Source organism: Anomalospiza imberbis, chromosome 5 (genome assembly GCF_031753505.1).
Source record: "Anomalospiza imberbis isolate Cuckoo-Finch-1a 21T00152 chromosome 5, ASM3175350v1, whole genome shotgun sequence".
Lineage (NCBI taxonomy): Eukaryota > Metazoa > Chordata > Aves > Passeriformes > Viduidae > Anomalospiza > Anomalospiza imberbis.
The window spans coordinates 25,923,784-26,411,825 of record NC_089685.1 but is presented as its reverse complement, the minus strand read 5'-3'; the positions used below and the strand labels follow the sequence as shown (position 1 = coordinate 26,411,825).

The 488,042-nt window shown below is 37.8% G+C and overlaps 6 protein-coding genes and 4 long non-coding RNA genes across 23 annotated transcripts; 4 read left to right on the top strand and 6 right to left on the bottom strand.

Annotated features, from left to right (window-relative positions):
- Positions 1–874: 874 nt before the first annotated feature.
- DOCK4 (dedicator of cytokinesis 4) lies at positions 875–222,345 on the bottom strand. 3 transcript variants are annotated; one of them, XM_068189962.1, is made up of 54 exons: positions 222,163–222,345; positions 142,054–142,137; positions 140,991–141,031; positions 138,625–138,680; positions 136,880–136,976; positions 135,044–135,192; positions 133,588–133,672; positions 131,777–131,928; positions 114,430–114,511; positions 113,791–113,851; positions 111,785–111,917; positions 110,202–110,290; positions 97,550–97,675; positions 82,595–82,719; positions 80,957–81,119; positions 80,340–80,446; positions 79,592–79,748; positions 73,928–74,025; positions 73,745–73,828; positions 73,559–73,659; positions 73,142–73,223; positions 72,129–72,299; positions 70,602–70,794; positions 67,802–67,929; positions 65,496–65,630; positions 61,443–61,541; positions 55,285–55,379; positions 47,986–48,061; positions 46,344–46,444; positions 45,620–45,678; positions 43,349–43,497; positions 41,673–41,758; positions 36,474–36,500; positions 36,211–36,306; positions 34,946–35,006; positions 33,146–33,239; positions 29,315–29,463; positions 28,171–28,257; positions 26,386–26,490; positions 23,763–23,904; positions 22,986–23,152; positions 21,628–21,714; positions 19,853–20,029; positions 17,813–17,896; positions 15,815–15,934; positions 15,316–15,437; positions 14,935–15,055; positions 14,333–14,414; positions 14,005–14,114; positions 12,699–12,866; positions 10,545–10,617; positions 7,961–8,074; positions 6,985–7,046; positions 875–3,965 (listed from the first exon to the last, which is right to left on the bottom strand). In XM_068189962.1, the coding sequence occupies exons 1-54, from the start codon at positions 222,197–222,199 to the stop codon at positions 3,540–3,542; spliced, it is 6,075 nt and encodes a 2,024-aa protein (XP_068046063.1). In that variant the 5' UTR covers positions 222,200–222,345; the 3' UTR covers positions 875–3,539. The 3 variants fall into 3 exon arrangements, with proteins under 3 accessions (XP_068046063.1, XP_068046062.1, XP_068046064.1); XM_068189961.1 differs by lacking the exons at positions 36,474–36,500; positions 222,163–222,345 and adding an exon at positions 170,967–171,069; XM_068189963.1 differs by lacking the exons at positions 12,699–12,866; positions 36,474–36,500; positions 222,163–222,345 and adding an exon at positions 170,967–171,069.
- LOC137473894 (uncharacterized) lies at positions 184,622–189,056 on the bottom strand. Its single transcript, XR_010999046.1, has 2 exons — positions 188,196–189,056; positions 184,622–186,458 (listed from the first exon to the last, which is right to left on the bottom strand). It is a non-coding gene; the product is annotated as an uncharacterized lncRNA (long non-coding RNA).
- A 78-nt stretch (positions 222,346–222,423) lies between the features above and the next one.
- ZNF277 (zinc finger protein 277) lies at positions 222,424–264,017 on the top strand. The gene is made up of 12 exons (XM_068189964.1): positions 222,424–222,613; positions 239,810–240,008; positions 243,138–243,226; positions 244,596–244,678; positions 249,278–249,369; positions 250,730–250,840; positions 252,656–252,788; positions 258,628–258,695; positions 259,859–259,955; positions 260,482–260,524; positions 262,659–262,833; positions 263,643–264,017. The coding sequence occupies exons 1-12, from the start codon at positions 222,424–222,426 to the stop codon at positions 263,833–263,835; spliced, it is 1,473 nt and encodes a 490-aa protein (XP_068046065.1). The 3' UTR covers positions 263,836–264,017.
- A 16,406-nt stretch (positions 264,018–280,423) lies between these two features.
- LOC137473890 (uncharacterized) lies at positions 280,424–299,995 on the bottom strand. Of its 8 annotated transcripts, XR_010999041.1 has the most exons (5): positions 299,833–299,995; positions 299,602–299,737; positions 299,237–299,339; positions 283,312–283,718; positions 280,971–283,279 (listed from the first exon to the last, which is right to left on the bottom strand). It is a non-coding gene; the product is annotated as an uncharacterized lncRNA (long non-coding RNA). The 8 variants fall into 8 exon arrangements; XR_010999040.1 differs by lacking the exons at positions 280,971–283,279; positions 283,312–283,718 and adding an exon at positions 280,424–280,533 and having other exon boundaries at positions 299,833–299,905; XR_010999042.1 differs by lacking the exons at positions 280,971–283,279; positions 283,312–283,718 and adding an exon at positions 290,737–291,458 and having other exon boundaries at positions 299,833–299,905.
- Positions 299,996–304,581: 4,586 nt separating this feature from the next.
- On the top strand, positions 304,582–315,388 carry IFRD1 (interferon related developmental regulator 1). The gene is made up of 12 exons (XM_068189956.1): positions 304,582–304,977; positions 306,675–306,779; positions 307,708–307,789; positions 308,206–308,330; positions 308,608–308,765; positions 309,966–310,016; positions 310,107–310,285; positions 310,389–310,497; positions 312,479–312,613; positions 313,300–313,428; positions 314,419–314,514; positions 315,238–315,388. The coding sequence occupies exons 1-12, from the start codon at positions 304,932–304,934 to the stop codon at positions 315,325–315,327; spliced, it is 1,305 nt and encodes a 434-aa protein (XP_068046057.1). The 5' UTR covers positions 304,582–304,931; the 3' UTR covers positions 315,328–315,388.
- Positions 315,389–315,532: 144 nt separating this feature from the next.
- LSMEM1 (leucine rich single-pass membrane protein 1) lies at positions 315,533–326,218 on the top strand. Of its 3 annotated transcripts, none has more exons than XM_068189957.1 (4): positions 315,533–316,777; positions 320,568–320,699; positions 323,747–323,884; positions 325,602–326,218. In XM_068189957.1, the coding sequence occupies exons 1-4, from the start codon at positions 316,744–316,746 to the stop codon at positions 325,787–325,789; spliced, it is 492 nt and encodes a 163-aa protein (XP_068046058.1). In that variant the 5' UTR covers positions 315,533–316,743; the 3' UTR covers positions 325,790–326,218. The 3 variants fall into 3 exon arrangements, with proteins under 3 accessions (XP_068046058.1, XP_068046059.1, XP_068046060.1); XM_068189958.1 differs by lacking the exon at positions 315,533–316,777 and adding an exon at positions 317,303–318,093; XM_068189959.1 differs by lacking the exon at positions 315,533–316,777 and adding an exon at positions 318,104–318,929.
- On the bottom strand, positions 323,811–328,552 carry LOC137473889 (uncharacterized). 2 transcript variants are annotated; one of them, XR_010999036.1, is made up of 2 exons: positions 327,894–328,552; positions 323,811–326,800 (listed from the first exon to the last, which is right to left on the bottom strand). It is a non-coding gene; the product is annotated as an uncharacterized lncRNA (long non-coding RNA). The 2 variants fall into 2 exon arrangements; XR_010999037.1 differs by having other exon boundaries at positions 328,416–328,552.
- A 1,312-nt stretch (positions 328,553–329,864) lies between these two features.
- LOC137473888 (uncharacterized) lies at positions 329,865–364,923 on the top strand. The gene is made up of 3 exons (XR_010999035.1): positions 329,865–331,825; positions 342,656–344,493; positions 361,484–364,923. It is a non-coding gene; the product is annotated as an uncharacterized lncRNA (long non-coding RNA).
- A 13,550-nt stretch (positions 364,924–378,473) lies between these two features.
- TMEM168 (transmembrane protein 168) lies at positions 378,474–401,556 on the bottom strand. Its single transcript, XM_068189955.1, has 5 exons — positions 401,348–401,556; positions 398,253–399,518; positions 389,558–389,700; positions 387,085–387,359; positions 378,474–382,985 (listed from the first exon to the last, which is right to left on the bottom strand). Exons 2-5 carry the CDS (start codon positions 399,444–399,446, stop codon positions 382,438–382,440), a joined length of 2,160 nt encoding a protein of 719 aa, XP_068046056.1. The 5' UTR covers positions 399,447–399,518; positions 401,348–401,556; the 3' UTR covers positions 378,474–382,437.
- Positions 401,557–404,710: 3,154 nt separating this feature from the next.
- SAMTOR (S-adenosylmethionine sensor upstream of mTORC1) lies at positions 404,711–432,997 on the bottom strand. Of its 2 annotated transcripts, none has more exons than XM_068189953.1 (5): positions 432,748–432,997; positions 420,399–420,540; positions 413,256–413,429; positions 409,788–409,902; positions 404,711–406,433 (listed from the first exon to the last, which is right to left on the bottom strand). In XM_068189953.1, the coding sequence occupies exons 1-5, from the start codon at positions 432,980–432,982 to the stop codon at positions 405,804–405,806; spliced, it is 1,296 nt and encodes a 431-aa protein (XP_068046054.1). In that variant the 5' UTR covers positions 432,983–432,997; the 3' UTR covers positions 404,711–405,803. The 2 variants fall into 2 exon arrangements, with proteins under 2 accessions (XP_068046054.1, XP_068046055.1); XM_068189954.1 differs by lacking the exon at positions 432,748–432,997 and adding an exon at positions 432,358–432,394.
- Positions 432,998–488,042: the final 55,045 nt, after the last annotated feature.

Genomic DNA, 488,042 nt, shown 5'->3' with positions numbered 1-488,042 from the left:
CAAAGAGAAGGTAAAGACAAATTAATATGAAAAGGGCTTTCTCCCACAGAATCTAGTTCAAGGTCAGAATCTCAAGGGATTCAGTGGCAACCATCCTTCCACAATATCCTACCAGATAGGACTTAGCCCTTTGGCCAGCATATGTCAGGGCTCTGCCTGAATCATTAGAAATTCCAGCAACCAGCAGAGTTCTGGAGCAAAGATCTGAATCTGTCAGCACCTGAGTTTACTGAGGCAATGCTGCTACATGCCTCACTGACCACAGTTGCATTCAAAACAAGATGCTTTTCATCATTTATACTTCAGGCACTGACTCCTGCTTATTGGTGTGTTTTTGCTCTGTCACTGTTCTTTTTGCAGGTGCTGTTGGACAATCAGTGAACAGAAGAATAGTCAGGCAGGTGGGCAAGGTGCCACTTTCATATGAAGAGATCTTTCATATGAAAGATTTTCACTATATTCTGTCTGATCAGGGCCATAACTGCCCTGCCTTGAAATCTTTACTAAGAGGGCTAACTTCAGCTTTTGTGCTTCTTTCAGGGCACAGGAATTGGCCTGACACAGGATCTGACTTAGGACATCATAACTGAGTTCACTCACACTACAGAGCTATTATGCCATCATGAGAACCAGTCTGAACTGTGTCATTTTGAAGCCAGCCAGCCAAGTTTGAGGATGTTTTTCTGGCATCCCAGAGACTGCAGCATCTCAAACATGGTATTTGAATACAAGATTATGTCACCTATTATGCACACATTGGCTAATGTTCAAGCTATTGAGAAGAGCAACTTGTTTCCATTGGTCTTCCTCTATGAGCTTCTGAATTACTCACCATCATCCAGAAAGTGGTAAAATTATATTTATGACTACTACATAAAATTCAAACAAGACCTTTATTTACATTAGGTTTTCAAGCAGTGGGTGTTGCAACATACATAACAAAATTTCATACTACATTTTTTATAGGTAATCAGGTTGAAAAACTGATCTACAGAATCAATTTATCAAAAGTGGCTAAGCAGAAAATGTGTTAACTTGGCTTAAGAGTACTCTGTCAATTTGATATCATTTTCTATTTTTCAGAGTATTTCTGATGTCCTGGTTGTAAAAACAGAATGCTCATGCAGGTTAATTTACAGTGATCTCTCTAGTAAATTTTACGTTCTTCACTTGTTCAGAAGAGCATGTCAATACTCTTCCCACCTTGTCTCACAAAGCAATTACAGGTCCAGATAGGGAGAAAACTCAGTCAAGAGATTTTTTTAACCAAAAAAAAAAAAAATTTAGAAAGACAAGGAGTCAGAACTTTCATTCTGTGGCTAACTGAATTAGTATCTCTCATTCTGTAGAAAACAAGTTGTACTGTAAAGATTAAGCAAGTTCTTTTATTTCATACTAACATTATGCAGCAACCAGTATGAGTGCCTAGGTAAACAGAGACTTTGTGAAATGTTTTTCTGCAAAGCTGATCAGTAATGCACACAAATGATAAATTCATCAACTCTGCTTATTGCCAGAAATAAAAAAAAAAAAGGCTTCAAGAGCAAATAACACTGATTCATAATGTACTGTGCTCAAGCACTAGTCAACAAAATCTATTAAATTACATGGGTGGAAAAAAAATCAGAGCAGCTTTGTTATCTTACTTGTGACACCTTATTTAAATTTCAGGCATTACTTCTTTATATCAGCATAAATATGTAGCCTTCTACAGGTTTTATGATGTGGTTACAGACATAAAAATGTTATAGTAGAAAGCAAGAGCTAGTTCAAGGAATTCCAGACTTTGAAATCAGCAAGATACAAAGCTAAAATTCATATGTTCCTTTTCAAGTTATGAATACTTTCACTAAAACATAAATATTTTAACATATATTATTTTTTCTGACATTCAAAATTGTAAAGTCAATATGGCAGAATTATTGTTAAAAGCACATATTTACAAATAATCTTTTTTCCATACATAAAGTATTTGGCATAATTATAACAATCTTACTGCATACACAACTGTTTGCTTCTTTTTCACATAATGGTACACTCCTTATTAAAATTTACCAATTATGTACAAAAATACTTGAACATTTATTATAGAAAACTTCTATAACTACTGTCAACAGCTTGTAACTGCTGAAGGTTTAATTGAGAGAATATAAAAAAGTGGTCACTTTCTTCCAGTTTAACTATCAACAAATCAAACACAGCTAAGATCAACATGAGCTTCCCAACAAAAGAGGGAGAATATTTTTAACAATATGATTTAAAATGCAGTTCACACATCTGTTCCCAAGCACATTTAAACAGTCAATAAAAGAAAGAGGATACAAAACATACATACAGAAGGTGCTTTTTTTTCTTTTTCTTCCACATTCCTATGTCTTGGCATTAGCTTTCCAGAGCTCTTCAGATCCTAGTCACTAAAATACAACCTAAGGCCAAACACCATTCTCAACAATAAAGATGATGGCAAAGCAAATAAAAAGCTTGGCTCCAATGGCACATACACATCCAAGGAAATGTTCAGAATTTTTGCTAGATTTTTACAAAATTATTAATGACCTTTGCAATTAGCTTTTGAAATTATATGGATTGTAAACCAGCCATTTGTACTTTTAAAAATTGGCTCATTTAGTGAATTGCCTTGATAATAGTCAGTACTAACTCTTGTACACAAGTTGAATAATTGAGTTGTACCTATTTCATACACAGATTGTATTTTAGGCTGAACTTTCAAGAACAGCAGAGAGCATTCACTAGAAAACTCCTAGCTTTAAAAAAAAAAAAAAACAAAACTAAAACAACAACAACAACAAAAAAAAAACCCCATTAACTGGAAGAACAAAAGTAAATTGCACCTCAAAAAGAAAAAGGATGTGTCAGGTACATACACAGATGGCACAAAACCTTTTCAGGATTCACCAGAATGGTGCTGTAAGCTGAACGAAATACAGGTCTTTTTCCATCTTAAAAATAACATAAGCCAAGTGTGTGTTTCAAAAATTCCAAATCACATTCTTACAACAGTCCTCTGCTCTATAACTTGCATTTTATCTCAGTTTTGCCACATACATTTGAAATGACCAACCTGTTCATCAGGTAAGAGAAACAACTTTCAGCCTACTTGCAGAAACATCCTAGTCTACAGACTACTTTGTTAGAAAGCGTGCATTTATCTCTAGTAGTAAAGATCCAGTCAGTATATTCTGCATTTTGTAAGAAGCATTCGGCTAACTCAGATGAGAGTTGTAGGGTTTTAGATTTTTCAAATAAAAATAAAGTACAAATAAAAGCATTTATCAGTATTCACCACCATGAAATTAAAAAAAAATCCTCTCATTCATGCTTCCTGTAATATCTGGCAATCTAAATTAGTAATTTCATTTCAAATGTGCAACATAATATTAATAAGCATTTCGAAATTACTCAAAAGAAAAGGTGGACAAAATATTAAAGTGCCTAACTAAACGAGTTTTACCATTTTTAAAAAATATTATTTCTTAAACAGTAAAGAATGTGTTCCAATTAAATATAAAAGTGGCTTCTCATAGCTGAGAGACTTTGCGGGGCAGAGGCCTGGGCCGGGGAACCTGCTCAGTCCTCCTGCTGCTGCTTTCCAGGTTGTTTGGCCGAACCAGCTGAGGCTTGGGTGGCAGCGCCGGGGGGTCTGCGGCGGGCGGGATGGAGAGGCTGTGAGGTAGAGGAACGGGCCGTTTCAAAGTCCGCTCGTACACGCTGTAAGGAGGCGGGGTTTTGCTTTCTTTTCTCACAGGCTCCTCTGAAACGCTGTAGCTTGGGACAGTCACTGCTGGTTCGCTGCCTTGGCTTTCAAAGCCTGATGTTTCCGATGTGCTACATCGGCTGAGCGAAGAGATGCCGCTGCTGTAACTCCCTGACAGCGCTGGGGAGTTGGATATGAGCCCCGAGGAATGATACTCCACTGGAGACGGTGTGAATGATTGCACAGACCCCTGCTCAAATGAAAGGGCAGAAGAAGAATTTACTGGCATATAAGAGGGAGCGTGTTTCTGTGCTCAGACTGAAAACATACATAGATACAGTGCAGGAAACTCTGAGCTTTGATAAACAGAAATGGTTGCGTCCTTGTTTAATCAAGACCTGGTAAGAAACTGATAAAAAGCTCATTTCAGTAGTGCCTGGGTACACCTTAGATAGTAGTGTACCACCAGTAATTCATATAAGTGGAAATAAAACTGGTTTTGAACGTTATCTTACTATCATAAGACCCTGGAAAAATCTGGAAGTCTTTAGAATACACTCTTAGTTTTCCCAGCTAGAAGTGGAATGCATCAATGGGCGCAGGTCATACCTGGGGGTATCCTGCCCCCTAACGCCAAAGCCCAGCCACTGCTGTTCCTGCAGGCTCTCTTATCCCAAATTCAGTTTCCAAAGCTTTTCCTCACAGCTTTTAGTGCATTGCTGTGCAGTGAAAAGTGCACTTACGTCATGGCATCGTTTCTGAGTGTACCATAAAACCAGTGTCGGGGGCGTAGCACAAAGCAGGTATCAAGGTAAGAGCCGCTGCTGGGTGCCAGCCCCCTTCTCTGCTGTTCCTGCTGCCATTTGGGGCGGCAGCAGAATGGCTGGAGATGAAAGCATCACCACCCTTCCTCTCTCCATCTCCCAGGTGTTCCTTAGACATACAAACACCACACACCACGTGTGTCTCAGGGACAAAGGCCATATGGAGGGCACAGGTGGCCATAGGCTGTACCAGCAGCCTCACAGGTCAGTGAGGGATGGTGAGGGACCAAGAGCTGAGGGCCCAAGCAGCAGCAACAGTGCTGATGACAAATAAAAGGCATGGACAATAAAGGCCTACCTAAAACCGCTGAGCAGTTCTAGTCCAGTGAAGCAACTTCAACTGAAAACTCTGAAAGGTTAGCCCACACTTTCCAAGTTAAAAATTTTTTTTGCAACATATCTAATTATGTTTCTGAGTCATCTGAGACAATCCCAACTTATTGGCCTCAAGCCTCAGGCTAAAAAAGGGATGGAGAAATCAAAATAAAGACAAATTTCTCACTCCCATTCTTGTTAGACTGGTTGATGCTCAGTTGCTCAGCTTGAGGTGAGAGTGGGAGTCATGCAACAAAGGATGGGAGTGGAGGAGGAGGAGAGGGGCAGGGATGTACAGAGCTGGCTGCACTAACTTTATGCTGTTGAGATAATTTTAGTTATCCATCTAGGACTGGATCCACAGAGCACTGAAATTAATAGAGAAAAAAATCTTCATTTACATCAGTGGGTTTTGTACTAGGATGGTTTTCTCTGGTAGCACACTGTTAGAAGAAAGGCTAAAATCTGAGCCCTGTATATAGCTGTGGAAAAGCAAAGCGAGTTTTATTTAAAGCTCAACACCTGGTGAAGACATCAGACTTTCTCAGAAGCCTGTTTCATGTTCCATTCCTCTGTATGTGAGGAGGCTGCAACTGCACTCCTACTCCCATAAACACCCAGGGTCAAGGTTTTCAAATAAATTATGTATTTGGCTCCAGTTCTAAGAACATTGGACAGTTGGAGTAAGTGACCATATATAAGATTTAGGACCTTTGCTTTTGTCATTCAGAGCAATGGCAAATATGTAAAGCCTGTACGGGTAACTACTTGCTTCTGGTAAAAGAGTGTAGACTACTTTTACCAGTAGCAAGTAACAGTCTAGACAACAAAACAGTCTGGAAATTCATGGATGCTCAAAGTGAGATCCAGCAGTTCTCAGAAGTATTTTGGGCCAGCGTTCCTCTTCCAAGCAGCAATCCAGACTTTGTAAAATGCTTAAATTCTGACAAGACCTACAGAAGAAGAATGTTAGGACAAGCTTCAAACATCCCTAAGAATCATCAGTACTGTGCCCATTCAGGATGAAAAGGAAGGGTCACTCATCTTTGGACAAGATCCTAATGTTCTAAAGAGCTTCCTAGTAAGCAATTAGGGCAAAACTTAGGACTGGTGCTCATTTCAGCAGAATGGTAATAGGACTATGAGGCACTCTGATGGCCAGCAGAATTGCTTTGCTATGTATTTGGACCACTGTGCAGACACAAGTAGTAATGTTACAGGCTTATGGGAAGGCAAACAGGACAAATGAGTATGGACTTGTAATTAGGGACCTCAAGGGGAAAGGAAATACTTTGGGGTGCTGTTCTCCTCCTCAGGCTATGTGTGTCTCTGCAGTATCAGGCACTGGGTTGCTGAGGGGTTAATTTGGCAAGGCTGCTTTCCTCTGTCCTTGCATCTGAGTAGCTGAAACACCAGTCATGCTCCTTTCTATTTGCTCTCCTTCCATGTTGTTGACTCTTATATTTCTACCTGCAGAATCATCTCTGCTTCAACGGGGTGGCAGAGGCTATCCCCAAGACCAATGCCATGTACTCTGCCAGCACCAAGGTTTACCTGGAATAAGCAGGCTGCATGTTTGTGTGATCCAATGCTGTGGAAAACACAGATTACCCAGTCAAGTTTTCCAGAAAAAAAGCAGGTACCAGTATGTGGGTACCAACACATGCAAACATCTTGAAATAGAAATGAAATCTGCTCAGTTTAGCCTGGATCTTAAATTACTTTGGATGTTTAACCACCAGAGAAGAACCAAGGCTTATTCATAGCCTATGCTTAATGTGTCCTACTGGCAGGTGTCAAACTATTTGCAACTTCTTACAACTGCCCTGGATCATCCTGCAGAGGAAAACGGGTATTAAAATGATTGAAGCAGGAAGTACTCTCTAACAGACCCTCTAATCTAACAGCTCTGAATACTGGAAGAATAAGATGAATGGGTTGCACAACAGGTTTTCCTGGCACCTCCCCTTCTTCCACGCTGGAGACAGAATACCTGTTTTTGTACAGGTATATGATAAGAAAAAGGAAAACATAATATAATCCCAAATAATGTATATTAAATATATACCATCTACCCCACATCACACAAGATCTGTCTCACTATGGCAATTCACTGCAATAAGACAGTACCTTCATTGGTGATCTTCCAGCAGGAGAAGGGGAAATGGAGGCTATGTGTCTTGCTGGTGATGCTGTAAAGGTAGAAAGATTTCAGAGCACTTGTGGCATTAAAATTTCCACTAAGATCTCTTTTAAAGTGGATAGGAGATAATTCGATACATAAACATTATCTCTAGTTCTCTTGGCTGATGGCTGTAAATAATTTTAGAGATTTTGTTTATTTTGCTTTGTTCTCTGGATTATCTTGCAGTACAACCAAGTATAACAAATTTCTGCATCTGCCTTTTCTGACAAATTTTATATCACTTTAAATTGATTATAATCTTCCAAATGATAACAAGTTAAAAAAAAAGAGTGAGTATAACAACTTTTCCCTTTTTGTTCTTAAGAAATATATTATGTATTTGAAAGTCAAATAAGGAAAATAGAAAATACATAATATATTTATATCAAACATTTACCTCCAAATATACTAGAAACATGCCTGGACAAACTCAGGAGCTTAAGTATGATACACAAAATGTTTACTCACTCCTTTGAGAACGATTATATTTATAGTATCACTTGAGCAGCCTTTCCTTTAAATGGAAATTAATCTTTTGAAAGGCAAAATGGTTATAGTAACAGAACTTATGTACTTTTGTGAATACTGTGCATTTTCTGGCCAGTAAGATTCTTTGTGGTTAATGATCATTTCTGATTGCTAACCTCCAATTATCATAAAATCAAAAGACTAAATCTGATCATCCTTCCTCATACTAACATGAACTGTCTGAAACTGCTCATTCATTAGTGAAGGGGCAGACTATTGGAAACTGCAGAGAACATTAACAAGATGAAAATACCCACAGAGGCAGTTCTACAGCCTTTCATGTAAGAAATCAAATAATAAGTTGACCTGCCCAAGAAGTTAAACATCAAACAGAGTGGAAAGAATCTATGCCCTCAAGTACTGGAGCTTTACCTGAGATGTCCATTAACTCACCAGTCTGTGCAGGTCTTGGTGGTACAGGAGGAGATATAAGCTTTCCACTTTCTGATGTGTTTCTGGCTTCCTTCCCACTGTCCAAGCTCCAGCTGCTGGGAGTGGTGTTTACAGCTGGAAGAGAATGAAAAAACTGTCATAGGCATCAACACTCCCAGTTCTCTGACTTGCTTTTATCTGTGAGCATAAAAACAGACAGAATGCCTAACAACTCAATAAGCTTTGAAAAAGCTGAAAAGCTCTCCTGATTACATCTGCACTTGCAAAGCTCTTAAACAGCAGCCATCAATCTCATGGATGCCTGATGGATGCACCTGGCCCTCAGGTCAGCTGGTGACCAGCAGTGGCAGCCATCAACAGCAGCAGCAGCTGAGATTGCACTCTGGTGCACTGCAAACCCAGCCACAAAGGGAGATAAGCTTGAAGCCTTTTAATATAATCAGTTCATCTTTGCACCAGACTCCTATTTAGAGCTTTCCAGACAGAAGGGAATAGACTATTCATAAACTGTTCCCATTAACTCATTTTATATACAGAAGGAACTAGAGAAAGGAAGTCTCCAAATTCTTATTGACCTCCTTCATAAAGCTTTCTGTGCTACCATTCCTATGTTGCCTGCATAGACTACAAATCCAGAATTGAAAGAAGGTGGAAAGAAGGGCACAAAATGTAGGGAGTAAAAATTGGTAGAAATTAAGTGTCTGACAGCAAAAAATATCAAATGAAGAAATTATTATGGACTAAGGAAATTTCTGCACACTTTATATCTGTGGTAGTCAAGGATCTCTGCTTAATCAATGTAAATTGACTACCACCTTGACATGCATAAAAGTGGCTGTTTTCTTGGGTTTTTACCCTGATCACATTCTATGATTGTAATTGAATGATCCCATAAGGTCTAGAACATCTTCTTTGATAGAACTGGATTATCTCATGTCATCAAGATGTCACCAGTATCATAAAGAAGTCAGACAGACAGAAGGAGAGAGCATTTAACATGAGGAAGACAAAAGCCAATTTAAAAAATACAACTGTCATTACACCTTCTTAAAAACAAAAAAAAGGTGTTGAAAATGACCTCTTCAAACCTGGCATTCATCTCCCAAATACACCACCAAAAAATCCTCCACCTTAAAAGCCTCAAACCTCTTGCTTTGCCATGACATTTTCCTTCTTGTTTACTTATTTCAATTGTGAGTAAAGAATCACATGCAAGGACCCTGTGTTTATTTACAAAGACAAAATGAAAAAGCAAAGTATTGTTGCTAACTGATGGCATCAATTATTGCTATTGTAGCAACTCTGAGAGCTCTCAGAACTGCAATCCCACTACACACCAGACTTAATACAATAAGAACAATAAAAAAAAAAAACACTGGTCTCATATCTGAAATTATACTGTTACAGTATAATAACACTTTAGTTGACCCTGGGATCAATGAACAGAATAATCAATTTTCTAGAGGACCATTTTGCTTTGTTATTGCCAAAATATGCAATACAGTATTTACTTTTTATTGTAAGCTGTCACCCAACAGCATGGCTTTGCCCTCATCCTAAAAATCACCAGGCACCAGACCTAGGTACTTCAAATGCCCAAATCTCTTGACAAGACAATTTTTTTCTTTTAAGTCATCCAAGCAATCAGTTTTTTGGACTGCTAAAGTCTTCAAGAGAGAATACTTCATTTTAACAATTCTGTGATGTACTTGGCTTCATGGGTCAGTGAAAAAGTTTTGCTATTTCCATGTTAAATTATTTCATATGTTTTTCAGCCCTGTTAAAAATTCCCCGTGTTTTCATAAAAATGTAAACACAAAAATACCTATAAAATCTAGCTCTTATTAAAGAAAATCTGATTCCTGGTCAGTACATATTACAGTTTATTATTAAAATAGCTACTTTCTATGCATTTATTTTACTGTATCCTTTATTCAGCATACCACAAAAGTACTGTAATGAAATGATGGAGCTTATTATTGATGTGAGGCACAGAATGAAATCATGGCAAACAATTACTATGCCAACAATATTGGATTTCCCCATGTTCAAAATTATAAGAGGCAATATTTTTTCTATGGAAATACATATATTTCTCATTTACTCTAAAAACAAAATCTCCAAAATGCGAGAAACCACAAATTGGTGTTTTCAATCCAAGTGTAAGCAGAAGCACAGTGAGTTATATTTGATAAACAGGACTTGCAGGTACCAAACTTCAGAACTCTGTCCATTCTTTTGCCTTCTCTTTGCCCCATTCTCCGGAAGCTGGCTTTTCCCCACATATGTCTCTCTTGAGAAGCAGAAAGGATAGGTCTCACAGGCAGCCTGATGAAACCTGCTGCTCCATCACCCCCTCCTGCAAACCTCTGGGCCTTATTTGAGTGCAAAATTCAGTTCTCCCCTTTTTGGCAAAGTGTTTTGACACTTAGATTTGTTAGCATAACTTATTTAGTCAGTTAGAATGTTTTGACACTTGGAGATGACAGTATGCACTCAAAAGAACTGGCATTCCACAGGAACATGATGGAGTAACTAAGTTTTCATTCTTCAAAGATTGGCATGTTGTAGCATGTCTGCTTACCTTTGTCAGAGCCGGGCAGATTGGAATCACTTCGTGGCAAAGCACCATCTCCAATATGATTAAACAGCATTCTCTGTAAATTGAGAACAGCATGGTTTACACATAGCTGCTGTTGTATTTCAGTAGGCTTTAAGAAAACAAAAATATTTTTGTTATTATCCCCCCTCATGCCCAGGTCTGCTTAGGAGGTAGAGTGATAAACATCACATAAGAACATAAACAGTATAGTTAAAGTATGTGTATATAGATAGGGAGGAGACTAGTTTTCTGAAAATTGTACACACAGAAATTGGAGAGAGGATTATTATGTACTGAGTTCTGACAGTTTCCAGCACCTTAAAAACATATTAAAGATCATTCCTAAAGAGATATCTTAATAGATTTCTTAAAATAATTTCATTACAGAATCAGGATCTGAATAAGATAATATTCAAGTTATGGCTGTTACCTAAGAAAAGCATTGTGTATTGTTTTCCAACCCTGACTTTTTTGGTAGCAGCCTTAGTTCTCTTGCGGATAAGAGCTGACCCATAAAGCATGTTTGTCTTTAATTTTCTTAAAATCCATTTTGTTTGCAAATCACAATAAATGTATGAAAAAAAATTCTACCATTTATTTTGTTTGGCAGCATTCAAATGGGTCACTAGTTTGTCTTGAAAACATATGTAAATAGCATACAGTTAATCCTGCAAGTAATTCAGATGCACTTTCCAGAGGAAATGGTAACAGATAAACGTAGTTTTTTTTCTTACTTTTTTTTCTTTAAAAGCAAGATCGGATGATCTGTAAAATCCAAATAAAATCCTATTATTGTGTCTCTTTCCAGTGTTCACAGAGCACTGTGCCAAGTTGGTGAGGCACTATGCTGGGATTCCACAAGATGGCAAACTCAGCTGCAAAGTGCTCATAATTAATCTAATATTTTGCAGCTTCGTGTTACTAAGTGAGGAACAAATACTTAAGCCCAATTCAACTTCACTTTAAACATCTCAGAGACAGAATGCTTTTGGTACACTTTGAGCTACAGTAGGTGTGTGGTAGGTATGTCATATGTGAGTCATTCTGGGTCAGGTAATATCTGTTTTCCTGGAGTTACCATTAAACTGAGGTGGTAAACCTACACATGTACTCTGATGTGACAGAGAATGTGACCATATGTTCCTGCCTGGTCTGGATTGAGTGTTCACTGCCTAGTGAGTCTGCATTTTCTGTTGCAAAGGTAAAGCACTACGGCTGAAACAGAAACTGAAATTGGAGGAGATAAAGAGACAAAAGCTGAATGAAATACAGAGAAACAAAGACATACTAAAAAGAATGTGATATAAAATCATATGGAAGAATAAGAGCAATCACAGGATGTTTAATGACACATAAATAAAAACCCCAAAAACATGAAATTCAAAAAGCTTCAATAGGAAGAATAATAGTGCAAAAAACTAAGGAGGCATGTTGAGCAGTCAATGACAGCAGCCATTCCTCTTCAGAGTACGGGAAGAGCTGGAGAGACACTGTACAACCATTCAGCCAGAGATCACAAAGCAAGCACAAATGGATGTTGACTAAAAACAGCTGTACATAACCTTGAGCATCAATTTCAATGAGGAAGTGGATGAAGTACTTCTGTGGTCTTGTTCTGCGAAGTCCATCAAACTTCCTTAGATAAGGTAGCTATGACCTGAAAGCCTTGAAGTTCAGGAATTTGCCTGTGAATCTCACCTCTCCCAGCTGAAATCCTAATGTGAAAATTGCTTTCATCAAGCTGTATGTAACAAAGTAATTAATAAATGGGCAGTCCTTTCCTCTCAGTGTGAAGCTCCAACCAACACTGTTGAAGTGGTGTTAGAATGAAATGAAAAAGGACAAGGAACAGTTTGAACAGCTAAATTTAAATGAGAGTTGCAGGTATCTCTAAGATATCTCTTTACAATTGTCCCGAGGAATTCTTTTCCCCTTCTTTATCAGAAGGCAGAGAATCAGGATTTTGTTTCTGATCACAGTCCATTTTTACAGCCGAGGGAACAGCAGAGAAAGAAATTTCACCTTTCCCCAGAAAGATATCTCCTCATTTACGGTTATAAGGGCAGAAAGAAACCGTCAGACCTTCTCATCTTTGAAATATACTTCACTATATGAGCAAGTTAATTTTCTACTTACCCTCTCATGGGACACTGAGGGTAGAGACAGATTGGGAGACTTTCCTGCTGGGCGAGCCTCAGAGAGAGCGGAGACTGGGCCTACGAGCTCCTCAGCCTCCCTTATGCAATCTCGGATAGAGTGGGGGATAGAAGTCGCATTCCACTTGGCAAAGCAAGAGTTTGTAGTCTGGGAGCAAAAATGGGATAATTTTTCTTTGCGGCAAGTTGTAAAACCGCTTTATTTAAAGAGCATCTCCTGATCTTTCTTTCCTGTCAGTTGTTTTGGCTCCACTACCACTGATGGAAGTGCCCAGTAGATCTATTTGCTCTAAGTAGTTCCTGAGAACTGTCCTTAAGCCTGGGTAAGCCTCAGTATTACTTGTTAAGCCCTCAGGTAATAGCATGAGGACTTAAAAAGAAAAGAGATTAAAAATAAAATCAAGAGCAAATTCAATAACCAAAGAAACAAGGGACAAGAAAAGAGCTAATGAGAAACCAATAAATAATTTCTAAAATAAAGAATCCTGGAGCTTGTTTTTATCAGCAGTATAGCTTCTGATAGACATGATAGTGTTGAAAGGACAGCCTTTAACACTGTATGTATGTTCTCTTCTTTCTCAGCTTCAGCAAGAGGTACATTGTGTGATGGCAGGGACAGCAGCTGTGAAAAGCACTTTGGGAAAATAGGTCCATTAAGAAGAAAAGATGAAATAAGGATTCAGTGTTGGCCAGTTTACCAAGCTCATGCTGAATTTCAGAATACTCAATTTCATACAGACCTGTGTAACGGTATTTTAAGGCAGGAACACAATACATTATTTTCTCTGGCGTAACAAAATGTTTATAATTCTTTTCTGAAACTACGTTGGAAAATAGGAGTTGCCACATGGAATGGATTATTATCTCACAGTGGCTAGGATTAGCTTTCTCAGAAGGAAACAAAGGGGAGCTAAACAAGGACAACTGACATGATAAGAGTTTTTAATTCTTTGTCTTCTTCCCTAAATTGAACAAATGCTTGCTGTTCCACACAAGCAGGCTGTGTCATCCGGCAAGTCTCTCCATCTCTCTCTCACTTCAGTAAGTAAATGTAAAGAAACAGACCTAGACCTAAAGAAATCAAGCAGAAATGTGACCAAGCACTATGTATTCTATTCACATTTCTTACATCTAAAATATTTTAGAGTATTTGCTTATAAAACCATAAAAAAACCCTTGAGAAGTTACAGCAGTGAACAGGCACTCAAATCTGCTCGAAATTCATTATGCACCTTTATTGTCTTCATAGCTATTTGTGCTCCAAGGATCCCCAACAAACTTCTTACCTGAGAAGTTTCCAAAGGAGTAGGGTAGATGGCACTGCAGGGCCTCTCTCTGGGAGACAGGCAAGAGTTTTCTCGGGAATGCTTATGCTTGTCAGACAACAGAGGAGAAGCTAGAATATAAACATGCCTAGTGATTAAATTAATGCAGTGAAAGTCAAGACATTTCAATTCTATGCTTATGACAAAAAAATCCTCTGTCTCTAATAATTCAGATTCCCCAAGTAATTGGCTAAATATGATGTCTGACCAGTGACATCATGGAGAAATTCAGCTGTGTAAGGTATCATCAGTGATTTAATACAGTTTACCACAGCAGACGAGCACTGACCTCTGGCACTGGATGGAGCAGAACTGGTCACGTTAGGTGAAGCAGAATGAGTAGAACTCAAGCTTGAGGTAGATGGACTAGGCTGTGTATAGAAGAGATGTTGTTGTTACCAGATCACATTTACTGGTTTGGAAAACAAAAATTTATAGCATACTTTTCACTAGAATAAAGAACTTTTAACTACATGGAGTAGTTTAACAGTAATTCAAAATATCAAATCAGTATAAGGAACATTAATCTAACTACACAAAGATGTAGTCAAATACTAAATAAATACAAGTGTAATGAATACAGTAAAATAATTACATCACAACGTGATAACTGGACATAAAAGTCTATGCACAGTCAGATGACTTTGCATCATAGTCTATTGCTACTTACTATATTTGTAAAAAATTAATGCTCTAATTTAAACAAGAGAAAGCAGTTACATAAAGTTATTTCTAAGTGAATGAGTTTAACATCTCATTTAAAGATTTGTTTTTTAAAGAAACATCAGCAATAGTTATGAGATTTCTGAATGAAATAATAGAATAATTACTTTTGTAAATAGTCTCATAAGAAAGATTCTGTACAGTTTGAAGAATGACAATAAATTATACCTGCATGTTAAAAACTTCATCTGAGCTCTCCGACTGCCCAGTGATGTTGCTGACTTCAGCAGAAGCTTGGGATGACAGTGATGAGGAAGAATACCGATTGACAGCTGGGTAACTCAAGGGGCTATTATAAGAATAGTGAAATATAAAATGGTTAACTCTAATTGTCAGTCATAATTTCTCATGTGAGAACAGCACATATTTATTAATCTTTAACTGGGGGAGGGGAGACAGAGAGAAAGAAGGAGAGGGACTACATATACCAGGTATTCAAGGCTGAACACAGTTCAGCCAGACCATACAAGAATGCATGCACATAATAGAAGTATTTATGGGTCATCTTCCATGGGTAGAAAAATATGTCATTACTAATATTTAACTTGCCTGCGTCGTGGTATTACCCTGGCAGCGTCAGGGCTCATAGAAACAGGTATGGAATTCCGGCATACACGAGGACTTCCATTTGGGAAATGAACAGGACTAGCTTGTACACAGGCAGAAAATTCCTGGAGATTTATTAAAATAAGATTAATTAAAATTAACATAATATCTTAAGTATTTTGTAAGATACAGATATGCAGAAAACTACACATAAATGTAGTTACATGGCATTTTGGATCACCTTCATTATTAATAAGAAAAATATTTTAACTTTTCAGTAATGATAGTAAGATGTTACTATTAGTAAAACATGGCTTCTTTTCTCTGAATGGTGTGGGAAGTTTATGTTTCTCTTTGCTTTGTGGTACTGCAAAAAGGATACAAGCTGTAATAGGGACAAACAACCAAAAGATGTCACTGTTTGTTGCTTGGGAAAATGTACCAACCCTTAATGAAGCTGAACAGTCTTCTGTTGTATCCATGCACCTGCTCACATGAGTACCTGTATTCCCAAGCTTGACTTCATCACAAAGAACTGATCCACCAGCTTTTTGTGCAATGGCCTCATGTCCTGTGGCACCACCTTCTCGTGCACTGCCAAGCCAAATTCTAGAATCTGGGCCTGCAGAAAGGGAAAAAATATTTTTGATTTTTTTGATCCATTTTTTTTAAGCTCTCATCATCAATTAGGACACCAAAAAAAAAAAAAAAAAAAAAAAAACAAAAAAAAAACCAAAAAAAACCCCAAAAAAAAAACCACCACCAAACCAACAATATGCACATTGCCTTGAAAACACCTATCTAAATCTCGGAAAGACCTGTAATGAGAAAAGCCTAGGACCAAAAGCATGCAAGAGGATTTACCGCTTCTTCCTGTTCAACTTTCCCAAAGGTTTCACCTATGCAAATTCAGCTGTAATATTAAAAAACACTATGGATAACATAGTGAAAAATCTGATTTAATGCCAACTTTAAAAAGGAGCAGTTCTAAGCCCTAAATAAAAGCCATTTTCTACAAGAATAGTTGTAAAAAGCATGAAACAACAGCAATGGTCAAATCTATTTGACCATCCAGAGGCTCTGTAATATATTGGCAAAGGAGTCCATAGTCCCCTATCCTATTTCAACTCCCCAGAGACCTCCATAAGTGGTGGCCTGATGGATATCCTTGACACAAGGCATGACATGCTTCAGAATTAGAGTGCTAAAACTTTAATCTTGCTCAAATTTGGTCACATGCATTCAAAATATTGAATTAGTTACACAAGGAATCAGATAAATTCAGATTTAAAAACAAAATAGCTAGGGTGTGCTGTAATATCTTTGGATGAGAGCTCCTGGCCGATGTTTTCAGGCAGCCTGCAATCAGGCACGCAGCTGTACAGTATCCCTGACCTGGGGTCAGGACTGCAGCACATCCATCCACACACACAGCCATTCCGGCCCTTCTGAATGCTCTGCATTAAATCAGCTGTGGGCACCAGAGAGGGTTGAACTGCTATTGCTTGGAACCCACATTTTTGTTATAGGAAGTTATTAACTCCAGTTTTACATTGTAAACATTAGTGAAATTAACTATAGATTGAAAAAGTTAAATTATAATGTCAATTACTATACATTGTCTCAGTGAAATTAAAGTGAGCTCAGTGAATCTATTCAGATTTGTACGGTCTGACGACTTGTCACTTGGCTGATCTGACCAAAAAAATCCCACAATGCTGATGAAAAATGGAATTTCCATCTCGCCAAATTCCAATACTGTGACCCTTTTTATTCCAAGCTGGCAATAAAATTTGAAACTTCAACATACTGCATAGAACAATAATAGATAAATGCCAGTTAAAAAGCTGAAATATTAGTAAGATCTTTAATTAAAAAATATTCAGCATTTTCAAATGGAAACACTTCATATTTGAGGCTGGTAGGTCATTAGCTTATAAATGAATGGAGAAAAAAAGCAAAAAACATATAATGCACAGAATACTCATATGCTTAATTTGATAACTTTGTATTTATTTTACTGCTTACCTACTTTGCCAATTACTACTAAATATCTTGCATTGCAATAAGATTTTGAATGCTTTTTTGTTCTTATAGCAAACCTTGTAGTGAAAATATTTTCTGTAATATTGATAAAATACAAATATATGCCAAAGCCATGAAATGTTTCAATGAAATAATGTTTATTCTGTAGCAGTGATAAAATGTTTTGTGCAAATATTTGTATATGAGCATGACAAGACAGGCCTCTCACTCAACCTTTATTTTACACAAAACAGTTTGAAGTGATTAAGTCAATTATGGAAAGGACTAGGGAAAATATATTAGCAAGGCTCAGAAACCTGCTTGTATAGAAAGTTACTCTCTGTTTGGAATCTGACTCAGAAAACACTGAAGACCACAGGGCAATTATTAACCTCTGATATTTTTTATTTTATTTGGGGACATTTTTAGCTAGAACAGCTGAACAGGCCATCTTTTCAGTCTTTTCCGACTTTACCTGCTCGAGTGTAAGTTCTCTTAAGCGTGTGATCTTCTCTCCATCTTCTGGATGGTTCAAGATGTATTCTTTGACAAAGAATGCCTAAACAGAATAAAATTACAAAGTAAAACAAAGTGAGTAAAAACACACCACTTTTATTTCTCTTTTTTTAAAAACAAGTTTCTAGATAACATTTTCAAATGTTTTTTCAGTTCCTTTGAACTGCAATAATTCATAATACATGATAAATAAGTAATTAATCATACAGTCATTTGTGGAGACCATAGGCAAAAAAATATAGCCACTAGTGAAAGGATAGGTTTAACATTTGAAATATGAAGGTGCTGGAAAATTAGTTTCTTCCCCATCAGAAAAGAAAACAAATACAGGAAAAAAATTAAAGAAAAAAAATATTAAGAAGGCAGCAGATAGTCAAAGGTCATTTCTCAAAACTTGGAAGTTGCCTGAAGCGAAGGAAGATAATGGTAAAGACATGGTCATTCTTACCTCAAGACCAAATGCTCCAAGACTGACTGAACTTTGAGCTTTGTACAGGGCAGAAGGGAAAAGCAGATGAAACAGGGAAAAGCATTTACAGAAAACGGGATAGCAAGAAAGATAGAAGATAAGAACTGGCAAAACAAGAGGTAGACATATAAAGACTAAAAAATGGACATGCAAAGAGAAGAATTAGCAAGAAATGGGAAAAAAAGAGCCTCACAATTATTGCAAACAGTTTTGATATTTACAAAACGAATTGCTGAAAGTCCTATTTTAATACAGTGAGAGAGACAGAGGGCAGAAGATAATCAGAACATGAACACTGTGTAAGAGATCAAGAATTACAGCCAAGGAGCAAGCTAGAACTTTTGACATGTTTGTGAAGAATGGAAGCTGTGCAGAGACACTGAGCTAGCTCTGACACTGCTAATTCAAACCAGACATAGTTCTGACATGACTGTTTTTCTCCAGGGACTCCCTTCATGGTGCTTCACTATGCTAAACAGTTTTGCTGTCGTCTAAAGGCAGTTAGGAAACATAAAAAATGTTACTGCTTTGCTTCAGTCTCACAATTTTCATAACACTGCAGTTTTGACGACAGATTCTACCAGACTCAATTTCTTGTAGTTTAATTAAGATGCAGTTTTACCAAAATTTAACACTGTTGAGTGAACACTGAATCTCTCAGCCTTTGAGACAAGTGGACAGAATGTTATTGAACTTGACATTTTCAAAGGAAAAACCAGCAGACTCAAGTATTTCATAAGACTATTAGGAGAACGAGAAAAATCAAGTTGAGCTGCAAAAAAATCCCAACCCTTTCTTTTTACTGAAGTTTCAAAATTCCACAGAATTTTGTATAAATACAGCATCCCAAACATTTAAGGTTCTCCTAAGATGATTCAGAAATGATAATAATGAGGAACAACTGTTAGAAACAAATCCAGTGTTAGACATTTTAAAATTGTATTTATTTTTTTTAAGTGCCTTTCCCCCCTGCCCCCAAAATAGCTTTTCTTAAAAACTTGGAAAAGAGTTACAGAGTTACAAGAAGAATCTTGAAAATTATGATTCTTCAAGATAATGAACTTCTTGTTGAGAATTTGTGTGTGTGTGTGTGTGTATATATATATATATATATATATATATATATATATATATATTTAAAAACATATTTATATAAAAACCAGAATGTCAGCACAAAAAAGTAAATTTGCTAGTTGGCCAGAAGTATCTCCAATCCCAGAACAGGTAATGTATCATAATAATTTACTTACAATTAACCAGTTGATTGAAAATTTCCAATCAAATCACTGAAGAATGCAGGGTAATTGTGAATTAAGTCATCACTGGACTAAGTTTATGGTACTATCTGCAGCAAGATGGTTATTTCAATAAACCATATCATTAACATTACCTAACACAAAACTGCAATATAGTTATAATTGTAACTATTATTCATACAGTCCAATTTCTGTCCTTAATTCATACAGAGGAGCTGCATCTGTACAGGGAAAAAAAATCTGATTTTTAATAAACAGAAAGTAAATTGTTTACCTCTTGGTATCTAGCAACTCCACCATTAACTGCTGCATCAATGACCCCATTTAGACACATTGTGAGAGGGTTAATGTTCTGCATCTGTCGAGTTTGACACTGACTAATCAGTGTTCTTAACTGCTGGTTCTTATTTTCTAAAACTTCAATAGCATTCTCAAGGGGACTCATTTCCACCTGAAACATGAGTGAGAAACATTGCAAACAACTTAATCTTCAGTTGAAAGATGAAATATATTGCACCCAATTTTTGATTTCTTAACATAAAACTATATTATTCTATGTCCTAAAGTAGTTTGATAGAGAAAGTACTTCTCAGTTGGGGGAGAGATTTGATTTTCTTCATGCAATCAATGATCAAAATAAATAACTGTCACTCTTTTGTAGATTCACTATCTGACCTTGAGAGATGACCCAGCCCTTGCTGCAAAACATTAACATACTTTCAGCCAGTGGTGTAACTCCTAGAATTCAGGATTAAACTGTCCTTGGTAATTACTTAAAAGAGGCTTGGGGTCAGGGAGCTTCATCAGTTTTAGGGTACAGAGCAGAGCTGAAGTATTGGTGAGTTAGTTTCCCCATCCAAAGTGAAGTCACCAACAAGACTTTATGGATCAGGAATTTGAATGCAAGCTTTGAGCTAAAATGACGATCAAGTTATAGTCAAAGGCAGGCCTGAGCAGGATGTGCCTCTCAACTCTCAAGGGTGGGGAAGTTCTTTCACAGGTAGTGTGAACTGCTGGAAAAACCAAATGCTGAGTGTTGGGAAGAGTACAGGCTTGCAGCTACTCTAATTTACCAAAATATACAAGTGCAAATCTGAGTCATGACCTCATACGTGCCCAGGAAAAATTATTACAGTTTACTTTTGGAAATGGTGTCTGTAATGGTAAAATGATAGTAAACTGAAGGTCTTCATATCAGTGGTCATACTAACCTAGTAAAGACTCAGCAGGAGTCAACTAACAAAATTTCTCATGTCACACACATTTTGGTTTTACTAAACTCCACCTTTGGTTTTCTACAGGAGAATATCAAGATGGTTACATTTTCCTGCTATTATAAAAGAAAAACACAGTGTTTTAGAGAAAATAAATTGTACTATGGTATCGTTATATTTAACGGGATTATTCTAAGACTAGCTTTGACAAGAAGGAAAATAGTTACAGATGCTATCTGTACTCCAGTGCTCAGCAATTGACCAATTATTTAGAGCTATTTATAGGACGAGCACTCCTCCAAATATATCTGGAATCTATTTAAGGATTTTTTTTAAGTAATAGAACAAGCAAGGAGAAGAACTTCCAATGTGTCAATAACAGACAGGTAAATCTGACCCTATTCCTACAGGTTCTGTTCAGAAGCTCGTGGCATTTATTATAGTACAGGAACTTGAAGAATGTTTACTTTTCCAGGACACTGAAGGCTACATTAAGCTATAGATATTTTAAGTATTAAATGTTACATGGTGCTGAGTTTTAAGGAAGTAATTTACTGACATTAAATGTTGCCTTTGGGTGTCCGTTATTGTTCTCAACTTTTTTTTTCCTCAGCTGTTTAAATGAATCCTAAGGGTAGTTCTTAAAAATACTTTTCAAGACAAGAGAAATTAGACAACTCGATATACTTCATAAATAATTTTGTTGTAGCCACCTTGAGACCTTGGTCAAAGAAATTACATATGTGTAATAAATCCTAAAGCAGTTCATCGAATAACATAAGATTAAGGAAGTAAACCAACCCACAATATGTATTGACATGAGTCTCATACTCACCACTTCACGTTTTTCTACTTCAAACCAACGAGATATTCCAGGCAAACTCTGCACCAAGATCAGTGTGGTTCTCTCTACCCATAGACTCTAAAATATATAAAAGTAATTTATTTCCTTATTTGACTCTATCTTCCTTAATTATTACCAGTTTCCTTTATGAACACCTTCACTAAAGTAAGAGTATACATTAAAAAAAATACTAACATCCAAACTCCTACTGAAATGTCTATACCATAAGTCAATGACACTCACTTTTCTCCTTACTTTCTAGGTCCTACTACTAAGCAGTAATTTCTGCTGATTCTTCACTCTTAAACTTTATTATATGTTGTCCCCAAATCTCCAAAAGTCACAACTGCATTGGAATTTTAATATTTCTTTTCTGATCTAATGTCTGAGAAGAACAAGAGTTCCAAAGCAGAACAACTTACACAGCAGAGAGCATGATCAGGTCTCCTTTGAGAAGCCCTATTCAAGACTCCAGAATGCATAGCTGATGGGATACTCAAATATACTACTGATAAATACTTTGTGCAAGAGGTTTGTAAAATGACAAATCAACACAGAGGATAGTGCTTACACAAAATATATATGTAAGCTGTACACTTAAAACAAAGCTCAAACATACATCAGAAGACAACAGTGACTCAATTTAGCTAATTTATTATCCTTACAGTTTTTGCTTCTAAATTTATAACAAAATTATTATGGAATAACTCTTTTTGTCTGTCTGAATACCAGAATATATTCAGCATCAGGATGTGCCTCTAGTGGGTTAGAATTAAAATTACACCAAAAGATTAATTTTCTCTGTGACATTTTTAGTAGAATGAACGGAAGGTAATTCCCTATTAGGGAAGGAACTATTGCTTTTCCCTGAGACAATCTCGAAGTTCAGAGGTAGTTTTTTTAGTCTTGATATCACAGGAGCAGGTCATTATACTGCAGTTCAGTCAAAACTGTCTCTCTCCCTTGCTCTAGAGAGAGAGAGCTTTAGGCAATCCTATCCATACCCCAGACTACCTCCTTAAAAATGTTTCCCCATCTGTTATGAAACTTTTCTGAGACTGCTCTATCCAGTTCTGCCTTCTATACATCACAATGCAAAAAAAGAATTTTTTCAATTTTAGTCACATATACAGCAAGACCTCTGCATGTCCCATATACTTTTGATACTATTTTATTAAAAATAAGAAGTGAAATAGTCAAACCTGAGATACCATCTCCTCAAGAGAATTTGATGTACCACATTCAGCTGAATAATGTAAATGCAGATGATATTTTAATTAGGCAGCTTTTGTTGATGTTACTAACAAATCCATAGGTCCAGTAGATCAGGAAAGGGCATGATACTTTACCTTGAATTCATTTTCCTTGTCCTTGGTCCCTTTGTGAAATGGTCTGTCATATCGGAATCGCCAGATGTGATTTACTTTGTAAAAGCTCTTGATATTATCAGGAATGCCGTCTCTCTGCAAAACTTCCTGGTTTTCTGGAATTGGTGTCACTGCATAAATCTGCAAATCTATATGTAAAGAGTTAAGGCTATCCCACTTTATTCAAATTAGCAAAGCATATTGATTCCTGAAGCATTACAGAAGAAAAAATCTTTAAAAAGTGTGTCTCATGAAACGCTTTTATGCTATTAATGGTTTGGGAAAGGAACCAGAGATATTTTTTGATTGTTTGAAATTTCTTTGTACTGTTTTGTTGAAAATTTTGTCTTTATTTTTGAAATAGAGCTACTTACATGAAATAGTACATAAAGTAAAGGGATTTAATTAAATATATTCTTACATAATATGTCATGCCATGCTAACATAATGTTGTATTGTAAAAAGTCAAATTACTGTACCTTGAACCGCTACACCATTATCACAGTTATAGATCTATAGGTATTTTTAGCTACAGAAATAATGCCAATAACATGTCAAGGGATTCTTAAAGAGAACCAAAATTACACAAGGAACTTCTAAACATAATTGAGTGAACTGGGACAAAATGCAGGGAAATTCTCACCTACCATTTATTTCAGTGGAGGCACCATGTGACTGAAATTGGTATAGGTGTACCTACGTTTTTTAAAAGCATAGAAAATATAAGTGCAGAGTATGGCTTTGTGATTATGTGGATACACTGTGCTTCTGCCTGAAAGATGGTCTCATCTGGCTGATTAGCATGTTGCATAGCAATGGCATGTGGGAACTCATTCAACATTCGCTGCTGGAAGGCCTCCAGCCTTTCATAGTCATGTCCTCGGCAAACAAATTCCTTATTCTGAGCGGAATAAGAAAACAAAAAGCAAGAGCAAGTTGCATGAAAATAAGTAGGATCCAAACACACTCTCTTAAATATAGATTTTCCAGGCAACTTTTGCATCATTTAAAGAAGGGAAAAAATAAGAAACAAAAGGCAAGAATAAAAATAAGGAATATGGAAAGAACAGGTTACTTAGAAGAAGGACATTTTATCATGAGTTATGTTTTATTCAAAAGTCTGGAAAAATGTAATAATTACACTTCAAAGTTTGATAAAAATCTGAAGGGAGAAATTTTTCTTAGTGGATCAAAGTATGCAATTAACATGATATATCAGACTGTATAAAATATGTAACAGAAATATCACCCAACAAACAGATAAGACATGGAAATGGGTTTGAAGTCAATTCCATGGGGAACTAAGAGACTTTGTTCTGATATACAATTCTGAAGAAAAACATTCACAAGAAAATTATAAAGGCATTCAATTTGCCTTATCCTGTAAATGTTGATCAATTATCAACCTGGAAAATTAAAATGATCCAGTTTTTACAACACAAAGTAAAAGAATGCTCCTGGCATTGAATTCTGAGAATTGAAACTTTCAGGGGAATTGCTACAAAAAAAAACCCTGTAACTGTATTATTGTTCAACTACAAATTAAAATTCGGAAGCTTTATTATGAAGTTTAGTCTTTATTTCTTCTACAGCAAACACAGCCAGATTTAAAACCTGCTTTGCCATAAAAAAAAATTAAATCAAAGGTATTAAGTCTGTCCTTGTTGGTGTTGCAAGCATAAATACATGCTGTGTATGTTTAACTTGAAAAATTCATAAGAAGATGCATAAGCAGTGAAAGACCTGAGGTTTCAAAGTACTGCACTCTTGTGCAACTCTTTCCATTACTTTTACTCCATCAGTTAAACTCTTTCTAATTAATATTTTCAAATTGGTTTATACATAAGTTATCTTCAGATTAATATTAGGTAATATCAAGAACTATCTTCCCATCAGACTCTTTTTGAGCATTACTTGTAAAAGGGAGTTTCATGCTATATTTACCAGTTTGAAATACTCATTTTCCCCACTACTAAAGCAAAGACAAATCAGGCTTTTTAGGTCTCCACCACATAGGAGGTTCCTTCATCACTTATTTTAATTACCACAGGAAGAGGAACTTGGGTTATGATTGCAGCTGCTCCATGAATAAGATGGAATTCTGTCCTCTTCCCAAGGTAACAGTCAATGCAGCTAAACTACTGCAGACTGTGGAACAGGGACACAGTGTAAACACCACCAACATTTTCAGTAACTTCAGAATTCCAAATTAATGATCAAGAGTAATAACCTTATTATTTGTCAGTTTTAGTACATTAATAATCATTGAAATTCAGCATGTGGAATTTCTAAGTTATTAAAAAAAAGGAACTTGGGTATTGGAGGCTCCAATATAGAGAACGGGACGTGCCCTGGCTTGTCTGGACCCTGCTGCTGGACCAAATGGCTGCAACTGTGGTGTTTCACCCTAGCAACACCTTTGGCTAGCTGGATGTCGCAGCTGGGCGCATGGAGACAAGCCCAGACATGCTGGAACTCAGGTGGGGGTGGGATGGAGCTTCCTCTCACAGTCCGCTCCTCAGGTTTCCCGCTGTCAGAGAATCCTTTAAGGCTGTGGTGAAGGAAAGGAATCGGTTCTGATGGAGGGTTTAATCCAGAGCTTTTATTCTAGCCTGCAGGCCTCCGATTGTAGCAACAGCTCCAAGCAGTACTCGGAATTCAGTCACTGCTCCATCAGAACTCTCCAGACCGCGTGGTTCCCCTCTCTTTTACCTGGGGGAGGGGAAGGGATCGGGAGCCCACCAACCAGGTATGGGAGAGGAGGTCTCAGGGGACAAAGGACACCTGGATGGCCCAATGCCGCCCCCCCCCCCCCCCCCCCGGGGGTGGAGGGCATCCTTTGAATCTGCCAATCACCCGATGCACTTCTGGAATGCCAGGAGTGACAGACGTGCTCAGCAGGGGTCAGGGTGGGGAAAGGAGGAGTGATTGACACACCTGGGAAGACAACTTCAGGGGAGAAAACCAGGATTCAGGGGCAAACCATGAAAGCACACCACAACACTTGGGAATGTAATTGCTTAAATGCTAAATTGCTAATTATCCCACCACCAATGGATACTACTTCTGACAGCCTTTCCTTGAGTACCCACCAGCAGGAACAGAACAGGAGAAAGGGAACAAACTACCATGAACCATTGGTCTGTGGAACAATGTAGGTGCATGGCTTCCAATATAAACATGAATACTGTGTTTCTGTGGGACTCTAGAAGCCTAGAATTTGTCTTTTCATTAGTCAGGACATTTTCTTAACCATGAAACACGAAGGGAATTAATTTCTCACAGGATAAGAACTTGCATATGGTATGAAGAAATTTTAACACAGTGAAAGTGATTATGAATGACAGCATTACTCCATTCTGTTTATTTTCATTTCACTTACCCTCAAGAAGAATGGGAACTTTTTCCCATAGAAACCAACTCTGAAAAATTCTGGCTCTAAGCGTTGTTGATCCATAATTTTGTCATACAGAGATGCTTCCATCATCTGCGTGAGATTGAGAAGAAATGCAATTAGTCTTTTTTGAAAATGTATTTTTACCATAAGCTATCACAAAAGGGAGAGTCTTCCACCTCTAGGGTAATGGAATTGCAATATAACTCTGAGCAACAGCTAGGACATGCAGAAGTTTCTGAATGCATCAGATTAAGTAATTATACCTCTTAGGGATCTGAAAGTTTCCAAGAATAAATCCTTTAAAATATGAAGTACTGATACTAAAGTGGTAAAATAGAAAGACAGTTTGAAACATATAACCCAGTAATCTGCTAATCACCCAAACACATGGCAGTAATGTGGTCAGTTAAATCAGCAAAGTCTAATTTCCATATTCAAGGCAGTTTTGTCCAAATCACACCAGATTCCAATGATTTAAGCATCAAATGTCCTTTAAAATGTCCCAATAGCAATTAGCATAATTTTTGGTCAATACATCTGGTTTTTATTTCACTTATAGCACTGACACAAGAGGATCTTAATACCAAAGTCCACCTTTTCTGATGATATTTTCAGCAAAGTTTTTAATACTGTGGAAAAAGCCAAACACAGTCTTAGACCTATTTTAGGTAACACAGACAGCTATTTAGTATGTATATTATATCAATAGCTGCCTAATTATACCACTATGAGAAATCCCCACACCTCCGTTTTTGGATTAACATTGGTGGCACAGATACAGCAAAAGAATATTTCAAACACAAAACACATTCAGTACAATTAATTAAACATGCATAAACAAATAATTTTATTAACATGTTGATAGTCAGTTTGATTTTGCTTATACGATTCTGCCATTGACATATCAAAATCTATATGGAATAAGCAGATAACAGAGTCCTGCCACATAGCTATGTGTTGAGAATTTTACATAATGTTGTTAAGCAGCTCTGGATTAAAGGGACTCCACTCAGTCCCAGCAGCAAGCATCCTACATGTACAGGAAATTTAAAAGGGGAGATGTAATACAAAATTGAATCTATCAGAAGAAGGTAAGAAAAGAAGACTCAATAATTTTTTAAATACACTATTTGAATTAATGAGAAACAATGTTTAGAGTTCTAAAATGAAAGAAACAACAAGAAGACTGTACCAAGAAAGATTCATTTTTACTATGTAATATTAAACAGACCATATTTTTAAGCAGTAATTAAAAAAAAAAAGTAAAGGTGTGCATAGCCTGTGGCTTTGCTTGCAATTACAACTGCAAAAACATGCTGCTGCCCCTAGTGAAGGACAGCACACAGCACATTCCCTGGATAAACTGTAGGAAACTAATGAAGTGAATTTGTATTATTAATTTTCTGCATAAGCTTTTACAAAAAAAGGATGCTGTACAGGTACAAATATTGTAAGAACATTAATTTTATAATAAAATAAAGCAACCTGGTCTAGTGGAAGGTGTCTAGCAGGGGGGCTGGAACTAGATCACCTGTAAGTCTTCCAACCCAAACTGTTCTATGTAGATAGGATTTTCTCATTTTTCTTCAAAAAGCTCACACTCCTTTTCTATAATCCTTATTGTAGAAAAAAACCCTCAGGGTAAAAATAAGAGTGCAAACCAAATCTAAGGACCATTCTGTGGTAAATTTATTTCCTCAGTAATATTTTATAACCTAAATTAAAAAGCTTTTGGATTCTTGATTGATGAAAAGTATTCAAGTACATTACCCTCATCTTGCTGAGGTTTCTGTAGTCATAGTAGCTCTCATATTGTTCTGCAATTTTCCTGCATAAGATAATGCCATTTTCCCAACACTGCAGGAAAATAAAGAGTGTTCAGTAATTCAAAGCAACTGTTTGACAATTTGTGATTTATTAGTGGTCTGTTCTATCTATACTAAGTCTTGTTACTGAAAACATCTGAATAAACTGTCCACTAAACATGCTGATAGCTTCTGAGTAATACCGATGAATTCTTTGAAGAATTAAAAATATATTTAGAGACTTATTTAATAAATTATTCTTTTTGCACTATGCACAAAATGTAAGTCATTGCAAGAGTGATGGACAACTCTTTTGATGCTACATGAGATGGATTCAATACAGTATGATTTTTACATTTTAAAATTGTACTTTTAATACATCTTCCTTAATTTTTTTAGGTTGTACAAGTACTTCATTGCACCATGTAAGTTAAACTATATAATATAATTACAGAATTGTTAGAAAAATATGATGATCAACATCCAGTTGATTACATTTATTAGGCTTACTGGATTTATTAGGCTTACATCGATTTTACACTAGCTACACAAAATTGTAATGTATTGCTTGTTTGTCAATAGTATGAATCAGAGCACTGTGTGTACATAAAATTTTAGACTACAGGATAACTACACTTGCTTAATTCAGAATAGGCATTTGCAGTAATGACAATGAGCTGTGATCCCCCAAACAAATTCATTTTTAGTTTTTAAGACATACAACATGGTATTGTAAGGTGTAAACATAACTTTTACAATCCTCATTTGTTCACTAAGTGAATTTCATTAGCTTTATAAGGCTCATTTTCACCGCCTTTAAAATGGGGAAAAATGATACCACCTTTTATAAAGTGCTTTAACAGTTACAAAGGCAACTGCTACACAAGTAAAAATTATTCTCATATGTAAGTGGGGGATTTTTAGGATACAACCACAGGATTAGAAGAAACGTACTAGAAGAAACATACTGCATCACTAAGTAACTGCTTCATCAAGCAAGGACAAACACTTCCCCTCAATACAAGAACAGAGCGCAACCCTGGAACTAATACCCTAAAATGAATAAATTACCCTTCCCAGATCCACTCAGTAAAACAGGACTATTTTACCTTTCCCCTGTCAAAGTTTTGGATGATGGTCAGATGGAGACACTCCTTACGCTGCCACTCTGTTTGCATGGGGTAGTTGAGAAATTCCCTGAGTGGCCGATCAGACCACTCCAGCAGCTCGTCGTAGAGCAGGAGTGTGTAGGCAGCTTCTGCAAGACAAATTACAGCGTGGCACTTATCAACACCAAACACATAAAATAGACAAAGTACACAGAGATGTGAGTGCTTTTCTTGAGAGGCACCTTTCTAATGGTTAATTGATTTATTTTGAGTATTAGGCAGATGGTAGTGGTGGTTTGGGACAGAGTAACTATTACAGCTATAACAAAAATAGCTTAAAATTTTCACACAATATTTAAAGTGGAGTCACTGGGACACTTCTCCTGGAGTCTGAAAATACAAAGGAGACAGAAATTAAGTAACCATTTCCTGCTTAGCCCCAGTCTTCCATACTGCTAAGGAGAAACTCTCAATGACTTTGCTGTCTGAAAAAAGGAACAAGGACTGGGGGATGAAGAGCTGCAGTAGTGAAAGAGGAAAGATGACAAGATTGTGGACACAGTCCAAAAGAGATCAGGGCTGGGAGGAAAACAGGGAGGCAGATATGTGCTTAATAGAATCCACTCCGTCCACAGAGAAATAAATCCCCGATAGCTGAGCCTTACCAGCTGACCATAACAAGCAATTTAGAAATGCATTGTTTTTCTTTTTTTAATTTTTAAAATTTTATTTAATTTTTGGTTTGGCAGGAATCAAACTGGTTGTTGGTTTCTACTCAGAGAGCTGTGCAGTAATATTTACATTAATAAGTAGACATTATCTGGGAATATAATTTTTTTTTTTTTACTTTGATTTCAGGAATTCCTCAGAAACAGTACACTAAAATAATATTAAATTAATATTTTTATTGGAAAGCCAGACTTTGGTAAATTAAAAAACACCAGAATTACTACTGGCTACAACAATTCAATTTGGCTAACTGAGCATATGTATTATTGATTTCCAAGTTTAGTATTCACAGCTTATGTTGCCACTCACAGGACCACTCTGCATGAGTGAATCAGCACAAAGATGGGCCATGTTCTGGAGATGTACTGCAGTGGAGAAAGAAGTTCCCTGCTGGACTTATTTTATTGCAGATTTTATAGGTTGTACATAAGGCAAAAAAATAACAATAAAGTACTAAAGTACTTTTTGTGCTAAGCTAAGTTTACCCCGGACAACCATATCCTACTTCTGCCTCTGCCATATGAGTTCCCGTAAAACAGGTGACTTAAGCCAAATTTTACAGTATTTTTTCTAGCAGTAGTGTTCCTCTACATATCCAACTAAGAACCTGTGGATGAAAAAACATCACTGCAGCAGATATTTGTGTGGGAGAGTGCCTTGAACCCCAGTGTTGTAAAATGCTAAGCGTGGTGCAAACTGGTGCTGTGCTGTGATACACCCATGCAAGGAAAACCAGCTCGAGTTGTACAGACAACCTTAATTCTGGTATCACACTCAGCAGCTCTCCGGCTGCTTGACTGGTAACTACCTTTGTCGTAGTTTCAAGCTACATTTTTGTACTCAAGACATGAAGCACATCTATATGACAATTTTAAAAATCCATGAAGCTCATAATAAATTATTCAAAATCATAAGGAAGCAAGAGATAGCAGAACATAAGTAGTTGATCAGGATAGCTCACCATGACCTTTCCTTTCCAAACCTGGCATCTAAATCCTTAACAAAATTTTGTCTGCCATGACAATGTAGTTTTCTTAAATTATAATAAAGTTATAAAGAAGGTTTCTAAAATAAGAATGACCATACTGGATTACAAGTCTGAAGGGTTCCTCCACCCAGCATCCTAGGGCTGGCAGTGGCAAACACAACAAATAAAATACTGGTACCTCAGGGAGAGATCTGTAACTACTGACTTGCATCAAAACACTAAGGAGAGATAAACAGGTTGACTTATGATGTGGAAAATTCAATTTATACAGGAAATATTCAAAACACTAGATATTTCTAAGGTGGATAAGTAAAAAGTCTCATTGACTGAGGGGACTGAGGGGACACAAGGAATCAATGCATTTATGTGATTCGGCCTCAAGAGAGGTATATTTATAGCTGTGACTGAGTGCTGTGTAAAGAAAGATTTGAAGTAATGTTTTGTATAAAGATGACTTTTTTTTTTTTAACAGAGAATTTTTAGAAGCAGTCCAGTAAATCATACTATGGAAATAAGAGAACAACCATTTCATCCCTAGGATGAAATGATGCCATTAGAAAACTAATGCTGCAACATGTAGGAATGCTGCTGAAGTATCAAACTTATTTTCCTAATCCCAAATTCTCTAGACCAACTGATTTACAAAAGTCTGTATTACCTCTGATAAGGCAAGGCAATGGACTACACAAGTCTGTTTTCTAATTATGGGTGTGAGACAAGTCTTATTAAGGCTCTTACAGCAGAAAATTAAAAATAATAATTAAAAAAAAAAAGGAAGCAGTGAAATCTACCACAGTAAAGAACACAAAAATCACACAGATTGATAATATACACATAGGAAATACAACAAAGCCCTGGAAATAATTTTTGAGTAAAATACTGTTTAAAATCAGAATGGATGGCAAAACAATTAAAAATTAAACAATTAGGTTAATATCACAGTTGAAGATAAACTGGACACGTACTAGTACCCAGTGCATAAAGGGAACTCAACACTGCTCAAAGAGTTACTAAGGTTTTCTATGCAAAATAATAGCTTGATACAAAAGCCAGCTGTGGCAAAGAGACTTCTTGATAATCAAAATTCTCTTGTGACTCACTATTGCCAGGTCACATGAGGAAACGAAAATCTCTCCTTAACATATCCTGCTATCTAGTCCACATTTAAATCCATGAACTGCAAAGGAAGTGTGGAAATTCCAAGTGAGCAATCTTTCTCATGGATAGCAGAAAAGCATAGGGGAAGTTGCTGCGACACCAGGCACCTGTAAGCTGTTTACTAGAGACCCCTAGCCAACTAACCTGCTTTTAAGAAGAATCAAAATCTAGAAATTTTGAACATATGCAATTGCAAACACTGGGGAAAAGATGGAGGTATTATAAGATCAGTAAAATATTCTGGCAAAAGACAGTGTGATTTAAAAGGATACTGATTTCATCTTCTCCAGCACTTACTGATGGCATGTAGCTCCCCCAATGAAGTGTGTGTTCAGCTGTATAAACAACAGTCATGCACAATATCATCTTATTTCTTCATGTAAAAGACAACAACCATCCTTGGCACAAAATTAGAGAAATATTGGACAATAGTACTGCAAATGTGGTATGTGAAGATTTAGAAAGACATCATGAAATTGCAATACTTGTCACAGGTTTTAGGGTCTCTACCTCATCATGAATAAGTGATATGGGTCTTCTTTCTTTTATTCCTTTTTTTAACCCAAAAATGAGGTTCTGAAACACAGCTGTGTGGAGACACTTCACCAAACAGATAGCCAGGAGCATTAAAAAAAAAAAAACGTATAGGCTCAGATACCACTAAATGAACTCATAAAAACTTCCTCCAAACTTTACTCCTTCTGGGTGAAAAATGACCGTATCACACATTTATTGCTAATGGATATCAAATGAAGTCATTTATGTTCACCATGGCTCAGCAAATAATAGTGCTGTGGGGCTGAAAAAAGCAGTATTTTGAGATATCAATTAGGCAGGAAACTCAGCTGTTGCCTGGGTTGGTATGTTCTGCACTGAGGATACAGCTTACAGGGTTGCAAAAGACTGCAAACCACAGACCAGTCTTAAATATCTTTTTCTAGTTTGTATTCTTTTACCTGTGAAGTTTTGTGCTTTCAGATGTAGGTCATAGAGCTTATGAATATAGCGAATATACATCTCTTCCTTGTTCAGTTCAGTCTTGTAAAAATTCTGAAATAAAATTGAATTTTGTAATAAAACACAGTAGTTAATAGATTTATTATAATGGTTACAAATAAAAGACTTCAAACATAATATTCTAGAAATACATGCAGAGATTTGATTTCTGAACATATAACTGCTATTTGTTGTAACATGGATAAAATATGGACTGCAATACCACAATTCTTAATTCAAAACATTCTTTATCTATTTGCAAGCACTAAAGCAAAGTATGAAAAAGTTACAGGAAGAGGACCACAAGCCTATAGCACTGTTCACAAGTACTGCCACGTTCACAATGGACATGCAGCTTAAGTCCTCCTGCTAGACATATTCCATATTCAGGATAATCTGCTTTGGTTAATAAAAATTTATAGGCTAGAAAAGTCTAAGCACTGGTTCTCATTAGCAATTAACAATTTCTGTTCTATTATTAAATCGTTATTTTGAACTCTAGGCATTTTTTCCCCTAATGTACAGTATTTATATTCTGTGCCACTGTTTTCTAAATCGAGTTATTATCAAGGAAAAAGGTGGGAGGAATACTATGAAAACATAAAAAAGAAAAACTTTATAGAGAAAATATTTTTTGAACTGATTTGAGAAAATTTAGCATTCGTTGTCTCTCTGTTGTGCAAGACTATTAAAAATTTCTTTGAAAATTATTAGGATATGAAATCCATCTTAGCCTGCATGAGTCATTGAAAATCCCATTAAAAAGTAATATGGTGTTTTGGGATTTTAAAATATTTTAATTTTTTTTTTTTTGTACAAATCTTGGATGCTTTGCTAATAATAGATTAAAAACTCCTTAGGGATGAAAATAATCCAGGTGCTTTACAGAATTCAGATCATGCCAGATATTTTGACAGCAAGCCAGCTGCTCTATGACTTCATAGTAAATATCATCCCTATTTAGAGCACTATTTTCCTACTGAAGAAATCCTTTGTTCTCTTATGTATAACTGCTATTTCGAAGAGACACCAAATCATTTCACTGACGTCAAAAATGCAGAATTACAAGTCAGCTTATTTTGTTTTTTCCCCTCTCTGGCTAAAAATACAACTTTTCAAAAGATTCACCATGAAAATGGACACTTTCCAAGGTTAACAGAAGTCAAACTTGTCAGTAGAAACTGGCCTAGAATCAAAATCTTGTAAACAAAAATGGCATCTTTTTCATACTCTGGTTTAGCACTGTGGGTTTGTGTTAATAATGATAGCATGACAACAGGAGGTCTTAAGCAGCACTTCTGTCTCTTCTACTGAGGAGAGAATAGTCAGCCTGCAGTATTCACAAGATATCCCATATTATGTGCTATAAGAACCAACTTGCATCAGTTTTTGGAAGGAAAGAAACAAGAGATATGTAGGTTTTGTTGGGTTTGGGAGAGGAGGAAAGGCATGTTTGTTTCTACAGACTCAAGAGACTAATTAAACTTAGAAAGTACTTTGGTGAAGTTTATCCAGAAGGAAGAGACTTAAAACTGAATAATGCCGTTTTGGAGACCTTTCAGAACCAAGCTATGAAATGGCACGGAAGACTATCTCCCTACTGTATCATTCTCAGCCCGTAAAAAATAATCAGTGATACTAAGTGTAGTGTTACTCTGTCAAATTTCACTCAAATTGCAACAAGAAGTAAAGTATGTCCTATTCAAATGTGTATTTACTCAACTGAAATCAAAAAGGGAAAGAGAAAGTATTATACAAACCAAAAGGCTAACAGTGCAGCCAATCTTTTTGCCATCCACTTCTCCCATTTTCATGCAGTCCCTAAAGCAGAAAGTAATCACAGTCAAAAGGAATTATGTTTATCCTCTTACAGTGAAGCACACCTCAGAAAACAGACATATTTCCCTTGGCAAGCTGACTGAAAGGATTGCATTTAGCTGAACAGCTGACTCAAGTAGCTAAGAGATTTCATGCCTCCTTTTGTAGTACGTTGAATACCTCAGTTGTCAAGAAAGTAAATATTTTCTTTCTGGCTCTGTCATTACTATGTGACCTTTTTTTATCTCACCAGGAAAAAAAGTAGTCAGTATAAACATGCTGAAATAAAAGAATAACAGGCAGACATCATCACATAATCACTGAAAGAAATTTAACATAACTTTAAAACATTCTTGCATACATGAGCTAAAAAATTGCCCCAAATACTCTCATAACTAACAGCACACCACTGTTTTGGAAGACTGTGAGTCCTAGAGGTTGTAATCCAGCCGATCCCTGAAGAGAAATAGCAGTGCCACACTTCTAGAAATTAAGAGTTCAGTCTCTTTGGTGATGAAATACCTTTCTTTTCAAACTATCGGTGATGACAGCAAGTGCAGTACTAGGTCTCACCATGTGTCCCTACAGAGTCAGGGAGCAAAGCTCACAATTAAGCTCTGGACAGTGCTACAGTTGGTGGCAATAAGGAGGACTAAGCTGAAATGTGAAGCCTCTACACAGGCTCACAAGTGACTGGGAAAATTGCTTTTAGTCTCACACTCCTGAAAGAGAGTACGTGCCTCTCATTTCTCTCTCCTTTGATCACATGGTATAGTCAGATGTGAGGTGTTCATCCAGAGATCATGTCTTTGTATACACACTTACTGTCCCAGATGACACTACAACTAAGCGTGATTGACACAGTAATAAGAATTTTACATGTTGTGTAAAACAACTGTCAGGTGATTAGCACAGAGCTCTGTGTCTTCAGACAGACTTGAGTCACCAACCTACTGCCAAAAGTTACTACATTCCTTGTCAGCAAACTCAAGAACAACACTGGATTTTTTTACCATGGGGAGTCCACTTGGTTCTTTTCAACAGGCATTTTCCTGTTGACTAAGCAGCTGCTGTCAGGGATCCTGAGCACTTACAGCTGCTGTATCCATGTATCCATGTGCAGTCACCACTTGAGCAAGATAACTGCACTTGTTTCCTAATATTTCAAAGGTGACAACCCTACCTCTTAATCGTGATAACCACTCACCTGTAGTCCAGGAGCCTCTCCATGAGGCGAGTCACAGTGGCAATTAATGAAACACCACTTTCCCTCCATGTTTCCCGCTCAATTTTCTTCAGAAGACTTAAAAAAAAAACAAGCCAGAAAAATGTCACTGTTTATTTTTAACTGTTACTATGACAACCTCTCTGCTTTTACCAGTACCTTAATACCTTAGCAACATCTTTGATAGTTAGATTTTCTTTTACAAACACCCTCCCAAGAAGTACAATTTGCAAACAATGTCTTACCTAGGATAAGGACCAAAAAGTGGAATTCTAGTCCAGGAAGCATTGACAAAACAAATGATTTTTATATTAGCTGCATCAGGTTAAAAATATGTCAAATACCTAATTTTCAGAACATGTTAATATCCCAAAGACTTAACACAACTCTTCCATAAAATTTATATATTCATTTCATGCTGATACGTCAGAAAAGGAGGAATATAAAGGTGTTCCTAGAAAAGAATATTCATCTGCTCAATATACCTTCTCAATTTTTAAAAAATATTTTTCTTTTTCTCCTCTCTTCTCTAATATTTCAGAAAGTATGACATTTAAGAATAGAGGAGGGGTTTTAATAAGCTGATTGCCCCTCTTCACTTAATATTTCTTTCTGAGAACATACTATCATGCACATGTACAATTCCATTAGCTTAAAGTGTCATAAGATTATTTTATTTAAAACTGTTGTGCCAATGTAAATGCATATTACGCACTGAAGTAGAAAGATTTCAAAATGCTAATGTAAGTGGAGCTGTCAGTAAAACTGTTCAATATAATTTTCTTTATTATTATTATTCTTTATATAATTCTGCTGCAGGCTTCTGTTTTTCATTGCTTAAGTTTATCAAATATTTATCACTTAGGCATGAATTTCCACATTTTCTCTATAAGAGTGAGCAAGGAAATATTCATCTACAGCGCTGTGTCACTTTTATACTTTGGTACAGAAGCTCAGGTGGATGACATGTCCATGGAGATATTTCAGCAGTCTCCCTAAAAATGTACTCAGTTATGGTTTATTTAGAAAGCTCTGAAAATTCCCACATTCATATCCTTTGAGCTTTTAGAGCATCTCTGAACCTTCTGTCTGTCAGCTCCACTGACCTTCATCTATTTTGAGTATGCTCAGTCCCTAAAATCTCCTACATCCAAATCTCAAACCTGCAAGAGTGCTCAGGAGCTCCTACATGCCAACTGCACTAGCTATACACTCCAGCTCTACTCCTTACAGGATCAGGGATGTCACAGATGCAATTCTCCAAGCAAATTTGACCTAAATGAAGCTGTGCTCTGCTGGAACTGAGGAGCAAATACTGATCTTCATCTTGCACCCTAATATGAATGTTAAACTCACTTCTCTTAAGGAGGCAGTCGGATGTCTTTCCCTCACAATCAGAGGCTGACTATCTTTCATTGCTAGCAGGCAGATGATAAGACCATCCTTAACCAGAAAATGCTGAAGCACTAAGCTGGTACCTCTGTTTTCCATACAGAATACCTTAATTAATTTTTGAAGCCCTTATGTTCCTTCTAATAGAAGTTTTTGTGTCTAGTAAGAAATAAGAGTAGAGCCTGTCACATTATTGAACCTTGATTACTTCAGGGATTTTTAATTTCTACTTTGTTTCAACCCTATGTTAAAAATTAATATTTCAACTTAGATTCAACAAAATAATTACTGATAGCTCCTCTAGAAAAACAATAAAAGTATGACTTCTCTTTCAAAACAGATTATTCTTATCTGTATTTGACTTACACATTTTCTTTAAAATTGCATTGGCATGTTCATTATAAACACACAATTTCTAATAATGAGTTGAGTTGATACACTCAAAGCACTTATACAAACTGACATCAGCGTGGTAGGTTGAAAAAATTTCAGACTTGCCTTCTGATCCATGCCTCCCTCTCCCCTCCTCACATTTCCAACACAATGCACAGAACAAACACTCAGAATGAAAAAGCTACTCAAATTTATTCTGGCTAAATCTAGGTAGAATTGAATCCCTGTTTTTACAGATCCCAAAGCATAGCCAAGATGCTTGACTATTTGTATAAAGCACTAAGGGGATTAAACAACAAAGGGAAACTATAAAAAGGTTTCTGTCTATCCATGCTAATATAGCCTAACACCTGAACTCACCTGAACAATTATGATTTACTTTGTACTGTTTAGTGGGGGGAAGGGGGATGTATTTAATTACTTTTAATCTTGGGCACCCCAGGAGTAAGAAAATAGTGATCCAGAGGACCAGAGCTCTCCAGAGAATAACAGCAGGCTTAGAACAATGTTCAGGCTAGCTCAATAATGTAGTAAATGGATTTTGTATGTCTAAACCACATCATTATTCAGACTTTTAGCTCACAGGCAGCTAATCCTAGAGATGTTCTAAAACATCTGGATGCCTCTTTTGGAGTTCAAAGACCTCACTATAGCCAGAGGTTCCCTGAACAAGTCATAAAGGCTCTCAAAAGACTCACTCCAGACAGAGTCTAATGGACTGGGCAGTGCTGAATTCAGTCATGCATTTGGAGAAGAAATTAAGATGACTGAAGACAGCAGAGGAAAGGTAGCAGCCATCACATTTTGTATAATAGATTCACGGTTGAAGAAATCACCCAGAAACTGGCAGAACTCAGTTATAAATGCCCGCTCAGCTGAGTGTCAGCTACAATCTCTTCAAAGAGAAGTCTTGTTGCCAGGCCCCCAGCAGAACTCATTAGTCCAGGCTTTGTGCTTCAGTGTGGCCACCTAACTTCCAAATCTGAAATGCCTTGTCTTAGGCCAAACTGAAATACAGCTACAGAAGTAATAAACTGGCAGCATCCATCTGATTTAGAAGACCTACCTGAGTATATACCCTGGCTTCTGAGGATTTTATTTTAACCACCAACTGTTCAATAAAGTAAAATAATTCTTTCCCCTGTGCTAATTAATTCAGGAATTCAATTGCAGTATTACAGTGAAAATGTAGACCAGAACAGCTTTCAGTCCATAATTACAATGGATAGCAATTGCAACATCTAGTTTCTCATGGTAACAAAATGTTCACTACTTCATGCTTTGCAGCCCCTTCAAATGACATCAGGAGGTAATCAGTGAATGGTCACATTCAAGTCCCTAGAAAGACATTGATTCAAAACAAACAGCAGTCACTTTCTCCCTACTTTCTCTGTCTTTTTATTTGATATAGATAATTCCATTGTAGGCAACAAATTGTAAGCACATAATGTCTTTGCTATCTCCAGAGATGCTGATAACTTATCCTTGAAAATAGATGTTCAAAGGAAAGATGCAGTGATTGTCTCTGGGAAAAAAAATCAAGAAAATGTTGAAGTGGGAGTTAAGAGATTTAAATTAATTTTCCAATTCAGACAAAATAAACAGCATGACAAAACCTGGAAGTCTCCCACCCACTTCAGTTCCCAGGCTGTATTAAAAGCAGGTGTGTGCATCCCCTTGGTTCCCAGTGATACCTATCAAGAGTAAGCACACCTAATCTTCAGAAAAATGAGATAATATTGAAGCATTTTCTTTCAATAAAGACTAAAAAACCACTGCTTGCTGCAAAACTGTATTACTATTTCAGTTTTTGGGTACCTGCCACTACATCTCTGTCACTTCAGCCTAAACAAGTCTGTTTTCTTGCACTATGTAAAGGTATCCTAATATTGCTTAGTTTAAATTACCCATGGAAGAAATAAGGAAACCCCAAAATCTCAGGCTAACCAACCCTGTCTCTTGCAGTCAAGTCCCCAAATTGTCCATCTGATTTTCATCATTTTTCTTCACATACTCTAGAACAATATGTCATCCTCCATTCCAGATTAGTATCTTCTACACGCTCTCCTCCTGAGAGGTGGTAATGCATAAAGATAATCAAAGTAAAAAAAAAAAACTTAACATAAATACTACCTTTTTTATTAGCTGGGAGTGAACTTGAGCACTTATTCTGAAATTTCCCAGAGTTTCGATTTAATTTCTGTTATACCATGACAGAAACCACAAGTATACTGATGCTGTGAGACATTTTGCAATTTAAATTATTTAAATTACCATGAGTGTGTTTTCAGCATTTAGGTTGATAAAAGGCTCTCAGCATTTTTCACTGTATCAGGTTTTACATTCCCCAGTTGAAATCTAACTCAAAACCATAAAAAATTAGGAACTGTATTTGATACCAGTATGTTTCTTCTAGAACTTTAAGTTATTTCAGTGATAGACACACTGATGTATTTTACATAGGCTTCATTTTATAACTGGAGCTTTTACTTAAATGACTTAATTTTATGGTTAGAATGCTGTATTACTAAAATATTGAAAACATCTTACCTTTTATTATCTTTACTCAGATTATGAAAATGCCATGAATAATTACAGGAAAGTTCTCCTTTAGCATACTGTACTGCTGTTCACTATTATTCATTCAATTCCATACTATTCTGCCTAATTTTTACCTTTGCTTCTATACATGATAAATATTTAAAGACTCTATTTTTTTTTTACTCAATGCAATTACAGATTAATAAGTGTTTGCTATTTTCAGACACCAAGACTTGACTCTTGTTTTTTAACCAAAGACAAGAGAGCTAAAAATAATACTTAAAGAAGAAAGAATTATTAAGAAACTATATAAACAGGAAAAAAATGCATTTAGTAGAACTGAAGAAAACACAGCAGCTTGGAATCCTGAAGAAGAACTATACATCTCCTACTAAAATAAACACATCAGAAATAAGTTAAATCTTTTACTTTGGTGGAATTGAGCTCTGAGGAACAGAAACAGAGTCCAGTGAGTTATTTTGCACCTGTACTCTGTGACAATAATTTATTTCAGTCAGTGGAATAATTTATGCAAAACTTTAGGGACTTCAGCAATATCATTAGCTTTTCCTGTTAGATTTAAGTGACATGCCATTTATTAAAAAGCACTAAAAGCTTAGCTAGTAATTTACCAAAAAAATTTGAAAGAAATAATCTTATCTGAATAAACACGATTGTTTACATCAAACAAGAAATCAACAAGTGGCATTACTCAGAGGAGTACAAGTTTTTAGCAATAGAAAATCACTTATTAAATGCTTTGTAGAATTGTCATGCCTTCTTTTCAAAATGCTCCATCTGAGCTCTACCTGCACCCTATGCAATTATGAAGCATTTCTTGCTTTTCTGATTTTAAAATTAGTAAGTAGAGAAAAAGAATGTTCTGTGATATAACAGATTTATCCTTTCCCAATTATAGCTGTATGCAAGAAGTACTGCCAGACTTTACAGATGCTATACACCATGAAATATTTTATTCTTCAGATTTTAAGGAAACAAAAAAAGAAGAATAAAAAATTAGTATCACAACTGGTTTAAACATTACTTCTCTAGAAAGACATTAGCATCTGATACAACCAACTGAACTCAAGGAATTATAAAATAAACATATTACTCACATACTGTTGAAGAGCTCTCGGTATGTTTCATCACCTTTACCTTCTGACATCAGGCTGTCCAGTTTGTCAATCAGCTTTGCTTCCACCTGCAACATATAAGTGTGGTGTAAACAGCTTCTTTTTCCTTTAATGAGATCAGAGAAAACGGAGGGGAAGATCTGGTTTTATGTAAGAGACTTTGCTAAATGCATATTTTAGAATTATTGGTCAATCATGTGATAAGTCACCTTATCTCTTTGAGGCTGTTATAAATCCCAGTTTGTAAGGGGCTTTTTTTTTTTTTGGTGGTGGTGTTTTTTGGGTTTTTTTGGTTTTTTTTTTTTTTTTTTTTTTTTTTGAGGGAGGGAGCTAATTTAAATTGAGCAACGTGACTTTAAAACTACAGGCTGAGTAGCATTTGCTGCTGCTAAGGCAGCTATCTATTTATGGAGTCAGAGGAAAAGCACCGAGCCCAAATAAATTGCCTGAATTCTCATTGCAAGGCTGTAAGCATAAGCTATTTTCTTAGACTGAAATAAAAATATAATCTTCTCCTACCTGCACCCCATTCTTTATAATTTAATATAAATAAATGTCTGCACTGTTCAGAATACCTGGGAGCTCAGAGTCTCCCAACACTCTTACCTGCCAGTGTATTTCATTAGGAAGCAAATTTCCTGGACTTACATATTAGCTATCACAGCAACTTGGTGGTTAAGAAAATCTGATGGCTAATGATTCCTCCAATGCATGTTTTTAAGTGCATTGATTATAAGAAAATATAGAGCTGATGCTACACTCTGTATTTATATTTCAAACCCCCTTTTTATTGGCAATATATTAACAATCACAAATCTCAGGGAGAAACCAAGCTGTTGTAATTATTTTATTACAGAATAAATCTATTACAATTTACACTTTTAAAACCAAGCTGAAAAGACAGAGTAGCAGAACAAGTGGATTTTCTTCCTTCTCACTCCTTGCTACCATTTCTGTGGTAATTTTTAACAATAAGCTTATATACTGATAGTGAAAAGCTACCTACTTACATCAACTGCACTACTCTTGTTTTTAATAGTTTGGTTTGTGTTTTAGATGCAGCTCCCACCCTAAGCATTATGATTGCCTGGGAGTAATTAAAATACTTCTACTTTCCTTCATTTTGAAGCAGCAGGAAGGAGGGCACTGAGAATGGTTTGAGGCAGTCTGAAAGAACTGAGTGGGAGCTGAGGGAGCAGATGGCATTCTTGGTCGTTCCTTCCTAGCCCATTAAGAATGTGTTTGAGCAACAAGAATACTTGGATCTTTACTAAAGAACATCTGATCTTTTTCCATAGTAACCAGAAGGGAAGCTGGTTGAATCCTATCTAACCAGCTGTCTGTACCACTGTAAAGCAGAAGTGAAAATCCACCACAACAACCTTGTAGAAAACAGCTCAAATTTTGTTCTTCACGTCAATAGTCCATGGATTTTATTCCTCATCTCTCATAACTAACATGATACTATTAACTGGAGAATCTTACGAGGCCTGAAAAGAGAAAAAAGGGAAGGCCCTTGTAATCCCTGTCCAACAGGCAGAGTTGTGGGTATCTTCTCCACCCTGAACCACCAATGGAACTCCAGGTTCAAGTCCACTAGGACTCTATGAAGTGCTTTATATTCAGTCCTGTTTTATAAACAGCTTCACTCAAAGTACCTGTTTAAAGTTGCCACTTCGTCTTTGCTCCCAGTCCATCATGTCATGGAAAATAGGAATCATTACATTCCTCAGGTCTGGCTGAGGGATCAAGGTCACTTCCAGGAAAGGGCCAATCAATGCTGGAATAAAGTGTAGCTTGTGTTCCCCTAAAATGAAAATGGACATAAACTTGAATGTGAATTGGGTGTCCTGTGAGTTATCAAGCAATCCAAATGCTGTCTGAAGAATGAAAAAAGAGCATTTTAAATACCTATAGTTTTTTTTTTTTAATCACACATCACAGCATGGGTTATTTCTTAAGTCCAAAAAATGAAAGCTATAGACAAATGAAGAGTATAAGGCCAACATAATTTATCAGATTTTATTATGCACTACTGAGTTCAGAAGTGACAGTGGGTTAGCTGTATCTGAAGTTAATCCTCCAGCAAGATAACAAAGACAGACAAAGCACTCTCTCTGCATTTCATTTATATTTCACAGGAAAAATTTGGTTTCTAAGCTCTACATCCTGGTGTTTACAAAATGGCTAACTGTCTAATATTCTGTGCTCATCAAAAAGAGGTAAGTACTTTGATCTTTACCTATCTTTACTTTTGCAAGTATAGAAATGGAAATATGTGTTTCAATTGCAGGAAAATGAAAATATGACACAGCTGTTCTCAAAACAACTTGCTTTAAAATCAGTTCTAAAATATCTATTACATCACCACATTCCCCTTAAAAGAAAATTAAGTTCTTGTCAGAAAAGCTAGGAATGGCAGAGATGGCATATAGTAAACACTGGTCATTCAGTTTCAGTTTTCCACAAGTAAGACTACTGATAACCTCAAAATGAAGGGATTATTAATCAGGATGCATTGATTTTCCAAGCTAGGAATTTATTTACGTCCAGCCTACCTCTGGATATTCCAGTGGGCATGCACCCCTGCTTGCTGCTGTGTTCAGTGTCTGAGTTTGTGCAAAGGAAAACAAGAACTCCCTTTTCTGGAAACATCCTAGAATGCTTATCCCTATGAAAGCAAGGTGACTGTACAAGGATCAAGGCTTAGGAGACAATGACTCTTACTTCTACAAGAACTGTAAAATGCTGACCAGCAGAACACCAACTGAAATAAATATCCTAGCACTTGGACATATTACCAGATAAGCTCCATATTGTGTCCTACAAAACTCACCCTTACTGAAAGGTATCATTTGTCTGCATCCTAAGGTTCTGTTGAGCAGAGAACAACATGAGTGGGGAGGTGATGCACACTAAGGTGTACATGCAGGAATGAGATGAGACCTGGGAGCATATCCTTGATATACCAGTTGTGAAATACCCATCATGTATGCATGTAATGTCTTAGTGAGTCACCAATAGTAAATACTGCAAATAAGTAAAATATACTACTTTTCAGATGTTAACAAGATATTAATAAGAAAATATTTCTTTTTTTTGAACATGTCTCTCTTGTACAAGTTGAGCTGAAAGACCAGTTTTTTGCAATTACATATCTTGCTGGGGAAAAGATTGATAGAACTGAAATTACAGTATCTCAAAAGTCACTGATGATGGTTGCTGTATCTGTAATAAGCCCTCTGATGAAGTGAATACTGAATAATGAAAACATAAAGATGACAAACGTAGTGTCCAAATCTTCTACTCACTTCTTATTTTTTTCCCAAACAACATTCAACTGCATTTCTCTGACACTCATAATTTCAAACAGTTTGCACAATTATTGCTCAAAAATATAAATGCGTTCCTAAGTTTATATTCAAGCATGTATTTTTTCTATGTTGTCCAAAGTCTCATTTATACATTAGTCACTGTCTTGTTTATGTCTTTATATTTTAGTGCAACTAAGACTTCAGAGAAGATTTGATGCAAATCCAGGATCTCAGGAGACCTCCAGAATTAAGACATGTCTTGTTCTTAAACAATTTGACAACAGGACTAAAAATAAGAACCTAAGTATATTTCAAGGCATAATAATTCTGCCCAAAAGAAGTAGTACTTTCTTTATTTTCTCTGATGGTATTTTCTCAGTCGTCAGTGAAGAAAAGAGGATGGGTCAGCTACAGTATCAAGGCACAGAAAGCTGAGCTTAGCTATAAAGAAAAAAATTATAGATGACAAACTTCTTCCTAAACTTGAATCAGGACTTCATATCTTGAACAAAATTATCAACAACTCATCTATCACTGGGAATTATATGTAATAGGCAAAGAACTAATAATTGGCTTTCATGTTATGAGTTATTGATACTGTGTTTAATCACTTACCTAAATTTTGCCACATACTGAAGATTTCACATCCCATTGTTACCCGCATGTCACCATATCTGCAGTATATTAAAAAATAAGGCAAGAAAGTGAAAGATAATTTAAGAAAATCAAGTTCATATGCCATTTTGTGACTTTATCAAATGAAATGCCTCATTTGTAGTCTACAAAAAAAAAAAAAAAAAACAAACTTTGAAAATGCTGGTTTCTCCCAAGTGTTTTGCTCTTTTGATTGTACCCAGCTATAACTGGATTCCTAAATCCAGGTTTTTTTTGAAATATTGTCAAAATTCTACACATCAGTAACACAGCTGTGAAGCAAAACCTATTTTTTGCCATAACATGCTCCAGTTCACTCTCTGAGAGCAAATAGGTTTGCTCTAGCTGAAAAAAATACAATTAATTCATACAGACAATACTGCAATGCCTGGCAGAAACACCTGAACAAGTCTGAATTGACTTAAGCATTCACCGGCAATGAATGGCTCTTTTGCTTCCAGTGTCTGAACCAGTTTAGGCACACATATGAAGTTATTTACATACACTCATATGAAGTTATTGGCACTGAATACCTGTACAAAGGGCCAGAACCAATTCTTGTTCTAGTCAGTGGACATACTGTTATGTTTTTCTTTTGGTGGGTCCTTTTGCAACCTCCAATGGCTTGCATTTTGAGAAATTTTAAATTTATTACAGCTTTCTACAAGCTGATAGCAATACTTACTTTTCTAAAACCTTTTTCTTCTTGGAAGGTGTGAACATCTCCAGTTGCAGACATAACTGGTTTATAAAAATGACAGCAAGAAAAAAGTAGGAATCCCATATCTACAATAAGCATATGGCATGTGGTTATTTCATTTTCTCAGTACAATTTATGATTGCTCAAGATGCAAAATTTCAAATCACAGCCCTTGTTTCAGTCTCAACTGATAAATTACTCAACCTGCTTTAGACTAAGTTTCTTTGACTCAAAATATACTTTTCACCAACCCCAAGATGTTCGACAGAAATACATCTATTTACATATCCTACATCTCAAAATGCAAAAGTTTCAAAGTTACAGATTGGGTTTTTTCATACCTCCAAATCAAAAAGCCTTACTTTTGGAAAGTTTATTTTGGGTATATTTAAACAGAAAACTACAAAATTATGCCTTTGAGTCCAAAACCCAAAAAATTCTGACACCTCAAAAGCTATCACATAACAGGACTGACATTCTCTGTCCATCACACTTTATAATACTATTTGCAATTCTCACTTGCTGCAGCCTTCAGTGGACAAAACTAAAGCCAGGTTTTGTTAAGATATTGCAAATATACAGATGCTTTGTGCTCATGCTTTATGAATTAGATGTTGAATATACTACTTAGAAGACTTGGAGACAAAATTAAAGTGAAATACTAATTACTATAACCCAGTTATAGATGCTCCATGACTGGAAGTGTAGAGGGAGCCCTATTCCAGACTCTGCAGTTCAGCAGGACAGCAATAACATTGCTAATCAAGTCTAAGGGACATAGAGGCCTTGTCTACAGGAAATTCTTTTATCAGTTTTAGCCTCTGAACTTGCATAAATTCATAAAGAATAGATTTTCTCATGTTCAGTTAAGTAGATAAATTTGCATTCCTGATAATTTATCTAAGTCTGGACTTTCAGAAAAGCATACACAACCCTGCTGGAAGTCAAAAGGAGCTCAGGGTCTTCTCTAGGAAGGACATTCTGCACTTTTCATGATGCAGCAGTTGGACTAACATCTCTTGGTTGGGCAGAATATTCATTCAGGTTTGTTTCCATGGAAATGTGTCTTTTCAGACACATTCCTAGATCTTCTCATCTGAATCCTAAAAGCATAATCTGTATTCACAATTTATTATAAATGCAGTATCTCATTATATGAGATGCGCACTAACATCTTTAACTACATTCACCGTGAAGTGTCATAATTTTCTAATTTAAATTATCCAGCATGTTAATTGGTCTGAGAGAAATTACAAAAACATATATCTGCATTTTATATAAATCTGCATTGATTAAAAAAATGAAATATTATTCTTTCTGCAATAACTGAAAAACCAAGCTAAATAATTTCATTAGTTTTTATGATCCAAAAAACTGCTACACAAAAATCCTAAATAAGTAGTCTAACAAAGAGGCTCAAATAATAAAATGAAAAATAAGATGAAATTTAAAAAAAACCTCACAGCACTCATTTTTAGGATAGCCCTGTATTTAAGAAAAAATGCCTCTGAATGCTTGAAATTGCTGATTTTGTACATATTCTAGCTATTTAGATGCTGGAGCTAAGTTTAATAACCACCAAGCCACAGAATGATGTAGTAGCTACTGCATCTATTTTTTACCCTACCTTGTAATCAAAGTTTTCATTTAAGAAGTTTTTACGAAGGGCATCCGAAAGGTACAACACTGTAGTAATGATCACACTGGGAAGAAAAGAATGAAAAAGACAGGAGTTTTCATTAAGTGGAAATTCATATTTAATACTCAAAGCAGGACAATTTTCCAGTGAAGAAATAGACGTAGCATGTCTGGTGGCATTAAATAATATATTTTCAACACACCATATAAATACCGAATATCTATTGATAGAAAACATGCCCATTAAGATAACAAAGAGTGCTGAAAGAACATGCACTGAAAATAGACATTCTGTATAGAATATAATTGATCAAGACCAATCATAAACTTTGTTCTGAAAATAATTATGATTTCAGATTTATTATACATCTTATCTTAATTGTATTAATACACACAGTTGTACAATTTGTTTTCAGCTTTCTTGGTATTGAAAATATGTGCATATAGATGATAAATATAAAATATCTAGTAAATGCCAATATTCAACATTGACATCCCTATGGATAAAAAATCTGTTTAATGACAACAGATAAATGCAAAACTACATGAGCTCTGACAGAAGGATCTGCTTCAAAATATTTCTGTGTGAAGTTGTAAAAAGTCATACATTACCCTGCATTTACACTTGCATGAATTATAATAATTTATCTTAAATAAATATATATGACCAAGATCCTCTCACAGTGGTTGTCACCAGAGGTCAATCATGGCTTTGTTCATTGCAGCAACCAACTTTGGTAACATACAGAAATAGAGCATCCTTTGAGATAATTTAAATACACCTAATTCAGTAGTTCAAACCTTAAACTAACCTCTTCAGCACTCTTGTCTGCCAACATATTTAGTCAAACTAGAAATCCGTGTAAAGCATTAAATTATTTTTGAAAATAGTCAAAAGTGAATTTCTCAGAATTTTCTAGGTTGGAAGAGACCTTTAAGATCATCGAGTCCAACGCATGTTCTAACACCTCAACTAGATCATGGCACCAAGCGCCACATCCAGTCTTTTTTTAAACACATCCAGGGATGGTGACTCCACCACCTCCCTGGGCAGATGATTCCAGTATTTGACCACTCTTTCTGTGAAAAACTTCTTCCTTAAATCTAGCCTGTATCTCCCTTGGTGCAGCTTGAGACTGTGTCCTCTTGTTCTATCCGTTGTTGCCCGGAGAAAGAGACTGACCCCCAGCTCACCACAGCCACCCTTCAGGAAGTTGAAGAGAGCGATAAGGTCACCTCTGAGTCTCCTTTTCTCCAGGCTAAACAATCCCAGCTCCCTGGGATAAGATATCCTTAAGAATACTTAAGGAGAGAAGAAAAGATAAACACAGAATGATCTTTTTGCTGTTATGTATTTTACAACAATCAACTGTTTAAAGATCTTCTCAAAAAAAAGGTTGTACCTACACATTTCATTTAATTACCATCTGTCTATTATTAATACATTTAGTTCTTTGAACACAGTTCTTGACCAGCATGTTGTTACAACACTAAAATATGTTTCCCTTTCTATATTTTGGACTTCATTTTTTTTACTATTTTTTGCAACACATTCAAGACAAAAAGATTGTTAAGAATAATAACAGCAATATATATATTTCAAGGTTACAATATTTTTCATTTTTACAACACTGGAGAATTAAATGTTAGCCAACCCACCTAGGATATAAACTATTTTTTCTTCTAGCACTTTGGACAGTTTTCACATTTATAAATAAAAACTGGTTATCTATAATTTAACATATTAGTAGTTCAAATGTTTGCTTCCATCCTCCTACTTTTAAAATTACTACCCCTGCCAAACTCTACCTTCTTTTTTGATGTGCCTGAACACCCATAACAGCCAGTTTTGAGACTGTTTTTAGAACAGTGCTTGAGTCTCAAGTTTCATTTATTCCTATTCCATTGCTCAAGTATATTTTCATACATATTATTTTCTCAAAGATTACACTGTAACTTCTCTGTCCAAGTAGTGTTCCATGCTTAGCACTCATCAGTAATTAACCCCACTTTTTCACCAATGGAGAGTTACAGCCTGTGTACAGCACTTGCTGTTGCAGCATGGAAGACAAAGTGAAACATTAATAAAATGCAGTATAAGCAAGGTTAATAATCAAGGCCTGGATAAGAACAGAGCCCTGTCATTCTTGTTGTTGTGCATGATTTAATTCAAGGTCCATATGCTTCACAGAATGGAAATAGTTTGTATATTTCAGGAAAACATTCTGGTAGAAAAAGTCAGTTTATCAGAATTTTTCCTATATGAAATTTCCACTTAAGTCCAAAGTAATAAATCCCTGAAAACTGCACTCAAGAGAAAATTCCACAAGATCCATAACCATACTGCCAAGTTTACATGACATAGTCTATTTATGTCTGAGACAATTCCTTTCTTGCTACATTCCTTCCATGGCAGGTGAAACTGAAGAGAAATATCTGCTTCAATTCTTATGAAGTGAATAAAGTAGACAAATGCAACTTTTCAAATATTTTTTGAAGACTTTTCCTGAGATAACAGAATAACTGCAATGCAAGTATTTCTTCCTACAGGGAACTTAGCTCAGGTTTCATTTATTTGGTAAGCCAAAGATATGATATGGATTAGTTGATAAAACGTGGGTCTCTAACATGAGAGGGTATGTTGTAGATAAAAAAAAAACTCAAAACACCAGATGCAACACACAAGGTTGAAAACATTGTTTTTGACCCACCATCTGTTATTCTGAATCTACAACAATCTAAAGTCAGGTAGAACAGAAAACAAGTTAAGGCTGAGGATGCTCATATAAAAAAAAAAAAAAAAAAAAAAAAAAAAAGGCAAAAATGCACAAAGCAGAGGCAGCAGCCAGAGGACAGCTGCCTGACTCAGTACAGTACTCACATTCCAAGTTGATTCCCAGCCAGTGATTGCCAAACAAAAACATTCATTTGAAATCCATCTGAGTATCAAACTATAAACTACTGAGTTTGTGACAAGACTTGCTTTTCTTCCTCTTACCACCTGACACATATTTGTTCAGAATGCTTGTTTTACAGGAGAAAACCCTCGACTTTTAGCCACTAAGTTATACTGGACTCGTACACAGGATGCTAACCCAATGTCTGGTAAGGCCATTGTTGATGGAATGGCTTTTCCATCAAAATTTCAGAGCAAATCTTTCTGCAATAAGCTGTTTGAAAAATCCAGAAGTTCAACAACTGTTTACTGCCTGGGCTATGCTCTGGCAACTTGGCTTTTGCCTGGGCAGACAGTGACAGAAAATGAAAGCTTTCTTTTTCCATGCTGATATAGGACAAATGTATAACATTAGCTACTCATTCCATTCTTTGCTATTTCAGAGTGAAATAATCCCAAGCACAGAGGTATTCAAACAGAAAAAAAAAATTCTTTCATATTTCCAAAGAATTGAAATAAACCTTGAATCATGCATATGTGTATGTATCTATTGGTTTACGTTTATGAGCTTATTTATATATGCATGCCTATGTATAAATTTTTTTGTGAAGAACTGAATGCCAGGCTTAGTTGCTAGCAACATTTTGCATTACATAAAAGCAAAAATTTGTTAGCAACACTATGTATTACATAAAAGCAAGAATTTTTGTTCATTGTAGGAGTCTCAGACTCCCACACCATGGGAGTTAACGGGATTCTTTAGAGCAGCCATTATGATGACACTAATGCTGATTTGATACCTTCCCTTTCTGTGTATTCCATTAGTTACTTTTATAATAATAATAGGAATAATAAAAATTCAGCCATTACTGAATTTTATAACCAAAAGGATTCTCTGCTTAAAGTCCTTATGCCCAACTGTCAGTAGATACATTTGAAATTTCAGTGTAAGCAACATATTATGTAAACCTTACTTTACAGATCAATTATTTTACCATAAATAATACTATTTGTACATCTATTTGTATGCTTATAATATTCAAATTGAGAGTTGGATGACCTAGCATCTCTACCATTAAGCAGAATGCTGAAAGGCTATACATAGTTAATTACACAGAGATCTTGAAAATTAAAGCTTCTTGTATACCAAGACCAGCAGAAAACTAGTTCTTTGTTCAATGATACATAGGCATTATGAATATCAAAGATTTGCTCAGCAAAAGCTTGTTGAAGCTTTTTTGTTAGTTGAAGCTCCTTTGCTCTCCAAGTCCCTCCTCAACTGTTAATAACATGACATACCTAAGCCTGTTAACTGCTTTCAAAAGATGCCAGGCAAATAAAGTATTAGACAAATCATTCGCCTAACCTTAAGGTAACTGAAGCCAGTGACCATTACACAGTGATTTCCAGTTGAAACTGTGAAGGTCTTCTCCAGAAGATTCAATTTTAGTCAGGCATATTTTGCTATAAAATTTAGTACTTCTCTCTGGCACTAGGCAGCTGATTCAGACATCTTCCTATATTATGTGGTGCTCCTCTGCAGTTACAAATAGAAGCTAGATACTACCTAGTTGATGTAGAAAGAAAGTCTACTTCTAGAATGAAAGAAATTAAAATAATATTTTCCTTAGTAAACATAAAGCCATATTTGTCACTCTGTAGTAACATCCACGTTAGAAATATTAAATAACCATAAGTAATTATTTTGCTTTCCTGCCTTCATGCTGATTAGCTTGGATATTACAGGGTTATGAAGCTTTAAACAGAGTTATTTCTGTCTCTTTGCTCAACTGTAAGAAGCTAAGGATGTTTTTACATGTTCTCTTTCCAATACAAAATACAATTCAAAAAATCCATTTCTCTGCTTTAGTGCTAAGTTTGCCTTTTTAAATGTTACCTTATTTCTCAAATTTTAGAAGTAAATTAATACTTTCACACATTAATACTTTCACACGTTGGGCATCAGAACATTCAGAACTATAGATCATACATGTGTCATCATGAAACATCTTAGTTTCTGGACAGTTACAGATTTGACTTCTTGAGCTCATAGTATCTTCTGGTTTTGGTGGGTTTTTAAAATTTCACAGACAGCATCCAAGTATCAGATGCTACATAATTACTGAAAACATTGCAACTAGAAAGAAGAAAAACCCCTAGGAGCCAGGGGGCAGTGATATTTTTATTTTGTATATTTTTATAAAATATACAAAATACAATATACAAAATATTGTATATTGTAAGAATTATGGCATTTAAAGACTTAGAAATATTTCAGGTAATTCTAGTTTGTATACCTAACTAAGAGGGGGAAAAAAAGTATTTTCTTCTCCAGGAAAAGCTTATTCCTTGATTATATCCTTGCTAAGACTTATTTCTTCCCTAGGCTCAGACAGGCTAAATCTCTCGCCCTGTAAATATCAGACAGTTTGAATTTTTATATCAGTCTAGGGACAGGGAGAAAACCAGTGCTGCTGTTGATGTGATGGCAGTGATGGGTGATGTGATGACACACACACTGCCTTCAGGTGAGCTACAGTCTCACGAGTGAAAGGCTAGACAGATCAGAAGGCAGCCATGGGACACAGGAAACACAGCACCTGGTTTATTCCTGGGAAGCAGAAGTTGAAAATACCCAGACTGTTATTGGATCACTTAATTCTGCTCTTAAAAAGATGGGCTAGACCTTCTAGCTTTTTCTTTTAGACATGAATGGAGCAGAGAGTTCAAGAAGTTTTGCCTTCAGTTCAAAGAGTCTCAGATCCCTGGAAGCACTCTGGCTGATGAAGTGAAGCTCAGGAAGAACAGCTCACTCCTCTCTGTGGGGCAGGCAGTGCCCACCAGCAATTATTGTCAGCTTCTGCCTATCTTCTTTGCCTGACAAAAGTGGGCATAGATTCACCTCCTACATGGTCAGAAACAACATGACATGTATTATTAAAGGGAGATATGTGATGGTTACTGAAATACTGAAGAAGAAAAGTGCTCCTTTTGCAGAACTTGGTATCATCTGAATATCACCAGCAATGTAACACGTGCCAAGGTCGTTCCTAAACCTTAGTTCTGTACATGTCAGCTGTTGCAAAACCATCTGCCAAGCCAGCTGTTACTGGAATATGGAAACATTTCTTAGATTATTAACTTTGTCCAAAAGTTCCTATTTTTTTTTCCTTCTTTCTTGTGTTTCACTGTTTATATCTTAAGCATAATTACCAGATGCAGGCTGGTATCAGTCATACCTTATTTAATATCATACACAGAAACAAACAATCATACCCGTTCTTTAATTAGTAACTTTTTTTTCTGGAATTCAAACTTGAAAAGATTAGCAGCACTGAGGTAATAAAAATTAACAAAAAATTGTTTCAAGTCATTACAAAGTTTGGACAAGTACTATTATGCTTGCATACCCATAGACACACATAACAAATACAGATCATAAACCCAACTGTTGTTAAATTTAATTGTACCAATAACATTGCTACTAGGAGTATGTACAGCACCACAAATTTAAATTCTCCTAGAAGCCAGCAGGCACAATGCAGACTAAAACTGAATTTTAATCAGGCATTGCAATATGTGTCATGAAAGTTTAAGTCAATCCTTCATTCTGGATTCCTAGGTCTGCCCAAAACAACTCCCCTCCTCTGCTGACACTGACGTTTGTAAAACTGTGCTGACTGTTCAGCCGGGTTATCTGATCTACAGCTAAGACTGCAAAAAGGGTAGGTGGTGATAGAGGTGAAATAAAACTTAATATATTGTTTCAGACCTTTTGTAGTTACTTCTTAGAAATGCTGGGAACCCATTTCTTTAAAAATAAGGCCCGAGTAGAGAAAGAATGGCCGATGGGCGGGTTTCATCTGAAAACCTAAGCAGTGCTTAGTGCCTTTCCTGACTGTTGCCTTGTGCTATACCTCATTTCCCGATTTGTGATTTTTTGTGACTTTTCTGACAAACACTAAATGTAAAAACATGCAAAAGCATCTTTAACAATATTACAGTTGATAATTTTTTCTTGAGAGCAAACAGATCTTTACCAAATCAGAATTTCAAGAAACAGATTTGAAAAGAAGTTCCTTAGAGACTTGTAATTTGTCACTTGGAAAACAAAGCTGTTGATGCTTTGCAGCTTTATTCTGTAAAAGTGTTTCTGAGTTTCCAGTTATATTTGCTGTCTAAATTTCAGAACAGAAAGAAGCACAGATTATATCATAAATTTGTGATATAAAAGAAGTGCAGAGACTTGAAATCTTAAGTTAAAAAAAGTGAAACTGCAGCCAGCATTATTAAAAATACATTGAATTTTTATTACATACATCATATAACTTTATTTTTATCATGATCTGTGGATACTACCTGTACTTTTTAATAACATTAAAAATGCCTTACTTGTTTGCAACCAAACGCATCACTGTCCAGTCTTTTGGAAACATCTCTGGTCGTATTAGTATCCGAAATACTGTGAAAATCTGCAGCAGGAAATCCTTTGGAAGGAAAAGAAGTAATCATATGTCTTTGCTGCTTTAAAAAGAGGAGTGAGCTTTAAAATGTTGTAATCAGAGGGAAAAAAGTCATTATAGAAAAAGCACAATTGCACTTATTTTCACCATAGACAAACCTCTGAATGCTTTTTTTTTATTACTTCCCAAGAATTTTCAAATAGTGATTTAATCCTTTCTTCTTAAAACGATGAAAATAATATAATGTGTCATTTGATTGACAGCAATGCATAAAAGAAATGTCAAAGATGCATTTGGTTTCCACCCATACACTTCAACAAATGCAACACTGAGAACAATTTGCAAATCAAAAAAGCACTTTACAAACACCAGAGAGTTCAGAATATCTCCTTAATCATGCCAGGATTTCATCACTTTTGAGATTCATTCTAAAAGCAGCACATAGAGTGTAAGGACAATTTTGTCACTGACTTGACAAAGACCAGTGACTCCAGTAGAGATGCCCAGGACCCATAGGTGGTAGTGCAGCTGGCTGGCTGTGTGCAGGTCACTTAACCTTTCTGCGTCATTTGCTGGATCTAAAAAACCAGTCAACACCTGTGAGCTACTTTGTAGAAATGTAGAAAGCACTGCTTGAAAGCTTTTAGCATTATCATCTCCTATGTCATGGAACTCTCAAATAATGAAACTATTCCTCTCAGCACATGTTTTTTTTCAGTTTTTATTTTCACAAATAAAACTAACAGCAAGGGACCATCTTGATTATGTACGGTACTGCCAGTATTCTTTCAGTATGAAAATCGAGCTGTTGACAACACAAAGAGCATGCGGCAAGTGATATAAACACATCTAACAGAATCAGTGCAGTACCTGACCTTGAAATGTTTGGTATTCATTCTGCCCACATCATTTGTAGAGTTACCCCGAAACACAGATGAGATGAAGATACAAATAATTTTGAACACCAAAATATATTCTCAAGTGCATTTATCAAAGTGTAGATGACAAGCATTGAACAACAGATGTCTTTCATTAGAGAATCACTGTAAAGGGGGACGAATACAGGCACTGGGTAAGGCAGATGAGATCCCCACACCCACCCACCAGAGAAGATTACATAAAAGAGACAACCTGTTTTCTGTGCAAGATGCCAAAAAATATCTGTATTAAAGAGTATAAATGATACTCACTGCAGATAACATACTGTTTGGATGCAGGTGACCAGCTTTACAGATAAACAAGTACCTCTTCTACGAACAACACAGTTATGCCAGGCCATTTTTCTATAGGTTTGCACCTGGTACTTAAGTGACTTTTTATTTTGCAGAGGTTACCTCCCTCCCCTGTGAGTAATCCCACAGCTCTGTGCCATAATCCCAACAACATGGCAATACTTTGAACATTGCTGCATATCACTTCACATGTTCAATAACATCCCAGATTCTTCCATATTCCCTTTTTATCTGCTGTCCAGACACAATACATGTTTCTGCCATTAGAGAGCTCACGAGTGGACTGCAGAACTAAAGAGGCCAAATGGCTGTTATTGGGAAACCATAAAACCATGCAGTGGTATAAAGATTTAAAACCCAAGGACTGTGTGAGGTGGAAACATAGCACCTTTGAGATAGCTTATTCAAAAGTCTTAAAAATAACAGTCAGGAAGATCATATGTACTTCATTTCTTTGGGTAACTAGGCTAGAATCAGAATACATCTTTTATTCCAAGCAAACTTTAAAACAAAGCAAATGTAGACACTGACATTAAATTTTGAATCATTAATACCAGGCTAATTATTTATAATTTTCACTGAAAAAATAGAAAATTGTGTCATCAATATAGCAATATTAGCTGCAAAACATAGATTTAGTAACAGATTTTAACATTTAAAAAACATTTTTGCCGGCAGTACAAGTGAGCTAACATTTGGTTGATTCAGTACAGATAGAATTAATGTCTCATATGTCTTCTATCTTGAAAGACAAAAAGGAAGTAATTTTGTCTTTTACATACTCTAAATACCATCTCTGAATATTTCTACTTTGTGCAGATAAGGTCTAGTCCTATTTGTAATATAATACAAGATATTATCTTATTAGTAGTACTAAATTAGTAGTACTTATCTTATTTAGTAGTACTAAATTAGTACTAAACTAAAATGTTTAGTACTAATTCACACCACTTAAATAACTTCACACCTGAAGGAAATGGATGACACATCCATTTCCTTCACACCTGAAGGAAAGAGATGGCATCCCATCCAGAGGGACCTGGACAAGCTCAAGAAGGAAGCTGGTGGAAATGTCATGAGTTTTAACAGGACGAAGTGCAAGGTGCTGCTGCTGGGCCAGGGCAACCCCTGTACCACCCCAGGCTGGGGGAGGAACAGATCCAGAGCAGCCCTGCCAAGGAGGACTCTCATGTGCATGAGAGGCTGCACATGAGCAGGCAAAGTGCCCTCCCAGCCCAGAAAGCCAATTGTATCCTGGGCTGCAACAAGAGCAGTGTGGGCAGCCAGTCAAGGGAGGGGATTCTGCCCCTTCTCCACTCTGGTAAGACCCCACCTGAAATGCTGCATCCAGCTCTGAGGATCTCTTGGGGTACACATATAAAGCATTTTCATTTGGGTCAATAGTCCACTTTGAAGCTAATTGCATGATGTTCCACTGCTTTGATTCACGCTGTAGGATTATCAGACTACATGGTATCAAGGTTTTGTAGAGCATCCAGAGTGCCAAATGCCAGTAAGAAAGAGGATTGTTCCACAGTGAGCTGTTAGTTCCTGGGCAACTCATCCATTCCTTGGCCAGTTCCTTTCCCAGATTTTTGCTTCACTGCTTTCTTAATCTACATCAGAAGCCACCTAAATAAGTAGCTTTAGAACTACCCCTCTGCCTCAAAATTCGTCCTTTCAGAAGTCCCATATGTGAGTGGATGTCCCTGCAGAGCAGGGGAAGGATGGCGGCTAGAACTGAGCATCTCCACTAGAGACACTCCCCATGCCCAGGGGAGTGTCTCTCCTTATAGCCTGTGTCACCTCACACAGCCTGTGTCCCAGGGGCCATTAGAGAACAGTGGAATAAACTCCACTTGGTGTTATGGTTTGGCACCCACCTTACCCTGCTCAGGTTCCTAGAGCTAAAAGACAGGGATGACAGAACTAGTAAGATTTACACCTATCCTTATGAAATATTATCTTCTCCTTCATCAAATCTCTATTGTGTCACATTATGTAGGGTACACTGCCAATGAATAAAACCTAGGCCTTCTGGTATGTGCTTACTTGTTTTGTCTTCTTTTAATCTATTAATTAAAAACCCCAAACATATTGATCAAAACCACCTTGCTGTGGTCAAAGATGCGTTGTGCTAAGTTTTAGAATTCACTTTCCCACTGATCTCTTCCTATTCATTATTTCCACTGTTACCTTTTGTCATAAATTATATATGAGATTTTCCACAGCAACAAATATCCACCTAGAAAGTTGCCTGTTCTATAAATTACAGTAAAATATATTTAGTAGGAGTAGAAAGCATTTTGTGGTAAGCAGAAAGAGTATACCTTTAAAATAATATTGAAAGATAAAATGAAGCATTTAAAATTACTATCTTGTTAAATTCAGGGTTTCAAAAAGTGAGTGAAATATAGTGCCTGGTTCTACCACTCAGGCATGAAACCCCTGTCAGTTCTTTTAGACTTCATTTGCATGTTTTCAAACATAAAATGTTTTCCCTATCTTCTGCTTTGAGTGAAAAAACCTCTCTTAAACTGAAAAACAGTCACCATGTCAATTACTTAAAATAAATATATTTACAAAATAGAGGGAATATTTCCAAAAGCAATCACTTGTTTAAGGCATCAGTCAGATGCATGTCATATAAATATGTGTACATGTCATTCCTTCAAAGTCTCTTCTCTTTGTTTAACAAGCTGGAAACAGCCTTTAGTAAGTTTGGTATAGACTGCTAAAAAAAAAGAGGGAACTGCAAAACCTTTCCTTGCCTAGGTTACACTCCCTTATAAATAAGGTTTCCCTTGGAAACCTCCTATAAGACCTGTAACTCATAATGTGGCTTCAGGAAGACCCAACTCACTTTGATACCACTGACTAGGGACAAAATGAGTAGTCAGAAATAGAGCAAGCTGATGTTAGTTATCACTGAAGTTTAAATCCCAACTAGCCACTAGATTAACTGAGGCTACTATTTTAGCTTCTAAAGCATCTCAGGAAAAAAAAACATCTTATCACTGATATTAACACCTTTTGAATTTTCATTTAACCATACTGATATCATTTCCTATGATATCTTAAAGCGAAGAAAATTCCACGCTTAGCAATCAAAGCACAAAAGTAAAAAGGGAAGTAGCAAGATGGTTTAGATAGCCTAGTCATACGCAATCACCTCATGATTAACAGCAGCGTCGGTCTCGCACTCTAGCTCTCATCTTTCCCTCTTGCTCTCAGTGATATTTGATATTTCCAAGTGAGGGGAAAAAACAATATATTATTTAGGATTCAGAAGAGAAGGAATGCTGCATTGATGATGATCAGACTACTACCACTGAATCACTGGTTGAGCTGATGCCGATTCCATGAGATCTGAATGGAAATAAACTCTGGAATTGCGTTCTTAAGACCTCTGTTGTGATAGCTGATGGCACCAGCTACAGCTGCTTGCCATATGTCTCTGCATAATAGTAGGGTATGTGCGTGGGGGGAATTTAAATGTGTCAAATCAAACACCATTCAAGCATTAATTCCAGAGATTTTTCATATTCTAGAAGGAAGAAAAGTCTCAATAAACTCAACACTGTATTTCACAGATATATCAAACAGAAATAAAGCCTTAAACCTCTAGGAATACCTGTTCAGAACTCACACAAAAGGTAAAATATTTCCACTAAAAATGCCTAGGTCCCACAATATTTACTAAAAATTGCCTAAGGATAGTAACTATGCTAGGTGAAAATAGATGCTGCATGCTTATATAAAAATCATTCACCCTATACAACTCCTAGAGAGTGGTCTTGATTTTTGATAACTTCTTAACAGCATTTCCTATCTGTCAAGCTCTATATGACCACCTCACTCAAAGAAAAGGCACTCACAAATTATATGCTCTCTTCAGCTCTAAGCAGCTATCAGCAATTCAAGTACATCTGAAATTGCACCATGACTAGACTCCTCTTTCCAGGGCAGCACTTAAGTATATGAAATGGCAATTAAGGAGTAAATGCCTAAAATATATTATCACATTACTGGCTGGATAAAGTGCATAAATGATTACTCAAGATTTTTTGTGTGGATCAAATTTGATACTATATAACTTTCCAGGGTCCAGTAGAGTAGAAATCTCAGTGTATACATTTATGCAGGAAATCTTGAACAAAATGTTTTTTAATCCTGCCCCTCCTCCATAATGGAATTAAAAATTAAAAATTAAATTAAAAATTTAACAGTGAAGTTGCTGGGTTTACTCCACAAACCCAGTAACTCAATTAATGAAAGTGGTAGAAGTTTTCTTAAAAGACCTCCGCAGCTACTCTTTTCTATGATTGAAATGAGCAGACAGACATTATAAGTCTGACACATCCTCCTGCCAATGGACGTGCTGCACAGCTCGGAAAAATTAAGTTAGTTGATTATGCATTTCTCAAGCTGCATGTTTGCTATTGCCATACATAATTTAATGAATGAAAAAAATAAGCAAGTATAATGAGCCAAACATAAAATTCCCCAGTTGCCTGACAGCAAGAATCAAACAAGAGCAGCATAACCTTAGACTGACACCATCTTCAAAAGAGGTTTGGAGGATAAGTTCATGGCTTTAAAGTTTTTAAGTAAATTTATAGTTCCCTCCATCCATATTCTCTCTGCTGTCATTGTAGAAGCAATAACAGCCTTGCGTCACTATGAGGGTGGACTCAAGTTCCCAAGAAAAGCTGTGCAATACTTAGCTAATCTGTAAAACACATTGCATTCAAATACTGAAGTGATTCATCAAAGCACAGGGATATCTTAAAGGGAGATTAATCAAAAATATATTAAAAAGGCCTAAGCAAGTGGAAACAATTTTGTTACTCACCCTCAGATCTTCCTTTGTGTTGAAGCTATCAAGAAGCTGTTGATAATGTCTATCAGTCATTTGTCGCAAGAGTGACAATAAACAGGAGACAAATTCCCCCTGTTCAGATAAGCCAAGAGGAAATATATTATGTTTTCTGCACTTGAGCTTAAACTCTTATATTATAAGCACTTGAAAATAATTAACAAATGCAAGGGAAATTAATTTACAATTGAGCTTCAACTCTAAATTTTGTGAAAATACATTGATTGAACTTCCTTCCCATTTAAGGAAATATATTTCCCTAAACAGAGTTTATTTGCTTAGAAAAATCAATTTTAAATAGTTCCAGCAGGGCTAAACCAGTAAAATTTTTATTTGTGATTTGTTTTCCTTGTATCTGTTTTAAACAAATTACTTAGATTGCTAAAATTACAACCTCTTTAGTCAGCTCAGCTTTGAAACAAATAGAAACAAACATATTTTGCAATAATTCTGACAAGAATGCTATTGTTTTCCTTTAGGGAAGAAATTAATCAAATTAGCTGGGAATTATTAAAAACATTCTGTCACCCCAGATTTGTCAAAGAGAAAACTCATTTTTAGGACTGAACAAATTTTGAAAATGTTTTGATCAGAAATTTCTTTGGGCTTACAGAAGAATTTCTCATTGAAAGAGCAGAGAACTGCACTGGGTATGTCAGTGAGCAGTCAAACAACCAAGATATCACAGAAAAGAATAGGTTCTCCCATTCACCCTTTCCTGTCTTATTCACTTTTGGACTGGCTAAAAACACTGAATGGTATCAGTCAGGTCTGACTGAAGAATTGATGAGGACAGGGAAGAGTCAAAGGTCCAGTTTGCATCCCAATACTTAGAAAGAACAATTCTGAAATCTCACAAGCTTGCTAAAAAATGAGAAATATATTTTTGCCTGTACCAGGGATGGAGAATGAGACTGAGAGGACAGGTGATAACAGTACTTTAAAATGGTGTCTTTCATTAGCTCACCAACTGAAATTTTGGGAGGATTTCCCTCCATTTTTCATTAAAAACAGAAAATAAGATTAAAAAGAAGTAGTATGTTTTCACAGGAATAGCTGTTCTAGATTTTACATTGGGAAGCCTAATTCATTTGTGATTATACCTGGTACACTTGATGACGTGTGAGGTGATGGCTTTCACTCAAATGGCAATATGGTGATACTTCTACACTGAAGTAATGATTCTAAATTTCTTACTTCCCCTTGTTTTACAGTAAGCATAGCATTCATAGAAACATAGAATCACAATCTCAAAACAATATCCTAAGGCTACAAAATCTCTTAATATTCATTCTCTGGGCATAAACATAAAGGCTACAGCTGCTGTCTTGTAAATATCTGTATACCCAATTGCTACTTGAGTGACAAAATTCCTTCCCTGCCTAGGCATTTTAAGCAGTCCTTTTTAGTCCTTTCTTCTATGTTCCCACATTTGTTTCAACTTATATAGTAGTATTTTAAAAATCACAACCTATAACAGAGAGCTGTACTATTATAGTTGACAGATTAGTGTTATAAAAGTATCAACTTTAAATAATTGTTAACTGACTTCTAAATTTGAGCTTTTAATATGAATGTAGGTAGCTATACAGGCTAGGTTTTAAAATAGCAATGCACATTCAGCTTCATTTGTTGAACTCAACATGTTGCATGTTGTAGGATTTCTGCCAGTGTTGGCTACAGATTAACTTTCAAATCATGTACAAAAGCAAATTCCACACACATAACAATCTTGCAAAAAAACACTTAGGGTCCAATTACAGTGTCAAAAGTCAAGCCAAGCAGTATAATAAAATCACTTAGGTAGATTCCTTAAGTAATTTTTTGTGTCTTATTTCAGGAGCACAATTATAAAAAACCATGGAGCTTTCAATTAAATTGCAGTTAATTGAGGTTCTGAGGGACTGAATGTTCAAGATCTGAAATCAATTAAAGTTCACTTTAATTGGACTGCTCTCTGCCAATCCTTTATATGCAAATGGGAATGCATTTTTTCTTAAGGAAGTCCAAAGGTCTAATTCAGCAACAAACCAAAGTAGAAATTTCACTTTCACCATTGCATTAAATTCCATGTTTGCCAATGCAACATCCGCAACACTGTCACCCTGGAGACATGTCTGCTTCATGCTCAGTTTAAAGCATCACACCCACCTTGCAGGTTACCATCAAACAAGACTGCTGACTGAAAATTAAATGGTATCCAGCTATCAAAGCTTCTTGAAAGAAACGGTGGAGTCATGGCAGCACAAAGCCCAGTGCTGCCTGATCTGATGCTGTTTCTTGGTGAAGAAAAACAGAGACACATGGGCCTAGGAAACCACACTCAGATGGGTTTGGGACTACTTCCACAAGGAAGACTATGTCTCATTCAAAATTATGGGAGAGTTTTATTAAGTGTGCTCCCATGGTACATCTCACAAAGAATTTTTTATGACACATGCAGTTTGAAATAATGGCAACATACAGGAACAGACTCTACTGCTGTACTCACATTGAGTACTTTATCATACGTGCTCTACAAATAGTTCCAAGAATCTGGCTCCATGTGCTGCCAGAAGCCCATACTGCATGATATTTCTACATAAATGTATATAATTGCCTTATGCTGTGCTGTGACTCACTTCCACATTAAGTATTCTTTGGGATCCTGCAGTGGCTTTTCTGATGCATAAAAGAAAATTTTGCAACTTGAAAGCACTTTCCGAGTCTAATTTTTTGATGGTGTAAAAGAATTAGGCTGTCATGGTGTTTAATGACAACTTAATCTGCAAGCAAGGGGATATCTCATAACAACACAATAAAATCAGAGCTTTACAACACTAACAGTGTAACATTAGCACCCTTTCTTCAGCTTAGATTTTCTTGTGGTGGCCTGATATGCCACACGGCATACATTTGCAATTCTGTAATTTAAAGAAAAGATCTTCCAAACTCTTAGATGTATAATGCTGTTGAACCACAGTGATTAAGCATGATGTTATCTTATTACAGAGCTTGGTCAGCTCCATAAAATACTCCATATATAGTTTGCTCTCTGTGGGTCTAAAGAAAAAGAGAAAAGAAGCAAAAAAACCCCAGCAACATATTTTTTTTCTGCAGCTATTAAATGCTTTTGAAATGTTTGATCTCAGAGGAAATTTTGGTTTGAAAAGTAATCCTCTATTCATTAACAAAAACTGTTACAGTGTAAACACTAAGCAATTAATTAATAAATGTATAATGAGATGGTAAATCACTCAGCATAGTATGTTTCCTGCACTAAATGCTGACTCCTCACACCTTCTTGGGGTCACATCTCTGGCTATATTAGAACCAATTTTCTCTTGAAAAGCAAAGTGAAAACCTTGCTGCAAACAAAGCAAAATAACACTTCATTTTTTTTGATCAATGCTCATCACAGACTTTTCCATAAATACCTGTTTTTCAACCTTCTAATTTCCATGAGTTGTTATAGCAGGTTCACCAAAACATCATTTGCTAATCTTCTAAATCTATCCTGTATGCTCAGCTTCATGCAACAAAACCAAAGCTCAAATGCTCAGACCAGAGAACAACAAAATGCCTCTCAAGTAATAAATTTAGATTAGTACAAGTTGTCATCTTTAGGGTTGTTTAATCATGAAAAAATGTATGCATTTTAGGAACTATTATTGATTGATACTCTTCTATTTTCAGGAATTCAAACTGAAGGAGAGTTTCAGAAAGCTATTATATTGTAAACAAAAGGAACATACTGAAATATACTAACTTGAAAGTCTCAAAATAAATGTTATCTTTTGGGCTTTTTTTTTTTGTTTTGTTTTTTTTTTTTTTTTCTTTTTTTGTCACAATCTATAAAAAAACTTAATGAAAAAAATTATTATTTCCACTAGAAATGAGTAGAATGCAAGGAAGGATTCATTGTCCTCCTCATTCTCTCTTTTATACACAAAGTCTAACACTGTGAATTACAATACAAAGACAATATATTCACAAATCTAGTAGTCCAACCAGTGACAATTGTGAGCTCTCTCACTGCAGGAAACTTACAGTCACATCTTGAAACTGGAGGCGCATAGCAGAGCCTGATGGCTGTGGTCGGCTGGTGATCTCTAGTATGGTCCTTAATAGAATATCTAGCAGACTGTTTACAATCACATCAATTTCTTCCAGGACTGATTTTTCCTTAAATAATAAATGAAACATTTAAGATTTTAAAATAGAAATATGACCACAAGTATAATTCCTTTGATGTAGTTTTAGAAACTAATTACAGTTTCACTATGAATGTTACGTTCACGAAACAAGGACTATTGTCTAATTCAGATATAGTTTAATTCTATTCATTTTTTTCCTAACAGATTTCCATTTATTACATCACAGAGGACAGTTACAGGTATGACTTTGAATATGTAAATGTTCAACAAATTACCATAGCTCTATTTTCACTTGGTGTTTAGAGGAAAGCAGTAAATAATATATAAAAACTTTTTGGGCAAGATTTTTATAGGTAACACTCATATATCTTCTGGGGAAATTGCTAAGAAAGGCTTAAAATCCAAAAAGCAAAATCCTTTGTACACTTTGAAACTATCACCAGAAATAAGCAGATGGTCCTCAACCTTCAGGACATGTTTCATCAGTAAGGCCCAGCTACGCTGCTTCCCAGCAGCTGAGTAGCACATAAATTGGCACATAAATTGGTCATTTATGTGAGCCCACAACTGCTTGTACACAACATCAAAACAAAGGAATCAATGTGTTCACTGCCAAAACAGACCTCAGTTATTAGCAGGAAAAACACTTGATAAATCAAGTTGTAGTTACTTCTTTTTAATTCAGATGGAAATATGTTTTCTCTGCTTCAAGACTGTTTTAAATCTCTACTGCAGCAGAAACCACCATCTTAATCTGAGCAATTTTATCCATTGTTTAACATGACCCTTCTTCACAGAAACATTTGATAATCAAATGCACGTAACCAAGCTAAAACTCTGACAAACAGATCAACTTTGCTGACATTGAGGTGTAGGAGTGATTTGGGTTTTTTCTTTTGCTTTATTTTGCTTCCTCGACACCCTAAAGCATATGATTTGTAACAAAACTCAAATTTCCTTTTTGGACTTAAGTTGAATCTAGTGTCAAGCCATGTCCTCTATCACTTCATCTAGCATCAAAGAACTGTTATACTGGCTTCTTATGAATGCAGACAGTACATAGTATATTTAGGAACTGCATCCACCATGAGAATCCTTCTCTTTACTACTACAAACTACTTTCGGACTGAGCAACAGCCTTAATTTTCAAAGCTGTCTTACTGCAAATTCACTTGTTCCCTCAATCTCCAAATCATCTTGATTATAATAGCAGGACTGAAATTCTGTACTGATGTACCAAAAAAACATGTCAAAGTCACAAAGTTGTTAATAGTCTCAATTACTCAAAGAACACTAAAAATAGTAGATGCATATCCTGAACATTTGGGAGAGTTTTATATAGATATCCACTTGTAATTGTGCGCATCTCTGGCTTGGTGACTCCAAATGGAAGATCTCCTGAAATTCAGACCAGATATGTAAGGCTTTCTCCCAGGCCAAAACCACAGCTCTTCTTTAGTATCTATCACTTTGTCTTGTGATGAGATTTTATACTTATCCAGGAGCAGCTGGAAGGAATATGTTGTTACAGTGCCAAAGGTGCAAGCCACATCCTTATCAAATCACTGATGGAGCAACTTTAATTGCTGAAAGTGGTATGAAATGAGAAGCACATAAAGGAGTTCTCACTAATGCATTACAAGGTAATGTATGCTGGCCTTGACATGCATGTATTGCACTAATTACAGGCAATGTTTGTTTTTAATTGCCTTATACCCTGCTGTCTGTCAGAACCTATCATCACCTTCCCATTTGCAATTCACCTGTCTAAGTGAGCTCTCATATGCAGCTTTCATACATTAATTCACAAACATCAGAAACTGGCCACAAAGTTTAGCAACTAGCAACCAAGTGCAATCTCCCTTGCAATACTCATATCAATCTCTTTATCTAGCTCAGCCCTGTGTCCCCTAAGAAATCACAGCCCACAATAAAAAAATGCCCCTAAAAGTAGACATTTCTTTCTTTCCGACACAACACTCAAGAAGTGCAAAAGCTTGTCAGAACACTATGTTATACAATTAAAATACTCATGTATGGAAAGAAAAGGGTCATGTAAAAATCAAAATGACATGTTTATGCAGACTCATTACACAGAGAGCTCTTTAAAATGCTCTTGGGCAAGGTCCAGCTTGTGTCATTAAATGTCACTGAGCCATATAAAGAAGTTGAAGTGGATATGACATGGTGTTTACTCACGGAGCTGTTCTTCTTGATGAGGCAAAATATGTTGCTAAGGATACGGGCACACATTATAAGGTCCTTCTGCTCTTGTAAATGCATGTGGAGATGATGTAAAACTACTGGAAGAAGAATGCATCGAGAATCTGGAAAAAATGAAAAATTATATGAATAGGAGCTTCTCTTAGAGTAATATAATTTTAATACAGCTATAAAATATGTCTTTAGTCCAAAACTATTTCTGATAAGCAGAAGCTTTTGCTAGGTTCAACAAAATTTTTTGATAAGCAGAAGCTTTTACTTCGCAATCATAAGCAAATGTTTGAAGAGTAAACAATATGCTGGAAGTCACTATATCATGGATGAAGAAAAACACCACTGTGTGGAATATACTACATGTAAAAGAAATTTTAAGTATTTATTGAACTGTCATCCAAAATTAAAAAAAAAAAAAAAAGTAGAACAGTAATGCCTGTATTCATAACAATGAGAAATTAGGCTCTAGTGTTCCTGCCATGTGACAGGATCCATTTATACGCCAAGGTTATGACAGACTTCAGCAGGAACTTATGTTATTCTACAAAAAGTTCTAGTTTACAGACCAGCAGCAGTACTTTCAGATTTCTTTCACAATTTTTACTTTCCCAGATTCCTCACTCCTACTGAGTATGAGCAACTCAAGACTATTGATTTCTACAGAAAATAATTTGCCTTTCCATTCTTTCATTTTCTAAACACAGATCTTTGGCGTTATTTGAAGTCCTGAATTTGCTGAAAATTGTGCAAGAACATACTTAAAATGCTACTTATTTCTGCTTCTTTTTATTACAATTAAAGACAATATTAAATGGAAAGAACCCTTGTAAGAGCAACTTACACTTGTGGTAACATTTTAAACACCTATTCACAACTTAACAAATTGAAGGATATTACCTGTTTTCACTGGTAACACTGGGCAATAAATAGCCTCTCTCCAGTGACTGCTTATTTCTGCAAGAGCCTCAGCAGGTTTTCATCAGGATTGCCCTGAGAGTTCCTATCTGCCTGTAATGCCACAAATGGGGGGAAGTTTCTCAGCGAAACCAAGGCAGCATATTCTTTTTCTCTACCTCAGAGCCTGGCTTAGCCAAGTGCTGTCCCCGGTGCTCTGAGATGTCAAGTGTGCACAGCTGCCACTGACCCATCCACTGCAAGACTTCTAGGGTCAAAGGGTAACTGGGCAGGGAAATTGCCAATGTGCAAACCTGTGGTTAGAAAAGTGCCATCTTCTGATCCTCACTGCTAAATCTGCTTATGGTCCCTGCTCGATGAAAAAAACAGAGCTAATGCCTTCAGTTGAAGCAATAAAGTGGGACTTTTCTATTTGTATAAAAAAGACTTAGCCCCTGGATTACAGAGAATGGCTCCTTTTCCCTGCATTCTCTTAGGCCTTACACATATTGAATTCTTGAGTATCTGGCAATCCATAATCAAGAGACAAGATGAAGTGTTCACTGTGTAAAACAGCCTGTGATTCTATGGTAGGGGTACTGTGCTGGCAAGCAGGTGATAGAAAACTCAATCCAATCACTACTCAACTCCACAACTATCACAGAGCAGTAATAGTAGCTCTTTCACATATTTTGTATATGAGCATTATTGTTTGGGCCACAGGTCCTGTCTTGCAGCTACAACTCAAATCCCTCAGTCCAGAAGGTCAGAAGAAACCAGGAGCAGCCCTGTGTCGATGTGTTTCTTCTTGGTTCTCTCTAGATAGCTTCCTGATGGGCCCACACAGCATTTGGCACCTCACCTGAGGCACCATCTACTCTGTGCACTGCTTGCACATAAGTGTAGCAGCATCATGAACTACATTTTGAAGACCAAAAATCTACATGTAGCAACACTTGTAAATAGCCAGCTCTTACACACAACATGGCCTGAGGCATCTCAGGCAAAACTGAGCATCCTCAGTCAACTGTTTCAAGCATCCCATTTTTGCAAAAGCTTCATAAAATGATCAGAAACTCTGTTTTTACAGACCAAATGGACTACCAAAAGCATCTTACAATGACTTGGGAGGCAATAGTGACAGTTATTGAAACAACCACTACATATATCACAGCTTTAGATATATTCCTTATAAGCCCAGGATCTAACTACCCCTCTGTCTTGATCTGTTTAGGTGGAGAGATGTAGTGGCATTACAGAACAGAAGAGCTGGCTCATTCACCTCTGGATTCACCAAGGACTAGGTGAGAAAGTTTGGAGAATATTTGTCTGAGGTTTTTCTTTTTCCTGCTAATTGTCAGCTGCAGTCTCAGCCACTGGATATAGAAAAAGTAATGACTGCAAGCAATGGTGCAATAATCAGAACTCTGAGCCATCAGTCACTGTCTTAATTTTTCTTTTATGCAGGAAGTCAAATTAGCTGACTGTTTTAAATGCTAATATTTGCCCTTTACAAATATTATACAGAAAGATGAAAAAAAATCATGACAGAGAGCTTTTCAAGTATGTGCTTGGCATAATTAGAGAAATCTTAGACTCTGGGCAATCCTTGTGACTTTCCTATGCAACATTAACACTTAATAGATAGCACATCTTTCCTCCCTAATTTCCATATAGTGGTAAAGCCTCTGCAGAGACATACTTTCTTCAGTCTAGTATATTTTAAAGATTACTTTCAGAAGGATAATTAATTTCAATTACTAAACAGATAGTCAAAGCTTCAGCCTGCTTGGAAAAATTGAACACTATTCCCTTCAGCACCTGCTGGCCCAGGTACAAAGCACACAGTCTGAGCTCCTCATTTGCAGGCAGCCCAGAGTAACCTTACCTGGGTTAGTGTACAGGTGACTCTCCACAGTTTTCCCAATACTCTGCAGTTTAACAGCTTGAAGGGACTCATCCCCATGCATGACTGTTGGCAAGCTGCCCAAAGCATCGTGAACCAAATTTGCCACTTCTCTCACATCAAAGAGCTTCAGAAGTTCTGAGTACACTGATGGGAATGAACTGAGAAACACAGCCTAAAGGAACAGGGTAAAAATGGACAGTCAGAACAGTTTTGACATTTATAGAATATAATAAACCATAGAAATTTAAGTAACTCTAGGGAAATGCCTGGCTTCCAGGGTAGGTAATAGCTTTAAAAATGGTCTTATTTTCAGAATGAATAGCCTCATGTTCATTAATGGACTTACATTTATGACTATTTCCTTCAAGTAATATCTAATGACTATTAATTTCTCCTAGGACAAAGTGGAAGTTCAACTCAGAACAAAAATATTTATTCTTTAAACACACGTCTCCATGAGAGAAAAATTTTAAAAGAATGGCAGAATCTAGGTGATACGATACAAAATATTTGTGTGGTTTGGTTTACTTAGTTTTAAGGTAAGTAATGTAACAGTCTCTGTATCATCAATTCTTCAAATACTGAACATTTTTATTTTGGAGTGAGGCAGTACTGGCAGTCTTGGTTCCCTTCAACAATCTTTAAAATGGGCTAGAAAGTCATTGATGAATATGAAAACAAAACACTGTAAAAGTAAGGAGAAGAACACCAGAGAAAAGAAGCTAAAACTGACATTCCCTTCTTCTCTAAATCCTGCTGATTATGAAAAGCTACTTACACACTCACAGTGGTGAACAGGCTAACATAAGTTAAAGATTCTGAAAAAGAATTCTAAATGTGGTTGTTTGTATCCTTTTGTTGTCTTTTGACTCCAGCTGCTTACATGATATGAGATGGAAGAACTACCTTTCTAACTCTGTTCTCTCTGATTTGCCATTTTCTTGGTGGAACAGTTTTCTACAGAAATTTGGAAAACATTAATTCTTAACAGGATCTTAACCATCTCTGTTTACAGAAACGTGGGAAAAGGATGGTATATTTATGAGCATTTAATGTAGAGTGCTGTGTCCTGTGTGTTTTGCTGCAACACTTCAGCACAAGCCCATTTTTGTAGTCTCAAATGAAATAAAGGTATCATCTGAGTATTAAACCATATGGTTCATCAAAACTTAAAAATTTTCTGTAAAGCATGAAAACACTGATAGTAGTCTTTTGTATGGCTCAAATTCTTCAGTGTCAGTATGGTTAAACTGAGCAGTAAAAGACCAAAAAAGAGAAATTGATTTATTGGTATCCATCAACATAATTATTATAATTAAAAAAAAAAATCAGGTTTACGATTATCTATTCCAAGCATATTTAAGAAGTTGCTGGTATGAAAATTTCATACTGTAAGATGGAAAGTTAAAAATGCCACTTTGCTCTAGCAAAAATACGTTTTCCTTCTGAGCAGGCATACAGTTTTTATACTGGACGTTGAAAATGCCAACAAGCCATAAAACTTACTTGTAGCTGGGATAAAGCACTAGTTCCTTTGCTCTCTTGAGACAGGAAGAAGCGCACTGACATGAGGAGCTCCTGAATACAGCAGCGAAATTCCTCCTCATTTTGTCCACCAGTAGCAATAGAGAACAATCTTCGAGATTGAACTATGTATTTAAAGATATATTCCTGTGCCTATAAACGCCAAAATCAGAGACAACTCACAAAAATGAACATGCTTAACTCCAAACAGAACACATGCAATGGTTATATCATTCAAATACAGAAAAGAATCTGAAACAGGAGCCCATTAGTTAATTTTGGTCAATCTTTCTATTGAAACACTAACAACATTTTAATAAAAAAACCAAACCAAAACAAACAAGCAAAAACTCAACACCACTTTCTCCTCCCACCCTCTCCCCATCCAAAAAAAAGCTTAAATTAAGTTGCAAAACTGTTGGAATGCAAATTCAAAATACTGCTCTCTCTTATTGGCAAGACCCCAAAGTGGTGTCAAGAAACCAAAGTTCACAGCAGCACGGAAAAACATAGAAAGGTACCACACTGATATTTTATTTCCAAATTGTATCATGTGTCCCAAATGGGATTATTGTGTTGTATAACTCAGCTTAATGGCACGTTAGGCTCTTCTGATTGTACAAACCAGGGCAACAAGAACAACCACAACCACTACAATCAGTAGAATTTCCTGGTGTCGGGACTGAACCATTAGGTTGGCATTTAGATTCATGCAGTGGATGTTAATACCATCAATATAATCTATATTTAAATCCTTTGTCCTATTCAGTAAGGAACATAGAGCTCCACAGACTAATGGTAGTGAGCCTCAATGGTCAACTTATGACAGAAGAGAATAAAGAATAAACTGACTGCACTGAAAGTCTGCATCTCCCTAGAATTAGTACTACTGTTCCATCATTTATATATATTCTGCTTCATTCCCAGTGCTAAACCTGTGTGTACTGTATGAATACATCTCTCAAATAGATACTAGTCTTCAATAATTTTATTACCTTTAGTACTTCCTGTATGTGATCATGAAGCTCCACCTCAGTGACTCGATCAATATGCCACTTCAGTACTTTTATAAGATCTCTATAATAGCACATCAGAAAGTATTACAACACAGAAGTGGGAGAAGGGTTAACTTTGCGCATAAAATGCAAACCAATAGCTGTCATATGAGAAACACTGGCAAAATAAAAGATGACTAGATTTCACTTATCACCACAGCCTCAATAGTACACTTAGTTTTAAGTCTGCTGAAGAGCACCTAATAGATCTCTGATGAATGGCCAATAATACCAGCATTAAATATGCAGTAGAATGATTTTAACAGGGATACACCATTCCCTTAACCTAATGACTGATTCTTTTAGTTTAGTAATTACTGTCAGTATTAAGTCAGATAGAAAAAGTACAGACTTTACCTGTATGCAAGTGCTCCTGCAAAATGACTTTCAATGTAAGTGTCCATTACTGGCTTAAAGTGGTGAAACTTGCTGTCCTGCAGCAAATTTATTATGTGAACCTAAATGTGAGAGAAAGAAAAAAACCCAACATTTTTTAAGTTGGCTTTTAGACAGTGTTAAGCATGATCACAAAATGAAACTTACCAAGCAATCAAATACTTTTGATCCATATTTTTGAGAATTTTCATCTAAAATCCCAAATAAAGTGTCTAGTGTATCTTGAAGAAACTGATGGGAGAGAATAAGAGTGTTATTCAAAAGATACTTCTGTGACACAGAAATACATTATTTCTTTCATATCATCTAAAAGTATGAAAAGGTATATACCTTCACTATTTCTGAACCATCAATTTCTTTTAATTTTGAGAGGCAGCCTGCAATTTTGTCTGGGTGGGTTCTCCACTTCAGAAGGTCAAGCATATCTCCTGCAAAAACAAAATGCAAGATTAAAGTTGGAAGCAAAGCAGCATTTCATATTTTAAATTTTACTATTACAGTCCACTCAGCAAAATTTAGCATCATTAAAACAAAGGAAAACACCTCCAGATTTGCTATTATATGATCTTCCCAAGAACACATTTTCATTCCATTCCATAATTGGAATGAAATACAAACATAAGAACATCGTACTGGATCACTAAAATCACTCTCCTGTGGCCAATCTATCATGCAATCTCATTCAGATAATACCTTAAATAAAGCAATTGTTTTGCCCTCTCTCATCCCATTGAAGGATGCCTTCCAGATTACCCTCTGAAAGCTAGAAAAAATATCCTAATTAGTAGCTTGAATGTATTTGAAGCACTCATGTTTCTATGTATTTTTAAAGATCAAATATGATGCCTCTAAGATCTCACTTGATTAACAAGTAAAAAATATCATCTGGAAAATGAACTATTCTGAGCTAAAAAATATCTGAGTATGTCCAAACTTCCTCAAGTTTTAATTCCTTATCCTTCAGCTTTCTTAACCAAAATGATAACTACATTACAGATAAGATTACATCATTTTCTACATCATTAGCATACTCATACATCTCTTGTAAACACCTGCCAATTATGTTCTAGAACTTGAGTGTCTTTTAGATAGACATATTCTATGTCACTATTATGATGCTTCTCCCGTTTAACCTTATTCAGCTCCCTGGATAAAGAAGAATCTCCAGGAGTCTCCACTAGCATATCCTGACTTTTCTACCATTAGAGTCAATCTAATTTCTATTCTTTCATATTAATTATTTAAATCAAAGTTACAATGTTTTGCTGTATCATTTTGATTTTGTCCCTCTCAACTGATGAGACCTTTCAACAACATATTAGCAGAAAATTGTCTCAGTCTTTAGGGAAGTTACTCTCATCTCCACACCCTTCCAGTCCTTTAAAACAGAGATAAATCCCAGAGATTTCTTCATATCTAGTAGTATTTTCCATTTGCTCCAGAGGAAAATTCCTTCCACTGTAGTGCAGCCTTCCACTGCCATTTTAACTTTTATTTGCCTGATTGAAAATTCTTATTTCTAATCTATATGTTTTCTTATGTGCTGCATTGTTGAACTGCTGCATTTCCTCTCAATAGTAAATAAAAGAATTTTGAAAAGAAAGATTAAGAAGTTTACTCTGGCATGATTTGTCTTTGATAAACTCATCTTAGAGCACATCTGAATTAGTTACATGTTGATTTTTTCATCCATGATTTCTTGAAAATACTTGCATAAAATTCATCATGGACTGATGGCCCGACGAATGTACCTGCCCTTCCACATATCTTAAATGAAAGTTCTACATTTAATAGTCTTTGAACGCATGTTATTGCTTCACAGATGTACTAAAAAGCCCACCTTGCTATAAAATTGAGAATTTCTTGTTCCATACCATTCAATATCCTAAAATAGTTTTGCAAACTTGGCTTGGTTTTTCAGCAGTTTTTCCTTGCTGAACTCAGACACATCTGCAGAGCTCCTTTCAAGCTGTATTCAGTAAAAGCTACACATATTTCTGACTGTTAAATTAAATAAATTCCAAATCCCTTTTATATTCCAGTTTACTACTGCCACGCTTCACTGACCAGCTTTTCAGAAATTCTCAATGCCTAGTGGTTTGAAGCAGAAAAACTTAATCACCATCCAACCCTTCCGTCAGTTTAAGCTAAGCTATAGTCTAGCTGATCACTGCCCTGCACTGTGTTAGAAGGAACCAGGGCTTCTGAGGTTTTCTCAGTAGTTACTGAAGTAAGAAGTTTAATAGAAGTTTTCCTCTTGGTTCAACATCTTTTTGGCTGCTTTCTACCGCAGACTGTTTTCACACTCAAGTAATACTTGAACAACACCCATCTTTGTGACATCTCTTTCCTGGTTTGCTCCAGGGTAGTTCCTTTATCCCACAAAAAATAGTAGTAATCATTTTTACTTTATTAACATTAAATAAATCTCCACCTATATTCAAATTTTGCCATAGATGTTAATGGCAAACAACCAACATAAGATTCCACAAATATTTTGCTGCCTTAATTGCTTTTGATGGACACAGATTGTTTCGATGCATTTTTGTGTTTCATTTTTGTTTTACTTCAAGCTGTGCTGGCATGGAAAAAAAGAGATCCTTGAGTTGCACTGAGTGATGAAGAGTCCCACACATGCATCAGAGACACATCCCAAAGATCAAGGACAAATGATAACTCTTATTATTCTTTCTGTCAGGAATTTTTAAGAAACAAGATTTACAAATCCAGTGAACTACATTTGTCTTTTGGATAATTAAATGTAGTTCCACACTTTAAGCCTCAGCTCAAGCTGACGAGTAGCAAGATTAGCTGAAGCTGTGAGTTCAGAGCAGGAAAAACATTTCTTTACAAATTTGCTGGAGGAACTTAGTAGAAAATAGTTAACACTCAATATTAGGGATTTGTTGGGGGATTTAAAAAGAAAAAGAAAGCAAATGTAAGACACTCACTTCAAAGGAATTATTTCAAGGGAAGTGCTAAGGAGGAAAGACATTCTAAGATAACATTAGCAAAGAGACCAAGCATAAATGACATGAATAGAAAATCTGACATGTGAATCACAAGGGGAACAGATAGCAGTGTATCATGTAGTAAGAGATATGAGAATATAAAATTGTCCCCAGAAATAGGCCCACTAGGAAAGCATAGTTTTGGAAAAGGGAAAAAGTCACTGGTGATGAGTAATTTTGCTGAAGAATAAAAATATTTCCAATGCAAAATAATCAAGGCCTGTATATTTAAAATATACTACACCTACCTATTATCCCTACCAAATAAAATGCATCCTTCTAAAAGCATGTAATTTAAATCCTAAGAGCTAGGTTTAATCGAAAGTTTAGAATCATGAGTTTAAGGAAGTGGTTTGGGATGATTTTCTATCTCGCTTATATAAGTCCTGAGACATCAGAAATTGGCTTGTTATGACACAACTACACTTCAGGAGGAAAAGACTGAATTTCAGAACTGGCAGTCAGAATGTCTCTTCCAACAGGCTGCTTCTGTGGTCACCAACACTTCCTCCAAACTAGAGTTATTTGGAAATCTGCCCAGTGCTATTTTTGTTTTACTGATTCACTGTTGATTTTTTTAAATGCAGCTTGAAGGATTACACCTCTGCTATGCTGTATGGCAAGTTGCTCTGCTGCTGACCAGCTGAACCAGGGATGCCCCGATCAGTGCTGAGAAACAAATTTTAGCCAACAGCTAAAATATTCAGACTTAGTGGAAGGATCCCGACTCTCTCGCAGCCAGCGATCTCTACTATATGTCAAAAACTAAGACTGTTTTGGTAACTACTCAGTAGAAAAGTACTGTGTTCTCACTCGCTCCATTAGGGTTTTATAGAGTAATGAAAAATAACTACCTATCTAAGAATATAATAGATAAAAGCTAGTATAATTTTTGCTAATATTAACTGATTAACTATCCAGGATCAAAAGGAAAAGAAAAGGAAAAACTAAATAGCAGAAAGATTAGATAAGGATGCGTTCTTAGCCATGATGAATGCACAGACACCCCTGGTTAGAAGGTCTCTAAAACTTGTCTGGAAATAATCCTAATAACCTCTCCAAAGTACACAGGGTAAAGAAGTTATGGATCCCAACAACTAGGAGTCAGCCTCTGTCCCCCAGTCCCCATAATTTTAATATGCATGAAAGCTGATGGCATGTGGGAACAATCAATGAGAGAATGACAGCTGAGTAAAATTTCCCAGCAAGTGAGTAAAGCTGCAGCCTAATTCAGTCACACCCTTTACAAGTCTGGGTTTGGGGTCCTTCACCCCATAGCCAGACAACAGAATAATTTTCAATTCATTTTCAGACTGGACATTGTTGTTTGTAAACAATGGGTGAATCTCTAAGACATTCAGAAAAATCTCCAAACTTAAAAACAAATTAAAAAATAACCAGCAATTTTCAAAAATACCAATTCAAATGTTTACTAAAAAAGTTAAATACACAGATCTTTTTAATCCTGTATTTTTTAATACATAAGCTACATTCTCTCAGGGATAACTGAAGTAATGCTCACATGACCAAATATCCACATGCTTTGCTCTATGTTCATTTTCTGAGCATGCAATAGATTTTGGCAAATTTTTGTTTAAAAGAATGGGGATTTGGAAACTCACCAAGATGAACTTCCCAAAGAAGATCCTTGGAGAAAATATGAGCCTGTCTATTGAAAATATTTCCACCCTCTGAAGTACTGCTGAAATAATTGTTAACTCTTTCAGAGCTGAAAAGGGGATCAATATTATTCAGATATTCTACACCCTCTTACTCAGAATATGGTTAAAAATAGGAGGAAATTTTATGCCCTATGTCACACATCTATTTACAATAAAAACAAAATAAGTCCTGTACTGTAAAAAAAATTAGTATTAGAACCCCAGACAACAGGGCAACTATCAGTGAGACACTTGTAAGTCCCAGGCAGCACTTTTATGCATGTGTAAGTACCAGTAGATTAATGTAATTTCCTAAATCAAGGCCTTTAACTGAAGCAAATTTAGTCTCTGATTCCCTATTAGCTACCTTTGGGAAAGTCTTTCATTGAGTAACTTTCATTACTAAAGTAATTGCTATGAAAATACAAAATGGGTGTGTGCAAGGAAACAAGCCACTTACTGGTTGCACACAGTTCTATTTTGCACACTTGCTATTAAAGGGTGAAAATTAGGACCACTATTTCAATTTAAAAAGCTGCTCTAGTTTTTGTTATACATCTATAACCAATTTGCAAGCAGTTAGCAATTTTTTCATCATACAAAGAAGATGGGTTACCTCACAGATATTCACACAGAAGAGAGATCAAAGTAATAATATAAAATTGTGGGTCTATCAAAGAATGGTCAGAAGTGTATTGTGTATTACCAAGCAAATACACAATATTTAGAAATTTTTGGAAATCTGTTCCACAGTTTTTTAACTACAGGTAGTTCAGTTATGGCAGGTAAACAAGAACCTCAAGAGCTTCATACATAACACTAGATAAGAACTTTACACAGAGCACTGGTAGAGAGTGTAAACACATGTATTTAAATTTGCTGCTCCTTATAGCCAGTGTATAAGACTGTTTTAAGTAGTAATAAATGCTTGTTGGTTTGAAGAGAAACAAAAAAGCAACATATGCCTAATTAGGAACAAACTTCTACAGCCTAAAGCTGACAATAAGTGTTTCATAAACAATCTACAACAAACAGATTAAGAGGTTTTATAAAGCAGCTGGGGTTTGACAGTTGATTCCAGAAGTGCTGCATTTGATTCCAATATCACAGTCATCTAAAAAGCATTCTTAAACTACTTAAAAACAGTGGTTTATCATCATCCATTTGTTTCCATCTGGATATAAAAAAGTTATGAAGAAAACCAGTTCACAAAACAGATAGAACGTAAGCTATTTTTGAGTGCATCCATGCTTGCTTGGCATGGAAAAAACAAGCTATCACACTTATTTCAGCTCATCATGTTTTAAATAAACATAACCTACCATTTTGTGTGAGTTTGGTGGAGCAGAGAAAGGATGTAATCCAGAAGGACTCTTTAGTGGTTTTTACTGCTTGGCTGTTGTTTCCTAGGGATATTCCCTTTGAAAAGGGGAGTTTGAGGTAGCGACCAGAATCCTGAAGGTTTGCATTTTCTTCACACTGTGGAAACAAACCAGTTAAAATAACTGTGCTGCACAAAACAATTGACTAAATCTCTAAATTATATAAATCATTGTTTCTCTGTCAGAAATTGAAGAATTTCCACTCTGCCTGTTGCAACTTTGGTTTTAGAACATAGCATCATATATTGACATTCAAATTTAAGAAATTTGCACAAGTTACATTAAATGAATAGCTGCAAATTTTCATATTTTAGTTTTCAGATAAACAAAACATTATCTGGGAGAACAAAATCCTCTGAACAAAGTGACAACTCTTACATGTGGAAAGAGAATTCCACAAAGTTAAAATAACTTACCTTTGTGAAATTCATTATAGCACAATATGACATAATGGTAAGACTTAGGAAAACCAATGCACTGAAACACATACCTAGATTCAATTGCAGTTTATAGGAATAGTCACCTTTTAGGAAAGTGAATATTAAACAACCAGCAATGGATATTTTAACGGTGACAAGATTATCACTCATTTGATAATCAATAAAGGCTTTCTTAACTTAATGTCTCTGGGCATTTAAAGCAGGTTCCAGTGGAATCATTACAGCTAATGACTGGTAACCCAAATTACCTTGTGTACAATTAGCTCATGGGTGCCATCTGGCAGAGTCCTCCCATTTTCCTGCATCAGAGGCACGAAAGAAAAGCCAAACAACTTCTTCTCACCCTTTTCTTTTGCTGAAATGCATATATAAATAGCAGTAGTTAAAGACAATAGTATACTTTTTAGACAAAAAGATGTATACAATGCAACACAAGAAAGTATACTGGAGCTGCAGCTAGTCAGATGAAGATTATCTTGAACTGCTGTTCCAATTTGTACATTGTCTCCTTTTTAATCTCACATTAAATCAGAAGGGAATATTCTGAAATAATTCAGTATATATTAACAACAAATAATGTAAGCCACCAAATATGCAATCTTAGCAACATATAGAAGTTTATCCTCCTCTGTGAAACCTGTCTCTCATGCCTTGGAATGCAGAATGTGGAACCAGTCAGCCATTTTTACCTCAAAATCATCTCTAAAATGTTTCATAATGTTTTAAAAATTTTAGAATTTTTTATGTAAGGAAAGCATTACAGAGAAAGTTCATGCAGCTGTCTTTTCCCTGAGGTGTTACAGAAACTCGTGTGCTGACTGCAGCCGTAAGGGGAGGACTAGCAGAAGTCATGAGCATCACTCACTGGAACAGTGCCGGAATTCACAGCGGATGTGAGCTCCTCTGAACTTATCCACGGGAATAGGGAGTTTCAGCAGCTCAGCCCATCTGGGGCCATTGTTATGATAAAGCACAAAAGAATGGTACTCGCTGGCTGGTGGCTCTCCGGAGCCAAATGAGATAAAATCCTAATGAAGAAAAAATATTATTAAGGATAGATTAAACACTGGTAAAATGTCAGCAAGGACTAATCTTCCAAAGAAGACTATTTAATGTTTACATTCATATCATAAATGCCAAATGTGGTACAATGTTCACTATCTTATAACCCTCAAAAATAGTAGCATTTTTTTATATATTTGCAATTACAGAATTATAAATGGCAAGAATTATTCACATAATTTAGAACAGAAGTGTTTATCAGCGCATACTGGGTGATCAGGATGTTGTTGATTCCCATGACACAACACGGTCCTGCCAATGTTATGCCCCAGCAAAACAAAGTATGGAACTGAGACCAGAACAGCCCAGGCTCAATATCTTCAGTCATCTGAAATAAGTCTGTAACCCTGGCACTATCACTGATATGTCCCAGCATTAGAAAATAAATGTGGATTCTGTGATCGGGAAGAAGCAAAGTGTTGGCTGCCTTTACAACACCCATGATGGACTCTCCATAGCAAGGTAGACAAATGGATCTGTGCAATGTCCTGACTCAAGGATATCTATTAATTCTCTGTGGGAAAGGCAAGGGGTAGCTTTTGCAGTTATAATCTCAATATCATGTTTTTGTTTAATATACAAACACACACTTATGTGTATATACAAAAAATGTATCTATATTGGATGCCATGGATCAATATGCATAATTTCACTTCAGATACAGAAACACACAATTTGAGCCAGGCTATTTTTGTAGCCTTTCTTCATTGAGTTACCCGACAGCCCATGAAATCATGCAGAACATATGAAAATACTACTTCCAAATTTAAACCAAAGCAAAAAACATATAAAAATATGTGAGGAAAAGTTTGAATGTCAACAGAAATCTTTTTGGTACAGAAAGATTTTGAGAAACAGTCATCTATTAATAATTAAAATTTAAACCATTGCCTGTTTGTAAGCTGTCATCAGCAGCATACAATAAAATTTGAACAGGATTAAATTAAATTAAATCGGAACATTAATTTATTTTTTTACTGATACATGGTGCTGACTTCTGCAGCAAGAATCCTCGATTTATTAAAATCAGACCCAAAATTCATAATTATCAAGACAAGCTGTTCTGTGTAATATAAAAGTTTGCATATTTCTAAGAAGAATTCTTAGGAAATACAGAATTTTCCCAAATTTGATCTTGCTTCAACATTTTTCAGCATATTAATGGAATCATTAGTTATTTGGTTGGCAATTTTACATGTTTATCCCAACCATGTAATTCATCATAGAAATAAAACAAACATATGTTAAGGTTTTATATAGACAATTTATAAATGTTTTAAGCAAAGTGGAAACACTTTGGATACCTAAAGACAGCAAAAGATAAACATGTCCTTTCCAAAGCATTTTTGTATTCTTCAATCAGTGGCAAAAAAAGAAGACTTACATATGAAAAAGTGTATCAAAATTAACTACAGCAAGGAAAAACATAAAACAAAGATACCTTTAAAATTTGACCACTGCTGTCCACCACATGCATTGTCACTTCCACATTCCTGGCCACACTTTTCCCTCCTTTCTCAAATTCTCCTCTTTCTACAGTGATATATAAATCATTCCTCATTTCACCTATCAAAAAATCAAACAGAACAATGTGTCCAAAAGTCAGTCCAACTTGCTTAATTTTGCTTTCAGTACTGCAGTAAATTTTCATTTTATCTTACAAAGGATAGTGCTACACCCACAATTTATCAGTATTTTCAGATTTTAAACAATAATTGTTTTCATAGACCAAGAAAAGCAAAAGATCTTCATCCCTCTCAAAACCCAAAGATTATTTACCATACTAAACCAATTCTAAGGGCTTCTAGTCATCTGTTTGGTCTTTTCATTGGCCCCTCTAGCTATACTGAAGCCAGTGACTAGCTCCACCTCATTTAATTCTTCTTCTAAGGTAAGGCAATATTAATGTACTTCCTTTCACCTGTAATCATTACAGTTCTCTATTTAACTGATTACAACTTTTTTCTGCTTAATCTTAACAGGAAGTGTATTATTTTTCAAAAGGAAAAACCAAGAGGTTGGTGTTCTTTCCATTAGAAGGTCTGTCTCCCCTGAATGTGAGCAGTACAATTTGTAATCTAAAAAGTATTTTACATTTAATAGGAGGAAAAAGCTTAGGAGGAAAAATATTAGTTATTATTAGTTATTATTATTAGTTAGCTTATTTTTTGCTTGTTGGAAAGGCTTCTGAGAAATTAGACTCTTCATCAGGACATTTAAACTACAAATGCAATACAGACATGACCTAAGTACCATATGGAATGTACAAGTACTGCAAGCATATCTAAATTTAAATTCTTTGCACGTTCATGCAGTATCATGCTAAGTAGTCTGTCAGAACATAAACAGATCATATGGACAAGATCAATAGTAATTTTATTTTCATTTCAGTTGACACAAATTGCAAAGTTTGATGAAAAAGGGAAGGAGTGGTTGCAGTGGGGACAGGACAGGGGGAAAGCAGTACTGGTGATGACTGAAGTGCCATAGTAGGGAAGCCCCTGCTCTGTTTAAAGATGCTGAATCTATTTGTGAAGAGTTTAAACTAATCCAGCTCTTGACAAACATTACCAGAACTACTTTGAAGCAATTGGACTTTCCTTGTGAAAGGCAGAACAATGAAGAATGAACAGCATCATAATTAGGAGAATTTTCTAAAATTCTTATTTCTGGACTTTGTTGAAACAGAAATTGAGCATATGTGTTTTCCTCTAGTGAAATGCAAGTTTAGTGAAAAGGGAATATAATTGTTTAATAAGGCAGATTTTCACTCAGCATCGCTGAAAGTGTGATAGCTTAGTCTATCTATAGGTGTGCCACTTAGAAAGCCACCATGGGATGTGGACTTGTATTGCGGGTAAAAATAATTATAATATATGTAAATAAACAATTAATGCATCTTCAATTTCCAACTTCATTTTAATTTGCAAATAGAATTTGACTTGCTTGGACACTCCACAATACTCTCATGTTTCACATTTCTTGTATTTTACTGTATACAACACTCCAGTGATTTTTAAGTAACAGAAACAATGACCTTGCTGTAGTCACCTAATATTTTATGATATTATTGCATCACTGGATGCAAAATAATTAAAATATTCCTCCAAAGCACATTCTAAATGATAAAAAATTAAAGAAGAAATTGCCACATCACGAATCCCTCAAGACGCATGCCCATAAACAAGGGAGGAAATCTGCTATTGTATTAACTTATCATCAGTTACCTGCTGAAACAATCATGGGCAGAGGCTAGGATACAGCTAGACAGAATCAACAGAACAAATACAAAAAGTATTCACAAAATATAGATAGTATTCACCTAAGAGGGTCTGAAGTCAAGGATGAAAGAGGTGAATTATTAGTAAGTGTGTGCAACCACCAGATCAGTCTCTGGTTCCTGGTGGGAAACAGTTTTGAAATAAGCAAAAGGTGATGGTTATTCAGGTGATGGACAGCAAGACTTGTAAGAAAAAAAAACATCAAACAAAAGCAAAACAAAAGCAATCTCAAAACAAAACCCAAACACAAACCCAAAGCTTTACGAAGGATGTTATGAATGTAAGTAATATAAAAGGATGAAAGGAAAGGATGGAGAAATTGTGGAAAAAAGATCAGCTACAGGATATGAAACAGGCAATCATAACAACTCAAGAAATCTCTTGAGTTGGAAATAGCTGGAGGCTGGGAGAGCATCAGGGGTAGGGGGCGGGGGTGTAGTTACCATACTCATATGTGCATACTCAGCTTTTACTTTTCCTTAGGATTTCCTTACAACAAGGGTCCTCAGCTAGACGGACCCTTAATCTGAGTCTGTAAAGATGCTCTTATTGTTTATTCAAACAATAAAAAAAACCTTAAAAACTCATTAAGACTACCATTAAAACAACTAGATTATGATTATTTCTACATTGCAGTACTATTTCATTATAAAAATTTTGTAAGTTAAAATAGTATGATTACCAAAGAGCTTGCAGCATGTTGGGTCCTTGCTTAGCATATGCATATACTGGGCTTGGTTCTAGTTAGTGCTGCCTGTTGGTCCCTTTCAAGTATTCGACATTGAGAAAAAATGACAACACAGAGTATTCAGAAAAAGAAGCTTTGTTATAGAGCCAATTGGAGCAAACAACATGTAGGTGCAGTTATATCTCTTTAAAAATTGACTTGAATCCTACATGCATTTGTGCTATAATATTTTCATTTATCAGCACAGATCTATTTCAAATTTCCACAGGATTTTCACAGAAACATAACCACAACTGAATAAGCATTTCCACCACAAATGTAATTATTTTCTCCAGGTGTAACTCAGTGAAAACTGCAAGTTTTCCTTTTTAAATAGAGTAAACTGTATGGGATTTAAATGCAAATGAAAATGACAGTGGAATGGGATGCCCTATTACCAAAAGTGTTGAAGGTTGGGTTGGAAGGGGCTTTAAGCAACCTGACCTAGTGAAAGACATTCCTACCCACGTAGGTGGGCAGAAATAATAATATTTAAACATCCCTTCCAACTCACACCAGCCTATAATTCTATGCAAAAAAATAGGAGAGCATTTTTAAAAGAAGTCATTGGGGCTCCACAGAATGAAGAAGGCTTTTAAAAATTGTGTTTCAATGCAGTTCAAGTTATTTTTTGGTTTTGTTTTTTTTTTTTTAAATCCAAACCTGCTATGTTTTACCTTTTTAATTGCCAGAAGAAATCAAATTACAGCAAAAAAAAGAGGTCTAGGGTGTATTTTCTCAATTATTTACCTGCTGTTGGTCTAACAGAGCCTTGGCACAGTTTTTAATCAGTGTCATGAAAAGATAATTCAGGTGAATCTTGCCCTGACCTCTCTCCATTCAGGAAGCTCTGCTCTGTTTTCAATGTCTTAAAGAAACTCAAGACATGTTGGTCACGTTAGTGAAAAAAAATACCGTTTTTTTTTCCGTTATCTTGCATGGCAAATTAAATCTAGGAGGAGACTAAGCCTCTTATGCTATATGAGGAATAACCATGTTTTATAAGAAAATGAATAGAAAAGCAGAAGGGAAATGATTGAAATAGACTGGAAAATTAATTTTCCAGTAAAATCCAGAAAAGAAAACTCTGGACTATGCATCAAGTACACAATCTCAACCATGTCGATACAACATCAGCTTCCTTTCCTCAAAGTATGTGGCATATCCAGCATTTTATAATACCTTCAGAAATGTAAGGTTCAATGTAAACTTGCCTCCTGTCTGGGTGCACACAGATATTTCACTCTTGATTTATAACACAAACATTACTTGCAACAAAAGTATAAGAAAACCAACTCTATTGAACTTGCACAGTTCAGCTATGAGTCCTGAGATGTTAAGAACTTTACACCATGTTCCTGACAAATCTTTAGCACAGTATTTGAATAAATATATTACAAGTATAAGCTCATAAAATCAAAAAATCAACAGGTTTATAAATATCAAGCACAAATCCTTATCAGAAAGCAGCTGCTGGCAAAAAAGAAAATGGATTTGACATGTAAATGTCATGCTATAAAGAAAATCAGAATAAAAACCTAGAAAAATATATTTGGATACCAAATTTTTAAATTATTTAACTATTGATATAATGGCCTGAAGATATCCTAATCACTTTTAATTTCTTATTGTTAAAATAAGATTTTTCAATCTTCCTTAACAGAAATTCTCACTCCAAAACTTGAGATTGTCTATTTAAACTAAGTTAGGGCATTCATTTGTGGCCCCACTTCCCCTAAAAAAAAACCATTCCAAATCCTCTGTGAAGCATTTAAATATCAGCAAGTTGCTGAATCTATCTATATACCTTTAACTGATTTTTCTTATTTATGGTAACTATAATTACACATTTGATTATAAGAATATGCATCATTTTTCTGTTGGATCTTTGCCTTCACCAGTACACCAGACAGTTCACCAGTACCTACAACCATAAGTAGCACTGAAAGGCCAAGTCCTGCTGAATATCAGAGTTCTGAGGTAGGCTTTGGTGAGTACAGATGGTACCTTCAGCTGAACTATCTGCATGACTCAAATCTTATAGGTGTATGTGTACTGAGACTTTTTACAGTGTTACACTTCACCAAATGTGAGGAATCAACACAGTAATAGGAAGGACACATTTCAAATAGCACAGTTCAGATTTTAATTACCGGTTGAAAGCATACCTACAGAATTAAATTTCTATCAGACAAGAGGCTTTAGATGCGATGAAAAAAGTAACACACTAATTCCAGCCCATTTCTGTGCTGAGAAATACAGTGTCTCCTTCTCCAAGCTTGTTTCAGTGAAAACATCCAATGGCTGTTTTCAGCATAAAGTTTGTTACAGGAATAAGCAACAGAAAACAGTATCAAAAATTGTGCTCAGCTTTTGAAGTGACAAACCTACCTCTACCTATAATGATACTGAGTGGTATGAAACATCTAGACCACTTGAAAGCATTTGTTTCAAAAGAAAGTGCAGCTCATTTCTCCCTGCTCTGATGGAGCATTTCCGTTCCCTGGCCCCTGTTATGAAAGGTCACTTTCAACTTTCTGAATTTTGGGCATCCAGACTGTGAAATGAACTTGCAGAGAGCAACATCCAGTTAGTAACATTCCTAGCCAGAGTCAAACCCCACTGTAAATCAGCTTTGTCTAGGACTGTCAGTTTTCTGGGTAAGAAACAACAGTCAAATAGTGAATCACACATGTTTAAAATCATTAAACATATTCTGTGAAGCTAAACCATCTAGGTCTCCTTAGAAGTCAAAGATACTTCTAAACATGTAGATTATGAGCTGAGTCAACAGAAGCTGGAGAAAAGCAAATTAAAGGAGTCATGTGTTGCATTTCTGTGTTATTTGAATGACTTCACCGCTTAAAAAGCTGCTTGTCTTGGTAAAGCTACTTTCTAGACATTATTACAAGGAAAAAAAGACATTAACATGTTACAACCAGCATAGGTAAGACAGAGGATTTTTGTGCATTGGGTGTGAGATGGTAAACAACAAAGAAGAAATAGGAAAGTTGGTATAGGGCCTATGAGAGTGGGAAGTAATAAGCTGTTTCTTGGAAAAACCAGAACTGTGAGGATCAAAGAGTGTATTTAGGGAAGTTGTTTGTTCATCTGACAATCATGCAATTGAATGTGTTGAAAAGGGGTATATTCTGTCCTAATTACACAAGTGACCCAATAAACCAAACACTTTGGAACTTCTTAGTTAGCACCCTATGATTTCACCTTTTCATCAAAAACAGGCTGACAAATTCCTACAAGAGCTTCTAATATTAAGTTAGGGCTAAAGCCATATGGAAACTGAAATTCCACAGAATTTAACAATAAAGTCAAGCTGCAAGGGTGTGAATATAGACATAACATTTTGATCTAGCACAAGCTTTCAGCGCACATGCTGCATGCACAGCCACTCTGGTATGTGAATTTAATTGTACATGAAAGGTGCTGAATTGAAATGTCTGAGTTGCTAAATAGAAATGTGTACAACTCAGCATTGGCAGTACCTGCCTCATTATATGGTCCTGTCAATACATTGCAGCTTTGATCTGGCAAAATTATCTTGAAAGAACTCTCCATGGGCTAAGAGAGGAAGAACTCCCAACCCCTCTTGTCCCAGCTGTAGGTGCTTACCAGGTACATTATAGCTCAAGAATTCTGACCTATGAAGAAGCAAAAGCTTCATGACTTCAATCCAGCTAGCAATGAATTGTACAAGGGCAGAATGAGGGCAAGGCACTGATCAGCGTCAATTACATGCAAAAGTCTAATATTAAGAACAGGAGGAAAGGCCAATTAAAGTCAAAAACAACCACAAGAAGACTGCTGGAGGATTCCAACTATACTCAACCTGCCAACTGGAAACTACAAATATTATCTAAGCAGTAAAGAGCCAGGAGTCATTTCCAGGCAGGAGACGACAATGTGTGCTCAGGGTCATATTATGCCCACTGCAGAGTTTTATTATGGGATGCCTCTGCAGGCTCCCTTTCCTTCATAGGTTGGAGGCTCCATCATCACTGTCAAGGACCTGTGTATAAACACTGGTCTCCTGCTGCTCCCAAGATGGACCTATGTGTAAACTGTCCCCAGCTCAGATAGGCTTAACTGCACCCACTGAACCTCAGGTGACTGGAACAACACAGGCCATCACTAGTAAGGAGAAAGTCAGATCAGTACAAGTCTCAGGAGAGCCTTTGCATGAATGTATCATTTGTGCTGTTATTTTTACAGAAACATTTGCGCCTAACCTAAGCATCAAAGAAATGATCTTTCATCATAAAATTGTTTTTGAACTTACAATGACAAAGCTGTGAGTTGCAAATGCAACACATATATTGTAACAAGACTTTTCATGTGTTTCAAATATATTTAGAACTGCAGAATCTCTTGTAGCATATTAATATGAAACAAGGTTTTCAAGCAGAAGATGGCTGTCAAAGATCAAAGGTAGCATCTTTGTTAGAAACAAGAGATTAGTTTGCCAGTTAGCCTCAAAAAGCTTTCTAGTGAAATAAATTTCAATTTTATTGTTTAGTAGGGTAACAAAACACAGCATGACTGTATTTGAACAAGCCTCTCTGATAGTTACTGCTGTCCTGAAAACAGCCACTAATTTAAAAGTAAGTATACAAACCTCACTAGGAGCTTTTGTTTGGAACTGCTTTTTTGAAAGCTTTGCTCAGAACTGTAGATCTTTTAGAACCATGAATTGCAAAACAGCAAAAAACATAATTTTGTTTAGAGGAAGTTCCTGTTCATTTACATGTATGTAAAATAAAAGCTAATGAGATGCTTTATACTCTAAACATATCTTGAACAGCTCTTAAAAAAATTTCAGTTGTAGGGGCTGAAAATCTCTGTATGTGGCACAGACAAAATGGTATTAACCCAGAATGTAAATCTTGTGGATGAAAACATTCTAGAGAAAAGATCCTTAGAATACTTTGTAGAATGGGAATAGAGCTGTGTAGCAACTGCCAGTGGGAGGATATTAAAAAAAAAAAAAAAAGCAAATAAAAAAAAAAGCAGCAGAAGGTGATTTTAACTTTTAACTTGAGGAGAGTTCTAAGGAAGCTTAGTAAAGTTTTCCGTCTCACTAATCCCTTTCTGGCAGTTGAACTTTGATGATTTCACAGTCCAACTTCCATGCAATGAGCTGAGACATCTTCAACTACAGCAGGTTGCTCAGAGCCCTCTCTAATTTGTCCTTAAATGTTGCCCTGGGAGAAGACACTCTCTCTGGGCACCCTCTGTTGGCGTTTCTACCCTTTTTAAAAAAAATGGTGCAACATTTCCTTTCCTACAATCACTAGGTACTCCATGTGACTGCCATGACTTTTCAAATATCATGAAGAGTGGCTTGGCAACTACTTCAGCCAATTCCCTCAGGATCCTGGGATGCATCTTGCCAGGTCACACAGACTTAAGTGTGTTCAGATTCCTCGGGCGGTTAGTGTTTTCCTGCATAGGGAGGAACATTTCGCCCTTCAGTCCCTGCCTTGAGATCCACAGATATGAGAGGCTGAGAAGAGAGACTTACAGTGAAGACTGAGGCAAAAATACTGTTGACTATCTCAGCCTTTTCTTCTCATCTGCTGAGACCAGTTCACCAGTCATGTCCATCACAAGGAGTGTGCTTTTCTCTTCCGGCTGAAATACCTACAGAAGTTCTTATTTTTCTTTGCATTCCCTTGCTGATTTCAGCTCCAACTTTGCGTTAGCTTTCCTGACCCCATCACTACACAACTGGGCAAAATCCCAGTATTCTTCCAGGCATACCTGTTCATATTTTCACTGCTTCTGCATTTGCCTGTTGTCTTTTAGTTTGACCAGCATGTCTTTACTCAACTATTCTTTTCTCTTGCCTTCCCTTCCTGAATTCTTACACATTTAATTTAAAAACAAACATTAATTTTAAAAACTCAAGTTAAGCAATCTAGGAACATTTGTAAAAATTGTAATACAGAAGAATGTTATCTGAGAGAAGGGCATTCTTAAGGACAGCAGCTCAAGAAGACACACAGGCATGCTGCATTTCACAAAGAATTTCATCACTGTAGGAAATGAAATCCCATCACTGAAACAACTTCCTTTTTGTTTTACATTTTAGAAGATACTGAAAAACTGACTGGCTGCTTATCAGGGAATATATTCAGCACTTTTAAAAAGGGGGGCAAATCTCATTGACATGCTTGAAGCTGCCAGTGAACATATTTGAGTTTTAAAGACTGTGACAACCACCAGTCAGCTGTCTGTTCAGTGCTTTTTCCCCACACAGCATACCTTCACTTCTTAATCACTGATGCAAAGAACAACTAAGCAAATTTTGCACACATTCACAAGATTTATGAGTAATATACACACATGACTCAAGAATGAGAAATATTTGGTGCTTAAATATATACATACAAAGAAAAACTCTGAGACTGAGACCTTCTGGGTGATACTTAAAGAATTATTTGGGGCAGGTTGTGTGTCTGTATTTAAGTATATTATAGGGGATGGGCAGAAAAAATTAAGATAATTTCTACTATTTATATACTAGCAGCCACTTTATATATTATGACTGGTATTCTTGTTTATATATGGGAAACTTAATTAAAACAACTCTGCCTCTGCGTATGTTAGGATTTTGGGAGCATTGGTCACTTTGGTAAAACCACTGCCTTTTTATTATTGGATTAAGTAGACTTGGGCATTTAAACCAGAGATGAATAAACTGATTTTTTTAGTACTCTCCTGAGTTACTTTACTTTTATTTTTTAATAAAACATTATCTGCATTTTCAGCTCTACTGCAGAAACATTCAACAAGCTCTAAGACACATTCACCAGAAAACATCTGATTAAGCAAATGAAATGCCCTTTACAAGGAATTCTCAATACTTTCAGATTTCAAATGGATTGTACATTTACCACATAATACCCAGTTGTTCTGTGACTTTTTTTTCTTCCTTTTAACAATGAGATGTAAAACAAGCTGTTTTGAACAAGTGAGGGATAAAAGACTTGTGAACTCTTTTCAACAGATAATTTTGACCTGTTGACTTTGTCTAGCTTCAAAATAAAGAAAATATTTCCAACAGAATTTTGAAAGACTGTTTACTTTAACAGAGCTAAAGCACTCATCTGTTAGTTTGCCAGTGTTCCTTACCTGGTTTATCAAAGAAAAACTTCCAAGCCATAACTATCCTTGCATACACTTCCCATGCAACACTGCTACTTATTCTATACTCAGCAGAAAGCCAGCTTATTCTTCAAATACTATAAACTGCAGAAGACACTTTTCCCCATTCTTCATTTCCAGAGATTTTAAATCAAGGGAAGTACACTTAAATTCTGGCTTGTCTTCCCTTTCCATAGTTTTCTTCTATTTTTTTCCTTCAGTTTCAAATGAACCAAAAAAATAAGACAGAGGAGATGGAAAGGAGAAGGAAAACAATTCAAAAGTTCCTTGCACTTGTCTAATCAAATACATCATACCCTTCTTTTCTCCAGTGACTTGTAGAAATGTTAATTCCTTCAACAGATAGGATTAAAGATTTTTAAAAGTATTAAAATAGGATTTGAAAAGCAGAGGATATTTCCCTTAGAGTACTACAGTTTTGTAAAATGTCCAAATGCAGGGTGTGTCTTTACCATATTGCTCAAACACATTTTGTGTAATTAATATATCCAGTGGCAGAAGTTAAACTCAAACTGTTTGTACTTCATATAGTATAAAGAAGTTTGGAAAAATTCACTCCACTGCTCAAGGGAGAAAAATGTTGAAGTGTGTCAGACATAGATTTCTTCTCCTGGAATCAACAGCTCTTTGCTAACTCTGAGCTCACCGGCAGACACAGACACTTACCATGATGAAGACAACATATTCCATAGCTTTCTTTACATTTTTTTTCAGAATCTTTTTCTATGCTTTGAAAGAATCAATGTCTCTAGTGAAAAATCACATAATTGAAAATGAATGTTATCATAAAGATAGCATTTTGTGAGACTGTATAAAAGGACTAAGATTCTACTTCTAGTTTTATTTTATAAAGCTTCTGAAAACAGTAAGAAATGTTGGTGAATGTGTACTTGAACATGAAAAGACCTATTAATAATCCAGATGAAAGCATGATTAGGACATTCAGTAGCTTTGAAGGACAGGATCTGATGAGATTTAACTGGACAGCAAAAGGACATCTAATGAAGTTAAAAAGTGACAAACGTAAAGCAATGCAGATGTGATGGTAAAAAAATTCAGTTACTTTTCCTAAATTAAGCATATGAAAGCTTAACATAGGAAACTTAAAAGCTTGGCAATATCCTCCTGGGCACCTCATTCTACCTGCTAAATGAGCAGAAATTGCAAAAAAGAAAAAGACAATGCTGAAGCAAAATGCAGCTTTTAATCTTGGACAAATAAGTTTGAAAGAATGAAAATTCCATTACAAAAAGTAATAGTGCAGCTGCATGTAGCATTTTTAGCATTGCTATTTGTCAAAATTAATCACACAAATAGAAAAGGACCAACAAATTCTGGTTTAAGTATTACAAACCAAGACTTCTAGAGTCAGGAGTGACTAACCCAGCTCTAGATACCAGTATAGATACCAAACTAAGTGTACAGTTGTGTACAAGGTCAACACTGGTCAATGTAGAACTCTTGTAGGGATGCACCAATTCTTTAACCTCTTCTAATATCATAAGAGTTTAATAATTTGGATGGACAGGAAGAAATATTAACTCTTTTCCTTAAAGCATATGGTGATCAGATAGCAGCAGTGGTAATGGCATCAGTTCAGATCATAGGCTGAAAAAAGGATGGCTATAGCTAACTGATATCCACCTGTGAAAGTCTTTGAGATGTTGGCCAATTGTTTACACACCAAAATATATTTTATGGACAAAGACATTTTGAGCTGCTGTCCTCTATAAGTCACAGAGCCTTTCAAAATCAAATCCATAGCAGTTTTAAGTCAGAATTATCTTGTCGTATTACTAATAGACAAAGCTGCATAGAGGAAGTTTGTAGGTAAAATTTGAGGAAGTAAGGTTTGGACCTCACTGAATTGCTTAGTGAAAAAAGTATTCTACAGGAAGACTATGAGATTACTTTTAAGTGCTAATGTTTCACACTAAAAGGATTTTGTCTTTGAATGTACCAAGTAGTTAAGACAACAACCACCAGTAAACTACCAGTAATAGACTTAGCACTGTTAAGAACAGTGTAGTTTAAATGAAGTAAAGCAGATGCAGTTCTGATCTGGAATGCACAACAAAGGAAGACATCCACCTATATGTATGCTTACGACATAAAAGTTTAGTCTATTTACAACTGGGAGGCAGAGCGAGCATCTAGTGAAGCCAGTTAAGTCCTCATTTAGACAAATAGCTGTGGTAGGGTTTATTCCAATTCTAAAAACTCCAGGCAACACATATTAGTGATCAGGCTTGTTTACAGAATTAGATATTTTCCACAGTGGTGCCAAAGAACATGTACATGCACATGTATAACACACGAGCATGAACAGCACTGAAGGCATGCACTGATACAGGTGCTCCAAGTCAAATTTGGAAAGAGATTCCATAATACTGAACTACATAAAATAGCAAAAAAGCTGGTAAAAGTATGCATAGAAAAAGGGCTTTCACATTTCATTACCTATTATATATGTAAATTTAACCTAGAGTGCTCCTTAAAAGTATACTACATTTGTAAATACCAAATGCTAAATTTTATATGCTAAGTAATGATGTGGTTGTAAGGAAATGGTGAACACAGAAACTCAGTGTGCAAGCACAGGTGTCCTTCAGTGTTGTACAAAGCTTCCTGAGAATATTGGCTGTATATCTGCAGACAACCACACTAGAACGCTGGAATAGAATTTACCAGTGCTTGCATGGAGTCTGCCCTGAAATCCTGGTCAAAACTAGAAAATGCATATTGATTATCACTGCCTATCCTTTTTTTTTTGTTGGCTAGAATAAAATGAGTTACCTATTTCACAGACTTTTTGAATGATAGCCATCTACTTTTTTTTCCAGCTATCTACTTCATTTCCTAAAACACTTGGAGTTCTTCATGAAGAAATTCCAAGGGTCCTGGATATTATATTTTGTGGCTTCAGCCTGTCAAGTTGCAGTGACACAAAAAGCATTACTCTATAAAAACATGCACTATTACTGTCAATTCTGGTTTGGCACGTATGCTGATCCCTGTAACTTTTCACAGCAAAATCTCCATAGAGAAAAGGATTGGTATGACAAAAAAAGAAGGTCAGAGAGAGTTTAAATACACTAGAATAGGAGAGAGACCTAAAATATGGCATTTCTAAGGGAGATACTGAAGTTTAGCAGCATGAAGCATTTCTTATTGAATAATTCAAGAGAGTCTTATTCACAACACTAACCTAAGTGCTAATTAGCCACAGCAACACCCTTTCAACAAAAATATAAAATAAGATCTAATTAATGGCCATTTCTAGTGGCAAAAGATGAAGTTCTCTAATCTATCTGTGAAAAAAAAAAACAACACTATAAGAGAAATAAAATGAAAGGGAAGCTTTAAATTAAAAAAGCATTTCAAAGGCTAGGTTGCTGAGGGCATTTCAGGGCCTAGGGCTTACTGCTCTGGTTAGTCCTTGAAACTCATCATTGCAAGATTGAAATGATTATTTCTCTTTAGGAGAAATCCCCTCTATGCCAGTAAACACAGAAGTTGTACATTATTTAAACTGATGCATGTATACAACTGGACTGAGAAAATAGTACACCAAACCCATATATTTTTTTAAACTAAAACAGTGAAAAAGCGAACCTGCATAATTCTTTGAAAATGAGTCAAGAAACTCCTCCAGCAGCTGATTACACTGTACTGTTATAACATGTTTCTTGCAGTTTAGAACATCACATTATTTCTCAAGTGGAAAATGAGGGGATAAGAGATCTATTCATAGCAAATTTGATAATACAGAGCAGCAGGTCACTAAATCATAGATAACTGGGGAAATGATTCCTAATGGGAGTTACAGTGTGCTCAGTAAAACTGCTTCCACTGCTATCTGCCAGACTATTTACAACACCCATTTGATTCAAATTTCAAATCCAACAGTAAGACAACAAATAAAGCCTAGCTAATAAGCCATAAAATTTAATTTTAATTGCTTCCATTAGGCATATATATAGATAAATTAACTTCAATTTAAATGGCACCTGACTTATGCATTTCATTATTCTAAATATTGCAGTCATACCATTTTCATTGTAGTGCTGAAACTGTTTTATTAACTTGTATTATGTGCATGTTTTAAGTGACCAGTAGTGCTGATCAAGGATGCAGAAGGACAGATGTTTAATTGGCAGTAAGCACACAAGAGTGAATTCTCAGTTGTCAAGTTTCAGGCAAAAGTTCAAGAGAAATACATGCCCACAGCTAAAGCTGAGCCTCATTACTGAGTTTCAAATGCCTATTAAAGACCTCCTCAATTAGTGAAGTATGAAAGTTTATTTATTCTTGCCTCAGAACCCTAGTTTACTTCTGATGTAGGTCCACAGAAATGCAAAGACAGATCTTTATATGAAGATAGTCCTTTTAAAAATGTGATTTACATTTGAGAAAGTCAAGACTGTATGCATAGACTCAGCTAAAACTAAGATGTGAGCTCCTCCCTGCAACATTTCTCAGCAACAACATAACACCATAATCATGCCAAACTGATCTGCTTGAAAGTATGCTTTTCCTTTAAAGAGACATTTGCTTCCTAATTTTCAGCACCCACTGAACTTTTTAAAAATTTAATTTCAGGGATGTAGCTATAAATTGTTCTATGATCTTCTTCCTATATTTACTTCTTCACATTCACACTGACACAATCATTCCACCTTCCTTAGCACTGGTTTAACTACTTGCATATTTTGTCAAATAATATAAGCAAAATGAAGTCTCCACATCTATATTATTATCCATTTCCAGTCTTAGAGACACAAACCTTGTGAAAGCAGAAACTGTACAGTACCAGTGAAATTCTGTGTGTCTTTATTTAAAAAGCTACCAGCTCCTATGAACAAAATGTTCTTCTGATTATCTTTTCACCTGCATAGAGCTCAGCAGTCTTGCATTCAGTCATCTTCACTTTTATAAAGTGAGGTTCCATCTCTCAAAAAAAGGCTGCTAGAGCCATAAGCTTTTTTTGACACTGGCATAGCAACTATACAATATAATGTAATGGGGCCACTGGGACACAGTTTTCTTCTATCTTTATGAAAAAATGGTAATATAAAAGTCTTGGGAACTGCTTAAGAAGTTTCAGAATACAGTATTCATTTGAAAACCAGGTGATAATCAAGTAATTTCTCATAAATTTTTTCTTTTACTGCATATTAGGATAGTTTTCTCTTTAACTTACCAGGCATTATAATATTGGAAAAACCTAGTTTCCTTGTTATGGATACTCCATGGGTAAATCTAGATGTATACTCCCTCCTAATTTGTTCTATGTCTCCATGAAGCAACTGAAGAGAAACTGCCAGACCTGAAAATGATGAGAAAAACTATGAAAATTTAGATATTCAAACATATTATTATCAGTATTGCTTAACAATTTTATATATTTGCTAGTACATATGCATTCGTGAGAACAGAAAATTCAGAGGAAGTTTAGTAATAACAAGCCAACCCAATTCAATTTTTAAGTGTAATTGCGAAAGGTATCAACATCCAAAAATCAGTAAAGTCTTGAAAACAACAACCCATGAAATCATTAGCAAATCATTACTAATTATTACTGATAATTAGCAAATTAGCAAATTAAACCACAATGACATGAATAAAAATTGCATCAGTAGGGATGGACTAATGTTTTAACTAAAAAGAGAACGAGAAAGAGGTCGTTTGGAGAAATTTCAATCAGATTACTTGTTACCATTTTATTTTTAACTTCCTTAAAAACAATCCTGCCTTTATTGGCATGCAAGAAAAACAGTCCCGAGCTATGAGTGAAAGAAGTCCCATCACATTGTATCATTTTATATTACCTCGTATAAAGTTATACAATTTATTCAACCAAAATCTGAAGAAAAAAATTCTAGCAAGCTAATATAGCATAATTGGTATTCTTAGGAACAGCAATTTCATAATGACTGAAATTACAATTTTTGTTCAACATTTATCAGATTTAATCAATCACACTCTTTCTTATGTTTGCTAGAAGACATGCAAAATGCAAGGATGGCCATATAATAATTTTCCAATTTTTATTCCTCTAGAACTAAGGAAGCATAACTTCTACTTCATCTGCAGTATACAAATAAATTGCAAAGAGCATTCTTCATTACAGCTGAGATTAACAAAAGCAACAGGCATGCCTTTTGGTTATTTCAAATATAATCACTGAGGCAAGTGTCTGAATGATACAGCTTGTAAAGATTAATCTTGCCTGACCATCAGCGTTACTACAGCATATCCTGTGTCAACATACAGATCAAGGAGAAGATAAAAGCAAACTCTGTGAATACACTCCACAACTGGAGACAAACAGACGACTCAAAAGAAGAGTCATACCGAACTTGAGATAGAGCTGAAGCAAATAACATGTACAACACAGACTGAACAACAAGGTCATCAGTCCTTTCAGCTTTGAAAGAAATTTTCCCTACAACCATGTTACTGTTTAGCTGAATAAATTTACTTGAAGTCTGGCAGTTCCTAAAATCAGGGCTCAAAATTCAGTGCCATGTACTGCCAGTCCAGGCTCCTGCAGATCAGATATCTAATTACCATGACAACTTTTATATTTTTCCTCTTACCTACACTTACATTTTCATATTTTGGCAGCTCCAGAGAATGTGATACTCTGACCAAACTTTCCTTCTCATGAAAAACAGCTCGCCTACACATCTCCAACTGGGTACATAAACAAATCTTACAAGGAAAAGCATTCAGTGAAGTCTTTTCTATTTTAAGGACTGTATTTAATGCCATGGGTATTAATTATTTTTGTAGGGGAATTTGTTTTATGGTTATACAGTGAACGACCTTTAGGAAGAAGTGACAATCATTATTTGGGCAGGTGAGAAAACAAACCGCACTGTGGCTAGCTGCCGGTACAGAAGCTTGGTACAAAGTCATACAGACAAAATTCAGGCTCTGTTAGAGCAGGTGAAAAGTTTTTCATTGCTGTATGGGAATATATATGGGGATATATATGGGAATATACCCAGCTAGGCTGGATATAGCTCCCTGATAAAAATGGATATATAGCCCAACCCCAATCTTGCTGCTTTTATATTTTAAGAAATTGTTATACATACACATGTATAATCATGCCCTCCTATGCCCTTATTGCACTGTTTCCTTGGAAACCTGAAAAACCCATTTGCTATTGTTACAGATCACATCAACCACAACAGCAATAATCAGATATTGTACACCACCTGGTGTAAAGTTATTGTGTTTTCTAAACAAAGGTTGAAGTCTCCAAATCCAATTTTCTTTAAGTATGAATTTCACAGATTTCCTTGAAGAATTTTATTTAACTCTAAAATCAGATGTCAAAAAAACTGCACCAAAGGCTTAACAGTTTTAACTTGAGAAAAAAGCTATCTGTCAAGGATTTGAAGTACTTGTTCATGCAAGGCAAGAAAGATATAGAGCTCTGTATTTCATGGCATTCATTGTTAGAAAATGAAGAGTCATCTTTATACATCCAAAAGCATCAAGAAATCTCTCAGTGAACATGCCTGAAACACAGGTAAGTCATTTTACCCATAGTTTAGTTACATCTTTGTAACATCTTATGTATGCATACATAAATGGTATGCATTGCCCAGCTTTTCAGAAAAATGAAGAACATTGGATTACAGATAGCAAAGTTACTTAAAATTGTTATATGGTGTAACGAGGCCCATAAATAGGAAAGAGTGAAAGTCAGCCAAAATGGAAACAAAGCAAGGATGCACAGAGAAGGAAATCTGAAGGACCTCCAAAAATCAAGTCTTCAACTTAACAGTTTTGCCACAGAGGACCCAGCTGTCAAACAAAAGGGAATTGACAATAAGGGAAGTAGAACTGATAAATCTGGTAAAATGCTAAAGTTAGGAGCACATGTACTTTTACATAATTAATGAAAAGAACACAGTTCCCAGGTAAGCATTCAGATTGCTCTGTCAAAGCTCCACTAATTTTGCAAGACACCCAGGCTACTCTCCATTAAGGACCTAAAATCCTAAGAGGCATACTGCTACTGAGGTGTGATACCCACAATACAGAACAGGTTGCCTGAATTCCCAATGATTTGTTACATTCAGGATATTGAGATGGGCAAAAGGAACATATTGCATTTCAAAGGGTTTCCCCTAGAACTGGTTTCATTCTGCTCTCAAGCTCACACTATTTGATGACCAGTAATTGGCCACTGGTGAGCTGTTCACAGGTCTCTAGTATCATCCTATGTCAGTACTTCCAAGGTGTCAGTTATGGTCATATGTCTTTACTCTTTTGTGTTATATTTTAGTCTAGGGTTATAGCTAGTTAACTCTACACTGAGTAACTACATGCTATAACTATTTGTTAAATACAAAGCATATATACACCACATGATTGCACAAAACTATGCAAGAGCTATAATAAGGCAGATAAAATTTATTATTTTGTCATTAGATATATGCTTTTACAAGTCAGAACAAATAAATCTACTGTCAGAACAACGCAGGGTAAGACAAGTTCTGCCAGCCGAAGCCAGATAGGTAAAGAGGACCTTGTTGTCAGCTAAACACAAAGCCTGTGGCCAGTTGCAAGTCACAGCAATCCCATATTCATGGGTTTATAAGAATGCAATACACTTGCTAAAGAAAGTGGACACCCATCATGACTGAGGAATCACACAAATGTAATAAAAATCATGGGGAAGAGATATTTTAAAAAGATGGATTAATTCACATTTTGCAAGGGTCTAGAGTTTGTATGCTTATTATAAATTGAGCTACCAAAATATCAATAAGCATTAACTAGCATAATTTAAATCATACTGACACATGATATTCAGATTTTCAGAAAGGTGCAGATTCAGCTTAAGAGGGACTCCCTCAGACACGTTGCAAAACAAAGGAGATTAAAGAGGAACTCACAAGTTGAAACACATCACCCTTAAAATAAAAGAGAGGAGATTTAGATCAAATGTTAGGAAGAAATTCCTTATGGTTAGGGTGGTGAGTCACTGAAAAAAGATGCCTAGAGAAATTGTGGATGTCCTATTCCTGGAAGTGTTCTAGACCAGGTTAAACTGGGCTCTGGGCAACCTGATCTAGTGGGTTGTATCCTTGCCAACAGCAGGGGGACTGCACACAGCAAAAATTAGTTTTAGAAAAAATTAGAGCATTTTGTGATGGGACAGCTCTTCAAAGACAAAAGCAAAATAGAGATCTGCAACATGTCAGTACACACTGCACACAACCACTGACTGTGGTTGATAGGACCACCACACCATTTATTGTACCTGGGAGCCATCAAAAACTTCATAACTATACATTTTCCAGTTCTAGAACATTAGGAGCTAAAACATAACAATGAAAATTATTATCCAGTCTCTGAAGGACTGGCACAATTTTTTAATAAGGTATGTAGTCTAGCTTTGTCCCCCCAGAAAAAAAGCTTCAAGTACCTCCCCAGTGATAATTAAAACTCTTGTGTTAGCTATTATTCTTTATTCATCCCAGTTTTGAAACCACTACAACAATACTCTGTAAGGAACTACAAATAGATATGCTTTTATTTCTTTTGCAAGCACATGAAATTTCTTACTATTAACTTGTACTAAATTTCAATACACGACAGATTATTTTTATTATTCAGATGAAAGACAATGCAGAAAATTGTCAATCTGCTGAATAAGCATCCCAGATTTTTGTTAGACTTGTCATTTTACCTTCAAACAGCTTTTGTACCGCATTATTGATTTCTGCATTAGTTTATGACAGAAGGCATCTGCTTATTATGCTTATAAACCCTTTATTTGCATTTGGGCTTCTGGGAGCAGGGGAAATAATTTATATTCAGCTTCTATCTGCTGGCAGCAGAGAATCCTAGATCATATTTAGAAGAAAATGCCTAGCAGCTGCTCAGAAAATTGATAGAAGAAAATAAAACAAACCTCAGACAGAATGTTGTTCAGCACTGTTTGTATTTTAAGAAAAGTAATAAAATAAGGCATCTGTCCAAATAAAGCTGCCTAAAGATGTTAAAGCTTTTTGAGGGCTTACAGGTGTTCCCATTTCCAGTAGTGCTCTAAGTGCAAAGGTAAAAAGGTAAAGGTAAAACCAGTAGATTTGCACAAACAAATGGTTTACTGATTTAATGTGATCTGGGACAAACAGTTGTATAAATTTTGGCCACAGAAAACTCTATGTAGAAAATCCCACAAATTACTGTCTGGGAATAGAGAGCTAAAAAAGGAGAGGTAGATTCAGTCCTTGATGGCCTTTTTGAAGACTTCATTCTGATTAATTTGAATTATAAAATTAAACTCTGAACTCCTCTTTTCCTCAGCTTTCAATTCTGGGGTTTAGCTCAGTAAAAAAAGAATGCATGAATGCCATTGCAACACTTTGACAGCTTTCTTGGAGCTCTTTTGTCAAGACTTTTGGCAGAAATGCCCTCAAGTGTATAAAGTAGGGATGTTTTTCTTCCTCAAATGGAACAGAAACACTTAAATGCAAATGACATTTAGCTGTCATAGGAAAACTGGCTTGGAATTTCTTTACAGGGTAGATGATAAAACATCAAGTATTTCTTTCAGACTTACCACAGTATGAAGGATAAAGGACCACAAGGCTAAGTTACTATTATAAGCATCTAGTCTAACAACCATATAAAGACAATAAAAATTTCAGAAATAATGTCTCCAGTTCTTGCCTTAGCAAGCCCACTGCTGCCCTTTTCTATTAACAAGTCACTTGGCATGTTAACATCATTCTCACACTACCATGTTATACTGCAAAGGTGAACCATCTTGCACAAAATGTTTTTAAATTACATTTTTACAAATTGGATAGTTAGCTAGAATATTATGGAGTGTGCAAAATGCACAATTCTGCAATTAAAAGTGGTTTATATTGCTTCTAGTGCAAATAACAGAAAAAAGGTTCCAAGGAAACACTTGCTATTTTCTCCTTCATGAAGTGTAGTTCTTCATAGAAACAGAATTTTATTAGAAATTTAGCTATTTGCATTCCAATTGTGTGTCTTATTTCAAAGGAAACAGATGTTTAATAGGTACCTGAACAAAATGTTAAAAATCAAATCCCCACCAACATAAGAACCTAGGTAACAATTGTAAAGAACTTATAAATATATTCTTGAAGAAGTTAAAATCAAGTGTATGTGTTCTATAATTAATTATTTGAAATAGTGTTAAGACTTTTTATTCCTTTAGTAGATAAAATGAAGGAACTCAACATTATCCAACAAGTAGAACAAATTTTTGGAAAAGGCTTATAAAAACATAATGCAACTCCAAGATAGAAATATGAACCAGCTATTGTTATTATGCAGCCTTAGGAAGGAATTTCTGGGTTTAAATTGAGTGCCACTTGAATCACGTCCAGCAGCAGTGTATCCAGCAGGACCAGGGCAGTAATTGCTCCCCAGCCTTGGCATTGGTGAGGACACACCTCAAATCCTGTGTTCAGTTTTGGGCTCTTCACTACAGAAAGGAAACTGAGGTGCTGAAGCATGTCCAGAGAAGAGCAGCAGAGTTAGTGAAGGGTCTTGAAGCACAGTTTTTATGAGAAGCAGCTGGGGGAGCTGGGGTTGTTTAATCTGGAGGAAAGGAAGCTGAGGGGAGATCTTATTGCTATCTACAACTACCAGAAAGGAGTTTGCAGTGAGGGTGGGGAGGGGTCAATCTCTACTCTCAAGTTACAAGCAGTAAGAGGAAACTGCATTGGAAGAGGCTGCCCAGAGAAGTGCTTGGCTCACTGTCTCTGAGATATTTTAAAGACCCACTTGGCAGAGCTGGGTTAATGGTTAGACTCCATGATCTTAAAGGCCTTTCTCAGCCTAAAGAATTCTATGATTCTATCATTGCAGTACTGACTTGAACAACAAATCATAGTTTCTACTGAATAGAAGATCTCCCTGGAAGTATTAGAATGGCACATTTTTCATTCTTCTCTGAAAACAAATCTTTTAGCAACACTGAAGAAAACAACACGAATTTAACTCTATTACACCCTTATCTCTTCAGGGCCAAATGATCTTGGAACAACACTTTATGTGCAAAATTCTTTATATGGGTAATCTTTTGGCTTTAGCATTTTTTGATAACAAAAAAGAATGCCTTAATTCACTGTATACTTAGTGAAGCACATAAGAGCAGTATTCTTATTTTAAATGTATTTCAAACAGCAGCCTTCAGTGACAACTAATTCTTAAACATATCAAGCTGGAATACACATAATCTCCTTGTCATAAAACAAAGATTAAAAATGACAGATTTATAAATTGTCCTAGAACTAGAGTAACTAAGCAAATGCACTTGTTGTTTAAATGTTAGTGATGTGAAGATAAAAAACACATTTCAAAGCAATGCTGACACCTGAGAACCTTGTTGATAAAATACAAACATCAGAAATCTTTTCTGTGATTAATTATATGCCCAGAAGTTAGCTAAAAGTGATGTATTTTTACCTTCTCAGTGAAGTTCATGTTACTGCTCCTGCTATCATTTCCCCTCATTGTTCCCCAGTCAATGCTCCAGTAAATTCTCCACTGTAAGCCTATGATTTCTTTTTGGCTAAAAGTAATAGCTGTTTCTAGCAGAGAATGCACATTTAGTTTCCCATCTGAGATTTCTTGTGATGGTTCACAAAAAAAAGCTCTCCTTCAACAACTCTGAGTGTGGTAACGCTGCGAGCTGCTGGGGTAGTGTCATGTAAACACAGTCACATTACTTCTGGTATCTAGAAAATACTTCAAGCTACCACAGCTCTATTCCTAGAAATATTGTAGACTTATACTGAGCTAGCCATTCCCCACCACATTTGATCTCTTGTAGCTCTTCATTTCACAACTGTGAAAAATTGATGCTCCCTGATTAAGGGGCCTCTGCAGTTTCTCCCCTGCAAGGTAAATGATAACCCTAACAGGCTTTCTGCTCCAAACCAAGTAATTTGTAAGCCAAAGCTTACTTTTTGTGAAACAGGAAATGAAACAAAGTATTTGTTCCTTTAAATTTCTCAGTGTTTGACAGTAACCATGGAGAAATGATATCATCAGAGTGCCAAGGGGCTGCTGAATGCAGGTAAACAGGCATGAGAAAGCCCCAAAGCACATATCACTTTCCCTAACCAACTGTCTCCGTTGTCATACTTGTCCCAGAACTTACATCTTGTCAGATGAGTTCATGCAGTGGGCCGGTCTACCTCATGTCTCTTCTGACCAATCCTTATATGACCACTGAGCCAGACTGAGACTTAGTGGCAACTGACAGGTATACTGTGAAGAAAAGAAGCCTCACATATGAGGTAAAATAGTTCCCTAAACTGAAGAATGGTCTATGAATCTTACTTTAGGTCAGTTGAATTAAAATTAAAATCATTTGCCTTTGAATGAGCAACCTCACTGAACTTCAAAACAGTTCAATCTCACTTTGAGGTGGGTTCCTCTTTCTGCTGGTGTTGGACCATATAACTTCTTGAGGACCCTTCTAGCCTTACTCTATGATCTGATGAATAACTTTCCTCCTTAAGATGACAGATTGTCCTTCCTCATGATGGTACTTGTTAGCAAACATCTGTCAACACATAGGCTTCAAGACCTCCATGCATCAACCAAGGAATTCTAGTTTCAAGCACTCACATCAATAAAGTTAATGTATAATTAACAGTGTTCCCAGTGGAGTTGCAAAGTAAGTTTGGCATTGGTACCACAGAATAAACCACACTGCACTCAGTAAAAATGCAATTAGGTTACATTACTCTTGTCTAATTCATCAGATCATTCCAAGGTAATGGCACAGAGAAAGACTTTCCCACTACATTAGTTATTTTCATGGACTCCAAACGAGTTCAAAACTACAGAGCAGATAGATGTGCTTATAATTTCTTACATCAGTAATTTAATCTCTATAGGACATGAAAGGATTTTTACCTCCTTTGTTGTCACAACTGAAAAACACATGTATCCCTTTCTCAGCTTCCAAGAATTATGGCATCAGGCACATGCAACTTTCCAAGACTTGTTATAAGGAAATCCTAATCGGCATTTACAGAAAAGCTTACACTTGAGACTATTAAGGGGCCCAAAGGGAAAAGCAGAGTAAAACAGAATGTCTTGCATCCCCTTAAAAGTAAGTCATTCCATCTTTCTCTTCATAGGAATATGAAGAAAATTTGTAGTGCATTTCATCGACATTTAAATATGATACTTACCAGGTAACTCACTGGGGAGAACGTTCATATATATCATGAGATTCAGGCTTAAATCTCTCTTTTGAGAGATTGGTAAGAGGACATGAATATAGATCACACTTAAGAAAATTATGCACTACTCAGAAGACTTTAGAGCCACTTCTACTTTCCCCATGGTATCATGAATATTTTCAGATCATATACAAAGTTGAATAGTTGCTGCAGGGAAGTTGGAGAAGCCAAGCAATTAGCATGCTCATCTGGGACATGCAAGACTGACTGAAAATCCTTTTCCAAACCAGATCTCTGATTCTACAGATACAAAAATAGAAATGTGCTATTTTCCTTGTAAAATTGATGCAATTAAGTGTGATGTCTATGCAGGAATATTAGGTTTTCCACTGCTTTTTGCATTTTAAAACAAGGTAACCAGCTTCTAATTCTAAGGAAAAAATATTATACAAAAAAATAGATTTTAAAGCCAGCTCTGCTCCAGGTATTACTGAAACCTGGTTTGTGTAATAATGACATTCTACGAATACCAGAAAATCAATGTAAGAAATAACAAAGCTACTAAATGCAGCAAAGGTTGTACAATTTGGCCTTTGCAATATTGATTTGATCTCTTACACCAGGCAACCAGGTGTTTTCCAGTAATGTGATGCCTTACACAGCTGAAAGACCAGTGGTGAATGGGAATTGCATCCACTACCTGCTACTCCACCCTGTTAGATTGGAAATTCATACAGAAAACACATTCCAGTTCCCACTTCAGCAAAGGATACTAAATTATCCATGAGAGTACATCCTTCCTTCCATTCCTGCACCACTAAGAAGAGGAAAGGGGATGAACATCTGTCCCTTGCTCCTTTTTGGGCTTTCTAAACAAATGACAGTAATTTGCCTTTATTTGGTCCTTTTTAGACACAAGCTGAGAATAAGATGCAAGCGGATTCTGCACTTAAGAACTGTCATGAGTCGAGGCAGAAAAGGTATGTTTTTGACGGTGGAGTATTGAGTGGCAAACACAAATGCTATAGTATGTCACTATGTATTTTACACGCAAGACACTCAAAGTACATTTTGAGCTCCTTTTTAGATTGCCACAAAAACTGAAGACTTTTTTCCTGAAGAATATTATGAACTATCTGATAAATTATTTTAGCAGGGGAACACAACAATTTGTGGGAATTAAAGCATGTAAAATCTCCTGACTTGAAAGAAACTGTAAGACGGAACAAGCTTAGAGAACTGACTATAGTCTGAAGCATCTTTGCTGTTGTTTTTAACATGCTTCCTTTCTAAGTATTCAAGGTGATTTGAAAAGGGCAAGAGTGATATAAACCAAAAAATCAAGTTTTCCTACATCTGGCTCATACCTACAACAGTTTCTAAGGGAGAGAAAAGACTTCTCTCTCCTGTAATGCAAGGTGTTATCCTTTATTGACAACAACAAGGTGGCAGCCAAAGCTAATGAGGCTTCAGAACCCGCCACAGAACACTATCACAGAAAAAGACAGCAAGTGAAAAATAAAAAGTAGTGTAACAACAATATTTTCCATGAGGTGTCAGCAGAAGTATCTGAACATATTGCTAAAATCTTGCAAGTGCTTTTTCAGGCTTCTAAGGAGTCACAGGAGAATGAATCTCATGTGTGTGCTATAAATAACCTCCCATAGTTTATCTTTCACTCGCTTGGTACTCAAAGTGGCATCACTGCTCACTTCCTCTTTCTCTTTCCAACCTTCACATCCACTACTGGCATTCTGTGCTGCTCTTCCCTCTTTGCCCTCCTTACCCTGACAAGCCTTTTCAAAATGCAACTAATCTATTTGCTACCTTTAGTTTCCAGCCTTCTGCAACATGTAAAATAATTCATGTGCCACATCTTTCATGTTGAATATTCACATATTTAAAAGTATTCAAATTTATCCAATGTCACCTAAGAACTGCATATTTAACTGTGAACTTTTTTTTTCATGAGGGAAGAATAGGATTAGCAATGTATCACAGAGTAAGCACATATTATATGGACAGTCAGAACGACTATGTATAAGTTTTTCTTGATTAATATAATTAACATATTTAAGAAGCAAAACATTAAACTTAGTAATGTATCCTTCTATTTTCAGTACATGATTTTTATACTTATTGTCCAATAAGATTTGTGATATTCTAAACCTTATACATATATATATGGCTAGATTCTATCTGAGAATATAATCAAATTAGAAATGGTTAAATATATAACTTCAGTCTTGATAAGTAAGCTTTTATGTGCTTCTTGGTTATCCACTAAAGATGGCAAAACATACATTTTTAAGATAAACATTATGCTTGAAATCAAGTTAAAGAAGCCTGCAATGTACAATACAGTTAGTTAAAGTATGAAATCTACTACATGAATGGCATTACAAATACCATTCACTGGAACCTCAAAAACGAGATTTTTCTATGGTTATATTTCAACTAATTGACATTTCACAGGGAAAACCAACAACCAACATTTGAATACAGGGACAACAGACTCATAAGCCTCCATTTCCGGTTTCATTTCAAGTTTGAGCCCCCCCCACTTTGAATGACAGAATTCAGAAAACATTAGCAAGGTGATATTAAAAAAAAGAAAACAAAAAATGCAAATTCAACATCTCCTCTGAGTCAAACCACCACCTCATAATAACAAAGGTCAGTTGTGTCCCATTCCTTTAGTCTCACACACAAATTTATTTCAGACAGTTCCAGTAATGTACAGCTGACTGTGAGGACTATTGTTAAGCTCTGAAATTAGAACTCTGCATCTTGCTCAGCTGGAATGCAAAGCTACCAGTCAGTATGCAGATTGTAAATTCATTTTTTTCTGAAGTGTAATGTATCATTGTTCTGGTTTTGGCCATGAGGGGTGAGGTCTGCAGCTGTGTGGGCTTGTCTAAGTTGCTATTCTATAGCAGCTACATCATGGATGGTGTGGAAGTAAGGAACTCTGGCTTCCAGGAAAGAGAGATGTGACTTCAGGTCAAGAGAGAGCCTGGAGGGAGGGGAAACTCATCCACCATTGTTGATTGTTGCCCAGGCCCTAGGTGAGCATTTGCATGTGAATCACCCTCTTTTGCACACTTTTCTTAGTAGTATTGCTGCTGTTTCTGTTTCTTTTTCTTATCTCATTGCTCTTTCCAGTAAATTGTTTTCATATCACCTCAGGATCTCTCCCTTTTGCATATCCCACCAAAGGGAGCAGGAAAGTGGCTCATGGTTTTCTTTTTAGTTGTGAGTACTAAACTGGGGAATACCGTTCCTAAAACACGACAGTAATGTCCATGGCAAATTTTATATTCCTGGTGAAAATGTGAAGCAGAAATGTCAAGCAGTAATTTGATCAATAATTTGATCAGCTCCAGAACTGAACAGAACTCCAGCAAATTTTAGCTCCTCAGCACAGAATAAAAGTTTATATTATATAGTTCCTTGAGGAAAATTCAGTGATTTTTATTTTAAAATGTGCACATGAACAGCAGTTTTGTACATTTTCATCTATTTTTCTCTATGTGCAAAGATGTTTCTTTCATAGATGTTAGTCTTTTTACAATAGAGCGACTTCATTTGCAAACTAAGAAACCCCTAAGAATGCAAACAGAAAGGCAGCAAATTACTCACCTGCATTGGAGCCTGTCAAGTTGTAACGTGCATTCAGCTTTTTAATGATATTTTCATGGATCTGATACCAGTCACTCTCTGTGTTGCACCTGGAAAAATTATAACTTTCTTAATTCTGAAATGGGAACACAAGTTCATCAGACCAACTTCACAACATATCCCTAAATAAATCCTCTTTAGCTCATGAAACAAATAGGAGCTAACAAAGCCCCATGAAACTACCTGTCTCAATGGAAACAGTGCCCTTACCATTTGAGAAAGGCAGCATGAAACACCTGCTTCATGTGGCAAAGGACAGGAGAAAGATAGGAACAACTGTGCTGAAGAACTCAGCCATGACCAAGTTCATTTCTGCATAGATCTATCTTTCAGGGCTAACCCACACAGAAATTTATCTTGCGACACTCTAAAGAAGACACAGAACTCAGAGCTGATCTTAGTAAACAGAAAAATCTGTGCTATACACTTCGAAGTTACTTAAAAAGGTTATCTTCAGGAGGTAGTTAATGAAAGAGCAAATTACATTTCAGTATACATTTAGAAAATAGCTGGTTTTCCATAAGGAAAACCTGACTGTGTTCTAATGATCAAAGTCTAGACTTGAGTTAGCCTGAGCAATAAATCTGATTTCTAGTGATAATTGTTCTTCCATTGTTTTTGTTATCTTAAAATAAACAGGCAATTTTAAAAAAAAAACCCAAAATATATTAGGTAGACAAAACTAGCAATTTGTTAACCAAGAGTGAATGCTTATCTGACTTTAATCTTCTGGGAGTCTAAATAAGAGCCAGCCCACCTGCCCACTGTTACACTAATCTGCTTTTCTGCAGCACTGATTCCAGCAGTTCTAATTCACCACAGATGGAGACAGAGGAAAGACACCCACGCCTTCAAGATTTGAGTGCTACCCCTGGGAAGGGCAGAACTTTCTCATACACATGACAATATGTGTCTAAGGTATATGTAGTTAGACTAGACCATTCCACAAAACAGTTCTTACTGTCATGTCCAAGATCAGCAGGAAATTGCATGCATTGAGTTGCTGCTAGAAAATTGAACTTTCTTCCAATCGCTATCAGCTAAAATCCACTATCTAATCAAGCATTCATTTTTAAACCTACTTTTGATTTTTCACTCTCCAGCACCAACTGCCTTCTATATTTTTATTATTCCCATTATATAGTTGCTTTATTTCACAAAAAGATACTGTGTCTGCTTTTTTTTCCTGTAGCTACAAAGTACTTCCACTAGATGCCTTGGCAGCACAAGGCACTTAAGTCCAAAAAGCACTTTATGTTGCCATAATAAGAGAGCTTCAGAATAATATGAAAAATGCTGATACATACACAAATACCTAAAAGGATGTAGCCTTCACCTTTACTATTCTTCCACTTTATAAACACACCTGTAGAACTAGCCAAAATTTCCACACTGTGATAAAAAAAGCCAAAGAACCCAGCTACTGTGCATTTTTGGAAAAGAAAGGAGCTAGAGCTATTTAGTTACACTGCATTTAACACCACTGATTCTGAGGCAAATGACTCTAAGGTGCTTTCAAAAATTAAGAAAAAACCATTTCTTACATGTAGACTTTTAAGACAAGATCATCCTTTGAATCTCCTGCGAGCAAATCTGCAATACTGAGGACTGCACAGCCAAAAGGCCGTCTATATTGTACATTGCAGGCATTTTTCTTTTCTCCAGCTCCCATTCGTCCTGCCAAACAAAACACATATTTGATTCATAATCCATGGAACTGTGTCTCTCCAAACCACAGAAGAGAGGCAGCAAGCAATCCAGCTCAGACAATGCCAAGTGTACTCCCACTGGGAACCTACCTGGTCCATCTTTGTACTACATTCAGATAGTAAATGGTACAGCAAGTCCACTATGTGGTGATCTTGAAAGGTCTCCAAGAAGACCAGAGGTTCTGCTCATCCTCTCATGACCCTCACTCAACGAACACCAATTTGTAATACCCAATCACAGAATCCTCATGACACTATCAAATTAAATTTATTGCTCAGACATGACAGAGTGTTCAACATTCGCTGTCTGATAAGAATAATTTTATTGCGGCTGTTGCTACATCATTTATGTAAGAGGTGTGATCGAATCATTACAATTTTATAACCAAATGCTGTTTCCTTATAACCAACTGGACAGCAAGAGAATAATTGACCAGTTGCAGGAAAATAAAGAAGGAGAGGATGAAACACAGGGAGAAAAGATGACAAAAGGCAGAAGAACAATTTTTGGTAAGGAAAGAAAGAAGGCAGTCAAGGAAAAGAGATTTGAAACAAAATATTTTTTCTACCTTTTTCTATTTGATTTAAATACAATTTATCAATCTTCCCGCTGTGTTCCTGGCATTCAAAACTGCCCTCTTTCTATCAACTTTATTCAATTGTGCACTAGCAGTTATGTATCTTTCCCACCAAGTCTTAATTTCAGTCAAAAAAATCCTATAGCAGCAGTTGCTGCAGGGCAATGTCTCCTCCAAATATCCCTATGCATCACAGCAGCTTGAAGAGTAATTGTTCATTTTCACACCACAAAGTAGATAAATGTTGTTTTAACTTTGTAATATTTCAGTGATTCACATATAAACTTGGCTGTGAATATATTTGAAAATTATACAACTGGAAAAATCCTACTCTTTAATATTTTTAAAACGTTTATTCTTCTAACTGCACTTTCATAAGACTTTACCTTATATTTTCTAAAATCTTGCCAAAAAACCAAAACACTGTATTTTGGTGAAATATCAAATCAGCATAAAAATGCGCCAAAAATTATTTCTTACAGCTGCAAAATAAAGTTTACTTTGTAACAATTTTTTTCTGAACTCAGCATAAGTTACAGCAACTATACTTCAAACCAAAGTGTCTTTCAAAAATAGGAAGAAAAGTTATATTTTGTACTGCACCAATGCAACTAGTGGCAGATTACAAAGAAAACAATATATGGAAGAGGTCAGAAGCAGACCCAAAGATTATTGTTTCACATCAGTACAGCCCAGAGGACTTAAAATAAGTACACAAACATTAACTTTTCTTCTCCTCCACTTTTTTTTCTAGAGGACTTGATCTCTGTATAGAGCATCAGAGATAAATTTTTTTATGAAATATTGTCCATTTTTTTCACCTCTCCCCCTTTTTAAAGGAGTCAGGGAGAAGACAAAATTAATCTGAACGATATCAGATATACATCACATACTATATACAAATGAGGTAGGTTAAGTGTCCAGACAAGCTTTTCTATGTTCAAAGGATGCTTGAAATTATACTTCAGAACAAGAATGGACTCCCCATGAAAACTCCATCATCTTAACACAGTTCATCTTTGACATTTTCATTTATTTTGGGATAGTAACAAAGTATACTGTATCGAAACTCAGCAGTATACTTCATAAATAACATAAAACATTGCTGAGAAATCCAGGTGATTTTTCGAACAAAAAAAAAGGCATTTTCTTTTCCAAAAGTTTGTTCAAAAGTATAGCTATTATAACAAACCCAAAAGCTAGCCCCAAGCAGTTTTCTTTTATTTACTGCCATATGTCTAACAAATAAAACATTATACCTACCTATTCGGATAATGTGCACAGTGATATAGATGTCCTTCCTGAGTTCACTGCTACCCAAATCCTGCACAAGATCAGAACCTCATTATTTATGATTCCTGATTAAAATGCGACTTTTAAAGAGACCTCCACACACAGTTTCACTGCCACTGAGTTCATTTATACAACATTAACAAATCCCTTCAACACTTTAAATTGGCAGTCATGCACTCAAAATGAGCATCCTAAAATATCCTGGTTAGAATTTGCTGTAATGTAGCAAAAGCAGTGGGAGGGCACAAGAGACTTGCTGTGTGCCTTGAACATAGTGATGCATTTGTGGACATATAGAGAGTGCTGCACAAACAATTGTTTGAGTGTAAAAAGTACAAGGAGGAAACATAACTGGTCTTTGTTGCAGAGAGAATGACTGGTACGTATGCCTACATGGAAGTTCAATGAGTGTCCACATACTGCCATAAAACATTCAAACCGAGGGTTCATACATACCCTTCAGCCCCTCAAACCAGCCTATTGAGTTGATGTTCACAGCAAAGTACGAGCTTAGGGAGCAGCTCTGAGTCAACCACACAATAACAATTTAATCCAACTTCTATTCTCAACATCCAGGGCAAAAAAATATTGAGATTAGGAAGAACTCACCACAAAGAGAGAACAGTGTCTTTCAGGCTTTTCTGGACATTTTGGCAAACCATTTCTATTCAGTCTTAAAAAAAATCTTTCACTGTAAGAAAACAAATATGACAGATACTTTGAACAACACTACAGCAAAAGTAGACATCATTTTGATCTTATTTCCAGATGCAACCTTTCTCAAGATAATAATGAATTAAATAATTTCTTTCTGAAAGTATGTATGTATGTATAAATGAAAAAAAAGGGGAGACGTTAATGAAGGGTGGTGATTAACTTAATCACCTAAGAAAATTACTAAAAACTCAATACAAAATAGAAGACTGATTGTCATTTGGAAGAATGATATTGTACATCCTAGTACACAGAGAAACAAAAACGATAGAATCCATTTATCCTAGAACTAAAATTAGATGTGTAGTAAGTTGGTATTGATTCTTGCAAAACAAATGTCAACATCACCATGTCTATATTCAACCAATATTCTTTTTCATATATAGGATGATGATCATAAGAGACATTTTTCTTACACAACTCTGTTAAAACCTCTTACTACAGTACACTGATTTTAGAAATTTTGTAAGAGTCTTGAAAGTTCCAGCAGGGCAAATTTCATTTCTGAAATCCTGTTTTGCAATCTACTGTGGGGTCTTAACTGCTGCAGCTGATGCAAGTATTAATACTGCTAGTAGGAAGATGCAGAGAATTCTTATTTCCAAATAGAAGAGGGCACAAGACCACACCAGAAGAGAAATTATTCTTTCAAATATTTCAATTAGATAGTAGGATTTATGGATAAACTCTATGCAAACCTGGCAATTCTTGTATGGCAATATTATAAAAAAGCCAACCTTCCATGCTTCAGATAATTTTCTCTAAGACACAGCCTCATAAGAAATGTAATAATCATAATTCTGTAGTGAGAGATGTGGAATATGGGAAAGGCAAGTAAGTGTTACAGACATTTCCCTTCGCCCTCTCACCCCCAGCCAGCCAGACACATGAATCTGGATGTCCTGTTATGCTCAAATCAGAAATAAAATTTCATAAGTACACCTATTTTTTATTCTCAGCTGTATCCACATCTTCTGCTTATTCCAGAAGCTAAACATGGTTTACCACTGCTCTATATCAAGCATAGCTTTTCAAAATGCAGCTGGAAAATCACTAGGAATATGTTGGATAAGATCCATCTCAATAGAGACTAATTAAATCTTTATTGCACCAACATTTGCCTTGTAGAAAATCTGCATTGATCACTCACAGAATCAGTCATTCACATTAAAAGGGACCTCAAAGGGCCTCTAGGTCCAAACTCCTGCTCAACATGGGGTCAGCTATCAGGTCAGATTAGCTTGCTCAGAGCTTTAGCCAGTTGGGTCATTAAAATCTTCAGCTATGGAAAGCACAACGGCTCTCTGAAAAACCCATTCCAGTGTCTAACTGTCCTCAACTTTTTTCTTTACATCCAGATGCACACCTTGTTTCAGTATGTATCCCTTGTCTCTCACTGTCCTGCTATTGATGTTATTGATCTTGTAGGTAAATGGGGACAAACTTTTTACTGGAGATGGTTGCCATAGGTCAAGGGATAATGAATATAGACTAAAAGAGGGTTGATTCAGACTAGAAATAAGAAAGAATTTTTTTTACAATGGCAGTGGTAAAACACTGGAACAGGTTTTCCAGTGAGATAATAGATGCCCCACCATGGAAATACTCAGTCAGGTTGGACAGGGTTCTGACCAGCAAGACTCCAAGCCTCTATGATCTTGGAGGACTTTTCCAACCTTAATGATTCTGTGACAATGTCTCAGCTCATTGCTGAGGGGCTGAACTAGATGACCTTTAAAGGTCACTTCTGACCCAAAACATTCTACGCATCTGTGATTATTCTGTGATTTATCTCCCCTCAAAACTGCTTCTTTTCCAGTTTGAACAAGCTCCACTGCCTCAACCTGACCTACCAGTGCAGGAGCTCCTGCCCACAAATGTGAGTGAGGCCTTTTGCTGAATTCACTTCAGCTCATTAATACTGATCTTGTACTGAAGGACCCAAAACTGGCATGGTCTGACCAATGTTGAGCAAGGGATGATCACTTCCCATATGCAACTGGCTGCTTTCTTGTTGACACAACCCAAGATGCTGTAGCACTCAAGAGCACACTTCTTGAGAGCTATTTCTGGAGAATGCTTTATGTTTTTATGTGCCAGCTAGCCAGACTGAACAAGTAAATATTTAAGACTTTTAAATGAGATTCTTTGAAAACTTTTATGCAATCTTCAGCTGTACAGCTTTTTTAATCAGACATCATAAAAGGCAGAACCTAAGTAACAGTAGAGGGGAGCTCACACATCAACATACATGAAAATGTTATTTCTTCAACAAAATGCTGTTTTTCTCATTCACCTTTTATGATATAGCAAACTTCAGCAGCTCAGGTCTCCATGAGAACAGTAAAACTGAGTTTTAAAAATTGTTTATGTAAGTGTATTTTTACAGAGAAACAAGCTAGTATTTTGCTGTTGATTTACAACTGGTTTCAAAATAATTATGCTTTTTCATTTAGAATTTAGCTAATTTGCAATATTGGGAAATACAGTAGAAAAAGTGCAGAATTTTATTTATAGGTCTCTGTACATTGAACAAGAATTATTTATTATATTACCAAAGTAGCTAAAGTTTTAGGACCCCATTATGTGTAGCACGAGTCCAAGGTGGATACAAATGAAAAAGTCCTTTCCAGGAGTAACAGAGCTTCCATGCATGGTATGTGTCAATAAAAATTTGGCAAGTAAAGGTGATTCTGAATTTCACCACTTTATCTTCAATCTATACAACAAGTTGAAAGTAATATGTACATACATACACATCACATCTCACTATGTTTTTGTCTTTAAAACAAATGCTAGATATGTTGGTTCAAAGAATAATACCATTCATAAGTGATTTTCATAGTTTACCTGTTAACTGGGAAATATATTTAACTGGGAGAGTATTCTGTATCTAATTAAGTTTATATTCCACACAAACAAAGACACATCTTTTAAAAGCTTCCAATTCACTATCCACTACAATATGAAATTTTCAAGCTCTGCTTATACTCACAGATCATGAGATTATGATTCACAACATAACTAAAAGCCAAAAACTTCTGTGATGCTACAAAGAAATATCCTGATATCAACAGATATGTAATGGTTATGCAGATCTACTTTCCTCATTTGTATTTGAAATTTTCTTTCACTGAAACAGAGGACTCAGGGGCAATGAAATAAGCAAACCGAAAACAACAACAACAATAAAATCTTAATCCTTGCTTGGTGCTTTATGATAGCTTTTTTTAACTAGAAACATATGAGAGTACCAGTTACACCTCAGATTAAAATGGTTATTTTTGAACATTTCCAGGGAGCAAATGCAAGCAGTTAGACTTGTGAGATTACAAGACAAAAATGGCGATGTTATATCTATGTACATAAAGCATGGGTATTTATATACCATTTCAAAGGATTTTTGTAGAGACCAACAGGTCAGAAAAAGTGTTAAGGAAAGTAAACAGCCTTCATAAAATAAAATACAGACTTCCCAAGATCTGAAAGTTTGGCCTCAAACAGCAGTAAAAATCTCAGAGGGTTAAACCTAGAGCTAGTATTGCACAGCAGTTTTCTCAGCAGTCAGCTAAACATACATAGATACAGCAAATACGCACAGCAGAACCACAAAACAGAAATACCTCTTCTTTTTATAAAGACAACTTGATTTGAGTTTAGACTACAACAAACTTTTCATGAGCACCAATTTTGCCACTTAAACATGTTGTACACATTTAAACTCAGCTGTCTTCCCACTGAAAATAAGGAAATAACTAATGCTGGAGAGATTAATTTAAGAAGGTCAACAAGGGATTTTTGTACTGTAACTTCTCATGTATTAGCAGAGTAACAACATGTTCCAAATCTGCAGGCTTAACAGATGCATTTTAAAGGAACATGGCTGAAAATAGTTCTATTTTCATATGTGACCCCTATTTCCTTAGTATTAGCAGGAAAATATTACCAGTCACATGGTACCAGTCTAGACAGATTGCTTGCTCTATGATTTATAAACACACTATCAAAAAAAATCTGGCCAGATTTATACCACATGGCATATTCTTGTGGCAAAACAGTCATAGTCCTCAGTACAGCTCCACTTCCAGACATCTTTATAAATGCTCTCTACTTCAAAATAAGTTACAGTGATTTCCAAATTAAACAATGAGGAGCAATAAGAGAATTCTGCCACATAATTCACCACCAAGTTTATTACATTCCAGAATACTGTAAATGGAAGTTCAGTAGGAACTTGAATCTGAATTGACTTCATTTACAGCTAAAGGCTCAGTGGTTCCATAAAACCCAGATCAGACACAAAATGTTATCCTCACACTTAGTGGTGAAATACAGAGGAATGTTGTACAACATATCATAAGTTATTGGAAGATCATGAAGCCTTAAAGTATATCCTTAACCAGAGAATAACTGAATGATAAATGTGCCAACATGACTTAGTAGTACCAGCTGATTCACAGTAAGTCAGGTCCTGCATTGCATCTGTTATGTACTTAAAAAAACATTCCCAAATTTCTAACTGTAAAATACAAGACAATAAGCAAAGGGGGACAGAAAAGGAAGAATGAATACTATAAAAATATCAGCCAATTTCAGATAAAGATCAAAGCAAAAATACTAACAAAAAAACCCCAAACAATATTATTATGGTACATCGAAGCTTATCTTTCTGTCCCCTAGCCATGCTGACAATGTGGGGGAAGAAGAAGAAAAAAGCATTCAAAGAATGTTCACAGATTTATGCAGTGGAGCCCAATATCCCTTGGCTAGCTGTACAGTTAACAGGGAAAAAAGAAAGCAGAAAAGGAGATTGGAGAAAAAGCAAAACAGATTTACATAGTTAATTCAAGCTCCTGCTCTCATCCTCTTTTACTTCTTTATTAACTGAAGACAGCCTTGAGAAATTAGATTTTATTACAGATTTTATGAACATAACCTATATTATTTTAGATAATTGCACCTGTATTTTAAATGAAAGATGGCATCATACATTTCTTAAAAGAGCTAGAAAGCAGTAACTTTAAATTACTTTTCATCACGTACCAGGAGCCAGAGGAAGATGACAGTTTAAAAACAGAATACTGTTCTTAGGAACCTATCAACATATATTTACAACTAAAGAAAAAAACATATATCAGAAGCTGAAGCCTTCACTGTTCTTAGTCTGCCATCAGGGATAAACATTTTGCATCACAGAATTACCAGTACACAGACCTACAGATCCTTTAAGCTGAATTAGAGTCTTTATTATTATCCTAGTCAATGACTGAGCTAACAGCATGGATACAAGCAGATTTGCAGTATCTTTCCCCAAAGATGGAAATTAAACCTGAAGGGAGCAGGAGAAATCGGCAAAGTGAAGGGAAACAACAGCATTTAAGAAAATTCCCCTTCCTCCAACACCTTCCGGCTTCCTATGTATTCAATGCCATTTGGAGTTTCACAAGGAGCAAGCCTGTGTTTTGTGTCAATCCTAACATGCCTTTTGCTGATAGTTAGTGTGACTGCAATATGTTACTCGTGAGATGATCTGTAAACCAAATATATATATATATATATATATATATATATGTATATATACACACACACACACCCCACTAGTGCTCAATATATCTCACAGTTACCTAAATCTGCCGCATACATGTCATGGCTGGTTCACATACCATTTATTTCTGAATGTAGCAAGTTGTTTAAGCTCTACTAGCCACATGACAGGTCACCTCTTCCAGTGCTTTCATCATCACATTTTAAAACAGTTACTTCTCCTGTCAGTTTTCAATTTTTGCAACAGAATCAGTAAGAGAATTATTTGTTAATGCATATGAGTGGTGTAATTGATACCACAGGTTCCTCTTGGGCTGGTTTTTCTATTTTAAAAATGTGTCTATCTATACAAGCTCAGATCAAAGATCTATAAGCTAACACCCTTCGTCCAACTACAGCAAGTAGAAGATATTTAAGACAGAATCTCTAAACAGTGGATAAGAGGGTGGATTTGTTTCACTGAATATGGCTCTTTGTGAGAGGAACTGAGCTAAATCATGAAATACAACTAATTTCTAACACACCCTCACTCCTGGGGGAGCTTATGAAAGGTATAATTAAATGAAGCTCTGTCTACCGTAAAATACAAAACCAAACCTTCTCAGAAACATATATCAATATATAGGATGACATAATTTTAAAAAATATGTCCACATATTAAACCACATTCAGAAATGTACATATCAAGTAAACCATCTAAAGAGGTAATTTATTCCAAATGCATAAAAGACTCGAACAAGAGTAGTGGCTGCTCTCTTGTCAAAGTGACCTTTACATTTTCTTTGAGTTGTTTTAACCTTCCTGCTAAAATTAGGGCTAACTCTTGAATTTGCAGGAAGTAAATAAAGTTAGGCTGGTTTTGTTTTATTTTTGCTTCTAAGGAGTAGCAAACCAGAGCAGTAAGTGACTAAACTAGAATGGAGGACTCCTTTAAGAGTCTGCTAGACAGGAAAATCAAGATACTTCATCTCTCCTGCATCTGTGAGGCATATATACCTATATATAAATACATATATGCGTTGATTTTGTGTAATTCACTGCAGCACAGTTTTAATACTGTGCAAGATTAGATATTTTTGTGAACACGACACAGGAAATTGAAAACAACACTGAACTACCCTAAATTGTGATCCACTATGAATACAATCATGCTTTTGTGGAAATACAGTAACAGAAAAGTAGCCCTGAGCTAATTCATGGTTCTGGCTCCCATGGGTTGTTCCCTTTATCAGAAATGCTTCTAGTTTCTTTATCTTAAATCCCTGCCCTGCTTAGCAGGCATATCTGCATGGAAAAAGTCAGGATCCAAGAGTAGCTCAAGACAAAAAGCATCCATGGATAATATGGAGGTATCTGAGCAATAATTTCCAAGGAACAGTATGAAAAAAATGAAGGTTAAACACACTAAAAATAGTATTTTATGGGAAATAGAGTAGATTATCTGGAGTAGATTAATAGAGTAGATTATCACCTAGTGATAGATTTAAAATTTTAGGGAGCACCTGGATTGTGCTCCTAATATAAATCATTCACATTGCTGAAAAAGTACAATAAAGTCCAGTCTGAGCTCTGCCTTTAGTAATTGTTCACACCTCCAGAAATTCTGTGCTATTGCTACCAGGCTACCAGGTAATTATGTCTGAGACACAGTTAAAAGACATCCTTAAACAACTCAAAAATACCACATACACTTTTTTTTCCCCCGAGAATGATACTAATTCTCATAGATAATGTTAGAAAAAAAACCCTGTCTTCATGTAGGGTTATTTATTAATAGAGCCCCTGAATTTCCATGACATTCAGAGACTCAAGACTTAAATATCAAACAATCAAATATAGAAAAAGAAACCATATGCAGAAGCAGAAAATCTTAATACCAAGTAATGTACCCAATTAATGCGTATGTATGTATACACATATAAAAAATTTTTTTTCTCCATCTCTCACCAGCTTTTGTACTTAAGATACGTTGCTCCATTTCAAATTATTTCCAAATCTGGATTTAAACTGTCTTCACAATCATTTTCCAAATCTAATTTGTTTTCATCTCTGATGTCAGAATAAAATGAAGGAACAAGAATCAGAAAAGAAGATGGAAAGTAATGACAGACTCACACATTGTAAACCTGGGCATCCTGGTGGACACCAAGTCAAACATAAACCAGAAATGTGCCCTGCAGTACAGGAGGCCAATGATATCCTGGGATGCATTAGACATGAAGGAAGTGATCATTTTCCTCTCTACTCAGGACTGGTTATACCACACTTGGACATGATTAAAGGACTGGACAGAATACTCTGGCAGCTGGGATTCTTGAGCTTGGAGAAGAGAAAGCTCAGAGGAGATCTTATTAATAAATTGGAATATATCTGAAGAGAGGGTGCAAAGAAGACAGTCAAGCAAATTTCACTGGTTCCCAGTGAGGCAATGGACATAAACTGAAGCATAGGAGGATCCCACTAAGCATCAGGGAACAAATTCTTTACTGATGGATGGTGTCTAAGCATTGGCACAGGTTGTCCAGGGAGGTTGTGAACTCTTCATCCTTGGAGATACTTAAGAGCCATCTGGACATGATTCTGGGGAACCAGCTCTAGACCAGATGACTTCTGGACTTTCCTATCAGCTCAACCATTCCATGATTTTGTGATTATGTGTAAGTACCATGTACAGGCAGCCCAGACAGATGGCCGGGTCATTTGGGTCTTTATGAAAATATGGTTTTTTACAGTCTTTTTCATCTTCCACCTCTGAAAGTTAGTAACTGCCACGATGAAACATTCTGCCACTTGTCTGCTTGCCCAGAAGTTCCAAACTACTATAATTAACAAACTATCCCTCACAACAACATGTGACATGGTTTTTTGTGAGTCAGAGTGCCAAGGTTGAAAGTACTGTACCTTTTTATCAACTTCTGTAGCCCTGCACTGAAGTTGCAAGGCTACAGCTTCTCAAATATAATCACCCTACAGCTACACAAATATAATATCCATCTCCTTTGTGGTCTAGAGTTCAACATGACTTAGAAGCAACAAAGAATTTATTTAAGTCTCCTGCATTTAGAGAGCTGATGTCTGGAGAACTGATTCTAAGTAAACTAGATACTGAAAGTCAAGTGTAACCTATTTCTGTGCTTAAAATAATATTGAAGTTTTGAGCTCCTGTACAACAGAGACCATAGGGGTATATTAGAAGAAAGACATCTTGGGTTGTCAGTAGTGAACCTTGAGAGTAGAGAAAATGTACTATTAGCTTGATTCAAGAGGGATCCAAGCCCTTTCTTGCTGTTGTGAACAGTAATAGTGAGTTGAGTAAACTTTAATTAGAGTGATGACTAAAAGTAAGGTTATTTGAAATGAGCAGTTCTCAGGTTTGAAGATGCTGATGGAGGTGGCAAAATAGGTCTTTAAATGTTCTCTCATTATACCAAAATCCTTTTAACATTATTGTGGAATAAGGGGGAAAACTGATAGTATGTCTTTTCAAAAATTTAAGAACTAAAACACCAAGTAGTGAATATTTTCACTAATTAATGTGGACTTAAGCTTTTGGCAAGTGATTTCACTGAATTAAATGAATAACAAAACTGAAATAAGAAAGAGATAAAAAGATTGATGATGTGGATGTCACTAAAAGATGACATTGAGTGTACAATAAAGGAAGGGTAATCTTATCCTTTGGTATGGTCTGGAGTTTACAAAATAATTAAGGATATAATCAAAAGCTCACCAAAAAAATGCAGTTTGCTTTCGCTGGCCTTGGATAAACAGCCTATTCTCTTTGTGCTGTTTAAGAATCTCTTCTCATTTGAGGGCAATATGATAGTTACAAACAAGGTTATTCAAGGTGATAGTAAAAGGAGGATTAGCATGCCAACTTATCTCCGCTCCCCACACTGATGGGGCCAGAGGCATCAATCATTTCTGATAAGATGTTCATATCATATTGACACAGACACAAAATGTATGTCAATGAAAGAAAATCTTAACATGCTCCATCTTACTGAAGTGCTGCCTTGAAATTTTCCCACTAATAGTACTGCTACTTAGAAAAAAGAACAAAATGGTTTAGAATGCTACATAAGAACTATGGGTCATATTACACATTTAAGAATTTCTACAGCAGTGTGTTGGCATAAGACAAAGGCACAAACTCTACATAAATGTAAAGGTCAGCAAAGGGAACGGGACTCTGAGCAGGAGATGATCCAGCATTTTTATGCATACTCATCAATGCCAAGAACAGGGGCCACAGTCTGAACTGAACAAATGTAAGCAGCATCCTTAACACCTTCCATTCCCTTTTTCATAATACATTACCCAGTGCTGCTGGTGTTTTCAAAATTCTCCTAAAAAAACCCAGGCCAGATCTCTAGATGGTAATGTGCTACATATATTAATACAGTCTTATGGCATCTACACTGGAAAGGTAGGAATGTCAGAGAACATGGGAATAACTTGATTTTTTGAACACAGTCATCTGGTAAATGTTTTCTCTGGGATTTCTTGCTTTGTTTTTTTTAATAGCAGCAGAATATTCTTATAAGAACAGATAAAGTTAACACAGCCTCAGTGAATAATGCACATTGTCTAGAAAACAGCTAAGCTCTTACTTTGTCCCTAGCCACTTGTTAAACTGATTCTATTAAAAGCTAATAAGTGAGATCTCTCCAGGATCTGTTAAGAAAAAAAAAATCAATATATTTCTGATTAAATTATTTGTGTTCTTAGAGCTCCAGTGTAAATGGGCCCCCTGTCCATACTCAGGTCATCACTGCTGAAAAAAAATGCTATATTGGGTAGCTGATACTAGTACATGTGAATGGAAAGCACAGACTGCCATCAGATGTCTTTTATTTCTCTGAAAAATTGCCACTTCAAAATTTGTAACTGTGTAACCCCTTGAAGTATTTATCATTGGCTTTTTAAGTGTGATCCTACTGCTGAAAGAAAAGTTTGTTTCACTAACTTCTGCTCAGGTAAGAGAAAAAGATATCCCCAAAGCCAACAATCATCACCACATTCACACTCTTCAGCACTCTGAATGCTGGGACTCTATATATTCACCTTCATATTGCAAGGAATAGAAAATCTTGTAAAACTTCACCCACTGTAAAAAAGCCCCACATACTACAACAGATTTATAAAGCAGCTAATAAAGAACATCAGAACACAGAGTTGTTGCAGTGTGCTGAAATGTTGCAAATACACATTTCCAGTTTTCCTTTGGAGCTGTAGCAATGGCCTCTTACCTAAAGTTATTGTTTCTCACATTAAATCAATTGCACTCAGGGTTCTATAATTCCTTTGAACTCAGAAATTGTTTTTGCAATGTGATTGCAGTAGAAACAATTACATCCCAAAGCACAACTGAGTTACTCTGTTTTACAGAGCTTTCCCCCATTCAAACTATGATCCTGTAATATCCATCTTACATATACTATTTTATGATATTATACATGATCAAGTTGAATAAGGTGTTTTTGAAGACAATCTTCGACAATCTCCACATTTTGATTCACAAGCCAGAGCAGTCTAGCTATGAGCCCAAACTAGAACATATGCTGCTGCCACTCAGTCCACACAACCACAGATTTTGTCCACAGTAAAATCCTTAAAACATGTACACATTAACATAGGGTGTAGTATGAACTGCTGCTCTACAAATCCACTCCTACTGGATGGGACTACTTGCATAAGTAAACAGCAGTCTTAGACTTTCAAACTGTTGATCTGCTGACAACAAAATTAGATTCTATAAAAGCAAATCTTCAAGGCTCTTTACCAAATTGGTAAGTCCTTCTGATTTTGCTTCTCTCAAACATTTGTGCAACATGCCAGATTCCAGAACAGATTTTATAAAAGCATTTCTTTAACAACATGAAGTACCAGTACAGATCCAGATAGAGTATGTTTGAGCTCATATACTTTAGGAACAACTCCAAGTAGACAGTAAAAGCTCAGCAGTGGCCAGAAAAATAGGACTGAACTAAAAGACAAACAAATCTCATGAGATGTGACTATGGACCTCTTTCATTTTCCAACTACAGTAACAGCACCTCTCTACAACTACATATGCTAAAATACTTCCTTTAGGGTTCTATAATAGTGAAATTAGTTTTAAAATTTAAGTGCCATCATTATAGTATTTTACTTTCTTAAACAACCAAAAATACCCAAGGAACACACAAACTGGGCTTCTGACCTTAACAGAAATAAAAGAGGAAGAGAAACATACGGTTAGAAGACAAAACAGCACATAAATCAAAGAATTTTACTGGGACAAGGCATATGATTGTATCATGTTAAAGCAGTGCCACTCACAGCTTGCTCTACCCCACTCAGGGGCTAATATTGTTCTAGGAAAGGAAACTGCAAAGCAGAAGGAAGGGGAGACAAATGGAACATGGTACAAAAACACACCAGGGAAAACTCTAGGAACTATTGGGGCTTATTTTAGCTGTTTATTGTTAATTTAAGTGATAGCAAAAACTATTTCTAGCAGCTAGTTTAGCCAGAAAATATGGATATATACATATGCATACAGATAAGTGAAATTAGCATGCACCAATTAAGTAGAAAATTAATGACTTACAACTGTAGCCTTAATAAGCATAAGCATGTCATGACTCAGATTTAACTACTTGACTTAAATACTGACAGCTTTTATGCTTCCATAGAATTAGAATATTCATGTTCAAAAAAAGCCTTTTAGAGTGGGAAGGCACACATTAGACAATTATTTTAATACAGGAACACTCTGGAAAATAATATTTATTATTATTGTTTATTAACAGCAACAATAAAGTCATAGATAAACCTGTATTTTATTATTACCCCAAACTCAGTACAAGAGGACTGCCATTATTGTGGATGCCAACATATTTAGAAACATTATTTACTTATTTTTAATAGCAATTTTCAGCAACAAAAGAAAAGTCTGGAGAAAAGTATAATCACATTCTGTCCCAAACAAATGGAAAATTATCCCAAAGGGTATTTACCTCTAGATTAGTAAAGTTGATGGAACACATTCCTATTGCCCAAAGTGGGTACTGATCTCAGTCAGTTAGGTGTAAGTGAGGCATAGCAGCCCTTACCAATCCAGAGAAATCTTTAGATAGAAAGTCTGAAAATAATAAACCTTGAAGCATCACTGATTTTTTCTGTCACTATCTGATGCCAGATTTCTGCTCTGGGGAAGTTACTAATGCCTTTCAAAATCAGATTTTCACATCTCATGAAAAACCTATTATCTAATTCTCAGTACATGTTGGAAAAATTATGAGCATTTATACATGCTGTTAAAGATGAAAAAAATATTTAATTGAAAGTAATCTAGCTATAAATATACTTATTCTTTCTTTTATTAATAGAATCATAGAATGGTTTGGGTTGCAGCACAACTTAAAGATCATCTAACATTGAGCTATTCAAAACACTAAAGGAATACTAAGATACATTATCAAAACCAGGACAACTGTTAAATATTTTATGGTTTTAGTTTCCATCTCTTTACTTATTTTAAAAGGTGCTATTCTAAAAATGCACTGGTAGGTCCCACAATGAGAACACCAATGTTTATGTTTAATTAGGAGAATATTCCTTAACCATATACATTGCCTACCACAACAAATCTGTTCTATTTAAACTAAAAAAAAATTCAACACATAGTGAAAAGCAGTAAATTTGTGTATATATGTATATATATGTCAAATTTCTCACTCTGCCTTTGAATATTCAAACTTACACTTCTTATCTGCCAAAGAATCTGAACTGTCTCTTAAGCCACAGCAATCTGCATTAAGATATTTTATAAACTGTAAAAGAAATAATAATTACTACTGTTCTCCTTTTCTTCATCTACTTGTCTTTACAAAGACAAACTGCACCTACATTGCATCAGGTTAAAATCCACTTCTGCCGAGAATACTTAATAAATGTAGTTCCTGTGGCAAAACATATGGGTCACAAGAATTAGAGAGAAGTTTTGTGCTGACATTCAGGCACATAGCTTTCTATTTGATATCTAATTTTTTTCTACTTTATACATCTGTATTCTTTTAATCTGTTCTTAGCATGTAATGACACTGTATTTCCTCATTAGACACTCAATTCTGGTCCCACTAAGCCAATGCAAGAACTGTTGACACACTGTGCTTTCTCCTCACACCTTGGTTTGCCTCAGTTACTACAGGATGCTTTTTTTCAGAGAGAATCTATAACTGTACAACAAGAAAAAGTTTCATTATCTTTCATTGCTCCACAGATATTTTCAATGTCCGATAATATATATATAATTTATATAATAATATAATAATAATATTATTAATATTTTATATTAATAATTGCACAAGAAAACTATAGTTTAAAAAGGGGTAAGCAAATTCCTATTCTTGAGCTATAATACAAAGCTCAGCTATCAAACTATGCATTCCCTATGTTATGAAGTACTTTCATTGCACCTTACTTTCCAAAGCACGGACTTTTCCACAGGGCATTTTCTTGCAATAGTCTGGATGGGAAATACTGTTCCTTTTTGGAGAGACTCCTCACCTCAGTATCTACAATTGATATTCTGTTTACTGTGATACCTGAACAAATATTGCTGTTCAAACAGTTGAATGTATGATACGATAACATAAAACCAACAAAAAAAAGCTGTGGAAAAAGATATTCAGTCAATTAAAGAAGTAAACTGACAATGTTGCTTCTAGTCCTCCAACCATCTTTTAAAGCTGCTATTTTAATTGCATATACTCGAGGTTGGAAAAAATAAATTAGATTTATTAGAAATAGATTTATTGATATAGAGAGATCTTACAATTGCAGGTTTATCTGAAAAGAAGCTAAGTTAGTTTTAAGAAATTATATTATTAAATTTGAATCCTTTACTCCAAGTGAACTCTTTAAGAGGCTACAGAGCTGACTTGCTTTATGTCAATTTATATGAGGTAGACAATGAACACTATTATGCATTCAAACAGTCTCATTAAAAAAACAGGATTATCCACCTGAGGAAGGCTTGGTACACACACAGTGCTTGCAAAATTTAACATATAAAGCGGCAAAGTCCAAAGAAATAAAGCCCAAAAAATTCTAATAACATGAGTAATGATTTGGAGTAATAAATTTTGAGTAATTTATATTCATATACTTCTATCTTTACCTGTGCCAGTAACAAGTTTCATCTGTTCTTTTCATTATATTTTTCTACAGGACCAAAAACAATGACTTGGGAAACCAATGGACAAATGACACAACTAGGTTGTGACAGACCTATAGTATTGCCACACACAGCTTTTGGCCATCACTTTTCCAAGAAATGAGCAGAAGAGTCTGAGTATCCAAGCTCCTCAACTCCACTGCTGCACATAGGCTTTGGCATCATTTCAGGGTGCGAACTGTTGGGGCTGGGGACACTGTCTCCTCTCATGCATCATCATTCTTCTGAGGGAGATTGTTCATGTCAAGTATGCATCAGCAAGGGCCTAAAGATCTCTGAAATATCCCACCCATTTGTATAGAATAAAAATTATGCATTGTACCATACTGTAGTGCACAATGACCAGCCAGCTTTGGTTTCAGTCTGTAATAAACTGGTTAAGTCACTTCCATGTCTAGTCCAGACAGACCACATAAAGATCCATCTTGTACACCTCTGCATTCCAGAGTTCATTCTGTGATACAGCTATACCTTGCATTTAATTTGTTCTTGTGAAAGCTCTCTTAGGTTTAGCTTTTCCAGGGGTTTTTTTGTTGTTTGTTGGGTGGGTTTTTTTTGTTACAGTATGGTATGTTTGTTTGAATTTCAGATGGTGTAAACTACCTTCACAAAGCTTAACCTGTCATTTCCCCCACACCCTAGAAGGCAGTTTGGATTTGTAAAAACACGTTTCTTCAAGGTTTGCCAGTAATGGGATGAGGAAGTTCACAGCAGCTGAAAACAGACACTGGAGTCAGGAATCAATAGCTAAAGGTCAGATCACAGCAAGCACGTGAGAAACAGCTCTAGAATTTGTGCTTTCGTGTAACATGAAATCCAATCCATTTGCTTTCACACCCCCACCGCTGCCTTAACCTTGTTTTCAGCAATCCATATCACCCCAAATTGTTTTCTGTCAAAGTCTGCAGCTCTCTCGTAAATCTATCACCTGCTGTGGCATTCATTGGAGTGAACACAAACAACATGTCCTGATGCACATTTAATTCTCAGAAACGACAGGAAACTGAATTTTCGTGACAACTGTCTGAAGTGCAGGCCAGAATGAAATGTCAATATTTAACAGCTAACACTGTAACACTAGCTGTGTATACATGATCTCACTAACCATAAAACTTAATGTACTCAATATACTCTTCCTTCAAAGTACTGGTTACTTACTTTGCCTGCACTGCAAAGCACAGACGTAATTTTGTCAAATTCAGCCCAACTTCCACATAGTTCCCCAAATTCCTCTTGCCATATTTAAGAGAAAAATCATGGAAAGGATTCAGGCTGGAGAAGTTCATGGAAAACTGCCTCCTGTGGGAGGGCCCCCAGGCTGGAGCAGAGGAAGAGTGTGAGGAGTACTCCCCTGGAGGAAGAGGGAGTGGCAGAGACAATGTGTGACCAACTGACCACAGGTCTGATTTCCAGTCCCCTGTACTGTCAGGGTGGATGAAGGAGAGAAAATCAGGAATGAAGTTGAGCACAGGAAGAAGGGAGAAGTGGGAAGGAAAATGTTTGAAGTTTTGGTTTATTTCTCATTATCCTACTCTGATATGATTGGTAATAAATCCATTTTCCCCTTGTCAAGTCTGCTTTATCTGTGATGGTAATTGGTGAGTGATCTCTCCCTGTCCTTATCTTGACCCATGAGCCTTTTGTTCTATTTTCTGTCCCCTGTCCAGATGAGGAGGGGAGTGACAGGGTGGCTGTGGTTGGCTGGAGGCCAGAGTCAACCTACCACACCCATCACCACTGCAGAGCCATTTAATGGCTCAGATTTCCTGGCGTATTCCTCAAACTGAACTTACTGAGCTCTTGCACTAACTGTACTCTCCTCCTGTGCTCATATTTATTAAATGTATAGTGTTTTCACTACTAATCACTCCCATGTTTTCTCTCTCAGCCAGAATTCTGAAAATAGAAGTAGCTACTGAATATTTTAAAAATCAAAGGTTATCAGGTCTCTCACAGAATTTTAACTCTAGGACAGATTGATTTTGACAGTTTCACTGAAAAACCAGCACCTTCTCATAGAAGTAAAGGCTCCTTTTTGAAAAAATATGCTTACATCACTGACTAAGGGCAGCCCTCCAATCTCACGTACAGAGGAGAATTCCTCTTATAAATATTACAGAGAAAGCAAAAGTTCAATGTTTTGAATGTGCACTGATTAGCAGAAATGAAAATAGGGATACTGAAAAATTACCATTCTATATACATACATGTATATATATTCCTATACTAAAAAAAACAACTGGAAGGTGAAATAAGTAAACAAGACAGATGTATACATTTTTGTAAACCTTAAATGACACTACAAACCATTAAACATAGCAACTGAATTTCAGAAGGAAGTAAAATATTCTCATGAAACAAAAACACCACGCCCTTGATTCTTAATGTGGAATTTGTTACCTGAATCAAAACTTGTAGTATTTATTGTAAAACTTATATAAAATCAGTATTTAAATATAAATCATATGGTACCTGATGGGTCGATTTTCTTTACTATCAAAGAGTGAAAAGATTACTTCCAGTTCCTCTCCCAGATTGGAGCACATTAAACTCTTCATCTGAACAAAAAGATGGTGGCTGCTAGCTGGTACTGGTGTGTCTTTTTTTCGATGGCGATGTTCCATCTAAAAATATCACAAAAACAGTGACCAGTTTGAGTCAATTATAAAATTCTCAAAACAAAAAGAGGTAAAATATGTAATGTAGAACTACTTTCTTATTCCAAATTAGTATTTTTTTAAAAATTTAATACTAACTTGTATTTTTTCCTTTCTCTTTTTTTTTCTTTTGCATCTGAGAAGGAAAACACAGGGAATTTACTTTCCCAGTGTTACACTTCATCATAGTTATCTTTAGGTGAAAAACAGTAATCTCTAGAAGTTTATTTTTTTTTACTCTGAAAGTGTGAAGCCACTTTAAAGCTTTGTGCTATAACAACATAGTATTTCTTAGCTGGTTTAAACAGTTAATGATCTGATATTACAGTATTCAAACACATTAAAAAATGCTTTCGCAGAAGACTAAATGCCAGTATTTTAAACTGGGGAAAAGCAATCATACCCACATTTTATGATCTCTGGCAAACTGCTTTATACAAGCTAATAAATTGTCTTGATTTGATGTCACAGTTTATATCTTCTGCATTTTAGTCATCCATTAAGAGAAGGACAATATTAAGTTGTACTATGCCTCTCTTACATTGTAACAAAAATAATTTAAAATAGCAATCTTTCTAAGCTACATAATTTTCATACTGAGGTTATCTTTTTTCCCCCTTTTTGTTTTTCAAAGTACACTCCATGAGTGTCATTACTAGTTTTCTGGCATCTTTTTCCTCTCTATGTTTCTTTTATTATTAATGTTTTCTCACCATATTTCATCTAGTGCTTCAACAGGATTCCATAATATTACATATCACTTTGAAATTACTCAAAGGTATTCTAGCACAAAGAATTTACTATTAGTCTTGACACTACAGGTCAACAATACAAGTAAAATACAACTTAAAATTATTTCAAAAATACAAAATTATTTCAGATCCACAAAAAATTGTAGCAATGATTTTTTTGTGGGGTTTGTACTTAAATACAAAAGTTATTATAGATAAAATTCAGCTTAAATACAAGCTTAGTCTTAAGCACATAAGGCTCAGAACTGTGTATCTGTAACAGCTGCAGTACTTAAATATGTGCCAAAGCCTATATAAATGAATTGGCAAGTTTTTTTAGACCTTGCTGGATATTTGATCAGAAGAAATATCAGTGCTGGTTTTAGTAAATCAAGATGGGTTTTTACACCCAAAGGAAAGCTTTCTTATGCAATTTAATTGCTATTTACATGAATATATTAGAAAATACCAAGAGCCCAGTATGATTAATTGAGGCAATATTATACCATTATTATATTTCCACAGAGCTTATCTAGACAGGCTCATAAGCCAGGTAAAGCTCTAATGATAAAGAGTCCCATAAGCTTTTATTAATGATTAAATTAATATTAACATTTTAACATAATTTTAAAGGTATATCAGAAACCAAAACTTTTAACAAATAACATTTAAGCTAAGCATGTGTGCATGGACAAATTTGATATCAAATCAAAGAATTTTATACAGAGATGAAATAGCTGTTCAAAAAAATTCTTTCCTTACAGTAAAACTCACTACATTGTGAAATGCCAATTTATTGTATCAAAAAAGGTACTTTTGGTTAAATAGAAGAGTGGCCATCAAACTATCAACACATAATTTGATGGCAAAAGTACCAAATATTACATTCACATACCAGCCTGTAGAGCTCTGTAATGCTGATCTCTTCAGGATCTACCATAGCATATTCTTTTCTTGGAACTAAGTCAAGTCCCAGTTGTCTGTATGAGAAATGAAATAACAGTAAGTAGTTTCTACTTTCAAAAGAAAAGAATTAGCACTGCATGTGTTTGTTGTTTATTCCAATAAATAATGCACATGATAATTGGTACTCTACAATTAGTTGGCTTTAGATTTATTTTGGTGTATTTTGGCTGTAACCAGCATTCACATTTGACTCATTCCCTTTCTCCACTTTGCAACATTAATAGAATGTTTTCCCACAATTTTTAAATCTGTTTCACATAGTGGACAACGTGCAGTGGACATTGTCCTTTGTACTATTCTGAACATTTCAGTGTGAATGCACTAGTGCTGTCAATTTGAATAACAACCACGGAAAAGAAGATAAAAAGAAAATCCATCAAATGCCAAAACATGAGCTTATTTTCAGTTTGGAGTGGATGGTATCAAAGATGCTTGCTTGTATTCCATGAACAAAATACGGAAATGAGCTTGAATCAACAGGAATACAATTTATTTCCAGCACAGCAGTAAGCAATAATGTTTAAGAATGCATAAGGACATGAAGGCAGTCATGCTGAATTTAAGAAAATTCAAAAGATTATAAAGTTTTTCAAAAATGTGTTTTAAAGAGCAGGAACTCTTTGTGTCAAAAACCTTCACATTTAATTCCTTTCAGTTACTGCAAAATTCTAAGCAGACAAGTAATCATACACATTTAGTTACAGCCCTTTCACTCTGTTAGGTGTTTATGCTTTCAGACAGCTGTAGAAACCCTGGAAATTCAGTTAATTCTACTACTGAATATTGCTTCCTTTAGTTAGCATTTAGCTGTATAAATATATGCTAAAGAAGAGACTTTGGAAACAGCACCTAAATGCTAGAGGGCGTTTTAACCATTTTCTTGCTTATAAAAAAGGTAAGATAATACAATTTGCGTTAGCTCATTTCAGTTATTCAAATTAAAGAAAGATGCAGAGCGCAGTAGCTGGATGTATGTTAGAGATGCCCAAGTAGAAACTAAATTGTGTGACCAAGTTAAAAAAGAAGCAATGTCAACCAACAGAGTTTCAGTTAGAACACAAAGCCCTGCTAAATGCATCATCTAGGCATCATGTGTATTAAAAAGATGTAAAATGCTGCTTCAGATATTCCAATGCAATTGGAATAAGTACTATCTTAAAGACAGTACTACTGGTACATAAATTATACTGATATAAAAAGCAGAATAAAACACTAAGCCACTTTTCACTGTTAAAACATAGTGGACATAAAAACAATGAAGGAGAAAGTCCATTAAAAACAGGCAACACTTACTAGAAATTTGTTCTTTACTTCACCATTCTACAATCAGTCTAAAGAAGTGGCTTTACAATTTTATTACATTTGATTTATTTATATTCACTCACTCGTTGCCCCAGTCCAGACGAGCAGTGATGTGTCGCTTGACGTCCTTCATTCGATCGTGGGTGAGATGGCCAACAAGCACCTGCCTTCGCAGGTCCAGGATTTCATTCATTATATGCCACAGCCGGTGAAAGAGATCCCCCTCATTCCTCTGTGAGATAAAAATATGATTGCCCCTACATTATCTGATAATCAGGATATCGCCTTATAAACTGATAATCCTAATAAATACATACCTGATGAGGAAATTAGGAAAACCCCTTTTTCCCCTTACTTAGTCTTTTATTCCCCATCACACTGTGACCATTTTACTTGCATGTGAGTGTGTGCATATAAAATAATTTCAGACCTGGACACAGACCTTGTCTATGCTCCACACCCATCCCAATATTCCATTCCAATTCCTTGTCTCTCTCACATTAACCTACTCTAATGTACATGACAGGTATGACAAAAATTCAACAATAAATGTTCATGTGTTGCATGACGCAGCATTGTTTTACTCCAAGAGTATGTTCATTCTGTGCTGCTGCCTCATCCAAACTGAATATATAATCTATATTTCAAGACTATTTGAACTCATACACATTAGGGGTAGAAAAAGCAATAGCTCTGAGCAGTCAAACTCTGAACCACAGTGTTAATTTGTTTTAACTTTCCATTGCATTGATATAACTCTACACACTACCATCTAATCATAAATAAATAGTATCATATAGACAGAATCTTGTCCAGACAGTTCTTCTTTATCTAATTGCGAAGTAGCAGAAAATATGTGAACATGACTGCTTTGAAACCACATCCTCCTACTCTAATTATATACCAGCTGTGGGCATAACAGTTTCCCATAAATGAACCTCTGTTCTGGAAAAATCTATTAACTCTTCCTTCACTAATTCTAAGTAGTTTTACATCTTTTGTTGAGAACCTTTAACTTGAGAAAATTACTACAACCTCCATCTACATGATTCATCACACAAAGTTGAAAAAACACTCCTGTTAAGATTTGTTCTATTAATTCTTGCCAAAAGCCCTAAGAACATTTCCCTTTCCCTTCTTCCTATGAATAAAAGGCATAAAAATAAAGTTCAGCTAGTTCTCTTGCATAAGTTAAACCTAAAATTAATTCAGAAGTACCATTACTCTCCATCAACAACTGTTATAATCCAAGCACTCTGAAAAATTGCAATTTGATAAATCCGCTCTTTTTACTTCACAGTCATTCACTTCAAAAGCTCACTAAAAGGGCATTAATTTATTGTTTGTCTTGGCTTTCTGTCTGGAAAAGAAGAAAACCAGGGTAATTTTGAACATGCAATAACAACAGCAGTGAAGAAAAATGTTGCCAAAAAGAGAAACAACTGCTGTGACAAGAGGGAAATATGAACATTATAAGTAAAAGAAAACCAAGGGAAAAAACTCATAGAGAGAGCCCTTGAATTAGAAACAAGAGACAAAAAGGACTTCGTAGGAACATTATAGAAACCTATACTGATAATATGTTTTCACAATTTTCAATCAGACACTAGTATATAGAGCTTTCATTTCTGCAGTCAAAAAACCAAATTGAACAGTAATTCAGGTGCATCTTTGGTCCTGGTATCTGATAAGTTCTACTGAAGTATATTATTGTTATTCACGTGAATACAAGAGACATGTTAATAACACTATGAAGCTCAAAATAAGATTTGAAGGTATGAGTAAAACAATTAAAAAACAAACTGAATGCTTTGGGGTTTTTTTATGAAATATATACTTCAACCAAACCAGAGCATCTAAACAACAGTGCACCTTTTGAGATGACGTTAAATCAAAGCAATATTATTAAGGGTACTTACCACATAGAGTTGTTTCCACATTGCTCCCCAGTCTCTTAGAGTTGATGTCATTTCTGTAATAACAGAATCTTCTGTTGGAATAACCATTTCAAATTGTCTGTAACATGCAGAAGAACACATGATATTGCACAAGCATTACTAATCCCATTGCAGTTACTAATATGTGGACTTCCTACTGCCAACAGTGATGTCTGTCAACCTACATGAGTGCTCCTTCAGACCATGACACTTTTTACTTGTAGATTTATTTAATCCCAATGGAAAAAGTTTGGGTGAAAATAGTTTAATCCCCATGCAAAGTCTTGGCCCTAGAGAAGTCAAGGTGAATTGTTTTTTACTATGAGATAAGCATATAAAAAACTACTTTCACAGCAGAATAAATCCCATCGTTTCCAAAGGGATCTTGACACTTCAGCTTTTCATGCCTGGATTACTTTTTTCATGATATCTTGTCTCTCTCACTAAATTAACATAACAATGTGACAGCTCTTGGCCATGATGTGCAGTAGGGAACATGGTCTGAATGGGAAACTAACTAACAGAGGAAATAGAGGCAACAACAGTTGAAATCCATGCAAGTACTGTCATGGTGTCCACTAACAAAAATTATTCTGCCTTTAAACTTTATTCTATTGTGATGGCTTACAATTTTGCTTCACTGAACCTTCAGTTTTAGCTACAACTTTAAAAGGAGAAAAGGATCCTAGGGCAAGACAAACCACATGTGGCTGTAACTTCATAGCGGACAACAGGGAGTTTAACAGTAATGTGGGGACATTTTCACCTCTGAGAATGAAAATTGTTTTAATATTATTACAGTCTTCATCATTATTTCCGCTCATCGTGAATAATGGATCTCCAACACACTCACTCATGTTCCCAAAACAAAGGTCACTTCATGTTCAGGCATCCATCTATTATGAGAAATGTCCTTACCTAAACAGTTTTCAAACTGTTTTGTATCAGTTATCTACTAATAAATCCAAAAAAAGAATACAATATGAACTATTACAAATTAAGCAAAACTGAAAAAAAATTTAAGATCACTGACAATTTTTTAAAGTTTTAAATTTTTAAAAGTGATACCATAAAGATATCAAGTTTTATATTAAAAAAATCAGTGTTTTTTAAAGTCAGACAACTTGAATTCCAAAACAAAATTTTAAAACTAATTTTAACCAATGATTCTGGTTTTTATCAACTCTTCTAAATGTGAAAAGACATCAGCTGCTGTCAAAAATAAGTATTGGCTCTCCATCACCCGAAGAAAAGAAGTAAAGGAAAAAGTTTCTCTATTCATTTACAGGTTTAGCAATATCTTTTGCCATTTAACTGATACATTATTTTACCCATTTTTGTAAAATGGCAACCGGTAGAGCTACTGCCCTCAAAGAAAACAGCTAATCTTAAACAGCAGTTTAAAAGACAGCTTATGTACAGAATAATTTCTTCAAATTAAGGCAATGTTATTTTCAAGCCAAATTTAACATAACTGTTTCCCCTTTGCTCTAGACGATATAGAATGATATTCCCAATTGCATTCAGTGTCTTTTCTAGATACAGCATTCCAATTTTATGACCATGCAGGAGTATCAGGTTAGCTAAACACAACCATTTCAAGTCATCTGGCTGTAAGCTGAAGATATCATAACATAACTACATTATTTACTTTATAAGCAAAAGATTTTTTGGTACAAGTAACTGACCATGTTTAAATATTTGAAATTAGAATATTTCACACGTACCCTTTGTTCTTAACACATGCATTCTTCAAGTGAATGTAGTTAGATGGAAATATACCCTGAAAAATAAAAAAGTTTAGGTAAAAAAAGTCCTTTTACATGAGTTTGCCGTTCCATTTACTATCATTCAATATGCAAATGCATACTGAATTCAAAGTCCTCCAAATAATTAACAAAAAACACACACAAAGAAAGAATGCAATAAATACTCAGTATAGCTCTAACAGGAACTAAAATGCCATATTCAGTAGAGTTTAAAATCTTCAATACTTCAGAAAATTAGAAGATAAACACACATAGAACATGCAGAAAATTGTTGAGAGCTCCCTTATGGCAGACTGTTTTATTAATTATTCCTACCTTGATAAGAAACAGAACAGCTGTGGAGGATACTGTCTTATCCACCACATCTTAAAAACAAAGATTTTCAGACAGGGATTTTTAAAATTGAGCAGATTAAATGAAGTTAACAATATTCAATAAAAATAAAGTCAAGTAAATAAAATCAAAATGGAGTCTAATTTGGTGGCTACTCTGCCTGCAGTGCACAGGAAAGTTGTGGTAGATTCCTGTCACAGAGCCTGTGTCTGCCAGGACACAGTTTCCCAGTTGTTTAGGGGCTTTCCACCATGCTGGTGAACACTCAGCACTGCTGCAACAGTCCCACTCTCTTGCAACACACTTGCCTGCACAAATCAGAATGAGCAAAATAAAGCAAGCTCCAAGCCTCTGGCTGGGAAGATAATACACTACAGCTCATGAAGTGAGAGAAAATGCATATATGGTCTCTTCATAATAGGCACAGCTGCATACAGCTTTCCTTTGTGATGATGGTGTCCCATTTTCTTTTCACATAACCATTAGACCTTCAACAAAACCAAATCTACTCTGTAGAGGCAACTACCCTTTTAAATGCTCCTACTCCTCTGTAATGCAAAGTAGTTCAGGGGAGCATCTCCCAAGGACAGTAGGACATACAGCCCGGCAGGTGTAACAATATGTCAGGGATGCAGATGCACCCTTGCTGCACACCAGCTGCCACAGATAACTTCCAGTGTCAAAGCTGGCAGAATAACAAGGGAAGAATCTTGACAGAGCAATACCAATAACAAGAGGAGGTACAAGGCGCTCTTATGACTTTACTCTTGGAGAGACTCCCTTCAAAAATCCAAATCAGAAAACTGTTTGCATTCTCACTAGGAAAAGAGAGAATTTATATCTCATCTCTTCACACATCAAGTCATGTTTAGAAAACCTATTCATAACTTCCATCCCACATTTAACAGACCACAAAGCAAGACTGACAGCAAGCATGTGGTGAGAATTGCAACAAAAGACACAAAAGATGCAATAACAAACCACAACTGCTCATGTCTTATAAATCAAACTGTAATATACATCAATGAGGTCAAAGTAGTAAACATAAAATTTGATTCTGTGGCTAAATTTATTGTTTGAATTGACCTTCTGTATAAAGAAAGGAAATTTATGTGATTAGAGACCACAGGCCTTGGCACAAAAGGCCAACGACTTGATATGAGCCCCTAGAAACCTCTCAAAATTATTGTGTATGTGCTTTTTTTGCAGCTGAAGAATCTTAGAAATGAGGACAGAAAAAGAAGAGCAAAGCTTACAATGCAAGTTAAAGAATCAACAGATAATTTAAGACCTTTCTTTCTCAAGAAAAACAAAATCTGTACAATCCCAGAGGCAAGACAACAGGAGAGATCAAGAAAATGGAAAGACAAATAAGACAAGTAAAGCTTAAACATACAACACGAACAGACACTGAAATATAAATTTCAGTAACTTTTCATGTCAGAATGTAGAAGAAATAAATCAGTGAAGTCTGGTTTAGAATACTATGCTACTATGGAAACCAAAGACTACACATCAAAGAAAACCAAAATGAACTATATATTTTACATGGCAACACATGTTTTATTCAATTGATACTCTGCATGTGGCTCCTATTCTAGCTGTCTCCACTGGCTGCTCTAAATTAATTTATAGCATCAAGAAAAACAGGCACAGTTTAACCAACTTTTCCGACAGTGTTTACAATTTGTTATCTCAGTAGTCTTTTCCCTTCAACTTAGCTTCCTCTGAGTGGAAAATCTAAAATTTGGAAATGAAAGAAAATTCATCACAGCCCTGGATTTGTAAAGTGTATTATCCTAATACATAGAAGCATTTCAGAAGGGTAATCCATGTCCAAATCAAATTAAAGTAGTACCAATAATATACTTAACACTAAGCTCTGGTTTTCTTTTAAGAGTAAATATCATACACTTTCAAGCAGATTATTACCTTTTAAAAAGTAAATATACATTTTTGCCCGAGAATGCAAAATTGCAATTGACCTTTACCTTAAGATTGGGGTTTTTTAAGGCAAATCCTCTGTACCATCCTGTGAAGAAAGCACATTTTGCTTTTTAAAGAGTGCAAATCATTTACATATGTAAAACAGATTTCATCTTTCCCTTTTGGACAGATATAACAATTCCACAGTGCTGTCAGACTGAATTAATTTAAAAGATTTTCCATATAGTGAAAGGTATTTCATTTAAACCAGTTCATATTTGGATGACTTCATTCACACAATTTCAGGAATTACTCTTTAACCCTGTACCCCTCAATGTTTCTAACAATGTAACCCAAGTCATTTCTGCACTGGACACCACAACAGTCAAAACAGAAATAGTTTCTTACTAACTAAAAACATTTACACATCATTTCTGGGCTTCAGGTTCTACATCTATCAACCACAATGCTATATAAAATTCATAATATATCTGATTCAACAGAATAGATCCTATGCCTTCTAAAAGAACATTTCTTACAAGGTTAACCATATATAAACCTGATATTATATTACAAAAAAAACCCTATATGATCCCAAATGATAAAAAAGATTAAAAATTATTTAAAAATTAATGTGTTGATTTTTAAGTGATAAGGAGGGAGATTATTAAAAGAAAATGCAACTTTATTTCTCTGACACTAGCAACAGACATTTGCTAAAATTTTATTTGCATTCTCTAGCACAAAAAAGAGGTAGAAGAGAATGCGTACACTGCTTTAAGATTTTAAAGTTGTGTTGAATTAATTTGAAAATGTCTTGATGACAGCCAGATTTCCCTCAGAAATACAAAGAAAGCAGAAGAATCATGAGAGACTTTGTCTCTGTTATAACTCTTATTGTCTGTAAATGTTTATTAAACAGAAAGATTAAATAAAAATTAATGTACTGCAAATTAATTATTTCAGAGATTAGCGCTCACTGGAACTATGGAAAAAATTAAGATGCCAAAATGTATTATATTATTGTCTTAAAAAATGTGTTACTTTAACAAAATAAATGAATATTAATGGGCTTCACATTATCAATACACAAAACTTAATTTTCACTGGAATCACCTGTGAACTCACCATCGCATTTCTCCAATATTTGAACGGTGTCTCCAATCTCCAATGATAGGCCATGTGGGACTGTCCCTCGAAAACCAGCAATTACTGAAAAATATAATATGCTTCAATTATTCACAACATTAAAATATAAATTATTCCTATTGTTAACAAAATAGTATATTACCACGAGAAGTTACATGTTAGAATGAACAGGCTTACTCAAATGTAATAAGCTGTGAAAAAAGTCAAAAGAAAGAATCATTAAGCTACTTTTATGAGCAGAATATTCAAAACACAGGACTCAGAAAGAAACCTAAACACAGCCTTATGATACATGAATGGAAAGCTTGTACTAGAGAACACTATTAGCTAGTGTAAGTACCCCGAAGGACAGAAAGTGTTTTATTCCAAATGCTTACGCTAACACACATCAGACCTCAGAATTTTGCGAGCTGAAAATGCCAGTATGTGCCAATATTTTTGTTGCCATCCATACCACTCACACACTATGAAAAGAAAACCTTACTTCACATTTGCTTTATGGATGCTATAGACCCAGCACTCCATATAATCCCAAATGTGAAGAAATGGTTAGGGGGTGGAGACCGCTAAAGCATGTCGTTCACTCCAATACATCAAGTGCACACTAAGCTTCCCCTGCAGCTTCACCGAAGCAATTGAAGGGAGGTCATGAGCTGGCACAAGAGCTACAGAAATGAGCTGGAGATAAAACATGCTTCAGAAACAAAACATCCACCAGGCAGTGATGTTCCCAAATACACACAACGGCCAAATATTAAGTCTTATATTGTTAATTCTAAAGCAATAGACAGCTATTTTTTCACTCTGAATCAAAACAGAATACCCAAAAGCCACTCAAAGAGTTCACTCCTAAAAATGCTGAAAATACATTCTAGATAGCAATTCAGCTATTCAATCCTGTTCTTCCTGTACTTGAAATGCTGAATTAAAATATTGCCTAATTCAGGCCACGAGACCAAGCAATAGTGCTTTTGATTCTCTGTATTGTAATCTTCTTTCAGAGCTGAATTTTGAAGTGGAAGAGGAAAACAGCCTATTTACCAGGGCATGATGCACAAAAAGACTTTGTAGGTAACATCAGTCTTACTGCTGTCAAATACCTACCCATCTAGACAGGAAACCCCAAATCTCATAAGAAAAAAAGAAATCCCACTAACTGAGAGGGATGACAAGAAAATGTCACATAAAAAAGCCAAGAAGATATGCATATATGCAAGGACATATATACACTCTTGCCTGCTGTAGGAAGTCTACCCTGCCACAAGCAGACACTACACTCAAACACAACATAACCTGTCATCCACCATCTGTGCCTGCCACACTGTTCATCAAAGGCAGCAGGAGAGATTCTGTCAGCAACCACAGAAACTGAAAATTCATTTGTGAATCTTCAGAAGAAAGTTCCAGATTTTAAGAGTAAACCAAGAGGATATGGTTTATGCTATAGGACAGCACGTTTAAAAATGCACAAAAAGTACTTTTTTGCCAAATCCTTTTTCAGAATGTGAAGACTTCAAAACTCATTGTATTCAGTTATCACTTCACTCATGAGAAAATCACCACTGTGCTTAACCCACAGTCTTTATGCCTGAAAAGTCTTGTGAGATCATATCCCTGGACAGTCCCTAAAATTTTGATACAACATGAGACCAGTATTTATAGTATCGATCCTACTCAAGAATGTGTATTGAATCAATCTCTATTTGTCTTGGTGTTACTCCCACTCTTCAAGTTTTTTACACTGAACTGAAAACTGTGAGATATGCAGCATAAAATAAAAAGCTACTTTGGTTCCACACCATGATCAAGTGCACCAATTTTAAAGCAGCTCAGTAGCAAGACAGCATTAGTACAGTGAGAAAGTTTGTCCAAGAGTTGAAAAAAACCTAGAACTTTTCAGTTAATTATTCTACAAAGATCTGAAAATTAAAACAATTTATTAACTATGAAGAAATAAAAATAAGAAGCAAACTCCCTGAATATCAAGGTGATGTACATCTAAATTCTGCTGTGGCACTGGAATGACAGAAGTCACTCTAGTCACCTTTCTAGTTTGAAAGAAGTAAAATTGAAATATGAAGCCTGCCAAAATAGCATGTACAGCAACCAAAATAAAATTAAGGAATTAACTGAAGAAGTTTGCAAAACCAAACCAAACCCTCATCTGTTATTACAGTTATGAGGTGTCTTAAACTCCATTGAGTAAAAAAAAGACAGTAATTTTCTCCTTATGAGCCAATATATCCTGTCACATTGTTATGATTTGACTTTTCTGTGACATTCAGTTTTCATTACTTAGTTACTAGAGTTGTTAAAGATGTTTTTCTTTTTCTCTTCTCTCTTTTTTTAAAAGAAGTTTAAAAAAGAACTTTCAGGACAAAACAAGATTGAAATCTGACACAGTGTAGAAAATAGCTAGAAATCATTTTAGAGCATGTATGAAGAACAAAAGAACATGAAGAATGAAATTATACCCTAAAATATCTTCTAGAAAGATGGCCTGCAGAGTACTAGAAAAAGAAAGAAGGAAATGAGGTCATCATCTTTACCTCTAAGCACATTCACCTGACACACTTGAAAAACTCTCTCTGGATTATTGTGGTATAAGGTCAGGCTCAAAACAAGTAGCCTGTGGTGTTTAGCGGTGTCAATCAAAGTAAAATAAAGAGCACTGCAGAGCAGCATAGGATTTAATGAAAAGCACAGGAACTCACAGATAAACTTACCTCACAAATGTTGATTCAGCTAACTTTGTAATAATCAAATCATGCTACTGAAGTTGGAATAAGACAGAAGGTGGCCATCATAACAACTGTTATAACAACTGCTAACAACAAATGAGGGCCGAAGAACTCCACAATTTTTTTTGCCTCAGTCTTCAATGGCAACCTCATGAGATACATGACTGATACATGATTAAAATTAAGGCATGGAAAGAGGTAGCTGCTGTTCCACCAGAGAAGATCCCAGGGTTCAGCTAGGACATGGAGTTCTTAAGCAAGCCATAATATAAATTTAATGTACTAAACATCTCACTCTTTTCTCCAGTGACCACATTGTTCTGCAAAAGCAGATGCTCTTTAATTCTTTCTTCTAGCAGTAAGTATATAATTAATCACTCTGCAGTGACCATGGCTTAAGGTGTTCCCAACCTAAGAGCAGTACATATCTATCGTACTCATAGAACCAGACTTTTTTACATACAGCAGTCACTGACCCATATGCACCATATTTGTCCCGTTTTAAATCTTCTAACAACAATAGCTGTTGTAATTATCACTTTCTCTCTCTTCATTGCAAGTGTATACCAGAGACCTTGAAAAGGAAGATGGACAGGAGAAGAAAAATCTATTCTGAGTACAGGTCATTTACCAATACCTGCAGTCTTTGCAGATGGATAGTCACATGCATGTCCCTGGGAAGTTATGTATCAAAACCACATCTAGATATATTTTTTTGTCATTGTAGTAGCTGAAGGTCATATAAATGTCATTTTCAAGCACATGACAGTGATTGATGTCCTCTTCAATCACCTCTCAGCCACAGGAGAAACATGGAACTCCACAATAAAGGTTTGTAGAAGGATATATGCTCAGAAATATTTTAGAAGCTGTGTTCAAATACTGCAGCCATCTGGCATTATTAAATATTTTCTGGCTGCCAAAGGGTGCTCAGAGAATAAAAAAACAAGACAACAGAACAGGATACAAAAGTCCTAATCTATACAGAAGATGAAATCATACAATGAGAACTATAGTGACATGGAATATTAAAGCAACTTCAGTTTTGGTTTGCTCCTAAGTTCAGCTTCTCAAAACAAAATTCATCTTTGTGCTCTCATTCAAAATCTCTGGTTGGATACACTCACTGTTGGACAGTTTTACGTATGAAAGTGCCTGCTGTGTGAAAAGATCTGTCCAAGCCCAAGGTCCTAACTAAAGTCTAAACTAAGTGGGAGGTTTTGGTGCAGCTTCTGCTCATTTAGAGTGCTGATAGCATTGCTGTTCTAAAAACTAAAACAATCTATTTTTCTGCTTGCAACTAGCATATAGTTAGCATTATAAAGAGGATTTGAGACACTCAGAGCAAGCTGGTTTCATGGCTGGTTTGACTTTATATTTAGGAGATGAAAATGTCTCCTCACAAAGGGTGCAGACATGACATGGTGCTCAAGATGCCCTCATCACAAGTTAGAATTAGGATCAACACCACAAAAGGAAACACACATTACATTCAGTTCTGGGTTGTGTGGCAGGACATACACCCCCATATATAAAAGGGATGAAAAGAAGTCATATCTACAGCAACTGCTCAATGTTCAAAAACGAGCACTTGTATGACGAAAGCATATTTGGGTTTCACATAATAAAAAACAGTCCTTCAACTGAAGAGAGAAGAGTTGGGAAAAGATATGAGGTAGAAGAACACAAATTACTTTAATAATTAATTATTGCTTAGCCATATTCTGCATGCAAAATACTTGAGTGAAAAATAGACTCTAGTTCAAATGCCCCAAGTCATGATGCCCCAATTAAGAGAGGTGGCATTTAAAGCACACAGAAATGTGGTAAGTACACACTAGATTATCAGATTTGAAGGGTGGTAACACTGTGTCAGAGGGACTGGCTTTGACAGGGAACAAGATGCTCTGATAGAAAAGGAATTGATTAGCTGGCAACAGGGGTGGTTGGCCCACTTCAAAGTTTTGCTTGGGGTTATATTCTTAAAATTTTTATGCCTGAAATAACTGGAGATCTGCATGTAAGAACTAATGAGGCAGATACTGTTGTTCTTTTCCTCCTAACAGATGGCCAGAAGCTATTATTGATTCCAGATATTATCTGCTATAATTGAAATCAGGTCCTCTTGGTAGCAAAAGCAATTTTTAAAGTTTTTATTCTGGACTTAAAAGTGCTTTTCTCTTAAGAGATTGAGACTTACAGGAACAACTATTTCAAGGGGTTTTGCTTCTGTTCAACAGTTGAAAAAGAAAATCTGTAACAAATGAAATTGGGAAGTTTCTAACATTATGAAGTTATTATATTGGTCATAACAGTCAGTATTGTATTTTGACTTGATAACGGAAAGGGTTTTAGTTTTTTGATGAGTAATGACATGTATGTATTACCTTTGAGGAAGGTTCTGATTCAGTGGTTTTTTTGCAGAAATATAAAAACTATCCTTTGATATGGCCTTATCCATAGTAAATATAACAGGCATCTGGCACTGTGAGCAGCTGAAGAAAATGCAACATCATTTTCATGACAGCCATTATTAAAAAAGAATAAAAATCTGTCACAACTCTCCTGAGCATACCGTTTGTAAGTTCACATCTGAAGCTGCTGACCATTGGCAAGCTGTGCAAGCATCCAGTAGTACAACTCTCAACATTTTGTAGCACAGAGATCTCCTGAGCCAGGCATGGTATTTCTGTGTTTAACAACTATGGATGCATTTTTCTTCTATGAATTTTCCTAACTAGAATTTATATGCATCATAATGTCAGTGTCCACAAACTCACAGTAAGCTTTCCAGTTTAAGTATGCTCATGTAAGAGAAAGTCCTCCTTTCATTTCACAGTGCAATTTCTTATGCCCTTGTTCTTGTGGGGAAGTTTGAATACAAAATCTCTTGTCACCCTCTCTGCTGTACCTTTTTCAGGATAAAGCCTTTTCCTCCTCAAAAGAAGCTGAAAACCTTTTCAGGATTCAAAATAGGTAGGATTACTAGCAGCAGAAACACATGGAGGCATGCAGCTTTCCTAATGGCAAATGGCCAGAGCTGACTGTAAAAGGCCATCACGTGCACTGAGCTTTGCCTACATATGAATTGATCTGGATGGAGCAGAACGATAGCACAGCTACATGCTCATGCTTCTAATACACGAGTTAATTCAGGCATCTGTTCATAATGCATTGTGCTGCCTACAGCCACCCCAGGAGGCTTGCTGCAAACCAGCAACAAGCTAATGAAGACAGCGACAGAAAAGAGAGAGGGAGCAGGGTGGGGAATCAATTTAATCTCCTTTCAATAAACACAATATATACAAATGTTAGTTTCAATAACAAAAGTGATTCTTAAATCTCTTGCAGATTATCAAGGATAAACACGTTCAAATTTGTATTGAAATAAAAGAATGTGAGTTCTCTTGTCTGTGTACACCACAATTAAAAGGATCAAATGCACAGTTCAGATAATGACAGCTCAGTGTGACTTTTGAGCATCTCAAGTGCTGCTCACAGGCAGCACTTTTCTTAAGAGATGAGAGCTTACATAGAATTTTCCAAACATGGATATTTATTGAACAGCTATTCATGAAAATATGTCGAGGCATGTAAAAAATAATCAAAAAACTTTGCATCAATGTCCAAGCATTGAAAATACTGTATAAAGTAGAATAGATATAGAAAACTAGTCTTCAATTGCCTGTAAAATAAAAATCTGGAATTTCTACTGCTAATAGCACTGCCTACCTGTACAGATAAGGCAAATACCAAGTCTGAAATACACAAAGGACATGGAGCTGCAGCAGATTGTACTCCCTCCTGTGCCCGGCTCAACATTTGAATTCAGCAAGGTAATCACTTTCAAATCCCTGATTACAATGCTGCCAAAAACCATAGGACAACTCTAACACAGATAATCAGTTTAATGTGAATGTCTGAATGCTTGTCAAGCTCTCTTCATCCTGCATCTCAGCTACAGACAGGCATGTTATAACCTCTTTGATGATGGCTTGATCAGTTCTCCCAATATCTGCAAACGATTTTGTTCACTCTTTGCTTTGGGTACCTGAGATATTAGGACTATATATTACAACAGAGCACTATAAGTAACAAGAGATGATGATACCTATTTGCTATTGAGAATGGCTGTCCATGTAGAACACCAAAGCTGCAATAATTCAGCATGCACCACCAGTGTCCCTGTCCTTGCAGGTATGAGATTTTATTATTTGGTTTTTTTCTTCTATCAAGCATCTAGTTAAGCCCTTTATATTCCTTGAAATCCTGCTTGATATATTTTAAAGTCTATATGTTCTCTCTGTTAAGAGCATTCTTTTGATATGCATTAGTTCTGGAACAAGGAATTTAAAAGTAAAAAGAAAATAAAACAAAAAAAAAAAATCTTTACAACTCCAGAAAATCTAGTACAACTTAAGAGTTTATGAATAAATGACACAACTCTTCCCATGAATTTGGTCAGGAATGTCCTTTACAGAGAAGGAATGTCAATGTAAAACCCACCAGAGACATCATGGAAGAAGGCAAGGGGACTCCATACAAACAGGTGTAGTCTTCATGCATTTAATCAAATTATGATAAAAGAACTAGTCTGCAACAAGTTCAACCAGTTGGTCTCACTTTAATTCTTCACTGTAGAGCTAGTGATGCAGTATCAATGCATTAAGACTGCCATGATAAACAGGAAGGATTAAATGTGAATTTTCTTTTATTACCTGGAAACAGCAACAACTTAAAAATCCAGCTAGTAGGAAGGAGTAAGTGAAAAAAGTAGGTTATGTTCAGATGATACTATCTGTAAGAACAACCTCCTTTAGCTAAAAATAACGATATCTTTTATTAAGACTAAGTACTTCCAAAGTTCTAATAATTTTTAAACTTTGTTAAGAAATTGCCTTAATTATTAAAATAATGATCAAGAAAAAGAGTTACAACTGTTTACTTGGAAAAATATTTATGTTTCATTCACAGTCTGTGGGAAAATATTTTCTGAGCAAAATCAAATAAACTAGCAAGGGATTTTCTAACTTCCTATAAGTGTCAGGTACGATAAAGAGGGGTGATGAGAGAACATAGCCACAAGTTGTATCAGGGGAAGTTCAGGTTAGAATTCAAGAGGAATTTCTTCACAGAAAGGGTTGTTAAACATTGAAAAAGACTGCCCAGGGAAGTGATGGAGTCACCATACCTAGAGGTATTCAAGAGATTACTGGACATAGCACTTACTGCTCTGACCTAGTTGACAGGGTGGTGATTGATCAAAGGCTGGACTTGATAATTGTAGAGATCTTTTCCAACCAAAATGATTCTGTGATGTATCCACAATGCAAGTGCATCATCTGAGGCCTACCAAAGCCAACAAAGCTGCAAATGCCAGATCTCATAGCAACCCTTCAGTACATTTTGTGCTTCATTAAAGCCCACCAAAACTTCCAAAGACTTAAGAGATGCAAAGTTGTACATTGTTTCAAATACATATCTATGGTGTAATTTTGTATCTGCCAAAGGGTTTGCTGGCTACATGTCATATCCCCACAAAGCCAGTAGAAACTGAAGCAGAAAATTAGAAGCCTCACATGATTATAAACACAGGAGTTATCTTCCAGAAAACAGTTAAATTTTTCCAGAATAATAGGATGACAATTATTTCAAAGAAGGCCTTGAATACAAGAGTATGTGCTTACAATTGAATGCTGAATAATAATGTCAGAGCAGTGGGTATGGTCCAAAGTCTAATAACTACACATTTCTCTATTCTCCTCTTTCCTCCCCAAAAGCGTTATAATACAACATGCTTCTCTGAACTCATGTGACATAATTTTGGAGCTCTGAACAAACTTTAAGTAGCACCATAAACAAACATAAACACCATAAACAAACTCAAGCTCAGAAGAGCTGTAGTCTTATGGACTGCAAAAAAAAAAAAAAAAAAAAAAAAAAAAAAAAAAAAAAAAAAAAAAAAAAAAAGACAAACACTATGCAAGCTGCAAGAATCACTCTACGAGAGGCACCCAAGAGGAGCATGGTTAGACAAGAGCGCAGTAGCTCAAAAAATCCATGTGCTTGCTATCAAAGACTTCAGTAAATGAGACTGGCTTCCTCTTAAAATTGCACGGTTTGCTCCCACTCAAGTAAAAAATAGCCTTCAGGGAAACCAAGAAAACCATAGCATAAATTTTCTTCACTAATACAACAGGACACATTTCCTCTACAAAAAGTTGGGTCTGCCAATTGACCACAGAGATGAAACACCTTCCATGTATTGTACGCTGTCTTGTATTTCCTTTGGAAGAGCAGGGTTTAATTCTGTATTTGACCTGCCATCAGTGGAAGACAATTAAATAAAACCAAAACCAAACACAATAGAAAACTCAAACACACGCACAAAACCAAACACAAAACATACAAAAAATCAACACAGCCTGCAATTTTCAATGGCATTGTTTTTCAGCTTGTCTGGTATTGTATTTCAGATGAGTTTTAGTCTTCTACTAAGTTGTATTTCTCTGATATTCAACCATATAATTATAAATGCATTTCAAGTACTTTCTTTTTACCAATAAGACTTCTGTTTACTTTGACTTTAGCCTTCATGCAATGTTCTCTGTGGCATTTTATAACTAAATAAATTATTCTGCTTTTCTAAGCTATGAGCCTTAACCATATTGCTACTTACAAAGAACACTTATTAAATATAATTTTTGCTGCACTTCAAAAATTATTGCAATATGGTATTTTTCAGAAACAAAACAAAAACCTTATCAACTTATGCAATATGCAAATTGTGCAATTTAGGTAACATGAAAAATAAACTGGAATTGTGAGCTTCTGTAGCCTGTCCCACACATCAACCAATTCTCTGTAAATAAAAATATCCGTAAATCTCCTTAAAGGAGAATTTCACAAGGTGTGGAATTAAGTGCAACTAAGGAAGATGATTACAAATCACTTACAAGTACCCTGGCATATGCTTTGTTATCTTAAATGAGGCATAACTTTCTTGATCCAGTGTAATTGAGAGGCATTTCAAATACACTGGAACACAACTATAAGGACTAGTAAAGCAAAACTACTTCCTCCTGTGAAAATCCTCAGAGACAGCCGAATGAAAGTTTAAACATCCCACTCTGGCTTTAAGCTGGTTTATTAGGTTTAATGGTTGGAAATAACCACTGCACTTTTCAGCCTGATTCCAACAGCTGAGCCAGCAGAATTTAGTGTATTTAGCCCTGCAGGGTTTCATCACTAATCCATAATCTCTGTAAAGTTAAAACTTCAGGGATATTTAAAGAAATCCTCCAATTATTTTAAAATGTGTGACCAAATAGAAATGTAACAAGTGCATACACTTTTTTCCTTACTCGAAGCTCAAAAAATACTACCTAGATGTATTTTAACAATGTTCCTGTGGCACAGTAGCACAGTGCACTTTCAAAATCCAAGTGTAGGGTCTTCTTGGAAAGTCAGAACCTTCACTTTCTGCTCATTCTTGCTTAAGAATAGTGCCTATTATTCCAAAATTAAGGGTGAAGAGAGTTTAGGTTCAGTTGGCAACTGTTTATAAGTGCACAAAAGAGTATGAGAAAAATGTATCTGAAAAGTATATGCAACTAATAAAGATAATGGAGGTTGCTGACAAGGGGGCGATTATGTTTGATGCCATGGGGAAAGGAAGCATATGAGGCAACAGTCCTTTTTAAAGGTTTATATTATGATTCATTGATTCATCTGATTTTTTTTTTTTTTTTTTTTTGGTAGGAGTATTTCAAGAGACAAGGTAGTTCCTTTGGTTTTTAACACCTTGGAAGAGTCGCTAAAAATCCCTGCCATTGTAACAGTTCTATCCTTCCTCTAGATTTGGCATAGAAGCCTAGGAATACATTCAAATACCACAAGTGCAGAAAAACATGAAAAAACAATGATGTTGTTCTAAGAAATTAGTACCGTGAGACACACACTATCATCTGGGACCATAAAATACTTCCTGAGTGAAACTAATCACGGTTTTGACAAGCAACTGGGCAGTGCCAGGCAAACCAGACACGGGGACTTCTTGTCTTTAAGTATTAAGGCATTTTTCAACCCTTCTTCAGTTGAAAGAACATACAGAACTCTTTCCTGAAACTTAAACACAAAAACTCTCTTTTGTACCTAAGAAAAATTGGCAAAGACAGGTAAAAAGATTTTTATGTCAATCCAGTGTCTGCCAGCAGGTTAGGAACAATGCTGAAATAAGCTAACACAAATTAAGATTTGTGATCTATCCACTTGGCCACTGTCCACACCATTAAACCAGATGCCACGTACTTGTTTTGCACTGAATCAAGCTGAAAAACTCACAGAGTTAAAGAAAAAGACACTGCCAAACTTCACTTGAATGTGGCATAGACAAGGCAGGGAATGAAGGGAAATGAAAAGGCAAGACCTTCTGCAAAGTACAGAGCTTCCTCCCAAGGAGGGACCATTCCCAGGGAGGGACAGCAAAAAAACTGCAACTCCAGGGCTACACTAGGCCACAGTGCCACACAGAGCCATCACACCACATATCATCAGAGACACCTGATAGAATTAATACACTGATTTAAAATCATTAATTTTCATAAATACTGCAAGGTTTTCCCCTAAAATTAATAGCCTGCAAATAGAATAACATAGACCTCATAGGATTTATCCAGGAGCTAAAGTAAGGAAAAGACAAAACTGTATTTTTCTCCCATGTTTGAAAAGACCTTCTGAAACAAAAATAGGAAACTCATGAAGACATTAGTGTCTTGATTTGGCTTGATAGTTTTTCAGTGTCTGTACTCCACCAAGCAGTTTCTGATCCCAACTTCAGCTTCAGTAGCAAAACACAGGTGTTGAATATTAGTAAATTAGACAAACAGTTCACTGCAAAGCTGGTTTTGAAAGTGAGTGAAACAAGCCCTTAGGACTGGTAAGATGAACATTATGTGGCATATCTACTATACAGAGATTTCTTCTTTTTAAAGAAAAGACTTTCAAAGGCACTGAAAAAAAATTATTTGCCAAGAGGGAAACCAAATGGCAAAATTTAATATGGTTAAGAACAAACATATTTAAAAACAGTAACTTTCCTTAGTCACAGCTGACTTTAGAACAACTGTATGATTTGGTATTTCTGCATTATTCTCCTCCCCTCTCTCAAGAAATTTTTTGCCCAAGAACTCTAAATTTAAGTAGTCAAGAGATAGATAGACAGTCATCTAGACTGTGCACAAGTTCATAGGACCCAAGGACATTCATCTATGACTCTTGATCTTTAAGGTCCACTCCAACCCTTAACATTCTGTGTTTCTATGAAATATTGAATCCCTGGAGCACTATACATGAACAAACACTGTTTGGATTTGATCCAGCCATTGGATTTGATCCACATCATAATCCCACTCACTAATTAAAACAATTACAGGTGTGTAAATAATCAACAACACACCTAGCCTGCAATGAGCTTACTTTTCCTAACAGCAAATTGAAGGGACCAAATAAAAAACAAGTAATATTTCCTTGCAGAAAGAAAGTAGGAGTAAAAAAGAGCAGAAAGGGATTTGCAGTACACTACACATTTAAATTTGAGGAGGAAAAGCAAAATAAAAGGCGCATCAAGACTTGCAACTTGCTTTTAACTTCCTTAAATAATTTTAGCTCCCTTATTAAAAATATGCTATTTATGAACTGTAAAATTACCATCCAAATTAAAAGGAATCCCTGTTCCTACTACACTAGGATTGCTTGAAAGGTCAGCCAACAATCACTGCTGGACTCGGAATGAAATTCATTACTTCCAGCCAGCAGTAACGTTAATGGCTATGATAATTACAGTCATTGGTGATTTGGTTACTTGTTGTGCCAGAAAGAGATACCATTATGTGACCAACATAATCCTACCTAATCCTTGAAGGCTTGCATATAAACCACAGAGGTGTCACAGAAAGGAAATTATATATGAGCAAAATCAATGAAGTGTTATGACTTTTCATACTTGTTTTCTAAAATGCATGGAAATTAGATGATTTAACGCTTTCAGTTTCCAAAAAGGATGGGAGATGTCAAGTGAGCCAAAACAGAATATTCTTCCTGAAGTACATCTTGTGAAATTTACAACCTTTGCATTTCAGATGGATTAGAAGTGAGAAAACGCACTATGAATTTTATTTGGGAATATCCCTACCAATGTTTCAACTTTTCTGAAAGTAATCTTAACTCTATCATTTCTATTTTACTGTTTCAATTCATTACCTTCCCTTTTAAGGACTGAAAAAACCACCAACACTGGCACATAGAATGATCAAGTAGTGATGGACAAATTAGAATTAAATTAAATTGAAGATATCTTTAATTTGTGCCTTTGTAAAAGCATGACAGTAGTACCTGGGACACAGAAAGAATGTGACCTTAAAAGTGAAGACTGGTCACTACAAATACTAAACTGATCAATGGAATTATTGTAATGTAGGGTAAGTACATTCCAAAGACTAAAATACCACCTTAATCATTCAACCTTCCAACTTAATTTGCCCAAACCATTTGTTTTTTGAACATGCTCCTTCAGGACTAGGGATTTACATTAAGCATTCAGGGTTGACCTGGTTTTAACAAAGTTAGCCCTATTTAAAACTTTTCTGGCTAGGACTAGGAAGGGGAATTGGGTTACAGGACAAGGGTGTTCTGAGTTTTCTGGTTTGGGGTACATTTTGCTGGTTCAGTAATTCTTGAAATATATCTAATTTATTCCAAAAGTATTGAAAAAGAAAAGGTCTCTGGTTTTAGCAAGACAAAAGCTAACCCAAAGTATAGCAGAGCAAAAACTGGAACAGTTCAGATAGACGTATTTTATATTATTCCTTATTAATTTAGGGTAGTAGTAAATGAGAAAAAAACTCACCAGTTTTGTCTCCTCCCTTATTAAAACCTTGCTTTACACCTTTGGAAGCATATCTTGCAATTTAGCACTTCATACTTATTTTTTTTAACTATAGAATTACTAACGAAAAGGAAAAAATTAATTTATGCTTCTCAAAACTATGAATTATTCATAAACTACAAGACAGGATATATGTAGAATCATATTCTGATTCCTACTGCAGTAGTTTGACATAGCAGCAGTAGTGGCAAAATAACCACTATTAGACTCATAGAATCACTTATCTTGAAAGGGACCCTTAGGATTGAGCCCAAACATAAAACACACTACAGTGCTTCCATACATACTATACTGCACCCATTTCTCAGCAGGCTCATTAACTCCTGCCTACTTATGACACAAAACTATCTAATCTTAAATTTGTTATCAAGAAAGTTCTTTCAGAGTAATTTTGATGTCTCTGCAAGACACTACACTCTGCCTACAGCCAGAAAATCCAAATGTCAGAGTGGCTATGGTTCATGTATGTGGGTTTTACTCTTGTTGTATTTCCAGTATACATAAGATGACAAAAATAAAAACAACTACCAGACTTTGACAAAGCTGTGGTGACAAGAAGAATATTCTGGCAATGACCTACAACATTTTGGCACAGGACAAATGTTTCCAGTTGAGTTTGCCCTGGAATTCATAAGGCTGACACTGGGAGGATGGTACGAAACCTGTAGCTGCGATATTTTGCCTGCTATGAATTAGAAAGTTAAAATCATGAAAACAAGATGGTATTCTCTTACATAACAAACAATAAAAAAATTATAAAAAACACTCAAACAACAACAAACAAATGAAAACCCAAGAATCAAAAAAATTAAGGAAAAACAAAAAGCAAGGAAAATCAAAATAAAATCAAAGGAAAGGAATTAAGGAATTCATCAGAGGCTTATGATGGGAAACTGTGCATTATTCCCAGTAAAACAAAGTGGCAACATAAACACAAGTGCTGAAACTACTGTATCCTGCAACAGGGAATTCACTGAAATTCCTAATCTCATCATAAGACTCTAAAGTAGGTCACAGCAAGCTTAAAAATTCACAGAAAGCAAAGAATAAGGGGTAATAGTATGCAAATCACCTTTGCAAAGTTGATATTTCTTCCCCCACCCCCCTTGATTTTGGCAAAGCCTCAAATACAAAAGGATCCATTGTCTCTGAAAACAGAAAAATGTTTATCAACACATACACAAAAGCATGTACTAATGACAAATGATGTGCTTTTAGACCATGTCTAATTGATCTAGAATTCCTTCAGTAATTGTTTTTTCTTAATTACTGATTTACATCTGGTCAGTGCTATCTTAAATGTTCTAATTAGAAGGTATTAAAAAGATCAATCACATGATTCAGAAATCCTAGTTTAAAATACACACATAATTATAAAAATCTTTTTTCCCCACACAAAATTATACTCTCACAACTCAGGAGAATTTAGTCTTACTTTTGCACAGAAGTATGTTAGAACAAACTTCAATAAAATTATGTTCTTTTGAAAGGCAAAGAGGAAAACAACAGCTATTTCTTTTTGAGCAATAATTTTAAGTAAACATTGTGCAACCAAATTTATCTTAACATTCAGCACATCCTGAAAATTATATTTTTTGGTAAAACAGAGAAAAAAATAACCAAGAATGAAAAATGTCTGCAAAGTGTCTGGCTTTATTACATCACAAACTGTAACCATGATTTTCAGTACTTAATATGCTTAACACTTAGTAACACTTAGTAATTAAGTGATATTTGTCTCCTCCCTATGTCTAACAAGTTAACTTGGACTAAATTTAGGATATCAGAAGCTCAAGACAGTTTTCTTTGGTCCAAGGATAGGTGAACGCTTGATGATAAACTTCTCCACTATAAGTAAAATTCTTATGAGCAGTTCCAAAATCACATTATTAAGCCTGAAAGACATATTCTGATAGACAACTAGCAGCTAGAGATTTTGTTTCCTGCTCAAAGTTTCAGATTTCACCCTGGGAATAAAGCATTGCGCTCATGATATATTTAGTTAAAAGTGAAATGCTACTGCACCAACTCTGCATTTAACACAGCATATCTGTCTTATTCTACATTATTATACTTAATAAATAATCTACCTCCTGCCAAACAATGCTTTATTTCTTTACACCTTGCTTTAAAAACGTTTTCAGACTGCAGTACTTTGCACTTGCAGGGCTTTGATAGAAAAAAGACAAGAAACATAAGTGGTTATAGTAGGGAAAATTATGCTGGATACAATACAGTGATCTGGTGGAACCATGTGTGTTAAAATTTCAGTTTTGTTCTCTAGATTTTAAGAACCCCAGTACAATACTTGTATTTATTGTCAATATACAATCATGTTTTCAAATGTCTGCTTTGTAATCAAGGTAGTTGCATGTAAGGAGCTCTTTCAAACCCGAATTTTACTTAAGGTGTTGGAACTCCCTAAAATCATTTAATGAGATTTTAAATATTCAGTAAATCAACTGCCACAGTTTAGAGTATTTGTCTATCCCTGCCCATGTTATATCACAAGTACTTCTATTGCTAAAAGGTTGGTGACATGTCTGCAAACTGACTTTTGGGTGGCCAATGGGGATCAAGAATCATTAAACTTCAATGACTTCTGTGAAAACCAGACTATGTCTGTTGTAAAGGGAAAATACTCCAAGACAGAGCAAATTTTATACATTATTAATGCAAATTCTTCCAAATCTTGGTCTCATGTGAGCTGAGGTGGAGAGATTTGGAAGAAACCACAAAAGGAAGTGGAAGAATTGAGGAATCTGAAGAAGTTGCAGAAAGGTTCTGCAGCAGAGAGAATGATGGATGCTTATAGGAATGAGGTAATGTAGGCAAAAGGAAGCCAGCATCAGAGAAGTTAGAAAACTGAGGCAGGGAGGAAATGTTAAAATATTTCACCTGTGAGAAATGGAACAATTATGTGAGAAATCTTTTGGGAACATACATATTCTTAAATATTGTTAGTATCTTTTCAATAGAGCATTTACTAGAGAGGAAACCATAAACATTCAGTGCCAACAGAGTGGTTAGACCAGCATCTTTTCAGGACAGAATTCTTCTGAGAATCTAAGTGGTCCATCAAATCAGAGATGGCCCCAGGACTTGCTTTCATGAAAAAGCAGGATACAGATAGCCCACACTAGGTAAGTGCAGCTGAAATTCTGCATGAATCCACCATAGCCAAAGAAACTCTAAGGCTGTCATTCTGAAGTGACATCCAATAATGTTAACACAAGCCTACAGCTCTCACACAGTTGGATTTTGGTATTTATTCAGACAGAATGTTAACTGCTGCCATAAAGGAAACAGCAAAGGACCTTAAATCTGAAAAGAAAGGAGAGGTGCCGAATTCAAAAATGCTGGAAAAGAAAGCATTTTGGTTTTGGCTTCTCAGACTTTTTACCCCAAAGAAAATCTGCAAGTGTTAACACTGATGAGGGAATTTTGGGGGGTCTTGTTTTGGTTTCTCTTATAATATTGTCATTTGTTCTCAGAGAATGGGACTAAGACCAGAAGAATCATTCCATATAAGCCATTAAACAAGGAGCAGATTGTTGTGATTTCTGGATTACATTGACCATTTCAAAGGTGAATGCCCCTTTCTGACTAGGCATGAGCATCCCTTCCTATTTCAAAACATTATTTATTACTGTTTTGACAGAGGCTAAAATAAAATTCAGTCACCATTTCATATTTGACAGATTTCAGTATGAAGAGATTTTATAGTAATTACTGTGCATGAAAGCCTCAGTGTTGCAATTTATCTCGACAAAAGCACTGTAAAAAAATTGGTGATGAAGGGACACTACAAAAGTTTGCAACTCCTAATAGTCAATGAACTTGTTAGTTTACAGTTGTACAAAGCTAAAATTTAATAGAAAGCAACAAACTAACCTAAAGGACCTATATTTACACAAATAGATGAATTAAGGAGATTAATTAACATTATGATGTGTCAGAGAAAGTAAAGTGTCAAGATGAAAAGGGAAGAAAAATTATTTAAAAGGTAAGAAATAATGTTTCTAGAAGAAAACTAATTAGCAGCTAATTTATCACATTGCAACTACCTACCATCCTGAGGGGGTTTCTGACAGGCTAGAAGGGGAAAACTAAAGAAATCCTCTGAAGCAGATCTAGGGCAGTATTCTAGGTCAGTGTGCCGAGAGAAGCAGCACTGCAGAGGCTGAGCCCCAGCGGCACTGCAGCCTCACAGCTGCCCCTGCGGGTTGCTATGGGCACAATCCCACCAAGGACTCATCCTCAAAACCCCAGAACTCATCTTCCCGACACTGCAATAAAAGTGTTATTTTGGAGGAAAACTTGAGCGATACTGTGAGCGATGTGAAAAACAGTTGCAGCTAAGATCCTCCTCTCCGCGAGCAGGGAAGCACTTGCTAAGCCCTGTGAATTTCTGCTTTTTGGGCGCATGGGGGAAACTGCCCGCAGGTGGGCCAAGGCTTCACTCTGATGGCTTGAGCCCACCGTGAAGAACCTCCTGCCCTCATCCTCAGCAGCCAGCAAGGCCCTTTGTCCTACTTTAACACCGGTGGTGGGACTTGAGCATCTCCTTTCAAAACAGGCAATTAAAAAAACAAGGTAAATCAAGTATTTCAGAAAGACAGCCTAGGTAACTGTGATTTAAAAGGCTGTTTTAGGATACAAGGAAGTAATAACAGCAACAACAACAAGAGAAGAGAAGATAAAACAAAACAACTCTCCAAACAATCAAAAAAAAACCCCTACACACAAAAAAATCTCCACAAACCCCAGCCACCAACACACCCCTTCCCACAAGATTTGCATTAGTATCTCAGTCCCAAAGGATGACAATTCATTTCTTCAATTACCTCCCCCATACCCTTTTCTAAGCATGTGTTAAATAAGTTCGTCACATTACACTATATTTTAAACTCAAGATGACTGAACAAATTGTACTGCCATAAATATAACTGTCAAAGTTAGGCAATTCCAAACTGCTTTTTGTTACGAACTGAAAAAATTGCAGTTTATCCTAGAGATCAGGATAGACATGCTCAAGTAAATCACAAATACCTACATCCCAGAATAAACAATCCAGCAAAATCTGAAGTAGCAATTACAAAATAATTAACTACTTCATTTTAAAGGAGAAAAGGACATCAACTAGTATCTACAAAGGTATTTATTATGCAACAAGCCTTCAGTTAAGATAAGTCCAAAGAAATGGTTCTAACATCTAGAGGGCCCTAGTCAACAGCTCAATATGCATAGCACAGGAGTCCAGAGAGATTTGGCTTTGTTTATAAAAATATATATAACAGCTAAATTAAAATACATTAAAGAGATTAATTAAAAGACAGCTTTAAAAGTTCAGGAAAGAGAAGTAGGAATCTGAAGCAAACTCAGGAGTATCTGCTCATTAACTTCAATTGAGCTCAAAATGTTTGCTTATCCTAAAATTCAGTGTTTGAACAGCTAGTCAATAATGTGAGGCTCTAAAATTAATATTGTTTCATTCATCTGACAGACCTGCAACAAAGCATCATTTTGAGTTACTATACCTGGAACAGAAGGCATGGTCACATGTCACAGTCAAAGCAGCCTTTGTGAGATCCAACTACCAAGTGGCAAATTGATAAACCATTAAGTATTCTTAAATTAGTTTACCAGTATTTTTTCTTATAACTATTGCTTAGGGATACATGATGGTGTTGGCTACACTTTTTCACCCAGTTGTATTACTTCTGAACAAACTTTCTGTGAGTTTGCCAAATAATTTCATGTAAGAGACAGAACCATGAGGATACTGTCGGCAAAACAAGTTATTTTGCTTCCTAATTTCCAGCTGTGGCATACTGTTAGTCTCTCAATTTAATATTTATACCATATCCAGGACCAATCTTCTAAGCCTGCAGACCCAAGTGAAATATGGAAAGTGAGCCTCCACACTAATAAAGAGAACTTTGCAAGTTATTTGCTTATATTCATAGCAGCTCGTATGGGGCTGTGTTTTGGATTAGTGCTAAAAACTGTGTGGATAATATAGGTATGTTTTAGCAATTGCTGAGCAGAGCTTACCCAGAATCAAGGCCTTGAGGCTGGGAGCGCACAAGGACTTGGGAGAGGCAGAGCTGGGGCACACTTGGCATTGCAGCCACTGGTGCTCACATGTTGCAGAAGTAAAGCTCCTATAAAATGCAACTTTAAATAAGCCTCTTTTTATTCTTCCTTATTAAACTGACATAAGTATTCCTGTCAAGGTCCTACTTAAATATCTTACATCCCCTTTAGTTACTAGCAAATGAGGCTGCAGCTATTGAGATAACAATCCATTTAATGCTCAGAACCAAAAAAATGGGGAATCCTTCACTTTATAACTACCTTATTCATGAAACACAGAGTTCCTCCATTGCATAGCAAAGTACCAAGAAATCAAACATGGATATAAACCTAAACTATTTCTTAAGGATTAAGGATTTAAGGACTTGAAGTCCTCCAGTCTCTCCAAGAAAATACAGAGATTGGAGATCTGGCAAAAGAACATCATTAAGAGTCACTAACAAGCATCAAAATTGCATGAAATTCAGCAACTATGATGTATCCTGTAAACCATACAATCCATTGCACATGCTGATCTTGATTATCACAAGACCTACACAAACATGTAGTACAAACACCTATCAAACACACCCACTGAACATACCTTCAGGAATAAAGAAATAAAACTGAGGTAGAAAGCAAGAGTTCAAAAAGTAGAAGATCGGGCTGTATAATTATCATAAAATACAAAGAAACAGAAGCAGACATTGCCTATTTAAAACACAAAACTACATGGAAGTACAAAGGGACTTTCTTCACTTCTTAAAATTTATTAAAGGCTTCTGCAAAACAGCAATGAGGATAAGCATATTAGCTCAAACCACAGAACTCACTGCGTACACAGCACAGTCTGTTACAAAACTAGAAATACAGATCAGTAAATATTTATCTGCAGCTTAAACATACAAGTATCAGCTTAGAACAAAATATTTCTTTTCTAAACAAGTTGACACCTCCTCTCTGATTTTATTAACTATGTCTTGTGTTGATAAGCAGGATTGCATGCATTTTTTTACTTACCACTCTAGCTTTCTGATGAAAACATTTTGTTATTCTAGAGTTCAGTACTTTTTATCTCTTAAAAATGTATGGTCACTCCAATTTTAATAAGCTATATACCCTCAGAAAGACTTCTATCTGTATTAAATACTGTAACCCCCAAAAACAAAGCCTAGAGCTCTCATACACTTTCTGTAGGTCACATTTTTCAAGAAAAGCACATTTATTCCTAGAAATAGCCTTTGCTCAGGATAAAAAGCTTGAAAGCAGCTATTCTTTATGTTGACAGATTTGTAGGAAAGAAAAAAATAGGAAAAATAATATATTCATGCAGCAGATTTGCTCACAATTCACAACACTATGATGAAGATTGCAGGGTTGCTTACTAAATTTGCCTTTTACAAGACCAGTTACAATGCTTTCCATCGTGCATTAAACTGTATGGAATCACCTGGGATCACTTATTTGTTTTGAAGGACTTTTATTTTTTTTTAAATTTGTCCAATCACTTCTTACAAGAAATTCAAATTATTCCCAGAGATGAATGACATTACATGACCTGGTTTCCAACTCTTTTTTTTCAAGATTCTGGATAATCTCCAAATTCATCGTGTCTGAAGCACCATCTACACATCCGGGTAACAAAACTACTTCAGTTCCCAATTAGTTCTTGGCTTATCTATTATTTCATATTGGCTCAATAATAAGACTATAAACAAACATTGTAACTTGATTTCTGACAAGAAACAGATCCATTTCACTGAACTACCCTGCTTCAGTCTTAGTTGTGACATTAGAATTCAACACTACTTTGGCTGAAGGCAAACCACCACGTCAATGGATAACTGTTCCACATTTTTGCCTATCTGTTTTCAAAAGAGCTGAAGAACCCCATTTGCTTCTGGTAGCATAATCTTTCAAATACACTTTTAACTCATGTTATTCTCTCCTTAAACAGAAAAGAACTACAAAATAACCACGGTGTATTCTTTGCTTTCCATTTGTACCAGGCTTTGAGTGTCAAAGAAGCATTATGGTTTTATACATAATGTGACCATTAAAGCATTCTTTGCCTTAGTTTCCTTTTCTAGTTACTTTTGTCATCATCTTTACAAACTTTTAAAGAGTAGTGCTTGTGGGAAATTCAAAGGTTATGGATACATCACATCAGTGACACCAGGAAAGGTAGAAGAGAGGAGGTTAGAATAGAAGCTAAAGAGGGGAAAGGTTACAAAGGAGAAGAATGGAGGTAGGAAATCTCCGTTTGAAATTCTGGATCTTTGTATCTGGCTTTTGAAAGGATATAAGGAGAAACTGTCACAATAAAACAGTACAGCAGTGCAAAAGGCTGCTCAGGAAGCTTGTGCAGTCTCCCATACTGTAAGTTTTCAAGGGTACCAACCAGATAGTGTGCTGAGTAACCTGGGCTCATCTCAAAACTGATGCTGCTTCAAGCAGAAACATGGACTAGAGACTTTCTGAGGTCCCTTCCACCCAGAATATGCTGCAATTTATTCCGAGTTCCCAAGCTGAGTTTGTGAATACATTTCTAATTCATGCATGAAAAGGATAAAAGAAATCCAAAACAAACAAGTAAATTCTGAAGAACCCTTTTACTATGATTACAGCCTTCCTATAGTCATGTTCAGAAGCAACATTAAGGGTAATCTGCTTGATCTTCAAAACAAGGAAGAAAAAACTGTTATTCAGTATTCCTACAAAATCCTGTTTCCTTTAAAAGCTATGTTATTGTACATTTTGTACACAGTTCAGAATATGACTTGTACTTAAATGAAGACAAACTTGTCCAGATAAAGCTGAAGCTCTTCCGCTCTTCAGAGCAGAGTCGTTTGCCTAAGCCCTGCTCTCAAAGAGGGAAAGGGGAATTTCTGATGAACCACTAGAATCAACAGCACTCCCGGGTCTTGCTCATGTACATCTATCTGAGTTCTAAACACTACTGTTAGTGACAGAATTGATATCCACAATGACAAAGACATAACAACAGTCTAACTACTGAAGGCCATCTAGGAAATTTTAAAGATATGTCCAAAGCAACACACAACACCTTCCCCTCCATGCAAAATCAAAATATAAATAGCTTGCAGAGGAAAAGAGTTAAAGACAACATACAAGCTATTTGGATCTGCACTTTACTGCACATACTGCAACAAAATATAGACATACATTGCACACCAAATTAGGAAGATGTTAATAAAAATTATAATAAATAGTGACAACTATATTTTTAGAAAGTATGGTACATCCTGAATTAGCACAAAACAAGCATAAGCACGGTCTTATTGTGGAAAAAAGTAGCCCCTAAAAACCAGAGAAGTGGACAAAATCACTGCTGTATTAAAAGTAGAACAGTGAATGAAAAATTCCAACAAGTAGAGCTAGAACTGGACATCTGGACTTTAGATTTCAGTTTTTCATGACAACCAAACAGAACCACCTTTCACCTCACTATACCATAGTTAAAAGTGTACTAAAATAAAAGTAACAAAAGAATAGACTGTATCTATTAACTCAAAAGGGAGGATGGGAGAAAATGCATTAAAAGAACACCTATCCCTCAAAAACCACCAACAGAACAAAGTATCAAATATATATAATGCCTGAAAAGCAGAAGGTCCTCTACTTTTGCACTTCTAAGCTACATATAAATATATGTATCATTCTGGCAATGGGCTGAGTCTCAGAAAGTGAGACAGTAAGAAAACAAACTTATTCACTCGGAGAATGATGAAAAATAGGCCCATTAAATAACATGTTGCATACAAGTTTGACTCCCTTTAAAACAAACAAACCCAAACATGAAAAACCGCTCCAATTCCCAACAACCCCACCACCACCATCACACAATCATCAAGTTGTATCAATGAAAACATACAAACAAAAATCAACGATGGTATTCAAGGTATTTCCCAAAAAGCTGGGTATTGAGCATCTGAACCCATTTGTACACAAAAAACAGTGCATCTTAAATTCCTACAGTTCTATACAGAGTGGGCTGTTACATTGCCCAGAAGTCAAGTTGGAAAGGGAGAAAAAAAAGCAAGTCTTAGTTTCCCTTCTACCCAAATTACTCCTCAATGAAGAATTTACATCTTAAGTCTCTATTTTAAATGAACCATAGTTAGGAAGAAAAGTTATCTATGGGGTCACTAGTGAATTCTTCTACCAATGAAAAAATTATATCTTGCAATACACAACAATGTTTTATTCAATCTAGTTTAGACACCAGTCAATAGCACTTTCCAGGGATGATTGACTGCATATACCCTATTGGAAAAAGCTTGCTGTTTAATCCAAATATTGTGTATTTAATATCTAGTCACCAGTGACAGCGAAAAATTTCCATCTGTGAGTTTTGTTCTTTGTAGTTATCTTCCTGCTTTGCACTGCCAACCATCTTCCATCAACCTTCACAATCCCTCAGGTGAAATTCTCTCATCCCATTTTTCTTCTCTCGGTATGTATATTGAGACAGGGCTGATAAAAGCTGCTCAGCTCATACACCACTTTCCACTACAGCAGCTCTGTCCAATACTGATTCAATACAGGCAATGAATGCAAGGGAAGATTCTAGAGGCAATAATTTCATGGGACTAAGGAGTCCTGGGGACACTGGTAACACCAGTTACAAGCAATTACGGGGAGAAAATAGCATGCAAAGCTTGAATAACAAATAGCTCAGGAGCCCTCAGCGACAAGAAAGAAAAGCAAACAAAAACTAATGATAAAATAAAATAGGGTTTACAAACTTCATAATAAATCCTGAAAAGGCTCGTGTAAACATAGCTCAGAAAAATCTTATCCACGCTCTCTCCATGCCTTTAACTTACAGGCGTTTATTACTTGTGCATCAATGCTTCTGTGGCTGTGCTGGGTTTTCACCAGACCACTCTTCCCAATAAATCAAAAGCTTCTGCTGAGCCACAGTTTCAGACCTGCAGCAGACTCTGCTTTCAACTCAGTTGACAGGGAAGGGGGACTTCAATTCTTAACTTGCATTTTCATTGCTATAGTGTTACTTCTTTCAACTGAACATTTACTGCAGGCCCCACACATCAGTGAGTTGTGAGTGGTAGTGTTTATGTTATTTGTGTGCTTGGTGGCACCTCCTAAGCAAATGATTTCAGAGATAACTGGCACCTCATAAAATCCATGCAGCATCTAGTGCTTAGCAGAACTGTAAAAAATAAACCAGATAATGAAAGTCCAAATTGTCAGCTTGCTCAAAAAAGAGCCCATGCCTTGGGAACAAGGTGAGGCATGAGAAGAGTAATAGACTTGCCCAATCCCTATCTCACTTTGAAACAATAAATCTAATTTACTAAGCTTAACTTTCAGAACAAACCCACACATTTAAACAAGATAGGCAAACTACCTGGGAATATGCAAATTGATCCATTATGGAATTTGCATAAAATCTGAGGGAGAAAAGCTATGAAACATTTGGCACTTATGCTTTAATCCTCATGCTGTCTCCCCTGGCAGGCAGAGAAAAGGCTCTCTTCAAATCATTACAAAACTCAGCATTATTAATGGCCACCCGCCTCAGAGACACTTCTGTGGAGAGGGTTTTCATAGCTAACATTAATATCTGTGCAGCAAATCATTTTTATTTCATTGTTCTAGTGCAGTAAGCCCCAATGTACCAATTACAATTGCTTCACAGAATTGCAAGTCTAACATTCCCAGACATTATCTCATAGAAAATAAATAAAAAAGTAAAGACAAGAGAGTGTGGGGAGGAAAGTGATTACTTAACTGCAGTTATATATTTCTGTGTAGTGTTACAGCATTTAGCTGAATGGAACCTGAATCTTCAGCTGCTAATAGTCCCTAAGTCAGTAAATAATGAAAGCACTTCTCTTCCTCTTGGTCCTGTCTGAACATGCAAAAGACATTCCTAGTATCTATTTTTGGACTACTTAGTCTACCTGGCCCAAAGTAAAAAGAAAAAACATTCTTACTTCTAACTGCACATCCTCATGTGGACAAACTTGATGGAAAAAGTTCTGCCTAGGAAGAAGTATAAAATCTACTGAAAATTTTTTCCTGTCATGGTAAGTCAAAGAAAAATAAATCAGTGCTTCTCTGAAAAGAGAGTATCTTTTTTATCCCCATGACATTAAAATCTTAGCAACATAAACTTTTTCAATGTTACAGGGAGTGTGTGTCACTAAGAAATTCTGTTTTAAGCCATTAAATATATGCAGATCAAGTAAGCTCTTTGTATTCCCAGGGAGCTTTCCTATGTCAGACATGCCTATCATGAAGGCCTGTATTAGAAAGAGAGCAATATAACTTGCTCTGAGTCCAATGTTTTGTTATTTCAGTCTCCAGAAAACAGAAATGGAATAAACTTCCAAAATACCTAGGAAAACAATAAACAGATAATCTGGTAGAGCATTGCAAAGAAATGCATTGATTACTAACATTTAAACATACTATTTCTAGTAGATATTAAATTGTTTCCTGAAGTTTAAGAATGGTAATCAAAATTACTATGGGAAATCTAGTACTGAAATTATTTGGCTACCACTTTATTTCTCAATATTAAGCAAAACTTTGAGACCTCAAGTACTTTTTAGATTTTATTTGGTCTTGCACACTGCATATATACTTGATTCTCTTTCATGTGAAACTTCCCAGAGAAGAGGAGATGAATGCAGTCAATAACTCAGTGTGAGAAACGATCTGCATGACTGAGCCCTGTCCCATTTTCCAGCTGAAATAGGTTAACTCAGCTGTCAGCAAAACCATTGGGCCCTTTCAGGAAGACTGCTTGGCACACAAAATGGTCCTCACCTCTCTTCAGCACCTACAATTCAAGATAGAATTCCATAATTTCTATAAATTATTAATATAAAAATTGTATTTTTAATACTCATTGCTATAATTTTATGAGAATACTTGAAAACCATTTTGAAGCATCCTCCTAACCAAGAGTAGTAACATGTAATGCCAATGCAAAGCTTAATTTGCACAAAATGCATTTATTTTTTAATAATTCATTTAAATAAATGTATTTCAGACAAGGAAAGGAAAATTACTTTAAAACCTGGATTTTTTTTTTTTTTTTAGTATCAAAAGAAAGCTTTTACTAGAGTAGAAAGTTGTCAGCTTCTGGAATGCTGGTGAAGTGTTACTCTGCAGCAGGTACTGGCAACAACAAGCAGGTACAGCATTATTGAACCACCTCCCCTCAGTCTTCAAATCTCACCATGATTTAAATACAATTTGCAATTCTGCTCCCAAAAAACCCAATCTGAACCAGTACTGATGCTTAAACCCAACAGCCTGCAGTCCTGAGCAGCATGCCATGGCTGACCCTCCCCTGAGCAGAGCGATTGGACAAGATGATCTGTGCAGGTGTCTTCCAGCCTTTGCTCTCCTATGATTCTGTGATCTTTGAAGAAAGCATGGCTATGAGGCAGAAAGCTGTACACATCTGTACAGATGGGCTCCTTTTACCAAATTGTCTACTCATTCAAAACCAAACTAAAAGCAGATAATCATGAGTGACTTTGCTATGAGTAGAATGAAAATAGACATTGAAAGGAAATGGCAAGCCACAATTTTAGTTAATCATGGCATAACAAGAATCCAGGTCAAAGCTACAGCATTCCCAGCATGGTATCTCCTAAGGACACCATTCTTTTAATACAGACAGAGCCCTAGCTAGGGAAAGATGATCTCTTTCTGTTGACATAAGGTGTATTAACCTGAAGTACTAACCACAGTAGAATGTATAGCTATCACAGGTTCAAAATTGGAACAAACCCAATTTCCAAGAAAGAATACTTTTTAGACAAACAGAATAGCTGGTCAGTTTCAGTTATTAGGAAAATTTCTTGACTAAGGAAGCATGTGATTAAGTAACTCACAGAATAAGCACAAATTCAGCTACACTGCCACAAAGAAAGCAAAATAGTCCTGCAAGTTTTCTTCTTTTGTCCTGAAGAGGTTTGTTATCTAAAACATAAGTTGGAAGGCTGCCACCACCAGCAACACTAATCAGTGCTCCTGGGTCTAGTGATGATACCAATGAACTTCATTCTCTGCTTTCCGTACACCTTTTGTACAGTTACACATGGTCAGCAGTGTTCTGCCTCTGCTAAATGCTCCAAAACCACAGAAAACAAAGTCAGAAACAGCAAGGCAACGCTCCTGTTGGCTGTGGATGGGATATCATGTAGGCTTTTCCAAACCTACTACACTTTAGCATCAACCAACCTATTGTTTTGAGAAGCTTTTCACAGAAAGCTGTTATATTCTCTCTTTTACCACATTAAAATAGAAAGGCAAAGGAGGACAAAAACAAGTAGTCTGAATAAGTAACTAGAAGCCAGTGGGAGCGTAATATTTTTTAATTCAAGTTAACATCAAAACCATTTGCTAAATGCATGCTATTACTGTAGTGTAATGCACCTGCACTTTTAGTGTCTTACTAGCACCAGCTTCCACCGCTTAGTAATAAGTGATAGCAATTCTTACTCAACTTCAGACATTAGATGCTCCTTATATAGCCAACGACAATTATTAGTTCCAGAATTCTTGAAAACCTTCTTAACAGTAAAAAAGGCTGCTTGTCTTACATAAACCTCTTAATGATAGAAGAACCTAATTTAAAGCAATAACATTTGACAATCAGTGAATTCTGAGAACAAAGCATGCAGGCTTTCAGACAGTTTTAAAGAATATTACCTTACTGAAAATGAGCAAACTATAAGACTTCTGTACTCCTGTTAAATGCATATTTGAAAAATATTAGAAGAGCATCAGGTCTCTTACAAACATTTCTACAAATTCAGAATAAACTTTTATAAAATAAAACAGCAAAATATTTCAGTGATGGCCTATATCCTACATATTCCTTCTGCTTTCTCAAACTGGTACCCATTTGCATTCCTTCAATGTTTAAGTCACTTGAAAAAAGAAAAACAAAATTTAAGAACAACTACTGTAGCAACACTAGTCAAAAGAATGTTGTGTTCTTGTACCTCCCTTTATCAAAATTCCTGTTGACAGCTGAAGAGGGTAAGTTTAGATATAAAGATGCCACAAATATTTTTCAACCCTTGAACTGTTATACCTTACTACTGGCTTCACACCAAAAGGCAGCTGGCAGTCTGGTCTGCTCTGGCCAGCCAGGTACACTGGAGCTTCTCCCACCACAGACACTAACATTATCACAGTAACTTTTCACAACAGCTCACCAAGACTTCATGGAAGAGGCTTCCTGCTCCCTCCTAACGATAAACTCCTGCTCATCAGCTCTGTATCAGAAATCTCAGTAAATTTCTCTAATCGCCTCTTTAAGAATGCAAAGAACAGGTAGTATTTTAATAGAATAAAACAAAAAAATCTTTAGCACAGAAGTTGGAAGACATGCTCAAAACTCCATGATATTAAGTATCACATGTAGCCTAGGTGATGATATGCTATAAAGTAATTTTTAATTTTCAAATGCTAAACAATAATTATCTTCTGACAGAAGGAGGAATTGGATTCATCAGCTGCAACTCTTCTTGGTAGCAGTCATTAAATCCCATGCCTAATCTCAGGCTGTTTGCATTTTTAGTGCTAAAACTCCTTAAAAAAACAAAAAGAACACAAATCACAGGAAAAAAAATTCTAAGGACCTGAAAGGAAACATGTAAAGCGGCTGCTCAAACAACTAAGCTCCAGTTCAATTAAATTGATTTTTCAGCTAACTTCTTGCTATTTGGCATTTTGAGTCATAGGAAGATAATTACATTTTTTCTGTATAGGACAAGGGAGGAGCTGGTCACAAGAACTGAGCAGAGGAAATGTCACATTTTTAAAAATAGCAAACAGCATCTAATTTTTGTAGATTGACAAGGATGATTTCACAGACAGCATGAGACCTACAGGTACCCATAGCTTTAATGAAAATATGGAAAATCAGAAAGGGCATTAAAAAATCTGCACATGTTCTGTAGTACTACTCTCATTTTTTCCACATCAGTCAATTGCTGTCCTTTTCAACAGAACACTAAGCCAGTTCAGATACCCCATTCACTTCCTACTCAATAGAAATAACATATTGCATAGTTCACTACCATTGATCTGTTGTAGATTAAGTTAACAGTCATTATGCAATTAATGGAAAAACAGATATAGTAACACTGGGCTACAGAACAATGATGGCTTCTGATTGGATCTTTGATATAATTCAACAGTTCTATAAATTAGAGTAATTTGTTGTAGAATTAGTGTATCTTCACTGGCCTTTAGAGCCAGCAGTGCAGTTTTATGAGAGATGCTTTACATGCAGCTGAGGGCTTTGTTTATATTAATAATTTACTTGTGTAGGAATACAGTATATGATGCTTTCAATTATCAATTAATGTTTGAAAACAAACAAACAAAAAACAACCCAGGCTTGTCATTCCAAGAATTAAGCCAAGAGCAGCAAATTGCTTTTGTGTAATCCTTCTGAATTCTCATTTTGATTTATTGCTTATGCACGGAGACATGTAAAGTGGGGTGCACTTCACATTTTTGATCACTGCTAATTTCTCCCATGTGCCAGCAGTGAGAGTGGCTGCAGCAATTAAATGATCATGACAGCAGCAGTAGCAGCTGGGGCCATGGCAGCAATCTCCTTTCTTTGTTTTCCTCCTCTCTTTCCAGAAAGGAGACAGGTAAGAGGAGCCAAAAGCCCTTCATTCCCATTTCAAAGAGGAGGCTTATGATCCTGTTCATAATGGTTTTGCTCCCAGGAGTCCACAGCAAGGATCGCTCCAGACCCTACTCTATGAAATGAAAAGCTCTACTGGGAAGGCAAAGTAAGACACAATCTGCAGAGCCAGGGAGTAAATGAATGAAAAACAGAAAAGGTAGTGCAAACAAAGGGAAGGGGAGGGAAAATGAGGGCAGTGGAGTCAAAGAATTTTCAATGGGCGTGAGTTTTTATTTAAGGAAAAGAAGCCGCAAGTGTAACAAAAAGGGACACTGAATACTCCTGAGAGCATCCACCAGCTTCTGAAAAACTGTAGATTTCCAAAGCACAATGATCAGTCACAGGCCACGTGGTCAATGTAAGCCACTTTTTCATGTTTCCTCCCCATCCATAGAAGTCTGGTTCAGCTGGCAAAAACCCCACAGAAATCTGTGGTGTGTTGGAGTATCAAATATTAGGCAAATGCAAAAGTGTCACTAAGTTTTGTGAGAGAGGGTGGGCTCACTCGAGGAGGAGCTTGTGGTCTTCACAGGACAAAGCCCCCACAGCACTTGACTGTGTAGCCTCAGGCATGAACTGAGGTGCCCCACGGACAAGAGAGCATCCTCTCTTTTCCCACTAACTGTGATGGGTGTGGCTGGGGAGCTAAGGCATCCTGATCACCTCCTGCCTTTCCCCACAACTCTGAGAACCTTTCAATCCATAATCCATATTTAACCAATATACAATACTATTAAATTTAACATCTCAAACAAAAAATACCAACTTATTAAACATATACACCTCAGGTGAAGAAAAAATATAGATCACTTTATGGAAAGTAATCTAAAATAGGAGACAAAATGGCCATTGGAAAGTATGTCTATTATGCTCAATTACCATCAATGGATGATTTCCAGAAACTACATTTACCATGTGCATCTAAACATTTCTTGAATGATTCCTACATTGCAGATGTTGCTTCAGCTTCTTTAAAGCAATACATTTCTTCAGGTTTGTGGGGGTTTGTTGGCCTTTTTTTTGAGGATGGAGTTTTTTTGTTTGTGAGGGGTGTGATTAAGTTCAGCTACAAAAGAGCATCCAGTCTTTATGGCTGCTGTATGTTAATGCAAGTGTATTCTAGCATTCAACAAAATAACGTCTTCTACCATAGCAGGAAGCATCCAGGAGGAAGAAAGAAGCTTGTCCTCAAAGCTGACTAAAAAGCTTCATGAACTCTAAGAACTCAGCTAATTTCAGCTTAAATAAAATAAAATACTTGTCAAAATGATACACTGATTGTATAACACAGCAATATCAGTTCTCCGAAACGAATCGCATCTCTGATCTCTATCTCAATTGCTTAGTGTCCAAAAATTGAATAATTAATGGAAGTAATTTGTTTTCTTCAAGCATTTATGGGATTTTCAGCCTGATGCTAAAGGAACCCCCTATCTACACTGCTACGCAAATCCACATTGACTGAAAAGCCTCATAGGGCTCTGGGCTCTTTACCATATATACATTGTATTAAGGAGTGCTGAGCATTACTTCAATAATGCAGCAGGAATGGCAGAAAGCATATCTTCTACACCACTTCCATTTTCCCTAATTGGTGATCATACAGGCATAATTTTAATATCTTGCAGAATATAGTAATTAGATTATATTTATGGGTATTTTCCATGTGGAACTTGCAGGATTATACAAATTTTCCTTTTCCTTTTACAACACTGAGTGAGGACTAAAAACATCAAGAAAGTTTTGTTTCCAGATGTTTAATTGCAAACAGAACAAGTGAAAGTCACACCTAGTATTAAAAACCATTTATACAAGTCTACAGACACACAGGATAGGATCAAAGTAGAAGTAAACACATTAATGCAGAGTTCCCACATTATTGAAATGTGTGCGGACCCATTCTCCATGTGCTGAACTACCATTATTGGAATATTACTTCAGAAATTATTATTCCCTAAAACCTTTATTTAGAAGGTAAAATACATTTTGAGGGTTTTATTCTACACCTCTAGTCTTATGACCAATAAAAAGTGGCAAAGCAGTTCATGTTAATGGATTCTTAATTAGTCTGGGATGCACAAAAGAAATTTAACATAAGATCAACTTCTAATTCTAAACTTTAAAACACCAGAGAGCTTCTCAAACACAGCAGCAGCAATATGTGTTCCAGTGTCATAGTAAATAGGAAAGCTAGAGATTGAAAATTATAACTGTAGAAGTCTCTTCTGCAGAAAAAGAAGCTATTTTCAAAAAATAAAATGAACATAAAAGCAACAACAATAAAGCCCAAAACCCTCTACATTTAGTTGGCAAGTATTTACAGCAAATTATATCAAATCAGATTTATAAATTTACTGATTTTTTTTTTAAATACAGGAAGATGAACAAAAAAAAAAAAAACACCAAAAACAACACACTAAGTTTTTCCAGAAAAAAGATCCACCTCTAGTAAATGGGGAACAGTAAGTCCCACTGTTGCCCTGGAAGCCATCCAAACACAAGTACCAGGTGTCCAGATATGACTGCAGCCACGTGCTGCAGAGCAATCCAGACTTGCCTTGCTTCTCATTGCCATGGACCAGAGGCAGGAGTACAATTCCATATCACATTTCAGCCTGGGATAGACGGAAGCACCGTCTCATTCTATTGATGATCTATCAATTACTTGCAGTCATACCAGCATGTTCTAACACTGTAAGTTGAACCAAAATTTAGGTTAGCATACAATATATCCATGACAAATATTGGTACACCAAAATATCACACAAAATAGAACCTTCCTTCACAACCTGTACTATTGTACCACTCCACCACAAATCTGAACCACAGCACTCTAACACTCTTTTGTGCTGAAAGGTTTTCTACAGTACCAAGCATGAGGTTTTATTTACTGTGATCCCAGCTTTAACCTCCATCAGTGCTAAAGCAGAGTACTATTACATTTGGCTACACTGTCTTTGAGGTCCCTAAGGGAAGTGAAGTATTCGTTGGACACAGGGATCTGAGTTGATCAGTTTTGCTACACCCAGCCTTGGTCCAAGAGACAGAACCAAGCAACATTTCCTCTCTATGAATATGACAAGAAAGAACACAAGTCAGCAATATGAAAGCATTTTCTTGGTAAGCCTTTCTGAGAGGAACTGGCAAAGACTGGAAAGCATTGTGCTGCTCTCAGACACAAGAAGACAGAATAATAGCTAATCTAGTGTGCCAGCACAGCTCAGGGTTACAGCTCCCTCTGCAACAACAGAGTAAGGATAAACAAAACAGAGTAATGTTGAGTTTTGAATTAGATTGGCAACCTACAGGAGCAAAAAAAAATTCATATGAAAGCCTTTAAAGAAGTCAGGGGAAGCTAGTTCAATTAAAAGTAGGGGTGGGTTTAAAGATTAGTTCAAAGAATGCAACAGAATTATTTATACTACTGTATTTTGCTTAGCAGGAAATACCCTTTTCCCATTAATTTCTCTCTGCATTTTTCTTCCTTTATATTAACATGCCAAAAATGAAGATTTAGCATGTTGAATCAGTTAGAACAGTCTTTGAAGGTGTAGAAATTAAGTTACAGGCAGATATAATTAAGTCTTAACAATTCTGATGATGTTCCAGCATGAATAAATTCAGCACTCTCCCACAAGTTGTTTAAATTACATGTGTGCATGTTTGTGTTTATGGCAGCCAGATAAAAGTTATTATATCCAGTTTCAAACAAAGGCTTTATCTAGCATTTAAAGATGTTTTGGTAGATCCTTTTTAAAATCCCATCTAAGCACAAGTTTACTTATCACTGGCAATCAAGAAAACAAAACTTAAATGAGCCATTAGTTCAGTTGCTCATTGCATCCGATGAAGCTGACTTGAAGTTAGTCATCAACACAAGATCTCTAGAAGAGCAGTGCAGCCACTGGCAAGTTTAAAGCTAAAGTTCCACCTCTCAACTGTAATTCTACCAAATTTTTTTTGTACTAAAACTGGAAACATTTTATTCAGTTTATACATCTGGAAGTGTTACACCAAGCATTAATGGAATTCATAAAGGCAGGCTGTGCAGGGAGATGAAGAAAAAATAAATTCTCCTTACTTCATGAGAATTGAACTTGAAGGATTTCTAGAAGTTTAACAGAGACGGACAAGTAGGAAGATGAAAACAGTAAAAGCCGAGGGCAGAGTATAACTAACAGAGACTGGTAGGCATAAACAACTCAAATTTTTTTAAGTGCTTTGAATGAAATGTTATCACAAATGCAGGCTCTGATGTTATTTAAGGAAAACTGATCATTTTTCCTCAGACTGATGTAACCAAAGTTGAAATTGTTAGAGGGAAAACAATAGTCTCAATTCTCATTAGCAGGCTTTGAACACCTCAAGAGCTATAGAAAGCAGTGTTGGGAACTGCTGATTGTAATTCTAATGACAATTTCAAGCAAAGCTATGGGCAGGTATTAAAACATTCTATGATAATCTTCAAAATGCTCCAATAATAAATGGATAATAATTCCTCTGCAATCTTTCTTTCTTTATTAACTCAGAAACCTATCTTCTTCTGCTAGCTCAACATCCTATAAACAATAATGATTGTTTTAACATCAAAGAACTTATATCAACATCTGATATTTATTATGTAAGTACTAGTCCCAGCCATGCCATTTAATCACCATTCACCTGATAATATGTGACATCAAGACATTTATAGCAGCATTAACAGGTAACCCAATAATTCCGTTTCCTAAGAGCTCTTGCACATGACTTGTAAAAGATGCTTCAAGAGACAGCTGAAAGCAGATTTGTCACAATTTAAACCATCCTGTCCAGATCTCAAAATAAGAGACTGAGATGGTGGCTCAAAATTCTTCAGCACATAAAAACCACAACCAGAAAAAAACCTACTGCTTAATAGCAGTAGCTTTTGAAACTGTATTTACTTGAAATAATTTTTTTAATGTTACTTAAGATCCTCCAGACTGAACTAAAGCAGTAAAGCTATTTAATAGAACACATACAATTCTAGGAAAGCATAAGATATCAAGTCAGCTATCTGTATTTCTTAATATGAATTATACAAGTCATCTAGACATGGATGAAAATAGAACCAAACAATTCTTTCTTTTATAACCAATTTAACCTTGACCCTTTCAATCCAGTTTATGCTGTCAGCCTTTCTAGAACTTCTTTCTTGTAGACTAAAAAACATAACCTGAATGCACTATTGAAGAATTTGGATGTTTTAATGTCTAGTGGTTTTACTGAAATTTTTCAATCTTCAAACACCTTCAAGTTGTACAAGTACAAATTCAGATATAAAGAAATGGCATAAAAAAAGAGTTTGAGTTTTAAGTTCCTATTTGCTGAAGAAAACAGCAAAATATTTTACCATGAGTTTTTCTGAACATGAAACACACACTAAGTACATCAGCTCATGCAGATAACACTGTATGTCTTCACAGAAATACTATAAATTGCTACATCCAGACTCCCAACTGTAACCAAGAGCTAATTCAGCAGGATTTTTACATCAGTCACATGTGAAAGATTGAATGCTTTAACTATTTGTTTTTAGTGCTCCTTCTAGATGACATACACATTACTGGTTTTTTTTTTTTTTTTTTTTTTTTTTTTTTTTTTTGCTTCTTATCCATCTTCACAGTAGTCAAGTTCACAGTAGCAACCACAGGCTGGAACAGCAATTCAACAACCAAATGAGATCCAGATGACTTTCTCAAAATGTTTCATAGCAGTTTATAATATGCCACAAGATTTGTTTTTATATGTATCATCACATGCAGAGATGCAGCTACAGCTGTGATCACAGAAAACAAGACCAATTCTTAAAAGAATGAACATACTTTACATGCTATTTCTTTGTTCCTTTCCTCAAAATATAAATAATGGCAATACAGCCACATATTTTACTATCGAGACAGTAGCATAAGTGTTGTCATAGAAAAGTTGGAATTATACCCAATATACCACATCTACTGCTTCTTCATTTCTAACAAAGAACAGATGATGGCAGAGGCTAGTCCTACAGCTCTCTCAGAATTGAGAAAGGGAAAACATGCAAATACATATTGATGAGACTGTAATTTGTCATAGAAAAAACTGAAAAGCCTATTAACTTAGACCTGTAGATGAAAACTAGATAGCTTTTGAAAAGTTTACTATAATGGAAGAAGTGGCTTTAGAGAGGCTGATTCTTCCATTAAGCTTCTTACATGTTTAAAAAGAAAATCTTTTAGTGCCAAAAGTGTACCTTCAAAATAAACAGAAGCAGCTGGTAAGTGGAAAAAGAAGACCACAGCTAGTACAACTCTATCATAAGTACCTAAATACTTGCAAAGCCATCTCTCACCAAAAAAGGCCTTTTTCAGGGAACATAAAATAGACCCAGACTAGAGTTTTCCATGTTATCTACCTACATTTCCAAGATTGGAATTGCTGCTTTTTTCTCCCTCATTCACTCATAGTTGTGGTTTCTGTTCCATGTCAAAATTCAGCAAAGCCCTTAAGAGTACCAGTACTACTTAATTGTTGTGCCAAATAATTTCTATAAAAGCTGCAATTAAGGATGAAAGGTCAGGGGTACAATCCACACAACGTGCATAACTAACCATAAAAACCAGACATCCTTAGATGTCAAGATTTGATGAAATATGATTGAGCCTGTAGGGAAGAAGAATTTGGTCTAAAATATGAGTGCTTCCGATAGTCTACAAAATAAAATACTTTGTGAACAAAACAAGGAGTGGGATAGCAAAGCACAGAGAAAAGAGACAAGAAGGAAGAAAAAAAAACTGAATAAAAAAAGCAGTGAATAATTAATTGCTGGAGTAAGTAGAAAATCCTGAAAAGAATTACCTTACAATGGCAGCAACTGGAAGCAGTGGGGATGAAAGAAAAGAGGTACGGCCAGTGACTACTTCTTATAGGTCTTCTTTTAGTTTTGGTTGGGTTCTTTCACTTTTTATTTTAAACACTAAATATCAAAAGATGGGGGAGGAGGTTAATACCTGATTTAAACTTATTGCCATAGCTGTTTATTAGGATTACTATTTAATCACTGAGGTTTCAATACACGGAGAATGACAGGACACAAGTGTTAGTTTAAAGTTTTAATTTGTATTTTGCTCTTAATTTAGCACAGAAGAAGCTTCCTCTTTTAAATTCAAGTTCAAATTACATGGACAGAGTGGGAAGTTCTAACAGGCAATTATTATTTCAACATTTTCATCTTAAATTTTAGAAGAAAGCTGATAGAAGATCTAGAGAACATCTTCAAAGATACGGTCAGCTTTCTAGCATCCTAGTAAGTTTCCCTGTTACAAAGTAATAATGGCAAGGGCAGCAGAGAGAATAATCATCACAGGCCTGGATTAACAGCTGTATCACTTCTAGTACCAGCATGGATCTGGAAAATTTACTACCCACTCAGACTATAAAGCTGAGCTAGTTTTATGCAGAACCAGCTCAGGCGTGTTAAGAACATAATCCTTGAATTGCAACTGCTGTGGACAGGCTGCAGAACGCCCGGGTTCTCAAGGTCTGTCCAAGCATAGCCGAGGCATGTGAACTCTGAGGCACACAAGTTTCAGCACAACTTTGTTTGCTGGGGCACCATGACAGGTCCCTGCTGTCCCTGTACGCCTGCTGCACCCATGCAGAACCTGAGCACTGCAACAGCACTTGTTTGATTTGAAAATCACTTCAAGTCCTGCATAGTTAATGGTGGTGAATAAATCCTGTTAAACATGAGGTAAATATTGCAGAGTCACTTAAGTGTTTCTGTGCTATGTTCCTAGCATTCCCTAGTTTCTTAGCTTCTTTGGGGTACACCCATTTTGCACAGTCCAGTTAAAATAAACAGCTACAGAAACATTTTCACACTGGAGTCTTCACTTAAGGAAGAATAGTATTTCAGTGCAAGATTCAGGGTTAGTCTCCTGAAGGTGGCATCTTTCAGTTGAAGTCACAACTAACTAGACAAGTTATTTCACAGCCTGCCCTCAACATGTAGCAATTACTGCTGTTGGGCAACTTTGTTTCCACAGTCACAAGCTACAAAACACTACCTGCCTGCAAGACGAAGTGAAGGAAGTTTTAAGAACATACTTCAACATATTAAAAAATTGAGGTTTGAGGTTTTTTAAATTGTTATTTACAACACAGTGTCAATAACTTCTTCTGACACTGAGAAAATGTCTTCATCATGACATGTCTGAGATTCATATTAGAAATTTCAGCTAGAAAGATATAATTAATATGATTTGATTTTTCATATCCAATATATTAGAAGTCTAAGAAAAGTTTTCCTTTTCAAGCCTTTCCTATAAGCTGTAGACATGAGCACATAAAAGAATTAAGTGTCCCAAGGGCCTAGGCAGAATTAGTTTCCATTTGTCTATATCTATATAAGCATACTGCAACATCTGCTCCAGATTTACACATATCAGCAGAGAAGATGATTATGCACATAATAAGAAATAATACATATGCATTCAGGGAAATATTTCTCCAGTAACTTTTGGTCTTCCATTCAAACCGTCTGCTTCAGAAACACACTACCACATAACAATAAAGCCACAAACTGAAGTATTCATTGTAACACAGTACATATTTAAGCAGCTCAACAGTTAACCACAAAGAATTGACAATCTGGATTCCAGAAAGCATAGCGAGAGACAGATTTGAGAAAAAGAAGGTGGATTTTCCACAATAAGTTTCTGCTTCTTGCATAATTCCAAATATTTATATGAGGAACAATAAATAGTAATAATTTTTGAGATAGCTGCCAATGTAGAGCACTCTAGAATATTTGAAGCTAACAGATCCACCAAGTCCTACATTAATATTTCAAAAAAGGGGAAGGGACATCATGTACCTACATTGCTGGAAAGCTGATTCAGACTGAAATGTAAATAGTCGCAATTGCATGGTCTTTCATTTAGGGCTCTGAATTTTAAAGTACTTACCATATTTTACTCTAAAAGGTAAAAAAAAAAATTTTTTTTTTTTTGCATGCTTTGCAAAAGACACTCAGCAGAGCCACTCAAGCCCAAGCACTTGCCCATAATTGTGTTGTGTGTGGGCTGCCTACAGGCCTTTTCCTAACAGGAAATCTGCCCCTGAATTAATGTCATTTTTGATCAGCAAGAGTCCAAATTTAATGACTCTCTAGACAGACTCCAAAGTCCAAATACTATTTTGGGTGAAGATAAGAATTTGACAGGTTAAGTTGGTGACAGAGGGTGATGAATTCCACTCCTTTTGGTGCTCAAAGTCTTCCTTATGTTTCAATAGGAAGAGACACACAACTGCAGTTCGCTTGGGAAAGGCTGGGTTAAAAGCTCAGAGATGTTTATATCCACGTGAAACCAAGTATGGTCATAAATATTCCACACTTCTTCCAGGCAAGGTCTCTCTAAAATTATTACTTATTAAATCACATTAAGCAAGTTTTATCATAAAAATTGAAAAAGTTAGATGAGGAACACTAAGCACTCAGTTTTAAATCCATGTACATGCACTGACAGGTTCCATACCCATATTTCACTACTCCTTAATCCAGAGCTGCCCCAGCTGCCCAGCAAGGTGTCCTAAAAATCCCCAGCAGAGAATCTGTAGGATTTGCTAAACATGGTTTAACATACCAGAGCTAGTTGCTTATTTTGGGTTTTTCCCCAGTAATATGACAGTAGTTTTTGAGACTTCTAACAGCCTCAAGGATGCCAGAGGTGAGGGCTGGTTGTTGGGCAGCCTCAGAGAGGAAAGGCCTGGGCTACATAGACATGGACAGCTCCAAGGCACCCAGGCAGGGTGTGACCAAGGTGGTGGTGCCTTGGGGAAACCATCTCAGGAAGGGCCAAATGCCTGACAGAGAGAAGAGAGGGCAACAGAAGAGGAGGAAAGAAGCATCCCAGTCAGTGAAGGAATGGAAGGAGGTGCTCCAGACACCAGAGCAGATACTGCCCTACAGAAGACCACGGTAAGGCAGGCTGTACCTCTGCAGCCCATGTTGAATCCCCACACTGGAGCAGGCAGACATGTCCTGAATGAAGTTTCTACCCATGGATAAAGCACACAGGAGTAGGTTGCCTGTTGTATGTCAGGTTGGTTCATTTAGGGGTCTCAATAAATGTTAGTTAGGTCAGTTCTATGTACCCCTATTTCCCCCTCAACATGGTTTGCTCCAAGCTGTCTGCTACAGGAGCTTTTACCTGTCAATCTAATAGCCACTCCCTGCTTCCTCACAGAAAGTTCTGTGTCAATCACCCCACCTCTGCAATCCCATTTGTCCCAGAACGCTGTACCCACCTCTGTAACGTTCCCGTAGGTTGCTGTGGTCCGTGTCACTCCCCTGTCACCTGTCCCCATTGGGCGAGGGGCTTCCGCCCCTGTCTGCCCCCCCCATTTAACCCCAGGTTCCCTTTGTTCAATCGCCATTTTGTCTACACACGCAACCTGGGAACAGCTGCTGCAGCCACCGCAGTGGCCACGCGGGAAATAAACAGTTCTCAGGTGCGGGGCAGAGTGTGCCTTCCCTCTCCCTTTCTCTCGTCTCAGCATGTGGCTATGAAAGCGGCAAACCCACGCGGAGGCTCAGCCCTAGAGCTCCACACCACGCGGCAGCCCCGGTCTCACTGAAAGTGGGGCACCACTAGCCGGGCGCCCCAGCTGCCCGGGACCCGGGCAAAGAAAAACCAAAGCCGCAGTTGCCTGTAGTCAGGGGCGAGGGTCCACAATGGAGAAGCTCTTGAAGGACTGTATCCTGGGGGGAACCTGTTATGGAGCAGAGAAAAAGTGGAAGGAGCTGTTATGGACTTATTTAGATCCTCTGTTAGCAACTGCCCTGCACTGCTTGGGTAGATACAGGAGTTGCAATGAAAGAATGCAGTTGAGCCTAGGAAGAAAAGAGGGATGACTGGCAAGAGGTGGTACAGCTTTTGCCTTTGTTTCTCACAATCATACTCTGTTTTCAATAAGCAATAAAGTACCTTTCTCCAAGTCAACCCTGTTTTGCCTGTAACAGTAATTCTGAAGTGATCTCTGTCTTGTCTTCATCCAAAAGATTTTGCATCTTATATTCCTCAAGGCCTGCTTGAAGGAAAGACTGAGAGCAGTGGGTAGGCATCCAGCACCCATCCATGATCAATCCATCTCACCAATATATCATTAATACCCATTTTCTTGAAATACTGATTCCTCTGTATGACCTACCTCAACCAGTTTTTAGCTGCTTTCATCTGCTATATACATACAACAACTAAGATTTTTTTTTTATTTTTTCCTACTGCCGAGAATAACACTTCTGAATTGTAATGGACATCTGACTTAATATGATAAGAAGCATTATTCAGGGTTACAGGCTAAATTTTTATTTCATGTAAATGTCTAAACACACTCATAATTTAATTTTTTTAATAGAACTTGATATACACCTAATATACTTGGAGAAACTATTTACTTCAAATTAGCTTTTCTTGACTTATTTCTTCATTATGGAAATTATGTTGAACAGTCAGTTTAGACAAGTTAGCCACAACTAAATATTAATTTAAATCCTTTTAGTTCAAACTGGTACAGAACTTTATCATAAGGACCAAATCTTTTCTTATAATCACACACAACTCCAGTACAGTTAGAGACTAATTTCTTCTCTGTAATTACCATTTTCAGTGTCTCAGTAATCCTTTACACCAAGCCATTTTTTGGCCTTTACCCTGCTGTAATCCGGCCAGAACCTTTCTCTGAGCATCCCTTGTACTTGTGGACACACAAGTCAACCACACTCTCAAAGGAAGAAGAGACAGGGAAACGGGGATTTTGGGTGCATGTGCATTCACACACACACAAACGACAGAAAATACTTGTGCAGGAGATTGTCTAATTTAGAAAGGTAAACTGCAGAAGGCATAAGAACATTAAATAATGTATAAAATTTGCAGAAGAAAAAGTGTGTGGTTCAGCATTTCCTTTATTTATTAAATTTCTGCTTTGAAGCCAAGCTTTGTTCTAATGCATTCCAAATACTTTATTCCTCAATCTAGCTGAACAGCAGGAAGAAGGTCTTTCCAAGCTTTAATAAAAGAAATTTGTTTACAATTAATGCATTAAGAGGTATTTAGTTCTTTCATAATGTTAGTACTGTGACAGAAAATAGAGGAGGTGCTTTCCGATAGCCATAAATCAAGTGTAACAACACTTAGTTCACATTTATAACCAAGTAGACATTTTCTACCAATCGCTGCTTACATTTCCAAAACAACTATTTTAGGTTTAAAAGAGCTTCCAGTGAAGATCAAAATCACTGCTTACTGAAAAAATTTATTCAAAACAATAATATATTGAGACAATTCCTTAATAACTTTTTGGAAGTAGCTGTGCATTTATGATTGTTCCTGATGCGCATACATACTCTCCCCCCATGCAGGCAAAGAAAGATCAGCATGAGGTCCTACAATCTATTTCTAAAGCAAGATTCTAGAAACATTGAAAACAACTGAAACACATTGGAAACAACTGAAAAACAGTGAATTGCAAGAAGTATGCATCATAGGGAATGTTGTTTCAGAGTTGGTCTTTTTGTTTGTTCCTCCTTTTCTAGAAGAACAGTTTCTGTTTAGGGTATCTTGACACTTGATGTCATCAAGTGTGCAGTAGTGTGGAACACATATCCTAATTCTCAAATGAAACTTTAAGCCAAGGAAAGTCTTTCTGGTATTTTTCAACCTTAGAAAGTCATCTTTTAATTTCTAGAACATAACTGGTAACATTGACATTTCTTCATAAAAATAGTAGATGTTTCTCATACATTTCATTGCGTACTTTGATATCTGCAAAGAAACTAATAATTCCAGAAGTTTATGGGGCTTTTTCTTTCCAAAATATTTATTCAGTTATCTTCCCACATCAGATGAAGTATCTTTCCTTTGCATTTTTATTTAGCTCAAGTGTAGTAAGAAATACTTGACTTCAAGCCAGAGTTCTGTCTATATCTCATCAATTCTTTGAATCAATTTCTTTAATTTTTCTCAAGAGCAATTTTTATTAATATGTTCATCTCCAAGTCTTATGTGTCCAGTTAGCCACACTAGAGATTTTAACTTAATTTACATTTGCCAATAATTAGTTTGGCTTTTCCCCTGTTCCTGAATAAGCAGAAACTGGTCAGAAGGAACTAAGTTCTGAAATACTTGAAATGGAATTAGTACTCAAGGAGAAAAAAAAAACCCAAAACTCTGAGACTGAAACCAAGTATGTCAGAGAACACTCAACCAGATTTCTCAATTATGTCACTGCTGCCCCTTGCACAATGTTCAGCACTGCTTTGAACTGCACACATTGTTGACTGCTCACCAACTGGCACATCAACAAGGCCACTGACACTCAAATACACAGCTCATCACCAACATATCTCAGAAAATACAGAAAAAACTTGTTTCATGAATGAGACTGGTAGATTCTAGACAGACAAGGGAGAAAGTGCACAGACATTCCGTATTTTAAGCCGCACTAGCATTTGTTTTGTGAATGCTATTACCACTTTGGTGACAGTAACTCCATAGTAAGTGAGAAAATTAACATTAAAGGGGACAGAGAGGTTGTATCATAGGCATAATGAACTTGAACAATCTTATTTCCTGTACTTCCATGTTAACTGCATGGAAGGAGTAAACAATAGCATTTTTCTGAGATTTTCTTTAGACTGTAGCCACTGACTCAACTGTGGACTGATTTAGTGCTTATCTACACACTCTACATCTTGCCTTGTTTCCTGTTTCATATACACATTTATTCTGAATTTGCATATTCATGGAAACCTTATTGCAAAAGCAGCCCTGGTAGTGGGAGAATGAGTTCTGTCCCAACAGCTTCAGCTTTTTCAGATTTTAGAGCCGGTCTTCTGCAGGAAACAAAATGAAGGCAGTAAAAAAATGTTTACAGAAATTAAAATGATCCACTTTTTTTTTTACTTTCCCCTCTTAAAAGTTCCACAGCCCTTTCAAAAAAAACAAAGGACACCAGTGCATATGAACATGGTTACATGTTCCAAAAGGGATAGGTTACATTGATGAAGAAAACAAGATAAAAATGCTTTCTAAAAATACTGGTTTCAAAATGTGCCATGATGGGAAAAAAGGAACCAGCACTGTCAGTATCACTCCCTGTGAGGGAGTAGGAAGACAGAAGAAGTCTTTCATAATCATTACAGTTGGGGGTTGAGCTGCATCCCCAACCTCCCTGCTCTCCCCATGGAAGTACATTGAAATGACAGCCTTATAGATGCATTCTCTACAGCATGAAATTCACATTTCACCTGATTTCAAACTAGATTTCTTCAATAAGACATCCCACTTCTGAGCTCCCCATCATGATTACTGGGCGAATCACTTATACTGCCTTGCAATATCTCATACCATGCTAGGGCTCTATTATGTCTCTCTCTTCCTAAGGTGAGATGCTCATCATTACCATTTGGTACAGGCCCAAGACACAAAACTTCTCACTGAAGCTAGTAACACACAGACCCATATAAGAACTGGGACAAGGAACATGACTGCTACTCAGAGGCTATCAGCAGTGGCTGTTTGGAAGATAGTTTTTCAGGGCTTGCAATTACTGTGCTGCTAAAGCAAGCCCAAATAGCTGCTTCCAGGTCATTTTTTCCATACAGTCACACAAGTGCAGCACCACCAGGCAGGAAGGTTACAAGGGACCTATGGTCCCTTCTCTCCATAGCTATGGCTGTGAGTATCCAAACCAGGCAGCCAACATTAACACAGACAGACATGCAGTGGGCACTGCTGGGCCCCTCTCCCTGTTGTGCTGCACTGTCTCATGCCCTGCTGACTTCCAAGTAATGCAGCAGCTGCTGCTCTCTACTTACAGACATGTTGCCATCTCAGAATATCTGTTCCAGGCAGCAATTTTGAATAGCATAATATTCTTCTTGATCCCAGACTTTGTTTTTAGAAAAATAAAACTACCTGATGATTGACAGGAAGCCATTTCTCCATGGTTCCCCACAAGGAACTCTAGAGAGATGGTAGTTTTGAAGTATTTCCTTGTCTATTTTCTTGAGCATCTCTTTTGATTTTATTTCACACATGCAGCCAGCCAGAAAATAATTAAGGAGTTAAACTAAGGTAGAGTGGCTATCTTCCCCCCTCTCTTCTCTAAACATTTTCTTAATAGGAAATTAAACTCATTTTTTTCCCTGTTATGGACTGTCTTTTGAAAAGCAAGTAGCTTGCTTTCATATTTAAATTTCATTCTTGAATTTTTAACCTAATCTAACATCCATAGTCTCTTATATATTGAGATTTTGAGAGATGACCAGGTCCAATCCATTACCAGGCAAACATTATCCACATGATTAGTTTATAGTTTCCCAATACACAGAAACACACAGAGAAGTCCCTTTTCCTAATTGTATCCATGCCTATTCCTGTGACAATAAGTTTTGCTTGAACAGCAAATTTACACAAAAGCCAAAAGAAATCCCACACTGCACTATCTGCCAGTAAAGCATTATTGCCCGTACCAGCGCTCACTAAACCACATGTGGCAAAGAGTATCTACTGTCTGCCACAAAGGAGTAACAGCAGAACACTAAGTCACGTGAATTTGGGATACCTACCAAACATCCACTGAAATGGCGCCCTGAATTAGAGTGAGTCAGTGAGTGAGTAAGATCCACATATTCTAATGGATCAGCAGGAAAGAGAAAGCCATCATCAAAAAACAGTTTGTCTAGAGAACTGAAGTAGTACCTGAAATAGCATAGTAAATAGTTGCTCCAAAAGAACCCCCAAATTCAACACCAGTCATTCCTTAGGACCAATACGAGTGCCAGCTTTCCTAGTTGTGAGCAAACTCTCTGAAGAGGCAGAAAAAAATTCACACTTCCATAAATCTTCTGAAGTGAACTCATGAAATAAGGTAAACAGTCATAAAGTCATAGCATGCTGTGATTTTTAGCTATGACTGATCTTACCTCAAGGGCAGAAGGAAAATTGCACACATGCAATTCAGTATCTAAATACAGAAAAGCTCATTCCTCTATCCTGGAAAAAATCTTTATCTTGCCAGAAGGTAAGAGAAATAGTGGTAAAGTATCTAGAAGTAAGAGAATCCACCAACAGCAAGGTATTCCCACTCATAACAGCAGGATGTTTTGTCAGTGAAATATGAAAAAAACAGAAGAGACTATTTCCCTGGAGAAAATATCTCCTTGCAAAAGCTTTCTTATGGGTAGGCAAAAAGGGAAAATAATGTTCTCTGAGGACTGACAATATGGAGACCACAGCTTCTTAGTTTAGCCAAAGCAAATTTTAGATTAGAGCAGTAGAAATGTATTCCAGTGAAGGGGTAGAGAAGGAGTTGCTCCCGTTGAAAAATAAAGTCCCTAAAGAGGCAACATGGTACAGATATACAGTATAATGAACAGTACAGAAAAAGTAGGTCAGGCACATCTATTCAACATTTCTCATTAAATTAGAAGTAGTAGACAATGCAACTAAATTAATACTGGTAACAGAAAAAAAACCTCTTTCGAGAAAGAAATACTTGTTTATACAATAATTATTCTAATTACAAGAAACAGAAGGCAAGAGCTCAAGTAAAACTGCCCCCCAAAAAATGGACATTTGTAAGGGTACTCAACAGAGTAAAATGTAACATTCAAAATTAGAAGTATTTTGAAAGAACACAAACCCCCAGGCTCTAGGTGATAACCATCACCCTTAATAAGCAAGGAGCCTTTCCCCACTGGCAGGTTCTGTGTCTTCTCCTAAGGAGCTCTCTTCACACCTCCCGCTGAAACAGACCCTGGCTTATTGGAAACTAATCACTTTTTCAATTAAAAATGAAGTTTCCATATCCTTACAAGGAAGTCTACACGATCCCTCTCCAAGAAATAATTTTCCATGTTAAAATCTTCTTGTGTGCAGAAAAGAAAAAAGCTCATTTGTTTTTTAGCATGTCAGAAATAGAGGTAGTTTTCTTCCAGTCCAATTTTATTTACAGTCAATAATAGTATTAACAGTGATAAAGAATTTTGTAATATACACATTCTACCTCAACTTTTCAATTTCAATTTCTTGTCAGCACCCAGGCTGAGAATTTTGTTTTTATTTTTTGTGGTGACTTAGTCGACTTTTTTCTAATTATAGATTATTAAATTGGTGGTGGTGATCACAACAAAAAAAAAAGGTTGCCAGCTAATCCATTTATCTTCATTTTATAAAAAGTGAACATTGCCATACCGATGTAATTTATTAATTTAATTTCAATGTGATTTCATTAATAGCTTTACAAACTTTCAGGGAGACTGAGAAACAGAATAAACACAGCTGAACAAGTCAATCCTTCTAAGTGCTCAGCCTTTCACACTTGAAGTTTATGTTACAAATGGAAGCATTTCAAGTTCTGTACATGTTAACATGTAGAAGTGAAGCAGTCTGTCTCTAAAACTCTGATGGATAATTACTTTCCTGAGCTCCTACTACACCCTACTTGAACATTCCTGATTTTGGTTAATTTAAAGCAATTTATTGCTGTTCCAATAGCCAGATCCCTAGCCCAAGAACAGCACAGAAAGTAGGTATGGGGAACAGTTCAAAGTGATCACACACAACACTTTAATTAGCTGCAGGAAAATAAGGGGAAGGGATTGTTGCATATGATAAGGTTAAGGTCCTTGTATCAAACAGGAAAACTGAACATTGAAAGATAGTCAATTGAGCAGCAGGAATGTTAAAAGAAGAAATTACTTTGGGAGAGTTATGTGCTGAGATTCATTTATTATGCATTACACTAAGCTATCATTTTCATAAAACCAAGAATTACATATCAAGTGACACAACTCAAACTGTTCAGTGGCAAAATTTGAAATAACCCCCCAGAAAACTACCTCCTCAATATGTTTTACCATACATTGTATTTCAGTCCAGGCTGTATTAGCCACCATTGTCATGGCTATCAGTTCCATCAGAATTCATAACATGAATTTTTTACTTCCTATATCCCCACACACCATAAATAATACCAACTATCTATTCCACAGATTTCATTCCTAACATTTTTATTGCCTGGCTTGGTCTTTGTCGTCTTGTAAACTGCTTTTTTAGTGATTGGTTTTATATATTAAACACACCCAATTGTCAGAAGAAATAATGAGTACTAGAAGAATTGCATTCACAAACAGACACTCAAAAGCTGTAAAGAAAGTAAAAAGAAAATTCTGCCCTTACTCAAAAGTCTCATCCTCATGGAAACAAACTCTGTAGTTTCTACAACATAAAAAGTAAAAATAGCCCCATAATTCCCAGGTCACCTAATGATTTTGCCATCTTGAGAGATGTCATTGAGAATATTTCATTATTGCAGAATTCAGAGTTTGAATTTGTTCAGTTTGACATGGAGACTCTGCAATTGATGGGGAAGTAGAACACTAAGGCCTCGAAAACTTAATTTTAGATTGAGTATCTATTATTCTAGATGTCAACAATTTAGGTAATTCATCTCAGCTTTCTGCTACTGTTTATAGTCTTTGATATTTGCTTTCTTTTCCTCACCTGCAGTGTGTGAATGCAAAAGCAAATCTACATTAAAGAAGTTGTGTGCAAAGTGATTGCTTAATCATGGAAACATAAGTACAATGGGAACAAAAGAGTGACTCTTCACCCAGAAGAGTCACACCAAAAAAGCAGTAGATAACATGATGGGTTATTTCCTAAGGGCCTTAGTCTATCAAGTTACTTCTTTTAATTAAGTTTGACAGCTTTTGAAAAAGAACATCCTAGTTCACATACTTTGCATGAAATCACATATTTAAGTCTCTTTTTAGTATTTTCTTCTATTCTGGTATTGTTTTTCTTTGCATTATAACATGTCAAAAGACTGAATGTTCTCTTTTACTCAATATCCTAGAAATTGCTCAATGACAAAATCTGAAAAATCTTCCTTCCAAGAAGATCTTCCATAGCAATTCTTAAAAGGAAAAACAACAAAAGAAAAACTAAGGAGCAATACTTCCCTCCATACACGTTTAACTCATTATCACCACCAGATATTTGATGTTACAAAGAGGACAATAGATCTTTAAGACCAGACCATAAAACACACACACAATTACTACAATTCTTAAGGAAGTTTTAATGTTCTACATTAGTTCAGTATATGTTATAAACCCAAGCAAGTTTATCTAAATGCTAATTTCTACATTTGAAATTAAGGCCTTCTTTGGAAAAAGGCATTTCTCATTTTCAAAGGATTAAATGAAACCTATATGGCTAGGTAAGACACTGTTTAGTTGTACCCAAGTACTACATAAAAATCTTTAAAGCACAAAGCACAGGAAAATAATGTTATATACTTCTTTCTAAATTAATTAAAAAATTAGGTACAGAAGCTGTATTAGGAATTCCACTGATACCAACCTACTGACATCCTGACGTATTGAAACTCACTTGAAAAACTAAAATTCTGCTGAATATCATAAATTCATTACAAAAATAAGGAAATAGCTTCCAACACAGCTAAATAAGGGTAAACTTAATTGTGATATTTCCTGTACTGTTCTTATCACTTGACAGTTACTGCTGTTCTTTTCAGACAGGACTAGCCCAAGTATCCAAATTTAGTCAAAACCCTTGACTTTTTTTTCCAAAAAGTATTACAAAAGGATTCAAGAATTGCTTTGTTCAAAGAATAAAACTAGGCACAATAGAAATAGAATGGGTAAGTTTACTAAATGGTTTAAGTATTATCACCTGAAGTTATAAAATTTTAAAGAATCCGTCATTCTGTCCTTCATCTCATTCTCTTTTGCTAGCAGAAGCAAATATAGAGTGGAGATACACCTTTAAACAGCACGTTTATAACTTTTACATGCTGACTTATCAGATCTAGTGAAATTTTAAAATATTTAATGGCATACCGTTCAATAAAACTATAAGATTTATTCTCTTCCCCCTCCCTGCTTTATTGTAGTACAAATGTCTGATTTCATACTCTGCATAAAATGTATTTGTTTTAACATGAATAAACATTCAGTGACTGTTCAGGACTTAGCCACCAACACCCAACTGAAATAGCTGGTTTGCCTTTGTGGAGCCAAGGAAGTATTGCCCAGCCTTAGCCCACACTGTGAGGAGGCACAGATCTGCCACTCAGTCAAGTCACAGGCACTATTAGTTCAAATTCAGAGATGCACGTTCCCCTCAACCCTACTTCTTGTGGAAGACTCAGGAAATACAAAAAAGCTATTGAGCAGTGAGAAAATGGTCTAATTCTTCCTCACATTTAAGGTTACACCACAGAAAAATGGAGGCTGGCAGTGAAGACTGACTAGGTCAGGCAGAATGTATTCAGCTAATAAATTTAAATGCGTTTTACCTGTGACGTAAGTGACCCCATTAAGAATTCTCCCCACAACTCCATTCATCAAGCAACGTCCAAACAGTTCCAAATAAGAAAGAAAATTCCCTGTTCTATGCAAAGAAGCATATGTCAATGTCCATGCTCAATCCTTTTAAAAAACAAAGCCTTAGGGCCATAATTTTTTCTCATACAAGGGTAAGTTTACCACAGAAGAAGCTCAAGTTAATGGAACTGTGCCTATATACAGCAGCCAAGCAGTTGACCTCCATTAACTCTGCTACATCAAAATATGCCTTCAGAAAAAACAATTGCCATGTAAATGCAATGGCTCCTTGCTATCCACATACAGCTGGGGTTTGTTCATGGCAATCATTTCAAAATAATAGACTCCCTGGGTAAACATTAATATGGTGTATCTTATGCAGTGATCAAGTACTTTGGCAGAAGGGAGCTCATCCCTGTGAGTCAGGTTCCATGGCATCACAAATCTTCTCCTGTTGTTCTCACCAAAATAATTCACTTTCTTCTGAGCAAAAGCCAAATTAAAGCCTTGCACTGAAAGTGACTAAGTACACTTAAAATAGGACTGAATAACAAAGAATCATTCTTTTTTCCTCATTCCATTTTGCCCAAGTATCCTATACTCTAAAGTTAATAAAAAATACAGAAAGCTCTAGATTTAGCAGTTTGTCTCAAAATAATTACAACTGATCTTGGGAATAAAACATATTTTGTCAAAAATATAGTTTTTTATTAATTATGATTTAACAAGCTATCACATTTTTTTTTGGAGACATGTTGTTTCTAGACATTCCAAAAATATGGATGTAAGTGCATACAGTTACACAAGCTTCCAACCAGGATAAAATTTTTCTGCTTCTACATTGTAAAAAGGGAAGAGAAGAGCACAACTAAAATATACCAAACATTGTTTATTGTTTTGATTATGTAGCAAGCAGATAGTTTTACACACAATTGCATTTCAAAACTCCATACTGCACATTATTTATACTTTATCTCAACCATGACATCCAGAAATTCCCTTTCCTACAAAAATATAAAAATTAGGAGTTTAATTTATTACTTTCCTCTGAAACAAAGTTTGTTTAATAGAAACAGATATTTGGAAGGAGTAAAAAAATACATACAGTACATATCAATTAAGTGTCTGAAGTAACTTTTAATATTTCACAAATGTAAGGATAGAATTTTTTTCCTAGGCTTACAAATGAGTATACAAATAGATCTGGTGATTTGCTGTGTGTCATAAAACCAAACTGAGGAACAGATAGAAATAGAACAGAGTTTCCTTATTCTTACCCCAGGCCTTATACATTATGACATAATTACTATGGCTAAAACTATACTGCAAGCAATTTGTGGCTGACAGCAGCCAGACAGTAATTAAAGGACATAAATGAACAATGCAAATCCCACAGTGGAAGTCCCTAAAATACCTTTTTTTAGTCCCTAAAGAAATTTATTTGGGTTTTATCAAAATTGAAAAGGCCAACTAGAGGTTTTGTCTCCATTAAATATTAAAATAAGAAGCCTGTGATAAAGACTTCAAGATTTACATACTAATCATAAACAATCTGACTCTATACTTGGTCTACAGTTATCAGGTGTCCCAAAGCAACTCTAAGAATCCCCCCCAAATCAATTCTATACAAACATTTCATTTGTAGAGGGGAAACACTTCTAACCCCTGAAATGCCTGCACATTAAATATTATACCAATACTTAGACACAAGCACACCCACCCTCACCATTCCTGGATCTTTGTTTCAGCTACAAAAACGTCTGACAGGGTCCTGCCCAAAGTCTTTTCCTCAGATCTGTCCTTTAGGAGCTCTGGCAATGGGTACATAATGAAGTCATGCTCTTCACCCATCACCCAGCACAGATGTGAGAACTCCGGAAGGAGCAAGCTGTCCAGGGCACTCTTGAAAGCCAGCTAACATCAGCTAAAGCAGAACTGAAGAGAGCAGCTGTCCCACCACATCTTCTGCACCCTGACTGCTGGGCAGCAGCATCTACTGCAGACATAATGTCAAAGACAAAAAGAGATGCTTCCCCCACTTTAAAGTAACCTTTTAATCACTGTTTGTAAATATGAAAAATTTTTGATCCCTTCAGCATCTGATGTTACAAAGGACAGCTTCTTTACTACGTCTGTATTATTTGCTGAGTGTGCCAACAGATAAAAAGACATTGAAATTTGTCAGTGAGTGTGGTAAAAATCTGGTCTTTATTTCCTTGTGTGCAAGCAGGAGTATTAGATGTTCAGTGATGCATGCATCACCTTCCACAAACACACTCAAAGCCTGGGGACAAGACAGTGTGGGGAGAGGTATCCCCACCTGATATCCAATGTGCCTGATAGCCACCTCTAAGGTCCAAGATCAGACAAGCAGGACTTTAGGGAGGTCCTGTATCTCTGCTGTGAAGATGTAACCCTGTGCCATAGACCATGAGCTACAGCATGGCAACCTCCCCTACAATTGTAAAGGGCATTGATTTCTACATAGTAATGCAAATATTCCAGATCACCTTATCTTTCAGTCACACCTTACATACTTCAACTTATTTATAAATTCTGTAGCTCACTACTGTGACAAAGTGAAGATACATTACCTAAAATACTTTAGACTAAGAGTACTTAGTTGACAAAGTTTTCCTTTAGTTTTACTCCGACAAATTCAGTGAAGAGACACACAAACGCCCTCAAATAAAGCCCATTAACGTGAAATGACCCAAGAAAATTCAGTGAAAACACTACTGAATAAAAAAGCCAAAACTGAGCTAAATGACAGCAAAAGAAGAGATTGCAAGAGACTTAATTGTTTCAAACACTGTCAAGGGCCACAGAAGAAACAGAAGGGCAATCTCACCCACAATGACTTCTTTTAGTCATTCATTTCTATAACTTCAGGAAAAACAGGTAGCCAGTCACCAGAGCAGAACCCCTTGTTCTATATGAGAAGTACAACAGAAATGCATACAATGCATATAAATGTACAATATTATTGCACAAACTCTCTCATTGTGAAGACTTACACAAAAAGTACATAAGCAAGAGGTTTAAGGTTATCTTCATACAGTATATTTACCTTTACTTTTGCTGCAGTTAAATCAGTTCAAGTGTGTACATAAAACACATCCATTTCTGAAACCCTGCAGTAAGAACTTAGTTTCCATGGCAACGTAGCAACTGTGGGATGCTTTGGGGGGAGGTTATTTGTTTTTAACAGATGGGGAAAAATATAATGCTGTTCTCAAGCTTCAGTTTCATTTCAGATTTGCTAATATTAAGCCTTCAGGCAGAAATCTGTGGTAGGACTTTTTAAAATTTTATATTTTAATTGAACAGTGTAAGGCTTGTTAAAATCAGCTTAATCATGTATGATGAGACTAAGCAAGAATAGCTATGGCAGATCACTCCTTAGGTACTTCACTTTTTTTTTTATCATTTTAAATAGTTGAAGATGTTCCAAAGCTTGAAATTTATCATTTAGGCATTCCACATTTAATAAAAGATATTTATTCCCATTTAGCATAGCATTAGTCATTTATCTTGCCTAGTAGAGTTAATAGGTTCAAGTGCAGAAGCCTAGGAAGTGATTTATGGTCTATACAGTGCAGATTCTGAAACAAACCTAGTAAGAGCAATGCTTCAAGAGTTATAAGTTAAACAAACACACACATGTACAGGCACATACCTACACAACATCCTGCTACATCACAGTGACTTGCCTGGTAGTCAAGAGGAGAGCAGTGGGTAGTGTCTACCTGGACTTCAGTAAGGCCTTTGATACTATGTCTTGTAAGACTGTCCCAGAGAAGTTGATAAAGTGCAGGATGAGCCAATGGCAAGGAGGATGAAAGCTGTCTGGATGGCCAGGCCCAAGGGCTGTGGTCAGAAAGTGATGACCAGTGACACAAAGTCAGGGTGCAGGCTGCTAACTAGTGGTGCACCCCAGAAGTCACCACTACACAGAGCCCTGCTCAACACGGGCTGAGTGTACTCTCAGCAAGTTGGCTGATGACACAAAACTGGAGGGAGTGCATCTAGGGGGGGCCTCAACAGGCTGCAGAAATGGGCTGATGGGAACATCCTGAAACTCAACCATGGAAATTGCAAAGCCCTCCACCTGGGAGAGAACAAACCCAGGGACCAGTGTGTACAGGGAGTGGGGGCAACTATCTGGAAAGCAGTTTGGCAGAGAAGTATCTGGGAGTCTCAGTGGACGGCAAATTGAACATGTGCCAGCAGAATGCCTTTGTGGGCACAACGTATCCTGAGCTGCAAAGTATCGCCAGCAAGAGTGGTGATATTTCCCCTCTATTCAGCACTGCGGGTGGCCACACATGAAACATGGAACTGTACTCATTTCTAAGCTCCACAGGACAACAGACATGAACATATTGAAAAGCATCCAACAAAAGGTCACCAAGGTGATGAAGTGACTGCAATGAAGAGTTGAAGAAAACTTGCTGCAAAAATGCCGGTAAGCAAGGTGTAGTAACTGCATGTTTTAACAGCTGTGCATAATTACATGCTTGTCAATATTCATTGAGTATAAAACTTTTTATGACATGCAATAAAGGAAAGAAAATAGAAAGTCTGATGAAGTCCAACCTATGGAGGCACTTCTTTGCAGAAAGTGGCAGGGGGAAAAAACAAGATAATAGAAGCAGAATCACCAATGTCCTAGGGTTGGAAGGGACCATAAAGATCATATAGCTCCAACCCCAAGAGCATAGGTAGGCATATCACCCACTAGACCAGGTCGCTCAAACTCCCCTCCAACTGGGCCTTGAACAATTTCAGTAAAAAAATTTATTTTAAACATCTAATCTAAATCTTTTTCCCCTTTAGGCCATTCCCCCTTTGCCTATCACTATCTGCTTGTGTAAAAAGTCACTCTCCCTTTTTTTAAGCCCCCTTTAGGTAGTGGAAGTGACCCCAAAGCCTGAAGTCACTCCAAAGACTTGTCTTCTCCAGGCTCAACAACCCCATCTGTCTCTGCCTGTCTTTGTAGGAGAGGTGGTCCAGCCCTCTATCCATATTCATGGCCCTCCTCTGGACCCACTCTAACAGGTCTGTTAGACCCCAGAGCTGGCTGCAGCACTTCAGGTGGGGTCTCAGCAGAGCAGAGAATATCTGAATCCCTTCCCTTGACCGGCTGCCCACCATGATTTTGATGCAACCCAGGATGCATTTGGCCTTCTGGGCTCTGAGCACACACTGCTGGCTCATCTCAGATTTTTAGCCATGAGAATCCCAAGTGCTTCTCTTTTGGGCTGCTCTGAATATCTTCTCTCAATCTGTACAGGGTAGTAATTTTTCTTAAATTATATCAAATATATTTGCTGAGGTAAATGGTTACTTTAAACATTTAAGTTCTACTATGATTCTGGAAAAAAAGGAAAGCAAACATCACTTTGCTTCTAGAGTAGATCAAAAATTTAAGACCGCTTCCACCCTTCATAAGAAGAGTTTTAGATTATTACATTAAGCACTGTCAACTCTAAGAGAACAATTTTTTCCCTGCAAAGAATTTGTAGAAAAAGAGACTGGCATTTATTCCTCCATAAGATAAAGGCACACTCATATCTTACAGAAATATTGGCACAGATCTTTAACAAGGCTCATCTCTATCACAATTCCTCTTTTTAAAGTACAAAGGCCCTACTTCATTTTATCAATCATTTCAATCATCATGAGCACAAACAAGTCCAGTACGAAAAAAAAGTGACTGTACTATATGTACATTGACACAGCAAGAAATGCTAGACACATTGGGAAAAAAATTCACTACAACTGGTTTTGAAAACTATCACATAGCTGTTTATTCTCTGTATGGAGAGAAATGGAGACAGTTTAAAGATAAAAAAAGATCTCCAAGCTCTTCTTCCAGGAGTTTTAGAAAATGTCATTAAAATTAACTGAGAAGCCTAAGTCTTTGTAGTTTGCAGTTATTATTTCTTTTCACTAGCTTGCTTCTATGAGTTAAAGTGTTTTTGATTAACATTACATTCATTAATATTAAAAAAATCTATTTAGACAGGAATGAAATTGTCTGCTAATTACAGGAAGCTGCCAATTAAATTATAACATTTCATCAAAACTACTTGTTAAAATAATATATCTACTTGAAGTTACACCAATATTTTTTTCCAAGGATCGGTTTTTACTATACATTTATATCTATGAATTATTAAAAATAATCAATTGCTTATGAAAATAAAAGTACTAGGGATTGCCTCTATGGAAAAAAGACAAGTTCTTCTCTCTTTTTCTCTGGTTTAGGTAAGGTCAAGTATCTTCACTAGTATTACTTCAGGCTGACATTAAAGAACGATATTCACTCCACTACTTCCACACCCAAATGCATTGAGACTAGCTGAAAACTGTCACATGTGAAGCATGGAAAGATGACCACTTCTCACAAGGGTGAGACAGGCCCTTAGAAATCTTTTTTTTCCTCATGTGCCAGACAGCCTTGAGGCTTGACAAAGGCACTAACCTACCAAACTCCCGCTAGCCCAGGATAGCAGTCTTCCATTGTTTACACTGCATGACACAAAAAAACCTCAGCCCACATGTGTGTGTATTGTCTAGTCAAGTATGCAGCAAATGTTAATCTAGAATTCATTATTTGGAGTTTATACAAGTGCTTTGATGACACATTCAAAGCGTTCTCAGGTTCAAGTCTAGAGTTCTCACATCATGACTTGGGAGGTTTATATTTCTGAACTTAATTCTCAGCAATTACCTGGTGCAGCCTCAGGTTATCCACTGCTCGACAGCTCAGATAGCTCTCAAAGTACACTTCGCACCAATACACTAATGTTTTGTGACTGCAGGTAAAAGGAATTCATACTGAAGACAAGTGTGGTCATTTTAAGGCATAAAAACTGGGTATGACTGAGGTGGAGACCTCAAGACCACAATAAAGGCCATTACTTCTATCACAATGGAGCCTGAAGTCCTTGGGACTTCAGCATGCTAGGTACTAAATATATTTCATGATAGCTTTTAAGCCACCACTATTGATGTCCTCTAGGAACTCTAAAAACCATTACATGAAAATAATATGCTATGCTTAATTTGAAGCCTTCTCCATTTTTGCATCAAATTATATTGCAAACACTTTTCTTAGTACATGCAGGTATTAGGAAAAACTGTATTTGCACCACCTTACAAGCTGGTACTGAGAGGGCTTGAGGGATGAGAGGTACATGTATGTCTTAGCACTTGCCAGGCAATCAGAAACTTCAGAGAAGCAACAGGAGTCTGTCTCCATCACACCTGGGCTTCTGTACATGCAGCAGAGGGATGAGAGTATGTAGATGAAAAATAACTAAACAGGTTAGAACAAGGAGTCCTGGACAGGCATTTGTCCATTAGTCTGTTCTCACTTCCTCTCCTGAAGCTCTGGCCTGAGATTGTTCTCTTTTTGTAATTCCAAGCTTTGACTTCCTCAAATCAGTTTTTGTCTTCTTGTCACCAGCTCTCTCTACAGCAACCTGCTGCAAGGCATGCAGGAAGAGCTTGAAAAGAGAGTTGGAAACAAGGACGTAAGTTGGGAATCAACCGAGGAAGATGTTAAAAAAGCTAAGCAGGTGTGCTAAGCAGGTGTGCTCAGCTCAGGCTGCAAAAGGCAGTAGCAATCCAGGACATCAGCAGAACAAAACACACCTGCACAGAGCACAACCCAGAGCACTCACATTCTCAGCCTGGCAGTGCAAGCTGCACATAATCTCATCCCCACTGTCCCCTACTTCAAAATAGCTAATAATGAGGCTTCTGATAAACCACAAACAGGTGACATTCCTAATTCAATTATCTTCCCACATCCATGGGCTTAAGCAGAGCTAGAAAACAGCCAAAGGTAAAAAGCTCCTCTATGGTCAGTCCTTCCCCACAAATCACAGAACAGAAGTAGTTCTGTTGCCCCCAAGTCTTCTCTCTCAAATACGTTCCCTGACAGTTTCAAGCTCTCATTCTTACATGTGTGCGCTCTGGCTTCATCCTACCAAATTCAGGTTTTTTCCACCATTTTTTCTCTTCTGCCTGTTGCTGCTTTGCATGTCCAAACTATGTGCAGAGTATATCAAAGTAATGGATGTAGCTAAGAAAAAAGTCTCAAGGAAGGTGCAACACCTGAACTTCAACAGTGATGGACTTCAAGGGCTCCTTTTATCTATCACTTTCAGAAATAACTGTTTCATGTTGGAAATAATTGTTGAGTGTTGCTCAAAACCAATAGACTTTTTGTGTTCCTGTAACTACAGGGAAAAATCTCTAATTTCCAAGTCAAATGGAAGAACTAACAGGTTTTTCATATAAATGCTTAAGAACACAGAATCTCACTGCTACCTGAAACACAGGATAGTGTTAGCACCTAAAAAAAAAAAAAAAAACACCACAAAAAAAAAAAAAAAACCACCAAAAAAAACCTATTACTGTTACAAAAGCAGGCTTTGCAGGGGATGTATACGTCATTGAACCTATAAAGGATTTCTAAGATTACTGTAACAAATCTAGAAGTATATGGAAGTGCTGTCAGGAAATAATTCTGGTCCTCCTGAAAATGTTAATCCCAATCCTGCATTACTGATAAAATCAAAATCTTCATATCAAGCAGAAATATCATTAGGATATAAACACATTTTAAAAATACCTTAGAATAAGTGGACATTTTGGAAGAAATTCCAATTTTACCTTGTCCATTTTTCCTTACCATCTGCTTGCTCCCCTCCCAGCAGCTGACAAACTTCTAGTCTGACTGATAGCAACGGAGAATCAAAGTTTGGTTCCTTTTAGGAACTAGAGATCTGTCTGTCATGAAGTCTGCCTTTGTTAACAAAGCCTTTCCAGGTCCACACATTATAGAAGCTTAAATGTTGACCCAAAGTCAATGACCTGACAGCACCATTTCCTTTTGCAATAAGTATTTCCAAACACATCAGCCCCTCTTCCCCTCTGAGATGGGTTGACCCTGGCTGAAGGCCAAGTGCCCACCTAAGCCACTCTATCATTCCCCTTCTCAGCTGGACAGTGCAGAGAAAATAGAACAAAAGGTTAGAGTAATGATAGGGAGAAATCCCTCACCAATTACCATCATAGGCAAAACAGACTTGACTAGGGGAAAAATTCATTTATTACCAATCAAATCAGAGTAGGATAATGAGAAACAAAACTAAATCTTCAACACCTTCCTCCTCACTCTTCCCAGGCTCAATTTCATTTTCAATTTTCTCTATCCATTCCCCCAGCAGCTTATGAGGACTGGGAAAGAAGGCTACAGTCAGTTCACCACATGTTGTCTATGCTGTTCCTTGCTCGTCGGGGAGAAGACCCTCACAACTTCCCCTGTTCCAGCATGGGGATCCTTCCACAGGAGACAGTCCTTCACAAACTTCTCCTGCTGCAAGAGGCTACAACTCTTCACCAACTGCTCCAGTGTGGGTCCCTTCCATAGGGTGCAGCCCTTCAGGAACACACTGTTTCAGCATGGGGCCCCCACATGGTCTCAAGTCCTGCCAGCAAATGTGCTCCAGCTCCCCTCTCCACAGGGTCATAAGTCATGCCAGGAGCCTTGTGAAGCCATACTCCTCCCACATGGGCTTCCCACAGGGTCACAGCCACCTTTGGTCATCCCCCTGCTCTGGCATGGCTTCCTCCATGGGCTGCAGTTGGATCTCTGCTCCACCATGGACCTCCATGGGTTGCAGGAGAACAGTCTGACTCACCAGGGTCTGCACCATGGTCTGCATGCTGTGGCACCTGGGGCAGCCCTCCTTCACTGCCCCTGGAGGCTGTAGAGCTGTTCCTCTCACATAATTGCTCTCCTCTCTCTGGCTACAGCTGCTGCCATGTAGCAACTTTTCCAGTGTTAAATACATGACCCCAGCAGCACTACTACCATCACTGGTGGGCTCAGCCTTGGCCAGCAGTGGGTCTGTCTTGGCGCTGCCTGGCATTGGCTCTATCAGACATGGCAGGAGACCTGGCAGCATATCAAAGATCCACCTCTGTACCGCAAGGAAAACCTGACCATGCAAACTCAACCCACGCTGCCCTCAACAAAATGTTGGCCATTCACACTAAAGACAATCTGTCACAGCAAAACTAATTCACTGATGATTTATTCATGCACTGAAGGCTCTTCTGGGTCTTGAGAACAGCTTGAGAACCAAGACCACTCTTTCTCCAGACTATGCAAAAATTATCAGTAGCTCATGTATAGCACATTGACATCATAGTTTATGTGGCATAACCAAGTCAGCTGTCAAATCTTTAAGGCAGGATAAGTCTCAGTCTCTTTCTCCAGTGGCACTGTCTGGAGAGCAGCAAAGAGAACATTGACCCTGTTTCTTCTTTCAATAACCTAACAAGGTAGGGCATAAAAATGGTCACATCTCAAACCCAACTGTTACTACACCTAATTGCTTTTGACATTGATAACATCTCTTACCCAAATACCTGACTGAAATGGTTAAAAGAAAATAAGACAAAACAGACATCGTATCACAGAATTTCCAGATCTGTGCATTTATTTTGAGAAACAAGGCCTTAAATTTAGCCACCAAAACATAACTTGCCTTTGTGTTGATCACTTACAGTTACAAATTGAAAACAAAATGTTAGCTTTTCCTCTTTACCTTTTTAAACTCTTCCTAGCAGATATATATTGAAGTCTATCCAGGATAAAGCCTGAGTATGGTGAACACACAGCCAGTTAAAAAAGAAGTAAACCTCTAGAGAGCTTGGATACTTTACCAACACTCTCCAAGATATACCAAGAAAAGCTATTATTCGTTATCTTAATCCAGATACTACTACTTCAGACTTGCAGTGGCACATTGCTGGCATCTAGCAATCCACTGCTTGTCTGGACACCATTGCGAACAGAAAAATAATCTACGTTTGACACAAAAATGGTTTTCCTTTACCCATCTTTATAATATACAGTGTTTTAACACTTGGGAAGCAAAAACTCTATAAACAGGATGCACAAAAATCTTCCCCTGTATCAGATGACACCAAGCCAGACATTTACCCTGATACTGAATGCTCACAAGTAACTAAAGAAAACTGCTTCCATGTGTATTGTTTAATTGCACTGTCTTTCTAATATGCTGAAAGCAGAATACTAGATACTAATTGGTTGATGTTGAACTGGTTTGTATTTTGTTGTAGGAACCTTTTGTGGAGTTTTGCTTTAGATTTGCTTTTGATTTAGGTGGGTTTTTTTGTTTGTTTGGGGTTGGTTTGATTGTTAGTTGGGTAGTTTTTTTTTTTTTTACAAAGTTTTATCATGTTGCTTTTTTTGTTCCATGGTAGATTCTTTTACAAAGAAGGGCAGGAAAGCAAAGAAATGAATGAACACTGTCTCTGACATTCATCTTTGGTACCCAAGAGATAAAAAAACAAAAGAGAATATAAATATTTACTGTAGAAAGCTTAAGAGTGGGAGCTCAATTATTCAATTTTGGTTAAATAAATTATCAAAACCAGTAAGATATGCTCAAAGAATATTTCTGTTGAAGCCTCTATAGCATGACAGCTTAGAGGAAATTAAGTTTCTTGACAACAGTGACTCAAGTGGGACCCTCATGACAGTCCTCTAGGATGTCAGAGGGACCTGCAGCCATTACAATGGCAATCCAGCAGAGTTATCAGCACCACAACTACACAGAACTCATGCAGACCCTTGATATCTCACAGTAGAGTCTGCATAACCACATCCTAATGCCAGATCCCCCAATCCTAACAGACTAGATAGCTTCTCAAATGGTAGAACATGTAGGCTTTCCAGGCCAGGCTCTGTGCCTCCCAGACCAAAGTTCCCACTTCAGCATTGCCAAGTGACTAATCTGTCTAACAAGTAATACTGCCAGATTACAAAAATCATACTCATCCAGACAATGCTGCAAGTATGTGCATAGCTGACTATATTTAGATCAGATTCACAGCCAGTGCCTGCTCAGTCCACTCTTTTCTCCTGCCTAAAGCACTAGCAGTCCAGGTAGTCAAGCCATCTTTTGAAAAATGACTTCTATTGTAGGTATTACCGAATGCAATGGAAACAAACACCAAAATAAAAGTGAGAGTTCATCAAGCATTTTCACAGCTTCTGCAGTACCTTCCTATTTCACCCTATCCACTCCACTAGACCAAGCCTGTGGGACCACCAAATGCAGCTTTCAGATGCAACAGAAAAAAACCAGGAGACAACTTTTTTCCATGACTGATGCATTTTTAAAGTGCAGGATGAAAATAATCCATTGGCATTTATACTGAAACCAGAAGTAATTTATGATTTTTCTAGTTTAAAATTTAGTGCACCCAAATCACTGTGTCATGGTTAATCTCTTGACAAAAAAGGTACAAAAACTTTAGAAACCAACAGCAGCATTTAACACAGAGAGAAGCCACAGAACAGCCACCGATTTTTCCTCTAGTTTTCATCAACCAACCACAGATGTAACTCCTGACCAATCTCAGCTATGTCAGATGAAACAAGTACACAAGCTTTCAGTCAGCAGTGCTAGCCTGCTTTTCAGTGTGCTGCTTTACTGAGGTCATGTAATTTGGATGTAGCCAATGAGCAGAGCAGTAGATGTAAGGAATGAAGATTCCCCATTCAGCGCTCCAGTTATATTGGGCTATCAAGGGATTCATTTCAAAAGCATTTACCATTAGATCGCAAAGATAAATTTATGACCAGTGTTTCCTTTTTTTTCAGATTTGCATAATGAAAAGACATGAACAAAGACAAATAATTTAAGCTGCCTGTTTCAACAGTTAAAGGAATATCCACACACTCCAACAGCACATCAGCACTACCTGGATGTTTTCCACTGAGGACAACCACCAAGCTCATGCAGAGCAGGAGGACTACAGTGAGACTGAGCACAACTACACAGCTGCCACTGAGTCTTGCGGTCCAAAGTGTAGGAGCATGGTTGGCGAAAGCAAGCACGGAGGTGCAGAAGGCATCATCCTCTCTTCTTTTCCAACAAGCCCATGCTTGAATGGATGATGAACATTCAAATGACTACAAGAGTCACAAAGACACCCAAATGGTCTACAGTACAGACCTTATCCACACGATTTGATTTCTTTTTATGAAAGGCAATGATGACATGCCAGAAAATGAACAAAACCTACATTTGCAAAGGGAATGGAAGAACAGAAGCAGGTGGTCAAGTAGCTAAGCTGGCAGAGCATTTGGATGGTAGCCGAATGGCCTGAATTCGGTCTTCAGTAAGGTCACCAGTGTCTTCCACTACACACAGCTGCATTACTTGAAAATTTAAATCATATTTGTGATAAGAAAACAGAAAGCACTTTCAAACACATATTCAGGATTTCAAAAGCTAACTATGTAAGAACAGACATTTAAAACATTCAACTACAATTATTTATTATAAAACATTTATTATTTTCAATAAAAAGGCCATCTGACAAACACTATAGGCATTCATCACACTTCTGCTGCACAGTTCACGATGATACAGACTCAACTCCTATCACTCTCTGCCACAGCCCTTTGTGATGATATTTTGAGCAGTACTGGTACACGTGTACTCACACATGCTTGCCGTGTTTTCTAACTAAGAGTGCCTGCCAGCAGACTGAAGGGCCTCTCTGCACAGAAGCCTGTTAAAATTAAAAAAAAAAAAAAGAAAGAAAAAAAAAATCCTGCAGTCAACCTTACTTTAAAGAAAAAATAAATCAGTCACTCATCACTTCCTACACTTCTGAACAATACATACTCTTTATTTTATTTAATGAATAGTATTTTTTAGTACACAAGTTCTACTAGTCTGTATTTTACTGGGGTGAAGTAAGGTGACACAAAACAGGGAATGCCAGTGTATTGTACAGCAAACAAAGCATTTCTTTTAAAGCCAAGTGAACATGTCATTTAATCAAGATAACTTTCAAGTGGCAAAACCATACTTACAAATGAATTCAAACTTGATTCCCAGCAGACACAGGACACTGACAGAATCCACTGCTTTGGAAAAAAAGCATGAACATCTTACAGATAAGATCTGCAGTGTCTAATTCTTTCAACATCTACCACTGTCTCTGTCATTTGTAGGTCACACAGTGACTGAATCTTCAAGTTGCAGCTGAATGCCACCTATTCCTAGCAAATTCACTAGCACTTCAGTGGCTAGAGCACATAATACAGCAAATAGCATTACCCCATGAGCTCTCAATTCAATGGCTTCTTTGGTCACAATTAAGTATTGAGTCAAAAGTTTCCAAGCAGCCTTCTGGAAATGAGAAACTGTATATTTTCAGGAACAGTTCATTCAGACAGCAGGGAGCCTGAGCCAGAGGACGAGGACTTTTGATGAGCTCAAAGCTCATTATCAGCATTCAAGAATCTCTTGGAGTCATTATCTAGCAAACTAAAACCTGCATGACCTACAAACTAAGATAAAGACAACTAATTACAGAAAGCTCAGATCTGAGGTCCTTGCCTTACACCACACAGCTTACATGATTCCATGAAAATTCAAGCTGAACCAAGCCCTGCAAAATCTTGACAAGGTCTTGTTTCTGAAGTGTACTTTAGTAAGATCCAGTTAGCACCAGAAGTAATCTTATATATATGGTTTCCAAACCATAATCCTTGACAGCACATCATCCAGAAACACTTTTCAGATCTGCTTCCCCCACTGTCTTTATTCTGCAAGTTTTGCAGCAAACCTCAATTACAACTTCCTTACTGAAAAGGCAGGCAGCAGATGCCAAAAAACAGGCCATCAGTGGAGCATAAAAAAAGTTTCTTACAAACTTTCCCACACTCTCATATATTTTTCTGCCTTTCACTGTAATCATAACTCCTCCTTACTCTGTGCCTGACTACCAGCCTTTTCGTCTGTAAGTTCCTTAGTAAACCCTGATAAAACCACATGTCAGTTCTGACCTCTCTGGCCCTGCCTGTCATTTCACTTGCACTCCATAATCCCTCATCCAGTCTCTTCTGAAACCCAGTACCTTCAATTCTCTACGGGGTCTGCCAAGCCTAAATTTGCAGGCACATGCGTCCAAGTCTCCATTTCCAATTGATACTGCTACAATAACCTGCATCCATATTTACCAAAAAAGCCCCCCTTAAAAATACAAATAAAATACATAAGTGTTTTCAGGTCACATACCTCATGAATTATAGAAGTTCACCTTTGCAAGGTTAACATGCAAAAGGTTTCTAGGCAAAAAAACAGTTTGCAAACAACCACAAAAGAATTAGCATTAGGTCTTTGTCAATTTCTACACACAACTGTGCAGGTAAATTTCTTTTTCATATTATGAGAAACTGAAGCTAATTTTGCCTGAAATGGACAGAATTGTACAGAAAGTACAAAAAAACATATTTGGGAGAAGCACATGGGTAAATTAAGCAGGGGAAGGGTAGAATTTCTGCTTCTAAGTCATTATTGTAGGAGACGTTAAAAGAGCCAAGTGCCAGCAAAGCCTGCCAAGTGCTATTCACCCACTCACACATGAGTGTATAATGCTGCCTTGAAGAGAGCTTGACATGAAATTACAAAGCAAATTCTATGAAATTCTGCTCCATCTCCAAGCTTGGGGAATTCGGGGTATTTAAATCAGGTATGCTACACTGCAACATTTGTGTGCTGCAACATTTCACAGTAGCAGTGTCTGCGTTTCAGTGCTGTATCTGAAGCCCCAGCATTCCTCTCACCTCCCCAGGGCCCCCATGACATACCACAGGCTGCAGGAATGCCTCATATGTTCATTAAGTCAACATCCATACAGAACACAAATTTCTTTGTAGCTAGTTCAAAATAACTAATACTAGGAAAAAGTAAAAGTATTTTATGGCTGAACTACACACTGATGAATTTCTGGAGGTAAAGTCCTCTAGAGAAGAAGAAAAATGACTGCATCATGGAATTACTCAGTATCCAACCTTCGTAACTAAAAAGAAGCAAAACCAGACCTGCCCAAACAGCTTTCCTATTAAATATAGATCTGAGGAGACAAAGCTATTCCTTTCAAAACCACTTTCATATTTCATCATGAAGTTGTCTTTGTATCTAATCTTCCATAAAGATATCACCCACCAAACACTTCCTTTTGCAAACCAATAGGGTAGAATTGTTTAAAAAAAAAACCAAAAAAGTTACATGTATACAGATGAAAAGGGTTATCTAAACTGTCTTTGCAAAAAGCAATAGGAACACTGATGCCTGATAACAATTATTTGCTCCTAAAATTTTAAAGGTACTTCAACAAATCAAGACTTCATGAGAAAAGTAAATATTGACATTTTCAGACAAGTTCCATATTTTAAGATCACAATATAGAACTCTTTATAAACAGAACCCTGGATATGAGCCAAACAACAATTATCAGACATATGATAGCTCCTTACCTCCCAGTTCATTGTGATAGGGCTGAACAGCAGGGACACAAATTCAAAACCTTGTATGACAACTGGTCAAAAACACACTTAACAACTGAAGTATCACAAGCAAGGTGACTGACAATTTGAGGAAACTGAGAAAAAAATACATCCACAATTTATGTATTGCATTCCAGTTCCTATTCTCATATATTTCTGTACATTAAACACACCCACTCCTAGAGGGTGTTCTAGATTTTAAAAATGTGTTGAACACAGTAAGAGTCAGTTCATAACTAGACTAATTTAGAAGGGGAGAAGATACCCAAGAAAATGCCTCCAGCATGATGCTACATATGTGGTGACCCAGCTTTAAAGCACCATACCAGAAAAGTCATAAGGATGCAGTTTTGTATTTAACAGACACTGAAAAGATCAGTGATCACTGAAAAGATCATAGCCAAATCAAACAATTCCTCCCAGCCTGAAGGTTCTTGTTATGTAACCAAAACTTATTTTAGTACAAAACAAACAATGCATAATTAACCAATGAGTATTTTCTCTAAGCTTGGGTTGTAGTTTTCAGACCTAAAAAACTGACAGACAGAGGACAGACAAATGATCTCGGCGAGAGCGGACAAGAGCCAGAAGGGAACATGACTCTGGCAGTGCAGAACGCTCAGGTACTCCACTGATGGCTTCCAGGAGAGCTAACACAAGAGATAGCCACAGCAAAGAAGTGGGACTAGTAGAGATAATTGGAAGGAGAAACTGCTAAGACCTCTTCCTCAAATTTATTCCCAAATCTGTTCTGACTGAAGAGGCAATGGCGATGCTTAAGAGCCATCATGTTGGAGAAGCAGCAGTTTCCATTTAAGTTCTCACAACAACTACATTAATATTATTATTATATGTCATTATTTTAAAATATTTATTATAAAGTATTGGTATAACATTAAATATTTTATTGTGAAATTGTAAAATATAAAATATTTTTATTATTTCAGGCAGAACTGTTCATTTTTTTCTTTTCCATATTTTGATTTTGAAAGTACTTAATGTTTACCTGTTTAAGTTCTGAATGTAGCAGTAGGACAAAGACCTCTCATAACGACCTTAGAAGTATGACATCTGTGCTCATTTTATTTTACTGTGTTATTTACATCTCACAGGACTCCTGATGTACATTTACCAGTTCTCAGTTCTTTCACTTTCTATCTTTTTCTGTAAATTTTGCTCCAAGGCATAATTTGACTAATTTTACATCCAAAAATTGAAATTACACCTTTAGAGTTTTTATTTTCTGATCTTGTGATACTCAAACTATTTTAGCAGCCTGCTAAGGGCTCACACAAATCAATCTCAGCTTCATGTCCAAAAAGTGTGCTTGGACAGTTCTGCTTGTTGCAAGGAAGACAAAATTTGGGATTTCCAAAACAGGCAATTGCTCACAAGGTAGCCTCCAGAATAAGAAAGCACTTACTGTGCTTGGCAGTAACTTACAATGTGTAAGAGTTTTGTAACTAACAGTGGGTTGTGTAAAAAAAACCCACACATGAATCCAGACCAAACTGTTGGATAAGATGACATACAGTTTATCTATCAGTTTATTTGCTCCTGCCACATGAAAAGTGTGATATATTCTTGATAGGCCAACTAAATATCTCATTAGGCTGTAGCTTTCTGTTACACCTCATCTGACACGCCTGCAGGCACAAGCAGAGCGCTGTGGTCCTGCCATCCTCTGTACTCCCAGCTGCACCCTCCCTCACTTCCCCCCACGCTGGCACACTTATTTTGGCAGACAATCCAAACTCAACTAGAGGTGCTGACGCAGTGTAATTACCTCCCTGCCAAAAAAGTGATTCGTTTTCAGCCAGATCAGCTCTCTCAATTGCTCATCAGAGAAGCTGTTACAAAGGCATAGGGGGAAGCACATGGCCAGGGCTGGGTGAGCCCCAGAGCTGACCTGGCCATGGTCATGCTGGTCCCCAGACAATTACATTCTGCTCAACAAAGTCTTACCACACGCATATCATCAAGACAATATGCTATTCTGAGTTTCATGGATTACTTTAACATTTGGTAGGGTATCTGTGCATATTCATATCCTACACAAAACCTGCTATTTGTAGTCTGCAGAGTGCTTTTTAAGGTTCTGCATAAAGTACATAAAAACATAAATGGTATTGGACAGAGGTCATTAACAAGCCAAACTTATGATGGCTCTGCAAACAATAAATCAATTTCACAGAATAAGCAAAAGATCCTAACTTGCTAGTTTAAGAGTCCATTCAGTTAAATAGGTTTATTCTGGACCTTTGCCTCTCTGAAAAGAGGCACCACCTCATTAGTCCTGTCCCTTTCCACTTGGTCACTATTTTGCTGGGGAACTCAAAAAGAGGCAAAGTACACTGATAAAGACCACAGATTTCTATCAGCTGTACAACTATATTTGCATGTCAATTATGATGCTGTTAACTGGCTGCTCAAAAAGAGCTAGAGGCAATATTTATCAATATAAATCCAAACATATCTTTGTAAGAATCATGATGAAAACCAATGCAATTTTTCTAATGTTGCAGCTGCACTTTTCCTATTTACTATGTTACATTTTTTCAGATTAGATTAGGAAATCGGGGACCAACATAATTTGTGCCTGCTCAACAGATACACTTTATCTCAGCCATTAGAACTGGTGCCATTTAATATATCTATTAAATATACCTTTTTAGAGGTACTGCTATTCAAGGCCCAGCCAATTTGACAGAACCATTCTTTGCAGAAGTGAAACAAATAAATACTTTCCTTTGCATGCAAACACATTAAAGATCAACAATTTTCAGTCTTAACGTCTTCCCCAGGAATTTTCTGAATGTAAACAAGCAAGAGTACACTTGAGCTTGAAGATACAAAAGCAATAGATTCAGTCCAACACTGAACAACAGAGAGGTAGCAACAGCAAGACTGACACACACCACTCATCCTTCATGCCACCAGGAAGCCAAGGCTTTTCATCAAGAGAGCAAGTTCTATGTATTGCTTCTTGAAGCACATTATAATTACTCAGGTTGAGCGATACTACTATTTATATATTAAAAAAAAAAAAAAATAGAACAATAGTGTTTTCTAGAAGCAACCGCTGACAACAGCTTAAAAAAAGTAACACTGCAGGCAATTATGGAATAAGTGATTTCCATGTCACCATGCCTGAGGCTGGAGAATTCATTACCTCAGAATATTGCTTACCATGTTACATTTTCAAACACTATCTCCAAAGAAGATTAAACTCTAAAACCAACAGCTGTCTCACATGCAAGATCACACTTTTGCCTGGAAAAACACATAGTATCCTGTTATTTTACATATTTTCAGCATCTCTTACAATGCTTGTTAAATTAATTGGTGGAAAGAAATTGTCTCTGGATAATTAAATCATTACAAAAAGCCTAACTTGTCTGTTGTCTTTCTCACATTTAAGTCTTTTGTATTTCAATTCAATCTGAAAAAAATAATCAAAATTTAAGTGATTGAATTGAGCTTTCCAGTAATGGAAACAACCAGAAAATCTGTAACTTGACATGCTTACTATTACCACTGGCATATTTCACCACGACAAATCAAATGGCAAAACATGTGCAGGCAGATACTTAACCTGGCAAGCAATAGGAATGAGCCCACAGCTGAGAACTTAGAACTAATGGCCCAATGAGAAATAGCATTCATGTCTTCTTACTCCAAATGGAAAAAGGATATCAATATCGCTTTGGCTTGACTTATAATCAGCTAATTTTTTTTTCCTGATAGGGGTAGGCAGAAGAATAGAGGTTACAAACCCAATAGAGAACTGACATGTGCTTCTTACACTGAAACAGAAGAACAGGGATCTTCTATTTTCCACCTTAGGATTTCCTCTTTTTTTGTCCTAAGTTTTACAGACCAAAAAAAAGGAAGGAAGCTGGGGGCAGGGGGCAAATGAAAAGGAATAGGGAAGAAACAGATAAGTAAAGAATGTTTAAGAAGTTTCCACTATTGACCATGAATAACAGAGCAGCTCTGCCAACTGTTGTCCATGAAATTATTTCAAAAATACAGACTCCTATTTCTTCTTTATCAGAGTAAGAGGAAACAACCTTAACACCAGAAGGAGCTCTTTTAAATCCCATGCAAAGACACAAACTGCATGTCAAGCCCTGTACTCTCTCTGTACCAACAGGCCTAGTACAGATGTGAAGAAAGGAACCATGCAGCCTAGGAAAAGAGGCATATTCCTTGAATATACAAGTATTATTCAACTTTATTTCTTACCAAAACTACCACTATCATTTGCCAAAAAACAAAACCATTTACAACCTGTGGCCCATCTCTATCCTGCTTCATTTCAAGCAGCATAGCTCAGAGCTGCTCCTAAAAGTCTGAGAGTGCTCCTCATAGTTGTACCTATGGATTCAGTGGTTCATAGCGATACCTCTGCTGACATTTAAGTTACCCCATGCTATATTTTCCTCCAAAAGATAAGATAGTGCACTTAAAACCCAATAACCATCTTCACACAGGGCTTTTCTCATAAACAAAAATTAATAGCCTTTATTTTATGGGTAACATCACCTACAGAATTATAAATGCTACTTCATGGAAGTACAACTACTACATACTTATATAGTCTATAACATAACTCCTGCTTGATCAAGGATCAAGCTGTTACCCATTAGGTTTCTATAATAAAAATAATGAAATAATAGAAATTTGCACTTAGCCCATGGAAGAAAACAAAGCATCAGAAGTACTGGTGTATCCTGTCCCAACCTGCCCAACATCTTGAGGTACATACTCACCTCACTACACTACTCAGGAGAAAAGTTAAAATAGGATTTTATGGAGTAATCATTTAATTTCTGCACTATAACCTGTAATTTAAGAGTTGCAAAAGAATAAAACATTATCCTATTATGTAGTAAATGATTTATGATAATAAAAGAAAATGCCTTGCTATAAAAACAACAAAGGAGAATTCCATAATTTCTATTGTGGAAAAGCCCCTATTACGCAGTTATAATGTCTTATCCACAGTGTGTATAGATTCCCACTTACTCCATGATAAGTATTCATGAAAATGCATCAGTATACACCCTTATAGTTAAGGACTCATTTTGTATTTCTAAATAAAACTCAGCAATCATAAGTTCAGTACAAACAACAATAAAATTCAAATCAAGGAATGCCAAGCAATGGATTTCAAAGGGCACCACATTTCTTCTCTACTGCAGAAAGGACTGAACAAGCACATGATTCAGCATTAGACCAGCCACCACCTACTTCCAGAGCCTTGAAAGCACAAAAACACATACTTGAAATCCAGTAACACAAAAAGCAGAACTGAAATAAATATATTTCTCAAACACCTTGAATCTTGCTAATTAACAGCTCCATTTTCACTTTTATTACCTCATCTACTAGTGTGGTTTTCTATACACAAACTATGAAGAAAACAAAATACTTTGTACTGAGTAAGCACACCTTACTCACTTTTAGTTGAAGTAACTTAAGCAGTTACTATTAAAGTAGATAAATAATTGCATGTGAATCCAAAAAAATAAGTTGACTTGGTTCCTTAACTGGAGAAAGGTGAAAGGTGCAATTAGTATCAGCAAGGGGTTTTTTCCTACAGTAAGGCTTTTGATTTTTTAATACTGCAAAACTATTTTTCATCCTACTTTCTTACTCAAAACAACAAAAAAGAGCAAGCACAATACATGACAGATTGCAAAATCCAAGCTTGTTTCTTTGTCCCTATAGCACAGGTGACTTTCATAGCTACACTGTTTGCAGCTCTCCTATTCACCTATGAGCATCTGGAAGTTAGATCAGCATTATTTTTAAACAAAACATTTCAGGTGCCCAAAAATGCAAAGTTGACAAGTTACCATATAATCTTTAAACTATATAACTGGGAACATATATTCTGAGTAACCAGAAAAATGCATTATGAAGAGAAACTGCAAGCAGCTGACTTTGGTCTCTTGTCATTGTAAAGATCTGAAAAACACACTCCTTTAAACATACAAATGCTAACTAATAGCAAATCATTGTGGCATCCAAGCATCTTTGGTTGCTTATCATGCACTGCTTCTCATAAAAAGATCTGCTTCTGCTAGTGAGAACACTTCCTAAATTTCATCTCTCAAACCTGTCAAGCAGGGTGCTTCCAACAGGCATATGAAAGAAGGGAAAATTGGGAGTCAGTATGGCTGACAAATGGAATAAATAGCATCGAAGAGAAGTGCCATTCAGTAAAGACACATAAGCAGAACTCAGCTGACAAATACAGGATGGAAGAACGACTGTCTAGACAACCGTAATCCGGAAAAGGATCTGAAGGATTGATCAGCAGTTCCTGACTGAACGTGAGTCAGTGCAATGCTACTGCAAAAGGAACAAATGTCATACCAGGAATGACAAGCAGACAAGACACATCATCTAAAGCACACACTAAGATGCTCATGCTTTACCTGATAAAGTTTCCCTGCCCAGTTTTGAACATGGATCAATTGGTCATAGATAAGAACATAACATCTACAAGGAAAGAATGAAAATAACTGGAGCTACTTCATACAAGGAAAAGTCCTGGCAAGTCTTCATATACACATCATGATATATTCAAGAGGAAAACTGGTCCAGTGCTAAGCACTTCCTAGGTAGTGAGATTGCTAAGCACTGACTACAGAAGTTGTAGATGCTCTGCTATCAGCATTTTAAAAAACATATTGGCAAATATGCTTCAGAAGTGACAGCTAGAGTTGACCGAGCCTTGAGAAAGCAGTGCAGATAAAATCTCTCAAAACTCTTCCTAAATATTTTTATATATTTCTATTGATTGCCTTCAGGAAAAAAAAAATTAAAAAGCAATCTTCTGTATTACATAATGCCAGAGACATTTAAGACTAATTAAACACATGTGACAAATAAATAAAAAGAGATATTTCCCACCAGGTTAGTCACCTGGCTTCCAAATCACTGGGAAGTGGATGATGGTCACCTCAAAGTCATTCTGCCCAGCTCCTCACAAACAGATAGCAAGAAAATGAAGAAAAGTAAAACAAAAGGTTACTCAATGATGTACAGTTACATGCAAAAAAATCCCACAGTAACAAAAGAAATTCCAGACTGAAAATGAAGCAAAACTTTTGCATTTCAACCATTCCGTGAAGAACCAGGCTTTGACACGTTATCAAGTTTGTTCCCCTGTACCTTCACAGAACCAATAAATCCAGCTAAAAAAAAAAAAAAAAAAAAAAAAAAAAACCACCACAAAGTCTCTAAAAACCAAAGAAAGAAGTAACACATTTCCCAGGGTGCAAACTGTCTGCTCAAAGTGCTTTGTCTCAGTTGCTGAATACATTCAAGTGTCACAAATGATCCAAGCAGTAAAATGCTCTCCTCAGGATTTTCCCCTACCCCAAAACTCAAATTACAGAGAACTTTATAGAACAAAACCTACACAGTGAATTACACTCAGAAATGAGCTGGGAACTATGGAACATCATAGAAAACATTGTCACAGGCTGCAAACATGAAACTCAATTTTATTCTGAAGTTTCCTTTCTGGGGTACTGATTAGGGAAGCAAAGAGATGAGTCAATGGCAGACACTCTTGCAGCAGTGCAAAAAGCTGCTGAGATCTGCATGGTAGGAGTTCAGTAACCAATTATAGCTTCCTTGACAGAGAACTTAGTGACTCCATCTCATGCTGCCTGAGCAGCAGAAACAATCACAGATTACATTAGCCTATGTTAGATTAAAAAAAAAAAAAATTTAAATCTCCTTTTCCACAGGGAGAACACATTCTCACCTTCATGGCTTACGCCATTTAATTCACCATTGTTCTATCACGTTTTGGATAAATCCAGCCCAGCTAGTAGCCTCACAAGTCCAACAATGAGAACGGTGGTAAAAAACCCTCAATACAGCCAAAGAGGAAGAAAGAGTGACATCAGTATACAGCTAACCATGAAATCACCACCACCTTCAGAAATTTTCCTCAGTAGCTCCAGATATGTAGAGAATAGGAAAAATTTGGGTCTCTGAAGGGCACTACTTAACATGTTAATGAGCCAGCTACTCTGAGCTGTCCTTAGGAAATAGTGAAGACATTTAAAACATTGCAAACCCATAAGGAAGTCTACAGATTTTTGGAGGCAGCTTTTTAAAATTAGTTTTTAAAATCTTGATTTAGCCGTATTTCAAGAAAATTTCGCCACCTAATTTGCTTAGCCTAAGACTATTCTTATGACCAAAAATTGCTTAAGAATCTCAACTTCATCTTCTGTACCCCAACAGAATACAGTCAGCAATTTTTTGTCCAAAAGCTGCAGGTTGAGATAATCCCATTTTTAAAGACATTGAAAGTTACTGCTTATATAAAAGACTAGAAAAAATACCACCTTTATTTGACTGACATACTAAATTGATATAAAAGCCTCCATGACAAATGTGTCATGTGTCAAAAATGTTCCTATAGAAAATGTGTGGGTCTTTGTGGTCTCAGATTGCGAGAACTCAGGGAATATTTCATAATGGACTCCCACTGTCCCAGTGAGGCAAAAGGAGCGTTGGTATCCTGTCAGCCTCATTCTTGGAGCCCCATGGTACCTCACCTCCACTTGCTTGCAGGTAACCAGCCCTACAAACAGTTACAAGCTGTAATAGAAAGCAAAAATCACCCTTCAACTGCCCCTCAGTTAAATGAACCCACAAATACATTATATTTTGCCCTGCCTCAACTCTCAATAGTTATTTAGACTTCTTGATAGAAGTTTTGGATACAGCTCATTTTTAGTGACAATATTAGTCCAAGACAAAAATACAAAGTGAATTCCAGATAGAAATGTGAGGCACAATTAATGGAGAGGAATGGAGGAGGAACACAGGAAAAGCAAATGAAGTGTTTATGTTTAACAAAACACAGTATACCATGCTATTGACAGAGCTACTGTTGAGCTAAACAGACCAAGTTCATTTACAGTAAAGTAAGTTGCAGTTAAAAAAGGAAGATAAGGGTATCTTTGCTATCTTTCAACGGGACTGCTAGCAAGACTAGTTTGGCTGCAACTCAGAACAGGACACAAGCCAATTGATTTGGCTATTGTCTATGTGCAAGTCAATACTGCTCCTGTGATCAACTAATAGGCCCCTGTCTTTTTCCTCCTGTGAACCTCAGCTTACAGAACAAAGCCATTTGAACATTTCACTTCTCCATCTATAAACTAGGAGATGCCCAAACTTCATGCCCCCCCTCAGAAAGGCACACTAAAAATATCAACCACTATTTCAGCTTGGCAGAGTTAAACTGGTATATTTTGCTGTACAAAATGACTTCAGCATCTGGAATGCCATTCAGCTTATAAATTAGGTGATACATTCAGCAACTGTTTTTTAATTATTCTCCTTAATTTTTCCACCCTAATCCAAAAAATGCTTTCCAGAGAAATGCTGAGAAACTTTGTGCTCAGTGAAAAAGGATAAATCACTTATTTTGCAGAAAACATAACTGCACTCTTACAGATTCAAGTAAACCAAAGAAATCAGATTACATGGCAGTATGCAGATCTGGTGAGACAAAAAGAAAAACATATCCTGAATACAGAGGATGAAACAGAACTTGTATCTTTACTCCAAACAGCAGCTACAAGGTAATTATGTAGTCCCGTGATTTATTCATTACAGCTAAAAGTTTCCAGGACGCACCAACCAGTAAGAGTCACTTTTGAAAGCTGCACTTACTGCTTTGCAGCCTGCAGAGCATTCTAAGCTCGGCAGTCTTAAATTATTCATTTTAACAAAGCGTTTTATTATTGTTCTAAATAACATTGGTCACTGGTTGAACTCTATGATATTGGAGGTCTTTTCCAACCTAAATGAATCTGTGATTCTCTTGGGTTCTGAATTCACATAAATCAGCATACAGTATTTACATACATCACTCCATTTGGCGTCTACCAGATTTAAACACTATTAACAGCAAGAAATAATCTTACCTCTCCTACCCTTTCATCAGCGTACTTTGTGCTGAATACGCCACATAACTGACCACAGGATCCTTCGTACAATGCCACCACAGCTGAAGGTGTGATTCAAAACACATGCAATTTCAAAGTGAAATATACACACTTAACCTTCTGTTCTGAAAATACAGATATCGAAATCCAGACAAAGCAAGTTCTCTATATGGGAGAAATGCTCCTATTTCACTTTAACATCCTGAGGGATAATACATAACTGACAAAATCTGAAGCCTTGGAAATAAAAACACATAACTGTAGTATAAAAGGTGGCACATAAAAGTGCAGTAGTGTTCTCCTCATAGCAGCATGAATGTCTACCATGAAATGAACAAGCAGTGTGTCTGCCTATTAGTAAATGAACTCGGACTTAAGCAACATGCTCAGTGAAAAAAAAAAAATCAACCAGATATTATCAATAGCTAGCAGGCAGAAGTTAAAAAATTTCTAGAAGAGAAGATTGTGACTTGAATTACCTACCCCTCAAAGTGGGATCAGTCAGGCTGTGCAAGTGAGCAATAGCCACCTGGTTACCAGCAACCCTTCAGTGCAACCAGGTGGCTGTTGTCTGGTTATTCATCCCTTTTGGCATCACAGTAGAAATGTGCAGAACACAGTATGAGCTGCAGAATTCAGACTGAAAATGCAGATGAGGTCTGATGTTGATGCAAGTCCTGAGCTTTGCATAAAGCATACATATGCTTTGTACAACTAAGCAGGATTCTCAGAGGGGTTTCCTAATGCACTCATTTTACCAGAGCAGATAGACATAGAAGTATTAAAATAGCTGTTTGGAAATGTAATAATCCCATCAGTAAAAAAAAAAAAAAAAAAAAAAAAAAAAAAAAAAAAATCACATGAATTGGTCTGTGCAAAATGCAAGTTTGATTTATGAGGTTCACTTTTTATAAAGTTTAAATAATTGTACAGCAAGATACAACCCTTTCTCCTGCCTCCCCTCCCACGGCTATGTAGTACAATAGCTTACAGGGTAATTGGGTGTGAAGATTTTGCAGACAGCACTCATCATGCAGGTAAGTGAGCACATAGCATAAAAAACAGTCCAAGAGAAAAATTAAATTACTTTAGGTTAGTATTTCAACATTTTGCAATAGTTATATTGAAATATAATATCATTCCCATCCTAGGGGTACAGAGAAATCAATTTGAACAGTGGCTTTTTGTTACTATCGTGAATAGCCTTTGGAAGTCAAATAACAGAAAACCAGGAAATTAATTTAAATAAGAATATGCATAGTTTTGGTGACTATACTATATTTGCACAAATAAAGACAATCTTTGTAGTGGACCACATTTTCTGGTTGATCCAAAGGAAGCTCTCTATTGAGAAATTGTAACTGTATCTCTTTAGCAGGAGTAGCATTTTGGTGACACCAGCTTTCATAACCAAGGCAGAGCTGAATAGCAATTCACCTCTAAGTACCTGAAAAGGGTTACTAAACGTAGAAAAGCTTACTTAAGAAATATCTCTTATTGATTAGCAACGATGGGGTGGTTATTCAAATAGGGGGAACAATTTTATCTGCTTGATTTCAGTACAAGAAAGGGTGATTTTTAGCTCATATATCGGGAGTGGGGGGAGAATGCTTTCAGTTGTGAAATAGCACACTAGGATCAAAAATAAAAATAAACAACAAATAGAGGGAGAGGAAGGCTGCAGCTTGAAATACTTGACTGCTAATATCCAGCATGCCATTCCAGGGAGTCCCACAGTGGTTTTTAAGCCTCTTGCCCATCCTCGTAAAGAAAGGCGGGTGGCAGGACTAATCAATATCTTGCAACCCAGCTGTGACCTGACAAATAAAGAAGTCAAGAAAAAAAACCCATCGATGATCTGTGTCATTTAGCATTCGGAAGACGGCAACATCTGGGCTCAACTCCAGATGGGACGGAGCAGCCCCGCGCTCTCGGCTCGCCACAGCGCTGCTACACACACACACACACACAAAGGAGGTCTCCGCGCTCCTCCCGCTTTTCTCCAGCGTGAACAACTCCGCGTTCAAATGCGACGTAAACACACGGAGAGCTGCCTACTACGCCGGCAGGTCTGTACAACAGTTCAGCTACATCCGTGTCAGAGGGGGCTATTGTCCGGGACGAGCGGCCGGCGCTCACCGGGTGTTGGCGTAGGCGGTGCCAAGAAAAATAAAATCACTGCGAGTCTCTCCGATCACTCCGCAAGTCAAACCCGCGGGCTCAGAGCCCTGCACCGGGCAGAGGGGAACAAACAGGCGAGGCAGCGCGGCTCCCACAAGCGACACTTTGTCTGGTTTCCAGTGAAGCAGTGACAAAACCCCCGACGCGCGAACAATGCCCGCGGCCCCGTCGCCGCTCCTTGCCGGGCGCCGGCGGACACCGTCTCCCACCGGGTCGCCGCTCCCAGCGATGTTTTTAGGTTGCTTTGTTCCCCGCCAGCCTTTTCACCCAGCGCCGGTAGGGAGAATCGAGCGCCCGCCTCGGAGACTGGGGACCGGCCCCTGCCCCATCCCCTGGCAGCAGCGGGAGACGCCGGAGCCGCGGCTTGGGCAGCGGCCGCCCTTTGTTGTGCCCCCGGGGAAGGGGCCGCTCCCCCGTGCCCTGACGGGACCTCGGTTCCCATCGCAGCGCTCACACGCGCAGCGGGAAACGGCAGCGGCGCCCCGCGGGGCGAGCCCGCTCTGCCCGGGATGCGCTCCCCGCCGGCAGCGCCGCTCCTCGCCCCCACTCTGCCCCGCTCGCCTTCTCTTTCACTCACCCACGCCGTACTTCTCGTGCTCCGTGGGTAACCACATGCTCGCGGCGTGCGAGCGCCCGTTCCCCCGCCAGCCCCTCCGCCGTGAGCGGCGGCGGCGGCCGGCAAGAGCGTCCGCTGCCCGGGGCTGCCGCCGCGCTCAGCCGCGGCTGCCCAGCCCCAGCGGCGAAGGCATTGTTCGGGCGGGCGGACCGACTGAAGAGCACTCGCCGCCAGCCACTTATATTCCCCGTCCCGCTGCACGCCGGGGAACGTAGTGCCTCGATGCGGCCGCGCCCCTCGTCGCCCGCGGCCGCGGGAGAGACTACGAGCCCCGTCTGGCCCCGCGCTCCCCGCCGGGGCGGAGCGGGGCGGAGCGCGGCTCCCGGGGGCCGCCCCGCCCCGCGCCGCGGCGGGCGGAGCGGCGGCGGCATGGCCGCGTCCCGCGGGGCTGCGGGACCGGCGGCGCGGGGAGGTGAGTGCGCTGCGGGAGGCGTGGGGGTCTCGCACTGCTCTCCCCCACTCCCCTCCGTTCCGCGATCCCGGCTTGGACGGTGGGACGGGGCTGGCGCAGCCGTCCCTGCGATGGGGTGCGGCGGACACGTGTCGCGCAGCCGGCAGCGCCAGGGCCCGGCGCGGTGCGGCTCCCTTGTCGCCCGTCGGAGCGCGGTTCCGCGAAGAACCGCGGACAGCCCCGTACCCTCCTCCCGCTGGTTACAGGGACGTGAGTCGCTCTGGTCCTACTGATGCCAGTCCTTCCACGTTTGGCGCACGGAACTGCGGGGACAGGGAGAGTTTCCAACAGCAAGTCGAGGTGGAGAGGGAGTTGATGCCGGCAGCGCGCCAGAGCGGAGGGACGTGAAGCTGATGGTCCGGGGAGCATTTTGGCTTCTCACATGAATCTGTCTGCGCGCACATACACAGGGATAGTGCCAAGCAGGCAGTGCACAGCGAGGAGCACAAATGGACCATGGGGAATTACTTCAGGGATAAGCCAGGTGCCGTAAGCAGCAAGAACAACAGTCTTTGTCGAGAAGCCTGTATCTCTGCACCCTCCTGGAAGGAGCTTAGCTAGAGCTTACCGTAGATAAACTGCAAGAAATCCTCAGGCTTCACTGGTCCTTTTAAGAGAAAGCTGGGTGTTTTGAGGCAAGGGCAACAGCTTGGGTTCTATCTTTTTTCTGGTCCTGTGGAAAGGCACAGACAGTAAAAAGGGAGAAAACAAATGATAATGATGCTGCTTTGCAGGCCTTACCAGGTACAAATAGTCTCTAAAATGAGTATGTCTGGTTTTAGAAAAGTGTTCTCCAATTAAATCATTATTCTGAAGTGGTATCTAGAGATTTTATGGGTTTCTTTGGTTTGATCCAAATGAAAAAAACAGTTTAATGTTTTCACACTTAAGAGAAGAGAGTAGCATTCAGTTCAGGTTGACTTTTAACTTCTACTGTCGAGTCATTAATAATGTGAAGGACACAATGAAAGGAAGTCATGTGCAAGCAGGCAGTTTCAAATCTAGAGTTAGAGCACTTTTATTCTGTGTTTGGGCCTTTGATAGTGAGTGGTCTTTTAAGTGACATTTGTGTTGTTTGTCTAGCATGTGCCCTTATTCTATTCATAAAAGTAATATCAATTCGTGCTAGTAGTTAGAGCAGCACTCTTGCCTTATTTCTTTGTTACAGTATGTTGGTATGAACCTCATATATGAAAAGCCAGACCCTTTTAGAGCATTTCCACACTGGTATAATTGCACCCAGAGGCAAAGCTGTGCTGTTTTAACTATTGGAAAGAATATGTGCCTGAGTCTGTGCAGCTCTTCTGTGTATACATAGGTCTGTGGACTACTAGAGACGATGAGGTTACCTGAGGTTTTTTCAGATAACTGTTGTAAAAACATTGGCACCAGTTCAAAGAAAAAAAAGGAATTTTTTGAGGAAATTGGAAATTCAGAGGCCTATGCTGTTTTCCTTTTACTGAGCACAAATACTCATTGAAATGACTAGTGGACTGTCTCTGTCTTTGCTCCCAAACTCTCTTTGCACCCCCTGGCAGATAATTTGGAGTCTCTAGATAATGAAATATGTAAAAATCAGTGTTGAAAATCAAAATAATAGATGTCAGGCTAAATTAACTTTTATGTTAGCCTATAGACTTTCATGTACATCCATGTGCTTTATCTCCCCATAAGACAGGTCTGCCAGCATGCTGGCTGGGAGTCATAAAATTTTGCCCCAGCCTTCCAACTGCTGTCTCATGTTATCTATGACTGACTTCAGCATTAACAAGGACAAAGGCAAGAGTGCCCAATAGCTCAAACAGCCTTTTCAAAATTATTGGATTAAAAAACAGTTACTTAGGGTCAAGAGATATTAAGAGTATAAATCACATTGTCTATGGACAAATAAATACCCCACCCTAATATTTATTATTTCTCTGTCTCTGAAAAAAATCTTTATTCATTCAGAGGTTTAACGTCTACAAAAGTATTCTCTCTAGCAACATCTTGTACTTGCATGTACACCTGAGGTGTGTCACTTACTTGGAGGCAGCATGTAGGAAAATTAAATAATATACTATTTCCTGGTTTTCTGATTCTATTTACAGGAAAGCCTGTGTTTTTATATTCTAATCCAGGACAGTGTTGCTTTCTAATTAGTTCCTTCCAGCAGCCTTCACCAAGTGGCTTTTAATAAATATATCACTATCCACAGTACAGTTTGTTCAGTCTGCATATCAACACTTCTTACAACATCTGTCAAAGGATTTTAAAATGAGTATTTTTTTCTGGAAGTGTGTCTTTCAGTTTCATCGGTAGTTATAGTTTCCTTCTCAAGGTCTTGTGCTCAAGTGCTTTTGAACACATGCTGCTGGGTTGCACCATGTCCAAGCACAACATGTTACTCTGATTCCTTCCATGTGTCTCTCTCATACCCCATTTTTAAGAATATTCCATTTACTCTGGAAAACAAAAGTATAACTGGTCTTGCATATGTCTACTTTTTTTTTGTTCTACCTAGAGGATACTCCAGTGAGAGCTGGTTTGTTCCTGACAGTACAGCCATTACTTCTTTTGCTCAACTCTTTAAGTTCTGTTAAGGATGCTATTAGAGCTGCTCAGTGCAATGGAATCTAGAATGCAAGGTTTTCTCTTTCCAGGTCACTGAAAGGCAGTCCCATGTACTCTCAGACCCAAAGGATTTCTCCATACAGGTTAATGGATGCATTCCTCATTAGCTTCGCAAGCACTCCCATTGAACAGGCCACTTTGTGTATCAGTGTGGATTCCTAAGTCTGTTTAAGTCCATTTCATAAAGTATACAAAATACCACTATCTCCTTCTGATCCCATCCACAAACACCCTCAAAAATACCATAGTACATATGATAGTCATACATTTCCCCTTTCCTGTCAGTGACAAAAGTTCATCTTGACCCTGTTCAAGCGTGTCTGAGTAGTTCCTTTAATGCCATTAGTTCCCATATTGGCAGAGACAACTTACTGTCTCTGTTTTCACCTGCTTATTAACATTTGTGTGCAATCTACCATTTTCCTTATTATTTGTTGTTTCTTTTATACTGAATAGTCCTTAACCAAATAACTGATGGACTAGATGCCTTCCCAGACCCTGCTTCCTTATACTACCACTCCTGTTCAGATCAGACTGAGTGCTTTACTTCTTTCCTCTCTAAAATATCCACAGCATGCATGGTGGTGAACAGGGAGCTGCTGGCTGCTCGTGTCTGTGAGTGAAAACTCCAGCAAGGTGACAGAGCACACAGCTGCCTCTGCTCGTCTCTTCATTCTCAAGAGATCCTCAGACCTTAGCCTGATAAGCAGCCCACATGTCTGCCCATTTCTGTTTCATGGGTTTAGAGGTTGATATCCTCTCAGTACCCTTCCTTAAAAACCCCCACCTGTTCCAAATGAACATAAATGTGGTTGCATCCTCAGTTGTTTTCCCACAGGGCACTTTCAAGAATCCAGAACACCACTGATGATCTGTTTCTCAGGTTAAATCTTTGTGTGCAGTAGGGGATTTCAGGACCTGAGGCTTCCACCATACTACAGATTTTGGACAGAGAGAGAAGAGATTCCTTTTACTAGTAGGCATTATGAGCTCTGTAAAGGATGCAGATTAATCATTGTGAACTGAACAATTAGCAATTACACCTGGAGGACAGGTTCACTACTTAATTCTGGAAGTGCAACACAATTTATTTTAATATGATTACCAGAATGGATCTCCTAAAGCAGTATTATTTAAAAATGTTTAAAGAGCCTTCTTTGTGATTTTTAATTAAAAATCCAATCTCAAAGTAATTTTAAACATTTACTGGATAAGTAAGTGGATCTTTTGGAGTACTGGAAATTACTAAATTATTGCTGTAAAATCACCTTTTATGTGCTTCTCTGTTTGAAAATTGAAAAGGCAGGATCCTTTCATGTAACTGTTGCAGTAATATATTAGTGGTTTTAGTCTTCACATCACATTTTTTAAATAACTGAGAGTGGGAGAATATACAAGTGAAACTAAATATTTCATTAAACAGGTCATAATGGCTTAATAAAATAAGTAATTAATTGTATTGGTTGGTAATAGAGATCTGAAGTGCCCACAATTCCTGCCATAATTTTACAAAAAATTGTGTTGTAAATGTGCACTGTATTTTATTTGAAGACAAGGGGCATCCCCACACCTCAGCATGAATGCATAATTTCTGTTAGCACAGGGCATAGGGTATGTTGTATTCCCCAAAATACCCAATAAAGACTTCTTATTTGGTTTTCTCTGAATTCAGAAAACTTTCATAGCTTAAAAGCAAAGATGGGTGGCCTTTATCTTTGTATTTCATTCCAGTATACTGAGCCAACTCTTGCCCTCTCAGTAGCAAGTAAAGGCTTTGATACATGAACAAACTACGTTGTATCAGCTCCTCTATTGTCTAACCACAGCTTATTTAGAAGCGAGCTGCTTCAGGCTGCTGGGTGAGCAGGTACAGGGCTTTAACATGGTAATTTGTTTGCCTGTTAAACCCTTCAAGTTCTTTGAAACCTCTGCTCAGTCTTTCTGTTACCTGCAGTGGAACAAGAATGAGTGATGTTTCATCAGTCCTCAAACTGATGAAGATGTATAAACTGTTTCTGTGTTGGCAAATATCTGATTCTTACCCCCAAAAAGCTTTCTCATCACTTGAACAAATAATAGATGTGAACATGCTTTATTTACATGTAGAGGTATAAGCTAGAGAGGTACTTCAAGTGTTTTGAATGTTCTGAATGTAACACAGATGCCAGGATAATTTGTTATGCCTCTTGAAACACCTTGTTCACTGCTTTTGTTCTTACTGGGGAATACTGGTTTTCTGGAAGAGCACCGAAGTTGTAGATTCTTGTCAGCAATGATGACTGCCACAGGGTATGCCTGTCATATAAGCAGGTCTTAGAGTTCACCCTTTGAGACTTTAGCCAGCTTTCTTGATGAAGGGATGTAGGGTTTAAACTAGCATATGGTTGTGTATATGAGCAATAGGAAAGGAAGAAAAAAAACTTAAGTATTATGAAATTACAAGCATTAAGTATTTTAACTTCAGTATAGGTTAAATTTGTCTATCCAAAGAGCCTTCATAACCTTTCCCAGCCCTCTGCGCTTCCTTCCATTGTGTCCTGCCTTGAAACCTCTGCTAGAACTCTGCGACTTTGTGTGACCATTTATATCCTAAAACTGCAGTTGTTCCCAGTCTCTCTCTGAGGTTTTTGCTTCACATTCTCATCCACAAACTCCCAGCAGGCTGAATCTGGGAGAAAAGCCTGAAAGCATTTGAATGTCTTTCTGTGGGCTTTTTAAAGTAGCTTTAAATATTGCATCAATAAAAGCCTCACACAATGCAGGAAAGAACATGACATTCAAGAAGCAGGAGAAAAAAAATGTGGTGAGTTTTGTACAACTTTAAAGCAGGTCTATGCCTTTGAAGAGCTGGGCACATCATCCTGGTCAGTGCCTCACTGAAATCAGGGAAATGTGTTTGTAAAAGTCTGGGTTCTTTGCAGAGTTGTTGTCTACAGTACTTAATTACAGTCACTTGAATGGAAAAAGCCTAGTGTTCAATGACCTGATAATTGTTGTGTTAAATAATGCATTAGTCAGTACAACTAAAACCACATAACTAGACTGAAATTGCACTGTGGCATCTCTGATTTTCCAGCAGGTGTTTCTGTGATCACTGCTTGTTTGCCATTCTGTCCTAATATTCTGTTGTAGTAGACCTTTAAGTTAGAAATTGTAGTAGGTGTTTTGTCAGTAGCTTCAGTGGACCACAGACACCTGTCTGTTCTTTGTAATACATTTCAACTACGTTTCTTGAAACTTTCCTCTTGGTTCTTTTGCCTCTTTATGTCCTTTCACTGGACACTGTCTTCCAGTTGGTCTTTTTTTTTAACTTTGTGTATTTTTCTCTGATTTTGATGCCTCACAGGCAGTGACCAGTGTGAAATGGCCCAGCTGTTTCTGTTTGATTCTTGCTCATTGAGATGTCATCCTCCCGTTTGTCTTTGGAGACTGTGTACCCAAGGAGTAGCCACTTGCCTGTGTGGTTGTAGCAGGTTAAACACCTTCTCTTTATCCCTCTGGTACAGAAGCTGTGTAACTTGACACGCTATCTGTTTAAACCTCATGATTTTTTGTGGTATGTTGTGGCTTTGTTCACCTGAACAAATAATAAGGCACAGTAGATAAAGGTGCCACAGTCCCTGCAACTTTACTGCGTGGTTTGGCATTTCTGCTCACATGAAGTGAGTGTTCCCACACTGAACAGCCCCTTGGTTTAGACCCAGGCATTTCTGTTAAGGGTTAGGATGCATTTTTCATACACCTGGACTCCAAACAAATCCTGTTCACATGCTTCGAAACTGATCTCTAAACCCAGCCAATGCGCAAAGCAGCTGGAGAGTGATGGGGGCTGCAAGACTCCTGTGTGGGTCAGAGCTGTGCTGAGATGCAAGAGGAGAGACAGGGCTGGTGGGCAGCATAGGGAAGCTTGGCACGGCACCCTCCCGTCCAGAACCCCACGCCAAGTTTGTGGCATGTGCCCCAGGGTAGGCCTGTGAGTCCCATGGTGCAAGTGCACAAGGCTCACAATATAGAAACAGCAATGGCTGTGAAACAAATGTGTGCAGTGGTAAGTGCTACTGGTGTCAGAGGAGCGTTTTGCTAGCATTTGTCCTGACCAGTGAGCCAGCACCGAATTTTATTATGACTCTATAATGCACGAATAAATGAGGTAGAGCTTTTTCTCTAAAGACCAGTATGTAAAAAAATCATCCTGCTGGAGGTTTTAATTTGATTTTGTCTTATATGGAATGAAAACATGCAGTCTGTGCTGTATTTTTATTATTTATTATTACTATACTAATTTAATGTTCAGGAGCCTGCATGTATTTATACAAATGTTGCCTGAAAAATATAAACAACTTGTATCGGTAATTCAAACATTCTAATTCTGTTTCTTGATGAAGTTAATTTCATCCTTGTTCACGAGCTACATTAGTAGTATCAGTAAGCATATATCACACTTAGGAAGACGAGATCTGTGTTATATGCTTAATGAATGCACAGAGGACAGTATTACAAAAATATTTATTTCAAACTCTGGTACAAAGTCAGAACACACTCATAGGAATTTTATATAGCTTGCTGTGGGATGTCTCTGGGATCTATAAGACATAATTATTTGAGCCTTGACTTAAAAATATTTTCCTCTCAAAATAATTTTCAAAAATGTATGTGTAAAGAGTATAAATAGTGGATTATTTGAAGTACAATCAAAGCTTTGTTTTCCTCAATCATGCTATCAGGCTGAAGTATGTTGATTCACATCACTGCACACTATAATGAACTTTCCCTTTGAGCTACTGTTTTTCCAGTTTAAATACCGGTTTATGGAGGTTTGATTCTAAAAGTAGAAACAACTTATTTTGCTACTTTCCATCTGGAAAACCTCCAGTTCACCGAGAATGCAGCAACAGACCACCGAGATTCTAACATCACAGGGCCTCTTCTTCATACGGATTCTTCACGAAGTACAAAATTCACTTAATTCAGCCTTGAAGGCTCTCTGTGTGTCAGGAAGCTCAATCAGAATATCTGAGAGAGATTTCAGCCTGTTCTGTCAATATGACACTGACACACACAAGGATGCCAGAAACGAGAACTCTCAGGATGCATTTTGAGGTTAGTTCTAATTTGTATGAGTCTGAAAAAAAATTAAGAGCTATTTAAAATAAAAGTTTCACACTATTTGCAGTTGTTTTTTTCACATAGTTGCCTTTTTCAAGGAAAGTCTACCAGTGGAAAAGTTGTAAACCCTGTAATGCAAATGTTTTAGTTAGGAGCATGGTAGAGATTCCCATCGTAATGATGTGGGGGTGTCAGGAACTGCTAAAGCAGGCTTTATGTTTTTAAGGCAAATCACACAGCCTTTCCTTTAGTTACAGAGAGTAAAGCAATTGTTTAAAAAGACCACGAGGCAATTCTTTTAACATCAAAAGGATAAACGTGCTTGGAAATTGAATCCTTTTAGAGGAAAAGAACATGTGACAAGAAAAGGAAAATCCTTGTAATAAAGCATTATTGATCACTACTAAATGATCATGATAAAAAGTAGAGAGTAAAATAATTAACCTGCTTTACATAGCAGTGCTGGCATAGAAGTTACTAGGCTCAGTACAGTATTTGTTAAAGGCACTGCAAAGATAAATTACAGCAATGAAGTATTACTATCCATATTAAACACATTGTTAAGACCCTTCCTTTCTGGGAGAGCTAAGGTCACAGACACAGAAAATGTAAAGTAAGACATGCCTTTTTCCAGCTTGCTGCTCTTTGCAGAGGGTTAAGCAGAACAGTGGCAGTGGTAACAAACACAAATACTACATTCGCATATACATTTTTTTACTTGTGATGCCTTCCAGTATGTATTTTTTAATGTTTTTAAATGGTGGTCTAGATCACCTTGACACAAAATTGTAGCCTTTTTTTTTCCTCTTTTTTTTTCCCCTGGAGTTTTCATATGAAAATAGCAGAAATTCAGTCTTTATACCTTAAATTTAAACAGCATTGTTTATGGTTTATTATGTTGTCTTTGGTATGACTTTTTACTAAATAGCAAGTTTAAAAGAAAAAAGCTGCTAATTTTTGTTAGATAGATTTGAGTGATAACTACAAAAGAAGAACCTGGATGGTCACTTTTTTCCTTCCATTTCAAATTCTTCTGTTGGATATTTTCTTCCTCTTCCTTGTAACTCAATATTCTGAGTTTCAGGCTAGATAATTACTTTGTTAATCTTTCCAGATAATAGTCTAGGGTTTAATCTTTGCTTCTAATCCCTTATTTTAGTGGATAATATGGATGTCAGCTCTCCATGTCTACCAAGTCATGTGATCACACTAAACAAGGAAAGGTAAACAGACATTCTGTTTAACAATAGCCATAAGAAATCACAGAAGCTCTAAAAAGTATAATAAAATTATTCAGTATATAATGTTGAAGTAGATAAATATTGTTTCATATTTGTGACCAAAATATCACACCCTGAATTTATTTACCCTAATGTAAATCTGTGTCATTTACCCAGGAATGAGGCATTATACAGCTCTGAGCTTGCAATAGAACCTGCTGTAGTGTGTTAAATATTTATAAATAGCATATTAACATCATACTTAAATATTGTTATGAATACTTACTAGGGTCACTTTCATTAGTGTGTGTGTGGGCATGCATGTCCCTCTGTGTGGGAGCAGTAGGTTTGTTCTGGTCTTTACAGATGTGGGGGTTTGTCTGGACCCCAGTAGAAAGACAACAAGCAGCAGCATGTATCTGCTGCTGAACTGGGCAATAATCTAGTCTATTATTTAAACATGATCTTATTGGCAAGTGCATTGGTTTTGTTTTATTAAAATTCCAGCACTTCACATTTTTATTAATCACTTTCCCAGTCCTATTCAGTTGTGTTCTGATGCCTGTGCTGCGGTACCATAGCAACACTTGTTAATGCTAATGAAACTGCAACATCCTAAGCTCCCCGACAGAGCAGCCCTGTCTAATATGGCTATTAAGCACAGTTGTATTTCTGTTAGTTCCAGCTCCCAGCAGACACCTGCTCTGTAGAAACTCTGTTCTGAATTATTAGGATTCGGTAACTTACAGCTTTTCTTAAAGATGTCATTTAACTGGGATAAAATTCTCATATTCCTAGACAGCAAATGCTACAGAATATGTACAGTGTCTGTAAAACTGACAAGCTTTCGCTGTAGGATTAAGTGTTCTTTTGAAGTGCTCATTTGCATTCAATGAAAAAACAGGCAGGGTTGGGACTGATTGATCTTGGACGAAGCTACAGGGTGTGTTGTCCCCCAGAGCACACGGACATTTTAACTAAATATCATTCATAGTGTGTAAACAAGCAGAAGTAATAGGTAAATAATTCCTCATGAACTCAGACTTAATTCAACTAAATAGAAGTACTTGAGGTCTTTGATATATCAAGGTAGAAGATTATTATGTACATTGATTCTTCTTTCACTAGGAAGAATATTTGCATGTAGTATTGGTGAGGACCATGACAGGGTGTTTTATTTTCATTATTCTGAGGTTTGGCTTTGAATACTGTTTATTTGGCAAGTCATTAGTTATCCATCTTTTGTACTCTGGAAAACAAAGGAAAAATACTATAATCAGTATAAAATTGCTTCCAAGAATATGACCACAAATTGGGAATGCTGCTGTGCCAACAAATAGATGCTGCAGTGCCAAGGCTGCAAAACAGGGATGCTGTCATGTATATATTTCGAGTGTCAAGCCGATCCTTCTTGATACTCTTGCATCATCTCAAAAACAATTGATTCCAAGACAAAGCTTTAAAACTGCTCATCTCCTAAAGAGTTTTAAATGCAGCACTCCTTTGTTCAGAATTACCTATAGGAATACAGGTTGGTTCCCTAGACCAACCTGTGCTCTCCAGAGGGGTTTGGTCATTTCAGCAACTAAATGGTTTTGCCATGTAATCAGTGAGAACCTGGGGGAGTGTACTCAGCCTTTTTGTTTTCCATTCAGCATCTGTTGGGCTGCTAGTGTGCAGTACCAGGTTTGCTAGGTGTCTTTTGTTTTCCTGTCATTCTTTCTTCCCTTTGTTCTTTGTATATCTAATAACCTGTCTTTTGTTCATTATTTGGACTCCTATATTCACCAGTATGTCTGTGTTGTGTTCATTTTTGTTTTAGGATCATTTCAAGTTCTTGTGCTAATCTCCTCATAATATTAACCAGCTGTATTAATGAGATAATAAACCAGATTTGTTGGTAATGAATTGATCCATTCAACTATTGGACTTAATTAGAAAGACACTTAACATTCCAGCAGATGTTCTTATTTTGTTTCATTATCCTTGTGTTACCAACAGCGGGATATTTGCATCATAAAGTCCTCAGCCTAAGGCTGTGCCATAGACTACAAAAAATGACAGGAAACCCATAAATATGTCTTAAGCAAATTTGTATTAATTCTTTTTTCATTATTTCAATTTTCAGACTTTGCAATGTCTTGAATTTTTAAAGTATCCTTCATTTAGTAATAAATCAATTAATCTGTTTTAAAACAGTTTGATTTCTTCTTCCCTACTTAAAAACCCTTGTCTTTGGACTTACCTCCTTTTCCTCTGGTCTTGAGACTCTCATTCCTTTTTATCTAGTGGCAAAGCTTCAGAAAGAAGGATGTGAGTGGCCCTGTCCTCAGCATTCCTGCAGACCAGTTTATGGAGTTCCTCCCTCAGCTTGCTGGCTGCCTGCTGGAAGAGTCTGCCGTTCCCTGAGCTCTGCTTGAGGCACGGCTGCAGGTTGCACCTCAGGGTCAAGCTGTGTGAGTGAAGAGTTCTAACAGTGAAGTTACTTCATTTATCTGGACCCACAAACCTCCACCTTCTAGTTAGAGAATGTAATTCATGCAGCAGTGTTCAGTTTGTCCCCAGAGCTGGTCAGAGCAGATAGTTCAGATGTACAACCAAGTAGAATTGAGCACAAGAGCTCCACGCTGCATTTGGTGTGTTAGGTGTACCCATGCTGACAACAGTGGATTCTGCAAACTGAAGCCAGTGCTGAGTGTCCTTGTTAGGAAGCAGTGATAAAATCTTAGTGGCTTCTTTTCCTGCGTGTAATGCCTTTGAAGAAACCTCTCACACTGTGGCAGGCTTATGCTAAAATTGTATGAGACAGCTGAGGCTGTAAAGCTGAGAAGAAAGGAGGAAGCTGAGAGGAAGGCTCTGTTTCACCTTACTGCTACTCACCGTGCACTCCTTCGTTTGCTCTTGCCCTTGGTGGACTCTTGTGTCGGCATTTTCAACATTCTTGAGCAAAAAGAAAGGAAGGAATGGTTCTTAATGGTAAAGAGCTAGATTGACTCATCAAAGGATTTGGCAAGCCTGGGAGCCAGCACAAGCAGAAGGGCAATGGTAGATGGTTAGGAGTGGTGGGATAAGGTGGAGAAAGTCAGGATAATGAGACATCCCTGTGCTTCTTGGTGGCAACAAGTGGTTACACTGGCTAAACCATCTCTGGAGACCTTGCCTTTCAAAACTCCCATTCAAATGGCGAATCTTTCCTATCTTTTTTCTGATAATAATATCTGTTGTATTGGCCGTAACATTGCATGGCATATTGCTTTGTGATAATTGCATGTGTGATTGTGCAGGTGGAGTGCATTGCCCGTTCTGCTGTAGGCTGTGTTATAACTTTGTGGGTGGAATGTTTACTTAATTGTGCAAACCAACGTTGGTTTGGAGCTTAGAATAATTGTATTCAGAAGTAAAAATGTTCCAGTAAGGAAAATGAATACATTTTCATCTTGTCGCTTCACTAGCTGTGAAGATTAACTAGTCTGTATTATAACAAATCTTAAAATAAAATACAGCCATATAATTTCTATAACAGGCAGACTTTTTTAATTTACTTTTTTTTCCCCATTGTTGTGATGGTGTGCACAGTCCTTGTGCAGGAATCAGAAATCCATTGTACTGGGATGCTTATATAAAAAAAAAACAGTGCTTATTCTAGTTTTGAAAGTAAATTGTTTTCTATACCTTCTCATTCTCAAATATCTTCAAAGTATTTATTTTCCCCTGAAGAACCTGGTATACTTCTTAGTTTTAGTTTTCAAAGAATGTATTCCTCTGTTCTCTTCTTTCTACTAATCTACATTTTTTAGCTCTGAATTAGCTGTTAAAGACCATAGTTTTATCTCTCCTGTTAAAGGTTGAACAACATGGTGTCAGCTGCCAGTTCTGTGACTGAGAAAGCAATTTTCTTACTTTCTGAGTTCAGAGGGCTTTCTGTGAAGCCTTTGGGATATCTCTTTGCGTAACAGTCATGCTGTTTTTCTGTTAGGCAGAGAAGAAAAACTCAGGGGCAACAACATGATTCATCCAAAACTTAATGGATGGGTTTTATAAGGCTCTCTTCTCATAGGGAGTCTCATGAGTCCTGTGCTGTTCATCACAGATGCAATAAGGAAGGGTGATATGTTTTGCTGATGATACACTTGTGTATCACTTTTGGGTGATACACTTGTTTTTTTCTAAGTGGTAAGCAGGAGGGCCAGCTGAAGCATTGCATGAAATCTCATGTTATTTGAGCAAATTGCGCCCAAAAAAGTGCTATTCAATGTTAACAAATGCAGAGTAACACACAGGAGTGAACACACAAAGATTATGAGCACTGTCTTGTGCATTAACACCTGATTCACAGCTTAGGAGACTTTGAATCATTGAAGAGAATTCAGTGGTTAATTCAGTGATCCTAAAAGCAAGTGAAATACCAGAAATAAAAAGTAAATAGAAGAGAGATTGAAAAAGAAAAACATCTGTGCTGATATTGAAACATATTTTCTTCCACTCTTGGACATTTTCAAGTTACCTCTTACCACATTACATGAAGGGTAGAGTAGAACTAGCCTCAAGTTAAACTATCAAGGAATAATGAGCCATTACAAAAACATGAAAAGCTGATGCAAGTTTTTGTGGGTGTTAAAAGACCGAGAATTTCAAATAGTGCAGGAATAAGTCAATGAGAAAAAAAAATAAAAGCTTTTTATCTGAGGGGCTCATATAGCCTTTGATTTAAACCCTCCATACTCAGACTTCTGGAAGACTATTCTATTTGTGTGATTACTGTTTGTTTGCCCTATTTTTATACCATTCCTAGGCAATTGCTTCTCACCCTTGTCACCCAGGGCACATGCACCATAGGGGTGTTTAATCTATCTCTGTGAAGTTGTTCTTGTTGCAGTAGATTCTAAGAGAAAAGCTTGCTACTTCCACCTCATTTTCAAGTCTCTCTGCATGTAGGAATCTTGGAGTCTGAGAATACATGTGAGAGTTATTTCCCTGTTAGCTCTGAGCTGTGCTATCATTAACAGCTTTTATTCAGTACCTGTAGCCAGTCTGCTCCAAATACAGAAACAAAATTAGCGGCTTTTGCAGAGATTTCAATATTATGCTTGGATTTATTTGTACTACATTAGTCCAGTAAGTGCTATGCTAAAGGCTGTGCATTTGTTCAGCTCTGTGCATTTATTTTCTTGTTCAGTGTTTTTTGTAGCAGATGAGTAAAAAGATATTTATATGGATTCCTTTTTCCTTTGCCTCTTTTTTTAAGTGCCTTCGAAAGAAATTGCATAAGCTTCTGCATTTGCCAAACTGCTCTGATAACCTAAAGTTACTCTCTTTTAGTATTAGCTACTCTGTTTGGGCAGCAAAAAAAATCTTCACCCCAGTTTATTCCTTTCAGCAGCTCATGACTACAGTTAAAGACTTAGCAGTTCTGTTTTTCTAGCCCAAGCGGTTGCTATTCACAAATACCCTTACTAAATAACTGTATTGGCTCCTAGTCTAAGTTTCATACCAGTTCCTGCTGTACACACCTATCTGTTCAAAGTTGATTTCTTGAGGAAGATAGTAAATTATTTATTTGGATTTCTAAAGGTTTAAATACATCATTGAAAGAGACCAATACCAAAAATAAACAAAAAGCAGTGTTGCTGTTTACTGGGTTAAGTTGAACTGGCAGACAGAGTATCTTCTTAGTTCACTTGGTATCAGCAATTGCAAAGGAAATTAAGTTCTGCTTTTATCCATAAGCATGGTTTAATGCTTCTTCAGGCAACAGAACTGACTGAGAATGGACAAAGCTGGACTCTTGCAGGTACCACCAATTTTGCTTGGGAGATTTGACTCTTTCATGAGGATTGCTCTAGCACATAGTGTAGCCACTGCTGTTCTTAAAATAGGAGAAAATGGAACAATTTCTGCAATGCTAGTTTAATAAATTTCTAAGGGAAGGGAATGGGCTGAAGTGTAGATAAAATGATGACAAGAAAAGTGTTAGATTGTGCACAGCAGCTGTGTTGCTACAGGTAATACTATGCTCTGTTTTCTGCCATCTTTCCACAGTGCTTAGTTTTATGTGATAAATTGAATTCAGTGTAACCCAGCCATCAGTCTTCAGTCAGGTCTGTGCCTTTCCAGGAAGTTCTATTTTTCAGAAGTCCTAAGTAGGAGCCACTTGTGGAGGGCATATATATTGTTCAGGAGCAGCATAGAGCTGATAAAGCTGTGTTTCCTATGGTTTTATACCCCTTGCCACCTATGGCTTCCAGCAGCTCCAGCTTACCCTCAGTCCCCCGGAGCACCCCCATCAGGGAGCCATTGCCTGTGCTGTGGCTGCTTTGGAGCACCGTGTCCACGCTGGCAGGGCGGACACCTGCTGGGCACCGTGTGCGGTGGAAGACAAAGTCTCACTCCCCTCTCCATGCCTGTCCCTCTGCCTGAACACAGATTTGTCACAGAACTTGTAGGGGCTTCCCAGGTCTGCCTCTGAATGGGATTCTCCAGCCCTTCTTTTGTTATTTCAGAGTCTTGGTAGAAGGCAGGGTAGAGCACTGATACATTAACATATTCTCCTAGGAAAAAAGCTAAATTACTGTGATTTTTTAAAATTATTTTTCACATTTTCCATGTGAGCAAGTTACCAGGCTGTCAGTTTTAGTATACTTGCCAATGTATAACATATATATGTGATTTTTGTAGGGTGAAAGTTATCTGGTAAATATTTATTAAGGTTCCTTTAAACATGTGTGTTTTAAAATTCATGTGTGACAAAATAACAGACTTGAGAGAAGGCCTTTTTCTTAATTCTTCCGGTATCTTCAGAAACTGATGCCCAGGAGGTTCCCTCAGAATTTCAGGAGATGGTTTTGCAGTGTGAGGGTGTCTGAGCACTGGCACAGGTTGCCCAGGGAGGTTGTAGAGTCAAAGCCATTTGCTTATGGTCCTGCACAACCGGCCCTAGGTGCTCCTGCGTGAGAGTCCTCCTTGACCAGATGACATCCAGAGATCCCTTCTAATCTCATCCATTCTGTCATTCTGTGAAATTTCATTTCTCTACAGAGGTGTTCATGTCACTGCAGGAATCCAAATACACAGAGTTTATTCTCCTGCTGCACGAGATAACTTCATAATACAAGAGTCCAGGACTCCCATGTTTTCAGTTTTCAACTTCAAGAGGGCAAGAACATGAAGAGCTTTTTTCTGTTTACTTTTTGCTGTCCAAAATTGATGTATCTAAAATTGAAGATATGTGTTGAAAATGGCATCTGCTTCCAAGACTGAGGTATAATTAATTTGGAAAATGAACACCACAGTTTACTTCTGGACAGATGGAATTTGGTTAGGCTAATGGGGCCAAGTGTTTAACTGTCTTGGTCAGTGTTTCTTAATGAATGATACTAATTTATGCCAATGGAAGAGCTTATGAATTTAGACCTGTGTTGTTTAAATGGGGAACACACTCATATAACACTAGGACTATATGTGGCAATGACTCACCTCTGTGTGGTGTCACCTGGAGAACGTGTCTGGCTGGTACAGTATGGTACAAACATGGGCCATTCACCTTTCCATGTGGAGCATTCACCTTTCCACATGAAGCCCCCTTCCTCAACATCTGTACAGTTATAAAGTGTTCCAGTGGGCATAAGCGTCCATGTGGCAGCAATCTTTATTAAGGATAGTCTTTTGTCATAGAACAGTAAATTAGATGTTAATGGGAAAAAAAGGCAAGACAAATGCATATCTTCAAGAGTCAGTCAGAAAGGTATAGAAGTATTCTGCAATAAATAAAAGTGTAATTAGGAAAATTAACATGCAAAACAGTTTGTGCTATACATTCTAAATCCTTTCTGATACTCTGAGCAGTGTGGCTCAGGGAGCCACAAAGAGAGTAGCTTCATTCATATCAACAGGTAGATTAGTTAGTGAGAAGAAGAAAAGTGGGTTTACCATCATAAAATTTCTTTAGTAGTAAGCAGAGCACTTGTGTGTGACTGACTTGGTGTCAGCTGGGAGTTTCATTTGGGAAAGACACCTGAGAGCTATCCTGTGCTGACCTCCCAGTGTCCTTCTTGGAATCAGTGCAGTCAACCTGATTACAAGAATCTTGTTCCTCAAGTGATCCATGCAACAAAACTGAGATTCAAACAGGTTTTACATGTACTACCTTAAAGTACTCCAAGAGATGTACATTTATTTACCTAGTCAAAATTAATTATTATTATTTTTATTCTTATTTTAGATACCGAATGTATTTTGGAGCCTCTGTCTCTGCCAGAAAGTCCAGGTGGTGTTGATGCAGAAGAAAGTTCTCTCTATGTGCCTTGTATTTTCTGCAAAGAATGCTATGTCTTAGCAGAACAAAACCAGCTCCTGAAGCACATGATTATTGAACACAAGCTCGTCATAGCAGATGTGAAACTGGTTGCAGATTTTAGAAGGTAAGGGTTATGTCACTTAAAATAAGTGTGTATGTCCACAGATGTTATTGAAAGCTTTGGAAAAGTAGAGAGCATCTTTTTAAAAAGACATTGTGGGAGGATTTCTGCTAACTTTTCTTATGAGCAATTTGCTGCTGGCTGTAAGGTTGTTTCCTATTTCCTTCCCTCTCCCTAGTGCCTAGATGTTGCTGGAACTAGGGAGCTCAGTTTTACAACACATGGCAATTCCTGTGTTTGACATTTTTGTATATATCCTAGGGTCTTCTCAGGTCCTGTCACTAATCAACAAGTTGTGTGCAAACTAGAAAGCTGTTTTTTAGCAAAGCCCATTCCAGACAATCAGCTTTCCTAATGCTGGGATTTTTTTGTGTAGGGCAAGACTATTTCTATACCTGTACAATGTCCTAAGGCTGTGTATTGTACACAGAAGCTGCATAGTACAGGATCTCTCATATTCTGGGATGAAATTTGTTTGTGCTGCTTTAAGGACAGTATTCCCCCATCAAAATCACATTTAATCCTTAACTATGCTTTACAGTACTGTGATCTACATACAACTGTGACTCCTTCTACAGCTGTGTCATTGATCATCTCACCGGGGTCACATTTGGCTTTCTCTCTTAACTTCCTCCAGCAGCTGGCATGGCCCTAGCTGGCTTGTAACTTCAGAGACAAGGTACTTGCTTGTCTTTTTGCTTTCCACAGTAATATATGGGCCAGAAGGAAGGCTAGACAGTACCTGCCAGTCTGTAGATAGTTCTGCTGTAGTATTTAAGTGTTAGATGGATAATTTCTCAACTATAGTGAGTTTTCTAGTAGGTCTTCTGTCACTAGTTGCTCGGTCAAAGTCAAGACCTTGTGTCTATCAAGACTCAAAAAAAAAGAAATAATACAATATAATTTAGGAAGAGAAATGTAAGCCATATAAATCCTTAATAAAATGTATGAGCTTAACATTGCTTAAAATTGAAAACTGATGGTAGTTTTTGTTTGCTTTTCTGCTGAAGGCAGGCAGAAGGAGAATGTACTGTTCTTTGGAAATAGTACTAGTATCTTTGGGTAGGTAAAGGAATCGAAGCTGCTCAGTCATGGACCGCCAGTCCAAGCGTGCTTGGGGGAATTATTTTGCATTAATAGAAATGTATTTTAAAATCACCCCTTCAAAAAGGGCCCATTTAGATTCTTTTTGCTGCTAATGCAATTGGAAGGTAGCCAAATCTCATAGAAAGTGGCCCCAGGACATGAAATCATGGAATTGTTGCTCCGATGTGTTCTTTCTCTGATTTGCTGTATTAGTAAAATAGTTTAATACTACACACAAAAAAGAGAATATATTCTGAAGTGTTGAACTGAGGTGTGGAAAATACAGGGATCAATTCTGTAAAGATAGTATTATTTTTATATTTAGCAATGAGTTACAGCCAGTCTTAGGAATACATTTCTTGACAGAACTTCAAGAAGTGGATAATCCAGAAAAGACCAGTGCTAATGGAAATTTTTTTTCTTTTCTTTTTAACTTTGAAGAATAAACATAAGTTGACATAAGGGCAGAGGGAAGAGATAAAGGGAATAAGCTTCTGCTTCATGACTCAACATGATCATTCGTTCTGTCTCCCTGGAAGTATCACAAGGCATTGGTTTTATCTGGTCATTGATTATTTTGGTTAAGTCTTATGATATGAAATTCCTTAACTGTAGTTTCTGTGACACAGACGGTTATGGGCAGGGGAGTTTTTACCAGTGTTCATTTCTCTCAGTGCAAGGGAGAGACATTTATTAAATGAGCTCTTGAAATGTCTTCATTTGCACATTTATGTCCTAAAAGCTCAAGGATGACTTAGTCAGGAAGAACTACAGTTTTGTTTAGCAACTCTTTCAATGTGCATTACAAAGAGTGGAGTAGGCAGGGGGAGAACTAAAGACTCACCTCTCACTTACTGACATCTGATGATGCTGCTGAAAGAGCCTCAGCCACATGTGCCAGCTTCACTGTGCTCAGCTGTCTGCTACACCAGAGGTTAGTACTCTCCGTGTCAGAGTTAGCAGAAAGAAAGATGTGCTGATTCCTTGGCTGCTGCAGTTGAAGTCCTCAAATATGGTGAGAATGGTAGAGGCAGTGTGAGCCACCATGGGATGTGGCAAGTAAACTTAGAGATTGCACAAGTATTAAAAGCTGCAGCTATTTAAAAATGCTCTCATAATAATGATATGTGATTTTTTAATTATCTTTTTCCTAATTTGGTGGCACAAAATAAGAAGCAGTCATTGAATAGCCTTTACCTTACCAACTCTAATATGATTTATACATAAGTATAATTTTAAGCAAGCACTTTAAGCATTTTCAGATTATTTTTTATAGTAAAATTCTGAATAATTAGCGCAAGAGTTGCTTGGTTCATTTCATCATATAAATGAAGTGATGATTTCTTCTTGGTTAGACAGTAGCTTCCTAGTTCAGTGGAAATCTAATCTCAGTTGTGTTCTGTTGATGCAGCTGTAATACCAACAAAGATTGTCGAGAATGGTTTAACAAACTGTAGTTGATGGGTTAAACTTCCAAGATGTGTTTAAATCTTTTCTTATTCTGTCTGCTGTCTTACCCCCAGGTGTTCAGGGACTTCATTTTTCAGTCTTTCTAGTTGTCTGCCAAGCTACAGCTTTCACTGTAACTCCACAGGAGACCTGCCAAAACCTCACTTTTGTCAAGTTGGAGTTTTTATTGAGTTTCAGCTTCCTGACTGCATCTTGCAGAACACAGAGACACAGAGTACAATATTTTGGGAATTTGAGAATGCTCTGTAATATATCTTTTCAGTAAATATGCATCTGAGTGGCACTTCTGTATGTAGATGTGAACAGGTCACAGTGTTTATGCAAAGCTTGGTGCAAATCTGCTTATTGAGTTCTTCACTTTGACAGCATGGTTAAACCCCATTTAAGTGAAACTGAATTAATTTCATAAAACTGAAAACTAATATGAAGGAAGGAAAAAGGGACATAGGAGTTAAAAAAAAGAAACTAAAACACTTAAGAATTTAGAGCATGAAAAAAACAAGGGCTAGTCAATTTTTTATTAAAAGTTTTTTGGTGTTTCCTTTTTCACTGATCATCTCCCCCTTATTTTTAAAGCTACATCCTGTACTGGAAGAGGAGGTTTGCAGAACAGCCTATCACAGACTTTTGTAGTGTGATAAGAACAAATTCAAAAGCTCCATTAGGTAAGTATGCTGCTTGCTTACTCTCTGATGGGCAGATCATGTGATAATTTCTGGTATATACTGCTATTTTGATCAGCCAAATGTGTCTGACACTAGGTCAGAAAACCACAGAAGTAATGTTTAACTCTTAAGCACATATCTAAACTTACCTTTTCCAAGGATTGCAACACGTGCTTCAGCACTGTGCTGAGTGAGGATGAGATCAATATGTGCTTAAATGTGCTGTGAACAGGGGCCTGTTGCAAATCAAGGCCAGGGAGCAGAGCTGCTCACGTGCTGTCTGGGGAGACGTTGGTACCCACTGCATAAAAAATCAGTGACCGTCCTTCCAAAATGATGAGAAACATTCCCAGTGAGCTGCCTTTTCTGACTTCACCCTGCCCACCACCTGCACTGATGCTACTAATTCTTCTTGGGCATCTGGGCCACAACCTCCCTTCCTTTCCCCTGCCACAGTACTCCCTGCCCCAAGAGTGTCAGGAAATGTCATCTTCACAGAAGCCATACAATTGTGCAGTTTTCTGGGCTCCAGCACAAGTCTGAAACCACAGTTCCCTGTTCTGCTGTGTTGGTATGGTGGCACATTCCATCACAGGGGCAGTGTTGACTGTGTGAAGGAAGTTTTTTTCTCAGAAGCAGCTGATGCATTACTTTGGCTTTCCCTTTCTAACAGAAAAACACAGTTTAACTAAAATAGATAAGAACTTTAGGGCTTTTCTGCATCTTTAATTCTCAATGGAGACCTTAAAAGAGAGGAAACAATGCATACAGCTGGTGTCAGAGATGGTTAGAAAGTGGAAACTTATATGTGTAAAATATATAAGTAGAAATGTAAATTAGGCAAGTCTCAATGTATGGTTCTGAACAGTTGTGTATATCCACAGGTGGAAAAATATTTGATGGTAAAAGGTAATGTGATAGATCAGAGCAAGGGGAGGATAAACCAAATAATGATAGCTACTGAAAACTGACAGTTACTTAGGGAAATAATTGATAAGATAAAATTAAAGGTGATTTCATATTTCTTTCATGCTGACTTTAATCTGTAACCAATATAAATGCTAATTGTTTTATGTATCCAGAAGAACCATCATAAAAATGATGGTAGTGGAGAAAAGCTTCACGCCAGTGAAGCTGGTAGTGGAGAAAAGCTATGCAAGACTTTTGCCTTCATACTCCAATATAAATATGCACAAATATTTAAACATGTTTCATTAAATTATGAAATTAAAGTAACTGACTTTTATAGGTTAAAATCACATTCTTACATTGTTAATATGTTCTAAAGTCTTAGCAAATTATCTGCTAGTAATATTCAAAGCAGCTGCAACTTCCCATTCCTTACTCACACTTTTTAATCTCTTAACAGAGGAACAGGACAATTATTTTCTTTTATGTGATGTTTTACCAGAAGACAGATTACTTAGAGAGCAGCTTCAGCAAAAGAGATTGGTAAGAAATTATTGTTTTTTCACTTTTTAAGGTAAACACTCTAATAGAATAATATATAGTAACTTAGCAGGCATTTTAAAGTGAAAACATTTTTTGCAAGATGGCAAAATTCTGAATTTTTTTAAGCTCATTTCCCTAGCTGCTGCACAACCATACACAAATCCCCTGTTTATCTATTTTTCTGTGGGATAGATTTACAGGTTGTATGTCAGTGTTCCACAGAAGTGGAGAATACACCCAGACACTGAAGAAGGTTGAGTGTGCTGAACATTTTTCTTCTTGCAAGGATCTGCAATGCATTGACACACTATTTTTCATGTAATAATATATATTGAGGGAAATTAGCAAACTAGAACTCGGTGTGCGATACTGTGAGCAGAGAAGGTGATACTTACCTACAAAATCTTTGAGCAAGCTGTTTTTGTGCATTCGCACTCCCTTTCCCAGATTTCATTAATTCACAGTCTCATACTCACAAGCACCATGGTGTGTGAGTGCAGGAAGTCTGGCCAGTATTGTTTGTGTGAGATGCAAAGGACGTGAAATGCCAGCTCTTGAGTCCACATGAACCATTCTGGTTCTTCTTGCCTGATAGCAACCTAGTACTGTGGACAGACCTTGCTGAATTTTAGGTATTGTCAGTTCTGAATGGATGGTCCTTCAAGTTCAACTCATGCTGACCGGCTTCCAGGAGTCTTAGTCCAAATTGTTGGCCAGTGGGGTTTTTTCTGGTTTCTTGTTTGAAATACACATCTGGAGTCTGGTTTTGCTGTTGGGCCAATTTAGAAATTATTGTTACATGGTACACAGCAGCCTTGTTGACAATCTCCTCATGTTAGGATGCAGGGTATTCCGCTGGAAATGCACAATACCCTGTGTCTGTACTGTGAGATGTTAGAGTGCAGGCCTTAGGGTCTTTACATAAATACATTTCTCAGTTTAGTGCTGGCAGCCATGTCCTGAGAATTGTCAACACAGGCCTTTTAACCCTTTGTTATGCTATTTCTTCTGGTATGTTTGTATTACAAGTTTGTTCATACGCAGCATGCAAATAAAGACACGGTTAGTGATATGCATTCAGAATGAAGGAGAACCCTACCAAACCCAAATTCTAGTTCTAGGGAAATTGGGATTGGCAGGCAAAATCCAGTTGGTTCAGTTACTCTGTGAGTGCTATTTCCATTTGCTGGCAACATTAATATTCTTCAGCTTGAAGTACATGACTAGTGAATCCACGGAACTGGAGGAATATGTACATGTCTTACACAGCTTTCTGTAGGATCCCAGCTTCTGCAAAGGAGAAATGTGGTAGTTCTTCCACTGGGGATTTCCCATGGAGTTAGAGTTGCCTGAGCTGAAACCTGCATTCCTATATAGGCCCATTGGATTGGCATGGACTCAAAAAAATAGCTGATGCACTCATGCCTAGCATGCTTCCCTTCCAAAGCTATTTGGGATCAGTAAAAATGGTTTGTATAGATCAGTATTTCACCCTTGACAGCAGCTAAGTGTCTCTGGTATTTGCTGTCTTCTGATCTAGTGGTAATACTTTCCCAAAATACTCACTTAGTCTCCTGCAATTGGCAGCTCAAAAATTTCTGAATACAGCAATATGAGCCTCCAACTCTGAACCCACAACAACTTCCAGGATCCCCACTATCCGCGGGAGTGAGTTGCACAGCTTGACCACACACTGGGAGAGAGCCATCTATTTGGTCCTTTTGAACCTGTCATGTCACACTTGGCAGGTTTTTGTATTAGAAGAGATAGTGAAGAATTTGTCCTTAGTATTATCCAAATCATTCATTATTTGTCTCCTGATTTATCCTTCCATTATGTCTTTCATTAGTCCTGTGCTGGAGTGCACAGTCATGGCAAAGGACAGCAACATCCTGGGCTGGTTTAGGAAGAGTTTTGCAGTCAGGTCAAGGGAGATTATCCTTCCCCTCTACTCAGCACTGCTGAGACCACATCTCAGTGGAGTGCTGGGTCCAGCTCAGGGCTCCCCAGTACAAGAAAAATATAGACTTCCTTGAGTAACTCTGGTGCAGGGTCACAAAGATGCTTAAGGGACTGCAGTGTCCTACATACGAGGAGAGGCTGCGACAGCTTGGACTGTTAAGTCTGGAAGACAAGGCTTGTAGGGGAACTTAGTGATGTATATAAATACTTGATGAATGAAAAAGGAGTCGGATTCTTCTCAGCTGAGCCTACCAACAGGACAAGAGGTAATGGGCATGAAATAAAAATTAGGAAATTCCACGTGAAAACAAGGAAGCACTTCTTTTTTTACTGTGAGGTTGGTCAAACACTAGAGCAAGTTACCCAGACAGGCCGTAAACTCTTCCTCTGTTCAGACAGTCAGAAGAAAACTCAACACACTCCTGGGTAACCAGGTAGAGGTGACCTTGCTTGGGCACAGGGGTTGGACTTGTTGCTCTTAAGAGATCCTTTGCAACCTCAGTGATTAGGTGATTTGAGATTGAGGAATGCTATTTGGTGGTTCTTCACAGTACATCATTACTGCACTTCTTTGTATCTTTTATGGTTTTCAACAATCTTTTTGGGTTTGTGAAAGACACCTTGAATTTTGCATGCAGGCATGCAGTGTCATAATGATATTTGTTTCCCAAGTGTATAACATGTTTTTGACTTTGAGGGAGGAAAAAGGGTTGTGATAGAGCATGCAGCTGATGTTTTCATAGAACCATCTTATTATAAATAATTCCTCCTGGCTGCTATAAATTGGACTGTAATTTTTTGTTTTTTAAAGGACATTTGTTTCTGATTTTGTGGTGTTTTTTACTATGCAGTTCTGTACCGACTAAGCCTTCTCTCCACTGCAGTGCCAAAGGCATGAGGAGTCTGTTGGCAGGTGAGCAATCTCATCTGCTCTGCAAGTAGACATTTCCTCAAACTCTGGAATGAGTGGAGAATTTAACCCAAAGCAAGTGCTTGTTTTGTTTACAGAGTAATTAAATTAGGAAAGAAAGAAATAGGCATTTTATTATGGTGCGAAATAGTTTGCAGTGCTAAATAGTTTTGAATATCAGAATTGTATCCTCAGTTTTCACAGAAGGATTTTGTGAAATTGAGTTGCAGCTGTAGTTGGGGCTAATGGAGTCACTGCTTTAGTTACAGCAATAAAGTCTATTTATTTTTTCATGTTCTTTTACTGCAATCTGAGTGTTGACTTGCAAGTTAAATAGATATTTTGCTTTGTAAAGCCTTTTACCTCCAGACAAGTCCAGCAATTAAGAGTGAGTTGGCAAATGCGCTCATGTGAGTTGCGTAGAATAAAGACCAGAACTATACAACTTTTGGTGATTTTTCTGCATCCTTTGAATCCCAACTGCTGTCTCCAACTGCAAGCCCAAACAAGGACAAATGCTGTCTTTAAAATGTGCTGCCTGAAGCATTTCATTCTGCAGTTTTGAAACTCAGTTTAGGAATATTTCAGGCTGTATTGCAGCAGGGAGCTAGCCAAGGTGGATGTCATGCAGAGACATAATGGTGATTGTGATGTATTGAGAGAGGCCAAGGAATGAGCCTGAAGTAGGTTAGAGAGCACAGCTTGCTGAAATAGCTGACAAGACTGTGAAATATAAAACAGATACAGTCTTTAGGCAAAACACAGTCTTGACAAGGATTTTGTAGTTGTGAAGCACTACCAGGCAAGGAAGTCCTGGCAGCAAAACTAGAGATACATGGAGGGGCAGTGTCAGTATAAGGCACCTGGGTGTTTTCTTTAAATAAAAAAGGAACATCCCCAGACTTATTTTTTTGAAAATACATACTTCCTACAGCAGCACTGACCTTGTCTTGCTGACCTTGTCATGCATACAGCTATTCACCCATCATCTGACTGGTAGTTTTCAGTGAAGGGGCTTCTCTTTCTCCCAGTAAGTAAAAATCCTGAAGAGGAGTCTTCACTAAGACTGCAAGCTGTACCAGCTTCCCAGGAAGAGCTGTTTGTATGATCCCCAGTTTGTCACAATCTTAAACTGAGACAAGGTTCAGGAGGTTGAAGATACACACTGGAAGGGATGGAGATGTTAGTCCAGTTTAGTGTAATGCAACATCAGAAGTGCTTGTGGTATGTGCCACAGCTTCTTACAGAAACTGCCAGGGCTGTGTACTGTATTAGGAAAAAGCCCTCTAGGTTGCCTGCAATTAGCCATGTAGGATTTTGATTTGCCTTTCCATGGGGCGTTAGGTGGTTACCCATAAAACTGCTCACTGATACCAGCGGTAAAGCTGAGTCACAGGTAGAAATATTAAACTGATCCATTTTATACAAAATTATTTAAATCGTTGCATAAGATCTCACTGTGGATTGTATTTGTTTCCATGCACCATGTATATAAAATTAAGAGAATTTTACTGGAACTTAACTGGGACACATACTGCCTTTGGAAAAACTTGGAATTTCTGTGAGAACCCACACTCAAAACATACTAACATCTGGTTTGTGCCAGCAGCACGTTTGAATTTTATATGTTCATTGTTAAAAGTAAGGATAAATATATATAATAAACTTATGGGATGATTTTATGATTATGGTTTTATCTGAATAACTATATCTGTTCCTCTTCATAGAGAGAAATTCTAGAACAGCAACAACAAGAGAGATATGACACAAGTTTTCATAGTATGTGTATGTTCTGTGATCAAGAATTCACAGGAAACAGGTTTGTTTATTGCCCTGTTTGCTTTTGTTTTATTTTTTGATACCCACTCAGCATCTTTGTTTATGTTTTCAATGTTATTGAACCAGTTAATGCATAAGGGTAGGACTCAGAAGGTAGAATGAACTTTAAGTTATAGTTTACGTATTTCTTTCAACTGAAGTGCCATTTTAAATAGCTCCTGTCCTACTTCTCAAACTTTTTTATTTATTCCAGTGCAATTATTCCTACTACATGGTATGCTGGAGTTGAGTGAACCATTTTAAACAGAAATTTTTTTGGCAACTGTTTTAGTGACAAGGACAGCTGTGTAAGCCAGTGTGATGGTTACTAATTTTTTCTATCCAGTTATACATTTTCTTATTTAAAGCTCACCTAACTAGTGTGAATTTGAATATCCAGTGAAAAAGAGGAGAGGAAAATTAGAGTGAGAACTGAGGGCTTTACAGCATCAGTCAAGTGCAAGCAAGAATTGCATTGAAGTGCATGCTCCAAAGAAACTTTGTTTATTCAGAGTAAATCAGTTTCACTTGGAGAGGCTAAGTCTGTTTGCATGGGTAGTTCTGGTAATCAGGAAGGGTAGAAGCACCAGGGGTCATATTCCTGCAGGTCATCCCAATGTTCTATGAGTGTCCCTCTCTGCTGCTTGGTGACAGTAGAGGAACTTCATCCTCTGCTTCCTCTTTGAGTCTGACAGGCAGAGTGCATGTTTGAAAATCATGCCTGGACAATGGTAAAAGCAAGTGTCAACATTCAGATATTTCTTTAGTCCCCAAAAGCAGAAGCTGAGGCATATTGAGAGGCTGGGCACCTAAGGAATTAACTGGTTTATCTCTGTCAGAAGAATATCTTTTATGAATGTCCGATATGTTTATTTGTGTACACTTTTGAGTGCCATTCATGTTGCTAGTTCTTTGTGAAGCAGTATTGATGTAAAAGCACATTGCATCTAAGAATTTCTGCTCTGCTAACCAGCATAGAGATGTATGACAAATGGCTGTTTAGAATATTTCTCAAGAGGGTTGTGTGAAATGTGATTTGCTTATACAGGGTAATGAATGATCTTTGCTAACAGTGAGGGTCAAAATAAACTATACTGTAATTTTCATTTAAAGGATTATATTTCATGCATGTGGATAGAGCAGTTGAAATGTTACTGAACATTCAGCAGAGCTGAAAATAAAAAACTTCCTGTTTCAATTAAATTGTTTTTTTTTCTAGCAGTAGTAGCAAGACTATTACTGTTTATTTAACTTTGGCTTTTATACAGTTTTAGAGTCATTGTTGTATTCTAAATCAGTAATTGAATAATTCTTATATATATATCCAAAAATAAGTGACACTATTTGAATGTCTTTTGTAGATCTGTTCTTCTCAATCATATGGCAAGAGAGCATGCCTTTAACATTGGGCTGCCAGATAACATTGTGAACTGCTGTGAGTTTTTGGCTGTATTACAGGGGAAGCTTGACAAGTAAGTAGAGTTTTGTTTGTTTGTTTTCAATAAACTTGGGTTGTATTTCTTTTAACTTGGAAATGGTAGGTAAAAATTAATTCCACATTTGTGGCTAGTTAAGAAGAAACAAAGAGAGCAAAGAATTTAAGTCCTCTTAGAAGTCTTTTTGTTGACTTATTGAAAGCTAATTCCTAACAGTTAATATATGAAGTCAAGTGCCCTGTTTCAGTTATGTGTTGCACAGGTTGACATCAATAATAGCACATGCCTTCTTCTCATAATTGTTAGTATTAGTGCTCTTTCTCATCACAACAAACTTTTTGCTAAACATCTCTTTAATCACTGAGTACAGAGACCTGGTTCCAGTCTTCATTTGCCTCCATATACTGTTACTGTAGGATGTTCTGTCTGTCCCTTTTGTACTGCTTAGAGAGTAAACCCAGAGCAGAAGGGGATAGATACGTGTTAACTTTTCCCAGAAATGAAGACATATTAAGAATGCCTTTTCTTTTTTCATTGGTATTGCCTAATGCACTGAATTACCATGCTCACTGATAATTTGCAGCTCTACTGTTTATCAGTAGGATCTGAGGCTTTCAGATAGAGGGAGTTTTCTTGAAGCTGATCCTCTCTGTAGTTAATGCACATACTGAAATTGTGTCCAGAGTAGTGAAAGGTCACTCCCCCTACGGCTAAGGATAGACATATTAGCTATGCTAGTAGAATAGTACCTGAGAATAAATTACTACAGGACAAAAGTCTTGTTTCAGGCAAATAAGACTACATTATGTATGCTGACAGAAAGCCTTCCATACTCTTCATGGGAATGCCTTTCTCAAGTAGAGCAAACACTTTGCTGTTAGCAGGTGGAACAAAGCAATTATTAAAATTCATAGATGTATTCTGGCATCAGACCTATGATTCACCAGCAAGGCAATCTTGATTTGAAGTCTGCAGGCATAGGGAGAACTCAAAACTTCTTAAATATCTCAAAAGGCAGAATGATACTGAGAATCCTGAATTCCTGCACCACACAAAACATCAGAGGTGAATCTGTAACCAAAACAGTTTTATGATGCTGATTTAAGGCAGTGCATATACTTCTGTTTTGTTTGAATTGCTCTGGAAGACATACTGTGGTTAAATTCTCATTTGTTAATGAATGTTTTCACCTTCTTGAGTAATGTGTCTATACACCTAAATAATACTTTCCTGTCTATGTATATATATGCATGTACCTATGGGTATGTATATCTATGAATTATATATACTTCTCTCTGTGTGTGGATATGAATTTACTTACAGAATTTTACTTCTTCAGATTTCAAAACCCATTGACCACCCTGGCAAACTTCCATTTACCCTCCCTGTTGATGTAAAAACTTTCTGTTTAGCTAATTTAAATTGTTTCAAAAGAAAAGCAGTATGTTCACAGTTTAGTTTTTTTCAATCTGAATTACAAAGAAACAATTACAGGTGGATTGGATGTCAGTGTAAGTCCATGCTGAGTTACAGAGCTCACACAGTGAGCAGTCAGCAGCCTTTCTGTGCCTATTTTGGGTACTCAGACTTTTCTCCCACTTTGCATATGGGGCAAACAGTAAAATTTTTTGTTATCTATATTTTTCTTTTTTTGTCATTGTTATGTCTGTTTGACTGTGTTGTGATCTAAGATTATCTTGTAATTTTTTTTCAAATAAGCTTTCTGTTTCTATTAGTTTGCTCTGACAATGCTTAGGTTAATCTTATTATATGTAACTCCAGCTTATTTAAGTTTATTATTTTGTGCTATTTTCAGTTTAACATGTTGACCTGTTTACCTTTTCATCTTAGCTTGCAGTGTTTATACTGTGAAAAAGTCTTCAGAGACAAAAACACACTTAAAGATCACATGAGAAAGAAGCAGCATCGCAGAATCAATGCCAAAAATAAAGAATATGACAAATTTTATATCATTAATTACTTGGTAAGTAGTTCTGTGAATAATTAGCAAATTGACTAAAGAGATACAGACATTATCTAGTTAAAAGTGAATAAATCCAAACCAGCAATTAGTATAAAGGTCAAAAATCAAGTGAAGGATTCTTAAGAAGTATGCTAATTTATGGTGTGATATTCTGGATAATTGTCAAACTAAGCACTAGTAAACATTTTTTGTTGAGATTTGATTTTGAGAGATGCTAGAGTGTAGCTTGAAGAGACACTAATCATCATGTCATTAGTGCTCAGTCTCTGCTTTAAAAACAGAAGGGAAAGTGAGATAGAGCAATTAAGTAAATGGAGGTCTAACTTAAAACAAGTTGGCTTTGAGCTCATTTTCTACAAACCTTAAGCTGGAAGTGCTCTTCAGAGGGTAAATTAAATGCAAAGAGGAGGAAAATGAAAGACACGGAGATGAAAGAAAAACAGTTAGTTTTTAGCTTCCAGGTAAGTGTATGTTGCTAAATATTGTTTTATCTCAGACCTCTGAGAGTGTGTGCATGTGTATGTACCAGATTTTCATTTGCTGCCTTCAACTTGTGAATATAGGAACTGCTTCAAAAGTTGCTATGTTCTGTCCCAGAAATAACTATAGTTCACCTGAAGCAGTCTTTGTGCCTTCTACATGTGCTAATATCCAGGTTATAAATAGGCATTCTTGACTGTTTTACCTACTCTTTCCTTTTAATTTCTCTCCATGGGTGTTACTTTAATACTGAGAACAAAAATTTATTTGTTTAATGCTCTGCCAAGTCCCTTCCGCCCAAGACAGAATGAGTTCCCTTGGTGATATTTTATATTTTTCTTCCAAAGATCAATGATCTGAGACTTGGGGTTTTTTTCCTAGATATTCAAATTCACAATTTTGAAAACTGACCTGTATTTGCTGGACAGAGGAAAAAGTTGTGAAGCTGTGTAGGGTAGATGTTTTTAGATCCTCAGAAGAACTGAGCATTTACTTCTCCTTTGGAAGTTAACAGATTTTAATTTAATGTAACTGTTTTAAGTGATTTTAGTAGTTTCTTCTGCTTGTCCTGCACATAATATTGTCCTTCTCTGCTTGTCCTGCATGTAATATTATGTTTTCAGAACTTAGCATCTTTTGAAATTATCTTTTGTCTCTCATTTGCATTCATTGTTAACATTTTAATCTGTTCCATCTTAAATCACGAAATTGAGCTAGATGACAACCCAGAATCTCTGAGAACCATTACGTACTACTTGAGAATTTTGAGACATGCAGGGAGGTCATAGCATGAATACAGACACAATGGCTGTGTCATGTTAATAAGCAGAATATGCCAAAGTAAATATAACAGCAAGGCTAATATTCACATATCTAACCTCTTTTCTCCAGCTGCTCCAAAACTGGTGGCCTTGCCCATGCCTGTCACCTGAGAATGGACAATGGTCTGTGGTCTGTGTGCCTCCTGACCCACATGCAGGCGTGGTCTGAGTGATGCTGCTTGCGTGGCCACAGACCATGCAAACTGTTTCACAGTCAGGGCCTTGGTCCCCTTTGCCTGCAGCTGGGATTCTGGCCAGGACGTGGCAGGGTGCCTTCACATGCCAGCCTGAACCAGCTCAGGTATTGGTCACTGAGTAGCATCACTCAGACATGTATTCTTTCATGTTCTTGAAACTACAGACAATAGTAAATAAAACTCAAATAAGCTACATCAAACCACCAAAATGTTTAAAATTGGGCAGTGGGTACTGCATATGCAAGATCTGTGCCAGTACATCTTCTGGGACATACTTGAATGATCACAATTCTGTCTTGCTCTACATGCTCTGCTACAGCCATGTTGTCTTTCCACACATTTTCAGTTGTCCACACTACAGTCTACTCAAGGGACTGTTTCTGCTCAGCCTTTCTGATCCTTCAGACTATACCCACATCAGAATTTCTGACATTCCTTCTTTTAAAGAAATAATAAAAAAACAAATGAAAGCAGTCTTAAACACTTATAACATAGTTCACTATAAAATGTATGTTTGTACACAGGAAATTTTTAGGAATGTTCCTACATAATGGAAAGAGTTTGCTTTCCAAACAGACTTTGACAACCCCTTTTTTCTGCACAGAGACAAGAAGACTAAAAGGAAGAACCTCAGTTTCTTCACTAGGAGTTCAGTAGATTGGCCTTTACATTTTAAGGAGGAAATACTCTGTAGAGCACATACACACTCTACAGTAGGTTATATTAAATGTGATAGGATGGATTTTTTTCAAGCTGCATCTATATTAAGTAAATTCTAGATGTTATACAAGATCTGCTTTTTGTAATGGCTCAATGTAGTGATTTTGCGTCCTCTCCCCTAACACCTTTACAACTTACCAGAATTTATTTTTTAATGTATACTATCAAGATTTACTCATTTTTATCAATGAGTGTTAGAGGTCTGTGCTTCACATTGCTCTGAATGTCCAGGGGCTTATACTGTTTCAAATACACAAACATGTTTTACATATCGTGTCTGAAATGATTCTCCAGTGGATTTGGAGGTCCTTTGTCTGTATTGTGTAAGTGTGGAAGATTATACCAATCCTACAGAATGGCTTGAAGTGTTAATTCAGAGAGGTGAACTGGTACTGGAGTGCAAAGAACTCAGCAACAATGTATCCATGATATATAGATGTAGAATTCCTGATTTTTCTTTTCTTCAAAAAAAATCTTCCAACCTAATTTCCTTGTTTCTCTGTGTGTATTATCCTGTGGCCTCATGGCACACCTTGCACAAAGAGCCAAGTAAAAATTGAGGGAAGAACTTTGTAATCTGTGGTGCTTGCTGGAGGCTATAAAAGAACAGAAGGAAGTATTAAAACTCTCTTATTCCCAGAGGAACTGAGGCAAACCCAGACTGACAAGGCCTTCCTTTCTGTATTTACCTGATTGTTACCAGCAGCACTTCTAGGTATAGAGTATCCTCTGTAGGAAGCCCAGATGTCTATTTTCAAATTGATTAATGGCATGTGTCTACAGTATGTAGCATCAGTAAATTAATGCACTTGTAACTAAACTAGGCAGCTGAGAAATGGTACCTGCTACATACTAGAAAACTTGTTTCATAAAGCCTTTATTTTCCTCAAAAATAAAAAGATGTTTTCTCCTTATTGCCAAGCTCTAGGTTGTTACTATTATCTGCTGGGGAGCAGGGGAACAATATTTTTTATGGGAGTCACTTATATTTAGCCTCTTTTGATTTACACGGTGTGTATTTTGTAAAACAGTAAAGGGAAACCCTTCATAAGTTGGTGACAATTCAAGATTTAGTAAAATCCCCCAATTGGGGAATGCTTCATACTGAAATTCATCCAATGTGGAGTAACTACAGTTGGGGTAAGGCTATCTCTTCTTCCTGTTAGAGCATCTCAAGTTCTGTAGCAATATAAAGCAGATAACATAACTCAGATGATCACAGCAAAACAGGTGAGAAGAAGGGCAAGAGAAAATTTGCAGAGGAAATCAACATATGTTTGGAGTTTGTGAGCTGCTCGGGCTTGGCTCTCCATTTGCATGTAGTTTGGGAACTGCTCTTTAGGGAACACTGCTTGAGATACCAGCTGCTGTTTCTAGTTTCTCCCAACTCTGCACTTTTTTTGAAGCTAGGATGTGTTGCCTCAGTGAGGCACACAGACTTTCTTCCTGTAGAACTGCACTCAGGTTGCAAGGGTAAATTGCCAGTGAGGCTTTTCATCTCTGTGCAATTAGACTACATTTTGGAAGAGGAAATAATCAAACCACACACATTTGCATGTTCTCACTTTTCTATAGCATTATCCTCTCTGTGAGGTACAGAGAAAGTGTTTAAAAGAAAAAGTTGTTTTTTCTTGAATATATAGCAAGGCCTTCAGGGTTTTTTAATTATGCATTTTCTAGTGTTTGAACTATTAACAATGTCAAGTCTCATTTTTTTTCTCTGGTTTTGTTAAGAATTTCTTGGGAATCTCTAGAGATCATTCCTGGCAGCTCTTGCAGCTTGGATGAAAAAGCAAAGAAAATTGAATACTTATCAAAGGCACCCTTGATCCCAGATGCCCATCAAGATGGAGAACTGAAAAAGTGTTAAAAAAAGCGAAACAAAACAAAACCAAAAAAAAAAAAAAAAACAAAACACCACCTGAAGGATTTTTAAGAATGTTTCAAAGAACTCTTTTCCACCCAATTGCTCAGATTCAGTCTCTTGGCACTTTCATCACAGTGTTCCTAGTTATCCGTTCACCATGCAATTTTCCAGTGATACAAGACCTGGTTAGCTTTTCGCTTTTTCCCTTTTTTTTTTTCTCCTGTGAATATAAATAGATGAGGGAAACAGAGACATCTTACAAGCTCCCTCTCTGCCTTCTTCACAGAAACACCATAAAAAACATCAGCAATAAGGAAGCTCGGGCATGTTTTTTCCTGTTCACCTTCAATTAAAAGGTGAAGCTTAAGGCTGCTGTTTTGAACATACTCTCTGATGCTGATATACTTTGAGCTGGTAAGGGGAAAAATGCTGAACATTCGTCTTCATTTTGCAGTTGTTGTGAGCCACTATCTGCTCATTAAGGTGTTAACATTAGCAGACATAGGAAACCAGTGTGCAGCTGGGAGAACATGTGGTGAGAGGTGTTAATGGCTTCGTGATATCTCACAGTAATGGTGACATTAACGAGTCTGCCCTCTCACTCAGAGAGCTTACACACTACCATGTAGTATCACTGAATTAATTACAGAATTTCCATTCTGTAATATACGATGACATTATGTTTAGAGCTGTCTAGGGACAATTGTTTATCATTTTCCTTATAGACACTAACAACTTTAAAAATTCTCATTAAATTCTTAAATGATGGATATCTTTTCCTTCTTTTTCCAAACATCCATAAAGGTAATAATCATACCTGTTACCAAGGATGCTATTAAATATATTTATTAGTAGGAATATTTTAATAAAATCAATTAAAGGATTGTCTTTTTATTAGCTGGTTTTTTTTTTATGTAGACAAGATTGTCAACTATAATCTTTGTGAATCCTCCACAGCCATCAAAAGTATGGGTTCAAAAATACTATTCTGATTACTGGTTAGTTTGCTTGGGTTTATTTTTAAAGACAAGAAGAATCCCAGGAAAGAAAAGCACTAGCTTAAGATCACTGCTGGTATTTCAGTAGAGCCCTTCAGCTTTTTATTGCCTGTTATTTATATCTCAGTCATGCTGAGAGTGCTTGCCATTGTGCTGAACGCTGCACAAATGTATTGCGATATACTTCATGCTGAAGGTCTTTAAGGTATAAATAAACAACACAAAAAGTAAAAGTAGGAACAGCACCCTGGCTCTCACTGCCTTTCTGGAGCACTCTGTAGTTAAGTTGACACTGTGTTTTCACTGGCACAGCCTTGAACAAGGCACAGGCACTGGCTGGTGCAGCTGTGCCTGCTGAAGCCTCCGGTGGGACAGCTGCCTTAAGCAGCACGTGCTGCTTGAAAAGCAAGGTAGGCAGACTGGACTGAACAAGTGTGAGGGCAAACTTGAGATAGTGGTAACATACCCACCTCAGGAACACTTTGGATGTGTTGTAACACTGGTTTTCCTGCGAACTCTGTGCCAAATCATCTTCCTCTCAGCTATAGTGTGGGAAGTGCCCTGTTAAAAGATGAAAATAATTCTTACTTTAAAAATTCTTACTAAAGCAGTGCTGTACATTTTACTCACAGCAATACTGAAGTGATCCAAAATAAGATATTGATTGTGACTTCTGAGATGTTCATTCAGTTCCGTGACAATGTGTGATGAGAATCAGGAAATGTTTTTTTATTGTCTTTTCTTCTTTCCCGCCAGGAATTTGGAAAGTCCTGGGAGGAAGTGCAGTCAGAGGATGACCGGGAATTACAAGATAACCTAGAAGAGTAAGAGTTACTTATGTACCCATTACACAGACTTGCAGGACCATTATTTTTTGAAGTAGTTGCAGGGAAAATACTGTGCACAGTTAGCACACAGTTTAAATTCATTTAAGTCAATCAAATAACTCCAAATTGTCCTCATTAAAAACACTTCTCAGCAATGAGAGCTGTAAACTTCATATTTCAACCTCAAGCCTGTTTTTTGTTTCCCTAGAGCTCAAACAAGAGCCTTCTGGGTTTGTAATGATGTAGATAAAATGCATTATTATTTACTTTTGCACCAGAAAACAGTCAAACAGCTTTTGCTCAAATTTAAAAATCAAAAGTAAGCATCAAAAGTGTCAGTATGAAGAAATAGTGTGGAAAAATTGATAAAAAGGTAATAACTAGAGATTAAAGAACGATTTCATGGGAAGCTTCTCAGCAGTGCTGTTGAGGGCAACGTCCACCTCTTCTGCATTCTTCTGTGGCCCAGGCCCTCAGATCACTGCAGAGGTGATTTCCTTGGCCATAGAAAATTGAATAAGCAGGAAGAAATTTATGGGTATCAAGGTCCCTGATCTTCCTGGTTGTCTCTGTGACTTGAGGTTAATTTTACTTTACCTGGTTGCAGTAATAGTTCTATCTCTCAGCAGTACTAGGATTGAAATGGATGTTTTGGTAAACATCTGTGTACTTGTCTAAATGTAGCATAAGTGAGTAACTAATATTTCATAAGTAAATAACACTTAGAGATAGCTCTGCCTGATGATTATGACTTTGGCTAATGTATTGAAAGATTAGAAATGTATACAAGAATTTTAAAAGACCTTAGAAAAATAAATACTGGAAGCAATATTTAATGACTTGCCAAACTGGATAGAAATTGAAGTTAGTATTCTGTATATTAGTGCAGACAGTTTCAAGTAGGATTAAATGCCTGTCTGCATAGAAATTACCCAATATTAACTGCTCAGTTTTTCTCAAATTTGTAATTTTTTTAGACTCTACAGCAGATTGTAATCATGTGTCGAGCTATAAATCCACACTGTCTTTTCCACCCCTTTAAAACTCAGTTTCTCTGGATTTATTTCTAGTGTTGTGAAAGCAGAATCTGAATTGCCCTTTCTCAAAATGTCTCTTCTCTTTCCACAACTAAATGAATCTTTTTGACTTTTATTCATAAGAGATTGGTCTGACTGGGAAGAGCATCCTGTATGTGCAGTTTGCCTGTTTTGTGAACAACAAGCAGACACCACAGAAAAACTGTATCTTCACATGCAGGTAAGACCTCTTTTAAATAACAGTTTTTCATCACTATGGAATTAAAAATTGTGTTTGTAACATCTTTATTAAGGTCAAATCACCTGCTGCATTAAAATGTCCTCTTCAGCACAGAACTAAAGTACTACATGCATCTCCATTATCTATTCTTTAAGTCATGCAGAGAACTCAAGCTTTACAGTAAGAGTATGACTGGCTATTACTTGTGAGTATACAGACTGCTACAGGCAGTAAAGAAATGGCATCTTTGATATCATAGTGGTTTCATGATTTAATATATTTTATTATAGTTAGCATCTGTGTTTCAGTTTCAATAAACTATTTAACAGTATTAAATATGAATGCAAAAGTCTCTGATGAACCAAAACTTCTGGGTTTTTTTTTCATGCATTCATTTTTGTGTGTCTATATATGTGTATGCCTGTGTCAGCCCATGAAAAGCTGAGTTGTTTTTAACTTGGACTAGTAGTAGAAGTAGAAGTAGTGGAAAATAAGATCTTTTTTCTTCCCGTTTTTTTTCCTCCAGAAATCACATGGATTTCACTTTCCTAAAATAAAGTCAGAGCATGGTGAGTAAGAGGGGCTGTAATTTTCAGCATTTGCCACTAGTGTGGAGAAAACCACATCATAAGAATAGTGGAAAACAAGTTTATCTGTTTTATTTTTGCAGAGACATTTAACTTTTCCATTATGGAAACTGTTTCTGCCAGCTTACAAAAGCAAGCCAAGAACACTTTATTTTTATGGAACTGTTGCTACTGCCAAGGATGTGTGCTATTTTCTTTAGACCCATTGGATTGTTTTGCAGAGTAGCTTTTACAAATACCTGCTCTATGAGTTCCAGGTATGGCTGCTGGAGACTTGGAAGTATTATTATTTTTATTACTATTTTTGTTTTTATTATTGTTATACCTGTTAATGCTTGCTTGCAAGCTAGGAGCTTTGTTTGGCCAATGTTTGCTTTGTGCTGTAGAGTAGAATCATTTAGGTTGTGGAAGACCTTGAAGATCATTGAGGCCAACTATTAACCCAGCACTGCCAAGTCCACCACTAAACCATGTCCCTGAGTGCCACATCTATATGTATTTTAAATACCTCTAGGCATGGTGATTCAGCTGTTTCTCTGAGCAGCCTGTACCAGGCTTCACAAGCCTTTTGGTGAAGAAATTTTTCTTAATATCCAACTTAAATCTCCCCCTATCACTTGTTACTGGGAAGAAGAGACTGACCCCTACCTGGCCACAGCCTCCTTTCAGGTAGCTGTAGAGAGTGATTAAGTCAGTCTGGAGCCTCCTCTTCTCCAGGCTAAACAGGGGGGCAATCCCTGCTCTGGTCCTGCTGGCCACAGGATTGCTGATACAGGCCAGGATGCCATTGGCCTTTTGGCCCCTGGGCACTGCTGGCTCATGTTCAGCTGCTGTCACCAGCACCCCCAGGTCCTTTTCCACTGTGCGGCTTCCCCCAGCCGGTAACGCTGCATGGGGTTGTGTGACCAGTTGCAGGACCCAGCACTTCTCTTTGTCAAACATAATACACTGACATCCTGACCTAGGCTCATCTCTAACGGGCCTGGTTTTATCCCTTACCCCCTACAAATCTAGTTTGAAACCGTCTCAGTGAGCCCTGCTAACTCCTGTGCAAGGATCCCTTTTCCTCTCTGAGACAGGTGTACCCCATCTGGCACCAGCAGGCCTGGGGTCGTGTTGACACACCCGTGATCCAAATACCCCAAATTCTTCCAGTGACACCAGGCCTGAAACCAGGTATTGATCTGCTGGCTCTTCCTGTTTCTTCCCTCATTATTCCTTGCAACTGGAACACTGCTTGTGCTCCTGATCCCTTAAGCAGTCTTCCCAAGGCCCTGCAGTCTCTCTTGATTGACCTAGGACTTCTTGTTGCAACTTTATCACTGCCCACCTGAAAAATCACTAACTGATAATTACTCATGATGGTAGGAAGGTTTCTCATCATACATTTACCCTGAGTCCCAAGGAGGCAGCAGACTTCCCCTAAAAGTGAGTCTGGTTGGCATTTTGGCCTTCGTTCCCTCCAGCAGGGAGCCATCTGTGACAATGACCTGTCTTTTTTTCTTTATGGGAGCAGCTTTTTTGCAGGGCATAGGCTTACTTAACCCGAGTGGCACCTCTGTGCTTGGTGAACCATTGTCCTTGTGACCCAACCCCACTGGGTTCCACTTGCAGGGGCTCTCACCTGTTACCCCTGGGGAGGCAAGGCAGTCACAGAGGAGACAGGTCTGCTGCACCAGAAAGGGACTTGTCACCACTGCCCCTGTCCCTTAAGTCACTGTGCTCAGGCAGGCAGAGGGAGGGCAGGGAATCCTCCAAACCAAGCATCCTGTCTACCTGCTGGGCCTGTCCCAGGGAAGCCAGGATACAGTGCCCATAGTCAGTCCCTCTCTCATTTCCCAATGTTCTTCAACCTACTTGCCTCCTCCTGAAGCTCTGTAACTAAGCCTAAAGACAGACTGAGAGGAAGGAAAATGTTTGCAGTTTTTGCACTAAAAGAAGGATTGGTTTCCCAGCAGCTAGGAATAAATACTTACTCAGTTAATTTGCTAAGATACAGAATGCAGGCAGTACTGTCTTCAGTAAACTCTCATCAATCCTTATGCTTAATCCAAGAAAGCATTTTTAAATTAAGACTTATGTTGCCCAAGTATTTGTTCACTATCATCTCTCCCAGGTATGAACTTCTATCAGCAAGTAAAGCTAGTGAATTTCATCAGAAGAGAAATCCATCATTGTCGTTGTTACAACTGCCAGGAGAAATTTGAATCCAAAGAAGGATTAATAAGTCATATGGAAGAGACCAAACACATTGCATTCCTGCCAGCCAGGTCTACATGGGATCAACCACAGTAAGGGCAAATACACTCCTTCCAGCATTTTTACTTTTACTCGATAATTTCTGTGAAACAGTAAGTTGAAAGTTCTGGGGTTTGCAAATACAACAGTGCCCTTAGCTCCCTAACTCTAGTGGCCCAGATAAAATAATAAATGGTCTCAGAACTACTCAGAATTAGAAATGTCTGTACAGTCTGAAGATAAAATGATACTGCTCTTCTAGTTGCATCCAGTTGCATCTAGTTGCAGTGTTCCTGTACATGGGATTTTCACTTTCAAGTCACTATCCTAGAGAAGTTTGTTCTAGTAAAATTGTTCTAGAACCAAGTCAAACCCCTTCTTTTGCATGGCTAATGTAGATATATGCATGATGTCTCCTAACTTTAGCATCAAAACAAGTTGGTCGTTTACACATAGTTTTTTCCATGGAAAATAGAGAGACAGTGTAACAAAACACTGGTTCAGACTCTAAGTAGGCTCTGTGGGTCCAGGAATTATGCTCTCTACCTGGTGGTAGAGCACAGGGAGTGTTCTAACTCAAACACCTCAGTCCAGCATTTGTTGAGGGACAAACATGGATCTGTAGTCTCTTTTGTAATATCATATGGTTGAAGAAATAGGAGGAAGGGCTCATCTGTTTTCAGCTCTTCTCTATGACTCTTCTACACTGTGCATACCTGCACTGTGCTGTTGATTTTTTGGGTGTGCTGTTTACTGTCATTCCAGACAACCAGACTTGCTCGTGTTTCCTTTTTAGAATTCTTGTCTCAGCCTCTCAAACAAAATGTGTGACTGTCTAATAATCATGTTTTGTTGCTTTCAGGTATTATTTTCCTACCTATGAAAATGATACACTCCTGTGTACACTGTCAGACAGTGAAGATGCAAAAGCTGAGGATCAAAGTGAAGAAGTGCCTGTTGTAAGCGAAGATATATCCAGTCTGAAAGCTCTCAAACAGAGCAGTGTTTTAAACCAGCTTCTGTGTAAAGAGAAAAAGAGTCAGGAGAAATTTTGACCTGGAAGTACACTGGCTGACCTTTAATGCTTTTTCTGCAAGACAAAAAAAAAAAAAAAAAAAAAAAAAAAAAAAAAAAAAGAAATTATTTCAGTACTTCTGGAATATAGTTAAAGTCACAAATGTTATCATCATGGGACAAATATTAAAAAGTGAATGCTGAATAAAAATTTAAGTGTTAACTTTGTTGGTATATCTTCCTTTAAATTTTAGCTTCATTTTAAAATTGAATGTTCAATTTTCTGCTAGGATCTTCAAATACCCTTTGTGCATTAGTGTTATTTACAAATTTTCTTATCTTTTTTTAATTTTTCCTGAATTAATCAGAATATGAGTTCTATTTTAAGACCACCTTGTGAAAGGTGAGAACAACTGAGACAATGTTTAAAGCCAGTGAGGAAATCTTCTGTGTGTTATTGCTGTTAGAGAGCAGACAGAAAATGTAATTCTTGATGTGGTGTGTGAAGGAAATCTTTCTCATTTTTACCTTAGAACTTTTGGAAAATAAAAATAAATCTGTATATCTCTATCATTAATCATCAGTATTTAAAACATATGGTGTCTATTCTCAAAACTAGCTCAGAAACATCAGTAAAGCTCTGCCTGCCCCATGAATATCTGACTCCATGAAAAGTTGCCAATCTAAAGTCTAATTATTATAGGAATAATTGCAATATTGGTTGCATCAAAAATCCAAATAATTTGAAGTAGATTTCTTGTATGGTTATGAACTGAGATGTTAAAGAATGACTTGGGGAATTGCAGACACATAATCCAAATGAAATCCTAAAAATGTCAAGTCCAGAAAAGCTGCCATATTTCCTTTTCAAGTTCTCAAAGTGGCAGAAGGTCTTCAGCAAGTCCAGAAAGAATCTCAATCTTGATAGAGTAAAGCTGCTCAGAGCATAGGTCGTGCTAGGATGAGCCAAACTAAGAATTCCTGAAATGTTAAATAGTTCCAGAATTCAGGTTTAGCTTTCTACAATATGTATAACCTCTCTCTAAAGTTTTAGTACATTCTTTTTCTTTATTCAGGTCAGTGTTAGAGCACTGGCTGAAAGAATTGAAGTCTTGGCTCAGTGCCCTTCCTTGCCTGAGAAGATTCAAAGCTGCAGCTTTGCCTTTGCACAGCCCTCATTACCTGAAATTCCTTGCTATCGATAAGAGTTGTTGTTTGTCTTTATACGGTGATTGTGAATTATAAAGCAGTCCCTGGGAGCAGGGGCTAAAGTGCAAATCTTTAGCCATGTTCTGCTAAGCTTCGCTGTCCCACCTAATTCACCCTGCAATCTTATCTGCATCAGTTTCTTTTAATTTGCATTGAACTGGTTTTCTCCTGCCATCACATGTCACCCTCTAGCACCTCTCTTTGCTTTCTCTTTCATATTTTTCTTTGGCCTGGGTGCTCTGGAAATAAGGTAGACCAACAGGATACTGAAAATGCACTGAGTAAGATAGATCAGACACATAACTGCAGAGTGAAACAGAGGCAGAAGCAGTATCTGACTTGTCAAGAGGAAATGGGATAGAAGAAGTGCAGCAGATGCTGAGAATACAGACAGAAAAAGGGGACAGTTGTAGTCATACGTTTGCATTGGTACAAAAATCTAGGAGGAGCAAGCACAAGCCCAATATTTTTGAACTAAAATGTCCTGACCATCTTAAATAAGCTACAATTTGTACTTCTTGCATTTGTAAAATTCTTAATTTCATACAGCAATTGCAATGGCTGTTGCTGCTTTTTTTTGCCCCCTAATTTTCTCCAGGCAGTTATTTTCTTCCTAACTTAGAAATTGATTTCAGTCTTTGCTTTTTAGTCAGATTCTTAGCTGAGGGAATAAGAGTTAATGGGGCTTGCATTAGTGATGTGTGTTGAGCAGTGGAAAAAATCAGCAAAAGAACTATGGCAGCAGCACACAAATGAGTTTTATGGCAAGCCCATCTCAGGAGGGCACTTTAAGGGAAACATAAAATTTTCCTGATACATAATAAAGTGAAATTGCAAAACATTTCCTAATCATAAGGAATGTGATGCTGAGTCATTCAAATCCCTACAAAATGAAAACAATATGAAATGACTGCTGTTCTGGTTCTAAGAGAAATTTGAAAAGGCAATGTTTCCATGCAGTGTTAAGAGACTATCTAAAGAGAAATTGTATAAATACCACAGATTGGTTGTCTATTTTGAGTAAAGAGAAAAAGGGACTTAGGAAGAACAGTGTATAACTGTTCACTGGAAATAGCAGGAACATGAGGAATCAGACTAGGGTTGAGCTTGTTACTTCACTTATGAACAGGCAACAAAGTAGATTTAAGTCTTTTGTAGGATCACAGAGAGGGTTGGTTATGGTTTCTAGAGTAAAAATCAAGCATTTTCATTTAGCACAATGATGCTTGTCATTTTGCTGGAGATACTTATTTCTTCATATAATGCTCACAATTTTCCCTAGGCATTCTTGTCTTCTTATCTGTTTTAAAACTAAAGCTATTTTTTGTCACAAATAGAGGACACAGTAATGACTGCATACAGTTATTAGGGGCAAATATGGTCTTCTAAAAAAATACTATTTTTGGAAGCATTGCAACAAAAATAATATAATAATGCCATAATTCTTGGAGTGGACAGAGTTCCAGCTGTCCACTGGATCCAGAGATCCAGAGTCAGATCAGGAGAATGAGTACTTCTAATTGGTATGAAAAAATCTATACTAGTTTAACTCCAGTGAACATTTCTTACAGTAATTTTTCTCAGCCTAGAGCTGGATTCCTTATACACATTCACTTTTCTGTGTCTAAAGCCAAATTTAGAAGGACCTGGGTTAAAGGAAGAAAAATGCTTGGGTCCAGGTGAATGATAATCCTTCCTGCGCTTTTTACAAGTATGTTAATTATGTCTTTGATGCTTCTCCACACTCAGTTTAGTGTGACAAGTCTGTGGAGACTTAATCTGACTTAAGGAGTTAATGGTTGTTGGCTTCCATTTAAGACACTGTTTTCTGTTTCTGTCTACATTTGCCTGGCGTACTGTGAGAGCTGTCAGTGTCTTCTCTTAGCTGGCTAAATGGTGCCTGATGAGAGAAACACCAGACTAAGTCTCTGAAAAGTCTCTCTGCTGTTGTCCTTTCTCAGTGTCATTGCTGCCTCTGAATTCCAGTCAGATCTCTGCTAGCAAGTGAAGTGTTTGTTACAGTCTCTCTCTCTTCTTCTTCCATTTAATGGTGTTTGACCTAAATCTGAACTTTGAGTGGAAGTAAACAAGATTGCCAGTGTTCATTCTCAAATTCAAGTCCACAGCAGATAGTGGACATAGGCCTTGTCATCATCTACTGTCTACTGCCAGTGAGCAGCAGCAAATTTCCTTGCTTTTCTCATGACTTCATGCTGTATTAAGTGGTCTTGCATTATTTGCATTTTATTTAGATATATACAGAGGCCAAAGAGAATCAAAGATCCCTGGAGAAAAGCTGTATTTGACATTGGCAGCATGAAAAATACTTTGTTTCCCCAGGAGGTTTTGCTAAGTCAGGATACTTTCTGAAGCTTAGTTACAATGCAACAAGTGAAGCATCTGTTGGTCAAATTATGCCTTCATCTATTTCTGCCAGGTATGTCAAACTTGGTTAGGTAACAATTGTCACATGCAAGAGGTGATTTGTAGCCCTAGAAGGAATTACTGCTTCCATGCAGTAGTCATTGAAAATCAGCTGCTGTAGAAATACATGCAGCAGTGGTTGCATGTAAAATTAATCCCTTTTTTATGAGGAGTCAATGAGCTGTTCTTCCAAGTGCAGTTTTTTTCCTTTCTGTAGGAATTTTTCTCCTACTAAGCTGTGCTCAATTTGACTTCTTCCACCAGGAAGAAATTTTTAGTTGCTTCTTGAATTGGATTTTACATCTTTTGCCAAACTCTTGCTCATGAAGATGCAGACAAAGTAACTATTTTAGTGATTAACAGGTAACCATTTAGTTGAATTCACATTTGATATTTTACATCCCTGATAAATTCACTCTCTCCCTAAGAAGAGCTGGGAAATTAAGGATATTTACAACTAAAAATACATCAGTTGTTTTTGCATAAATTTAGATAGAAGTGTTTTTCTTCCACAAATGTACCTTCGAACACAATTCTATCTGGTTTACGATCTTGAGACTGAAAAGCTGGCTACATGTAGATTACATATGGATCTAATGTCTAGCCTTCATTATAATCAATAAATGTAGTCTGTGGATCCTAGAGTCATTCAGCTCACCCTAAAGAAGTGGCAGTGACAGATTTCTAGTGTTACTGCTAGAACGCTGATATGCTGCAATTGTAATTCTCAGTATAAACAAATGCTTAAAAAAATCACATTCTGATGGTGTCATGCAACGCATTTGTCTGTCACATCACATCTCATGAGTGTGTAGTGAAATCCCTCAGAATAACTCAGGTAGAATTGGTATCACCTCCAGCCACAGCTTCATTGAATGTCAGGAGATTTACTTTTTATTTCTATGCTTTCTGGAAATATCAGAACAATCTAGGAATAAATAATGCAGGAATTGCTAATTGCTCATTAGGGAGTCTGTCTTTGTAACCTGCCTGCACAGGTTTGCAGAGCCAAGCACTGCTTTAACCTTTAGGTGGTTTTACATTTAGGTTTCCAGTTGTACTGAGGTCATTTTGTTACTTTCTGATGTGTATCTGTGTCTTCACACCACTTATGGAAATATTGCTATGGATCTTCACAAATATTTGACCTGTTGCAATAAACTGGTTTTTGTTAGAATCTAGGTAAAATAAAGAGCAGATAAGCAAGGATGGAGCTTACCATTTGTGAAGAAGGATCATGAACATGTGACAATGTATTTTTACAAACAGTGATTTGCCATGCATTCTTCGACAAATATTGTTACTTCCCTCTGCCTCAGTTTCCTAAACAGCAAGACTGTGATTATATGATAACAACTACTAGGAAGAAAACCACACATGGAAGATAGGATTCTAATGTATGCATGCAGCTTATCTGCATTAGTTGAGCTTTCAAATTTGAAATATTTAGTTCAGAAGGTGACTAGATCACAGTCAAAAGGTTTACTCAGAAGAAGAAGAAACTTAATATTGCAATTACATTCCCATAAGGAAACAAATGTTGAACATTTTGAAAATTACGTTTTTTAAAAGAAGGGTTAACTTCCAAATCAGATTTTCAGAATATTTCTGATTTGCCTTCAATTGAGGTTTTCAAGTAGAGTGCATATATTGTAGAAGATCCTCTGCTTTTAGTCATGTTACAGATCTTCCAAGTGTTCAGTGGCATACTAAGGAAAGTTGTTTTCCTGTAAGAAAAAAATTACTCCATAGCGTAGAGTACTGATGGTTGGCATAGATGAGAGATGTCCATGCTAGTCTGATCTAGCCTTAAAAGGGATAAACCCATGAGTTTGCTGAGATTAAAGAAAGAAAATATATTGCAAAATGCTGTGCATCCCTTAATTCATTTAATTGATCCATTGCTTTACAAACAGTCTCTATTTTAAATCCTAGCTCTTTAAGAAGGTTTCAAGTGAAGGTTTAATATTTTTCTCAAAAAGTATACACATAAGGTAGGTAAGATTTCTCAGATTCACTTGAGCTTGTGCCTTGCCTTTCCTTCAGTGTAGGAAAGTCTCTGATTAAGACAGGACTTCTTTTCAGTATTAGAGCTGATACTTGGATATTTTCTTCTCAAAAGTTGCTGCAATGGTACTTTTGTTCATATTGTCATCTTTACCAGAGGGTCGAATTTTTTAATTTGCCTTGAGCTACTCAGACAAACAGTAACATTTCAAGCAATCTGTGAAAGGACTGATGTGGGGTCTCTGCTTCAATGCAACAGTGTGGACCATTTTCCCACTGATGCTGGATTGTCCCTAGGGATCTTTAAAGATGAAGGAGATGTGGTTCCTTCTGCCTCCTAGACTTTGGTGACACTGGGAAAGTTGTTTAAATGCCCCTAATGACTTATTTGAAACCAGTTATGTAGGATTTCAGTCAATATCTAAAATGAAAGTTAGCATCTTGTCAAGCAAAGATTTCCTGCTGTTTAGATTTGTTTCTGGTTGGAAAAAAAACCCCAACATTCCATAATATATGTGACAATGTTTATCTACTAAATTTTTGGGGCTTTATGCTGATTAAAAATAGTACAGTTCTAAAGTCTGCCCTCTCTTGTTTCTACTGTTATTCCTCATCTCTTCCTCTGCCACCATCCCTTCCATTACCACTGGCCACTTCCCACTCGTCAGTCAAGTTTACCTTGCAGTCTTTCATCTGAAAGCTAGACTAAATCTTATTCCAATATAATTCCAAGCTAAGGATTTAGTAGAGCTTCATACATGTGCAGAATGCCTCCTGTGCAGAATGCCTCCTCTGCAGACTAAGGGCTTTGCAGAGGCAGGGGAAGGTAGACAGGTTAAATGTTTTGACGTTCTCTAGTCACGAAGTAAAAGGCAAGAACATGTTTTCTGCATGTACATGGGATAATCTGTGTAAAAAGCAGCAGTTAACCCTACTTGTCTTGCAAAAGGGCTTTTATTAAATCAATAATGATAAAATATGTACTAATCTATTGGACATAATATTTGAGCATAATATAAACAGATGACTGGTGTCGTCTGTTGTGCAGGCTGTAAATTGATGCTCTGGTAAGAGCATAATCTACAAATAGTAAAAGAAATCTGGATTTTAGGGGTTTTTTTTCCAATTTCAAAGAATCAAATAGTATTTTATGTCTTCCTTTGAGGCTATATCAATTCAAGAGATTTGAACTTTTTGTCCAGGTATTTAGGGTAAACACTGCTTGCCCCTCTTAGATAGCAATTGAAGTGGTCCTTGATGAGACACATGGTGATAAGGCAGCCATCTGTTTAAAAAGGGGTTCAATAAATCTCATTTTCAGTGACTGAATTAAAATACCCTTTACCTTTAGCTCCTTTACTTTTTTATTAATTATTTTTCATTTACTTTATTTTTTATCACATTATGTGGAATACAGGAGGCTTAGAACCTGGAAATAGAAATTTAAGAAAAGGCAGAAGCCAGGTAATAGTGGTGCAGCTTGAGATGCAGGATTTCCAAAAATGCCAAAGGCATGCCAATAAATGCAATTTTTGCAGAATAATCATAAATTTTGCAAAAATCTGAGTTTTGTTTTCTGAAGTTAAACTTTAATTCTCAGGAACATGAGACATTGAAAATACTTAGCACACAGAAATTATTACAAGGCCTATTTAGGAAGTAAATGTAGCTTCTTTACACTTGAATACCAAGGAATAGACAGACCACCAGAAGTAAAGCCTCCCAGACCTCATGAATTCTTCCTAGAAATTTTCCTTCCCTTCCCACCCTCCTATTAGTCCTGATGTCTGAAATCTTTGAAGATTTTGAGGGCCCTTGGTTTCCCATGGTTTAAATGGGAGTTGCCAGGAGTAGCTTTCACATTCAGTCACCCAATGTATTCACTCCCTCTGCAGACTGCTGCAGCCAGGAACTGCAATATGTCACACTATAAGATATTTTTCTAGGGACCAGCGCCTGTTTTTATGACAAAGAGCCACACAAGTGCTTGCAAAGACACCAAGGAAGGCAAAGACACTAATTTTCTCCCCTCCCATTTTCAGCAGGTGAGTGACACCACTTCTGTCTTGTTCTGCAGCCAACTGGCAACTTGCCTTGTCCAAAATACACCTTTTCCTGTGGTGGTGGAAGGCAATGACTTCCCCATCATCCAAGGACAGCCAGAAGAATGAGAAACCCTCCTGATTTTTTCTTCCAAGAGCACACTGTTTATATTCACCCTTCTCTGTTTTGAGGCAGAACACACATTTTTATCCCTGCCTTATCAGGTGGTGTAGGAGGTTGCAGGCAGATGGTTCACTGTCAGGCTCCAGATTTCTTTTATCCCTCCTTTCTCTTGAGGGCAAGAGCTAATATGCCAGCTAAAAACACAACTAGAGCACTACTTACTGATAATATTTTGCCCAATGACTGCTGATGTGGAAGTTCATACATATGCACAGATTATTTTCAATGAAATCTCTGAATTTCATGGTTATAGCCAAGTAAGGTTTTTTGGGCGCTTTAAAACTGAGCTAAGCAAGGTTCAAATTATTGGGTTTTACTCCAGTGACTATTTGTCTAGATTTTATGCTATTCTCTGAAGCAGGAATTGTCCCTCCAGGCTGATTGCCCTCAGCATGGGGGTTTAGACTTGTGCCTGTTTTGGTGCCACATTCTTCTTGCATCTCTTTTGTGGCAAAACATACATGAGACTTGAAAATGTTTAAGATGTGTCTGCCTGTGCAAAAAATGCTTTAAACATTTTTAGGCAGAGGAAGGTTGCCAGACCAAGTCCCCACTGCCTGCACATCTGTACTAACTAGGTTCTTACATAGCAATTCCTCCCACAGCATGAAAGCAAGCAATGAACACATTTCAATAATTTAAAACCAGATGAAAACAACCTCCAGGGACGACTGTGAGCTCCATATCTCACCTAGATGGAATTTCTGCAGCCCTCATACAGGTAACTATACGCTAGAGACTGTGGATGCAAACATCTTTTCTGCTGGCTGCCTTTGCTGACTGGTTTGGGCTTTGTTTTAGTGTGCTTGTCACTATGGACTGGGCAGGGAATGCAGGTGGCAGCTGGGGGTTCTGTATTTTGTGGCAAGGGCAGGTACTTAAGAGTTACTACACAGCATCTGAGCTGCTCGTAAGGGCCCCCGCAGCCCCCACACGTGAGCAGAGAGCAAGAAGGGTATGCCAGCGCAGAGACGCTGCGGCACAGCTCAGTGACCAGGGCTCATCACCTCAGGGCTTTGGTTCTCTGGGCCACTACACAGTGAGTTAATAAGCCTCAGTCTGGGGCAAAAGTAAAAAGCACACAACTGCCACAAGTTTGCCATTATTGGATTAACAAGCTGCAGAGGTACCTCCTGTCCTTTCCTGTGTAGCATTACTGTTGTTACTTGAAATTGGTTTTGTCACCAGTGACAGATTGCAAACTGCCTCACCTTTAGAAAGTTGACTGCTTTAGGCTCTGTATCCATTACTGTCACTTAACACATTGAGAGAAATGTAGAAACATCTGCTTCCATGTAACATGCTACAAACTTCCTATGAAAAAATCAGATGTGATGTTTTGACAGCAAATATTGCTTAGCATGCAAGGCAAGTTCTACCTGAGATAGGCAAAACTACTGTCACTGAGTAGAAAACTTGATATGTGCCAGCTTCCTGGGCTGACAGGAATAGTACAGAGCAGGAATATTCAGCCCTGTTTGTTCAGGAAGCACAGACGCCTTAGAAACTTGTGGCACGCACAGAGTCACACATGAAGGATACGTATTTGCTTTTCTCAGTCATTTTGGAAGCAGCCACTGGAGCACCTGGTTGGAAAGCACAGACAGAACTCTCAGAAGAAATGAAAGGACTAAGTGTGTCCCAGTTTCTGGTTAATGAGAATTAGCGGGTTTTGTGCAAAAATACGTTCAGTCGTATAAAAGTTACTCATAGACTACAATAGGTAAATGGCAGAGCTGAAAGGACGGGAAGAGCTGTGGGGCTGGAACCCCTGTAGCCAGCTTTGCAGTGCTTCATCTCACCATTCTTGCTGCATTGCTTTTTTTAATGAAGTAAATGTTCATAGAGACACCTATCTGGGTCACTGATCTCAAATCATTCTGCAAGCACTTCAGCCCAGTAATACTAACGAAGAACTCAAATTATTTGAACCACTGATACATCTGATTATCTTCAGATGTATCATTATTTTCTGTGCATTATTGATTGTCTCTTTTGCTTGTTTGCTCAAAGGGAGTTAAATTGCATTCAGGAGCTTAAAGTTTGTAACATCTGACAGTTGATCTGGAGGTACTTCCTGGCTTCCAGGAGATTAATTTCAGAATGTTAAACATGTGCATATTCACTGGTTTTCAGTGATCTGCTAACATCCAGGAGGTAAGAACCACCAGGAATCTGAACTGCAGACAACACATGCAGAGAGAGTATGTAGGGGTTCACCACAAGTGTAGGCTTACTGGGGAGGTGTTTAGAACTTGTGTCCTTGGCCCTGCTCCCTTTATTGTCTAGCATTTCTATATTTTGTAATTAATTTCCTGGGAATAAATTCTAGTCTCTCTGACTATCCAAAAGATATTCGTCAGGAAATCAGTTTGAGGATTTGAGAATGCTTTTAGCAAATATCTGTATTTGTACTCAGAGTAGAAAATCAAGCACATACATTAGTATCTGCTGGTAGTTCTTATTCCTTCAACAGCCTCATGGAACACTCAGCTCATTTTTGTGAGGACACATGTCAGACAATCTCTCTCCAACTTGCTTGAGTGCAATGCAATTTAACGCAGGTCAGGCAATCTAAGAAGAGCATACAAGGCCAAACAGCTGCATTTGCTCTTCTGGGAAATTGAAGGGAATTGAAGATTTCTCATTATATTTGTGCCTTTGTATTAGAAAGGCAGTTTATTCCAGCCTCAGAAGTTTGCTACCCAAAACTTCTGTGTTAGCACTAGGCTTTTTTTAGTGAAAGACTGCGGGGGGAAGAAAGGACGACAGAAATGGGGTTGCATTAGATAAAACTGCAAACAGAAGGGCAAAAGCAGCCTAATACAATGTTACTTTCTAACATTGTAGTCTTTTCTGGACAGTTTACAGAAAGATGCTGGACTTCAGTCCCCCATCCGCTGTAGTATCTTCATTTATCAGTATGACTGTATTTCCTGCATTGTAACAATTTGCCAAGAAAGTTGTCTTGCACAGCAAATTTTGAGAGTTTCAAAAATACAAAATCTATTTATCAGTCTAATCTACTAGCTTTTTTGGTATAAACAGTGTTCAGCCATCTCTTTTAATACAAAGAAGCTTATCTGATCCTAATCAGGTTTTCCATATGTACAACTTGGCCAGTATTTTATATCAAAGGATAAATTAGCAAACAAACATAAAGAGAAAAAATAAGTTCTCTTATCTAGAGAACTCACTGAATGTATTTCACATGTTGGAAAAGAAGATTAGTGATAGCCTTTTGTTCTACAATTGAAGAAGAAAAAGATGAATTTATTTATAGGACTGTTTGCTTATGAAAAAAGTATTTAGGGGACTACTACATTAAAGAAAAAAAGCCATTTTCTTCTATTTGTTTTGCATATTACCTCCTGGCTAATTTTTTTTTTTTTTTTTGGACAAGTGTCCTGTGATTCCATGTCAATGCTCTTTGTCCCACAGTGATAAGCACCCCCATATGCTAAAGAGTTCTGTCGTGGTGCCATGTTCTTAAGGAAAAGACAGGATTTCTGGAGACCACAGCTCAGAAGTGCCCTGTGGGTATAAGCAGTGATTCCCCAGACTTAGTCTGGGTGGGATGACTGTTTAATGATTCATTAGGCTCTCACTAAAAAATATTTGGAAGTTTTGCTGTTCTATTTACCAGTACAAACAACATTACTACATTCTTGCCCTTCCTTCCCTTTCCTTCTTTCCTCTTGCATCTTAATCCTATTTAAGTCCTGGGCTCTGAGCATAAGAAATACATCCATGTGTATTTGCAGAGTTCCAAATTATCACAAGCACCTTTTCTGCTTTGACTTAGGTCTGGTGTAATATAAAAAAATTATAATAACATTAGATCGCAACTCCTTCTTTCAAGCATCGGGTAGGTGTGTTCTTTCATCCTCCATGGGCAGTTATCATCAATTTATACTTAGTCTCAGCTACTTCACTGTAGAATTCTATGTAGTTTTCCTGCTGGCATGTAAATAATTCTGTCTTAATTCTCTCAGAAACCACATCCTTCTCTCTCTGAAGTACTTCATTAATGTATTGCCCTCATGTTTTCTAAGATAGCCCAATTCTACACTCTTGTGCTCAGAAGTTGTTGGATTCTCCTAAAGCAGAGACTTGAGGGTAGCCTAACTGTAACATGAAAGTCTAACTCCTTGCTGGAGTCAAGTGTAAACCTATGCCCTTGTAGGGAAAGTTTTCTCCAGAATAACTTGGAAGTCAATAAGGCACCTGTCATTAAGGCTGTTAATTGGAGAGGGAGGCAAGCACTCTTCCCACAGTTTCCAGCACTCATGCTTGGGTGCACCTAAGAGTTGAGGCAGCAATGCTGGTTGTGAGGATGAAAAGCATTTCTAAGCATTACACTGCATTTCTTCAGCTCTTTGAATTAAATATGCTAAAATACTCAAATATAGTGACAGTAGAGCAATGTACACCATAGGTATATGGTAATAAGATTTGGGCAAGAGGGAAAGACACTGTGCACTATCATGTGAGAATCCTAGGCACACCTTCAGAATCAGGTGGAACCTGCTCTCCATCTTTGCTCACTGTGTGTCTGCTTGCAGTGATTGTTTTAGGATATTATCCTGAAAACCTTTTTCTATTTCCAATACACATTCATTTGCATTCACATGGGATAATACTCTGCAGTTGTTACTAACTAGATGCTGAATAGCCTCTTCCAAATAGAGGTATTGCTCAACAGGAGCAGAGGAATTTGAATGAAAACCCATAGTTACCCAGTGGGAATGAGGAATCATTTCTAATCTTCTCTCTGCCATTTCTATAGGTCATTGAAATACATGGGGTCTTATATGAATCTTCCATTATCTGTGGAGGAAAAATCCTTGCTACTTTATAATAATTGTGCTATTCTGCAAGGAGAACTGTGAAACCATGGCTATATTTTTAGGGTCTTTAGCCAAACATTTTTTTTCTGTCTTGACTTGGGTCTGCTTTGAGTTTAATTTGGAAACCTTTCCAACTTAAAACACATGGGAGTACATCTCTAGCGTGAGGCAGTTCAGTAGAGAAATACCACGTCACCTCCACATAAGAGCTTTTGGGTATGCTATTATACTTTGCAGACAATACTCAAGCTGTGCCAATTGTTTCATGGTGCCTGCATGTCACAAAAAATGTGCATATTAAAACTGGGACAGCCATTAAAAGATGTCTGTGCTAGGGAAAGGCCAAGGTAAGGTCTGCTAGAAGTTTGTGCTGACTAAACATCCTTGCTTTAAATCTTCACTCACAGTAAGAGAGTGTGAAAGGGCCATTCCAGAAATACAGCCTCTGATCTCTGCCTACAGACAGGGAGGTAGAGGTTAAACCCTAACTTGTCAAGTCCTTTTTTAAGAATCATTCATATACTAATCCCATTGAGCAGTCTGCTATGGTTGGAGACACAAAATGATCCCCAGACATGAGCAAAAGCCCTGATAACTGCCCAGGGCTGCACTCAAAAGTTCATGTACAACAGCAGGGCTCAGTTAAATCCTCAGTTACTGTGAATGCCCTGAAAATCTGGCATTTCCAGCTATCAGACATGCAAGTTAGGGGCTCTGCACTTTTGCAGACTGCTGTTTTGCAAATCAGGCTCTACAAGGCTAGAAGTAAGTCAGGAAAACAAGTGATGCAAGGGGCAGCCTGGCTGACTGCTTGTGAAACCCTTCTGTTGGAAACAGGCTCCATGCCAGCTTCTTCTTTTCTATGATGTTTCCCTTTCAGGTTTGAGTCCACTGTCTACCTCTGCCTCTTTTGAAGATTTTTTTTTTTCCTTTGAACATTGCATGCTTGCTTCACGGGGAAGCAGAGCCATGGGAGCACCAGAAAAAAAGAAAACCAAAAAACATTTGTAGCTTGAGAATCCAGACTTCAGGCCTCTTACTTCATTTGCTTTTGGATCTTCACAAATATTCAAACTCCTTACAACCTCCGTCCCTGCTGGCAGCAGTGGGTTTGCCAGTTCCCAGTTTCTTTAAGTGTTAGAGGTATTGTTAAGGCATATCTGGAAGAGAAGGCAATTACGTTGAAACCTATGTAGCAATTCAGACCTAATTTCCTTAAAAAGATGGAAAGACATTTTTTCTTTTTTCCTTAAAAAATAGGATCCCAGCTTGATAATGCCTAAAAAAACTCTGAAACACTTGCTGAGCTGGTTGAAATAGATAAGACTAAAATAGATTCTCTACAGGCAGTTACAGAAACTTGAATCTGAAATATTGATCAGGTAAACTGTTGGAAAAACATGGTGATGTACAGCCATGTTACACAGTCTAACCTTGCTCATTCATGCTCCAAGTCACAGCGCAAAACAGCCAGGTGCCCACATTAGTGTTAGAAGGAGGCACTTGTTTTGTTTGTTTAAATTAACTTTGTCATGACTCAGGCTGTACATCCACACCAGGAAGAGAAAAGGAAATCAAAATCTTTCTTAAGCTAATTCCCCCTCTGGAGAGCATCACACTGTGCCACTGGCCAGCCCAGACAGACCCACCTGCCACTGCCACCTGTCCCCAGCAGCTCTCTGCATCAGGTCATCCTCCTTGTAGCACCAAAGGTTGGGAACCTTTCCAGTCCCTGTCAGGGGCTTTTCCACACAGAGCACAAAAGGCCTTGTCCAAGGCTGTACCAAAGCCAAGCCTAGCTTTGTGTTTTCCTTTGTTTTCTCCAGTCTGACACTTCCCAGACTTCCCAGCCAGCACAGTGGAAGATGCACCATCTGAATTCGGTTGTCTGCAGCCACGGCTGTGTGCTAAGATGCTTGTGTTTTCAGACATCTAATGTTAAAAAAAGACTATACATCTTTAGTAGACTATACACCAAAAGTGTCTTTCTTTAGAATAAGTATGTATTTTGTAGCACTTTTTCAGGAGTTGAAAACTGCATGGAAAGTGGAAGATACTGCAACTGCCATGAGTGGTAGGTGCAAAACCAAGATTTCCCAACAAAGCAATCACAGGAAGTCATGTCTGGGGAAGAGCTTTGTGAAGATGAGGAGGAGAACATGGTCCTTCGTGGCCAAGCAGAGAACAACTGCCCAGCAGCTTCCTCAGTTCAAAGTTGAATCTCAGGACAAAGGTTGCTGACACAAGGCAGTGCATAAGGCAACCTGACCAAGGCACCAGAACTGAGGCTGCTGCAAACTTCTCTGTGTCATGGAGATCTCTGGGAATTTTGCAGCAAAAACACATGTACAGTCAAATAAAATAAACACATCATAACTACAGAGACTCAGAGAACTCAGATTTAGGTATGTTAAATCAAGTATTCTCAGGCTGCAACAAGGGAGAAGCTTGTCTCATCTCTGTTCCTTGGTACAAGCTTCAGAAGACAGGACAGTGATAACTGGTTTAAAACATGTCTGTGTGTCTGCAGAGGTGGTTTCAAATAATTTTCCCTTTGGGTGAACAATTACAAGACAGATCTAATAATCTGCTATGGTATCTTTAACAATCTAGTTCCTGTGTGTTCTGCCCTTTCAGGTGGTCCAGTTTCTTTGTAAAATTAGGTATTTTAACCCTGGTCATAGATGGGGTCATACAAACAACAGATCATGGTTTTCATGTCTGCAGCATAATTTCATTACCACTAGAATTACCATCAGAATAAACCAAAATACCATAATCTTTCTATTTCTCGGCTGACTCAAATATTACCTTATGCTGGAAAGGCCATTTGAGAAAGCTTAAAATCATAGAAAAAATCTAATCCTCCATGTAAACCACTGTCACTTGAATAACTAAACTGGTAAAACAGTAATGCTGATGGAAACCCAGAGCAGAATTCAAACCAGCTTTAAATATGTGCAACTCATTCCTTCTGTTCTGCAAAGTCATCATCCAAAGAGGAACACACACACACACAAAATGATTAATGCAGTAAATCCAGAATACTGCAGAATTAATCTCTGCTGTGACAAGCTCATCCTAGTATCATGTATTTTATTTCCAATGGAAATATCTTTCAAGATACTGCTTCCATGTTTTATCCAGGTTACTTGGTATGTAGCATGAGTGACATACCTTGATATAGGCAAGATTTAGCAAATACAGCACAGTGTTTCATGAATTATGTGTTTCTGCATTACAATTCTTCAGGCTGGAGGTGTCAGTGCTGCAGACACTGTATAGACAGAAGCCAAGTTTACATCAAAGAGAAGAAGAAGAAGTAGAAGAAGAAGTAGAAGAAAGAAGAAAGAAGAAAGAAGAAAGAAGAAAGAAGTAAGAAAGAAGGAAGAAGAAAGAAGGAAGAAGAAAGAAGAAGGAAGAAGAAAGAAGAAGAAAGAAGAAGAAAGAAAGAAGAAAGAAGAAGAAGAAAGAAGAAGAAAGAAGAAGGAAGAAGGAAGAAGGAAGAAGGAAGAAGAAAGAAGGAAGAAGAAAGAAGAAAGAAGAAAGAAGAAAGAAGAAAGAAGAAAGAAGAAGAAAGAAGAAGGAAGAAGAAAGAAGAAGAAGAAAGAAGAAGAAGAAGAAAGAAGAAAGAAGAAGAAAGAAGAAGAAGAAGAAAGAAGAAGAAAGAAGAAGAAGAAGAAGAAAGAAGAAAGAAGAAGAAGAAAAAGAAGAAGAAAAAGAAAAAAAGAAAAAGAAAAAGAAAAAGAAAAAGAAAAGGAAAAAGAAAAAGAAAAAGAAAAAGAAAAAGAAAAAGAAAAAGAAAAAGAAAAAGAAAAAGAAAAAGAAAAAGAAAAAGAAAAAGAAAAAGAAAAAGAAAAAGAAAAAGAAAAAGAAAAAGAAAAAGAAATATTATTTCACTTCTTGGTACCTCACCGTTTTTTTGCCTACCCTCCCTAATCATTTGTATTGCTACTGCAGTCACTCTCTTCTACTGATGGCCTGAAAGTCCCCATCACATTTTTACAGGTTTTGAGTAGAATCCTGCAAAAAGAGAAGGAGATCAGAGTGGTTTGTCATCAGCAACTAGGGTGCTGTAGGGCTTACTTGGGGGTACAGCAAGTCAGGGCTGCCCCATGCTTACAAAAGCTGGTGTCTGGTTGCAAGGCATGAAAAAAACCACAGGTAATGAAGAAAATGTAACTGCACCTTAAAACTGATATTTTCCAGCATCTGTGTCTCATTGTGAAATTCAATGCACTGTTATGGAGAAATGACTAAGTTGCAAGGCAGAGGGTACTTTCTGGGGGTACTGTTCTGTGTGCTGGGTTAAAAGCTGAGGGATGGGAGAAGCACTTGCTTGCATGGGTACAGCAGAGCATGGTGTGAGCTGGGCCCTGCTGCTGGCCTTCCCTCTCACCACTGGCAAAAATGGAGCTGACACAATGAACTTCCATTGCTTTAACAAAAGTTTGAAAATATTCTGCTCATGTCTCAATGTGGCACGTTTTTGCAATTAAAATCTCCTTTTTTGTGAGGGTAACTTTACACTCTGTGTTAGGGATCAAAAGCATAAAAACATAACATGGATGCACCTGAGTAAGACATAAATTAAGCAAAAGTTAACAGAAAACAAAATGGATTTTAAGCAGCATTTTAATCCACTTCTACTCCATGACTATGTCTTTTGAAGAGTTGGTTTGACAGCACAGAAGGAAAAAAGGCACAATATTTTTAGAAACAGTACAAAGGCTTTCAAAAGGTTTTCAGAACCTTTTAATCCTACTTTGGTATTCTGACAATCTTCCTCATTAAATACTTCCTCAGCACCAAAGATCTCACTGGTGCTCTCAGGAGAGTTCTGTGGCACTTTTCCTTCCAATAACCACTGTAGTGTTGCCCACATTTTGGGCAGATTCTCTGCCAAATCCTGTAGGTTTGCTCAGCAGGGGAAAGAGGCATGAGCAACAGGCTTAGCTTTTGTTTGTCTTAGCTTTTTGAATCATCAGAACATCCCCTGGATAAATTTTCCAGTAGGTTTTGGTCTCCCCACTCCTTCTCCCCTTTGGTATCTGCCTGGGCAATGCTCACTGCTACCTGTACCTGCACTATAAAATTTTATTTAAAAACTTGCTAACACTGCCAATATGAAAGTGCCTAACAGGTTGTTTTTTTTGTTTTGTTTTGTTGTGTTTTTTTTTTTTCTAGAGTGCTTTTATTTCCCCTTCTGGTCCCACAGCAAGTTTTGCTGACTGTAGTCTATGCTAACAGTAGGACACAAAATGGTGGGAAAGGTCAGGAACTCCAAGAGATGGAAGGACACTACAGTGACTCTACTAAAAGGCTTCTTTCTACTTCAGGCAGTGCACTGTGACTGAACAAATGGGAAGCTGAAGATAAGTTAGAGGAGAAAAGGAAGGAGATTACAAAAATGAAGGCTGTTTCTCCTTGGGGATGATCTCATATCTGAACAACTGAACTCTCACTTCCTCGTCCTTTGTCTTCTGCTTGTTACCAATGTTGGCTCATGGAAGCCAGGAAGGAAACAGAACAAAACAATTCTAGGGATATAATGTTATTTGCAAATATCTGAGAATGCTAGTAGGAATCACCATTTTCCTTATTCATTAAGAGGTTTTCAAAAATATTTCCTTAGCCCAGCCTAAAAATGAAGGAAATATATGAGGAAGGTTGGTTTCTTGTGGCTGTTTAAAAGTAGCAATAAGTACTCATTGCAGAGAAGTTATTTAACTAGGACTCCCTCCACACAAAGGAGATGCTTTTCAGGCTCTGCCAAAAGCAGGATGGAAGCAATTGACATAGGACAGTTTGCTCAGGACTCCCTTCCTGCAGCTTGCTTTGGCTGTGTGGCTGCACCCAGGCTGGTTACCCAAGCCTCTCTGCAGGTGTGAGCAGACACAGAAGCGGGCTGTGCAAGGGGAGGGCTGAACTTCAGCATACGTGCACAAGCCAAACGCACCAGCTGCTGGTATAACAGTGGAGGAAGATCTCCTCCATGCAGGCTGTGTAGCCAGGAGCTCTGCTCCCAGAAGTAGCAGTTGGTCTGTGCCAGCCTTGCTGCTCTTATTGCTGGAGGGATCTCTGCTTGCCCCAGAAATAATGAGTGGTCCCCTTGAAAGTGAAACCCCCAAATACATGGTATTTCTGCATACATTTCCAGGGGATTTATAGGTAGCTTTAGCCTTCAGAGTTTGGAAGATTGAAAAAAAAATTAAAATATCATGGGAGTTAGTTTCTAGATAGCTCACTTAAAGGCTCATTGGGCTCTTTGTTCTCATGGTCAAGGAAAACTAAAATACCTCCAGACTGGAAACTAAAGAATCTAGCCATGCCAAGCAAGTTATGGCGTGACCATAAACAGAGAGCAGTGCCTTGCCAGAGAGGTTTTCTCTGCCTTTCTGTGGACCCATGCCATTCCACAGCATCCCAAGTCCCTGCTCCCCAGAATGTTGTGATGCAAATGGCAAACATGGGCTTGCAGCTCCTCTAATTTTCAGGCAGCAGTATTAGCTGAGCTGGAAGATTGAAATGGCAAGCCATGAGTGAAATTATTGTATTGTGGTAGAGTAAAAGCATTCAGCCTGACTTCAAGTGCCACGCATAAGTAAGACACCATTCTCTTTCTCCTGCTTAGCAATTCTTTTTCTTTATACTCCATTTACCCTGTATTAAGTATTTATAAGAGATCACTTTAAATCCCCTTTGTAGCCAGCATGTGTATGTCAAGACTCATGCCTATTTGCTGAGGCTGTATAGCCAGGAAAACACACTGTGGGTAATTGCTGCTGTGAGGGTTTTCACTGAGCAGGTAAAAAGTATACAAGTGCCTTAACAAAAGAAGCCATTTTTTCATCTGCCCACTCTTATGTATGCCCAACTCAAATTCATTTAGCTAAGAATGCTAGCATGTGCTTGAGAAGTAGGTGTTAAGCTGGGGACAACCAAGTGAATTTCATGTTTTGTAACTGGAAAATTACTTTTTGCCCATATAATAAGCCAATGCATGTGCCGTGTCCGCAAGGCGCAGCGTGCAGTGTGGTACTGCACCCTGTTGGTCTGTGGTGTTATGAAAGCCCAATTGCATTCTCAGTACATTGTGAGGCAATTTCTTTTATATTAAACCTTTATTTCAGGCAGGTTGGTTTCAAACACAATGTAGGGACAGGTGGGATAAAAAATGAAACTCATCCTGGCAAAGAGAGTGTGACCTACAAAAGTGAGAAGAAAAGGTGGTGTTAGAAAAGCAGCTGTGATTGAAGTGTTCTCACTCACTCGTCAGTGTGTGGAAGTAACAAAAAATAATCAGCAAGTGAGGAAAAGGAAAGCAGGTTTTCATGTTACTTATAGGGAAGCAAGAAGGATGTTTTAAATCATTAGAAGAGTGACTCAAAAGTGTGGCTCACGTGGTTCAGATGTCTACAAAAGAGTGGGTTCAGGAGAACAACATTTTGGGAACTTGGTGCCAAAACTCAAATTCCAGAAAAGGTAATGAAGGATGTGCCTGATTCAGCCTATTTCCTGAGTACATGGCTACTGAACTCATTTTAACTCAGATGACATCAAGGTGGCCTCCCAGCAGAGGAGGAAGAGCAGGCATCCTGGAATGGGGCCAAGGCAAAGGACACAAGTGCCAAGAGTCTGGCAGGCTGTAGGAGGCAGCATGTATTTGCAGTCACAGTGTCATCATGAAGTACACAGCAGGATCAGGGACATCACATCTTATAAATCAAGCCAGGCAGAGAAGTTCAGAGGCAGATCCTTGGTTAAGACTGCAGAGAAGCCTTGCCCGTGCACCCTGCTGATCAGGTGGTCATATGTTCCTATGCCATTAGCAGTGTTTCATAGCTGAGCCAGGAAACAGTGCATACTCATCGGGTCGCCTTTGCCCAAGCAGGCTGCAAAATTAACTCATCCTGTTGAACCACTGACTCAGTGGTCACATAAGACTGTAACTTCGCATATGTCATTGGTCATAATAGCTCTTTCTTCATCCATTCCTACACATTACCTGTCTTGTGCCACCACCTTCTTGGAGGGGACTTCCCAGTGAATGCAGAGATCAGCCAGTGGTTGTCATGGCCTTGCTTGCTCCCATGCTACTGCCCATCCTCCCATGTACAGAAGCTCCCGGTCCTGCCTGGCCTTTTCTTTAATCAGTCTTGGCCTGAATGACTTATCCTAAGGCTAAATAGCATAGAAATAAGCACCAAAGACAAGCAGCTGGTTACAGTAGCTTCTGGACTAGCACCTTAAGGGAATGGGTTTGAGGATGTTCAATTGATGAAATCAGAGTCTTTTAATAGTTGTTGACAGTAGCATTTTATATCCAATGTATTGCAACAATATCAGAAATTATGTGGAGATAGGATTGGGTTTTTTCTCTTTAATACACAAGTTTCAGTGACTCTTTGTCTCATTACTTCCTTAGAATTTAAACTAGTATGCAGTACAGGCTTACATGCCTGAGCATCCAAGTACCTGTCACTTAAGTACATGACTTGACATGATCAGCTGTGACTTTCCTTGGGTGTTGCATTTCAGGTAGGGTTCCTACCAGTACAGCTCTTCGGTAACAGAGCCAGGTGTTCCTCTCCTCACCTCTGAATGCAAAGCAGCCCTTGCACTGGGCAGCTTTACACAGTGTTTAAACCAGCCAGGAAGAGTGTTTGTGTCAGCAGCTGTGATCTGCTGTTCTCCAAAGGCTGACAGAGCTCAACACATGCATATGGGCAGGAGCCATGCCTCAAAGGCTGCATGTTTAATTACTAATTTCTATGAGATACCTCAGCATTTTCTTGCTCTCATTTTCTCTTGCACTTGTGTGTAGCCCCCAGCAGGAGACAGCTTCATCCCAGCAGCCATTTGTCACACAGTGAAAGAGAGAGCTGCCACCACACCAGGCAAGAGGCAAGGAGGGAGGTGAGAGCCAAACACCCTCCACAGCTCTGGCTTCATGCACCCACTGACAGTAACTCACTTAGGAGCACTGCAAGCAATACACGAAGAAAGGCAGCGCAGCGAGAAGGCCGCAGCGTTAGAGCAGCCATCAGAACCACCCTGGCGTACACAGGGGGAAAGCAAATTCAGTGTGAGGTAGAGAGCTGTGGTGAGGGTCACATGTGCACCACGGCCACACAGGGGAGCAAGTCAGGCTGCAGCCACAGAAATAAAGCCTCTCAGGAGCCCACCTGCCCTAACAGAACTGGCTGAAAGCTGCTGGACACTACAGGGCTGGCCGTGTGCTGCCACTGGAGACTGACAGGCAGACGGAATGGGGACATCGGGAGAGCAGGCAGCGGGGTGGCCACAGCACACCAGTGTCTCTGGGCAGCCCCAGGAGCTGCTGAGCTCCCACACCAGCCTGATGTAAACCTACTTCTTCACCTCTCCACCTATCCAAGGGCAAGGTCCTTGGATCGTTAGACTTGCAAAGTGACAAAAACATGGAATCTTCCTCCTAGTCAATACCCCAGGAGCTACAGCAGGAACCTTCTCCTCCTGCCTGCACCCAGCAGGCATCAGCTGGCCTCGCAGCTGAAGGCAGAAAGCAAAAGCAGCTTTCGTTACCAGGTCCGGCCCAGAGCAGCCAGCAGGATTTTCCTGTGTTGTCTCCCATGCTTTTTCAGCCTTCAGCCATGTGGCTCTGCTGCCAGGCCGTGCCCACGGGGCACTGCCTGCCGTGGCACCCACCTGCCAGCCAATGCTGGGATGGGTCAGCACACCCAGAAAGTCCCGTGAGAAGTCCACCTTGCCCACACTGAACAAAGAGCACATCAGCTCCTCCCACCCTCTCTAATAGTCGGACAGGACTTTACATCTTCCCATACTACAAGCTAGCTTGAGGCAGACCTTTGCCACTCTGCTGAGCTCCCATGCAGGAGATGGAACTTTGCTCGGGGGCTTCCAGCTACCCCTGGGGCAGTTTTGGGATTCAGAGAGTCTTGATGGGTAACTTTACAAGGGCCAACACCGGTAATAGCTTGCAGTTAGATGGCTGAGCCCTTGGCCTTTCTTGTGTGATATCTGTATCCGCCCTCTCACCTAACATCACAATTACTGAGTTCAAACTAAGGGTAACAGCAGGTATCCGAAGTGCACAAAAACAGAAACAAAGCTTCTGGGAAACTCCCCGGCTCTGGTTCACTTCTGCTTTAGCAGGTGCAAACAGCAATATCCTTTGTCGCCTCAGGGCTGGATTACAGGCAGAACATAATGAGTTATGTGGATTTGAGGTTTAACATGCAAGGAGGAGGCAAGACCTTCAACACAGGAACAGAAAAGTGGAAATGGTGACCCAGTATCAAAGCTCTAGCCTACTACTTTTGAAAAAGAAATTTTAATTTTCATTTGACAAGCTACCTGAGACAGGCAAATTTGCTGAAGAGCAGTCATAAATATTGCCATATTTCAAACCACTCAGAACAGGCTTACTCTTATCTGTTTTCAGTGTTCTTCATATATTCATCTTGATGAGATATTTAAGACTGTCTTTTCTTCCTGTGTGAGCTAACCCCTGTCTTTCTGTCCCACTCACAACATGTAAGAATATCAATTGCTTATCCTACTGTTCACACTGAAAAGAAAGAAAATTTAATTCTAAGCTGACTCATTATTTTATGGTGTCACTCATCCCCAGTCCCTTGACAATGAGAATATCAAGGCAAAGTTTCAGCCATTTCATTTTCTTCAGACCCCCCTAGAGATGTTATTGTTATGAACACAGCCCTTCTTGCTTTATTATTTCACTATAACAATGCTGAAGCAGTGCAGCCAGACAGATAGTGACCTCCTGTGATTCACTTGCAGATTTGCAGGGAAATCTGGAAAAACCCTGGGTTTTTAACAATTCAGGGTTTGTCTCCCTGCATTACAGTCACCAGGTGCTTCCCTGGTGGTGCCAGCAGGCTTCATGTTGCAGGCAGACATTGCTAGGGACTATGCTCCAGGTTTGCTCAGGATTTGCCACTGGGATGGCTGAGAGAGGCACAGTGTCCCCCAGGAGTGCTGGCCCAAATTTCCATGACAACAGATTTGGAATGGAGACTTAGCATGCTGAATGACAGAAGGTCACTGCAGCAAAAAAAAAAACCCCAACCAAAACCAAACCAAAACGAAACCAAAACGAAAAGGTATAGGGGAATGAAAAGAGCAGCTGGGAAGGAGATCAAGGGGCATATTGCAGCATCTTCACCATATTGCAGTTCGGAGTTCATTGGCGCCATGTGCTGGGGCTTTTAAAACAGTGTTGTAAGAAGCAATTGCCATATAGGAAAAAAACCATCCAAGTCCTGTGTATTTCTATCTTCTACTATTTTATTTTTACTGTAATAGATAAAACAGCAAAAATATGCTTATTGCCTTGTGGATCTTGTGATACAAAGACAGGATGAGAGACAAGAAGTCTGGTAGGCAGACAAAAGGAGAGGGTACTGAGTCCAGTTCCTTATGATCCATTTTTCAAAGTAAGTAATTTTTAGCTCCATTTTCTAAGGAATTGATGTAGTATAATTGCAGTGACTGCCTCTCCTCCTATCTGCCTTCCCACTGTGCAAAGACTCCCGAAGCCATCCTGCTATTTTTACCAAATCTGCCAAAGCAGTAGGAGTCTCAAAGATATTTAATTCCTACGAGGATCAAAAAATGCAGGTGACTGCTAGAGAGGGCTGAGGAAGTGCCCTGGAGGAGGAGAGGAAAGGATAGCTCAGCCCTCCTCCACTGCAGGAGGCATGGCTCTGCTGCGTGAACAGCATGTGCTTGCTGGCACAAAGGGCAGCACCCGTGGAGTTCTGAACCCCACAGAGCATATGTTGCCTCTTGGGCTGCCAAAAATATAGAGGCATGAGAGAAAGATAAAGCACCACCACCAGTGAGGAATTAGTGAAAACATGATGTACAGAAATGAGGGAAAGAGTAAGAGATACAGCAGAAATCTGGCCAATGTTATATGAGAGCGAGTGCAGAGACAGAGAGCAGGCGACCAGGATGTGTAGGAGGATCATTTGAAATGATCTGTAGGAACTCTGTGCATAGAACAAACACTTGGAATAAACTCTTGTGTATGGATGAAACTACGTGCCTGGGAAAACTGCTGGGTTGGAAAACATGGCAACCCTGGTCCCTTCTTTAGATGGAAGAGAGGTATAACAGTCAACAGCAAAACAACATTTGCCCCATTAGTACAAAATACCTTCAAGGAAGGGTGAGCCTGTTGCTGCTCATGGAGCCTATCTCCCCTTTCCCTCCAGCAGTCAATGCAAAAATTACTGAGCAGTGTAAGTGCAGTGGAAACATTTTGGAATGTGCTTTGATCCTCACTTGCAGAGCCACTACACTTGAATATGTGTGCTTCCAGCATTCCTTTTGTTCCACATGCACACACAGAGCTCACTGAAATGCTTTGTTCAATGCTGTGATCCACCTGCAAATGCTCCCAGGCATCTGCCTCTGACAAAGGTAAGGGGAGCTTTCCCATGGGTATTTCTGCCATTTATAGTGGTTATGATAAAACAAATAATAAATATCTTATATTTTCTGTGTACCTTCGTTCTCATCTGTTCTTTGAGAAAGCAATAAATCTGATGTTCACTGCTGTAAGCAGCCTTGAATCACACCAGACACCTGCCCATCACCATGGCTGTCACAATGCACTTCCTGTGCAGTCCCTGCTCATCCTGTGCCTCCCCATGAATTCTTCATTAAGTCACACTTGTCTCTAATGTGTGCTAATTCTTTTTCTTGTCCACACCTTCTTATAGTGACACATGAACTAGGAAGGCTGTAAGAAGAGCAAAGAAGTGCATCCTTGGTTATCTTATTCTGAATAGCAGTGATATCATATACAAAGCAAGTCAAATTCTGATCATGGTTATTCTTGAGCAGTTTCACGAGAACCAGCTATATTTCACATGGCAATTGATAGCTGCATTAAAAATAGAGAATTTCAGGCAAAAATACTTCATTCATTGCATAGGGTAGGGGTTCCTAGAGAACATTTTATCAAGGAATTTTACTTTCCTCCACAATGCAAAGAAGATAGCTCAGCTAAAGGGTTAACTTTTACATTTCTGAGGTTTACCTTCATTTATAGATGAAAATATTTGTTGAACAAAAATTACTATGCTCCAGAGAGTGTTGTGCACTGCTAAAATTTTATAGTTCCCAAAATAATTTTGTCTGATCATATGGAAACCATTCTTAACTCCAGAAACCTGGATGCCATATTGGCAGGCTGCCAGCCAGGGTAAACCAAAGATATTCTGTCCTTGGAGTGGGAAAGGTACATGGTTCACAGAAGCTCTTAGGAAAAAAAAAAAAAAAAAAAAAAAAAAAAAAAAAAAAAAAAAAAAGGAAGCATCTTGGCCAAGAGGAACTTGGCAGAGCAGTATTTTAGCTTTGCTGAGGGACTGTGTATGCCCATTGAAACAGTAACATCTGTGGAGGAAGGGCAGAGAATAGGGATACAATGCAGTTTTATGGCAGCACTGCTTAGTCAGGGAAAGGGACTCCAAAGGCAGCTGACACAGCCAGCTGGCTAGATGATGAATGGAGTAACGCTTATGGAAGAGATCAAAAAGCTATCAAGTGCTCCATCTCTCCCATAATGAATTTCTGAGGATTAGTGAAGCTTAGTTGAAGTATATAGGTGTGATGTTGGGAAACATTGAGTGGTTTTTTGCATCCTTAAATCATTAAACATTTATTTGAACTCAAACAAGCCAAAGCAATGACAAAACTTTAAAAAATCTGAAACAGCATGAATGAAGGGAATACAGACAGAATACTGTGCTTTTGTTCACAAAAGAAGGGCAGAAATTCAATGTATTTTCTATGGGTATGATGGATTCCCACTGGATTCAGCTGTGCACCTCATGGAGTTGCTCCCTTTGCAAAGCACAGCACAGCCTATTTTTGCAGTGAAATATGTTGAGTATGCAGCAAAAACAGCACCTAAAGATATTTATTTATTGCTCACTGAATTTCTTATTTTGCCTTTACTGAACTCCAGGAGATATATTAATTTTTCTTTCATTTACCACAGTTATGAAACAACAGCAATTACATGGACACTGTCAGCTGATCTGTTCCAGAAGTGTTAAAGACATTCCTAACCTTGCACCTCTCCTTGAACTTTCTTGTGTAATTTCCATTGTTAAAGCATTGCATTTACCTGCTTAAACCCCAAAATGTTCTCTTTTTTTCCTGCTCTTGAAGAGCTCTTCAAGCAGAGAAATTACTTCAGCAAAACCATAAAATTGATTGCAGAGTCATTATGTCAAATGCTTACCAAAACACAGAGAAATATATTTTTTTTTCCATATGTTTTCTAATATCATCATGGATGTTACATCGATACTACAACAAGAAAGGCAGTTCCAGAGAGCACTGAAATTTCCATCTGGCAGTGGTCCTTCTGGTGTGTATTATCTTTTAAGATGCTTTCCTGGCATCTACCAGCTGCCTTCAGGAAAATTTATATGCTATTTTAGTTTGTTTAATTTCTCTTCCCTGCTAATGTACCTTTGTTATTGTCGTGTGGAGTTATTAACTGTGCCAGGAGATGGCAGCAATGGAAACTACTTCATGCCCTCCATTCAGAAATAAGCTCTCGTGCTGAGCGACAACATGATTATCAACAAACATTTAAAAATTGTTTTGAAAAACCAAGCAAAGCAGTCTTCACAGTTGTAGACACTGAAAGATATGAAAAAAAAAAAAAGAGTTGTGAAATGTGAAAGGAACTATGGGATCCCTTCCCAGGATCTGAAGGTCATTTTTTCACCATGTAAGTTGCAAAGGCCACAGATAAACACCAACAGATAAAACCATAGGAAGGCATGACTTTCCCAGGCTACCATGACCAAAAAGGTCTGAAGTAGCTTTAATTTCTGATCTTCATGGCATGGAAGAGAAAACATTTGAGTCTAGAGCAGAGGAGGGCTGGGGAGAGTCTGCAAAAATATCAGGAAGATCAGAGTTGGGGTTCGGGGCTGCTGGACTTTGACCCATGTTTCTGGTTTGGTGAGAAGAGGCACAGGGAGCAAGCTGCTTATTTAACTGTTCTTATAAAACAGGTGAAGGGACATGCAGAGCCAGACAGAACATCTACTTAGGAGAAATGAGTGTTTACACAGGCAAATTACCATACATATTTCCCACAGGACACAAGCATTATTAGACCTGTTACAAACTTTGTCAGCAACCACTGAGGAAAAAAAAGAATCTTATTTACCCTTCTAAATACAGACCAGTCTTCAGGGCAATATAGCTGCTAAATTTACTGGCATGGATGCCTGTGTCACAGCCAGGATTTATCACGCATGATAAATGCAAAACTGTCTCAACCTCAGTTACAAGCTTTTGTTGCAAGCATATTATTTATCTATTGGCCAAAATTAAGAACATATGGGGGAAATGAGCTTTCCCACCAGGGGGTAATGTTGGTATGCCACTAAGCAGAAGGAGTAGTGGAGCTGGGGGCTGTGGCAAAGTCCCAGTTTTGCCCTGGTCCATGCCTTTCAGCACAGCTACCGTGGGCATGTGTCCTCACAAAGGGTTAGGAGGCAAAAGTTAAGTGTTCTTCTGAAAAGGAATTGGAGTGGTGAGAAAAGACACAGCTCCTTGCCATGTTTCCTGTCAAATTTGGGGCTGTAAGTTGTCTTGCTGCCTTTGTGAATGAACAGGAATCCCTGTCCTGAAAAAACATATGCTTTCATCATCAATGTATCCTCACAGAAAAGTCTGTAACACTTCAAGCTTTGGTTACTTGCTTGTTTTAACGAGATAACAATAAATCATGTTTATGGAAATCAATCTGTCTTGCATCACACTCTTTCCCATTAGTGAGTTAGTTGTGACTACTGGAAACAAATGATATTCTAAGGTTTTATAGGACTTGCTCGGTTAAAAAAAGGATAATATTGTTAAGAGTAATACATGGTTTTTGTAACTACAAGCCATGTCAATCATGGTAGAGACTTCCAAACAATTTTGCCTTCTGTAAATTAAAGATCCACAACCCTCAGGGCAAAGGGAGCTTTATTGCAAGAAAATCTCACTTATACTGGTCAGAGATGTCCCCTGTGCAACCCAGGTCAATGATTATTCTGATGCAAAGCAAAACTATCTAAAAGAAATGCAGATCAAAAGAAGCCTCCTCTAGTAATATAAAAACCTGTAATTATGAGGTTAGTTGCTTTTCAGAACAGAAGAGCACAACCTCTGGGTTTGTTCATAGTTGAATAAACTTTGTGACTAAGAGCACATGAGGAACGTGGACTTTTGCACCTCTAATTGTTCCTGTGGTTAGTTTGTATGAGAAGCACCCTTTCTTAAATACCTCAATTGCAATCATGTCCTATTAGCACCTGTGTTAAAAATTTTACTACAAGCTACAGTGAGTATTCATCATACGTGGGTCTATATTACTCCAATATGTGTTTCTCTTCCTTATTCCTAGCTCCACAATTGCATCAAAAGGAAATATGATTTATATTTCCAGCATGCTATCCTACTGATCTTAGATGCTTTTAAATAAAAAATGAAGGGGAAGGTACATGTAGCATTACTGGTATGTTGTTGATCTATAGGGTATGCCTCATTCCTCCAGCCCTAATTATATAACATATAAATAGACTAGAGAGATTTAAAGATATTTTAATAACTCTAGGTACAATTATAAATAGAAAAATTCTGTGATACAGGAAGAGGAAAACAGTGCCTAACTGCCCTCTGATCAGATTTTCTCAATGCTAACCAAAAACGCCAGGAGATGTGTGGTATCACAGAAAAGCATGAAGGTCCTGGACCGCAGCATCCATGAGGGGCCTGCTCTGGCTTTTTTGCTCCATCAGCTTTGCCCTGCAGGAGGAGGAAAGGGCACTTGGAGGCTTGTGAGCTCCACCCCTCTCCCTGCTTCAGTGTGGGTGCTGGCTGCCTTTAATAATAGCAACACAGAGCATTTCTGTGAGCCTCCTTTAAAAATGAGATGCTCTCTGAAACATTAGAAGCAGAATTATTATACAGGCTGTAATAGTGATTGGCTTTCACCAGCACCACCAGGCAAAAGGGAGCTTTCTCAAAATTCAGTAGTGAACTCTAACAACACCAACAACAAAAAAAAAAAAAAACAGCTACCACCAACCAAAAAAACCACACCAAAAACCCAACGAAAATGACACAAATGGAAAACAACCTGATAGTATGACCTTGTCCTGCCTTGTCATTTGATCAAGTTTCATAACCACAGCAGCAATATCTTACACAATACAATACTGCATTGTACTGCATTCTATCTTGCAATATCTTATCTTTTCCATTATAGCCTTGTTCATACTGTTTTCAGTCCTGACCCCACTATCTCTGTCCTAGAAATAGCAGGGAAACTACTGGAGTGGAGCTGCTAGATGTAAGGACAACCCTTACAAGGCCTGATCCTGACCCCAACACATGCAGGCTGGTGTCCCAACCTGTCCTTAGGCAGTCCCCATCCCCACTGGGGTGCCTGATGGCTGGGAGCAGGGCTGCCAAAAAGGCAGTCAAGGTCTGAACAGGGCTTTAGTGCTGAACTTTTGGAGATGAGGATTTGGGTTTTAATGGCATTACTGTCAGGTGTGGCGAGGTGTTGGCATCAGTCTGACTGGTTTAGGGTGCTGACCTCAAGGCAGAGGAATGCTGCTGGCACTACACACTGTGATTACCACCTCAGCCAGGCAGCTCACAAGGCACTCATCTCTGGATATTTCCACTGTGTCTCTGCTACACTATTCATGACACTCTCATCACAGGGCATTTTGAACCCCCTCAGGGATGGGGGTGCAATCCCTCCATGCTGCTGCCTGCGGGGACAGTCATTAGAGATGATGGTGTGGAGACCACAGGGGAATCTCTGAGTCTGCAGGCACGTTGCCTGTGTGACAGATGCCACATCCATGTTTCTCAGTGCGTGATGAGGGTCCAGCAGGCACTAAAGTTCAGTGTTTTTCTCTTATATGAGGAAGCAACCTGCTGGAGGCAGAAGATACCACCCATGTGGAATACACATGTGCAAATACTCAATATGAAACTCATACAGGGACACATTTTCATCTCTCTCCTTTTTTTTTTTTTAAACAGTTTCCTCTTTCTGTTTCTGTCTTAAGGTTCTTTTGCTAGGAATAATCAAGAAGACAGCATGTTTTTTACCCACAGACCTCAAATGAAATTTGGTATTTCTGACAGCAAATGTGTGTGTTCTCCAAAAGTTTCTCTTGGAGATGGATATTTACACAACACTTTTCAAGATAAAACTTCACTTTTCTTAAGCAACCTAAGAAACTGCTCACATGCCATAGAAAAACCTTGAAAGAATGGGGACAGCAGGTGCCTAACAAGACTAAGAGTTTGTACTTCTGCATCCTCAGGTCTGAAACATGCTTGAGAGTAGATGAGATTTGTGTGGCACATAGGCACATCAGTGCAGTGGGCGTGCCAAGCACAGACCCAGACCAAGGTGACAAAGCTGGGACACGTGGCATAGGCGACTGACGTGGCAAAAGTACTGTGGCCTGTCACGTGTCACTGAGTAGCTAGTTGTGAAAGACACTGTTTAAACAAACTGTTGTGCACATTTCCATGTCAGTACCTGTCTGTCCAGATTCTTAATTTTAAAATGAAGCTCTTAAAGCATATTTGAATGAGTCATTATTTTTGGCCAGCATTGACAGTAACTGGGAAAATCTAAACATTCTTGTACTGTACATCCCCTGCACTCCATAGATTGCACAGCAGTTTTTTATGTGGGTTGCATCCTATTTCTGCTCTGTCCACACCCGCTTTTCTCTATTTGCATCTGAGAGCATTATTTTTTTTTTTTTTTTTTGGAAAGAGCTCTCCAGCTCCAGCTGCATATATACTTTTCCCCCCTTGGTGAAAAAGCCTTTCTGTATAGTTTCTCTTTAAGCAAATGGTGACTACTTAGCATTGGCAATTTGGTTCTTTTTAATTTTATACATCAGTGCTTGAAATGGCAATGCAGCTTTTGAGTCCTCACCTTTGAGAGATGAAGCCAGGGCCTACAAAAACCCTTCACAGCCATGTCTGCTTATTTATGTTTTCCTGCAATAGGGTAACTGCACAACATGGCATTCAATCATTTACAGAGTATTGAAAGACTATTACAAACATCCTTGGGCAGGAATTACCTGGTTCTGAGACCAGTCAACCAGAAAGCAGTAGTTGGAGCCTCTAGTTAGCATGTCCTGTACTTCCAACAGTAGTTGGAACAGCCCACATCTGAGAAAAGTTGATGAAATCACTGAGACTATCTCAATCTCCTCAGTTTAAGTCCCAAGTGTTCAAATAAGTCTGTGAAAGAGAAGAGGAGCAGGATGAAAGAGGGGAGACTCGTGGTGGCCATTCTGAGGGAAGAGGATACAAGGGACACTAAACCAACTGAGGAAGGAAAAGTGTACCCAGATGCAGGTGGGATACAAAGCCTGGAGTGAGGGAGAGCTTGGAGACAGTGAATAGAGAGATGAGAAGGGAGTCACACAGTCATCCTGTGGGGAAGAGAAAGGCAGGAATGCATAAGTATCTGTGATGTGCCAGGATTTTGACCTTGAGGAAACCATAAGGCATACAGCCTGGTACTTCCACACTTTGACTCTGATAGAACAAAAGCCATGTAGATATAGTCTCTTTTGATACCACAGAAAAAGACCATTTCCTTGGAAATGACCCTTGCCAATTTTCTCCCTGTCTTGCTTAATCAGCTCTCTGTAAGCCAGCAGCTGAAACAATCTTTTCCCTCCAACAACGAACCACTCTTCATATTTTCAATTTTTAGTGTAAAGAGAAGCATGAAGTCTGCATATCAGACTGTGGAACGCAAGCTTTAGTAGCTCCCCACAGCTTCAGTGGGACTTGCAGCAAGAAATCACCTTTCATATAAGCAGTAATTAAATAATAATCTTTCAAAGAAGCAACAGTTGCCAATGATGGAATAGAAAAAGAACTGCAATTACATGGCAGATGGTAACAGCCTTATTGTTTCATTTCCCTCCATTTCAAGAACAAAAATATGATTAAGAAACAACACCTTTCAATACTCATTATTTGGGCAGCTGGCAAATGTATGACCAACAAGTGGGTGACTATGCAACACAAAAATGTGGACTTCTGACAGGAATTTCTTGCTCTTCAGAGGAAGCAGCCTAATGCTGCCACTAATTACCAGGACACCAGAAACAAGGGGTTGTTAATGGAACTTAAAATTGCCATGTAAATTGGAAGGTGGAGCCTTTATAAAGGAGGTTTTAAATATTGCCTAGGAAGAATTGACTATGAAGTCCAGGATGACAGAAATAAAGTAAGACTTAATAAGCCATGGTAAAAGATCAGGGATTTCAGGATTTAAAAAAAGTTTTCAAGTATCAGCTAGGGTGGTAATAAACTCTACATCATGGAGAGGGAGGAAGGAAATACAATACAAATTTCAGGCCTGTTTAAAATAAACATAATGGCAAACTATTTCAGACAGGGTACTTCCAATTGACAGAGAGATGGGAAAATTATCAATGACACTTCAGAGATTCATTTGGAATACTGTCATCTATGTTCAAGAAAGAAGAATTGCCATGGGAACCAGTGCAGAGAAAGACTTCAAGACAGGAGACAACAAGCAACAGCACCAAAACCCAGATTCATGCTGCCGAACTTCAGGTACTTCACAAAGACACATAAAACAGGAGCACATTCACCAGGGTCTCCTGTAGTCAGTGGAAGGAGATGGGCACCTCCAGTCATTCAGCCTACCTAAGTTCTGACTTGGCTTCTAAATTAGATGATTTATTTAAATACCCTAACTACAAAGGGAGCATATTGCTCCAGGGAATGTGCATGGCACCTTAAAAAACAGAGGGTCAGAAAGAAACCAGCTGCTCACAGAAGTGTAAACATCACAGAAGAGGCCAAGGTGAGGTTTAGCAGCAAGACAAACTGATATGTGCTAGGCACAAATAAGTTTTCCTGATAAATAGAAGGCTGATCTTTGGAAACAGCTTTCCATATATTTCCCCCCATAGATGGGGGAAATAAGATACTTGCCTAGAATTAAAATGCAGCTGAATGTGTTCATTTAAGAGGTTACATGATGGACATACCTGAAAGAGCAAACATTTGGACTGGCAGATCAAAAAGTTCCTGTCTCCTCTGTTTTGCTATGCTGTTTTATTTGGATTTTGTGTTACTGAATACAAATAGAACTTGTCCTTTATGCTGACAAAAAAGAGACTTGTAAAATTACATGTTTTGAAAAGGAATTACTGGAAGGTGTTGCTGCCTTGTCTTTCGCTATCTGCATCAAGGGGAAGGACAGAAAAATCTGTTTTCTGGGACCAGAATTGCTCAAGACCAAAACAAAAAACAGCTACAGCTGAGTAACTGACCTACACTCAGCAAACTGAGCAAAACGCTTGCTGTCCAAGGCAAGGGAGGCCAGCTCCCCTAAGTGATGGGCAAAGGTACAGTTTGGAAGGAACAGAAATGCTATCAGCATGCTCCCAGTTGTCACTGGCACAGGCAGAGTGTGCAGTAGGGTGTACAACTGATGCCAAGTTAGTGTCTTTCCAGTTTATGGTTGTTGCAGCAATGGAAACTCATTGTCCATGGACCAGCTCCACATACAAGTCTGAAGTGCTTGAACCATGCAGTTAAAAGTGTCCCAGCAAATACAAACACGGAATATCAATCACAGCTGTGTATTGCCAACAGGGTGGGAAAGCACAGCCAAGGGCCAGGCAAATGGATAGAAGAGGAGATGGCAATGTAAGCACAGAAGGATTTTGGCAGGAGCATTGGCAGAAATGAGACTGGAGCATTGTCTCCTACTATTTAATCCTTCCCAATTTTCAATAGAATGACCCTCTCTGCCCATTGAAAAAAAAATAATGTGGCAGAAACAGAGAAATATCAGATTCTCCTACACTGATATTAGCTAAGCAGTCAGGTCAACAGCATTCTAATGCAATAGTAATATGTGCTAAAATAAACAAGATGTATACTCCTGGTTATGGTACCGCATGCTGCAGAATGGCTGTGTCGCAGTCCCCTAATTCTACACAACCCTGGTATATTGAAAATAATTTAGAAGCATAAAAGTAATTTTGAATTTTATGTTTGAACCCAAGCCTGTGTCTAAAGTTGCATATATTTCATTTCAGAATAGCAGAAGGTAGCTAGTTTTCCTGGGTAATTCTTAGCATGAACTTAGTGGTTGATATTAGGAAGTGCAAAGTTTTGCAAAAGACAGAGAACCAAATGAAGCAAGACACAAACTGACAACACACAAGGCCCTAAGAGTCATGAAATACATGATCTTACAATAGTTTTACAATAGCAATTACATTCATTATTCAAAGTCATTTGTTTCCTACAGCTTGCCCCACATGAAACAATAAGCTAGAGACAAACAGAGTCATGTATGTTTTTTGTTTAAAAATATGTGTTAATCCTTACACCAACAAAGCCTATTGCAAAATGTTTGCAAGGGCTTTATGTTTGTGAGAGTCTTATCTTTCTTTTTCCAGGGGGTCACAGTTGCTCTGTAATGCTGTGACTGTTAAGGATAATGTTTGTGGTCAGTTGCTATTGGCAGTAACAGCCAAAGTTCAGGCAACCAAATTTAGACATGAAATTAATAATGGCATATGTACCAGAGAGCCTAAGTATGCATTGTTTCTTCATGACTTACCAGGAAAAATTCTGCCTGAGGTCAAAGAAAGCTTGGCATGAATAAATCATATACATAGAGTGAAGAATCTGCCTCAGAAAATAGTGGTAAGTATCAGTAGAACCTAGATAAAAAGAAACAAAATATCAGGATTATGAAGGCAGCTGAAACCCCCTGCCAGGAAAGAAAGGGCAGTGTGCCACTGAGGATGGGCTCAGCTGTATAAATACAGTGTTTCATAAAGTCTACATATAGTCTACTGCAGAAATTGTTAACTTAAAAAGAACTGTAAATTTGAATGCAATATATACCTCTAGCACCATACATATAATACAAACAGTCCCAAGGCTACGGAGAGGATTTATCTGTGACCACTAAGCACTTACCTGATTTGCAGAGTCATGCCTCTGTCTTAGCAGGCAGACTTTCTAAATCCATCTGCTCACCATAAATAATTTAACTGCATTCTTGACTGCTTTCTTTTCCCTTCAAAACACCCTCTCTGTGTCCATACACACAAGGCTACCAAAATTACAGAAAAAAGTAAGAGCTGGTTTTGTGCCATCTTACTGTCACAGCACATGCCACAGTTGAGACAGACACAATACACAGAGGACCACCACACAACTTCAGAAGGCTTCAAGCATCAGCCCATACAGAGCAACACCACTTCAGCAGGCTTCAAGCAGCCACCCTTTTTATTCTTTAGCCCAACCTTTTATACCCCTCATGTTCATGCATTGCACCTGTGTGTCCTCTCTACCTTTTTGTGATTGGTCAGTGCACCTGGGCACTCCATGTCCCATTACCTTCCATGCTGCTCACCTGCTTTTCACAGCTGTAGCCCATAAGGGATGAGGCTCAGCCACAGCCCCACTCCCAATTACCACAACTGTGTGCCTACACCTTACAGCTTTGGACTTCAGCCACCTATAGACATCATGAGCTTCCTTCAGTGTATGAAGTTAATCCATCAGCTAAGACCAAAACTCCCTCAGGAACTAATAAGAGTAACTGTAGTAGGGAGTCTGCCATTACATTTATTTTATTCTGGACTTGGGGTTCTTTGATGTCCTTGGACCACAACTGGTCAGTCTTCCAAAATATAAGCAAGAAGACACAAGGTAAGTAATGTAAGAAATCTGAAAGGGTCTCCAACACAGGTGGTGTGTATATTTTGCTACAGTGTAATACTCCTGAAATATTATATCAGGAACTGCTTAGCCCTCAAATATCTGTTCCAGCATTCAAAGGGAAAAAAGCTGCACCTCTTGGCTACTGCTGCCCACTAAAAATTCATGTCACTTGCAATCCCTATCCCAGAAATAAGAGGAGTTCTGTGAGAACTGATCAGATATGTCTTGCATGTACACCTGGAAGTACATGCATTCATCTGAGCACCTTCCCAGTGAAGACCTGACATGAGCTTTCCCTTCTAAGTCTTATTCTTTCTCCCAAGACACAACACTGGGAGCCCTACCTATGCAAAGGGAGTGAATGAGTTCCTTCTGCCTGCAGAGTCAACGCCCAAGCAAGCATTCCACTGTAGCAACTGTAGCCAGAATTGAGGGGGCTGTGACTGTAATTTATCATAGGCAATTTATTTTCAGCAGTGTGACTACATGTCAGTGCTGACAGCATTTGTAGCATTAAGTGTTCCAGAGAGAGGACCATGGCACTGCTTGGAGGCACACACTCTGAAGACCTGTCAGTCCAGACCAGTCCTGTCAGTCCTGGTAGGTCACTAAAAACCCAGACATTTTGCAATTTTTGTTGAATGCATTAGCATAGCTCATTTTCCAAGTTTGGATGAGCTTGGGATCCTCTTCTGAGTTCAAAGACAGTCATGTCTTAAGGCCCAGCAGAAAGGAAAAAGAAAATCCAAAGAATCTTGTATGCCAAGATAACAGGAGCATTTTGTCAAAAGAGGAGGAAAATACACCCATATGAATCAAGGATCGATATGATTCCCTCCATTCTGAATTATTTACAACATTTAATAATGTACAGAGTATGTCTGGCCATGCCTCCAGTTGGTCATAAATTATGATGGCTTACCGTCTTTAAAATAAACTCTTGCACACAAATACTAAGCCACATAAACTGAGTCACATATGTATGTCCCTCAGCTGGGGTAAAGTTCTTAATTAGACCCTCTCTTGGGGGCTTAGTCAGCATTAAGGTGCCTGTGCTCAAAGGCAGCTCTGTGCAGCTCAGTGACCTTGGATTAGAGAGCTGTGTGAAAAAGAGCTATAAGAATTGAGGGCCACCTACTTTGCTCAAGAGCTGTGCCTACATTGAAGCACTCTCCCTTAGTCCCTAACTCAGCTATGTTACGGGTATGACTGTGCCTGGCCACACACACTGATCCAGACCCTGACCCAACTGAGATGATCTTGGATCTTTCCCATCACTGTGGGCATGTCTAATGATGACTAGACTGGTGGCTGGTTGGTCCTGGTTATTGTCACTGAACCTGATTCTGACCCTGACTCACTGGCTTGGCTTTTCTGGCTTGACCTCAGATCTCCTTGTCACTGTGTTCACTGGGATGGTTCACTGGTGACCTGTACTCTTGGCTGAACTTCTAGCCACCACCAGAACTGTTTTGCTATTCTTGTTTGGGTGCTATGGTACTTGCCGGTGAAGCCACTGTCATGCATGCCTTATTGTCACCCTCCATTCCCAGCCTGCCTTGCTACTCCATAAAACACTTTTCTCCTAAGGATGTCACTTCTCACCTACCACTGGTAGCATTGGTGCCACTAGGACTGTGACACTCCTGACACCAGTAGTTCTAGGACAAACCAGACAATAGGAACATGGATTGCAGACACCATGTGACTCTCCTTTTAGCCAAAGATTTTTGTTAGGAAGCTGTCTTGAGCCAACCTAATGGCGCCATGTATTCCGGCCAATAGGATAAATCAGGAGAGTGGGCAAGAAGTCAGCAATCACGACAAAGAGTCTGTTCTGTCACAGACAGCAAAACTAAGCAGTGATACACAACTCCTCTTATGTGATCTCACTTAACTGTTGGTCAAATAATCAGGGAATCTCTGATTCACTGGAAACATCATATTTCAAAAGCCCAAGTAAAATGCAAAGTGGTCACAAACCCAAAGTAGACACAAGTTCTTTGTCACCTTTTGTAATTTATTCTAGTTGTCTAAATCTGGCAACAGCATTTCATATTTTAGCTGTTGCTTTTCCCACCTCATCTGCAGCATTCTCTCCTCTCTCTCTCCAGGGCACTAGCTCTACCTCTCTTGGCAGGACCATCTTCAAGTATACAAGGGCTGCAACACTTAATTCTTCCACCTCCACCAAGAGGTAGCACTGGTGCTGCACCTGAGCTGCCACACGGACATGCACAGTTCAGCACATTATTCAGACTGTCACATCTGCAAGGATTTCAGCATTAAATTAAATCCTTGCTGGCAGCCTCAGACAGCAGTTGTGAGACAGGGCTGTAAGCTGGAAGGCAGAAATTTCAATTCTGTTGAGGCCAGTCAGCCTGCACCCCAAAATCCATCTGTATATTACCAGGGTGAACATACAGGAAATTGTCAGGACACGGCTGCTCTCAGTCAAGTGGTGTTGGCATCTCATAGCTCAAATACTCCCACCATACAAGTTTGCTTGGCTCGTATTGGGTGTTGTGGTGTGCACAGTGCTGCTCCCTTGTTCTAATAATGTCTTGTGTACCCAAGAGTAGTTTTTGCCTTCTGCATTTAATTAGCCACTCCTTTGCCAACCTACCTGGAAGGCTGTCCTTTGCTCTAACATTTCATCCTGAGGGAGAAAAACTAGTGCCCTTGAGACATTTACGTGTTGTCCTGTATAGACGCAGTACATATTAACATCTATCTCTGCTCTTCTTAAATAGGATGCTAAAAGATCTGGCTAAGCCTTTTCAGAGATTTGAACCTCCCACACGCAGGGAATTGTTCACCAGGAGTCTCACACTGCACAGCAATGAAAACATTGGGCTCAGGTACAGCCGACTACCATTTACTAGAAATAGACACTTCTAGCATTTCCCAACCCAGCATGCACAAACGGGTCACTAACTCCTTTGTTTTTCACGTGGCATATATAGACAATTGTTATGGAAGTTTACCTTTCTGCATGTCAGCGTAAATACATTTTGCACACAACATAATTCAAACAGTGTAATCACAATTGTGTCTTATTTAACCTTTCAGCAAGTTCTGCAAAACTGCCTTCCCTTCCTCAAACACTGCAGTTTTGAAGAAGGCCCATCAGTGAACACTCACAAACATTCAGAGCTCAGAAACATAAACCAATCTCTGTGTGGTGGACAGGAAAGCTATTGTGTTTCTATTTATTTAGTTATTTATTTGACGTTTAGCAAAGAACATTAAAAATTAGTCTTGGATTAAAAAACATAACATACAAGTCTCTACATTGGAAGATGTAATTGACAAAACTCATTTCTGCATTGGAAGAAAATCTGCTATGAAGGAGTAAGGCATCTATCCTACATTATCTGTTTTGGAGTGAGAAGGCACACTGTGGTTCCCGGCTCCTCAGTAAGTACGAGAAAGACAAGGAGCTACTGGAGAGGATCCAGTGGAGGCCCACAAAAATCATCTGAAGCACCTCTTTTATGAGGGGAGACTGGAAGCTGGGCCTGTTTAGTCTACAGACCACTGAGAGGGGATCACATTAATGCATGTCAGTATCTCAGAGGTGGGTGCCAAGAGGAAGGTGCCAGACTCTTTCCAGTGGTGCCCAGTGACAGGATGACAAGCAGTGGCCATACACCAACACACAAGAAGTTCCCCCTCAACACGAGGAAGAATTTTACAGCGGCAGAGCACTGGAACAGCCTGCCCAGGGAGATCATGGATTCTCCTTTCTGGTGACATTCAAACCCCACCTCGACACATTCCTGCGCCACTTGTTCCAGGCGACCCTGCCTTGGCAGGGGGTTGGACTGGAGGATGACCAGAGGTCCCTTCCAAACCAAACCCTTGTGTGATTTTGTGAATCCTTCCGGCATTCCCCGCCCACAAGGCCAGCCTTGCCGGCGACGGCCCCGCACACCCACAGAGCTGCACACGGCCCAGCCGAGCTTGTCCTTCCCACTGGCAGCCGCGCACACGGCGCAGGCTGGAAGCCGAGCCCAGCCCGGGCACCGCGGATCCGCTTTGTCCCCCGCCCCACGCGGCCTCAGGCGCCCCCCGCACCGCCCCTGGGCAGGCGCCAGGCCCGCCGCTCCCGGCGTGCACCGCGGCGCCAGGCGCCGTGACGTCCCAGCCCCACCACTGGGCAGCAGCGCTCCGCGTCACGAGCTCGCGTCGCTGAGTCAGCGGCCCAACGTCGCAACGCTCGGCCATTGGCTGCGGCGGCGCGGGGCTCCGCCCCCGCAGTCCGGTGGGGCTATAAAAGCGGCTCCGGCGCCCCCTCCGCGCCTTTAGCCCCGGGTGTCTGAGAGGAGAAAGATGCATCGACTCCGCTCACGGGCCTCCACGGGGATTTTTGCCTTTGCCGCCGGTTCGCCATTCGCCTTCTCTTGCCAATCACCCCCGCTGCCCCGGCCCGAGAAATCAGCCTCGCAGAGGCGTTGGAGTAAAAAGCGCTCCTGCTCTTCCATCGGCTGATTGTCGCTGATTCCCGGGCGGGGGGGAGCAGGGAGACCGAGACCCGGAGAGGGGCCGCGGGAGCCGAGCTGAGCGCCGCTGCGACCATGCCCAAGCCTAAGAAGCGGGGGAGCAACCACCAGCGCGGAGCCGGTGAGCGCGGCCGGGCCGGAGGGTTGGGGCGCGGGGTCTAGACGGCGTTTCCCGTCGCCGCGGGAGGGCCGCCCTGTGCGGCGGTGCCCCGCCTCCCCGCGGCCGGCGGGTGAGCAGCAGGAGACGGGCGGGCGCGGCCGTGGGGCTCTCGCTGGCCGCGCCGGGGCCGGGCGGGTGACAGGAGCCGTCCCCGAAACCGCCACCTCACGCCGCTGCGCGCATGCGCCGGGGAGCCGGGGCCGGCGGGCGCGGCCGCGCTGGCGCCGCCGGTGACGGCGGGAGCGCCCCGGGCCGGCGGCGGCTCGAGCGGCCCGGCCGGCCGAGCGTCCGCCCGCCGCACCACCGCCACCGAGAGGCTGCTGTGTCTTTCGAGAAAATGTCATTGTTCTTAGCCTAAAGTAGGATGTTTTAAAATAAACGGTCTTCGTACAAATGCAGACTGTGCGTGTCTGTGGTGCTGATGCTTGTGGCGGAACGGAGGTTTTGTGGGGTGGTCAGAAATTGCACTCCAAGCTAGCATAGCTGTGTGCAGCATCGGTTTCGAAAACCAATTTTTCAGGAAGTGAGCAATTTATAGGGTGTTTCTGTAGCTGCTCTTATTTTAGTTTGTGAAGGGCTTGCTGGTTTTTTTGCCACTTCTGTTGAATCCCTGTTTGATAGCAGCAGCAGCAAGAAGGTGGCCATGTGAGAGCTATGAGCCTCGAGTTTGTTCGCTTATGGAGTGGCTGGTGGGTTTTTTTGGGTTATGCTTAATTATACAAATGGATACAGCTAAAAGTAGCAAAACTTCCGGAGTGTGACTAACTCTATTGGAAAGCACTTGGACACTGATCCAACTGAAAGTTGATTCTGCCTCGATAAAAATAGTTTTTTGGGGTCTTGGTAGTCAGGGAGCCTCCTTGAAGCTGGTAAGCCTTGTGTGCAACCTTCTAAGTAATATAGAAAAAAAAATAGCTTAACGAACAGAATTCAGAGTTCTGTAAATGATGTTTTGGGAACTGTTGTAGAAGTAACAGGTATTAAAAGGGAGGTGAACACCGCTAAAAATACTACTTTCATCAAAAAGTCTGAAAGCTGCTGCATCAAGGCCTTCTTTGTCCTGAGAGGGGAAACTTCTGTCCCCTGTTGAAGCATTTGATGTTCTGGCTTGTATTTGTAATTCAGTAGTAAAAGTGTTGGACATAGCTGATGCTGCACATACTACACCTAATCTCATAAATCCTGCATTGAACTGGGTAGTGTATGTTTGCCCAAAGGTTTAACTTACACTGTCTTGAAGTTCCTCACAATTAAAAAATTAAGATTGTATGGCAGTTTTTTTGGGTAGCTCATTCTAATAGTTAAATTAACATAGACCTATTTTTAAAGCACAGTCACAGAAAACTGCATTAGCATGAAGTGGATTGTAGAAATATCCTAAATTTACAGTAGGAATTCAGCCAATATCTAGAGTAGGAATTGGACCAGTAATGGGTTGGTCCTTCCTCACTGCTCACAAATGATCTTCCAGAACAGAGCCAACAAAGTCTTCAGAGTAGGTGGGAGTAAAGGAACCAACAGAGGATGGAAATGTTCTTTCTGTGGTTGAGTCAGGGAGAGTGAATCTGCTCTGGGAGGGTTCAGTTCTACTTCTGGTGCTCAGATCTTCCTTTTCTGTATGAGAAATGACCAAACTATTGTATTCGCCTTTGTTTAAGGTGGTCAGCCCAGAAACGTGCAGCCTTTTAGTGATGAAGATGCTTCAATTGAAACCATGAGCCACTGCAGTGGCTTCAGTGATCCTGCTAGCTTCACTGAGGATGGTAAATTCTTTTATTTATATTTATTCATCTTTTAAAAACAGAACCTGAGCTGATTTAGTAGTTTTCAGTAGTAGACTAAGTAGCAATAATGAAATAATGACATATTAACACTGTGCTAGTTAATCCAGTGGCTGTTGTTTTTGTTTGGTAAGAATATACTCCCAAGTTTCATGAGCCTTGTGAAACTGCCAGGCTCTATTACAAGAGAATATAGATATAGAGACAATAAGATATAGAGTGTTGCTACAGAGACAATGAGAATTTTAAGGTGAACTGTAAGACACGGATTGTCGTAACAGGTAGTTGAAGCAGTAAGAGCTGCGGAACAGTTTAAGATGGGAAGAGTCACACATATGCCTGTTTTGAGCTAGATTTGTTCTTTGTCTCCTTTACCATCTCTGCAACCTGGACTACTCTAATGCCATTTTGATGAAAGGAGGGGACCTGAAAGCCTGATACAGGGGGATAAGCAGGGAGGAATCTTTGGACACAGGCCACTCTTAAATTGATGCTATGTAGGACAGGCTGCTCTCACTCACTGCATCAGCTGTGAGCACCTCACTGTACTCCAGGGGTAGATGTAGTGGACTGGATGAAAATGCATTGTTGACAGAATTGGCTGATGGTCATCAGATGGAGAAAATTTATGTAAGACCTGATTCGCTCTCTCATTCATTCTTGACATGTGTAAGAAGCAGATCTAGAAACAGCACAAATATATCAATAGGCCAGTTTGTATAAAAGTATTTTAGGGCACAGCCTTATGTAGTAGGTTTAACAGCATTATGCTGCTTTGATACTGAACAGTTCTGTAGCTGTTTTCTATATTAAGCTGCTTTCTTATTAGTGTTAAAAGCATTGTGTTGGAATGACTGTGTCTGCTAATTAAGTGTGTATTAGTATGACTAAATTATTTCTTCTGGATTAGGGCCTGAAGTTGACGAAGAAGCCACTCAAGAAGACTTAGAATACAAGTTGAAGGGATTTATTGATCTTACACTGGACAAGAGGTATAGTCTGCTTTGAAGAAACAAACTCATGCGTTTTCTTGCTTGATTTAATAAGGAAAATACACATCAAATCTTTCTATGCTTGCTTAGATTTTTACTCTGGGGAGGACTTCTGGATCTAAAAAAACCTTTTTCCTTCTACTGTTTTTTAGGATGGGTTAGACTTTACTTTTCTAATATATTGGAGTAAAGTGACTTTCTTTCTGGCGAGCAATACTGCTGTGAACTCTTATCTCCAAACAAAACTTTGCTGTCGTTGAGTAAGGAGGCAATTCAGAGCATTTCATTTCTTCATGGTACTTCTGTGGATTACTCTTACTACTGGGTGTAGGCAAATATAAATCGCCATAGAGCAAGGGCAGAGGTTTAGCTGATATGTACTGATTTCAGGAGATCTTCCTTCTCTCTTCTAACAGTGCAAAGACAAGACAAGCAGCCCTTGAAAGTCTGAAAAGTGCATTTTCTTCTAAAATACTATATGAATTTATCATGGAAAGGAGAATGACTCTAACTGATAGCATTGAGCGCTGCATAAAGAAAGGTAATTAACATGCATGGTATTAGAAAGCAATAATCCCTATGAAACAGCACACTGTTTAAAAGAAATTAAGATTGTGAATGTTCTCTTAATAATTGAGGTAGCATTACTTTTTGAATGTAGCTGTCACATTTTAACTGTCCTAGAAAATTAACTGAAATTATCTTCTATCTGTTGGTTCCTGAATTTCCCTTTACATGCTTTCAGACTGTTATCTTTAAAAGATTAAAGGAGGAAAGCAGGGCAAAAGGTGATTGCTCATCACTGTGTTAATCCCTAGGTAAGAGTGATGAACAGTGTGCAGCTGCTGGACTGGCATGTCTTCTGTGTGTGCAGATGGGGTCAGGAATTGAAAGCGAGGAAATTTTTAAGACCCTTGGTCCAGTTCTGAAGAAGATTGTCTGTGATGGAACAGCCAGTATCCAAGCCAGACAGGCAGTAAGTATGAAATGTTAATTTGCCAGACAGGGACAGAGGGCTGCTTCTGACCAGCTCACTATTGTGTAATCCAGGACTAAAGGTTACCACACTAGTGTGTACTTATAATGTTGACATATGCCCTCAGTGATGTCTAGCAGTTTTCACTGGTTTAAAAAGTTCCACCTGAAGGTTGAACATGATTCTCTTCTTTAGCTGTTACATGTACTGCTTTGTCAAGTGTCTGAACTCACTGTATTGCAGCTTCCTTACTGCAATTCTGGGGACTGATGTTGGGGTGCTAGAAAACATTTTCCCACTTTCCCACTGAGTGATATATCCTTCCTGTGTTAATTTTATTCTTGAAATTTAATTTTATTCTTAAACAACACAGGAATGTTACTTAAGCATTTACATTTATTTATAGTAAAATCGCATATAGCGCATCTGGAGACTACATAAACAATACAGCCATTCTACCAGAAGGTATTTTTAAGTTACTTTTGCCCAGCCATCTTATCTGTACATCAGCAATATGCTTGAAACAGTGAGAGAAGATTGTCCAAAGTGCTTGCCAAGGGTTTTACTTTTGCTTAAACTTCAGAGATTCAGCTAATATTCTCCAACTTTCCTTTATCATTATGTGGCTGGCTACTCCTATTCTAGTCAAGCTGTGGCACAGCAGATAACTGTCAGCTGCAAAAAGGGTGTAATAGTAGTTCCAACAGCAGTTATTTCTACAAATAAACAACAACTATTAAAGCTTGTCCTGTTCAAATGCAGCTTTGAGTCGTGTGTGGTTGGTGCAAACATCACTTTTAAATGTTTTTTTTTTTTCCTTACTCTTCGTAAGAGAAATTGGACTAGAATATGGGGCATAGGGTACAGATCTGCAGGAGAAGTTGGAAAGTTCCAGGAAAGGCTTTTCAAGAGCAGAATTTTCATGCTGTTTAATTGAAATAGTTGTCAAAAGGAGAAAATATTATATGTGAAAAGTGGAGACTTGTGAGTAGCAAATGCTGTAAAATATCCTGAGGGTTGATGAGAATTGAGAGCTAATTACTATAAAGCAGCTGAATTAAGGATTCGGGACTTCTAGACTCTGCTAAGGTTTTTAATCTCAAATTTCTGTTGCTCCAGATGTTAAATTTCAAAGGTCCCAAGTTTGAAACTGTAACATTGTTGTCAAATACTGACACTTTTTTTTTCTTTTGTGTCTAGTGTGCAACCTGCCTAGGGATTTGCTGTTTCATTGTGACTGATGACATTACGGTAAGGCTGATAACTTTCAAATGTAATAAACTGACAAAATGAAAACGTGTGACTCCTAAACCATTTCCATTATATTTTTCCCTTTTACAGGAACTGTACTCTACTATGGAATGCCTGGAAAACATCTTCATGAAGGCCTATCAGCGGGATAGAGACACTAATGGAGTATCAAGTAACCATAATACTGTGCTTCATGTCAGTGCTCTCTTAGCATGGACACTATTGTTGACCATTTGTCCAATGAATGAAGTGAAAAAGAAAATTGAAATGTGAGTATCTTTCGTGGAAAGCAGAATCTGTTATGACTCTTCATATGCAATGAAACAGTGTCAATAAAATTTAGATCTTAATGGAATATGACTTACTCCTTAGGCACTTGCATAAACTTCCAAGCCTGCTGTCTTGTGATGATCTCAGCATGAGAATAGCTGCTGGAGAAACGCTAGCACTTCTGTTTGAACTGGCACGTGAAACAGATGCTGTAAGTAGATGTCAGCAGCTAAACCGACCTTCATTGGGACAATGATGACACAAATTACTTAACCTGTGTTCCATACCACCCTGGATCTCAACAAGTAGCAAATAATTCCTTGGTTTATGGTCCTTCTAATCCACCCAATCAAAGTGGGTATAGCAGTAATTCACAGCTATCATTTTTTACACTTAATTTCTATATTGCAAATCAGGACCCATATAACAAAATGCATCAAATACTATTTAATAGCAAGTAGAAATATGGAATGCAAGATTTAAATCTGAGTCCAACACCTGCTTTTAAAATAGAATAAAAAAGATACCTCTAGAGAGCTTCCAGAATGAAACAGTATTGTTTACTGTAGTGGCATCACTCATCAGATGCTTATGCAGACAAGTTTGAGTAATTCATAGCCTGCACAATTCTGCTCTCACAGCCAAAAATCTATCATCAGGGAGAAAACATGGTGACTTTAAGTGTTGTTTTTTCAGTATTCTTACTTAGGTAGCCTGAGGAGAATAACTCGTATTGCATGATGATTTCACAGCATTTGACTATTTTAGTCAGTTAAGAACTAGGCAGTCATTTTAAGGGGGAGGTTTTTAAAGAATTGGCACAAATTTCACACAGATATCAGGAATTCTTGATTTGGTGAGATTTCTTGGAGTTTGCTTTTGAATTGGATTAGGTGCAAACTGCTCAATAATAGCTTGTCCACAGCTGAAGTTGCATTTATATTCTTCAATATGCCTTATTAATTGTCAGACTTTTTTCTTGACAGCACTGAAGGAAACTGCCTCCCTCTGCTTATGCATGGCGCAGTTTGGGAGAGTTGCCTGAAGGGCTCCCAGCTCAATCAAGGCTGCTGCGCTTTGCCAGAGTGCTGCCTCAAGTGAAAGGATAACTCCATTTAAGTCAGGAATTATGACACACTAGCACAGCGTAATCTGAAACAATGTTAAGGCTTCTGTAAACAGTGATTAATGCAAGCAGTGTGGATTTGAGTCTCTTGGCTATGGAAGTCAACTTTGAAAGAAAAAAAATAAATGGAAACCACAACTTGATCCTTTATTTGGTCAAGCTGACTGCAAGTAATTAACATCTTAAAATGTGTTAACAAATGAGATTATTCACTACAATCTGCTCTTGCATTGAGGAAATGCCCCTTTAATAATTACAGATTGTTCTCACTGAATCCTTAACAATCAGTGCAGATTAAAAATGCTTGATGTATTTGCCTTTGACCATTTCCTTTCAGAAAGCATGCAGTAAGCTCACTCTAGTCAGTTGATATGAGAAAACATTCAGATTTTAAAAATCCCCACAAACTACAAAAACTTTTTACATAAGTTTGCATACATTCTTACTAGTCCAGGTGAACTACTGCTGAATTAAGTGCAGCGGAGAAAATATTTATATATACATAAAGCACATATTAAGTGAATAACACAAAGCTATTTGTTACAGCTTACCTAAAGTGTTTTGTTAAGCATTAAAAAAAGGTTCCTAATTCCCCATTCCATACAAGACTTATAGCTAAATATTCCGTACTGTCAGTCCAGTGGTGTCTCACGGTTTGCCTCCAGCAGCAGGGATTTTGTGATAACAAAATTAAAGTGCCCTCAGCTTGTTGGCAGGAGTAGTTCAGCAGATCTGTTAAGCAGTTTGACTCCCTTGGAAGTAGAACAGATTGGCCGGTGTATATGTATGCTGATAGAGGTGTCTGGGTCACATGGCTGACCAAACAAACTTTGTTAGTGCCCTTCCTGGTAAACTGGGTGCTGTGACTTTGTTCTTGCTGGACTCAATGCTGCAAATGGGGCTGCAGAAGTGCTCTCTGTCTTCTTTAAAAAAGTAAGAGGTTGTAGAGATCTACATGCCCAAAATTTAAAGAGATCCATTTTCTTATTTGTGGGGGAAAAGGTTGATGCAATAAAATAAACTCAAATCTAAAAAAAACTAAATAAATATTTTTCTGGTAACCTAGGATTTCTTTTATGAAGATATGGACCTTCTAACAGAGAAACTAAGAGCTCTGGCTACTGATGGAAACAAGCACCGGGCCAAAGTGGATAAAAGAAAGCAGCGATCTGTCTTCAGAGACGTTCTGCGGGCTGTTGAGGTGATTCTTTTGTCTTAGTTACAATCTAGACCTTCAAAATACATAGTGTACAATCTAGTGAAAACAATCTTATTAAACAGAATTACGCTTTCAGTGAAAGACACAGAAAAAAGCTATTTTAAGTGAGATTTTGTAGTCTGATCACATACGTGGAATAGAATTGCTTTTTTTAGGAATGTTGAACAAAAATACTGGGAATAGTTAAACATTGTGAAAGCTAAGGAGAAGGCTTGGCATCATTTGAAGTCACCTCTGGGATTCTGCCTGTACAAGGATCTGAGTCACCTATTAGCATTTATTACATTCCATTGTCCCAAATACCTGTAAGGTAGAGACTAAATGAGGCTTACAGTCTGACTTAAAGGTGACTTCTGCACTCAGAACTGGTTTTCCTGGAGATAAGTCCAATTCTTAAAGTAATTTTAAAGATGAAAGTTTCGTGTTTGTTTTTTAAAAAGCTTTGTAATCAGGAAGAATATCAGCCTCAAGTTCTACATGAGATGTCACTGATGGTGTGCATCTGCTTTATGAACAAATACAATCTTTAGGATATGTATACTGTGTTATTTGGAAGGTTTTGGTGTGCCAAAATTAATCAGTCAAAAGAAAGTTCACTGAGATGTATAAAATTGCTAGGACAAAAGACTTTAAAATTATAGATGTTGTTTCCTTTGATTTTTGCATAGGAACGTGACTTTCCTACAGAGATGGTGAAGTTTGGACCTGAGCGCATGTATATTGACTGCTGGGTTAAAAAACAAACTTATGAGACATTCAAGGAGGTTCTGGGGTCAGGGATGCAATACCATTTGCAGGTGAGCTGCTCTTTGACATTTGCTCAGACTGTTCCTCTGTGTCTGGCTTCTTTGATGTAATTCAGTCTGAATTACAAAATCCTGAATAGAACTTAGTGAAGTGATGAGCCTTGCATTTGAGGTGTTAAAGACAGCACTTAAAAATTGATTACAGTGAGCTACAGCAGTCTGGTTAAGCTGCTTCTGAGTTGTGGCCTGGGTGTGCTAGTGTAGTAATCGACTTCTCCAAGAAGTAAGAAATTTAAGATGAATATCTTTTTAGCTTCAGGGTTTTCCCTGAGTCCTCCGCTCTCTTTCAGCGGAGTGGTATAGCTGTCTGGCTGCTATAAAGCTGTTTACCTCCACCCTTCCTGTTCAAGCCTGTAAAAGAAAGGGAAAGTTTTACTAAAAAATAATGAACACAACTTGCAGCCAATGGTGAATAGCATTCCAGAAGAGAAGGTATGACTCTTTATCTCTGTTCTGGGAACTGCTTGTTTACTAGTCACCTGTTTACATATGTAATAGAAGCAGGAGCTGTAGCTTAGGAATATATGCTCCCAAATTGCTGTGATAATCATGGGGTTAAAATCTTCAGTCATGTGTTAATTGAATTTCTGCATGACTGAGGGAGCTCAGGCATGTAGCAGGTTTTTCAGTTTTCTCAAGTACTACTTTCACAGCCAGATATTTTAAAACTGGTGTGTTGTGAAGCCATACAGGTCTGTTCAGCTGCCTGATTTTGTGTAGAACAGAACAGTGTCTCATTTGCTGGGACAAAAATATCAAAGGAAGCAGGAGCAGCTGTCTGTCTTCTCAAGGTGGCTGTTTTCACTTTTAGCCTTATTCTGGTTAAAGAAGGAAGTGTTCTTGACTTAATTGCAAAAGATAGCCACAAACTGACACAAATCTTAGTATTTCTTACTGGAATACTTGATATTTTACAGTAGTCAACTTCAGAGACTTGATAATTAGAGGGGAAACTAATCATTTGGTATGTTTCTTGTTTAGTCAAATGACTTTCTTCGGAATGTGTTTGAGCTTGGTCCACCTGTAATGCTGGATGCTGCAACTCTTAAAACAATGAAGATATCCCGTTTTGAAAGGGTAGGTTATTGCACCTTAATGAATTTTCTTCTTGTCTAATTACTCCTGCATTTCAGAAGCTGTCATTATTACACTGTAGTTCTAAGAGTGCCTCATTGTCCTGAATGAAACCCAGCCTTTCTTGTATGCATCTATGAGCTCTGATTTTTCACTGGGCATGTCTGTGCTTCTGTGTTTTTTCCAAGGGGTCTGAAGGTTGATGTGGTTGCTGCTGGGTACTAGATTCCATGCTCCACACATGTGAAACTGGGTCTCTTCTGAGAGCTTTTGGGGAGGGACTTACAGGAAACTGAGTCTTCATAAAGACAGTATCCCAAACTCTGCAATGTGAAATGGGCACTAGGAGGTTGGCCTTGTTCTGTTGGTTGTGAATGCATTAATCCTGCATATAATCTGGGGAATGGTGCTGTCAAGTTTAATCTGGGGGTAAATGTAACCTACATGGTATCTGCTTGATGTTAAAGACTGACTGGCTTCCAGAACTACTCATAGTTCAGCCTGTCTTATACAGGCCAAGTTTCTTTTAAATATCTGTCTGCCCATATATATACACACACACATTAGCCTTTGGTGCAAAGACAGCATACTATAAATTTTAGAAGGCCTACCAGTTTACTTCAAAGATTAATAAAAGGATTTTCATTTGTTTTGTAACATGAAAAATCTCAGAAGGTCAAAAACCTTATGACAATATGTAATTCTTTTTTCTTTTTTTGTTTGTAGCACTTGTACAACTCTGCAGCATTCAAGGCTCGGACAAAGGCTAGAAGTAAATGTCGTGATAAAAGAGCAGATGTGGGGGAATTTTTTTAGATTCTGTTTTCAGCGGGGTTCAATTTTCATAATTCAAGTAAATTTGTAACATTTAAATGAATTTTTTAACCTCTATAGTCAGTTTGCAGTTGTGCACAGGTTTGTTACATAGCTGTAAATATAATGCATGTTGTTGCTTAGTTGCATATACATTGTATATAGATGTAACATTTGGTGCAGGGATACATTATAATACCATACATTAGCCCCCCACTAGCTCAAAGGTCCATTATGTTGTAACTGATACATTACGTGGGGTGGATAACTGTAGTCAAATGCTGTGTGTCAGATTGGATTCTTTATATAAAGTAATTCATTGGCCAAGTGTTCTGGTAAGAATGTGCTAATACAAAAAGATGACCATGTTTGTGTGAAGTTATTTTAGTAACTTTTTAAAACTCTCCAGTGGTAGACAAGAAATCCCTGTGTAAGTTAGTTTTATCCTGACAGGGACTATGAAGTTCAGGAACTTCCATTGACAGTGAAGTAGTGAATGACAAATATTTGCCTCCATGTAAAATAAAAGCAAGATTCTTGTGTTCTGAAATTGAATATTTAATTTTTGGAATAAAGATATTTCTCACTGCCTGCTATCTGTATAAAAGTAATTATTCCATGAATGAAAAGCTGTAACACTGGCAAAACCTAAAGTATGAAAGGGATGGGTTTGTTTATTTGCTGGTTCAGACACATACTCGGGGTATTCTCAGTGTGTTAGTAGATGCTGTGTGCAAGTCTACCTTGCTGTGTTTCAAATATGTCTTATTCTTGCATGTGGTCTGCACAACTTTCTAATCTTGATTTATCATTGCTTCTCTGATGGTTTTGACCAGTTTTCTAGTTTTGGTGCTGCAAAATATGTTCTCCTTTATCTTAGAAGAACCATTCCAGTTTCCCTGTGCTCGTCATGTTAACTACTCTTCTAACCTCAGTTTCTGGTTCTATAGGACTGAAATGTGCTAGTAGCTGAGAACTGTCTTAGCTACTTGGGGTGGGGGGGGTGTTATGTAATAAAGACATTAAAACCTAGATAGGTGGAGCTTCTGAACCTGAAGATCTCTAAAAGTGCTTGTTCGAATAAACCACCTTAAAATGTTTGTCACCAGATAAAGTAAACATTGCATTAAAAACAACACTGCCCCCTGAAAACTGTTGCCTGCTCTGATAAGGGAAAGTTGGGTTTGGGGGGAGTGGTTGTTTTTTTTTATTTTCCCCTCCCAGTTTCTGATTACAGCTGAACGTATTCCAGAAAGTCAATGAATACTAATAAGTTGTACTTTCTAATTTAACCTTTTTTTTTTTTTTACCCCTCAAATAATCCACTATGTAAGAACTTTTTTGGCTTGCAAAACTGATCATTTGGACTACACAAAACCTTAAACTGAAATCTGTGATGATGGAGCACATGTCAGTGTCATGCAAGTGGAGAAAAAACTGACCCTTAAACGAGGTGAAGCTGTGTGCCTGTACTTGCCCAGCCTAAGACCATTCCGTTTGAGCTAAACTGTTCACTCGAGCCTGTTGGTGTCTCCTGCAGCTTCTGCTTAGTCACCTTTGGTGTCCTTTGCCAGGCACTTTTGATGGCTTCATGTCCAGTGTTTCTGAGCACCTCCTGGCAGGGAGCCAAGCAGGTGGTTGCCCTTTTCCCTGTTATACTGTAGCTGCCAGCCACAGTGACCTGCGTGGCTTCCAGTGCTGTTGCAGAGGTGGCTCTTCTGCAGCCCTGCAGACATCCCTTGGGTTTGCAGACCTTTTCATCTGGAGAGGCCTGGGTCCTTGTCTTACAATTATTTTGGTACCAGGAGTTTTTGGGCATGGATATCAGACTGATTTTTTTTTTTTTCTGGCTTGCACATCTGTATTTGGAGGGAGGACTTCCAGGAGCCTCCTGCAGAAACGGAGCAATTCTGAGCAGCAGAACATGTCAGCTTAGGGTGGGAAATATGAATCAGGTGATTTATTCTTTTGTTTCCTGAGAGAGAAATATGTTTATGGGCAGTTTAAAGGGATTCAGAATTTTTGACATAGGATAGCTTCAGAAAGGATTTGTGGTTTTGAGCTGCAGTCCTTCTGCCTGTCAATACAATGTGCTGTAACACTGCCTTCTGCCATGTCAGCAAGGAAAAAAGTGATCAAAAGAACTCACCACCAGTTCATCAAAATTTAATCTTTGAACAGCTAAGGATGCCAGACAAATTAGTCCACCCCATAATATTGTCTCACTTGAATTCATAAAGCATATGAGATAACAGGGGAACAACCCTGTTTTTTCTAGTCTATGACTTTAAAATACTCATGACTGCAATACTGTGGAAATGACTCTTCTGCATAGCAAACTGGTTACTCATAGCTACAGTGTTGTAGATACTACTCTTCTGCATAGCAAATGCATTTTAGACAAGCACTAAACCTAAGAGGTTTGTCACTATCAAAAAGATTAGTGAAATACTGATCATCAGTAACAACCCTCATTCTCCATGGTGGGATATTATCATGAGTCCAATATAATAAAAAAGAGCTGTGTATGTGCTGATTTCTGTTTTAGCAGATCAATATTGCAAAGTGAGTATACTTAGCCAAGCTGAACTCTAAATATAGACTGAGAGGGGCAGTCTGTTTCACAGCTATCTTTATGGGTACTGCAGGACTCAACAGGTTCCTATGGGACTAAAAGTAGAGAGAGGAACTGCAGAACAAGTTTTCTTCACATGATTTTCACTGGCTGATTTCTTCCATACTGGCACATTACCTGAATGTAATTATGTTGTAAGTAATGTTTCATTCTCATATTTTTTAACCTTTTAGATTTTATTTCCTTTTTTTTTTTTCTGTGAAGAATTCTCAATGTTTTCTCATTCTAAGGGTTTATTTCCCACAATGACTTAGGAAGAAATTTAAAAGTTGCATTGGGGAAAAAAGTCTTTAGGCAAGGTTAAAGTACAAGATAAAGTGAATCCAAAGGTCCCAATATTTAGATTGATTTGTTGGGAAAATAATCAATACTTTTATCCAGTGACACTGATGTTTGTATCCTTTCTCCTTTGGCATGTCAATGGAATCAAACAAATGTAATATAAACTTTTTGAATTAATAATGGTAATCTTCACTGTGTTTACATGTGCAAATACTTAAATAATAAGTGCAGAAACATAGAATTCATAATATTAATGAATCAAAGGTACTCACATTTATTGCAGCTTGAGTACTTAAGAAGAGTGTTCCCTAAAGCTGCAGGGAGGTTTTAATCAAAATAGAGAAACAACTGCTCTTCAGAATCTAAAAATAGCCAACAGCCTCTGTGCATGGAGTGGTGACTTTTGGCATGCAGTTCAAACACAGGGCTCCATAACGATTGTGCTGGCTGAGGATGTGCATGTGGGGAGACAGCAGAGCAGAGCCAGCTCTGGTGGGGATGTGGCTCACAGACTGTGCTGCCTAGTGCCATGTCATGCTCTAGAGGAAGGACAGTGGGCACAGCCATATGTCCTGAAGTTCCTGCTGCACACCTAAAAATCATATACTAGGTAAGGTTAACCCCTATCATGCCAGCTTTTCTACATTTAGTTTGTACTTTAAGGAAACACTTCTGAACAGAGAAAAAAGTAAGTTGTAATCTTTTCTTATGGGCTGTTAAAAAGAAATATGAAAATATCCATATAGTCCTGCCAGTCTCTACTAGCAGGAGAACAAGCCTTGTTGTCAGGATTGCTTTCAGCGCTTAGTCTTTAGACTTACTGAGGCTCATTGAATGTCCACTTTGTACTGTGCTCAGATTTGGGGGAATTATAGTGAACTTCTGCATTTGGTTTGATGAGGGAAGGAGTGAGGATTTTCTGCAAACAATTAGGGTTCAGATTTTAGGTTTTTAATTTGAGTGTTTTATTAGGAATCTATTCTTACTCTGTTCTGTATTCCTTGGAGAGGAAGAAAAGCCTCAGAAGCATGTCATGTCGAGAGGACAGTTAATCCATCTAGGATTCAGAAATCACCCTTAGGTGCTTAACACATGTCATCAAGGGAGGTTTGCATCCCACAAAGTGCTGATTTATATTGGCAGATAAAATTGAACTTGGGAGCTTTATAAAATACTAAATAGGTAAGATGCATTCTACTCCAAATTTAAACTAATCTATGGGGGCTCCCTCCTTACATTCACTAGCAAGAAAAACGTACATTTAGGCTGTGATTCTAAGGTGAGAAAGGAATATCTTAGAATAAGAGGGATATTACCTGGAGGAATATATTTTTCTTCAATAATTACAAAGGGAGTTTTCAGTGACAATTGTAGACAAACATGCCTACTTAGAGTGTCTGCATCTCCTTATGGCTAGAAGTGTAATTTGTTTCTAGAAGACATTTTTACAATCAGAGTAGGGTAAAGAAAAGCAAAAGACTGATAAGGAATAATGTGCAATACATAGAAGCCACCTCCCTAGGTACTGCTTATTTTCTATATATAGTCTTCTTTCAAAACTGTATTTATGTTAAGAATCATTCACTGAATTCATGCACCCAGACTCTGCAGAGAAACTGTACTAATTGAACTTAATCTAGTGCCTTTTTTAAAGCAAGGGGTACTAGTCTGAAGAAGTAGACATGTGAAGTAGACATTTTTTCACAAATAATAACTTCACAGTGATATTCTAAGCTGTATAAACAGATACATACTCTTGTTGCTTATCTCCTACATTCATACCTGTTCTATCTCCCAATTACTTGATGCTGAAAGAAGAGGACCTGAGTGGCATCCTTTCTGGAAATATTAGTGAAGGTTAGGCTTTCACTGGGGTCAGGATCTCACACCACCTCTTACCAAGTACTCACCAAATCAAAGGATAATATATTAAATATGTACCATTCAAATCAATGCTGGAGCCAGTCAAATTGACTTTTCTCTTTCTTTCCCTATACACACATGTATGTGCACAAACACAATGTAAAAATGAAATGTTTTAATCATCAAAGATTTCCGAGAATGAATAGGTGCTATGTATTGAGTTGTCCCTGCCTTCAAGATCTAGTAAGTGTGCTGGTTCTTCAAATCTCTGTATTTTAAGGATTGTTTAGGCTGCTCAGTATTTCCTTAGAACAGGATACCAACTGTTACAAGTTATTTCCCATAGCCATGGGAAATAGGTAAATTTAGGTAATATAGGTAATATTATTAGGAATAATATAGGTAATAGGTAAATAGGGGAAAAGGTAAATTTTATTTACTTTTAAATTATTGTTTCTTTTAGAGACAATGGAGAGACCTTCTATGGAATTTAACCTGCCTGATACTCATGAAGAAGGAAAACTTTATGTAGTTGATTCCCTAAACAACCTAAACAAGCTAAATGTTTGTCCAGCTGAATCCCAACGTTCACTAGGTATGTATGCTAGATGATCTGTGGATTTCTATATATACAATCCATATTGTGTGTCACTGATGTCAACAGCCTAATAGACCAACAGGTATGCCAAGCTCTGTACTGAAAAATGTAAGAAAAAGATTGAAAATGGCATAATTTAGACAGATCAGACAATGGTTTAGCTGTCCAGGCTGAGTATTTCTGCTTTAGGTTCCTGAAAATCCTTGCATTTAGTTAGGGATTTACTTTCAAACCTGAACTTATCTTCCATTTCAGTTGGGATTTACGAGGTGATTTCTTGCAGGATAATGTCTGTAGTAATGCCCAATATACACCTACTAAGCATATAGCATCATAGCTCTTCCCAAGCACTAAAATTCATTTGTGGCAATAGAAGCACCTGAGAATTTCTGCTCATTCCTTTAAGACACATCTCCTAAAAACTCCAACCAGTTACCTGAAATATCCTGTGAAACCTTTAAGCATTTTACTTCCCAGACTTTCTTTACTCACAGTTTCAGTTATGGCTCCCACATTTCTACTGGTTTGATAAGGCTTTTGCCTTTGATTTCTCACAGCAACAAGAATATTTTCACCCAGTGATAGCTACAATTTGAGTTCTTTGTGACCTGAAAATATCTTAAAACCTGGAGCTCTCCAGCAGCATTCCACATAACAATATTTGAGTCTGCTTTTATTTCCCTTATTATAATTGCAAATTTGAGTGAAGAAATTTATAGATCAACAACTATGTTGAAAGGTGGCCATAATTTAATCATGCTTTCTAATTATTTCTTTTCTCATTACTTCTGTTTCCAAGTCTTCTAACTTTTCCTAATCCAACTGACTGGAGTGGTGCTGGTTTCTACATTTAATGCAAATAATTTAGACATAAAGTACTAATTCCTCATATGCAGATTATCTTGATATTGTCACTTCTACACAGAGGAAATGAGACAATGGCATAAATCAATTTTAATTTTAAGAAACTCCTTTCAGTGTCACTGCTTTGCTTTCTTTTGCAATTTTATTGGAGAGTATTATTTACTTTTCAGGTAAATATACAAGATTCTGAGGAAACATGTGGTTCTCTGGAATAATCACATGCATGCCCCTCCCTACATTTCAGCAGTAAAAAATGGTAGCTCAATAAGTATTTTATTCATAAATTTGTAAAATGCTTTGGTTCCTTCTAGGATTATTCTTTTAATGTAGCTTTTAAGCTTGGAGAGTCTATAGATATCTCATCCTCTCAGCTAACTTACTCAGCAAAAGAAAACTCTGGTTCTCTAGCTGGAAAATCAGAGACATGTCAAAAGCTGTTTAAAATGCATATGTTGTTTGGTTGCTTCAGTAGGAGCCATGCAGTAATTTCATGTTTTAGATGATAAAATGTTCCCACTGCTTGCAGTTTGACAAGAATGTGTGCTCACCAATTCCTCACAACACTGCGGCCTGGCATGTTCAGCCTGATGAAACAGTAACAAGCATTCATTAGGCACAGTGAGCTCAGATCACTTTTGAGACCACTATTGATAACTCAGGGTGCTTGGCAGGCAGCAGAAGCAGGCCCTGCCTATCCCTATTATTCTGATTAGAAACCAGTATTGGTGCAGACATTTATTATATGGTGCATTTGTTATGAATGCTAAGGTAATAAGAATAGAGCCTCAAAAGAGAAATATGAAAATATTTCATCTTACTCATGGACAGGAGTGTGTTAAACACAAAATAAAGAAAAACAGAGATATTCCCAGAGATCTACCAACTCAGTGAATTGCTCAACCCTAGGTACGGTCATTATTAAAGTCCTGTAATGGTATATGCAGTCTTTCTTCAGCTTTATCACTACAGGCTCAGTTGCAAAGACCTCAGAGATTTCCACCAGCTAAAACAAGAACATGACCTAGAAATACATTTTTCACAAATGCACACATTACTCTCCCTTTCAGAATGGCAAGAGAGCAATTACAGAAGGATAAATTACAGTAATTTGCATGTAATCTTAGTATGTATGAGACTGACACCAAAGTGAAATTACATTAGCTTTCTCCTCCCTCCAAAATAGAAAAGAAACCCAAATCTTTGTAAGTTATTACAGTAGTATACAAACTTAAGATTAAACAAATCTGGCTCAAGTGTAAATTTTTTACATTCACATGGATTTCCTCATGGTGTTCACTTGATTTGTTATCTTCAGGGCTTGCTGCCACCTCACAGTGATTGCAACTGTTTCTATGAGAGAAACTGCTGAATTTCCCTATATAAGCAACACATTATGTAAAAAGCAATGAACTGGCATGTTGAGCTGATTCAAGATCAGCATTGCAAGTGCCTTTCCTTTTCCCCCTCATTCTTCCTGTGCTTAAAGGATAACATCTGAAGCCCCTGTGGGAGTCTGTTCCATTCTTGACAATTAGCAGGATAGGTGCCTCATTTTTTACTGGAATGAAACCAACAAATCCTAAAGATGAAGAATATTGAAAACATTTGTTTTAAGATAAAACAGTCCTAAATTCATTCTGTCCAACGTTAGAGCCTTAACTGAGGTTTTTACTTCGGGAGATTAATCATCCCAGGGATACTTCTCATTAAACAGAAAAATAAGCATATCTAGAGGATGAATGTGTATGATGAACCGGTACCTTGGTTTTCAATATGAATTTTTCTTTCTTCCCTTTTGAAAAGGTTAAATGCAATCAAGCCCTTACCAATCTGCCTGATGAAAACTTCATTGCAACCTTTGTACATGTAAAACAATTGTAAAACTCTGAACCGTAAAACAGGTCAACTTCAACAAAACACTGTATTTCAACACAGAAATGTTTTTCTTGAACATTTTCTAGCAGCTATAACAGATGTATAATTTTTTATATTTTCAAACTCAAGCTGAGTTCATAAAGTTGATTTCTTTCCCTTTCATGAAATATCACAGGAAATAAAATCTGTTGGCCAAATATACAATGTATTCTGCATCATTTCATGATATCAGAAGTATTTTGTCATGCTTACCCTAACCAACCTTAAAAAACTGTATCACCAAATGATTTGTCATCTCTTAACAGATGAGGAAGAGAACACTGGTGGTACTGGAGAGAGTATGGCAGGGAGCAATGCAAGAAACCAGTGTTTGTTCTTTGTCACCTTTATTCTTACTTTGACCATCAGTTTGGCGCTTGTTTCATTTGTAATATTCTTAATATGTAAGTAAGCCAAAGAGTAGTTCTTAAAAATGTAGGGCCAACTGGGGAAAGAACTTTGCTGTAATGTGTCATGCTACCTTGTAACATGCTATTCCTATATTTGCATGGTCAAAGGCTTTGGCTGGTTCTGGGCACTGGGTCATGGTCCTGGGGGCAGAAGCACAGGCAAACAAGTCTCTCAGGGCTGAAAGGCACAATATCATTCTTAGTGCTAAGGATTTGTGAGCTTCAACAGCTGCGATGAATTTCTCTCAGCAGCATTATACTGTGATGCTAAAAATGCTGACTGGAAATTAAATTAAAATTTAAAGGTAATTGTATGGCAGTGAGATACTTTGGCAATGTGCCTTTCATTCCTTTCCAGATAAAACTCAGTATTGGAGTCATTCCACTGAAACTGGAATTCCACCCAGGCTAACACTTAAATCAGGCTACCTGAAGGAAGACCTGACCCCTTGTCATCAAAGTACTGACTGGAAATTGATTTGGAACTAAGAAAGTCTTAAGCATAAGAAAAAGAATTAGACATTTATCAAGATTTGCATGTAGCATTGAGTCTGCAGACACAATTACTGTTCCAGTCTTTTAGGACTGATCAGGCAGGTTTAGCTAAAGACATAGCTGATTAATGGAAACCTTGTTATCTTGGGGTTTTCTGAGCTAATAATATTGAATAGAATCTGAGGTGCATTATTTCAATTTACAAGACTATTTTGGAAGAATTGAAACCCATATGAAATCAAGATTTCTTATATCCTGTAGTAGGGAATTTGCTCAAATATAGCAAAAATCCTGATTTTTCTTTTAGGCCAGGAAATCCTAACTCTTGACTAAATTTTCTTACAGGCACTCAAAGAAATATCAGACAAGTAAAGAACATAAAGTATATTTTAAGTAACACATTTGTAAAATCCTAATTGGAATATCTCATACTTGAATTTCAGATTTATTTAACATGGACCTGCTAAAAGTAGAGCCTTGGTACAGAAAAATTAGATTTGGGTTGCTCTAGTGGAAAAATTATAAACTAAAGTGAAAAAAAATTCTTACAAGAATTAAAGCAGTTTTCTTGGGCTCAGGTTGGTGGAAGCCTGGGTTTTGATACTGATTTCCAGTGGTGTTTCAGTTTATTTTACAATGTTTTATTAGATACATATAGATATAATGTGTTCTATAATCTGAGATGTTTGCAAACCACATGAATAGATTAATTTAGCATTGCTACTGTTATATGTAAGCTTCAAAACACATGGGTAAATTTTTTAACTTCAGAAAGCCAAAATAAAAATAGCTCCAGAAGTGCATATTGGCATGCTAGAGGAGGCTGGCCTCGAAATGTCAGTATTTGCAAGAATTTTTCTTTTATTTAAAATAAAATATATGCACATGCCACAAATTGAATCTTGAAGCCCCTACATAAGACATTTCCTTGTTGACACTAATGGTTATGCTCCTGAAAATTGCAAAAATTTTCTGAGCCATATATGATATTATTACTCTGCACTAAATTAAAAAAAAGAATCCAGCAAATAAGCAAAAAAGAATGTAGTGGGCAGGTAAACCCACCAGATATATAACTTCTTATTATTAGGTTCTGCAGTTGTTATCCTGTTTAATATTTTTAGTCATCATTGTTCCTCACAGGAATACAAGTGAGGGTAATGACGCTCTTGACTTAAATGTTGCCAATTTAACATGGTACATTCTCCTTTTCAAGTTCAAACTAGAAATGAGGTGGACCAAATATCAAGCAGACTACTATCTGAAAAGAAGAATATAGAAGAGCTGAAGAAACTTAACAGTATTATATTAAAGCATCTGAATCAATCCAGAATTAAGGAAAAGCCTTCTGATCTTCATGATTACCTCTTTACCCATGCTGAGCTCAAAGTCCCTGGGGAATAAATCTTCTTTGGGAAGAAATTCAGCATATTCATAACTCAGATATGCTCACATATGGCACACAGGTTGCTGAAACATGGTTGCTGAAACATTGCTAGAAAAACCAGCTGAATTAAAAATATTAGCAATTAGTATTTTATCCTGTTTTACGTGGACATAGATTTGTAATACTAAACCCACAGGATTCACAATAAACAATGGATTGTCAGTTTGGGGCAAGACTTCCAGATTCCCTGTGCATTGTAAATCACAGGGGAAAGGGACTGGTTTTATTTTAAATGTAAGTGAATGATCACAGAAAATCACGAGTTCTGTTCACATGATACCAGCATGACCTTGTTCACTTAATCATTCTTCTGTTACCTTTGTACAAGCTTTCTCTTTGTTTCTATTACTATTTGTATTTAAGGATAACTTCAGATTTCATAACTTGTAAATAAATTCATTTCTGCTCTAGAGTTTTGTGGTTTTCCCTTCTGTGCATCTAAATATGCTGATATACTACTCTTTTTGAGAAAAAAACACCCAAACTTGAATAACAAGCCATTTCATAAGATGCCATAATCAGTCCACATTTGTATTGACAGTGAGTATCCTATTGCCTTACATGGAAAATGTGTTTAGAGGACTCAGTCTGGTAATGTCACAGCATCATCGCAGCCACTCTATCTCATAGCGATGCCAATACACTGTACTCACAATTTGCAGGTGCAGCCCAATTGTTTTTATAAAGTGATATGGAGAAAATACTATATGTTCTTGTACTCCTCCCTATGGTTTCTGCTGCTCACTGTCAGAGAAGGGCCAGATGAAATATGTTTGGAACCTTCATGGTTTTAATGTTGAGCGGTATCTCAGAGGCTAAAAGGAGCTTTAAAGTTCTCATTCTCATCAATTTCTTTCTTATATCTTCTGGACAGTTTTACAAAAAAAAGTCACCAAAGTCAACAGCTAGCATTGCAGTCTTCTTTTCAGAGATCATGATAGTCCTTTCTCTGATGACTACTTCATTGTCTGCAACAAAGGGAAGAACTAAGTCCAGGAGAATTTCTCGGTATCATTCTACTTGGATTTGCCCACAAATGCTATTCCTACTATTACGTGTGCCTTCCTTTACACTTATGTTTTACATCACCTTTCTATTTCCTGATTTTCAATTTCCTGATGTATCAAGTTATGTCAAGTTATTCACATGAAAATAGTGAAGATTGGTTTCAAGAGTTTATCACTCCTGCTGTTACTTCCCAGCTGCAATTTAGGTATCTCCTCTGGACATCACAAGTAGTTTTTACAAAGGTGATTCTAATACAGCTATCAGAGAATGAAAAAATAAGTGTAGAAAACTTGTAAGGAAAGGAACGCTGAAAGTCTAACCCAAACATCTTTCTGTAAATGCTGTTAAATGATAAAAGGTATTTTAAGACTAAAATCATGACACTTGCAGTGTTGTTTCTCTGTTCTTCCCTGAGCTGTTACCTGATTTTTAGTGACAGTGTTAATTTCTCATCTCTCCCACTCCCATTGTAGCTACTGTAACTGCTCTCAAGCTCTGCCTTGCATTGACACACATCCATACTTGTGAGCCAGGGAGAAACACTAGTATTTGGCACTCAGTGTATCTCAAATGTGGATTTGTCACATCCCTCATTGCAACAGCAGTTATCAGAGCAGTCTGTGGTCCACTAAAACTGATACCAAGAGTCAATAGACTTTTTTTTTTTTTTCTGTCAGGAAACTGTAAAAAAAAAAAGTGTGCTAGATCAACAGTCTCCAAAGGTATGAAGTGTTGTCCTCAATTATTCTTAATCTGGTTGTTCAATCAGTACCCATAATAAATCCACTTTTTCTGTCTCTGCTATTGATTAGAAGTGTTGTTTCATTCCATGGTTTCATCCTGCAAGATGTGAGTGACCTCAACTGCACCAGACTTATGACCAGCTGAGTCATAATAATGTGCAGGCATGCTCAGTATCATACAGGACTGAGGCTTCAAATGTTCCTTTTCATATTTAATTGCTTCTTCACTGGCAGTGATCAGCAATGAAGATCAGTGACTGAAGAGGTGCAAAGGTCAAATGCTGATCCTGCTAGTGCTGCTAAAACACACCTAATGTTGGGAGATACTTGCAGACACAGAGGGTGTGGGGTAGCAGTGATTAAGGCTGCCTTTGGCTTTCAGCTCAAGTTAACAATAGTTAAAATCCATTTACTGTCAGAACTGCTTCTATATGATGTCAGAGCAAGGGCTGACAGCAGAGTACCACAATCCCTCCATCAACACTTTCTGGAGGACCCCCTACAATGTCCTTTAGGGGAACTTTTCTGTCTAATCTACCTGACAGTTAAGTAGTCCCAAACAAGCCAATACTTGACTCAAAACCTCCTACAAACCTGACCCTGAAGTGAATTTCAGCTCAGTTCATAGGCCCATAATCTTTATCTCAAATAAACAACTAAGTAAACTCCAAGCTCCAGCTGCATGTGGCATAACCTCTGTGCTGCATATGGATGTTCCAATATCTCCTGTAGACATGGGTAAGATCTGTTCCTGTATAGCTGCATATCTCAAGGGCCTTTGCAATGTCTGGTGTTACAACCAGAGGAAGATGATCTGACAGCTTCATCTTACAGTAGTCACAGCTGTTCTTGGTAGTATTGCTTCTTCCCTTTTTCTCTTATTTGCAGGCTGTAGAGGTATCTACCCAAAGTAACTCATCTACCTTTCAGTAATTCCACTGTAAATGAAAAGTGTGCACAGATAGATTTCACAACCCTCACCTGCTGCAAGTACTATCATTGCTGAAACGACAACATGGTTTCAGGAAACTTTCTGCTGAATAAACCTGGACAATGCTAGAAAAATGCTGGTAAGCAAAGAAGAAAAAATGGAATATTTAACCATAAATATACCTCCACCTCCCATCAAAGACATCATCATGCCAGTCCCTGAAGGGTTGGCTGAATCTTTAGGTTGTTAGGTAATATCAGTAGACAAAATACTTTCTTGCCTTGGTTAACTTGCTGATAAATTCACTCCTTTGTTCCAGATATCCACATCAGCCCTTGTTCTTGTTAGCTTCAAACCATCAGACAGTATCTGAGTAGAGAATAGTATCTGACAGTATCTGTGGGGAGAATATGCATTACTAAATATTACTAGAGGGTCAGCTGGGGCAAGCATTTGCTTCCCTTGCTTGGGGTCACGTTACCTTGAGAACATCAGCTTGTACTTGGCCTTGTGCTGCTCTAGAATGAAACAGCTCAAGCTCAATATCTGCAAACAGCATGTAAGAACTGAGGGTAAAACATCCTTTATAGACACCTGTCCATGTCAAGGGTTACATAAATCTGAACTGTGGGCACCTTCAACTGAAAATAAGGCACAGACAATAAAGAGGGATTCTTTATTGTCTGTGCCTTAAAACAAATGCCTAAGTAGCAACTAAAAAAAATAGATTTATGCTTTGACTAGTAACTGGAAATCATTTGTCTGAGAAGATGCTTATCTTGGTCTTTTTATAAGCTGCTAGTATAATTTTCTTGGAGATGTTGGTGAATAATGAAAGTTGGATCAAAACCTCAGCCCAGTGGTACTGGGATTAAGAGGATTGTTCTTTTCAATTAAGAAAAAAAGCACATTCAGTCTATTGCATGTTACACTTCTTATTTTCCTGACAGATTAACAAGAATACTAAAATTTAAAGAGAGGGATGGAGGGGGTGAGTGTACTGTCACTTCCTCTGGGATACGTAAGAAATAATAACACTAAGGCCAAAGAAGTTAGTCCTATTCAAGAAACCAATGAATCTTAGAATTTAAGAAAAGGCTTTTACAGACTCTGTTTCCGATCCTTTCTCTGGTTTCTGGGCCACACTTCAGCAATAGAAATGCTGTCCATGATTCACTGATGAGCCAGCAAAACCCCTGAATGGTAATGAGAACCTTCCAGTAGAAACAGTCACAGCACAGTGCTGCTGCTAATTTGTCACTGTGAGGCAAACCACATTACACACAAGGGTGAAAGGACAATTTAAAAATCGATTGCCTGCCAATTTAAATACCTATTAATAATTATGGGTTTGCTTTTGAATTCTGCACTGCTCATTTAATCTTAATATCTTCTTCATCCCATAACTGACTTTGGAAAACAGTGTCTGTCTGCAAGGTGACACGAAATGCTGAAACTCCCAGACACCCTTTACTCCTCAGCAAAACTCATGCATAATTCATTAACTTCCCATTTTTAAGGTGGATTTTTAGTTTTTTGGTTTTTTATTTTTTTTGTGGGGGGGGTGTGTTTGTTTGTTTTGTTTTTTGTGTGTTTTTTAATTTATTTATTTATTTATCTATTTATTTATTTTAAGCTTTAGTTTTTTCTTAAAGCAACACTGAAACATTTTCTTCAGAAGAAGTCTCCCTGAGTACTCAAAATTATTTGGGTGTACATTCATAATGCATTAAGATGATAGGACAATGAGTAATGGTTCAAACTGAAGAGAGAAAATTTAGGTTAGATATGCAAAAGAAATCCTTTACTGTGAGGGTGGTGAAGCAAAGGAACAGGTTGCCCAGGGAAGTTGTGGATGCCCCATCCCTGGCAGAGCTCAAGGCCAGGTTGGATGGAGTATTGAGCAACCTGGTCAAGTGGTAGGTGTTTCTGTACATAGCAAGGGGTTGGAACTAGATGATCTGTAAAATCCCTTCCAACCCAAACCATGCTATGATTCTATGATTCTGTATGTAGGTAATAAAAATATTTTTAGCGATTTTTTAGCAGAAGGTATGGCATGGATTCTATGTCTTTTCATGCATTCAGATTGGTGTGCTTGAGCTGATTTTTTTGATCTGAAATAGTTTTTAGGTTGCACTTCTTGCATGGATGTGATGAATCAATGCTCCAGCTCCCTGAGGTCCTAGTGTTTAGAAGCTGGCTTGAGACTACATTCCGCTTCATGAAAAAATCTGCAGCAGGAGGATTCCCAGCTATGGGCACCGAGTCAGCTCGCTAAAGTGCATGGGGAGTGAATGAAATCCAGGGAACCGATTCAGCATCTATAAATAAATACTGATGGACTCAAGGTCTTCTCCTCGAGGAAGGGGGGTACTGACAACACATCGAGATAAACTGATAAAAGAGGAAAACCTCCGGGATTTGAAACCTCTTCCTAACGCAGTTCATATTTTTTGTGTCTTCCGCAAGAAGCAGCCTCCAGCCTGCGCAGATGCTTGGGGCCTTTGTTCACCAGGCAGCTGTGCAGCGGGGGCGGCGGGCGCCGGCCAGCGCGGGCATTCCCGTCCTGCTGGAAACAGCCGCGCTCCGACCCCCGGCCCGGGGGGCGATCCCCGGGGACGATCCCAGGCGGGGCGGGGGACCCCGGGGATACCGAGGCACCACCTTGGCAGCATCTTGGCACCACCTTGGCAAGGGCGGTGCGACGGGGAGGGGCGGGCTGAGGTCGGGCAGCGGGGGCGAGGGTGAGCGGGTCGGGGCTGCGCGCCCCGGGCGAAAGGGCGCTGCTCAGGCGGTCATTGTGCGGGCTGAGGAGCCAGGCTTCCTCAGTGGCTCTCGCCTTTTTAACTCCTCCCTTTCCCCCAGCTCCCCGCCACCAGCGCTAATGCCTTTTCAATGAATTTTGAGATGTCTATTGCTGTTTGATGGAAGTTGTCGAGTCATGTACTCACCAGGCTTGCAGATGGAGAAACAAGAAGGCTTGGCAGAAGTGCAGCTGGTCAAAAACATTACCTTGAAGAAAGAGAGAAAGATGATCTAGTACACGTGCTGTACTTCCCATAAACGTGTGCTAGTGTCAGTATGCCTTTCAGTATCTGCAATCCAATCTCTGCTCCATTACCCGCGGCCCGTGAAGCTGCTCTGCCGTAGACGACAGCGCTGCACCCAGGGGGGTCTCCATCAAATCAAGTCTGAAAAGGAATTAAACAAGTAAGTGACCCTTGAAATGTGCCCAAGCCTTTCGGCATTCCCCTTCACAGGAAGGAGGGAAGGAAGGAAAGGAAGCAAGCAAGCAGGAAAGCAGACAGGTGAGGCTGGCAGATGAAGCTGGACAGAGGGATCGTCTCTGCCAATCCTGGAAAGCATGAACCTCCCAAATATCTGCTTAGGCCATGTATGGGGCACAGCTGGGTTAGGGACTGTCACAGGAGGAACCTCATCCCACCTTGGAGGTGGGAAATGGGCATTACTGGGGCAGTGAAGCGGGCTGCGTGCATGGGGAAGGTCTGTGCTGGCCCCTATGGGTATGTGAAATGCAGCCCTGTCTGGGGGTGTGTCAGAGTCCAGGACATCCCTCTGGCTGCCCTGGCTGTCTCCAGACCCTGGCAGGGGTCTCGGAGACCCTGGCATGAAGTCAAAAACATCTGTGGCTTCGATTTTAGCCAGTGGAAAAAGCTGTCAATTTTGTATGAGGAATTACAAGCCACAAGGATTTTAGTAGTGTGATGTTTGAATTAACACAGGGTGGAAAAGTAGAAATTTGTGATTTTTAGAATGGGGTTCAAGGGGGTACAAGATGGAGGAATTTGGGCGTGTCCTGGCCTTCTTCTTCTTCGTCTTGTCCTCCACATCTTGGTGTGATGGTGACACTTTTCTATTGGTTCAAGGTAGAGATTCACAGTCTAACATGGCTGATGGGAATTGGTAATAAATTGTAAACATACACAGGTAGTTTTGAGTATATAAGGTGGGAGCCGCCCAAGGCTCAGGGGCAGAATGCTATAGTGGACTTGCTAGGCAGAGCTCGGCAGGTCAGAGAAAGAAAGCTTTTAGACAAGAAGAAATAAACAACCTTGAGAAAGCAATCAAACGCATTCCAGACTTCTTATTTGGCTGTGTCGGGCTAGGGAAGCAAAGACTCTTTACGATCTTGGGGTCACCTCGACCTTCTGAACCCCGAGAAATCGACAGGGGCAGACAAAGCAGGAGCCCTGTGCTCAGCACATGGCACTGGCTAGGCCTAGGAGCTGGGGTTATGTCTTCTGAGAGGTGGTTTGCAGTGGTTAACTTGGATCTGCACTAGTCTATTCATCATTTTTTTGCTTTAGATTTGTGATAAAATAACATTTTGCCAGTGACTAGAATGGCCATTCACATGCTGATGCAGAATGTACTTCTAAGCCTGTTGCACAATCATAGAGGCACATACTTTGGCACATGCATTTAGGCATATGCATTAATTTGGAGAAGATGTAGGCCCTCTGGAAAATTATCATAATACAAGGGGCAATTTTTTATCCATGATCTATTTACTCATTTTGAGATGCAAAATTTCTTATGCCACTTCAACAACCCTTCCCAGTACACTATAGGGCAAGTAATGATGAATCCAATTCCTTCAATAAATGTCCTCCATTGGAGGACAAATGTCCTTTATGCACCCTTGCTACATTTCCCTTTCTATAAGAATCTGGGATTTGTAGTTTGAATTTCTATCATCCTACTGAAATAGCTGCACTACCTGTCTCAAAATGATATTATTATACAATACTTGCCATCCCAAATTAGCCAACAATCTGCCTCTTTCTGCTCTTGAAAGAAGTAGTTAAACACTACATAGTGAACTGAGTCTGTTCAAAATGGGCCAGTCCTCTCATTTCTCAGAGACTGCCATCTCCTCTGTATTCAGATTTCCTCCTAGGGGACCTCTGGTATGGGCTCAGTCCTCGCTGGACCGCTGCCATCTGATTTCTTTGTTCTGAGCAATTCAAACCTGTTGTGGATTAAAATATTTCAAGACAAACTCTTGCTTGTCTCCTTAAAGCTGTCATCCTAGAATATAAGGAATTGTAACTACTATTTTTAGTCAGTTTAGCTATCCATCTTGGCAGGAAGTGAAGCATCTTATTTGTAAGATATTTCATGATTATTCTGTGCATCTCAATGCAGAGTTCTTTTTCCACTTAAAGGACAGCAGTCTTCACATTTTTGCAGCCACAAAAGTATTACAGTATAATTGGAAGGAACGCGTACCCATCCCAAACTGTTAATAGAGTCTTCTATCCTTTACTTAGGAATAGCAAGTACTAATACCATTACTTGGCATGAAATAACTATTTGGAAGACTTTCCATACAGGTTCTCCTTGCCAGCTCCAGGTGCCCTTGACAAGTAAAAAGTATTATGGTAGTTTCCAACAATTTATGTTGCATAGCTTATTTCTAGGTCTTTGTTAGATATCTAAAAAAGCAATGGGGTTTCTAATTTCTAATTAAGTTGCCTCTTCCTGGGGGATTCTTTTATGAGTACCACAGACTGTACTCCTCACCTGCTGTTAATTTCTTGCCAGCTATTCATGCACTGTATTTTCTTGTTCCTACTGCAAAAATACCGTATGAAAGTCACAGAGTCACAGAATGGGTCAGGTTTGAAGTGGCCACAGAGGGTCAGCTGATCCAAGCTCCCTGCTCAAGCAGGGTCATCCCCAAGCACGTGGCACAGGATTGCGTCCAGATGGTTCTGGAATATCTCCAGTCAGGGAGATTCCACAGCCTCTCTGGACAACCTGTTCCAGTGCTCAGTCACCCACACAGTTAAGAAGTTCTTCCTCATATTCAGGGGGAACTTCCTGTCCACCAGGTTCTGCCCATTGCCTCTTGTCCCATTGCCTGGCACCACAGAGCAGAGCCTGGTCCATCCTCTTGACACCCTTCCATCAGAGACTTATAAAGATTGAAAGGTCCCCTCCCAGTCGTAGCTGCTCAACACTGAGCAGGCCCAGCTTCCCCAGCTCTCCTTGTAAGAGCGATGCTTCAGTCCCTTACCTTTGTAGCCCTCCACTGGACTGCAGGAGCTCCGTGTCTCTCTTGTACTGAGGAGTGCAGAACTGGGCACAGCACTCCAGATGAGGCCTCACTAGGGCTGAGTAGAGGAGTAGGTTTACCTTCCTTGACCTGCTGGCAGTGCATTTCCTAATGCTCCCGGGGACACCATTGACCTCTTGGCCCCCAGGGCACACTGCTGGCTCAGGGACAGCTTGTTGTCCGCAGGACCCCCAGGTCCTTTTCCACAGAACTGCTCCCCAGCAGGTCAGCCTCCAGCCTCTGCTGGTGCCTGGGGTTATTCTTCCCCAGGTGCAGTTCTAACTGCTGACACTTCTACTTTTTCTTTCTCAAATGTATTTTTTCCATGTAAATGGTACATGGTTAATAGTTGTCGCCGAGTGCTACATTTAAATACCCTGTAATTTGAGACCTATAGCCTTCACCTAGGAAATAGGAAGCAATAGCTGAAATCTCCTTACTCCTTACTCCTACCACAGGATAGCTGAGCAGCCTCTTGTTGAGCTAGTGGACAATGTGGGAGAGGGGACAACAACACTATCACTGCCGTTCTTGTCCTATGTAAACCATGATTCATCAGAAGTGCTCTAAACACCTGAGCAGACTGGGTGCTGTAGGACAGAGTGATGCACAAACTCATTTCTGAATTGTGAACTAGATGTTAACTGACCACTATTGCCTGGGGAGGGTATTTAGATGCTCAGAAATATTTTTTGCTGCAAAGTTGTGTTTGCATCCTCCCAAAGTTACATGACAAATTACCTGGAGTTTTGAAGATCTCAATTTTGATCAGAGGTGAATGAAGTGACAGCTGGAAATAAGGTGCTGGCAAAAAGCTGCATGATGATAACATTCAAAGAATCATTATCAGGATGAGCTAAATAGGGTGAGGCATCTAGTGATCAGAATTAGATAATGACATAGTTTAGTTTGGTTTGATTTGGTTTGGTTTTGTGGTGGTGTTTTATTGTTGGTGGTTTTTGTCTTTTGATTTTGTTTGCAGTTTCTTTGGGCTTTTTTGGGGGTTTGTTGTTTTGGGTTTCCCCACTCCTGCCCCCAGGGAAAACAGTAGGAAAAATCCTACTAGGATGCATGGGCACAAGATTTTTCTGAGTCGTTATTCTATCTGTCTGATGTAAAAGGAAGAGAGCTTCTTAACCCTAATGTTCTTACTGCTGATCAAAGCTGGATCTGAAAATTAATTTTTTCTCTTCTAAGGCCAAAGGAAGCCTCTTGCTCACTTTGGAAAGGAAGAAGATACTCCATAGGTGTGCAAGACTCTCCTGGCAGCAAATAGGAAGAAGTGATGATAGCAATTGCATTTGCCTTTCATTAACCTTCTCCTTTCTGGAAGTTTCTCTCTGTCTTGATTTGGCGTTTCAGTCTCGGCACCTAAAACACAGACGAATTCACTGAATGAATTCAGTGGGTTTTGGCATAGTTTGCACTTCAGGATACTCCTGAATGGGGATGAGGGGTCCCTGTGAAGCAGAGGAAGGGAAGCAGTGACATCCATTGGCAGAACTTCCTCAATTATTTAAGCTTTTCAGTTTTCCTTTCACATTACAAATCACTGAATTGAAAACACAGACAATACAGTTCCCTTATACTGAGATGTATTTTTTTGTGGAGTATATAATGTATGACACCTTCAAGGAGAATTTTATACAGCTTAGCAAATTCACCAATTCATGAAAAATAAAGAGAAATACTTTGGTAATAAGTGCTGGTAGAAGGGGCTTACAATGGGAAGGTTTAAAACAGGCATTAAGGGGAAATCTGAGCAAAGCTTTTTAGGAGATAGTACATACTTTCCCCACTAGGTGGTGGAAATCTGCCACCATCCAGAGCTTTAAAAAACAGGAAAAAGCCCACATAATTATGAAGGGCAGGCTGAATTAAGATAGAAAATAGCTGTAATAACAGCTTATGATTTATCGATTAAAATGAGTTCTCTGCCTGTCGAAGAGACAGTCATAGAAAATTATTCTTAATGGTATCCCCGACACAAAGGCAAAAATGTCAGTTAGGGAGGTTTTCTGATGTTTTAGAAAAGGAAATGAAAGGATAATTTAATCTACATGAATTCTCTCACCCTTTACAGAAGGACTGTCATCTGTAATTTCAGACCATAGGAACTCAGGAAACGAATCTCTCATGCATTTATTTATCTTCAACTGCCAAAATATATTTTTTCAATTAGCAGTTTTAATTAATATGCATCATAGATCTCTCACAGCTCAGGACTTGCTGCCATGTAAGCATTGTTTCTAAAGGTGTCCTCATGGTGGCAGGCAAACAATCAATTATTTAACTACCAATCTGAAAATCACACCATTTTATGCTGTTTTTGGCATGATTCAGCAGAGACAAAGCACATGCTCTGGTGCTAACAACACAGAAAGAACAAGGCTTTGGTAACTCTTCTAGTACAGCACCAACAGACAACTGTTGCTGACTTTACTCCATGCATTTTCCTTCAAAACTACACCCAAGCCATACCTGACATATGATTCATGTTTTAAGATTAAAGCAACTATCAGAGTTTTCAAAGACATTGAGGACCTGCTGTTTTCACTGAAATTCATGGCTTTTATCTTAGCAGCACATCTCAGAGGTGGGTGAAGGCATCAACACACCATTTAGGAAAAAAAAAAAAACAAAAGATGAGTTACCTTCAGCTACTGAGATGCAGCTAATCAGTGCACTTTTGGTCCTGCTAATGAGGGTCATACCAGCTCTGCTTCTGCATGGCATTGCCAGGGAAAGTGATTTTGCTATTGATCTCTGTCCTTGGCCTGTCTGTCTGATCTCTGAGCAGCCTCCATGTTCCATGATGTGTGCAGTGGCTGTGGTTCTTGCTCTTACCTCTGAAGAGGTCTTGCCTTCCTAAGTATGACCAGCACCATTTTCCCTGCCATCTTCTGAAATTCCTGCCTCTGCACTGTTCTTCCATGCTGCTCTCCTTTACTCCTGGAGTCAGACAGTGATTTCTGGTTTATGCAGTGATGTTGCAAGCAGGGAGTATGTGCAGAACTAGACTAGCTTCATATCCAGTAACCTTGTAGCCAGAGAGTGTCAGTCTTTCTGTCCATACATTGGTGTGCCAGGATATCTGGTGACATTTCCTATCTGATTGCCAGATATTAATGGAGCATACAGTGGTTTTTCTGAAAGTATTCTGAGGAGTATAACACACTCCTCAATGAATTCACCATTCATGGACTTGTGTGGTTACTGAAGCTGATCTACTTTTTCTGAGAGGTTTTTAGGTTTGGGTTTGTGTTTTTTGGTGTTTTTTTTTTTTTTTTTTTTTTTGATAAATATTGTGTTGCTGCTCAACTGAGGTCTAACCCAAGTGTGTTGGCTACATATACACTAAAATGGCATGCCCAGGTAGGACCTGAAATGCAGTGCTTTAGTGATGAATGACAGCAAATCTCCAGTTAGATAGCAAAACCTAGACAGATGTGATCATAACTAGATTACTTTTCTCCTAGTAATTAAAGTTGGGGCTTTTTTCTCAGAGTGTTTTTCATGGACCACTGACAACCACAGCAAATGTTGAAATTTGTTGAAAAACCACACTATGTTGAAAATTCTAATAAAGGAGATGGATATCCCCTTTTTATTAGATTTCTGGGGTGTCATTCAAAAAGTTAAGCTTTTTGAAGAACTCAAGATGGTCTTGTTTTCTGTTCTGCCTAAATATAGAGAGAGGAATTTCTGTATTCCACAGATACTCTCAAATAGTTTCCAGTAATTTATTATTCATGAAATATTGTGCCTAATTTTAGGTCTCTCATTTTGCAATGTTATCCATCACCCTCAAAAATGGAGTATCACTTACATAAAGGTTATTTTAGAATTTTCTATTACACAGGATCACATTAGCAATCCAAACCACTTCTTCTCTTTGTGGACAATATTATTAAAATGCAGGAGTTACAGTACTTTTCTTCAGCTTTATTTGGAAGAGAGATGGCTTCTTTGGGGGCACCTAACAGCATCCTGCCAGTATGTGAGGGGAATGTGTCAAGGAGAGTGAGCCAGACCCTACAAAGAAGTGCATAGCAGGATGATGAGAGACAAGGAGCATAAAGTACAGTGAGAGAGGTTCTGACTGGATATAAGGTGCAATTTTTTCAGGAGGACAGTCAGGCACTAGTATGAGCTTCTTAGAAAGGTTGCACTATCCCATCTTTGGAGTTTTTCAAGAACTATCCAGATAAATCCTTAAGGAACTTGCTCTGAGCTCACAGGTGACCCTGCTTTGAGAAGAATGTTGCATTACAGACCTCCTGAGATATCTTCCAATCCTAATTATCCTAAATGAAGAGAAAAGCCTGTACCCACAGACAGCAAGAGTACTTTAACCTGTTCACAGGTTTTCTGTCCTGTTCTATGAAGCCTCAACAAATGCTAACAATAATTTGGAACTATTTTTGTACAGATTGCTGTCATGTGTAAGGTCACAACCACCAGCCATCACACAAAGCTAGGACAGACATGGCTACTGATATCAGTGCAAGATTGCATCAAGCCTTGTGTGAATTTCTGTGGTGGTGACAACTATCTTTTTTTCCTTTGTTATGTCCGAGTCAGAAAAACTTCTACTCATCTAAGCACATAGCTTCCTTCCTGTAATATTTTTCCATATGGATACAAATGGGGGTTTTGCCACTGACTTCAGAGATTTTCACCCAGTTAGATCTAGAACTAGGTGCAGATATATACCTGGAAGCTCCTGGAAACTTGCCAAGTGACTGAAGCTGTACCTGTCTCCCTGTGGCTCCTGGGAATGTTAGTTCTGCCGGAAATGCTGTATTCCCTAAATGATACACGAAAATGTCAAGTGAGGCAATGTACATAAAATCTCCTCAACTCCTTTTTGAGGATTATGGACTAAGAGATGGATCTTTCATAACCCGTTAGCCATGCTCTAGGTTGCTGATTGTGTGTATATTTTCAGTCTGGTGTTGTGAATCTGTATTTGAGCCATGAAATAGTCACTCTTGGTATGAAGTGCCCAGTTTCACAAGGATGGAGAATGTCTCTCAAGGCAGATTACTTGTAGCCCTGTAGAGACAGCATTCAGTTGTTCTGGGTTCCTGACACCCTGGAGCCAAAGAGCTTAATTTGGGTTTTCCTGCCCTGCTCCTCACACTGAGGAGTGCAGAAGTGCAGGGGAGCCCTGCTGCTTGGGAGGGGCTGCAGGGGGAGTGCCCGGTGCCACAGCTCCCCTGGGACCTGCAGCAGCAGCAGGGATGGGGGGGAAGGTTTCCAGGCTTACCCCACAAAACTCTGCCTTCAGATCTGCCGAGGGAAAGGATGAATCCTATTATGGACCGTTATCCTTGCCAGCATTTACAGTTTCTTAAGATCCCTCATGGCATGAGAACTATAAAAACAGTGTTAGAGGGAAAGAGAAAAAAATGGGTCCAACAGCACAGGTGAACTGAAGAATATGACTGTATTACTGGCACAGGCGTGTGAAGCAGAGGAGCAGAGCAATTTCAGTGCAGCCCAAATTGCTTTATGCACTGTCAACTCTCATGTTGGATATTAGCATCATTCACTCTTTAGAAGAAAATTGGTATAAGCAGCAGGTTCATCATGTGAACAGACTTAAACCAAACTTTTGCAGTACTTTCTCATTGCACCTTCTCATCTGAAAAAAATATTTTGCAAGAGCTTCAAGTCCTGGAAAATCTCCAATCACTTTTGATGTGACTTTTGGGAAAGTTTTGATAATAAAAAATATTTTGATTATATAAATAAAATCATTCTTCAGATCTGAAGCTTGAACCTTTGCCTTTTTTCTGCTGTTTTGAAACCCAGAGCATGTTAAAAATATATTAAAACGTTCAGTGCTGAAGAGAATATTTTAGCATTCTGAAAACTCACTTGGGACTGTAGTTTCAGGCTTCCATTTTATTGATATCTTGCCAGAAATGATTTAATAAATATTTCTAAAGGTTTGAAATGTCCATATCTATATATGATTGTAAATTAATTATATATTGGAAGTCCTGGAAATTATATCAAAATACTGTTACTCAAATCTAAAAAAAAATGAAATCTAGGCAGGCTGAGATTGATTCTACTTTTTCAAATTTACTTTTCAAAAATTGGTATTTTGGTATTATGGGTTTTTTATCCAAAACTATATTAGACATTATTGGCTAAAAATGATAAAGTGTAGTTATATTAGAATGGGATGTTGAGTCAGTCACGGTATGTGAACAGTTACAAAAGAGAGAAAATGGGCATGAAGAACAACTTAGCTGCAGGTTATTGCCTTAAAATGTTTTACCATCTATGACTTTTAGGAGCTCAATCACTGTAAGCCTAGAAACGCCTTTTGAATTTTAAACAACAAACAAATGAAAAGAGCTGATTCAGTTTTATATTTTTATTATTTTTCCATGCCAACTATCTCTAATCTGGCAGTTTGAAGGATCTAAAAATGTCATGCATAGCAAACATCCTGAGCAACCTCAGGCTGAATACAAATGGCTCAGTTTGATTGAAATTCTATTTTTGGTATAATTTCCTGCTTCCTGACAAATGTTGTGAGGAAAAAGCTGTCCTTACATACCAAAGCTTCTTCCTTTTTGATGTGTCCTCTGACTTCAGTGGCAATTAGGTGACAACTGTCCAGGCCAAAGTTGTTCTTCCTCAAACACTTCCACTGAGCACAGTTTGCACAGAGCAGCAGTGGAGATGCCTGTGGAGTTACAATAAGTAAGATTCCCTGATGATGTGTCAACAGGCTCTACTCACCTTGAAGAAGCAACATCCAGTGTGATTCCACTTTTATATGCAGACTTACTGGAGTTGCACTGAAACAAAAAGTAACAGCTGTGAACTGGGCTTTGTGGTTTTTTAGTGTATCTATGAAATGACTAGATATGATCAGAGAGGCTACAGTCAAAAGAGATTGCTGTCTATAAACGAATGGTGCTGTGTTTGTTTTTACTGTAGAAAATTTGGGAAAGGTATAATTATGTGTAATATAAACTAAGGCCTTTTTTTCACTGTCCTGTGTAAGCTGTAGTCATTTGATCAGTACAAATGGATGCTGATCTTTTCCACTTCATGCTTACACCATGCAGGTCACCTTGAGAAATGCAGAGGTGGAAAGGGTAATGTGAGTAACAAAAACTACATTTGGGCTAGGTAGAAGAGAATGTCCTATAAGAAAGGAAATATCTCCATATTACAATATATGAGTTTGAGGTTCAATTGTGCCATTTTTCCTCAGAAAAGTATTGACTTAATCACATTTTTGTAAGCAAGGAGAATAGAATACAATACTTCATATAATTTTCTGTATTTTATTGGACACATAACCAGTAATCTTAGAACCTGATTCCTGGTCATTTCCAATGTCCTTTATATACCTCTCTTCAAAGAATAAGGATATTCAGGAAAAAAAAAACCAAATCTGACCATTTTCTGGTAGAGGTCTTCAGTGTTTAATCACATTAGGAAATCCATTATAATACATGGTCATCTTAGCAGATGCATAGATAACAGCTGCTGTCCCTCACACTTCTCTGAGCTGTGTGAGAAAAATGTAAGTCTATCTAGTAGCAATTAATGGTGATTATGCTGATGCTTATTCTATTTAGAGCTACATTCTGTTTCCAATAAAATCTTTCTGAAGCTGCAGAATTAGAAACTATTTTTTCTATTTGTATGTAAGCATTCATTTTCTGTGGTTATATTTAGTATTGTTTGTGAATTTTAGTAATGATAAAGTTGTAAGAATGCTTGACAAATTGGTACTCTTTTGAATTTCTTTTCTGTTACTTATTTTTATACATGAAAAACAGTTGTGGCTTCAAATGATATCCATAAATCAGGTAAAACATTCCCACATTTGTAATTCTAGAGAGAAAAGCAGTCACTAGTTTGTCTGTGAACAGCTTTCAGTAAAAAATCCCAAAAATTTTAATGGTAAAAAAAATAGGTGTCAGTATATTCAATGAATTTACAGATATTTTAAACTCTGATTATAGTATTAAATTCATATTGCCTTTTTTTTTCTTTCCTCTGAATCAGTCTACAGATGTCAAGGTACATTCTGAAAACAATACAAATCTAAATATTAGACAAGCATACAAGAAGGAATACAGGAATAAGCAAGTACTAGTTAATCAGCATCAAGTGATATCCAGGGCATGTCCCAAGGAGGTTGGATTCCCTCATTTCCATGGCTTTTGAGGGTCACATTAGATCAGCCTAGGCTCAGCCTGGGTACCTGAGTAGATGCAGCAGACCAAAGCTGTATAGCAGAGCACTGTAGCCTTCGTAGCTTTAGATACAACACTTAAGTGTCCAGTGACATGTATCTGGCACTGAAACAGGAAAACAAAATGCTCTGGCAACATTATTTTGAAGCAGTGCTTAAGACTCTTTCCTCTTTTGCTCTGTAAGTTATGCTATAAAAAAAGCACCTACCATGTTGGAAAGGATTCGGCTCAGCTTCCCAGGATGGTGTAGTAAAATAAAGCTGAATCTCCTTTTTGGTCTACTGCAGCAGTTTTGGAAGTTCCTTTGTTTGCTGGGCCTTTTTGGATACTGATCCAAATTGTTCAGAAATATCTTCTTAGTCCCCTGCTTAAGACAAATTCATTTGTCTGTTTGGCTACTTGCACTGGCAGATTGCCCCTTAACCGAAGAATACGTACGACAGTCTCCTACTAACTGAAATGATTCTTGAGTTTCATTTTACCCTGCTTGTGTCCTTCTAAACATTGATACAAGGAAGAAGAGGACAGGGTTCATGTTTGGAGCTTCAATACAAAGCACATGGCACAGTTGGATGTTTCTGGTCCTCATCTAGAAGATGAGGATCCACACACACCTGGGTAGTTCAGAAAGCAGAGTTAGAATGCAGCATTTGTGTTCAGATATCAGAAGAGGCTGCAGATATCAGAACTGCTACCAGAGGAGCAATTAATATTGAGGGAAAGTTTGCTAGATGAGGTGGTCCAGAACTGAAAACCAATCAATAATAGAAAAAAAAGCTGCAGGTTATCTTAGGTTTTCTGTTCTGCTTTGTACGTGCTTGTTTTGGTTTATCTTCACAAAACAAAATTAGATTGCAGCTGCAGTTGCAATCCCTGTAACTTTTCCTTATTGCCCTTTGAATAGGATAACCACTGCCCTCTAAAACGCAACTGAAAAGAAAAGCATATAATTAATGCTTAATACTTTCAGTTGTTAGTGCTTTCATTTTTTCCTTTGCTGTCTGTGCTTTGATAAAGAGAACAAAAGATTTTTAATGGCAGTCAACAGTAAGCAGGCTTCAGTAGCAAAACTGACAGATTACAAGCAACTATTGAATTTCATATTGTGACAGAGCTATGTTAACAGTTTTAATTCTCGAAGTCTGTGCACTGCATCAAAATTATTCCAGCAGCTTTAAAGGACAATTCTATTCACTTCCAGTATTGAAGAGAATTCTGGTCTGTGGACATCAGTGATATTCTTACTGTATCTATCTGACTATCTCCAAACTTTTAAAGTGCTGTGTCACCGAACAGGCTCTGCAGTCTTGTGCTCCTATGCTCCCCATACACCCCACCACTGCAGCAGTACTGTTACAGCCAAGAAGCACAGGCATGTGAGGTAGGCAAGGCTTGCAGGGAAAGGTGACATCTTTTATCAACAGACTGGATACAGCTGAAATACCTGAAAGTGCCACAACTTAATCTGGAAAAGTCTGAGTGCTGATCTGAGGAAACTTCAATTGACAGAGGTGACTTAACCTTTAAGAAAAACTGAGTATTCTCCAATAGGTTTTAGAGTGAAGATCTCCTACACTTTTAACTGGCACAGAGAAGAACTTCATCCTGGAGCTCTGCAATGACATTCTTTTCTTGATATGTAGAAAAAGCCTAGGTAGGTGTTCTGCATCCCCTGGGTGTGTCTAACACACCGAGGTATTCTAATTCCTACCTTGTGTTGACTTGGCAGTTGTGGTCAGAACATTCATCAAGTCATCCCACAGACAGCATAGAGGAAATGCCTGTCTCTGGGACCCTAAAAGGTGGGAGCTTCTGAGTTCTATCAAAATGAAGACATATCTCAACCTGCCCAGAAATAGGCATTGAAGTATGCAGGAGACATTATTGTAGAAAACCTGATACTTAAAATCCAGGCTCTACGGCAACTTGGCAGTGACATCGAGAAAAGAAGTCATTACACATTTTCCTGGTCTTCAGCTTTAACCATGGAGCAGTTTTTCTGTTTTTAAATATCTCTGCAAAATATTGAAATAAATAGAGGACAGTATTGTTCAAAGATTAATTTAGTGCTGAGATTGTTTATGCAAACTATATCTTCTGCTGAGTAGTTTAATGTTCTAGTGAGTCATATTGCAATTACATGTTTCCCCTTAGTTAGATGACAGTAATTAGCTATGCTACAGGAAATTGCCTAAATGGAAAATTTTATGTAAGCTTCCTATGAATTTATGGAATATATAAAGAAAATGGTTTTTCTGTGCAGCTGAAAGATATAAGTCTTCTCTTTCATCCCAATTTTGCACTGTTTTAAACTTATTAATTTCAGGAAAGTTATGCATGGTTTACCCAAAAACGGCTTTTGTCTCCAAATGAGAACAGAATCAGGTTACTGCTTCTGTACCAGAATTGGTAATGAGGCAACATGTTGCTTTCTTTGCACTTTAAAAAAAATGTTAACACAGTTGCTTGTGCCTTGGTGGAGTAAAAGCATTAGCGAATATAGAGTCTAATCCACCATCTCTACCTGGGATCTCATCTATTTAGTCCATGGAAGATTTTCTTGTGCATTTATTTGTCCTAAATTTTAGATATAGCTATTAAAGTATTTTGTAACATCTTCACTTTTATTTGTGAAAAAACATACAGATATATATACATACATTTCTAGCCACATCCTTGAAAGGGCAGCACTTACAGTTCAGTACTGGTAGAGCTGAGCAATTTATCCTGACATGGAACACACAAAGATTTAGAAGTAATTTTAATAACATAAATTCTTGTGATTTACTTTTTTAACTAAGGTCTAGTCACAACATTTTTTTTATTCGAATTGTGTAAACTCAGTGTCTTTTTTATACTCTGTTTAATGCAACAAAAAAGCAGTCTTAATAAATTCAGATTTCATTACATTTTAGTCAGGAAGCAACTCATGGATTTATTTTTATATCCTAAAAGCATTGAAACTGTGGGGGGAAAAAAGGGATACAGCTTTGAGGAATAAGTGTTGCATCTTATTCGTTTTAAAAAAGGAAATGGTCAGATTTCTGTTTTATGAGAAAGAAACCCAGTAAGTGTGGTGACCAATGCAAGCAGAGTACAAATTCTAGTGCCACCAGTATAATTGGTGGATGCAGAAAGGCATCCAGTACTCAGTCTAATACTAGTACTCTAATACTAGTACTCTAGTACTCAGTCTAATACCTAATTAAAACTTCTGCAAAGGGAGTTAAAAATGTAGACATGGCTACAGAAAGTACAGGGTAATGACTGGAACACCAGGTCAAAACCAAAAGAAGTCATGTTCTTTTTTCATGAATAGTGCTGTGGCCTCTGGGTAGTCAGTGCAGAGAAAGATAAAACACACTGATGTGGGCTCTGTTTACCTGTTACCTCTGCTACTTCTTTCTTGTTCCTAATGCCTATCCATACTACATAATTGCAAGAGAGAAATTCCCTTTGTTTTCTGTCTAACCATTTCTATAATGTACCGTGGAAGTACATTTTGAATCTCATCTGAGCATTACCTTGGTGCTTCCTGTGCTGCTAACCTAGCCCTGTGTTTGTATGCATCCAGTACACTCATTTTAAAGCTATTGTGTATTATATCTTACATCAGAATTCTTCAAATTCTATTAAAAAAAAAAAAAAAGAAGAACATAGATTTATGCTAGTAGCAATCATATTTTAGCACCAGAAAATTTCCATCATCTGAAATGGCAAAAGGTCCCAAGTGCTCAGAATAGTGAAGTTCTACTGTATGTGTCCTTTTAAGACATTTCCTGGGATTTAATTTTTATTAAAGTTAAGTATTGTTGTTCCTATTTTAATAAAGACCTAATGCTGGTAATCATCTAATGCAAAATCTAAATTTGACTCTGCTAGAGTAGAAGGTGTTTTCTGTATGATGTATTTGTCAAAAAGGATAGCAGTCTTTGTTACTTACTCTTTTTTGAGGAAGAAATGAAAATCATACAATCAATAAAGTTACCCCAGATGTTCTTTGAGCCTTTATTTGGTAAATCTAACTTTACTAATTGCATTCCTTCTCCAAAGCTTGCTACCTACATGTTTTTCTATGTTTAGGCCAAGGCCACAGGTTTTGATAAAGCTAGCCCAATTGTGAGAGCACACTTTCTATTTAGCTCTTAGCAGAATGTCTTTTTTCAGGTCACCATACGATTTATTAAAATGTTGATGTTTCCTGTTCTGGAATAGTTAAAGTTGTTCAGTGAGAGATTCTAAATTAATCTAAATTCTACTTGGAAAGCAGCATGAAATATAGCCAGGGAGTCTTAAGTACATATACGAGACCCTGTCTGTGAGGAGACACAGAGCCTAACTAGTGTTTTGATAATTTCTTACTGGCCCCATTAATTCATATATTTAAAGAGACTCTATGTACTGCTTAAAGGAAAGAAAGAAAGAAAGAAAGAAAGAAAGAAAGAAAGAAAGAAAGAAAGAGAGAGAAAGAAAGAAAGAAAGAAAGAAAGAAAGAAAGAAAGAAAGAAAGAAAGAAAGAAAGAGAGAGAAAGAAAGAGAAAGAAAGAAAGAAAGAAAGAAAGAGAGAAAGAAGAGAAAGAAAGAAAGAAAGAAAGAAAGAAAGAAAGAAAGAAAGAGAAAGAAAGAAAGAAAGAAAGAGAAAGAAAGAAAGAAAGAAGGAAAGGAAGAAAGGAAGAAAGGAAGAAAGGAAGAAAGGAAGAAAGGAAGAAAGGAAGAAAGGAAGAAAGGAAGGAAGAAAGACAGAAAGAAAGAAAGAAAGAAAGAAAGGAAAGAAAGAAAGAAAGAAAGAAAGAAAGAAAGAAAGAAAGAAAGAAAGAAAGAAAGAAAGAAAGAAAGAAAGAAAGAAAGAAAGAAGAAAAGAAAGAAAAAGAGATAGACAAAGCTAGCTTTATGTGACTGGTCTTTTCTGAGGAGAAAAAAAAAGTGGAATTAGCTTAGAGAAATTGGGATCATTCCTATTCAACATTTAAACATTTAGAAACCTTGTTTATTCACAGTGAAGGACAATTTTTTTTTATAATGACAAAGATATAATTCCATAAGTAATACAGTATTTGGTGTTCTAGTGGTTCATCTGCAATTGAAAGTCATTGATAAGAATTGGGACCATGCCAAAACAGACTGTTGGTAAAAACTGTGTTTTAGCTTATAAATGCTTAGGAATAAGATACTGGAGTGCTGAATATTTACTGCTGCTGCTGCTCATGCCTGAATGCTTAGTTTTCTTTTTGTGTGCCAGAAAAAGACAACCATCTTCAAAAAATGCATCTTCTCCTGTGATTTACACCTCCAGAGATTAAAACTGCATTGTGATCCTGGTCCCCAGGTGGACAGACTGATCTTCTGTAGAAGCATGTCATTGACTTTCTACCCTTTCCACAGCATTGCCTCCATAAGATGAGACTTGTGCATTGATCCTTTTACTTGCATAGATTTTTTCCAGAGCAGATGTGTGCTATAAACAAGCAGATATTCCATGCAGGATGTTGGAACTGAAATTATTTTTGCTTCTTTATGCTTGCCAACACTGAATGGAGAATGATGGCTTGAACAACTCACACGTTTGTTTTGTGGTGTTTTATTTGGATTAATTTACGTTCTGAAGGATAGGTTGTTCTCAAGAAATGGCAGTCTCTCATCTTCAAAATTTTAATGTAACGAAGGCAGGAGAGGAGAGGAGAGAGGAGAGGAGAGGAGAGGAGAGGAGAGGAGAGGAGAGGAGAGGAGAGGAGAGGAGAGGAGAGGAGAGGAGAGAGGAGAGGAGAGGAGAGGAGAGGAGAGGAGAGGAGAGGAGAGGAGAGGAGAGGAGAGGAGAGGAGAGGAGAGGAGAGGAGAGGAGAGGAGAGGAGAGGAGAGGAGAGGAGAGGAGAGGAGAGGAGAGGAGAGGAGAGGAGAGGAGAGGAGAGGAGAGGAGAGGAGAGGAGAGGAGAGGGACATAGGGGCAATCAGGGTACTAAGAGAAAAGTGCTGTGCATCATTGTAGATTTTCTTCTCAGAGACCTCATGCTTTCTGAGAAAGTCTATTAGAGATAATCTTCCTTAGACAGACATTACATCTTCAAGAAGAATTCTGAATACCTAAATTTCTGAGAAACATCTTTCAGTTTGAGCCTTGTTAATCTAGGTGACAATACAGAAGAAAAATGACCAAGCAGGGGTTCTCAGAATTTTGAAGTGAAGATTAGTTTTAAGAGAGATAATCTCGTGATAAAATGTCATTGGGAAAATTATAGTAGAGTTGTGTCATGAAGAAAGAATGTTGTACATGACTAAATATTTACCTGGAGATCACATCTGGAAGAAAGGAAGAATAAGAATTCAGGAGATGAAGTGCACTTATGAGCTCATGGCTGATCAAAGTTTGAAATTTCTCTGTAGTGCCTTGAGACGATAGCAGTCTGAAATGGCAGATAACCAAGCTCATAAAAAATAGACAAATGGATCATTACACTTGACCTGAATTTTGAGTATTTAGTGTTTTGGAATCTAATTTACAAGTAATCTAATCTGATCCACATCTGATTAGATACCAAAGCTTTGGAGAGACAAGAGCTTTTATACAATGTAGAAATGAAATTCAGTCTGAAATTTGGCACATAGTTTTCTGGTCTTACACACTTCAAGACGAAAAAAGATCTCCAGTCCTAGAAAGTGACCTGTATAGTGGGAGATAACTGCTATCCTGATGTTTCTTAATCACTTTTTAACTGGAATGCAATGCCAATATGTGTATCTTTTTTTCCTTGCTGTCTAAGCAATAGTTTTTTACATTTTCTGCTAGTTTCATCACCTAATTGTGCTGAACTATTTTCACCCTCTAATAACCACGGCAGAAAGTGTGGCTGAAACAGTTAATCTTCCATTTTTCATTAGAGAAAGTACTGGAGGTGAGTGGTTAATGTTTTCTTCAGAAGGCAGTATATAGTATTATAATAATGATGCTGTTCACCACCTTACCTATTACTAGGTTTAGGCCAGGACAGGGCTGGGCTGCAGGTGGATGCAATTCAGTACTTGGGACTGAGGCAATGGGGTGAAGTTCAGGAGACCTGCTGGAAGGTATGGAAAAAAATATATTTGTGTTTTAAAGATGTGTGATTGACAGCTGTGATTAAAGTTCTAATTTATGGAAAATTGCATATTGCTTGCTGCTCTTAGCTAAGCATGGCAGGATTTATGCAGGAGTTTTCTGCTTCGCTGCCCAGTAAGCTATGAATATTTGTTTTGGAGAAAGACCTTGGTGCCTGACTCTTATATCAGATACTGGCCTGTTATATATTTTTTACTGTTCTATCTTGAAAAATAAAGTGATACTGTGGGGAAATTAGCAGCCTAATTATTTTCCAAGAGCATATAACAAAAGTATTTCATGATGTGGAATGTCTCTTTATTTCCCCACGCGGTTTGAGACATTGGCTTTGAGCTGAAAAACTCCTGAGTCAGCTTGGGATTTTTCTCTGTGTCCTCATGCATTAGAACTCCTGGAATGGCTGGGACAGTAACAGCACTAACATTGTTATATTACTTGTTTAAAACCACAAACACCTGCTAGCTGGAAGTTTTCTGTAAAGAGCTCTCAGATTTGCAACCTGATTCTTTCTCTCGTCCTGTTAGGGGAGCAAAATACCAGCATCCACTGATAATTAATGCTGGCAAAAAAGGATTATTAGTTCAGTACCAGGCTTTTGCTACTTGATAATGGGATTAGGTATAAATATATCCTATTATGTGATTCCTTTGATATAAGACAAGGGAGCCTAGAACCTACAACAGTACCTTTAATGTCCTCTAATTCTGATTAACAAAGCATGTTCAGAGCAGCTGTGTGGGAACACAAGGACTCTGCACAGATGGCCTTTGCCTCTGACAGCATTTCCAAGATCTATGTGGATAATGGAAATCTAAAAACTGCAATTTTTTTCTTTTTTATCACAAAAAGTGAAAGAATTAAGTTCATTCTGTATTGTTAGATGAAAGCTGTGATAGCATTTTCCCTGCTCTTGCATTTGTGTTTCATAATGAAAATAGGGTAAATATGTTCACCACACTCCAGATCAGACTTCCATAAATCAATAGAACATATTATGTGAATCTATTTTGAAAACTGACAAGTGGTAGAAGGTGTTTATATTTTTAAAATAAAAGCATATAATGCTTAATATTGGATTCCACAGTACAGCATCTCTCAAAATGATGTAGGTACTGGTTTTCAGTTTTTTAAATTAGATATCTACTCTCTCTGCTATGAGTTGTAATCTTTTAGTCTATTTTATATGACAGAAGCAGTTATTCAGTGTATTAAGATTTAATAGGAAAACATGATGATCCACAGAGAGGACCACAAGGCCTTATTATGCTCGTTTTTAGGCAGAATATGAATGAGCTTATTTTTTTCCTAGTAGATTCTCTGTTGGATTCAGTGTCAAAGGCCTGATTCTCTTAATTCTTCATGGAGAGGAAGAGGGAGAATGTTGCATACAGCCAATTAGAGATGCTCAAACTTTAGTTGAACTATGGGATCAACTGTAGGATTTTATATATTTGATTTTGTAAGTAAAAACATTCTATAATTTTTAGAATGATTTTTTTTAATTAAAAAAATTACTTTCAGTTTTATATAAATTTCCTTCTTTTTTGTGGATATATTTTTATTAATTGTATATCTCCATAGCACAACAATTTTCTTGATCTGAGAGAAGGATTAGGGGCTGGAAGTAAGGCTCAGTAAGAGTTTAGGTAATTAAGCAAAAGCTTGTGTTTCTTAAAGAGGATGCCAGCTCCTGGGCTGCTGCGTGGCTGCAGAGGTGGTCAGAACCATGCAGGTGTTGTAGCTCCTTGCACAACTCCAGCCTCAGCCTAACCAGAAAGCAGAAACTGAGCTTTCCCCCTTCCATTCCCAAGAGAGGCTGATTTCAGAAGGCTGTGTAAAAGCACTTAGTGCACATGGGGCTGACTTTGGCTGTATTTTGAAGCACAGGTAATAGCTGTTTGGCAGCTGAGACCTATTCCATGTCTCCCTCCAACTTGAGGCATGAGAGATGTTGAAACTTTATCTCTCATCTCAAAAAAAAAAAAAAAAAAAAAAAGAAAAGAAGAAAAGGTGCAGTTGCCTGTGGGTTACTGCATGTGGCTCTGTTTTGTTCATTGAAACTGCAGAAATCTAGAGAAAAATTCAAACTCCCTGAGAGATCACGTAGGTGCAACTGTAGAAAAGGCTTTGAAGTTGAGACCTAACATGTGATGCTCCAGATTTTTTGTCTCTACACCTAGGATTCTTCCTTTATATCTAATTATGTGAAGTAAAATACAGAAAATATAAATATGAGCTTTAGTTGCAATGAATAGAGCCTTAAGGTCTTCCTCCATATAGCTTTGCCAACCATCAGTTCATGAGACTCACGCTCACCCCATCTCCTCTGGTGCTAGTTTTGTGAATTTGTTGCACATTTATACTGGTTCAAGAGGGGTGAAAAGAACATCCCTGCCACTGCCTTTGTCACTTGGTGGATACATGTTGTATTGTGTTTTTATATCTTTGTAACAATTCTGTAATGGTTTGCCCCTTCACCCCTCATTTTCTCCCAATGGTTCCACCCTGAGCTCTCCCTTCCTTCCTCCAACGCCACCCCTCCCTGGTGCCTTGTCCATCATGCAGCTCCTAATCCCACCCTCCCAAATTTTTCCACCTTGGGCACTGAGTGAGTGGACAAAGGCCAGGGGTCCCTCCCTTAACCTACCCCCATTGGTTTGTGTTTCTGTCTGTCCTCCTGCCTTCCACTCCCCCGAATTCCCCCACTGGGCGGAGGGCATCCTTCCCCCTTGTCTCCACCCTGGTACTTAAGGTGATTACAAAAGCCATGTGACTCACTTTCGGCCACCGGGACATGGAATTCAGAGTTCCTCAGAACCTACAATAAACCTGAGACTTTTCCTGGCCATGAGTCGACTCCCTGATTACCTTCTCGGACGCTGCCTCTCCTCCATACAAGGCAGACAGTGAAGCGCTCTGTCTTAGCCGCTCCCCGAATCTGCCACAAGAAACAGGGGAGTGTCCCCTGCTGCTGACCATGCCTCTGCCGGGCAGGCAAAGCCAGGGGGCTTCAGAGGGAGCACAGCGGCAGATACATAGACTTTAGTGCCCATATTCTCCTTCTGGATTTACCTGAAATCTCACCAGATAACTTTAACTAAAAATCACTTAGAGATTCATCAGCTATTAGCAATTTAGAATTGGAACAATCAAAATTGTCTCCTTGTTTATATAAGGTAGCTGATTTTTTTCCCCACTTCTATTCTTGGAATAAAATATATATCTAATGTTTCTCCCCTTCACCTGGAAATGAGAGTTTAAACCACATTGTTTCTTAAGTACTGGGAGCATCGATCACAGAATAGAGCAGAAAGCATGGAATGTTTACTTGCTTGTTTCCCTTTGTTTCCCTTTGTTCTGTGGGAACAATATGAATGGAGTAGAGAAAGGATAATTCAAAGAGCCTTTTCAGAAGTAAAGCTCAGGTCTCAGAGCCTCTGTTAACCATGCTATAACTTTTAAAATTTTTTTAACCTAATGGCCTCTGCAGTCATAGGGGCATAAAATGGGCTGTCATTACTGTCTACCTTTTTTGCTCTAAGGAAAATTCTTTCCATGTTTCACAGCACCTGTTTCTGTGCTCTCAAGATCTACATTACAGTTTGGGAAAATGTGACTCTCCTACAGATCCATCTTTGCTAAAAGCAAAAGCATTTTCATCTTTAAAGGTAGCTGCTGTACACAACTGTTCACTTTTATGTAACTCTATTTGAACTACCTCTTTTGTGGATAATTCTAGCACCTATGAACAGTAAAATAACAGCTGTGATGAAGGGGATTTTTCATACAGTGTCATTTTGTTGAGTTAGGACTTACAAGTATTCTACAGTGCAAGTTTAAAAGGACTTCTATTTTGTTGTTTCAGTGGTATGATTCTGAACCTAGATGGGCTAATAGTCTCAAATTGGCTTGTTGTGTACTATACTTGCTGCTTTGGCCAGCTGAAGAAAATGTAATTTTTATTTTGCTTGGGATTAGAGCCTGAAATTCACTGGGACCTGTGAGTTGTAGATGTTGGTGTACTATTCTGCTCAGAATAGGGCCTGATGGAGAGGGCACCATTAAGAAAATGGAAGATGTGGTCCAAACTTCTTCATGAACAAAAAGGGTTTCCATATTGGTCTTTCATATACTACTGTCCTGCTTTCACTAATAAATATATCTCATGGTGATCTAAAAAGAAGAAGAATAGCAAGCCCTGCTCTGTTCTTGGTAATAGCATTTGTAAGTACCAACTCTTGAGAAAATGCCCTAGCTTCTGCTGCCTCTGTAGGTGAAAACTAGTTCAGGAACATAAACTCTGCAGAGGTGATAGGATATTGGATTTCCTAATCTGCATTTAATCTTTCTTGTCAGTTTTAGATTCTCTGTTGCTTACAGGGTGGTATGGCTAAACTGAAGCAGATGCTGCAAGTGCAGACAGTTCTGTTTTTCCACCTCTGCTTCCTTCTTTAATCTGTGTGCTACAGTTGTCTCTCAGTTGGCACTGGTGTGTGTCTGGTCCTGCAGAGAAACAGCTCCAACTTGCTGCCAAGCTGGTTCCATGAACTGCCTTACCATGGCATCAGACAAATGACAGCTTTGGGTCAAGTGCTCAGTCTGGGGAAGGCAGTGGGACTGCTGCCTCTTTTGGCAGCAGGTAGATATGAGATACCTTTGATGTATTCCCAAACTGGCCTTTTGTGCATAGGGGATTTTGAAGTATGTTTCTGCCATGCCAAACTGTAATTCTAACTATCCAGACTGGAGACAACTGCAGCAGTCATATATTTAATGAGAAAGTGCAGAACCTCTTGCATTATCCAGATAACTTACCCAGGATGGTTCGCTGTGAAAAGCACTGGCACACCTGGATGTGTCACAGTCTCTGCAGTGGCTCTGATGTGCCCAGGATACAGCACATTGACAGAGAATAAATATGGACAAGGGCAAGAGACCTAATGCATTCATGACTTGTCAGAGCTAATGAATATGCAAAAAATTAATAAAGATGAATAATTTCCCTGCTAAGACTTGTTTTTTTTTTTTTTTTTTTTTTTTTGTTTTTTTTGTTTTTTTTTTTTTTTTTTAATTTGGCAGCTCTTTGTTGTAGGAGTGTGCAGCTGCACTTGGGAAAACCATGGCAGCCTGATGTGTAACCACACAACATATACACAATTCAGGAGAAATCAGGCTAGAAAAAAACCTCAGAAAAATGTTATTTCTCTATATCCTTCTAACCTCTTGCCTCCTCTTTCACTGTAGAGAAACACTTTTAGAGAAGCATTTTAAAAATAAAGATAATAATATTGAGGAGTTTGTGATTAAGCAATTGTAATCCACTGCAGCAATCTAAAATTTTTAAATATACTCTATGTCCTCTAAATTATTCAGACATTTAAATTATCTGTTATGGGTCTTCATGTTAAGATGTAGTCTTAATTTCTTGTTTTAATGAAAGCCAGAGGCCAGAAATCACAAAACCCTCAGATAACACTGAAAAATTGTATTTTCCAAGGAATGGTGCCATGCTTATAAATGCATTTGGCTTTTAAAACTGGTTTGGGAAAAAATTAAAATCCTGCTATGAAAAGACTGGGATAAAATCTGTTTATCTCACCTGATTTAGCTGGTTTCTTCCTAAGGAAGGTAACATGGTCACCTGACCAACACATGCATGATGTTCTTTGTCTGACCATTATTAGTATTGTGCTGTGCTTTCATTTTTCTCAAGATGGGTCAGTGCCAAGCTGAAACAGGCACAATTCTTAGTGCTGTTCAGAAGGACACTCCTTTTCAAGCCAGATTTTTAACTTGATTTCAGAAGGCAGTTGTGCAGGAGGAAGGAACTCCAATTTCCCCAATTACTGGCTGATATCAACCAACACTCTGTTAATTTGTTATCCCCTTCTGTCTGATCTGCTCTACTGCCCCTCCATTTATCTCTTTCATTAGGTCTAGAATTACCTCTTCAGTGGTCCCTTCTTTTGCTGTTCATAATACTAATTTTTTTTTACCAGCCTAAAGTAAATAATATTTTTTTGTGTGGCTTGGTACTATGATAAGTTTGCAACATTTAAATTAACTTGTCAGATTTACAAACCATCTTCTTTATTTCCAAAGATCTTGTAATGTGAGATAATAATTTAGTTCTTACATCAGCAGCAAGTTTCATTGTTCTAGTTAATGAGTGAAGGAGTATGTTTTCAGCTGCTGTGAAGCAGCATATTTCCATTTAATCCTGTAAAGTAGAGGGCATTACAGAAAGTAGGTATCTGTCCTAAGACTGACACCACCTGCAAGTATCTTAGAGAAGCCATTTGAAGTAGACAGATGTTTGGATGTAAAGGCTGCACAGTAAAAAAGGTTAAAAGTAATTTTCATTAGGGTAAAGAAAACTTAAAAGTGCAAAAACTAGTTATGATTCTGATCACTTAGCTGTAGCCTCACAGAAATGGAATATCCATATTGGATATTGGCTTTGGATGAACTCACTAAAGCAATAGAAGTTTAATCTATCCTAAAGGTACATCTGCAGTAGGATTTATGGTATATTCACTGCACAATAGCCTGCTCTTTTGTGGAGAGAAGAACATCCTGGGTTTAGTGAGCTGCTACATTTTCAATCAGTGAGTATATCAGAAAAGTGGTTTTAAAAATATTTGTTGTTGTGTTTCAGTCTTGTAGTTTTTTATTACACTCAATTTATTCTAAAGTGATTGGCATCTATGTCTTAGAATATAGCTACAGTACAGCAAAATTAGATTAGTGAATATAATAATACTGCATCTAGAGACTCAGGTCAGACTGAGCTACAAGTAATCTATCTCCTGAATGTATTAAGTTATGCTTGCACATAGAATTAACATAATAAAAATTGAATTGTGAGATTTTTTTAAAAGAAAATGAGATATTTTAGTGAGTAATGGAAAAGAGAGAATGAAGTTCCCTGGTTTTCTACCCACATAACCCTTATCATTAGGTTTTATCCTTAGTGGTCACTTTCTGAAATCATGGGCTACCTTTTGATCCTTGCAATGCACTTGGAATTTTTAAAATGATGCATTTATAAATCTATGTCTGCCACTAATGTCAGGCTGATCTTTCAAGAGTTTGAGAGTGCTTAAAAATACCGTGCAAGTACTGGGAGCGCTCACTCCTCTCTGGGATTGAGAATTTTCAGTGAAATGATGTCTTTTCTAATTTTTGTGATCTGTCTACTAACATCAATAGAACTACACATGTGGAAATGGAGTCCTGCTTGTGTTTTCATTTTCAGGCATTATCTGGGATGCTTTTACAGTTATTGATTAAACACACTTAAAGTAGTTGCATTGGCTTTGTACTTCTTCTGTAATCTTATTAACTTTTTTTTTTCAATTTTTTTCCCCCTCCAAGGGAGTAAATTGATTTATATGAGCATGCTGTTAATATTATAACTCCTTGTCTAGCCCCTCGGGTTCTAATGTTTTTTAAACACAGTACAATTATGGGAAACATTATATTGGAATGACAATATAAATCATCCCCATAGGAGTCTGAGCAGTCTGGGAAGTTAATCGCAGAAAGCCCTGCTGAGGTAAATAAGAACAGCAATTTGAAATAAATAAAAGACCAGTGGTGCTAATGCGGGTGTCTCAAGGATATCATTAAGTTTGTAATGGAATTGTTTACTTGCTGTAATGAGACTCATGTAGAGTAATGCTGCTGCTTAAATCATAACTTCATAGTTCATGATCCTGTCTCTTTTCTACAGAGGGTGTGTCAGGTTGGTCGTGTTTCCACATCTGCCCTCCAAACTCCAGCACTTGGCTGGAAAGCACATGTGAAATGTATTGAGATCCTCTAGAACTCTGGTTAAAATTAGTGGACATATATTTGAGTTCAAGTACAAAAATTTGCCAATGGGGATAATTTTTTCTTTTTTTAGAATTTTCTGTTTCTTACCATAATCAGAGTGTTAGAAAAGGTATGGAAATTGGGTAATGAAAATAGTTTCATTTGCTGGTCATCCATATTCTGTAGTGGTGGTGTTTGGGTACAAAAGGGGTCTTGTTGTGCTTTGTGCTTGAGCACAGTGTGAATTTGGCAGCTGGGCAGCCTGATGGTCTTCTTCTCTTGCAGTAGCTTCTTCACCAGTACTTAATTCCCAGTGATACTCCAAGCTATTCTCTCTTCCTTGACATGCAGGGAAAGTAAAGTATGAGTTTGAAATACAAAATGAAAACAGTTAATCTGAAAAGGAACTACTCTAGGAATTTTTCTCTATTTTCGTTTTTAACAAGTACAAATTACATAGTAGAAAACACTTCAAAAATATTACTTTTTCATAGAAAATATATAAATTCAGCAATATCATATGTATAAAATTATGGCAAAAAATTAAACCAATATATTTTTGAGTCAAAATTGATCTTCCACAAGATTTTTTTTTGCAGATGCAAGGGAACTTGTATGTAAAGCCACTTGTATAAGGAGGAGGGGGGAATAATAGTAACCTTGTCCTTGTATTTTGGAAATGTAACAATGTTGATTGAATTATACCTTCACTGCTATGAAATGCTGTTTACCAGCTGGTAGGATGGCATGCCTAAGACTTTGCCTATTGATCTTTCATAGCCTGGTTACAACTTCACAAACTCATAGAGGCAAATCCACAGCTGTTTAAGCCCTTCAAATAAGTGGTTTACAAGAAAAGGCATAATCAGTAGTATCAAGGATTTTGTCAATTATATTAGCAACATAAAATTAAAATGATGACTATTTGACAAGAGACTTTTTTAAGATACCACATTTGCATAATGCTTGTATTTTCATACTATAGAAAGCAACAAGACATCACAGAAGAGATATATCCATTATTCATGAATTTAAATAATCTGACTAGCATGTGGAAAATAAGACAGAACTAGATTTTAAATTGGTTAGAGTGATTTTTTTAAAATATGGGCAATTATTGTTTGTTTTTTTAACTAATCCTATTTCTTCAGTCTGATTCATTAAATGAATTTGCAGTTACAGAATTAAATATCTTTTTATTAACTTCAGTAAAATTGACACCATATATGACTAGATTGCTGAAAGTAAACAATTGAGGCTGAATTATCCTGTCACGTCTGCTAGACATAAACATCAGTCATGACAATTCAGGTTTACTGAAGTGCACGTGGCTTCTCCAGAGGCCCCTATACAATGAGCATGGATGTTGACTGGGGCTGCTTTTCAGAAATACATAGGTTTCAAAAGGCAAAAGTCATTAGGAAGAAGAGTCATGTTATTATATTGCTCCATCTTGGTTTTGCAGGCAAGAAGTGTTTCTTTGGTTTGCAGTTTGCCCTGTTTCTCAGCGCAGGAATAGTGACAAGACCTAATGATCAGTGGAGGAGACATAAACAAGCCCAGTCCATACCTGTTTACCCAGATAGCAAATGCAACAACTACATGACAAAAAATAATGCCCGAAATTTGGTTAGCTCAAAATACTTGGATCTCTGTGGGTATTTTCTCTCTTTCCAGTGAAAAATTGCAATGAAGCAACTCTGTTGTTCAGAGCAACAGCTCCAAAGCTGCAACCTGCATCTCTGAAATGCAGATGAGATTGTGTTGCATCAATTCTGAAGCTCCATCAATTCCTGCTCACAGCTGCCCCAGTGAGATGTTAGAACATCTCTTACTCTATTCAGGCTTTTTATATCCAAGTCTTACATGTCTCAACTCGACGAGATCCTTTTTATTCCTGACCCTACAGCTTTATATTCTTTAAAGATAATGGTGTACCTTGCAGACTCTTATCTAGCAATAGTCACACTGTAACTGGTAGTGGTAGTTTGAGATTGTAAGGAAATGAATGTTTATAGGTATAGGTAATATCTGTTAATTATTTTATTAGGTAGAACATTCTGTAGAGCAATGAAGACTTTTCTGACATTAGTCTGAGTAAAACCAGGGATGCTGATAAAAGTGTGGATTAATACATGGTTAAAGGAGGAAAATATAATGATAATTAACATAAATTTATGGAAAAATGGCAATGTTAGTTGCAAAACAGATTTTTCCTAAACAATTTAATATTTTCATATCCTACCAAAGATAATTTTTAATCTTTGCTTTTACTGTTAATTAACTTTCTCATTGACCAAGCTCAATTTCATCTAGGAAAATGCTGAGATTGTAACCAGTGATGTGATCACGGTCTTAAAGACAACCTGGACAGGACAGAATCCTTTGGAACTTACTTTGGCTTTGTTGCCTGTTACAAACAGATTAGAGATCAAGATTTTTATATTTAATACTATTTAAATGTATATCTTACTGTGATAGGAACTATTATGAGACAACCGTGTTCCATTATGATTTGAACTGCTTCTGTTATATGCACTAATAGAAGCAAAATGATATTTTTTTCCCACAAATCTCTAACCTGAATAGCAGTTTTGTAACTGCTGTCTGCTGATCTCATTATCCATGAAGAAACATACTTGAAAAAGAAAGAATAGGTATTTACTTCACAGAAATGGAAATGATTCACTATGGATTCCATGGCTAAAACAGCTTTCCATTGTAATCCTGTATAACATTATATAATGCAAGAGGAACAGGACTGCTCCAACATGAGGCATGAGGACATTTTGAATTCAGCTGGGGTTCTTCATGACTGCTGCAAACCAAAGAACATTCGATGACAAGAACTTGGAGTTTATTACATTGGAATGGAAAACCTTAATGATGATATTTATAAAAAAAGTATTATATATTATTTCTTGTATTTCTAAGAACGAGTGGACAGAAACTTTCCTCCTTTGTATCATTATTTCTTGTCCCTCTACAGTATTTTTATTCTTGTCTGATTCCAATTATTACAATCCTTTGGTTGTTTTCTCATACAGATGTCCTTCCCAACTTTGTTTGCCAATTGTTCTCCTGACTGTCTTTGCACGTGTATGTTCTTTATGTGTTCTTTCAAGTAGTGAGTCAAGATTAGTGTTATAGGAGACTAGCTCAGTGATAGATAAATGTGTTGGAATACTCTCTTCTTTTCTCTCAGCATCTTTTTTGTTTCTAAGATTGCATTGTTAACTGCCACAGCACACTGAACTGCAGTTTTAATGTCAAGATTACATTTTGGTGAGATGTAAATTTAGTTTAGAACTCAAAACATTGCTCCCTTCTGCACAAATTACCTTGCATTTGCCAATGCTTAATGTAATCTGTTTGACATGACTCTGACTCTCTGGGGTCCTCTGGACCTCCTACCTTAACCTGCACATGAGATTTCATTCTGCATTTCTCAGTTTACAGGAAATGAAGGCCGGGGCTCTTACTTTAAAGCAGGTTTAATGTTTCTGTAGGAAGCATGCCTATCTTTCATTTGCTCTGTTTTGAAAAATCAAGTGGTTTTTCCAATATTTTGAGCACTGATAAATGCTCATAACTTTACGTTTACTTAACAAAGTATTTTTCCCTGAAAGTAAGAAATTTATATACTTCAGAATGCTCTTAGAAATGTGTCAAGAAAAAATCATAAGTTTTGAAAATGTTAAATATTTTAATTAATGTCTCAGGCCACTCATTTCAGATCTTGGAGAAGTGTTTCTGTTCCTCCCTTTCCCTGAAGAGGATTTGAACTCACAGGACATAACTCCTGAAGAAGGGAATTTTTCCCCATTGAAGGAGTGCTTGGAATCTCTACTCGAAATTGTTCCACTTTAAAATGGAATACTTAAATATTTTTTGGGCCACAAGGACAGAATGTGTTTTATAAGGCAAGGCTTTGAGCTTAATGCCCTGTGATTGGATTGTTTCACTGTTTTCTGTATCTCCTGTACTGGTGGAAATGTGGGGGTCTATTGTTTTGACTGGCACTGTTGGATTTAAGTACATGTGTTTGATTTTAAATTCATGATTTTGATTTAAATGCCACTTTAGACACCTACATTCTTCTATGAAACAGGAGTTTAATGCTTCCTGAGATAGGCAACAGCTGAATGAGTGTTTAGGAATTTAAATTCTGGGCCTCAGCACTGAAGACACATAGTGGAGGAACTGAAGTTCTGCAATTGCACACATGTATGGTCTTTGGGGCTATTTATAAGCTTACACTGTTTTTACAATTTAGCTCAAACATGTGATTTGATTAATTAGCATTAGATGTTTTGATTCTTCTACCTAACTTCAAGTTTGAGATAGATCTTGTGAACTCATATTTTCAGCACATTTCGTATTTTAGGATTCCTGTCTTATTTCTATTTAAATCAGTGGCTATAGGATTAAGAATGTTCCCATATTTTGTTTGAATTACGAGAAATTTGTTTCTCTGATATTAAAAAGGAACAAATTTCTTTGAACTCTTTTGGATGATTTGGGGTTTGCTGCCTTTCAAAGCTCTTAGAGCACTTGATTAAATGTTACTAGATTTACTCTTAGAAGTATCATCCTCTAACAGGAAGCATTTGTTATCTCACCATGGAATATGCTTCCTGCAGTTCAGGGTTAGGTAATAAATACTCCATTAATCTCATCATGCCTATGTTTTCATTTAGATCCATCTGGTTAAAAAGGAAAGGGGAGAATATGTTGACATCTCTGTGGTACAGTGCCAGCAGTCAGCTAAAGTAAGATGATCATAGAGCATTTTAAAAGAAAAAAATTCTGGATTATTGGCATGGATAATCTGGGGAAGATTTTAAGATTTTTTAATACTGTAGAATTGTGGCATTCCAAATAATTGCACTTTTTGAGTCTAGTCATTACCAGGAAAATAAAACAAATTTTCTGCAGCAATATGTATGTATCAGTTTTAATTCTGGACTGGGAATATTTTATGCTTACTCACACACCAGTTTTAAATGCAATTCAATTAACCTAATTCCTTAAAAAATTGAGGATTTAGCCTCTGATATATTCATACTCTTGCAAAAGTAATGGTACAATTTATAACTCAAGTAAAGTGGAATATCTAAAGTTCCTCTGAAATTTCTCAGCACTGAATTGTTTTAAAATATTTTCTATTTAGAAATGGAAGCGTCTGCTTTATACTCCTGATTCAACATGAGCTGAATGCTCTGGGTTTCCCATGCTCTTACATCTTGTTACTGGAAAGGGAAGATCTCTGTTTCACCAGAAATTTATTCCCTGGCTGTGGCTGAAGTCAGTGTGACAGTATCTTGTGTGAGGGCTTCACCTGAGGTCTTCCTGTGTAGCATTTGCAAGGTATGTCATGCCCTAACTCACATCTGTATCAACATTTGCACTCCTAAAATGAGATTACTGCCTGAGAGAACAGACTATTTGGGGTGCTACAGAGCTGGTAGCAGTCAGCATCCTCTGGGAGGTGCTAGTGCTTTACATTTTTCCCAGACTGTATGTTTTGGGACCTATCTTCTTAAGGAAGCACTGAAGGCTGTTTATTCATACACAACTTGGGGAAGCTGAGCAGTCTTGAAAAATTGGTCTCAAAACCTTTATAGTTATTATATTAAAAGTATTAAAACATCATAATTTTCTCCTTTTATTTCACTTCTATTTGTGGCACCATTACAGTATTTAGAATTGTTGCTAATAAAAAAAAAAACAACAAAAAACCAAAACACCAAAAAAATCCCCCCAGAATGTTTGCAAATTTCCCTTTTTGGTAGAAAATGGAAGACTTTTAACAAAAACCTCCAAAGTCTTTAACTGCATTTAACTGTTCCTGTGACACAGGTATCCATCTATGATAATACTAATCAAGAAAATAATCTCAGTCACTTATTTTTATCCAAGCCTAGATGCACATACTTCATTTTAAACAGGTAAAGCTATGACAATAATGCAGGAAAATCATGATTCTCTGTTCATGTAGAGAACAAATAATGTAAAGAAAACAGATTTACAAAGGCTGTATCATATTTTTCCTGTCAACCTATCATATGCTTAGTGGCTATTTAAGTTTGCTAAAAAGAAATATTACTGTAGCATCAGAGTATTTTATTTTAATTTTCTCAGTGAAAGTAACTCAGATAACTACTGTGGCTAGTCAGTGACCACCTTCTGTACACTCCCTGCTCTTGATATGGAGATCTCTGTCTGCTCCAGGTGGAATAGTTTCTGAAGCTATGCTAGCATGGCTCTCACCTTGACATTATCAAGCTCCTACTGTCCTTTTTTCACAGACTAGAAACCAGTTTTGTTTCTATGGCAATCCTGTAGTCAATGAAAAGAAAAAGAAACAAAGGTTAAATTGAATTTTGGCATAGTTATCTTTTTCATGTTTTTGTGAATACTTATAAAAATTAACAGACCTCAAATAATTTCAGGTATTTAGCTTCTGTTACAGCATCAGTAAAATTTATAGTAAAAGGATTTTATGTTAGTATTACTGTTAAGTTTCAGGCTTTAATCTAACTTGTAGCATCACAGTGGTCTTGGATATCACAGTGTGAAGTTAAGTCTGGCTGCCTTTCTAGATGTGTTGGGTCATGCTTAAGCATTCCACCAGGATAAGTCCTGCAGGTGCACACACAACCTTGTACTCATCCTCATCTATCCCAGATGGGATCTCAGAAATACAGATGGGAAATTTTAAACTACATTGCAGCAATTTTGGACAGAATCCTAAGTCAGCCTGCACTCAGAAAATGCAGCCAGAGAAGGGGATCTTAAGACAGTAGGTCTGTGCTAGGTTTGTTTAGAATAAGAAGGAAAAATTTCATGTCTAATTTATTTAAACTGATGGTATTTGAATTCTTAACTTTAGCCACTAAAACATATGACCTAGTTTTCAGAGATTCTTTGGGCACAAGAAAACCTCTTTGAAATGCAGGAATCTTTTTGGTCAGTATAATCCAGTTTGTTGCTGCAATGCAGAGACTTGTCATGCTCTTGTTTTCTGCCCTGCTTCTTCCATTTTTATTGAGGTCTCAGATGTGTCTGTTCCAGTAACTGAAGGATTGCATTTCATGGGTAATCTCTGTAAATCTTTGACATTTTAGCAGCTGTTGCAGAGGCACACCTGAAGCAGGGCATCTTAACCTTCCAAGAGGTTAAGTCACCATAATAGGTAATCTGTAGATTCATGAGTTTATCTTCAGCTTCATCTGCAGATCACCTTACAGTGCTGACTGCCAGAATGAAGCTGACATGCTCTTCAAATGCAAAGAGTGGTTTCTTTGGAAGTCTAAGTTACACACATGTACCTTGTAATCTAGCATGTCCCAGGCAGCTGTCCTCAGATTCATTTTCCATTTCATAAACAAGGACCTTTTAAGTGCTAGCGAGTGAAGATCCCATCTTTTTTGAAGATGTGAACTGAAAATCATTAATTTCTTTATAGCTCAAATATTCTTAGTTACTCAATACTTATCCTAGCCAGAGCAAAACACCTTGTGCAGTTCTGCGGGACCTGCATGGAGAGCTTAATTCTCTCTTAGAGATACTGGAGGAGGTCTCTTGGGTCAATAAAATGTGGCCTTGTGAAGTTTCTATTTGACAACAACTCTGGTGGTGACATGGGGTGGTCACTGAACTGCAACACCATCTGGTTTATGTAACGTTCATGATTCTCATTGACAGAAATAATTCAAAGCACTGAATTTAGAAAGGACTGTTGGAGGAAACTGTCTGCCTATCTCTTCTCCTTACTTAAAGGAAATAACCTATGAAATTATCTGCTTTGAGTTGCAAGTCAGATAATTCAAAATGAGATTTCTTGTGAATGTTTGCCATGGGCAGTGACTACAGGATCAAAAGCTGGGGAAGAGAAAACTTGGGGTTCCAATGAGGAGAAAGACAAATTATAGGAAAAGGTGAAGTGTTGGGACAACACTGGGAGGATGACCAGGTGTGTAAAACTGGAGAAATAGGAGGAACTGGATTTGTAGGGGATAGAGGTCTGTTGCCTCTTACTGTGTGACAGGATCTCGGAAGAACCCATCTATCATGAGCCTGTGAACCTGGTGTCCTTCTGTGAGACCTGACATTAGACCTCTTACCTTAACTTACCCTCTGATCACCTCGGTCTCCATGTCCCAGACTCCACCTTAAGCAAGCTGATGAGGGCATTAGACACCACAAAGCAACCTTCAACTTTTGCCAGCCACTTTTTGTTTTGTCAGTAAAGAATAATGCTGGCAGGCTCCAGCTTCCTGCTTCCTTTGCAGGTGCTCAGCACAGAAGCAGCCAGCTGAGGGGGCAGAGGGCTGGGGAGGCAGAGGGCAGGGGACTGCTGCTGAGTTCTGGGGCTGCTCTGGGCTCTCCTGAGCTGGGCCTGTGATACTGCATTACCCACTCTGTAAATATACCCATCTGATGGTACCTGTTTTGCTTTAGCTGTCATTCCACTGGATACCACGAACAGCCACGCAAATGTGCCTTGAAGATTACTTTACAAAACAGTTCAAGAAAGTGGTATAGAGAATGAATGTTTAAAAATAGCTATTTTCCTATGACACTGCAACATTTTGGACGAGATGACAAATCCAAAGATGTGTCTTCACAAGGATATTTATTTCACATTAAGTTCAGCTACTGCTCATAAAAGAAGCCACAGCGAACTAAAAATGCAAACCAATTAGAGTGCACTGACTGCCAAGACAGTGCTTGTTCTTTGGTTTGTTTTGAAGGTACTTTCAGTTCACTGCTTATTGATGTAGTACAGAAAAGATAAGCCTTACTGCATGGCAGCCCTTCTGTTGTGTTTCACAACAGGACCAAGTAGTCCTTTTGCCATTAGGCCTTATCCAGCTATGGAGAAAACTGTGGGCATTTTTTTACCTGCACATCATTGGCTTCAGTAGCAGCAGAATATAACAGTGGTACTCCAGCACTGTGTCAGCCAGCAAGGGTCAGACTTCTGTGGCTTTGGGGAAGAAGGGAAGATTGCAAATGGACTTGTGAAGTATGCCTTGAAGGGGTACCTGAATCAAGAGGCATCTAGGTTAGCCCATTTTATTAACCAGCAGGGTAAAAAAATTGTAGAATCTCCAAAGAGCAAGCAGAAGGTTTCATGAGTAGCAAAACCAAAAAGAAATTAGTTACCTGCAGATTTGAATCTCCTAGCTGGACCCTCTGATGGTTTGATGACACTAAACACTATGGCAATAGGATACTCAGCATGTATTAACTCCTCTGTGCAGTAACCAGCACCCGGAGTGGGTCCAGGCTTTCACTCAAGAGGGGTGCTTATGAAAGGCTCCCCTCTATCTCCTCAGCATTCTACTTCCTGTAGGAACCTAATGTCTCTAACTTGATGAAACAATTTTTATATTGATTACTGAGAATGTACTTGTGCATACACAGAGTTACTAAGTGTCATTGCCGTAGGAAGGTGGGCAAACCCCAGATGTCCAGCAGTACTTTTATTATTGTTTTGACAAACTAGGTGGCATTTCATCAGAGAGCAGCCCACAGTGAGCATCTCTCAGCTGCTGACAAAGCCAGGCCCTCACAACTGAGGACAACTTCTTGTGCACAGTGCACAGGGCTGATGAGACAGAGGTCCAAGATCAGATGCATCAGCAGCCAACCTATCTACACCAAGAGTGTTTTTAGTGTGCCACTTGCTAGATTTAGGACTATAGAACCTTACAGTGAAGCAATTTTATGGATCAGCCTAGAAGCAAAGCATCATTTAACACAGTTTCATTCACTTTTTTCATTAGGATTGACTCAGAATTATGGTACAGTGATAGAGCATTTAATTGCCTAACAAGGCAATTCTACAAGGGAATCCTACAGGGGTTTTTAGAACAGATGAATGAACTTTGTACCTATCTGCAGGATACATTGAAGGTACACCTGTAACACTACCAGCCAGCATTCCCTTCTCATCTGCTCTGCTACATCAAGATATAGCCTTTCATGCCAGCAGCATTCTGTGAGGGAATCAATCTGCCTGTGCCTCACTGAGTTTCCATTTGCCTTCTTGAACAAGTACATCTGTGCTTTCTAACACTAGATACAGTCTGCAAGTGGAAACCACCGAACAATTGTTAGCTTACTTCCTGCAGGCATTCAAAGCATGACATTTCTTCCATGGCCTTCCCAAGCATTCTCCTGCCAACATCCTCTGAAAGCTCTTCTTCCCCTTCCTGCTGAAGAGATGGGAGCTATTTCTGCTGATGGTCAGCTCTTCTTGATCAATGGTCCTCAACAAAATATCATCCACCTGCCCCCACTGGCCATATGCCACGGGAGCACACAGAGAGAACTCCTGACCATATGGCGGTTTACTTGTGGAAAACAAAGTGGGGAAACAAGTTTTGTTTCCAGTCTTTGGAAGATGCAAACTTCTCTTAACCGAAGGGTGAGGGACACTATCTTTTAGTCATCCAAATAAGAAGTTCATGTTACTCTGCCTGCTTTTCACAGTAATGCAACATGAGCCACTCATGCTGTCAAGCACAATTTTCTCCTTCTTTGCAATTCTGAACAAGGAGAGGAGAATCAAAGGAGGAAGAGACTGAACAACATATAGTAATTAGTTGAAGTCCAGAGGTGGGCCAGGAAGCTGATATGGAGACTGGAGCAACTCTCCTATAGGGACAGGCTAAGGAATTTGGGGCTGTTCAGCCTGGAGAAGAGAAGGTTGCATGGACACCTCATAGCAACCTTCCAATACCTGAAGGAAACCTACAGGGAAGCCAGAGAAGGACTCTTCATCAGGAGCTGAAGTAATAGGACAAGGAATAATGGGTTCCCACTGAAAGAGGGGAAAATTAGATTAGAAATATATGAAAGAATTTCGTTACTGTGAGGGTGCTGAGGCACTGGAACAGGTCACCCAGAGTGGTAGTGGATGCCCCATTCCTGGCAGTGTTCAAGGCCACACTGGATGGATCATTGAGCAACCTGGTCTAGTGAGAGGTATCCCTGTCCACAGCAGAGGAGTTGGAACTAGATGATCTTCAGGGTCCCCTCCAACCCAAGCCACTCCATGATTCCAAGGTGTTGACAGCAAATGTTTTCAAGGTTGTTTTCAGGATCTTTCAAGGTAGGAAAGAGAAAGATGAGGGGTTAGCCATCTTACAATTGAAGAAAATCTCACCATGAACAAAAAGACTTGGAAAAACAAGATAAGTGAGTATCACTGATTCATTTTCTAAAATGAAGAAGGATTTTTCATCTGTATAATTGAAAAAAAGTTTTATAAAAACATAACTTTCAGCCAAAGATGTTCTCTTCTCATATTCAGCAATTTTCATGAAATATCTAGAGTATTTTAAAAAGACTCCCTGAAGTTTTCATAAAATATAGATGCCAGTGTATAATGAAAATAATTAAAATCTCAATGAATTATGTTCTAAGTTGGGCATACTCCAAGACAACACATGCCCAGTTTTCACGAAATTGTATGCTGCATTTCATGAATTCTTCAGACCCCATATTTTACAATATTCATTATGTTTCATAGCAATATTCATGACATTTAATAGCAATGTGCATACGACATTAAAGAATTAAAAAAAAAAAATCAAAGCTATAAGCTTAATAAATCACAGGAATATAAATGGTCTTCCAATCTGCAAGAAAACAGACATCTTCCTTAATTTTTCTTGTATTTTGTTAAAGGCAGACTAGCAATGTTCTGTAGTAGATTCACAAAATAGTTCTTAAATTCTCACCAGCTGTTCATAGGCTGGCCATTCAGAATTACAGAAAGCATGAAGACAGCACTGCTGCAGCTTCACTGGAATTTATTTAAAATTATTAATTATTAAAAATAACCACTTTTCATTATAGCAGGGATCTGACACCCTCGATCAGAGACAGCATAAAGTTCTTTTGGAGAGAGCAACTTTCTAGCTGCTCACAATTTCTACCTCTGTGCCTTCAGGTATATAATTTTAACACTAAAGTCTGTTAAATAGAAGTCTCCACCTTACAACTTGCCTTTTGGTTATCTAAATTCATATTTCATCCTTACCTTGCAGCTAATTAGACATTAATTCATCAGCCATTCAGAACAAGGCTTTGTTGATCAGGGAAGTGGAGGATAAGGTGGGTCTTCAGAGGGAAAGTTGTCCATTATAGAAATTATTGAAGGGAAGAAGTAGATGCTTTACAGCACAGGGCATTAATACTCACAAACATATCACTGCACTAAACAATCCTTTAGAGTAAGGGACTCCACTAAAACACAGACACAATGGAACAGCAGGGAGGAGTAAATAAGGTTCTTTAATTGCTTCCACCCTTTTGAAATCATAGCATGTCCTACATGCACCAGCTGAATTTTCTTTACATCAGCAGAGGCCAGTCCCACCCCCAGCCAGCAAGAACCTGCTCAGGCCCAAGGGCTGGCTGATGAGCAGAAGTAGCAGGTTTCTGGGTGGTGTGAGTGACTGGCTTTTGCAGAGCTTAGGAGCCAGGTATTGGTGTGCTGCTTCCCCAGCTTTCCTGGCTTTTTATCATATCTCTAGAGACATGATCTGTCCCATTAGAAGGTTCTTCAGTTGGGGCAGGTGTGAGGAAACACATCTACCCTGCATCCAAAGAAATTATTTCTCTCCCCTTGTTTCTCTTTTTTAAATGTTTAGTTATACTCAGCTGTCAATGCCTGTGGATGGCAATACAGTACAAAACATATCAATTAATGTGTGCAACTACTCATGAGTAACAATACTCTACCTGTAGCGTTAAAACACTGGCACACTACGTTTTCCTGCTGCAGGGATGTGTTGTATCTGCTGGGCAATGGGGAGAACATTGGGATTCTTTCTAGAGTTTATTCTGTTACTGCTTAGGAAAAGTTTCTTCTAACGGCAGTTTTGTAAGAACCTAGCTTAGAATTTGTCTCATTATGACTAAATAAATAGAGATAAAGCAGTGTTTTGGTTTAATTTTTTGGTTCCTTCTTAGAGGAAAAGACTTATTTGCCAAGAGAGGCCCTAAAGTATTCTATTCTTAGCTCCTACTAGGCCAGTAAGTGGCCATCTTCAGTTTTTCACAGGCAAAAAGCATTCAGGCTAAGCAGTTTTCAGGATAATTCATGTAAGCACCTAGAGCAACTGAATCCCACAGGTTTTTCTCTTGTCTGTCTATGACTGAGAGATGTTACATTGGCATTTGTGATTCAGACTCCAACACTGACCGCTTTCTCTATCAGTCACAGAACCGCTTCAATATAAATATTTAATCATAGTGTTAAATATTTCCAGACATGACAAAGCTGAAGTAAAATATACTGAAGTGACCTGCTTTTTTGGTGTGTGTAGTGGCTGAGAAAGGAAATTCACATGCTTACTACTTGGAGAAGGGTAGAACAAACTGACAATCACATGCAGGAAAAAGAAGAGTTGGCATACAGTGCCAGTAATGCCTGGAAAACACAAAACATTGCTGACAGTAGGATGTTCCTGTGAAGCCATTTAGTGCCAGCTCATTAGAGTGCTTTGGCAAGGATATTTGGCATAAAATAGATCTTATTTAGAAATAGGGATTCTACTGCCTTGCTCTTGGCATGAAATGAACTTGTAAATTAGCTGTCTTGTAAGATAATGACATTGCGTGGTATTATGAATCATTTTAGAATTAGAGAAATTGATCTGAATAAGAAACTAAGGCTTACTAAGAAGTGGAGAAACATGTACAGCTGACATTGAGGGCTGGTAGATATAGGCCTCTGAAGAATGCATTGCATGCTGCCCCAGCACTGCAGAGTTGCTTCTAAGCCTGTGGCCAGCACCTGGGTCCTGGTTTGCAAAGGTTTTCATTTACTCCAGGGGTTGCTTCAGCAATTATCTTTTCCTCAGATTCAATTCCTTTAAAAACTTTTCTTCTTCACTGGATGTCTCAGGTGGGTTAATATTAAAATTTTATGCTTGCCAGGGGCTTACTTTTCAATTAGCAAAAGTTTGAAAAGTCTGGATTAGGGTAGAAGAAGTTTTAAATACAGAGAGGAGGTGGCTGGGCATGTGATACCTCTCTAAATGCTTGATGAAGCAGAGGACTCTCTTCTGGTTTTCCATATTCTGTAGAGGGCAAAAACCCCACGGGGATGGCTGTGTACTTTTGGAGCAACTCTCTAAGTATAAGACTGGCTCATTTCCTAAAGCAAATTCAATATTTAAAAATCATCCCCAAAAAAAAAAAAAAACAAACATGAAAAAGAAGCCTAAAGTCTTTGGGGTTGCTGTCCTTCTTACAAGAAATTGATACATTCTCAGTCTGATCAGCTCATTTCTCTCAGCATTCTTCAAACTCACAAAATTACAAGTGGAGAGAACTTTCTTGGTATTTCCTGGCAAATATTTTTCTCTCAGATCAAAGACCCCACCCAGTCCTCTGAAGAAAGCTAAGTCAGGGAGCACCACAGCTATTTTCCTCTAGCCTGAGAATATGGGAAGGCAATATGTTTTTCTGCATGTGTTGTGCTTTAGCATTCATGAGTATCTTTATGAAGGCAAGTTTTGAGTCACATGCTGTGTCACACTACAGGGAAGAAGAATATCAATTATACAGCATACTTAATCATGAGAGGAAATAGATGTGACTAACTGAATATGCAAATGCTAATTCAAAATAAAATTATGAGCTCTTCCTGATGTGCAAAATGCCACTGGTGAAAAACATTTTAATATATTCGTGCTGGACTTCAGAAGAGTGTGGTTTATGAAGGGAAACGAGAAAAATGTAATTTAATTTCTTCTTGCAGTGTATTGTTCTTGTTGGTATTTTTCTAGATTGGAAAAGTATAGCTGATATGAAGCTTTTAAAGCATATTTTGACATTTAAAATGCAGCTTCCCATGCTTGCATTCATACATGGTTTCCTGAGATGAAAGGTGGTAAGTAAATACTCACTGCTAGTTTTCCTGTGAACACCATGAGGTTGTACAGGATAGGATTTTGTTGTACACAAGTACAAGCTGCTTCTGGAATCTTACACCCCCTTGCACTACTAAAGCAACAGCTGTTTGGCAAGGAGATAGGAACTTTCTTTTTTCCCGAAACTTGGTATTTACAGCTCTTCCCCCATGGTGTGGGTGGTCACAGTTCACTTCCTGAGGCTGCTCAGTGAGAACAGCACCTCCCACCTGCTGTTACAGTAGTCTCTGGTGGAGCATCTTCTCCAGTCCTCATGGCAGAAGTGTTTCATTTCACACGGTGTGGTGGGCTGGCTCACCCAGGAAGGTGATGTGCTGTACCCAGGAACATCACACTCTCCCGAGTGGGGAAACCTAATCCCAAGTATCTTAAAATACTCATTAATTTAGCTGGAGTGTTGGCAGTCAAGGCCAGTTTCCAGTGTCCTCAGTGACTACTGGAACATGTTATTGAGTTGAAAGAGGAAAGTCTCTTTCCCCTCTTACCAGTTCTTGTATAGAGCTCGTGTTTGGAGGTCTCATTTAATCATACCTACAAGCTTGAGCTTTTATAAGGAGACTGTGTCCAGCTGACTCTGGCTGGAGGCCAAGTGCCCACCAAAAGCCACTCTATCTATTCAGAGTTTATCAACCTTGTCCTGCCTTGCTGGTGGCTTCAGAGACCCTTGCACACCTTGCCTTCCTGAAATGCTGGGTGTGGGCAGCACTGCACCTTCAAATCATGTAGTAGGTGAAGGCTCTGGGGCAGGTTCTCCCTTCTCCTGGAGACGGGGGGGATGGCCAGCAGTGTTTCTCCACAGGGCAGCTCTTCTTTAGTCCTGAAGGTGCAGCCTTGCTGTGCAATGCATGTGAGGCTGTACACAGCTCAGGTGAAGAAAGAGGATGTTGCTGTACACTAAGGAAACCCAAGTGGAGGGCTGAAATTGGAATTGAAATTTTTTAGGTGTCAGAATAACATTTGGCGGAAAAGTGTTAGCTGGGTCCTACTACATATCCCACAAAATCAGAGGATTTTGAAGTATGTTATGTCTCCTTTTGACTTGTCAATAAATAAACCAGTGTTTCTTAGATTGTACAACCCATATGCAGAAGCATGGACGTGGGTGTCCAGAGCTTTACAGATACAGGATGATCCCAAGAGAGCACTGGGATGCTTCACACAGCTACCTGCAAGGTCAGTGGTTACTCTGCTGGTGCCATTCTCATTATGGTTTTGTCTGAGCTATCTGTGATAGCTTGAATAGGAGCTGTATCTAAGCCGTGCACTCAAAATGGGGATTTCGGCTGTGGGAAATACTACCACATAAATAAATGAGAAGTGAAAGATGGATGAGCTGGAACGAGCTGTGAACTGACAGCTTTGTGACTGGTTGTGATTGATTTTCTTTTTGTGGTCTAAAGCTGAGTGCCTCATAAACTCTGAAGACATTAAACTCTAACTAACCCAACTAAAACCATCCTAGCTTCACTGGAAATACAAAGAGCAGTAACTAACTAGAAGATAAGAGACAGTGAGAAGGGAATGAGTTCTCTCCTCAAAGTGCTAGTTTTGGGTATTTACTTTAGTTTTGGCATTACAGATCAAACCAGCAGACAGACAGATTTTAGGTAATTAGGGTCACACAGTGACTGTCCTACAATCTAATAGGATCCTAGAGATAAAAATATTTTACTGATGGATCTTAAAAGTTCCTGGGATCCCCAAACAGATACCTGCTAGTGCACCTCAGCTGTGAGGTGACACATCGTAGATGCCACTTGGCAACCACCAAGCAGTGTGCTGGTCTTGGGGGCTGTTTCATACTTTGCTCACTGTGGAGACAGGAGGGCAGCTGGCTTTCTAGGGGGACGGAGGATGTAAAGAGAGCAGCTGCATTGGAACTGGTCAGAGCCCCATCCAGCCCAGCACTAGGTTTCTCAGAGCAACCAAAATGGGATGAGCTTTAAGAATGGTTCAAACAATCCTGATCTTAGGTTACTAGCTTTGTGTCTCAGAACCCAGGATACAGCTTTTTCCCATGAATCTGGTCCAGATCTCTCAAATCAATACAAGCATCTGCACCATCCTCTGGCAGGACTCATAGTTTATTAAGGTTATTTAGTGAACAGCTGGGTAAAAATTTTGGAAAATTAACAACGGTAACAATACTCCAGCTGCAACTTGATACCTAGAGTCATGTAATGACCAACAAAACTTCTCTCCAGGGTGTGCACAAGTGAGAGATGCTTACTTTTCTCTGGCAACAGTTCATTGCACAATTCTGAGTAGCAACATCCCAGCTGCTATCAATTTCTTTTGTTTCCTCAAAAGAGCCACAGGGCACCTGATACACAGCAATGAATTGCAGAAAATTACTACTGTTTATGATGGTCGGGTTCTGGTATTTTTTGCCCCCTTCAAAGAAATTGTCTCTAAATAACACAGTTTTGTAATATCCAAGTGACATTTTGGAGCAAATGTTCAGGAGCCCCCCACTTACTAAGCTTAAGTCTAGCATTCCCAAATTGCTTGCCTCAAAGTGAAGATGCCTGAAAACTCTCTACATCTACTACAAGTCTCCAATAGCTAATGCTGATGTTTATGTACACATTTTTGTGCATCAAGAGCAGGCTGGTCCAAAAACTTTCTTCCTCTTGTATGTGTGTGGTACCAGTCTGTTCTTGCTTGTTCAGATGAGGGCAATCTCCTGAGTGGCCCTGGCCCATTGTGCCCTTTCGTATTTGTAGCTGAGGTAGGCTGCAGGTCCATCATCTGAATCCTTCCTGGTACTCACCTTAGTTTTAGTTTATCTCTTTTTACACACCTATGCCAAACAAGCAGGAATTACGAAATACTTAACTTTCTAATTCAAGCAGTCTTGTGGTATGTCTGGATGCAAGACAAGCAGAATGTTGTTCCTTTATAGGGCTCTCTTCCCAGCCCTGCTTTCTGTCCTGCTCCAGTTCACGTACTTTGTCCATGTATGCCAGCACTGTAGTTTGTCTCCATTCATCAAATCTCTTACCACAACATGCTCAGTTTTTAAACAATTTAGTTCAGTGAGCAGTTTTTCTTATTAGAAACCTGGTTCTAATTCAGGCTGGAAGGTACCATGTTTCCTCATCCAGAGAAGCATGTGGAGACCCACCTGAGAGTAAAAATGAAACAGAGGCAGAGACCTGGTTTAAGTGGTTTGAGCTACCTTCCTCACAAGCCATGGCAGAAGATGGAACCTTCTTCAGTGCTGCAGCAGATGTTTCATGCAAAAATATCACCGGAGGAATGTGCCCAAGAGTAGGGAACTTCCACTATATTGCCTTGTACTATAAAAGCCCCACTGCTCAGCCAGCTGTAGCTGTGCAGCCTTACCTGTTTTCAGGCACTGTATTCCACAGATAATAATAATTTTTAGAAGCCATCTTCAGAATGTTAAATGGTGCCAGGACATGAGCCCAGAATGAAAATTTGCCTGTCCACCCTGTCAGTTTGCTAGGATGGGCCACAGCATACTTCTGGTGTGAGGTTAAACAGGTTGCCTCCACAAGAAACTAAACTGATCAGTCCTGAAGCCTTTCTCTAGTTCTAGGTCCATGATTCCCATTCTTCTGGCGGCAGCACTGAACATGACCCATCTGATAGTACTACTTTTCCTCTTGGCTGTTTTCTTCATTCTTAACTTCCTTTTGTTTGGCCCCTTCCTTTCTTCCTAAGACAGTAAGTATCCTTTCTTCCTAAGAAAAGAAGTAAGCTTTGCCTATAAGGATAAAAATCTTTCTACTCTTTTGCAAGGCAGAAGAAATCTTCAGGGTTTTCAGCTATAAAAACCTAATTTGTCAGTTTCTATCCCCCACCCCCATCTTTCTTAATGGATCTCTTATGCATTTATAATGCAGTCAGTACCAGAGTATCTAGGGACCTTACAAAGAATTTATAGAGCAAATATTTTTTTTTGCAAAAAAGTCTCTACTTCTCTTCTGGCTATTGCCAATCTCTGAATCTGTTCTCTTTGATTTGCATAGGAAGCCAAGTTGCCTGTTTTATACTCTTGACACAGACTGTCTTACAGTATCCTGGCTTTGCATTTGGGATAGTAAAACCAGGTTCATTGGGATTTGTTTTAGCAGTTATTAATTTCAGAACTGTCTAATAAGCAGAGCTGGCTGCTTTTGTCTATCAGCATCAGCACTGGAACATCCTTAGCTCTGTATCTGACTTAAGAGCCCAGGATGTTTCACTACACCTTGAAGTGACTGTATAATTACTACGCAGAAAAAATAATTCAGTGCTGGCAAGGAGTGAAATTTTAAATTTCTGTGTCATTAGCAGTAAGGAGCTGGATACTGCAGGCACCTCTAGGGAATATCTTCCTCCTCAGTATCCTGAAGATTTTGACTGCTGCTTGCAGGGTGACCAACCCCTCACAAACACATAAAGTGTGTGCCTATGATTGTGTGAGGAAGTTAAACTCCTTCAAGGCCTGAGTCTGGAAAGGTGAGCTCTGTATTACTGAGGGCCTTTGTTGATCCAGCTTTCTGGTGTCCACTATAATCCAGCAGTAAGTTTGATTTTGACTTCACAAAGCCAACAGAGACTAGCTGAGGGCAGTGCTGGTGCAGCAGTTAACACTGATCAATGCCTTGGTGCCTTTCTTGCTCCAAATCAACCGGTTGAAATTTTTGCTACACTTGTTTTCCAATAATAATAATGTATCTTTGTAACAACACCTAAGGCGAAACATTCTTTCAACACTGACAGAGCTATTTGCACTGACTTTTATTTCCTCGGTAACCAAAAACAGTTAACAAAACCCCCAAACCCAGTGCCATGGATGGAGACTTAATTTGGGTTGTCTCATTCAAAGAGCCTTAGAATTATCTGCAGGGCAGCACTGAGGGTGAGCTGCACTGTTCTCTAGGGTTACCTCTAGATTTGTGACTGAACAGAAAGGATCTACACAAGTTTAGCAAGGAAAGAACACTGATTAATAAATTGCAAAATTAATGAATTAAATCACAAAGTACAAGAGCCAAAAATAAACTCCTTCTGTTAAAAAAACCCCAACAAACCAAAAGGTGCCGCCAAAACGTCCCTCTACTCAGCCAATGTGCCAGAAGAACTGCCCATGGTCAGTGCCCTTCTCAGCAGCTCTGGACACTGGATTACCACTGAGACACCCATCACCCCTTATCACTGTACCACTCTGCTTCTCCATTGCCCACCAAAGTCTCCACTTAACAAGTCCAGGCTTGTTAAGAGGAATGCTGGGACTGTTCCATGAGGACCAAGTGCAGGAACGTCCCCAGCAATTTCTGTGAGAAGCAGATGTGCGGATTTGTCCTCCTCACCATTCTGCAGCAACAGTTTCCTACTTCCTCTCCGAGGCTTGATCTCACACAGGAAGCCTCCATTAACTTGATCTTAGTGGAGACAAGTTTGACTAACTACAAGTACTCATCTAAAGGAAGTCTTCAATTATATCTCTAGAAAATTATGTCTTGAAGTATGAACAGCATTTTTACTACCTTGTTGAATAAGTGATAAAAAAGACAAGGTGAAAGGCATTAATAATTTAAGCTAGCATTTCTCATTTCTATTAAATTATTAAACTAAAAATATTCCTTAGAGTGTTTTCAAAAAACTCTATTTTCCATAAACTCTGTTGCAATTTCTAGTTATAAAAAACAACCTGTGAAGCAAGCTGTATAGCAAACCCCTATGTAATTCAAGGGGAAGCACAGAAATCTGGAAAGTGATTAGGACATAAACAAAAAGATGAAATGGAAGTGGGCATCCAAAACAGCAAAATATATTTAAGTAGTATCACAAATACACTCCAAAAATCTATTTACATATCTAAAAACCATATATTCAGTAAAAATCCTCCCACAAAAGGTATTTATAAACAAGAAAATACGATTTCATTGTCTACTGCTGGCAACAGAGGCGCTTTACTGCTAGCAAAGCATTAACTATGCTTTTACAAAATATACAAAATTATTTTGGGAAAAACTTGAACTGAAGATTGGACAACAACTACAGGCATACAAAGCAAAAAGAACTGCAAAGACATAACTCTAGTAGTGCAAAAATGAAGAATAATGGCTTTTTTTCCACCCCAATACTTGTTCAGAGAAAAATAGTACTGTGAATATACAATTTCAAGCCCTTTAAGTGTCTTACTTGTAGGACTCAGTGCATTTGCATGTTTCAGCAAGGCTGGTACTATGCAGGAGGTAAATGAAACAAAGTCAACATAAAATCATGCTGCGACACAAGTTTATAACAAACTTCATAGCAAAATGTCTGAATACACAGTACAGAGACAAACATCGCAAAAATGTTTCTCTCTACCCAGAAATTTGTACACGTTACCACTAAACAACATGTACAGAACTGTTATCATATGCAACATTCTTTGGAATTAGATTTAAATTTCCTTCAGGCCCTGTCTTTTACACAGGAACAGCAGAAGGATAACTCCTCACTTGGATTACAGGAGCTCCCAGAGTTTGTCCCTCAGCCACATGCCCGAGGCTGGGCAGAGACCTGTGGAGAGGCATAAGCACCAGGAGCTGGAGAAAAACTCCACCTGGGAATGTGGGTCACTGTAGGATGCCTTGACAGAAGTCAGTGCAGAAGTGAAGAACTGATGAAGTTGAATTCCTCATCATCCATAGCCCTGGTTTGATATTGTTTTGAAACACATGACAGTCTCTTTGTTCAAAAAGGCCTCATAATTTGAACAGCTGTAAACATTTCTTTTAAAGTTAGCATTTTCACCATGCCTTTACAGTAACAAAATTAGAAGCAGGAACACCTTAGCTCATATTAGAACTACTTCAAATTCAGAAAACCAGAGGTCTATAATTGAGAAAATAGAAACAAATCTGCAAACACATGATTAGTTGTGCAAATAGTATTTTTGCTCTCTTTTTCAGTTCTTTATCTGCCTTTCAGCAAACAGTTGAATAACACCCAATCTATCCCAGGGAAACATCGAACTTTGGTAAGTAAGCCGGAAACCATTTAATATGCAGAGGCAGAACAGCAGGACAAACTGTTGCACTTATTCTGCCCAGAGCTAAGTCCATCACTGCACTACATAGAAGATTCCTCCTCACAGATTCAGGAGAGGTCAGGAATGCCACATTTTTCTTGTTCCCTTTCATGAACAAAAATAAAGATACAGATGATTTCCATAAAAATATAACAGTAGAAGGTAGAAATTTACCCATTAAGATCTGTCAATTATAATTAGTGGCAAGTGTTATGGTTGATATTTAAAGCTTTTCCAGAACAGAAAGAACTAACTTCTTGACTTCAAATGTTCACAGGGTTACTATCTGGTGTTTATGGGGACTTTATTAAAAATTTCTAAGGCTCAAGCTGTAACAGTTTATGATGCAATCAGGTGAACTTTTACTGAAAGAGAAGTCAAAACAATGGCGATTTTACAAACTAAATGTAAAGGAGTCTTTATGAATCTATACTCAAGAGCTGATGAACAGGAATAGAAGACAGTGCCTTCTGCAGAAGGCAGTACTGCTTTTCTACAACCTGATGGATCCTTGCTCAATCCAACTTCAAGTATCCAGTTTATGTGCTTGAACAAGGAGCTTAGGTACCCAGCTCAGGCTCCAGAGGATAGCTAAGAGGTGCTCTAAGGTTATTAAAGAGACAGAAAGGATTTGTCTGCTTGACCTTTGGCACAGGAAAGCAAAAAAAAAAAAAAAAGTAATGCCCTCAATCACAGGAAAAGTCTTCCTCTGGAAATATTTACTTCTTGCTAATGAGCAGTGGAGCACTTCAGGTCACTAGCATGGATTCAGATATCTGGTTTTTGAACATGTGAATTTAAATGGTATGACTCCTACCTCTGGCTCCCACATTAGGACCTTAAGTTGGATACCTGAAGTCAGGTGGTGTGAGAACCCTCTGTCCTTACCGACAACAGACACCTCTTGATTCCCTGACAGAGCTGCAATCACAGCATTTACTCAGAGAAGACCCAAAGGCATTAAGTGTTCATAGGATATAATTTATCTCTTTTTTTTAATCCCCTTCTCACATTATGGAAGGGGACAGAGAAAGGGAAAGTGGTGTGGGAGGTGGTGCCTTGCTAAACAACATTGTGTAATACAGACTAATGAAGAAACTTAGTGGCTGCCACTTGTAGATCTGAGAAAACCACCATTTTGAAGCCGGTGGGTACAAATTGCTTTGGCTGTTGCTTTGGCTCATTATTTATTTCGGGAACTACTGATGGGTATCAGTGTTAGCAGATTCTCTAACTTGGCTGGCTAAAAAGATCAAATGGCATTAGAAAAAGCCATGATGTCAAAGACTTAAAGAGCTACATACTATTTGCATGTATTTAAATAAAAAAAGGTTATATTTTAGATAAATATCAGCTACTCTCTTAACACTTTATTAAAATACTGATGGAAACAGAAAAAAGTAAACTGTATGTCTACTGAATTGCACACACATATGAAAATAAATCACCACAAATTGTACTGTGGTTTAACCACTTACTTGTTTCACCTCTAATTTTCTGAACTTGAGAAAATGGCATAAAAAAAGCTATAGAGCTTTTATTGCTGAAGGAAAGGATTTCTAGAGTCCCATCCAGCTCTGGAAGGATTAAAATCAGGACCTTGTGGGTGGGAGAAAAGACTTAAGGAATACTGAGGATTCCCTCTTCTCCTAAGGGAATAATCCATTGAAACAAACTTTGCTTGTGGTTTTAATACATAATGAACTCACTGGTCCAACTCTGTACTCAGAACTTCACAGATACAAGACCTTAGGCATACCAAGGACTTCAGATAAACATGGAAGCAAGACAACACTTGTATTCCCATTTTTTATCTAAGGATTATTTTCTTTGTTAAATTCCTTGTGTTTTGTTTTGCTTTGTTTTCTTCAGAGTAGCTTTTCAAAACAGAAACTACTAAGAGCCTGGAAAATTCAGAATCACCTAATAGGTGAGGGAAAATGGTCACTGCAGTTTTTATTCCATATATAAATTAACTTCTGGGAATTTATGCTCCAAGATCACCAGTAAGATATTTAATGCTGAAAGTAACACTGAATATTTTTAAAACTCACTTCAGAACACACCGTCTGAGAAGTATCAGAGCATTAGAGGGTTGTCTGATTCCCTTGTTTACCATGGCAAATTTCCACTGATGGCAGTAGAGAGCTGAGGCAGGGCACAAGATGTAAAAGCAAATAATACTAAAGCTTTTTGGTAGCTACTTACATACAGTAGCTATATATTCTGTGTTTTTTTGGCTCAGTGATCCACCACAGAATTTCAAGCACATGTAAATTGACTGGAGTATTAGCTTGGTTCCTTACCTGTATTTAAACTGTATAGTGAACATAAATGATAGATCAGCATGGTATAACATTCACAGGAGCTCCTGCCCATCAAACTGGTGTCTCTAAACAAAGGCTGCCTTAAGTAAGACATATCAACATGGGACCTGTCTCCAAAATGCATGGTCATATTAAATAAGTCTCTTACGTATGTACATGTAACAAAATTCAAAGTATCACAGTTCTACTCTCTTCTGTTTAAGATTGCAATTTCTAACTGTTGCATATACTGTAGCTGCTCCAAAAGCTGAATAAAGTGAGTAGAGCAGACCTTTTCAGAGAAAAATAGTCACAGAAGAAGTTTTAAGTACAGTAAGTGAGGAAGTTCACAAATCTCTCACTTCATTTTCTCTTTGGTTGCTGATTAGGATTTGACGAGTTTGAAGCCCTGTCCTGTATCCAGCACTGTGGGAAGAAACCAGCTCATTTTCAATCTTTTTAAACATCTAAAGCACGCTTTACAGACCCAGAACAGATTGAGACCACAAAACCAGTTTGCCAAATGTACTAATGGATAGGTGATGCGTGGGAAGTACATCATCCAGTGTTTGGCAACATCACTTCCCGTTGGCAAATGCAAAGTGTAGTCACTCCAGTGCTTTGACACACCATACACCGCTTTCACCGTGCGGCCCTTTTCAGACCAGCTGATGTTGCTGTCAGGGTTACAGTTGTACTCAACCCATTGTCTGGTGAAGTCACCAAGCTGTGGAGGGTCTGCTTCCTCGATGTCTACAACTCTGGCCATTTCTGCTCCTTGCACAGCAACATACTGGTCATTTACTTTTCTTACTTCTTTAACCCAAGGCTGAGAGTTCTCACAGTCTAAAACAATGATCAGTCGAGAACAAAAGGTGCCGTTCTTTTCTCTCCACCACTCCAACAGTGTGTCAAGTCGTAAAGCATCACCCCCTGCCACAAGGACAAACAGATTTAATATTAGGATGAAGAAACAGAAACTTCTGCAGAACTTTAACTGTTTTGACTGGTTCTAAGAATCCCTTACTTTAAAAATTTGGACAGATATAACAGATGTTTTCAATTCATCCTTTCTGTCTGTAAATGTTGCATATCTCCGCAGAGGTATTAACAGACTTGCTGTGGCAGACGAAGCCATTAACTTACCCTCGATTAGAAAGAAAACCTACCAACAATAACAAAAAAAGGAATTCCTTTACAGAGTGAAAGAAATTAGAGCCAATTGATGAAATCTGGGAAATACAGATAAACAGGGAAAAAATCTGAAATAAAATTTATTTTGTATTAAATCTTAATAATTTTAGGAACAGGAATAGGACTCTTTTTTAATATGTTTTTATGAATATTAAAAAAGGCTCCTCTAAGAGGTGAATTTAGAAGAAAATACATTTTCAAATGGTGGGAATGAAGAGATTCTCTCTACCGAGACAGCTGTTTTCAGAGCTTCAAGAAAACTGGTATCGATTTACAACTCAATGAAACAAAAATCTCATTGGAATTTTTCCACAATATTTTTTTCTTGCCAGCTCAAAAGACCTTTGCAACTAGTGTCCAACTTCTCATGTTCTGTCTCAGCTCCTGTTCCAACAGCACTTTGAAAGAGGGTATTGTAATTAAACCTGAAATGTTATCTATAGTGGGAAGTCCTTCTGCTTAAGTGTACTGGATGCTATAGGGTCTATGTAGCTTTGAAAGGCAGACTACTTATTCAGGTACCTAATGACAACATCTGGCAAACAAATGAATAACTCTCCATTGTCTCCCCAGTGATACTAAAGGAAAGAACTGGTATGCCTCAGCTCTGGCTAGTTGAAGCTATGATACAGGTTTGTAACAAAAACACTCAAGTTTCAATTATCAACTGAAAAAAATGAAGAAGAAAAGTATTTAAAATAACAGATTTTTAATTCCAGAGTGATTTTTCATTAGGCAATATAATTAAGCAGTGTTTGAAATATTGTTAGCTGCCTATTTCAGCACTTACAGTTCTACCTGTAAGGGGTGACAAAAAAGTGCTTCAAATTAATATCTCAGAATTAAAGTGTTGTGCATACTATTGCAGTTAAAGTAAAAGCAAAATTACAGAGCTGCACATTTCTCCTAGAAAATGAAAACCTGGAAAATTTAGTACCAAAGAAAATCTCTAGGATACAAACTTGTCTTGGTACATGATCCTCAAACTGCTGTAGTTATTTATAGCAGAGACTTATACAGAAATAGTTTTCCTTTTCTAGGAACATTTTCTGTGTGAATTATCTATAAACATTTCTTTATTTCTTCACATTTTAAAGGCCTATAAATAAACTTTATGAAAGTGTAGCTATGTAGGAGTGCAGATGATTTCAAAACAGCATTGGATGGAATTACCCAAAGAAAAGCATCTCATCCTTCACACAGATACAAGCAAACACATGCTTGGCTTCCAACCCTATGGACCTCAAACACATGAGCTTATCACCCAGCACAAGGTTTAGTCACCAAGCTGTGTAAGAAAAGCAGGTGTCTGGCCACCTCCAGCTCTCTGGCAGGTTTAGCAGGACAACTGGTATGCCAACAGTTTGAGGGACAGAGACAAAGCTTTATTAGCCAGCTCACACCTTTGCCTTCACTGGGACAACATGACCCCCCAGGTCATTTGACTGCTCATACTTCATGCATGACTAGTCAACAGTTTCTTTTATACACCACTGTGCTATGTCTCAGCTTCCAACAACAGAGAAACATCATTACTGAATTAATTAATTCAGTAAGCCTCTTTACTGAATATGTCATTACAAAGCAAAGACTACACTGCTACTACTGTGCTGTACCATGGCATAAGCCAGCAGTGAGAAACTACTTTTTAAATCAAATGAGTGTTTTTTTCATTGTTGTCATCTCTTTTCATCCCCTTTACAGGTCAGAGGATAGTACACATTACTGGAACTGATGGCCAAGGTTCCATCTGTCACAAAACACCAGTGTCCAATAAAAGGGGCACAATTACAGCCTTTATACTGTCAGTTTATACTTTCAAGTTACATGCAGGAGCAGTGATATCTGGAAGGAGGATCACATTACATTCTACCATTTAAATAAAATTAATCACAAAAAAAAAGCATGCAAGGCCTATGACAGCTGCCTGTTATCCTTTATGTGACTATACATGTATCCATGTAGAAGCTGAAGATGTGTTTGGACAGAGAACTGAAAAGGAGCTTTGTGAGGAAGTTGAACACCACTGCATTTACACACTTTATCTTTCAGCACTTAAAGTTTAGGTTACAGCTACCTACACAATACAGAAAGACCTGAGCTCCCCAGACATGCTCCAGGGTGGCTAGATGTAGTAAGCTAGGACTGGGGAGGAAGCTGTCCAATTTTTGCAGCAACATTTGGCCCAACATATGCAGTAAAGCTGACTTTGTCTACACTGCTGGCTGGAGCACAGGTGGGAGGTGGAGTTTTGCTGCTAGTCTGCGCTCCACACAAGGTGTGGACACACTCAGCAACTGCACAGGGTGGCAGCTGCTCTTATGAACAAACCACCCCCTTCTCAGAGAAGTAATTTGGTCACCTTACATACACTGTAGCTCACCACTTGCACTAAGGTCACAGTAAAAGCTGTGGCTTTTAAAAATCTCTGATACAGATAAAGCCCTTGAGAGAAAATACACACTGCTCTTCAGTAGGTCTAAAGGTTCAAGGATGGAGCTGCACCAAAACAGGTACAGTGCCTCCAGATGGAAACTGACCTGTGCCTGAACACATACCCACACACTGAAGGGCATGCCCTACTGAAGGACACATGCACTTGGAGAGACACTGCTAACAAAGAGTCTGGAGCTCACAGGCAAAGTGCTATCCAAGAGAATTAATTCTATCCCAGGAATAAAAAAGTTACAAATTTTCAATGTATTTACTATGAGATTCCTGTTCTGCACACAGTGACCTCAGTTGGCTACAGCAGCAGAGCAAGGCTAAACCTTGCAATGATTTGACAACTTCATTAAGTTTACCGAACAAATGGGCCAAGAAAGGGAGAAATGGTCAAGTCTATGCATATGACAAGACATTAAACTGGCCCTTCAAATAGAGGTTTACAATCTTGAGGCTACACTATGCCCCCAATCACTCCCAAAGACCTTAATGTCAGCAAACCATACCTGTTTTTATGATACAAGGTTTGTTATATGTTTGAAGACCTGTTTTTGTTATACGTTATAAGTTTGAAGACCTGATTTTGCAGTGTGAACTGTCTATCTTCGTGACAGTCTAACCGACACAGTGTCACAGAACACTGTAATTCCCTCTGTCATGTCCAAGGAATGAGAAAAGACTATGCTTGTTCATGACAGTGAACAAATATTCCTCAAAATACAGGGAAAAATCTGTCTTTAGAGCAGGAGTATGTAATTTCCACTTTTAATTCCATGCAGGGAAAAAAGCAATCTTTAAAGTTAACTCGTTGAATATAAAAATCATGTGTGAGGAAAATCAGGGGAATATGAAACTGTGTTTAAACTTGAAAGAATACATTTGGAGTTAACAATATTAGACAATTTTGAGAAGAAGTGGAAGATTAGTTGGCTGTAAAAGGATTTTTATCAAAGTCAGAAAATATTAAAATGACATAAAGTTCATGAAGTAACATACCTGACTGTCATACAATGCAAGGGAAGGAAAGAGCTACCTCTTAACAATAACTTACCTGCATACCAAAGGGGCTTCTGCCTTTCTCCATTCTCTCCACTAGCAGAGGTAGTCAGCCTGCAACCCGGCTTGCTTTCTCAATTTCTTGTAGCCTCTGAATCTCTTAACAGTCACGCTCTATAATACTACTACCTTTTCCTTTCTTCCCTCCCTTCCAGGAAGTTCTATAAAACTGTTTTCCAAAGACTGATGGTTCTTTGCCATTCTGAACAATCCGTTAGTAAGTACATTCAAAACTCCAAAGTTTTGCAATATAGTATGATTTCCTACAGAATTAATGAATTGGAAAGGTTATCAATAACCGAAACAATTAACAAAAGAAAATCCCCAGATTACTTGCCTGCCAGTGCCCATTCACCAGTGCCATGGGAGTGACCGCTGTAATACAGAATGTAGGTATCGTGTCTGGGTCCATCTGCAGTCCGAAGTTCAAGAAAAGACTTGATCTTGGAGTGAAGGGTATCAAAGGTCAGCCCGCTTGTAGAATAGTCACAACCATATGTCTCAATCATGTGATAAGCAAAAAATCTTTGGATGGCATTAAGCATGCCAGTAGACCTCAGATTTAACTCTTGGACATGGTCAGGTGGAAGAAGAGTTGGTTGGCCATCAGGACTAAAGAGAAGGAGAACAGCTAATGATTATGGCTGAAAATTATTTCGCGCTTAGCGGACTTCTAGTAGCTGGTGATTTTTTTTCCCCGTGCATATTTTGTCTGCTATGAAGTAGCACTGTTCTAAATTCAAATTTACTTTAAATTGACAGCTTACAAAAAACTCAAATTACTGTATTTGAGTGAGGGACCACTATCTCCCTTCTGTCACACTTCAATTCCTAGCATAGTCCTTACTCATCCCTATGCTATTCCTGCAACTAAGAGACAGAGAGAGAGAAGGAAGCTGTGACAGGAGAAGGAAGGCTGCACAAATACAGTAATTCTTTCTTTGTGCTGTTCAGATGCTGTTCTTTCAGCATAAGAAATGTGTCTCAGATAACAGTATTCACAGCTTAGAAAATCAAAGTTTCAGGAAAGTTACAAACTAGACCTGGAACAAACCATGTATGTGTATTTATGTCTACATAGATATAATATGCATATATAAGAAAAATAAAAAAGCATCCCTGGGTTCCAAAATGAACTTTATTTGTATTGTTATCTACATTTTATAAAACATATAGATAAATATATAATAAAATCCCAAATATATACAGTATCTAAAACATCAAATAAAAATACACTTTTTATTTTAGGTCTACACAGCTCTTCATTAATCATAATAATAGGAAATTTGGTCTTGCAAGACACCCAGTTAGGGGAGTGCTCTTCAGAATAGACTTTCACAAAGAGAAAAGCATTCATCACTCTTCAGCTGATGTAATAAGGGTAATGATAAGGAACATGACTGACAGCTGGGCCAAATTGGCCTAATTTATGCTCATTACAGACATGGAGAGGTTTTGTGAGTGAAAATATGGAGGCAGGTCTTACTCTACTAAAACATGACATTATGGATTTTTTTCCCTATATATGTATATATGTGTGTATTCTTCACGTATTTTGTTTATAAGTCAGTGTGTAAAGCTACCTAGTCTCCTTACTGGTCTAGCTAACTAAATTTTGCACCTTCTCGCCTGTCTAGGGCTTTTATGAAAATTAATATTCCACTGGTATAGCTACATTGAATAGCTAATCATTACTGTTGGTCTTAGCAAATGAAGACTGGGTCTATCACTGCAACAGTCAAGCTTTGTTATTAAGAAGTTCAGTTCTGTCAGGTCCTAAACAGTTGCTCAAGAATATCTCATTTGCTCAAAATGAGAGGGAACTGCCTGTGCCAGAATAATATAATACAATGAAAGAATTAAATTATTAACATGGAAACAAAATTATTTTTATTGTAATGTAAATACTGAAAATCTATTTTTCAAATCTGTAACAATAATTGAAAAGTATTTTTAAGGGTGCACAGCTGAAAGGCTGTAAATCAGAAGCTCAGAAAATTTGTTCTTTACGATATTTAAGATACAGTTATCTAAAATTAGCATACTATCTTTGGTTTCTTTGATGTTAAATTCTTCCTTATCCACTAAATCCATTACACACACTGAAGCTGTAAAGTTTTCATAAATTGGGCAGTTCTATTTTGAAGCACCTCGTTTCAACTTACTATTCTATTTCTCTTGTGACTTGAAGAGATGATTTATATAGCTCTTGTTTATCATTTACAAAAAATGCGCACACACTGATTTTAATTTTATGGCAAAAGCACCATTTGCAAGTTTAAAGCTTCTAAGAAAAACACACAAATGGGCAAATAATAATAATACAATCCCTTTACAATCATACATTTCTCATATGGTAACATTTATGCTGGAACAAAAACCAGCTTCAAATTCTCAATACCAATACATGACATGTAGTCCATTTGCAAATCTAATTTTAATGAACTTTAAATGTAGACACTACCTCATTTAACTGAATTCAAAATTATCTTCAACTGATCTGTTTGGTTTATTAAATCCCCTCATACCTGGTCTCCATCAAATGCCCCAATCCTCCTTTGCGTGAGATAGGGGCTGTGAAATCTGCCTATGCACAGCTGGTCTGTATTCATCAGCTTTCTAAAAGCAAATTACCTAGATAGAAAGGTGGAGTTCCTCATTCCAGGGTGATAAAAAGGAGAAATAGAAAATCTGCCTATTATTTCAATATGTATTTAATAGTTGAAAAATCTAAGCAACAGCATTGCATTGTCTCCATAAGCAAACAATACATTTACACACTGTGAAACTGAAATGGACAGTAACCATACCTGCAAAAGTTGGTGGGAATCACAACAGCATACCCGACACATGTTCCTCCCAAGCAGTTTCCCAGTTCATGGAAAAGCCCATGAGCCATGGACTCCAAAGGCAGAACAATCAGAAATGCACTCATGAAGATCCCATTGGTTGGCTAAAAAAAAAAAAAAACATTAAGAGACTTAGACATTGTATGAAAATCCCTTTGTTTGATCCCACATAATTGGGTCCTGAAACATGCAAAGTATTACTGGTAATGTGTATTTATTTTTCCATGTATTACATGTTGAATTACTGTAAAGACAAATGAAAAGCTTGGGGAGAAGGTGGCTGGCTGGTAAGCAAGGATCACTCTTCTGAAAGGAATGCATTTGAAAACACTGACAGCACAGAACTTAGCTGTAAAAACTGTGATCATATCTTCGTTTTACCAACTGAGGCAAGAAAATCAAATGCCACAAAACTAATTGTGTGCATAATATAAGAAGATCTGTAAGCATCTGCAGGGTTGATGGGCAGGTTGATGGGCCTTAATCAGTGAGGTACAGCACAGATATTATGTATCTGGCATCAGATGACAGCACACTGTATTGCATCCATCCCTGGAGGTATTTAAAAAACCTGTACATGTGACACCCTGGGAGGTGGTTTAGTGGTGGACTTGACAATGCTGGGCTAATGGCTGGATGTGATGATCGTAGAGGTCTTTTCCAACCTTAACCATCCTATGATCATTAAAATATACATTTAACTTGGGGAATACTATGTATCACATAAAAGATGAATTCTGAGATCATTTGTGGACATTATTTCAATTAATAAGACAATTCTTTGTCAGTTACACAAATACCAGATGAGTAAAGGAACATCCTCTACAGGACTTCATAGCATTCACAGAGCTAATACCCTATATTAAGCTTTCCTGCTTCATAGGGAAAAAGTAGTTTTGGAAAATATTACACTTACTAATACATAGCTGATTTCTGTAAAAAACAAACAAGAAGTTTCAACAGTTACATTTCAATCAATAGTACTAGGAAAATAAAAATGGACTTCTGACATGCCAGATGTCTCTGAGAGGTAGAACAGATAAAGATTAATTTTAGTTATTTAAGCATGATGTGAATGGGTTTAATGAGGTATTAAATGCTTTAGGAAAGACAGAAACAGTATTATAATATACAATTAAACAAGAACTTTAATACCCGTGGTACATTTGTTAAATATTGATGTTTGCTATAGGAAGCAAAAGAAGGAAGCAAAGGAAGTAAATTCATAGTTAGAGATTTGTGTTGAGAAGAATCCTGTAGTCTTTGACCCTATGTTTTATTTGTTCTCTTTGTACAAATCAACAATATTGTTTATTTTTTTTTTAATATTGATACTGCTTTACTGTTTAAGACTCTGTGACTTGATAGGCACTGGTAGTTCAACTCAACACAAAGTCAACACTATTAATAATTTGGAAAGTAAATTATACTGAAAAAAATGACACCTAAACCAACCCAGATCTTGTTGGCACATGGCACTAACTCAACTACATTCAGTTTTTAAACACAATTACTTAGCCTGAAAGAGAGCTTTACTCATCTAATGTGCCAAGAAAGAATAGTTTGCTACCTATCCTGGTTTAAAATAGTGTCCTATCATACTTCTGATGGAAGGATCTCACCTATATGTCCTTGAAATGGTGACAGCAATACTTCTAATCACAAATAAACACCTGAATCTGATATTAAATAATAACTAACAGCATTATTGACTGATAGTATTAATTAAATGAAATCACCAGAAGACAGGAAAGCTTAAAACACTGTAACTAGTATGGTACCACCTCAATTTGTTTTGTTGTTAATATGGAGAGAAGAAATCTTTTAACTAAGGAAATATTTCTGTTTCAAAGGTATCAGTAGCAAGCACTCCTTTTTGTTGCTCTGTTTCCCCAATGCACTCTGAAAATGACTCAGAGTGGCAGCAACAAAAACTTACAAGGCTCTGGTTAGATTTTTTTCTGTAGAAACCTTATGAAGTATAAGACTTTGATGAAAGAGCAGAGTTTTCTAGATAAATTAATTTCAAGACTTAGAGACTTAATTTTCCAACTGTAGATTCCAGAAGGGTAATGTGTTTTAAGTTACAAAAAAAGGGGAAACATTTTTGTGACAAGTTCAGCTTTTACACCACATATAAATATATTTTCTTGGACTTTGCTAGAGCAAACTACTCCTATATTGCATTAGTGTTTTGATGACAGTGAACATATTACAAAATAAAAAATACATTTGCCTGTAAAAACTAGAGCAATAATAACATCCTAAATAATTATTAAACTATTATTAAATAACTATTATATTATTATCAACTATATTATTCAATAAGAACTACTAAAATTAATAAACTATTCTATTACTTTATATGAATTTTACTGTAGTCTTATTACAACAATGCCATGTTGTTCTAAATACTCCCTGCACTTCCCCAATCCCCTAAACACGTGCAACTAATTCAACCTACAGCATTCTGCCACAACACAAATTGAAATTATCACAATGACTCACTCTAAGTTTAACTCTTAAAAAATATTTACATTTAATTCTTGACAATGCTCCTACTAATATGAAGATACTGGCAAAGAAAATTGCCAAGTACTTGTGAAATAAGGATCTCGCACAGAAACACTAAGGATCATCTCGGTGATCCATCTTGCTCTATATCCTGCTTTGAGTTTGTACCAAATATTACAACAGGAATGGGAAATAAGCTCCATAGTGTTATGAATCAACTTAGCTCCATCTAAGGTTTCAACTGTGTTGTCTTTTAGTGGCCATCTTATGCTATGGAATAGGAAAATGTCAGATATTTTACATTTGTAGACATCCATTTAATGTAAAGATGCTGGCACTTGCTGTCAGCACTTTTTCAACAGTTTTTATTTAGAAGAAATATGTCACAAATGTAAAAATGCCTAATGATGATTAGAACAAATCTATAGTAGGATAATAAAATATCCTAATCCAGCACTGCAAAAAAAAAAGACTGGTAGCATTTTAAAATACCTAAACAATAAGAACTTCAAATAGCAAAAAATATCTGATTTAGTTATTGCAGTAAAACTGAAGACAGGTTCTTCCCTTAAGATAAACAGCTAAAATTCCAGATGGAAATTGTCAGTGCTTTATTAAATCCCAAAGATTTGATGACTGGTCCTTAAAGGAGCAGATGGCCATGGATGCACAGGGAGAGCCAGAAAGGGATTTTGTTCTTTCAAGTGTTCAACCCGTTTTCATTGTTTTCGACCATGCTAGCAATGTGCACGTGCATGCAGCACGTCCCTGAACTCCAAGTGCCCACTGACTGCAGACAGACTGCTCAAAAAGCAAACAGAAGACAGGGACCATCTCGGCAATCCTACTGAAAAAACCCATGAAAAATCATTTTATCTTGTAATCTTCAGGGGTTTTTTTGTCTTTGTCTGTCTTGTTCTAAAGGAATTGACAATTAAGTCTCATTTCCAATAACACAGAAAAGGTAAAAAGAAAAAAAAAAGTCTACTTCTTGCCTCTGATGACTGAAATGACAGACAATAAAAGAGTGGTGAGATTTCACTAGTAGTAGTATCTTTCCACTTTCTCTTTTTTTGAGCACTGTTTTTTGTTAAGTGTAACAGAACACCAGAAGAATTTAGAGGTATTTTACAGCCAAGATGTCATTTTATACTCATGGATAGGATAACTTTCATCCCAAAGAATAACCACTATTTGAAGCAGAATAACTCTGGAACTGTAATTATGGATGTGTGACTGAAGAAAAAAACCCAAAATGCATAAAATGTTAGTTTAAATCAGAAGCCAATTACAAAGACCTATAGAAGAGCCCTTCTGTTTAAAACAGAAATGAAACACTAAACATATGTCAACTAAGATGGTCACAGGATCACCAAATGGTTGGTGTTGGAAGGAGTCTAAGGAAATTGTCTGGTCCAACCCACTGCTCACACAGCAGGGTGCCTGGGATTATATCTAACAGACCAATAACTGAGAAAGCTTACAAAGATGCCTTTGTGCATTTCCAAGCAAAAATACTGTCCTGCTTTCCATTATCCAAGCTGAATATTTACCTGTTTTTATACACAGATACACAAAACTCCCCAAACAAAAGAAGTATAATAGAAGAACACCCTCTATGACAGAGAAGGCTCAGGAGAAAAAGGGTAAAATGCTAACTAATCTAAAAACATTCAATGAATAGCTTATTTCAAATGATGACAAGACATGTATATTACAGGTAGAAAAAAGCTTAAAGACAAAATTTGTAAAGCTACAAATCAGCTACATCAAAGCTACATCAGCTACCAGAGGAAACAGTCTTATAACAAATTACGGAATGGTCAGTCTATGGAGATCAACAAATAATCCTTTACTTATGACTATTGGAACAGCAGTGGGAAAATCTAGGAAAGAGTTTGCAGAAAACAGCTGTCACAATTGCTGGTAGATAGATTTAATGTGCTGTGTTTCCCATCCCTGACTCCTGTTCTAAGCATTGGAAAGCCTCTGCTTCTATCTACATGCATCTGTTCCAGCAAAACCACAAGCAGTTATCAGTTTAAAAGCATGCTAAAAATTTTGATGTTTTTAAATGCAAAAATGTGAACCCTGAAACTAATAAAATTTTGACAGCAAGATAAATGCATAATAAACTTTAGACTAAGAATGAATACTTTCTCTTGTCACCAGAGATCCCCTTCAGGACTGAGGAGGTCTTGAAATGGTGGTGACAGCAGCAAGGTGTACTGCCACTGTGGATTTCAGCAGGCAACCTGAGGTAGCCCTCAGGACAGGACTGGACAGGTAAACAGCCAAGGAGAGCTGAGCACACACCGAAGAGAGGAAGACAGGCAGCAAAATACACATGATAGAGGGTGAGTTTGAGAAGAAATGCTGAGCAATGAGCAATGGGGACTTAGGATGCAGCTTAAGAGATGATGGAACAGTAGAAAAAGAAGGAATAAAGGTATTGGAAAAGAAACTCAACAGAAAAGTATAATAACAGCAAAGCACAGGTATTGAAGGCAAATCAGCAAGAAGAGGAAAAACTGTCACTGATGAAAAGAAAGGGGGGAACTAAACATGACCAGACAGACAGATGAAAAAAGGCAGGAATGGCATGGATATTTGAGAAAATATGGAAAGAGGCCAGAGGGGGCAGCAGGGACTGTGGGAGGGGGAAAAAAGAAACAACAAAAATTAGCTCCAAACAAGCAAAGCCTAAGAAGGATTGGGTTAAAAATACAAGCCAGGAAGAAAAGTAGGGGTAAAGAGAAGGAGAAAGACTGGATATGATTAGCATTCAAGTTATTTATCCTGTGATATTAATAGAAGTATGTCTAAGTAAATACAGATGTTGCTATATATACAGACAACCACACCAGAATAAAAACTACAAAATCATTAGCTCTCCCGCAAACAGGAAAGTACTCATACATACTGTAAACTTATTTTGTCTTCTAGAAATAATTCAAGCTAAATGGTACTGTCTATTTAAGTATAAGTACTCAGGCATGTAAGGAATACTATTCTTTTACTAACCCACAAAATTCACTAAAACCAATAATAATGTACTGAATAATGTACTTTATTCCATTACTTTACTGGCTCTAACATAGTTAATTTTTCTCTTGGTAATACTAAATACAAGCCTTCCAGGGATAATAATTCTCCTTGGCCAGTAATTCAGAAAACCTGTAGTTACCTAGGCACAGAGTACTTAACAGAATTTGATTTTAAGTTTTTGAGAAAAAGAGTGCTTCAAATCTTTCTTTTGAAGAAAGATCTTTGTCTGAAAATTACAAGCTCTTCATCTGTAAATTTTTCATCATTTTATTGGATTCTTGAAGTAGTAATATGTGAGTCATTTGCATGACTTCTTCTGGATCTTGTCCAGTTCAAGGGCCTAATTACAACCAGGCACATGATTAATTGCTGAAATAAGTTGATGCTAAAGAGTCTATTGATCTGACTGAAAATACTCATACAAATGTAAAGGCAGGTGCTGATAATTTCCTGCAGATTCTGCAAAGAAAATGTCCCTAAATTTTTACCAACAAGACAAGATAGCTTTCCTCTGCAGCTATAACAAGGATTATTCTCAGAAACAGACCATGTCCCAGCTGAAACACGCCCCACCAAAAGAAGGGCTCTTACTCCATTTTTTAATGCACCCAACTTTAACACATTACTTTTACAGTTCTCCCCAAGCACATACCCAAGTACCATGAACAGAGACTTTAAACCCTTGTCTTATTACAAAGGCTACTCTCCCCTTAAAGAAAGGTCCTTGACAGACAGGACTTTTAGACTCAACATCTCTGCATCAGTAAGAAAACCACTGTCCCTGCTACAGCAAGTTAATCCACCTGACTTTAAAAACCTTTCCACAAAAGGAAATTTGATATTTTTCTGGCAATTTTAATAAAAGAGGATACTTCTAGACACCAATTAACAGACAACTGGTGCTTTAGGTCTTGACTTTTCATACACGTGAGATTCATATGAAGCACAGATACTACAGTTATTAGAAGTGTTAAGAGGGCATATATAATGTGCCTGCAAAACATTTTCTATGAAAGGGAACCCCCCCCCACTTTCCACCACCCCATTTCTGGCTATAACTGGGATTTTTTATAAGTTATTGCTAATTATTTATAGCTGACTGTTAGGAAGCACCTTTTCAAGGCTCAGATTTTTAGCAATTCTATTCATAGGAGGTCAAATGGCAGACCACAAAGTGATTTCAAGCCACCTCTCTTATCAAATGCACTATCATTAAACAAGCTTTCAGTAGTGAAGAAGGGTATAAACAAAAAATATTTCATCTTCCAGATAACATTCAACAGATTTGAAATGTAATTCACACATACTGAAATAACTACAGAAATCCCAAACTAATGTTGCAAAGACTGAAAAGTCTTAAATCTTACGTTTGCAAAAAATATTTTAAATAATCTTTAGAAGAGCAAACACATATTCAGGAACTGGAGACCAAGGAATACTTGGTATTCCTAAGAAACTCTAAGGAAAAATACATTAAAATATAAATGTAAAGTGTAAAAAAAATTCCTTAATATAAGAATATATGAATGGCTGCATTAATCTGTATCAAAGGCCCATCCAGAAGAATGTCTGGTCTCCAAAGAGGCCAAATAGATGCCTAGGAAAGATGTAAGGACAGAAAAAACTTTAACCACTACTGGCTCAAGAACTTCCTGAGCCACACGTGGTTTCCAGATAGTACACAGACCACAGTGAATTTTGTCCAGCTTCCTCCTGAGCCTCTTTAATCATGGGGCACCACACATGACATGCCATGATACACAGCCCCAAAGCTCAGCACCATATGAGGAATTATTCCTACCTACCTGGCTCCAATATGCTTCTTGCCAACTTGATTCCCTTCAACTTTTGCACTGAACTGATTGTTTATTGTTTATTATCAGGATTGTTTATTATTTCTACTTTTTTGGTTCTGTTTCCTTCTGTCCTTTCTTTAAGTCCAAACATCACAGCTATGAGTGCTGATAATCTTCCAAAAAAAAAAAAGCAAAACTACCCAGTGTTGCTCGGAGACTTGTCTGTTAACCTCTCATGCTCTTCATACAAAAAACAAAACCCCAAACTAAACCAAACCAAACCCAACATAGTTACAAAGTAACTGTTAATCTTCCACTAATTTCTTTAATACCATTCATCCACAAAGTTATTTAATCTGAGAAAATCTGCAGGATTAGAAATTCCACAGGAGGGGGCAGGAAATTGTTCTGGAAACAGTACAAAGATGCGTCTGTAAACCTGATCTACTGTAAAAGGATATTTTATATACATTAATGTATGTTTGTTGTTTATATAAGAGGTGAATGAACACAAAATTAATTGTTACTGTGGTTTATATCAGCTTGAAAGAGAAAAGAGATTCTGAATAACCTGCTGCAACTCTGACAACACACCATGTGTCTTAACTTGGCCAGTGAACAAACATTTTGAAAGAAATGTATGCTTTCTGCTAAAGAAAAGACAACATCCTTAACTCATAAATGGAAAGAAAAGTCAAAGGACACTGTGTGATTTTAATGACTGGTCTTTCAGATATCATATCCTGGGGTGCATAATCAGATTTGAAAGTGAGACACTTAAAGCTCATGTTAAAACAACAATTTATCAGTTTATCAGCTGATCTCTGATTCCATGTAAATTGATTAAAAGCAAAGCCAAATTACTGAAAATTACATTATTTAATACATTTCAATCTAATTAAAAGAGTCCACAACAAAAGCCCTAGATTTAGTGAGCATTACTAGGGTTTAACACAGTGATTTATTTTGAAAGCAAATTTTATGGCACTATGAATTCAAAAGCAAAATAATTTCCCACGTAGGTAAATATAAAATACTTTGCTCATCTCTTTTGCCCTAGAAGCACTTACCTGTTTCCATGCTGCCAACAAAGGAAGCTGGTAAGTCGCACTTGCTTGAACAGGTCACAGACCAGGCAGCTCAAAGCATTAAGAGCAAAGCCCATGACAGTGAAACCATGCATTCCAACTTTGAATTGCTAAGCCACAGCACACCACGAAATTTTAGGAATTTTATGGACCCAGCAATTCTCAGGATTATTGTCAAGAAGAGATCAAGATAAAGAGATTATTATTTACCTGCCAAGAGACTGCTCCCAAAACAGCAGTCGCAACAAGGCTGAAAAATACCAGCTGTTCTGAGATCAAACAGAAGTGACGCATTCCTTTAGATGCCATGACTCTGTCCAGGCTGTTGTTTTCTGCTCGGTGAGTATAATACACTTTGTGGCAGTCATTTAGTTTTGTGTGAAATCCCCAAAGAGTTATAAAAAAAATCACATGACAGATCATCCAGAAAATTCCAAAAATAGAAAAACCAGGTATCACAAAATACCAGAGGTCCAAATCACGTAGTTTAAAGGCTGCAAGAATGAAGAATATTAGTTCAATGACTCCAACTGAGATGACAGAAAGCCGCCTACAAATTTTACCACGGTACAGGTAGGGCTTCCATCGCTCAGTAACCGAAAGTCCACTGAAGTAAACGTCGAGAAGGGGATCAGAAATGAGGCAGCTGAAGAAACATGCCAAGGCAAAAGGGTTTGTGGGGATCCGCAGTGATGGAAAAAAGAGTAGGGATGTAATGGCTCCAAAAATTGCCAAATTTGGAATTGCCAAAAAAGACTTCATACGTAAGTCAATAATCAACATGGCCAAAGCCAAGACCAATAGAATAATACTCACAGATTTTTCTACCAGCATAGTTGTGCTGGCAATTGCAAATCCAACTAGCTCCAAAAACTCAACTGTTGTCAGCAGAGTTGGTCGATGATGGACACAACCACAAATCCTCTCAACTAAAGCACATAATATCCTTAAAACAATGGCAGAGAGAAGCAAATATTTTGTAGCTTCTTCTTTCACATCCATTTTGAAGGCAGAATTATTGAGAAAACAGAGAAGGCCAAGCAAAAAACCAAACCAAAGATTGGAGAGACTCAAACTTGCTGTTTCCATTGAAAAATAGTAGTACAGTATGCTGGCAATTCCAAGAACAAAGAGCCCCAGAATAAATATTACCAATATAAGTGCATCTGCAGTTTTTTCCCACCTGACATAAAGGCCCATGCAAATGGCAACCAGCAGGTTGATTCGGGCAAGATAGCCAAGGTATCTGACTGATGAGTGCATGTTCACTTCTCTGTTTGCTTCTTCTAGCCTTGTCATTGCTGCATAGAGACAGTGACTAACACAGTACCGCAGTGACCTACACATGTAAACTGCAGTTAGGGGCTTCACCCACTTGACTGACAGTAAATATTCAGGTTTCATCCAACGAACACAATGCAATTGCTGCCTTCTGTAATATCATTTCAGTAACACTGGTCCAGAATCCTTTAAGTCCTGGAAGAGAATTAAGAGAAGTTTTAGTGGCAAATAATTCCTTGTAAAAATATAGAACATAAATATGAGCCCCCGGGGGGGGTCCCCCCCGCTCCTGAAACACGCCGCTACAATATAATTATTTTAAAATGCTATTTTATTTCACCATTACATTTGGTAAGTTCTCACTTTCTATTAAATCTTTTCAGCATGCTTTTAGCAGTCAAATAAGTATATGATTTACAAAAAGAACTTCCCACTCAGTTAATGAGCTTAACCCACAGTAAAAAAGATATTATTATCTCCATTTCACAAAAGGAGAGTGGACACACAGATATAACAACTGATTTGGCATGATTTTCAGAGAGTTCTTCTAATGTAAAAATCAAAGCCTTCATTTGCACCCCCTCAAGCCAGTTTCCCCTCTCCTCCAGAAAAAAGAAAACAAGCAAGCTGATCAGGACAAATATTACATTTAGAACACAAACACCTCCTACTCAGATCCATTTAACTGATGCGATTTTCTTTTTAATATAATTACAAACGGCCAGTAGTACTTTTAAGGAGCATTTTGTAATGTTATGGACAGAGTTTCCAACACATAGAAAGTCCTAATCATACCCTCTATATTTTTTTTAAGTAATTAACTAATTGCACATCTTACAGAAGCTTCTGAAGAGTGACTGGTATGACAGAGAAAAGCTGGGGTGGGGGAACAAATGGGGCAACATGTCTGTTCCTACTGAGAGACACAAAATCTACTTGGGCACAAGTAGTAAAAAAGGATTTGCAAAATGACAGCTCAGTCTGTGAATGCAATCTCTTCTTCCTGACCCCACATTCTAACCAATGAGCAAAAATGTGTACTCCTAAACCACACTATTAAATATTAGCATTTTTTAACCAAAATACATGGTCCACTTTTTTTGAAGAGGAAAAGGTGCATTTTTATGATTAATGTATCCCATCACACAGCTATTACCAAATAAAAAGACAACAGCAATTCAGTTTTAAAGAGAAATATCAATAACTGATTTGTTCTCTAAAACACAGCTATTTGCTAGTATTTTATGTCATTACTTTGTTTATACAAGGACTCTTCAAAATCCTGGGGGGGTGGGCAGTGCTCCTGTGTTTGTTTTAAACTAATGGCTTTAAGGTTTCAGGTTGGACACGACTTACTTACTCAGCAAATCACATTTAGATTCCAAACAGAACGTGGACAGCGACTTTTAAGTATTTGTCAACTTTTGCAAATATAATTTCAAGGAAAACCTGGAGCCTCATTAACATTTAGAGACCAAACTATCTAACAGCTTTCCTCGATGTAAAGAAACACTGCTCTCCATGCAGTTTTAACCCAAACTCGTCTAAGAAAGTTGAGAACACAACCCAGCCCCAAAGCTGGTTCAGTAGTTAAGCCCTGGTGAGATCTATCTAAAATAGTGAATCTACTTTCCCTCACCTTTATTCTTCCAGTTTAGCACTTTTTTTTTTCTTTTTAAAGCAATTCTATAAGAGTTTTTTTTTAAACAAAAAGTCTTCTTTAGCTAACACATTAACATATCAGCCGTAACCCCGCGGTGAAGGACAGCGTTCCAGATGTTCCCACGGCACCAAGAGCGGGGACGGCCGGTTTTTGGGGAAGGGCGCGTTCCCGGCCGCAGCTCCAGCTGCGGGCCCGGCCCGGCCCGGTCAGTGCCGGCACTGGGCGCGGCGGTGCGGGGTCCCTCAGCAGCCTCCCCGCGACGCCCGTCGGTGCTGGCGGCCCCCGCGTCCCACCGCGGCGTCCGCCCGGCCGCGCTCGGTGAGCGGCCCGCGGCGCCCCCGCCCGCCCGGCCCGCTCTCACCTCAACAGGCGGCCCGGAACCTTCCCCCCCCCGCGCCGGCCGCCGCCATGTCGAGGCCGAGCGCGGCGCTTCCCGCTACGGGCCGCGCCGAGGCTCAAACATCGCCGCGCCACCACGGCGCGGCCGGATGGAATTATGAAAAAGCCCCAGCAACCAAGCAAGAGCCCCAGCCGAGCCCATAAACACTGGTGCTTAGGCACGGAAGCCGGAAAACTGTGTTTAAATCAGGACTGCAAGGCAGACTGAGCCCTCCCCCTCCTGTGAGCCGGCGTGACTCGTGCGCTTCCTCGGCCTCGGAGTGCGTTTCTCCGCACTCGTTGTTGGAAATGCGCATTTTGAACTGGCTCTCGCAGGCAGGTGAGCAGATAGCGGGAAGGTTCTGGATCATGGTAACCCCGCGCCCTGGCCGAGAGAGGCAAAACAAGAGGAGTTTGGATGACAGTGCTGCTCAGACACTCTTTGAACTGCAGGTGGGCTGGGCTGCTGCGGAGACAAAGCCTTAGTTCGTGTAAGCCACCACAACCAGCACCTCCTGCCCCTAGCCAAGAAGCACTAGGGCAGCCTAAACATCTAACCTTGCCCCTCTGTCGTTCCTGACTCAATTATTCAGATTCAAAAGAACCTCAGATATCCCCCAAATTATTACACCTCTTCAAATATTAGATAACACTGGCCCTGAGGCCTAAAAGTCACACGGCTTAAAAACAACAAACAAAACCAATGAACCCTCCAAAGGAACAAACAAAAGCCCAACAAAACAAAATAATCCACAAGCTAAGAGGTTTTCCTTTCACAAGCACTGCAGCAGAAAACCAATTGCCTAGTGAGGGTCAGGTGCTTCAGATGCTTTACCAGCATTATGACAACACTTAATTGGTACTGTATTGATCCAACCATGATCTTGTTACACTCCTCAAGCAAGCAGGGAAACTTCTTCTTGAATGTTTACTTGGAGGGTAAAATAACCCACCTAAGTTTCTGTGCAAGTTCCTGAAACGGACCCTTTCTAAAGAGACACCTTGCTCTTCTACAGGTTGAAAACAATTGAGGGAAACAGAGAGAGAAGGAAAAATGAGCAGAAAAGCTGCTGCTGATGCATGGCGATATGATTTAAAAGCCTTAGAATGATTACACTTGTAAAGCCAGTCAGGCAGTCTTCCTGAAACAGAATGAGGCAGAAAGGATGAGCAGGAAGCAACACTGAGCACAGCTGTGGAATGCTATTTAGTCATCTTCACTCTCACTTAAGGGATCAGAATGTATCAGGTAGGGTGTGCAGTGCTAGGGACACACTTCAATTCTGCTGAAACCCAGTCTTCCTAGAACTCGTATCTGAGCAGGAGCCTTGAATTTTCAGTTCTTTGGATTTCTTTTCCCACTGTCATCCTTTTCCCAACACCTCCAGTATTCAGAATCACAATGTAGAAATATACAATAATGATATCAAAGGGGCAACATACAATGGGTGCTGTAAAAGTATTTCAGTGAGATAGAAAAGAAATTAATAACATGTAGAGATAGATGAGAGGAAGTGCTTTAGAAAGTGGTCACATCTAAGTGGGCAGGCAAAGCAACATGGTAACAGAATCAACTGGAGGAACTTAAAAAACCCTTCCAAAAAGCAAAGACCACAACTGAGATGTAGAAGCTGAAACTGAAGTACCAAATTTAACATTGTTATGGGTTATAAATTAAACACAAGACAACTATCTCCTTGAAAATAAAGAAAATAGCTTTGCATTGATTTCACTGGATTTCCCAAAGAATTAAAAAAAATGCTTTCAGTTTTTCATTTTTTAATAAATGTGCTTTGTTCACAAAAGTAGTGACATAAAAGACAACAGAGATGCCAACACATGTTTTGTTCCTTTTCTTCTCCAGCACAGTCATAATTTTCAAATATCTCATAACCTAGAAATAATATTCTTGCACCAAAGCCAAATATACAACAACTCCTGATATCACCACTTTATTATTAAGGGAGATGTAAGTATTTATGTAAATCACACTTTCCTCCTCCACCACAATCTAATGTCCCATGTGAAAAAAAACCAATACAAACCAAAGCAAGAAAGGAAAAAAACCAAAAAAAAAACCCAAAAAAAACCCCACAAAACCAAATAACCAATAAACCCACTTGAGACATTTAGAATGATCAGCAGGAAAACCAAGCTGTTACAAATCTCAGGTCCCTAAACCAGTGTTGTCACCGACCTCCCTCCCAAAAAGGATTAAACTTTAAAGCTTAGTATTTAAGCTATTTTGGGGGATAAATCTTGATATGAATTGCATTTTCTTGAGAATGAATCACAAGCCAGTTTACAGTAAACAATGCCAACACGTTTGATGGTGTACTAGTTTCTAAATCGAGTATCAGTTAAAATATTAGGTATACTTTGAAGAATGCATATATTAGCCTCCCATAAACAGCTGAATTTACAGCAGCAATACTTTAACATGAGCACTGCTGGAATCAATGGTTAATTGGGAAGAAAGGCTTTCAATGACAAAAATTTTAGTGAAAATACTGACTTAAAGCCAATTTTGAAGCCATTGTGTATTTCATCAGAGAAGTATGCTCTGTAACAAATATTAGCAAGTGAACTATGATTCCTGTATGTCTAACCTTAATTCTTTTCTTCTTTTTACACATCAGACTATAATTATTTGGTTTGTATAACTCTATCACTCAGATTGAATAACAAATTTGAATTAGGTATTTGGGAATGCTTTAAAGTTAAGAAGAGACACAAAAAGCTTATGTTAAAGAATACAGCACCATAGTCCAGACCACATCTGAGTGCAAACTGGACCAATGTGATTACTCTGTGTAGGAAATACTATAAAAGAAAAACAGGTAGGACAAACTGTGACACATTCAGTGCAAAACTTCAATGGAAGGAGTAAGTTTCATTTTTGTAGCAAGCACTGTAAAATCCACACTACAACTTCAATTTATATAGCAACTTTCATATTATAAATACGTGGCAGTTTAATGTAAGATATTTCATCTTGTAAGATATTTCATGACAATAACCTGTGAAACTGTATTTGGATTTTTTTACCAATTTTCAGAAGTCATAAATAAATCATGATCTGGCACCTAGTTCTAATAATTACCTAGTTCTACTAGGCACTTACATATAGATTTAAGAGCCTAATATCCAAATCTGAAAATTCTGGCCATTATTTTCAAATGGAGGAAAATCTAAGCTAAACTAATAATGAATCCTCTTTTTTTAACCACTGAACAGAATTTATTTTTCCTGCAAAAACTCACCCATTCATTACACAAATTAAAAACTTAATAGATGTAAAAATAGATGTTTAGTCTCTTTACAGTGCAGACCAGTTTTCAGTCACCTATGGAGTTTTTATTTAACTGAACAGAAGTCAGTTGGGTCCCAATAAGCAAACAAAAAGCATGTGTTAACTTCACTTGTGTGGTCTGAATTACATGGCTTTATGCAAATATGTGTATCCTTGAAAAACTTGTACAGTTATGTTCCTTCTTACAAAATCATTTGTAGTCATTGGCTAACTTAGAAGGTCTAAGTTTTCATGAATTCATGAAAAAGTTGTTTCTTTTTAAAATGCATAAATAATTTACTTTAAAACATGAAAAAACCCACCCAGTCCCCCAAAAAACACAGTTAGAAAAAATACAGAACACCATAGTTGGGGAAATACTGATATACACTAGTGCTTGTATACTCATAAAACTGCAAAACATGTTCCTGCTTTGAAGTGAAACATAATTGTCTAGACGTACCATACTCCTGTGGGGGAAAAGCATCTTCAGAAATTGCTATTTATGCAATGAAATTACACAGTATGTAGAACTATGGATGAATATATTCCAGTGTTTTCGTGTCACATCACGAGGGCTGCAATAAACATAAAATCAAATGTGCAAGCATTATTGTTTCTCCAGCCCAGGCTTAACCAGAGTGAAACAAATTTTGGAAGGAAAAAAGTTTTGTTCCATAATTAAGAAAGGACATTTGTAACCAAGTGTCTTAACCTATCTGCACATTTAATTAAAGTGCAAATTATTTCTTCCTACATATACTTTTCAGAAGTCCACCAACTCCAGTGCCTTAACCTCAACCACATTGAGTTAAAATACTGAAACAACATTTAACAAATTAAATAGAATTCACACTTCACAGCACTAAAGAAAAGAATGGTACCTTTCTGGAAAAAAAATAGTGATATAAATCTAAAGAAAGCAACTGCAATTTATGCTATGACATGAGTCACTTGCATAAAACTTGTATTTTTTTCAATTTCATACAAGAATAATTTTTAAAATTCAAAAGTAGAAAAAAATAGCAAACTCTGTAAACCTTTGCATTTTCTTTATGCAAACCATTTTTTCTGTGTTGAGCCCATGTTAGTATAGCAAAATTAGTTAAGCAAGAGTTTTGACTGAAAGGGCATTTCAACAACTACATTAACTTAGAAGCAATATAGGATCTTCTAGCTCATAGAAAGGAATAGAACTAGACTGGCTTTCTCCAGAGTCTGAGTCATAGGGAGCATCAGGAAGCTCCATAAAACCGTAAGCTAGCTGTTCATCTTCTGTGTCTGACCGAACATAGCATGCAGTGCTGGAATACTCCTCATCCTCCATACTGTTGAAATCCTGTGGGATATACAACATCCCTGGGTAGTTCCTGCTAACTAAGTCACTTGTTGTTTGCAGGGAAGTTTTCCTAAATGCCATCAGGTGCATGTGAGAAAATTTGGAATACTTGAAGCGTTTAAAACCCAAGGACTCTATGGCAATTTTCCAGCTTTTCATCATCATAGCCCGGCGATTCTGATGAGATGAATCAGGAGTTATTACAAGCAATAAGCCGTTTAATACGAGAAGTTCATGTGCCTTCTTGCAGCATATCCATCGTTGATAGGGAGATGGAAAGTAAGAAAGAAGGAGCGAGAAAACTACAACATGGAACAGCTCTCCAGGTAGAGAATCAATGGGATTTTTCAGTTGTTTAAGAAAGGCATCTATAGCATCTTGTGCCAGTTGAAGAGGTTGCTGAATTTGAAGATTTAGGAAGTCACATTTGTATACGCTCTGGTGGAGTGACAAAAACAGAAAACCAAACATCAAGGTTAGTTTAAGGAGCAAATACAACCAAAATCCACAGAAAAATAAATCATTCCCTTAAAACTGATTGTTCAGAGTGATGTGCTAACTTTACTTAAGAGTAAACTTTGCTAACTTTACTTCAAGAGTTAACAAGTTAGTGGTCACACATATACAGTTAAAAAAAAATTTAGACTGCAAGTATTTCTGAGTAGAGGAGAAACACAAATTAGTAACGCAGAAATAGTGTTAAAGACAATTCAGGACTAAGGTGTGTTTCAAGTGGAATCTCTAATCAGCTTTAGGAGGAAATGGTGCTAAACTGGAATCTGCTAGTGAACTTTTGATATACAAGTCTTGAACTAATGTTTAAGTCCTCAGAAACACTAAAACAGTTATATCTCAGTGCATCCGCTGACATTTAAGAACACAAACCTACTTATGTGAATAAACTGCACAGGTATTTCACAAAATATTCTGAGTTGGAAGGGACCCTCAAGTATCGAGATATATATTCTAATTTGGATGTACCCTTTCTAATTATTCTAATGGAAGTACCCTTCCAGCCTCTTTTTTTTTTTTTTCTTTTTGGTCTCGGACTATATTTACTCCAAGAGAGGAGCATCTGCTGCACACTCCATTCTCAGCTTTCGTCCTCCTAGCTTCTAATAATGCATGTTTTTCCCTCAGTGTACTTTACCCCAGGACACCAGGAAGTGAGTGCATGCTGCTTAACTAAAAAAAATACTAATCTTTTCTTAGTAAGCAGTTTCCCTCTCTCTCAAAACCCATCAATGGAAATATATTGCCATATTCTACAGTTTGCATTCTCTATATGCGAAACAGAGATTCTAAAAATTTCAAAGACATTTATCCTTTAGTTACATAACTAACATTTTAGTTCCTTTCCTTGTATTTCCACAATTACATCCTTCTTATTCCTCCAAATAAATTGAAGTATTATGCAACTACTTAGTGTATATCCAAAGCATTTCTATATGAAGGTGGATAATATTTTTTTATTAAAGAAAGAACTATTTAACTCTCTGATCAACATTATTTAAGAAACTGGCTTTGTAATAAGCCTCTGTGCTTCAATTTGTTTTAAAGGGTACTTTAGGATTTTACCTAAGAAATCTGCTAAATCAGAAATTTTTACCAGTTTATTTCATTTTCAGCTTTTACACAACTTATCAAAATAATTTTTTCAAGTCAGGAGATGACATTAACTACCATAATAAACCTATGGTTATTATTCCAAAAACATGAAATCAGCTCAGGCAACTTCTAGCCTTAAAATATAAATTTATTTAGAAGGTTGTGGTGCTGAGACAGCTCAAAGAAGAGTCATCTTCAGTACATCGGGTCTCATTAATTCTGTTTTGGAGGTAGGACTAAGCTTATTCTAGCAGATCTGTTTGCTCAAACTGTACTCCCTGTCCCTCCAAGAACACTTGCTAGCCAGGCTTCAAGGTGCCCTGAACAAGCCAAAGCATCCAAGAGAATCAAAGATGTTGGTGAGCCTGAGACAGGCTAAGAATAAGCAAGAATACTTGCTTATTCAGAGTAATATAATATAATAATATACTCAGAATAAGCAAGTGTGTAACCGCATGTACATTAACACTCTGGGAACTCCTACCATGAAACTATGGTACTAACTATGTCAGACAACCAGAAATCAATTATCTTATTGTTCTCTTCTACTGGGAAAGAATCTAAAGAACTGGTTAGTACATAGAAATTGCATATGTTTCTCCATTAAATCCACAGAAGTTACTTTTTCAGGGCTTTTCCCAATAAAGGTTTTGGTCACTATACATTTAAATTGATTTTCATGAGAAGAAATGTAGCTTTCTTAGGAAAGCAGAAAAACAGATTAGTAGATAGAATTAACTAGGCATACACAAAAATTAGTGTTTTGGTTCAACTCGTGTAATGTTAGGTACCTAGGCTGCCCTTATAGTCACTGGAGAATTAGTCAATACACAGTGACCCAATTCACCTCACCATCGAAGAACAGCATGTATTTAGGTTTGACTATTTTTAATAGATCTTCACTGACTGTAATTAGAACCTGAGATGTAGACACTGAGGATCTATGTATCATAGCTGGAAATTCAGTTGCCAGGTATTACCATTTTAAATGCCACAAGGTGCCATTTCAGTGGCATGTGTCTTTTTTACCTCCTGTGTCATGCCCAACAGCCCTGCACAGTCCTACAGCTTCCAAAGTCGTGGAAAGTAATCATGATGCCTGTGTTTCAAATTAGGCAAGACAAAATCTACTCAGTTTGTGTTTTAGATAGAACTGACATTGAATTGCTTTTGAAAGTAATTTATCAGACTCAAATTTTTAAAGAGTATCTTTCAGTATCTCTCAGCATATATGCAAAAATACAAATGAGGTGTTAATGGACTAAACAAGGTAACAACAACAAACTACCAGGCATTTGGCACGTAAATCACACTGCAGCAAATAAGAGAACATTACTTTCCAGTTAACTGTATTACTTCACCTGTACACCTCTTTTCACCTCTCCACTTCTAAAGAGGGTTACCTTAGGCCACAGATTTAAACAGAGCCTGATTTTTAACTGTAAGGCGTCAAGGTGTGTATAATCAAACACTTTTCTGTTTTCTGTCAGAAATGTATTTCTGTGTATGTTTTAAACATTTTTACTCCACTTTATCCTTTTGTGTGGTTGATAAATGCAATTAGTGCTGACAGAAGTTGGGTCAAGAGCAAAAGACAGAAGATATAATTACAGCAGAATTAAGGCATTTGAGAACATTACTGCCTAGAGAAAATAAAGCAATTTACCCCAAATATGCTGATAAACTTGTCCTCTGGATTTTGGAAGCTCAAAAATATTTCTAGCAATAAACAGAAATGCTCCCTTATAGTGCATTTCTGAATACTAAATCTCCCCAGAAAAACTCACCAAATACAGCCACTGATCATTTCTTCCTGTCAGTGAATGCAGCTTCTGAGAGGCTCTCACCTAAGCATAAGCCTACTTAATCATTATTTATACCTTTTAAGATGCAAGGACTCATCTGCAATACCCTTATAAAAGATGGCTACTAAAATTTTCAAGATTTTCAAGATTAATAATGCCATTATAAAGGCATGGCTCTGGGAAAAAAAATCGTATTTTTTAAAGAAAACACAACTAGAACTTTAGAGCCTGTTCATGGGAAAGGATGTAGTGTTTAGTTCCTACTAAACCAGATATTTAAAAAGCATGTAAGTATTAAACATTCTCTTTTACAGTTATTTTGAGGCATTCCACAAATTTGAGGATCAAGTTTATATTAAATACAGCAAACATTACATACCTCAACTGCTGGAACAATGTCTATGCCAACCGTCAGAAATTCTTCAAACTTCAGAAATGGATTAAAGCAGCTACCAACATCAAGTAATCTGATCTTTCCCAAGGAGTGAAGGAACCTAAGAAGTAGCAAGAATTAAGTTTTATTAAATGTAACTTTTAAAGCTGTATTCTGAGTTACAATTTCAGGTAACTAATGCAAAAGATTCTCAGAGAACACCACAGTAGTGACTAATAGAAGTGAATGCCTTACTTCAATTGCTGAGTTACCTAAAGAAGGTGGTCCTTAAGCAGAAGAGTTTTGTTCAGAGCAGGTGTAATAACTATTCACTTGTGCACTTGTAGTAACTAAATTAAATGGCACATTGTGTGTCTACTAGACAGGCTCTCATATAGTTTCAGGTTTCTCGCTTAACTTTTTGTAGTATTTACTGATTTTGAAGTCACACTAGACACCAGAGTTAAAATTTCATGAGTTGAAAAGGGAAACAGAGAAAACTACCTAAATTGCATAATTTACAGGGTTGCAATCTAAAAAAGTTCCATGATGATTTAACACCTTGGAATATCCAAAATCCATTAACAGAGGCAAACAAAGTCACAGCTTTCATAGGGACCTCACAGAGATGAGAATGCTAATAACCTTCCAGAAATAAAATGTTTTTTGCTTCAAGTTTCTGTAGCCAAAATCAATCAGCATCTCCAAAATATAATTTGTTATATTTTCTGGGAAAGGCTCAGCCCTGGAGAGACAGGTAACTGCAAAAAACTTTCAGAAACAGAGGTGCGGGAGTAAAACCAAGCTATGGCTGTACTCACAGAAACAACAAAGCAGAAAGGAAAAAAAAGCCTCTAAGCAGTAGCAAGAGATACGGGCTCTCTGGGCTCCTTCTAGACTTCTGGTAACCTACCAGAAGGAGGATGTTGGAAAAGCAAAAGAAAATGTCTTGTTGCATTTTGAAAAACAATGGCAAGTTTAAGCATTTTGCTTCTACATGGAATAGAAGATATCCAGGGCAAGCTTCTCTCAAAACACCACCGTGACCAAGGCAAACAGTGCAACAATTGCCTTTAAGTTAAAGCTGCAAACATTACCAAGCCTGTAAGTCAATTCAGTATTGAGTGAGTTTTCAGAATGAAGATGAAAACAACAATTTTTCCAGACTTGGAACAGGAATTTGGATACTGTGTAGGCAGATTCTAGTAGCCATAAATCACAAACATAGGCTGAAGTAAAATCAGAGATCTTTTCCCAAATAAGGGTAATCTGAGGTTTCTCAGACCAGTTCATCTCCTTGTCTAGCAAATGGAGACACTAATGGCAGATCCTTCCTCACTCAAACACAAAAATGTATGCCAGTATGAATAATTACATTCTATATGGGAGTCTAATATGGTAACAACAATTCAATGGATACATGGGACCACAGAAAACATAACAAGAAGAAACAGGATGCTACAGTGCAGAGAATACTTCCCATAAAAAAGAGAGAGCCTCTAGAGATCTAAACATGTTCCCTTTAAAATGTTCAATGAAATACTTGTACAGATTAAAATTAAGCAGCATATCCCAGAAGCCTCTAATTTCCAGGACAGCCACGTCACCTGTGGTACAGTGAAAAAAATCACTATGATGTATTCTGTCTTCCTATTTACAAAAGTTACCTTATTTATATATGTTTATATATTACTTGAGAGAGGATTATATGTGGGATGAACAGAATTATTGTCTTTACACCTACCAGAGTAAAACAAAGAGTCACAGGCTTAGTCATACTGATAGACCAACCCACAATCTTGTAGTGTTACATGACCAGAATGGAGTGACAGTCTTTAAACACTGTGCAGGTTCCCCCACATCCCTTGTACCAAGTTTGAGACTTCACTACTAGATCAGTGTAGACATGAAAAAGCATTTCAGGAGGGATCTCTGCTTTGTGTAATACACAATGCATTTTCTTTCTGATAAACTCTGTAATTTCTTCTGTAAGGCATCAAGAAAAAAAAAAAGAATTTTGATTTCTCTGAGCAGAAACTTAGACCAGTTATGCCTTGTTCAAGGTCTGTACAGCTACTAAGAACTTACTGTCGTTTGTAGCTTACTCAGGTAAATATTATAAAACTTGCCTTTGCCAGGTATGTCTTATGAGGTGTGCATATTTTTAAAATTTTGAGAATGAAAATAAAAATCATCAGCACTCACTATACTAACAAATGCTTTAAAAATAATTTATAAATATTCTCTCTTAACTTCTTTCTGTACACATTAGAACAAAAGGGAAGGCTACAAACAACTGGTAGCAAGAAGGCAGGTGATGTTAGCCCTGCAACAGCCACTATTACCTGCAGAAAGCATGAAGACAGATCAAAGAGAGACCAAAGAGATGCAAAGAGAAAACCAGTGCTTTATCCTGACAATGCCTCCCACTGGTAGGCAGCTTTAAAATGAATATGATCATCAAACCTATTGATTTAAACAAACATGAGAGACACAAAAGACACCGGCTCCTAAGGACAGACACGCCTACTAGTAACACATCATTCTTTCCCTAACTCATATTACACCTAGCTTCAAGTAAATGCTGATCACAGCAGACATGCTACAATAAAGGAAAAAAAAACCTCTTTACACAACATAAAAAACACTACTGCAGGAAGTTCTAAGAACTAATCTATAAAGAATATGAAACAGTCATAAGTATAACTTTCAGAGATTCTATGCTTATGCATTCATTATTTCATTATACTTGCAAAATATAATTTTTTTCCATCACACATGGAATACTCACAAACATGACATGCTATTTGGGAAAAAAAAATGGAGGGTGGGACTTCAGAAATAATAAAGTTAGTCTTGGATACCAAAAATAAAATTCTTGCTTGAGTGAAGGTCACCAACAAAATTAAAACTGTTGTTTGGAAAATATCTCAAGGATACTACAAGTTCTGCAGAGCCAGTCATCAGAAAGCTAGCACATTAAAAGTTATGGGTTGTAATTCCAAATTGCTTTTGAAGTGTGTAATTGGAATCAAGAGTTTCTCTGCAATTATTTATGAAGAGAAAGTTTTAAAGCACTCTGATATTTACATTTGGCACTAAGTACTTACATAAGCAATTGACTTTTCAACAGTGCTGAGCAGCCATTAGATTCTAACTTAATTAACATCTCACTTATTTCACCTCAAGGTTTAATATAAATTGCATTGCACACCAATGACATACTAAAGTGAAATTGCTCTAGCACTAAAATGAAGATGACTAAGTTGTCATTCTCAAGCAATTTTTTCATGGCATTCACCAAAATATACTACAACATAAACAGCTCTTGAAAGGCATATATTTATGTGAAAATTCCCTTTCTTAACTAATAAAAATACATCAGACTGATCTAACAAGTTATGGGGGAAAAAACGTCAGGCTAAGTTTTAACACTCAAAAAAGGGAAAAAAAGTCAAAACAAGTAAAACTTACTCTTCTGTCACAGCTTCATGATTTGTCAATCCAAAGTTTGGCAAAGGATCTTCAGTCTTGGGAGTCTGAGGAACATTTAAAGCTGGAGTGGTTTTAGAAGCAAGAAGTGCTCTTTTTTCATCTTTCTCAAGTGCTTTTCTTTTTCCACCATTCTGAAAATATTCTCGGCACACACTGAAAAGACAAAAAGAAAAATTCCCCAGGAAAACGGAATGCTCTTGTTAGTTACTACTACAGCTAAGATACATACCAAAGGGTTAAGTGGTACAAGTGCTGTCAGCTTTTAAACAAATCTGGGTTTTATTTCAACTTTGGTAAATGAGCTTTAAAAAAGATGTGATACACCCAACAACACAAAATCGAGTGGTGGGTTGTTGGGGTATTTTCTGCCTCCAAATTATGCCATAAGTAACAGCTGAATAAATAGATTTAAAATATTTTAATCTGGATAGACTTTTAGAGTAAGACAGCAGAAGTCTTATCAGAACATCACCAGAAGGTAAACTTCAGCTCAGTTCTGCACTATAGTGCAGAGTTACAACTAGCTCCCTGTCAACACAAGGTTTTGAAATATGTGTCTTGCTGGCATATAAACTAGCAGAAAAGAAACCTAATCCAGATTTATGCGCAAACTTACATCCAGCAGATTTTAATTTTAATTGAGTTTGCCCAGGCATTTTTTGTTTTAAGTAACAGATAGTAGCTGTATTATTGTCGAAGACTTATTTTAGCTTTCAGTTTTTCCCCATATTTACTTATTTTTCGTATAGAAACTAGAACAAAGTAATTAATCATACTTGAACAGAAATATTAGCTGGTTTAAAGAAATTAATGTTAAGAAGTTAAATAGCACTTGTGTTCTTCAATCAGTGGTCAGCATTAGTGTATAAGAAGCAAACACTATGTTTGAGAAGAACTGAATTTCATCCCCAAAATGTAATTAGAACTGGGAAAAAAATTGTTGCTGTGAAATTAAAAAGCCGGTTCACCCTGCACAATTCAGTTTAATTAAATTTGCCATCCAAGTATTTGCACGGAAATTTCAACAGAAATAATACTTGTTTGAATAATGTTTTCTGAACAACTCAGAATCATTAATTAATTCTTCTGCTCAAGTAGTAATGAACAACTAAATGAAAGCTGGTGTGGTCAACTTTTATCATGGCAAAAAGCAGTTTCAGATAGCTGTAATCAGTGCTTGAGGATTTCAAGCACCCAGCTTTATTGACTCTTTCCTTCTGCTTTATAATGAGGAAAAGGTGAGCTTGACTCATGTTCCTTAGAATTTTTACTAACCAAAACCTAATACTGAAGATGGCTTTAGGGAGGGTACAGAGAAAAAGCCATCTTCCCTTCAGAGCTGAAGGAATGTCTGGACTTCTCATCAGGGTTTCTACTGCAAAACATATCTCCCCGCCTCCCACACACTGAGGAACAAGTTTATAAATGCTCACTCTCAGAGCTGCTAGCCTGAAAAAAAAAAAAATTGCAAATGCTTCTACAGGTTTAACGAATCCACCTCCCCACCTCCAAAGCAAAGAGAGGGAGTAGTATCAACTGCCCTTGAACACATTAATGATACCTAGAAGAGTAGCCAGGTTTCCCTTGGACTAAAAATATTTCAGGATTGTCATGTGCGCCCAGCTTCAAGTTAAGGAAATAGAGTGTTCAGCATGGGTGAGAACAGCAGGTTTCTCAATGTAAACTATCATAATTTTTTATGAGCATCATTGTATTTTTTTAAACTTCAAGTTGAGAAACTTGTATATAATACATTTTTCCACTTTGATATTTGGTCTCAATTCTAGGGGTTTGAGACATTTTCCTTTTGAGAAACGCAACTAGATCTGTAATCAATCATATGTTTCTTTTGGGCTGTGGCCACCCCAAGCCAGCTTCTGGAAGCAGTATCTTTTATTGCCAGAGGATTCAAAGAACTTGAAAATAGTCAGCAGTTATCATATGACCATTGCTTTAATCAGCTCTAGTGTTCAACAAATGACACTCTTGTCAGAACAAAGTAGTCATAGAATCATAGAATATCCTGAGTTGGAAGGGATCCATCAGGGTCACTGAAGTCCAACTCCTGGACCTGCAGAGAACAGTTTCAGGAGTCACACCATGTACACAAAAGTATTGTTCAAACATTTCTTGAACCCTGTCAGGCTTAGTGCTGTGACCACTTTCCTGAAGAGTCTGTTCCAGTGCCCAAAACATCCTCTGGGTAGAGAACCTTTTTCTAATATTCAGTCTAAACCTCCCTGACAGAACTTCAGGCAATTGCCTCAGGTCCTGTCACTGGGCACCACAGAGATCAGTGTCTGCCCTTCCTCTTCCCCTAACAAGGAAGTTGTAACTGCAATGAGGTCTTACTTCAGCTCCTCTTCTCCAGGCTGAACAGACCAAGACTTTCTATCTTTCTTATATTGTGGCACTCAACACTTCCCCCAGCACTTGAAGCTAGGCTGCCCCATTGCAGAGCAGAGCAGGACAATCCCGTCCCTTGCCTGGCTGGTGATGCTGTGCCTGATGTACCCTAGGACAGGGTTGACCCTCCTGGCTGCCAGGGCACTGCTGACTCACATTCAACTGGCCATTGACCAGGAGCCCCAGGTCCCTTTCCACAGTGCTGCTTTCCAGTATTTAATTCCTCAGTCCATCCATATATCCAGGGCTGCCCCATCCCAGGCACAGAATCTGGCATTTGTCTTTGTTAAAATTCATACAGTTTCTCTGGAGAGCCTGTCTGCCTTCAAGGGAGTTAACAGCTCCTCACAATTTAGTATCATCAGCAAACAATGTGTTTAACAGCAAAAAGTTGACTGTCATATAAATGTAAACATTGAACATTGTCCTTTCCCATTTTAAATGGTTCCCCTCCTGCTGTTTCTGCCACCTTCCTCAGTTCCATTCTCCTTGCAGTGAATTGCTCAACTAATTGCATTCATCAAAAAAACCTGTAAAACAGTGTTGAAGGGACTTGCAAACACTCATTCATTCAATCTTCCAATTAAATAGGATCAGCTTTCCAGTTCTACAGAGATCTGTTATTCTCAAAGATCCTCTAATAGATTACTTAGCCTTCTCTTCTTTTGACTAGACAGCTCCAGTTTCTAGAAAAGAACACCAAGGCTTTTGTGGAAAAAAACAGAAGGTTTTTGATAATTTCTTTATCTTTCTTGGGAGTTGAGCTGCTGTTTGTTATTTTTTAAATGCAGTGACTAAGGTGGTATTTTAGCTGAGAGCAATGCAAAATAAACTCAGAGTAATACTTTATTTATTTTGTGGACAATCTCATTAACACACTTAAGTATGATATTTGCCTCTATTGCAAAAGCATCCCATGACCACTTCAAATTCAGTTTATGGCCTGCTTCAGAATCCAAACAGTTTTTTGAAAGACTGACACAATCAATTATTCCCTGGCCTTTATTTGAAGAGCTGATATTTAAAACAGTAGATAATGTCTAGTACAGTTTTTAACTGCAATAATTTTAATTTTGCTCTCAGAGTGACAGTACCTCTCTCTTTGGTCTCATTTCCAAATTTAATAAATAGACTTTACTCTAGCAGACTGCTAATAAAAATATTAATTAGTTATGGATACAGAGACAAACTCTGACAATCTGAGAATCCATCTCAGTAAATCAAATTTTTAAGATAAGCTTCTCACATCTACTCCCTGCAAATGTTTCCAAACAGTTCTGTACTCACCTGTCATTAATTTCATCAGAACTGTATTTCTTTACTCATTAAACAGTCAAAAGACTTTTTAAAAAATGCAGGTCTAGATAGTGTTTTGTCATGATGGTTAGAAGATTAATTTTTTGCTCTTTAAAAAAACCAAAAAACAGTCAAGTCAACACAAGACTTAACACTGAGACAAAAGCAACAGCAAGAAGCAAACCTGCTGGTCTGGCTTATTCTGTTCTAACTAGAACCAGAACAAGCTGGCATTCATCGTGCATACAAAGGTTCACCAGCCTAAAAATGCCAGCAAAATTTAAAGAGTTACAACAATTATTCAGGGTAAACACTATCTTAACCTGTTTTGCTTAAGTTTTGTGTTGTAGTATAAATGAAAGAGAAAGAGAAGTGTTAATTTGCAAATACCACTTGCCAGTTGCATTCAATTTTCTAAATGTATATAAAGGAAGGAAGAAACAGTTGAGTGTTGCCCAGGCTTTTTACACCACCACTCAGGGGATCATAAACTTCGATCTGAAAGTGGATAGTTTTAATCCCTCCTCCCCCGTCCCTCTCCCCACTTAATAGTTCTGTAATGCTTTCCTGAAACAATAAACAAAATTGGCCTTGTACAATTCAGCATATGGCCACCAGCACAGTCTATCAGGTACTGCTTTCCATCTTGTACAGTTTCTAGAGTCTGGATATATGTTCTTTAAATCAACACTAATGAAGAAGTAAGACAGTAAGTTTTATGTCATGTGGTTTAAGAGTTAATGTCAGAATTTTTCCAGTGTCTTCAACAAAAAGGCTTTTGAAAGAAAAACAAAACTGTTATTCTTGATCCTGAGAAGTATGCACAGCTTCTCTAGTGGTTATGCTATGCTATCTGATTTATTTTATCATTTCCAAGGAGAATACAAGGAAAATTAAGGAAAGAACAAAAACCCAAAGTCTTTTGTACTTTTTTTTTTCTTCCTTTTAACTAATGGAAAAAACACTTCTCAATTTCAGATTGCTGAAAAGATCATCCTTCAAATTAAAACAAAACTCAGTCTCTGCTTTATTCGGGAGGCATACACTGGTGGTTCCAATCTATTTTCAGCACTCCACTCACAAATTAAAAATCATCTAATACCAAACAGCTACCTTCCTGCTGTCATGGTAACATAGTAATAAGCACTGAGCAAAAGCTTTCACATTAAGTCTCATGCCAAGTTCTTTTGCACGCAATTCTGCACCCAGGCACAAGGCGGAGCAACAACAATGGGACCTGCCACCTGTCTGGCACACCTCTTGGCCCTGCGAGAAGGGACAAAAAATTGCAGAACACAAAGTCAATCTGATATGTTCTGGTATTTAGCAATCCAGGCCTCAGTATAATCTGAGAAGTGAAAAGTCCTCTCTCTTTTTCTACTAATGTAAAAACTCCTGATTCCTTGACTTTGCAAACTGAAAAGCTTTGTGCTTTATCTGAAGCCTTATATGAAGACAGAGCATTTTAGTGTCTCTTAGTGGGTGGATTCTCTTCCTAATATGAGCTCAGGCGGCAAAGTCCAAACTAGACATTTACTTCAATGTTTACTTTGAAAATGATCTAAAACAGAAACCAAGTGGGAGCACAAAACCTTCTATATACAAGTAATCACTGTCCACAACATTATCCTGTCCTACAGGATAACAGATAAACTTGCCACAAGCTACTTAGCTGAAATAAAAGTAAGAACACACAGCTCTATTTAAAATGCTTCACATATTAGCAGACAATCAAATTGTAAGAAAATATCAAGCAATGTTCCATGTAATCTGCCCTGGGTCCAGTACAACTATTTTTTTTTCACAGATAACCTGAACTGTGGAACAGCCAGTTTCAGTTCCTTATAAGTGATCTGAGAATGATGCCAAACCAGGGCAGGGTGGGAGGAAGATGTTGCAAGAAATCGCAGTATTAGAATTCAATATGATTCAAGGGAGTGCAGTGTAGTAAAGAGAAATATAAATATCAGCATTTCCACAGAAGTAATGAATAGCAGAAATACAAGTAAACAATTAGCAACTCAGGAAGCCTGTAACACAGAAATAGACAGCAGGGGGTCAAAGGAGCGAAAGTCAGTGCTGTGCCAATTACCAAAAAACAACATGAGCACACAAACAAAAGAACAAAACCAACAAAAAAAGCCAAACAAAATCTGACACCAACAAAATATCAAACCCCCACCAAACAAATCAATAGTATAACTGAGCATCTACTACAACCTGAATAAAATCTATTTGATTTATCCCTGACAAAGCCATTGAAACGCTCTGTCCAGTTTTGGGCTTAGTGTTTTGTAACTGAGACACCTCTCCTGTAATTGCGATATAGATACACAACGCATGTCCCGAAAGGCGTCTATAAAGAAACATTTAACTATGACTTTTTTTCCTAAGCTAAAGGATAAAACATTGGTAAGTAAAGGAATGGTTTTCAAATATTTAAGAGTTTATGCCAAGGAAAAAACCTCAGCTTATTATTACTTGCTCCATTTCCAGAAGCCACAGAAGATCTCAAGCTTCCACCAAGATCAACTGTTTCACAGTCAATTCCCTCTTCTTTGTTTTATGGGCTCAAGAGAATTTAAATTTAGCAATACCACATCAACTGTTCTTTGCTCAGCACTTTGCAACACTCACCTGCAGGACCTATAAACTGGCACACAAGATTACTTTCTAGTTTTCTGAAGTCACTCTCTTCCTAATCACAAGACCATTGCTACACTCTCTTCCCATTTAAAACTCAACAGCATTTTGTTTTATTCTGCTGTACAGATTCTGCAGAATGTCTTAGATGCCAACCGTATGCAGGATGACCAACATCTCTCCTCTTTTTACTATTTATTTTCCTCAGGGACTGAAATAATTTAGCTCCTCCTTTCATGACTTCACAGTTCAGAGAGCCCAACAAAAACTAGGTGTTTATGACTAATAGGAATTTTAGAGTTTCAAACACATTTAAAACAAGTTTCACAGGGGAAAAGTCTGTTACAGGAGATTAAGAATTAAAAATTAAGCACCAGAGATCTGCATGTAGAGATCAAACGCTATTATATGTACAAATCAAACCAAACCTCTGAAAATTAAACTTGAGTTATACTCACTGCATTTATTCAGCTTAGGTTCAGAAGCATGGAAAATTACTTCATAGGTTTATTTGCAAACAGCTTCAGTATTTGAGAAAAAAAAATTGTTTGTTGAAAATACTTCAAAAAAGGATCACCTAATAACGAAACACTTCATAAGCTATTTCCTTAGTAAGCTGGAATGCTAAGAAGGTATTTCGTTAAGAAAGCAATAAATTATTAATATGCTCTAGAACAAATGTTAAATATTGACAAAAAGTAAAAAACAATTAAGCTTTGTATTATAAATAATTGCAAGTAAAAGCGTGCAATTTTGTGTGTCAGATACATTATTTACCTGCAACACCATTCAATTCGGCCTTCCCCTTCACATGTTTTTGCCCAGTGATTATCTGCAAGGTTTTTCATTGCCACAGCATATTCACACAGAGTTTCCTCATCCTCACAGTGCTCACGCCAGATCTTATCAAAGTCTCCCACTAAACAAAACAAAATAAAAAAATTGCACATCAGATACAAAGTCTCTCATTATCTCCATGGCAAAATCCCCATCCAGTCTGGAAGTTCAATAATGCATCAAGAGATTATCTGCACATAACAAAAACAAGTTCTCCTTTCTGTAGTCATAAACACAATATTCCAAGTTTTGGGGCAGGAAGAGGCTGTAGGGTTCTTGAGAAAATAGAAATATCAGTACATGGATTTTGCTCCATTTGTTCTGTGAAATTAAAGTCCCTGGGAAGTTTTGCTTTCAAGTTTCTGTGCATAAGCATTAACACGACAAACATTTTAGAAATGAAAGATTTAAAGGTTTCTACCACCATTCACATCCATGGCAAGTACTGCAGAAGACATTACATGAAAAAGCCATGAAAGTTACACCCACAGTAGAGATTTCTTTGGGTATACTGAAAAAGAAATTCAAACTCTCATTGATTGCTGTCTAATCTAACCAGGCCCAGTAAATTAGCTTCTAGGGATAGTACTGAAGAATCAAACCAACTATGATCAGGAAATCTCAGACAAACTCCTCTGCTGATCTCTAGGGACAGAATTATTTCCATGCTCCTCACCTCGCTGAAATGAAGTCTTGCAGGTTAAGTTCTGGCATTTCAAGTAATTAAACATGATGATTTTTTTTTTCTTTGCTATTAAGTATCCACTTCTCCTCGCCCGCTTTACATAATGTACTGCTAAACAAAAACAAGATCAATGCTAGTCATGGCTAGCCCCGATTCCTACACAGCATGCAAACCCTTGGTGTACCTTACTAAAAAGGTATTTCTGCCCTAAGAAAGATGCTTTCCTGGTATGATATTCACTAATTTCTTTTTTGTCTCTTAATCGCAAATATTTAGAATATATGCCAATCTGCAGAATAAAAAAAAAATATGTACTCATTTTGAACTTAGAAGCTAATACAGCTAAAAATAACTTTTCAAGAACACAGCTATATTTTAAGCTTTAACTTGGACAAACAAAACACTTTTCACAACATGGTTCCATCTTGTAGCATCTTTATATGAGAAGGAAATACTTTCAAAGTATATTAGCCATAAGGTAACAATAAATGTCTGTTAAAGCCTGAAAGTAGCTTACAGTATGACTTGTCCTCACACCAGTAAGAGCTTGCTGGTGTTTCTAACACACTTATGGCAATTTCTTTGATGTACTTCTTTTAATTAGCAGTAAATCAAGGATTTTTTCCAGTGACAACCTTTTTATTTTTCCCTCCTGTGCAAAGCAAGAGCAATCCTCACCTCATTTGTCCTCTGCTTACAGAAAGACTGGCCCTGATGGACAAGTACAGAAGTATACTTTAAAGATTTAAATCAACCATCCAGATTACTCCCTTCTTAGGTTTGGTTTAGAGATGTCATAGCAATTTTCAGAAATAAGCATCTAGTACACTTGTACAATCATCAATGTGAGTCATGTTTAAAATTAGGTGTTTATACTACCTAGTCTGAGATGGCATTTGAGATGGAAGGGAGTGGCCGAAATTTAATGTTATCAAAATGGGAAGCTGTGCAAGAAATTATGTATTCTACTTGCTATTCAACAAGCATATATGAGAAAGTTATTACACTGGACAAAAAAAAAAAAAAAAAAAACAAAAACCTAGGGTATAATACTGAATGACATCCCTCATTATTTTCCAAATGATCCAAGTTCAGAGAGGTATGCTTTATAAGAAATGGTACTAGCAAGGTCACCAGCTGACCACCAGAGCAGAGAAAACACCCAAGTTGCAGGCAAGTGCCCACAGGGGTTTCTGCTACAACCTGTGTGGCACTTTTCCAGAGCTTTCAGGAGAGTCTTCTGTAGAAACAAATGTGCAGAACAGGACATACCCTACTGACAAAAGAGAGCAGAAAATGGCAATAACAGTGACCTACCAGCACATGGGGCAAAACAAACACAACTCCTAGCAATCGAAGCACTAGCAAAGTTTGAAGTGACTCTCAATAGCAAATTAATTCTGGTGCAACTTAGACAAAGTGTCGTAGTTTTTCCAACACAATACTCTAAGTTCTGCTGCATGCCCAGACAGCTGTGAAATGCTTCAATGACTTGCACTTGCTAAAGATTTGTTTGAATACATGGCCGACTGGAAAAGTAAAAAGTAAATGAATGAACACTTACTGAAGGAAAATATCACAAATACAAAATCCGAAGTTTATTACTGTTCTTTTATTTCAATACTTCACCTGGTCTATCCTGAAGCAATTATTCTATTTCCAAATACCCCTTTTCCTAAAAGCTTAAGAAATAAGAGAGATGGGAAGGAATAAATATGCAAAGACCAGATGTTCTTAACTAGTCTAACCTTAGTAACAGCAAGTGGTGATGCCTTCTAAGGCCAAATCCTGCTCTCACAGCAGCTGCTCTGATTTCCTTATGAACAAATCATAGATTTGCACCTGTCCCTGGAAGTCAGATGAGGGATAAAAGCATCCACAGATGAGGGGTCTTAAATTGAGACATATAGCAACAGACCCAGAGCTGACTACAAGCACACTGGGATGTGAACTTTGGGTTACAAAAGAGCTGCCTTTGAGAGTAACAGCTTCTTGGCGCTGAGCTGACAAGAAAATAAAACTGAATTACACAGACCATGAGGAGAGGGATGCGGAACAAAAGTGGAAAATTCATCACAAAGTAATTCTGCCACACATCCTATACTATGTCAATCCTGTGAGCACTTCTGGTTTATTTTCATTTACCAATACAGAGATACAGAAATTGTCTACATGGGACAGATACAGCCCTGCTTTTGTATGAGGAGCACTGAAATAGAAGGAAGAAGGCAGATGAAACAAGGAGAGGACAAACTACCACAAGATCACAACTGACAGAGGGAAGGTAAATATGGAACAACTTCTGGCTGTTCCAAGACTATGAGACAGAAAGAGCTGCTTAAAGGAAAAAAAAAAGTTATTTCCTCATAAAATGTATAATTAAGCTTAAAGTTCATGATGTTCCTGCAGATGGACAAACTACAGGAAGAAAATCCATGACAAACTCCTTATTCAAAGATGAGATTTCTAACACAGGAGTTTCTGGACCACAAAATCACTAAAAGACAGAATGGTAAGCAAACACAGTAATACTCCAGGAGCAGTTTTCACTTATTCTTGTCTAAGCATCTGCTGTTGACCTACTGTCAATACTGATTATGATACAATGCCCATTTCTCTGTTTTTTCATGGATACAAGCTCCAAACTACTGCAGATAATGGCTCATAAGGCACTGGCACCGTCGTGTAGGGCCTTTCAAAGGGTCTAGCATTTAATTTCGTTTGAGCAAGTGGCATGGCAGTGCATTGTTTCGCTGTGGTTTTTCCTCCCCCATACTTTAACATAGTGAGCTTTGAGAAGACACAAACAGACACACCAGATAAAGGAACTTCAAATCCAGAATCACACTCCAAAACTGAGTTGAAAATGCAAACAGTCCTTCCTATCTGTTGAGATTTTGAGATAGTAACTACAACAAGACTTTAAGCATTCTATTTCAAACTGATACCCAGAACACAGAAAAGTTATGCATTAATTTTTTTCAATCACTATATTATAATCCCCTGTGTATTAATTTTTCAAGCAATACATTATAATCCAGGTGCAAATATGGCATTAACTCTATACTCTAGAGTTATGCATTTATTTATGAATCAAGAAATGTTTGCTTATGTAACCAAACATGCAGTAAAATATGCAGGAATGCTTCATGACAAAACTAGTAGTTACTAGAGAAATAAGATACATAAAGTCTTCTATTAAGCAATCAGTAACTGTAAATTAAATAGCAGTTTGTGGTAGGCAAATCTAATAGAATAAAAAGTCTTGAATCTTTGACCACATCCTGAAGTTAATATTTGATTTTGTGTATTAAACTTTTCATACTCATGACCATACCATAACATAAAGCTGAAGGCACTAAACACTTCTACTCTACATTAACAGATTACCTTTTAAGCAATTTAAAACCTCTTTTGAGTGCTGAACCTTCAGAGATCTTTATAGACCTAAAATCTTCATCAAGGAGCCAGATATGCCACAGTCCAGCTGAAAAGTGTGACTGGCAAAACTAGCTCACAATAGGAATTTCACACACCCCTCAAAGCACTGTACCCATACTATTTCAAAATTAATTAATGCTTGTTCTAGTTCATTCAGAATTAGCTAGAAAATAAATAAGTAACCTAGTCTTCACCTTGAAGATTAACTACTCCTTTAAAAAAAAAGTCAAAGCTCACTGTTTCCTAGAATTCTGTCACTGAACAAATGACTGATTGACTTGTTCTTCCTTACACAGATTTTATAGTAACAAAAATCCAATCCTACTTACCTAGAACAGATGAATCCTTCTAAGTAATTTCCACCCACATTAATAATGCCCACAGAATAGCCATGTCATAACCCTGAACTCAACCACACATGTATCAGCAGTTGCTGAATACTGTCACACAGAGAACAGGTCAGGCATGTATAAGTTATTTTTAAATGATCCTAATTACAAGATAATTTTAATTGTGGGTAACAGCAATAGAGACCAAATGTTAGCTGTAGCTTTTAACAACCAAAAATATTTTTAATAGAGAAGAATCATACAAAATTAGTAAGAATTCCCCTAGCTCTGCATTTATTTACAAGTCCTTATCAGAGGTTCCCAGAACAGCATGAGAATATCTGGTCTGCCATTCTTGGTGAGACAAACCTACACCATAATTCTTCTCTCCAGGTAGTCTGGTATTAAGAAAAAAAAATTCAGCTTTCTTCCATCCCATTAAAAAAAAAAATCTTTTATTTTAAAAAGGCATTTACTTGTAGAGTGTTAAAATAACCTGTCATTTAAGGTATGCTTATAAAATAAACAAAAAAAAAAAATTAGGCAATTTTTCTTCAACTTCTGACAGAACAAATCATGTCAACTGGTATTTTAAGAAAACACAACCTTCTGCAATATAAAAGAAATAGAGCTCAGTTCTGCTAAAGGCAGTATGTTTCATTTTGGAATGGGATGAAACCAAAACCAACTGATTTGAATAATTGTTTTATCAAGCAACACAATAGTTATCACATAGAGTTATCTGCACCTACAGGAAGAGATTTGTAATTACTATTTTCCGTAAGTCCACTGGTGCTCTTTGAAAAAACAGTGCAGTCATCTTGACGACCTCAAAACTAACTACAGAATACTTCGTCCATCACCAAACAAGACCTTGCATATCAAAAGTTAACTGGCACTGGCACTCACACTGTGCATTTAAGTCTTCAGGTACATGTAATGCAGGTTTAGATCTTAAGAAACAACTTCCTCCAAAAAAAGAAATTTAAAAATAGTAGTAATAATCAAAAAAAAAAAAAAAAAACCCTAACAAGACCAGAAAGAAAGAAAGAAACAAACAAACAAACCCCATCCACCAAAACAAAACAAGCCCCAAAAAACACAAAGAAAAAAACCTACTTGAGAAAAAGGGTAATTATTTCTGTCTGGGAAATGAAAATTTTCTCAATTCAAGGTAGCTTTAATTGGAAAAACCACAAAAAACAAAACAAAAAAACAAAAACCAAACAAAACCAACAAAAAACAAAACAAAAAAACAAAAACCCCCCAAAAATGCCCCAAACCACCAAAACCCACCCCCAAGTGTTTAAGGGCTTTAAGTCTTCTACATACTGGTAGATAACTTAGTAAAGTAGAAAACCAGATTCAATCCACTCCCTTTTTAACACCTTCACTTAACAACACATTGCCTTCCTGTTTTCTCCTCTACCAGAACTTTGGCTCTGGTAGAAGAGAAAATAACCTCAATATACATAATAACAACAAAAGGCAAAACCAAAACCGCTATGTTAATATTTGCACAATATTAAGACTATCTTAATAAAAATTAATAAATATTGTTCACTGTAAAAAGGAAACCTATCCCCACAAGTAACAAGTGCCCATGACAATGCTGCATAACTTCAGATGACCAGCTGCTAGCCATAGCAATGCCTAGCAAGATTTTTGAGGGCTTTTTTTGTTTGTTCATGGCACTGCACTGCAGAATGAAAAGAACCCATCTCATTCTCAGCCTCTTAAGATCACCTCTCACTTGCTGGAAGCAGTAAACTGGCTTCTATAAACTGCTAAACAGTAGCACTGTCCTCCACTGTTCACTAGGCTAAAACTGAAATCAAATTCCTATTAGTATCTGACAAAATTTCCTCATTAACATTGTCAATTGAGATTTAGCTGTACTAATAATGTATGGATGCTGTGGCAATGATAAGAAAAATTAATTACATGAGGAATATCAGAAAATATTATGACATTCATAATTTTCATTGTATACAAGATAAACTTACTGAACATCTGTCTTACTCAATGCATATTCAGCATTCCTTGCAAATGACACTAGGTATTTTTGGCTTCTCTGTTTTTCAATTTTACATGTCTATATACAGAACATAAGCTTCAACTTGGACAAAGTTCAAGAAGTCAGTTAATATTTTCCTTCTCATGTCTGACTAGTATTTGCTTCACATTTCTTAGGAGTTACCTCAACTTTTTCAGAATAAAATATTTTTTAAAAAATCAAGTGCAAGAATCTAACTTTATCTCAGTATCAGTGTTCCTCCCTCCAACTTACATGGCAAAAATTCATTTGACCAAATGTGGATTTCTACATCTGGCCTCTCAGGTAAACTTCCTAGCCATCTGTTTACGTGAAACAGACTCTGAGGGCCCAACTGACTGATATTTCATCATCTACTGGGGGTCAGCTTAGATCACTCTGAAGAATAATTTGTCTCTGATCTGCTATAAATCTCTGATGGCTGTCACACAAACAGCATGTATGTGATAGTTTAAGCAATTACTGCCCCCAGGTGTTAGACCTACTCTTCTGGAAACTTCATTCCTCTCCTCTTTCCCAAACCTGACTTTCTGGGATGGACTATGTGCTGTACCTTAACACAACCAATACAGACACGAACACGTCAACAGAAACTACTGATTTTGGTAATTTTTCCAATGCAGGATCTGAACTTATGCTGGTGCATAGGTACAGATCTTATTATGCTGACCCTGTAACAGGAACACCATCTTCCCTGACAGGGCAGCAAAGGAGAGGGGAAGGTGTCATAGACCTGTTTGTTCAGTGAGTGCAAGCCCATACTGTAGCCAGTACATTTTCAAATTTACAGGCTAACTAAATGACAGCAGTAATTAAAACCCCCAAAATGCAAATCTTATGTGATTTCTAATGAAAGCCTTGCTGCAAAACTGTGGTGTGCAAACTGTAAGGGCAATCATACCTTAAAGCCCATGTTATAAACAAGAATCGGTTTTCAATTTAATTAAATAAAATTTCGTTTCTATTGCTGGAAAATTCAACAGTTAGTATTACAAAATGTCTTCCTGTTCCAAGAAATTATTGCAAGTGGTAAAACACAAATTAATATCTTGAAAACTTATGTTTTTTTTCTACTGTAAATCAGTCATATTTAACAAAAAGGAGTAACAACTGTTAACTTATCATGTAGAGTTCAATGACAAAGTTTTTCCTGTCCTGTGAAAAATGACACCATTTCAAAATGTTTCCTGTTTCACATTAGGAAGAACTTAAGCTCTCTCACAGTTTTTCATGAAAAACATGAGATGAAGAGACCATGAAACAACTGAGTTCAGAACAACCCTTCGGTCTGAATGTCTAAAACACTTACCTACTTGGGTTACTTCTTATCATCAGGCAGGGTCCTGTACATTTTCCCTGATTTTCTGAAAAACCTTTTAAAAAGTCCCTTTTCTTTGATGTTTCAACAAATATTTCTTGTAAGGAATCAAACTGCCACCTAGAAATGTTTTTGTCAGCTTCTGTGATGTGGTAACTAGTAACAGGACAAACAACATTTCTGTGTGATTCTCTAAGCCTCAGCAGCTTTAGCAGGCATATGTTAGGAGAAATGGACTGTTTTAGTGAACACACAGGAAAACATTTCATAAAATACCTTTACAGATACCTCGGCCATTTTTTCCACTTGCACTTATAATTTTAAGGGAAAAGTAGTCTGGTAAATTATCTTTAAGACTATACAGAAAACCATCTATAACTGAGGGTCATGCTACAGAGAAAACATTTACTTGATAAATACAGCTCGGCATGACTACAAAGGTAATAAACAATTGAGAGAAAAACAAGATGCCTCTATATCAGTGGAAGGGATTTTTATCCCAGTAAAAATGAAACCTATTTAGTCACTACAAGCAATTGGAAGCAAACAAACATACATCACATAGCAGATGTTCAGTAGATCCTCAGGAACCACTAAATCTGCTATTACAGGTCTGTCTGTCAGGTTCCACACACATCAGCCTACATGCAGCATATGAAACATTCATGCATATATGCAGCCCGTACAACACGCTCCAGCCCATGGCTGCAGGTGCCCAAAACATTCATAGAGGAAAGCTCTGTAAAACCTGGGGTCACCTGTGGTACCAAGCAACAGAACCAACAGGAAGCAACTAAATCAAACATTGTTTTTTCCCCATCTCCGTGTAGTAACAGAAATTCAAACATTATGGAAAATCCTAATTTCTGTACTTCCTAAGTGCTTGTGTCAAGCATCCAAAACCACCTTGAAATTTCTGATAAGTGAATAACTCACTACTTGAGAGCAGTTTCAGCTTTTGGATTTTACTGTGGTGTGTAAAATAATTAAGATTAAATTACTCCATTTGAACAGGAAGCAGGAATAAAACTAAAAACCCTAATGAGCCTTATACTAATGAGAGAGACTCCCAAGTGAGTATGTTACATCTCAGAGTTATTCTCACTTAAAGTTTTCTTTATAATGAGAAAGTTTATAGGCTAACCTCAGGAATTATGGTTTTTTTAGGAATTACTATATAACTACTCTTTCTCTATCCCTACCTCAAAGCAGCCCGAAACAACTTCTTAATGGTTAGCTGATTTAGTTGACACATTCACTCAGTGTGGACAAGAACCAATCACTTTAATTTAAAACCTACACTAATTTGCTAAATTTAATTAAATAATTTAAAAGTATCACATAGAATACTACTGCAGGACCCACAGTAGAAAAAAAAATCAGCCTACGGTTTCAAAATACCAAATCTGCCATGGCATTTATGATGACATGCTTCTCTATATTTTCTTATTAACAACAGAGAGAGGGAGAGAAGAGATGGGGGAGAAAAGGAAATAAAGAAGAATAAAAAGGAGGGAAAAAAAGGAGAAAAAAATTAAAATATTCCCACTATAAGTCATACTGGTAATAGCCAAACAATAGAAAAGATAAGTACTAGTCACACAGCACAAAAAACTAAAATTGTTGAAGAAAACAAAAAAATACACTTCAGTACAAACTTAAAGCATTTCAGCTGTGTCATTTAAAAGATGGTAAATGCTTGTCATGAATGGCATGGGGCTTTGATATGACATGAGGCACGTATAAAATTCATGCACCATACTTACAAGCATAAGCGATCCAGTAAGTGCAGAAATTTAAAAAGTAGCCAAGGTTTAGCTTTGATTAATCTCCAGTTTTTCACCAGGAAGAAAAATTAAAATCAAACCCTTTCCATGACATGATGACTAACTTTATTCTAGTAATTCCCTAGTAACTGCAAAAAATTTGCTGCAATGCTTCCCTAGTTAAGAAATATTACTTTTGCACTTCTGACAAATATGTAACTTCTTCAAAAACATGTTGGCTTGCAATTTTGGAGCATATTGTCACTTTTTTACTGGCTCATCTTCAAAAAAGAGGGGAACCATTGCAGAAAATGAAACGAAATTACAACAATGGTGCAATTATAAGCAACTCAGATAATATACTGGCTTGCCTGTTACAATTGCCCATTAAAATACAAACCTTGATAACGTCAGCAAGGCAAGTGAATTAGCAAAGAAATCAGCTTATTAAAATCAAGTCCAAATAAAATCTATCAACACACATCTCAGTGTATCAAGGATGCATCTATTTCCTTTCAACACTTCTAACAGAAGACAGTAACCTAGGATGATATTACAATACAAAGGTCTTTCTTGGACTTATCTACCCTGTACAAAATAATAATATAGCTTTCAGGATAATGAACATGATTTTTCATCTACCAACAAAATTAATATGGGATTCTACTTTGGCTTCTACAGACAAAGCACTGAAGTCCACGCAACAGCAATTCTAGCAGTGTTTGCGTATTTAGACAAATAGCTTCACAGAACTCTAGTGAAACATGAGAGAAGACAGAGTAGAAAAAGAAAAGAGAAAAAAAGACAATAAAAGATTGAGGATAGTACAGAATAATGTTTGTTTCATATTGAGGTGAGAACACTGAATTGTGGAGTCAAGAGGCTTTCCCTGTGTAAAAAGCTGTAAACATATAACCAAGGATGAAGGGCTTTTGCTCTTTGCTTTTCCATATTCAAGTCATAATTCAAACTGTACAGCAAAATTACAGATGATTTACTGATTTTTTTTTATTTCTATTTAGCAAACTGTCAAATTTTGTCAGAATAACATACTTGCCAGTCAGCATCACCAAGTATTAGAAAAAAAAAATTCCAAGAAAAGACCTTTCAGGGATCAAGCACGTCCTGGTATTACAATTTCAGACTGACATTAAAGGCATTTAAGAAGGAGATTCTCAAGGCTGCCTTTAGAAGTAAAGGCAGATGTAGGTAGAAAAGACTCCAAAACTAAAATTCTTAAGCTGAAAGAACCTAACATAGGAAGTACTTACTACTGGCTACTAAACACTAGTAACTTGGAAGGATCACCTACTATTGGATGAGTAGGTAATAGCCAGTTTTTCTTGTTGCATAGATGTGATGAATTGTTTGGTTTTAACTCAATGAAATGGTTTTAACTCTGAGTGAAATGACATATCATGTTGCTACTTTGAGGTGACTAGAAAAATCATTTTAAAGTTTTCACTAACACATGATTTACAAGCCATAGGAAGTAAATGTAAATGCTGTTGGCTTTTTCACTTAAACAGCTACACACAACTTACCCTTGAGCACAAACTTACTTTTTGCTAAGAAATAGGCTGACAAAAACTTCCCCCTTATTCAGGCTCTCATCTAAAAAAAAATCAGTTGCTACAGAGATTGCTCACTTTAAAAAAAAAAGTTAACAAAGCCAATCCTTGTCTATCTTAATCTACAGGTGCTCTGAAATAACACAGAAACATGTATTGCTAAAAGCTGGACTCCTCTGCCAGGATTGGAATGTTTAAATATACTATGTAAAATTTTCCAACGTTTGAGTGAAGGGAGATCTTCCCTTAAGTTTTGCCTCACCAAGGCCAAAATAAACAGCTACTTTTGATCAATATCTAGATAGGTCGGTATTTGTGCCCAAATCCCATGAACTGGCACCAGGGGAGATTTTGGGAGTCCAGAAGGCAGTATGACCTTGTTTCTTTAACAGAAGTGTCATATGCAAACACAGAGGAGAGGCAAGAACTTGTGCCTACAAGAGGAAGAGCTCCCATTTCATGTGTGTGTTCTTCTGGAGGCGAGCTGCAGGCTCACTACAAGAATGGATGGATGAATTTTCTGTGACTTGTGCTAGCATTTCATGGAGGTTTTGAAGCATCCAAATACCACCAATTAAAACCTTGCACAAGGGCATTAATACTGACGACAAAGTAGATTTTTCAAAGACTACGATTAACTACAACAGCTTTACCCCAACCCCTTCAGTTAGGGCTCTTGCTGAACTACCGCGCTACGACTGAAAGACAGTAGGCACAAATAATTCACAAAGACCTGTGCCTTTCCGGATCACCATTCAATCTCGTTTGGCATTCATCATCTCCTTTTCTCACGCTTGCAGATCCACAGTTTGGAAAACACTGCTATACGGCCGAGAAGCCCCCTTTTCAGCCAGGAAGGGGGCTCCGCCGCCAACAGCTCCAGGAAAGCGGCACAACCCCGGCAGACCGGACCGGCTGCCTTCGGCGGGGCTGCGGGCAGCCGAGGGCAGCGGCGACCCCGGTCCCCCGGGCAGGAGCAGGAAGCGAGCGCGGAGCTGCTCCCGGCCGCCCTCCCCCGACACCGGGCCGGCCCGCCGCCCCCCGCCCGCGGGGGACACCCCGATCCGCTGCCGGCGAGGGCAGCGGGGCGGCCCGGGCGGGGCGGCCCCCTCCCCCGCGTTACCTTCCCGGTACTTCTTGCGCAGCCGCCGGTGGACGCTCTTCACCACCCCCGACAGCTTCTCCTGCTCCAGCTTCCGCTCCTGCTCCGGGGGTGGCGGCGGGGCGGCGGCGGCCCCGCCGGGCCGGGGCCGGGGCCGGGGCTGCGGAGCGGCCTCCATGGTGTTCCCGCTGCTCGCCGCGCACCGCCCGGCCCAGGGGGAGGCGCGCGCCGCGCCGGGGCTGCGCCGGGCGGGCATGCGCGCGCCGCCCCCGCCGCGCGGGCAGCCGGGACATGGAGTCCGCGCGCGCGGCCGCCGCTCCGTGGCCGCGCCCCGCCGCTCCCGGCGATCCCGGCGATCCCGGCGATCCCGGTGATCCCGCCGCTCCCGGCGATCCCGGCGATCCCGGTGATCCCGCCGCTCCCGGCGATCCCGGCGATCCCGTCTCCGCGCGGCACCGCGCTGGGGGCGGGTTATTGCCGAGTGAACTTCCCACGGCGCACGGCTGCAGCGGGTCACTCCGCCGTGCTTAGCAAAACAGTGAGGCGGAAAACACAGCGAGTGTCCGGGGCAGTGCGACTTCCCCTGCAGCTCAGGGTGCATCACCCCAGCCGACGGTCTTCCCTGGAAACCCCCGTAAGAGACCCGGCCCGGAGTCCGTCTGGCGGGAGTGGCAAAGCCCCTTCCCCACCTACAGACGACCTTGCGGAAAAAGCCTGAATTCAGAACATCTCGAGCAGACCTGGGCGGCTTGGTGTCCGTGGTGTGGGCGCTTGAAGAACACAAGTTTTGTTCAGCTTTTTTATGTCTCCGTGGAGCTGCTGGGCCCGTCTCTCTGCGCAGCCCGGTTTCTGGCTGGAAACGCGCTGCCTGAGCAGGAGCAACACCTGCAGCCAGCCAAACTGCCCCTTGGCTTTGTCTGCAGCTCTCAGTGCCCGGCCTCAGCCCTTCCCCAACTGAAGTACTTCGGTTCTCTCTGTTAGTAATTGTTGGAAATAGATGGACAAAACCATTCCGTACGAGATCACGGCAGGGAAAATATGCCACGAAACTGCTTGTTTGACGTGGCCAGAAGCCGCTAATTCTTTGAAGATGCTGAAAAACATTAAGGGGGTAGTTGCGGCTGCAGTTAAATCTGTGACGAATCTGACGGTAGGGTTGAGGTTTCATCCTGATGAGAAGTCTGTGGCATATGACTTTGTGCAGGGGGATGTATAACCATCATGATCCTGCTAGAAAAAAAAAAAATTACAGCTAATCATGGAACACAATGGTTTTCTGGTTTTTGGATAAAGTTCTTTTGAAGGTGCAATTATCAAGGCAAAACTCTAAGGTCCAAAGGGAAGGTTTTCATTGTTACTGGCTGTTAAGTCAGCCCTTGTTCACTCACTCTGAATGAGGTACACAAATACTGATCCCCATCACCTGGAAGTGCCCACATAATGCTCAAAGGTCCAACTTTTTCCGTGCTGATATTTTTTAGAGAGTGTTTAAACAACTTCATTGTATTTTGGATCTTTAATCACTATGTGTTATGTATTTTATTGTAAGAGTATTTCCATTTTCTTTTGTTGGGTGGGTTTTTTTTCTCAAAATACAGGAGAATAATGGAAGGAGAATTTAAATTTTTGCTAGTAACATCAGCATTAAGAGAGAAAAATTCAGTGTAGTGACTGAGTTTTTCCTTTAGTTACGTTTTCCTTTAAGTTCTGAAACTGAAATAACTGATCATGTGTTAATGAAGAAAACATACCACTGTGTATTAATTTGACTCGGAAAACATCCAATAATCATCTTCTAGTGTGGATTATTGTATTCCATACTTACCAGCTTAGTTCAGGAAGCTAAATCTGAATCAGAAATAAAACTTTATACTGGGGTTAATTATATCTTTCTGAAATATTTTAATTTCTAGTTTTATATGCAAGTCCACCTAAGAAGGATTAAGATGGTGTAAAAAGAGATTACATCGATAATTACTGGGACAGGGAGCCTACGTGGCTCTTTACATTTTTCCATTGTGTAGGATTTGAGGAAGTTCAGGCTGAGAAGGAAAAGCATGAGCCAGTGTTCTGTGTGTGGCATCGTACTAGGAGAGCACTGAGGGAGGCATCCTGGAAGAGTAGGAGAATCAGAGTGACAGAAGAGAGATGGAGACATTTGGAAGATGCCTGAAAAATACTGCTGTGGCATCAACACTCCCATCATGAGCCTCCAGACTTGGAAGTCTAGGTTGCACAGTCAAAGTATGACTGTGTCTGTGATTTAGAAAATCAGAAATCTAATTGTGGAATTGGAATTCTGGGGTGAAATTATACTTACGTTAAATATAGTCTCTCAGAAAAATAAGTTATTATTTGAATTATGTTATCACTGTTGTTTTTCTCAGAGTTCTCAGAGTTTCTTTCTAAAACTAGTAAAGTGAGTTTAAATACAAAGTAGTTTTAATTTATCACAATGAAGTAACACAGAAGTTTCATTTCAATAATAAGTAGGGAGCATTTATCAGATGTCAAGTCCTTCCAGCCATGAAAGTTAAAGAATATTTGATGAAGAGGCATTTTAGTCATAGGTCACACAGATATTTTCCCTGGAGTATGTGATGGGAGTTGGGTCCTAGTGATAGGCTTCAAATGCAAAATGACTGAAGGAGGTATTAGTGGAGATATTGAAGGAGATATTGGTGGGCAGTGGAGTGGGCAGTTAAAGCAGGATTGGTTCTCTAAGGTCTGATGGAACTGATGTCCAGTGCTCTGTCAGGGTGGAGAAAAAAACATGTGTGATCTATACATTTCTTGAACACATTACAGGAAGACTCAAGGAACAAATTAAGATGAACACAAATGTATTTGTCCCTGAGGCATAAAAATAGAATGAGCAATATGGATGCATGCACTTACTCCAAGGGAATAAAAGCAATAAACTACTCATCTCCTGATAGGGGTGATGGAGTTTCACTCTTTGGGAAAGAACGGTTTTGAGCAGCTGGACTTACTACCTTGAATGTAGAAAATGGATGAATGATCCTCTATGTATTAGTTACTTTCTAAATAAATAAATTAATTTTAAAAGACAATTTAGGGAAAACTACAATAGTTTCTTTTGACATTTTTGAAATATTTTAGTGCCCGTCACTTTTCATGAATACATTGGAATCAAAAGTCTTGGTTCGCAGACTGGGAGGACAAATAATGACAGCAATTTCCAGTGCTTGTGTGGCTGAAACTTTCACAGAGGATGTGGGAAAACCAGTTCACATCTCTACTCTACCTGCAGAGATCTGAACCCACATCTTCACTATGAGATTATATGAAGTGGAAGTGCTCTTCCTTCCTGAGGGAAGGGTGACAGCAGCCTGTATTTTCAGTCTTTCTCCCACTGAAATTGTGGAGGAAAAGTAACATAAAAACTTTGTGAGCTGCGAATCAGCAATGCTTTGCTTCCATCTTTTTCAGTGGCAGTTTTGACAATCAAGTCTTCCCAGACTCTTCATCTCTTCTATCTTAAAGATGCTAATTGTTTGAAAAAGAACCAAAAAAAGGACATTAAAGAGAAGAATCTGTCCAGTGTGATGACATCATCATAAGAGTCTCTAGTGCAATGTAATCTACAAAAATATTACCCAAAGCATCTAATTGTTTTAATGGAACACTGAAGCACGGTTGTGATTTAAAAGGACTAAAATATTCTTTGTTAGATGTAGAAATGGTTTTGCTATATGTATCTGAATGGCAGACAAACAGGCAGCAGTAGAATGTTTGGGTTGAAATTAAGATTTTTCTTCTTCATTAACTGTGGAGTCTTATAAGCCATGAAAATAAGATAATTTGGTTTAAAAAGTGGGAGTCGCATCCCTGAATTTGCACTGATGCAGTTATTTAGAGTTGGTCCATTATTACATTCTCCAGACTACACACTGCAGTAATTTAGTAATTAAAGTTATGTAGTAATTAAAACTGCTACCCCATAACAATAATTTTATAACTACAGATCTTAGATTCCATTTCTGGAGACTGACACCTTTAAAAGTAAGGACACACCAGTAGTCCCTTTACTTAGTACCCTGTGTATTTTAGTGGAAAAAATAGGCATGGTATTGACTTTGGTTTGCATCTGAAGTCCCAATATTTACATAAATAAAGCTTTTTCTTTTGGAAAGATTCTACTGCAGGACAAATTAAAGTTGCTCCTCAAGTAGGTAGAGACACCCAGCTTGTAGAAGGGTTAAAATACTTCCCAAATAGGGGCTCATTAATTAAGTATCTTTAAGATCATGAGAATTAGATACTGATAAAGGATTTTATTTGTTGAAATTGTGTCTTTTACTTGCTAGCTTGTGTTGCAAAATGGTAGGAATAGTTTTAACTGCAGCCAGCATTTCTGATAAACAGTGTATTCTCTACCTCCATTCTGGCCAGCAGGTACTATCTGTGTCTGTCCATGGGAAGGAGCTGTTTCTTTTGACACAGGAGGGAAAAGTTAAGAATTTGTAAGTCCCTTCAGACTATCACTAGTGTAATAGTAAAGTGAGAGTTAAATTTCATGGAACTACTGAAATATTTACGGGAAAGCAGCAAAGCACTTTATACCTAAATTATCCTGGATGTTATGTGCGTGAGTAGAAAGTAAAACAAGCCTTTAATGCTGAGAACAGACAATGCACTTTCTAATGATTGCTGTATTCACTGCAACTTCTTTGCAACCTAAGCATCACAAACATACTTAATACTCTAGTAATAAAGATCATTCAATATAAACATAATTTTTTGAAAATCAATCCTAAATTCCCTTAAAAATCTGTTGGTTTTTAAAACAGATTTTAGTCTGGGAACATTCCCCTGTTATTTGAAATGTATGAATTATTCAGTAACCAGAGTCAATATCATGATAGCTTTAGCAAAGACTACTAGCCACTCTTTCTAGATCAAGTTTCTTCTTAGCTGATTTCTTGCTGCCATGAAGGATTAACTCATAAAATCACTTCGATTTAGCAAGAGATGTCAAAACATCCAGCGGGTCTAACTGGTTTTCTTCCAATGTCACTCAAAATAGTATGTGGTTTTAGCACTGGTTCATGTTTCTGTCAGCTGCTATGTATAAATTTGCTGTATAATCAATTCAGACACAGTAACTTTAAGAAAGTTTGGTACTAGTACAAAAACTATTATGTTTGATTGTTTGTGCATCTGTGAAACCGGATAGTCTTAAAGATGGTCTCAATTTTCAGGATTAAAATTCCAACCTTCCTGTATGAGTCAGGTGTATATAATTTTAGTACCTTTCAACAGCAATATAGCTGTACAGTAGGTAATTTTCAACTTGGGAAATACTGCAGTTTCCTGTAATCTTGTACTGCAGGTATGGTAACCTGACTCATAAACTAAGATGACCTCAAAGTCTGATTGGAGTAATGTATGCTAAAAAAATTACCCAGAGAAAGGCTAAGGTGCATGTGAATTTTTGAGTCAGGAAAATAAATAAATTTGTGCGGAATAATCTATTTCTGTGATGCTGTGTATAGATCAGGGTATGCTGTGTCATTTCACTTTTCTCCTTCTTTCCCCTCCTAAGTCCTCCTAAGGGAGGGCATGGGAGAAGATATCTCAGGTATCTTTAGATATGACCTGGAAAAGAAATACAACTCTAGAATGAATAAAGTGTTCTTGTCTGTTCCAATGATTGCTCAACTCCTTTTAATCTCTCCTGCCTCTTGATGCTGTCATGTGGCTTATTTGCGACTCTACTGAAGTTCAAGTCAATTTTCAGCTAAGCAGATGAGAGAACAACAACAAAGTCTATTCATACAACATCAAACAGAGCTTTATCTTCAGGACACCATATTGCAGGCGGTATGATATACATCAGGAAGAGCAAGGAATGCCAAAGCTCTAGCTTGTCCTGCACATATGGTATTTGGTTTGGTTAAGTCTGGCCTCAGTGACAGTAGTATCTAAGATGTTATCAATAAAATTAAAAGGGCTAGTATTCTCTTCATCATTTTGAAAGAGTCTAAAGAATGGTGGTAGGAAAAATGAAGTCATTAATATTAACGCTGCTTCAGAAATTTTGACTGGAAGTACACATAGGTTTGCAGTAATTTTACCATAAGAGCACCACAGATAACTATTATCTGTTTGAAGAATGGTTTCTTTTTACTTCTCCAGAACATCTTATAAAACAACTGTGACACAAATACCATGAAGTGAGCATCCTCCACACTAGATTTTGTCAAAATTTTATCTCCATTACTATAGCTTAAGAATGATCTGATAGCAGCTGCCCTGAGGTATGAATTATACTACAGACTGCAGAAGAAGAAGGCAGTTCTGAAATGCTTATTTAGAGCTAGTTCGAGTTGTGATAAAATTAAATAACTTTTTCAATTTATTGAGGATACCCTGATACACTGTTATATTTAAAAAGATAGAAGATAGAACAGAAAGGTACTGTAGCAGTTAATGGAGACATACATTTCTTACTGAGGTTCAAAGTGCTCCTGGACATTACCCATCTTATTAATGCCTAGAACAACTTTAGATTGGAAAATACCTCTTATTTCATCAAATCCAACTATTAACGCAGCACTTCCAAGTCCACCACCTAATGATGTCTCTAAGCACTGCATCTACATATTTTTTCAGGTCTTCCAGTGGTAGTACCTCTTAATTTCTTCAGAGTTGTGGTTATCTAGTGAATCCCTTGTCTTTACAGAAAATGTGTTCTGTTTTTCAAAAGAGTCTAAATTTTGCTGGGGATCTGGTATTGAAGTCCTCACATTTGCCATTTCACATGTTGCTTGAAACACATTGCATTTGATACTCTTTGTCAGAAAAGTTTTCAAACCAGTGCAAATGCTTCTTATAAATGTGGATGACTTCATTACAGGGAGATGATATAAAGAATGTTTGAATAATGTCTGTTTTGACTACTCACTTCTCTGCACCGGTCACCAAGAAGAAGACTTCATTTTGGAAGCCATAATGACAACACTCTAGAAAACAGACACAGTTGTAACATGGGAGGTAATGTAAGAAGGTTGTAAGAACCAGAGACAGTACTCCTGCTTGTGGAAACATGACAGGTGAATTTTTGCTGAATGATTCCTTTAAATCCAGGAGAAACGGCTGTCAGCTACCAGGACGTATTCTCAGCAGGAACATAATTTCATATTATAAAGTTAAAGTATTTGCCTCTTTTGGAGCCTAACATGATCAGCAAAATGCAGCCTGTGGCTTATCACACAGCCTGACAGGGACTTGAAGTATTGATGTCCTTGCCTTTTTAGACGGTAGAATGGTCTCCTGGAGGCTTTTATACATAAATAGAAACAGTATTTTCTTAGGAGACATAGAAATCATTATTTTTTTGAAGCAGCAGAAAAAGTAATTGTGGCCAATTTTCTGAAATAACTTGTGAGCTTTCAAGCTCTGTTTGGACTCATGAAGGTGAATTTTACCCATCATTACCTAAAAGGTCCCTGAAACAGAACTAGAAGCATAACCAAAAATCTGTTTTAAAAATAATATTGAAGTCAGTCTTTATATTAACTTATTTTTCTTTTTCTTTATATTCCTGTGTGAACAGGTGGGAAGAAATTTTTGGTTTAAAAATATTGCAGATTGAACATTCCTTTTGTAAAAGGCTACTTTTTTTTTTTTTTTTTTTTTTTTTTACCATTCAGACTGAAATCTAAAGACTAACATATATAGCAGATGATCTGTCTGACCTTATGGTTGTTGGAGGGTTGTCCATGTGAATAATTATTTTTATATAATTAGCTATTTCAAAATAGCTTTTGCCTGTGTGGGACAAATAGAATCCTGTTGGCCTGTGAAGGCTCATTTATGAAAGAAGCATCTCAAATGGGATGGAATGTGAAAGACATTAGATTTTGGTATGGACACCGGTTATATTTAGATCATGATTGGGAGTACTCCTGGGGGCACTCGTATTTTCACCTTGTTCTCAGATCCACCACGAGGCATCCTGTGAATCCTTTTTCACAGTTTTTTTTCAGGCTATCTACAAATATCATTTATTCTATGGTCTTGACGTTCCTTAGGATGCCTACTATTACCTAGGACAAAAATGCATTCTTATTATGGTTTATGCCTGAAGTTTTTCCTTAATTTTAGTATGTAATTTGTGGTGGCCCAGCTGTTACTTCATGAATAAGGAGGAGAAAACTCTGAATGAGAGACAATGTGTCCAGCTGTGAAAAGCAGCTTCTGTAGCCAGCCCAGTGTAACCTGCAGGAGACAGAGCTGTGAGAGAAACAAGACAAATGGTTATTGTACTTCAAATTCATACCTGACTTGTTAGTTTTGCAATAACTGTTTCATGCAGATGGTCACGAATGGGACCTTAGCCAATTTTCTTTTGTTTGCTTCTGGGGATTGAATGGGTCTGCCAACATTAGCAGTTAAGAGCACTACATAAATGTTTCTATGATGTGAATTGCCCTTGCCTGTGAATCTCCTACACTTGATGTTCTTTAAGTAACATTACTTAAGGCCTGTGGAGGATAGGAACTAGACTTCTTTCTGAAGAAGCTTAGCTGGAAATTACAAAGTAGGGATTTTTCTACCACACCCTAAAGGTAATAGAAACATGCAATCTTTGGGCTGTTGTGAAGGAATACAGAGGTTGATCCTGTTATTATTTTGAATTGTACTTCCACAATTTCCTCTTTTATCCTGAATAAGAGAAATACCAACACAAGGGTGAGCTTTTAAAGCTCTTCATTGCTGAGACTTCATGGCTAGGATTTCCATTTTGCAATCTGATCTAGTTTGTGAGATTTTTGAATCTATGAAGAGACAGGCTTTACAAAATGCCTGTCTTAATGTTATGGGGTAAGAGACTTCCAAAAGACTTAGCTAACCTTCTGTGAGTCACATTTCTAATGGAATTTTATTTTAAACAAATTATCTGCTACATTGTCTCCACTCTGGGATATATGCTCAGTGACTATAATACTTGTTGTTTTGATATATTGAGTTACCAGATCATCTGTGAATGTTTCTGAGACTCCTCTTCCTGAAGAACCTGGCACCTAAATGAAGGTGACAAGCAAATGACTATAGTCTGAGGTCTTCTTTTCTAGCTGGAGGTTGCTGAATTCACATGTGCTTGCTGGGTTTTGGAGATGACTGACATTAGCAGCTAGCACTTCCGACAGCAGGTGCTTATCATGTCTAAATTTGAATCTCAAGCTCAGAGACTTGCATCAATATGCAAGACTTGCATCAACATGCTTAGTAAGTGACTTGTGATCACTATTCCTCTGCATAAACTCTTTTTACAACAGTTTTACAAACAGTTGGCTCCAGACTAATGTAATCAGTCTCTTTTTCTAACGCAAAACAGGTAATGGCTATTAGATCACATGCTGGCATCTGGTGTGTAAACTTGTAAATCTTGATAGATAAATAGGCAAAATAGCTTCACAGTCTAGGAAAAGACTGCAATTGTGACTGCAGGAAGGGAATAGTAGTCAGTGTGTTCAGAGGAACTATATTCTCACTTAAGTCCTTCACTGTTTCTTGTGTGGTTTTATAATTTCACATAGGTAGAATTAAGCGTAAATTTATTTATAAACATACTTAATAGAGTTGTGTCCTTAAATAAGAAGACCAGATGAGATTGCAATCAGGAGAGATTTGTAAACAGAATAAAACAAACAAAAAAATACCAAACTAATTTTTCAATCTTGTATACAAATTATTAGCACTTTGCACCATTTTCACCTTTCCTGTAATTGTGTTTAATGTGGTCATGAGTGCCACAAGAGCAACTTACCATCAATCAGGTTTTGGTCTTGATACTCTATAATTTCTGACTCCAAATTTGGTATTTTAATTGCAAATAGTACTTCATTTTTGAAGAAGACATTGTTTGAAATGGCAATTTTAGCCAAGTATTATTTTAAAAAAACAAAATTTACAATGAGCCTTGTACATGACTGGAAATGACTTAATGAACCACAGAGGAAAAGCAAAAATTAAAACTTATATTAAATATCTATCTTTCTAGATTTCACCAGACTGACTTTAAATTTATAGTCTAAGTGAATATAATACTTAGGAGACTGTAGTTTCACAAAGATTTTTTTTTTTATTTATACTGGTGAAGCTGAATCTTCAGCTTGCAGTACTTGCAAGATCTTCTACTTAAAGTACTTGCAGATCTTCTTTAAGTAAAAACTGCAGATTTCTTAATAGCATATGGAATGTGACCAAAAAAAAAAATATAGTAAAGACAGAAAACAGAGGAATAGAACATTTTTCTAAAGTTCATAATGTGTTTAAAATAACAAGATATATTGTAAGAGTGGTCTGCAATCAGAAAAAAAGAGTTGCAAAGTGTTTTCTAATATGCTGTAAAAATTTGAGAAATAGAAACCAAGAGCAGGAAAGATCCCATGCCAGGAATACTATTAAATCCAATCATCCAGATGTGGTCAATTAGACAACATAGCAAGGCAAACAGATCAATGGTTCTATCTTCAAATGAAAACATGTGTGTTTATTTACCAACATCTGCATCTTTAAGATAAGCATAATCTCCTTTCATGTCAGTGAAAATTCCAAGACTTGTTGGTGTTGCCTCATATTTTCTTTAAGCAATTACTTTTGTATTCACTTATTTTGCCCTTACCTGACCTTGAACAGAGACTGGCTGCCAGAAAGGAGGCAATCGCTGATATCATGCAGCATTCCTTAGAACTTCCTGTAGGAAGTTCACACAACTCATTCTCTTTCACACTAGAGTCACAGATTCAGATCTATCCTAACTGGAATTAAAAAGAATTAATTTCTTATTAGTGGTTTTCAGTAGCTTTGTATCTGTCAGGGACAGTTTCAAATGGACAAATGCCTGCGTGGCAGCTGGGTCACTAATGGTGTCTGCAGGCTGCTCTAGGAGTGGTGAAGAGAGACCCTGTGTTCAGCAGGACTAATTCACCACAGTCACAGGAGAGCCTGGGATATGTGTGCTCTTCTCAGCATCCATAGGTCATTCTACTTTTGTGCAACTCTGAAGTTTGCTGCTATTAAAACTGAAGTAGATTTGAAGTAGGGGGTTAGAAAGCCTAAGTGAGGAAGGGACTACTTAGGAAGGACTGTTTCAGCACGGAATAAAAGCACCTCTCTTTAAAAATATTTTATTCTTTAATATAAAGGAGGAAATCCTCAGGAAAGAGGAAAGTGCGCTGCCACTTCCTGAGCCGTTTCCAGGATGTGGGAAAGAAGGATCCATTTCAGGGTATGAACCTAAAAGCTTCCACCAGCCCTGCATTGGATATTAGCAGTCACTTTGGTCCTTTGATGAATTCATCAGGGAAACTTCCAGTTATAAGGCCTGCACAATGTAGAGATGGTTGTGTTTAGCCTTGAGCTGTGTAAAGCAGGCAAAAGATGCTCTTGTTCTGCCTGGTGTGCAAGCAGTAACACACTCTGTGCAGTAAAAACTAGAAAACCCAGGTTTGTAATTCTTAAGCTTGAGACATTTTGGAAATGCTTCTTAAATTATACTTCCTGTGAAACAACTTCTTTGAAAACAAACAACTGATATTATTGGTTTTTATTAAGATATTGTCTACGTAAACTCACCCTCCCACCACCTCCTCTCCAAAATCTAAGTATTGTCCTTTTCATTTACCCCAGGGAAGAAAATCAGCTGGAGCCACAGCTGCACTGCAGCAGATGTCACAGCCATACTGCTTATTGCTTTTACACGGATATGAAAAAATCCTATTTACATGGAGAAGCAAGACACTGGTATGGTGGTGTCTGAGCTATGGAGACTAAAAGCCAGCACCCATTGATGCAGGTCTAATGAAATACAATTAAACTGTGTCTAGTAAATGTAATAGCAAGTTTAGCTGATACACAAGTGTATCAGTTCTTGAAAACACAAGTGGAAATTTAAACCTTAATCTTTACAGCAAGACCTTGTCTTCCTATTACTCTGGAAGAGTGTAAATGTGAGCAGCTTTCTCCAGGTGTAAACACTGTGAAAATGCATACTTTCGGGGAAATGTGCCATCAGTGCCTCAGTGATTGTGTGCTATTACATTATATAGTAGCTGGACAAAAAATAGTTAATTACAAAATCCTAATCAAATCCTGTTTCCTGCTCCCCACAAGCAAACACTGTCTTTGTTCAATCTTTAGGTTTGGTTTGTACATTAGAAATCATAAGGAAAGTTGCAAATTTTGTTGGGGAACTTAGCTGCTAGAGAAGTACAAGAACACACAACATACTTTTCTGGCATGAAGTAGGTAGGTGTAAAAGGATCCAAAGGCACTCCGAGTTCTGGGAAGAAAAGTCTTGGGAGAGACTCAGCATGCTGCAATTCAGAGCAGCTATGGGAGATGAGAGTGCTGGAATTTTCTCAACCTGCTTTCTCATCACTTGGTTTTTAGCTGCTTTGCAAAGTCTAAGTTTCAGTGATTGCTGTCCTCAGCTGTCTTTGGCATTATGTCTTATTGACGAAACTTCTAGGAAGAAGCCAAGCTCCCTCATTCTGTCTGCAGTTACGTGGCTCAGGTCAGGGCTCAAAGGCGAATTCACTCAATGCTGACGGGAGCAGTATGCAAAGAGTTCATTACTTGCTGTGAGTCACCCACTCAAGCTGCCAGAGAAAAAGATCTTTTGTATTTTCTGCTTTCTCCTGGCTCTTGTTGCTGTTGTGAGACAGGAAAAACAAAGCATCCTTTGACTTGGTTTTTATTTCTAGATGAATTTGCTCCTCTTGCCTTATTCAGTATTTGACATCTATGAAGAACTGGGATACAATTGACTTTCCTACCACTTTCACAGACACACCAGATTCCCAGGAGTGTTTCAAAAGAACCTGTGGATGCCACCTACCACATCTCCTGCTTGAAGCAGAACTTATCCTGGAACTAAATCAGATCAGCCATGGATTTCTCTAGCCAAGTCTGGAAAACTTCCAGGGATGAGGATCCCTTTGCCTTTATCAGCGTGTGCAGTATAACATGAGTAGAAACAAGCTGACCATGGTGTTTCCTTTTTCACAAGTTTGCTGCTTGGTAGGAATGCAATCAGGAAGCTAAATTTGCAGCAGTAAAGCTTGTTGATAAAAAGTAAATCATGTTGTAAACTGGAGTTTATTTTCTTGATTTTCATGAAGCATCAACTTTTAGAATCATGTCAACTAAGAATGTCATCTTACTCTGATTTATATGTAAGTTTGGGATGTTATTGATTGCAGAAATACACTATAAAATATAGATTCAGCTTACTCCAAATTTGATAATGGAGTGCCCTTACCAAGCAGAAGAAAATGGTCCACTTGCTACCAAGCAGGAATTTTCCAGCTGTGTGGGGCTTGGAGAGAAACCAGAGATGGTAACAAAATGCTTCAGGTAGGAGTTGTTAATGAAAAGGTGCTGGAGCAAAAGGTAATAATGCAGTAGGTCTTATTTCTACTCTGAGGTGTTAAGAATGGCAGAATTGTGACGAGTGCTTGAAGCAGCACTTAACCTATCTCTGATAGGACTGGAGCCTCTGGATCAGGTTTTTTTCATGTTCTCTATTTCCTCTCAACCCACAGCAAAGGTTTTCTGAGGAGTAATTTTAATAGGATTACTATGTGGTGGGAGTAAATGTGCTTATTTGCAGTGTGACTAGAGAAGATGGATTTGGGAGAGTAGAGTAATATTCTGTTGGATTGTCTGACTTTTCAGAATTCTGGGTGAGGGTTGATTGAGTTGGTTATTTTTACTAAGGCCAGTTCCTTAATCATAAGTTGCAGAAATGCAGAGGAAGACCTGAGGGTGATGGAGAGCAAATGAGACAGGAGTTTACAATGTGATGAAGTTGCAAAAAATTAATATTGTACCAGATATATAAATAGACTATGACTTTTAAGGACAGAAAAATAATTCTTCTTCATGCAACTTTGCTTACACTTAGGAATACTGTGTCCAGGCTTAAAAATAGTTTTGAAATTTGATGGAATCCTGGACAGCTGACAGTAATCCTAAGGCTTTGGGGAATCATTCCTATGGAATTAAAAAGGAATTTAAGTCTAAAAAGAAAAAGCTGAGGTTTCACTCTGGTTCCTTATCCTAGAATAACCTATGATATTTCAGTCATGTGAGACTGTTGCTGATGTAAAACAACGAGAATGTCCTGAAATTAAAACAAGTGTCCCACAATTGAATTCTAAATGAGCTTTGGTGGTTTTGCCCTCTTTCAAGAGTGGTTTTATGTACCATTTTAGGCCTGTGAAGTATTTCCTGCATCACAGAAAATTGTCACAGATGCATCAAAACTAGGATGGTAGTAGGCAGTAAACTCCCCCATATCAACTTGTCTGCCAACAGATCTTAAAAATACAAGTTATGCTTTTCCATAATTTTACAACATGTGAGTTACTACTACTACTGAGCAAACATAAATGAAGAATGCACACTTCTTTCCATCTATATGCATATTTCTTTCCATTTCCATACAGCCATGCATAGAGATAGCAGTATATCAGTCATGAAATGTGTTTTACCTAAAAACACAGGTCTAGAACTAAGTATTAGTAAATAGGTAGGATACTAAAGACCAATGTGTTTGCTAACTTGAGGTATTAGCAATTTGCTTAGGGTAGTAAGATGTTAACATCATGGATTAAAACCAGGCAAAGAGCTGATGATGTAATTAGGAGCTGCCAGACTGAATGCAACTACTAACTCCAAACAGCTTCAAAATTTTCACAAGCTTTCATGAGTTTTCACTGTTTACAGTGGTTTTAGTATGTAATGCATTAAAATACTGGATCTGTCTATAACATGAGACCAAAATACCCCCAAAAAACCTAAGCTATATATTTGTCCAATTGCTTTACAAGTAATTTGGGAAAAGCAGACCCTTACCTAGTCTGATTTTACATCTCTAATATATCATCTGGAAATAAAAACATAATGGATGCCAAATACCAACATGATGCCAGACACATTTTGATGCTGCTTTAGTGTACAAGTACAGGTTATATGGCTAAGGCCAAGAAAAATATACAGCCTTTAAATTGCATGGTCTTGTAACAGAGTTTTGCTCCAAATTTCAAGAGAAGGAGCCGAAAAAAATTTGATAACTGGAAGTAAAAATCTTTGCTTCTATGCCTAAGTAGTTAGTAAACAGTAATCTCTTATTAAATATCCAATGGGAGAATTAGAAACTCTGTTTTTGTGAGAAGTCTCTACATAAGAAAAGAACAATGTTGAAAAGCTGAACAAAGTTTCAATTACTAACTTCTCCTTTTGAGGAGGATATTTTTCCTACGAAAACAAATATTTTGATTTTTTCAATTATGATTGAACATCATCAATCATAAGCTGTCTTTTATCTTATTTATAAATAGATGTAACATATATGTCACATGCATTCAAACTCCACTGCCATCCTCCACAGCACTTCCTCTATTATACACAAGCTACAAAAAAGGCAGGGATAATATCATGAAAGATCTATTACTGGTGATACAAGTGGGAGCTTGCAGAAAGTAAGAATCTTGTTGCTGTTTGGTATTTTGTGTCCCTGAGGTGCCTATGCATCCCTGCTGATGGCTGAATCACAGACATTTTCTGACTTCTTCTGTGCTGTCAAATACACATCTCATCAAGTACAGAAATTTCCATGAGTGTGTGACCTATCTTCACAGTTTTACTTCTCTCCACTAAATAAATACATTAGGTTCAAGGTCACCTTCCTCTTCTATAAGGCCCTTAAAGACATTTTATGGTATACATCTGGGTTAAGACAGCAGCTGTCGACTTGAGTACAAAGAATCTGACTATTACAACAGAAAATTCAGGGGATGAGGCAGCACTTTCCTGGACACTGATCCAGGATCACTTCTGATCTCATTACTCTCTGTGCTAGACAGATGAAGAACTTGAGGGCCTGCCTTCATGTATAAAAGCTCATGGACCTGATTATGAATGAACACATATGCAACTTCTATTGCAAAAACTAGCATGGACTCTGTACATGACAGATGTTCTGTTGTGGTTTTTTGGGGTATTTTTTGGTTTGGTTTTTTAGGGAGGTTTTTTGGTTTTTTTTTCCCTTGAGTCTTACTATTTGAAAGCATGGCACAAAAACTGACATAAAAACTTGAATGATGTTGCATAACCAGGCCTACTGTTAACTCCAGTTGTCTTTTTTTAAAGGCATGGTCCAAGGCAGAAGCAAAGGTTCTATGCAGAAATAATGTATAAATATCTGCTAGGTGTGTGGATGCATCTTTCTCCCCCTTGACTCTGCATTTTCATGGGGCCTTGTGACCTAGGAGGCCAGTTTAGATGAGGACTGCAAGGTTGTTGATTTTATGCCTTTTGGTATGGATATTTTTGCTGAACAATGGCTTCATAGTAATTCCTTGTCCTTTGGCATAAATAGTTTGCCAATATTTGGAAGCTCTTCTGGCTTCTTCAATGATTAGCAGATTTTGATAATCCTTGGTAATGGTGTTTTGCAACTGTGTTAGCTTAATTCCCCTAACACAGTATATAGACAAGCAACTTTTTATGGTAGCCAAATTGCCAACTTTTTAACTTATGGTAGCCAAGTATGACTTTCCAACTGGTTCTGTACAACACTAAGCCCTGCATTTGCTCCCGATGAACAAAATTTGTGCTGTCTGATGTGTTGCTTTTAGTGTTTTGGTTTTCCTCAGCCTCTAATAATGCAGAGCTAAAAACATCTATGCCTCTACCCATTGCCTGACAATCAACTGAGAAACAAGAGTAGCCTTTTGACTCAACTGGCTTAACTGCTTACAATACTGACTTTAACCTTAGGCAGGAGTTTCTGTTTCAGATGTCATCATACATGGGAATATTTAATTACTCCTTCCTTCATCTGAATGAAAGGTACTTACCAGACTTGTGTGAGTAATGGATATTGTTGTAGGGCAAGCATAAAAAACAGTGTTAAAATTGTTTGGATTTACTCTACATTAAATGTATCATTTGGACTTGGAATGCAACTGTAATTTTGGAATGAAAATTGTCTTAATTTAAAAACCATTAAAACTATTCACTTACTTCAAACTATTTGTAATTCTTTCAAGATTTGCATTTCCGCTTGTAATTTCTGATCTCTAAAAATGTCTTCTATCTCTACTGTTCAGTATATCCATTTCCTTTAAAGGTACTGGTAAATTACAGGCTGTTCGTCTTATGAATGTAAAAAATTAGACTTCTGGGGATCATAGTTTGGAAATGTCTTTTTCTATCTGACATTGATTTTCAAATCAATTTGTTTGAGGGGGATTTATTTTTAGATTCCTTCTTTCAATGGTTGCTCTCCCTAAATACAGAAAAAGCAGTCAAATTCTCTTTTCCCAGTGTGTCATCTAAATGTGAAGGTCCTCATGATTTCTTTTACTTTAATTTTTCTACTTATATTAATGGCTCATCTTCTCTTACCACATGCTTGGATTTCCAGACTGCTCAATATCAAATGACTGTAGTAATTTCTCAACCATTGTTAATTTTTGCCCCAGTCCTCAACTTATTACTCTTTCACATATGTATGTGGTAAAGCTCTTCATAATCCTCTTTCCCATTTGCCCAGCATTACTAGCATGGATTCAGTTTTTTGATGCTCTTGCTCTTTCTGCAGTCCTTGAAATTTGCTTCTCGGAATATAGCTGTTTATATTCTGAAAACAGATCTTTTCATGTTATGCCAAGAAAACAGTGATCATTTGGATTAGTTCTTCAGAAAGGTGGATTCTCCCTTGCTTGAAATCTTTGATTCCATGGTCATAAAATTGTAGCCTGTGTAATCTTGAAGCCTGTGTAACCTTTATGCTAGCTTCAACTCATGATCAGAAAAAGATATGCAGTTGGAGAATCCACATTTGCTGCTAACTTTCACAGATTTTCAGGGAAAGATGTGAGGTTTAGATGTTTTAGTAGACTAGACTAGATAGTCACTCATACACCTAAGACCTAGGATGATACAATTATGTTTGCTGTTTTCAGTTGATGGTCTCTCAGTGGGGCCTTGGAGCTTTTCTGATATGCAGGTGAACTCCTTGTGTTTTGCCTCTTGAAGCTTTCCATTGTTTCTATTTGTGTAAATGGTATAGTGATATTCTCTGAAGATATGATCTGGTACCTTTATTATGCCGTAAGCAAGTGTCATGGTTTGACACTGGTGCAATGCCAGCGCCCCCATGAAAATGTACTTTTTAAAATAATTGCAGTGAGATGTGATCAGGAACAGAGCAGAGCAGGCCCAAGCTTAATAACAAAGAAAAGAACTTTATTAATCTACTACTACTATAAAACTGCAAACACTAAATCCTGGATGAAGACCTTCCAAAACACCCCTCCTCCTCCCACCTAATTTCCAAACAAACCCAACAGTGAGACACCACCCAGGATCCTGATCAAGTTTCCACCCTTCAGATAATCAAATACTCAGTCCTTCAAGGGAGACAGGAGTCTCTCCTGTGCCACAGACCCCCCAGGAAACACAATTGCCACCCTTGTGTTTCCATGTCACACATGGCAACCACCCGGAGAAAATCTGCCATGGTGACACTCTCCTTTCCATGTCACAGTGCTCTCACCACCGTGCATGGACAGACTGCTCATAGGGCTCCTTTAAGGATGCTTTGCCACGGACCAAAAGAGACAACAGTTCAGTTTCTCATCTCGGGACTACAGTCCCCCCCATTTTCCCCTGGGGCTGAGGGTCCAAGAACAGAGATCTTCTTCTCCCCTTCTTCTTCCTCGAAGACAGAGGGCCTCTCCACACCTTCTTCAACTCTTCTCTGTTCTCTCCACTCCTCTGTTGGTAGTCACTGAAACAGGTCTCTTGGCTCACCAATGCACCCCCTGAGTGCAGCCTCTGTCAGGAGAATTTGGTTCAGTCTATGGCTAACAAGAAAAGTCCAGCCACAAGCCACTCCATCATCTCCTTCCAACTCAACAATTTCCTCTTCTATCATTTCGGATATTAGACTGTCTCTCTTCTACTTCAAATCAAGGAGGAGTAATATTTTACAAAGCCTTCATTTCCCAGGAAAGGGTTAAAAGTTCAAACTCCCTGGACGGCTGAAATCTCTGCCCAGCAGCCGATTCCAAAGGCCAAGGCTGGGCACCTTCCTCCACCTCCTTCTCCTCTGCGCTGGCAAAGTTACAGGTGCCGTCCGGATTCTCTGTCTCTTCCCTCTTGGTGGGGGGAATGACAAAGGCATCTCTGCTTCTTTCCACCCTTCCATCCACAGGAGCTGGCTCAGTTCTAGTCTTTCTACACCTCAGCTCACCTCGACCAGGCTGCATGGCTTTCCCTCCCCCACCCAGCTCGCGGGCTGGGCAGGGGAGGTCTGCACAGCACCCTGCCTGGAACCAAAGAGAGTGAGCTCTTGGAAGTTCTTGCTCTTAACCCCCTGTGTTCTCAGAGGCGTATCCATACCTTCAGTGGTCACTTTAGGTGTCAATATCCAAACTTGACCACTGATTGGTTTGACCCAAATTCCTGAAAGAATTCACTTCCATGTCAAACCACGACAGCAAGACTGTGTGACTTTGAGTGCTAAATTCTGTATAATCCTAATGTACTCTATAAAAAACTCATAATCTAAAAAGAATTGGGATGTATAACGTTGATGTATAATTCATGGACTCATTTATGGAGGGTGCAATATGCACATGCTAGCAGTTTCCTCTGGGGCCTGCAAACTGAACAGAAAATTGTTTTGACTTTTGCTCAATGTAGTGTACAGTTTAGTAATTTTCCAAGATAAATCTTAATTGTTGGAGGAAGAGGTGAATTACTATCTATAGTAGAAAGTAGGACAATAAAATCTATGTCGTGTTGACATTCTTAGTCCAATCAGAATACAAACAAAGAGAAGAGATCTTGAAAGTGCTAACCTTGTCAATCATAAAAGAGAACAACCTCAAAATTGAGATTAATCACACAGTGATTATTTAAATGTTATTAGTGTCTTTTATCAAGTGTTTTCAACTCAGAGGAGTCATGTCTGACAAAATAGAGCGGTAATTCTAATGGATGATTGATGTGTTCAAATTTGTGAGACTAATGGGAAAAGCAGATACCAGGCCTATTCTAGAACTTTTCCAGTATTTTTCCTAGGCCTTTTAGCAAGGAGGATATATATATTATCCATATTTGATTAACCAGATCTTGTGATTTTAAAAGTACATTAGGAAAGAACACAAAGTGTTAACAGGAAGAACCAAGAGTATTGTGGGAAAACCACTTGTAAATATTTGGGGAGCTTTTTATTTCTGTTCTTTTTATTTGTGCTGGGTTTTTTTTTTGTTGTTGTTGTTGTTGTTGTTTGATTTTGGTTTTCTTTTTTTTAATTGGCATGTGTTGACTTTCTTCAATTTTTTTTTTTTTAATTTATAATTTTCCCTCTGAAAAGATTTTCCTATTCTTGGATTTTTCCTTTCTTAGTTAAATTTCAATTTTTTTTTCCCCTATCCACTTCCTCCCTTTTCCGTCCTTTCTAGCTACATTACCTTGAGAAGTCCTTGTCTCTGTAACTTTGCCTCTTTGAGGTCAGGCATGACCTTTCTTACCTTTCTTTCTATTGCTCACTGTTTGTAGCAATTTAGAAATCCTTATTTCCACTATGATTCACATCTTATTCATCAATGTTCAAGTCAGTTATTAGAGTATGAGAAGGGTGTACACTGTTACATTGTTCTGTAAATATTACATCATCCCAGTGTGGGCAGATATCTTCTCCAGTAGCTGAGGACTCTGGAACAGGAACTTCATTCCTTCAGTCAGCAGCAGAGTCCAGTTGGAGCTGGTCTTGGCACATATCTCTCCTTCACTGAACTATTACTGTTTATTCCTTTAGACTGAGCCATGTACTGGTAAGAGTAGAGGTCATGTATACTTGCAAATGGTTCCTGCATCTTTAGCAGGGAGCATGTGGTGGCACTAACAGCCCTAGAAATTTCAAAATTGTTTTCAAGCTGCCTTCAATTAACAGAGGAGTTGTAGCTCTAAACTGCCCTTCCAGCCCTGCCTAGCTACATGGAAGAAAAATAAAATGAATTTTTAAGGGAACTCTTTGTCTGTTAAGTACAGAACATTATGAGAAGATCTGTGAACATGCCTGAAGTGAATTTTAACATTTCTAGCAACTCCAAAGCAGGAGGGTAACTGGACCTCAAAGGTCAGCTCCGAAATGAGCAGTCTGGCTTGGGAAGGCTTAGGGACACCAGACTCCTCTTGTGTGAACTTGGGTGAACTGGTGCTAACGTCAGGCACATCAGCCAGGTTTCTTACACTGCAACAGAGTGCAAAAGAATATATCTCAGTGCTTTGGAGACATATCTCTGGGGAGGTTTTGTCCCACTTTTGCTTCTCTTGTCATTATGGGGCATGTGAGTTTAACCACTACAATAAGTGAAGTCATGAAGTTTAAGAAATAAGATCCCCTTTGTACACACTTCTACGGGGCTTCTTTTGACCATGGGCTTTCTTCCTCCTGCTCATGACAGCATTGGCAGCATAAGACTACTGGTGTTTGATAAATGCATTAGTATGGTGCCTTAATGAAATGATCAGTTTAGGGCAGCATGTGACTACCATAACTGGGATGAATTTGGTGATCTGAACGTCTTTGTTGGAGTCCTGTCTGGGGCAGTTACTGTGCCCATGGTAGACAAGTAAGTGTAGGCTAAAGCCAGAGCTGTGCTGCCTCATGTCCAGCTATGTCAGCTCTTCCAGAACCGCATCCTATGTGCTTCTGCCACTGGGGTAAGCATGAGGGGAGTGAATGCAAATCTCCCTGCCTGTCAAAGCAGGGATAGCCTAAGTGAGTTCTCAATTGGACTAATTGTCCATTAGAAACACACTTTGACAATGGTCCACAAGCCCTATTTTCCTCTGAAGGGGAGCATCTGAACATCTGAGTACACTCCTTTTGCATAAGGAAACAGTGGATGGTAAAAAACAGGTATTTCATAGCTGGAGATTCCTTAAAGCTATACAGTTCTGTGCACATAAATTCAGCCCTGGCCCCATGAAGTAAACAGTTTGTGTGTAAGCTAAAGCACAGCACAAAAAAAAAAAAAAAAAAAAAAAAAAAAAAAAAAAAAAAAAAAAAAAGTAGCAGGGAGCACAAGCTAGCAGTGAGCATAATGAACAGTGGTGTAACTGCCAGCCAAACCTGCTGCCTGCCCAGGTTCTGTGGGCATTGCTGTGAAGGAAAAGTTTTAGGAGGTTTTAGAAGGCTTTTCAGACTTTTATACTGACGTGCACTTGACTGAGGAATAAAATGTTCAGCAGATTTTTGGAAGACTTGGCAGACTTTTGTACTAAAATGCACTTGTACATGAGTGAAGCATGGGGGAAAAAAACAATCTATGACAACCTTAGACATAGCTGCCTAAAAACTGCTTATGAAGTTAAGAAAGGGGGGGAAAGTAGACCCCAGGCACAGTGGTAGAGCAGAGAGTTCAAGAGTTTAGCATAAAAAGAATGCTGAAAAGGAGAAGAGCAGGTATTTAATCATCACTTGTCGTCTGTGCCCATCACAAATCCTGCAGGTATCCTGGAGACAGTTTTGTGCCCTATGGCACAGCAGAGGTGGAGTGGGCAGGTGGTGAGGGACTGCATTTCTTCCTTTTCCTCTTCCCTTTCCTCTTCCTTCTCCTCCTCTTCCTCCTCCTCCTCTGTGCTCTCCACAGCCAAGGCTCAACCATGTCTAGGCTCTGCTCCCACCATGGCTTTGCTTTTTTCACCCTGCAGAGCCAGCATATCTTTGGCAATGTATTTTCCCACTGTTTGCAGCTCCACCTCCAACAGCAGTTGTCAGACACTCTCTTTCCCCTTTTGTGATCTCTCACACACCCCTGAAGAGTGCTATGGAATACTGTCAAGCAGAATAGTACTTTATACCCACTTTACCCAGACATAGTGACTGTGCAGAAGTCACTAAAGTCCACAGAAGCAGAGAACAAGTACACAGTGTTCTGAAAAGTAATTAGTCACTGTATGTGAAATACCAGTGAAGCCTTAAAGGGAGAAACTGCTAAATGAATCAGTCTTGAAAAAGTACATCCATTTAATCAAGTGAATTTAAAAATCAATCTGGTTCATCTGGCACAAATCTGTAATGTAGGTTTCTATCAATCCTTTTAACCCTTATGTATATCAATTTTGCTTATGTCAGTAAGTTACTGATGGTGTGCAGATATAATAAAGGGCTTAATACCTATGAATTAGGTGCTCCAGTGCCCAAATTCAAAGTGCTTGGAGTAAATTGCAATCATATATTCAAGCATCCAAGCTCCTCGTTCAGGCAACGGGAAGCATTAAGTGCCTGAGACAGGGTTTGAACCAGGCCCTGTGCAACAGGAATCTCCTCTGAGTTAGTGATGGGGGATGTTGAGTATTGAGTTATGTCTGAACTTTTTGGAGTTTAAATGCCTAGCCTCAAAAAAGAGGTTGTGAGCCTGTATCAAGAACTCCAACCCAATTTTGGGTGTCTGCAAACACACATAATTTTAGAAGCCTTGCCTTCTGTCTGGTTCCCACTTTCTGCATAACAGCTGAGCAGATGGAGCAGTTACCCAGAGATGGGAGCAAGCCCAGGGCATCAGCTTTGTCATCCTGGAAAACCGCACTGGTTACTGCCTGTTTCACCAGGGCAGGCACCTCCCACCCCTTCTGCAGCTGTGGGATACCACGGAGCAATGAGATCTGCCATGAGGTGTTTGGAGAGCAGATAGATGCAAGTCTAGGGTGGTAACACAGAGGTGGGCAGCTTCCCCAAAACAAGAAAATTCTTGTTCCGTAGAAAGTCACAGGGTTTTAGCTAGTGAATGTAAACCAACATGCAACACACCAAGTTTTCAGGGAACAGGACGGCTGGTTGGAGGCACCTGCCTCTCCCAATGCACTGCACTGAAGATTCTGTGCCTTATCCTGAGCTCCCTTTAGAGGCAAGGGACTAAGGATTCATTTTTAAATGGCCACAAGCTTACTTAGACTGAGGTCTGAGGCCTTGCCTGTGCAGATGTTTGGAGTGGCCCTTTTTTTACACCTCCTTCATGTTCATGTTGTGTTGTCATATGTAAGGTAGAGCCCCACTTCTGCATTCAAGTGGCAAGGGAGGGATGTGCAGAAGAGGAAAGGCAAGGCAGATTGGTGAAAAAAGGCTCAGGATTGCCTCTACTTGGCCCCTTGTGCTTCATTTATGTGTCTGAAGCAATGTTTTCTGGGGAAGAAGCAGGACTGAAGGGAAATTTCAGGAGGTCAGCCTCATAGTGCACCTAGCAGATCAGCACAATTTCAGTGTGAGAATGGATGAGAGATTCAAGTGCCAAGTGGAGAGGTTTATAGACTAAACAACGAGGCATCATTTTGCCTTCAGTGATTATTGAAAGCATATGCTATTTGACCTTAACAATGCAATCCTAATGCTGTTTTCATCAGCCTCATGGAGAATTTTGCTTAGAGACCTCCTGGAGAGTGCTGGGTTAGGCTAATGTCTAATTGAGTTACCTGAGTCTAATTCTGTTGTTGTAATTGCCTGGGGGAAGTAGAAGGAGCTGGTTATCACTTAAGATTTTAATGTTATTAATTTAAGAGAGTTTGAAGGGCATATGTAGTCTAAGGAATCTATTTAATTGATAGGAAAACAAAGTAAATATCCTCCTGCCTCAAATTCTAGCTCTATTCTCTCTCCAGGGAATTCAGTTTTCTATTTTTACTTTTGAAAGGTCAGGTCTGTGCAGCCTGCGGGAGGGCTGGCATAGTCATGTCACAGGAAGCTGAAATCCAATCTGCAGCTCTGACTTTCCACAATGAGGGGCTGGGTGATGAATGGGGAGACACCCTCTTCTGCAGAACAGCTGTAATTCATGTAACAGCTTGGTGTGACCTGAGTGTTTAGATGTCTCAAAATCTAATTGCTGTCTTCCAGTACAGAGAGTAACAGAAGAAGAAAACATCTTAGCAGAAGGAAACAGTAAGGACTGATAGATTGCTTTTAGCTTCACAGTGTTTTGTTGAGAAGAGATAAACCCCTTCTAGACATCATAAGGGAAATGTTATGTAAAATTTTTGCTATGCAACCCCATCCAGTTCATTTTTGTGAACTTCAGCTCACAACTGACCTGAACTACAGAGTGCTACCTTGTTACAAGGAGGACTACTGAAATGTGTCAAGCCTCCCTTTGCAGATGAAGATTACAAAGTCTTCATGACTGAATGGTTGCTTCAGATGTTTGTGGTCCTGCAAAAAAAACCCAACAAAGCAACAACACAATTAAATATTAAGCAAATTCCTATTATTATTTTTTCCTATTTTTTTTTAATAAGAGAGAGGATGGAAACTGTTACCTGTGAAGCTGTTTAAGCTGCAGCCAAAACATAATCCTGTGGTGCAGTTTAGATTTGTGTTTGTCATCCCTATGAACAGCTCCTGCATAGGCAGTGCATTCACTGAGCCTAGTAAGTCTTATGCTACTGAAGTGACTTTTGGGATGCTGAGGCTTGTTTTAGTAAGGTAGCAGTGACTTTGTAAGGAGCAAAATTGCAATTTATAATAGAAGCTGCAAAGTTCAATTTCCCAGAGTCTGACCTAGGGCAGGTCTGTCTGTGTGATCTGGAGGAACTCCACTTGTATGACCTGGAGGGCATACACCATTGTCTACCTGTCTTGAAGAATGAGGCACTGGTATCAAAGCACAGCTCTGTGTGGGGTCTTAAGGGGCTCTTTGAAGCCACAACAGAGAGAAGGTGAAGTGCTGCAGCTCCCTCCCTCCTTCTGAAGAAAAGCCAGCACAGCACAGGTCTCTAGAAGTTACATGTATAAAAGTAAAGAAACTAAATAGGGTTTTATGGAATACACTCTTGGAGAGCTCCTGTTTCTGTTGAGGTACCTTATTTGTCACTGAAACATTAACTGTAAAGCCCCACTCTGCTTTTGATAACACTTCTCTGGTCTGCAAGTGGAGAGACCTGGTGTTGCCTTCTCTACCACTGCAGTCACTTCTACAAGCAGAAAGTGATACCTCCATGATGTTCATGTAAATGAATACACAATATGAAAAGAAGCCAACAAAAAATAATTTAACTGTACAATGACTTAAGATTGACTGATGCTTTAGCTACCCCATTTGTTAAGAAACTCGTGCAGCCTATTTTCATAATGGTTTGATGGTTTATCTGCAGGGATAGCAACTAAGTTATCTAGTAGGAGTAATTGCCAAAATGAAGAATAACTGAATATTGAAAGTTATTGATGAAACCTAGTACCGAATTCCTGTCTTCACATGGGTAAATTTATTGTCTGATTTATATCAGTGCAATCAAGCTATAAAAAAAGCCCAACAAAGCAACATGACAAATCTATTGAAATAGTTCATGTTTAATACTGACTACTGGAAGCAAACTACTTACTAATGAGGTTCAGGATGTCAATTATTGTTGAAATGAATCCTTGAATAATTTTCTGTAATGTGTTGAAGAAAATCACAATCTGTTTGCAACATATTCAGAGCATAAAGAGACTAAATTAATTTCACATGTTGTATTTCTTTCCAAAAAGCTCCTGGCTCTAATAAGCATTTCTTACTGGTCTTTTTTTTTTTTCCCTGGTAAAGGAAGATGTACCTAAAATAGAAATTAAATAAGTAACTGCAGTGAATATTCTTCTAAGTACTTCAATAATGATATGGCTTCTTTCCCATGAGAAATAGGTACCAAAATGTTAACATTAAGGACTTCTGTTCTCTGGTCTATACTTACTCTAATGTATATTCAAAGATAAATGTTTGAATATACTTTAGAATACTATTTTACGTCTTACTTCTTAGTCTAATGTATATTCAAAGATAAATCAGCCACGATAATCCTGTTACAAATTATCATTTTCTCTGTATTTTCAGTTTGATCCTTACTGATAGCAATTTATTGCCTAGCAGTTAAATTATTAGAACTTGTTTTCAGAACTGTGAAGGAAAAAAGCCTATTCTGTTTTCTCTCTAGTCATGTTTCAGCTTTGCAAGTTCAAAAGAACCCTCTGGGTTATATTTATGCGTGCAGACTTTATGCTGGATGAGAAAACGTTTGCTTGTGTTATGGTGGTGCAGTCTTTATAAAGGTCTGAAGAATAACTCCTGGCTTGACTTGCAATCAAACTTGTGAAATTATCCTTTCAGTTAACAGCTAAGACACCAAAATGCCTTTGGGAATTCCAGTAAGTACCCACTGAGCATTCAGAGTTTACTTAGAATGCTGTGAAATGTATATACCAAAATAGAAATAATATTAATATGCTTTCATAGCTTTGTACATAGCTGATGAATTGGGATACTGTATTTCAGACTAGCACTGCTAAAGTTAATAGTGATGGAGCAAAGACATACATTAATGAAACTCTTATGTACTCTGATGGTGGCAGGTAAGACTTGAAATCAGTGTCTACGTAGAAGTCACCTTCATTTAGTGTCTGTGTTTCTTGAACATGCAGGAGTTGCCTTGTAGAAGATACGCAACAGGCAGGGCACACAAGTGTGGGCATGACTAAATCTTCCAGTTAAAAAATAAAATTGCAATTTTTTTGTTTATCTTTGATTTGGGGGAACTCATATCAGTTGTTTCTCTCATGGCATGAGCTCCCGTGTCTCCAAGCTAGGTGGCCGGGGGGAAAGGAATCTTGAGGCATGAGCCTGCCTCAGTCACAGCTTTGAGCTATTGTCTTCATCTGCCCTTGCTCAAGCTGTAGGTGCCACCTGTGCCACCTGAGAGGGCCATTTGATTTGTTCTAGCTTTCCTCTATTTAACAAAAAAACAGCTGGGTTAATGCAGAAACCTATTTAAACTGCTGATACCTTTTTTATCCTTCACTATTGAAGACTGAATGTGAAGTTACCCCACTCTAATTATTTGGTAATGTTTTGTTTGTTTTCTTCCAGCATTTCCAGCTGTGCACTGAAAGCAAAACCTACATATAATTTTCTCTAGCTTTTTTAATTTGTCATTTGCTCTTATAGATTATTCAGTAAACTCAAATTGCTTTTTGTTTAATTGGGTCTTATCTGCATTCTGCTCTGGCCAATTTTCAGCCTATAACCTAAATTGCTTTGTGCCCTAATAAGAGTGACTGGTTCACAAAGGGTAGTATAACATTTATTTTATACCTCAGATTCCACTGAGCTTGTGTAGAAAATTAATTCAAGAATTAACATATTTTACATCTGATTCTAGCAGACACCAGTTTGCCAGATTATCTTGCTAGCTAAAAGTAACCGGGAGAAGACTGTTCAGGAGGCTTTCCCTTCAAACATTTAAAATTATTTTGCCGTCACCCATCTAACAGTAAACTTTTCTGAAATCAGATTTTGGAACTTTTAATACTTTTCTCAAGTGTGAGCTGAATTTTCCTGGTTTACAGTCTGGGTTGGTTTTGTTGGCATAGAAATCTGAGCTTGCTGGAGTTTAATGGCTCTGTTTTCTCACTAATTAATAAACAACTGTTGCCATACCTCTTCAGCTCAGACCTCTCCCACTCTTGGATCTGTGTTGTTGGTTTTTAATGCACTTAAGTAACCTCATATATTTTATTGAAACTCAATGCTATATCGTGGGTAATAGGCACTTTGAATACTCCAATGCAGTCATAATGAATCTACTGATCCTTTTTCTAAAAAGGACATATCCTTGTTTCTAACTTCTCCCAGCTCAGAAGAAAAAGTACAGTGAAACTCAAAAGGGATGCATCAAAGGGATACATTTTGGTACATGAATATAGCTGGTTCTCTTTAACTTATATAAAAATTATCCAGAGATAATTTTTGTGTGACACATGAGAGAGAAGGTAAAAGCACAGTAAAATTGTGGTTTATTTATTTTCAGATAATCATCCCAGAAATCTTGGGAAAGAGTTTGGAGTTTGTTGTTTTTTTTTTTTTTGGGGGGGGGTGGGTTTTTGGTTACTTCATCAATGAAAGTTAACAATTATGTATTTATGGGAAGAGAGGGATTGTGAGGTGAGTTGTAACTTGTTGGCTCTGGAGAGGTGGCTTAGCTGTTCTGTTTGGCTACCTCCAGCTCGACTGGGCTATCTCCATATGGACTCTGTGTGTCAGGGGCTGCTTTAGATGGGCACTGGGCTCCAGAACCCTCTGGTACCTACCAGCTGAAGCATGGAGCAGATGAAGCCATGCTGGCACCTCCCTGGCAAGGAGAAAGAGCTGCTTCCCAGAGCCACTCCTGTTCTGTGTGTGAGGAACGCCCTGCAGCAGCGTCCTTCTGCCTTCCACGTCCAGCTGTGCTGCAGCTGTGGAACAGCAGCTGGCTCTGCACTCAGCATGCTCAGAATGTGAAAGGGATTTGGGGGGTCAGACTGAGATTTTCTCTCCTTTCCTGCTGAGCAGCCATTCTGCTCTAACAGGGAACACAGTCAGTGTTGTATGTGGTTTCTTCCTCCTTACAGATCCCATTAGCTGGGCTGAAATGGGCCTTCACTGAGTCTTACAGTCAACAGAAACCTGGATGTGAAATCTGTCTCTTTTTTGCCAGCCATGATTACATGGTAATCATCAGCTATCTTTCCTTACATTATCTTCCCTTGCTTACTTGTAGGTGACATGCTCTCTTTTCTCACTTGTGTTTCAGCTGTTAAACTGTCAGAAAAGGCTAGTGGTTTCATAGTGTTGAAGCTGCATTTGGGGTTTTAGGTTTTATAGATTTCATTTTTATTGTGGTTTTTTTCCTTACCTGTTAAAAATTGTAACTTTTTTCCTATTTCAATCACAGTATAAAAATTAATAGGTGGCAGCATGGCTGCATTTTTCCCCAACCTGGTTAGGAAACATGAAAAAAATGAAAATTTTCCAATAGTTTCTTCTTCATGAAAACTAATCTCCAGTAGAAGAGTAAGAAATATGCATATAACTTACTTATCAGTATTATCAGCACTGTATTAACTAAGAATATATGCATCTTTAAATTGATGAAAACAATGTACTTAAGAAAAGTTTTTTTTCCTGTTTATATATTTCTACAATAACAAAACAAAAAAGCAGAAAATAAAAAGTAAAAATCTTGTGTAGCCCAGAAATAGGATTTTAAAAAATCCCCAATTTTATAGGTTGCTAGATAACAAACACATATCCATTTTTCTTTGGTTACACACTATCTCTATGTAGATTTGTTATAATGTTTTTAAAACAACACTATGTTATCAAACAACCCTAAAACTGAGGCTATATAGGCTTTGTTATTATTACCAACCACTTTAATAGAATATAAATGTCATATATAATGTTATCACCATACACAAAGCCAACCATCCTATAAACCATTGTAACACATCAGGGTATTACTTCTGTACATTTTATAGGAATTTTCATATGCAAGCTTAAATTAAAATAACTTGTCTTTCTATAAGTAGTATGTCAAAATGGGTGAGAAACTGAACTGCAACTTTAAGAGCAGAATTTCAGATGTTATTTTAAATTTCTGCCACTTTTCTGAGAAAAAGTACTTCATGTAAATGTTCCCTTCCAACTTCCCCCAAACTGTTTTTCCATATTTCATTTTAGCTTGAGAGGAAAATCTAATTTTTAAATTTATTTTTTCATTATTGTGGATTTTGTGCAAATATGGGTTCTTTTTCCATAATATAGGAAATTTGCTCTAGTGTAAGATGGAAAATAATACAAGCTTTTTTTGTGCTGATGTCTTCTTTATATTTTGATGCAAGTATGAGACAGATATATTGTAATTTTAATGCCCTCAACTGGCAGAAGCATTGATTAGATAATGAGGAACAATAGGCCATATTTCTCCTCCCAGTTCAAACTAGATATAAAACTTGTTATACCATACTGAAAATGTGGTCCTCCCTTTGAGGGAGGAGAGTTTAGATCTGGTGTTGCATTGGCTGATGTGTGACCTTGATGTTGCAAGAAGTTTTGGGACCTATGGGAAGAAGGCGGTTTTACCCCAGTCTGCGTTGGAGCTGTGGAGAGGATTTTTTTTCCTAGCCTGTACTTCTAAATTCTCTTTTCAGACAGTCATACTAAGGAGCTAAAGCTGGTGTCATTATGCAGAATCTTCTTGTTGAGAATAATATATCATGGCAATGCATTAGAAGATGAAGCTATTTGAATAGTTTAGGTTTCAGCTATTTCTCACCATTCAGAGATTACTTTGACCAGACCTGTGTTTCTGCTCAACATAGCAGAAACCTATGTTGAGCCTCCCTAACTTGGGGCTTCTCCTGTTTCTACTTTCCAGCTTTAGCTGTTACAGCACCTTGTTTCATTCCTCTGACAAGAAACAGGGTGGCATGTAACTATCTGGTATTTCAGTCCCAGCCTCGACCATGCTGAGCTCAGAGGAGCTGTCCAGATGCAAGAAGTGACTCGAGGCTGGTGCCTGCTGTGCTCTCCCCTGCTGTCCCAGCACCGAGCGCCTACCTGCACCTGGCTGGGGTTTTGAGGGCTCCTGTGGGTTTGCAGCTTTTGCAGAGTGCTTGTGTCTCTTTTGCTACTTTGCTTGTCCAGATTCCCTCCACTAGTGTTGGCCCTGTGGTCTTTAAGGAAGGCTGTTTCTGGGATATTTATTTTATTGCTGATCATTAATGGTAAAATAATTTCCTTCTAATCGGGGATATAAACTGGTAAGTTTGACTAATTATTACATCTTACTCAATGCTGTCTACTTTTCAAGTGTGCAGCTAGATTTGTGTTTTGTTCTGTTGACGAAATCAGGTTTAAAAAAAAAAACAAACAAAATGCGAGTAAAGTAAGAGCTTTAGTCATTTACTGTGATATTTTTCATTACAAATAAGCAGAACACTTTCCCCCACACCACCTTTTAGCAAATTTCAGCTGTCACCCATCTTTCTCGAGCATATAATGCTTGCTTCATAAAAAATCAGTCTGGTTTTTAGTATTGAAGCAATGAAAAAATATCTTCCCTATTTAACAGCTGTCCTTTGGATGTTAATTTTTTTGTGCACTGAATGAATAGGCACTCCCTCACTGCTTTTCACATCATTCTCTGTTTCTGATTGAATTGCTTTTGTCTACTGAACTTCATAGGGATTGAAAAAAATTTAAATATCAATTGCATCTTAAGTATATATAAAATATTTCAATAAAAGCAAAAAATTGTATGGAAATAAATACAAGATACAAGATTTATGAAAGGAAATTGTTTCAAAGAATCTATTTTTCTTTTGAAGATTACAGTGCAGTTTTAGCTAATTTTGCTCAGACATCTTATTTTCTATATCCTTTTTTTTAAATACAGCAACTCTGGTTCTGTGCAATTCTCCTGTTATTCCTGTGAATCCCAAGCCTACAGGCTGTATTTGGCTTTCATCCATTTTCTGGCATTCCTGAACTTCTTCGGTGCAAGTTCTCATATAAAAGGTTCTGCTTTGGCCCCCAGGGACTGCAACATGATATTGGATGTGGAGGAAGTGGAGACCTGATATGGCCTATTCTCTGATCTGCTGGAACTTCTATTGACTTCTCATCTTTCTCCTGCCTGACAAACTACTGGGGATAGAGAGGAACCACTGAAGCAGAGATAAGAAAACAGGGATTTATAGTGTTCCAAACTCTAACATGCAGAGCTACAGGGGTACACCCTTTATTAAAGGCAGTGATTGTACTAAATAAAGCAAACAAACAAACCAACCCGCACCTTCAGGAAAATAAAAGGAAAGGCTAAATAATTGATCAAGGAGGAAACCTATTGAAACTGACTGTGTGGTCATTGTACATTGCTGCAAACAGCAGATATCTTGGAAAACAGCTCCAGGATTGCTTGCTTGTCTTGCTAGAAGCCTTGTGTTCATAAACATTGTTGTAGCAGGTGAACTCCAATAAAATTGTTGTGTTCAACTCATTTTTTACCCTGTTATATCTTGCTTTGCAAATAAATTAAACAGGAAATAGCTGGGATTTTAAGAAGTGCACATCTTTCTGCAAGCAACTAGACCAGAAAATCTTTGTAGTAATTGACCTGCTGACACTAATTCAAATACCCAGTGGTTCTTATGTCTTCTACCATACTTCACCAAAAACCTGAACACAACAATCTTCAAGAGCAGATACAGGAATGACTCATTTTCCCAGGACATTGGTTTTGGGTAAGCTAGGGGGGCAGGGAGGTGAGAGACAGGAAAGATGCCTGTATTGGGATTGCAGGGCCAAGTTTCAGTAGCTGGGGTCTACAGGGGTGGCTTCTATGAGAATCTGCCAGAAGCTTCCTGTGTGCTGGATAGAGCCAATGCCAGCTGGCTCCAAGAAAGACCCATCATTAGCCAAGGCCAGGCCCATCAGCGATGGTGGTAGTGCCTCTGGGATAACATATTTAAAGAGGCAAAAAGCCTATCCAAACAGCAACTGCACCAGAGCAGATTCCCCTGCTGCCTGTGAGGAAGACCCTGGTTAGTCTGGCTGTCCCCCTGCAGCCCATGGAGGTCTGGGATGGCTCAGAGAACCACCTGCAGCCTGTAGAACACCTCACATTGGAGTAGACGAATGCCCAAGGGAGGCTTATGAGTCCATGGGAAGCCCATGCTGGAGTAGGCTCCTGGCAGGATTTGTGATTTGTGGGGGACCCAAGCTGAAGCATTCTGCTCCTGAAGGACTGCACCCCACTGAAGGACCAGTGCTGGAGAAGTTTGCAACTGCAGTTTGGTACTGCAGCCCATGAGAAGGACTCAAAGTGGAGAAGTACGTGGAGAACTGTCTCCCATGGGAGGGATCCCACCCTGGAGCAGGGAAAGAGTGTGAGAAGTCCTCCCTCTGAAGAGGAGGGAGCAGCAGAGACCATCTATGATGAACTGACCACAACACCCATGCTCTGTCACCCTGTGCTGCTGTAGAAGAGGATGGAGAAAAAATTGTGAGTGAAATTAAACTTAGGAAGAAAGAAGGGATGTGGGGGAGATGTTAAAGATTTGGTTTTATTTCTCATTATCCTGCTCTGATTTGATTGTCCATAAATTAAGCTGATTTCCCCAAGTCAAGTGATTTTGCCCATGAAAGTAGTGGATGAGTGATTTCTCCTTCTTATCTCAATATATGAGTCTTTCATTCTATTTCCTCTCCCCTGTCCAGCTGAGGGGGAGAGAGATACCTGGTGTCCAGCCAGGGTCAACCCACTACCACAGTAATGTACTTGAGTAGAAAAAAATTTTCAAGTTTGTTTTCTTTATGGAGTTTTGGGGAAATATGTTTCATATTTGGGAGATGTTAGTACATTTGTTTTACCTTTCTAAAGGGAAAAACCATTCTGGAACATTTTAGGATAGCATGTGTGAAAGACTGAAATGTTATGGCAGCTGCTGTACATTGCTTATGTACCTGCTTTTATGACTTTTTGCAAACCTGAAAAAAATGTTCTTTAAATAATTTCTTCAGGCTTAAACCCAGCTCTATTTTCCTCCATGGCCAACTTTTCTTCCTAAGGAAATTCAATTGAAACATATTCATTGTCACCTTCACTGCCATGGTTGATGGTTAAAATGTCCACTGGTGTTCATTTCCCAGAGGATGCCTGGACACCTCCAAAAGCACATGAAAGCACAGGAAAGTGTGCTAGCTAGCTCTAGCTCTTGTCAGGGCCTTGCTACCCTGGATTTGGTGAGCACTGGACCTCTCCCTGGGCACAAACCCCTGTCCTGCTGCTGCTGCTGCCCAAACCAAGGGTAACCCTGGGGAGAAGTGTGTGGTATGATTCAGAGTGTCTCTCTCAGACCTTCTTGGCAAGACCCATGGCTGCAAATTGTAGGCTCTGGGCACTGGTTTGGAAGGACCTGCAAGGCATCACAGCTGCTGCTAGGGTTGCCATATATCAGGGAAAAGGTAAGATTTCCTCTACTACAGGTTTTAATCCCATGCACTTTATGAAAAGCATATGGGACATAGCTTTCCTTGTGCTTGCTTTTGCATATAAGGCATCTGAAAAAGGAGTTTTTATACATCTGGAGCTGGCTGGCCCTATACTACCCATACAAATTTTTTTTGTGCCTGTGATTGACCTGTGTGCTGGCTCTTCCAGTAATGGCTCTTCTAGCTTTTTATGGTAAATCACACAACCAATAGGGACTTCCCCAGATGGGATATTAATATCAATGTTGCAAGACAGCAGCTGTTTATTTGCTATAAATTTACTGCTCCAAGAGATTGGAGAAGGGCAGACACTGGTTTCCCAGCTTGAAGCCATTCACCACAGCTTTCTGTAGTTCTGAGAATCTCAAAATCCAGTTAGTGTCCAGGGTGAGTCTGGATATTTTGGAGCCACCTGGTCTTGACAAAAGACCAAAAAATCCTGGGTGAGATTTTCCAAATTCCTCTTACTTGATGTCAGACATGACACAAAGTGAATATTTTAATCACACAGAGTAATTGAAGTAATTGGAAGAAGGGACAGAGGTGATGTGGAAGAGCCAGCAGGTTTTGCAGTGACTCAACCGTATTAGTAATTCATTTGTCTTTACTATATGTAATCTTATTCTCTTTATTTCTGTATTTTTATTCCAGTTTCATATTTGTGATTACTTCAGCTCCGCACAACCAGCCTTTGACCTGTTCAACCGGCATTAGCCACATCTGGGAATACAATCAGTTTAATGATGTTTAAGGAGTTCCTATAAGGGAACCAGCAGACAACATGTTTTGCTCACAAAGCCTTCTTCTCCCTGGGATGAGCAGAGCAGTTCTCTTTGGCTCACATGGACATGCAGGGGCAGAAGATCCTCAGTGTGTTGGTAGCCATTCCCACCCCCAGCTCCCCACATCATATGAAAGTGTGACAAGTGAGACATTTGAGAGGTACCAGAAAGGTGAGGTGACTGGAATTCAATTGTGAGACATAATTAAAAAAAAAAACAAAAAACAAAAAACCCCCAAAAAACTATATCTCAAAGGGAGCTATTAATTCTGGTGCTCATAAATGGTTTATTTTTATTTTCCTGTATAAAACATAACTTGCTTCATTTTTCATTGTCTTTTCCAGCTCCATGTGAAATCCACAGCCAGTAATTGTTCCTCATTCCCTTCTGTCAAACAGGTGGCATACTGAACAAGTAAGGTTTCTGTTTATAATAAGCTACCATGTCTAAAAGAAGAGAAAAAGGCTTAATTTTAAAATCTGGAAAATCAAAGGACAGTCTGATGTCTCATAGAAACCAGGCCTTACTTTATAATAAAGTAAAAGACTTCTCTTTTTTAAGACAATGAAATAAATTTTACCACTCACCACTTCTGATTTTCAGCATTTGCAATTGCTGGGGGAGGTAATCTACTTTCTGTTGTCTCAACCTGAGATAATCAATGGTATATCATTATCTAAGAGGGTTTTCCTTGCTATTAGAAATCCTGTCCTCAAAGAATACAACCGCCTCTCAGTGAAGCCAGTCTCAGTAGTGCCCCAGTTCCGACTGCCTGCACTGTGTGCCACTCCAAAACCAATTATAAAAGCTGTTACCAGGAGACAGATAGTGAAAAAACCCCTGCACAAGTACTGGTGATTCTCTGCACCTCAGCTCACTTTGTAGAGCTGGCTGATTCAAAACCAGCCCACACATAATCTGAAAAAGCAATTTTTACTTGTTGTTGACTTAAAGTCTTAGGCAGCTGAGCACAGCAGTAACAATTTAAATTAAATTATAATGTATGATATATAGGAGATAATATTGCTGATTAGTGAACAGATTAGTCCAAAATATGGTTTTCAACTCAGCTATGAACATTTGGAGACATGCCTTTCTCTCAAATTGAGCATGAAAAGGGGAAAAATTACTAAACTTGAATTAACCTTGTATGAATGGCAGATGACATGCAAGTGAAACATGTTGCAATAAATAAATATACAATTTGGGGTCTATAATTTTCCATTGCATTAATTTGTCTGAATATATTTAGAGCACTAATTTAGACTGGAAATTAAAGCTGTTTATGGCAACTGCTGCATGTTGATGGAAGTATCATTTCATGTGCTATATTTTAAAAACATATCATTGACTTTTTAATACTGCTTCAAAGTTAAATGCACAAAATTACTTTAGCAAAATGTTTTGCCATACAACTGAAACATAAAAGATGAGAAATTAAAGGTCTTACATATTTCTGCAAAAGTTTAATTTTTCCAAGAGTAATTTAACTGACCTGGAATTACTTTTATAGAAAGACACTGTCAGATGTAATAAAAAATCTTAGGTAAATCTTGCTTTGTCACTATTTTCAGTTTGAAATTCTACATTTATTAATATATGCACAAATTTATTTTTGGCATTTTAATTTTTCAAAGCCTAATTAAACCATCCTATGGTTATAGAATAAGAGCAGAGTCTCAGGAAACTCTGTGAGAGCTCTGATTTAATGTTTCATTCCTGGGAGAACATACTGAAATCGCAGATTTTCCTTTGTAGTGCCTGTGGACTGCTTCTGGGTGAGAGAATTCTTGGCCTGTGCACCTATATGTGGGCAGCCTTTGTTCTATCATTTCATTGCCCATTTCATCATGAGTGATCCCAGCACTTTTGCAAAATCATTGCCTCTTGGAGAGGACAGTGTTAATTTTGATTTTATCCACATCAAGGATGGATAGCACATAAGTAAGTCAAATTTTGCCAGTGTCTTGGGTTTCCAGAGAATCAGTGGAAACGAATGATCACTTCCTACCAGGATACCTGCCTCAAGAACTGTACCCAGCCTCAGGAAAAGACAGACATGTTTTGCCTCCTCCTAGAGATAAGTAGTAGTGAGGAAGGAGAGGACAGGCAGATAACAGATACTTGTTCCTGCAGTTCTTGGTGGTGGAAACCAATAAACTCCAAACATTACCCACAGTGACAAGGGGAAGCTGGGATTGTCTTCAAAGAGAAAAGCAAGAGGGTGGGTATTTGAGGAGAGGGAAGGAAACAGCACAAGCATTAGGGGAAGAAAGCAAATAATGGTAGTAATAAAACCCTCAAAATGAAATGTCAATAGTTGTAAAATTGAATCCTGTTCCTAAAGTAACAGGTAAGGCTTTGGCACAGTTAAAATTTTCACTTCACTGGGAGAGCAGAATGGAATAAAAGAAGTAAATTTCATTAAATACAGAGAGAAGTTTTATCCTGTATTTTCAATTGTTGGCTCTGAAGTGGTGCTCAGAAGAAAATGAAAACCTGAATAACTATATGAAAGCTTGTTGAATACACAGCTCCACTTTCTAATTGAAAATCATCATGGCAAAGCCTCTGGCTGGCAGACAACTCTTGGAAAAGTAGCCACTGAATCTGAGTGCCACTGTTCTTGATTGCCTCTTCTGATATGCTTTACAATGTGCAATAAAAATAATTACATAACTGGGCAGGACTGATGACTAGCAATTACTGGCATGCAGATCCACAAGCTGCAGTTGTATGACCATTACACTGTTTGCAAAGACAATGTTTGAAATTGTTTTCCATTATATACAGGTACTGCAGTACATTAAAAGAGAGAAATGCAGAGTTTGCTGCAAGCAATTAACAAATATGCAGTTTAGCAGAGATATTATTCTTCATCCTGAAGATCTGCTCAATTTTTTTTTAGTGGTAAGCTATCTTATATTTCCCCTCTCTTTTTACACTGAAAAGCACTTAAAATTACTTGAACCTGTTTAAAAAGTAGTTTGATTATAGCAAGAAGGAGAACTTAGACAAGTTCTTTGAAAATGCTTAGAAATGAATCATCACTTTCAAGCAGATTAGACTCTCATATTCTGCCTCCTACACTTATACAAATAAAAAATATTATACAATTCCTTCCACAAACTGCATTTTAAAAACATTTGGAGCTCTCATGAGCTATGATATTCCAGTTGAAAGGCTGTTGCAAAAGTTCAGTTTTGTTTAGATATTCTTTCTAATCCTCAGATCTGTGTTGAGATCTTCCTTCTAATTTCTAGGATGTAAATACTTAATAATTATTACTTAATAAGTAATAATTAATACTTGTTTTTGTGTCATTTTGTTTTGTGACTTGGTAGTTCTGTTCCCTTCCTGCAGTTAATAACTGAGTTACATCCTTTCTAGTCCTTTGTTTTAATAACCAAACGAATTTTTCTCTGATATGACAACCTGGGCTTCCCTGGTCATTCAGGCAGTTTCCTCTGCATCTACCTGGCTTAAAAGTAGTGGTGCTGAGGACCCAGTGCCAACACATTTAGGAGATTTCCATTTTGGACTTCACTTAGTCTCTTTCTGTGAGCTGAATGCCAGTTAGCAGTCAGGGCACTTTCAATGTGCCTTTTGAGTCTATCTTCCAGCTTAGTTTCTCCTCCGGGAGTCAGGTCTTTGTGCTCTTTGACCACTCTGTGGTGTGAAGCAAGGCACAGTCAGCAATGATCCCCTTAAAAAACACCCACCTTGTCCAGACCAAAATGCTGTTGTAGACAATCCCTGATAGTCTTACTGGACTTTCTTGAAGAACTGAGATTTAGTACTGTGTTCTTTTCCAAAACTCTTCAGTCTGTGTACTGAGTCACGTATGATAATTGTTTGTTGCCCTCCACAGCTATCCATTATAATGAGCAATTGGGTTTTTTAATGGAGAAGAGAATGCAGACGTTGCCATAGGAGATTTAAAAGTATGCCACTTCTTACTAGCCCAAATGTCTTGATATTCTATTTTTCTCATTGGAAAAATCAATTAATAGAAAATAAATTTTTAATAGGAAACTATTTTAAAATGCAAGTATTAAGAAGGAGTGATCATTTAGACACTTCACATAAATGGGCTTCTCAGTTTTTGTTTTAACAGATTCTTTGCTCTTTTTTGTTTTGGTTTATTTTGTTTGGCTATTCCAAAATGGCATGATTTTACTTGGATCTAAATGTGTTGAAAGGCACATTAACCAAGAGAGGGGAAAAAAAGGAGCTATATATAGTTTTACTGTCCCTTTAGGGAGTCATTGCTTGAGCTTCATTAATAAGCATTTTAGCACAATCTAATTTACTCATATGGCTGGCCCCAGGTGTTTGGAAAGGCAACCACAGGAAAATCAGATCATACTAAAATTAGAGGCAAGAAATATTGAATGCCTTCTCTTTTAGGTCCTTGAAAAGCATGTATTAATTATAAGAGGATGAATTTATGAAAACTAATACTATGAACAGCTCCAATAGCAATTATATTTGAAAAATTATCTTTACCGACAAGTGTATTGTGGTCAAAGTGCAGAGAAAATGTTCTATTAAAGAACATATGTATATATTTCCCCCTCCAAACATTAAATTTTTGGTGCAGTGTCCCTGTGACATCCTTCTGATATAAATTTAATCTCTGAAAATTACAATGAAAACCCTTATTTTGTGTATGCTGTTTTTTTGAATGGTTTCAAATGGGGCAATAGAGTTTGATGGATTTGACAATTTTTTCTAAGAATACTTCATTGCTGGGTTACAAAATGCCAAGGTCAGCAACACTGGTGAGGGAAAATTGAGGAGATGTGGGGAAAAAAGGTTAAAAAATTATCTCTGTGTGGTCTGATTAAAAGCTTCATGCTTTCATGATGTCAGTAGGAAGCTTTGGCAAGCAAGTGTTCCCAGCTGGTCTCTGAGCTGCTAACGGGATGTAGTGGGTCAATAAAGGGGCTTTATATATTAATTTCCTAAGTGTCATCTTGATTTGCAGCAGAAAGTGTAAGCAAAACAATGTCAAACACATCAGCCCTGAAGGTGCCTTTGGAGCAACACTCGTCGGTCTGCCCTTGCCCGGGTGCTCTGAACTCTTCAGCTGGGGAGGTGCTTGCCTGGGGAAGAGACTATTTCAGAATCAGTCTTTAGGGGTTGAACAGCATGAATTACAGTGGTACCAGGCTACTGAGGAATGCATATGTTATGAAAACACTTAGTCATCTCTAGTGAGATTGTGATCTGAAATATCTGACCTTCCTATGATTCAAAAATAGGGAGACTCCAGCACAAAGGACAGTCACCACATGTGTAGTAGCACACGGGCCTCTATGACCTGTGCTTGGAGAAGCAGTGCCGAGTAACAGAGCTGCTCCACCCTGCCATTCCCACCCAGGAGACAGTCTACAAGGCTTCAGAGGAGGTCAGTTCTCTCCAGGCTTCATGTATCTCACCACGGGGTATTCTGAAGAGTTTTATTCCTCTAGACGGGAGTTTGGTAAGAGATCCTGTTATTTCAGCTTGCACACATATTTGCTAATTTGAAAAGGAGTGCAGTTAGTTCTGTTTCAAGCAGGGTGTGATTTCAGGACATACCCCACTGAAATGTACTCATATGTACATCTTTGGATGTTTGTTGTGCATACTGTTCATTACACCTCAGTGGAGCACTATGGACAAATGCTACTTTGATGTGATAAGCAGGGTGACTTAAAGGTGAATACTAGAGTTCACTATTAAGAAGGAACTTAAAATGTACTTACAGAAAGGAATAGAGTCTCCACAGAGGGTGTCATTTAAGAATAGTCCATCTAAAGAACATTCCCCTAAAGCAAAACATCAAAGAGAGGATAAGAAATATGGTTTTGGCTGCAAATCCGGAAAGAAATCAAAGTCATATGAATTTCATTAAATCACCAAGGAGTTTAAGAAGTAGATTCAAAATACACATGAAAAATATTGCAGTAAATGAAAAATAAAGTATCCAGTGACCAGAGAAAAGTAGAGAAAAGAAGGTGATGAAAAAATGATTATTCAGAAGTAGCCTAGGGAAAAAAGTTATCCTAGTAGATGGGAAAACATACCTATGGGAAGCAGTTTTTGGTTCTATCTGACCACAAACTCAAACAAAGTCTGTTCCCAGAACCAATCTATATATATATATATATATATATATGATCCTTCAACCTTGGCAAACTAATAGCACCTTATAAAAAAAAAAAAAAGTTGAATCCATTTCCTGTCTATATACATCGTTCCTCCTAGACTAAGGCAATGAGCTCATTTACAGGAATGAGAACATTGGCTTTAATAGTTTAACTACCTGTTGGCAAAAGTACATGCTTTTGCAATATGTCAACAAACCACCCTTCTCCAAGTGTCTCAGTAACATTGCTGCATAAGTAGGAATGACCACAAATCTTAATGAGATGGAGACTTGGTCTGCCCTGGCACTCCAGCATCCACCCACACACAACTGCAACACATGGCTGCGTGTGCAGGATAAACTGTGACTTGTGGAGTTAAAAACCCAGCCATGAAGAGGACACACAGAAGGAAATGTAGCATCCTGGTGCCAGAATGTGCCATGGTCAGAGACCAGGCTCTTGGCAAAAGGAATTGAATGAGGCCAGGGCCTTGCTAAGCACCCTTCCACAATGCCAGCAAACCTACAGTGAAGCTTCCCCCTCGGCCGGCTGCTGTCCCTTCTCTACGGCTGGACTGAAGCTTGTGGCTAGGGAAAAAGCAAGGCTGGGGAAAAAGAAGGAATGTAGGGGTAAAGAGAGATTGGACTGGGACTAGAAGTAATGGCTGGGGTATAATGTGACAATTAGTGCTTCAATCCCAGGAAGAAAGAAAATACTTGAGCAATGCTAGTTATGTCTATTCCACAAGACTTTTTGATTAATAAAGTCACAGAAGAACAAGGGTATCCTTCAAATGAGATTCTGTGTACCTTCATTATATACGGTGCCACTGATATATGTATTTTTGTACAAAAAATTACATCCACTAACAAGATCCACTTTTACCCAAGAGTGTGTTGACAGGTAATGGCTCAAGGAGTTGCAGAGGAAAATACCTGGATATATCAGACCAGGAATCTATACTTACTTTGATAAATGGCTAAGTGTATGTAATCCTGAACACTGTAGTTTTACCTAAGGATGCACCATCAATGCTGTACTTAAAAACAGGTATATTCAAGGAGATCCTGGTACATACAGTAGGCAATTATGGTTTCTGTTCATTCAGACAGTTGAACTCATGAAGAATCTAAAAGAGGAGCCGCCTCTGGAGCACTCGGGATAAGTGCTGGACTAGTTAATGAAGAAGCAGAGCAAGAAGAAAAAGCAGAACAGATAGACTGTGGATACCTAGTCTTTGATATGGAAAGGAGTTCTGAATTATACCATATTTAAGCCTGAGTTGTACACATTTACCACTTGGGTAAAAAATTATCCATCTAGAATTAACTGTAGGTTTTTGTGTATATAATTGCATGATTTTGTTGCAGACTTAGGAAAAGAAAATTTTTTGGGTTCTTGGCTTTACTGGCCCTGAGGAACCCATGCAAATTTACATCCATAAGTAAACTATGCAATTACTATTAGCTAGTTGTGCTTCACTGAAGTCTAAAATTCTCTCCTTGTCACATTCCAATACACTGTGAATGGATATGACTGTGCTCAGCTGTAAACATTGTGTCTAAATTATCTTTTCAAAAAGCATCTTTTCCCTTGCCTTATCCTGGAGATGTTCTCAAGGTTACTCTGAAAGTTTCTCAGGCACCTAAATAAAGGCATCTACTTCATTGGACATATGTAAAATGTATTCCCTGAAGAATATCTATTGCAATCCAGAGTTAAGGTGACTTTTCACCTCAGTTCACCCCTCAGACATGCTCTGAAAATCCTATCACCTAGATAGAAAAATAGCATTAGAAGTAGGAGCTGAGGGTCATCAAATCCTCTGCTAGCACCAGGCTGGATGAGTTTGTATCTGTATCCAACCTGTAGCTCATGAATTCTGGTAATGGAGAATTTACTGTTTCCCCTGGTGAGCCATTCTAGTGCATAATTACCTTGCTGCAAGAAAATGTGTCTTTTTATCTAGCCCAACTATCTGTTTGATTAAAGGCTACTGTTTCTTATCTTACCACCACAGATACTGATAACAGATCCTAACCATTTAGCAGCAGTCAGTCTTTGAGATACTCATATTTCTGATCATGAGCTCCACCAACAATCCCTCTTCTACAACCTTCTTTCTAAATTCTGGATTTTAGCCATTGCATCATTCTCGTTGTTACAGTGTTTTCTCTGTTTGGTTCTTCTCATTCCCGGCTTCGATGCCATCAACTCCACACTGTGGAGCAGTTCAGTTTTGGGCTCCCCAGCACTGAATGCTTGAGACAAAATCCAGAGACTTTGCAGAAAATATTGTTATTTAATTCATTATCAACATGGTCATACTTATAGATGACATTTGGAAACACTTACCCAGGGACAGGAAATTCTGATTTCTACCTATTCCTGTGTCTGTAGCTGTTTGGATCCACACTGTCCCTCTGCCAGGACAGTGCTCTTTTTTTCAGCTGGTTTAGCTAGCTCTGCCTTCAGCTGTAGTTGAATCACTCTGCAGCTAGAAAATCATCCACTTGGACAAAGAAAAAAAGGTTCAGGATGGAAAACTGCAACCAAATGATTATGACATTGGTATGGGACTGGGCTCTGGGAATAGTCTCTGGTGCTGATCTTTATTTTTATTGTTGGCAGTCCTCAACTTACTCCAAGAAGTTCTAATACCGGGTGAACTGAATAGGACAAAACACATTGCAAGGGTTTACTCTATTTTGTAAGACAGGGACTGATGCGTTCAGGTTCCATTTGCACCATTATTCTCATTCCACATCACTGGAGGAGGCATGCTTCTGATTCATGGGAGCTGCAATAGGTATGATTCATTTATAATAAATAAAATTCCAGCATATAAAGCCCATACATAGATACTCACAGAATAAAGACTAGAGTTTATTATAATGAATTCACTAAGATCATGTAACTGGAACTACCTTTCTTTAGAATAACAACTGCCTTGGAATAAGAAATCATTGAATAAAAATTTCCACTTTAGGCAATGGAAAATTATGTCACACATATTGTGAGCATACATATTGGCGGGGACACATGTGTGTCTGAAAGAGAGGACTGAGTTATAACCTGAAATAAAATGTTAAAAATAGTAGGAGCCTGTTTAGCAGAGGTAACATAAAGAGACCTCCTTAGCCTCCCAGTAATGCATACTATAGTTTAAAAGCAGCCTGCTCTATTTTGAGCATCAGTACATCATCATCCTGTATTACAGTGCTTCGTATCTCATTCTCCCTTCATTTCTCAGACATACCACTTACCATTCTGCCTTTTGGGTCAGTCGTGCTGCTTTTGCACATCATCCTTTTGTACTCAGCTGATTTATTCTTAATGAGAGGAGGAATTACATATTTGGTGTGGGTATGGAATGTGACTTACCTACACAGTGCCCTTGCAAAAACCCCTGTTAATAATCTCTGTAATGTAACCAATAAACACATTTGATTTGACATCAGGATAAACAGAAGTATTTTCATCTTCTTTTCAGCTGTGAGTTTGAGAGTGATCACTTTTTCTTTAAAATCTGTGATTTCGCGTAATATTTTAGCCATTTGGCATTGCTTGATGAGGTCAGATGGGCACAAGAAAGAACAAGTCACAAGTGAAAAGAAGTTGTAATTCAATGTTAACAAATTATTTTAGCCATCATTTGAGTGACAATTATGTAGGATGACTTTAGTACCAAATCAGTTTTGTTGGCCAGCCAGGCTATGTTGAGTCTTCTGTCATCAGATTGCTACCATGTTTCTAGGATTTCTTATACAGAGAGACAGCCAGGCTCCACTGCCCCATTGCTGTGCAGCAGGTAGGGAGGATGGTCTGCGAGGGCAGCAGCAGGTGGACAGTGCTGTTTCCAGTGATGGGGAAGGAAAAACCTTTGAAGTGGAAGTAAACTAATAGGCACTTGAGGTTCTTTTATATAACTGAGTGCTCTAAAGTTCCCCACTGAAGAAACAAATACAGGTTTAATTTTCCTAGAATGACAGTAACTGGGAATGGCAAGTACCTGTCTTTGCCTTTGTGATGAGGCTCTTGCCCTTAGCAGCCTGGCCTGAGAAAAAAAACAGGACCTTTTTTTCCCAGGTGTATATATAGTGGTGGGCTACGTGAAACGGAAGTATGTAAACCAGAAATCTTATTTGTATTTGCAAATTATTTATTGAAATTAGCATTATTATACAATCTTTTCAGTATTATGCATATTTAATGGTAGTTTCTTTATTAGGTTGAGGAGGTAGTTCTTATAGGAATTAAGAAAAAAATATAGTTCTTAAAACTCAAGCAAAAAACTTTAATGGGATTTCCACTGCCTGAATGAGTTGAGAATCCACCAGCATGTGTCTTCAACCACGTGAAACATCAGAGAGAAAACCAAGGGAAGATGCCGTCCTGCAGCTTGGATGAGAGGTTTGCCACCAGAGGGAGTCGTGGGAACACAGTAAAAGGGGTTGCTTTGGTACAGGAGAGGTCAGTAGACATTTCAGCCATGAGGATGAATGATCAAAATTTTATCTTCGGACACAGCTAATTTTTTATTAATTCATCATGCAGTAAAAATCAGCTTGAAATTTTGGCTTTTGGCTACACGTGCAAAATTTTCTTGCTAAAAATGCAAGATTGAATGTTTTGCATTCAATCTTCATAATTTGTGCGAAATATGCACTTGCTCAATAAAACAAAATTGCTAATTAAGCAATTTCATGCTTGAAAACACAACTCCAGAACTAAAAATCAAAACATGCTTTTAATATCAGGTACAATTTAACCGACTTAGTATAAGAATTGTGGTAATCTGAAATTTTTCTGGTACCACCTTTGCTGGTGATAAAGCAGATTACATCCGATTGCTGTAATGGTTCTAGATTACTGATAGCTCAGACTGAGCTACCGAGCATCATGAAGCAAATAGTCTGGCTCTGGAGATAAGTAGAGGGTGGAAGAAATGCAGCATTGTTATTCAAGAACTATTCTTTTAGCTAGATTCAAAGTTTAAAGAGGTACAGAATCTATTCAAAATAATACTGGAGTGCTTCATACTGCCAATATGGTTTGAAAGTGCTTACAAGAGGCAAGAAGAGAAGCTGATATAATCTGATGCATAGCAAAAGAAAAGAAGTCTTCAGAGAAGTTTATCCATTCAGTTCCTTCTTTGGTCTAATGTGCTGTGCTTCAGCTCCTGCTGCTTCTGATAAGTGCTTTTGTATGGAAATGTATGTACACCGCTCCCTGAAGTGACAAATCTAATAAAATTTTAGGAACCCATTCATCTCTCACTTAAACTCAGGTTCCCATTGCCGCACATGGTTAAGTGCTGTGTATCAGAAATTGAAGTAACAGCAGACTGGAAAAGAACTCAATAAAAGAGAAACAGCAGTTTCAAGTCCTGAGGGTGCCCACAGATCCCCCACAGTGCTTTGTGGCAGGTACTGGGTGGAATTAGGTTATCTTAGATATATGTAATAAATAATGTGTATAAAGGCCTCTGCCTCCCTTTTACTAACCCACTCACTGCTGCTCCTCTAGCACTTAAACAATTTTTCTGCAGCTCTGCCAAACCAAAGTTCATTTTAAGGCTAGAGCATGTCACAGGAGAGGTGCTGATGAGTCTTTAAAGTATTCATCTCTTTCACTGAGGGTGAATTCTTTGTAACCTTAAGATTTCCTGTCTTTTGGGAATTGTGACATTTTCATTCAGACAGACCAAACATCCTTATGGTCTTTGCAATTTTCATCATCCTTTTCCCTTCAGCTTACAAGAAATTCAATGTCTAGAACTTGTAAAGACTGAAATAAACCACAAAGACTTTGCTTTCTGTCTTGCTTTTCATATCTATCAGAATGGAGTTTTTCTGTTAGGAACCAAGTAACTCTTGAAAATATGGCACATATAGAATACCACCTGTTCATAAATACAGATATAACAATTGAGGAAAATATATTTGCAAATTTTTTATTTTTACAATTTTCATACTTGCGAGAAAATTGACAAATAATTAAAGATCTATTCATTAAAATTATAAAAATATTAAAATTGAATTTATAATTTGTCTCAACTATGTTATTGTTATTATTTGAGACTATTGATACAATCCTCATTCATTTTTCTGGGGAAGCAACATGGAATTTTTTGTTAGGAACCATGGAGGGAATTTCATCACACTTTGCAGGAGTAGTAGGGATCCTAGTTTGCTGTTTATTTTATAACTCAAGCAAACTTTGTAGGCGTTGCTCTTCTTGCACTTTGTACTGGAAAATAGCAGAATCTGCAAAGATCCGTGATCCCCCTGTACATTCTTCACTATCCTGCTTTTTGTTCTTGGCTCCATCAAACTGTCATGGGATCTATACATCACAGCTCCTGTGCTTGGTGTTTTTGAGGGCTTTTGTAGGAAATATGTAATGAAGCTTGTGTCTTCCAGAGCTCTAGATATACTTGTGGAGAGAAGGAAAATAACTTGACTTTTTGGAAAAAATCAGTTAAAATTAGTTCGGCATACTCAACAGTGCTTATGTTCCTGCATAAGCAATATTAGATACAGTTATTGTCCTAACCTGCAGCTTTGGAAATTAAGAGGTAAGTTCACACCATTTAAAATTGTACACATGCAAACTTCTGCCCTATTTCAGTTTTACAGGTTCAAAATATACGACAAAACTTGCACCTGTGCAAGTATTTCAAGGATTATTTTACTTTAAAATGGATCCTAATTATTTTTGGTTCAGCATCTTCTAACTATAGTTTTATTAATTTTTAAGTGTTAGTAAAACATATTTCACCATTTTTAACAGAAAATTTATTTAAATGTATTAAATTTATTTAAATATAAGTGAAGAAAAATTGCTCATCTTTATGAGACAAAATTCTCAGTTCAACTATAATTTTGAATCGCTGTAGATTTGAATGCTAAAGTGTCCATTTTAATGTAATATTTTTCATATCAATATTTTCTAATGTTCTTGTATAAAACAGTAGGTGTTCCAATATTAAGGAATCATATCACTTCTGCATAAATATCATTCTGATTTTACATTTTTATCCCTGTTTGGAGTAAAACGCTATGAAATGTAGTATTTTCCACTGATCTACACATTCTGTTTTCTTACAGGTTTTATTTCACTGATTGAAAAATGCCACTAAAAGCACTTCAAACCTGATAATGTTCCATATCATGAGCAGGAAGTTCATAATGACATGCTTGGTGCTTTTAAGCTTGAAGATAGTGAAACAGATTCTGTACAATGCTTAGATCTGTAAGTACTTTTTAAAAACATGACTAGAGCAAATCCTTTATCTTTAGTAATATTTTAGTCAACAGAATAATCTCAGCAATTAAAATGTTGCTTCCAAAGCTCATTATTTTCCCAGGTCAAATAGGAAATATACAGATTAGAGGGGGTTTTGTGTGTTTCCTTCTAATTTAGTAAGGAAAACAATGTAGAAGAAGGGCCATTTTCAGAGCTGATTAGAGAAACATCAGCTGTCAGGGAATACACAGCTCTTTTAAGAAAAGAAGAAAATTAAGTAGCCTTTGAGCAGCACTACAATGTGACATTTTTACAAGGAACTCATTTAGAAAAAAGTAAAGAGCAGATACTCAGAAAAGACTCAAAAGAGTGCAGCTATTACACGTTCCTATCATCTGGAAAAGGTGATGACTTCTTATTCTTATCCACTAGAAAGTATTCCTCAGCAGAACCAAATCCCAGCAAAAAAGATACTGTTTTAGGGGCCTGTCTTCTTAATTTTCAGTAGCATTTGTCATTTGTCATTCTTAAGGCGTTGCTTCTAATCTCCTTGGAAAATTAACCAAGGTGTTAACAGCTGAGAAAAAATACACAGTCACAGATCCACTCATGAACAGCTCTTGGATAGTAAAGAGCAGTTCCCACAGGCAATGAGGTGAATATGTTCAACATTTTTTTGCAAGAAAATCCTCTGCAGTGTTTCAAAAGTACTTCTACTTTCTCTGTCTACAAAAGACTGCCTGAAAAAAATCTCCATAAAGATGCTTTTAAGACATTCACTTTTGGCGTTTCCTATGGGAGTTGGATTTTGTGCAGCTGCGAACATCCAGAGGAGCCACTCTCCGTTCTGGGAGACATCCATGGAGAGTTGATGACTTCCTCAGGACCCTAAACTGCTGCATTGGAGTGCTGCTGTCACCCCTGAGAGAAGCTTTTTTGGATCCCACCTCTTATGAGAAGGAGCAAAGAGAAGTGTGGTGTTATATTTTAGTTGAATGGTATGCTCTGTCTCACTCCTGGAAAATGTATGGTTTATTCCAAGCCTGTGATCCTCCCCTGCAGTATCCTGTGTGTGTAATCCCATTGCCCAATCTGTTCCGCGCCCACTTTGAATCTCCCTGTTCAGTGTGCCGGGGGGACGGTTCTCTCTCTCTCTTCACCAGCTCTCCTGGCTGGTGCTCTCTCAGCCCCTCTCTCCCCCTCCCCTTTCCCCCTCACTCCCCTTTTCCCCCCTCTCTCTCAGAAACCATGCTGCCTCCCGGGGGTAGGACCCCAATAAACCTCATCTAATGAGCACCCTCAGAAGCCGTGCGGAGTCTCCTTGCCTGCCTGCTGCTACCGGCGAACTCACAGCCTGGGGGGGCCCCTGGGGACACCCCCGGAGGGTTCCCCCTCCCGAAAAGCGCCGCTACAGAGAAGGACAGGCTGGACCTGCAGAGGCATTCTGTGTAATCCCCAGCCTGGTGGGGGAGCAGAAGAAGGGCTTGTGTACCTGGTACAATTGATATCTCTCACAAGCACTGCCTGTTGTAAATAACCTGCCCTTATTCTGACTGAAGACATGTGGACATATAATACATATATAGCAGCTGCATAGGATGTTTCAAAATAGTATGCCCATTTTTACCATTGTTGAAAGGCAGACCAGCTTATTTGGATTCATTTCTTCTGTATGAAACCATGCATTTGATTTTCATTCAGGATGCTCTAAAGAGAAATCATACAGGAATTCATCTAAAAACTAGGCAAATGTGAGAACAATTAAGTTCATTTTATGCAGTTATTTCCTGAATGTAGAAAAACGCAGATCACCTCCCGCTGTTTTTGGATTACTTTATTCAGCTGATGTATAAAGCCATTGTGGAAAGCCGCAGTCTGCTGAAGTGAGTCTAGGCAGTCTCAGCTTTGTAAATTTATCTTGCATGTGTATTTGCAAAGATTGCAAGACAAAGTTTTACAAACCTGTATCTTGATGGCTTAAGGAAGAAAAAAGCTCATATGTCTATTTACCAAATTGAAGTGGAAACATCTTCTCTGCATCACTTCAGGGCTTTATATGAGGGAAATTACAATCCCTACTTGGAATGAAAAACCTTTCTCTGTTTAGGTACCACTAGATTTACTAAGTGCTACATTTCTTCTCTCTGTTTTGTTTATTTCTCCTGATGCTCTGGAGAAGGGGAGCATGGAAACAGATAATATGAACTGGTATATGAAGGAAGAAAAGGAAAAAGTCATTCTCTTCCTCCTGCAGAGTTCCCCATTGCCCAGCCACATTCCTCAACTGGATGCAGAGAATATTTTAGCCTGATGAAGACATTCTGCTGGTAGAATATAGAGGTTAAGACTGATATAGTCTTTTAAATCAAATACTTAGTCCTTTTAATTTCCTAAGAAAATGTTACTTTTCAGATTGTGTGTGTTTCAGAGCAAGCCAAACAAGATTGCTCTTTGATCTACAAAGACAGAAGCTAAGCTATGAATAAGCTTCTCATGTCCTCTCAGATATCCACCAAATGCTGTGCCCTTTGAGGATCACCAAGCAAAGACACAGTAGATTTGGCAAACTGATGTAGATTCTAACTCCCATGCATGATGCTCCTCCATTGTTATTGCTTGGAGAGTGGATGGGTGTTTGGGATTACCTTCCCCCTCCAGAACAATTTTTCCAGGAATGAAGCAACTTGGTGTATGACAAAATTTTGTCTTGGCATAAGGCTAGCTGGAAGCCTATGCTTCGTACACATTTTGTGAATGAAGAGGAACACAAAGCTGTATTTGCAAAGTCAGATGTCAACAAAAGGACCCCCAAATAGAAATTCTACAAATGACCTATTTTTCATAATCATCAGGAACCTACACCTCTGAATGCTTCTAGTTTATAATTTTGCAAACAATCAGTGGGAAAAGCCCTTGACCTGTGTCTTAATTAGACCACTTGTATTTAGGTGAACTTTAACAGGAGTTCAGTGTGAGTAATTCTTTTGCAAAGTTCTAAGCTTGACAAGGTGGCATTTAGTCAGGAGCATCATGAGCTCTAACACTGTTTAAAATCTCAAGTTTCACATTTCTTTTGTTGGAAGCTGCCTTGGGTAGACTGCATTGGAGGGTAAGGTGTTAGCATGGTTAGCACAGACCCAGGAGAACAAAGTTCAATATTCAGCTCCACTATAATCTTCCTTACGACAGATCATTGTTTCTGCTTCAGTTCATTGTTTTTATTACTTTTGAAATAGAGCTGAATAACTTTCTAGTTTTCTTTTCAGACCATGAGTTGTTCTGCTCAGTCTGGGAGTCACTAAATGGAACAGAATGGCCTGAAAATATGGGAGGTCAGGGTGAGAAGATTTTATATCCCTGGGAAATAGGGATGACACTACTCCCTTACTTAGAGCTGTAAGGTCTACTGAGATATCAGTAACTTGGCCCATAAAGTACAATATCTAAAAATAAAGTGTGCAGTTAAAAATCTGATGCAGCAACAACAATGGCAACAAAGTTTTTAAAATTAAAATCTCTAGTATTTGCTAGGAAAGGTGGCAAGTTTCAATTTTTCCAATTTTTGGAAATCCTCTATCAATGGTAATTTGACTACTTGATTAGGTAAACCCACAAACAAATTGTGAGGAATTGAATAAGAAGGTTGGTCCACATTTAATTGTAAGAAAACTCATATTTTTAATACACATGTGGACTAAATATGAATTCCCCACCATAACCAGGTAACTAAGAAAACAGCCATTGAAGCTGCAAAAAATCCAAAGACTTTTTGATCTTGGTGAATCAATGACAAATCATCTATTATCTCAGTGTGCCTGAATTTCACTTACAAAGTGAATGGAAGTGTAGCAGACAAGAAAAGAGTATTGGGTTTTCATTTATTTGTATCAGTCACCATAAAAAATGGACTAAGAGCCCAAGGTTACAGCTTGTGAGGGGTTTTTTTTTTTGGAAGGATATAAAACATTTCAAAGCTTTTAGCACATAAACATTCCCAGGGTTACTAGGTCAGATGAATCTGACAATCCATTTCACACATTTTTCTCTTACCTGAGCTAAGTGATGACAGAGTTAAAAAAATATTAAAATTTATGTCTAAAATATGATTACTCAAGAAAGGGAACTTATTTACAAAGGCCTGAGAAAGGATAGCAAAATTGAGTTTATTATGATACAATTCAAAACAAATTGATTTATTTGTAATAGAATGAGAATGGGTGATTGGAGATCCCAGTCTAATGTTGTTCAAGGACAAATGCTTAACATGAAGATGCTTGTCTTTCATCAGTTGAAGAGAAATGTGTTCTTTAGTTTTGAGATGTAGGAAAATATATAATATATCCCTAGGGCAGCCTGTAAGAACTGCCTCTGCTATGTTAGTAGCAGTGGAGCAGATGAAGGTGCACAAGTTAGCTTGCTTCCCTCTCCTCTTCCCTTGGCCACTACAATTGTTCAAACTGCTGTTAGAAGAGTTTTTGATCATGCAAAATGGATAGCATCTCTTTCTCCATGTAATTGAAAAAGAATGACTTGGCAGAGCACCAAAAAGGTTAGACCTATTCAAGGATGAGCCCTCAGCTTTATAGCTGATGTCAGATATTCTTTGAGATGAAACTTTCACATTTTTGAAAAAAATCCATCCATCCATCCATCCATCCATCCATCCATCCATCCATCCATCCGTCTCCTCCTTTAACAGTAAGGCTGAGATTTCCTGCAGAAAAACAGTGGACCACAAATGAATCTTTAATATGACATCTTTGCAGAGTGAAATGGAGGCCTAAAGGCATTGTGAGACATAATCTTTGCTTGTTCAACATTTTAATGACTTGACATGCAAATGTGAGTTTAATACAAACAGAAGATCTGTCACAAGTTTTAACTGTTTAATGTTTGAGAATTAATTAATTTGTGAATTAATGTGCAGTTTTGACTTGTCCTGTAATGGACACTGTCATGGACACTGTAATGGAAAAACATGGACACTGTAATGTCACTGGAAAAACTGTTTGACACTGTAATGGAAAAACATTCATAATAATAAATTATAACAGAAACCAAATTCTGGGACTACTTTTGACTTTTCGATAATTTGAACATGACTGAAGTTTGCTGTCTTACCTTACACCATCAACAACATAACTCTCCCAGGAACTGTCACAGAGGAAAATTAAATTAAAATCCTTCATTAACACCTCTTTCATCTTATGGAGGATGGAATGAAAACCTATTCTATTCTCTTTTTTGGGACTTTGATTATTTCTGAGAAGATGTTGCACTCCATATTCATCTGCATATTCATCCTTCTGAGCTATCTCTCACAAGCTGATTTCCAGCGTTGCAATGTTTCAGTATTTCTGGTTGTGGCCTAGGAACCAATCAACAATGATCTGAAACAATTAGGAAAATCAAACCAAACAGAACATGCAACATGGTTTGGTTGCACAAATTTGACTTGAATATGAGATACTTACTTGAAGCTGAAGAAAATTGCTAGAAAAAGATTCATAGGTGTGACTGTCCAGAAAATAGATTAACAGTTATATAGAAACATGTGGAGAAGGTACGCAAACTCCTGAGTCAAAGGACACGGTTACCTTACTTTTCTCAATATTCTATCCAAGTTAAGAGACAGCAATTAAAACATTCCATAGGTACATGATCCACATATAATGATAAAGTTCTACTGAATTTAATTTGAAGCATTCTTCCAGACTTTGTTCTAACCCAGTGTATGGAATTTTGAACGATTTATCATAGTCCATTACATTCCAAAAGGTTTTAGAATCACTTCAGTTGGTGGTATTGATTGTGAATGGTCCTCTTGGTCTCTAATTATACAGTGCTCCAGGGCATGACAACCCTTCTCACCAACAAAACCCAGCTCCACTGTGATAACGGGACAGTCTTTTTGAAAAACCCTGTTTTCATTAATGTTTGCTCCAGAACAGTATCCACATGCTGTCCTTAGTCATGACTGAATTTCATTTAGAGTGAAAGGATGAAACTTAATATGGTGCAAAGACAAACAGTAAAATTTATCTTATTTGACAAAAATGTAATTTTACTTACAACTTTCATCATAATAGACTTGCAATCGGAATTGAGCTTACCAGCTTATCTCCAGGCTTTTGCAGAGTCCTACCAAGCACAGGTATTATGGCCCTACACAGTTATTTCTTCAGCAGGTAGCAAGGTATAAGACAAAATAATGTGATAGATGTAATTTTTCTTTAAAGTTATATAAA

What these genes read in the sequence shown, in the direction of transcription:
- DOCK4 (XM_068189961.1), bottom strand. Translation starts at nt 171,042, where the DNA reads ATGTTAGTGTCTGTGGTGGGAGAAGCTCCAGTGTACCTGGCTGGCCAG. An exon ending in AGACTGCCAGCTGCCTTTTG is followed by an intron (nt 142,138 to 170,966) that starts GTGTGAAGCCAG and finishes TATATTTTTCAG; the next exon opens with TAATTGCTGGTTTTCGAGGG. An exon ending in CTTTCAGGCAGAAGCACAGT is followed by an intron (nt 23,153 to 23,762) that starts GTATCCACATAA and finishes CTTTACATATAG; the next exon opens with ATTTGCAGATTTATGCAGTG.
- ZNF277 (XM_068189964.1), top strand. Translation starts at nt 222,424, where the DNA reads ATGCGGCCGCGCCCCTCGTCGCCCGCGGCCGCGGGAGAGACTACGAGC. An exon ending in AGCTTCAGCAAAAGAGATTG is followed by an intron (nt 244,679 to 249,277) that starts GTAAGAAATTAT and finishes TCCTCTTCATAG; the next exon opens with AGAGAAATTCTAGAACAGCA. An exon ending in CAAGAATTCACAGGAAACAG is followed by an intron (nt 249,370 to 250,729) that starts GTTTGTTTATTG and finishes TGTCTTTTGTAG; the next exon opens with ATCTGTTCTTCTCAATCATA.
- IFRD1 (XM_068189956.1), top strand. Translation starts at nt 304,932, where the DNA reads ATGCCCAAGCCTAAGAAGCGGGGGAGCAACCACCAGCGCGGAGCCG. An exon ending in ACGTTCTGCGGGCTGTTGAG is followed by an intron (nt 312,614 to 313,299) that starts GTGATTCTTTTG and finishes ATTTTTGCATAG; the next exon opens with GAACGTGACTTTCCTACAGA. An exon ending in AGATATCCCGTTTTGAAAGG is followed by an intron (nt 314,515 to 315,237) that starts GTAGGTTATTGC and finishes TTTTGTTTGTAG; the next exon opens with CACTTGTACAACTCTGCAGC.
- LSMEM1 (XM_068189957.1), top strand. Translation starts at nt 316,744, where the DNA reads ATGCAAGTGGAGAAAAAACTGACCCTTAAACGAG. An exon ending in AAAACTGACCCTTAAACGAG is followed by an intron (nt 316,778 to 320,567) that starts GTGAAGCTGTGT and finishes TGTTTCTTTTAG; the next exon opens with AGACAATGGAGAGACCTTCT. An exon ending in ATTTGTAATATTCTTAATAT is followed by an intron (nt 323,885 to 325,601) that starts GTAAGTAAGCCA and finishes CTCCTTTTCAAG; the next exon opens with TTCAAACTAGAAATGAGGTG.
- TMEM168 (XM_068189955.1), bottom strand. Translation starts at nt 399,446, where the DNA reads ATGAAACCTGAATATTTACTGTCAGTCAAGTGGGTGAAGCCCCTAACT. An exon ending in TGGGAGCAGTCTCTTGGCAG is followed by an intron (nt 389,701 to 398,252) that starts GTAAATAATAAT and finishes TTTTTTTTTTAG; the next exon opens with CCAACCAATGGGATCTTCAT. An exon ending in ATTCCCACCAACTTTTGCAG is followed by an intron (nt 387,360 to 389,557) that starts GTATGGTTACTG and finishes CCTTCTCTTTAG; the next exon opens with TCCTGATGGCCAACCAACTC.
- SAMTOR (XM_068189953.1), bottom strand. Translation starts at nt 432,982, where the DNA reads ATGCCCGCCCGGCGCAGCCCCGGCGCGGCGCGCGCCTCCCCCTGGGCC. An exon ending in GCGCAAGAAGTACCGGGAAG is followed by an intron (nt 420,541 to 432,747) that starts GTAACGCGGGGG and finishes TGTTTTGTTTAG; the next exon opens with TGGGAGACTTTGATAAGATC. An exon ending in CGAATTGAATGGTGTTGCAG is followed by an intron (nt 413,430 to 420,398) that starts GTAAATAATGTA and finishes TTGTCTTTTCAG; the next exon opens with TGTGTGCCGAGAATATTTTC.